The sequence below is a fragment of the Hylobates moloch genome, unplaced genomic scaffold, assembly GCF_009828535.3.
Source record: "Hylobates moloch isolate HMO894 unplaced genomic scaffold, HMol_V3 SCAFFOLD_14, whole genome shotgun sequence".
In the NCBI taxonomy this organism is placed as follows: domain Eukaryota; kingdom Metazoa; phylum Chordata; class Mammalia; order Primates; family Hylobatidae; genus Hylobates; species Hylobates moloch.
In genome coordinates, this window is record NW_026652289.1 from 82,444,004 (window position 1) to 82,939,863 (window position 495,860).

Consider the following 495,860-nt stretch of genomic DNA (forward strand, 5'->3'; position numbering starts at 1 on the left):
GCCCTCCCCCGCCCGCCCCGCGCGCTCCCCGGCCCGAGCGCGGGCGCGAGCCGCCGCCGCTGCTGCCGTACCGGGCGCGAGCCGCTGCCGTCCCCGGGCGCGAGCCCCGCCGCCGTGCGCTGGGCCCCAGCTGGGGCGGGAGCGGGAGCCTGGACCCGGGAGCCGGGAGAGGGGCGGGGAAGGCGCAGGTGCGGTCCTCGCGGCCCAGCCTCGGCGCTCACGCCTCGCGCCCTGGCGGCTGCAGGTCTGCGGAAGGAGAGCGGGGGCGGCAGCGCATCAAGGGCAAGGGCATCAGCCTCCGCGGCGGAGCCCTGGGTCGGCGGCGCGGAGGGGCCCGGGAGCGGCAGCGGGCCAGCCGAGCCCTCTGAGCCTGGGGACGGCTCGGGATGGGCGCGCTGGGCGCTGAGGACGGGGAGACGGGCTGGGAGCAGACAGGAGGGAAATTCCGAGCGCTGGGCCGCAGGTGTGGCGGACAGGAGCCTCTCGAATGCAGAAATCCAAGATCCAAGATGCTGCTTTTCTGCAGTTCGAGAATCTCCCAAGCCATCCGCCGAGAACTCAGCTCTGGAGGACATTCCGAGAACATTGCCAGGACACACACGATGTCTCTTACCCACCTTTGGTTTGCATGCTTTTGATACAAGTTAAAAGTTTGGGCTTTAAAAAAAATTGTACAAAACGAATTTAAGTGCGCAATATCATTAATAACCGATTAAACCATCTCCACTCCCTCTTGCCAACATAGAGTTTAAAATATCTAAGTACTGGCTCCCTTGGAATACCAGGAAAACCTGCAAGTTTTGATTGCCATAATTCCTTTGTGGCCCTGTTGATGAGCCAACTTTAAGACTCTGCTTGTGTTGAAAAGGGCTGCACTGACAGATTAAGAGATCACCAGCGTTAGGGAGTCTGAAGGGACCAGACCTGAAAAGGCAAAGTTAGAGTAATAAAGGGAAACGGCCGGTCATTTCCTGAGACCATTCTTCCGTGGCTTTCTGGCAGACCTTACTGTTGATGAGAAACGCTGGAGAGTGTAGTCCCAAAATATCTCGGTTGCTGGTGCTTGAAATTTCACCGTTAGAGATATTGATTCCTTTGGGGCTTGACGATCCTCTATTAAAATGCAAATTCCCCTTGAAGGGGCTATAGCTCAAGCCTTTATCAGCCAACACCTTAGCAGGGATGGGATTTATTTTCCAACTTAACGAGATGGCCAAGGGATGAATAGGGGGTAGGGAATTCCACAGATAGAGTGGCTGATCTCAAAATGCTGGCCCGTGGCCAAACGCTGCCTTCTCCCCCAGTTCTTATCTGTAACGGGACTAAGCCTCTGGCAGCCATTGTTTAAAGCACTCCAGTACAAATTCCAATTTCCTGGAGACATTTTCTGCCTAGAAGTTCGCAGTGCAGCACTTTTTAAGAGCTTGAAACAATACAAGGCATGACCCTGGACTGGCAGGAAGTTAGGTTCGCATTGTGATCATCTCCCTCATTCATTCATTCACTCATTAATTCATTCATCCGTTCATTCATTCTTCCAACAAAAGTTCATAAAGAGCTCTCTAATCATAAGGCTTTTTTTTTTTACGTTCTTAGGGTACATCAGTGAACAAACAGACAAAAATCCCTGCCTTTAAGGGACTCAGAGAGAAACAGACAATAGCCTAACAAATCAGTGAATTACAGTTTATTGACATTGTATACTATTCAAAAAATAGTATACACCCACTATGTGCCAGGCACTGAAGATCGAAGAATGAGTTGCAAGCCCCCTGTACTCAGAGAACTTTCGGTCTAGTGGGAAGACTGGCGGCACACTGGGTTCAGTGTTATGGAGACTACACAGTGCCCCCACCCACCCACCCCCCCCGCCAAAAAAAAAAAGAATCAGATGATAAGGAGATTTGAAAAGAGTTTTCTGACCACAATACCAAAAATGGGTTGAGGGGTGCCCAAGTGAAAGAGTGTTCAGAGGCTGTTACTGTCAGCTGGCAAGAGGTGATAGCGTTTTGGATTAAAGTGGGGATAGTGGAGATGTCGAGAATTGGGTGTGTTTGGGAGATGTTTCGGAGGTGTCAGTGATGAGTTAAATAGAGGGGGGAGCCAGTTGGTGACCTCCAGTGATCTCCCATTTATGAATGAGAGATGCTTCCAAAATATATGTGAATTGATTTGTTTTATTTATTTATTTATGAAAGGTACGGAAAGAGAGCTCCAAGCAGCACAGCAGGAGATTTTGGTGAAGGTGGGTTAGGAGAGGGATCTACCTTCGCTGTAAAATTCGTTTGCATCCAGAGGGAGAGACTGATCTAGAAATTAAAATTACTTTGCATTTCTATCAATAAGCAGTTCTATTGAGAAAATGAAAACTTTAGACAAATAAATTTAACAGAGTTTACTTAAACAATGAACAATTCATGAATAAAGCAGCCCTCAGAATCATAAGAGGTTCAGAGAACTCCACTCTGCCATGTGGGCAGTGAGTATGTATAGACAGAAAAAGATTGAAGAAAGTAGAAATGAGGAACAAAAAGCAGATTAGTTGTTTCAAAGTTACTTTCCCCATAATGGTTAAAACAGGGAACTTCCTTATCATGTCTGCTCAAACTGGCCTTTTTGGATATTTGTCTATTCTCTCTCTTCTCTCTCTCTCTCTTTCCCTCTCTCTCTCTTCTCTCTTTCTGTCTCCCCGTCTCTCTCCCTCTCTCTCTCTCTCTTTCTCTCTGTGTCTGTCTTTCCCCTACCCCTCTTCCTCTCCTTCTCCTGATTTCTCATAAAGTCAGCTAAGCAACTGAATTTCAGCTTGGTGGATTAGGACTTTAACATGACTGACTCCATTTTAATTTGGCCTGTTGGCAGGAGCTCTGTCCAAATCAATGGCCTCCAAAAAATTTTATTTCATACTATGTTTTACAGAATTTTTTAATCCTGTTGTATTAAATGCAACAGCCAAAGTTACCTTGATGAACACTTGTAATTTAAGTAAAAGTAGTTAAAGTGAGTTGATTTCATGGGAGTGAATCATAAAGAAAGGAAAGAAGAATGAAAGGGAAGGGAGGAAAAGAACAGAAAGAAGGGAAGGAGAAAGGTAGGGAGAGAGGGTGCTGACCTGAGCTTAGCCTCCCTGGCACTGATCACGACAACTCATTGACTCTCTTTGATCTTCAGTGTTTGTCTCTTATAAAAGCATTATAATCATACATGTCCTAGTGTTACAGAAGATTCTTGGAGACCCCTCGAACCAAGCTATGGCTTTTCTTCTCCCTAGATCAGATGGGACTAATAGACAAAACCACTGTTCTTTGGGGTTTTGTTTGTTTGTTTTTGCTTTTTTTTAAAGACCTCATTCTGTCATCAGGCTGGAGTGCAGTGGCACGATCTCAGCTCACTGCAACCTCGGCCTCCCGGGTTCAAGCGATTCTCCTGCCTCAGCCTCCTGAGTAGCTGGGACTACAGGCACGTGCCCCCATGCCCAGCTAATTTTTGTATTTTCAGTAGAGACAGGGTTTCACCATGTTGACCAGGATGGTCTAGATCTCTTGACTTTGTGATCCACTTGCCTTGGCCTCCTGAAGTGCTGGGATTACAGATGTGAGCCACCACACCCACCCAAGACCATTGTTCTTAAGCAAAGCATGACAAGGTGGCTGAGCTTCTTGCTGAAAGACAGGTTTCAGGGCTGCTTGCACCATGGGGAGACGAGGAACACTTACAAATGCCTCAGTCACCACATGCTTGTTTCAGATTCCTGCTCTTTTTGACCTGTACCTCTCCATACATAATGGATGAGAAAGAATCTAGCCTCTCTAACACAGTAGAGAGTTGTGCTTGGATCTCACAATTTCTGCCTCTGGAAGAGTAATGGGGAGAAACTCTACTTCTAGGAATGGCAGACCAGCTACTTCTCCTACTAAAGACAACTTAGAAACCAGGGGGATTTTTTTTTTAAGTATCTCCTTAAAAGTATCAAAGATTATGGAGATAATGAAGGAACACCAGGCCTAAATGCAATAGGAGAAGGAATGCGGAGAGGTGTGTGCAGCACGTGGGCTGCCTTTCTAGCTCTGACAGCTGCACACAGAATCAGATGAATTTGAGTCCATGAGTCTCCAAAGGTGGGGACCCAGTAAACCAGTCCCCTGCCTCGTGACAGAACCCCAAATGGCTGCACCCCTGGAGCAGGAAATAAGTCAAACTCCCCTCTTTTTGCAGGTGCCCAGAAACCCCAATCCTGCATTGCACAAGCCCCTAGGAGCTGGCAAAAGCAATAGAAAATTCTCTCTAAAGAAAGATATTACCATTCTAGGCCTCCAATTATTTCTATGAATAGCATTTTTAAAACTCACTTTCCCTTAACTTCCTCAACATGATAAAGGACATTTATGAAAGACCCACCACTAACATCATAATCCATGGTGAGAGACTGAAAGCTTCTTCCCAAGATCAGGAACTTGACATGTCGTGAATGTGCACATTCACCACCGCTGTTCAATATTTTACTAGAAGTTCAGCCAGAACAATTAGACAAGAAAAGGAAATAAAGGACATCCAAATTGTAAAGGAAGAAGCAAAACTATCTCTATTTGCAGATGACATGATTTGATATATAGAAAATCTCAAAGAATTCACAAGAAAGCTACTAGAACTAATAAACAAATTCAGCAAAGTTACCAGGTACAAGATCAACACATAGAAATTAGTTGTGTTTCTATACACCAATAATGAATAACCTGAAAAGGAAAACAATAAGACAATTACAATAATATCTAAAAGAATGAAATACCTGGGAATAAATTTAACCAAGTAAGTGAAAGACTTGTACACTGAAAACATTGCTCAAATAAATGAAAGACCTAAATAAATGAAAAGACATGCTATGTTCATGCATAGAAAGACAATATTAAGATGACAACACCCCAAATTCTCTACAGATTCAAAGCAATCCCTATCAAAACTCCAACAGCCCTTTTTGCAGAAATGGAAAAGCCAATCTTCAAAATCATATGGAATTCCAAGGGTCCCCAGATAGCCAAAGGGTCTTGAAAAAGAACAAAGTTGAAAGACTCATACTTCTAGATTTCAAAACTTACCACAAAGATATAGTAATCTAAACAGCATGGTAATGGCATAAGAGTAGACATCTAGACCATTGGAATATAATTGAAGGTCCACAAATAAATCCTCACATCTAAGGACAACTGATCTTTAACAAGGGTGCCAAGTTCATTCAATGGGAGAAAGAATAACCTTCAACAGATGGTGCTGGGACAACTGGACTTGTACTTACAAAAAGAAAGAAGTTGGACCCCAAGTTCATATCATAATGAAAAGTTAACTCAAAATGGACCTAAATAAAAGAGCAAAAACTATGGAAGTCTTAGAAGAAAACATAGGCATAAACCTTTGTGACCTCGGCTCTGGCTGTAGATTCTTAGATATGACAACAAAAGTATGAGCAATGAAAGAAAAAATAAACAAATTATAGTTCATCAAAGTTAAACACTTTTGTACATCAAAGCACATTGTCAAGAAAGTGAAAAGACAAACTATAACATGGAAAGAAATATATGCAAAGCATTTATCTTGACAAGAAATATATGCAAAGCATTTATCTTGACCAGAGATATATGCTATGTATTCAGATTATGAATAGAACTACTCAAAACAAAATGACAAAGAACCCAATTTAAAAGTGGGGAAATGACTTGAATAGACATTTCTCCTAAGAAGATAAACGAGTGTCCTGTGAACACCTGAAAAGATACTCATCACTCATCATTGGGGAAATGCAAATTAAAACCATAATGTGATACCACTTCATATCCATCAGGATAGCTATATTATTAACTTTTTTTGTTTTGTTTTTGAGACGGAGTCTCGCTCTGTCATCCAGGCTGGAGTGCAGTGGCATGATCTCGGCTCACTGCAAGCTCCGCCTCCCAGGTTCACGCCATTCTCCTGACTCAGCCTCCCAAGTAGCTGGGACTACAGGCGCCCGCCACCACACCCGGCTAATTTTTTTGTATTTTTAATGGAGATGGGGTTTCACCATGTTAGCCAGGATGGTCTCGATCTCCTGACCTCATGATCTGCCCGCCTCAGCCTCCCAAAGTGCTGGGATTACAGGCGTGAGCCACCAGACCCGGCCAGCTATATTATTTAAAAAAAAAAAAAAAAGAAAAGAAAAAAAGAAAGGAGCAAGTGTTAGTCAAGATATGGAGAAATTAGAACCCTTGTGCATTTCTGGTGGGAATGTAAGATGGTGCAGCCACTGTGGAAAATGGCATGGTGACCCCTCAAAAAAATCAAACAAATTCTACTTCTGGATAAATACCCAAATGAATTGAAAGCAGGGACTCAAAGAGGTGTGTATGTGTGTGTGTGTGTGTGTGTGTGTATGTGTGAGAGAGAGAGAGAGAGAAAGAGAACGTGTGTGACAGGGTGTTACTCTGTCACCCAGGCTGGAGTGCAGTGGCACAAAGACGGCTCATTGCAGCCTGGACCTCCCAGACTCAGGCAATCCTCTCACCTCAGCCTCTTAGGTAGCTTGGACTACAGGTGCGCACCACCGTGCCTGACTAACTTTTGTATTTTTTGTAGAGATGGGGTTTTGCCATGTTGCCCCGGTTGGTCTCAAACTCCTGAGCTCAAGCAATCCACCTGCTTTGGCCTCCTGAAGTGCTGGATTACAGGCATAATACCCATGTTCACAGCATCATTATTCCAAAGGTGGAAGCAAACAAAGTGTCCGTCCTTGGATGAATGGATAAACAAAATGTGGTCTATACATACATTGGAATCGTATTCAGCCTTTATAAGGAAGGAAATTCTGACGCATGCTACAACATGAACAAACCATGAACATTAGGCTAAGTGAAATAAGGCAGTCACAAAAGGACAAATATTGTTCTGATCCACCTTATGAAGTACCTAGAGTAGTCAAATTCATAATGACAGAAAGCAGGGTGGTAGTTGCTAGGGGCAGAGGGGTGGTGGGAATGGGGAGTTAGCGTTTGGTGGGTACAGTTTCAGTTGTGGAAGATGAAGAGTTCCTGGAGATGGTTGGTGGTGCTACTTGCACAACTATGGGAATGTGCTTAATGCCACGGAATTGCACACTTAAATTTGTTAAAATGGTAAATTTTATATTATGTGTATTTTACCACAATAAGAAAAAAAATGAAATTCTCAAATCCACGAGGATGGCTATAATAAAAAAACAAAAATAACAAGTGTTGGAGAGTATGTGGAGAAATTGAAACACTTGTACGTTTCTGGAATGAATGTAAAATGCTGCAGCCAAAGTGGAAAACAGTCTGGCTGTTCCTCAAAAATAAACGTAGTATTTCCACATGACCCAGTAGTTCCACTCCTAGGTATATACCCAAAGGAAGTGAAAGCAGTGACTAGAACAGATACGTGTGCACCAGTGTCCTGGAGCATGTTTGTTCAGGTGATTGTCATTGGAGGGCTAGAAGCGCGCTGGACTCCCTGGACGCTGATGGAGAATCAGGTACATATAGAATTTTGACTTGTCTTTGTTCCTTAGGTTTAAAATGTCTGTCTCGTTGCTACCAAAATAATTAAAGGTCAACTAAGTGCAGGGAGAGAAGAAATCTAATTTGACAGGCCTTGAAATACTTATTACTTCACAGGTTTTGTGATGAGATTTAAGTTAGATCATGAATATAGAAAAGTATTTTTCAAACGTTATGCACTTTATGAATGCTGGCCTTATTCCGTTAGTAGTAAGTTCCTTACAGACAGGAATCATTCACGTTTGCAGTATCCTGGTGCACTTAGCACAGTCCTTAGCAGATGATGGTATTCAATTACTATTTATTCAAGCTAATTCTGTATCTTAAACTATGTTAAAATTGAAGTTTTTAACACTTCTGGGATAGTATTGACTAGAATTTTGTGAAAAACCCCTGAGAAGTAAATGACTTAATTATTGAAGGAGGGTAATAAGGCTAAGAAGTGAGTTCCAGTTAACTCAACTAGCACTATTAAGTCAGGTTATTAGAAACCTATGCATTCTAATGGTTTCATTAGAATAAGCAGTTATTCATATGCTCAGACTCAAACAAACTTATACATGAAAGAAATGTTTTGCCTTTAGGGAAAAACTATGAAAATTATGAGTCAAGCCTCATGAGATTTGATAATTCTCATCCATCAACTGAACAGAAAATACTGGAGTAAAATTTATCATTTGGCTCTAAAGTATGAGTCACCTCCAACCAGAACTCCTTCACTTTTTTTTAGTAAGAAGCAAAAGTAAAACACTTTGCCTATGGATAAATGGAAAGTCGCTTAGAGAAATAAGCATTAGGATGCACTCATTCTTGGTGTCGATTATGTGATTGGCCCCACGTTTTTATAGCAGCAGCAAGAGCAGCAGCAGCAAATTGCTGAGACATAATTCTTATGGCGTATGTTGGCTTTTTTCATGCAAGCAAGCTATATGTTCAGTGGTAACCTGGACCATTCAGCAAAATCCATTTCTCTCTTCACTCTCTCCAACATGTTTCTCTAATCCTCTGCTCCAGCAAAATACTGGCCTTTGGTTTCTTTTTTTTTTTTTTTTTTTTTTTTTTTGAGATAGAGTCTCGCTGTATCCCCCAGGCTGGAGTGCAGTGGCGCGATCTCAACTCACTGCAATCTCCACCTCCTGGATTCAAGTGATTCTCCTGCCTCAGCCTGGAGAGTAGCTGGGACTACAGGTGCCTGCCACCACGCCTGGCTAATTTTTTGTATTTTTAGTACAGACGGAGTTTCACCGTGTTAGCCAGGATGGTCTCAATCTTCTGACTTCGTGATCCGCCTGTCTTGGCCTCCCAAAGTGCTGGGATTACAGGTGTGAGCCACCGTGCCCGGCCAACTTTTTCTATTTTTAGGAGAGATGGGGTTTTTCCATGTTGCCGAGGCTGGTCTCTAAACTCCTGAGCTCAGGCAGTTGGCCCACCTCAGCCTCCCAAAGTGCGGGGATTAAAGGTGTGAGCCACCACGCCTAGCCTGGCCTTTGATTTCTAAGCTTCTGGACAGTAATGGGTCACTTTTGCTGAGAATGACTTTCTTCATCACCTTTGCAAATTCTATCCCTCCCTTAGGTCTTCTCTCACATCTAAAAGTCAGGGCAGCAGAATGGTTAGGGCACCCATGTTAGTGTCACACTGCCTTAGTAAAAACCCCAACTCTCCTTCCTAATGAAGGTAATAATAATACCTATCTTATAAATTTCTTGTGAGGATTAAATGATTTCATTTATCTAGAGTTCTTAGAGCAGCACCTGGCTTATAGCAAACACGAAGTGCCAGTTATTTTTCTATTATTGTGTCAGTACTTCTATTTGAAAATACTCCCATTAGGTCTAGCTTTCCCTGGCCTATAGCGGCAGAACAGATTATGCTGGAAAAGACCAAAGGGAAAGTTAGGCCCACAGGGTCTGCATCCAGAAGACGAAGTTATATTAGAACCTCAAATGCAAGACTGAACCAAAATAGGAGGAAAGGTGAGATCTAACACCATTGGTAGACTAAGAGCAGAGTACAGATACTCAGCAAAGGTGGCTTGGTACCTGACAGCCATCTTCTAGGTCAGCATAAGGCAAAAGAGGTTAGGCTGTTTCCTCAAATATGGTATAACTGAGAAGAGACTTCACAATGGGTATTTATTTGAATTTCCCACAGTGCACAGAATAACACCTTATTAGAATAAAAGCTATAGTAAATATTTGTATATTGATGTCTTAAAACTAAGAAAGTATTTAAAATGCTCCCCATTTTAAGCCATCTATTCTATAAATAGCTATTGAGTGAAATAATATACAAGACATTGCCCCAAGCCATGTAAAGATCACTAAGACCTTGCACCAGACCTCATATTTCTTATGGGCTAATTACTACCTATAATTCAATAGTCATTATTGTAATGCCTTTATTAGTTTTAGTCTTCCAATTATATCATTATTTCAATATCTTTAGAATAAACAGACCAAGTAATGAAATTTCAGAAATGATTTAGTGATGTAAGTGTGGGGTCTAAACAAAAACAACTTTCTAGGAGGTTTCAGATTTGATTATAATCATCTCCTAACCTGGAAAGGATGTAGAAATCCTTTTTCTACTCTTTTCTTGTAGGGATTAAGTATCATTAGATTCTTGAGAAGGATATTGAAAAAAGGCAATAAGAAATACGATAACATCCCTATAGACAATGAGAACATACCAGAAAGACATAACCACAAAATAGATCAACTGATTAGATGAGTGAGGGCCACCCACATTATGGAGGGGAATCTACTTCACTTAAAGTCCACTGGGCTAAATTTCCATCTCATCCATAAACACCTTCACAGAAACACCCAAAATAATATTTGGCCAAATATCTGGGTACTGTGGCCCAGCAAAGTTGACACGTAAAATTAATCACCACAATGATGAAATTTTTTTAAAACTCCTAAACGAATGGAGAGGCATAATGTATTCATGAATTGCAAGAGTCGACATAGTAAAGATGTAAATTCTCCCCAAATTTCCTGATAGGTTTACGGCAATTCCTATCAAAATCCCAGCAAAGTGTTTTTTTTTTTTTTTAAAGACATATGTATATTTATTTTTAAATGTATGCAAAAAGGCACAGGCTCTAGAATAGCTAAAATAATCTGGGAAAAGAATTAAGTGGGAGTAATTACTTGATATTAAGGCTTACTATAGAGATAGAGTAATCAATATATTGTGGTGTTGGCAGAAGGATAGACACACAGTTCAATGTAACTAAATAGAGAACCCAGAAATAGACCCCCAAAATATGCTGATTTTTTTTTTTTTTTTTTTAGATAGAGGCTTGCTCTGTTGCCCAAGCTGGAGTGCAGTGGCACGGTCTCAGCTCTAGCGGTCCGGCCGCAGGGGTTATTCAGGGATACACCGAGAAGTAGTGAGAAGAATGGTGAAAGAAAGAAAGACACAGAGAAGCGGGATTAGGAGGGACGGTTCCCTGATAGGGAAGCGCCGACAAGCTCTGGTTTATTCAGTGCTTTTATACATGCCAGGGGTTAACAGTCCACACAATAATTATTTTTGTCTTCCTTTGATGCGGCCTCTGCAGTCTGTCCTGTGCTAACCATTAACTATGAAAAGCCATTCACAGTGCTTCACTGATCTGGTGAGAACAGGAAGCTACCCCATGACAGGATCTTCAGTGGTCAGGTCTTTGCCATGACACCTACTTCCCTGTCTGCAGGCTTTGCCAATGCGTGGGAATGTGAATTTGGCTCCCCACACTCAGCTCACTGCAACCTCTGCCTCCTGGGTTCAAGAGATTCTCATGCTTCAGCCTCCTGAGTAGCTGGGATTATAGGCATGCACCACCATGCCTGGCTAAATTCTTTGTATTTTTAGTAGAGATGGGTTTCACCATCTTGGCCAGACTGGCTAATTGATTTCTGACAAAGGTGCAAAAGCAGTTCAATACAGGAAGAAAATAACTGTTTCAACAAATGGTATTGGAGCAAATGGACATCTATAAGCAAAAACAAATAAATAACAACTTCTATTTAAACCTCACACTTTATACAACAATGTATTCAAAATGAATCATGGATGGACTTACATGTAAAACAGAAATGAAAGGAAAAAAGAATTTCAGAAATAAAGACTAAACAAAAAGCAATACAAGAGTGAATAAACACAATAAATAAAAACCTGAGGAGCAATAAAAAGCAAAAAGGAGGAAAATTTTTAAGATCATAAAGAAATTAAAAAGATAGAAAAGATTTCAGATAGTGGCATATTTGAAGAGTGTTAAAGAAGATACAAAATGTGGCTGAAAGGAGTTTCTGAAAAGGGAAACCAAAGTAAGGGAACAAAACAAATATTAAGAACTGTCTCTCAAGAAAATAATGCTGAATTTATTTTATTTTATTTTATTTTATTTATTTTTTTTTAGATGAAGTCTCACTCTGTCTCTCAGGCTGGAGTGCAGTGGCACAATCTCGGCTCACTGCAACCTCTGCCTCCCAGGTTCAAGCAATTCTCCTGCCTCAGCCTCCTGAGTAGCTGGGACTACAGGCAGGTGCCACCAAGCCCAGCTAATTTTTGTATTTTTAGTAGAGATGGGGTTTCTCCATGTTGGTCAGGCTGGTCTCGAACTCCTGACCTCGTGATCTGCCCCCTTGGCCTCCCAAAGTGCTGGGATTATAGGCATGAGCCACCGCACCCAGCCCTGAATTTTTAAAAAGATTTGAAATTGCGTATTAAAGGAGGATACTCTGTACCAGACAATATCAAACCAGAATGGTCATGACCAAAATATATTGGAATAAAATTTCTGAGCTCTAAAGAAAAAGAAGACATTTTGGGGGATCAAGGCAAAAAGACCAGGTGACTTAAGAGGGAAATAAAATATTGGACAATAATTCATTATACCAGAAAAATGATGTGAAAGCATTTTAAGGAAAATCAAGAAAATATTACTCAAAGAGTTTATATCCAGTAAAACTAAATTTCAAGTAGAAAGGACACAGATAGACTGAATAAAGAAAATGTGGTACATATACACCAGGGAATACTATGCAGCCATAAAAAGGAACAAGATCATGTTCTTTGCAGGGACATGGATGAAGCTGGAAGCCATTATCCTCAGCAAACTAATGCAAGAACAGAAAACCAAGCACGCATGTTCTTACTTACAAGTGGGAGCTGAACAATGAGAACACATGGACACAGGGAGGGGAACAACACTTCCTGGGGCATGTCAGGGGAGAGCAACGGGGGGAGAGCATTAGGGAAAAGAGCTAATACATGCTGGGCTTAATACCTAGGTGATGGGTTGATAGGTGAAGCAAACCACCATGGCACACATTTGCCTATGTAACAAACCTGCACATCCTACACATGTACCCTGGAACTTAAAAACTAATAATAATAATTTTTTTAAAAAGTAAGGATGCAGATAAACTATCATCAATGTGCAAAAATTCAAGGAATCTTGTTCCTTATAATCCCTTTCTGAAGAATTGTGTTAATGTGCTTCAAACAACCAAAATAACTAGACAGGCATTGACATAAATATAGATGATGAGCATTAATATATTGCTCCTTTTAGAACTGAGAGTAAATGAAGGCCCTTTCCTCACACCATATACAACAATTAACTCAAAATCCATGAAAGGCTTAATGTGAGAACTAAAACTGTGAAACTCTTTGAAGAAAATATAGGTGTACATGTACTTGACCCTGGATTGGAAGTGGTTTCTTAGCTATGAAACCTAAATCACAAGCAACCAAAGAAAAAAATAGATAAATTGGACTTCATCAAAATTAAAACTTTTTTCAAAAGACACTATCAAGAAAATGAAAAGACAATACACAGATAGGGAGAAAATGTTTGCAAATCATGTATCTCTTAAGGGTCTAATATCAGAAAATAAATGTATATATTTATCCTACAAATACAGTAAACATATATATTTGTAAACTGTTGCAGCTCAACAGTAAAGAAATAAATAACCCAATTAAAAAGTGGGCAAAAGGTCTGAAGTGATATTTCTCCAACATAGGAAAGAAATGGCTGCTAAAGAAAACAAAATCTATATCTTGAAGAGATATCTGCACTTCGTCTTCATTGCAGCATTATTCACAATAGTCAAGTTATGGAATCAACCTAAGTGTCCATTGATGGATGAAGGAATTTTTTTAATGTGGTATGTGTGTGTGTGCATGTGTGTGCATGTGTGTATGTGTGTGTGTGTGTGTGAGAAATGGAATATTATTCTGCCATAAAAAAGAAGGAAGTCCTGTCATTTGCAACAACATATATGAACACAGAAGACATTATGCTAAATTAAATAAACCAAGCAGGGAAGGACAAACAGGGTATGATCTCACTTACATGTGGAATCTAAAAAAGTTAAACTCACAAAAACAGAGTAGAATAGTGGCTGCCAGGGACTTTCGGGTGAGGGAAATGGGGAGATGTTGGTCAAAGGGCAAAAACTTTCACTTATAAGATGAGTAAGCTCTGAGAATCTAATGTACAGCATACTGTCTATTGTTAATAACACTGTATTTTATATTTGAAATTTGCTAAGACAGATCTTCAGTGTTCGCACACACAAAGAATGGTAATTATGTGAGATGATGGATGTATTAATTTATTTACTCGTGGAAACAATTTCATAATGTATATGTATATCAAGTCATCACATTGTATATCTTAAATATATACAATTTTGTCAATTATACTTCAATAAAGCTGGAAAAGTATAAACAGTAAACTCAAAGATCGATGGATAGATAGATAGATAGATAGATAGATAGATAGATAGATAGATAGATAGATAGATGATGGATAGAATGATTTAGTTGTTTGCCCATTCAATGTAAAGTTAAAGATGAATACAAATTACGTTGCATTCCTCTTATATACACCTAATTACATCAGAGAGCTAATATGTACCTCAGAAAAATACATGAAAATGAGTGCTTTATAAGGATTGAAGCTAACTGGGAAATCCTTATATACTTTTATATGCCTATATACACTTAAATAGGAGTTTCAACATCATTCCTAATTTTTCAGAGAAGCACATCCATTTTAAAATTATTGATTCACTGAAATTTATCTCTGATCATTTTGAAATCATATTGAATTGTGTGAAACCCTCTAGAAAAAGAAATAGCCAATAAGCACATGCAGAGATGCTCAACATCATCAGTCATTAGGGGAATGCAAATCAAAACCATGGTGAGACACCTCTTCACACACACACGAAAAGATGATCATAATCAAAACTATGGACGAGAGAAAGTGTGGGTGAGGATATGGAGAAAGTGGAGCCTTTATACAGCCAGTGGAACATAAAACGGCACAACCACAGGCCGGGCGCAGTGGCTCACGCCTGTAATCCCAGAATTTTGGGAGGCCGAGGCAGGCGGATCACGAGGTCAGGAGATCGAGACCATCGTGGCTAACACAGTGAAACCCTGTCTCTACTAAAAATACAAAAAATTCGCCAGGCGTGGTGGTGGGTACCTGTAGTCCCAGCTACTCGGGAGGCTGAGGCAGGAGAATGGCGTGAACCCAGAAGGCGGAGCTCACAGTGAGCCTAGATCCCTCCATTGCAGGCCAGCGTGGGCGACAGAGCGAGACTCTCTCTCAAAAAAAAAAAAAAAAAAAGGCACAACCACTTTGGAAAACAGTCTGGCAATTTCTCAACATGTTAAACTTTGATTTACCATATGACTCAGCAATTCCAGTCATAGGTATATACCCAAGAGAACTGAAAATGTATTTTCACACAAAAACTCATATACAAATATTGACAGCACTATGATTCATAATAGCCAAAAATAGTAACAACCTATATATCCCTCAACAGATTAATGAACAGACAAAATGTGGTATATCCCAACTAGACAGTATTTTCAGCCACAGAAAGTAAGTATTGATACACGCTATAGCATAGATGAATTTTGAAAATATTATGCTAAGTGAAAAAAGCCAGTCACAAAAGGCCACGATTCTATTGGTATGAAATGCCCAGAAGAGGCAAATCCACAGAGAGAAGGAAAATAGATCAGTGGCTGTCAGGGCTGGAAGGAGGAGGAATGGGAATCTCTGCTAATGGGTAGAGGTTTCTTTTTCAGGTGACAAAAAAGTTCTAAAATTGGATAGTGGTGATGGTTGCAGAACTCTGTGACTATACTAAAAAACAATGAATTGTACACTTTAAAAGAGCGAATTTTATGGTATGTGAATTATATTTCGTAAAGGTGTTATTTTCCTAAAAGACCAATGGAGGGTTAAAAAGAAAGTATAGGCCAGCCACAGTGGCTGACACCTGTAATTCCAGCACTTTGGGAGGCTGGGGTGGGTGGATCACTTTAGGTGAGGAGAATTAGCTGGGCGTGGTGGTGCACACCTGTAATCCCAGCTACTCAGGAGGCTGAGACACGAGAATCACTTGATCACTTGAACTTGGAAGGGGGAGGTTGCAGTGAGCTGAGATTGTACCACTGCACTCCAGCCTGGGCAACAGAGCAACATGCTGTCTCAAAAAAAAAAAAGAAAAGAAAAGAAAAGAAAAAAAGAAAAGAAAGAAAGTATAGTATGCTCTGGTTATATGCTCTGACAATGTAGATGTAATTTGGCTATTTTTAAAAATGAGTTGAATGGGGAAAGCATATGTAAAACTGGGAACTACTTGCAGTAATCAATTGATTCTGGTAGTGTTAGTATTAGCATGGGGAGATACTTAGCATAATACAAGATTAAGCAAATGAGGTATTATGGGATATTCTATCATCCCTTATGTTCTTGAAAACCGAATTCTCGAGGTAGAGGAAATAAGTTGGAGACATACCCAGGCTAGGTTACATACAGAACTCTGTAGTCCTGAATTTGAACTAGAAATGGGAATATGAATTCATGAGATAGGCTATCTGTGTAGCTAACCATTGTGTGTGTGTGTGTGTGTGTGTGTGTGTGTGTTTCGTAGCTCTGTCTACTGAAAAAATCCAGAAACAATGACCAACCCAGTAGCAATGAACATCCCAAGGGCCCCGACTATGGTCCTGAAATATTACACCATTTCTCAATAAGAGAAATGACTGAGCTGAAATTTGGGATCATACAGGACTGCAAAAGAGCTGTGAAAGACTGTTATACTAGAGCGATGACAAAAGGGTTCAGGAGCCCACTTTAGATGTTCTTATTTGCCAAAGATTAAAAAAACTTTTTTCTGAGTGCCAATAAGAATACTCATTGCAATGCATTCAAACCTACCAAATATGTTTAAATTCAGAAGTTTATAATCATATTTTTGAAACTCATTGGTTGCCCCCAGAGGATGATAGGAAAACAACTCATTATCTTAAAACCTGGCAAATTAGAAAACAATTATCTTGCCTTCCTATACAAAGTGTATCATTGGGAAACCAGTTAGTAGCTGAGAGGAAGTGTCTTTTTTTTTTTTTTTTTTTTTTGAGAGAGAGTCTCGCTCTGTCACCCAGGCTGGAGAGCAGTGGTATGATCTCAGCTCGCTGCAACCTCTGTCGCCTGGTTCTAGCAATCCGCTGGCCTCAGTCTCCAGAGTAGCTGAGACTACAGGCATGCACCACCATGCCTGGCTAATTTTTGTATTTTTAGTAGAGACAGGGTTTCACCATGTTGGCCAGGCTGGTCTCAAATTCTTAATCTCAAGTGATCTGCCTGCCTCAGCCTCCCAAAGTGCTGGGATTACAGGTGTGAGCCACCACGCCTGGCTGGGAGTGTCTTTTTGTAATAATACTGCAAACAATAATTGAAAAAGATATTGAATTAAAATGTCATCATTTTGCAAATCACAATTAGTTAACAGATACAGGCACTGAGCATCGACAGCGGCTAACATTGAAAAAAGACATGAATTCAAACAAGACATGAAGGCCTCCTGATGAAAGAACATGCCATTTATATCCTGCAGTGGGGATCAAGCCAGACTCCAATTCAGTCCAGTTCCAGGTACCAATTTTCAGGAAACTCAGAAGACAGAGTAATCATGTTGAACTGCACCAAGAGGGTACACTTGGCAAACTCCAGACTCCAAATGTCCTAGGCACTTCAACATGTAACTTGCAGGGAAAAGAAAGGGATAGAGGGTGGCGGGCACCTGTAATCCCAGCTACCCGGGAGGCTGAGGCAGGAGAATCGCTTGAACCTGGGAGGCGGGGGTTGTAGTGAGTGGATATTGTGCCACTGTATTCCAGCCTGGGCAGCAGAGCAAGACTGTATCAAAAAGAAAAGAAAAGAAAGATCGAGAGAGAGAGAGAGAGGGAGGGAGGGAGGAAGGAAGAGAAAGAAGAAAAGAAAGGAAAGAGAAAGAGAAAGAAAGAAAAGAAAAGAAAGAGAGAGAGAGAGAAAGAGAGAGAAGGAGAGAAGGAGAAGGGAGGGAGGGAAGGAAGGAAGGAAGGAAGGAAGGAAGGAAGGAAGGAAGGAAGGAGGAAGGAAGGAAGGAAGGAAGGAAGGAAGGAAGGAAGGAAGGAAGGAGAAAGAGGAAACCTGTACATTAAAAGAGACTTTATGACATAGTACAAATTTTTAATGGACAAGACTAAACTATAGGCCGGGGCTGTGACTCACGTCTGTAATCCTAGCACTTTGGAAGGCTGAGGCAGGCAGATCGCTTGAGCCTAGAGTTCTGGGCAACATAATGAAACCCTGTCACTATAAAAAATACAAAAAAATTAGCCTGGCATGGTGGGACGCACCTGTAATCCCAGCTACTCAGGAGGACGAAGTGAGAGGATCACTTGAGCCCTGGGAAGTCAAGGCTGCCATCATCCATGATAGTGCCGCTGCACTTCAGCCTGGGTGACAGAGCGTGACCTTGTCTCAGAAAAAGAAAAGAAAAGAAAAGAAAAGGCTAAACTACAGTGTCTAGGGATAGCTACTTGAGTGATAAAACCATACAGAAATGAAAGGAAGTGATTACTACAAATCAGAGAGTGACTACTTTGAAAGAGAAGGAAGAGGATTGTCATTGGGCCCAGGCACATGGAGGAGATTCTGGGGCATCTGGCAAAGTTTAATTTCTTGACCAGAGAGGGTGATTACAAGCCCACTCACCTCACAATAACTTATCCAGCTCCACACTTGATTTGGGTGGATTTCTGTGTCTGTTTTGTCTTTCCATAAAAAGGTTTTTAAAATCTCTCCCAGAGCATGTTTGTTTACAATTTCACATTAAAACCTCGCCTTCTTGGCCTGTCCAAGTTCCATATGACCTTCCTGCACCATGACTTTTGTGCCTGTATTTGAGAGCAAGTTTTTAAACAACTCAATTTTGTGTCTGACATCAATGAACAAAGATGTAGATGCTGTTCTGGAATCTGCCTCTGCGTGTCTTCATTCGTCACAGAGAAGGGGCTGCATATCATCTTCCAGATGGTGCTTGACAAGCACACTCTTTGTAGAATGAAAGGACACCATGGCCATGAACACCGCATTCAGCTTTCCCTCCGCTACCTCTGCAGCCTTTTAGATGCTAACATAGACTGCCTGCCCCGCTGCGGATTTATAGCTATTCGGATGTCAACTCTATTCCTCCCAGACTTTGTCTGCATCAGATTAGTCAAGGCAGGCAGCTGTGATACAGACAGTAGGAAAAACAGTAGGCTTGGAATCAAGACACCTGGCCTCCACTGGCAACTCCTTCCAGCTCTGTAACCTGGGACAGGCTGCTCAATATTCCTGCATCCGTTTCCTCATCCGGAAGGTGGGGATTATACACGGGATTGTTGTGAGGGAGGTGATGCGTGAAAAAGCAACTTGTGAACTTTGAAATGCACTCTCACCGTTCAGAGGTCTTCAGCATCCTCACACAGCTCACTCCCAGTGAATTTCTTTCTCTATGTCATTACCCACAGTAATGGGTCACATTATCATGCTGCCCCATCCAACACAAAAAATGATCAGAAGAGCTTATTGTCCTTTGAATGCCCTTGCAGCAGGGGCCGCTGGGCCACTGAGGTTTGAAGAGATATGGTGTTGGAATGGGAAGGCCTCAGGGGGTCTCAGAGCTGTCTGGTTCCCTGTGTACTCTCTTGTGTCCCTTCTGAGGAGCCTGGGGTTCCATGGCCAAGTTCAGCGACCACCTTAGGGTCAGGAAGTAGATATCGGCCACTCTGACCCTCACCCCTGCCTCTTCAGAGCAGCTCTGCCTTATCCAATCCACATCCTGGCGCATTTGTAAGTAAGAGTTCACTTCACAGGTTCTGAAAACAACAGCAGCAACAACAAGTATGAGTTCAAGGCTAGGCGCGGTGGCTCATGCCTGTAATCTAGCACTTTGGGAGGCCGAGGTGGGCAGATCACCTGAGGTCAGGAGTTCGAGACCAGACCAGCCTGACCAATATGGAGAAACCCCGTCTCTACTAAAAATACAAAAAATTAGCCAGGCGTGGTGGCAGGCATCTGTAGTCCCAGTTACTCAGGAGGCTGAGGCAGGAGAATTGCTTGAACCCAGGAAGCAGAGGTTGCAGTGAGTGGAGATTGCACCACTGTACTCCAGCCTGGGCGAGAGAGCAAGACTCGGTCTCAAAAAAAAAAAAAGAAAAGAAAAAGAAAAAAAAGTACACTTGAAGGGGAGAAAGAGGGAAGGAAGGGAAATTTTACATGATTGATATAATGGTATGTTTAAAGACACAACACAAAAGGTTTTGAAGGGAGTCAAATATTCATAAACACTGATAAGAAGCCTGTGCTTTATAAACGTTCTAACATAACTACCTGTTAATATGCAAATAACGCCCCAGGGGATCTCTAATGTGATTCTCTTCAGAAGTTTAACAAACTGCTGTGTAAACTAGTAGCTATTAATAGTTTCTGCATTCATCTTACATGTTAATTAAACCTTCAAACATTACTGTCAGTTGTTCTTTCGCCAATCTTCTGTCAAACATTATTAAATACAATTTCTCATTTCTTTCTATCTAAAAACATCCTTTTTTTCCTGAAATCTTTAAAAAACGCTGTAATGTACCGAAAGATTTGAGAAAACTTGTCTTTTCTGGGAGATGCTGTGGCAAATCAATTCCTTCTAAATAATTAATTTTCTTGAGATCAATGCCTAATTAGTTTTGCATATTCTTTTAAAGAACTCACTCAATTTTAGAAGATTATTGTTAAGGGAAAACTTATTTCCTGTCTTCATGCCCTGGAAGGGGCAGTATTGGAACACACAGCTCAGGCTTCTCTACTCCTCACTTACTTCTTCCTCAAAAGGAGTGACTTATTTCATGGATGAATAGACCCCATATGTAGGGCAGTGACCCCCATCCTACCTGCTACCTGTTATGGGTTGAATTATGCCTCCTAAAAAGTACGTTGAAATCCAAATCTCCTGTAACTGTGAATGTGTCTTTATTTTGAAATAGGATCTTTGCAGATAGAATCAGGTTAAAATGAGGTCACTACAGTGAGCCCTAATCCAAAATGACTGGTATCCTCATAAAAAGAGAAGGCTGGGTGCAGTGGTTCACACCAGCAATCTCAGCACTTTGAGAGGGAGACCCCATCTCTGCAAAAAATAAAAAAATACAGCCAGGCATGGTGGTGCACACCTGTAGTCCTAGCTACTCAGGAGGCTGAGGTGGGAGGATCATTTGAAACCCAGGAATTCAAGCATTGATCACACCATTGCACTCCAGCCTAGTGACAGAGTGAGACCCCATCTCAAAAGAAAAGAAGAAGAAGAGAGAAAACACAGATGTTTCTACAAACCAAGTGTGTATCTTCAAGCCAAGCAATGCCAGGGATGGCTGGCAAACACAGAAACTAGAAGAGAAGGAAGGATTCTCCCCAACAAATTTCAGAGAAAGCGTGGCCCTCCTGACGCCTTGATCTTGGACTTCTAGGTTCCACAACTGTGAAGTGACAAATTTCTGTTGTTAAACCACCCGGTTTGGGGTACTTTGTTACGGCTGCCTTCACAGATGAATACACCATCCTTGCTCTCTCTGCCCCCTGGTTCTGCTGGCACCCAGGCATGGCGAGGGCTTGCTCAAGCCAGGTCTGATCTTTCCAACCCATCTCTCATCTGTGCCAAAACCAGGTAAGTCATGCTCATGAAATTCCTATAGGTCTAGGTTCAGGGAGGGAGACAAGGGGCCTGTCTTAGTTTGTTTTGTGTTGCTATAACAGAATGCCTGAAACTGAGTAACTTACAAAGAAATACATTGGCTCATGGCTCTGGAAGCTAGGAAGTCCAAGAGTGAGGGGCTGACGTCTGATAAGGGCCTTCTTACCATGTCATCCTATGGTGGATGATGAGAGGGTGAGAGAAAGCAAGAAGGCCAAATTCAAGCTCACTCCCATGATAACGTTAATCCATTTGTGGGGGCGGAGCCCTCAGGGCCTAATTCCCTCTTAAAGGTCCCACCTGTTAACACTGTTGCACTGGGGATTCCGTTTACAACACATGCTTCTTGGGGGTGCTATAGTTTGGATGTTTCACCTCTTCAAACCTCACATTGAAATTTGATCCTCAGTGTTGAAGCTGGGGTCTCACGGGAGGTGTTTGGGTTGTGAGGATGGATCCCTCATGAATACATTAATGCTGTCCCAGGTTGGGGGTGGGGGAGAAGTGAGTGAATTCTCGCCCTACTTTGTTGCTGCAAAAGCTGGATGTTCAAAAGAATGGGCATCTCCCTTCTCTCTTGCCTCCTCTATTGTTACGTGATCTCTGTAATCTCTGCACACAGCAGCTCCCCTTCACCTTACACCATGAGTGGAAGCTCCCTGAGGCCCTCACTAGAAGCAGATGCTGGCACCATGCTTCTTGTAATACCCTGCAGAACCATTAGCCGAATAATAAACCTCTTTTCTTTAGAAATTCCCCAGCCTCAGATATTCATTACAGCAACACAAATAGACTAAGACAGAGGGACACATTCGAACCATAGCAAATCTCTCTGCAGTCCAGATCTGTTACTTACTAGCACTGCTCTAGAACTTTCCTTCTGTTTGTTCCTTGTGTCTATGTTTCTACACCTACGTCATATAACTATATGTATAGTTAAAGCCTGCCATTTAGCTGTAACATACTCTCCCACTGTGTCACTCGGCTCACCTCCTATGCCAGTTAACAAGCCAAGGTCAAGGCAAAATACACTCTTCTATTCTCTGCTCTTTGTGGCTGGTATGCCCTCATTCATTCCTGATGGCTTCTCCACTCAAGCCTGCGTCACCCTGAGTAACATCCGCATGACAACTCCCCCACCAGTGACAGCCTCTTGACTCCTCCTCTCTATGTCCCAGTCCACTCCATCTCAGCTGCCCCCTCCCATAGGCATACCTAGGATTTTGTCTTCACCAGAAGCTGTTCTACCTCCAAAATAGCAAATCCACAAACAGCCCATGCCCTGTCCATGGCTTCCAGCTTGCTCACTCAACAATGTTCACCCTTTGACTATCATTTCTTCCCTTGGCTGATATTCTTATATTTGTCCTTGCCTGCTCCAATCTACTTTATGCATCAAAAACAGAGAATGCTTTTCACATTGCATCAGGTCACTCTGTGCATGTCAATTATCAATATAATATATATAGAAAGGGCACAGACTGATGGTTACCAGGGAATCATAATAATGGCTGTTAAGGAAAGGCGTAGTGAGTGTGGCTTGCAGTGATGGAACAGTATCTTGATTGTGGTGGTTACATAAATCTGCAAATGTGGCAGAATTGCATAGAACTAATATACACACAAATAAATACTGTGAAACTGCTGAAATCTCAATGAGCTCTATGGATTGTATCAATGTTAATGTCTCAGTTTTGATATTGTACTGTAGTTATACAAGATGCTATGGTGGGGGAAACTGGATGAAGGGTACAGAGGACTTTCCTGCACATTTTTTTGCAACTTCTAGTAAATCTGTAATCATTTTCCAAAAAGGTTTAAAAAAAAGGAAATCAAAATTTCTTCCTGACCTTCTGCTAGGTGGTGAGGATGTAGCTATGGGCAAAACAGGCTGTATCTCCAGACTCATATGATTAAAACAGATAGGGAGGATAAATTGTGATTCTCATCACTCTTGGGACAAGCCAGGATCCTAAATAAGGTCTATTAGTACCCCTAATGGGCCCTGCCAATCCTGGCAGCCTCACCTCCTACTGTTCTTCACTAACCACCTTGGCTTTTACAAGTTTCCTAGCGTGTAGGAGCTTCCTCCCGGACATGCCTCCCAAGTCTCACCTGGGAGCAGCCTCCCCTGTGCTCCGAACCTGGTCAGGTCCCTGTACAGGCTCTGCCAGCTCCTTGGACCTCTTCTCCAGAGGTGCAATAGATCTAATCTCCCCTATTAAACTATAAGAATCGATGTTTTCATTGCTCATGATTAAATCCTCAGCAACGTACACGGTGGCCAGAACATGGGAGTCACTCATGAATTTTTTGAATGAGTGAATGACTGAAAGGGCTTTAAGCAGAGGATAATGCAATCTGATTTGCTTTTTAAAAAATAAACTTTTGTGTGGCCGGGCACAGTAGCTCACGCCTGTAATCCCAGCACTTTGGGGAGGCCAAGGTGGGCAAATCACTTGAGGTCAGGAATTTGAGACCAGCATGACCAATGAGGTGAAGCCCCCTCTCTACTAAAAATTTAAAAATTAGCCACTTTGGGAGGCAGAGGCAGGCGGATCATGAGGTCAGTAGATCGAGATCATCCTGGCTAACACGGTGAAACCCTGGCTCTACTAAAAATACAAAAAATTAGCCGGGCGTGGTGGCGGGCCCCTGTAGTCCCAGCTACTGGGGAGGCTGAGGCAGGAGAATGGCGTGAACCCAGGAGGCGGAGCTTGCAGTGAGCCGAGATCACGCCACTGCACTCCAGCCTGGGCGACAGAGTGAGACTCCGTCTCAAAAAAAAAAAAAAAAATTAAAAATTAGCCAGGCGTGGTGGTGCACACCTGTAATCCCAGCGGGGAGGCAACTGAGGCAGGAGAATCTCTTGAACCTGGGAGGCGGAGGTTGCAGTGAGCTGAGTTGGCGCCACTGCACTCCAGCCTGGGCGGCAGAGTGAAACTCCTTCTCAAAAATAAAATAAAATAAAATAAAATAAGCTTTTGTGTTTTAGGGTAGCTATAGAATTACAGAATAATTACGGAAGTAGCATAGAGTTCCCAAATGTTCCACATCCATTTTCGCCTATTATTATTAACATCTTACATTAATCTGGTAGATTTGTCACAATCAATGAAACAATACTGACACATTATTATTCACTGGAGTCCATACTTTGTCCAGAATTCCTCAGTTTTTCTCCCTAATGTTCTTTTTGGGATCCCATCCAGAACACACGTCCACAGTATAATTAGTTGCGTCTCCTACAACTCCTCGTGGTGTGTCAGCTTCTCAGGCATTCCTTATCTAAATTCTTATCTATGCTTCACCTTCTTAAGAGCAGCTACACAGATTGAAGTTCTTCTGCTCGGGTTTGTCTCTTCACTGTGTCTTTACTTATTTACTGGACTATTTATTTATATAAATTAATCTATCCCTCATTCACCTATTGAAGAACATTTTGGACATATATTTATTTATATAAATATGGTCTCATGGATATTTATGTTTTGGGTTATAGCCTCCTTTATTTTGGTGTTCAAATTGTTCTAGCTTTGGACATTGGGGGCTCTTTCAGTTGGCCTATGTGTCCCTTTAACATAACCCCATCTTTGTGGGAATTTATTTTGTGAGCACTTCCTTATTTTCTGGCACTAAAAGATGCTCCCTGCTTATCCTGTATATTTCCAACCTGAGTCCTAGGTTCAGCCTTTCTCCAAAAAGCCCTGGTTCCTTCTACTGAAAATGGTATTAGAAACCAAGCTCTGAGCAGTAGGTATGCTCACTGCTACTGGGGAGTCGTTGCTTCATTGCTTGTAGGCCTGCTCAGCTGGCAGAAGAGCAAAACATATTAGGTTTGTGCAAAAGTAATTGCGGTTTTGCTGTTACTTTTAATGTAACTGTCTGCATCTATAATTCTATATGTAACCATTTATAGATATACCTGTGCATATATATAATGCTGTGTGTAACCATCTGCATCTATATTGAGAAGCATGAGTTCCTACTGAAGCCTTCACCTCTAATCCATTACCACATAGATCCTTCCAGACTGCTCTCCTTGTTTATCTGGAATCTCCCATGCCTGCAGTGAGGAGCCTAGCTTCCATCATTTACTTACTTTAGTTAATTCTTTAATCCCAGTATACGTGTACAGTGGTTTCAGAATTGTTAGCTCATATCCCTATGGGGCACAACTTTGTCAGCTAGAATAGAGTGTGTATGTACATTTCCTGTGCCTTTAGTCATTCATTTCCAAAGATACGTAAGCCAGCACTTTATTCCTCATCTCCTTCAACAAGATTGTTTCATACATTTATAGTACATTCAGACCCTTTTGTCACATTCTGCCTCTCATTCTGGGTTCCCCAACATCCTAATTATTATTATTATTTTTTTTTGTTTACTTTTTTTTTTTAGACAGAGTCTTGCTGTCATTCAGGCTGGAGTGCAGTGGTGTGATTTCGGCTCACTGCAACCTCTATTTCCTGGGTTCAAGCCATTCTCCCTGCCTCAGCTTCCCAAGTAGCTGGGATTACAGGCGCCCGCCACCATACCCAGCTAATTTTTGTATTTTTTAGTAGAGACGGGCTTTCGCCATGCTGACCAGACAGACTGGTCTTGAACTCCTGACCTCAGATGATCCTCCCATCTCAGCCTCCCAAAGTGCTGGATTACAGGCGTGAGCCACCGCAACTGGCTCCTAATTTTTTTTTTAATTTACCTGATTAGGGTTTGCTCTCTCTGCACTGTAAAGTTCATAGAAATCCTCTATAGGGTTTTGCCAAATCCTTGTATACACAGTTATAGTATCACTCATACAAAAAAAAAAAAAAAATCCCTGTGCTTCACCTATTCAATCATCCCCTCAGCTTCTAACCTCTTGGCAAACACTGATCTGTTTACTGTCTCTGTCGCTTGCTTTTTCCAGAATTTCATATAGTTGGACTCATACAGTATATTGCTTTTTCAGACTAGCTTATTTCATTTAGCAGTATGCATTTAAGATTCATCCATAACTAGAGTCGGGCACGGTGGCTCATGCCTGTAATCCCAGCATTTTGGGAGGCTGAGGCAGGTGGATTAGCTGAGGTCAGGAGTTCAAGACTAGCCTGATCAACATGGAGAAACCCCGTCTCTACTAAAAATACAAAATTAGCCAGGCCTGGTGGTGAATGCCAGCTACTTGGTAGGCTGAGGCAGGAGAATCACTTGAACCCAGGAGGCGGAGGTTGCGGTGAGTTGAGATCGTGCCATTGCACTCCAGCCTGGACAAAAAAAAAAAAAAAAGATTCATCCATAACTTTGTGTGGCTTGATAGCTCAGTTCTAGTTGCTGAATAATATTCTATTGTACAAATGTACCATAGTATGTTCATCCATTCATCTATTGAAGGATATATTGGTTTCTTCTAATTTTGGACCATTATGAATAGAGCTGCTATAAACATTGGCATGCTGGTTTATGTAGGGACATATGCTTCCAAATCAGTTCCAAATCACCTGAGTGTGATTGCTGAATTGATAGTAAGACTACATTTAGGCTGGGCACGGTGGCTCATGTCTGTAATCTCAGCATTTGGGGAGGCCGAGGAGTTTGGACTGCTTGAGCCCAAGAGTTCAAGACCAGCCTGGGCAACATGATGAAACCCTGTGTTTCCAAAATATACAAAAATTAGCCAGGCCTCATGGCATGCACCCTGTAGTCCCAGATATTAAGGAGGCTGAGGATGGAGGATCTGTTGAGCCTGGGAGGCAGAGGTTGCAGTGAGGTAAGATCACATCACTGCACTCTAGCCGGGGCAAGAGAGTGAGACCCCTGTCTCAAAAAAAAAGAAAAAGACTAGGTTCAGTTTTGTAAGAAAGCGCAAATTCTCTTCCAAAGTGGCTGTACAATTTTTGCATTCCCACCAATGAATGAACATTCCTGTTGCTCCACCTCCCCTCCAGCAGTTGGTATTGTTGGTTTTTGGATGTCCGCCATTCTAGTAGATGTATGGGGGTATGTCATTATTGTTGTGATTTGCAATTCTCTAATAACAAATTATGTTTAACTACAGATTAAGTATTCTAAAATCATCATTTTGGGCCAATGCCCATTATTTAACTGGCTTAACAGTAATAATAATATTGATTCAGAAATTTTATTTAGTCAGTTATTTAAGAGAACATTTTGCAGCTAGTTTTGCTTGAGGTGTTCATCAGGTCATGACATGGTTTAAAGCTATTTTATCATTGCACTGATAAGATATTTTATCATTGCACTGATGAGATATTTTATCACTAAGATTGTATCTGTTTTTAAATTTTCAAACTAAAACTACTAAATGTATGGTAACAAATTTTGAGGCTTCCATTCATCCATTGTTGAAGTGACCTAAAATCTTTTTTTCTTTCTTTCTTTTTTTCTTTTTTTGAGATGGAGTCTCGCTCTGTTGCCCAGGCTGGAGTGCAGTGGCACGATCTTGGCTCACTGCAAGCTCCGCCTCTTGGGTTCACGCCATTCTCCTGCCTCAGCCTCCGGAGTAGCTAGGACTACAGGTGCCCGCCACCGCACCCAGCTAATTTTTTGTATTTTTAGTAGAGACGGGGTTTCACTGTGTTAGTCAGGATGGTCTCGATCTCCTGACCTCGTGATCCGGCCACCTCGGCCTCCCAAAGTGCTGGGATTACAGGCGTGAGCCACCGCGCCTGGCTGAAGTGACCTAAAATCTTGACCCGGTCCAAGGGTACTTCCTCATCCCATCTCCATGCAGGGAATGTGCATCTTTTTAGAACATATTGATAGCAAGTCCATCATTTTTCTTAAGAGGATTTTTAAACCATATTCTCAGCTCTACTGGATGTTAAATCATGTGACTATGAACTTAATAGGCAATGTGCATCACAGGACATGTCAGGGAAGATAGGCTCAAATGTATTGCTGCTGAGCGTGCACAGAAAGCTTAAGAGAAATAATAATGATGCAGGATTACTTGAAGGCTGTATTGACCATCTATTCATTTAGACTAATAAGGATGGAGATGGATTCAAATTGATCACAATGTTGATGCTCTAAAGAGACAGACCATGAGGTTCTGCTTCCCAGTTCCCTAGAACTCTCCTGGTCCAGGACCTTCTGAGGGCTGGTGGTTGAAGTTTTCATTTGATTCTCACAGTTGATAGAGCAAACTTTAAGAAGCTGATATAGAGGAGAAAAAGCATCAAGTTAGGCATCAGCTTCCTGGGTCCACTACCTAATACCAGTGCTTCCTTGGACAAGTTACTTAAGCTCCTTAAACCTACTTTCTCAGGTGAAAATTGGTCATAACAATCGCATTATAATCCCTACTTTGTCCAAATTAGATGAACACTGTGTGTAAGACAGCACCATTGTCTTACAAAGCAGTTACAAACTGGCAGCCAGATCAGGCACAGGGACAGGCCATTTACCCTGCTAGATGATATATGTTTTAAAAGTTTGAGTCAAATTTTTCAAGTTCATATTAAGCCAAGATGTATGGCTTCCTTTAAAAACTTTAACTGTGCTTCATTCTTCAGTCTTTGTAATCTGAGCATGCATGGCTTGAGAAACACTTTTTAGGCACACACTTTGATATAATAAAACAATTTGTCAAAAAAAAAGATGCTTGAAATTCCAGAGTCAAGTAGTCTGCCTTACTGACATCATTCAGGGCAGTGATATTATATGGGCTGCTATGAGCAACTGCCCACTTTCCTGGAACATCACCTTTCTTTCACTGGGTCTGTCCAAATTGGAAACTCCAAAGCCCATCCCAGTTCTCTCCCATCATCATCATCATCATCAATTCATCATCAACATCATCAATCATCATTATCATCATCTCATCATCATAGATAGGATGACGATGATCTCTCTCTCGCTTGACCTCTTAGGGAAATTACTATCCATAAAAATTAACTGGCAATGAGTCACATGTTGCTTTGAAACCTGTTCTATCGTATCATGATGTCTTATTGTATAACCTATAATTTATTTGATTCTTTTGTAGAGACAGGGTCTTACTATATTGCCGGGGCTGGTCTCAAACCCCTGGCCTCAAGTGATCCTCCCACCTTAGCCTTTCAAGTAGCTGAGACTACAGGCATGAGCCACCACACCCAGCTTATGACTTAATTATTCATATACAGGTAGTATTCGCTTTGCATGGTACTGTGGAACTGTAAAAATCACCATGCAATCTGAAACCTTGCAAAGAAATATTAATAATCAATGGGGAAAATATGATTTTTCAATTATATGTTCTAATGCTTGTAAAAACATTAAAATCTCTCTTACTGGCAGTTATAAACAAAAGGAAAATGAAAAGGAATAGTAAAACTGATATTTGTTTATGCCTTGGTGAATTGGCATACTCTTTTCTAAGTTTGCATCACTTCCAACATTCTCCCCTTTGTGCTTTCAATGTCATAAAATATATCTGAGAGTTCTGTTAACTTAGAGTGTTTCCCCACCACCACTTTTTTTTTTTTTTTTTTTTGCTAGAGTTACTTCCTCTGGGGTATCTTCTTCATTCTTTTTGTCATGACCTTTTCCCTCATTTATGTCTGTACGTTTATTGTCAATAAGTCCTTCTGGCTGTATATCTAGAGTTTCTCCAAAGATGGCAGGGTCAGCATTCACATGATCAGCTATGTCTTCCATAACTCCACATGGTCAGCTACTTCTTCTATAACTCCATTTACATCCCATTCAAATTTCACTTCCATCTTTAACACTTTTTGTTTCTTTGGTGTACTTTCATCTTTGTTGGCCAATTTGACCTACCGATTATCTGTTTTTATAAAATGCCACCTGGGTTTATCACTGAGAATCACGGAGGCAGCACAACTACACAATTGGCTGGCAGTGCATGAATTGAATGACATATGCACAATGACCAATTACTGCAGATTTCGAAAGAACTTGCTGCGATTGGTCACCAAGCACTGCAGGTGTTGGAAGAAATGTCATGATTGGTAACTGATTGTGGTGAGCATCTGTTACTTACATAGTGATTTGTGGACTGAAGAGCTAGCAGCCCAATTTGTACTCCATGCAATGACTCACAGTTAATATGCCACGGTAACTGTAATTTGAACCATGTTGTTGGGAGACTGAGTTATTTAATGAAACCATGGTAAATGAGTTCGTTTCATGCTTAATCAGAACCACAAGAAGCAAAGCCTGCCTGTATTTGTATTCTGTCTTCACAAGTCCAGTGTGAGCCCCATGAGGGGGGGACCCATGACTCAAGAAGTTATCTGCACATATTCCCCATGCTCACCCCAAGCACCTACTACAGTACCTTGTGTATGAAAAAATACTTGATAAATATTTACTGAATTTTATTTTCTTCACCAGAGAAAGAACTGTGTAGATGTAACACAGTATTGAAAGTCAAGAGAGTTCAATCCTTGGTCTGGGTCTGGAACTAATTGAGTATGATTTTTCAGACACTATCTCTTTAAAAAAATGTATTTTAAGCACACTCTCTACCTATGGTAAGGATATAATCAGAATTCTAACAACTACTGTGTCTTAGTCATATTCAAGATGGAAAAAAATTGTTTTGTTTTATTTTATTATTGTATTATTTATATTATTTTATTATTTTTTGAGATGGAGTCTTGCTTTGTTGCCCAGTCTGGAGTGCAGTGGCGTGATCTCAGCTCATTGCAACCTCCACCTCCTGGATTCATGCAATTCTCATGCCTCAGCCTCCCGAGTAACTGGGATTACAGGCGTGCACCAACATGCCCGGCTAATTTTTGTATTTGTATCAGAGATGGGGTTTCACCATGTTGTTCAGGCTGGTCTTGAACTTCTGACCTCAAGCGATCCACCCACCTCAGCCTCCCAAAGTGCTAGGATTGCAGGCCTGAGCCACCGTGCCCAGTCAGGCCTTTGCTTTACAGTTTATTCTCCTGTTGGAACTTTGAAAGATGCATCCAAACGGTCAGCAGCATCCATTCTGGCAGACCCCGTTCTCTCTTGCATGCACATTTATGTGAGCCTGAACTTTGTGAGATGGCACAATTTGGCCTCTTTCCATTCTCCATCGATTTTGTATTACTCATCTAGTCTCTTAATCCCTATCCCTTTAACCCATACCATACGTACTCTATTTCTTCCCCCAGTACAGAAGGAAAAGAGTTCTGCTCAAAAGACTGTCTAGAGCCTTAACATTTATGAGGCACAGAGCTTGAAATCTTTATAAATCTCCAGTTTAGGGCCAAAAGTGGCACGAAGGCATATAATTTCCCCCCTAAAATATTAAAATTATAACTGGAAATTTCAAGTGGCTTTTTCAGAGATCCTCAGCAAGTCTATAAATATTGGAATAAAGTATTTTATATTTTATAAAGCTATTAAAAGATTCTATTAATGAAATAAACCTTATACTATATCACCGCTGAATAATATTGATTATGAATTTATCTGACTGCAAAAATAAGGTTTTTAAAAAGAGTGAGGATGTTTTTTTCTTCTTTTCATATAAGGCATGCAGTAGGTTCATTCATTTTATAAATGATTGATTTATCTACATCTACAGTATCCTAGCTATGGATTCTTAGGCTCTTCATATTCTCTGCACTTTTATCACCATCATTAGAAAATGCCTTTCTTTTGGAGGCCATTTTTTGCAAAGGATATATTCCCTCTTTCAGTGTTCCTGGGAGCTCCTTAATGGGCCAAAACACAAAGCCATTCTGACGGAGAATGCTGGCTGTCAGCTGCATTCATTCAGAACTAAGTGATCTGATCCACACACCAGCCTAACAGCCAATGTGATTTCACCAAAATGACCAATATCACTGCAAAGGAAGGGTTTCCAGGCCAAGAGAACATGCATGTGCAAAGACCCTGGGGCAAGAAAGAACCTGGCATTTCATAGCTACCAAAAGCCCATATGCAGGAGAGCACAGAGGGCAGAAAGATGTGAAAAGCATCACGAGATGGCCCAATGACGACAAGGGAAGAGCTGGGAGGGAGTGCCATGAGCCCCTGTTGAAATCCCTCTGGCTGCAGTGTGGTGAGTGGATGGCAGAAGAGTCACAAAGGATGTGGGGGAAGAAGCTGTGAAAGGATGCCAGAAGAGAAGTAGCGTGACCTGGCCCTGGGTGGAAGCAAGGGAGATAGGAACAAAGGAATAGCTTCCAGAGAGGTCAAGATGTCAAACCAGTGTTTGAGGCAGGTGGTCCATGTGTGGTCCCAGAACAGCAGCATCAGCATCTGCTGGGAACTTGTTAGAATACGAATTCTCAGGCCCACCGTAGACTTCCTGAATCAGAAACTGAGATTTCTGAACAATTGGGGTTTCTCAAGCCCTCTGCGGGAGTCTGCCTCTTGCTCAAGTGCGAGGTCTACTGGACGAGGTGATAGAAACAGAAAAGAACCTGCGAAGATGACTCCTGAGCAAGGGGGCTCTCCCACAGGGCGTGGGTGTCAGCGAGTGCTCTTCCGGGGCAAGAGAGAACCCTGGGAAGCACTGAGAAGCAGACAGCAAAGCCCCTCCAAAAAATGGTGTGAAACTCCAATTTAATTTAATTTAATTTAATTTATTTATTTGAGACAGAGCCTTGCTCTGTCATCCAGGCTGGAGTGCAGTGGCACGATCTCAGCTCACTGCAACCTCTGCCTCCTGGGTTCAAGCGATTCTGCCTCAGCCTCCCAAGTAGCTGGGATTACAGGCGAGCACCACCATGCCTGGCTAACTTTCATATTTTTAGTAGAGATGGGGTTTCACTATGTTGGCCAAGCTGGTCTTGAACTCCTGACCTCAGGTGATCCGCCTTTCTTGGTCTCCCAAAGTACTCCAATTATAGGAATGAGCCAACACGCCTGGCCTGAAACTCCAATTTTAATTTGAAGGACACATTTGACAACATATGAATTAAATATGTCTATATGGTAGATTTCTCACCAAGAATTTAGATGAACAGAAGAGAGAGAGGAGACACTTGTAACATTTATGACGAGGGAAACGGTCACTATCCCTAATATGCAAAGGAGTCCATGAGGAAACTCGACAGAAAATTGGATAAAGAATGTGAGTGGGCATTTCACAAAATGAAGAAACACCGATAATGAATAAAAAGATCATCAGTCTCCTTAGTAACCAAGGCAATGCAAATTAAAGTGGCAATGAGATTTCTGCCTATCAGATGGCCACAAGAATTTTTTAGACCAAATAACATCCAGTGGATCATATTCCACATTGTGGCTAATAGAAATTGGTACATTCTTTGGTGATGGTAATTTGATGGTGTCTTATAAAACTTAAAAATGCTCATTCTCTGAAAATGAGCAGAAAAAAAGAATTTCTATAACAATAATTTTTGAAAGTGATAAAATAAACTAAGACAGTTTAATTTCTACGTAGACACCATCTTATTCATAACACGTTATACCAAGTAATTCTCAATTTACTTTCAAAGTAATTATGTTATAAATCCCCGAAGTCATTATACATCTCACCCGAGGAATTATAGTATCTACCAATAACAAAAATACATTGAAAAGGAGTAATCTGCTTAGCGGATTTTGAATATTTTATTTTGAAATTCAACGTGGAACTTAACCAAAATATTTTTTTATTTCTCTTGGCAAAGTATCTCAACAGAGAGCTATTTCCCTAGGAAAAAAAGAAAACCTTTTATTCCCTAAGAAATCAAGTCCATTCTAAAGAAGCTGATTAGGAAGGAGAACTGAGCTCAGTAGTGCTGTCCCGTGAAGATGATGTGACTTGGCCCCCACAGGGTGGAAGAGCCCTTACTGGCACCAGAGTAAGGGCAGGTGAGAAAGGTGGGCACCTGCAGGTGGTGCTCTGGGGTCTACACAGGGTGACATGAACAGGTGACACAAACCGTGGTATTTATAGTATTCAAAGACAGGCTAACCTCAAACACTCTCGGCTTAGGAATGTACCGATAGATAACGTTTAAACTGAGAAAAAGCTTTGCAGTCTATGTGACGCTCAAATGCTGCTGAAGCCACTCTGTTTCCTGGCCCACCCATCCACCAGCCTGTGTATCCTCCGCAATGAACAAATGATGGACCAAAATGTGGTATGGCAAATGGCAAATGTAAAACTGGAGCAAAGAGATTGTCAGGCTCTTTGAGAATATTACTTTTTCTAAAATATAGTTAATTAATTATTCTTTTGAGAGATAATCATAGGCCCAGTGGAAGTTCAAAGGTATATATCAAAAGTCAATTGGCCTCCCACCCTCTGAACTTGCTTTGAATTCCTTGTGTGTCCTCCCAGGACAGTCTATGCACACACAAATACCTCCTCTATGTGTAAATGTCAGTGGCATGTTATTCACACTCTTCTGCTTTTGTCTTATTTCACTTAACCATATACTTTGGAAATTGATCCATATCTGTATTTCTAAATCTGACTTATTTTTTAAAAGTCATTTTATTTTAAATAAAATGTGGATTCAGGGCAGGGCATGGTAGCACACGCCTGTAATCCCAGCACTTTGGGAGACCAAGGCAGACAGATCACCTGAGATCAGGAGTTCAAGACCAGCCTGGCCAACATGGTGAAACCCCATCTTTACAAAAATACAAAAACTAGCTGGGCATGATGGTGGGTGCCTATAATCCCAGCTACTTGGGAGGCTGAGGTAGGAGAATTGCTTGAACCTGGGAGGCAGAGGTTGCAGTGAGCCTAGAGCACCATTGCACTCCAGCTTGGGCGACAGAGCAAGACACCATATCAAAAGAAAAAAATAAAATGTGGATTCAGAAAACAATGCAAATAAAATATATGGCTTAATGAATTATTTGAAGGTAAACACTACCTAGGACAAGAAATAGAACTTTGCCAGCCACCCCAGAAGCGCCTCCATATCCCCTACCTAATCCCTGTTTTCTCCTCCCACCATAAGTGACATTATTCTGACTTGTTTTCATTCTTATTTTTATAGCTTTATTACCCAAATTTGCTCCCCTAGACCTTATAACTTTAGTCCTACCTATTCTAAAAAAATGTGTGCTAGGTCTTTTAAGTGTCTTTTAACCTACATGGTTCCTCCTCCATCCATTTCATTTCTTTACAACTTATCTGCTGACAAATCTGGGCTAGTCGAATTTCCCATGTCTGTCTTTTTCTTTTCTTTTCTTTCTTTAGACAGGGTCTCACTCTGTTGCCCAGACTGGAGTGCAGTGGTGCAATCTCGGCTCACTGCAACCTCCACCTCCTGGGTTCAAGCGATTATCCTGCCTTAGCCTCCTGAATAGGTGGGACTACAAGTGTGTGCCACCACGCCTGGCTAATTTTTTTGTAATTTTAGTAGAGACGGAGTTTCACCATGTTAGCCAGGATGGTCTTGATCTCCTGACCTCGTGATCCACCTGCCTCGGCCTCCCAAATTGCATGTTGGTAGCAATTTGCTATGCCCTTTACACTTAAGGGTCAGTTCTTCTGGGTATAAAATGTTTGGCTTATACTTTCTTTCCTTGAGTATGTTAAATATGCTAATCCATTCTCCTTTGGTATAAAGCATTTTTCTCAAAAAATCCTGATGATAGTCTATTTTTCTTTTCCTTATAAGTCACACAAGACTTTTTCAAGATGTCCAAAGAATTTCTCTAGAGGTTCAAACGATTTTTTTTTCTTAAGTACTAATAATTTCAGTAGGATATATCTTGACAGCAGTCATCCTGGGCCGATATTCTCAAGTGTGAATTGAACCTTTTCTTTCTTTCTTTCTTTCTTTCTTTTTTTTTTTTTTTTTTTTTTGAGACAGGTTCTTGCTCTGTCACCCAGGCTGGAGTGAGTACAGTGGTACCTCAGATAACTGCAACTTCTGCCTCCCGGGTTCATGCAATTCTAGTGCCCCACCTTCCTGAGTAGCTGAGATTACAGGTGCAAGCCACCACACCCAGCTAATTTTTGTATTATTATAGAAATGAGATTTCACCATGTTGGCCAGGCTGATCTCGAATTCCTGGCCTCAAGTGATCTGCTCACATCAGCCTCCCAAAGTGCTGAGATTACAGGCATGAGCCACTGCATTCACATTTCAATATACATTATCAAATCTTTTATTTCAAGGAAGTTTTCTTGGATTATAGCTCTTTGTACTTCCTCTGTTCTCTTGCATTGGTTTTCTTCATGAGGAAAACCTATTATTCATATGTACAGTAGCCTTCAGTGTTCATTACTTTCTTTTAAATCCTTCTCTCTTCATCTCTTTTTTATTTTTTTCTCTTATTTCACCTTCTATGTCTCTTGAGGCATTACCCTTTGTATTTGTTTACTTTTGTGTTCCTTCCAGGAACACAGGTATTGACATCCATCAAATGTATTTAAATCCATGGATTCATAATAATTAGTCTACCTTACAGAATAATTATTTTTTAGTTCTACTTTTTTCCTGAGTTGTCACTTCATTTCCAAGTTTCTCTAATTCTGATTGATGCTGTTCTGCCATGTCTATCATGTACTTAATGTCTTTTTCTGAAATAGATCAAACAGAAGCTTGCTGTTTTATGACTATGTCTCTCTGCCATGACTTCTTTGTCAGTTACAGTGTTATCCTGTTCTTTATTCTCTCTAGTTTTTAAAATTACTTTGCATAAGATTGAACTTGATACTCTTCTAGTGCTTGTTTTTTCATGTTAAATCAAGTTTTCCTAAACTTTTAGAACAAGTCAGGGTTCCCTAGTGGGACAGAACTAATAGAATAGATGATAGATAGATAGATGATAGATAGATAGATAGATAGATAGATAGATAGATAGATAGATAGATGATAGATAGATAGATAGATAGATAGATAGATAGATAGATAGATAGATGATAGATAGATAGATATAGATAGACAGATAAAGGGGAGTTTATTAAGTATTAAATTACATGGTCACCAGGTCCCACAACAGGCTGTCTGCAAGCCTGAGGAGCAAGGAGTGCCAGTCTGAGTCTCAAAACTGAAGAACTTGGAGTCCGATGTTTGAGGACAGGAAGCATCCAGCATGGAAGAAAGATGTAGACTGGGAGGCTAGGCCAGTCTTGCCTTTTGACGTTTTTCTGCCTGCTTTATATTTGCTGGCAGCTGATTAGATTGTGCCCACCAGATTAAGGGTGGGTCTACCTCTCCAAGCCCACTGACTCAAATGTTAATCTTCTTTGGCAACACCTCACAGACACACCCAGGATCAATACTTTGCATCCTTCAATCCAATCAAGTTGACACTCAGTATTAAGCATCACAAAGCCCATGTTAAGGAATGCTTTTCAAACTTCACAGGGCTCCTACTTCTGTGTTCAAAAATAGAGCCACCTGCTTTCTGGGATTTGCTAGCTGTTTCTTTCCCCCAGTACAAGCTGAAACTGCTCCTTCCTTCCTTTCTTTCATCCTTGTCTTGCTCAATCTTGATTCCTCTCCCAGTGCTTTCTCCTGAGTGTGGAGCCCTGTCCTTATCAGTCTTGGGAATTCCTAGGGGCCCGACTGCTCCTGCCTCCTCCTGCCTTCTTTATTATTATTATTATTATTTATTTATTATTATTATTTTTTGAGACAGAGTCTCACTCTGTCACCCAGGCTGGAGAGCAGTGGCATGATCTCGGCTCACTGCAAGCTCCGCCTCCCAGGTTCACCCACTGTCCTGCCTCAGCCTCCCGAGTAGCTGGGACTACGGACACCCGCCACCACGCCTGGCTAATTTTTTTGTATTTTTAGTAGAGACGGGGTTTCACTGTGTTAGCCAGTATGGTCTCGATCTCCCGACCTCGTGATGCGCCCGCCTCAGCCTCCCAAAGTGCTGGGATTACAGGCTTGAGCCACTGTGCCTGGCCTCCTCCTGCCTTCTTACTGTGGGCACCTGAACTACCTCGCACTAAAGAGGCAACTCTTCCAGCTCCACCTGCTCGTCTCAAATTGGCCCACGATACTTTCTAGCGAATACCTGGTATATCTGGGGTTCTTCTGTTCTCAGGTCTATCATGCCCACCCCCTTGCTTTCTAACTTCTTTCAACTCCTCAAACCCGGATACCATGCAAATCTTGAGGCTGTTGGCCATTTATATATGCTAGGTTAGTGGGAATAATTTGTCACCTAGTTTTGTCATAAATATTTTCCTTGGGTTGTGGGGTTTGCTGTCATGTTTCTCTGTGTCTGCATGGGGACTTGGAAAAACTGAAAACTTAGACCCCTTTGCCTGGGATCTGGTTTATTCTTTATAACAGGGGCACTGTATTTATCTAATCAGTCCCCTATTGATGGACATGTGGGTTGTTTCTGAATTTTGCTATCACAATCAATGTGCCCTATTATTGTTTGAATGTTTGCCCCCTCCCAAACTCATGTTGAAATGTAATTACCATTGTAACAGTATTAAGAGGTGGGACCTCTAAGAGGTGATTAGGCCATGAGGGCTCTGCCCTCATGAATGGATTAATACTGTTATTATGGGAGTGGGTTCACCCCCGTTCATCTCTCTCTCACCTCTCTTTGCCCTTCTGCCATATTATGACTGATCGAGAAAGCCCTCACCCCAGAGCGCCTCTGCCCGGCCGCCCTGTCTGGGAGGTCTACCACGGAGGCCAGACGCAATGTGGGGGCTGGATGTGGTGGCTCACGCCTGTAGTCCTAGCACTCTGGGAGGCCAAGGCGGGTTGATCACTTGGGGCTAGGAGTTCGAGACCAGCCTGGCCAACATGGCGAAACATGTGAAAAATACAACAGACAAACCAACCAACCAACCCAGCGACAACAAAACAGGTCTACCCTGGAGTCATACTCTAATTTTTTCTATTTTCCTCCCTTTCTGATCCTTTATCCCACTTTCTTTTTCTTCCTCTTCCTTCTCCCTCTTCTTTGTCAAATAGAGGATTGAGTTATTATCATTGATCCATACAAAGTCCCTCTCTCATTTATTTTCTTTAATTCCCACCCCCCATTTCTATTCCCCGTCTTCCCATGTGCAACCTTCCTAATATGTTTGATATGCATCTTTTTGTTTGTATGTATTTTTAGAAAATGTTTGTTTTGTGTGCAAAAAAAAAATAAAAAAAGAAATATAAAAAAACAAATAAAAAAGTAAATAAAAATAATAAAAAATAAAAAGAAAAAAATAAAAAAAAGAAAAGGAATGGCGAAAACATATATCTTTGTCTTGTTCCTGATCTTATCAGGAAACCTTCTAATATCTCATTATTAAGAATGATGTTAGTGGTAGGGTTTTTGTAGATAATGTTCTTTGTCCAGTTGGGAAGTTTTCCTTGACTCTTAGTTTGCTGAGAGTTTTTATCATGAGTGGGTGTTAGATTTTGTCAAACGTTTTACATCATTGTGATTTCTCTTCTTTAGCCTGTTGATACGATGGATTACATTAATTGATTTTCACATGCTTTCTCTGCATTTTTAATGGCTGGGTGTGGGCCTTGTGACCCAGTCTATTCAACAAGGTCTTAAATAAAGTCTGCTGGGTATGTGTAGGTGCATATGTTCTGGGAAAGAGTTCACTTTCTTGATAAACAGGAGGGAATACAACTAGCACTTGGCCTCCCTCTTTCGTTTGGTCTTGAATGTGGATACAATCGCTGGAGATACAGCAGCTGTCTTGCCATTATAAGGGAGGAAAAGGCTAGGAGAATTGCAGAGACATTAGCTGTAAAATCACTGCAGTGTTGTTAGCAAATATCTACCTCTAGACATCTTGCTGTATGAGAAACATAAACCCCATTTTGTTTAAAAAAAAAAAAAAAAAGAAGGCCCTCACCCCATACACAGTTCCCAGAATTGTGCACCAGTCATATGTCTATTATAGATTACCCAATCTATAATATTAATAATTATTGTTACCCAATTATTACTGATACTCAATCTATAATAATAATAATAATCTGTTTATTATATATTACCCAATCTGTGATATTCAGTTATTGCAGCACAAAATGGACCAAGTCATACCCTTTACACAAGTGCATATGAGCAGGTACATCTGTAGGATACATTTCTAGAGATGGAATAGTTAAATCAAAGGATATGAACACAGTAGGTGCTCAAAAATATTTGCTAATTTGAGTTAGAAAATGTTTTTGCCACAACAGTAATAAAATTTGTTCTGGCCCACAGCCCAGGTAGACTTCTACTGAGAACAATGTACTTAAATACTGTCACGTACAACTTTGGGGCTCCTTGAGTAGAAGAAAGAGAAAACAAAAAAAGACATTGATTCATTCCTGCAGTTAGCAATCAGGTGTTGCCTCATGTACAACAGACTCTACTGGGGCTTGGGGATATAGCAGAGGTCCTAGCCCTGTTGGAGCTCACAGTTCAGAGTGGACATGCTTTTGTTGTTTGAGCAACTTTGAGAATTAAATGATTGCTCTTCATACCCACAATTGAGTAATACTTCGTAAAACGTACCATACAATCTTTGTCTACACCTAGAAAAACTTCAGGGTGAACTTCAGTGCACAGCACAGGGAGAAAAGCTGTCCAGGATAAATACTTAGATGTCAGCTGTCCATTTGGTCATATGCCATTTCTGAGAGTCAGTCTACAACCTCCTCTTTAGAAGGCACCCAAGGTTTTCTGTAAACAGATGAGGCTGCTTCAGGGGTACACTGTGATGCTTCATTCCTGTTGGTACTGGAGTACGAATCTGGGAACTTTAAAATGCCTCGATGGTGGAAAAAAAGAAAAAAAACAAAACAAAAACAAATAGCAAAAGTGGTGTACATTGCTTCAGTTTCATCCAAGTTCATTCTCTTTTCCAGAAACCCAGCTTCCATGCTGATGTCCTTAATGCCATCAGTGCCATCAACAATGCTGTTATTCCCTAAGTTCAGGGTCAATAAATGCAGAGCTAGCTCTTCAGCTCATGGCAAAGATCTCCATTTGGCCATAACATTTTCCCAGACTGGCTTCGTAATGTTTTTCAACATAGTGCTCTGGACAACCTCTACAAATAGGTGAAGGCATCCAAGCTGAATCTCATCACCCATCCCCTATGCGACTACTCTGCACTGAAACTTGGGACTCTTCCTCCTTCTTTATTCCTCTGCAGTGAATCAGTTCCCAAGTCCAAGTCTATTCCGATGATCCCTTCACCTCTATATTTCCTCTACTCTTTCTGATCATCCTCCATAAGTTCTGCTGCCGGATTAATCTGTCGCCCCTTTGAAGCCATGATTCATGTGGGCTGGTCTCAGGCTGATGTGATGTTCAAAGAAACGCAGTCCAGCATCCACCTGTATTTTTAAAAATTGCTCCTGTCCTTTATGTCTCTTTAGCCCCATGCAGGGGATACTTTGCCTATAGAAACATTCCTCAAACACGCTCTTTGTCTGTCCCCTACTCCCATCACTTCCTGGGGCTTCTCATGGGCTTTCTTTTCTAAACTCCACCTATCCCCTCTGAGACACTTCTCACTCCACCCCTCCCCCTTCCCTGGTCTTTGCATCACAAAAGCCCAAAGAGTCAGCAGGGAAATGACCCAGCCTTGCTTAGAGAGCTTGGGGAAAGAAACCTGGTGGGGAAACTCTTTTAGTCGGACAGACAGAGGCATATTAAAACTCATTAAAAAAAAAAAAACTCTTAAAAAAGAAAAACACTTTGTAAATGTAATTTTTTCTGCTCCTTGACACAGATTTTCCTATCATCCCCTAGCATCTAATGGATAGAGTCCACGCTCCTGGCCTGGGAGTCAAGACCCTCCACGTGTGCCCTTAACTTATGTCTCAAGCATCTCTACTGCCTCCCAGCCTTACCCCTCTGCCCTTTCCAGCCACTTTATCTGCTGTCCCTGACCACACCACCAATATCCCAGCATTCTGGCTCCTCTCTGCTTCCCCATCCAATTCCTGATTTTCCTTCCAGTGTTATCTCAAGTGGCTTTATTCCAGGGTTTGATGTTTTCTGCTCCTCCAAACCTCCCAAGCCTTCTGACTCTTCATAAGAGTTTGTTCGGTGAATGAATGAAGCCCTCACTTCGTGTCCTTCTCTGGTACAGGAATCGCATCATTCAGGAAGCTTCTTTGAGCAACTAACAGGCATTTTCTTAGCTTATTTCGTTGCCTTTAAACCAAGGCTACCATTTCTGCCTCTGCATTCTGTCTGCCTTTGCCGCACCTCCACTCCTTCAAGCTTGGATTGATGACTTCTGTTCTCTAATTTTATCTGGGCAATCAAATTCCCAAAATATGTGTAAAAGAGAAGATTGCATTCCTATTTCATAAACGTGGCAACTCTGTGGAATTTTTAATCAGATACCAGCTTTTCTGCATCTCTGTGATGTTTTTCCTCCTTCGGAGTCAGTAGGTAGGGCCTTGTGCTTTACATTGCTGACCGTTGTCCTTGCCTTCTGACATTTTTTGCTGTCTTCCTCACGTGCATTCCACAGTCAGAATACTGGGCTTTGTCCTTCCCTCTTTCATTACATGAAGCTCTGCTACAAGGATGTTTTGTGGGTTCCTCAGCTCTAATGAAATTCCAGGCATTTCCTTGAAGCTGGCCCCCAGGGAGAAGCTACTCTCACTGGTCTGTGACGCTCAGCTAGAGAGGAGATGACGGCGTGAGTTTGGCTCTGGGTTGGCATTTCTTGTTGCAACATCCCAGCGTGGCCCCTCTTAGAACCTTCCTACCACTGCATTCAAATCTTATTCCTCCAGCCTCTGGTGCACCTTCAGCCTGCTACCAGCAGGGAAAAAAAAAATGACATATTTTCTTGCTCCATATATCCTTGAGGTGGGCAAAAAAATTAAATGTTAACCATGAAGGAAACTGTGCACATCCAAACAGGACAGTGTGGCAGTCAGATCAGTGCCAAATTCTGGGAAGTCATCAGTGATGGTCACAGCATGGACCCCACCAGTACCTGCCCAGGGACCACGATCTGTAGCTGGACCACATCTCAGTGTGCCACAGTGAAGGCAGTGGGGACAAATATGTTCCTCCCACTATCTTGGTGGATCCAGAACCTGGGATCATGGACTCTGCTCAGATGCTTTTGAAACCGTGCCCCAAAGAGTTAAAGAAACCAGTGACTCACAGAAATTCTTAAGCCTGCAGGATGGCAGCTAAGAAAAGAAACAGCTTGCTGAAATTCCCTCCAACTATAAGGTAACAAAACAGGCTGAAATCAGTTGAAACCAATACAGCCCACTGGAGTATATGCAGAACGAGACTGGCGATGCTACGACCTGAATTTCCTCTGCATGTTTCATCCTAATTCCCCCAGAATTTGCACGTGGGCCCCATAAAAAGGCAGGAAGAGATAATTGCCCATGCACAAGGACCTTGCAGACCACCATTTTCACTCCCTGAACCTTTTCTAACAAAAGTACAGCCTTATGCCCAGCACGGGGAGACTGATTTGAGCTAGACTGCTATCTCCTTGTTGATAGACCTGCATTAAAAAGCGTTTCTTTTCTCAAAAACCCAGTGTCATAGCGTTGGCTTCTAGCGCATCGGGTAGTGAGCACTTTTCCTCAGATCTCCAGACCAGACCACTTTGCTTTCGGTCAGTTTGGGGGAGGCAGCAGTACACAGTGGGGCTGGGCTGGTTGATTCATTCTTGGATATGTGCAGAAGGGAGCCGAGAGCTGTGACTGACTGCAGGGCTTCCAGCGGACCCATTCACTGGGTAAGGGCACAGGCTCTGGAATGGGCACCCTCCTCCACGGCAAGATCCAAGAAGAGGATCTTGACTGCATCATGAACACCTCCAGTGTAATGCCCTCACTCAAAGTGTTTGGCACTGTAGCTGAGCTCTGCAGTGCCCCCACCCCATCCATCCACTGGCAGAGAACACTGATGAGACCTGTGGCACAGACATTGAGGCTCCTTATAATATTTGCTTCCGCACCCTCGAGCTGACCACACAAAACTATGAGGACCCCTGACCCACCTGTCTCAGCTAATCTGCGTCGGGTCACCACCTGCCTCTGTTTCCCTCACCAGCTCAATTCGGACCTCTGCAAGCTAGCAGTCAATACAGTGTCCTTCTTCATCGCTACCTTTGCCCCTCTCACCAGTTGTGGAAGCCAGCTGTATAGGGCTCTCACCATGCCCAAACTCACCCAGCAGGTCTTTGATGCCAAGAACATGATGGCTGCCCCACCAGGACTGCCTTCTTCCATGAATATCCATCCATTCATGAAGGAGGTCAGTGAGCAGATGCTCAGTGTGCAGAGCAAGAGTCGCCAGCAGCTACTGCATGGCATGGATGCTAACAACGTCAAGGCAGCCATGTGGGACATCCTTCCTCATGGCCACAAGATGGCTGTCACCTTCGTCGGCAACAGCACGGCCACCCAGAAGCTCTCCATGGCCTCTCAGAGCAGTTCCATGCTGTATTGTGCTGGAAGGCTGTCCACTGGTATGCAGGGGAGGGCATGAACGAGATGGAGTTCGCTGAGGCCGAGAACAACATGAATGACTTCATCTCTAAACATTGACAGTCTAGGATGCCACCACAGAAGAGGGCGAGGACTCAGTGAGGAAGCCCAGTGGGAGGCCTAAGGCAGAGCTCCCATCACCTCAGGCATCTCAATTCCCTCAGCCTTCTTCTTTGGCTGCCCCTTTCTTCTCCCTCAGTAGTCGTGTTTGCTGCCTTTACCTTGTTTATCTGGGGAGAGGGAGGGTCTAGAGCAGTGCCTGGTACATAGTAAGCGCTCATTTGTCTGCTGAATGTCTCCTCTCTCTCTCTTTTTTTTTTTTTTCGAGAAGGAGTCTCGCTCTGTCGCCCAGGCTGGAGTGCAGTGGCGCAATCTCGGCTCACTGCAGGCTCCGCCCCCCGGGGTTCACGCCATTCTCCTGCCTCAGCCTCCCCCGTAGCTGGGACTACAGGCGCCCGCCACTCGCCCAGCTAATTTTTTGTATTTTTAGTAGAGACGGGGTTTCACCATGTTAGCCAGGATGGTCTCGATCTCCTGACCTCGTGATCCGCCCGCCTCGGCCTCCCAAAGTGCTGGGATTACAGGCGTGAGCCACCGCACCCGGCCTCTCCTCTCTCTTTCCACTCCAGGAAACCTAGATTTCTCCCGATCTGGGTAACCATGTACTTCCTTGTAGTACCCTCCTCCCATCTGCCCAATTAATATGTCCCTCTGTTTTCAAAATAATTCTCCAGGAAGCTGGGTCCCACTCAGATCCCATTTAGAACCAACCGGGTGCTGAAAACCCAGATAATATGCACCATTCTATGTCCAGGTAGTAGCCAGCACCGGGAAGGTAGAAGGTGGCAGGGAGAAGTTACTGCAAGGGGCTGGGCATGGTGGCTCATGCCGATAATCCCAGCACTTTGAGAGGCTGAGGCTGGAAGATTGCTTGAGCTTAGATGTTTGAAACCAGCCTGGGCAGCATAGCAAGACCATGTCTCTATTTTTTTTTTAAGTAAAAATAAAAAAAAGAAGTTACTGCAAGGAAGAGGATGGGATTTTCCATTCTAGAACGGTTTTGGAGAGGGAAATCCAGGCCCATAAAGCCATAATTCCCAGGTATTTCTGTGCTCCAATTCTCAGCTTCAGGAGAGGTGGTAACAGCATTATCCCATTTTCAGTTTCCTTTGGAGGAGTCGCCCTGCTTCACCAAGTGAGGTCTTTCCTTCTCCCACCACTCCTCCTCTCTCACAATTTTTTTTTTTTTTTTTTGAGATGGAGTCTCCCTCCATTGCCCAGGCTGGAGTGCAATGGTGCGATCTCGGCTCACTGCAACCTCCGCCTCCTAGGTTCAAGCGATTCTGCTGCCTCAGCTTCCTGAGTAGCTGGGATCACAGGCACAAGCCACCATGCTCAGCTAATTCTTGTATTTTTAATGGAGCTGGGTTTTTACCATGTTGGCCAGTCTAGTCTCGAACTCCTGACCTCAGGTGATCTGCCCACCTCTGCCTCCCAAAGTGCTGGGATTAGACGTGAGCCACAATGCCTGGCCCCCTCTCACATTTTGGATCCCTTCCTTTTCCCTAATAAGTAAAGGAGATTAAGAGGGAGAGATCTGCCTGGGTCCCTTAGCCTCTAGAAATGCCCTCTCCCTTCCCACTTTGTCTTACCCCCTAAAAGAAGTAACATCCCTGACGTATGTGGGAAGGTGTGTTCCCCCACCTAAATGTTTGAGTCATTCCCCAGATGAGAGGGGATGGGGCAACATCTCCTCTTCCTTTTGCTATTCCCTTTTTTCCCCTGCTCTTGGTTTTGTCCTACCCTGCACTTAAGATTTCTATTTTGGGTTGAACTTGCTGCTTTTTCCTCATATTGAAAAGATGACATTGCCCCAAGAGCCAAAATTAAATGGGAATTGGAAAAAAAATCCACTGTGCAGATTGTCTTTCTTCCCTACCCGGCAGGGATGATAAAATGGAAGCAGCGTCCAATACCACCTTTGTTAAGAGCCTAGAAGCTCAAAGTGTGGGCGCTCCTGAGAGAGGGCCCTCATGCACATGCCATGGCACCAGAGGACCTGGTGGGAGAGCAGCGCCCACCCCGGTTCACATAGCAGCTGCCATCGCCCAGGCTAACCTGGAGCCTGCAGGCAGCAGTATCTGTTGGAGGATCACACATATGTTGTTGCTAGACAATGTACCTTGAACAATGCGAATATACAGCAGTTTTGCAAACATCAGAGCAGACAAAAGTCATTTTTGATGTTTTACCCTCAATTTGGAATAAATCCTTTGTGCAACAGAGCATTTCCCTCACCCTTTATAAAAAGCTCCTTTTAAGGCAGATCTTTGGACAAACCAAGGGGACGATGACCCCTTGGTCAGACTTCTTTTTACCAGGATGTGGCAGAGTTAGCCTGCAGTGTGAGAAGACAAGGCCTCTGACACCACATGAAGGGGCTGAGACAGACCCGGTCAGGGCTGATGGCTGTCAGAGGGCTCACGACTCCACACTCAGAGGCAGATTCTTTTCCAATTCCCCTGCTCTGTGAGACAGTCACACTCACAGAGTGTCTCTTCAGAAGCTTTTATGGAAGCTTTTAAATTTGCTTCACAAAATGTTAACCTGGCTGTGTTTTCTGCATTGCATGTATTTAAGGTGTATGACTTGATGATTTGATTGGTTGAATTTTTGATTGTTTGCCTTTTTCTTTTTTCATACTGCATTAAGTATAACAAAAAGGGAAAGGAAACTTCTAAAATACATTGGATCTCATTTCCCCTTTGCAGACAAGTATTTTGCTTCCTATGACTCAACTTTTATATTAGTCAGGATTCTCCAGAGAAACAGACTCAATAGGCTATATAGAGATAAATAAGAGGAAATTTAGGGGCTGGACATGGTGCCTCACACCTGTAAACCCAGCACTTTGGGAGGCTGAGGCAGGCAGAGCACTTGAGGTCAGGAGTTTGAGACCAGCCTGGCCCGTCTCTACTAAAAATACAAAAATTAGCCAGGCTTGGTGGCACGTGCCTGTAATCTCAGCTATTCCGGAGGCTGAGGCAGGAGAATCACTTGAACCTGGGAGGCGGAGGTTGCAGTGAGCCAAGATCATGCCACTGCGCTCCAGCCTGGGCAACAGAGTGAGACGCTCTCTCAAATTAAAATAAATAAAAATAAATAAATAAGATGAGATTTATTATAGGAACTGGTTCATGTGATTATGGAGGCTGGGAAGTCCCACGGCAGGCTGTCTGCAGGCTGGAGGCCCTGGAAAGCCAGGGGTGTACTGCAGCCTGAGTCCAAAGGCCAGAGAACCTGGGGAGCTTATGGTGTAAGTCCTGTAGTCCAAAGGCCTGAGCACCAGGAATGCAGACGTCCAAGGGCTGGAGAAAATGCAGGTCCCAGATCCAGAAAGAGAGAGAGAGAATTCCCTTTGCCTCCTCTTTTGTTTCGTCTGGGTTCTCAGTGGATGCGATATGCCCACCCACATTGGTGAGGGTAATCTTTACTTAGTCAATGGATTCAAATGCCAATCCCTTTCAGAAACACCCTCACACACACCCAGAAAGACTGCTCTACAGGCCATCTGGGTATCCCTTAATCCAGTCAAGTTGACCTGTGACATAAGCTGCTGCAGCTCTTTATTTCATGTCTTCAGCTGGTATATTAAGAACCATGATGGAATCCATCAACCCACGCCATCAGGATTCATCAACACAGGTGCAACTTAGGTTAAAAGATGAGGCTTTAGGGGAAGATATTCAAACCACCAAGCCCTACTTGTCACCAAAAGTAGAATTTCAGGTCAGTGGGTGGACATTGGGCAGGAGGCGCTCTTGTGTGACATCTCTCAGAGAGCTCTGCAGGGTCCCATCCCGATGGCTGCACAAGGTGGTGGGTTACGGGGATGCTTGCTGAGCCTGAGGCCCAGGGCAGCCTGACAGAGGGCCTGTGTCTCAGCCCTCTTGGACAGAAGTTTAGGACCAGGCAGCATGGCATCTTGATTTCCAGAGCCCTTTATCCTCATCCTCTTGCTCTCATGTCCTGGTCTGGACTCTCTAACTAGCTGGTTAGTTCCTGACCAAGGTTGGGCTTCCTCCACTCCCACCTCTGTTTCTATTTCCTAATTTTTATGGGCTGCCTATCTCTTTCCTAGAGTCTTAGAAATAACGGCTAGTTCATCTGTCTGTAGCCATGTCTATAGCATCTATAGGTTTAAAAATGTTTTCACAGAGGCCGGGCGTGGTGGCTCATGCCTGTAATTCCAGCACTTTGGGAGGCGAGTCAGGCAGATCACAAGGTCAGGAGTTCGAGACCAGCCTGACCAACATAGTGAAACCCCGTCGCTACTAAAAATACAAAAAATTAGCTGGGCGTGGTGGCAGACCCCTGTAATCCCAGCTACTCGGGAGGCTAAAACAGGAGAATCGATTGAACCCAGGAGGCGGAGGTTGCAGTGAGCTGAGATCATGCCATTGCACTCCAGCTCAGGCGACAGCGTGAGACTCTGTCTCAAAAAAAAAAAAAAAAAATGTTTTCACATATGATCCAGGAAACGCACTTTGAAGGGTCCTAAATCTGCTTTCCCTCCCATGAGCCTCTTGTGAATCTGAAGTTCTCAGCAGGTTGCCAGCCGGTAATAGAATAGAGAAACACAGAAATCAATGCGAAAATCTTTGTTGCTATGTTCTTCTTACAAAAATTACAGACATGTCCTAGGTAAGATAAGCATATGTTCTCTGCTAATGATTATCAATATCATTCTTCTCTGAAATGCAATCTAGAAAACAGGTCCCCAGAGGCTGCCCTGATGGGTGGCGGCTGCCAGCAGTGTGCCCTGAAGAAGGAGACTGATCTGGTCACATGGTCCTCCCACCCCAGAGTGGCAGCACCCACAGACTTAGGAGAGACACAGAGGAGGGTGACTCAGCCTGGCTCTCAACAAAGGGCCAAAACACCATTGGTGAGAAAGCACAGAAGATGCTAAGACAACCCCGGGAGAAACCAAAGGAAGAAAGTTACATGCAGGAGACCGAGCCTGAGCAGACAAGAGCTGGAAGATTCCCCTGGCTGCCACTGGAGTGAAGGAGGACCACACTCCCAGTGCAGAGCCACCTGGCAGGGGCCCCATTTGAGTTTCGAAGCGAAATCACCCTTTCTGAGTACTCTCTGTGTGTCGGGCATGTGCTAGCTGTTTTGCATGCATGGCTGGGCGTGGTGGCTCACGCCTGTAATCCCAGTACTTTGGAAGGCCGAGGTGGGTGGATCACAAGGTTAGGAGATCGAAACCATCCTGGCTAACATGGTGAAACCCCGTCTCTACTAAAAATACAAAAAATTAGCCAGGTGTGGTGATGGGCGCCTGTAATCCCAGCTACTTGGGAGGCTGAGGCAGGAAAATTGCTTGAACCCGGGAGGCAGAGGTTGCAGTGAGCCGAGATTGCGCCACTGCACACCAGCCTGGGCGACAGAGCGTGACTCCATCTCAAAAATAAATAAATAAATAAATAAATAAATAAATAAATAAATAAATAAAAAATAAATAAATAAATAAATAAATAAATAAATAAATAAATAAATAAATCAGTCACAACAACCTCATGAGGTAGACATCCTTACTTACAGATGGGGAAACTGAGACCCTAAGGGTTAAATAACTCCCTAAATATCCCATGGCTGGTCATGGTGTAGCTGGGACACACACAAACCCAGGCCTATGAACTCCAGTGCCTACGCGCTTAAGCACTGCCTCCAGGGGGACAGAGACACAGTACCGAAAAGTGCCTGTGAAGGACAAAGTGTCATCTGTCTCATTGCAGTAGCGGACAAATGGAGTTCTGACTGCTCAGGAAAGGAGAGGTTGGTGCTTTTGGAGCTTCACTCGCTTGTCCCATGCAGGTGCAGGGTAGAGGCTACGGATTTCCTGACACCCACCCTCCTGGCCGTACCCCAACCTCGTCACCAGGCTCATCCTCCGACCCCTGGCCACGTGCCCGGAGGTTCTCCTGTCTCTGCCGCAGGTGGCGTTTCTGGTTTCTGGGCCACCTCTCATGGCCTCTGTGAGCCCTGTCCTCCCATGACTCACAGTTTGCTCCCTGAATCTCACCCTCAGACTCTAACTGGAGGATCCATCCCAGCTTTCCCGTATCTCAGTCCCAGTGAGTGGTTCTGTGTCTGTGAAGCCTCAGAAGCAGAACCAATGGGATGATACAGAATGTGGGGGTTTATTATAGGAATTTGATCTCGTGCAAATGTGGGAACTGGTTAGAGTTTATGTACGTTTTTTGCTTCTGTGTCTGGTCAGCTGTGAGGAAGGACAGATGGACGTGAAGTGAGGAGAAGGACAAACTCACCCTGGAGAATGAGTTTGGAGCCCTCCTGGGCTTCTCCCTACCTCTGGGAAGCACCTGTCAGGTGACTTGCAGGAGAAGCTGGTGCCTTTCCCATGGAGCTGAGCATGTACTACCTGGCCCAGCAGACAGGGAATTGGGAGAAACTGGGGGGAGTTGGTTGCTGCAGGCCGGGTTGCTCTCCCATGCCCAGGAGGTGGGCCAGCAGGTCAGGGACAGTGCACCTGGGCTGTGGAACTCATGGTGCCTACACTGGCATTCTGAGCAAGGTGGCTCCTGTTTCCCCTCCACCTTGCAAATCTCAAGAATGGGTCTGGGCCAGGTGCAGTGGCTCACACCTGTAGTCTCAGCTACTTGGGAGGCTGAGGCAGGAGGATCATTTGAGCTCAGGAGTTCCAGGCTCCGAAGAACTATGATCGCACCACTGCACTCCAGCCTGGGCGACAGAGTGAGACATGTCTCTAAAAATAAATAAATGAAAAGGAAAAATAATGGTTTTGCTAGGCTCTTTTCCACACTGACTGATGAGGCCAAAGAAATAAGTGGGAAGAAGGAGTTCATGGAAACTGCCTGGCTGTTTCTAAGCCACTGTCCCCTGTCCCAGAGGCTTTGCTTGGGCAGACAGAGGGCAGTTCATCTTCCTGAGAGGTGGGGAAAAGGGCAGGAAAGGGAGAGAAAGGAAGAACAAATCCCTCTCATTTGATCAGTTCATTTATTGGATGTTTCTTGTTAGAAGCTGAGAATAAAGACATGCAAAAAATGCAGCCTGACCTCTGGAAGCAGACAGTATCGATTATCCTAGGCATGTGGGAGGAGCCGGCTGGACTCTCAGGGTCTCATTGTGCTGCTCTCCCAGGTCTTGCCTTAGGCACCACCATTACTGCATTTGAGAAATGGCTCTGGCAGTTGTTGCTCCTGCTTAAAATGTGAGGGGGCAGCCGGGCACAGTGGCTCACGCCTGTAATCCCAGCACTTTGGGAGGCCGAGGTGGGCAGATCACGAGGTCAGGAGATCGAGACCATCCTGGTTAACACGGTGAAACCCCGTCTCTACTAAAAATACAAAAAATAGGCCGGGCGCGGTGGCTTACGCCTGTAATCCCAGCACTATGGGAGGCCGAGATGGGCGGATCACGAGGTCAGGAGATCCAGACCATCCTGGCTAACATGGTGAAACCTCGTCTCTACTAAAAATACAAAAAAATTAGCCAGGCGTGGTAGTGGACGCCTGTAGTCCCAGCTACTAGGGAGGCTGAGGCAGGAGAATGGCATGAACCCGGGAGGCGGAGCTTGCAGTGAGCCGAGATGACGCCACTGCCCTCCAGCCTGGGCGACAGAGCGAGACTGTCTCAAAAAAAAAAAAAAAGTAAGGGGGCAGCTCACACCATTAGGATGGCTACTATCAAAAAACAAACAAACAAACAAACAAACAAACAAAAAAACCCAGAAAATAAGTATTGGCGAGGACGTGGAAAAATTGGAACCCTTCTGCACTGTTGGTAGGAATGTAAAATGGTGCAGCCGCTACGTATAACAGGATGGCAGGTCCTCAAAAACTTAAAAATAGAATTACCATATGATCCAAAAATTCCACTGTTGAGTATACATGCCAAAGAAAGCAGGGTCTTGAAGTGATATTTGTATACCGCGTTCGTGGCAGTATTATTCACATTAACCAAAAAGTGGAAGCAAGCCAAGCGCCCATCCACAGACAAGTGCGTAAACAAAATGTGGTGGATTCATACAATGGAATATTATTGAGGACAATATTTCTACTAAGTGAAATGAGCTAATCACAGAAGAACAAATACCACATTATTCCACTTATATGAGGTGCCTAGAGTCATCAAATTCACAAAGAAAGAAAGTAAGATGGTGGTTGCCAGGGGCCATGCAGTGGGGAGGGGATGGGTACACAGTTTCAGTTTTGCAAGATGAAAAGAGTCCTGGAGATAGACGGTGGGGATGGCTGCACAACACTGTGAATGTATTTAACACTACTAAACTGTACACTTAAAATGGTTAAAATGGTTTATTTTATTTTATTTTGAAATGGAGTCTCGCTCCCAGGCTGGAGGGCAATGGCATGATCTCGGCTCACTGCAACCTCTGCCTCCCAGGTTCAAGCAATTCTCCTGCCTCAGCCTCCCAAGTAGCTGGGATTACAGGCGCCCATGACCACGCCCGGCTAATTTTTTTTGTATTTTTAGTAGAGACAGGGTTTCACCATGTTGGCCAGGCTGGTTTTGAACTCCTGACCTCAAGTGCTCTGCTGGCCTCGGCCTCCCAAAGTGCTAAGATTACAGGCGTGAGCCACCGCGCCCAGCCAAAATGGTAAATTTTATTATATGTGTTTTTCACCACAACTTTTATAAAAAACCTAAGGAGAAATGTTGAAACTACCAAGGAGAAGGTGTTACTGAGAATAAACTCCATCAGCCGAGACCTGTTGGTCCTCTTTGGTCAACTGGAGCAGGTGAGAGGGGCTGCCCTGACCTCAAGCCTCCCCTCTCCAATTGTTTCAAGGTTCACTTCTGTGAAAAGGAAAATGGAGGTTTACTTAAACCCCGGCATGTGTTTTATTTTGTCCTAATTGTGTAGCCAGGCGTTCACCGTTCTCATTAGTTCTGCCAAGTCAGCACCAGAGGCTGACGAGGTGGCCATGGAGATGAACGAGTCCTTCCAGATGGCAGAGAGCGGTGTGAGGCTGAGGCTTGTCATAGTGATGTGCAATGCCCCTGAACTCTGAAGCTGAGAACTTCCTTTGGGAAGCTGGGTGACCATCTGTGAACACTTCCACCCCAAACATCATCATCAGTGGTTTTATGATGATGAGTTCCTAGTGTAGCAGTTAAATTTTACAGCAAAAGCTATAATGCTCCTTTACACTTTGTTAAATTATCTTTGGACAAAGAGTTATGGGAGAAGGTGAAGAATGAAGGATTCCTTTCTGAAACACAATAAAAAGCGTGCATCAGTGTTTTTCGGTAGCTCCTGGAGCCGTCTTCTCCTGACAATGTTTCTCAGCACTGAAACACACGCATGTTCTTGCAGAACCAGCATCTGAGAGAGGAAAAGCTTGGCACCCCCATGTCCTGAGTGGGCTCAAGTTCAGGTTTCCAAGGCCATGGTGCCCAAGCTACAGGCAGCCAAAGTTTCAGATGTTACCATAGCTAATTGTAATTAACTCAGCTTCATCCTCACAAAGCTGAGGACATTAACACTGTAGTTAGCACCATTTTCCAGCGGGGGAACCGGGGTTTAGACACAGAGTTAGGTTTTGCTCAAGGTCATGCAGCAAGTAAATGTGAAAAATGAGGTTTGAACCCAGGCAATCTGGGTCTAGAGGCTGAAGACTTTACTACATGCAGCTTGGGCTCTGGTGGCAGAGATGTCAACACCATCAGAATACAGAACTCATGAAAGCTCCAGTTCCAGATAGGATGTTGAGGACACCACAGTGTCAGAAGGTGTCACACTGGTTTTGTTTTAAAATCAAGAAGGTGCTAAAAGGAGGCAATCAGATATTAGGGGAAAAAACGTCACTACCAGGTTGGGGCACATGCATGAGCCTGCAGGGACAGGAAGGAGGGAGGTAAGGTATCTCCACCAGACCCTCAACTCACCCTCTCCTCCTCCTGGGTTCAAGTGATTCTCCTGCCTCAGCCTCCCAAGTAGCTGGGATTACAGGCGCCCACCACTACGCCCAGCTAAGTTTTGTATTTTTAGCAGAGACGGTTTCACCATGTTGGTCAGGCTGGTCTTGAACTCCTGACCTCAGGTGATCCACCCGCCTCGGCCTCCCAAAGTGCTGGGATTACAGGCGTGAGCCACCGCACCAGGTTTCCAGTCCCTTCTTTTGGCCTCTAGTTATAAAGGTAATTGTAACCATGAAATATCCAGGATATAAATTCCCTTTGCCCACTGGTACTTTCAACTTGGTTTATCCACATTTTCGTGTGCTCTGTGTCTTCTTAGTCTATATCCTATGATAGTTATTCTACGATTCACACAATATCCATTCTCTCATTTCTTATGACCAAATTTAACTTCAACTTTTTCTAACTTTGCGACAACAGAAAATCAAAATGATTTATCTCTTTCCTTCTGTCTCCCAATAACGCGCACGTGTGCGCGCGCACACACACACACACACACACACACATACATACAATATAGTTTCTAGAAAATGTTCATCTAGCTCAGTTTTCTGGCCCTTAACCGAATGTGTGAGTAGTGTAAGGATGCATTTTCTTGATCCTGTGCTATGTTTAAAGCAATATGTCTCCATCTGATCAGGGTTATGTCTCTCTACAAATGTTGGATTTATGTAAATGCCACTCTGTCTCCAACCAGTACAGCACATGATTTAGCTGTAGTTCAGTGATGTTATTTTGGAGAACTGCATGAGCTCTAACTACAGAATTTAAGAAATTCTACATTAAAGGAGAAAAACAAGCATCGGTGCTGGCTTTTAAAAAACTATTTATTTCAAAATGATTGCAGACTCACAGGGACTTGTAAAAATAAGAAACAGAGTTTGTTGAGCCCCCCCTCACCTTACTTCCTCCAGCGGTGACATCTTTTATAACTCTATTGCAACATGAGAGCCAAGGACCAAGAAATTAACACTGCTACATTACACTACAACCTTACTCAGTTTTCACTTATTTTTACCCTGCATTAATTTGTGTGTGTGTGTGGTGTGTGTGTGTGTGTGTGTAGTTTTATGCAATTTTACCCTATGTATAGGTTTATGTAATGTCAGGATCAGGATATGGAACCATTCTATCATCTCTAGGGAACTATCTCATACCCCATCCTATCCAGGCTCACCCACCCACCCACCCCTGTCCCTATCAGCAACCACTAACCTGTTCTCTATCTCTACAGTTTTGTCATTTTGAGGATGTTTTGAAATGAACTTGTACCATATTTTAAAAAAAACATTTCAAATTGGCTGTTTTTACTAAGTATAATGCCCTTAAGATCCATCAAAGCTACTGCATGCATCAAGTTTTCACTGCTGAGTAGTATTTTATTTTATGGATGAACCAGAGTTTGTTCAACCCTTCACCCTTCGAAGGACATTTGGATTGTTTCCACTGTTTGGTTATTATGAATAAAATCGCTGTGAGTGTACAAGTTTTTGTGTGAATATAACTTTCCATTTCACTACTGGGTTGTATTGTTAGTACATGCCTAGTTTGTTGTTTTTCTCTTTTTGAGATGGAGCCTGGCTCTGTCGCTCAGGCTGGAGTGCAGTGGCACCATCTCGGCCCACTGCAACCTCTGCCTCCCAGGCTCAAGCAGTTCTCCTGCCTCAGCCTCCCGAGTAGCTGGGACTACATGTACTTGCCACCACGCCCGGCTAACTTTTGTATTTTTAGTGGAGACAGGGTTTTGCCATGTCGGCCAGGCTGGTCTTGAACTCCTGACCTCAAGTGATCCACCCACCTCAGCCTCCCAAAGTGCTAGGATTACAGGCATGAGCCTCCACACCTGGTTGTACATGCCTAGTTTTTAAAGAAACTTATTTTCCAGAGTGGTTATACCATTTTTACACTTCCACTAGCTATGTGTGAGAATTCCAGTTTCTCAACATCCTTGCCAAGATTTCATGTTATGCCTATTTTTATATTTTAGCTATTTAAAAAATTTTTTTTTCTTTTCTTATTTTGTTTTTTATTTTTTGCTCTGTGCCCAGGCTGGAGTACAGTGGCATGATCTCCACTCACTGCAACCTCCGCCTCCCCCATTCAAGTGATTCTCCTGCCTCAGCCTCCCAAGTAGCTGGAATTACAGGCATGTGCCACCACACTCGGCTAATTTTTTTGTATTTTAGTAGAGACAGAGTTTTGCCATGTTGGCCAGGGTGGTCTCAAACTCATGACCTATATGATCAACCCGCCTCGGCCTCCCAAACTTAGAATGGTTTCTTCATGTTGTTGCTAGTACATAAAAATACAATTGATTTTTCTGTGTTGATCTCGTATCTTGAAACTGCTATACTCACTTAGCTCTAGGAGTTTTCCTAGATTTGTGATAGGGTTGGCTGTGTCCCCACCCAAATCTCACCCTGAATTGCAATAATCCCGACATGTCAAAGGCAGGGCCAAGTGGAGATAATTGAATCATGGGGGCGGCTTCCCCCATACTGTTCTTGTGGTAGTGAATAAGTCTCATGAGATTTGATGGGTTTTATAAATGGGAGTTCCCCTGCATAATCTCTCTTGCCTGCCTCCATGTAGGATGTGACTTTGCTCCTCATTCGCCTTCTGCCACAATTGTGAGGCCTCCCAGCCATGTAGAACTGTGAGTCCATTAAACCTCTTTCCTTTATAAATTACCCAGTCTTGGGTATGTCCTTATTAGCAGCGGGAGAACAGACTACTACAATATCTTACTTAGCATTTTTTATCTAATCAGGTCATCTGAAAATATGGACAGTTTTATTTCTTCCTTTTTGAGCTGTATGCTTTTTATTTTCTTTTCTTGCCTTATTTTACTGACTGAAAACTTGAGAGGATGCATCCTTATCGTGTTCCATATCTTCTAAGAAAAAAATGAGTTTCACCATTGAGATGATGTCAACTGTAGGTTTTTCTGTAGATGATCTTAATCAAGTTTAGGAGGTTCCCCTTCATACCTAGTTTGCTGAGGGTTTTTATCATAAAATGATGTTGAATTTTGTCAATGATCATATTAATTTTGATTACATCAAACCATATTAAAAATGATCATGTCAATTTTAGCATGATCAAATCAATTGTTATGATCATATGATTTTTCTTCTGTTGATATGGTGGATTAGATTGATTGATTTAGTGTTGAACCAGCCTTGCATAGCTGCATACATTGCTCATGGTGTATTATTCTTTCTATACATTGCTAGGTTTGATCTGCCAATATTTCGTAAAATATTTTTGTATCTAATTTCATGAAACATAATGGTCTGTAGTTTTCTCTTTCCTTCTTTCTTTCCTTTCTTTCTTTCTTTTTCTTTCTTTCTCTTTTCTCTTTCTTCCTTCCTTTCTTCCTTTCTCTTCCTTCCCCTTCCTTCCTTCCTTGCTTCCTTCCTTCCTTCCTTTCTTCTTTTCTTTCATCTTTGTATGGGTTTCGTTTTAGAATTAGGATAATACTGGCCTCATAAAATAGATAGGAAGTGTTCCTTCCTCTTCAATTTTCTGGACAATATTGTGTACAATTAGTGCTTTTTCTTACTTAAATGTTTGGCAGAATCTCCAGTGAAACCATCAGGATCTAGAATTTTTTCAGAAGCTCTTAATTCCTTAATTCAATTTTTAATAGTTATAAGACTACCCATATTATCTGTTTCAAATTGGTTGCATTTGGTAATTTGTGATTTTCAAGGAATGTGTCCATTTTATCTAACTTGTTAAATTTAAGTGCATAGAGATGTCTGTAGTATTTCCTATTATCCTTTTAGTGAATGCAGGTGCCATACTGATGCTCCCTTTTTCATTTTTAATACTGTTAATTTGTGTCTTCACTCTCTTTATTGTTGCCAGTCTTGCGATAAATTTGTCATTTTTACTGATATTTTCAAAGAGCCAGCTTTTTCTTTGATTTCTGCTCTGCTCTTTGTTATTTTTTTCTTCTGCTTGTTTTGTGTTATTTTTTCCGTCTTTTTCTGGTTTCCTGAGGTGGGTGCTTAATTTTTGACCTTAGGATTTTTCTTCTTTTCTAACATAAGCATTTGGTGCTGTAAATTTCCCTCTGTGCACTGCTTTAGCCGCATGTCACAAATTTCGATGTGATGTGTTTCCGTTTTCATGCAGCTATGTGTACTTTTATTTTTTTTAATTGACTTTTTAAACCATTTTGAAGTATACAATTCAGTGAGTATTAGTGCATTCAAAATGTCATGTTAGACTGGGCACAGTGACTCACGCCTGTAATCCCAGCACTTTGGGAGGCCAAGGTGGGTGGATCATGAGGTCAAGACATCAAGACCATCCTGGGCAACATGGTGAAACTTAGTCTCTACTAAAAATACAAAAATTAGCCAGCCATGGTGGTGCACGCCTGTAGTCCCAGCTACTCGGGAGGCTGAGGCAGGAGAATTGCTTGAACCTGAGAGGCGGAGGTTGCAGTGAGCCAAGATCTCGCCACTGCACTCCAGCCTGGCAACAGAGCAAGACTGTCTTAAAAAAAAAAAAAAAAGTCATGTTACCATTACCAGTATCCATCTCCAGAATTTTTTTCATTATCCCAAACTGAAACTCTATCCATTAAATATAAGTCCTTATTCCCCCTTTTGCTAGTTCCTAGTAACCTCTATTCTACTCTCTGTCTATACATTTGCCAGTCCTAGGTGCTTCATACAAGTGAAATCATACACTTTGCCTTTTTGAATCTGGCTTATTTCACTTTGCACATGTTTTCAAGGTTCATCACATGTTGTAGCATATGTCAGAATTTCCTTCCTTTTTAAGACTGGATAATAATTCAGTTCATCGTATGTATGTGCCATATTTCGTTTATTCATCCATCCATTGGTGGGCTCTTGGTTTTTTTTCACCTATTGTGAATAATGCTGCTGTGAACAGCAATGAACAACTACCTATTTATTCTCTGCTTTCCATTCCGTGTAAGTATATACCCAGAAGTTAAATGACTGGATTGTAAGGTAATTCCATGTTTAATTTTTTGCAAAACTCAAACTGTTTTCCGCAGCGACTGCATCATTTTACATTCCCACCAGCAGTGCACAAGGGTTAAATTTCTTCACATCCTCACCAACACTTGTCATTTTCAATTTGGGAGGATAATAGTCATCCTAATGGGTACGAAGTAATATCACATTTTGATTTGCATTTCTCTAGTAATAATGTTTAACATCTTTGATGTGTTTATTGGCCATTTGTACAGCTCCTTTGGAGAAATGTCTATTCATGTCCTTTGCCCACTTTTAAATTGAGTTGCTTGTGGTTTGTTACTATTGTTGTTGAGTTGCAGGAGTTCTTTATATATTCAGGAAATTATTCTATGTGATTTTACTCTCTTTACATTTGTGAAGGTTTGTTTTATGATCCAGGTTTTCATCTATCTTAAATGTTCCATGGTGCTTGAAAAGAATGTATATTATGCTGTTGTCATTTAGAATATTCTATCAACGTCCATTAGATCATGTTGGTTGATGGTGATGTTTAGTTCATCTGTATCTTTGCTGATTTTCTATCTAATATTTCTATCAATTGCTGACAGAGGGGAATTCAAGTACCCAACCATAATTGGGGATTTGTCTAGTTCTTTTTTCAGTTCTGTTTTTACTTCATGCATTTTGATGTTCTGTCCTTTGGTGTTTGGTACATGCACATTTAAGATCAGTGTGTGTTTTTGGAGAGTTGCATCTTTATTTATTTATTTAAGACAGATCCTCACTCTGTCACCCAGGCTGGAGTGCAATGGCACCATCTCGGCTCACTGCAACCTCCACCTCCTGGGTTCAAGTGATTCTCCTGCCTCAGCCTCCCAAGTAGCTGGGATTACAAGTGGGCGCCAACACACCCGGCTAATTTTTGCAATTTTAGTAGAGACAGGGTTTCACCGTGTTGGCCAGGCTGGTCTTGAACTCCTGACCTCAAGTGCTCTAACCACCTCGGCCTCCCAAAGGGCTGGAATTACATATGTAAGCCACTGTGTTCGGCCAGTTTGCATCTTTTATCATTATGTCATGTCCCTGGTAATTTTCTCTTGGAAGTCTACTATATCTGTTATGAAGCCACTCCAGTTGGCATTGGCATATCTTTTCCATCCTTTTATATTCAATCTACTTATGTCATTATAGTGAGTTTCTTATGGGCATCACATAGATGGGTCATTTTTTAATCCATTCTTCCAATCTCTGTTTTTCAGTTGGTCACTAATTATATTTTACAGAGACCATTTATATTAAAAATAATTATTAATAGATTAGGGCTTAAGTCTTCCATTTTATTACTGTTATTCTGTATGTTGTCTCCAGTTCTTGTTCCTCTGCGTACCTTTTCTTGATTTCTTATGGATTACCTGAATGTTATTTAGAATTTCATTTTGATTTGTTCATAATGTTTTTTATTCATTTGAATAATTTTCTTAGTGGTTGCTCTAGGTATACAAAAAATATATGAAGCATATCACAGTCTACCGGTATTGACATTTACCATAGTGAAGTGTAGAAACTTTACTTCCCTTTATTTCCCTTTGCCCTCTCCAATTTTTAAATATCATTGTTTTAAGTACTTCTTCTATATACATTGAGTACCATATCAGACAGCATTATAATGTTTGTTTTAACCATCAAATATAATTGTATAAGAAGGATAGTCTATTATGTTTGCCCTTGTTTTTACTTATTCTATTGTTTTTTCTTTCATTCTGTATTTCCTTTCTTCTTTCTGTCATCTCCATCTGCTATCATTTGCATTTTGTTTCTTTAGCTGTTCTTTAAGAGTAGATTTGGCTGGGCGTGGTGGCTCAAGCCTGTAATCCCAGCACTTTAGGAGGCCAAGGCAGGTGGATCACTTGAGGCCAGGAATTTGAGACCAGTCTGACCAACATGTGGAAACCCCATCTCTACTAAAAATACAAAAATTAGCGGGGCATGGTGGTGCACATCTGTAATCCCAGCTACTCGGGAGGCTGAGGCAGCAGAATGCTTGAATCCAGGAGGCGGAGGGTGCAGTGAGATGACAGCATGCCACTGCACTCCAGCCCGGGTGACACAGTGAGACCCTGTCTCAAAAATTAAAATGAATAAATAAAAATTTTAAAAAGAGTAAATCTGACGGCAACAAATTCTATTCCTTTGTCTGTAAATGTCTTTATCCTTCAGAAATAAATGGTACTTTCACTAGTTTTAGGACATAGGGTTTATAATTCTTTATTTTTCAGCCCTTGAAAAATGTTGGGCTACCTCCTCCTGGTCTCCATGGTTTCAGATGATAAATACTCTGTCATTCAAATCATTGTTCCCCTGTAACTAATTCATCGTTTCTTTCTAGCTGCTTTCAGTTGTGTTTTTGGGGGATTTTTGTCTTCAGTTTTCAGAAGTTTTATTATAATGTATCTTGATGTGGATTCTTTTGGTTTTATTCTGTTTGAGATTCACTTAGCTTTTTGAATCTAAGTTTATGCCTTTCACCAAAGTTGGGGAATTTTCAGCCATTATTTCTTCTGGCACCTTTTCAGCTTCACAAATTTTCTCCTATCCTGGAACTCCGATGACATAAACGCTAGTTCTTTTGTCATTGTCCTGCAGGTTATGAGACTTTGTTCATTTTTTTCCCCAGGCTATTTTCTCTATTTATTTATTTACTTAGTTTTTGAGACACAGTCTTGCCCTGTCACCCAGGCTGGAGTGCAGTGGCATGATCTCAGCTCACTGCAACCTCCACCTCCTGGGTTCAAGTGATTCTCCTGCCTCAGCCTCCTGAGTAGTTGGGATTACAGGTGCTCACCACCATGCCTGGCTAATTTTTTTATTTTTAGTACAGATGGGGTTTCACCATGTTGGCCAGGCTGATTTCAAACTCCTGACTTCAGGTGATCCCCCGCCTCGGCCTCTCAAAATGCTGGTATTACAGGCATAAGCCTGTATTATTTAGATTGAGTAAATTTTATTTCTGTATTCTCACATTCACTTTAATTTTATTCTCTATCATCTCTAAGCTAGTACGGAGCTCATTCAGCAAATTGTTTATTTCAGTTCCTGTATTTTTAGTTCTATAATTTTCATTTAGTTCTTTTTTTACATCTTCTATTTCTTTGCTGAGACTTTCTATTTTTGTTTCAGGAGTATTTGTAATTGCTTGTTGAAACTTTTTGTGATGGCTGCTTTGAAATCTTCATCAGCGAATTTCAACTGCTGAATCATCTTCGTGTGTGCTTTTGTTTGTTGTCTGTTGCCATTCAAGTTTTTTTTGTGTTCTTGGCATGACAAGTGGTCTTTGATTGTATCTTGGATATTTCGGGTACTATGTTAGAAGACTCAGTCTGTCTTCTTTAAAGTTTCCATTTTAGCAGGCAGTCTCCCCATTTAGATTTAGGATGCAAGTCCCTTAGGCTGTGGTTCCAATGACTACTGAGTTTTCAGAGCCCTTGTAGTGCTATTGTAGTCAAGTTTGTTAGTGTGCTACTTGCAGGGCACTCTGCAATGTGTATGTACATCTGCATGTGTGAAACTTTCACACTGGTCCAGTTCTAATCTTTTGATGTGCTGAACTGGTCAGTTTTACCTTTGGGTTGATCAGCTGTCTGCTCCAGACCTTCTATGCAGGCTTAAAGAATCATTTTCTCCAGCTTTTTCCTATCTGAGATCCTCTTCCCCATGTCTAGCTGGGGGTGGGGACAGAAGTCCAGACTCCCCACTCCATCTCTGTGGACACCATGCCAGTAGGGAAGGAACTTGCTGCCAACAGTCCCCTGGCCCTGGTGGGTGGGAGTGGGAGTCCACACCCCCTCCCTGGCCTCTGCCGATGTCACCAGCCCAGGCTGCCTGCTGCTGCTGGGTGAGGCATGGGAGTCTAGACTCTCCTTTGAGACTTCACTGCAGTGCTGGAGTTGCTGAGGTGTTCACTTAGCTGGAGGTAAAGTGGATATTATCAAAAAGGACTTCTGTCCTGTGGGCTGCCCATTTCCCTGTCTCTGCTAGAGAAATAAGGCTTTTCTTCAAGCTTTATTTTCCATCTGTGCCTTACGGTGGTTCTGGATTGCAGGCTTCTCTGGCACCCAGTCCCGAATATAGCAAAGACAAAAAGAAAACCCAGAGTTTCGCCACCACCTCAGTCCTCAAGTCTTGAGTTCTCAAGCCAGGCTGCCTGCCTCTTTTTACTTTTCCAAGGGTCCTTATGATTATCCATTAAATTATTTCCAGGGTTTTTAGTTTTACTTAACAGAAAGGAGCAGAGGGAAGTGAATCTACTTGTCTAGGACCAGAAAGCCAGCTGCTTTCTTATGCTGTCTTTTATTTTGTAGCTAGAAACTCCTGGATTTTTTTCCTCAGGATATTGGAGTCAATCAATGTTTCTTTGATTTTCAAATACAGAAATGTCTTATAACCTGTTTACTAAAATGACAAAGAATCAGGTTAACAGAGGCCAGGCACGGTGGCTCATGCCTGTAATCCCAGCACTTTGGGAAGCTGAGGCAGTTGGATCACCTCATGTCAGGAGTTCAAGACCAGCCTGGCCAACATGGCAAAACCCTGTCTCTACTAAAAAATGCAAAAATTAGCTAGGAGTGGTGGTAGGCACCTGTAATCCCAGCTACTCGCTAGGCTGAAGCAGGGAGAATTGCTTGAACCCAGGAGGCAGAGGTTGCAGTGAGCCGAGATCCCACCACTGTGCTCCAGCCTGGGCAGGTCCCAAGAGCAAGCCACAAAGGTCCCTGGCAAGTCTCAGCCCGTGGCTGGATCCTCCCTCTGCTGCCTCTACCTGTTGGTTTTACATCAGGTTTCTCACCTGGTTTCTTCCTGGAAGCCCAGTCTTGCAGGGGGTACAGGTGATTTTGGACTGTAATGCAGACAGACCAGCCACTCTCCACTGTGAGACAAGTTGCATGAGGATGAGGCTTCAGAGGTCTGGCCTGACCCTGATTCAGGTGCGATGTCAGGAAGGAGACAAACGTTGGCATTAGGATTGCATCCAGCATGAATGAATTGTGATTGCTGAATGAGGAAACCTTCAGTTGGAGGAACATTTCCACTCCAAACTCCCGTGGGAGTAAGTTCTTCAGAAAACTGCCTTCAGGGTGCCCCAGGATTCTGTGAAAGTGCAGAGACTGGCACCACCAACTGTCAGCCTTCTCCAGGGCAGGAGGACCACGTTTCAGGTCCCACTGAATTGCCCAAAAGGCTGAATAAGCACATGTACCAGCTTTCCAAGGTCCCCGAGGCTTGAGGGAAAGGGAGGGGTTGGAGAAAGTATTGATTCCAACTTTTGAAAGAAAAGAAAATCAACATCAACATTCATAGCTCTATAAGATGTATTTTATGTCAAATAATCCATTGTAATTCAACTCACATGTAGGAATATAAAATTGCATTTGATGTTGGGGGGGCATTGAAATGTATTTGGTATGACATGGAGTGCAGCCTTCAGTGTTTTTAAAAGGGCCCAGTTGAACCAGGAAAGCAGGGACAAAAATAGAAGGGTGGGGAGGGAAAAGATCAGCTTCAATCAGTTCATGCACAATTTTGCAATCAGAAATGTCAGAAGGAAACTATTTTAGTGTCCACACACTTAAGTTTTGTTAAATGGGGTGAGGGGGCCGGGCGCGGTGGCTCACACCTGTAATCCCAGCACTTTGGGAGGCCGATGTGAGAGGATCACCTGAGCTCAGGAGTTCAACACCAGCCTGGCCAAAATGGTGAAACTCTGTCTCTACTAAAAACACAAAAATTCGCTGGGCATGGTGACGGGTGCCTGTAATCCCAGCTACTCAGGAGGCTGAGGCAAGAGAATCGCTTGAACCTGGGAGGCGGAGGTTGCAGTGAGTAAAGATCGTGCCTCTGCACTCCAGCCTGGGTGGAGACTTCATCTCAAAAAACAAGAAAAAGAAAAAGAAAACGGGGTGGGGGTCTCATGAGGGGCTCACTGCTCTGGGTCTTGCCTGGGTTCTGCCAGTGGTGGGGCTGTTACTTTTCACTGGCAGCCGCACCGAGCTGGCCACACCTGGCACCTCTGGTGTGGTGGCTGGGGATGCCCGGGAGATGAGGTCTTCAGATGCCCCTTCATGTGCCCCAGATGCCAAGTACCTGCTGTAGGGGAGGGTGGTGGAGACCCCAAGGTTCAGTGTGCAGGAGGATTAGCCAGTTTGCCAGACAAGCTTAGAGCATCCCTGCCCTGTGGGGTAAAGGGTAAGAACTGTCACCCTTTGGTGCTGGCTCCTGTGCCAGGACCCCCTCCCAGGACAAGTGCACCCAATCCCCTCCCAGCACTGCTTGGACATAGCCCTGCAACTTGCAGTAGGCTCCGCCCACCTCTTTCCTACAACCCCACTCCTGTTTGGGGCTGTAAAGGTAGAAAAAAACTCCTATAAAACCCAAAATGTTTTTTCTATTCTGTCACCCCACAAAATTCAACACAGAAGACTTCTATGGCCAAATGTGTGGGGATTTCTCCCCAAAAGTAAACAAGCAATTGGTTCTGCAGCGGACACCAGCTGGGTATCCCCCACTTCAGTTCCGATACTGTCTACCTGGAGATAGTATCAGATCCCAGAGGGTGAGGGCTCCGTGCCCAAGACGACCCCCCTCCCCAGCCCCACTAGATACCAGGAACAAGTCCGGGGCCTCCAGAACTCCTGCCTGACTGGCTTCAAGTTGGGGTCCCCATGGCTCTTCTTTTGGTTTGATTAATTTGCTGGAGCAGCTCACACAACTCAGGGAAACACTTAACTTACCTTTAGTGGTTGATTACAAAGGATACAAATGAAGAGATGCATAGGGTGAGGCGTGGAGGAGGGAGCACGAAGCTTCTACGCCCTCCCCAGGGACCACCCTCCAAGAAGCTCCCTGTGTTCAGCCATCCAAAAGCTCCTGGAATCTAGCCTCCCGAGTAGCTGGGACTACAGGCGCCTGCCACCACACCCAGCTATTTTTTGTATTTTTAGTAGAGCGGGGCTTCACCGTGTTAGCCAGGATGTTCTCGATCTCCTGACCTCATGATCCACCCGCCTCGGCCTCCCAAAGTGCTGGGATTACAGGTGTGAGCCACCGCACCCAGCCTCCTTAGGGTTTTTATGGAAGCTTCATGACTGATTAAACCACTGGCCATTGGTGATCAACTCAACCTCCAGGTTGGGGGGTGGGGCTGAAAGTCCTAACCCTCTAATCCTGCCTAGGTGTTTCTCGTAACCAGCCCCATCCTTCCTAGGTGCTGCCAGCCAGCAGTCAGTTCATCCGTGTGCAAAAAGACATCACTGTGGAGTTGCTAAGGATTTCAAGAGTCATGTGCCAGGAAACGGGGTTCACAATGTCACAGGGGCCATGCTGGGGCTCCCATGAGCCTCAGACACCCAGCCTTGTCCATAGTGTGCTCAGGAGTCCTGCACTGTAGGGCGGGATGTGCACCCCACGCATGGGACAGGGGCCAAAGAGGACACGGGGGAGCTCAGAGGTGCGGCAGGACTAGGCCACGATGACCCATTCTCCTGCCAAGGAATAGCGAGAGAAGGCTCCCCAGGGTGCAGCCACAGCACACCTAGGCGGTTCACAGAAGCAGACCCCGTGTAGGCCTCTCCCTGTGAGTTCAGGTCATCTGAGACTGATCGTTCGAGCTCTGGCCATGTGCTGTTGATGATTTGAGACCACAGCCTATCCATGAATCGAAACAGAGGTGTCTGCTCCAGCCACCTGTGATTTACGGGCTTTAATTGCAGACCTGCTCCTGTCTTATAAAATCAGGATGGAGCCTCCACTGCTGAGGCAAGGAAAAGATTTGTCTAAAATATTGGCTGCTGTCGTCGATACTGGGACCTCTTGAGCCAGGTCCCTTCCACATTCTGATGAGGTAAGCCTGCTCTGGAAGAAAAAGGCCTCCAGAACATAAATCTATTTGACAACAAATGTCTCCTTCTCATGGTGAGCCAAATCCCCCTGTGCAGGAGCCAGAGATACAGACACAGAAAAAGAGGAGCTGGTTCTGTCTTCAAGGACAGTAAGAAAGAGAAACTCTGCCTGGTGCTAAAGCAGGCCCTCTTTGCAGCTCATTCCAAGCCTAAACCAGCTCCTGCAACTCTCACCAAAGCTGTAGCTCTTCATGGGGATGGAAAAGCAATCTCGTCGCGTGTGGCCATCGGGATGATTTTCTCCTCCCCTCACGCCTGCTGTGGACGAGGGGTGTTTCCTCACGCCGCAACTGTTGCTTTGGCCAATGGAACGTTAGCAGTGAGGTGTGGGCAAAGGCCTGGAATGTGCTTGTGCGTACAGTTGGCTCAGCTCCTGGGCTCTGGCCCTTCGCCATGAAAACACGTCCAGGTGCTGCTGATCAAAGGAGGAGGAACCCATGGGGCACATCAGAGGCCGCCCTGCAACTCAGAGCCCAGTGCAGCTGAGCCCAGTGGCCTGCACAGCTGTGCATGAAGAATGAACATTGGTTGCTACAAGCCACTGAAATTGTGAAGTTGTCTGTTACACAGCATTATTGTGCCAATAGTCCGTCACCACATCCAGGACTTTAGAGAAGCAAGACCCTGATACAACACTCCTGCCACCATCTCAGAATTATCTGAAAAACAACCTGGACGCCAACATAATTTTTTTTCTCTCACATCTTCAAATTATATTATTCCCTCAGTCTGTGAGTCAGGGGTTATTTTATTTTTAAAGTTTGCTGCCTCCTCAGTATATGTAATTTGACCCTAATTTTGTAAGACATGAATATATCTAAATATATTCCAGAGATGAGACTGAAATGCTCAAGATGGTGACAGCAGTATTTCTGGGTTGAGAGATTTAGAGTGACTTATGTTCCACCGAAAACATTTCTATATTTGTTCACATTTTCTATAATAAGTCATTATTTTATGATCAGCTGCATATACTTGATTTTTGAACAGATAAAGCTTAACATAAACATGGTTTAAACGTAAAGTTTACTTCCCCAGAAACTTTGTTCAGAATGTCAAAAACACAGGACAGGAAGATAAGTAAATCCTCACAGCAGAGTCACTGTTCACCCTGGGAAGGGAGGTAACTGCCAGAAACCCAGCAAAGGGATCCTCAGATGCTGTTGGCCTCTTCTGCTTAGGAACTGATGGCAGAAAATATTTGTCCTTGAGAAAGCCAGCCCCTGATTAAATGTTACTATGCTGTGATACAATGTCAGTAAATCATTTCCAAAACCCCAAACACTGAAATAGTGGGAGGTGGCAATGACCACTTGGGTGATTTCTCACCTGGGAGGACATCATAAAGGTAAAGGTGAGCACTGGGGTACAAATGTGCTTGCAATGGGGACATACGCAGTGAGCAGAGAGTGGGGCACACACCTCCCTAGACTCGTTTCTCAGAAACACATCAGGTCACCCACTTTCTCTCCAAAAGCGGAACGTAAAGTCAGATTGAGCTCATGTTCCCTTGTCCATGAATAACTGGATGTGTGAGGTTATGACAGATTTAGAACCTGCCAAAATCAGAGTGAGTGAGAGAGTGAGTGTCCTTCCTGGGCTAGAACATAGTCTACTTCTCTGAAGTGGAATAAGATGGAAATTTCATAACCTCAAGGGACAGAAAACAGTGCCCACTGCAGATGGTAATATTCAGGGGCGTCCTCCAGGATTCGTCAGGTGGGCAGAACCAGAGTGGGTCATGGGATGAGAGATCTATTATGGGAACGAGACCTTGACAGTTGCGGGAGGAGCTAGAGAAGTGAAGGTATGAGAGGGAAGTTTGCAGAGTGGAGGAGTCACCAACTAGCTGGTCTGAGATATCAAGCTCGTCACACTGCCAAAGCTGGTCCGTGACGGCAGAGGAGACATCTACAGCAAGCTATTTTTTCTGTGGGTTTTCAGCCAAGCACCTGAAGACGGTCTGGAGTTATTGTTGGCCAGGAGGATGCCCCACAGTGAAGAAGACCAAATGGACACAGAGTACAAGGACACGCAGGAGGCTGTGGCACCTCCAAGTGTGTCTGTCACCGCACCTAACTGCATTGACCTTCGGAGGGTAATGGCTGCTGCCTGCTGATCAGAATTGGCTCAGTCCTTTCTGCAAGGAAGGAAGGGGAAAGGGAAATCAAAAGGGAATCTGGCCTTGTCAGTTTCTTTTTCTTTTTTTTTTTTTTTTTTTGAGATAGAGTCTCGCTCTGTCGCCCAGGCTGGAGTGCAGTGGCGCAATCTCGGCTCACTGCAAGCTCCACCTCCCGGGTTCACGCCATTCTCCTGCCTCAGCCTCCCGAGTAGCTGGGATTACAGGTGCATGCCACCACGCCCGGCTAATTTTTGTATTTTTAGTAGAGACGGGATTTCACCACGTTGGCCAGGCTGGTCACAAACTCCTGACCTCAGGCAGTCTGCCCGCCTTGGCCTCCTAAAGTGCTGTGATTACAGGTGTGAGCCACTGCGCCCGGCCAAAAGTTGGTTCTTCTAAAAGATCAACAAAGTTGGCCAACCTGACTGACAAAAAAGAGAGATGAATCAAATTACTAAAATCAGAAATGAATGAGAGGCCATTGCCACCAACTTACAGAAATAAAAAAGAATTGTGAGGAAATACTATGGACATCTGTATGCCAACAAATTAGATAACTTAGGTGAAATGGACAAATTCCTAGAAAGACACAAACTCCAAAACTGATTCTAGGAAAACATAGAACATACAAATAGTCATAGAAAAGAGATTGAATTAGTAATAAAAGAAAAAATCTAGGCCAGGTGCAGTGGTATAAGCTTGTAATCCCAGCACTTTAGGAGGCTGAGGTGGGTGGATGGTTTGAGCTCAGAAGTTTGAGACTAGCCTGGGCAACATGGTGAAACCCTATCTCTACAAATACAAAAAAAAAATTAGCCAGGTTCAGTGGTGTGTGCCTGTAGGCCCAGCTACTCTGGGAGATGGAGGTGGAAAGACTGCTTGAGCCCAGGATTTCAAGGCTGCAGTGAGACTGCACTCCAGTCTGGGCAACAGAGTTAGGGCCTGTCTCAAACAAAACAACAAAACAAAAAAACCGAAAAGAAAAGAAAAGAAAAAAGATTCCCACAAAGAAAAGCACAGCACTGAGGAATTCTACCATTTACTGAAGAATTATACTGATCTTTCACAAAATCTTCCAAAAAATACAAGAGAAGGCAACACTTTCCAGCTTTTCCTATGAGCCTGATAATAGCCCAATACCAAAAACAAAGATATCACAAGAAAACTATAGACCAGTATCTCTTATGAGTACAGATGCAAAAATCCTGAACAAATTACTACCAAATTGAATCCAGCAATGTGTAAAAAGGATTTACACCATAATAAAGTGGGATTTATCCCAGGAATGGGAAGTTGGCTTAATATCTAACAATAGATTATTTTAATACACCATGCCTTTACAATAAAGGAAAAAACACACAACAATCTTAATAGATGCAAAAAAAGCACTTGGTAAAATTTAATACTCTTTCATAATTAAAAAAATCACTTTTAAAAACTAGCAATAGAAGTTCCTAAGCCTGACAAAAAGCATCTATGAAAAATTTACAGCTAATATCATACTTAGTAGAGAGACTGCCTACTTTTCCCCTAAGATCAAGATGTCTGTTCTTGCCACCTCTACTCAATATTGTACCGAAAGTTCTAGCCAGCAAAATTAGGCAAGAAAATGAAACAAAAGCCATCAAAATTGCAAAGAAAAAAATAAAACCATCACTATTTGCAGATTATCTAATCCTATCTATAGAAAATCCTAAGGGGTCTAAGAAAAAAATTAGTATTAGAACTAATAAATGAGTTCAGCCAAGTTTCAGGATACAAGATCAATATCAAAACATCAGTTGTAGTTCTATACATTAACATGCACAATCAAAAAATGAAATTAGAAAAACAGGCTGGGCACGGTGGCTCACACCTGTAATCCCAGCACTTTGCAAGGCTGAGGTGGGCAGATCACTAGAGGTCAGGAGTTCCAGATCAGCCCGGCCAAGATGGTGAAACCCTGTCTCTACTAAAAGTACAAAAATTAGCCGGGCATGGTGGTGCGCACCTGTAGTCCCAGCTACTCAGAAGGCTGAGGCACAAGAATCTCTTGAATACGGGAGGCAGAGGTTGAAGTGAGCCAAGATTGCACCACTGCACTCCACCCTGGGCAACAGAGTAAGACTCTGTCTCAAAAAAAAAAAAAAAATTAGAAAAACAAATTCATTTATGAGATCATTAAAAGGAATAAAATACCTAGGAGTAAATTTGACAAAAGAAGTGCATAACTTATGCTCTGAATACCATAAAACATTGTTGAAAGAAATTAAAGAAACTCTAAATATATGCAAAAACATATCCCATGTTCATGTATTCAAAGACTTAATAATGTTAACACGGCAGTATTACCCAAATTGATCTACAAAATTAAAGCAGTTCCTATCAAAATCCCAGCTGACTTATTTGCTAAAATTGACAAGCTGATTCTAAAATTCATATAGAAACTCATGGACCCAAAATAGCAAAAAAGAAAACATTTTGAAAAAGAAGAACAAATCTGTAGCACTTAAAATTCCCAATTTCATAATTTAATGCAAAGTTAACAATAATCAAGACAGCGTGGTATTGGCATAAGGATAGATATATAGATCAGTGGAATAGAATTAAGAGTCTAGAAATGGGCCGGGTGCGGTGACTCACGCTTGTAATCCCAGCACTTTGGGAGGCCGAGGTGGGCAGATCACGAGGTCAGGAGATCGAGACCACAGTGAAACCCCGTCTCTACTAAAACTATTAAAAAAAAATTAGCCGGGCGTGGTGGCGGGCACCTGTAGTCCCAGCTACTCAGAGAGGCTGAGGCAGGAGAATGGCGTGAACCCGGGAGGCAGAGCTTGCAGTGAGCCGAGATTGTGCCACTGCACTCCAGCCTGGGCGACAGAGCGAGACTCCGTCTCAAAAAAAAAAAAAAAAGAATCTAGAAATGAATCTGTGTATCTCTGTATTCAATTGATTTTCATTAATGGTGCCAAAACCATTCAATAGTAGGGAGAGAATAATCTTTTCAACTGGGTGTGGGGATTAACAATTATATATATATACATATACATATATATACATATACATATACATATATATACATATACATATATATGCATATATATGTACATATATATGCATATATATATATATACACACACACACATATATATATATATATTTTTTGAGATGGTGTCTCGCTCTGTCACCAGGCTGAAGTGCAGTGGCATGATCTCGGCTCACTGCAACCTCTGCCTCCTAGGTTCAGGCGATTCTTCTGCCTCAGACTGCCAAGTAGCTGGGACTATAGGCACACACCACAACACACGACTAATTTTTTGTGTTTTTAGTAGAGGTAGGATTTCACCATGCTGGCCAGGATGATCTCGATCTCTTGACCTTGTGATCCGCCCGCCTCGGCCTCCCAAGGTGCTGGGATTACAGGCGTGAGCCATCGCGCCTGGCCAATAATATTCTTTTCAACAAATGGTGCTGGGACAACTGGATGTCTACATGCAAAAGAATTAAATTGAACCCCTATCTCATGCCACATGCAAAACTGAAAGGCAAGTAGAAGTTAATTAAGGACCTAAACGTAAGAGCTAAAACTATGGAATTCTTAGAAGAACACATAGACTTAAATCTTCATAACCTTGGATTAGGCAACATTTTCTTAGAGATGACACCAAAAGCACAAGAAGCAAAACCAAAAGTAGATAAATTGGACTTCACTAAAACTAAAATTTCTCTATTTCAAAGGACAACATTAAGAAAGTTAAAATACAAGCACAGAATGGGAGAAAATATTTGCAAATTATCCTATCAACTCAACAATAAAAACACAAATAACACGACTGAAAAGTGGACAAAGGATTAGAATAGACATTTCTCCAACATATACAAATGGACCAATAAGCACACAAAAAGATGTTCAACATCATTAGCCACCAGGGAAATGCAAATCTAAACCACATGAGACGGCACTTCACATCCAACAGAAAATCTAGACTCGAAAATACAAGTGGTAACAAGCATCGAAAAAGACATGAAGGGGCTGGACGCGGTGGCTCACGCCTGTAATCCCAGCACTTTGGGAGGCCGAGGTGGGCAGATCACCAGGTCAGATCGAGACCATCCTGGCTAACACGGTGAAACCCCATCTCTACTAAAAATACAAAAAATTAGCCAGGCATGGTGGCAGGCCTGTAGTCCCAGCTACTGTGGAGGCTGAGGCAGGAGAATGGCGTGAACCCGGGAGGTGGAGCTTGCAGTGAGCTGAGATCGGGCCACTGCACTCCAGCCTGGGCGACAGAGCGAGACTCCGTCTCAAAAAAAAAGAAAAAAAGAAAAAGACGTGAAGGAATTGTAACTTTCATACACTACCGATGAAAATGTAAATTGGTACAGTCACTTTGGAGAACAGACTGGCCATTCCTCAAATGGTCACCGTATACCCCAGTAATTCCATTTGTAGGCATATACTGAAGATAAATAAAAACATATGCCTGCATAAAAGCTTGTACGTCAATGTTCAAAGCAGCATTATTCATAATATCCAAAAAGTGGAAACAACCCAAATGTCCACCAACTGATGTATGAATAAAATAAAATGTGGTATACATTTTATTGGATATCATTTGTCAAGAAGAATAAATGAACTGATACATGCTTCAGCATGAATGAACCCTGGAAACAGTATGCTAAGTGAAGGAAACTCGTTCCAAAAGACCATATGTTCTATGATTTTACTTTTGTGATGTGTCCAGAATCGGCAGGTCTTTACAGATAGAAAGTAGATTACTGATTGCCAAGGGCTGATGGGACAACGACAAAGGGGTGCAGAGATCCTTCTTGGGAAAATAAAAACGTTCTAAAATGGATTATGTGATAGCCCTATGAATATATATTAAAAGCCATTTAATTGTGCACTTTACATGGGCAGATTGCCAGTATGTAAATGATCTCTCAATAAAGCCGGTTATCGAAAGGAGTCATATATAGACAGGGAAGTAAACACTGAAAGGGTTCTGCCTGAATTCCTCATCATAGAAGTGAGTCCTGGCCGGGCGCGGTGGCCCAGGCCTGTAATCCCAGCACTTTGGGAGGCTGAGGTGGGCAGATTGCCTGAGCTCAGGAGTTTTAAGACCAGCTGGGTAACATGGTGAAACCCCGTCTCTACTAACATACAAAAAATTAGGAGGCTGAGGTAGGAGAATTGCTTGAACCTGGGAGGTGGAGGTTGCAGTGAGCTGAGATCACGCCACTGCCCTCCAGCCTGGGCAACAGAGTGAGACTCCAAGACTCCATCTCCATAAAAAAAAAGAAAAAAGAAAGAAAAGTAAAGAAGAAAAATAAAAAAAAGAAGTGAGTACCAAAGTTACTAACCCAGTCAGAAGAAACTGGGATCAGCCAGGCATGGTAGCTCATGCCTGTAATCCCATAATTCCAGCTCTTTGGGAGGCCAAGGCAAGAAGATTGCTTGAGCCCAGGAATTCAAGACCAGACTGGGAAACACGGCGAGGTGCCGTCTCTGAAAAAAGAGAAAGAAATCGAGTTCACTGGGAGACCGCCAACTTAGAGGAACACCAAATGCACACTATAGCAGGACATTATCAGAGACTTCTTAGAAATGGAGCATATGGGAAAGAAAAGAAATCCATGGCCCTCCAATCTGCAGAGCTCACTCCAAACCTTAAAGCCAGGGATGATGAGACATGTGAGAATTCTGTTTCTCAGTTAACCTAGAATTAAGTCTAAATGGTGAAAAAAATAGATGTAGATCCTGCCAACAGCAGGGACTTTGGAAAAATGTGTCCAGCTATCAAAGGAGGACTCAAAGGCAAAAGTATTTTGAAAAGAAAAGGCAAAGAATGCAAGGCAGTCAGACATCAGGAGCATTTACCCACCAAATCATAAAGCACGAATGTTGAAAACCACAGCAACGATGCCTCCCTGCAACCTCACCAAAGTTGCCACATTACAGTAGCTTATTCGTGGTGGGGAACCAGTCGTTTTCTGATGTGATTACCTTATTTATTTATTTGTTTGTTTGTTTGTTTATTTTGAGACGGAGTCTCACTCTGTTGCCCAGGCTGGAGTGCAGTGGCATGGTCTCGGCTCACTGCAAGCTCTGCCTCCCAGGTTTATGCCATTCTCCTGCCTCAGCCTCCCGAGTAGCTGGGACTACAGGTACCCACCACCATGCCTGGCTAATTTTTTGTATTTTTTTAGTACAGACGGGGTTTCACCATGTTAGCCAGGATGGTCTCGATCTCCTGACCTCATGATCCGCCCGCCTCAGCCTCCCAAAGTGCTGGGATTATAGGCACGAGACACTGCGCCCGGCTGTGATTACCATATTTCTGAAAGACATAATAGTTTTGTGGGAAATGCTCTGTATTTTATTGATTCAGGGTACTAGAAGAAGACGTGATTTATTTCAGAGTGAAATATGTGAGGTTCTTCCTGACTGTGGCAGGTCACACTGGAAGCAGGGCAAATGTCAGATTTATGCTTTTGGTCTTGTCTTGAAAGCAAAAGGCTGGTTGTAGCCAACAGAGCTCTTGCTGGCATAATTCCAAAGGCCATAAGAGTGCTCGGCTGTGTCTTCTGTTCTCTTATTCAGAAGAAAAGAAATCATTGATTGTATTAGCTTTCTATTGATGCCTAACAAATTACCTCAAAATTAGCAGCTTAAAACAGCACCTGTTGATCACCTCACCACTCTGGAGGTCAGAAGTCCATGTGGCTTGACTGGCTTCTCTGCTCAAGGTCTCATGAGGCTGATATTGAGGTGTTGGCCAGGCTGGGTTTTTATCTGAAGGCTCGAGGAATAACCCATTTTGTGCTTACTCGGGATGCTGGCAGAGTTCTGTTCCATGCAGTTGTAGGACTGAGGACCTTGTTTCCTTTCTGGTTGTCAGCTAGGGGTGAAGAGCCACTGTCCTCCTCTGGGTGAGGCCCTCTGTGTCTTCAAACCAGTGATGGCACTTCAGTTCCTTCTTGTGGTTGGGCTCTTTCTCCTTCTGCCTTCTCTTCTACCTGCCTCCTCTCCCATCAGCTAGGGAAAGTCCTCTACATTTAAGGACTCGTGTAATTAGATTAGGCTCACACAGATAATCTCACAGGTTAATCTCTGAATCTTAAGTTCAGCTGACTGAGGACCTTAATTATAACTGCAAAATCCCTTGTTGGCAGTACCTAGATGAACATTTGATGGAGTAACCAGGGATGGAAATCTTGGGGCACGGAGGCACTTTTAGGACATGGCCTACCATATCTATAGACATAAAGAGACACAAAGACCTATTTCTAGTTGACACAAGGGCCACTCTGTCTATCCCGAACCCCACTGCAATAAAACAATCAGTCACTCAGAGAAATCAATGGGTTACTACAGTGGGTATCTCAAACCCACTTCTCTCTCCATAGCCTTGACCACCATATGAGGACCAACAGAAGAAAACATTGATTTCTCCTCCCTGGTTTCATGCCTCTCCACCCACCTGGCAGAGGCCCTTTATATAAGTGCAGCTGTCAGATTAAGTGCCCACCTGCAAGAACCACCCAATTTCACAGCATGCTATTTCTACACTTGACTTTCCTAAACTTGCCTAGACCATGACTCTTGGAACCGTAGATAACTTACTCTGGCTGGTACAGAGCAAAAGCTCTGTTAATGGAGGACATACAATAGGAATGGAGCCTAAAAACACACAGGTAGATCCTCTCAAGTCCTTGCCTAAGCCACTCTAATGTCCTCTGAAAGCAGAAGTTATTCAAGGAATAAAACCAATTATACATTCTCAAATCAAAAGTGTCTCACAGAAGTCTATGTATCGCCTTTTTACAAAGCTAATGGAAAGGGATGGGATGTTCATTTGTTCAACACTTAAGAAACATTCCTAAAGTTATCCCTAGGTTTCCCACAGTGCCCCACTCTAATGCTATTCTATCCCCAGTTTCACTTACAGGCAAATAGTTCACTGTGGTAGACCTTTCTCAGCCTTCTTTGGCAATCTCTGTAAATATAGTCGATAGGTATTTTCTTTATTTGGAATGACTAACAGTATACAGGTATTTGGGCAGTAATACCTCAGAAACACCTTATATTACTTCCAGTCTTTACATCACGATTTAAAGGACATACTCCCAAAAGGGTACAATTTCATTCAATATAGAAGACTTTGCCTCATATATACCTCTCCCGGAAAACCCTCCAGAGGACTCAATCCACCTTTTAAAGGAGCAAGTGGCTAAATACGATAAAGCCTCAAAGCAAAAATGACCATTTTGCCAAGAGGTGGGACACGATTTAGGAAGTGACCTCTCCACCGACAGGCACACTCTACCCAAAAATTGGACACTCATAGGATTTGGGAAACTTAAAGAGGTATGAAAAGCAACGGATTCCCAATTTTTCCAGCATAACTTGACTCCTCCACGAACTTACCAAAAACACACAACCAGAAAACTTCCTTGATGAAACTGACCTTGTCACTTTGAAATCTAAATCACAGCAGGCCCCAATACCAGGTCTACCTGAACAACATCATCATTTACCTTACGCCTTTTTGGCACATTTCCTTTAGCTGAAGCAAAAAGGAGGTGCCATGGGGTACCAAAAAGAGGCTTTAGCTCAACAACATGGGAAGTACCAGAAACCACTCCTGATTTAGGCACTTCTCTAGACTCAGTGGCTAGGGTTTTCTTCCTTGTTATGTGCCATAACAGTGGTTGCAAAACGGTCAGTGCTTCTGTAGATATTATCCTTGTAGCACCATTAACTCCATGGGTTGCACAGGCTGTTCAGTCCTCACTACTGACAAGCAACAGCCAGTACTGCTCTGCAAGCCCATTAGCTCAGGCTGGCTGCTGTTGTTGGTCTCTCATGTTACCTACCATGTGTCAGTGTTATCATCTCAGTCTTTCAGTATTGCTTCCACTACCTGAAGAAGAGCCCCAGGACTGTAGTACAGCAAACATGAAGTCGAGTATCTCCAAGGAAGATCTAGTTGATGTTCTCCTAGAGAATCTGGAGCAAGTGTTCTTTTTAAATGATCAAGGTCAATACCATTGAAGTTATGCAGTGACTACATAAAACTGTATTAGGGCCGGGCACAGTGGCTCGTGCCTGTAATCCCAGAACTTTGGGAGGCCGAGGTGGGCAGATCACCTGAGGTCAGGAGTTCAGGACCAGTCTGGCCAACATGGTGAAACCCCATCTCTACTAAAAATACAAAAAATTAGCTGGGCGTGGTGGCACGTGCCTGTAGTCCCAGCTACTTGGGAGGCTGAGGGAGGAGAATTGCTTGAACTAGGGAGGCAGAGGTTGCAGTGAGCCAAGACAGCACCACTGCACTCCAGCCTGGGCAACAAGAGCGAAAACTCTGTCTAAAACAAAACAAAACAAAACAAAACTGTACTAGACGATAACCTTTCACCCAAAGTTGAGCCAGCTCAAATAGTAGAACTAGTAGCCCTTACCAAAGCTGGTGCCAAAAGGGACACATGTACGTACACACACACACACACACACACAGAGCTATTATGCCTTTGGTGTTGTATATAATTTGGTGATGCTATGGGACTGAAGGAACAGCTGACCTCATCAGGGAGGCCTAAAAAAATGGAGAAAAAAATAGATTTGTTAGAAGCACTGATGCTCTCAAAAGAGGCATACAATTAAAAGTGAAGGCACATAGTACAAGTGATAATAAAGAAGGTGACGGGAGTGCATTGGCAGATATTAAACAAAGGAAGTGCACTTTTCTCCTTGTTCTTAGGAGTTATTTATGATGAAGGAAATGTAAAAACATGAATAGATTTTTTTATCTACAATTTATTTCAGACAGAGTATTTAGCCCTAGATTCAAGAAACAGAAACACTGGGCCAGGCGCAATGGCTCACACCCATAATCTCAGCACTTTGAGAGGCTGAGGCGGGTAGATCACCTGAGGTCAGGAGTTCAAGACCAGCCTGGCCAACATGGTAGAAACCCTGTCTCTACTAAAGATACAAAAACTAGCCAGACGTGGTGATGTGTGCCTGTAATCCCAGCTACTTAGAGGCTGAGGCAGGAGAATCGATTGAACCTGGGAGATGGAAGTTGCAGTGAGCAAGATCGAGCCACTGCACTCCAGCCTGAGTGACAGAGCAAGACTCCGTCTCAACAACAACAAAAAAAAAAAAAAAGAAGAAAGAAAGAAAGGAAGAAAAAAGAAAATAGAAATGCTGGCTAAAATCAGGTTGTTCTGTCCATTTCAGTGGTCTCTAATGGAGCAAGGATGGCCTCTTGTTTACACCAAAAAAACTGAGGTAAAAATTGACCAAAATGCACAACAAGGCTTCCACTATGGATAAGAGTTAGTGGAGACGTTTCCCCTTGGTAACTAGAGATGTGAAAGGCGTATGCCTCATCTGTACTATCATAACCACCCCCCACAAAAAAATTGTGATGGTGGGACACAGGTCTGAGCCATATCCCAGAGGACTTTTAAACACTTGAAAATGGGCTTTATCCACTTTCCCAAGTCATGAGATTATGCATATGTGCTAGAGGTTGCCTGTAAATTCTCTGGAGGTGAGCTCTTCTCAAGTAGAAAAGCCACTGCAATAACTAAACTAAAAAATAATAATAAAAATAAAGTTAGACGATGTTTTTTCCCACCTGGGAAGCCAATCATACTCACTAATGTTAAAGGTACTCATTTACTGGAGCAGTCATAAAGGGACTTGGCGAGGTGTTACTGCTTCATCAAAAATCTAGGCCAGGCGCAGTGGCTCACACCTGTAATCCCAACACTTTGGGAGGCTGAAGTGGGTGGATCACCTGAGGTCAGGAGTTCAAGACCAGCCTGGACAACATGGTGAAACCCCACGTCTACTAAAAATACAAAAATTAGCCAGGCGTGGTGGTACCCTTATAGTCCCAGCTACTCGGGAGGCTGAGACAGGAGAATCACTTGACCCTGGGAGGCGGAGGCTGCAGTGAGCTGAGATCATGCCATTGCAGTCTAGCCTGGGTAACAGAGTGAGACTCTATCTCAAAAAACAAAAAAAAAATTCTTGTTACCCTTACTCTCCACAGTTTCCAGGAAAGGTAGAGATACAAATGTAGGTACACAACTTAAATTGGTGGTGATGTGTGTCTATGATCCCAGCCACTCGGAAGCTTTTCATTTTTTTTTCTTATTGCTTCTTGCTTTCTGTCCTACTTCTGAGGCAGGAGGATTGCTTGAGGCCAGGAGTTCAAGAGCAGCCTGAGCAACATAGCATACCTGTTTCCAAAAAAATAAAACAAAGTACAATACATTAGCCAGGGATGATGTCGTGTACCTGTAGTCCTAGCTACTTGGGAGGCTCAGGTGGGAGGATTGCTTGAGCCCGGGAGTTTGAGACTGCAGTGAGCTATGATTGCAATACTGCATGCCAGCCTGGGCAACAGACAGAGACCTTTGTCTCTAAAACATAAAAATAATAAAACTGGTTAAGTTATCTGAAGCTCTTAAACATCCATGGCTGAGAATCTTACTCAGTGGCCATCAGGTCAGCCTGTTCTGGAACTTATAGATTGTAACCTCATGAATTAACAGCTAGAAGACCCGTGCACCTGTAAGTTTTACCACTCGTAATTGATTGGACTTTGCTTCAGGCAGACCTAGCTAAATACTGCCAAAGAGAGATTCAATAATCATTCTTATCTTCCGTGAGTGCAAACTAGATTTTCAAAAACTTCACCTTCAGAACCTCTACACTCCCTCAACCTAGATATTAGGTATTCTGGAAAAGACACCAGTTGGAAATATTCTCTAGAGACATTCTGGAAAGGATCCTAGGAAGGTGATGGCAGAAGCCTCTCCCAGCTCAGCGCCTGCTCTGATCTTGGAGCATGGTTGGGGTCAAGCCTGGGCACTGTCACAGCCCAGCTGGGTGTATACACACTCAGGGCAGCACCGACACACCAGCTCCCTACTGCCTCAGCCCCCTACAGGCTTTGGGCACCCACGAGCATGGGAAGGGAAGCCAAGGAGGGGCTGAGAGCAGCTTGGTGCTGGCCTGCAGGTGCCCCTTAGTTGAAGCAGCCTGGGCACCGTGGACAGCAGCAGGAGGCAGACAGGTTCTTGAACCTGGGTGGAAGGGGGTGGGTCCCCAGTGAAGCCCCACCTTCTGGCTGGAGAAGATCTGAAGCCTGGGGGCCAGGCTGCCAGTCCTGTGGACTGGAAGGGGAACTCATGGTGCTTTTTCCTGGGCCCGCCCATGGCTGCCCATGGAACAATCAGCATGCACTTCCCCACTCTGAGGCCCGTAAAAGCCCCAGGCTCAGCCAGAGCAGGAGAGACAACGAGACAACCAGCTGCAGAGAGGGCCTTCCCACTCCAGCAATGAACTACCTGCAGAGAGGAGCAACACACTCCAAGGCCTCCTTTCTGCTAAAAGCTGTGGAGATGACAGGAAAACCTGCCAGCAGAAAGGGGCCACCCACCCCAGGGCCTCCTGCCTGCTGAGGGCTGAACACTCGTCAGGACACTCTGGCTGCAGAAAGGAGCTACCCACAGTGGGTCCCTGAGCTATTCTACTGCTCAATAAAGCTCCTCTTCATCTTGCTCACCCTCTACTTGTCTGCATGCCTCATTCTTCCTGGTTGCAGGACAAGAACTCAAGGCACCAAATGGCAAGTCTAGAAGTGCTGTAACATAAACAGGGCTGAAATATGCCCCTTGCTCTCCACATTGCAGGTGAAGAGTGGAAGAGAAGAGCTCAGGCCCTTTGGGGAGCCCAGACCTGGGGGCTCCCCAAGCCAGGGCTGTGACTCCCTCTTTGAGACCCTGCGGTTCTTGGAGTCTCTGAGCTTCCAGGCACCCCTGCATTCCCCCCAGGGCCAGCCAAAGCTGCTTATGGTGTTCGTGGTCCAGCTGCAGCCTTGCAGAGAGCTGCTGCCTGTACTAGCACCTGGAAACTGCTCCTGCTACTTCAGGAGCCGGCCCGCTTGACAGTGTGCAGCGGCCGGACCCCACACTCACTTGCTCATGCACCTTGTCACTCCACACCTGGCTCACCCTTGGCAGGGGTGGATCCAGGCCAGTAGCATGAGCCAAGTGCATCCTGCCAGGCTGAGTGGGAGGAACAAGCCGAACGGACCAGATCAAAAGTCAGACAAAGGCACCACCAACCACAGAGGTTTCTGGCCAGAAAAATGACACCCAAAAGATCCCATAACAAAGGTTCTTAATAACAGATATCAGTAAAACTGCAAGGAGTGTATCCTTGGATCCATGTATCCCCTGTGCAAAAAGATGGACAAAGAAATTGATTTGGTAGCATGGGCCAACTGGGAGTCCATATCATTGGGTATCTCAAACTGCACCTTAAAGCAAAACAAAACAAAAAACTCCAGATGAAGAAAACTGTCTGAAGGTTGACAGCAGCTACCCAAGTACTTTGCACCACACTGATGAATACTTGAAGCAGCTTCCACTCAAGATCATCAGAATAAGACCCAATGACCAAAACCACAAATTTTCTTTTCTTTCTTTTTTCTTCTTGTTTCTTGCTTCTGTCTCTAATCCTTATATCGATCTGGATTCCTTTTTGTTGATTTAAACTGGCTGATAGTACACTGATACAGTTTGGCCGTGTCCCACCCAAAATCTCATCTTGAGTTGTAATCCCCATAATCCCCACACATGGAGGGAGAGACCAGGTGGAGGTAACTGAATCATGGGGCAGTTTCCCCGATGCTGTTCTCATGATAGTGAGTGAGATGTCATGAGATCCTATGGTTTGATAAGTGTTTGGTAGTTCCTCCTGCATTCCTTCTCCTTCCTGCCACCTTGTGAAGAAGGTGCCTTGCTTCCCCTTTGCCTTCTGACATGACTCTAAGTTTCCTGAGGCCTCCCCAGCCATGCTGAACTGTGAGTCAATTAAACCCCTTTCCTTTATAAGTTACCCAGCCTCGGGCAGTTCTTTACAGCAGTGTGAAAACGGACTAATACACACACCAACAATGACTTACTCAGGTTTTTTATTCTTGTCCTTAATACACGTGGTCCAGGGAGAGCTTATGCTTACCCGGGCATTTTCCATCTAACAGTGTAAAGCTCCAGAAATCGGAAAGACTCTGGATTTTTAAATGCATTTCTGACCCCTAATGTATCCCTTATCACTGGATATCAAGCATTCCACATTTCTGCTCAAGATTTCCAAGCTTAAGATGCTAACATGTCCTGTTCAATCATGTGGATTGAACATATTTATACACATCAGTATAACTATACTTATCTTAAATATTTATAATATTGCTATAATTATACTTATCTTAAATATTAGACCCATCCAAGGCCTAAAATCTTTTCCAAAGTTTGAACTGAGAACCTGATCAGGTTTTCTCTAATTGTTTTTGATGTTTCTACCTAAATTTTTGTAATTGTACACTAAATTCTGTGACTAACGGTAAAATTGTTTTCTCAAACTTTCTCATTCATATCATGGAAAATTTCATCAGACCCAAATCAAAACTGGAAACTAAAATTTGGACCAATTACCAAATTTTGTGCCAATACTACACAGAGGAAAGCAAACATGTTTGTGCAGTCTGAGAATTCATATATATTAAACAATTAACATTCATTGAATACTGAAAGTAGAACATACGCTTTGACAGAAAGATTTCATATAAAAGTTGTACTGAATCTGGTCAGTTTTTAATTTGTGGAAAGACTTGCATTAATAAGAACTTACATGAATTTTTAAATTCCCCATTTCTATCAAGCATGTTTTACACCCATCCTATGCTCTCAATGGAATGCAAATCTACTTGGAGGAATTAGAGCTGGTGAGATCCATATCTCTATACATATCTTTCCTTATCTTGCAGTATACAAAATTTCTATTGCCATGGTAATCATTTCAAATAAAACTATATTTGCACTACAGGCTAAAAAAATGAGCCTGAACTTTCTTGATGAAGTGTTACTAGACAACAGAATTGCCTTTGATTATACACTAGCAGAGCAAGGTGATATTTGTGTCCTGACTAATACCTCCTGTTGCAGCTGGATCAATGAGAGTTCCTTACATAAAATTTAAGGACAAGCCAACAGGTTGTCCAAAGTGGGATAATGCATACAGTTGAAACCCAGTCTCATGGCTTGAGTTTGACAAAAGGAGGGATACTTTGTACCTATTAGTTATGCTGTTTGTTTCTAATCATTGCTGTTGTCAAATGATTTGTAAACAGCTTCTGAAATGCTGCTGCACCATCTCAACAAACATCAAATGATCCTAAATTGAAAAGATTCTAAAGTGACTCTGAAAAAACACAACTGAAAAATTAGCACCTTTGGTAGAGCGTGATGATGGCCTCAATTCTCCATCCCTCCAGTAGCCTCAGCTTTTTCCATGTGCCCTTTCTCTTTGAGACACAGGACCACAGGACTACAGCTGAGAGTGTAACAGGAAAAACTCTCTGGTAGCACAACCCTAATCCATGCACAAGGTAAAACTAGAAAATTTTGAATCTTGTGGTTCACTGAGAGTCACCATGGCAACAACAGAACCCAAGCCCAACTCAAATATCACCTATATTGACTCAGCTCCCCACACTCAACGCCTAGCAGAAGAGGATGTGTTCCCATCTCTATGTAAAACGCCATTCATTTTAGCCTTTACTGTGAAACACAACGTTTGGCTTTCACCTAAAAATTACCACACAAGAAAGCAAGAAAAAGCAATCCCCAGTCAAACACAGCAATCAAGAGAGCCAGACTTAGATATGACTGGATGTTGGAACTGTCAGACAGGAAATTTAAGATAACTATGATTAATATGTTAAAGGCTTGTGGAAAAGTTCACCACATACATGAGCAGATGAGGAATTGCAACTAAAAAATAAGAACTATGAGAAAGAATCAAATGGAAATGCTAGAATTAACAAACAAACAAACAAACGGGCAGTGGCCCACACCTGTAATCCCAGCACTTGGGGAGACCAAGGGGGGGTGGATCACTCGAGGCCAGGAGTTTGACACCACCTGGCCAACACGGCAAAACTCTGTCTCTAGTAAAAGTACAAAAATTAGCTGGGTGCAGCAGTGTACGCCTGTAATCCCAGCTACTGAGGATGCTGAGGCATGAGAATCGCTTGAACTTGGGAAGCGGAGGTTGCAGTGAGCTGAGATCATGCCACTGCACTCCAGCCTGGGTGACAAAACAAGACTCCATTAAAAAAAAAAATCTATGTAGGCCAAAGGCATAACATTTTTAAAGTGCAGGAAAAAAAAAGCTCCCACCTTTGAATTCTATGCCCAGTGAAAATATCTTATAAAGAATAAAGACTTTTTCATATCAACAAAAATTGTGCGAATGCATTACCAGAAAATCTGTACTATTAATATAAGAATTATTAATGGAATTTTTTTTTTTTTGAGACAGAGTCTCACTCTGTCACCCATGCTGCAGTACAGTGGCACGATTTCAGCTCACTGCAACCTCCACCCCCCAGCTTCAAGCAATTCTCATGTCTTAGCCTCCCCAGTAGCTGGGACTACAGACATCCACCACCACAGCCGGGTAATTTTTCGTATTTTTAATAGAGACGAGATTTCACCATGTTGCCCAGGCTGGTCTTGAACTCCTGAGTGCAGGCAATCTGCCTGCCTCAGCCTCCCAAAGTGCTACGATTACAGGCGTGGGCCACTGTGCCTGGCCAGCAAATTTGTAAAGTAGAATTCTGATAGCAGACACAAACTCGGGCCAGCACAGCAAATGGAAACAGGCTCAACATAATTTACCATTATTTGCCAGGGAAGTGCAAATTATAATCACAGCAAGATTCCACTACACACCTATTAGAATAGATAAAATAAACTGCTAACAAATGCTAACAAGGACCTGGTGCAACACACACTCTCATATCTTGTTTGAAAGAAAGTAAAATAGTAAAACAACTCTGAAAAACAGTTCGTTTCTTTTAAAGTTAAGCAGGTACTTACCATATGACCCTGTAATCTCACTGCTAGGTATTACCCAAGTCAAATGAAAACTCATTTTCACACAAAAACCTGTACATAAATGTTTAAAGCAGCTTTTCATGATCACAAAACTCCAGAAATGGCCCAAAGGTCCATCACCTTGTGATTGTGTGTCTGGAGTTGGTTCCTACCACTCGGTTCATGGTCTTGCTGACTGCATGAATGAATCCTAACTTTTGTGGTGACTGTTAACAGCTCTTTTTTTTGAGATCGAGTTTCCTGCTGTTCCCGAGCCTGGAAGGCAGTGACACGGTCCGGGCACACTGCAAGCGCCACCTCCCACGTTTGGTCCATTCTCCTTCCTCCTGAGTAGCTGGGGCTACAAGCGCCCCCCAACCACTCCTGGCTAATTTTTTTTTTTCTTTTTAATGGATACAGGGTTTCACCACATTAGCCACCACGGTCTCAATCTCTTCACCTCATGATCCACCCACCTCAGCCTCCCAAAGCGCCGAGCAATGTTACAGCTCTTAGAGACGGCAGTGTTACAGCTCTTAAAGACAGCACAGACCCAAAAAGTAAACAGTAGCAATTCTGAAGAGCCAAAGGACAAAGCTTCCACAGCATGGAAGTGGACCCCAGCAGATTGTGCGTGTCGGCTAGGGGGTGGCCAGCTTTTATTCCCTTATTGTCCCCACCCATATTCTGTTTCTGTCCTATCAGAGTGCCCTTTTTTCAATCCTCCCCATGATTGGCTACTTTTAGAATCCTGCTGATTGGTGTGTTTTACAGAGCGTTGATTGGTGAGTTTTACAGAGTGCTGATTGGTGTGTTTTACAGAGCGCTGATTGGTGCATTTTACAATCCTCTTGTGAGACAGAAAAGTTCCCCAAGTCTCCACTCAACCCCGGAAGTCCAACTGGCCTTACCTCTCAATTAGATAACCAAATTGTGACATATATGTATGAAATACTATCTATAGTGTGTGTATGTATATATATATATATAATGAAATATTACTCAGCAGTAAAAAGGAATGAACTACAGATACACATAACAGCATGAATGAATCTCAAATGCCTGGTGCTATTAATACGTGAAAGAAGTCAGATTCTAAAGGCCATATGATATGGTAGAATGGGAAAAATGTTAAAACAAATCAGGGGTTGCCAATGGCTGATGATATGGTTTGGCTGTGTCCTCACCCAAATCTTATCTTGAATTATAATTTCCATAATCCCCACATGCCATGGGGGGACCAGGTGGAGATAATTGAATCATGGAGCAGTTTCCCCCATCCTGTTCTTGTGATAGTGAGTGAGTTCTCATGAGATCTGATGGTTTTATAAGGGGTTTCCCCTTTCACTGGGCACTCATTTTTTTCTCTCCTGCCACCTTGTGAAGAAAGACATGTTTACTTCCTTCTGCCATGGTTGTAAATTTCCTGAGGTCTTAGCCTCCTTAGCCTTGTGGAACTGTGAGTCAATTAAATCTCTTTCCTTTATAAATTACCCAGTCTCGAGTATGTCCTTATAGCAGAGGGATAATTGACTAATACGACTGGGAATTTAGGAGGAGGTGGTTATCGAAAAGCGGAATGGGGGAAGGTGGAATTTTCAGGGGTGATAGAATCATTGTGTATCTTGTGTGGATGGTTACACAACTGTATAAGATTCAAATCTCATAGAATTGTATACTAACAAGAATTTTACTGTATATAAATCACACTTCATTAAATATAAAACAAATCAATAAAACAAAAACAATCTACTCAATACAACACCCAAGACTGATCTGAATGTGATCTGAATCTGAAAGCTTGATAATTTTCTTATCCTTTCAGGTCAACCTTTCATCTCTGAATAAGGTAAGGCCATTATAAAAGACTATAAAAAAAACTTTATAATTATAGCAATACTTGCCTGGGGTTTAATCAAACATCAGTATTATTTTGACCAGCCAAAGCTGTTAAATGACTACAAATTTTGAGCAATACACTAGCAAAGGCGATAAACAACCAAGAGGTGATCCTCACCCAACCTAACTGAAAATTCTTTCCCAACTAAAGAGCAATGAGACTCACTTCACACAACATACAGACGGATGCATTCTGCCCAGTCCAGGATGTGAGCTGCAATTGTTAACTGGCAAAATCACAATGAACCTCTCCTTTCTAGCACATAAAATTCCTGACATTTTTTTCCCTTTGGGGATCCACTCAATTGAAATAAATATAGTGCTCACATTTTCAGTCAGTAGGTGGTCCTTATCTTTCCTTTAATAATACACCCAGAGGCCAGGCACAGTGGCTCATGCCTGTAATCCCAGAACTTTGGAAGGCTGAGGCTGGCAGATCACAAGGTCAGGAGATCGAGGCCATCCTGGCTAACACGGCGAAACCTCGTCTCTACTAAAAATACAAAAAAATTAGCCAGGTGTGGTGGTGTTCACCTGTAATCCTGGCTACTTGGGAGGCTGAGGTGGAAGAGTTGCTTGAACCTGGGAAGCAGAGGTTGCAGTGAGCCGAGATCGCACCATTGCCCTCCAGCTGGGAGACAGTGCAAGACTCCATCTCAAAAATAAATAAATAAATAAATAAATAAATAAATAAAAATAAAAATAAAAATAAAAATAATAATAATAATACACCCAGAAAACCACTATCACCACTATCTAGGTCATGAAACAGAACAGACTGGAACCACGGTAATAATGCATTTTCCCAAAATATTACATTCCTGCCTCCCTAAAGGTAACCACTATCATACTTTTAACACCATAGACTAGTTTTGCCTTTTTTGTAGCATTATGTAATTTGAACCATATAGTATAAATAATTTTATGCCTCAACCTTATGCTTGTGGGAGTTGTCCATATTACAGCATGCGTAAGTAGCTGTTCATTTTTATTACCATATGATATTCCATTGCATGAATATGCCACTACATTTTTTTTTTTTTGAGACAGAGTCTTGCTCTTTCGCCCAGGCTGGAGTGCAGTGGTGCTATGTCAGCTCACTGCAACCTCCGCCTCCTAGGTTCAAGCGATTCTTGTGCCTCAGCCTCGCGAGTAGCTGGGATTACAGGTGTGCACCACCATGCCTGGCTAATTTTTTTTGTATTTTTAGTAGAGACAAGGTTTCACCATGTTGCCCACGCTGGTCTCGAACTCCTGAGCTCAAGCAATCTGCCTGCCTTGGCTTCCCAAAGTGCTAGGATTATAGGCATGAGCCACCACACCCAGCCACCACTATGTTTATGTACCTGCTATCAGTGAACATTTAAATTGTTTTTGGCTTGAGCTATTATAAATAATATGCAAAGATAAATAAATGCAAGGATCTTTCCATTACACCATGGTTCAAATGTGCCCCCTCCAAAATTCAAGTATTGCCAATGTGATAGTATTAAGAGATGGGACCTTTAAAATGTGATTCAACCATGAGGGCTCCTTTTTCTAACTGAAATTAGGTGCCCTTCCAGAGGGACATGATGGAGGGCTTTGCTCTCTCTTGCCCTTCTGCTGTCCATCCTGTGAGGACACACACACAAATGCCCTCAGCAGATGCCAGTGGCTTGATCTTTGACTTCCCAGCCTCCAGAACTGAGAGAATAAATTCTTTTTCTTTATAAATTACTCAGTCCCAGGTATTCTCTCACAGCAGCACAAAATTGACTAAGACATGTACCTTTTAGATGTGTATCTTTTGGGTTTCAAACCATGTGACTATATTACCTCTTCAAAATTGAATCAAATTAAAATTGTAAAGTAATGAACAAATTCAGTGAGCATTTCTTTGGATTTCTTTCTGACAAGTAGTAGTGTAAATACACTCTGTGTGAAAAGTAGTTTTAAAGTAACACTTTATTGTTATCATTCGCAATTCGAATCCAGTAATTACAGTTGACCCTTGAACAACATGGGTTTGAACTGTGTGGGTCCACTTCTATGAGGACTTTTTCCAACCCAACGAGGATTGAAAATACAGTATTCATGGGATGTGAAACCTGCATACACAAAGAGCCAACTTTTCTTATAGGTGGGTTCCAGAAGGCCAACTGCAAGATTTAAAGATGCACAGATTTCGGTATCCTCTGGCAGTCCTGGAACCAATCCCTCTCAGATACCAAGGGACAACTCTATAATTATTGCAAAGCATTGATGATATTTACATGAATTAAGAGTGTGGTTGTAATTATAGCATTTTTTGCTGATTTGTAAAGAATTCTCCATTTAATGAAAATTAGTAAACAAGGCCAAAGATGTTTTAACTGAAAGAGGAAATTAAAGGTTCATTTGAAAGAATCAGACAATTGCATCCTCTGAGAAGATCTTTTTGTTTGTTTTGTTTTGTTTTATTTTGAGACGGACTCTCACTCTGTTGCCCAGGCTGGAGTGCAATGGTGAGATTTCTGCTGACTGCAACTTCCGTCTCCCGGGTTCAAGTGATTGTCCTGCCTCAGCCTCCCAAGTAGCTGGGATTACAGGCGCACACCACCATGCTCGGCTAATTTTTGTATTTTTAGTAGAAATGGGGTTTCACCATGTTGGCCAGGCTGGTCACGAACTCCTGACCTCGTGATCTGCCTGCCTCGGCTTCCCAAAGTGCTGGCATTACAGGTGTGAGCCACCACACCCGGCTGAGAAGATGTAATTTTATCTCATAAAATTCAGATACCCTCATTGTGTTTTAATTCAGCTGACTAATTTATCTGAGATTATACTTTAAAACCTGAGTATAAACAAAAAAGAGGTATGTAATATTAGGTTGAATATTACAATTCAGTAGAATATTTAATGAGCTACACACATACACACACATTTACAAGCATCCAAGGCTATAATACACAGAAATCATAAAACCAATGGCTGACAGTCTCCACTTCATTATTACTGTTTACTCTAAGGGTCATTATTAAAGTAGTGTGAAAACTGTTGCCCAATGGAATAACTGTTCTTTTGCATTTGAATACAAATGTAGTCAGTGACACACACATTAACCTTTAAAACATCCATGTTTTCCATGTCTGTGTCTGCGTAAGACATCAGAAAACTATTTACTTAAAGAAAATGGGCCAGGCATGGTGTGTCATGCCTGTAATCCCAACACTTTGGGAGGCCGAGGCAGGCAGATCACTTGAGGCCAGGAGTTCGAGACTAGCCTGGGCAACATGGGGAAACCCCGTCTCTACTAAAAATACAAAAATTAGCTGGCAGTGGTGGTGGGTGCCTGTAATCCCAGCTACTGGGGAGGCTGAGGCCGGAGGATTGCTTGAGCCCAGGAGGTGGAGGTTGTGGTGAGCCAATATCGTGCAACTGCATTGCACGATGCAGTGATAGGTGCATGGGAGTGAAACCCTGTCTCAAAAAAAAAAAAAAAAAAAGAAAGAAAATGAAATAAAATGCAGCTGCATAACTGAGTGCTCACAAAGCTACTCTACCATGGGTTACTACAGGAAAATGGAGACTCTGGGAGAAGAAACAGTGTATACATCCAGAAGTTTTGGTTTTGCTGCAGTCTTATTGTGCATGCTTTTAAAAAATCAGATGTGAGGATTTTCCCCAAATAAAAATATTTTTTATAATAGGATTAAGTTATATCCCAGCATAGTGATATTCATGACCATCCTCACCCCTCCTCCTTTGTATGGTCTTTGTGACATTCTTGACAGGTCCACCATTTTAGTGGATTACGCTCTGCAACCTGGCTCCAGGCAGAAGACTGCCTCTTCTTCTCAGAAGCCTGCCTGGGCTGCACAGGGGCACCTCGCCCAGCAGTGTTCACAACTCTGTCTGTCGGCTCTCTGCTGCCCCTGTCCATCCATGCCACGCACACGAGTCCATAAGGACTGGCTCCTGATTCTTTTTTTTTTTTTGAGCTGGAGTTTCTCTCATGTTGCCCAGGCTGGAGTGCAATGGCGTGATCTCTGCTCACCGCAAACTCTGCCTCCTGGGTTCAAGCAATTCTCCTGCCTCAGCCTCCTGAGTAGCTGGGATTACAGGCATGTGCCACCACGGCTGGCTAATTTTTGTATTTTTCTTAGTAGAGACAGGGTTTCTCCATGTTGGTCAGGCTGGTCTCAAACTCCCAACCTCAGGTGATCCGCCCGCCTCGACCTCCCAAAGTGCTGGGATTGCAGGCGTGAGCCACCGCGCCTGGCCAGGACTGGCTCCTGATTCTAACAGTTGCCCAGAACCCCATGCCCGGCCCAGCTGAACCCTGTACCCACCAGGGTACTTGACCTGCTGTAATTGCTCTGGGCCTCAGCCTCTCCATGCAGCACACACACACATGCTCGGTGTGCTTCACAAGGATATAGGGAGAGCTTTAGGAGAGGCAGACTTGTCTTCTAAGAATCATTTTTAGTAATAAATACCATGGTGGGGTAGCGGGTGCAGTGGCTCACGCCTGTAATCCCAGCATTTTGGGAGGCCGAGGCAGGCTGATCACCTGCGGTCAGGAGTTCGAGACCAGCCTGACCAACATGGAGAAACCCCATCTCTACTAAAAATACAAAACTAGCTGGATTATAAATCATGCTGCTATAAAGACACATGCACACGTATGTTTATTGCAGCACTATTCACAATAGTAAAGACTTGGAACCAACCCAAATGCCCATCAATGATAGACTGGATTAAGAAAATGTGGCACATATACACCATGGAACACTGTGCAGCAATAAAAAAAGAATGAGTTCATGTCCTTTGTAGGGACATGGATGAAGCTGGAAACCATCATTCTCAGTAAACTATCGCAAGGACAAAAAACCAAACACCGCATGTTCTCACTCATAGGTGGGAACTGAACAATGAGAACACTTGGACACAGGAAGGGGAACATCACACACCGGGGACTGTTGTGGGGTGGGGGGAGGGGTGAGGGATAGCATTAGGAGATATACCCAATGTAAATGACAAGTTAATGGGTACAGCACACCAACATGGCACATGTATACATATGTAACAAACCTTCACGTTGTGCACACGTACCTTAGAACTTAAAGTATAATTTAAAAAATAAAATAAATAAAAAATTAGCTGGGCATGGTGGTGTGCGACTATAATCCCAGCTACTTGAGAGGCTAAGGCAGGAGAATCACTTGAACCCAGGAGGCAGAGGTTGCAGTGAGCCGAGATCGCGCCATTGCACTCCAGCCTGGGCAACAAGAGTGAAACTCCATCTCAAAAAAAAAAAAAAAAAAAAAAATAGCATGGGGGGATGAAGCCTCATATTTTGACAATAAATTCCTCCCAGCATATATTACAATCTGATGCATTCTTAAATGTGAATTTTTTTTGTGCTATAAACGTTAAGTGCCACGTTTTCTCAATGCTGTGAGCTTTTAATTCTGCAGCATGGCTCTGTGACTGTGATTGTGAGTAGGGACAGCTGTGTTGATGTGCACGTGGTCATTCCACACCTTAGATGTGAGAGGTGCACTCTGGTCTGTGGTCAACAGCTAAATTCCTCTATCTCTTTAAACTTCACTGCACCAAACTGGAGAACCCACAGCTGCTGTTTCTCAATGGGTCTGGGCAGTATCTGAGGTTGGTTTGCAAGCCAACTATAATTTTCTGTAGTGGAAAGCGACTCTTTATTTTTCTCTCTTTTCTTTTTTTTTTTGTAGCGCTCCTGCGTACTGCCTGATGTTCCCTCCCTGGGCTGGATGCTGATGCTGGGAGACTCGGAAGCCGCGTGTGGAAGATGACAGTGCGGGTATGGCCTGGGTGCTCGCATGATGGGGCAGAGGGAGTCATTATCCCCAACACAAACCCGCCCACTGACTCGGACCTGCATTGGACTGTGGGACCTGGGCAGACTCCCTAAAATGTGGGTTTTGTGATGGTTATAACAGCCTGCATTGACGGGATCCTCAGCCAGTCTCAGGGTCTTTGGCAATATTTGGAACTCTCTTGGCCCTTTGTCTTTTGATACTTATCTGGCCAAATTTGGCCTGAATGGACCAAACTTCTGCCTTTTCTGTTTCTGGGCAGGCACTGTTGGGCACTGCCAGAGAGAAATCTCAAAGTCAGACGTTACATTGTCTGGGATGCAGCTGTGCCCAGCAATCCTGGTTGTGTCCCCAATCCAACTTTCTCTGCCACCTTCTGGAGTGGCTATTTCAAGTCTCTGGTTTTCTGAAGCCCTTAAGTCTCTCTTTCCACTTCAAAAAGAACATTGCAGTCATTGGTTGGAAACTTGCTCTGAGTGAGGAGCAACTGTGCCCACCCTCCCATCCTCTCCCACACCTGGGGAGTTCATGGCTAGCCCTGCCCTCTGGGCACTGGCTCCCAGCCAGAGACCTCTGCAGGGGCAGTGCCCCATCTCATGCCCTCTCTTTCCTGCACCTTCCTCTCTGCTAGTGCCTTTCTTCTGTGTATCTGGCTGTGTAGAAGTTCTCTATTAGCAGAGCCTAGTTCAACAGTTAAAAAAAAAATTCACCATAGGTTTCATGCCCTGAATACCACTTACAGAGCAGCTGCTGGGTACTTGCAATATAGGCAAAATGCAGATCTTGCTCAACTCTTCTGGTGTCTGTTAACTAGCCATCGCGCTCCCCTAGCTAACATGGCTCTCTCTAGAGGGGTGACACACATCACTCATGGTGGGTAGCAGACATCAATCGCTACCACTTGTTTTCTTGCTGGTGATGGAGACCTTCCAGGGCACCCTTACACCCCTCTGAATCTCCTCGTGGGAGGAAAACTGGGTTGTGGTCTGAAATGTCATTAAAGTCATATTTGGAGAGCTGCGCTGACTCTGAGTTGCTGGCTGAGATCTCTTTCTTCCTGAACAGCATGCAGCTTTCATGCAACCATTCCTCATCCAGGCAGTACAGGGGAAAGCTGAGAGGCCACATCCTGGACTCTAACGTAATGATTTTTTTCCTGCTTCTGTGGTTAAACACATTTAGAGGACCTGTTTTGAAGGTTCCTATGTTCCTCTCTGCATTATGCAAATCATAGGCACATGTATGTTAGGAATGCAAGGAACCTGTTTACATCATCTTCTTTTTTTTGAGCCACAGTCTCGCTCTGTCACCCAGGCCGGAGTGCAGTGGTGCGATCTTGGCTCACTACAACCTTCGCCTCCCGGGTTCAAATAATTCTTGTGCCTCAGCCTCCTGAGTCGTTGGGATTGCAGGCACACACCACCGCACCCAGCTAACTTTTTGTGTATTTTTAGTAGAGATGGGGTTTCACCGTGTTGGCCAGGCTGGTCTCGAACTCCTGACTTCAGGTGATCCTCCAGCCTCTGAACCCAAAGTGCTGGGATTACAAGTGTGAGTCACCGCACCTGGCCTACATCATCTTTTGTGAAAAAAAAAAAAAAAAATTGTTTATATACTTGAATGTCTAATCAGCGTTTCAAAGGTAACATGCCCAAAACTAAATTCTCAGTATCCCTCCTCCCCAGCCACCTTCATCCCAGCAGGGGTGTCACCAGCAGCTCAGGCCAACGATCCAGCAGTCAGACTTGACTCTGCTCATGCTCTCTCACCCATCTAACCAATCAGCAATATTACTGATTCTGCTTTCCAAATCCACCCTCATTACACCTCACTCAGCCCCACCCTCGCCCAGACTGCCACCATCTTTCCTGGACAGTTACAGTGGCCTTCTACAGGTCATGTCTCCCCCATTGTTTTCTCTCCCGAATTCTATTTTCCATAGACAAGCTAGACTATTTTGATCATGAAAATCTCACTGTGCTGCTCCCTGCTTACAATAACCTCCTCTCCCTTGTGGAATCAAATCTGAAGTCCCCGTCATGCCTGCACCAGCCCTCCAGCATCCCTGTTTCTTGGGCCTGCCAGGCCAGTCCCCACCCCAGGACTTTTGCACTTGTTACGTCCTCTGCCAAGAAAGCTCTTCCCTGAGTTTTCATTTCCTGTAGTGGCCCTCCTTGACATCTTAGTTTCCCAGGGCTGCTGTTAACCACAGACTGGATGGCGTAAACAATAGAAATGTAGTCTCTCACAGTTCTGGAGCCAGAAATCCAGAGCAAGCCCTCTTGCTCTGAAAGCTCTGAGAAAGAATCTCTCTTACTTATCTTTCTCAGCTTCTGGTGGTTCCCATAAACCCTTGATGCTCCTTAGTTTATAGACGTGTCATTCCAATCTCTGCCTCCATTGTCACCTGGCACTCCCACTATGTGTCTGTGAACCTTCTTTTCTTATAAAGACACCAGTCACACTGGATTAGGGCCCACTCTAATTCACCATGACCTCATGTTAACTTGATTACTTCTGTGAAGACCCTATTTCCAAATAAAGTCACATTCACAGGTACCAGGTTAGGGCTTCAACATATATTTTCTTTTCTTTTCTTTTCTTTTTTTTTTTGAGGCAGAGTCTCACTCCATCTCTCAGGCTGGAGTGCAGTGGTGCGATCTCGGCTCACTGCAAGCTCCGCCTCCCGGGTTCACGCCATTCTCCTGCCTCAGCCTCCCGAGTAGCTGGGACTACAGGCGCCCGCCACCACGCCCAGCTAATTTTTTTGTATTTTTAATAGAGACAGCGTTTCACCGTGTTAGCCAGGATGGTCTTGATCTCCTGACCTCATAATCCGCCTGTCTCGGCCTCCCAAAGCTCTGGGATTACAGGTGTGAGCCACTGCGCCCCGCCTTTTTTTTTTTTTTTGAGATAAAGTTTCGCTCTTGTCACCTAGGCTAGAGTGCAATGGCGTGTGGTCTCAGCTCACTGCAACCTCTGCCTCCAAGGTTCAAGCGATTCTCCTGCCTCAGCCCCCCAAGTAGCTGGGATTACAGGCGCCCGCCGCCACGTCCAGATAATTTTTGTATTTTTTTTTTTAGCAGAGACGTGGTTTCACCATGTTGGCCAGGCTGGTCTCAAACTCCTGACCTCAGGTGATCCACCCACCTCGGCCTCCCAAAGTGCTAGGATTATGGGAGTGATCCACTATGACCGGCCGTCTTCAACATATCTTTTTGGGAGACACACTTCAATGCATAAAAACATCGTGTATCCTATAGATGTAGAGTCGCTATTTGCTCTACATCTTGGCCTGTTTTCTTCACCCCATGTCATTTTCCACTTCCTGAAACTATGCCCCAAAAGATAGTGGCAGCTGTCTAAATTAGAATCTCCCTACCCATTCTCCTTAAAACCGTACAGGTGATCAAGGAGAGAAGACACCCATTGCTCATGTCTACACCACATCTAGAAGGCAGAGAAAGGAAAAAGTGTCTTAAAAAAGTAATAATAAGGACCCAGCAAGAGAGCACCCTAGCAATCAATCACAGAAGAAAAGGGTGTCGCTGATTAAAGAAACTGCCCTTCACTCTAGCAACAGAAGAGGGAGCAGTTGATCTGCACAACCAATAGGCCGCTCGGGCCCCTAAGCCTCCACTGCATTGTCTGCTATTGCCAGTCTGGGGAAACGCAACAGAAATAAACAAGAACAATCACAAAGCAGAAAAGGAGAACCATACTTTCTGGCAGATGGAGCCACTTTGAAAAACAGTTTGGTGAGTCCTCAGAAAATTAGACATATAATTACTATGACCCAGCAATTCCACTCCTAGGTATACCCAAGACAAATGAAAACATGTCCACACAGAAACTTGTACATGAATGTTCCTAGCAATATTACTCCGTAAGAGCCAAAAGATGGAAACCACTCAAACGCCCGTCAACTGATGAATAGGTGAACACGTTGTGGCATATATCAATACAACAAGAGACTATTTGTGGTAAATAGGGATGACATACTGATTGATACTACAACATGGATTAACTTTGAAAACATTGCTGGGGCTCGGAAGCTGATGCCCCAAATTCGATGCTTTGTACATGCTGAACTGAAAAAGGAGCTTCAAGGTCTCTCTCCTCCCTCCCGCCCCAAAGCATAGGCTTCCCTGACATTCCCTTATCTGTCTAAATTCTGGGCCTACGAAAGAAAAACAATCACCTCCAGTCACTTCCCTGACTTTTCATTAACTGCACCCATATCTCAGGAAGGAAAACTAAAGTCTGTCAACACACCTGGACAGACTTTTGTCACAAATCATTGTCTGCTCTGCAGGCCCAACAGACTTTACCACAGACCATGGTGTGTTCTTCAAGCCCTTTGAATCTTCCCTACTCATCATTTATTGCCCCTGCCCAGAATTCCTTTTCTCCCGCTCCCATAACTATGACCAGGGAAGATTCAAAGGGCTGAAAATACAAAAATTAGCTGAGCGTGGTGGCACATGCCTGTAATTCCAGCTACTTGGGAGGCTGAGGCATGAGATTTTATTGAACCCAGGAGATGGAGAGGTTGCAGTAAGCCGAGATTGCACCACTGCACTCCAGCCTGGGCAACAGAGTAAGACTCCATCTCAAAAAACAAATCAAAACAAAAACAAAAAACAGGTGATTGGGTCATGGGGGCTCTGTCTTTGTGAATAGATTAACCCATTCATGAACTAATGGACTGGTGGATTAATGGATTAATGTGTTATCACAGAGTGGAACTGGTGGCTTTACAAGAAGAGGAAGAAACATGGGCCAGCATGCTCAGCCCTCTTGCCATGTGATGCCCGGCACCACCTTGGGACTCTGCAGAGAGTTCCCACCAGCAAGAAGCCCTCACCAGATGCAGCCACTCAACCTTGGACTTCCCAGCCTCCAGAAGTGTAAGAAATAAATTTCATTTCTTAGCAATTACTCAGCTTCAAATATTCTATTATATGCAACAGAAAATGGACAGAGTTCTTAAGGAATTCCCCATCACATCCGAGGCTTATCCAGAGGTGATCCTTGTCTGGTTCCCCAGGAGGCTCCTGGAGGAAAGGAATGGACGCTGTCCACCACCCCATTCATTGGATGCAGGGCCCAAAGGGAGGACCTGTGGAGGGATTTCCAGCAGCTCCCTTAAAAGGATCCTGGAGAGAGGTGATGGAATTACTTCCTCAGTGCATCTTATTTGTTAATGACATGCTGATTTCAATGATCCATGTCATCCCTGTCCCTATTACCATAAATAATGAAGCATTAGCTATACGTGGCAGTGTACGTGGAGCAGCAAAGAGCCAATCCCACAGTGTGTCTGCCCTGTCAAAAGCATGTTGGCTGTGCTTAAAAATGACACTCCAGCCTGTCCCTGCAATCCCCATGCGCTTTCATCATGAGTCAGAACTTCAAGACACTATTCATTCCGAAGCCATGTCAGCTCAGCTGTCAAGATAAGAAAGTTTATTGCATCTTGTATTTATGATAAACTTGAGTGACATGTAGATTTTGAATATCTTATTCTAAAGCCATTTTAATCTAGGCTAAATGCAGCCTGTCAAATTCCCCTGTAAGGCAGGATCCACGGTGGGGGCTGGGGACTGAAGGGAGGCGACAGCAGTGCGGTTGGCAGACGGGAGAGGGAAGGTAAGCAACAGAGAAAGGTGCCTGGGTTCCCAAACAGGGTTCCAGAGGCAAGTCCACTCTGCCTAGAAGTGAGATGGCTCTGGAGCAGGACGCATGAAGGGTCTCGCCCAGAACAGTGGTTCCAGCTGTGATTCCCAGGGATCTATGGAAACCCTGAAGGGTGGGGAAGCTTGAGTCACAAGATGTTTCAGGCCTTTTGAGGACTAGGTATTTGTGAACACAGGCCAGTGTTGGAAATTGAATATGCTCTCGACTTACAATGCCACCACTTAAGAGGTTGTTGGGCTGGGGGTTACTCATTCAGGGCACTGTTGTCACTTCTGGGATGAGAAAAGCCAAATTATTACACGCTGAAGTGGATGTGTGGGGCCTGAGTTTTATGCCACTCGGGAGCTCTCTTTAAAGAAAAAGAAAACAAAAATTGTGGTAGAGAATAGCTCGGGTCCCTCCAAGGAGCCTACACAAAGGGCCTGCAGTGAGGGGTCCCAGTACCCTAGACACAGAGGACCATGAGCTGCCCAGGGCCTCATGCCTGGGGAAGGCTAAGATGTGAAGCACAGTGATACAATAAGAAACATAGATTTGGTCCTTGTCCCCGTTCCTGGCACAGAGGGCCTAAGACCTTTGGAATCTCTGCAGTGAGAAGAATGAATGTTTTTTGTGTACTAATGAGATGACTGGTGGCTGGGAGCCCCTGAACAGCTTCAGGATGAGGGCTGGTCCCAGAAAGACCAAGGCAGGATTAGGGGGTTGGAACTTTCAGCCCCACTCCCCGCAAACCTCCTCTGGGGAGAGGAGACAGGCTGGAGATTGGGTTAATCACCAGTGGTCAATGATTAATGAATCATGCCCATGTCATGAAAACTCCCTAAACATTCCTGAACAACGAAGTCTGGAGAACTTCCAGGTTGGCAGACACACCCATGTGCTGACAGGGCGGCACACCCCGACTCCATGGGGACAGAAACTCCTGGGCTCAGGACCCTTCCAGACCTAGCCCTGGCTGTTCGTCTGTGTCCATGGTAATAAACTGGTAATAGTAAATAAGTGTTTCCTTGGTTTCTGTGAGCTGTTCTAGACAATTATTGACCTGAACGAGAACCTCCTGACTTTGTAGCCAAGTCGGACAGAAGTGTAGGTTCTCTGAGTACCTAAGACTTGGGACTGGCGTCTGCAGTGTAGGCGATCTTGTGGGACTGAGCCCTTGAACCTGTTCAGTCTGACATTAATTAGTGTCAGAACTGAATTGAATCATAGGACACTCAGCTGGTACTGAGAACTGGCTGGTGCGGGAAAAATCCCACATTTGGTGTGAGGAGTGTTTGAGTAAAAACAGCTCAAGCCCGTTCTTCATTTCTCAGCAGGGTGGCTTTTGTTTGCTTTGCTGTTCCAACATTTCATTACTCATCTGGGTCCCAATGGGCCTTTATTAAGAAGAGAAACCTTTTAACATAAAAATTGGCTCCGGATCTGAGCCACTCATTTCCTCTGAACCTCTCTGGGGTCCTCGTGGGCTCTCTGTTTGGACAGGTGATCCCAGCGATTCTCCCAGCTTCAGAGGCTGAGAGGCTGTGATCCCCATCAAAGGCAGCACACACCACAGTGTCCCCCAAGGAGCCTCCGTCTGCCTTGAATTCCACCTACAGTGGCACAGAATTGGCAGTGGGCACAGCTGGCTGCCATGGCTTCCAGGGGCTGGAAGGGGACGGCTGACTGCGGGATTCTTTTTTTTGTTTGTTTGTTTGAAACAGCATCTCACTCTGCTGCCCAGGCTGGAGTGCAGTGGCGCGATCTTGGCTCACTGCAACCTCTGCCTCCTGGGTTCAAATGATTTTCATGCCTCAGCCTCCCGAGTAGCTGGGATTACAGGCACACGTCACCACACCCGGCTAGTTTTTTGTATTTTTAGTAGAGACGAGGTTTTGCCATGTTGGCCAGGCTGATCTCAAACTACTGGCCTCAAGTGATTCAACTGCCTTGGCCTCCCAAAGTGCTGGGATTATAGGCATGAGCCACCGCGCCCCGTTTACTACAGGGATTCTTATCCGAGGGCCTATGGATCCCAAAATGGCATGTACAATTTTTATTTTTAATGTCTGCTTTTCTGAGGAAATCAGTTGTCCGATTTTCAAATGGGTCCTTCCCTACCCTCAAAGGTGAAAAATGATTTCCAGGTGAAAAATAAAGAAAAACACTGTTGCATTTCTCTATTTTTTTTTTCTAAAAGTCAAATCAAGTATGGGAAATTCCAGTTATCCAGGGTGCCTCAACCAGGGAGTTTCTGGCCGCTTGAACATGGAGTCACCACACACGGTCCATGTGTAATCGCCCAGCGGGCTCTCCATGCCCACCGCCTAGACAGAGCCGATTTATCAAGACGGGAATTGCAGTCGAGAGTTTAATTCACGCAGAGCTGGCTGCACAGGAGACTGGAGTTTTATTACTACTCAAACCAGTCTCCCTGAAAACTTGGGAATCTGGGTGTTTAAGGATAATTTGGTGGGTTGGGGGGGTTGGAAAATGAGGAATGCTGACTGGTTGGGTAGAAGATAAAATTGTTACTGGAAAGGTCCCAATCCAGACACCGAGAGGGTTCTTGGATCTCACGCAAGAAAGAATTCAGGGCGAGTCCATAAAGTTGGCGACTCCATAGGCAGGGCAGTGGCATGAGCTGCTTGAGGGAGTATACTTAGTTATTTCTTGATTATATGCTAAACAAGGGATAGATTATACATGAGTTTTCCAGGAAAGGGGCAGGCAATTCCAGGAACTGAAGGTTACTCCCTCTTTTAGACCATATGGGGTAACTTCTGGACGTTGCCATGGCATTTGTGAACCGTAATGGTGCTGGTAGGAGTGTCTTTTAGCATGCTAAACATTATAATTAGAGTATAATAAGCAGTGAGGATGACCACAGCTCATTATACTCTAATTATTATTATTATTATTATTATTATTATTATTATTATTATTTTATTTTTGAGATGGAGTCTCACTCTTTCGCCCAGGCCGGACTGCAGTGGCGCTATCCCGGCTCACTGCAAGCTCCGCCTCCCGGGTTCACGCCATTCTCTTGCCTCAGCCTCCCGAGTAGCTGGGATTACAGGTGCCCACCACCACGCCCGGCTAATTTTTTGTATTTTTAGTAGAGACGAGGTTTCACCGTGTTAGCCAGGATGGTCTCCATCTCCCGACCTCGTGATCCGCCTGCCTCGGCCTCCCAAAGTGCTGGGATTACAGGCGTGAGCCACCGCGCCTGGCCTACTCTAATTATTAAAAGACATCACCATCTTGGTTTTGGTGGGTTTTGGCCGGCTTCTTTACCACATCCTGTTTTATCAGCAAGGTCTTTATGACCTGTATTTTGTACTGACCTCTACCTCATCCTGTGACTAAGAATGCCTAACCTCCTGGGGATGCAGCCCAGTAGGTCTCAGCCATATTTTAGCAGCCCCTATTCAAGATGGAGTCGCTATGGTTCAAACACCTCTGACAAAATCACAGAAAGTCGAAGCTGTCCTCTTTTGCTGAGTCAGTTCCTGGGTAGAGGCCACAAGACCCCATGTCGTGCCAGCTAATCATCGATCATCATGTGCAGGGTCTACAAATTATCTCAAGCACTGATCTTAGGCCTTACCATAGTGAGTTTATTCTCAGGAGCAATTCGGGATGGCTCAGAAATCTTGCAGTCTCCAGCTGCATGACTCCTAAACCCTAATTTGTAACCTTGTAGCTAATTTGTTAGTCCTGCAAAGGCAGTGGAGTCCCCAGGCAGGAAAGGGCTGTTTTGGGAAAGGGCTGTTATTGTCTTTGTTTCAAAGTAAAACAATAAACCAAGTTCCTCCCAAAGTTAGTTCATGCCCAGGAATGAACAAGGACCGCTTGGGGGTTGGAAGCAAGATGGAGTCAGTTGTCTGTTATAATTTTGCAAAGGTGTATCATGGGCATTGCTTTGGTAAGATCTACCATTTCTCTGAAGGTTGAGTTTGGGATATGGTAGCCTTTGAGTACCCGTCCTGTTGCTGTGTGTGTGTTCAGGCAATCCAGGAAATCTGGAGAAACCAGAGCGTGTGGCCCCCCCTTCCCCATTTCTCTAGTGGGTCAGGCAAGAGGGTGACTGAGGAAATGTGTCCTGGGATACTTCCTGCCTCCCAGGGTGTGTGGGACTCCGCCCTTCCCCAGCCTGCAGAGGATGGGAGGGGGGGGGGCTTTGCCAGCGGCCTGTGCCCCAGGGGGCCAGGAAGCCTTTATCAACTCCTCGCTACCCCAGCCAGAAGCAGCAAACGCTCCACCCTGTCCTGCTGTTTTTGTTTTCAGACAGTCTCATTCTGTCGCCCAGGCTGGAGTGTAGTGGCGCAATCTCAGCTCACTGCAACATCTGCCTCCCGGGCTCAAGCGATTCTCCTGCCTCAGCCTCCCGAGTAGCTGGGACTACAGGCGCCCGCCACCATGCCCAGCTAATTTTTGTATTTTTAGTTCAGACAGGGTTTCACCATGTTGGCCAGGATGTTCTCGAACCCCTGACCTCGTGATCTGCCCGCCTCGGCCTCCCAAAGTGCCGGGATTACAGGCGTGAGCCACCGCGCCCGGCTTGAGCACAGATTTTTAATCAGAATTTTTCTTTCTTTAAATTCCTGTGAGACCAGCCAGCCGCCTTGAGGGATTAAGAATATCGAGGGATGGAAGGGAGAGTAAAAGAAGGGGCACTTTTCCCTAGGGAAAGGGAGGCATGGAGGGAGGGGGCGCAGAGGGAAGGAGGGGTGTGGAGGAGGGAAGGAGGGAAAAGGGGGAGGGAGGAGGGGGCGCGGAGGAAGGGGCGGGCTTCCCCCTGCCGGCCTCCTTTCCTTCCCCGCTGCCCCCGCCTCTCGCACTAGCGCCCCGCACCTGTGGCGCCTCTGCTCCGCCCAGTCCCGCGGCCTCCTCGCCCCGAGTCCCCCGCGCTCTCCGCCCCTTTCCGTGGGATCCGCCCCTCCGCCAGCGTCCGCCCCGCTGGCTTCCCCTCTCTGCAGCCCCGGACTCAGAACCTCCCCTCCCCCGCCGGGGCCCGGGAGCGGCTCCCTTTCGCTTCCCCGACCTCCTGCTGCAGCTCTGGGCCCCTCGGCCGCTCCCTCCCCTCCTCCTTTGCTCACCCCACGATTGGCCGCGTGGTCTCCTGCTCGCCGCCCCCGCCCCCGCCCTCGGCGTCCCGCAGCGCCTGCCAGGGTCGCCGAGCCGCCCCTACCTTCTGGACGCCTCTGCAGTGCCGTCCTCCTGGGGGTGGCTCTCTCCCCAGGCCCCTGCTCTGGCCACCCAGGCACTTTCCGCCCTGAGCGTGGCAGCTGCTGCCGGGGGTCCTGGGACCGCGGTATGGGAGCTCCCACGCAGCGTCCCACAGGCTCCTGGCCGCCGCGAGCCCGCGCGACTCGCACGAGCAGGTCCACCCGCAGCGAGGGGCCGGTCACTGCTACGGAGCCCGCCAGAGGGCAAAACCCCAGACAGACAGCAAATAGGGAGGCGGCTGGCACCTAGGGAGGCCGAGGCGGGAGGTTCGTTGGAGTTCGAGACCCGCCTTGGCAACATAGAAGACGCCCCCCACCCCCACCCCACGCCCACCATCTCTACAATAAATTTAATAAAAATTAGCCTGGCGTAGTGGCGCGCGGCTGTGGTCCCAGCACTTCGGGGAGGCTGAGGTGGGAGGATCACCTGAGCCCGGGACGGTCGAGGCGACAGAGCCCAGACCCCGTAACAAAGCAAAAATGAAGGAGGCGGCGGTTTACTTCTGGAACCACTGCAGAAGATCATCAAGTGCAGGGAGCTGTGGAACTCCCGGGCGCCCAGCCCTCGGCGCCCCTGCACCCTCAGCCGTAGAGCTGGGGTGTTCCGGCCCTGAGGGATAGGGGTTTGCAGGGTGCGTGAGCGCCGAGGCTGCCCGCGGGGCGAGGGAGTTGCGGGGGGAAGGCAGGGAGGCCGGCGGGGAGGGTCTGGGAGGCTGCACGCCCAGCGGGGACCTGGCTTTGTCCAGAGCGGTTTCCAGGAAAGAGCTGAGAGGAGGGGAGTCCTGAGGAGAGCTGAGGAGGAGAGGGAAGGAGAGGAGGAGAACCAGGCTGGGATTTTCCCGCCTGGGGTCAAACCAAAGTGGTATGTCCAAAGTGATGCGCCTCACAGGTCCCTTGCTTCTGCCCCTGCGGGAGTTGAGGTTTTGAGGAAGGGCCTGAGTCCCAGCGGGGGTTTTCTAAATGCCGCGGAATTGGTCTCTCACGGTTCACAGAACAATCACCACACTTGCTTGGCCTCTTAGAAAGCCTTACTTTCTTTCTATAATTAAAAACAATTTTTTTTTGGCCTGGTGCCGTGGCTCACACCTGTAATCCCAGCACTTTGGGAGGCCCAGGCGGGTGGATCACCTGAGGTCGGGAGTTGGAGACCAGCCTGACCAACGTGGAGAAACCCCCGGTTCTACTAAAAATACAAAATTAGCCGGGCGTGGTGGTGCATGCCTGTAATCCTAGCTACTCAGGAGGCTGAGGCAGGAGAATTGCTTGAATCCAGGAGGCGGAGGTTGCAAGTGAGCCGAGATGGCCCCATTGCACTCCAGCCTGGGCAACAAGAGCGAAACTCCGTCTCAAAAAAAGAAAAAGAAAAATTTTTTTTTTTTTTTTTTTAGCAACGGGGGTCTCACTATGCAGGCCAGGCTAGTCTCAAACTCCTGGGCTCAAGTGTTCGTCCAGCCTTGGCCTCCCAAAGTGTTGGGATTACAGACATGAGTCACCGAGCCCAGCCAGCCTTACTGTTCAGAATGATGTCACATCTTTGTAGACTGTTGAAAATAAGGTTGTTTTCCTCAGTCTCCTAGAAGCCCCAAAATAGCCATGCAGATGTCCAAGCAGTTCTGGTTTGATTATCAAGGAGCGTGTATAAAATAGCTACGTGTGAATGGGGTCTCTGCAAATGGAAACTGGCGGGGGAGGCTCGGGACTCTTAGAGGTCTGCAGGAGAAAGTGCATAATGAACACACACCCATGGCCTCTCCGCATGTGCCAGGGCATCCTCCCACACAGGCCGAAAGTGCTCTGCAGAACAAAGTGCTTTTGGTCCACAAAATGCCTCCCAGCTCTTGCCTGCAAAGGGAAGAAAGGATAGCTGAGAATCATTAAGCAGAATGCTGGGAGATTTATGGAAACCCCCTCTGATAGCTCAATCTAATTGCAGCTCCCTCCAGTGTGCCAAACGCTGCTAATGGACAGCCGCTCCTGCCGCTCTGATGTTGCTAGACCTCCTCAGCACTCAGCCCAAGGCAGCCAGGAAGAATGAACGAAGGTTGATTCAGAGGGACAGGAGAAAGCTGCGTGGCATTTCAGAGATACTTATTTTAAAACTGCTGGCGGCCATGTCTTCTTTTCCTATCAGAGCTAATGAGTTTTGATATCTGAACATTTCTTCTCCTTCATAGGTAATGTGTTGATTTGGCACTTTAATCTTAGAATAATCATTTCTAAAACCAACCCAACTGCTTTTCTTTACAGTTTTGGCCTTAGCAAACATATGAGTCCGTTGACTTGAGCATTGCTTGGGCACCGTCTGTGTGCAGGTCAGGCAGGTGATGCTGGTGACTGGGAAACAGAGGATGGAGGTCTCTTGGGTGTACATGAAGGAGTGGGGTCAAGTCCACAGGGGGTCGGCCCCTGGCAGCAGTCTGGGAGGGCTTCGTGGAGGAAGGGAGAGTTGAGTGAGAAAGTGGTCCCCAGGTAAGAGGGAAGAGCATCCAGGGACAGGAGACTGCTTCTGGGAAGACCAGAGGCATCACCCGGCAGGGGCTGGTATGGTGGTGGCTCATGTGGGAGGCAGAGAGACCCCAGGGAAAATAACAGGTTCCATTGACAGGAGGCCTGCTCTGGTGGGGAGGTGGGCTGGTGGTGCAGCCATGGCTGCAGGCCAGGGGGCTGCCTGACCAACAGGTGTGTCGGCCAGGGTCCCTGTAGCAAAAACAGGGAGCTGAGGACCTCATGGCAGGGACCCCGTGTGGAGGGAGCCGGGAGTGGCATGGGGTTAGTCGCCTTGCTCTCCTGCTCTCGGCCTCCTGCAGCTCCCCTCACTCCCTGCCCTGCCACACAAGGTCAAACCCACCAGGAGTCAGAAGGTGAAGGGAGAGGTCCCAGGGTGAGGAGCAGGGAGGAGACGGTGGCAGCAGGGAAGGTGACGTTTGCTGCAGAGTGAGACCGGGGACTGCCAAACACACAATGACAGGAGCATCCGGGAGCTGAGGAGGCCTGTGGGGGGAGGAAGACAGTGGCTGGCAGTGACAGGAAGGGAGGGTCAGCATAGGGCAGCAGTCCCAGGGCTCAGGGCTCCCTGCCAGGCCAGCCTTTGTGGCCTGGGGGGTGGAGGTGGCAATTGCTGTCATATCATAAAAATGTCAAGCTTACAGTGAAATCTCCAGTGTGGCTTGGGAGCAAATACATGTGCAGGTGTTTGAGTATCTGTGCTCTTACCTAACCTCAGGGAGCAGGAAAACGAAAGCTTATCAGGTAAACACATCAGCAGTAGGGCTTATGTGTGTCTCCACATTGGAACCCCCAAGACAGAGACTGGAGGCAGAGTTGATTTCCAAGCCCAGACTGCTGGGCAGCCTTTGGGTTTTATGTCTGCTTGCTTGGAGCTCAGTGATAGAAATCTAGGCCCCAGAAGAGGAAAGGACTGTCCTGCAAAACCAGCACACCCGAGGAATGCTTCAGGTGCAGCTGGATCCAGGCATCCTTAAATAGTGTGATTAGGACTCCACTTTCCTTCCTCACCTTGGCTTGGCTCTGCCCTGCTCTGTGTTGTTTTCAGACGAGGTGGGGCCCCAGCAGCTCTGGTCCTCCTGACATGATCCCAGAGAAGAGCCAGCCCTTCCCTCCTGGGGTCTACACCGTCCCCTAAGGGACCTCAGACTGGGCTGATGGAAGGTCTCAAGCAGGCCATGTGAAGGGCATTGCACAGGAAACACACAAACAGGGGAAGCCTGTAAGGTCAGCAGAGCTCTGAGCCCTTTGTTCTTGGGCCTGTTTTTATGATCCTCCCTCTAAATGTAGCTCACACTTCCCTGTTCCTGTGTGTAGGCACCTGGTGAGGGGGTTGTCATGGCCTCCTGCCACTTTTGAGGCTGTCAGATATTACCTGTGCTGTCCCTGCATTCTCAAGCTCCAAATTGTCAACTAAGAAACGGTCACTTAAAAAGAGAAAAGTGAGGCCGGGCACGCTGGCTCGTGCCTCTAATCCCAGCACTTTGGGAGACCGAGGTGGGCGGATCACCTGAGGTCAGGAGTTGGAGACCAGCCTGGCCAACATGGTGAAACCCTGTCTCTACTAAAAATACAAAAATCAGCCGGGAGTGGTGGCTGGCACGTGTAATCCCAGCTTACTTGGGAGGCTGAGGCAGGAGAATTGCTTGAACCTAGGAGGCGGAGGTTGCAGTGAGCCAAGATCATACCACTGCACTCCAGCCATGGCGACAGAGCAAGACTCTGTCTCAAAAAAAAAAAAAAAAAAAGGATTTCTGAAATGGAGGAAGTTTTTTTCCACGGGCGGTGCCATCAGTGATCGTGTCTGTTCCACTGTGAAGTCGGTCGTGAGCTCTGTGACGTTTCCCTCTCAGCTCAAGGTTTTTTTCTTTCGCTTATGGCCATAGTCCAAATGGTTGGGATGAAAATCGTTTCACAGATAAAGAAATCTACAAGCCCAATCGTGGTGTAAGAAAAAAACTTTAAAACTCTGTCGTTCAGAAGGAAATCAGGAATAGGAATTTCTCCTTTGAGACTAAAAGAAAGCTTTAGCCAGTGCATTGGGGTGCTGGCTCCATGTGGTAAACAAACCAAAACATTGTTTTTAAATATCCAAAACATTATTTTTAAATAAAAAGAAATACATTTTTCCCCTCTCAACAATGAACTCATAGTTTTGTTTTTTTTTTTCCTGTGGGGCGATGGGTGCACAGGATTTACTGTTTTGTTTTGTTTTTTAACCCAAAGAGAAGGAAAACACTTTCCTTACTCCTGAAAATGGTGAGTTTGTACATTGCCCCTTTATATGGATCAGTGTCATTCAAGCAACTACAGACAGATAAGTGAGGATGAATCTCGTCCAACAGAGGCTGGGCTATCAGGCACCAGGACCAGGGGCTTTTCTTTTAATAAGGGAAACCTCTTCTATCTTTGGATTCCTCAAAGCCTGGAATCTAGAGCTGGACGACAGGCTTGCTTCGGAGAGAATTTCTTGAGGCAACTTCAAAGTGGCAAGTTTTGTTGAAGAAAAAGCTCTTCATGGGGCAGTTGGGAACATGGTTAGTCCCTCTGTGGGGACCAGGAGGAGGCGAGAGGGGAAAGGGAGGGAGAGGGAGAGAACAAGCTCTCTGCTGTCACTCTAAGAGCGCCAATCCCATCATGGGCCAGACCCTCACTGCCTCCTGAACCCTGATCACTTTCCAAAGGCCCCGCCTCCTGGTACTGTTACTCAGCAATCCCCAACCTTTTTTGGCACCAGGAACTGGTTTTGTGGAAGACAATTTTTCCATGGACTGGGTTGCGGGGATGGCTTCAGGATGATTGAAGCGCATTACATTTATTGTGCACTTTATTATTATTACACTGCAATGTATAATGAAATAATTATACAACTCACCATAATGTAGAATCAGTGGGAGCCCTGAGCTTGTTTTCCTGCAACTAGACGGTCCCATCTGGTGGTGATGGAAGACGATGACACCCGAAGTGTGTTGCTAATGTCCAGTCTGCTCTGTAATCTTGTTTTGGTCGATGTCATTGCAGAAAACCCTGCTTCACAAAGACAGCATGTTGGAAATGGAAGTGGGCTTTTCAGTGCTTTGGGAACAATCACAAGAGATACTGCCTTGACTGTAATGCAGAACGTATGGAGATTTGAAGTTGTCGCAAACATACTTTGAAGGCCACCAGATGCAGCTGTACAATTGAAGTCCAAAAGCTCACTTGCCTCGATAAAGCCTGCCACTGCATGCAGCTTCATTGTCACTTGCCACTCACAGACAGGGTGTTGATATGACTCTGCAAGCAATTGATTTATGATGGTCTCTGTGCTGTCAAACCTCTCTGCTAATGTTTATCTGTATTTGCAGCCACTCCCAAGCGCTAGCATCGCCGCCTCAGCTCCACCTCAGATCATCAGGCATTAGTTAGATTCTCATAAGGAGCGTGCAACCCAGATTCCTCACATGCGCAGTTCACGATAGAGTTCGCGCTGCTATGAGAACTAATGCTACTGCTGATCTGACAGGAGGCAGAGCTCAGGTGGTCATGCCCACCCGCCCACCTGCTGCTCCCCTCCTGCTGTGCGGCCCAGTTACTAACAGGCCATGGACAGGTACTGGTCCGTGGCCCAGGGACTGGGGGCCCCTCCTGTCACCCAACCAAACTGGGTCCACTTGCCCTCAAGGAACGGAAGCCAAACACCGAAGCATCAAGTTTTTGCAATAGGAAGGCTCTATTGCCAGTTGATTGACATGGAGGCCGGAGGAAATGTTCCTATCTGTCTTCCCACTGGCCTTGCCACCATAGATGTAAGGGAGAGATTTTGAGGGTGGGTTCTCGGGGCGGGATGATTGGCTGGAAGGAGCTTTGTTGAGTCCCTCGGGCACTCACTGTTGCGCTACCTGCTGCTTCGTGGGTTGCATGTTTAAAAACAATGTTGGCATTAGCATGACCTGGAAGTGGGGTTTTGGGCCCTCTGACATCAAAAGGTGGCTCGTGGGTGAGTCAGTGCACTCTGCAGACTCTAGTCAGCCATGTTGGCTCCAGCTGGTCCCTCCTGGCAGCCCACTTAGTTGCAAATAGAGGGGATTGTAGCAAATCGTCATCTTCTCCACTGTCGTGCAAAATGAGCTCAAGAAATTTTGCTGGTTAACAAATCCTGTCTAATCCTGGGGCAGGTTTCAGTACCATCCCGTTAGGGATTGGGGCTTCAACATACGAATTTGGGGGGTACACTTCAGCCCATGGCAAGCTGGATACTTGTGCTCCCTTCATCGAGATGAGAATGTGAACACACAGAGGCAAAGCAGCCCATACGGGGTCACAGTGAGAGACGGTGCCGTGGAGTCAGAACGCACAGCAGGAACCAGACCCTAGGATCCTGTCTCTGAGCCCCAGGCCCTGCGCTGAGCTGCAGGGGTCACTGTGTGCCTCTGCTTTGTGCTTTGTGACCACGCATCACGGCCAGGCTGGGGTTTTCTCCACCCTTTGTCCGTTAGTCCCATCTTAGTGTGAGGTCGGAGGCCTGCAGGACGTATTTCCTGGTCCCCACGGGATGAAGGAGGAAACCCATGGGAACTAGCACATGGCCCTGAAAGCAACCTCTCCTTGCTCTCATTGTCCATTAGCACAAGACACTCCCACCAGCACCATGACGGTTTACAAATGCCCTGGCAAAGACCTGGAAGTTGCTGCCTTTTTCCTAGAGATTTCCGAATACCCTGCCCCAACGTGTATGTCATTAGAAGTCAGTATAGGTGGCTGTGAGTGCAGCTGCCTCGGCCCATATGCTGCTGACTCTGGGTGCGCTGCTGAGGAGTCAGCCCTGGCCCAGTTCAGGAAAAGTGGCTGCCTAATGCCACCAGCTGGCCCTTGCATTCTTTCCTGGGTGAAGCCAACAACCCTCGGGGGCTAAGCCCCACTGTGAAAGCTCGCCTGCTACCTGCATCCAGTGAATAGGGTGCCATTTCCAGGTCTCCCCCCAGTGCTGCAGCAAACATCCCTGTAGGCCGCAATTCACACACTTGCTTGCATTTTTTTTCTGTGAGATAAATCTTCAGCAGCAGGATTGCTGAACTGAGTCTAAAGGATTTCAAAGTTTTATTTTCATTTTTTTTTTCTCAATTGTCCTTTAAGAGGGCAGAATCACTTTACTCTCTTCCAGTGGCAGATGAGAATGTGCTTCTCAACACCTGCCCAGCCCCAGGGATTATCCCTCATTTTAATCTTGGCCAATCTGAGACAATTCATGAGGGGAACTGATGACTCGCTGTTTTCCAGACATTTCTTTGGTGGTGGTGAAGTTGAGTATGTCTTTATGCTTATTGGCCATTGTTCTTCCAGGAACTGTCAGTTACTGAGCTCTGACCTCAGATTTGTCATCTTCTAAAAACTATCTGCAAGAGCTCTTTGTATATTAAGAGAACTACTTTTACTATTAATGCGTGACAAAATATTCTCCCCATTGACTTGATGTGCCATCCATAAGTATAGTCATGAACCACATAACCACATTTTGGTCAACAACAGATCGTATATAACACTGGTCCCATAAAATTATAATATCACATTTTTACTGTACCTTTTCTATGTTTACATGCATTTAGATGCACAAATACTCATGGCTGTGTTACAGCTGCCTACTGCATCCAGCACAGTGCCATGCTGTATAGGTATGTAGCCTAGGAGCCACAGGCTACACCATACAGCCTAGGTGTGTTGGCGGCTGGACCATCTAGGCTTCTGTAAGTGCTCTCTATGATGTTCTCATAATAATGAAATCACCTAACAACACATTTCTTGGACTGTGTCCCTGTTGTTAAGTGACACGTGACTATTGCTTTTTGTTTAAAGTCTGTGTTGCTTTTTGTCTAAAGTCAGTAAAGAGGCACAGTTTACACTTTACGTACCCATATATACGTATGGGTGTATATATGTATTTATTTTTTTGCAATAGATTCTTGCTCTGCCACCCAGGCTGGAGTACAGTGGCATGATCTTGGGTCACTCCAGCATCCACCTCCCTGGCTCAAGCGATCCTTCCACCTCAGCCTCCTGAGTAGATGGAACCACAGGTGTGCGTGCCGTGCCTACTTCTTAAAAATTTTTTGTAGAGATGGGGTCTTGCCATGTTGCCCAGGCTGGTCTCGAACTTCTAGAATCAAGCGATCTGCTCACCTCAGTTTACCCACGTGCTGACATTACAGGCGTGAGCCACTGCACCTGGCTCACATGTATTTATTTTTATTGTCATATTTATCTGTTTTTTTTTCATGACTTGTGATTTTTGTGGCATGTTTAGAAAGGCTTTTCTTGTTCCAGGATTAGAAAAATAGTCAGCTATACTCTCCTCTAGCATTTTTATTATTTCACTTTTCAGATTTAAATTTTTGTTTCATCCGGAATTAATTTTGGTCAAAGAGTTCAATAGGGTTGCAATTTATTTTTCCCTGAAGAGGAGGGACAGCTGTCCCAATATAATTCACTAAAGAGCCCATCTTTTCTCTGCCCATCTGAAATGCCAACTTTACTACAATGTCTGCAACTTAATCTCAAATGGTAGAGCAACAAACATACTTATAGTGTGTGTGTGTTGAAATTAAATCAAATGTGGAGAAATGTTAACATAGCAATTATTAAATCAAGATAACACATTTGGCCTTCATTACCCACGGGTTCTGCATCTATCTGCCCATTCAACCAACTGCAGATTGAAAATACTCCAGAAAAAAAATTTGTTAAATACAATCATAAAAAATAATGCAAATAAAAACCAATATAGCATAATAACTATTTCATAGCATTTACATGGTATTAGATATTACAAGAAAACTGAAGATGATTTAAAGTATTTAGGATGGTGCGTGGAGGTTACATGCAAATACTGTACCATTTTATCAAGGATTTGAGTCTTTTCAGATTTTATCATCTTTGGGAGTCCCGGAGACAATCCCCTATAAATACTGCGGCATGACTGTATATAGGAGATCATTACACCATCCAGTTTCCAGTTTGGTTTTCACAATGAAATTGTGTTTAGGCCAGGCACAGTGGCTCACGCCTATAATCCCAGAACTCTGGGAGGCCGAATCACCTGAGGTCAGGAGTTCGAGGACAGCCTGGCCAACATGGTGAAACCCTGTCTCTACTAAAAATACAAAAAAAAAATTAGCCGGATGTGGTGGCACAAGCCTGTAGTCCCAGCTACTTGGGAGGCTGAGGCAAGAGAATAGCTTGAACCCGGGCGGCGGGGGTTTGGCAGTGAGCCGAGATCGCACCATTGCACTCCAGCCTGGGCAACAGAGCGAGACTCTGTCTCTATTAAAAAAAAAAAAGTTTATAAAAGTCTAAAAGAAAAGGAGTGTTAGAATGGAGATATAGTCTCCACTTTCAAAATGAATGGTTGAGCAAAAGTTCATTTCTTGCAGAAAGGCCTGGACAGGTGTGGCCAGGACGAGCTGAGACCCGATGAGAGAGGCAGAAGGGCGTCAGGCAGGGCTTGCACTGCAGGAACCTGCTCTTGCTGTCCTTGAGTAGAGAAGAGAGTTGTGATGTGTGGACAACAACAAGACAAGAGCTGTTGGGGGCCTCCAGCTCCAGCTTGAATGACTTTTTCCATTGATGTGGAGGAGAAACCCGTGGGAGCCGCTGGTCCCTGTGGACAAGGGCGGTGAATGGGCCGGCGGGAGCGGGCAGCCGGCTTATGGCGAGGTGGTGGGTCTGGGCTAGGCTGCGGCCTTAGGGTTGGTGGTGACCATGTACCAAGGCACACGGCTGGCTTCCCTCTCACCTGCAATAGCTGGGCCACGGCTCACTGCCCTTCTTCCTCCTGTCACACCACTCACACTGAGAGAGGGCCCTGCACGTGGTGACAGCATGCGCTGAACTGACTCCATTTGCCCAAGCACCAGGGACACTCCTTTACCTCCTCAGGAAGGCTCAGCTGTAGAGGAGCAGAAGGAAGATCTGAAGATAAGAAGAAGGAGGAAAAGTTGGAGGAAGGGCAGGAGTGCAGAGTGGGCCCGCCAGGGAGGGAGGGGGTGAGCGAGCAGCCAGCCCTGCCCGCATCCCCCACCCACACCCTGGCCCCTTCCCAGCAGAACTGGTGACACTTTTTTTTTTTTTGAGACGGAGTCTCGCTCTGTCTCCCAGGCTGGACTGCAGTGGGGCAACCTCGGCTCACTGCAAGCTCCGCCTCCCAGGTTTACGCGATTCTCCTGCCTCAGCCTCCTGAGTAGCTGGGACTACAGGCGCCCGCCAACACGCCCGGCTAATTTTTTGTATTTTTAGTAGAGACAGGGTTTCACCGTCTTAGCCAGGATGGTCTCGATCTCCTGACCTCGTGATCCGCCCGCCTCGGCCTCCCAAAGTGCTGGGATTACAGGCTTGAGCCACCGCGCCCGGCCCGGTGACACTTTTCTTCCCAGTGCCTTTCAAATTTCCAGAGCAGCTCAGAATTGCTCAGTAGATAACAGGTTTGGGGTTTTTATCCTTTTCTTCCTAATGACAAGGCTCCTGAGAACAGGAGCAGCTGCCATCTGTAGGGTATTCATCATCCTCCTGCAGTGGGGAAATGAGTCATTTTAGCATAAAATGTAGGACTGCCATAAAATTCAAATTGCAGTACTTTGACAAGAATTATAATGTTTGCAGAAAGTCTCATCTAGGAGGCTGAAGTGGTCCTGCAGGAAGCCCCCGTCACCTGAGAGAAATGGGTACAGTCGCCAGCAGGGTCTGACCACCTCGCCCAGAGTGGACAGGACTGAGGCCACCTCTGAATTTTTTCCACCCTTTTTGTTCCTGGACATTAAATAAGACAGAGAAAGCAGGAAGGTGGGGAGAGAGCACCCCTGCAAATAAGAGTCATCATCCAAGAGAGTATCAGCCAAGTAGGCAGAATTCTTGCCAATTTAGTTGACTGTGCATGGGAAGGGAAGTTTCTAGGGCCTTCTGGAAACAGAATATTTTCTTAAAGGGGCCACCAATGATACCCTTTGGTCATTCCAAAATGACCTCTCTGGGCCTGACACCCCTGTGAGACGTGAAGCCAGCTGGACTTCCTGGGTCGAGTGGGGACTTGGAGAACTTTTCTGTCTTATAAGAGGATTGTACAGCACACCAATCAGCACTCTGTAGCTAGGATTGTAAAACACACCAATTAGCTCTCTGTAGCTAGCAAGAGGATTGCAAAATGCACCAATCAGTGCTCTGTAAAATGTACCAATCATCACTCTGTAAAATGCACCAATCAGTGCTCTGTAAAATGCACCAATCAGCAGGATCCTAAAAGTAGCCAATCACAGGGAGGATTGAAAAGAGCACACTCTGATAGGACAGAAACGGAACATGGGAGGGGACAAATAAGGGAATAAAAGCTGGACCCCTTTTCAACACCCTGTCAGCCAGCAGTGGCAACCTGCAGGGTTACTTTCCACACTGTGGAAGGTTATTTTTTCACTTTTCACAATGAATGTTTCTGTTGCTCACTTTTTGGGTCTGTGCCACCTTTAAGAGCTGTAACACTCATCGGGAAGCTCCACAGCTTCCTTCTTGAAGTCAGCAAAACCGTGAACCAAAGGGCAGGAACCAAATCTGGACACATCTGGTCAGTCTAGTTCCAGATCCAGGGAAAGGAATGCTCTGGCGGTAGGAGGGAATAATGCTTCCAGCTGACAGCAGTTGTTCAAATAATAGCAAAGGCACATGGGAAGTGTGGTGCCAAGCTGCAGTCTGATAATTGCTCCAAACACGAATTTTGTTTCGAAGCTCTTATAAGTTGTGGGTTTTACTCAAAAGCTCTAAATTGTTTGTGCAAAGGCGGGAGAAGGCAGCGAGAGGGCCACGTGCGGGTCTTTTCTCAGATTGTGGGAAACGACATTGTCATCTCTTTAGGTGGCATGGTGGTTCAGAGCCTGTGTGCCCACAGCAACTAGAACGAGCTCCTTGGGGTCATGGACCCAGTATCTCAGTTGAGCACATGGTAATTTTCACCAACGCTGGCTGGCATTGCGTGACATTAGTGGCCTGTGCACACGAGCGCCCCAGGCCCTTGGGCAGCTGCCAGTGTGGGCTGAGGCTTCACTGCAGGGAGGGAGCCACCCTGCACCTGTGGGTGAGTCTTGTCGCCTGGCAGGCAGGTGTGGCTCGTGGCAGGGTGAGCCCCTGGCACGGATCTGCTGGTTTCCCCAGGTGAGAGTTTCTATGTGGCCAAAGGTCACCAGAAACTGACAGACAACCCTAAGCAAACACTAGCTCAGGGTTCATGTTGCCCGAGCAGAACCTGCTGATGTGGTCTGTAGGGGGGCGTTTTTCTTGGTTGGCTGACACTCCCTGGAAGAAGGCGCGGGCCAGGCTAGGGTGCTTAGCAGCACCCCAGAGCAGTGTTTGGGGTGGAGGCTCAAGTGTGGTGTCAGTGTGCTCCCACCAGAACCAAGCCCAACACTTCCTGTTTCTTCCCTTCCTGCTGTCAGGTGGGGCTGCTGTTGGGGAAAGAAAAGCAGGGAGGACAGCATGGGAGGCTTTCTCAGGGCCGGGCCTGGGAATGGGGCACAGTGAGGGGTGGCATGGGTCACCTGGCCCCACTAAGGGCCAGAGGGGAGGAGAGAGGTCCGGCTGTGCCCTCCTAGGAGGAAGGGGCGCTCTGCCACGCAGCGCCCCGCCACGCAGCGCCCCAGGCCCTTGGGTATCTGCGAGCATGGGCTGGGCTTCCCTGTGGGGAGGGAGCCACGCTGCACTTATAGGTGAGTTGTGTCCCCTGGCAGGCGGGTGTGGCCTGGGAGGAAGGCACGCCCTGCCACGCGGTGTCGCTACTGGCTGGCAACTGTTGGGGAATTTATTGAAGCACGTGAAAGAGCCCCACCCTGCCACAGCAATCACCTGCCTTTGGTGAGACTGAACTTGGCTCTGGGACCCCATTGATCTCTCCTGGCCTCACACTAAATGGAGTTGCATTGCTCCTCCAAATTCCAACCAAGACGACCGAGAAGTTGGCCTGAAGCAGGCACACACGTGGAAAAGAGGAGCTGAAGCCACGCGGGGGCTGCTCCTGCAGAGGAGGTGGCTTGGTCTAAGTTTTCAAAGCAGTGGCCGCTTGGCTGCATCAAGCTGCATGCCACGTTCCTGGCTTTGATCATTGACATGTGCCTGGCTATGCTGCTCTCAGCTCCTGGCCTCAAACTTCCTTTTGAAGAAAATCGCTGAAGCTTTTGGCCTCACTTCTTCCAAGAGGGAGCTACAGACACTCTCCGGGCCTGGCTGCCTGTTTCTTGGGACAGGGCCGCTGGCTTGGGTTTGCTGTGCTTCACCAATGCCATGTGACTCCAAAGGGCCTCACCCACGCCAGGGCCCAGCACCGGCTCGGGGCCAGGCCAGGTTGGCATGACTCTGATTCTGCAGATGGCATTTTTAGTGACTCTGCTGGGAATTGGTTCCTGAGATGATAAAGCCACTGACACAGGGATGACAGATGGTTAACAGCACCTCCTGAGAGTAGGCCTGTTCTAAACACTTGACCTGTGACACAGCATCCATGCCACGCGGCTGCTCCATGAAGTAGAAGCCATTATCATGGTCTCGGCAGTTCTACGATGGGGACACTGGGGAGAGAGGAGTGACTGTGCTGGAGCATGCGTGGATGAGGGGAAGGGGAAGGGAGGGCGTGAGCCTGGTGGTCCAGCACCATATTGTCCTGCTCCACTTTCCTCCAAGGCTTGGGTCTGCACGGGCTGCAGCCCTCCCTCTCTGGGATGGACACGGCCCTGTCCTGTGAGAGGTGGTATGTGGATACCTCCTGCTCTTGAGTGAGCCCGGCCCTCCGTAAGGAGTCAGGGAATGTACCCTCCATGCTAGCCCAGCCCTGTGCTGCCAGGGGCCTGTCTTTCTAGAAGGTGGGAGTGCGGGCACAGGCTGCCCGCGCAGCTGCAGAGTTCCCTCCTCAAGTGCACCCTGGAGTGGGGAGGGAGGAGCCTAGGGCACTCATGGGCTCCAGGTCCCCTGGCTCCCTGCCACCCTCATGGTGATCTGTCCTTGCATCCACTGGGGAACTCAAGTGACCAGACCTTGGAGTATTTCCACCTATTTTTCCTTCATGGCCTCCCAGTGTGTGCTTGGGGAAACTGAGGCTGGTAAGGCTGTAGAACACATTACCCACAGCAAGGGCCAGAGGGGTACATGACCAGGGGAAGACCAGGCCCTTCAGGGCTCACGGCCCCATCCCATGGCCACAGAGACAGAGACTTTTCACTTGGGTGGACACTGATGGGTCCTGCTCCCACTGCGAGACCGCGTCCCCCTGCCAGCTCCACCTGGGCCCTGCCCTGGGACTGGGAAGTTGTGTTTTAAGTCTTGCCCTGCCTCAGTGTTCCCTAAGGAATCCTGCCTGGTTATGACATGAAGCACACGTGTGGTGTCCCTTTTGTGCTTCTGGAGCTGTTGCCCTGATTGGCATCTTGAGAAGAATACTGGCAGTCAGGGGATCCTGGTGCCTGCCCTGGCTCTGCCCACCTCTATGTGTGTGTCAGCCAATGGGACTCTCTGTGTCTCAGTTTCTCGTCTTTATTTATTTTTGGAGACAGAGTCTCACTCTGTTGCCCAGGCTGGAGTGCGGTGGCATGATCACGGCTCACTACAGCTTCGACCTGCTGGGCTCAATCGATGATCCTGCTTCAGCCTCCTGAGTAGCTGGGACTACAGGTATGTGCCACCACACCTGGCTAATTAAAAATTTTTTGAGGGGGAGCCAGGCATGGTGGCTCACGCCTGTAATCCTAGCACTTTGGGAGGCTGAGGCAGTTGGATCACTTGAGGTCAGGAGTTTGAAAGCAGCCTGGCCAACATGGTGAAACCCTGCCTCTACTAAAAATCTTTAAAAAATTAGCTGGGCATGGTGGTGGGTGCCTGTAATCCCAGCTACTCGGGAGGCTGAGGCAGGAGAATCGCTTGAACCTCGGAGGCAGAGGTTGCAGTGAACTGAAATGGTGCCATTGCACTTCAGCCCGGGCCACAAGATCGAAACTTCATCTAAAAAAAAAATTTTTTTTTTTTTTAGAGACAGGGTCTCTCTCTGTTGTGCAGGCTGGTCTTGAACCCCTGGGCTCAAGCAATCCTCCTGCCTTGGCCTCCCAAAAGTTTCTCATTTTTAAATGGACCCTGACACTGGACTGAGATCTCAAGCTGGTATCCCATGAACTGAACCCCATAGGAACCTGCCTTTCTGAAGGAAGTTGGAGGAAGGTGCTTCCCCAGGACATTTGGCCCCACCTCTTCCTGTGGTTTGCAGCCCCTGGCACCCACAGCCTGGAAAGACCCCACATTCCCTGCTGAGGGTCGTACTGTGTGCTGACTGTGCAGACCATTGGAATTTGTCCTTCCCTAGGCAGGTCAGGGTCCTGTCACCACATTGTCTAGAGGATAGCAGGTGCTCCTGAAGTGTTTCTGAATTGGACCATATGCGAAATGTACATCAAACGAATTTTAATAACCTATTGCTCCTAGAGTAATTGAATTCATCACTGTTGAAACCCCGCCTGGCCTGAGAAATTGGCTCAGGTGAAGGAGAGTGAAGACATGTGGCACGTGCAGGCAACATGGGCCCTGCGCTGGGTCTCAATGAGGGGAAGTGCTCTACAGGGTGTCTGTGGGTCAAATGACTAACTGGAATATGGGTAGGAGACCAGATGCATGCATGCATGTTCATCTCCTAAGGCTGGAGTTGGAACGGCAGAGTAAGGAGTTTGGCAAATCCTCTCCCTAAAAGGTAACAGCAAAACTGGATAAAATGGTCAGAACCATCATTCCAGGACTGTGGAAAACAGTCAGAAGCAGAGAGCATGTAGACACGTGTTTACTTAAGGAAAAAACCCCTGCATGAGAAATGGCATTTTTGCCTGGGCTTCTCATAGCCCCACTTCCCACCCTAGTTGTGTAGATCTGCTAGGCAGGGCATGCCATGGAGCCCAGCAGCTTTACTGCCCTGTGGGGCTGGCTGGATCTGAAGCAGGAATAGCAGCAATCTTGGGAAAGGTCAATATTGTAGCTAGCCTGATGTAGTAATCTGAGTTGGACAAACATCAGACCAGTAGACTAGCCAGAAATTTGGGAGATTTGGAGAATGAGAACCATAGTGGGCCTTGATAAGTGCCCACATGTCCATGGCAGTCTGGAAGACCAGGTGCATGTGCAGGGCTGTGCACAACACCCAGGAGAGACTGCAGAGTCCCAGCTATCCATTGAGTCAGCCTTGTATTTGCAGATTCAACCAACCATGGATTGAAAATATTAAAAAATGGCCAGGGGAGGTGGCTCACACCTGTAGTCTCCGCACTTTCAGAGGTCAAGATGAGCAGGTCACTTGAGCCCAGGAGTTCAAAACCAGGCTGGCCAATATGGTGAAACCCGGTTTCTACATGAAATATAAAAAATTAGCTGGGCGTGATGGCAGGCGCCTGTAGTCCCAGCTACTAGGGAGGCTGAAGCAGGAGAATCGCTTGAGCCTGGGATGGGGAGGTTGCAGTGAGCCGAAATGGTGCCACTGCACTCCAGCCTGGGTGACAGAGTGAGACTCTGCCTCAAAAATCAATGAAAAATAATAATAATACATGGGGTGGTGGGAGAGCATGGAAAATGGGAAAGGTTAATGGGTACAAAAATATAGTTAGATACAACGAATAAGATCTAGTATTTGATAGCATAACAGGGTGACTATAGCCAGCAATAATTAGTTGTACATTTTAGAATAACTGAGGGAGCATAATTGGAATGTTTACAACATGAAGAAACAATGAATGCTTGAGGTGATGGATATTCCATTTACCCTGATGTGATTATTACAGATTGCATGCCTGTATCAAAATATCTCATGTACTTCATAAATATATACACCTAAGTACCCCCCAAAAAAATTACAAATACAAAATACAGTGTAACAACTACTTATATAGCATTTACATTGTATTAGGTATGATAAGTAACATAGTGATGATTTAAAGTCTGTGAGAGAACTGCACAAGTTATATACAAATACTATTCTATTTTATGGAAGGAAATTGAGCATCTGTGAGTTTTAACGTCTGTGGAATCAAATTTTGGGTCCTGGAACAAATCCCCTGTCGATGCCAGGAGTTGACTATATATCTCTGGCTGAACATGAGGCCTTGTGCCTGTGCAGAGGAGTTGCGAAACCTGACAAACTGTGAAAGCTGGGGCACATTTGTGCACTGCCTCAACTCAAAATTCATTCCCTAAACCACACACAAATAAACTGGCGAAGCGTGGAAGCCTTAGTGGTTAAAGGTGTTTAAGTACATTTGACCAATCATTGGCTGACCACATATGCTAACCCACAGGCAACCACTAGGAAGCTAGAGTTGAAAATAACAACAACAGACCGGGCGCGGTGGCTCACACTTGTAATCCCAGCACTTTGGGAGGCCGAGGCGGGCGGATCACGAGGTCAGGAGATTGAGACCATCCTGGCTAACACAGTGAAACCCCGTCTCTACTAAAACTACAAAAAAAATTAGCTGGGCGAGGTAGCGGGCGCCTGTAGTCCCAGCTCCTCGGGAGGCTGAGGCAGGAGAATGGCGGGAACCCAGGAGGCGGAGCTTGCAGTGAGCCGAGATCGCGCCACTGCACTCCGGCCTGGGCGACAGCGCGAGACTCCGTCTCAAAAAAAAAAAAAAAAAAAAAGAAAATAACAACAACAACAATAAAAACCCCAAACTGAACAGATACATCAGTGGCTGCACACTGAGGTTGAGACTGATTGTGTAGGATTTATTCAGTGAAGTCACTAAAACAAAAATACAGCAACAGTCCCTTGGGGGTAAGGGGAAGGAGCAGAATCCAGAGTTGCTACAATATTACGTAAAGTGTCCAGTTTTAAAAATTATGAGACATGCAAAGAAACAGGAAAGTGTGATCCCTATTTGGGTGGTAAGTGGGGAGGAAGCTGTCAATAGACACTGTCTGATGGGGCCCAGATGTTTGAATTTAGTAGACAAAGATTTCAAAGCAGCTATGATAAAATGTTTAAAGACCTAAAATAAACTGTTTAATTTTGATTTGACTTTTTTTTTTTTTCTTGGAGTGACACAGTCTCACTCTGTCACCCAGGCTAGAGTGCAGTGGCACGATCTCGGCTCACTGCAACCTCTGCCCCCTGGGTTCAAGTGATTCTCATGCCTCAGCCTCCCGAGTAGCTGGGACTACAGGCACATGCCACCACATCAGGCTATTTTTTTGTATTTTTAGTAGATACGGGGTTTCACCATGTTAGCCAGGCTGGTCTCAAACAACTGAGAGGTGATCCATCTGCCTCAGCCTCCCAAAGTCCTGGGATTACAGGCATGAGCCACTGCATCCAGCCCATTTTTAAGAGCAATGACTCATCAAATACAGACTATCAATAAAAAGATAGGTATTGTAAAAAAAAAAAATCAAATGGAAATTCTGGAGTTGAAAAGTACAATACCTGAAATATTTACTAGAGGGGTTTAATAGCAGATTTGATTTGGCAGGAGAAAGAATCAGTGAACTTGAAAGGAGATTAATAAAACCCATCCAAATTGTAGAAAGAAAAGAAAATGAAGAAAAATAAACTGAAAAACAGACCTAAATTTGAGACTCATCACGCATACCAAATACATGTTATAGAAGTCCCAGAAGGAAAGGAGAGAAAAGGGAAGAAATATTTGAAAAATAATAGCAAGAAAGTCCCAAATTTGATGAAAAATACACCAGTGAAGCACAACAAACTTCAAATAGGATTAACAGAAAGAGATCTATAGCTAGATGCATATAGAGTTGAAGGACAAAGATAAAATTTCAAAACAGCAAAGAAATAAAAAACCCACAACCTTATCCCATACAAGGGAAGAACTATGTTTAACAGCTGTCTCAAGTGAAGAAGACATTAAAATGACATATTCAAAGTGCTATAGGAAAAATATTTATTAACCAAGAATTCTTTAGCTAGCAAAACTATCCTTCAAAAGTGAAGACAAAATAAACAAAAACTGAAGAAATTAAATGCAAGCAAATCTGTCTTATAAAACATACTAAAGGAATTCCTTCAGGCTGAAAAGAAATGACACCAGAAGATAACCTGCATTTAACCCAAGCATAGTAGAAAATATCTATATTTCTTATATGCTCTATATAGATATTTTCTAGTATGCTTTTAATTCCTTTTTTATTGCTTCATTCTTACTTTTTTGTTGTAATTGGTTGCTCTAGGAATAAAGAGAGCAATGAAGGAGAAAGAAGAAAAAAGCCTAAGTCATATAATCATTACATAGAGAAGTGGCAGGAAGAAATTAAACCATATCAATAGTTAGATTAAATGTAAATGAGATTAAACACTCCAATCAAAAGGCAGAAATTGATAGTAATAAAACAAGATCCAACTACATGCTTTGTATAAAGAGACACCATTTAGATTAAAAGACACAAATACCTTAAAACTAAGTAAGAATGAAAAAAGATATACCATACAAACAGGGACCGTAAGAAAATTTAACTGATATTCTAATATCAGTTAAAATAGACTTTAAGACAGATAATATTGCTAGAAACAAAGAGGGATATTTCATAATGGTCATAAGGAAGATATAGCAACTATAAACATACATGTTTCTAACAACAGAGCTCCAAAATATGTAAAACCCAACTGACAGAATTGAAGGGAGAAAAAGGCAATTCAATAATAGTTGGAGCCTTCGATACCCCACTCGCAGTAACTGAGAGAACTAGACAGAAAACAAGCAAGGATATAGAAGACCTGAAGAACAGCAGCAACCAGCCTGACTTCTCCTCTATCTATAAAACACCCCACCCAACGACAGAATACACATTCTCTTCAAGAGCACATGCAGCACTCTCCAGATAGACCTTGTACTCGACAACAAAAAAGGCCTCAATGAAGAGGATTCAAATAACACAAAGTATGTTTTCACATCAGAATAAAATTAATTAAAAACAACAGAAAGATATTTGGGAAAGCCCCGAATATTTGAAAATTTTAAAAATTACTTCTAAATAACCTAGGGGTTAAATCACAAGGAAAATAGAAAATATTTTGAACTAAATGAAAATGTAAAAATATCAACATTTATGAAGTACAGCTAAACAGTGTCTAGAGGAAATGTATAGCTTTAAAATGCCTATTTTAAAAATATCTGAAATCACTAAACCAAGCTTCCTCCTTCAAAAATTAGAAAAAGAACAAACTGAACCCAAAGCAAGGAGAAGGAAAGAAATAATAAAGACTAGTGCAAATTCCACACAATGAAAAACAGAGAGCCAATAGAAGAAAATAGATGAAGCCAAAGTCAATTCTTGTACTGCTTTATGAGGTTGTGTAGTGTAGTTATATAAGAGAATACCCTTGTTCTTAGGTAATATGCATCATGTCTTCAACCTTATGCTCGGATGATTCAGAAGAATACTGTTATGGGCAGAAATGTTTATGTCCCCTAAAATTCGTAACCCCCACTGTGGGTGCATTTGGACATGGGGTCTCTAAGGAAGTAACTGAGGTTGAATGAGGCCCTAAGGGTGGGCACTGATCTGATAGGATTAGGATCCTCACGAGACACCAGAGGGCGTGTCTGCTCTCTCCATGTGCATGTATCAAGGACAGGCCACTGAGGACACAGAGATGGTGGCTGTTTACAAGTCAGGAAGAGAACCCTTAACAGAAACTGACCATGCTGGCACCTTCTAGCCTCCAAAACGATGAGAACATAAATAAATGACAGCACAAACTGCACATTTTCCAAGGAAGCATCTTGGACCTTATCTAAGCCACTCAGTTTAAGCCACTCAGTCTATGGTATTTTGTTACCATAGCCCAAGTTGACTACCTCCCTACCTAGAGTGCACTGCACAGGTGGAAAATTGGCAACACTCAGGGAGTCTAGGTCAAGGGGAGAAGGGAAGTTCTCTGTGTTATTCTCGCAAATGCTGTGTTATTGCAACTAAGTGTGAAAATATGCTAAAATAAAATAAAAACTAAACCTTCCCCTGCCTAGGTGGTGGACACTTAAGTTGCTGGGCTGTGATGGGCTGGAGGCTGTGCTCTCCTGGTTCCCTGACTGAGGTGAGGGCCTTCGGTTTAGTCCTGCCCTCCCTGCACAGGGTTCTTTTTGCCTCTATCCCACAAAGTCATAAGGACGGTGGACGCAGATCCACTTTCTGCTTCCTCCTGGTGCCTGCCCTGTGTTTCCTGTGGGCCTCCTTGGAAAGGCCACAAAAGTGTTTCAAGAGGACTCAGGTCCAAGATGCTTCCTTGGAAAATTTGCAGTTTGTGGTGTCATAAATGTGGCACATTAATGGTTGCTAAAACGGGGGAGCAACTCCTCAAGGCTTGGTGGGAGCATTTCAACTGAGTTTAAATATTCAAAAACGTTAACAACCAAATCCTGTCCCCCAGTGGCAGCAGCACTGGATCCTACTGACCAAGCTTCCACGCTCCTCCCTGGGCCTATCAAGAAGAAACCAATGGGCTGGACGCAGTGGCTCATGCTTGTAATTAATCCGGGTACTTTGGGAGGCCGAGGTGGGCGGATCACTTGAGGCCAGGAGTTTGAGACCAGCCTGGCCAACATGGTGAAACCCTGTCTCTACTAAAAATACAAAAATTAGCCGGGCATGGTGGGGCAGTGAGCCGAGATTGCCCCACTGCCCTCCAGCCTGGGTGACAGAGCGAGACTCTGTCTCCAGGAAAAAAAACCAATGAAGCCCTGGGACTGTTTGGTGCATGTGTCCTCTACTAGAGAGCAGGCTGCAAAGAAACTCAATTTTGCTTTAATGCACTCGGTTTCAAATGTTTCTGAAAACCCTCAGCTTCCCACTACAACTGCAACTGCTGCTTGGTAGGTATCAAGACTGGGGCTGCTCCCTGGGTCTCAACCTTCGTCCTTTCCACTTGTTCCCACTCATCCTCAAGCTGTCCTTATCCAACATGGAAGACACTCATTCTCAGAAGTGCTGTGGGAAACCCCATGTCCTCAAGGTCTTCTCTAGGAACCCCACTGCCGTCGTTCCAGCCGGTTTCTGCCACACCCCCATTGACAAGGAATGTAGAGTTGCTAGGGTGAATACTTGGCACGCCCCTCAACACTAAACAGCAGCAGCATACTGACTACATGTCAGTTTCCACATTTTCTTTCCTTCTGTTTTTAAGGGGGTATAAAATGATTTATACCTGCATGTTTTCAAATCCACTTAAGACCAGGAGGTGGTATGTGGACAAATAGGTCAAATTACCTCAAAACTTTATGGTGACAATCAAGCCAAGGTACAAGCACGCTAAAATTACCACCCGTGCACCCACCTCTTCCGATTTTTCCGCGGGCGGCTGCCAGAGGAGGGCGTTCCACATGGGGGCTCTGCTGTGTCTCACGAGGTGCACTTCTCTCATGCACCAAGAGAAAACCTTACACATCTTCCCTGCCTGGCATTGTGCCAGTAGGCAGAAAACTTGGTGCAACAAAACTCAATTTTTAGTCTTTATTGGCATGTAGTTTCCTAGACAACTGTGGACACAATTCCCTCAGAACAGCCTATGGTGCAAAGGGAGGGAAGGGAGAGTGTCAGAATGTGGAAGGCTTGTCGTAGTTGGTTACAGACCTCTCTTCTGAGCACCTTGTTTGTGTCAACTTCCGGCTAACCTGAATGAACACCCATCAGCTGGGAGAAACAAGCACTAGGGGACACCTTCATGGCCACTGGTAAAGAAAGCCCTAATTATCTACAAAATAGAAATGGAAAACATTTAAAGTTTTATCTATTTTAGTTTTGAACTAGAAATCTTCCAAGTTTAATATATACTTTAGTGAATTCCCCTGCCAAAAACAAACAGAAAACCCCACCCCTAAACCAAATGGTATTCCTGCATCTTGGGCAATAGCTCCTTCACTGTCAAGTAGTTCCAAAGGAAAGCACACAAGTAGGTAAGTGCCCGAGTTTTTGCTGTGATCAAATTGATCAGGAGACAACAATGTGGTTCTGTAAATATCAGCACATCAACAGTGGGTCTCCCACACTCCATCTGGGGAAACCCGGCTAAGCAGCCGGGAAACAGAGTGCCGCGTCACTCTCTACATGTAGGGCTGCTGGGCAGCCGCAGTAATGTCCCAGGATGCATCTGTGCACACAGCTCTCTGGTTTGCTTTCTGCAAATTGGACAGAAAACAGCCTGGCTTCCTATCCAGTAAATGGTTTTCAAACTGCGAGTCAAGGAAAACCGAAAACTTACTCCCCATCTGCCTGTTGGTGGCCTTCCTGCACTTGCTGCCACATCCCTTCCTAGCCAACTGCTCCCTGTCTAGACGGAAGCCACCCAGTGTCAACGTCTGTGTCTCCTCACCTGAGTCATCTCCATCTGCACAGTGCCTTGTGTACTGCATTAAGTATTTGCTCAGAGGTCAAGAGGAGGAACTGACTCACGCAGCATTAGTGGATGTTCACTAAGCCTTCTGTTGATCGTAACGTTAGTATAGGGGAAGGGCAAAAGCAGAATTCTGACCCTAAAGCTTGGCCATCTGAATGAACTCACTGCACCATGCTCAGTGCTGTGGGAAGATGGTTAGGCAACAGAAATGTCCTTAGGAAGGAGCTCTAGGTATCTACACCTGACCAGGTGTTCATGCCACATACTAAAAGGTAGGGAGACAAAAAACAGACTTACTGAGTTGTGTCCCTTTCACAATAAATTGTTTCCCTATTTAAATGAAAACTGTCTTATTTAGGCCTTATATATGGTGTGTCTGTGTTTACAATAAGGACACATTTAAAACAGAATAAACTCAACACCTATATCATACTACACATAAAATTAACTCAAAGTGGATCACAGACAAAAATATAAAACAAAAAATTCTGAAACTTGAGAACTCTTTACACTTTGAGCTAAGTGAAGATTTCTCTTAGTAAAGATAGAATATCTTAGTGAAGATATAACAAAAGCACAATTATGAAAGAACTGATAAACTAGACTTCATCAAACTGAAGTCAAGCGAAATGAAGAAACGTTTACACAAAAACCTGTATGCAAATGTTTATAGCAGTTTACTAATAATCTCCCAAACCTGGAAACAACCCAAAAGTTCCTTAACTGGGGAATGGATAAACAAGCTCTGGTACAGCCACACAATGGAATACCATCTGGCAATAAAAAAGAACCTGCAACATCATACATGAATCTCAAATCATCATGCTAAGTGAAATAAGCCAGACTCAGAGGCAACATATTGTATGATTCCATTTATATGACACTGTCAAAAAGGCAACTACAGAAACAGAAGAGATCATCCTGCCAGGGGCTGGAAGAGGGGTTGAATATAAAGGGGTACAAATGATTTGAGAAGATAAAGAGTTCTATGTATTAACTGCAGTAAATAAACAGTATGTGTTTGTCAAAATTTGAACTATACATTTTAAAAACAGTAACTTACTGTATGTAAATTATACCTTAATAAAGATGAAAAAAACAAAATCCACATAGATGGATTCAATCCACAAAGATGTTTACTAATAAAACACTATAGCAATAACCCAAATGTCAACAGGGGTGGCAGTTAAATAAGTAGAATATCCACAATGGAATATTTACGCTCATTAAACCCATTTTCTTCCCCCAAATGTGGGTGACATTAAACAATGCCCATGCTATTTATCTGGGGAATAAAACCATATACAAATGGTTATACACACACACATGAACGCACGTGTTTCCCCACACAGGGGTGTGTGTTTACCCGCAGGGGGGAAGTCTGCCTGCTGCTTTCTCCCACTCTGTCTCCAGGTCCTTCTGCCCCACTTCAGTCTGAGCCCTTCAGATGAGCACTGCCCACCCATCTGTACATGCTGGCCAAGGGGAGAGATTCCGCATGCAACACCAGACGACGAGGTGGTAGGTGACGCTGGGTGATAAAGGATTTGTGTGCAGGATTTTAAAACAGGATTATAAAGCTGCATGAAACTAGAAAACAGTGGGCAAACAGACCAAGCCAGCACTTTATTTTAAAAAGTTTTATTTTGGAGATTTAGAAATTTGAGATTTTTAATAACGGCAAAAGAAATTCAGTCACACCTAATGATTAACAGAACGTAGTGATGTATTATCTAAACAGAAATCGTGCTGATGTGCCATAATAAATTGTCTATTAGTAAAAAAATACACTTTAGGGCACAGCATTGTATCACAAATTACAGTAGGGATACTTTGCAAGAATTTAACCAAACTAGAGAATTCTGAGTAACTGTATCTTTTAAATGCAGCACTTAAAAATGTAACAACTCTGTGCATCCTTTTTCTTAAAAAAAATGACCTTGCATGTGTCATAGAAACGCTGCTTTATTGCTGCAGAGGTCAAAGTTCAAGGCTCAAGAGGTACAGGAGAGAATACAAAGGTAGCCTTTAGAAACGTGGTTTTGTTTATGTATAAAAAAGGTAAAGTTTATAAAAGTTAATTTACAAACCAAGAACAAAAGTGGTATGCACGCATTATGTACAAGCATCCTTAAAACATCAAAATTTTCAAATGCATAGCCAGAAAGAACAGAAAACCACCACTGCCCCTTGTCCAAAAAAAAAAAAAAAAAAAAAAAATCCCCAAATCACACCACTATTTTCTTCTGGGTGATAACACATTTCTGAAACCACCAAATGCACAATGTACTCAGTCTTTGTCATGATACAGTATCTAGATAATGCACAAAAGCCATAAAAACTTAGTAACACAGCGAGAATGAGCTAAGAATTAAGAACATGAGGGTAAGGCATTCCTGCTGGTTAGTATGTCTGTGGTAATATGGTGAAGTTAGAGATCTGAAGAGGCCATGGAACCAGTCTCACATGTTTTTGTATCCTTCCCTAAGAAAAATGTGTTTTCATATACAATAAGTCATTGTCTTCACTTCACCCTCCCCCAGTTATAAATCTTCTTGCTGTACATTTGTTAAATCCACAACACTGGTTATATATTCCAGGTGCATTTAAAAAATGTGTGCATATTACTTCATGCATAATAAAATAAAATGTGTATGTATGCTAGGCCAGGGCCACAGTAAAGTTTGAAACAGTGTACTTTGGAAAGAACAGACCTCAAATGCACCCCCATTTACTGGCTGGTATTTTAACGGAAATCAATATGTGAAGTTAAGCAGTGATGATAAAAAAAATTACAAAAATCACAAAGCAAAATATCTTTGAACCTCTAGCCAATACCAACAGTCCCGTCAATCACAAACATGCAGTGTGTAGCATGTTTTCCGACCATGATTCAGGGGCATGCTCACTCATCTTTATCAGTTCAAACAAATGCTTCATACTAACAAACTGTAGTATCAACTCTAAAAAAGGTGTAATACTTGATAGAGTGGTTCCATTTAGATTAAGTTTAATCCAGTTTCACATTATTTAATCAAGTTCCTATATTTCAAGAGTTAAAAGTGGTCAATAAGGACAGAAACACAGTTTGCTCCAACAAGATAATTTGGATCTCCGGGAAGACACTTGTTTTGCCAGGTTTTAGGATCACCTATGAGAGAAAAGAAGATGATGTCATTTACAGTTGAGTAAACTGCTATCCATAATGCTTTGCAATTATAGGGCAAATACGTATATTTAGACATAATTTCTTCTGTTTCTTCAGCATATTGTATTTGTATCAAAACACACTGCTTTATTTCAATGCAGATCTGCTGGCATCTAACAATTTCAAAGGTGTTTCACACTTCTAAAAAAATATATTTTTAAAACGTTCTTTCTAATTCACACCATTAAGAACAGTTTTTTTTTTTTTTCTTAAACTTTCAGACTTTTCAAAAAATGATTACAAGTGAGTGATGGCAATCTTATGCCTGGGACAGTCCCGGTTTGCCGGAGCCCACATAATTATCAGTAGCACTTTTTTTTTTCCAGTTTCAAAAGTTTGGAGGATAATTATGTGATCACCTATTTGAGCTGAGAATGAGGACACATTTCTCACACTCAACTATAGCCCCCAACAAATGAAACCCAGTTCTGCGGAATCTAGCTCTTGAAGACTGTCTTCCCCCTTACAAAAAACAAGCAAAAAAAACGAGACTGCACCAGAGCTGCTCAGCTCTGATTCCAGCTGGACAACAAAATTAATCATGCAGCTTCAAAAACTGACTGACTGGGTGTTAGTTAGGTCTCAGGATTTAAGTTTTTAATAAGCTCTTGGTGATTTCTATTAAATATGAAGAAGGCAGGGATGACTATATGTCTCTGCGGTATCCAAGCAAGCTGAGAGTCACAACTGTGGACGTTTGCTTCCCTTACAGCAGTAGCTCTCAAACAGGAACGACCCTGCCCCTGATGGGACATCTGGAGACAGTTTTGCTTGTTACCACTGGCATCTAGGGGTAGAGGCCCAGGGAAGCTGCTAAATATCCCATGACGAACATGGAGGGCCCTACAACAATCATTTGGCCAAAATGTCAACAGTGCCAGCTGAGAACTTTGCCTACAGTATGTTAGACATTGCCTAAGCAATATCTGGAGCCAAAAGCATTTCATTTTTCCAGAAAATGGGGTACTTGTAAATATGAGGAAATATGTATTTACATGTAATTTTTTCCTCTGGTAACATTAAAATATGCTCTTGCTATAATCTTTATACCACAAACTTTTATTTCATACTGTACCAAACTAAAACTAAATAACGCTCATCTGATTTATCAAAGATTTGGAAGCAAGACTTTAAATCAGGTTCGCTTAAAGTGATCTACACCCAAAATAAAATTCTAATTATTACCTGACTTAAGTCACTCAAGGAAGTGAGAAAAATGTGAAAATGCAATGGAAGCTTTGAAATTATGATCTTAGGAGCAAAAAGTCATTTACAAATAGTGTATAAAAGAAGTAATTTAGAGTATTACACTGAAAAACCATGGCCAAGTATGATCACAATGGAAGACCTTGTTAAGTTTCTCTGGTATACATACGTTGTAGATTAAGAAATTAAACAGGCCAGGCGCAGTGGCTCACACCTGTAATCCCAGCACTCTGGGAGGCCGAGGCGGGTGGATCACTTGAAGTCAGGAGTTCGAACCAGCCTGGCCAACATGGTGAAACCCCGTCTCTACTAAAAGTACAAAAATTAGCCAGGCGTGGTGGTGGGCACCTGTAATCGAGGCTGAGGCAGGAGAATCGCTTGAACCTGGGAGGCGAAGGTTGCAGTGGGCTGAGATCGTTGCCACTGCACTCCAGCCTGGGCGACAAAGTGAGACTCCATCTCAAAAAACCAAACCAAACCAAAACAAAACAAACAAAAAAGAAATTAAACAATAGTAACCAAAAATAGAAATAGTTATATAAAGGAACGAAGTCATTTTAATAAGAAGATAAAAATGCCTATTTGTGCAGGACAATAACAATTCTCCCACTGCATCTTGAAAAATTTGACAGAATCAATCATTTTTCTGAACACCAAGAAATAGTCAATATTTGGCCAAATTATCAAAAAAAATTTTTTTGAGACAGTCTCACTCTGTTGCCCAGGTTGGAGTGCAGTGGCACGATCTTGGCTCACTGCAACCTCCGCCTCCCTGGCTCAAGCAATTCTCCTGCCTCAGCCTTCCGAGTAGTTGGGATTACAGGCGTGTGCCAGCACGCCTGGCTAATTTTTGTATTTTTAGTAGAGATGGGGTTTCACCATGTTGGCCAAGCTGGTCTCGAACTCCTGACCTCAGGTAATCCACCTGCCTCGGCCTCCCAAAGTGCTGGGATTACAGGTGTGAGCCACCACACCCGGCCCAAATTATCAATTTTTAAAAGGCAGAAACTCTTCTACCTTTCCGTATTTATTTACAATATATGCACCACAAATAAATGTGAAAACACTGGTGATGCCTACAAGGCCACAGGAACAGAGATAGAGATTTGCTAACACACAGCATGGGTAGCATCATCAGCCCAGGTATTAATCAACGACAGTCCCCAAAGCCCCCAAAGGACAGAGTGAAGACAGCATACCCGACGAGGAGTCGGATGATTTTAGAGCAAAAGACCAACCGTCAGGAGTCATGGACGCACAGTGTGGTAAGCGCAGCTCCACAGGCTTCAGGAACTTGAGGCCATGGGGACCACACATCACCAGAGGACTCAGCAGTGTTTCACCTGGAGTTGGAAAAGGGCATGGGCAGAGAGGATGGATGTGTTCTTTCTTCTAGACCCTCAGTTTTCCTCACCCTGCTTCTAATTATATGCTTGAAAGCCTAATGGAGTTAGTTCTCTACAGTCACACTGACCACACAAAAATGTAACAGCAGCCACATATGGAATTTTAAATTTCCCAGTAGCCACGTTAGAAAGTAAAAAGAAACAGGTGATATCAAATATTACAATATTTTAATATTTTATTTAACTCAATATAACCAAAACACTGTTATTTCAACATGTAACCAATATATGAAATCTTTGGAACTTGGTGTGTATTTCATATTTCCAGCATCGTTCAATCCAAAATTGTCACACTTCAAGTGCTAGCTAGCCACGTGCAGGTAGTAGCTACTGCATTCAATCATATGGGTCTACAGTATAAAACATATTCAAATGTACTTGTTACAAATGTGACATACTTTCCATTTTTAAAATGTTTTGTTTGCTCCATAGGTGGTTAGATTTGTGCAGGGCCAACACAGTCAGTCCTACTGGTTTTTAAAACAGGATATCCCCAAAATCAGAGTACAGAATCAGATGTCAGCATTCCAGCAAAATGTAAGAAAGCGAACTAAAGTTAATTTATTTAGGAAAGTAAAAGCACTGCTAAAAGATGCTAAATCACAACACACTTCGTTATAACATCCTGGTAGATCCAGGAGGATTATGAAAATAAGTTTCCTTAAGAAGCTCAGAAACATACTGTCATCTCCTCTGAGACTCCTTCATGCACTCTGCCAAGCATGTACTAGTGCTAGGTTCTGGGGTGATGAGTAAGACAGTACCTGTCAAGAGGTTTAGGTTCTCCAATCAGGTGAAGGCACAGCAAAGCCTTTCTGAGTGGGTGTTACCTAACCCATCTCTAGAGATGCAAAGGCTGACTGATTCAAAGACAAATTTGGTTAGGTCAGCCCAGGCTGCTCAGCAGGTGAGACATCCCGTGGCCTGTCCTATGCCATCATTTTTTTTTTCTTTTTTTTTTTATTATTATTATTATACTTTAAGTTTTAGGGTACATGTGCACAATGTGCAGGTTCGTTACATATGTATACATGTGCCATGTTGGTGTGCTGCACCCATTAACTCGTCATTTAGCATTAGGTATATATCCAAATGCTATCCTTCCCCCCTCCCCACACCCCACAGCAGTCCCCGGAGTGTGATGTTCCCCTTCCTGTGTCCATGTGTTCTCATTGTTCAATTCCTACCTATGAGTGAGAACATGCGGTGTTTGGTTTTTTGTCCTTGCAATAGTTTGCTGAGAATGATGATTTCCAGCTTCATCCATGTCCCTATAAAGGACATGAACTCACCATTTTTTATGGCTGCATAGTATTCCACGTACATGTGCCACATTTTCTTTTTTTTTTTTCTACTTTTTTTTTTTATTATACTTTAGGTTTTAGGGTACATGTGCACAATGTGCAGGTCTGTTACACATGCATCCATGTGCCATGTTGATTCCCTGCACCCATTAACTCGTCATTTGGCATTAGGTATATCTCCTAATGCTGCCCCTCCCCCCTCCCCCCACCCCACAACATCATTTTTTATTTCACACCAAAAGTAAAAGCAGGCAGTGTGGTCACCACAGCCTTGCTTCAGGCCACCTACTGCTTGCTTGCGACGCCGTCCCCAGGGCACCCCTCGCTACAGCACTCATCTGGAGGTAGAGAGGTGCTGCATTATTAGCCAAGCACTATAAGCTTTGAAGTGCACACAGGGCAACTCTTATCAAAACTAAGGAGAAAAATAAACACATTTACCTTTCTCTTTATCTAAAGGTGGGAGGATGCTGTTGTCTCGGCAGACCTTGAAATAGATTTCCTGCTCAACTCCTTCGGGAATGGCTCCTTGAGGGATAATTATACTAACGCCAGTTTCTATGGAACTCAGCACGCCACCATTGCTGTTAAATATGCCTCGGGCTGTGGCCACCACAGTATGACCATCTTCATCTTCATCCTCTTCCACAGCTGAAGGACTGAAAGTTCAGAAATGGCTAGTGAATTCCTAATAATACACAGGTGCTTTGCTTTTACTACTACTGCATTACGTGCTTTCATTTTACTTTTATTTCTCCATATAATCAAGAAGTTACTTTAACAAGATAAGTTTCTGGCAACAGATTTTATTGACAGGGTTAGCTCAGAGAATATTATTTCCTTTTTTGTTTGTTTTGAGACAGAGTCTCACTCTGTCGCCCAGGCTGGAGTGCAGTGCCACCACGATCTTGGTTCATTGCAATCTCCGTCTCCCAGGTTCAAGTGATTTTTCTGCCTCAGCCTCCTGAGTAGCTGAGACTACAGGTGCGTGCCACCACGCTTGGCTAATTTTTGTATTTTTAGTAGAGATGGGGTTTCACCATATTGGCCGGGCTGGTCTCAAACTCCTGATCTCGTCGTGATCCACCTGTCTTGGTCTCCCAAAGTGCTGGGATTACAGGCGTGAGCCACCGTGTCTGGCGAGAATATTATTTCTAGAGAAATCCCATTCTAGAAAATTTCAAAAATTCTAGAGAAATTTCAAAAATTCAATTTTTGAAGGCAATTAGTCAAACGACCTTCATTACTGAACTGCAACCTGAAAGTGTAAAATCTGATGCCTTGAACACCCAGCTACAGGTGAAGCATCCCTAACTTGAAAATCCGAAATGCTCCAAAATCTGCAACTTTTTTTTGAGTGTCAAGATGAAGCTCAAAGGAAATGCTCACTGGAGCATTTTGGCAATATTCCAAAATCCAAAAAAACCCAAGATCTGAAACACTTCAGATCCCAAGAAGTTTGGACAAGGTATACTAAACAGGTACTGAGTTTTATGAAGCACATTTTAAAATCCATGAAATTGGAACTTTAAAACTGGTAAGTCACAATTTAATTGGTAGCCCTGTTCTTCCCTTCCTGTTGTTTTTTGAAATGGTGTGTCTTGCTGTCACCCAGTGGTGACAATCTTGGCTCACTGAAACCTCCACCTCCCAGGTTCAAGCAATTTTCCTGCCTCAGCTTCTGAGTAGCTAGGATTACAGGCGCCTGCCACCATGCCCGGCTAATTTTTGTATTTTTAGTAGACATGGGGTTTCACTGTGTTAGCCAGGATGGAACTCCTGACTTCCAATGATCCGTCTGCCTCAACCACCGGAAGTGCTGGGATTAGAGGCATGAGCCACCGTGCCTGGCTGTTCTTCCGTTTTTAGTGACAAAAACAACGGTGCATCTCACAGCTGACAGCATCTCAGACTTGACAAAATCTCCCTAGGATTTTAAGTGGGCATGAATATGGTCCTGCCTCAGCATTCCCTGAGGACCAAGTGCCCGCTCTGGCTGCAGGAGGCAAGGCTTCCAAGGTTCCATGAGGTGAAGACCCTTGTATGGGCATATCCCAAATATCCACGAAAGAGAGACAGGAGATTAACTTAGTAATCACATAACACCAAAGGCAAAGGGGATGTGGTATCAATGACTGCTTCAAAAGTAGAGGCTATCAACTTCCTGAAAGTACAGTTTTGAGCCAGGGCTTAAAGGTGAGCAGAAAGACCAACGAAACAATTACATGAAGGTAGGTGCAGTTTCACTCCAGCATGACCAGAGTGCCAGGGACGACATCCTACGACACAACATCAAGGGAGCAGAATGCAGCTTGAGCCGCGTAGCAGGGGCCAATTCTGTCCATCCCTGACCATGTGTGGATGTGCAGAGCTAGGAAGGAAGTGACTGCCATAGCCATCCTTTCTCTTGGAAAGCGGACTCAGGTGGCCATCCTGACCTTTGGTTCTCTCTGCCTGCAAGTGCTTCTGCTTTACGGCGGCGTGAAAATGGAACTGGCTGTAGGAGGCTGAGATGAGCTTTTATGTATGTCCAGAATCCATCTGGTCAATCGCCATAGAATGAAAGACAGGAAAGAGGAACTGCAGGGAGGCTCCAGGTGGGCTTGCTTTGTCTCATTTGCTCAGCCATCTTACTAACTGCTGCTCTTTAAACAGTCAGGGGTTATTCTATTTTTCTCTTTAGCATCATTGTGGAACAAATAATGAATGAGGAACACAGATACTTAATGTTTTTAGATGTCCTCCACATGCACCTTACCAGTAGGTCAGCAGGTTACAAGAGGTCATGGCTGGTTAAGAGTATGGGCTCTTGGCTGGGTACAGTGGCTCACACCTGTAATTCCAGAACTTTGGGAGGCTCACTTGAGACTGGGAGTTCAAGACCAGCCTGGGCAGCATGGCAAAACCCTGCCTCTACTAAAAATACAAAAATTGGCAGGGCATAGTGGTGCATGCCTGTAGTCCCAGCTACCTGGAAGGCTGAGGCACGAGAAGTGCTTGAACCCAGGAGGCGAAGGTTGCAAAAAGTCGAGATCGCGCCACTGCACTCCAGCCTGGGTGACAGGGCGAGACTCTGTCTTAAAAAAAAAAAAAAAAAAAAAGGTCAGGTGTGGTGGCTCACGCCTGTAATCCTAACACTTTGGGAGGCCGAGGCGGGTGGATCACTTGAGGTCAGGAGTTCAAAACCAGTCTGGCCAACACGGTGAAACCCTCTCTACTAAAAATACAAAAAATTTAGCCAGGTATGGTGGCACACACCTGTAGTCCCAGCTACTTAGGAGGCTGAGGCAGGAGAACTGCCTGAACCCAGGGGGTGGAGGTTGCAGTCAACCAAGATCACACCACTGCACTCCAGCCTGGGCGACAGAGTGAGACTCTGTCTCAAAAAAAAAAAAAAAAACCCCAAAAACAAACAAACAACAACAACAACAAAAAAAACATGGGCTCAGAGGTTGGATGACCAGCGGCTAAACTGAGGCTCACCTCACTCTAGCTGTGACCCTGGGCAAACTGCTTACTGTCACTCAACCTCAGTTCTTAGTAAAACAGGGATGATGACAATACCTACCAACCATACATGACTGTTAGCTTTATTATTTTACCAACATCTTGTACCTCCTGGAGGACCTTCTATGTAACAGCATTCATTGCAACAACACTCTTCAGTTTAAAGGTTGAGTTAAAAAGATCACTTCAAAGTCCCAAGTCAAATAAACTACAACAAACTTGAGAAAAATCACAGGGCCAATGCTTTGAGCAAAGGCATAAGTCTTACCTCACAGGAACAGCTTTAGACACTGTGCTGATATTATTTATTTGATATTTAGGCTTCTCTGCATGGATAGAAAAAGTTTCAACTCCACTGTCAAATTCAGGAGGCTGTGCCAAACTGTGCGATTTCACAAGAGTTTTTGGAGAAGTGGGAGTTTTTGAAGACAAGTCAGGTTTATGTGCAGTTTCACTTGGCAGAAGATTGTGATTGAATTTAGGACTTTCAAACTTGCGTTCAAATGGTCGGGCAGAACTTGTATATGGTTTTGGTGTGAATCGATTGTATGCTGGAGTGACTGTTTTCTGAGTCTGTTCGGTTCCATTAACTGGGGCTTTATCTGGAAAACTTTTCTGGGGATAGAAAGCTGGCTGAGCAGTATCTTCTCGGTTTGGTGGTCTGAAAGTTGCTGGCTTATTCTGAGATGGAGGTGGGTCTGGTTTGGACACTAAGGAATTCTGAAAATCCAATGACACTGAATTACCTGAAAAACAAACATAAGCATTTAAAAAACTGTCTGAAAAAAGTTATAATACCCTGTCCTAGCTTAACTTGTCCTGGTGCTGGAGTCGAGGCCCAAGTGTGGGTCGCACAGCCAGAGCCTGACTCTTGAGACCTGGAGGCTAGGTGTGATGCTGAGGGATGAGGGCAGCATGGAGACAGGTGGTGCCATGAATATACCCTGATGCCCTGGAGTCAGGGTCCAGCTGCTAAGATTCCTGGCCTCCAAAGACTGGCACTAGTCTTTGTGAAAACTAGAATGCCCAATAATCATATAATAAGGATACTCACTATTAATTAGAAAAATGTAAAACAAAATCAACAAAAAGCATTAAATACTATTTCACACCCACTAGAATGGAAAAACCGGAAAGTTTGATGATGCCAAATATTGGTTAAGAAGTGGAACCACAGGATTTTTTATGCACTGCCAGAGGCAGTGTAACATAGTACCAACTGAACTCTGTGAAATAATTAAGGACACTACAAGACAAGAGAATTATTAATCCAAATTCCTCATGAACATAGTAATATAATTTTCCACAGTACGAGAAGAAAACTCATATGGTCATCTTAATACATGCAGGAAAAACATCTGACTGCTTTCAGCAAACTCTGAATATAGGGAATGTCTTAAACATGATAAAGGAGATCTACAAAAATCCTACAGCTAATATTCTAAGGGTAAAACATGAAGTCCTTCCTCCTTAAGATCAGGAACTAGCAAGACAGGTCCAATTTCACCACTTACATTTCAGAGTTTATTGGAGGTCCTGGCCAGTGCAATCAGCAAGAAAAGAAAAGAAGGTTAGGTGCGGTGGCTCATGCCTGTAATCCCAGCACTCCTGAGAGGCCGAGGTGGGCGGATCACCTGAGGTCAGGAGTTCGCGACCAGCCTGGCTAACATGATGAAACCCTGTCTCTACAAAAAATACAAAAATTAGCCGGGTGTGGTGGTGTGCGCCTATAGTCCCAGCTACTCGGGAGGCTGATGCAGGAGAATCACCTGAACCCGAGAGGCAGAGGTTGCAGTGAGCTAAGACTGCGCTACTGCACTCTAGCCTGGGCGAGAGCAAGGCTTCGTCTCAAAAAGAGGAAAAAAAAAGAGAAAAGGCAAAAAGACTGGAAAGTAAGAATTCAAACTGTCTTTATCTGTAAACATGGTCGTGTGTGAAAAAAAATCTTAATAAAAGATAGTCTCAATCTAGAACTATAACACATCTGCTTGAAGACTCACAAGCCCTGGGAGATGCCTCCTAAGGGAATAATAAGAGAAGTCTGTGCTAGGAAAATGCCTGTCCACGGCAGAAGAGATAAACACTTTGTGTTATATGCTGAGGGCAAAATGTTCCACAGCTCTTAAGATGAATAAGCTGGAGCTATATGTGATCTACCTGATATGTAAATGCAAAAGTCAGAGTGCTATGGGATACATTTTATGTGAAACATTATGGCTTTTCTATTTGGGTGTGTGAAGATAAAACATAACAATAGGTTTTACAAACCATCTTTAGATATACTGGCAAACACTACTTCCAGAAGTTTTAGAGACTAGCATAAAATAGATTAAAATCTGTTTAGCTAAAAGGCTTGTCCAAAATAATGGTCTTATAAAAACAGGAGACATATTTTAACAAAATTCTTAGTTTTTACTGTTCCCAGCCCAAAGGTTTCAAGCACGTATTTTTTAATGTAAAAACCATTTTGCCTAGAAACCACCAGAATTTTACTTCATAAGCATTACTGTGTTATAATGTCTACTTCCGAACTTCCTACCTTCACCATGTGCTCCCTTAGAATGTACGTGGAGAGACGCGCTGGTGACAGGCTGAGATGGCTGGGCGTACTGCGAGGGCAATGGAGGAGGAGGGGGAGTGGCCTGGATGGGTTCATAGCGTTTCTCGCCAAATGATCTATCCACACCATCAGTTTCTGGAGGCTTTCCCCTGTTAACAAATGAAGAAAATGCCAACACCTGAAAATGGATTCACATTTACAAAACAAGTTCTCATTTCTCCATGTATCTCTAAGTTAAAAAAAACTAGAAATTTCACAATTTATTCTCATGAGTATGGGTAGCTACTCTACCAAAATATAAAAACAGATTCAACCATTTATTGGCACAAGAAATGTCCAGACACACAAATACTTTAAGAATATTAGTAAAACATCCAGAAGATGGCAACCAAAGGCAGGTGAAATTTTGGGTATAGTTTAATATTTAATTGTTATTTACAAAAGATAGTAACGTTGACAGATTTAAGAAAGTCTTGCAAATATTCTGAAAACATATCATGGCACAAATTTTCCTGAGACCCACTTTTTTTTTGTTTGAGACAGGGTCTCATTCTGTCGCCCAGACTGGAGTGCAGTGGCACGATCTCAGTTCACTGCAACCTCTGCCTCCCAGGCTCAAGCGATTCTTCTGCCTCAGCCTCCCGAGTAGCTGGGATTACAGGCGCCAGCCACCACATCTTAATTTTTGTACTTTTAATAGAGATGGCGTTTCACCATGTTGGCCAGGCTGGTCTTGAACTCCTGACCTCAAGTGATCCGCCTGCCTCTGCTTCTTAAAGTGCTGGGATTACAGGCATGAGCCACCGCACCCGGCCCTAGACCCATTTCTGATTTTGTATCTGGCATTTGGCATACTTGGAGCACCATAAAAACAGATGTCACAGACCAGGGGTTGGCAAACTTTTTCACTGAAACACCAGAGAGTAAATGTTTGTGGTTTTTGGCCCATACAGTCTTTGTCACAACTATTCAAACTATGCGGTTATAGCCTCAAAGCAGCCACAGACAATGGGCATATCTATGTTTCAGTAAAAATAAAAAAACTGGAGCTTTTACTTTAAAATTTCCCCTTGAGTTACCAGGTCCATTTTTCGGTTAAATGACTGCTAGAGCAGCAGATACTGCTTTATTTTACAAGGTTCATTTAAGTCAAATTGTGCCATGTATGCTTATTTTTTCAGAATGCCAATTGTTAATATGTAACACAAAATTCACACAAATCTTTTTAAAAGACCCATAATTACAACATTGCCATCTAAACCTTACTGCTGAATGCCAAAGCTGCACTAACTTTATGTGCACCAACAATAACATATACATTTGGAATACCCCTGGTCATTTTCATAAATTTTCATTGAAGAAGTCTTATGATTGGCTTTTTTATCTTGCTTTCATGAATTTAGACTAAGCCCTTGATGATGACATTAAAATCTGAAAGTGCACATAATGCCAGTGACACAGTGAGGGACACCTTATGGAACAGCCTCACATTAATTGCCAGTCTTACCACTTGACGTTCCTTTTCAAGTAGTCATAGCTAGTGTAAGAGCCAAGAAATCTAGGTGATGGCAAAGCAAGCGCAATAGAAAAATGAAAGAAAATGGTCAATCTAACTAAGTCAATTTGCAGCAAATGGAACTCAAATGTCATTTAAGAATATCAACCAACATCCACCACTTCACCATAATTTGGTCTATAAAGGAACACATCACTAACTCTCATTTGGCCAAGAAAATTAAAGATAAATAAAACACAGTCACTTAGTTATGCCCTGTCTGCTGGCCCATCCTTCATGTACTTTAACTGGTACTGCAGTGAAGAGCAATGTGTTTGAACTTTGCTCCTTTTCCACCTCTGTTGCAGCTGCTAAAAGTGAGCAAAGAAATTTATCAAATTAAAGAGTGGTTATCAAGGATAATCAGCAGGTTCTGAATAAGTGGGAGTGAAATGTCCCATTAAAAAAAAAAAAAAAAAAAAAAGGCTGGGAAAAGAAATTCTGCAAGTGAAGACATAGGAAAAAGTAACACAACAGAAGAGCTACACTGAGCCCCTGGGAAGGGAATGGTAAATGGACAGATATAAACATGCCTGGCTTGAAACCTGGCCAGGTTTCACATGTTCCTTTCTAGCAAGACCTCCTCCATCTCCAATCATAAGCTGGGCCCTGTGGTGGTGGAGTCTTACTGGTGAAGCTGCATGCTTGATGCTCAGGCTCTCCCTCATCTAATGATGTCTCACAAACACAAAAACAACTGAACATCAGTCTCTTACATTTAGTTCTTTAAAAGCTAAAAACCACCATCATTTATTGAGACCTGGCAGTCTCACATAGTGAGTTGAGTCCTGAAAGGTAGATTTGATAACAAAAAATCCCTGGTTGTCCTGAAGAAGTTGACTCAACCTCTGGGCTGAGACATGTGCACAGCCCTGGAGGGACATTGCTCTTCTTGCACTGTCTTAGAATCCTGGACGCTTCTAATTTACTTTGGAGGTGAATGTCTAAACTACTGTCTCCTAACCTTTCCAGTTCTAATCCAGCTCTATGGAACTGTTAGACTGGGTAATATCTGCTTGCTTCCTGGGGCATCTGTCCTGTGCTAACAAAGATTATTTTCTATCTCTTAATTCTCACCATTTCTGAGGTGTGTTTTTAAGTGAAGCATAAGCACACATTATCTGGAGGAAGAAAATTTTGCTACTCCTGTATTTTACTGAAAGAAAGAAATGCCTGAAAGCAGTCTATTTAGTGACAAACAGTAAATGGTTTTGAAATGCAGGACAGAGTCCTATATTTTAAGCTATTTTCCAGTTGATGAAGTTGTACTCATTGGGCAAGAGGATGAAAAAGCATTACAAGGGAAAGTTACAGAAACAACTACCCTCTTAGTTATCTTCCATGACCCTTATTCTCCTTTCCAGTTCTCTAACCATTAAATACCTATACGGGAAAATGCAGCACAATTATAGAGTTTCAATTACATACTACAAAGGAAAAAAAAGTATACTAGTATCCACCCCAAATTATACTTTTCTCACTCACAGCAGCAGGAGTAAAATCAAACTGAGTTCTGAGTAAATTCACAAAGACAGATGTCATCTATATCACAATATATCCCTGTGAAAACAATGACCAGGTAATACAGGTTCCTTCCAGAGCTGTGTTAATGAAAAGGCGGGTGGTGGATGCACCTAGTATACCATGCCCTGTTTTGAGCTTCATTCACTGAACAATTATTGAGCCCCTACTGTATGCAAAGCAATGTTCTACACATTGCCTGAAGTTATACATCACAAATAAGCTAAGCCTTCTTTCTAGAAAAACAAATTAACACAGAAAGCAAACATGCATTTCAATCGATTCCACGGCAAAACAACTTACTTTTTAGACCTAAATATACTCCTTTTTTTTTTTGAGATGAGTCTGGCTCTGTCACCCAGGCTGGAGTGCAGTGGCGTGATCTCGGCTCACCACAAGCTCCGCCTCTCGGGTTCACCCCATTCTCCTGCCTCAGCCTCCAGAGTAGCTGGGACTACAGGCGTCTGCCACCACGCCTGGTGATTTTTTTTGTATTTTTAGTAGAGACTGGGCTTTCATCGTGTTAGCCAGGATGGTCTCGATCTCCTGACCTCGTGATCCGCCCACCTCGGTTTCCCAAAGTGCTGGGATTACAGGCGTGAGCCACTGAGCCTGGCCATATAATCTTTTAAGGTTGTATTCTATTTACCAAATATGTAAAACGATAAATAAGAGATATCTTTAAACTAAACCCCTGAGCCATCTTCTGACAGGAATGAATGTGTTTAATGGTGTTTAGTAAAAATAGTAACTAAAGGGAACACCTTCCTGCCTTACCAAAGGTGAGCTCCTATGGCTCAGTGCCTAGCTCACTTTAGGCTAGACACCATTTGGATGCTACTGTGATAACTATGTAAATGAATTCCCGTAACACTGTAAACGTAAACGAATTCCTAATGACAAATCCACATCTGTTTTTGTTCTTGTGGGTTTTGTTCTGTTGAGGTATGAACCCAGCTGTGCGCCTGTGTGGGTTTATATTGTGCCTAGCTCACTTCAGTCCAGACACCATCTACATGCCACAACCCCTTTCTAGTGTTGTGCTAAGGGGTGGTTCACAACACTAGTGGCAAGACAAGATTTGCATTTAAGATAACCCCCACTGCAGCACTCTCAGTTTGCATTTGTATTCTCATAAACTGCTTTCTTCTCTAAACATAAAGCCTTAAATATAGGACAGTGAAAATAGTCTTCACTACAAATGATGTCCTAGAAAAAGGCAGTGGTAATTAAAATTAGGTTTTAATGTTAGTGGTTTTAAAGTATGTTCTAAAACAATTTTCACTAAATAGTAAATGACAAATAGGTCATTTCCCAAGATAATCCCAAGCCCACGCAACTAAGTAAGGAAAAATCTAGGTGCTTTTAATCTAGACACAATACTATGTGTGATGAATTCTAATATGTCAACCTGGCTAGGTACTGCTATGAAGGGATTTTTCAGGTGTAATGTCCTCAGTCAGTTGAGGGGAGATGGTCTTGGGAGGGCCTGGCCTAATCAGCAGAGCCCTCTGAATGAGAATTTATGCCTTCCCTGATCTCACACTCCCTAGCAGCTCAAAATCTTCCCTTCCTGACCAACTGCCCTCTGAAATAGGACTTGCTTAGCCAGCCCCTGTAGCTGTGTAAATGAATTTCTTTTGACAAATCCACATCTGTTTTTGTTCTTGTGGGTTTTGTTCTATTAAGGTATCAATCTATCTGTGTGCCTGTGTGGGCTTAGACCCAACCATCAGTACCAAATTCTCTTATCAGTCAGGGTTCAACCAGAGACACAGAACCAGTAGGAGACACAAACCCACGCAGGCACAAGAAAGGAGAACAAACCAACACGAAACCCGGGGATGAGTAAACGGAGGGGAGCAGCAAGCACAGGGAAAAGATGACTGGGAGTCAAGAAACTTGGGGTTCAGTCCCAGCTCTGCCCTGTCATTTTCCCTCACCTGTAAAACTGGATCAGAAATCTTACAAAAACAAAAAACAAAAAACCTCTTCAGTATTTCTCTCAAATAGGATCCTCCTCATATCTGTTTTTATATTTAAAAAATAAAAACAGAAAAGAAAAAAACAGCGTGAGGTCATTAGGTGTGTGTACAAAAGTGAAGACTGATGATTACCTTGTGGTTGACACTGTCTTCCATCAAAACCCTGTGATGCTAGCATCTTTGTGAATCCAAAAACTATGTACATCTAATAGCAGACTTTAAAAACAAAACACACATCCCAGAACTAAAAAGTATGTACAATGCTGAACCACTAGAGCCTACAGAAATCATATATTATACTTAAATTATTTTTCTTCAAAATATATGGAACTGCACGAGATTAATATGCTGCATCCTATTTTTAAAAGCCAGGTGAAATAGCTTACTTTGAAGAATAACTAGAAAAATTTGATTGATTCTGAGAATGAGCTGACTTTGCAGGCTCAGAGAGATGGCTGGCGGCAATGTGTGCAGGAGGCTTATTCTCAAAACTTCTTCGGTCAAAGTATGAGAGCTGTTTTCGATAATATTCTTCATCTTCTTCAGGGTCATAATGATTTGACCGAACGATATCTTCAGGTGGCTTCAGTTGAGGTTTTTGAGGTTCTGGGATCCTAACAGATAATGAATGACAAACGGAACACCTTTTTAAGATATTAATGTTATGAAGGAAGTAGAATATGTAAGTCTTATCTTGACCAAAAGGTCAATAATTACTAACTGCTGTGATTACTGAGGATCTGAGCAGTCCAACAGTTAAAATGGATATTTCAAATCCCATGCCCTCACAGAGTATACTCAAAAGGCAGCCCCCCTCTGGCTCATGAGTCCTTTAACACAATTTAATAAGCTAAACGATTATATGATTAGGGGACAGCAGGTTAGAAGTAGTTAATCAGAAAGACAAAGGGGAATGTAACCAAGACAGTGAACATGTTGAGAAGTACATATACCAAGGTTAAGAACAGTAAATGACAGACATTAAGAACTTTCAAAGGGATTTTTAAGAACTCGGTCCAGGATCTCAATGATTCTCATATGAACAAATAACTCTATATGGTCTACAGTTCTAGAAGGCAAAAGCAGATGAGGAAGAAAGCAAGTCATTAAGTAAATTCATATTAGACAGTTCACTTCTTTATCCTAAGTGTAAACATATATTCAGTAAAAAAAAAAAAATCAGAAGAACTGTATTCAAATCTCATCTGTCACTTATTGGCAGTGCAATGAGGCCATGGGGAAAAGCTCAGGCTGAGGAGCAATGGGCCAGGTTTCTCCTCCAGCTCTAAGAAGTCTTGTAAGCCACTTAACCCCTCTCAGCCTCAGTGTCTCTCTCTACAATGCAGAACAACGACAGTGTCACCTCATTATGCTGATGTGCTTAGCACAAGGGTAAGCACCTTATGCATGCTCACTAAATGATTTAGTTATCTTAGCCAATCTGAGTCTGTTTCCTCACCACTGGAAACTAAGAGTTCACATGTTGAAAAGCACTTTTAAAACTAAAAAACAAAATACAAATGTCAGAGCTTAAAAATGTTTATTTAATCATCTGCTTGGAGAATATCTTTTCGAAAGTTTGCTAAACATAAAGATTTGTCCGAAAAGGTATAATAAAGTTCTATTTTTTTCCCCCTAGAATCACTGTTTAGGAGAGCTGATAGTTTTTATTTAAGGACAAACTCCTCCTATTCACGCCTCTTCTCTTAACACAGTAAAAGGTTTTCTTATTGTTTAAGAGGGTTAAATTCCTGGTCAGTTCTATGCCACAAAGAGCGCAAAGTGCACTCACCTGTACAGAGTTTTGTCATGTTCACTGAATTGATTCTGAGAAGTGGGTTTGGGACCAATGATGGGAGCACCTGAAGGTTTAGATGCTACTTCTTGAGGCTGTTTAAAAAAAAAAAAAAAGACAAATATGCCTAAGGAACAGATAATTACAGAATAGATACCATGTAAGGGTGGAGGGGAGAGCCAAGAAGCCTTTTAAACCGTGTGCCTATGCATCCAAAGCACTAAAGACATATTTACCTTAAAACTGGCAGTGTCATTTACATCCTTCTTGGTTTCTAAGGATGCAGATCTTTTGTTTTCAAACATCTTAACTCTGGTGAGTACAGACTGTGGCTTCATTGCTGGATCTTCCTCTTCTTCGGTTTGAGTTGGGGGTGGAGGCAGTGGTTTGGTATTTGAAGGCAGAGCTTCTGGTTTATGCTGAGATGAAGGTATCAGTGGAGGGACAGCTGCAGCACCATGGAGAGGCTCAAAATGACCTGCTCTAGAGGTAAATCCTTGGGGTGGTACTTGCTCATAACTGCGTGAATACTGCTCAAAATACTGCTTGGACTCTGTGGGCTTGGGCCCTGCTGAAGGGTGGGACTGGGCTTCCGGTCTGAGTCTACCATGCGTGTCATACCCAGGAGCTGGCTGCTCTTCGTGCCGCAGGGTGGATGCTCTAGGTGCCTGTTCGTAACGTTGTCTGCTGTCATAGGACAGAGGGGCTGGCTCTTCAAAACGTGGAAAGTACCCTCGTTCTGAGGACTCTTCGGGATGCTGTCTGGAGTCAAGGTCTCGAGAGTGCTGATTATCAAAAGGTGGCCGAGATGCGTAGGGCTGTTTGTCATCATAATATGACCACTGTTCTTCATACATGGGGACGCGATCTTCGTATCGCAGACGATGTTCATAGTTTCGAGAAAACTGGTCCGTATAGCTTGAGGACTCGTATCTGTATGTGGGCTGCTCGAGGTCTCTGCTGGCTTGTTTCTCTATGTATGGGAGTTGGGGTTCATAGGTCAGATTAGGCTCTTTGTCTGGCCTGTGCCCTGGGTGACCAACGGCTGGCTGTTTCAAAACATGGTTCTGCCTCATCACTTCCTCGGGATATGGATCCTTTCTATACACCTGTATAAGAAATTCACATTTAAGGACAAAGTCTTGTTTTTAATTCTAGTCTATTTTATTAGACTATGATTAAATATTAAACTATGATTTAATATGAAAATGGTATGTTTTACCATTTATCATCAGGATAGACAAGATTAGTGGAAAAAGCTGGTTTAAGTGAAAGCTCAAAATTTATAATGCAGGTAGGGGCTTTTATGTTTGAGCATGTACTAAATAAACAGTGAGTTAAAGATAAATATTAAATTTAGTAGAAAATTAATGCACTATTGATTACACTTCATTTTGACACCGAAAAATCCCAAAGAAAATTTATGGGCATCATAATTTGTATTAACATAAATATGTTTATGATGGGTTTCGATTACATATTAAGGAATTCTGGAAGATACTGAAAGCCAAAAATAAAAATAATATAGTAAGCACAAATCTCAATTAAAAGGCCTGTTTTCAAATAATCAGTATACCAATGGAAGCCATGCAAACTACAAAACTGAAATGATTTGTACTGATTTGAAAGCATTACAGTGTATAAGCCTGCAGTAAAAAAGCAAAAGGAACACTTAAAGGGCAAAGCAAAAATGATCATGTGCCAGATTGATGGAGAGCAACAAATTAGTGCAACACCACAGCACAGGTACCTTTGTTGGATCTACATGCGACGACAATGATGGTTCTTGATCTCTTAGCATTATGTGAGCTGCCTCAGTACTTGGTGTTCTTAAAGAATCAGCTTGTGGTGAGTAAGAGGTGGAAGGAGCTGGGGTGGGCTCCTCCAGTCTGACATTAGTTAAATTTACATTATGATTAACAGCAGAGGTTGATGATGCTGAGTTTGTTTCAGGCGAAAGGTAAAGGACTGGAGATGAAGCTTCTGCTTTCTGTGAAGTGTTTAAAATATTTTAAATATAGTGTTTCTGTTTACTGCTAACTTTCCACTTCAATTTATAGTGATTGGTAGACATACATTTTAAGTGTGCTGAATAACGCAACAATGACCTCATGTCCTAAACTTTTTGGAAAAAAAAAAAATCCAGTACATTGCTGTGTTAAGACAAACACACAAAATTTAGAATTAAGTCCTTGGTACTCTCAAATTGAAATTGAAGATTAATTCTTAATCTGGAAAACGGATAACATATGTATTTTTAACTCAATCACCACATTCTAAAATTTAATAATGCACCTCTATCTAGAAAACGTTGAATGCTTGCTGCTTACCTGTTGAGAGGCTGGCTTAAATCCAGGGGAGTCTATTCTATGAATTGGTTGTGGCTGCGCTTGTGGTGAGTAAGGAGGATATGTTTGGTTTTCATGATGCATTCCAGAGGAGTCCTCTCTTACAGGCTCAGAGGACCGTGTAATGGCAGACTCCGGTGGAGTCCCAACCTCATCATTAAGAGTTTCATCTAGTTCTTGATCAGTGTAGGCCCCGCCTTCTGTGTCTGTGTCTTCATAGTCAGAAGTGTGTCTACTGTCCGTGCTATACATTGAGTATTCACTACCTGGAGCTGACAGGTAGGACAGACGATCATCATGCAAATCAAGGTCATCACTTGTAGCACCATCCGCCTGGGTCAAATAAAAGTAAATTACAAATTTTATTCAGTAGTTCTTTAAGAGATGGCCTTTATCGTACAAGGCAGATTGAAAAGGATATCTTTCTCTGGAGAAGTCACATCTACTTCTTGAAACTTCTGGTAAGGAAAAGTCAAGAAGATTGTACAAGCACACACACAGACACACAGAGCACCCCTTGAGATCTGAAGGGCATGGATGAAGGAAACAGTGGCTGGTAAGCCAGGACAAAGTTAGACTCCAGGGCCCAGCCCTGGAAGACAACGAAGAAACTCTGACACTGCTCAGATTTATAAAACCTACTCACTAGCTCTTCAGCCCTTTTAAGCAAGGGGAAGAGGGAGAATGTTACCAAACTAAGCTCACAGAAACAATGACACACTAACAGAATAGCACATGGAAGAATACCTATGAAATAAACCCAACAGTTCAAAAGCTGAATAAGAGCTAATATATTTATGTTTAGGAAACAACTGATATGGTTTGGATTTGTGTTCCCACCCAAATCTCATGTTGAATTATAATCCCCAGTGTTGGCGGAGGGGCCTGGTGGGAGGTGACTGCATCATGGGGGTGGTTTCTAATGGTTTACCATCTCCCTCACACAGTCTTGTGATAGAATTCTCCCAAGATCTGTTATTTTAAGTGTGCAGCACCTCCCTGACTCTCTTCCTCCTGCTCCAGCCATGTAAGACGTGCTTCCTTCCCCTTCGCACCAGTATTGTAAGTTGCCTGAGGCCTCCCCAGAAGCAGGAGCCTGTACAGCCTGCAGAACTGTGAGCCAATTAAACTTTTCTTTATAAATTACCCAGTCTCAGGTGGTTCTTTATCACAGTGTGAGAATGGACTAATACAGTAAATTGGTATCAGAGAAGTAGAGCATTGCCAACAAGATACCTGAAAATGTGGAAACAGCTTTGGAACTGGGTAATGGGCAGAGGTTGGAACAGTTTGGAGGGCTCAAAAGAAGTCAGAAAAATGAGGGAAAGTTTGGAATTTCATAGAGATCTGCTAAATGGTTTTGACCAAAATGCTAATAGTGATATGGACAATAAAGTCCAGGCTGTGGAGGTCTCAAACAGAGATGAAGAACTTATTGGGAACTGGAGTAAAGGTCATTCATTCTTGCTATGCTTTAGCAAAGAGACTGGTGGCATTGTGCCCCTGCTCTAGTGATCTGTGGAACTTTGAACTTGAGAGAGATGATTTAGGGTATCTGGTGGAAGAAATTTCTGAACAGCAAAGCATTCAAGATGTGACCTGGCTGCTTCTAACAGCATGAGTTCATATGTGCACAAAGAGATTATCTGAAACTGGAACTTATATTTAAAAGCGAAGCAGAGCATAAAAGTTTGGAAAATCTGCAGCCTGGCCATGTGATGAAAAATAAAAACCCATTTTCTGGGGAGGAATTCAAGCTGGCTAGAGAAATTTGCTAAGTAACGAGGGACAGAATGTTAATAGCCAAAACAATGGGGGAAAATGTCTCCAGGGCATTTTGGAGACCTTTGCGGCAGCCCCTCCCATCACAAGCCTGGAGGCCTAGGAGGGAAAAACGGTTTCATGAGTGAGCCAGGCCCGGCCCTGCTGCTCTGTGCAGCCTCAGGACATGGTGCCCTGCATCATTGCTGTTCTAGCTCCAGACATGGCTAAAATGGGCCAAGTTACAGCTCAGGATGTTGCTTCGGAGGGTGCAAGACCTAAGCCTTGGCAGCTTCCACATGGTGCTAAGTCTGTGGGTGCACAGAGGGAGACAGTTGAGGCTTGGGAGCCTCTGCCTAGATTTCAGAGGATGTATGGAAATGCCTGGATGTCCAGGCAGAAGTCTGCTGCAGGAGTGGAGCTCTCATGGAGAACCTCTAGGGCAGTGTGGAGGGGAAATGTGGGGTTGGAGCCCCCCCCAGGGAGTCCCCACTGGGGCACTGCCTCGTGGAGCTGTGAGAAGAGGCCCGTTGTCCTCCAGACCCTAGAAAGGTAGGTCCACCAACAGCATGCACCATGCCCCTGGAAAAGCCACAGGCACTGAATGCCAGTCCATGAAAGGAGCTGCAGGGGCTGTGCCCTGCGTGGCTACAGGGGCAGAGCTGCCCAAGGCCTTGGTAGCCCACTCCTTGCATCATTGTAGCCTGGGTGTGAGCTGTGGAGACAAAGGAGATTATTTTGGAGCTTTAAGATTTAATGACTAATCTACTTACTTTTGGAATTTCACGGGGATTGGAGCTCCTTTGTTTTGGCAGGTTTCTCTGTTTTGAAAAGGGAGTTATTTACTCAATGTTTATGTCCCCTTTGTATCTTGGAAGTACCTAACTTGTTTTTGATTTTACAGGCTCCTAGACAGAAGAGACTAGCCTTATCTCAGATGAGACTTTGAACTTCTGAGTTAATGCTGAAATGAGTTAAGACTTTGGGGCACTGTTGGGAATGCACCATCATATTTTGCAATGTGAGAAGGACATGAAATTTGGGAGGGACCAGGGACAGAATGATATGGTTTGGATTTGTGTCCCCACCCAAATCTCATGTTGAATTATAATCCCCAGTGTTGGACTGGGGCCTGGTAGGAGGTGATTGGATCATGAGGGTGGTTTCTAATGGTTTAGCACCATCCCCCTAGTGCTATCTTGTGATAAGAGTTCTCCCAAGATCTGTCTGTTTAAAAGTGTGTAGCACCCCCCCTTCTCTCTCTTCCTCCTGCTCCAACCATGTAAGACATGCTTGTTTCCCCTTCACTGTCTTAAGTTTCCTGAGGCCTCCCCAGAAATAGGAGCCTGTACAGCCCACAGAATTCTGAGCCAATTAAATCTCTTTTCTTTATAAGTTACCCAGTCTCAGGTAATTCTTTACAGCAGTTCAAGAGCAGACTAAAACAACCTGTTAAACATTTGGCCCTTAAAGCTGTTACGAAACACAACGGAAAATCATCACCTATATGGTGGCTGCTACGTTAAGAAGAAATTCTTTATTATTTTTCATAGAAGCAGTATCCAATGGATGGAGAGGGAGAAATACAGTAATGCTTTTCTTTTGTAAGTAATTAAGAACTCAGTTTCTAATAGTTTATGCTGATTATCTTCTGAGTAGATCAGAAAGAAAGTGAGAAGTATTTGAGGGAAAGGAAGCTACAGAGTTGCAATCAACAGGTTATCACTGGACACTAATGTGATACTAGTACCTGGATTAAAAAGAACACTCCCTGAAGACCCTGCCTAGACACCACGCTCAGTTAGTCATGAGAGCTGAAGGATCTGGAATCCAGAAATCAGAAAGTATTTCTTCCACTTCAGTATGGACTGAAGGACAAACATAAAACTTTTGTCCTCCAGGAAGATGCACTGCTATTAACTAGCAGGTTTGGTGTGGCTCTGCAGGTCTGCTGTGCCAGAAACATGGTCTTGGGAGTCAAGCTGCCTGAATGGAACTTTCCACACAGTCCCCATGCTTGGCTCGTTAAGACTCTGACCTTGGGCACTGCCTTCCTGATAAGAAAGACTAGGGTGTGTCAGCTCTCCCCATGCTCCAGTTTTCAAGAGAGCATCTGCCAGGCTGGGCTGGGGAGAGTGGGAATCCAGGGATCTATCCTGTTAGAGCACAATCCCTCTGAACAAGTCTCAGTGGCTTCTCAACTCAGTAACAGCTGTTGCAGAAGGAAAGTCTTCTTGCTATCTACTCTAACCTTTAACTTGCCAGGATTCTGAATACTATAATCCATTAGCCAGTCAAGGAAATATTGAAAGTCCGGGCAAGAATAACTTAGAACTAATCAATCCACTTAGTTTTTTCACCTGGTTTGAAATGCAGATGTAAGCAAGAACGATGGGTTGCTTTCAACTAGAAAATATGTTACGCCTCGAGATGACTTTTCCTGGTTTAGCAGGGAATATGTAAGACTGTGTCAGATCTTGTAAAAAGGAACTCTTTCTAGCAATTAGGTCAAAGTAGTTGGTTCAGGAAAGTCAATGTGAAATGAAGCAGTTTTAGTTTAAGAATCTATTCTATGAAATATACTTGAAGAGAAGAGGACAGGAAGATAAGCTTTAAGTTGTAACAACCTTTTCTGGCTTACAAAATGCATCAATGTAGCCTGATGATAAATAACCGATTTCTCCTCACATAAAAAGCTAGAAAGTTGGACCTTTATTTTAAAACCAAGCAAAGAAAGCACACAAGAATATCACTAAAAGAAATTATAGAAAATTAAGATTTGTGGATTTTAAAAAAGCCTCTCAGATAGTACACATGTATACTTTGTGCATTTTGGGAAAACATTTATAGACTAATTTCATTTTAAGAATTCACTAGTGCAAGCTATTAACATTGGACCTGACAAAGGATGTTAACAGAATTGTGATGCTATAGAAGATTAGTATGAAGAAGATTACAATCCTTTCAAGTGCTGCAAAAGTAGAAATTAGTAATAATGTGTTCCTGTAAAGTGGTGTGGTTTGTTTCCACCTTCACTTTCCTATCAAGTTCCAGCTGACATGTTATTCAGAGTGGTCTTGGGCTCTCATATGCATGGTCTATCCCCCAGACTGGTTCATAATGAGAAAAACCATAGTTCTGACACATTACTATAGGTGAGAACAATAGACACTGCCTCTCAGTGTTAACAGCTCTCCTTGCAGAGGCTGTGTATGTCTGGGTAGGGGACATGGGGGGTCCTAAGCATGCAGCATGCACTCTCAAAGCATCTGTAGCCACAGCCAGGCAGAGGAAGGTAGGGACCATGCAGGGGCAAAACACAACAAAAACCAAACCAACAAGGAAGTACAAAGAACAAAATAAAAACCAGAGATACTCTCAATCTTCCCTAATAACCAAAACTTATTGCACTGATCTGAAAAAGGTAAATGACATTAAAAAAAAAAAGAAAGCTTCCCTCAATGGTGTATTCTCAGGAAATGATTAACTCTCCAGACAAAATAAACAGACCTTCCCATGAAAGATTGCTATAAAACCAGAAAGACTGACAACAGAAAGTAGTTATTTTAAACCAAAATTCAAAGCCAGGAAGGATCTATTGCTTTGTTCAATATCTCCCAGTATGTTTTGACAATGTTAACAGGTGTTGAGTGAAAAATAAATGTGAGGAAATGCATGAAGTAGGCTTTTTAACTTTTAAGATGTCTTAGAGCCTTTAAATGCCAGTGGGTACCAGGATACTCCCAAGGGGTCTAGGGTTTATTTCCCACCCGCTGCTTGCCTTCATAGTGCCTTCTCTCTTAGAGCAAGTCCTGAATTGTGTATGCTGAGGACAGCACTTTGGGAGACTGAGCATCTAGGCCATCCAAATCCCCTCATTTTCAGAGGAGGAAACTGAAGCCAGGCTCAAAGTCATCATTCATAGCCAGAAAGGGGCAGCATCAGAACTCAACCTGCTCTTCATTATAATTTGAGATTCTTTAGGAGACAGTCCTACTGTAGTGGTAATTCAACAGGTGAGAAAATTTAAGAATTCTCTTACCATCAGAAACAGCTTTCATAACCCCTACACACAAATTATAAAAACCTAAAAGCTAACTTTCCCCAAATTTCTCCAATATGTTGATCTAATTAGAAAGCACTGGTATCTCAAAAGCATCTCTGATTAGTTACATAATTTATTGAACAAGTCAAAAAAGTAATAGGAAATGTCTTACCTTTCCCTCAGAAACCCACACCAGCTGGTTTTGCTGTTGTTGAATTGCTTCTTTCAGTGCACCATACCAACCATCATTCATTGAATTTAAGTTAATTGTAGCTGAAAATAAATTAACGATGTAGTTTTATGGTTAGAGCACTGCCAAAAGTCAGAATTAATTCAACGCTGCTTACAGCTAAATCGTCATTACTGAAAGATGGTATCTGAGGATGCAAACATTTGAAATTTCTATTTTGCTACTGTATATTTTCTTTTAACCAAACAGCAGCTGTTAACACAACAGGAAGCTTTCCAAGAAAAGATCATGTAAGCTTTAGTATTTGAACACCGTAACATTTTGGCCTACTTAATGTTGCCTAGACATTGTAAGCTGAAAGAAGGCCTTTATTAAGATACTCACTTGTAAAAAGATGGTGATTATTTTTACGAAGTTTATGAGATCGCTCATATAACTTCCTGGCACTTTTCCGAGATTCTGGACATAATCTCATTCTCATTGTTTTTACTCCTTGCTTAGAATCAGGGTTAAGAAATACAACAATTGGATACCACTGGGCATAGTTAAGACGATCAACTGCATTTGGTGTTACATCTAATAAAGCATGTTTGTCCTAGAAACAGAAAGAAAAATATATACAAACACACAAGACATCATTAATTAGAATTATCAAATTCAGCTGGGTGCAGTGGCTCACGCCTACGCCTATAATCCTAGCACTTTGGGAGGTCGAGGTGGGTGAATCACTTGAGGCCAGGAGTTCCAGACCAGCCTGGCCAGTATGGAGAACCTCTGTCTACTAAAAATACAAAAACTAGCCAGGCATGGTGGTGCACACCTGTAATCCCAGCTAATTGGGAGGCTGAGGCACAAGAATCGCTTGAACCTGAGAGGCAGAGGCTACAGTGAGCCGAGATCATGCCACTGCAGTCCAGCCTGGGCGACAGAGCAAGACCCTACCTCAAAAACAAAAACAAATACAAACCAAAAAAAAAAAAACAAAAAAAAACCCCATCACATTCAGAAAAAGTCAAAAATCTGTACTATATTTTAGTGGTAACAGATCTTTAATTGTATTCTAATGTCTCAGGAGCACATATTAAAAAACTAATTGTAAGTTAATTCAATTCCATTTCTAGCCAAACTTCTAAAAACCTTTCTATGAAGCTCACTTTTAAGACTTAGCCCTAACACCGCCATTTGACAGTATTATCCATGTACAGTTAGAATAAAAATAAGTTTAAGAATTTAATGTTCCTGACATTCCTTATGAATGTAAATATCAAACTACAATTTGAATTGTACTGATGTAATATATAAGCAGTCTGTTAATTACATCTAAACATCATACACTTGTTTTGTGGTAATGAAAAATCATCTTCTGATGCCTACAGTAACTATTCTCTTGAAAGTAATTATTATAATGCTTTTTAGTAAGGGCTTAATTTTCTTATAGTATGTCAGTAATAGTCTCAGAAAAACTACCTTCTACTTTCAAATTAACCAAATCCCATCCCACTCAAAACCACAATAACATAATGAAATAGGTCAAGTTTTAATAACTTACTTGATCTATGATTTGCTTTATTGTATGCAGGCGAATAATGCCAGAGCTACGTTGGTCAGTTCCAGCATCTCGTGGTTCACTCTCTATTCATTACGTCAGGACAAAAATAAGACATCAAATTTTCATTGGTTAGATCAGAGTTTCTCAACTACTGGCCACCACTGATATGCCAGGCTGGATAGTACTTTGTTTGTGGAAACTGTCTTATGCATGCAGTAAGTAAAGTGAGTTTTAACATGCATACTTCCCTTTTTTTTTTCACTATTTTTCCAACTACTTCAATATTCTGGGAAAAAATTAGCCATTAAAGAAGAAAAAATATATAGGAATGCACATTTTTTTCTTTTGCCTAGGGCTCTAATACGGCTCAACATGGCACTACTTCCCACCCTTTTTCACACTGTAACATCCGGAGAAAGTATTTTTTGTATGGCACACTGAGATAAACTCAGGAGGCTACTCCTTTGCCAAGCTCTAACCAGCCACTACTGGCTAAAGAGGTCAATACCTTGGCATGTCCACCAACCACCAGTAATGGTGCTATGGCAGACTGCCTAGGGAGTTCTGGGTTAGAGACCTTAGTTACATCAGTAGAAGGGGAACCTGAGGGCAGGAAGCTGTTCATCTGTAACTGTGAGACAGCCTATGGCTTCATCCTGGCAACCTGTCTTCACTGGTGTATAATGTGCCAAATGCAGCTTGGGCTGGTTTCCAACCATCTCAGAGCACAGCAACGTTTGTGACTCTGGTCACAAGGAAAGTTTGAAAGGAAAGGAAGAGCTTTGGTGTTTCAGAGATCAGACAAAGGCAGAGATCTGGAAAGACAAGTCACACTGAGGGTCAAGATAAATGATTTTGGAGAATGAAACTACCATAAGACAAAGCACCATGGGCAAGCAGGGCAGAATTTCAAATCTAGTGAACACTAGAGAATTAAGAAGAAAGATCAACTGGGAATTTTGGCTGGAAAAAAAATGCTACTAACTCCTCAACTCAAAACACTGTCATTAGACTCAAAGAAGATATACAACTAAGCTACCTGAATTCCTTGTTGTGGAGTAAACCTGACTAAACCAATGTATTATCCTTTAAGGCAGAGCTTTGTAAGTCATCATACTTGCTTTTCCCAAATCTAAAAATCCTAAATTTGGTTATGGGTAAGGGTTACCACCAGCTTCTTCAGGTGCAATGTCATCTACAGATAACTTAGCCAGGTGTGGTGGCAGGTGCCTGTAATCCCAGCCACTAGGGGAGGCTGAGACAGGAGAATCGCTTGAACCCGGGAGGCGGAGGTTGCAATGAGCTGAGATCGCGTCAGTGCACTCCAACCTGGGCAACACAGTAAGACCTTGTCTCAAACAAAACAAAACAAAACAAACTTCTTCTGAAAAAACTAAGAAGACAGAAATAAACATTTCTAACTTGCTCAGATTTTACTCAAATCATTTGTCTGCAAATCTTCTGATGTTCAGAAAATAAATATCCTTATTCAACTTCAATGGCAATCAAATAAAAAGCAATATATTAAAAAATAGATGATGTTCTGATTCTTTTAACACTATGCAGTTTAAAGATGTTACTGAGGGTCGGCTGGGTGCGGTGGCTCACACCTGTAATCCCAGCACTTTGGGAGGCCAAGGCAGGTAGATCACGAGGTCAGGAGATCGAGACCATCCTGGTTAACACGATGAAACCCCGTCTCTACTAAAAAAAAAATACAAAAAAAATACAAAAAAATTAGCTGGGCGTGGTGGCGGGCACCTGTAGTCCAGCTACGCAGGAGGCTGAGGCAAGAGAATGGCGTGAACCCAGGAGGTGGAGCTTGGATCTGAGATCGCACCACTGCACTCCAGCCTGGGCGACAGAGCGAGACTCTGTCTCAAAAAAAAAAAAAAAAAAAAAAAGTTATTGAGGGTCATATAGTGCCAGTGGGAACAAAATCCCCAACATAACTCTCTGGAAAGCAGATGCTTCATCATAATTATGGGAACAGCTATATTCTTAAGGATTTAAATCCTTTGGGAAACAAAGCAGGGCATAAACAAGCAAACAAAACACGGACAGATTTCTGTATCTTTTGTAATAGTAATATAAATTCGAAACAAATGATATAAAAAAAGCCTAATTGAACCAAAAATTGCAGGATAAAATGAAAATATGCCATTACCTATGAAAAAGGAAAATAGGATATAAACTTTTCTAAACAGTATAAATAAAACTTTAAAAAAAATGCTTAAAAGAGTGGAAGAAAATACAATGGAATAAAATTTAGGGTGGTGGTGATATGTGTAAAAATTAACTTTCCAACTTTTCCAAACAGAGAATGGCACTTTTAGAATTACAAAAACAGTTCAAAAATAAAACAAAACTTGGTGCAGTGGCTCACATCTTTAATCCCAGCACTTGGGGAGGCCAAGGCCAGAGATCACTTGAGCCCAGGAGCTCAGGTTCAGCCTGGACAACATAGTGAGACCCCGTTTCTACAATAATAATAATAATAAACTAGCCAGGCGTGTTGCACATGCCTGTAGTCCTAGCTGCTTGGAAGGCTGAGGTGTATGGACTGCTTGAACCCATGAGTTTGGGATTACAGTGAGCAATGATCTAACCACTGCACTCCTGCCTGGGCAAGAGTGAGACTCTGTCTCCAAAAAAGTAAAGAAAGTAAATAACACAAGGATCTGTAAGCAAAACGTATTTGGCATACAAAGCACTGCAGCCTCAATACTTACACTTACTATCTTATTATAAATGTCTGCAATAATAACAGCTGATAACATTAGCAATGTTTTATTACCCTTTTTAACTGTTTGTGTATTTGTCAGTTTAATGACTAAAAGAGCTGGAATGGAGCAAGAAAGGGTTGTGGTCAAAGCCGAGTCTTGTCACTTGTTCACTGAGGGCCACCAGGAAGTTTAGACTGAAGAAACTGGTAAGGATCCACACAATGACCATCCAAGTCTCAGGCTGCTCAACTGTAACATGGATATTATACTCCTTACCTCAGAGCATGACTGGGAGGATTCAATGACATCGTATGTTATGCAATTTCCATATGAAGCCAAGAGTTTCCTAAGTGGTGATTTTTCTCATTAAAAGAATTGGTGGAACAAGGACATGGTCACTCGGGTTTTCTCACCAAATTAAAAGAATGGGATAAACTGCTAATTTTTCACTGACAAAAAGTCTTATTTTTATTGAATGAGTGAATCAGAACTCACTCAACTTTAGAGATGTAACTCACAACCTCATTTAAGTTAGCCTTGAGGCTACTTACTTGCAATTTGATAAATATCTGGTTCTTCTCTGGCCAGCTTTTCTCTGGCAACATCAGCTATTGGTCCAAAAATGGTTACAGGCCTCAGAAATCCAGCTGGAGAGAAATTCACATGAAAAACAGCATATTTTATACCTTTTCTTTCTTAAACATATTGACGTTAAAGGGTATTAGGTTAGTCTGTAGAAAATAAACTACCTTCTCGAAGAACCACTCTTTCATAAGCTGGAAACTTTGTTTGAACAGGCTGAGCGGACAAATCCTCTCTGCTTTTTCGAAGATTTCTCTTGGAGCTGCGAAGACCTCGGAATCTCCAGAAGTCAGCACGGTCTCCGCCTGCTGTTTTTGGAAGTGTATACTGTACACTGGCTAGCTGCTCAGCTCTACACAAGAAAGGAGAAGATTAAAATAAGGGCATTTAAAATGCAAAATGGAAAAAGACTCACAATGAAATTAAATGTACAATACTGGATGGAAGTTCACATGCAGTTTAAATCTTAATGGTTATAATAAAGAGGAGTTTGTAAAGCTAAGTCAGTTATAGATACGGTGAATACAATGAAAAAGAATTCTTTACGTTACCAAAATTTCCCAGTGGGATTGAAACGATCTATCATCATTTACTTGACTGACTCTATGAGAAGCATCCAAGCACTCATACCTGTTCTTATTAGGGATGATGCCTCGTTCTACCTCCTTATGATTTTTGCCAATTCGAATAGCAAGCCAAGAGCCCAGTTTTCCATTGTACAAGGTATCCACAACACGGAACACCTCTCCTTTGTTAAAACTAAGTCCATAGGGAGATTCCTTTTCATATTCAAAATGGGTTCTAATATAGAAAGAATCTCCTACATCTGATTCTACAATGCGACGATAAACTAAAAGGAATAAAAACAAACACATTATCAATATTTAGTGGGATAATCTGAAAGACAATATATTATGTAAAGATGCTATGATAATATCAATAATAATATCCAACAAATTCTTACTATGTGCCAGGTACTGTATCATTTTATTTCATGTATTCATCACTATAAGAATTGGAACTCTTAGTACTTCCATTTTGCAGATGAGGAAACTGATGCAGAAAATACATCAAGTAACTTGTCAAAAGCCACACGCTTGTTTTCTATTACATCACCTAACTTATCTGCAAACATTATAGACATTTCCATATCTAAATCAGCAGTTCTCAAATAAAGGTAACTTTATCCCTCGCCATCTAACATTGCACATTTGCCAATATGCAGTTTTGACTGTCCCATCTGTGTACTGAAAGGGTAGGGGGTGTGTGCTAGTGGCATCTCATCTAGTGAGCAGAGGCTAGGAACGCTCCTAAACATCCACAATACACAGGACAGCCCCTAAAACCGCATTATTTGGTCCAAAATGTCAACAGTGCCAAGGCTGAGAAACCTGGCTCTAAGTGAAAATCATATCTACTTTATCACAGAAAAAATGAGGTTTTCTCTTGAATTAATGCTAATAAACATCTGAGTGTATTGCTTAGAAACATCAGTACAAAATTTGAAAGCTGCTCATATATACTTTTGTATGGTTCTGATGGCTAATAAATACTTTCTGTTACTTGTAAAGGGTTGGATGGCATTTTATTTAAATTAGAATACTAAAAGGTTAGTCCTATTCGCATGCTCTGCTAATTAGAATCATCTGAAAATCTGTGCTCCTAAATGACTTAGAATACATAACTTTCTTTGAGATTAACAAATTCATTCATCACTCAACTTTGAGTGACTTATTTTTTAAAAATGGAATAAATCCCTTTGTAAGTCCTCAAACTCTAGAGGTTTATCTCCTCCATTTTCTGACAGCATCTCACCATCCTTCTTCTTCTGAGCCAATATGGTCACTTCTTCTCCTTTGGGGAGGTCAAGCAGGAAAAGGACGGCTTCTTCTCTTATGATATTTGTAAAATCTACATTGTTTACCTATTAAAATAAGATTTCATAAATCATTCTTGGCTGTTTAAGAATATGAAAATAACATACACAGGACACAGATACTCTCAGTCTACCTAATTTGAAAATATCACATCTTTTTTTTTTTGTTTGAGACAGAGTCTTGCTCTGTTGCCCAGGCTGGAGTGCAATGGCACGATCTCGGCTCACTGCAACCTCCACCTCCCAGGTTCAAGTGATTCTCCTGCCTCAGCCTCCCGAGTAGCTGGGATTACAGGTGCCCACCACCACGCCCAGCTAATTTTTTTATATTTTTAGTAGAGATGGGGTTTCACCATGTTGGGCAGGCTGGTCTCAAACTCCTGACCTCAGGTGATCCGCCCGCTTTGGCCTCCTAAAGTGCTGGGATTACAGGCATGAGTCACCACACCCAGCCAAAAATATCACATCTTTAAGACGAAAAAATTCATTTTACTTTGGAGAAAAGAATACACTCTAATTTTTTAAAAAAGAAACAAAGTGAGTTAAAGGTATAAATTTATTTAAATAGTATTCAGTGTGTCCTGACATTAAAGATCATCTGTGTAAAATTTAACCAATTTAGATGAAAAAAGATAACATTTTACAAGTTGCTGAGAAAAAAAATAAAAAGAAAATGGGATTAAAAAGACAATCTGCACTGTGGCAACCCTGTAAGAGCATCTGTGTAATGCAGACTCAGTGTTTGCCAAGTTAATATTTACTTCTATTAGAAACTTGTAAATGCCAAAATGAACTTATTAAAATGTCACCAGTGACTGTGTGCAGGATTACAGGCAGGTTTTCTTCTTTCCATCTTTTGGAAATTTTCCAGATTAAAAAAGAAAAAAAAAAAAAAAAAAAAACCTAGAAACAAAAAAAACCTGACACGTACCACTTACTTTTATGATACAAAACAAAAGTGAACTATTAAGAAACATTTTTTAGCCAGGTGCAGTGACTCATGTCTGTAATCCCAGCACTCTGGGAGGCCAAAGTAGGTGGACTGCTTGAACCCAGGAGTTTGAGCCCAGTCTGGGCCACATGGTGGAACCCTGTCTCTACAAAAAATACAAAAAAAATTTGCCAGGTGTGGTGGTGAATGCCTGTGGTCCCAGCTACTCAGGAGGCTGAGGGGAAGATCGTTTGAGCCCAGGTATTTAAGGCTGCAGTGAGCCGTGATCACACCACTGCATTCCAGCCTGGGTGACAGTGAGGCGCTGCCTCAAGAAAAAAAAAGAGAAACATTTAAAAAATGTATGTCCTGATTACTTCAAAACAGGATTAAGAGATGGATAAGAAAATAGGCCCCTTTACTTTCCTTGGTATAGTGAACATTATTATACATGTTGTATTTAAATGTTTTTGACATAACTTGATTGACAACAATGTAAACATCATCAGAAAGAATCACCATATTAGATCAGATGGAAACAGGTCTGAAGTCACGATGATGCCTTGACTTTTTGACATGCTAAGTTTCAAGGGAAAAGGAGGAGGGTTCAACGAGAAAATGACAGGGGTCAGGAAATTGCTGAGTGAAAAGATTTTGATTACGAGCTGCTCACTTGAGCAACCAAACCCAAGAAAGAGGCAGTGTAGCAAGAGAAGCAGAGAGTTACCAACATTCTCCAAGTTTTAGAAGTATCAGTAAAGAAAGCAGGAAAAGAATAAAAAAATTAAGAGTACCAGAATGGCAGTATTATGGAATCTAAGGAAGAAAGTACTTCAAAAAAGATTAAGTCAGTCAAAATGCTGCTAAAAAATAAAGGAAAATGAGGCTTGAGGATGACATTAACTCAGCGATGGCTTACTGAAAACTGAGCTTCAGTGTGGTAAAGGTGGAAGCCAGGCTGCAAAACTGTATGACCACAATGACTGAAAAGAAAACAGGCAAGGGCCTCAACCACATCCTTCAACAAGTTCAACAGCAAAACAACACAAATAAGACAGTGGAAGATAGATGAAGAACCAGGGGAGAGAGAAGAGAAGAAAGTGAACAAAGCTACAAGATTCTGGAGCAGACAGGAGGCTGAATCCAGGACACTGGCAAGAGGCAGGCTCAGTACAGAAAGACACCAGAATAGAGAGGCCATGGCAAAGACTTTGTGGTAGAAAGGCAGAATAAATGCAGGAGCTCACAACGGACAGATACCTTCTGATTAAAATGGGACACAGTTTAATCTAGCAAATCAAATGGAGGTTTGGATATTTTAAAAAGAAATAGGAGACAGATTAAGATGGTACTATGTCACTAGGTGAAACCATTTACGGGGAAGGAAGGGAGGACTCTATAGACTCTATTGATACTCTGCATTTAACCTGGGCTTTCCTGATTTGTGTAACTGATCCTGTCTCTTGTGGAGTATGAAGTTTCAAAGCCAGGCAGCTTACACATTTGCCTTTGATGTGAATTCCATCTCCCTGTGCCTGAGCCATCATCTGGGGTTAAGAAGGTCCCAGAGGTTGTGTGGACTGCTTCAAGATGACTCATATGGGAGAGGAACACTTGATGTTGCTTGCTGACAAGTTGTGGCCCATGGCAGAGTCTTGCCAGTCCGAATGTTTACTTGAACTTCCAAAGACTACCTGGCAGATATTATCATCAGGATATAAGACTTATTTTCTTTTATTTCCGTGAACACGAGTAGTAGAAATGAAATGTCACATTCTTTACTAACATATAATATAGCAGTAAACAAGAGCAAGATACAAGAATGGGAAGTGAGAAGTCCAGCATAAGGTAGACCTGATGGATTTTGACTTTGAAAGTTTAATTGGCTCAATGGAGACTGCTTACAGATTACAATCTAATTACAGTAGTAAGCTTTTTCTGGTGATCCAAATACCTTTTAACCCACATAAATTGCAATACTGACATACCCTGAGAATTTGATCACCTTCCTCTAAGCCTTCCTTGGCTGCAGGGCTATCTTCTAGAACGCCAGCTACAAATATTCCAACATCATTTCCACCAGCCAGCCGCAAACCCACACTATCTCCTTTTCTGAATTTTACCAATTTCATGCTGGGCCTGTTAAAACAGATTTCATTTGAAACAGTTAAGAAGAGCTTAAAACGTTATAGCAAACACTACAGTGAAAACTATATTCAGAATTAAATAAAGAACCATCATTTCTAAAACTCCTCTCATACCACTAATTTACTAAATAAAATTTAGTGTTAGAATTCAAACCAGACTTAATAACACTATTTTCTGATTAACAGTTTAGGAATATTCAAATTTAATATGCAAGTACTATTTTACATAACTAATTGATAAAATTACTTTGTAAAACAATGTTTTCTCAACTCTCAAAGAGTCATGGTACATTCCCAATGGCTAAAAACATCTTCCATTTTTTCCACCCCAATTCACACAACATTTCTATTAAATAAATGAAAAGTCAAATTTTTTTAAATAAAGGTAGAAACTGAAGTATAAATTGGCTAATTTTCCTGACACGATGGACTCAAAGTAAGGCTCCAAGCATTGTGATTTCTACATGTAATAGATAGTGATTTAAAAAAAAACTCTGCAGTTGGTGGAGTCTTTCAGTAGTTCACAGAGTAGTTCACTTACTCTGCTGCCCCTCTGAGTTTTACAATACAAATCATATAGTCATTCAGCCTTTCTAGATTAGCCCCACATCCAAACTGTCCCTTTCTAGTGCTCTGAATGGAGAAAAAAAAAAAAAAATGCATACACACCCACCTCTACATCAGTGTAGTGTTGAAACCTTGTGACACTCCTTAAAACAAATACTAAAGGATGCCTTATAAGAATTGATTGGATAGAAACAGACTGTAATTAAAAATTACCCACTATATTTCCCTTCTAGGGATTCATAAGTACTCTCACATTCCTAGCCAAGAAAATACACTATTTTACCTATTCTGACAGGAAGTGTAGAAAAAAATCCCTATACTCTTTATTAGGTAATACTAACCAAATTATTAGAAACTAACAGATAACAACAACAACAAAAAAAACAAGTCAAATAAATGAATGCAATGTGTTGAGGAAGGAGAGATTTCTAGTCTCTTTAAGTCAACTAAAGAGATCGCCTTAACTTTCAGAACTTACTATTTATTCATTTCTGATTGGGTTACCTGACCTGGAACTAACATCAGCTAGTCATAAAAGTAAGAGCCTGAGAATCAGATGACGTCTCTCACTGGCTGGTGGCATCCTTGATCCCCCATGAAACTATTTACCAGCTTTATTACAAATGGTCCAAGCCCCTTGGTTGTAGTGGTATCCTAGCCAGGTCAAAAGCATTCTCATAGATTCCTCCCCTAAACCCACTGTACTGAAAGCTCTTTAAATATTTCCTCAAAGTCCTTAAGACTCCAGGTCTCAGTTGGGTGTGACAGCTCAAGCCTATAATCCCAGCACGTTGGAAGACTGAGGCAGGAGGACTGCTTGAGCCTAGGAGTTTGTTACCAGCCCTGATCAACACAGCAAGACCCTGTCTCTACTAAAAAAAAAAAAAAAAAATTAGCTGGGTTTTGTGGCTCATTGCCTGTAGTCCTAGCTACTCCGAAGGCTGAGGTGGGAGGATTCCTCGAGCCTAGGAGTTTGAGGTTATGGTGAGCAATGATCACACCATTATACTCTAGCCTGGGTGACAGAGTGAGGCCCTGTCTCTTTAAAACAAAACAAAACAAAACAAAAACAAAAACAAAAGACTATAGGTCTTTGGAAATCCTCTTCTAACCCTGACCAAACTAATGTGCTTCAAAAAGTAAAAACAACTGAGCACAGTATCCACCCTTTAGTAAAACATGGCTTCTGAAAACCACTGTTAGAAGACAGCTTTAGGCCATATCTCACCAACAGTGTCATGTGCCTTAGATGACTGACATTTTATACTTTGTCCTGCCTGCATTATATTAACTACTTGCAATAGCAAAACAGACTCACTAACTTCTGCATCAAATCCATTCATTGGCTTTAAATGAAAAACCAAACCTTTCCTGGCACAGCTACAAATCCTGCCCACGTCCTCAAATCCTCTTTGGTATTTGTTCTCCCAGGGAAGGAGGTCTCTGGAATTTTTCTTTTTTTTTTTTTTGAGATGGAATCTTGCTCTGTCACCCAGGCTGGAGTGCAGTGGCGCGATCTCGGCTCACTGCAAGCTCCACCTCCTGGGTTCATGCCATTCTCCTGCCTCAGCCTCCCGAGTAGCTGGGACTACAGGAGCCTGCCGCCACACCTGGCTAATTTTTTTGTATTTTTAGTAGAGATGGGGTTTCGCCGTGTTAGCCAGGATGGTCTCAATCTCCTGACCTCGTGATCCACCAGCCTTGGCCTCCCAAAGTGCTAGGATTACAGGTGTGAGCCACCACACCCGGTCAGTCTCTGGAATCTTATCATTACAGTTTCCTAAACCTTAAACACTTATACAAGTTTTCAAGCAATTCCCAAGAAAGGAAAAAGAAGGGGACTATCTATGCCTGCACAATTTATAAAAGGTTGAATTATCAATTACCTAATATTAAAATTGTACAGTTTTAAACTTGTAAAAGCCCCACCTCTTTCAGAAACTATTTCTATCTACTTAGCTGGGTCTAAATCTAACCCACTTGAGGAAATCTGCCAATTTTCTTTGTTTTTGTTTGTGTTTTTTTGAGACGGAGTCTCGCTCTGTCACCCAGGCTAGAGTGCAGTGGTGCAATCTCAGATCACTGCAAGCTCCGCCTCCTGGGTTCACACCATTCTCCTGCCTCATCCTCCCGAGTAGCTGGGACTATAGGCGCCCAGCTAATTTTTTGTATTTTTAGTAGAGACGGGGTTTCACCATGTTAGCCAGGATGGTCTTGATGTCCTGACCTCGTGATTCGCCCGCCTCGGCCTCCCAAAGTGCTGGGATTACAGGCGTGAGCCACCGTGCCCGGCCTGGAAATCTGCCAATTTTCAATTATTCACATCATGTCCCCTTTACCAGTGCCAATAAAAAACTAATTTGGGTTGGGCATGGTGGCTCACATCTGTAATCCTAGCACTTTGGGAGGCTGAGGTTGGTGGACTGCTTGAGCCCAGGAGTTTTAGACCAGCCTGGGCAATGTGGCGAAACCCCATCTCTACTACAAATACAAAAATTAGCTAGGTGTGGTGGTGTGTGTCCTTTCATCCCAGCTATTCAGGAGGCTGAGGTGGGAGGATTGTTTGAGCCCGAGAGGCAGAGGTTGCAGCGAGCCGAGATTGCACCATGGCCCACCAGCCTGGGCGACAGAGCAAGACCCTGTTAAAAAAAAAAAAAACTAACCAAACAAAAAACTAATTTGATAATCATGATGGTTTGAAATTTGTTGACAAATTTACATCTCAATTCTACCAAGTATAAAATATAAAGTAATGAAAGGTGTTAAGATAGTAAAAACTTACTTTTGAGTTGCTAACTACCCTAGAACAGGTTCTCAACCAATCTCAACCATGATTTTGCCCCCAAGGAAACATCTGGCAATGTCTAGAGATAATTCTAATTGTCACAACTAGGGGACTGCTACTGGCATCTAGTGGCCAGGATTGCTGCTAAACATGCCACAATGCACAGGACAGCCCCTCACAACAAATGCTTACCTGGCCCAAAATGCCACTAGTGCTGAGATTGAGAAACACTGATTTTTTTTTTTTTTTTTTTAATGCTCCATTGGAAAGCTGTGGAAATTCTGATGTCTGAATAGAATTTTTTATTTTTCTAATTCCTAACTTAAAAACTAGGCAGGAGACAGTGGTGAGAAAGAAAGCATCCGAAAAGTTCCTTTGTTGTCTAATTTCTAACTAACTACCATATATATAAGTAGCAGAATGTTAAATAAAAAAACTAATCATAGTATTAGGTGGTATATACTATTTTAAAAAATATATGCAATATGGTTTACAATTAAATTCCCACTCTAAATAATGCTTAATAATGAACAAAGAAAACAATACAACTTTAAAATTGTATTACCGAAGAATCCCATCTTCATGAGTTGAATTAGGTAGGACACCATCAGATGGACTGACAGGTAAATCCACATCTGGTTGCCCAACTTGGGCATACACAGGCTTTGGTTCTAAGAAAAAAAAAATTGGGTAGGACTCACTTTAGAAAAACATGGGATAATAATGCAAGCAACCAAGCAATATATGATTCATAAGTTCAGAGAACCTGATGAGGAACATATCTACCATATGTATTAGAGTACATTTTATAGTAATAAATTCTGAAGTCTTTATAACAAGTAGGTACCTTACACGTCACCTGTGTTTTCCATAGTTCCAGCAATCAGAATTTGAAAAATCTATTCTTTAGGAACGAACAACAAAAAATAGATATGAGAAGAGAGAATTCCTACATTTCCCCGTTAAGACTGCCAAAGTAGCTACCTTTCCTCATTATGATAAAATGTGTGTTTTTTTTTTTTGAGGCGGAGTCTTGCTCTGTCACTCAGGCTGGAGTGCAGTGGCGCGATCTCGGCTCACTGCAAGCTCCGCCTCCTGGGTTCACGCCATTCTCCTGCCTCAGCCTTTCCGAGTAGCTGGGACTACAGGCGCCCACCACCACGCCCGGCTAATTTTTTGTATTTTTAGTAGAGATGGGGTTTCACTGTGGTCTTGATCTCCTGACCTCATGATCCGCCCGCCTCGGCCTCCCAAAGTGCTGGGATTACAAGCGTGAGCCACCACACCCGGCTTTAAATAAACATATTTCTGCCACTCAGCAAGCAGAGCAAGAAAGATGATTTGAGAGAAAAGGAAGTGAAAGACATCAGAAACAAAATCTCCAGGCCTCCCAGGCAACTGATCTTAGCACCTTGCTGATTCTGTTTTGTCTTCACAGACAGCTTTAAAAGGATGCTTGGGTCAGACACAGTGGCTTGCACCTGTAATCCCAACACTCTAGGAAGCCGAGGTGGGAGGATTGTTTGAGGCCAGGAGTTGGAGACCAACCTGGACAACAAAGCAAGATTCCATCTCTCCAAAACAACAACAACAACAACAACAACAACAACAACAAAAAACCAAAAAAAAAAGCCCCACAAAAAAACCCAGAAAACCCAAAAGAGCCAGGTGTGGTGGTGCACACCTGTAGTAGGGAGGATCAGGTGGAAAGACAGCTGGAGCCCAGGAGTTTTGAGGTTACAGTGAGCTAATCACACCACTGCACTCCAGCTGGGTGACAGAGTGAGACTGTCTCAAAAAAAAAAAAAACCCAAAGACGATAAATAAAGGTATACTCCATAAAATGTTTATGAGAACACTTTCAAAAAAGCAAAATAACTTTTGTTTTTAAACTTTTGAAGCCAGTCTCATGTTTCTCTTTAAAGAGCAGTGTTGGAAAACAACTTTATTAATTGCAAGAAGTTGTTAACGATAAATATTTTCTATCTAGAAAGTAAAGGAAAACATTCATGAAAGGCAACTGATTTGTGCCAACCTGCTACCCATAAGGAAAATGCTGGAAGTCATATGCAAACAAATTCACATGAGAAGAATAATAATAATTGCATCTTTAAAATCTTCTGTAAATCCTAACAATTACTTCACTCTAATTGCAAACGTTTCTTGAACTTAGTGTTTTGTTATGCTTACCTGGAAGAGAAGGTGTTTGTTTCTCATTTCTTTCAACTGTAACTTCTTCCACTGTTTTAGGTGTGTGATCATCAGCATGCTTTACAGGAGTTGAGACAGCCCCAGGTTTAGAAATTCTCTCTTCATCTCTACTCCGGAGACTATATGTCATTAAAATAAAAAATCAAGAGCGTAAGAATGATTCTGGAAAGCATCTGTAAGAGAACAGTATAAGAAGAGGCAATGCAACTTCAAAAACAATGATAACCTGCTCTAACAGATACCAAAATATTGTAAAAACCTAGTAATTAAAACTACAGTAGCATTACCACAGAAAAACCAAATAGATTAATGTAATAAAATCGAAAATGAAGAAATATATCTATAATAGCAAAATTTATTATGAAAGTAGCATTCCAAAACTGTTGGAGAAGCAACATAACATTTAATAAATGGTGTTGGGACAACTGTCCACAAATGTAGAAAAATTAGATCCGTATGTTTAACAATGACAAAAATAAACTGATTTCAGATTAAATCAAGTCCTAAAAAAAGTTTAAACATTCACATAATCAACAGGAGTCTTCTAAAGTAACACTCAATGAAGCCACAGTATATCAACAAAAGTGATTACATAAAGTACGTGCAAATAATTGGGAAAAATATATAATACTGGGCTGAACTAAATGAAATGGGAATTCTTTAGTTCAAACAGCTCAATGTTAACGATTTCATACAGTTTAACTAAATATAAATGTTGACTATGTACTGACCTAAGTAACATATATAAGAATTTGGTACTTAAAAAAAGAAAAGACAGGCATGATGGCTCACGTCTGTAATTCCAGCACTTTGGGAGGCCAAGGCAGGAGGACTGCTTGAGCCCAGGAGTTTGAGACCAGCTGGGCCACATAGCAAATTCCATACTCTGTAACAAAAAATTTAAAACTTAGCCAGGCACTGTGGCTTGCTCCTACAGTCCTAGCTATTTAAGAGGCTGAGGTGGGAGAATTGCTTGAGCCGAGGAGTTGGAGGCTGAAGTGAGCTATGATAGAGCAACTACACTCCGGCCTAGGCAACAGAGCAAGACTCCGTCTCTTTGAAGAAGAAAAAAAAGAACTACAAATCAATCAAGACAACTCAAGAGAGAAATGCAAAAATACAAAGAGGCTTTTCAGCAAAAAGGATGTACAAATATGTAATAAATATGCAAACACATTTAACCTCACTAGGAACTAGGGAAATACAAATTAATTAGAAACTGTAGCCGCACGCCTGTAATCCTAGCACTTTGGGAGGCCGAGGCGGGCGGATCATGAGGTCAGGAGATCGAGACCATCCTGGCTAACACGGTGAAACCCCGTTTCTACTAAAAGTACAAAAAACGAGCCGGGCATGGTGGCGGGTGCCCGTAGTCCCAGCTACTCGGGAGGCTGAGGCAGGAGAATGGCCTGAACCCGGGAGGCAGAGCTTGCAGTGAGCCAAGGTTGTGCCACCGTACTCTAGCCTGGGCTACAGAGCAAGACTCCATCTCAAAAAAAAAAAAAAAAAGGAAACTGTATTATCGGCCGGGCACCAGTAGCTCACGCCTGTATTCCCAGCATTTTGGGAGGCTGAGGTGGGAGAATCATGAGGTCAAGAGATCAAGACCATCCTGGCCAGTAAGGTGAAACCCCATCTCTACTAAAAATACAAAAATTGGCCGGGCGTGGTGGCATGTGCCTGTAGTCCCAGATACTCGTGAGGCTGAGGCAGGAGAATCACTTGAACCCGGAGGCAGAGGTTGCAGTGAGCCGAGATCATGCCACTGCACTCCAGCTTGGCGACAGAGCAAGACTCCGTCTCAAAAAAAAAGAAATCATATTATCATCCATGAGAACTTGCACATGATAACATCACTGGTAGGGAAAGATATGGAGAAACAGACATATTCACAAAATGATGGTAAAAGTGTATGACTATTTGAAGGCAAAATGGAAATTATCAAAACAAAAAATGTGACTAGGTCATACATTGTAATTCCACTTCTATATTTATTCTAGAGAAATACTAACAAATGTACTCAAAAAAACATTTATAAGAACATTCATTCTAGTATCAGTTTTAGTGGCAAGAAACAAAATAAAACTAAATGTTCATTAATAATTTCCCCAGATAAACAGAAATCATAAAGTGTACCAAGACAATATATATTTTAAAAGAAGCCAATAAATATATCTTGAATAAAAAGATAAATCAAGATCTATAATTTTACAAAGTATTATGTATATATGGTTTTACAGCTGCATTCTCCCAACCTTGGAAAAACAAAATAATTTGTTTAATTATCCTGGACCACAGAAAAATATAAAAAGCTCTCTAATTCACTTAAAAAAAAAAACTTTATTTCCAAACATATGCAGCAATACAGAGGACAGTATCATAAAACCCCATGTACTCATCTTTGACAATTATCAATACTCTGGTCATCAGCATTCCAATCTGAGGCTACCAGAACCTTTAACATCCAAATCTTGATGACAAGAGTACAAAGAGAGAAAATAATATATTTTTCATTATGAATGGAGGAAAAAATTCTAAATAAATAAAATACTAGCTAGAATACAGTAGTGTATTAGAAGACTATCATCAGGGTTATTTCAAGGGTGCCAGATTAGTTCAACATTAGGAATTTATTGACACAATTCACTATTATGCACAAATATTTACAGAAAAAAAGTGTTAATATCAAACAGGCATGAGAAAATTTGCAGTCATTCCTAAACAAAAAATGAAATAAGCAATATAATTATGAAAAAAACTATTTTCTAAAACCAAGAGCAAACATCCTACCAAATAGTAAAATGCTGAATGTATTTACACTATTTACACCAAACTCAGTAACAGGACAGTGATATCTTTGAACACTACTGTTATTCATTCTGATTTTGAAGACCCAGGTAGTATAATCATGAGCTAATGGTCCCAAAATAATGAAGAAAAAAAATTAATGAATATTAAAGACTACTGAAAAATTTTCTGAATTAAGATAATTCTAATTACATAAAAAAATCTTTTGTCAATATCGTCAACAATCAGATGGAAATGAAAAGGAAAAAATAACACCAGTAACAAGAACATTAAACACTCTAAAACTTTAGACTGGGGGAAGCCTTTGCAAGTAAGATAGAAATTCGGAAGCCATAAAGGCAAGATAAAAATATCTGACAAGATTAAGAATTTTTACTTGTACAGGAAAAGATATTATAAAGACTTACATTTGAAACACAGCTATATCAGTAATCTGGTACTATCCATTAAAAATTTTAAACAACACAAACACACTCTTTGAAGACTTCAGAAATAAAATGCACCAGCACAGTACATGAAATCAGGTATGAAGGTGCTTACTGTCATATTTTCACAGGCAAATACCTAGAAACAAGATGTCCATAATATGAGAAGTTTCTTATCAAAAGAATAAACTGGATGTTCACCTTGTATTGTTCTAGTGAAACAATTTAGCTGAGTAATAATTCAAAACCTGATCTCTTAATTATTAAAAGAAAAATCCAAACCCTATCTATGATACCAAACGTCAGTACGAGTCTGGAGAATGGCTTAATTCAAGAAGAGTGAGAACTGGGGGTGAACTGGGGGTGAAGTGGAGTTGGTGGATATGATCTATTTCACTTGTTCTAGTACGCATGCACTGTTTGTAAAAGACTATTAAAATTAGGTGTAATGAAATAGAATGATATGTACAGACACGAAAACTTTAAAACAGCCGGGCGCAGTGGCTCACGCCTATAATCCCAGCACTTTAGGAGGCTGAGGTGGGCGGATCACAAGGTCAGGAGATCGAGACCATCCTGGCTACAGTGAAACCCTGTCTCTACTAAAAATACAAAAAAATTGGCCGGGCGTGGTGGCGGGAGCCTGTAGTCCCAGCTACTCTGGAGGCTGAGGCAGGAGAATGGCGTGAACCCAGGAGGTGGAGCTTGCAGTGAGCTGAGATCGCGCCACTGCACTTCAGCCTGGGTGACAGAGCAAGACTCCGTCTCAAAAAAAAAAAAAAAAAAAAAGAGAAAGAAAATAACTTCAAAACAAAATGCCAAATAAGACACACAGACTACAGAATACATGTAGCAGGATACCATATAGCTATTTAAAAAGTTTTCTCTATAATATAAAGACATGTTTGCACATAGCCATGTGCAGACAAGCAACAGATACAAACAAGCAACAGTGGTTCACCTTGGAGGGAAAAATAGCCAAAATAGTAGCCAAGAGGAATTTTACAGTTATCTCTACTATTTCAACTTTTAGAAAAATTTACTTATATATTATTATAAAGATTGAAAAATATATTTAAAATTATTTTTAAATAAAGCCTAACTTTAAACAAAAAATTTGGTTTTATTAACGTATATTAGCGGTCTCTTTTCAGGAAAAGGTTTCTATGTTGTCTTCATGAAGGAGTAAAAAATAAGTACTTTTTATAGTTTCTATTTTTGTATTCATTTAACCATTCTGTGGAGGTGTATTCTACTTTTAACTTGGTATATTCTTAATGACCTGCACTGAAGTAAAACAATCTTTTTTTTTTTTTAAAAAAAAAAGCCAAGATATTTTCTAGCTCAAACAAGGATGAGCTACTTTTAAATTGGAAAAGATTGGCTGGTTAAATATGCAAATGATGTTTAACAAGAAACATTACTCCTATAATCCTAGCACTTTGGGAGGCCGAGGTGGGTGGATCACCTGAGGTCAGGAGTTCAAGATCAGCCTGGCCAACACGGTGAAACCCCCTCTCTACTAAAAATAGAAAAATTAGTCGGGTGTGGTGGCATGCACCTGTAATCCCAGATACTTGGGAGGTTGAGGCACAAGAATGGCTTAAACGTGGGAGGCAGAGGTTGCAGTGAGCCGATATTGTGCCACTGCACTCCAGCCTGGGCAAGACTTTGTCTCAACAAATAAATAAATAAATAAATAAACAAACCAATAAATCGTAAAAGATCAAAATTTTTAGCTATTACTTGTGTAATAAAATATCACAATTAGCTAAGTATAAATCAACAAAATTAAGCTCTATCCCCAAATTGTGCTGTGCTCCTCAGATTAAAAGGGCAGTGCAAAATAGTAAATTATCCCTGCATTCTCTGCATTAAAAAATGCAAATATTAAAAATACAAAATTATTTTTTTAAAAAGTGAAAAAATAACTTAAAAATGAGTATTTTTAAAGAGAATGAGTTACCCACAAAATTTTAACAGTTCTACAGATTTCTACTGCTCTGTACAAAGCAGAATTTGTTTAGAAAAGGTAACAATTCCAATTAATTTTCTTCTTTCTTGCAACTGAGCAAAACTTCTAAAAATTAAAATGTGATTAACAGACATTACCATCTTGGTATTTTAACTTACAATATTTTAACTCAAATGCTCTCCTCAATGATAAACGATAGGTTGTCATTGGCTATATAGGTAGGGCTCTTGCTCCATATATCACACAAAACTTCTGGGAGTATTTTTATCTTTGGCCAATTTGCATACCCCATTGCTAATTACCTTTTTGTCCTGTGATATAATCATTATAACATTAAATGCAATTAGCCTTCCAAAACAACATTTCACATAAATGGGACTCATACCACTCTATTCAATTTTTCATACAATTAATATTTGAAATATTAGCTTTGGTTAGTGCATTTCCATTATCTACCAAAAGATGGAGGCATTATTCAATAATACATAAAGATCTAGAACAGTACTGTTTAAGAGAATTATAAAATGAGCTGCTTATGTAATTAAAAATTTTCTAGAATCCATGTTAAATAAGGTGAAATCAATTTATAAATTTTATTAACTCAATGTATCTAAAGTAATATTTCATCATCTAAGTTATTAATGAGGTATTTTACATTTTTTGTATACTGTGTTTTCAAAATCCAATGTGCATTTCACACTAACAATACATCTCGATTTGGACTGGCCACATTTCAAATGTTCAACAGCGACATGTGGCTAGTGGCTATGGTGTTGGACTATGCAGATATAGAGTTACAGCACAAAATAAAATAATCAACTTTTCCAAACATTAAAATGTTCTTTCACAAGCAAATGTGACTATGAAGTCATGATAAAATCTAAATTTACACATGAAATTAGTCAACAATCAGTGGCAATTATTGAAAGAAACTGTGAGGTTGTGATAATGAATCACATTTTCCCCAAACCTTCCTAATTCCTTTTTTTTGAGTCAGGGTCTCAATGTTGCCGTGGCTGGAGTGCAGTGGCACAATCATACTTCACTGCAGCCTCAATCTCCCAGGCTCAAGCAATCCTCCCACCTCAGCCTGCAAGAGCAGCTGGACTACCAGATGCGCGTCACCATACTCTGCTAACTTTTTCTACTTTTTGTAGAGATGGGGTTTCGCTATGTTGCCCAGGCAAGTCTCGAACTTCTGGGTTCAAGTGATCCTCCTACTTTGGCTTCCCAAAGTGCTGGGATTACAGGTGCAAGCCACCATGCCCAGCCCTTCCTCACATAATTCTATCCTAATGGCTCTCAATATTTAAGCTTAAAAAAATGTGTGTGTGCGCGTGTGTGTTTGCTATTATGAGGAAAGCTTTCTATAAAAATTATGGGTTCAGAGTCAGATTCATGTTTACGTATTCTAGCTCCCGGTAGCCTAAAAGGAAACTTCGGGCATTTTAAGGTACCTCAAGACCCTCTTATGGGCACTTTTGCTTTTCCCCAGAAGGGTAAGATGAGTTTCTGTTGTTTTTTTTTTTTTTTGTATTAACTTGCACGTATTAATCTAAACGTAATGACCTCATTATCTGGAGGCTATGAGCTAGTTGAAAGCTCTAGACAAGACAGCTGACAGACAAAGATGGACTGGAAAGGAGTCTCTGAGAGAGATTTTATAGGTCACATGAATGGACTCACTGTAAGCAGAGCCTTCTTTAGGTCTTATACCCAATCAAATGTGTGACCAGCGTAGCCGACTGATACACACTCAATTAGATTAGCAAGGAGTAACATGGTGTTTCAAGTAAAAAACTTCGGTTGTGAAATTGCAGCTGTTTGGAGCCATTTAGTATAGGCAGAGGCCAAGCATCATGGTCAGTACAGGGTCCTGGGGAGATGCTGTAGGAGAGAAGGTGCATCCCCTCAGCATGCTCCTGTAGTGCCCAGCATCCTAAAGTACTCGGTGGCCAGCAGCCTGCTCCAGAGACTCTCTCAAATGGTTCTGTCGTGTGAAGTCTCCCATGAGATACCTCCCGAGCACATGGGAGTACAAATACCATGCAAGTTCGTCTGGTGACATACCACAGTAAATTCTCGGCCACTCAGTGAGCACAGCTGTTCCCTTTCCAAGAAGGCCAGATCTCAGCCCTGAGGATGGGTGGGTGGGAGCCTCTTCCTTTGGCACTCTATCTCAGCACCAAGGAGAGTAGCTGCTCCTTCTATCTGTGGTTCTTTGTTTTGTTTTGTTTTTGAGACGGAGTCACACTCTGTCACCCAGGCTGGAGTGCAGTGACACAATCTCGGCTCATTGCAACCTCTGCCTCCTGGGTTCAAGTGATTCTCCTGTCTCGGCCTCCTGAGTAGCTGGGATTACAGGTGCATGCCACCATGCCTGGCTAATTTTTTTTTTTTTTTTTTGAGACCGAGTCTCGGTCTGTCACCCAGGTTGGAGTGCAGTGGTGCGATCTTGGATCACTGCAAGCTCTGCCTCCCAGGTTCACGCCATTCTCCTGCCTCAGCCTCCCGAGCGGCTGGACTACAGGAACGTGCCACCACGCCCGGCTAATTTTTTGTGTTTTTAGTAGAGACGGGGTTTCACCATGTTAGTCAGGATGGTCTCGATCTCCTGCTCGTGATCCGCCCGCCTTGGCCTCCCAAAGTGCTGGGATTACAGGCATGAGCCACCACACCTGGCCTAATTTTTTGTATTTTAGTAGTGATAGGGTTTCACCGTGCTGCCCAGGCTGGTCTCAAACTCCTGAGTTCAGGCAATCTGCTCGCCTCAGCCTCCTGAAGTGCTGGGATTACAGGCGTGAGCCACCATGCCCAGCCCTATCTGTGGTTCTTAATCTTCAGCGCTCTCTTCAGTTCTTACCAGTCAATCCCTCATTACTCCTGTTATGTTTAATTTCTTTACATTCAATTGTCTCTGTTCATGGAAACTGTGCTTTCTGTCTCCTGATTGATAAGATATGCCTGGTCACCATTTCATAGTGCTTTCCCTCTTACTTCTAGCTCTATGAACACCTTTCCAATCAACTTGATGTGCTTTATTTTAAAAATAACCTTAATACATGAAATAAATGGAGTGATGAACATTCACTCTAGTAGAATATCCTTTTATAAAGCCAACTCCCCATTACAAATTAAAGACTTATACTACAAAAACGGATTTATACATACTTTTCACAAGTTCATTAATTGCATAAGGTAGGCAAGAACACCACAGTTTAGGTTGAAAACAAAAGCTAGCTACTAATCCCTTTAAAAGGTATTGGATTATCTCAGCCACAATTAACAATAAAAATATGCTAAGAATTTAAGTTAACTGTATTCCAAAGTTTTTTCCACTGACAGGAAAATTTCAGCCTGGAAGGCTCTATTGCATATAAGACAGGAAAGTGAAGGCACACTCCAGTTTCATACTTAGAATGTTGCAATCACTGCTAATCCTCTAATTTTATATGGAAACAAATATATACACATTGAAGTTCCTCCTTCACAGCAATTAAAGAATGGTCTCTCTCTACACTGGTACCCAAAGAATTCTGGGGATGAGAAAGCAAGAGACACAGGGCTGGTACTTGGGAACAAAAGGTAAATAGGTTGCCCAGGAAGTATGCTGAGAAGGCAGGAGAATAATTACCTTAATCCCACTTTGTCATTTTGCAAGCTAATTTCTCACAATGTAAGTCTGTCCTTTACATGTAATCTGCTTTCTAAAACATACATGTGTTCATGAGCATGCTTCTGAAAAAATCTGAGTCTATTTCACTGTGATATGGTTTTTAGGCAATAATTTAATGTATGTGTTTGTGGAGCTTATTCTTCTGTGTAAGTGCTTCTCATCTTATACATTCATCTATTAATCTAGTCCACCCGCATTAGAAGAAAAACAGATCTGCAGTTCAAAAGTAATTTTCATGGATATGGACAACTTTTAGTGAGAAACAACTGAGGAAAGCCCAAGAGGACTTTTTTCGCACTTAAAGAATTGTGTTGTTACACCTTCATTGGTGGTATAACGATTATTCTGTACTTTGACTAATACTTAGAAGTAACATAGCACTTTGTGCAGTTTATTTGGTAGATTTCATAGTGGGAGACCAATGTCACAAATCTTATTAGGATTCTCTCAGAGAAAATAGAAAACTGTCTCACATTTTAAAAATCTGCAAATAAGATTTTTTTTGTACATTTACTATTTTTATACATATAGACAAGCAGAGCAGTCTGTTTTTAAATTTGCCATTTTTAAATATTGTATTTGTAGAAGAAAACAAGTCTCGGTGATGGAGTAAATAAACTTTATACTTTTACTTTTTATTTTCGTACTACTTATTTTTGAGACAGGGCCTTGTTCTATTGCCCAGGCTACAGTTCAGTGGCGTGATCATGGCACACTGCAGCCTCAACCTCTTGGGCTCAAGCAGGCGATCCTCCCACCTCAGCCTCCTGAGTACCCAGGATCACAGATGTGCACCACCACGCCCAGCTAAATACATTTTTTTTTTTTTTTTCCAGAAGGAGTCTCGCTCTGTCGCCCAGGCTGGAGTGCAGTGGCGTGATCTCGGCTCACTGCAACCTCTGCCTCCCAGGTTCCAGTGATTCTCCTGCCTCAGCCTTCTGAGTAGCTGGGATTATAGGCACACGCCACCACGCCTAGCTAATTTTGGTATTTTTAGTAGAGACTGGGTTTCACCACGTTGGCCAGGCTGGTCTTGAACTCCTGACCTCAAGTGATCTTGCCCACCTCGGCCTCCCAAAGTGCTGAGATTGCAGGTGTGAGCCATCGTGCCTGGCCTATTTTCATTTTTTAAACAGAGGATATATGGTAAAATATTGAAGCCTGCCTTTCTGCTATTTGATCCATGATCTCCTCTTAAGGGTTAAAATCTAACAGCAATCACTGAATATCCCATGACTACACTTGGGTTTCCATTAACTAGAGAAACTTAATCAACTAAAATCTTCCCTCTTCTGGCCCCTCACAAAAGCACACTGAAAATAAAACCTCACAATGGAATTTCAATGAAGTAATCTAAAATCCCCTCAAACTGAAAATAACAGTTCGTTCACAAAAGTTCAGGATGTCATCAATATTCTACTCACTTTGAAATGTTAGATAAAACATATTAGCAAGAAAGCATTTAAATAACATTTCAAGTAATAAACAACATTAAAACAAACTTTCAGGTTCTAACGAAATTTTTTAAAACAGAAAAAATTCACTTCTTGGATCTCCAAATCACTTTCTCCCTTGCTCTTATGATGTAGCCACATGGGCTATATTGCTGCCCATCCAATAGGTACGAGTTTCCATCTCAGAAGCAGCAAATGCTTTGCCTTATTCCAGAATGACCTTCACCTGCCAGGGTCTTTCTTACCCAGTTCAAAATGATGTGACCTCAGAGAAGCTTTCTTCCCTGAGCCTGTTATCTAATATTGTCCCCTCCTGCTTCACTATTACACTGCCCTGATTCTCTTTATAGCATTTAACCACTAACAAAAATTTACATTTTCATATTTTCAAATTTATGTATTTGCTTTGGATATAGAGCTTATATCCAAATGATGGCAGGGATCTTGCCTAAGATTGCTCAGGATATGGCCAGGCGCAGTGGCTCACACCTGTCATCCCAGCACTTTGGGAGGCTGAGGCAGGCAGATCACAAGGTCAGGAGACGGAGACCATCCTGGCTAACACGGTGAAACCCCGTCTCTACTAAAATACACAAAAAATTAGCAGGGCGTGGTGGCGGATGCCTGTAGTCCCAGCTACTCGGGAGGCTGAGGCAGGAGAATGGCGTGAACCTGGGAGGCGGAGCTTGCAGTGAGCCAAGATGGTGCCACTGCACTCCAGCCTGGGTGACAGAGCAAGACTCCGTGTCAAAAAAAAAAAAAAAAAAAAAAGATTGCTCAGGATATTTATCGCCATACACTGGTAACATATATGTGACATCAGTAAGTATTTGGCAAAGGACAAATGAGCAGGATAACATCCCCATTACTGGTAAAATCTTTCAACCTTCACTATAGAAGGAACATTCACTGTGGTGCCTGTTGATTACTCAGAACTATGCACATTGGTCACAGTGTAAGGTACAGGAGCCATGGGAAAGAAGTCATTGATTCGCTGATTAACCATTGAGATACTTAATGAATCGTATCTTTCTAACTGGCACCCTTTCTATCTTTCTCAGATGAAAGGGAAACAGAAAACAAAAACAAAAACAAAAACAAAGGTAAAGAACCTCATGGTGAGCCTAAAAAAGAACACGTAGTACTACCAACACCATGTTCACTACCAACAATATATGTAATTCTTGTTTAGAATAAAGCACTTATCAAATTGGAGTTATGAAATCTATTTTATTTAGACAAAAGTCTAACACCAATGATCAGTAAATAAAATCTGAAACTCACCAATCAGGGTATATACCCAAGGAATATAAATCATTCTATCATAAAGACATATGCAAACAAATGTTCACTGCAGCACTGTTCACAATAGCAAAGACATGGAATCAACCTATATGCCCACCAATGACAGAGTGGATAAAGAAAATGTGGTACATATACACCATGGAATACTATGTAGCCATAAAAAAGAACAACATCACGTCTTTTGCCAGAACACAAGTGGAGCTGGAGGCCATTACCCTTAGCAAACTAATGCAGGAACAGAAAACCAAACACTGCATGTTCTCACTTGTAAGTGGGAGCTAAATGGTAAGAACTTATGAACACAAAGAAGGAAAACAACAGACACTGGGGTCTACTTGAGGGGGGAGGGTGGGAGGAGGGAGAACAAGAGAAAACTACTGTATACTGGGTTTAATATCTGGGCGATGAAATCGTATGTACAAAACACAATGATACATGTTTACCTATGTAACAAACCTGCATATGTACTCCTAAACCTAAAAGTCAAAAAAATTAAAATTCACTAGTCAGAAGATGGTTACCTCTCCACATGTGAAATAGAAAAAAAAAATGTTCATCAATATTAGGATGTTTCAACAATAATGTTTAGCCTATTGGCAAAGTTGCACAGGTTAAGCATCCTTTGCCTAAAATGCTTGGGACCAGAAATGTTTTGGATTTCGGATTTTGGAATATGTGCATCATACTGGTTACCCATTGAGCAGCCCTAATCTGAAAATGCAAAATCTGAAATGCATTTCCTTTGAGCATCATGTTGGCACTCAAGTTTTGGATTTTGGAGCATTTTGGATTTTGCACTTTCAGATTACCTACACTCAACCTGTATGTAAGTTTCAGAGAAAATTAAGCAATATGTGACAGAAACTATATACAGTAAGATGAAATAATATTTATAGTTCTCAAATGCTGACGAAAACAATTATGGAAGGTAGAGGAAAAGGTGTGTAAATAAAAAACTAGATCTTTAATTTAAAAGCTAAGACCACATAAGGATTTTTATTTATTTATTTGTTTTTTTGGAGACGGAGTCTCACTCTGTCACCCAGGCTGGAGTGCAGTGGCACGACCTCGGCTTACTGCAAGCTCCACCTCCTGGGTTCACGTCATTCTCCTGCCTCAGCCTAGGATATTTCAGTCAACAATGGACCCCACAGACAATGGTGGTCCCTCAAGATTAAAATACTGTAGTTTTACTGTCCTTTCCTACATTTAAGATACACAAATGCTAACTGCTGTTTCAACTGCCTACAGTATTCGGTACAGTAACCTGCTGTACAGGTTTGTAGCCTAGGAGCAATAGGCTACACCATATAGTCTGGGTGTGTGGCAGGCTCTACCACCTAGGTTTGTGTAAGTACACTCTATGATGTTCACACGACGATGCATTTCTTGGAAGGTATCCCCATCAAGTGACACGTGACTGCACATTATATGCTCTATCTGCATGTTTATTTGGACTTACTCAGCACTCTTGGAAAACTCCTAATACGGAGCGGATTGTATAGATAAGAGGTTTTGATCCCAAATATATGATCTTAACTTGGCCAAACGTGAATTTAGGATAAAAATTTCTGATTCAGAAAATTCAATTTTACTGTCATGTATTTGCTGTTATCAATGCTGACACACCTTTTACTTCAGAATTTAGTAGAGGCATTTCTCAGGAGGAACAATGAATGAAGAGATTAAATAACTGTTACAAAGTTTCAATCTTCTGAAAACACTGCTTTTAAGTTTCTCAGAAGTAACCATTTTCATAAAATGGATTTGCTAAATATAAACTGGACTGTTTTTCTATTTGTGAAAACACATTCCCCAAACACTTTAGAAAACAGTTTAGGCCTTAGATGAACTCTGTGGGTTTCAGGGAATGAGTGTAACAAATGTAAATGGGTAGAATGCCAAATGTAAATCTTGACAATCCAAACTTCCCACATTTCAGTTTTATCCTGTTAGTCTGAACTTCTACTGTAATATAATTTTTTCAATATTGTACTTGCTTATGACTAATCATGCTCACTTTTATAAAAATTTATAGAACAAAAAAGGTAAACACCTGTTGTTCCCCTAGAGGGAAACATAAAATGGGTCTGTTAAAACAGCTGTAAATATGAGGAAGAATACAATCTAACCAAGCAGAGGCGTATATCATACCCTGCAAATCAAATACTCCCTAGTTATGCAAGGACTACAGGAAGATTAGTGAAATCTCTTTTCAATGATACTCACTCAGTAATCACCAAGAAGTAAAGTGTCACCATCAACTGTGGGCTCTCTCAGTATTCCCACCTCCTACAGCCCAAGTCTTGGCCCACAGTGGGCTCTGCAACAATACTAAGTGAAATACAAAACAAAGCAAACAAGCCCAGCAACAAGCATCAAGATATAAGAAAACCACTGTAATTATTTTCCCTATGTATACATATTTTTTGAATTTAAAAACAAAACTATTTTAACATTCCAGACAAAGCATTTGGAAACTTTTTCTGTAATTAACTCCCTTGGCCATACAGTCTCTCTTATAACTTCTCGATTATGCCATTGTGGAATGGGTTTCCAATAAAACTTTACAAAACTAGGAGGCTGGATTTAGCCCACACGGTGCAGTCTGCCAGCTCCAGTTCTAGACAACAGTGAGGATACTTTGTTCATCTAATTATAATGAAGAACAAGCTTGTGTGTTTTTCTCAGAATTCTCTCCATATGTTTGCTCTCTAAGAAAAGAGTATCACACAGAGGAACATAAGTAGGTCATGACAACAATGGAACTCTGGTAGATTTTAGTTTACTGAAGATTACGTAGTAATTAAGCTATGAAATTTCTTTCTCTACACCAGTAAGGTCGAAGATTTCGGTCAAAGAGCCAACAGTTTTAATCCTGGCCCCAATCCCATGTCAACAACATAACCGTGGACTTTATCGCAACCTCTCAATTTTAGTTTGCTTAAGTATAGAATGAGGAAATCTCAGAAATGGTTAAATACAAGCAGATAAGAAAGCACATTTGGAAATTCTAGCTTACGATACTATTATTACTACTATGAATCACCATAATAATTACAGTAGCGAACACATGTGCCAGGTATTGTAATAACTGATTTCTCACCATTCTGTAACGTATGACCTGCTTGCTTCACTGCATATGGGGATGCTGAAACACAGAGGTTTCAAGGTTATGCAAGTAACCAAAGGTAGGGTGGGACATGAACCCAGGAAGTCTGGCTCCAAAGCCCTAAGAAATCACTGTATTCTATCACTTCTCACAAAATGAAGATGAAGAGGTTATTATTCTCAGCAGATAATCGCACATCCTAAAAATATACAAAAGTATTCAGAAATCTAGGAAGAGAATAGGGCAGGGCTGATGTTTGCCAAGGCAGACTTCTTTTACACTCAAGTGAAACCTGTCTCACAGAGACCAAGTCATTTTTTTATCACTTCTTTAAAGATAATTTACATACAATTTGTAAAACAAAAAGACACTTATACAGCCAAAATTAAATAACAAAAACAAAAGACTATATATGTAAGTCCTTTAGTATTTTTTTACACTAGCATTTTACTCTTATAATGTATCTAAGTTGTTTCTCAAAACGCAGGGAATGCTCTAAATTAAAACTCCACAGTTACAGGATTTGAAGATTCAACTTTGGGGTGGAAATGAAACCTTTAAGCAACTGGTACTATTTATATCTTGTCTGTAGGCAGATTACTAAATTTTCAGGAATTAAATTCTCACCACAAAAAATATGAAAAGAACCTGAAGAGATTTTTCCTTCTGTAGCTGAAGTTACCTTTTCTTTTATATACTATACTTTCTAACCAGTAGTTCCCACATCTAGCAGTGCACAGAAGAGAAAGACACCAGGAGCTTAAAAACAAAAAAATACAGCTGACCCTTGAACAGCATGGGATTTAACTGTGTGGGTTCGCTTATACTCAAATTTTCTTCCACCTCTGCCACCCATGATACAGAAAAGACCAACCTCTCCTATTCCTCAGACGACTAAATGTGAAAACAAGGATGAAGGAAATGAGCGGTGAAGGAAAACGAGGATGAAGACCTTTATGATGATCCACTTCCACTTAATGAACAGTAAATGTATTTTCTCTTCCTTATGATTTGCTTATTAACATTTTTTCTTTAGCTTACTTTAAGAATACTGAAGATAATACATCTAACCTACAAACTTTGTACTGTTTATGTTATCAGTAAGCTTCCAGTCAACAGTAGGCTATTAATAGTTAAGTTTTTGGGAAGTTAAAAATCACAGGTGGATTTTTGACTGTGTGTCGGGGGTGGGAGGGAGGTTTTGGTCCCCCTAAACCCCAGGTTGTTCGAGGGTCAAATGTATTGCCTGCTTCCGTCTCAGATGAACTGAAAGCAAGCCCCAGAAGTTTGTATTTTTAAAAGCTCCCATATTACTGGTGCTACCCATGAAAATACTTAAGATTCCTAGGAGAAAAAAAAAATCACAATATAATACAAAAATAGTAATTTTAGGGGGGAAAAAACCCTCCACTTTTTAAGTTAAGGTTACAGATTCTAAGTGCTGAGGAACTCTAAATGAAGAAAGTAGACATCAAAAAGAATTTTCTAAGATTGAGAATTTGTTTACAATCTAAACTAATGGCCAAACATTTGAGATTTTGATTCAGATTGCTTTATTTAAAAGGGGAAATCATGTCCAAATTACTTAAGCATGGTTTCTAGCCGAGAAAGAGATGTTAAAATTACAGCTGCTCCCGTGAATCATCAAAGGTGCTATATCACTGTGTGTGTATATATGTGTTGCGGCAGTAATCCTTTTCCTGATAACATCTATGCTGTGCCAGGAAGATTTTTAGAATATATTAACTGCAGCAATTAAAAATCATCATCAGTTATAAGATAAGCCAATTTTACATGTAACATGCCATAATATTCCTTTAAAAAATCATTACATCCTTAAAATAAACACCAGGGTTCTCATAATTTATAAATCTAGGTTTGAAATTTAGAAATAATCAGCTTCACAAATACATAAAAACTACAGTAGATACGAATTAGCAACCACATTCATAGCTCTTACAAGTTATCCTCTTCTCTTACTAGTTCCCATTTTAGTAGAATGTGAATCACTTTTGTGAATATACAGTTTTAACTACGATTGTCACTATAGTTTTTTAAAAACCTTAAAAAAGCTCTCTCCTGGCTAGGTACACCTCCCTTATTTCTCCCTCGCCTCTTCACCTTCCTAAAAGAACGTGCTCCCTGTTATCCAGTTCTCTGCCTTCTTTCCAAATTGTTTCTCTTAGCAATTTTAGTGACTTCTATGGCTTCAGCTAACACCTCTATGCAAGTTAAGTCTCAATTCAACATCTCTAATCCTAAATCATCTCTTCAGATCTAGACCCAAATTTACTTTTTCTTTCCAGCTTCACTGAGGTCTAATTGACAAATAAACATTGTATCTATTAAAGGTGTACAACAGTGATGTTTTGATATACATATTCAAATGATGACCGCAACCAAGTTAATTAACATATCCATATCTCACAATTACTTTTCTTAGTGTGTGTCAAAAGAATACCTTAAGATCTCTCTTAAAAAATTTCAAGTATACATTATTAACTCTTGTCACTACACTGTAAACTAGGTCTCCAGAACTTATTCATCTTATAACTGAAACTGTGTACCCTTTAACCAACATCTCCCCATTCCTCCCCACCCCTAACCCCTGGTAACCACCATTCTACTGTCTGTTTCTATGAGTTCAACTTGTTTAGGTTCCACAGTAAGTGAGGTCATGCAGTGTTTGTCTTTCTGTGTCTGGTTTATTTCACTTAGCACAATGCCCTCCAGGTTCATCCATGTTGTTCCAAATGGCAGGATTTCCTTCTTTTTAAAGGCTAAATCACATTTCATTGTGTGTGTGAACATATACACCACATTTTCTTTATCCATTCATGTGTTTGACATTTAGGTTGACTCCATACCTTGGCTATTGTGAATAATGCTGCAACAAACATGAGAGTGTAGGTATCTCTTCGAGACAGTGATTTCATTTCCTTTGGATATGTACCCAGAAGTGGAATTGCTGGATCATGTGCTAGTTCGTTCTAGTTTTAATTTTTTGAGGAACCTCCATACTGTTTTCCAGAAAGGCCGTATCAATTCACATTCCCATCAACAACATATAAGGGTTCCCTTTTCTTCTAAACTGTCTCTTCAGCCCTGGACTCATGTTTCAAGTGATCTTCATGTGGACTGCAGTTAACCATGGGTCAGGTGGTGGCCTATAGAGCCTTGGGAGTCTCCAGAAATTGTATGCAATTGCTGCGTGTATGTGCACATGCACATTTTTCTGGAGAGAAGGATCATAATTTTCTTCAGATTCTCAAATGTATGTGTGACTCTAAAGAAAGATAAACTCAGGTAGGTCATATACTACCAGTATACCAGAACCTTTGGCATAAATACCAGTGTTTTGTTTTGTTTTTGAGAAAGAGTCCCGCTCTGTCACCAAGGCTGGAGTGCAGTGGTGCGATCTCAGCTCACTGCAACCTCCGCTTCCCAGGTTCAAGCAATTCTCATGTCTCAGCCTCCCGAGTAGCTGGGATTACAAGCACGTGCCAACACACCTGGCTAATTTTTGTATTTTTAGTAGAGACAGAGTTTCACCACGTCGGCCAGGCTGGTCTCGATCTCCTGGCCTCAAGTGATCCGCCTGCCTTGGCCTCCCAAAGTGCTAGGATTACAGGTGTGAGCCACCACGCCCGGCCAACACTAGGATATTTTTAAAAGAGAAAACAAAGTCCAGGTTAATGTGTTTATTAAAGGACTTCTATAGTTAACTTTCCCAAGCAGTAGATTCCTGAAGCTTGCTAGCATCTTCTAATGCAATAGTATGACAGACTGCAGCTGCGGATCAACCGTTTTTGTAAATAGAGTTTTATGGGAACATAGTCATGCCCATTCATTTACACACTGTCTATGGTTGCTTTTGCAGTTGAGCAGTGACAAGAACTATATGGCCTGCATGACTGAAATATGTTTACTATCTGGCCCTTTAAGGGAAAGTTTGTGGTTATTTTAGATTTAAAAAATGTCTAAGTTGAGAAAAACAGATCTAATCTTGAATATCAAAAGAAATCCATCTTTTAATTTTATTTGTAAGCAATTTCAGATACTGGTATCAAGCAAACAAAACCCCTGTATTTTTTTTAAAAAATAGGGTGTCTTACCTGCCATTGCTTGGCTGCTGCGGTGAGTGTCTGGAATGATCAGAAGGCTCTGACCGCTGATCAGGAGATCGTGACCGGCTGCGGCGGGGAGGCCTATCATGTGATCGACCAGAATGATCTGATGCCAGTGACTGGATTTCTGAAATGTCTGTTAATAAAAGAGTGCTACTTATTTTCCCACAAAAATAATTACAGTCAAGTATAAGGTACTCCAGTAATAATGAAGATAAGCTAGTAAGTAAAATTATATATAAAATGGAAAATTTATGCATTAATTTCACCTGCCAGCAATCATATTAATGGTGGTGAGTTGTCTACAGGAAAAAATATATATAAAACTTACAGATTTTGAAGGTGCTTGGCTGGTAGAAAATTATCATTTCATTCAAAGATGTTCAATCTCCCTAGTATTTTAAGAAAATAGGTCACTCAGAGGGAACGTTCAAACAGAATCACACTCACCGTCTCTCTCGGAGGCATTAGCAGAGTGGATGCTGTCAGAAAGATCAGGGACGTTCAGTAGCGTAGCCCGTTCATCTCTTTGAACTACCATTTTTAATTTGCCTTTAGACCTTTCTATCAATGTCTTTGCATCTGTCAATGACATATTTTCTGTCACAGTACCATTTATCTGCAACAGAAAATAAATTATAGGTTGAAAGTAAATAATAAAATACAAATGTTAACTTAGTTTGTTATAAACAGAAATATCCAAACCACTCCTTGCTATAAGAACCAAAATATTCTCTTTATACTTTTCCAAATTATCCAAGTATTCCACCTTCCTGAGATGATAAAATCTTTACTGTACTGTTGCTGTCAGAAAAACCCATAGTAGCATCCCCTAACTCCTTCTCAAAAGGCTGTCACTTTCTATTACTTATAAACAAATGAATAAATAAGCATTTCAATAATATCTGGAAGCAATTATCAGAACTTTTTAATGTTTAAGAACAGACATATCTATCTACAAAGTAGTACCAGCCTGTGAATAATTAATTATCTCAGGATGACCCTGTGATACCTAAAGCATCAGTGTCGACGTGTAACAATGCATAAAGGGAATTTATATCCCTCTCCCCCAAACAATTGATTTTTAATTCTTTTTGGCAAAACTGCTTCAAACAAGAGCACAGACTACATGGTAACTCTAGAACTTGTTTTCTATTTCAGTTCATTAAAAAGTAAGAATATGATTATACCTTCAATACAACATCACCTTCTTGAATATTGCCGTCTCTTGCTGCCAAACTATCTTGTGAAATTTCCTTAACAAATATATGGCTTGCCAATCGAAGACCATATTCTGAAATAATATAAGTAAGTGTTTTCAGTATAACATCCTAAGACACCTAAATAGATTTTACAAGTACACAACTAAACTAATTAACTACTGCATAGAGTTTTCAAGTACAATCAATAACAAGAAATTTTTCTTGGCCAACCTGCAAATAAGACATTCCCTCTAATTCGCAAGTCTGCAATGTCTCTGTGAAAGCAAAGGGAAGTGTATGGTTCAAACGAAGGACTGATAGACCATGTTCCCGTATTACTGAAGAGGAGAAAATCCCCAAGAGGACACCATTTCTTTTTGACCAAGCATTGATACACTAGCTCTTCAGAATGCTTAAGGAATATAATTTTCTTTAAAAGACAGGGTTTCACTATGTTGCCCAGGCTGGACTCAAATTCCTGGGGTCAAACAACCCTCCTGCCTCAGGCTCCAGAGTAGCTGGGACTAAAAGACATGTGTCACACTATGCCTGGCTAGAGATATAATTCTAAAGAGTAAACTGCTTGAAGTTTGAAAAACTCTGAAAAGATTGACCATTTTATTGATGACTATTATCATGCATATACTACTTCTATTTTTCCCAGCTCCTAGACCAAAAATATTTCGATCCTATACACTCCATGACACTGGATAGACATACTCAGAGTACTAGCATGTACTAAGCATGAGTGCAAAGGCTTACAACCAGCCAGGCAGATGTGGGCAGGAGTTATAATGCCAGTCCTTTCCTTTAAACAACCAATAAAGTATCCAAGAGTGAGGACATTGATTCTGTCTGTGGGTAAGGAATGTTGGAAGTTGAGGAAATTACTAGCAGAGTCCAGAGAACTGCCCAGGTTCCTGCAACAGCTGCAGAAAAATACATTTTAAGAAAAATAAGAACAATGACTACAACTATCAGTATAATGTCAATAGTAAAAGGATTGCCCCTGGTTCTGTGAGGAGAATCTTACTGCATTAAAAACGAAATCAAAAACCAAGATGGAAAACAGAAAATTGTTTTAACATGGGATAAATTAACAGACCCATTACCTAAGTGTCTAAAAATTACGTAAGAGTAGGCTGGGCATGGTGGCTCATGCCTGTAATTCCAGTACTTTGGGAGGCCAAGGTGGGCGAATCACAAGGTCAGGAGTTCTAGACCAGCCTGGCTAGCATGGTAAAACCCTGTCTCTATTAAAAATACAAAAAATTAGCCGGGCATGGTGGTGCACACCTATAATCCCAGCTACCTGGGAGGCTGAGGGAGAAGAATTGCTTGAACCTGGGAGGCGGAGGTTGCAGTGAACTGAGATTGTGCCACTGCACTCCAAGCCTGAGAGACAGAGTGAGACTCCGTCTCAAAAAAAAAAAAAAAAAAAAAATTACATCAGAATTACGGTTTAACTTAAGACAAATATACAAAGAGTACTCACAGCCAGAAATAGAATCAGGGTGAAGAAAATGGCCTTTTAGGATATCTGGGCAAGGAATGAGGCAGTCATCCATACGGTCATTACATCACAGAAGGATAGGGTATTAGTTAAAAGACTGTTCTTCAAGATTAAACACTTATAAATGACCATTACACAGATGACCCCAAAATATTCCTTGTATATTAGTTTGTTCGTTCATTCTAAATATTTCTTGGGGTATGTATCAACTAGGTACCAGGCATTAGGGGGAAAGCAGCAAATGAGATAGTTCCTGCACTCTGGCAATTTACAGTCAGTGAAAAAAAGGATGTTAGCATGGTAATCCCAAATGTGATGAGTTCAGAGGGCAGAAACACAAGGGTTCTTCACCTACTAGGGGGACGGAGAAGGCCTCCCTGAGGAAGAAATAGTAAAGTTAAAACTTTACCTAAGAAAGACCTAAACCTGAAGGGTATGTTTGTGGGGGAGGGGATGCATGGGGTGAGTGATGGCTGAAAAGTTCAAAACAAATGCATCAAAGTGATGAAGAAAAAAACCTGGTGGACCTCATGAAGTCGTAAGTCTAGTGTAGCTGAGACCGAGATTAATGAAGAAAGGGGCAAAAGAGTAAGACAGAAGTGTCACAGAGGATCTATGAAGAAATCTGCAGAATCAACTTAAAGGGATCCAAGAGACAACCTATGAGACCAAATGAGTCCATGTAAGAGATGACAGTGGCTTGGAAAAGGGTGGAGGCAGTGGAGAAAGACTGGGATGGGTAAGAGTGGTAGTCAGGAGTGAGGACATTCATCGTGCATGGGAAAAAAAGAGAAGGCAAGGGTAACTACCATGTCATCCGGGAATGGCCTGAGAAACTGGATCAATAGGAACACATTCAACTGAATACTTCATGAGAATTACAAAGAAAAATTTTAAGAGGGAGATGTGTTTCATTTGAGATGTGCTGTGTTTCAGGGACCTACAGGAACATCTAAGTGAACATGCCTAACAGCTGGAACACAAGAGTGTAAAGATTTGGGCTGGAGAGGAGGTTCTGCCATCATCAGCAGTGACTGCAAGCAGGGGAGCAGATGAGATTGCCTAAATTAACTGTTATTCAACCTGAGGAAAAGAAAAAAAATTACCTTAAGTGGAAAAAAAGATTCTAGGAGAGAAACTGACAGAACGTTATAAAGGGCAGGGTGAGGAGAATGAGCTTGCAAAAGATAGAGAAAGGTGGGGGGAAGAAACCAGAAAGATGCAGTACGACCAAAGAAGACATTATTTTTAAAAATAAGGAGTGGTTAACCATGTGAAATGATACTGAAAAGGCAAACAAGCTAGAGACTGAAAAACTTCCACTAGATTTAGTGTGAACGTTTTTGGGGCAGAGCGGAAAAGATACCAGACCAGAGAGGGTTGAGGTGTTAAGTGGTGAAGTAGAAACAGCAAATGTTGACAACTTCACTGAGACTTCACTGAGAAGTCTGCTCTAGAATGGGGGTAGGGAGTACCACCTAGGAGATATGCCAAGTGGTAAAGCAGATCAAAGTAAGTCTTGATAATATTCCAACTGTAACACCCTTTATATCAAAATGATCAGTCATGCATGCCCATAGGAGGAGGAAGCCACAGTCAGATCCATTTTTTATTAAATTTAATGAGGCATGAGGGAAAGCAGCTTTCAGTTTCAAAAACTTCAAAGAAATACTGCATTATGGAGAAATGCCCTATAAGGGGTTCCTTTCCTTAAATTCCTCCATTTAAAAAAAACAGTCTGGAGTGGGGGGGAAGAAGTCCCAGCAGGGCACAGTGGCTTCCCGCCTATAATCCCAGCACTGTGGGAGGCCGAGGCAGGTGAATTGCTTGAGCTCACCAAATTTGAGAACAGCTTGGGCAACATGGCAAAAACCCTGTCTCTACCCAAAATAAAAAAATTAGCTGGACATGGTGGCATGTACTTGTAGTTCCAGCTACCAGGGAGGCTGAAGTGGGAGGATTGCTTGAGCCCAGGAAGCAGAGGTTGCAGGGAGGTGAGATTGTGCCACTGCACTCCAGCCTGGGTGACAGAGCTAGACCTTGTAACAACAACAAAAACAACAACAACAACACTCCCAAGATTTCTCTCCATGATTACACTACTAACAGTTAAGAAAAACACTGAATTTCCATTTGGTGATGGTGTGACATTTCTTGTTAGCATAATTTGTACTTGGCTATTCTCATCACAACAAATCCAAAAGCCAAGCCGTGGACAATTCACTTGAAGTGTTATCTGTTCCAATAGAAAAAATGAACAGTCCCCGAAGCCTGCCATTAACAGGATTTGACTTACAGTGATAGAACACAAATATGAAGACAACAAGCAAAGACATGAAGAGACAGCAACTGTACTTCTCATTAAAATTAGTTTTAAATTTTCATGTGAAAATAACAGCAAGAGTTGGCAGAGAATACCTTCATTTTTCCGGGATTTCACCAGTGTGACTTTGGTGGGTTTAGCGGGCTGGCTGGAAGCCACTGACCGCCTGTCTGACCGCGGAGACAAACTCCTCTCTCTACTTGCACTTCTATCCCTCGGCCAAATCTTCTCACTCCTTCTGTTAACCACACCACTCCGGCCACTTCTTGGATCATGTATTTCCTCATCATAACTATCTACTTCGTTATCAGATACTGGTTCAGGATCAGGACGACTTACTGGTATTTGAACTTTCTTCTTCCTTCTAATCGTCTGCAAGTTAAAAAGGTTAAAAAATAAGTTGACTGATTTTCATATATGTACGTTCAGTTACAAAGAGAAAGGAACATTACACTTCTCATCCCATATTAACTATGAACCAGCAAGAAACAATACACAAACAACTACAACAAATTTCTAAGGAATACATTTCCATAAAGGCTGTGTTTTCTGTTCTCCTGATAAACAGATCTGGTTAAGCACAAATAAGAAAGAGTGGGCCTAAAAACCTCTTTATTTACTTCACACAGAAAGATCTTCCTGGTGTAATAATCACAAGCTTACAGGGAAACTAACAACTATTGGTGGTTTGAATAAAAAGGACAGCACTGTACTCTAATGCCATCAAATATACTCTAGGTGCTACCAAAACCACAGCAAACTTCCCAAGTCCAACTCGCTTCCTTAAAAATTTTAGAATGCATCAATATCAAAGCCCACAATTGCCCCAGACCTCTAAGACATAAATTTATTCTATAGCCACACTAACATTCAATAATATGTTGGAGCTAATTAACTCAGCTGTACTTCACCAACACAAACTGCTTTCAGTCTCTGGATCTCTTCAATTTGTACTCCCAGTCTAGGTGCAAATTCTTCCCTCTGGCATTCTTTTCTCAATGACTGTGGTAACTGGCTGTGTATTGCCTGTCCACTTATTTCCTTCATTCTCTGCAAGCTGAAGATCTACATGTATTACACCTGCTGACTGAGTGGCCCTGTAATCTGTGGACTACACTTTGCCTTCTCACAGTAGTATAAACTTGACCTCACTGAAGTTCTACAGGATCTTATTGTGTATCGCTCGTTGTCTTCTATGTCGGACACCTTGAGCTACTGAAACTTTTCACTATCTTATTGCCAATTCCTCATCTTCTCTTATTCTCAGTTCATCAGTTCCATCCTGGTTTCACTCGCGTTCCCAAGTTTGCATGAGACATCCTGTTGCCATATTTAAATGACTTTTTCTTGACCCCTCAATTATCTGCCATGACAAACTCCAGTCCTATTATTACCTTCACTTCCACACTTTGCTGATGAGGCCCTCTGTAAATTCATTTTACAGAAGTCTTGCTCTTGTTCAGCAATCCTTTCAGCTACATATTGTTGCCTCTCTATGGAATTTGCTAATGTAGGTATTCTACAACCATTCTTCAAGATCCCAGCCACTCAGCCTGCTTTAAGGAGATCAGTGCCATTTTACTCCCTGCCCCCTTAAATTTTTTCAGTATCTCCCCTCCTAAATTTTTTCAGTATCTCATTTATTTGGTCCTCCTTCCTTCTGGCCTCAAAGACCAAGGTGATCTTCTCCCTGGATGAACGAAACCCTTGTATTTGAGCTCTCATTCTCATCCCTACCTACCTCTAAGACTTTTTTCTTCATCAATTACCATACTCCAGGTTACCTGAAACTTCGATCTCTTTATTTACCTAAAATCTGTCCTCTGCCTACTAAGCAAATGAGCACTCAAGGCTTTCCCTATCATTCCTGTAAGAGAGTGCCACCTCTTTGGGATTCTACTGTACCTGACCTATCAACCTCAGATGACGTGCATTATATGGTTATCAGTATGTATACCTATCCAGCCCACTAAGATTCGAGTTTTTTGGGGAGTTCTTTACCATGCATTTAACTGTACATATAATGCAATGCTTGCATCTAGCAGGTGCTTAGCTTATTGAAAGGTAACCAGTCCTATTGTGATTCTCTACTTATGAGTTAACAGTTATAAACATGAATAATAATTAGTAGGTGTGACAACTATGCTCGATTTTAACACTATGAAAAATTTGGAATCAAAATTTTTAGGAAAAAAATGCCTACTTCAAAATAGTTTAGCTTAATTGAAGTCTCAAAACAAAATGATGCCATGTAAGTACTAGAACAAAATACAACAGAGAGGCTTTTGCAATTAAAAGGCTTTTGGAAGCATAACACCAAGGCAGAACCAATAAAGTGAAAGTCTGACAGACATGACAAAATAAAAATGAAAACATTTCAATGTTGTAACAAAATGATACAAAACAACAAACACAAACAACTTACAAGCATTCACAAAAGCAAAGAGGATAAGACATGAGGTATTTGTGACAAAAGGCTAATAATCTGACTACAGAAAACACTCTAGTATGACCATCACCACCATATAAATGCAAAGGACATGAATAGGTAAATGAAAAAACAAATGGGTAGTATATACACCATGAGAGGATCAAATCCACTTGTGATTTAAAATGTTTCGTTTGAAACTCTTGTTATAGTTTATCAGTTTGGCAAAGATTTAAGACTTGTTGAAAACTGAGCTCTCAATAGCCTATTGATTTTCTGAAGGACAAACTGGCAATACATACATCAAAAGTCATTCAGGCCCTTTGACTCTGAAAAACCACTCCTAGAAAATTATTCTAAAAATTAACTAAACAAGTAGGTAGCAATATGATGATTTTTGCAGCTGAATTTTAAAAAAATACTTGTGGACTGGACACTGAAATGCCTGTGAATGAGTGGGTTGGACAAATATACATGCATAGTGAAATGTTGTATGACCATGTGGATACCTACACACACAGTCATGCTCCATGTAAAACAACGGACAACATGTACTGCAGAGGCCCCATAATATTACAATGGAGCTGAAAATCTATCACCTAGGGACGCCACAGGGTCATAATGTCGTGGGTGCACTGCAGTACTTACGTTTGTGGTGATGCTGGTGTAAACAAAACTACTATGCTGCCAGTGGAATAGAAGTGTAGCAGATACAATATGTACAGAATATAGTATTTGATAATGACTATGTTACTGGTTTATGTATTTACTATGCTCATCTTTTTATCATTATTCCAGAGTGTACTCCCTCCTCTACTTATTTTTTTTCTAAATGTTAACTAAGAAAACAGCCTCAGGTAGGTCCTTCAGGAGGTGTTCCACAAGAAGGCATTGTTGTCATAGGAGAGGATGGCTCCATGCGTGTTACTGCCCCTGAAAACCTCCCACTAGGACAAGCTGTGGAGGTGGAAGACAGTGACACTGATGACCCCTGATCTTGGGTAGCCCTAGGCTAATGTGTGTGCTTGTGTCTTCTTAGTTTTTACTGAAAAAGTTTAAAAAGTGAAAAATAAAAAATTTTAGGCCAGGTGCGGTGGCTCACACCTGTAATCCCAGAACTTTGGGAGGCCAAGGCAGGCAGATCACTTGAGGCCAGGAGTTCAATACCAGCCTGGCTAACACGGCAAAACCCCATCTCTACTAAAAATACAAAATACTGGCTTGGTAGTGGTCGCCTGTAATCCCAAGGCTGACGCACGAGAATCGCCTGAACCAGGGAGGCAGAGGTTGCAGTGAGCCAAGATCATGCCATTGCACTCTAGCCTGGGTGACAGAGCGAAACCATGTCTTAAAAAAACACAAACAGCCTGTAATCCCAGCACTCTGGGAGGCCGAGGCGGATGGATCACAAGACAGCCTCGATCAGGAGATTGAGACCATCCTGGCTAACATGGTGAAACCGTGTCTCCACTAAAAATACAAAAAAATTAGCTGTGGTGGCGGGTGCCTGTAGTCCCAGCTACTCGGGAGGCTGAGCTTGCAGTGAGCCAAGATTGCGCCACTGCACTACGGCCTGGGCGACAGTGTGAGACTCCGTCTCAAAAACAAAAAAACAAAAAAACAAAAAAAACAAAAAAAACCCAAAAACTTTTAAATAAAGTATTTTCGTACAGCTGTACAATGTGTTTGTTATTACGAGAGTCAAAAAGTTAGAAAGTTTATAGGTTAAAAAAGTTTCAGTAAGCTAAGGTTTATTATTGAAGAAAGAAGACTTTTAAATAAATTTTATAAATTTATAAAATATTAAATACATTAAAAATATTAAAACGTTAAAAATAAATTTAGTGCAGCCTAAATGTATAGTGTTTACAAAGTCTACAGTAGTGTACAGTAATGTCCTAGGACTTCACATTCACTCACCACTCACTCGCTGACTCAGAGAGCAACTTCCAGTCCTGCAAGCTCCATTCATAGTAAGTGCACTAAACAGGCATATAATTTTTTTTATCCATTATATATTTTTAGTGTACTTTTTCCACGTTTAGACATACACATACTTACCATTGTTTTACAGCTGCCTACAGTATCCAGTACAGTAAAATATCTGTTATGAGAAGTGAATTATTAGGCAATTCTGTCTTTGTGTGAACATCACAGAACGTATCTTCCCAAACCCAGATGGTATAGCCTACTACACATCTAGGCTACACGGCATAGCCTATTGCTCCTCGGTTACAAGCCTGTACAGTATGTTACTGAACTGAATACTGTAAGCGACTGTAACACATTGGTAACTATGTGTGTATCTAAACATGGTAAAGTTAAATACAGTACTATAATCTTATGGAACCACTGTCAGATATGTGGTCCGTTGTTGACCAAAACTGTCATGCAGCATGTGACTGTAGAGGAGGAAAAGAGGAGGAAACATTAAGCCAAGAAGAGGTAACTATTCGGCCGGGCGCGTGGCTCAAGCTTGTAATCCCAGCACTTCGGGAGGCCGAGGCAGGCAGATCACAAGGTCAGGAGATCGAGACCATCCTGGCTAACACGGTGAAACCCCGTCTCTACTAAAAATACAAAAAATTAGCTGGGCGTGGTGTCGAGTGCCTGTAATCCCAGCTACTCAGGAGGCTGAGGCAGGAGAATGGTGTGAACCCAGGAGGTGGAGCTTGCAGTGAGCCGAGATCATACCACTGTACTCCAGCCTGGGCGACAGAAGGAGACTCTGTCTCAAAAAAAAAAAAAAAAAAGATTCAACTGTCCCCTTTCCTTTTTCAATTGAAAAAAATCTTGGTATCTAAACTGAGAAAATACACATACCAGTGACAAACCACACCAGTGTTAGAAGAAACACTCAAGTGTAAACAACTAACTTTGGAACTATTGTTTCAGTTTTCCTTTTCTTAAATGGGAAGGATAAATTCAAATACCAGAAATGTATCAATAATAAAGTTGGGGTACCTTTACTAAATTAAAAAGATACTTACAATTTTTGCATTTTTCCCACTTTTCCTTAGTTGCTGAACAGCAAAAGCATGTTCAACATTATCCATTGAAACTCCGTTAACCATTGCAACTCGGTCATTTTCCCTAAGGGGAAAAGGGCACAAAATAGTATGTTAGAGAAAAACATTCTGGTAAGCTTATGATGATATTTTCAAGATAGCTCCTTCTAAAATGTATTCTAATTATGAGCCAATTAATTAATTTCTCTTCAGAGCAATGATAAAATAATGTCAACTGATTTACTTTCAGATTTCTCCACAGAATGTTTAACAAGTAACTAACCACAGGTCCTTAATTTTTTTAAGTCATTAACAAAGTATTTCCCCAAAAGACTGAACAGATATCACACACATGAAATGATTCTTGGTAGTACAGTTACAGGGCATTAAATCATACTAAGTCATACAGCTGGAAAACTTATTCCCTTTTAAGTTTTTCATCTTTTAATTTTCTTTTAATTTTTCTAATTATAGTGCCATTATTTTGCTAGTGTATTTTGTGTTTCTCTTTATCTTACTAATCTTCATACGGAACAAAAAGGGTGCAAGACTTGGGGAGAGAGGCTTCTGAAGGCTAGATTCTACCCAAAAGGAGTTATAAATTTTCCTTTTCACTAACAGTTACACATTCTATTTAAAGTGAGTGATACTAGCTTTCCAATTTTAATAGGGATAAAAGCTTCCTTTATTTTCTTTGGAGACAGGGTATAGCTCTGTCACGCGGACTGGAGTACAGTGGTGCAATCATGACTCATTGCAGCCTCAGGCTCCTAAGTTCAAGGGATTCTCCTGCCTCAGCCTCCCAAGTAGCTGGGACTGCAGGCACAAGCCACCATGCCCAGCTGATTTTTAAATTTCTTTTGTAGAGATGGGGATCTCATGGCATTGCCCAGGCTGGTCTCGAACTCCTAGTCTCAAGTGATCCCCCTGCCTCAGCCTCCCAAAGTGCTAGGATTACAAGAGTGAGCTACCACACCTGGCCAGTTTCCCTCTTAAGTAAATATATGTTAATTTAAGGGAAAATATATGAAGTATGGCACAGGTGGTGTGTCAATATGGCAAAATCACTAAGACAGTGTAAGACAGTAGGCCAGTGCCTGAGGACAGGAACACTGCTTGTTGCACAGGTGCCCACGATAAGCAGCACTCTTACTGTAGCTGTCCTTCAGCTGGTCCTCCTTTCAGCACATCTGAAATCACTATTGACGTTTCCCCACTCTGAAAATGAGGATTATCTCGTCCACCAGATATTGCAATTCCAAATCCAAATCCAGGAGCCTAAAGTAAAAATTACAGTAAAATATTGCTATTCAGGACAAAAATAATTGTTATACTCCACAATCTAGAGAAGTCAAAATACAAAAATTACAATCTTAATATATCTGTGATCCATAAACACTCACCTGCATGGTTACCTATTAGAATTATCCTTGTACAAGAATGCATGCTCTAATAACTACTGGACGTAACAGAATATTAAAGGTCGCCAACTACATACATGTTCTTTAAAAACCAAAAGACAATTAAAAATTATTAACACTGAAATCCTGACTTTATTTTTGATTATCAGAAGAGGTCCTGAGGAGACTGGCAGAGCCCAGTGTGATCATCAGTCATCCTGGCAATTGATTTAGAAGATGACAGACTTATCCAGCATACGCACCCTTTGTCATTTTACATAAATATCAATTGCTTTGAAAATCAAGTATTAGTTATTTCAACTTCTTTCAACAACTTCTGCAAACTTCTAAAAATCTCTGTAGAATATAATGTCTTGTGCACACTATACAATAGAAGGTGTACATTAGCCATACTGAACAAACATTGTAAAATTACCTTTTTTAAAAACTAAATTATAATAAGCTACACACTTCTGAAAGAGCCAAGAACCTTTACCACAATGACTCAGGACAGGCCGGTATAGAAAAAATTCAAAATATTTTCCAGGTTGTTAAAAAATTACCTTATCTCAAAGAAATCACTATTCCCTAGAAAGGATATGAAGTACTTAAGAGTAGTTTAAAGAGACATCACACTTCTTAAGGCTACAGAATCATTAAGCCAGAAATGTATGTTTTTGTATAAAACTGTACAATTCAAACTGCCTGAGGACAAAGGTAACAACTTCCTCCCTCAGCTTTCCAGTCCGCAACAGACGAGACTATTTTCACTAAGAATAGTGCATACATCACCTTTCCTCCCATCCCAAAGCCTATAGAAGTAGCAAAAGAAAAAAAAACTCTTCTTAAAAATGAATACCAACTATTCCAAGTGTCCATCAACTGATGAATGGATAAAACGTGGTATATATCCATACAATGAAACACTGTGTGTAAAAAGGAATGAAGTACTTATACATAGTATAACATGAATCAACCTTGAAAACATCATGCTAAGGTGAAGAAACCAGTCACAAAGGTTAATAGATTCTATTATTCCGTTTATATAAAACACTCAGAAAGGCAAATCTATAAAGACAAAAACTTGAATGGTGGTTGTCTAGGGCTACAGGGATTTGGGGGGGGTGATAGTTCAATGGGAGGTGTTTTTCCCCCCCCGGTAATGAAAATGTTTTAAAATGGACTCTGGTGATGGTCACACAACTCGGAACATGCTAAATAACCAACGAATTGCATACTTTAATTGTATGGTATGTGAATTATATGGCAATAAAGCAAATACAAAAAAGTTAATATGAAAAAAGAAAATAACAAAAAATAGGGAAATTCTGAGTAACTGAAGATAATGGCAACCATCTGAATCTGTTTCTCTATATATTCTCCCAAAATTTAATAGAACAAAAATAGACCAACTACAGTGGTTCTCCCTTATCCTGGTTTCATGTTCTTTGCTTTCAGTTACTTCAGGTCAACTGCAGTCTGAAAATTTTAAATGGAAAACTTCAGAAATAAACAATTGGTAAGATTTAAATTGCAAACCGTTACGAGTAGTGTGATGAAATATTTTGCCATCCTGCTATAAATCATATGCTGAGGTTACTAAGATCTACAGGGAGAAGGAATCTTCTATTAGTGAAATCATGAAGGAAAACGAAATTTGTGCTGGTTTTGCTGTCACACCTAAAATTGCAAGGGTTTCGCCACAGTGCATGGTAAGTGCTTATTTAAGATGGAAAAAGCATTAACCTTGTGAGTGGAAGACAGGCACAAAAATGTGCTCCAATTAACAGCAAAATTGGGTTTGATACTATCCACGAATTCGGGCATCCACTGGGGGAACATATACCCCATGGCTCAGAGGGGACTACTGTACACAAAACCATACACTCATCATAATTCAAAGACAATATCCAAACTTCAAATTAAAAGCAAGACTAAAACTTCAAAAATAAACGATTAGAGACAAATGACTATTAGTACGGCATTAGAAAACGTTAAGAGACTACAGAACAAATTCAAATAAATTTGAAAACCTAAAGGAAACATAATTCCTGAAGGAAATACAGATTGCCAAAATTGACCCTATTATAAATAAAAAGCTTCAATGGCCCAATTTCTGGAGAAAAAAGCAGCAAAATTTATGAGGGAATTATCCCACAAAAAGGCACCAGGCACAAATGATTTCCCAGGGAAATTGTGCCAAAACATGCAATATCCAGACAGCCTCAATATAATGTTTCAGAACACTGATATCAAGGAAAGCTTCTAAATTCTTTTTATGAAGCAAGTATAACACTGACACTGAAAGCTGATGACTGTCCATGATAATGACCAACCCCCCAATATTACAGCTCAACATAATTTATTTGTATCAGTGCAAAATACAAAATAAAAATTAGCAAACAAAGGCCAACACTACATAAATACTCCATGAAAAAGGAACTCCAGGAATGCAAGATTAGTAGGAAACCCACTGGCATAATATATCCTATTAATAAATTTAAAGAAAAAAAATATATGATTATCTCCGAGATCCTGAAAAAGACTGACAAAATTTGACTTTCACCGCTGAAAACAAAATTTGTGAAAATGCACTGTAACAAACCCTGTAGTATGTTGCTTTTTGTTAAAGTACACAAAGAAAATCCAGCTTTTCATACACATATATACTCATTGAAAAAGAAAAGTTACTTTAGTAGCCCGTTTAGGTAATTACGAAAATTCGTGTTTGATTTTATGCCCAAAACGTAATAAATAATAGTTTCCTAAAGGAGAGTAACAATGTACAGTTTGAAACCATATCATTCAACATTCTGTACTGTGGCATGACTATCTATTGGCCTATTTTACACTCTGAATGAGTATTTTATCCATGTATAATTTTACTATAGCATGCCTTAGTCTTTTGGAAAATACTGGTTCCCTGAGTTAGGCAAATCTTCCAAATGATGCCACATTTCACCACACAGTATATTTTAAAATCATGTGTTAATATCACTATCAAGGTTATCAAAAGAGTCTAACTATCGAAAAGCTACTGAGCTTATGGTGGCAGATAAAAATTTCTCAAATTTTAAGTTTTGTTTTAAAAATCAGTTTTCATTGTTAGCAACAAATACTATCAAGAATTGTTCTCCTTGAAGCAAGGTATTCATTCATTTTGGAGAAATATGTTTGTCAAATATTCAAGTTTGGATAACCACACATTCCTTCAAGTAAACAATTGTTCAAGTAAAAGTGATGCCTGCCTTCCACCCCCCACTCAATACACAGCTGCAATTCAAATAATCACATAAGTACTTTAGTACAAGGCAGAAGTACTTTAGGCACACTTCCCATTTGCATACCTAGACTACTGAAAATGTGTGTATTCAAGGGTTGGAAAGTAACAAGACATAGTTCTTACTGTTTCAAGTCATTCTTAAACAAAACTGAAATTGTTCTTTTAATCTACGAGGGTGTGACAATGACTATTATAAGGTTTGGTGCCACTGCCTTGATTTGGGCTACAAAGCCCACAGTTCTAACCACCATTGTTTATGAACCTTCACTCAAATAATAACACAGCGAAGAAGATAAGAAATACCTTCACATTGTATAAAAAGAGTTTTGCCCTTGAACGTAAAAAGGTTTCAGGGACCTTTAGGAGTCCACAGACCATACTTTGAAAATGTCGATATTAAGAACTACTTAAACGTGAAGGGAGAAAAAACAAAATAAAACAATGAAACAAACAATTTAGAAAAGATATATGAGATGTTAAAACCCACAGATAAATGCAAATTAAAACCAAAGAACACCAAGAACAGAAACATTAAAGTATAACATATTTCAGAAAAGGGAGGCTATGGGGAAACAGGCAGTCTACTACTGATGGGCACACAAATTGCTACAACTTTCAGGAAGGGAATTTGACAGTAACCTAACAAAACTACAAATGTACTATATTTTGACAGAGCAAACTAGCTTCTAGAAAGTACCCTAAAGATATACATACCTGGCCGGGCATGGTGGCTCACGCCTGTAATCCCAGCACTTTGGGAGGCCGAGGCGGGCGGATCACGAGGTCAGGAGATCGAGACCATCCTGACTAACACAGTGAAACCCCGTCTCTACTAAAAATACAAAAAATTAGCTGGGCACAGTGGCGGGCGCCTGTAGTCCCAGCTACTCGGGAGGCTGAGGTGGGAGAATGGCGTGAACCCGGGAGGCGGAGCTTACAGTGAGCCGAGATTGTGCCACTGCACTCCAGCCTGGGCGACAGAGCGAGACTCCATCTCAAAAAAAAAAAAAAAAAAGACACACATACCTTTCTCACAATACAAAGATAACAAACGCACAAGGTTATTCATTGCAGACTGTTTGTAACTGCAAAATGCTGAGAAAAAACCTAAACACCCCAGCCTTAGTAAAGGATTATCCTTTCCCTTTTTTTCTCCTTCAAAGATGTGGGGACTAATCTTTGTAATTTAGTAATTTGAAAAATTACTCTATGCAATTTTACAGTATGAACTTACTTCTTGTTTGGTAGTTCTTTTATTTTCTTCTTTTATTTAAAAGTTAAAAACATAAAAAGATTAAAGAAATGCCAAAAACATTAGGAACTTTCAATAAGCAAGGCAGGGATGCGAGCATACATTTTAAAAAATTACTTGTGAGCAAGTAAATGCAGTTCCGGCACCTAGTAGGGCTGGTAATCCTGCTACATCAGTGCTTACCACAGTTCACTTAATGACTATCCAGGAGGCCTGCGACTCCTTACCCGGGCTGCAGGTAAGAATCACTTGGGAACAATTTCAAAACTGCTTGCTGATACACGATCCTCAATCTATACCAATTAAGTAAAAATGGAGAGGAGTTGGTGGACTTAAAAAAAAAAAATAGCCCCCAGGTGATTCTAATGAGCAGCCAGGAACGAGAGCTGCAGCTTTCAATGTTTTCTGAATATAAGATCAGTTCATTAAAAATTTCAAAAGGTTCAACTTTTCCCCACTTTCCCTTCCCTCTACCTTCATAATTGTCTTATTTGGCCCTTTCAACAGATTTCTCATCTCCACTGCACTACAAGTGTTGGCAGTGCTGTTCCTCTAACACAAAGACCCTAATCCAATAGATCCTTGCCCATAAGTCCAAATTCCTTAGCATGCAATGCCTTTGAATACAACTCCAAACTTGCTTCCCAGCATCCCAGTCTTTGCTCTATACCCACTTAAATACTGATTCCTGCTTAGGCAGATTATGCAATATCAAACTATGGCTTCACATCTCCTCTCTGCCTAGGATTTCCTTATTACCTTATCAATCTTGCAAGCTTCAGCTCATCTTTCAAAACCCAGGTTCCATGTCATCTCACTCATAAAACCACCCTTGGCTTTCACATAAGTGGTCCATCCTGTACATGTGCTGGGGCACATGTACACACTTGTGCTACTTAACACACAGCACTACAAGTAGCCTGGGTTATCAAGGCCCTATTTGGGAGGAAGTCACATATTTAAAATCAAAGGCTAACCTGATTAAGCCCGCCAAACTTAACCTGCCTTGCTTTTTCATCGCTTACTTCTAGTTGATCTATTTTAAAACCCCTATTAGCAAGTCACATAGCAAATCTCCCACGAACTTCCTTACAGATAACTTCTGAATGTGGGTCACTACAGTAACGGTTGCTTAAAGTTATTTCCAGGAACAAGTTGGCAGCTCTTGTCCACTTCAAGCTGATTAAGACCACCGACCCTTCAACTGGGCCTGCATGAATGCCCGAAGAGAGGTGACTGTTTGATGTCAGAGGGCCAAAACCTCCTTCCTCAGATCATGGTGATACTGCCATTTTTCAAACATGCATTCTATGAAGAGCTGTATAACTTGACTGCATGTATGCAGATCCTAACTCACTTTTCCTTACCCCCAATCTCTCTTCCCCACACCTTGGAGAATCTTGGTACTCTATTCTAAAAACATCCTTAAAATCCCATCTTTGGAGAGGTGGGTTTGAGATTTGTTCTCCCATTTCCTCATTTGGCAGTCTTGTGAGTAAAATCTTTTCTCTTTGCCAAAACAAGTCATCACAGTGACTGGCTTGCTAGTTCAATACATTCGTATACATCTTTCAGCTCAATGCAATCCTGCAGAAGCCTGACACAAAGTGGTTCACCAAGTTAGTGAACCTCAACAAGTATTTGATTGATTATTCAATTTAACTTTAATTCTATTTCCCTTTATAGAGACTCTTTTTTTAAACTAGCACTAATTAGAGCACTAAAAACAGAATTCTAGAAAAATTAGCAGCAATGAGAGTAGGCATGAATGAATCTTCCTGAATAGAAACAGGCAGGTCGACTACATAACAAACCAAGAATCCAAGTGCAACATTTACAACAAAACTAGGGGGTCAATGTATCTCCCTTGAAGTGCAAAATTCAACGAGGGGATAAACAACCGGCTATGGAGACTTCCTTAGCATGTGAACGAAGCCATATTCTAAAACAAACAAACAAACAAAATCCTCCCCACAACTCCCTCCCCCCCGCAAAAAAAAAAAAAAAAAAAAACCTCCACAAATTACAGGCAAAAATGAGAAAAAGAAAACGATCAGAATCAAACCCTCTGTACTAGCAGTACTCAACCTCTTTGGCAACAGGGATTGGTTTCTTTGAAGACAATTTTTCCACAGACCAGCAGGTGGAGGGGATGGTTTTGGGACGATCTAAGCGAATTACATTTATTGTGTACTTTATTTCTATTATGATTACACTGTAATATATGATGAAATAATCACACAACTCACCATATTGTAGAATCAGTGGGAGTCCTGGGCTAGTTTTCCTGCAACTAGATGGTCCCATCTGGGGGTGATGGGAGACAGTGACAGATCATCAGGCATTAGATTCTCATAAGGAGTGTGCAACCTAGATCCCTTGCATGCATGGTTCACAACAGGGTTCACACTCCTGTGACAATGTGATGCCACCACAGGTGGCAGCGCTCAAGCAGTAATGTGAGCAATAGGGGGTGGCTGCAAATACACGTGAAGCTTTGCTCACTTGCCTGCCACTCACCTCCTGCTGTGTGGCTCAGTTCCTAACAGGCCAAAGATCTGTACATCTCTGTGGCCTGGGAGATGGGGAACTCCGCTCTACATAAAGTTACTATATAATGGATACTGAGTAGCAGAATAACATCTCTGCAGACAATAAAAGTATGCCTGAAAGAAGGCTTAAAAGAGGGAGAGGATTAAAACTGTTATAGCATAAGATATAAGACATGAAAGAATTAGAGAAAATGTAGAAATGAAGTGGAAGAATTCAAGACCAAATATGAAATTTTAAAAAGTCATTTTAGATAGGAATATAAAACCAAAAAACACCCCAAGAGAAAAAGTAAAAAGAAATCAACCTAACATCCTAACATTAAATCAACAATACATGCAACATTAACAACATTACATACATTAACAACATTACATACATTAACAACCTAACATCACAACAAAAAGAACTATAGGAACAAGAGCAAACCAACTCCAGAGCTAGCAGAAGACAAAAAATAACAAAAAGAGCTGAACTGAAGGAGCCAGGCACAAAACACCACTCAAAAGACCAACGAATTCAGGAATTGTATTTTTGAAAAAAAAATCAGTAAGATAAACTATCAGCTAGACAAAGAAGAGAGAAGATCCAAATAAACACAATTAGGACAAAGGGGATACCACTGACCCCACAGGAATACAAGTAATCATCAGAGAATACTATGAACACCTCCATGCACACAAACTAGAAAATCCAGAAGAAACTGATAAATTCCTGGACAAACCCACCCTCCCAAGACTGAATCAGGAAGAAACTGAATCCCTGAACATACCAGTAACAAGTGGCAAAACTGAATCAGTAGTAAATAGCCTATCGACTAAAAAACCCCCAGGACCAAATGAATTAATAGCTGCTCTACATGTACAAACAAGAGCTGGAACAATTTCTACTGAAGCTATTCCAAAAAACTGAAGAGGGGGAACAATACCCCAACTCATTCTATGAGGTCAGTATCATCCTGATACCAAAACCTGGCAAAAACATGAAAAACAAAACTTTAGGCAAATTATCTTTGATACACATTGATGCAAAAATCCTCAACAAAATACTAGCAAGTTGAATCCAGCAGCATATCAAAAAGCTAATCCACCACAATCAAGTAGGCTTTATCCCTGGGATGCAAGGTTGGTTCAACATATGCAAATCATTAAATGTGATTCATTACATAAACAGAACTAAGGACAAAAACCACATGATTATCTTAATAGATGCAGAAATGGCTTTCAGTAAACTTCAACATCCCTTCATGTTAAGAACTCTCAATAAACTAGGCATTGAAATTGAAGGAACACACCTCAAAATAGTAAGAGCTGTATATGACAAACCTATAGCCAACATCATACTGAATGGGCAAAAGCTGGAAGCATTCTCCTTGAGAACCAGCACAAGACAAGGATGCCCTCTCTCATCACTCCTATTCAACACAGTATTGGAAGTCCTGGCCAGAGCAATCGGGCAAGAGAAAGAAATAAAGGGCATCCAAATAGGAAGAGAGGAAGTTAAACTATCCCTGTTTGCAGATGACATGATTCTGTATCTAGAAAACCTCATGGTCTCAGTGCAAAAGCTCCTTAAGCGGATAAAATAACTTCAGCAAAGTTTCAGGATACAAAATCAATATACAAAAACCAGTAGCATTCTTACAAACCAACAATAGCCAAAAGCCAAATCAGGAATGCAATTCATATGGGAACCACAAAAGAGCTCGAACAGCCAAGACAATCCTAAGCAAAAAGAACAAAGCTGGAGGCATTATGTTACCCAGCTTCAAACTAAACTACAGGGCTACAGTAAGCAAACAGCATGGTACTGTAACAAAGACAGACACACAGACCAACAAAACATAACAGGGAGCCCAGAAATAAGGCCACACATACGACCATTTGATCTTCGACAAAGCTGACAAAAACAAGCAATGGGGAAAGGATTCCTTATTCAATAAATGATGCTGGGATAACTGGCTAGCCATACGCAGAAGATTGAAACTGGAGCCCTTCCTTATACCATACATAGAAATCAACTCAAAATGGATGAAAGACATCAATGTAAAACCCAAAACTATAAAAACCCTGGAAGACAACTCAGGCAATACCATTCCAGACACAGGAACTGGGAAAGACTGCATGACAAAGACGCCAAAAGCAACTGCAACAAAAGCAAAAATTGACAAATGGAATCTAATTAAACTAAAGAGCTTCTGCACAGCAAAAGAAACCATCAAAAGAGTAAAGAGACAACCTACAGAATATGAGAAAACGTCTGCAAACTATGTATCTGACAAAGGTCTAATATCCATCATCTATACACAATTTTACAAGAAAAAAAACAACCCCATTAGAAAGTGGGCAAAGGACATGAACAGACACTTTTCAAAAAAAAAAAAAAACATGTTGCCAATAATCACATGAAAAAATGCTCAACATCAGTAATCATCAGAGAAATGCAAACTGAAACCACAATGAGCGACCGGGCATGGTGGCTCACGCCTGTAATCCCAGAACTTTGGGAGGCTGAGGCTGGTGGATTACCTGAGGTCAGAAGTTTGAGGCTAGCCTGACTAACATGGTGAAACCCCATCTCTACTAAAAGTACAAAAATTAGCCCGGCGTGGTGGTGCATGCCTGTAATCCCAGCTATTTGGCAGGCTGAGGCAGGAGAATCATTTGAACCTGGGAGGCAGAGGTTGCAGTGAGCCAAGATTGTGCCACTGCACTCCAGTCTGGGCAAAAAGAACAAAACTCCATCTCAAAGAAACAAACAAAAACACAGAGATATCACCTCACACCTGTCAGAATGGCTAACATTAAAAAAAGTCAAAAAAATAACAGATGCTGGCAAGGCTACAGGGAAAAGGGACAGCTTATACACGTTGGGGAAGGCAGTATGGCAATTCCTCAGAGTTAAAAAGAGAACTACCATTTGAGCCAGCAATCCCATTACCGGGTATATACCCAAAGGAATATAAATCATTCTATCATAAAGACACATGTACGTATATGTTCACTGCAGCACTATTCACAATAGCTACAATGTGGAATCAACCTAAGTGCCCATCAATGGAAGACTGGATGAAGAAAATGTAGTATAACTATGCAGCCGTAAGAAAGAACTCCGTGTTGGCCAGGCTTGTCTCGAACTCCTGACCTCAGGTGATCCGCCCCCGGCTTCCAAAGTGTTGGGATTACAGGCGTGAGTCACCGCACCCAGCCGAGTCAAGGATTTTATATTCAACAAAACTGACGTTCAAGTACAAAAAACACAAACCAGTCAACATGCAAGAACACAGGAAATATTGTCTTTATGACCTCATCCTAAGGAATCTAATAGAGAATAACATTCTCACAATCAAAATGACAAGAGATACATGGATAGGACTGGTGATAAGCATTACATATATACTGTACTTATTTATAATACCAAGATTAAACGAGGATTAAAGGGTTAAACGATGTAACAGCTGTATGATCTAGACATGGTAAAAACCATTTTAAAATAGAGAAATAAACGATAGCATGTGCAAAAAATTTTTTTACTGTTTCCAGTAATCAAAGTTGACAGAGGTAGATTACTCTGAGGCAATAATATGCTCTCTGTATTAGACTTACTAAGAGACTATCATGGTACCTTCCCAAGGGGTTTTCAAAAGAAATGGAAAATGTGCCATTTTTTTCTCATCTATCTTTAACGTAAAAATTATATAGTTCTGCCAAGATAGTTGATTTTTAAAAGTATGTTTACATGAGAAAATGTACAAGATAACTTTCAGCTTCTGGGGATGGAGAAAGAGCATCAAAGACTTGCCGTATTTCAAACTTTGAAACCTTAAGCAACCATGAGTAGCAATAACTTCTGTGTTTATATGTCTATGCCTGGCTAGACAACTGAATTTACGTTAGAACTTGGAAACAGGGTCCTGGAATTTTTTCAGTTATGTGTCCTGTTTTACTGGACACTAGCCATGCCCATTCCTTTACATATAATTATGACTGCTTTTGCACTGAATACTTCCAACACGGACCTTGTGGTGCACAAAGTCAAGCTATTTACAATCTGGCCTTTCACGGAAAAGGTCTGCCCACCCACTGGTTAAATTATTTCTTGGTTCCTTAAAAAAAAATTTCTGAAAGTTGTTCCCGTTTCAGAAATAACTGCTTAATTTATTCTCCAAAGATTCCTCTCTGTTCCTATTGAATATGCCCAATTACCTACTTAAGGATTCCACTTGTTGCCTTTTATTTTATTCTCCCATTTTTCCACATCAGACTTGCACAATCAGCTAACTTATAACTCTCCTCACTAATTCTAGTCTTACTTTTCTCCTCTTATTCTTCCCATTAACCTTTCAATGGAATTTCAATTAACATTCAATGGAACCTGTTCTAGCCATTTGTTTTCACAGTGGCCACTGAGATCACAGAATTTGAAAACCAGATGGAGCCTCAGCAATTGTCTGTTCCAGCTCCCTTCTTACAGCTGAAGTCAGCAGGCCTGTGTCCTGTGTGTCTCTATACTACTTGCCAATCATGACCTTATGTAAGACCTCCATAGATTTGAGTTCCCTCATCTGAATAAGAGAGATTTTAATATTATCAACTTCAATATACTTTGATTCCATGGGGGTCCCAAGAGATTTAAGGGCCTCTTCAAAATTAGTTAGTTGTAAGCCCTAACAGATTAAAAGTCACAAGACCCAAGCACTGCAGATTTTCTACCAACTTGGTAGTTCTCAAAATGTTGTTCAATGTTCTATGACTGTCAGATTGATTCGGTTTTTTAACAGTTATGTCCCTTGGCTAGTCAAATTGTGTGTGTCCTCCTGTTTATTCTTACTCTCATTCTTTTAGTTCTGATTCCCAAATCATAGTTTTCATTTCTCATTCCTGTTCCATTTTCTTATTTCCAGCTTCTTAGAGAATACCTCCAATTCCCCTTCTTTAAGACTGTCATTTTCCCTGTAAAATTAGCCTCACCACCAATGTTCTAAACAAACACTGGCTCCTCCCTTGCCAAATTATCTACCCTTTATTTTATTTACTTTATTGCATGTATAGAGAGACCTTTGTGTAGTTTATGTGAATTATATGAGTTCTTAATTTCAGAAATTATATTCCATAAACTTTTTGTTTTTTAGAGACAGGGTCTCACTCTGTTGCCCACAATGGAGCCCACAATGGAATGCAGTGGTGCAATGCACAGCTCACTGTAACCTCAAACTACTGGGTTCAAGTGATCCTCTCGCCTCAGCCTCCTGAAGTAACTGGGACTACAGGTGGACACGACCATGCCTGGCTAAATTTTTTTGGGGTAGAGACAGGGTCTCACTATGTTGCCTCCACTGCTCTTGAGCTCCTGGCCTAGAGTGATGCTCCTGCCTTGGCCTCCCAAAGTACTGGAGGCCAAAGGTGTGAGCCACTGTGCCAGCCACATTTAAAAACTGTAAATTAAACCTGACATATAAATGGAAAGAGCACCGTATGTATGCTGAGTCCAAACCTGGGTTCAAGTTCTCACTCTTAAGGGGCATTTTACTAGACCTTTCTGAGACTTACCTTACTTCACATGGTTAACACCTACTTCACAAATATAATGAAGGGTCTGAAAAACTCATAATGCACTAAGTACAAACAATAGCCTTCTACCAGATAAAGGGAGTGTATTTTAGATTACATGTTTGCTTCAGCTTAAATACTTTATCAGATAGCAGTTTGGAGCTGCTTGATAGGTAACATTCCTTTTATCACTTTATTGATATATAATTCATATATCGTAAATTCACTCTTTAAAGTGTATGATCCAATGGTTTTTAGTATGTCCATAGTTGTAACCATCACTGGTTACAGATGGTGCCAGGACAGCTGGTTAACCACATGCAAAATAATGAATTTGGACCCCTACCTCACAACATCTACAAAAATTAAGTTTAAAGAACCATAGGTCTAAGTATAAGAGCTTAAACTCTAAACCTCTTTGAAGAAAACACGGGAATAAATCTTCATGACCTGGGTTAGGCAACAGCTTATTGAATATGATGTCAAAAGTATAAGCAACAAAAGAGAAAACACATACATTGGACCCCACCAAAATTTTGTTACATTTTCACCACCCTAAAAAGAAACTCCGCACTCTTTAGCCATCATCTCTCAATCCCCTAGCCTCATCAACCACTAATATAACTCTTTATTCACCTATTCTGAATACTTCCTATAAATGGAATCACATATGTTCTTTTATGACTGGCATCTTTCACTTAGCACAATGTTTTCAAGGTTCATCATATGTTGTGGCATGTATCAGTTCTTCATTTCTTTTTATTGCTAAATAATATTCCATTCTATGTATATATCATAATGTTTATTCATTATTCATCAACTAATAGCCATATCTATTATGAATAATGGTGCCATTAACACTCATGTATAACTTATTATGTAGACATTTGCTTTCATTTCTCTTGGGTGTATACCTATGAGCGGAATTGCTATGTCCCATAATAATTCTATGAGGAACTCTCAAACTGTTTTCTACAGCAGCTGCGCCATTTTACAGTCCTATCAGCAATGTACAAAGGTTTTAATTTATCCACATCCTTGCCAACTTTATTGTCTTTCTGAGTACAGCCATCCTAGTGGGTGTGAAGGGGTATTTCACTATACTTTTTGATATACATTTCCTTGAAGGCTAATGACATTGAACATCTTTTCATGCGTTTATTGCACATTCATACATCTTCTATTCAAACCATTTGCTATTTTTCAACTGATTTGTCTTTTTATTGTTCAGTTATAAAAGTTCGTTATATATTCTAGAAACAAATCCCTTATCAGATGTATGATTTGCAAGTATCTTTTCCCATTCTGTGGAATATCTTCTCACTTTCTTGATGGTGTCCTTTGAAGCACAAAAGTTTCTAATTTTGATGGGGTCCAATGTATCTATTTTCCCTTTTGTTGCTTATACTTTTGACATCATATCCAATAAACCATTGCCTAACCCAGGTCACGAATAATTATTCCTGTGTTTTCTTCAAAGAGGTTTAGAGTTTAAGCTCTTATACTTACATCTATGGTTCATTTAAACTTAATTTTTGTAAATCTTGTGAGGTAGGGGTCCAAATTCATTATTTTGCATGTAGTTAACCAACTGTCCCGGGTCTGTTAATGACTGTTCTTCCCTCCAGTGCATTGCCTTGGCACCCCTGTCCCAAGTTTACCTCTTATGCAATCACCTCCCTAGTTTAAACACTCACTAGCTCACCCTTAAAATTATCTGACTAGTTTCCTTGCTTTCTATATTCATCTTTTAATACTTTAGTATACAAATATTTAATCTTTTACATAATTCTATTTTAGAAAATGAAAAAGCAGAGCTAACGACGAGTAACTCATTCCTGAGGAATTCACTTCATTTCTCAAAGAATTAGAAAAATGTATGCATTTTCTTTTTTTTGAGACGGAATCTTGCTCTGTCACCCAGGCTGGAGTGCAGTGGCGCAATCTCGGCTCACTGCAAGCTCTGCCTCCCGGGTTCACGCCATTCTCCTGCCTCAGCCTCTCCGAGTAGCTGGGACTACAGGCGCCCGCCACCACGCCCGGCTAATTTTTTGTATTTTTAGTAGAGACGGGGTTTCACCATGGTCTCAATCTCCTGACCTCGTGATCCACCCGCCTTGGCCTCCCAAAGTGCTGGGATTACAAGCGTGAGCCACCGCGCCCGGCCAAATGTATGCATTTTCTAAGGGAGAGTATCTGAAAGCTGAAAAGGTGTGGGTGTGTTACAGCAGCAGGAGAGGTGAACACATGCGGTTACCATCTGAAGCTACACACCTACACTAATACAATAAGCATTAGACGTGACTATTAAGCACTTCAAATATGGCTAGTGTTACCTGAAAGGTGCTGACATTGAAAAGTGAACAATTTTGTAAGACTCAATTGATCAATTTTTAAACTTATCACATGTTGAAATATATTTTGTACATACTAAATAAGACCTATTATAAAGTTAGTTTCACTTTTTTTTTTTTTTACAGTTTTTAATAGGAAGACTAAAAAACTTAAATTTACATATGTGGTTTACATTATACTGCTACCGAACGGTGCTGTTGTAGACCTCCCAAGAGTGACTTTATTCAACATGGTTGGTGTCCTAGGGAATTAAGTTTTTTGGGGCAGAACTAGGTACCAAGCACTAAGGAGATAGAAAACTGACTTAAGATTTCCAACCCCTGTGAAAGTTATAATGTAGTAGGAGATGGGGTAAACAACTATCTGATGTACATATTCAACTGTCACTGAGGACCAGTAGAGAGATCAGAATCCATGAGGAGGCAAATTCTGCCTGTTTTTTTCTGATATAATTCCAGGGCCAACAAGAGTGCAACAGTGCTTGGCATACAGCGGAACACCAAAAAATTACTTAGTCTTTAAGAATGAATAGGGTTTCAATGGTTTCTAGAAATGTAAGATGAAGAAAGTACCTTCTGGAAATACAAATGAAAGAATGAAGCATATATTATTCTAGACAGTAAATAGCAGAAAATGTTAGGTTCTCATCAATTAAATGGCTTTTTTATAACATCACCTCCAACTTTCATAAAATTGACTGTCAGATGTCAAAGAATATGGACTTGTCTTTATTTGGCAATACAGAGTATCTACACTCCAGGTTATTGCCAGAAGAATACAGTTTCAAATTATCCCTTTCACTTACTACCACTGCCAAAAGCCCACTTGCTCACCTCAGAGAGAACAAGCTTTCTTATTCCTCTGTTTCTTAAAAGTGGAATGCCAGAGGCCATAGCCCTCCATTTCAAACTGAAGCCTATTTAAAATACATGTTAGGGATCCCAGCCCCGACAAACGGAGTAAGAATCTCTGAGGGGTAGGGACTGTGCAGTTGACTCTCTTTACAATAAAACCTGGAGAGCCACTGCTCTAATCAGTGGTCAGCACACTATGGCCCACAGTTGGAACACAGCCACATTCGTTTGCCTGTTGTCTATGGTTGCTTCTACAATACGGCTGCAGGGCTGAATAGTTTTGCCAGAGATTTATGGTCTGCAAAGCCTAAAATACTTATTTACTATCTGGCTCTTTATATAAATACTTTGCTGACCCTGCTCTAGATAGTCTAAATTTTATTCGGCATCATCTTGGAACACCAAAAGACTAAGACAGTTGAAAGTACTGTTCTGTAGCCTCAGAGAATGAAGTCAATTAAGTTATGCTTTGGCATAACTCTCTCAGCTCGCACTGGCAAGACTTTTTCATTGTCCAAAGATTTTAAAAATGTTTTTATTTTTAATTATTATAGTAAATAATAGTTGTATATATTTATGAGATCCACATCATATATTTTGATACAAGTATAATGTGTAACGATTAAATCAGGGTAACTGGGATATCCATAACCTCAAGTATTTATCATTTCTTTGTTGTTACGAATGTTCCAATTCCACTCTTCTAGTTACTGTGAAATACACCATATCTTACTCCTTCTAACCATACTTTTGCACCCATTAACCAAGTCTTCTCCATCCCCACTTCCCTACCACCCTTCCCGGTCTCTGGTAACCATCATTCTACTCCCTGTCTCCATTAGTCCATTTTTCTTTTTTTTTTTTAGTTCCCACATGAGTGAGAAGATGTGGTATTGGTCTTCCTGTGCCTGGCTTATTTCATTTAACGTAATGTCCTCCAGTCCCATTTATGTTGTTGCAAATGACAGGATTTCATTATTTTTTATGGTTGAATATTCCATGGAGCATATTTACATTTTCTTTATCCCTTCATCAACTGATGGACACTTATGTTGATTCTGTAACTTGGCTATCACGAATAATGCTGCAATAAACATGGGAGTGCAGTTATCCCTTTGATATACTGATTTCCTTTTTTTTTTTTTCTTTTTGAGATGGAGTCTCACTCTGTCACCAGGCTGGAGTGCAATGGCGCGATTTCGGCTCACTGCAATCTCTGCCTCCTGGGTTGAAGCAATTCCCCTGCCTTAGCCTCCTGAGTAGCTGGGACTACAGGTGCACACCACCACATCTGGCTAATTTTTTGTATTTTAGTAGAGACAGGGTTTCTCCATTTTGGTCAGGCTGATCTTGAATTCCTGACCTCAGGTGATCTGCTCGCCTTGCCCTCCCAAAGTGCTGGGATTACAGGCATGAGCCACCGCGCCCAGGCCTTTCTTTGGGATATATACTCAGCAGTGGAACTGCTGAATCATATGGTTGCTCTATTTTTAGTTTTTGAGGAGCCTCCATAATACTCTTTTTTTTTTTTTTTTTTTGAGACAGAGTCTGGCACTGTTGCCCAGGTTGGAGTGCTGTGCAGTAATCTAGGCTAACTCCAAGCTCCACCTCCCAGGTTCACGCCATTCTCCTGCCTCAGCCTCCCGAGTAGCTAGGACTACAGGCGCCTGCCACCACGCTCGGCTGGTTTCACCATGTTAGCCAGGATGGTCTCGATCTCCTGACTTCGTGACCTGCCCACCTCGGCCTCCCAAAGTGCTGGGATTACAGGCGTGAGCCACCATGCCTGGCTTCCATACTATTCTTCATAGTGACTGTACTAGTTTACATTCCTGTCAACAACATACAAGAGTTCTCTTTTTTCTGCATGCTCACTAGCATTTGTTATTGCCTGTCTTTTTGATAAAAGCCATTTTAACTGGGATGAAATATTTCATTATACTTTTGATTAGTATTTCTCTGATTAGTGATGTTGACCATTATTTCATATACCTGTTGACCATTTACCCATATGTCTTCTTTTGAGAAACATCTATTCAGCTCTTGTGCTTCAGATCTCTTGCCCATTTTTAAATTGGATTTCTTTTTCCTATTAAGTCGTTTTGGCTCCTTATATATTCTGGTTATTATCTCTTGTCAGCTGGGTAGTTTGCAAATACTTTCTTCATTCTGTGGGTTGTTTCTTCTTTTTGTTGACTGTTTGTTGTGCAGCAGCTTTGAGCTTGACGTGATCCCACTGTCCATTTTGCTGTTGGTTGCCTGTTCTTTGGAGGTCACACTCAAGAAACCTTAGCCCAGACCAATGACCTTTAGTGTTTCCCAACGTTTTCTTCTAGTAGTTTCATAACTTCAGGTGTTTAATCCATTTTGATTTGTTTTAGTATATGGCAAGAAATAGGGGTCCAGTTTCATTCTTCTGCATGTGGATGTCTAGTCTTCCCAGCACCATTTATTGCAGACTGTCCTTTCCCCAATGTTCTTGGTGACTTTGTTGAAAATGAGTTGGAGGTAAATGTGTGGATTTTTTTCTGGACTCTCTATTCTGTTCCACTGGTCTGTGTCTGTTTTTGTGCCAGCACCATGCTATAGCTCTGGAGTATAATTTGAAGTCACATAATGTATGTAATGTGATTCCTTCAGTTTTTTTCTTTTTGCCCAGGATTGCTTTGCCTACTCTGGGTCTTTGTGGTTCCATAAAAATTTTAGGATCATTTTTCCAACTCTAAAACATTCTTCTGTGAAGAATGTCATTGGTGTTTTGACAAGGGTTGCAATGAATCTGTATATTCCTTTGGGTAGTGTGGACATTTTAACAACACTGATTCCAACAATACTGAATCCATGACCATGGAGTATCTTTCCACTTTTTGGTACCCTCTTCAATCTCTTTCATCAGTGTTTTATAGTTTTCATTGTAGAAATCTTTCACTTCTTTGGTTAAGTTTATTCCTAGGTATTTTATTTTATTTTACTTGTAGCTATTGGAAATAAGATTATTTTCTTGGTTTATTTTCCAGATTGTTTGTTCTTGGCATACAGAAATGCTGCTGATTTTTTATATGTTGATTTTGCATCCTGCAATTTTACTAAACCTCAGTTCTAACAGTTTTCTGATACAGTCCTTAGGTTTTTCTAAATTTAAGATGCTATTGTCTGCAAATAAGGGTAATCTAAATTTTTCTTTCCAATTTGGATGCCTTTTCTTTTCTTCTCCTGTTTAATTGCTCTGGCTAGGACTTCCAGTACCACGTTGAAGAAAGGTGGTGAAAGTGGGCTTCCTTGCCTTCTTCCAGATCTTACAGGAAAGGCTTTCAGATTTCCCGCCCATGATACTGAGAGATGAGGGCGTGTTGGCAGTCCTCACAGCCCTCACTCGCTCTCGGCGCCTCCTCTGCCTGGGCTCCCACTTTGCCAGCACTTGAGGAGCCCTTCAGCCCACCGCTGCACTGTGGGAGCCCCTTTCTGGGCTGGCCAAGGCCGGACGGCGCTCACTCCCTCAGCTTGCAGGGAGGTGTGGAGGAGAGGCATGAGCGGGAACCGGGGCTGTGTGCTGCGCTTGCGGGCCAGCTGGAGTTCTGGGTGGGCATGGGCTTGGCGGGCCCCGCACTCGGAGCAGACAGCTGGCCCTGCGGGCCCAGGCAATAAGGGGCTTAGCACCCAGGCCAGCAGCTGCGGAGGGTGTACTGGGTCCCCTAGCAGTGCCAGCCCACCGGCGCTGCGCTCGATTTCTCACCAGGCCTTAGCTGCCTTCCCGCGGGGCAGGCCTCGGGACCTGCAGTCCGCCATGCCTGAGCCTCCCACCCCCTCCATGGGCTCCTGTGCGGCCCGAGCCTCCCCGACGAGCGCCACCCCCTGCTCCATGGCGCCCAGTCCCATCGACCACCCAAGGGCTGAAGAGTGCCAGCGCACGGCGCGGGACTGGCAAGCAGCTCCACCTGCAGCCCCGGTGCAGGATCCACTGGGTGAAGCCAGCTGGGCTCCTGAGTCTGGTGGAGATGTGGAGAACCTTTATGTCTAGCTTAAGGATTGTAAATACACCAATCGGCACTCTGTATCTAGCTCAAGGTTTGCAAACACACCAATCAGCACCCTGTGTCTACAGCTCAGGGTTTGTGAGTGCACCAATCGGCACTCTGTATCTAGCTGCTCTGGTGGGGCCTTGGAGAACCTTTACGTCTAGCTCAAGGATTGCAAATACACCAATCGGCACTCTGTATGTAGCTCAGGGTTTGTAAACACACCAATCAGCACCCTGTGTCTAGCTCGAGGTTTGTGAGTGCACCAATAGACACTCTGTATCTAGCTGCTCTGGTGGGGCCTTGGAGAACCTTTGTGTCGATACTCTGTATCTAACTGATCTGATGGGGAGGTGGAGAACCTTTATGTCTAGCTCAGGGATTGTAAACGCACCAATCAGGGATTGTAAACGCACCAATCAGCGCCCTATCAAAACACACCACTCGGCTCTACCAATCAGCAGGACGTGGGTGGGGCCAGAGACGAGAATAAAAGCAGGCTGTCCACCCAGCAGTGGCAACCCGCTCGGGTCCCCTTCCACACTGTGGAAGCTTTGTTCTTTCACTCTTTGCAATAAATCTTGCTACTGCTCACTCTTTGGGTTCACACTGCTTTTATGAGCTGTAACACTCACCGCGAAGGTCTGTAGCTTCACTCCTGAAGCCAGCGAGCCCACGAGCCCACCGGGAGGAACGAACAACTCCAGATGCGCTGCCTTAAGAACTGTAACACTCACCGTGAAGGTCTGCAGCTTCACTCCTGAGCCAGCGAGACCACAAACCCCCCAGAAGGAAGAAACTCCGAACACATCCGAACATCAGAAGGAACAAACTCCAGACGCGCCACCTTAAGAGCTGTAACACTCACCGCGAGGGTCCACGGCTTCATTCTTGAAGTCAGTGAGACCAAGAATCCACTAATTCTGGACACAATACTAGCTGTTGGTTTATCTGTCTGTGGCTTTTATTGTGTTGAGGCATGTTTCTTCTACATCCAGTTGAGTTTTTATCATGAAGGGATGCTGAATTTTACTGAATATTTTTTTGGCATCTATAGAAACGGACATATGGTTATGTCCTTCATTCTTTTGATGTAATGTATCTCATTTACAGATCTGAATATGTATTAGGTGGTTCTCACATTGCTATAAACAAATACCTGAGACTGGGCAATTTATATAAAAAAAGAGTTCATTGGCTCACTATTCTGCAGGCTGTACAGCAAGCATGACAGCATCTGCTTGGCTTCTGGGGAGGCCTCAGGAAATGCATAATCAAGGCAGAAGGCAACAGGGGAACACACATGGCCAGACTAGGAGAGAGACAGAGAGCAGGGAGGTTTAAATAACCAGATCTCATGAGAACTCACTCACTATATAGTAGCAAGGGGAGATGGTGCTAAACCATTCATGAGAACTCCACTCTTATGATCCAATCACCTTCCACCAGGCCCCTCCTCCAAAACTGGGGATTACAATTCAACGTAAGAATTGTGCAGGGACACAAACACAAACCGTATCAGAGTATGTTGAACCATCCTTGCATCCCTGGGATGAATCCCACTTGATTACAATGAATGATCTTTTAAATATGTAGTTGAATTTGGTTTGAGGATTTTGCACCTCTGTTCAAAGATACTAGCCTGCTGTTTTCTTTTTTTGTTGTGTCTGTCTGGTTTTGGTACCAGGGAAATACTGGCCTTTGGAATGAATTTGGAAGTATTCTCTTCTTAGCTTTTGTGATATAATTCTTCTTTAAATGTTTGGTAGAGTTCAGCAGTGAAGCCATCAGGTCCTGGGCTTTTCTTTGATGGGAGACTTTTTATTACTGCTTGCACTGAAAATATTTCTTTTTCAATTCAAAAAACCAAAAACAAACAAAAAACAACCGAAACACCATTCCTGGAGGGATGGCTGGTGAGGACTTTGATTTTGTCATAGTCTCTCTGTGATGAGGCTCAGAGGAAACCCAGCTGTTTTCCTAGTGCAACAGTTAGCATATTCAACAACCAAAGAATTGTGAGTTATATACCTCTCTTATCTCTATGTATCTTCTGATGACATTTTCTGCGCTGCCCTCTCATGGCAAAAAAATAACTAAGGCACAGAAAGAAGCTAGCTACAAAATGGAACCTATATTAATCATCTAAAATGGCATTATCATAACAGACTTGCCTGAGCCATTACCTACCACAATGAATTGGTATGACACTTTTAACAAGGTCAGAAAAATCAGATTCTGTTTTCTTAATACTGAGGATCTTTCCCACCTTCCCTGAGCTAATGAGACACAGGTCTGTGGCAAATACATTTAGTATTTTCTTACACATGAATTCCTAACAAAACCAGGCAAGAGTATACAAAGGGAAACATACTTTAGCTAATTTAAAGGTGTCTTATGTTATTTTGCTTATTGAAAAAACTGAAAAGTTAGTAGGGAAAAGATGTAATGTGGTAATAGCAAATTGCACCTGTGGTCTCTAATGAATAATCTCGCTTCTAGTAAAAAAACTATCAAAAGAGCTTAATTTAAACTCAAGGTAAACAAAAGGGTGAAAATATTAAAATGAGGGCAGAAATCAATGAAACAGAAAACAGAATAAAGAATATCAATGAAAACAAACGTAGGTATTTTGAAAAGATCAATAAAATTGTCAAACCTCTAGCCAGACTGACCAAGAAATAAGATACAAATTACCAATATAAATAATGAAACAAAACAAAACAAAACAGCATTATAGAACCATCCAAAATTAAAAATAAGGGAATATTATGAACAATGTTATGCTCATAATTTTAACAACTTACATGATAAAGACAAATATTTTGAAAGATACAAACTACTGGTCAGGCATGGTGGCTCACGCCTGTAATCCCAGCACTGTCGGAGGCTGAGGTGGGAGGATTGCCTGAGGTCAGGAGTTCAAGACCAGCCCAGCCAACCTGGTGAAACATCGGCTCTACTAAAAACACAAAAACTAGCCAGGCTGGTGGCGCATGCTTACAGTCCCAGCTACTCGAGAGGCTGAGGCAGGAGAATCACTTCAACCCCAGAGGTTGCAGTGAGCCGAGATGGTACCACTGCACTCCGGCTTGGGTGATACACCAAGACTGTCTCAAAAAAAAAAAAAAAAAAAAAAAGAAAAAAAACACCAAAAAAAAAAAAAAAAAACTGTAACAAGGAAGAAATACATAACCTGAATATTCCTATATAAAATTAAAGAAGTAATGAAAACCCTTCCCACAAAAAAAACTCTAGCACCAGATAACTCTACTAGTGAATTCTAACAAATATTTAAGAAAAAAATAAAATCAATTGTACATGAACTCTACTAGAAACCACAAAAGGAAGGAACACGTCCCAACTCCTTGTTTTGAGGTATAGCTTTTCCAAGATACCAAAACCAGATACAAACAATGTCAAAAAAAAGTACTGACCAATAAAACAAGAATCTTCACAAAACATCAACAAATCAATCCAGCAATATCTAGAATGGATAACATGTAACAATCAAGTAGAATTTATCTGAGGAATGCAAGGCTGTTCAACAAATAACAAGAAATCCACCATATCAACAGATTAAGAAGAAAACCCATATAATCCCAGTCATACATGCAAAAAAAAGGACTGACAAAATTCAACTTTCATTCATGATTAAAAACCACCACCTCTCAGTAAACTAAGATAAAAGAGAACTTCCTCAATCTAACAAATGGCAAAATAGAAATACAAGGGAACGTCCTTAACCTGATAAAAGGCATCAACCAAAAAAACACTTACTGGTGAAAGACAGCTTTTACCCAGTATTAGGAGTAAGGTAAGTATGCCTGCTCACCATTCCTAATTAACAACATCCTGAAAGTCTAAACTAGTGCAATAAAGCAAGAAAAAGAAATAAAGAGCATTCAAAAGTAGAGAAAAAAACTGCCTCTATACACGGATGACATGACTGCCTACACATAAGAAAACACCCAGGAATCTAAACAAGAAAGTTCCTACAACTAGTAATTTTAGGACTGCAAGGTTGCTATAAAAAAAAACAAAACAAAACAAAACAAAAAAACCCCCGCATTTCTACACAGTAACAAGGAATAATCAAATACTGAAATAAAAAAAAAAAAACTATTTACAATAGCACCAAGAAACATGAGATATTTAACTATAAACCTAACAAAATGTGTGCAGGATCTATTTGCCAAAAACTACAATACATTAAAGAAATAAAACAATGAGGAGATAACATTATATTAATAGTTTGGAATATTCAATATTGTTAAAATGTTAATTCTCCCCAATGATTTGTAGATTCAAATGCAATCCCAATAAAATCCAGCAGGTTTTATTTTCTTTGAGAGAAGGAAGATAAAAGTTGACAAAATTATTCTAAAATTTATATAGAAAGGCAAAGGAGCTAGAAAAGCCAAAATGATTTTAAAAAGTATTTGGAGGATTTGCCCTACCTGATTTCCACATTTAATATAAAGCTACAGTAATCGACGCAGAAGTAACTGGTAAAAAGGCAGACACACAGATCAACAGACCAGACAAGGGAGTCCAGAAATATATGGTCAATTGATTTTTGACAAAGGGAGAAAGGCAATTAACTGGACAAAGTATAATCTTTCAAACAAAATGCTTCTTCAAAATAAACATTGGACATCTGTATGAAAAAAAATCTCTCTGCCCGTCTCTCATGGCAGAAACAGAATTTAACTGAAATAAAACTTTTAAAGGAAAACAGAGGAAAAATTATTCTTGATTTTCGGTTTGGCAAAGATTTCTGAGATACAAAACCAAAAACATGATTGATAGAAGCAAAAATTAACAAACTGGACTTTATCAAAAATTTTTCTTTCTTTCCTTTTGAGACGCAGTCTTACTCGTCTCCCAGGCTGGAGTGCAGTGGCACGATCTCAGGTCACTGCAACCTCTGCCTCCTGGGCTCAAGTGATTCTCCTGCCTCAGCCTCCCGAGCACTGGGACTACAGACACATGCCAACACTCCCGGCTAATTTTTGTATTTTTAGTAGAGACAGGCTTTCACCATGTTGGCCAGGCTGGTCTCAAATTCCTGGCCTCAAGTAATTCGCCTGCCTTGGCCTCCCAACGTGTTGGGCTTACAGGCTTGAGCCACTACACTGGCCAGAGCTTTATCAAAACTTAAAGCATGTACTGCAAAAGACACTGTCATTAAGAAAAAGAGAAGGCAAATCACAGAATGGGAAAAAAATATTTACAAAGTAATACCTGATAAAGAACCTGTATCCTGAATATGTAAAAACAAAAACAAAAACAAAAAAGAAACCTCTCAAAACTCAGTAACTTCTGTGTACCAAAAAGAATAATCTCAGAGTAAAAAGGCAATCCATGGAAACGAAAAAAATATTTGCAAATCATATATTTAACAACTGGTTAATATCCAAACTATATAAAGACTACTGCAACTCAACAACTAAAAAACAAGCAACATTGAGCTTAAAAATGGGCAACAGTCTTGAATACGTGAAGTCTATGTTGTATTTTGCCACAATTTTATAAAATCTCAATAATAAGAAAAACCCAATTAAAAATGGGCAAAAGGTTTGAATACATTTTACCAAAGATATATGGGTAACAAATGAGCACATCAAGAGATCATTAGTCTTTAGAGATAAGCAAACTAAAACCACATGTGATACCGCTAGGTACCCACTAAATGGCAATTGGTCTTGCTCTGTTGCCCAGGATGGAGTGCAATGGCGCAATCTCGGCTCATTGCAACCTCCATCTACTGGGTTCAAGTCATTCTCCTGCCTCAGCCTCCCAAGTAGCTGGGACTACAGGCGCCTGCCACCACATCCGGCTAATTTTTGTATTTTTAGTAGACGGGGTTTCCCCATGTTGGCCAGGCTGGTCTCAAACTCCTGGCCTCCGGTATCCACCAGCCTCTGCCTCCCAAAGTGCTGGGATTACAGGTGTGAGCCACTGTGCCCAGCCTTTTTTTTTCTTTTCTTTCTAAATCTGACAATACTGATTGAGTATCCTTTACCTGAAATGCTTGGGACCAGAAATGTTTCAGATTTCAACTGTTTTGGATTTGGGAATATTTGCGTTACACTTACCAGTTCGGCACCCATAATCTGAAAATCCAAAATTCAGAATGTTCCAATGAGCATTTCCTTTAAACATGACGTCATCACTCGAAAAGTTTTGAATTTCGCATTTTAGATTTCAGATTTGGGATGCTCAACCCGTATCAAGTGTTGATGAGGATACACAACAACTGGAGCTCTTATACACTGCCAGTGGTGGTGTTAGATGGTATAGAGAGTTTGACCATTTCTTTAAAACTTAAATAACTACCATGGGACCCACAGCAAGTCTTTTCCTAAGTATTTACCCAAAAGAAATAAAAAGTTATGTTCATACAAAAACCTGTACACTAGAGGTTTGTTTATAATCAATGGAAACTGTAAAACACAAATATACCACAACTGGAGAATGAATACACAATTATACATTCATACAATGAAATGCTCCTCTGCAATAAGAGAAACTACTGATAGAGTAACATCATGGAGAAATCCCAAATGCATTAGGCTAAGTGTAGGAAGTCAGTCTCAAAAGACTACATGTTGTATGAGTCCATTTACACGACATTCTAGAAAAGGCAAAAATGTACAAAACGAAACCTTATCATTGGTTAAGTGGAGGTGAGGGGACCGGGATGATTAAAAATAGGAGTAAGGGAAAGTTTTTGTATTGAAGTTGTCTTGTATTTTAATTGTGGTGGTTACATGACTGTATATGCTTGCCAAAACTCAGAACTCTAAGGGTCAATTTCACTGTATGTAAATTATACCAATAAAAACAATAAAAGTCTTAATAAAAATAAATGGGATAAAAAAATACCAAATCATTGACATCGCCACCAGTCATAAGGTAAGAAGTTATTTTATATGTTTAATCACATGTATGTGATTTAAATATGCTACCTATCAATACATTTCAAACAAAAGAAGGCCATATTGCAGGTTTATGAAAGTTAAGGTTAGAATTATATAATGATTTCCCTCACCATTTAATAATGAAACATTAAAAAGCTGACTATATCTTATCAGGAAAAGAAAAAATCTTTTTTTTTTTTTTTTTTTTTTTTTTTTTGAGAGGGAGTCTCGCTCCGTCGCCCAGGCTGGAGTGCAGTGGCATGATCTTGGCTCACTGCAAGCTCTGCCTCCTGGGTTCACACCATTCTCCCACCTCAGCCTCCCGAGTAGCTGGAACTACAGGCACCCGCCACCACACTTGGCTAATTTTTTTTGTATTTTCAGTACAGACATGTTATCCAGGATGGTCTCTATCTCCTGACCTCGTGATCTGCCTGCCTCGGCCTCCCAAAGTGCTGGGATTACAGGCGTGAGCCACCGCACCCGGCCAGAAACCACTATTTTTTAATAATTAATTTACCCATTATCTACTATGTGCAGATCCAAACATTCGTGAGATAATCAGGGGCAGAGTCCAGGAACATGATTCTTTCCCCTTTCCATCTTCCTAATAATGGATATAGCTGGTAGAAATAGTAAGTGTAAAGTGCAAGACCAATATTTAACTATTCTCTCTTTCCATACATTCTCTAAGAAAGGGAGTAATCAGTAGATTCAGCTCTCTTGAAAGAGAGGAAAGAGAATTTTGAGAGACACTTAACTTTACAAATTGGTAAAGCATGAACTGATGTCAATTTGTTCCATTTTAAACTTGTGAAAACCAAGGTTTTCGAAGGTGACTGAATCACTTGCCCATTTCTAAAGCAAGAGAAAGGTAGAACTAGAATTCAAATTGATAGCAGTCTCACTTCGGACAAAGTTCTTAGTCCCACCAAGTAAGAACTCATCTCTTACTACTGCTCATCTCTCTTCTCGCATCTGCAATTGTTTAAGCAACAGCTTGGGTCAACATGTTTGAAATCAATTAAGTATCTTTTAGGATTTTATTATGTATACAACCTGGTTTAATTTCAAACTTCACTCCCACAACGGATGCATATATACTCAGAAAGGTTGAAGCAGTTTATAATAATTTATACTAATGTACAGTCTTTTATCTGATCACTCAAAATTTTAAAAAGCAAATCACTTTTTAAGTCAGGAATAAAAACAGCAAATACTCAAAAGGATATATGAAAAAGTAATCATGCTCACTTTTGACCTTAATAAAAAATTATTGTAACTCTAATTTTAAACAAAAGAATATAGAAAAAGTTTCCTCCTCCCTCTGGCTTCCTGACATCTGGCTTTCCTCTATTGTTTTCAAAGCTGCCAGTATCCTGAGTTATACACAGATTATTTACTGCAACACAAACTTACCCTGTGAAGCGTCACTGTATGTTGTTCCCATATAGCTGTTTCCTCCATTGCTGTGCTCTGATAAAGGAAAAGAAAAACAAATCATTTACCTTTTAAGAAAATGTCCTTAATAAGGTGAGCAAGAACATCCAACAATTCAGCACACTGAAATACCAAAATTCACACTGTTAATATCAGAGATACTCTGAAAGGACCTTAATAATTATGGAAAGTTTTTTGTTTGCTTTTAAAAGACAGGAAACGACACACAGGAACTTCCTTTGTTTTTAATTTAATTTGGACAGCTGCTCTATATTCATTTCATGCAAGCTGAAATCAGTATTCAAGCTAATTCTGCAACTTTATACTTAGTATTAGAAAAGAATAAAAATCGGAGCGGTATTATCTTAAAATATCTAATGGCACGTAAACATTTAAAAGCATCTCTTATGTTTTACAAAGGAAGAGAAAGTTAAATGCCTCTGAACACAGTAATTATAAACATACATGTTACAGGAAAACAGATAAAACCATTGATAGGTTTGGCAAATGGCTGCTTTAACGTCACAAACATGACTACCTAGTTTCAGTTTTGCTACAGAATTACCTTCTCAAGCTTCATTTATAACCAAAAGAAAAAGAACAGCTTTTCTAGTATATGTATCACACACGTAGACACACACAAGAAACAAAAACAAACAAGAACAATCTCCCAAACTCCCCCAAGAATCATCATAAAATAAAAGCGATAAGAGCTCCAATACAGGTCCTACCCAAATTATAGTGTACTTCAGTTTTACCTCCTGTCATGAGCCTCTCAATAGAGAGGAAAATAAATTATTATCTAAGGCAGGGGTGTCCAATCTTTCGGCTTCTCTGGGCTGCACTGAAGGAAGAAGAATTGTCTTGGGCCACACATAAAATACACTAACAGTAATGAAAGCTGATGAGCTTAAAAAAAAAAATTGCAAAAAAAAATCTCATAATGTTGTAAGAAAATTTACGAATTTGTGTTGGGCCGCATGCGACCTGTGAACCACGGGTTGGACAAGGTTGATCTAAGGAATTAGCAGCAAGGAATTCAAAATAAATTTCTTTTAAATCGGGTTAATTCCTCTTGGAGACTTAAAATATTTCAGTCTCTCTTAATGTTACCATTTTATGAAATTGGGACTCCTAAAATGTATTTACAAGTAAATTTTAAAAAGATTCTTCAGAGTTATCAAAAAGTAGAGTAAAAAGGGAGAAGGCTAAGCATGACACTCTCAGACCACTAGTCACCCATTACTATAAACGTCTATTTCATAAGTGAGGTCTGTTTTCTCTTACTGCTGTCATTAGCATCATGAGAATATGCCTATCAAGGTGTCATAGGCCCATTCTCTCCTTTCCCACAGCAATTTTAATTGAAGATTAGTGGCATTTTAGAAAGTAAGTCCCTATAAAGAAAGCCTGCTTCCCTAAATTCAAAGCAACTAGATTATACTGCCAGATGAATAAGAGAGGACAGAGAAAGGATCTCTCTGTTCACTCCCATAGATAAGAACTGCCAACCTCACCAGCATTTGTTTCAATCGTCCAATGAAGTGCAGCAAAACTTCCCTTTAATGAGACCTCCACTGGAAACAAAAGCTGTTTTTTTTTTTTTAAACAAACATTGATTGGGATAATGCATTAAAAAAAAAAATAGGCCGGGCCCGGTGGCTCACGCTTGTAATCCCAGCACTTTGGGAGGCCGAGGTGGGCGGATCACGAGGTCAGCAGATCGAGACCATGGTGAAACCCCGTCTCTACTAAAAATACAAAAAATTAGCCGGGCGTGGTGGCAGGCGCCTGTAGTCCCAGCTACTCGGAGAGGCTGAGGCAGGAGAATGGCATGAACCCGGGAGGCGGGGCTTGCAGTGAGCCGAGATTGCGCCACTGCACTCCAGCCTGGGTGACAGAGCGAGACTCCGTCTCAAAAAAAAAATAAAAAATAAAATAAAATAAAATAAAAAAATTCTTCCATCAATGAGAAGCAACAATAGTATGAGTAAATCAGCTAAACATCAACAGTCCCACTAACATATACATGATAAACGTATCTGCAAGAGTTGCCTGTTTGTCCAATCTCAGCTGATATTAAGAATGAGAACTGCTTGCATAGCTCTCAGCTCATCTTTTCTTCATCTATTTCATTACCAGTGACATTGTTTTACTGCCTTTTTAATGTTTTTCCTATCAGTCCAAATGGCAAATGATGTGATAACACGCACTTAACTCTCCTTGATAACATACTCTATGGTATGAAACAGTTAATCATCCTCTCTAAGGTCTTAATGAACACAGTTTTCCATTTTGTAAGAAGATGTTAATCAAATGGGAAAATTTATTTAACATTAAGGGGGGAGCAGGTTGTAAAACAGCGTGTACATGGTTATCCTAATTTTGTTTAAACATTAGCAGGGAATAAAGGCTGAAAGGATAAACAAAATGCTAACACTGTTTATCACATTCAAAGTAAAGGGACTGTGGGTGACATTTTTCTATCAGGTGTTTTATCTTTCTGCTTTCCTTTCTCCATTCCCCATCAGAACAAACTGGCAATGTATTTTAAACCATATTCACCAAATCTCATTCCTATTCGACATTTCGAATACAGACAGTCCCTGACTTAGGATGGGTCAACTTGATTTTCTGACTTTACGATGGTACCCATACAACCACTGTTTTTCATTTCCACTACAGTGTTCAAGAAATTATATGAGATATTCAACACTTTATTGTAAAATAAGCTTTTGTGTTAGATAATTTTGCGCAACTATATGCTAATGTAAGTGTTCTGAGCATGGTTAAAGTAGGCTGGGCTAAGCTTATGATACTGGGTAGGTTGGGTGTATTAAATGCATTTTTGACTTAAAATATTTTCAAGTTAGGAGTTTAATCAGGACATTGTTCTAAGTGAGCTGAGACGCATCTGTATCTGTTTTTCACTTGGCTTTTAGGAAAATCAAATAATGTTTAAGAGGATTAATGTTCTTATTGTTAATTATAAAAAATGTTTATTCTCCTGTTAGTAAGCAATCTACACATTAAGGTCTTAATGTACAGTCTCCAGGAGGAGTGCAATAAGAGAAACTTACTTTGTACAAGGGAGAAGACTAAAATACTAAAACATAATTGCTCTCACCATTCCACATCAAAATCAATATAGTTTTTCTTTGGAGGACTGGAAAAGTACACATCTCAAAAAACTTTTCTGTTAAACATCAATTATAGCTTGATTTATCTGAAGGAAGACACCTACGTAGAAGAAAGCAATTGAGAATGAAACATCAAAAGAAGTGGTTAGGCTCTTGACCAGCCACTAAACCAACTTAATCCATAATATGTGAGTTACTATGTTTTACCACTCCTTATCTTTAAAAAAAAAAAAAAAAAAAAACAGAAAAATATATTCTTAGTTTAAATCATGGACCATGTCATCTCTCTCCATTCTCTAGCCTTTCATTTGCTTCTGTGGCAAAAGGAGCAAATTCTATCCATGGTTGTTTATATAACCAGGCAGTCCTGATGAGGAGTTCTGAATGAACTGAAGAATGGAAGGATGAACAAACATGTAAATATGTAATAATGCAAATACAGTAAAATAATAATGGTAGAATCTTAGTGGCTGGGATTCAGGTATCCATGACAGACTTCTTTCAATCTTGTTAGGTGTTTGAAAGTGATCATAATAAAATGCTGGGGAAAAACTAAGAAATCCTTCTAGTAAATCACTCAGAAATCAAAGCTAAAATTGATATAAAACATTTTTAGTACCAGTAAATTTATTAACCATTATTTTCATGAGCATTCCATAAAGAAAAAATGTTCACTAATGACTGAGAATTTTGATTCGTTAGAAAAGCAAGGGGTGTGGAGATTCCTTTGGAAGAATACCTAAGAAACGCATGGCTTCTGGAGTGGAGAAAGGAAACCAGGTAGGAGGAGTCTCACTTTTCACTGGGAGCCCTTTGCACTTTTTCACCAGAAGCCCTTTGCACTTTTAATCACATTCATCTATTACTTATCAAATTATTTTTAAAAGTTAATATCCTTATTGTAAACTCGCTTGTCATTTTCTCATTTCAAACATGCACAAGGGATTATTGCATAACTTGCATAAAAAGCTTCTGATAAATTACCAGTCTCAGGCTCAAGATATTTAGCTTTTAGGAGATCAAGGGGAAAATGTATTACTCCTCTAAGCATGATTCTAGCACTACCATTCCCTAGTACTCAGACAGATGCTGGTAAACAGGAAATGAACTAGACCAGGCATAAGGAGACCAGAGCCGAAAGGTATCATCAACTAGAAACGTGATCTTAATTTTCCTCACCTATACAATTAGGGAAATGGGTGAAATTATCTCAAATGAAAAGACTTTTCTAGCTCCAAAATTCTATTAAGACTATAATTCCAATGAACAGGCTACAAATTCAATAATTAGTGAAGCACTGCAGGCATCAAAAGTGACTGCAATTCATGGTTGCTGGATTCTGAGTTCTGCGCACATTTCTAAGTCAGCATTAACTGACTAGAATCACAATTTCTGAAGAAGCAAAAAGCTGTATTTCAGAATCTGCCAAGAGTTTGTTTAGTTTCTTTGTTCTAAGCTCCAGCTGGCAAAGACACTACTCAGATCACCAACTCTGAAGGGCTTCCTGCCAAAACTTCAGATCTCAGTTCTAGGCAGTTTCACTGTCCTTTAGGACTGAATGGGGAAAGATAGGAGGGCACAATAACTGACAAGACAGGATGAGCCTATAACTGGGAGAACAACAAATCCAATAGAGAAGATATAAAGTATACTCGAAATGAAGAACTCCTTAACATTATCTAAATATACAGCCAGTTAAATTTTACTATCCTTATGGCCGTAATTTCAAAAACAATCCATGTATCATTCATTCATTCATTCATTCATTCAACAAACATGTATCAGATATGGTTAAGTGTTGGGGAGGCCAAAAATAGGTCCCTCTCCCTCCCAAGGGGCTCAAAGAAGCAGCTGAGAACACTAAATGGTATTTAGGTTGGTGCAAAAATAACTGCAGCTTTTACCATTAAAATGGCATCAAAAGATAAGAGCTTTTTGCACCAAAATAAATAACTTCTGCACCAAATAGATAAGAGCTGTTACGGAAGATGCAAAAGGACTGTATCTGCTGTGAAGATCAGAGATCTGTTCCCTGAGACAGCAACGTTTTGAGTTCATCAAGCTTGAAGGATGTCCAGGAAAAAAGTGGAGAAAGATGTTTCAGAAGAAATAGCATCTCAGCAAGATTGTGTGATGCTACACATGACGCTGGCTTTGATATGACTAAGTTGTACAATTTATGAAACAAGGAGAGAGTAAAAGGAGAGAAGGTGCAAGGGTACCAGATCACAACAGGCTTTATAATATAATGCCAAGGACTTTAAACTCAAATGGAAGACACTAAAGAATTTTCGACGATCAAATGACATAATCAGAATTCATTCTGAAGGCTGTAATGGGAAGATGATTTGAGAAAGGGAAACCAGTTAGAAAGTGAGAAGTGGGGGCGGAGTTCAAGATGGCTCTTGAGTAGTCAACAAAGTAGCAGTGCTGAAGTCAAAAGGAAAAGATGTAATTACCCAAGGACTAAGATAACCCTGTGGACAACCAAAGGAACCTGAGAAGGAGCAGACAATGAGGATACATGAAAACCAACGGAGCTAATACAAAACACTACTTACTGTCCAGAGAATACACCAAAGCTTAAGATCCCTCAATTTTTGAGATCAATACACCTCATTTATCTGACATCATAAAATAATAAAATTTCCACAATCTTCAAGGAACACTCTTTCTTGATGACATGCAGTTCCCCATTAGGAAAACCAATAGAAAAGGTATTAAGAACACTCTGTGAAACCCTCCGAGTTCCTTCTGTGAGCAAAGCTGCTATACTGAACTGCTCCTCATTCCTTCTGAACTCCAAAGTGTTACTGTTTTGGTCTTTTTGGCTTTTTTCCATCCAAGTTGAAAGCAAGATCATCTATGGAGATGAGGTTGAGCCAGGAACTTAAGGAGAAGTACAAGGTAAGTTTCACTGAATAAAACAGATGACCCCTGCCCTTCAATGAAGTTTCAATTACATAATTTCAGATTGTGATCACTGCAACACAAATGAAGTACAAAGGGAATAGTGTTACGTGTTAAAAGGAAGACAAAATACGTATATTTGGACTGATCTGATGGGCTGTCATTTAAATTCCCAAAATAGAAATGTCCAGGAGGTAGTAAAAAAGATCACTCTAAAATCAAATGAAGAAGGGTCCTAACGATATTCAGGGATTCAACAAACTTCATGAATAGAAGATAAAAATTCAGGAAGCATAAGAATTAAAATAACGATCAAAATAAGAAGGCAGCAACTACAGGACAAAAGTCTCAATAGAAATTGGGTAAATTTAGCATCCAACACCCCACTGTATTCAACACTGGTTAAATTTACAAAGATATCATTGTGTCCATCCCTTGGCTAACACTTTAGGAAACAAATGATGAGATGGATATGATTAGGAAATATTAGTTGGAAAGACAGACACAGTGAACCTGTAATTTTTTGGTTGATCAAAGTTGAAGGTCTGCTAAAAACATAAGTTCACAGATAAGCTGCTATATTAGGTATAAAGTAAGAGTGAAAGAACATCAGCTTAAAAGTCACCATTATGTGTACATTAAATATTGAGAAAATCTCAGTAGGGACAGTTACAAATATTCTTGGAAACTTAAAATATAGTGCTTCCCAGTTATCAAAAATAAAACTATTTTTAGCTATAGCATCTTCTAAAGGTTGAAGATAGATAAAAAGATCTCACAGTTTATTCAGTAGACAGGAGGAGGAAGGGAATGGCATAGCGGGGATAAAGAGAGAGTGACAGTCCTCTGAGTATATCTTTTTGTATAACTCTCAGACCACAGTATTGTTTCATAACATTACCCTTCACAGATCAAAAAATTAAACTATTAAAACCAAAAAGACATGGGGGGAAGGGGAGGAATCAAAAACAGAATAAAAACAGTAACAAATGAACATAACTATATTACAGATGGAGAATGTAACCACACGAAAGAAGAGTTTAACTTTTCTATAAATCTAGTATTTTAAAATAAAAAGTTTTAAAAAAATGTTATAATGGTATAGAAAAATGCAGAAAGATACCAATTTTGGAAAAAGTCATATTTATGTACTCAGAAAAAAAGCTTGGTTTCAGAGTTGTGTATTTTAAGTTTTTATATATCCTACAATGAACACATGAATTTCATAATCCTTGAAAACTGGTAAACGTCACATCTGAATTACGAAACAAAAAATGGGCAAAAGTGGCCAAGCATGGTGGCTCAGACCTGTAATCCCAGCACTTTTGGAGGCTGAGGCAGGCAGATCATTTGAGGCCAGATGTTCAAGATCAGCCTGGCCAACCTGGTGAAACCCCGTCTCTACTAAAAATACAAAAATTAGCCAGGCGTGGGGGCACATGCCTGTAATCCCAGCTACCTGGGAGGCTGAGGCATGAGAATCACTTGAACCCAGGAGGCGGAGTTTGCAGTGAGCCGAGATTGCACCACTGCACTCCAGCCTGGGTGACAGAGACTGTCTTAAAACAAAAACATAAACAAGAAACAGGGAAAAGTGATCTACACTGTTAGAAGTTGGGACAGGGTTACCTTTGTGTATGAAGTAACTGGAAGGGATGAAGGTGGGGGAGCTTCTGGGACGTAAAGTAAATGTTCTTCCTTGATCTGAGTTGTGGGCAAACAGGCATATTCACTTTGAAAATTCATCAATCTGTGTACACCTATGATTTGCTTAATGTATTATGTTATTTACAAATTCAAAATAAAGTAACCTGAAAGAACTGTAAGTAATTTGACTGCAATGGATTAAAATAAATCAAATATGCTTCCATTCATCCATATGCCCACAGTGATTTTTAAAAATGGTAAGTGCTGGCAGAACTCATTATTTTGAGAAACTGGTACATATAGGGAAAGAATAAGATGTTTACTCTTCCTTTCCTATACAGACAGTACCAGTGGGTGATCAAAATAGTAGATAAAGGGAAGTTTCTTTTTTAGAAGCATTCCAGCTAACCAATGAAAAAGGAATAATAAAAATTGAGTATCATTTTGTAACACCTAGTGAATTAAGGGATCTAGACACTGATCATCAATGGCTGCAGACATCATCCAAAAACAACAGAAAAAACCCTGGGACCAAATGCCACTTATGAAGTAGAACTGTAAAAACAAACAAAAAAATCAAATCTGAATCTGATCAAGGCTCTAGATCTGTGCTATCCAGTACAGAACCCACCAGCCACATGGGGCTACTCAGCACTTCAAATGTGCGTAGTCCCAACTGAGATATGGTATATGTAAAATGTATATATGATATGAAATATGTGATATGTATTGATATGCTATGTGCAAAATATACATGTGATATGTAAAATATACATGCAACAGTATTCAGAGACTGAATATGGAAAATAATTTAAAATATCTCACCTATAATTTTATATCATTGCATGCTAAAATGGTAATATTTTGGATATGTGTTAAATAAAACATGGAAATTAATTTTACCTTAAAAAAAGTTCTGGTATGGCTACTACATTAGACGGAATTGCTCTAGCTCCAGTTAACCAATTTACAGGAAATACAGTGGGCCAACCCCCATTGTAATCACCACAAAGAAGCAAATACCAAAACCCATACTGTGAAAAATTCTACAAATAATCCTGTTTCTCAACCAATAAAGCTGCAAGGGAAGAGGGGAAAGAGAGAGACAGAAATGGGGGACCTCATATGCCTCAGAGAAATGTTAAAACAATCACAGTAAGAGGACCTCATCAAGGAAAGTTGACATTTAAGACAATTAGAAAACACTAAATATGGCCAGGCGCGGTGGCTCACGCCTGTAATCTCAGCACTTTGGGAGGCCAAGGCAGGTGGATCGCCTGAAGTCAGGAGTTCGAGACCAGGCTGGCCAACACAGTGAAACCCCGTCTCTACTAAAAGTACAAAAAATTAGCCAGGCATGGTGGCAGATGCCTGTAATCCCAGCTACTCAGGAGGCTGAGGCAGGAGAATCCCTTGAACCAGGGAGGCAGACGTTGCAGTGAGCCAAGGTCGTGCCATTGCACTCCAGCCTGGGCAACCATGAGCGAAACTCCGTCGTAAAAAAACAAACAAAAAAACACTTAAGTATTTGATTTGGAGTTTATTTTAAAAGTGTGCTAATGATAACGTAGTTATAGTACTTTAAAAACAGACATCTTTTAGAGATACATATTCAGATACATGTTGAGTATTCTATCTCTTCTCTGAAATGCTTTGAACCATGTGTTTCCGATTTCAGGGTGAACATCTGAAATCCGAAAATCTGAAATCTGAAATGCTCCAAAGAGAATTTTCTTTGAACATTATGTCAGTGCTCAAAAAGTATGGATTTTGAAGCATTTCAGATTTGGGATGTTCACTCTGTATTAACAGATGAAAAGATATCTGGCATTTGCTTCAAAATAATGGGGAGGAGAAGACACAATGAATGAAGTATAGATGAAATGAGACTGGCTATAAGTTGTTAACCATACTGGGTGACAGTAACGTGGGAATTCATTATATTCCCCACATCCACTTTTCTATAGGTTTGAAAATTTTCCACTTAAAAGAAGGTAACTTGAGGGGACTAGAAATTAATTACTGATTTAGGAAAGACCCAAACCAAGAATGCTGCTACCATGATGCCAGGATATAAAGTAGTATTTCCATGAGCTGGCTATTCCAGCAACTGCTTCCCCTCCCCTTTCGGAATAGTAAGAAAAATGCAACTAGTCCTGGAGATGGATTAGTACCTTCTGCTGCTAAGCTGAATTTAAGGTGGTCTAACATTACCAGAAAGTGAGTAACAGAATTAAAAAGGCAACTCTCGTCTAGAAGGGGTAACAGATATTAATCAAATAACAGCAGAGAACTGAGTACAGGTTAACATAAGTGCTATAAAGGGACACACAGAGTTTAAAGCACAGAGTTTTGACCTAGTTTCTGGGCTCTGGGCAAAGTCCTTGAGGAGAAGAGACAGCTATGAGGTGCATGCGAGATGGAGGTGGGAAGGTTTCCGAGCAGAAAAAACAGCACGTGCAAGAGCCTGGTGTAGGAAAGAGCATCTCTCATTCATTCAAAAAGAGTTTCGTATGTACTAGACACTGTGTTAAACTACACAAATAACCGGACACAACTAGTATGACCTTTGTTCTCATGGAGCTTATAGGCTAGCATGAGAATCACATGATCGAAAAACTCCATGGCTAAATATATAATCACAAGTTTAAATAAGTACTATGAAGGAAGGAAAAATAGTGCCATGAGGAACTCAAAGAGAAAGTTGACAGGAAGTACACTTGCTAGGAACCAAAAAGAGGAAAGCACAGTTTGAGAACAAGAAGCAAGGAGGAAAAAGATACAAGATGTGGCTACAGGGGTAGGCAGGGGCCAAATAATCCACTAGGAGCTTACTGACTATATTAAGGATTTTGATCTTTTACTCTAAAGGTAGTTAAGCAGCCTAGGAATTTTAGGACGAGTGTTTTTGTATGTGTAGTGGGGGGGGGGGGGCGGAGAGAAACTAATCAAACTTGGATTTTGAAAAGATTATTTCAGAAAAACAGATTGTAAGGGGAAGAGGGGGGTATGATGCTACTTAGGAGGCTATTACAGGAATCCAGAGGGAGGATTACTTGGTGGGGGTGGGGGGGGGGGCGGTGGGAGGGAGAATGTAAATGGTAGAAAGTACAGATAAAACACATAGAAAGACCTGAGGTGCTCAGCAGATCAAAGCTGAATGGAACTTGCTAATCAACCATTCACCATACTAGGTAGACATCCAAATTGAGCCAGGTACCCTGGATTTGGAATAGTCTTTCAACTCTATTGCCTAATCCATCAGACTAAAGACTGTATCTCTTATCTAGTGCCATTGTAATAATTTTTTCAAAAGTATCTCAGGAACCTAAGGAACCTTCCTCTGAAACCATAAAACATCTTGCTGGGCTGAAACTACTAACCTACAGGCTGATTGATCTTTGTCCAGAAATAAATAAATGAATCCTCCTTCTGAAACCACAAAACATCTTGCTGGGCTGAAAACTACTAACCTACAGGCTGATCTCTGTCCAAAATGAATGAATGAATGAATGAATGAATGAATCAATGTCCTAAATAATCTACAGGCCAACCTTTGTCGATAAACAAACAAGTAAATAAATAAAATTCCTATATGCCTCCTCTCTGATATTCAAATGGGCTTCACTTAAAATGTTTTTAGAAGACACAGCTAACATAATAGCTCAGTATGTGCTGAGTCCACAATCACCCTGAGATGGGTCCTGTTTGCATTTTTACATTTACATTTTGTGTACAGATGAGAAAACAGCCATTTAGTGGCAGACTCAGGATTCAGATTCCAGAGGCTAAACTCACATACAAGTAAAACTTAAGAGTTCCTCAATGATAATCTTTTCAGTCCTTATTTTACTTGACCTCTCTGTGCAGGATCTGGCCTGCTGACGGGTGAATGGTGTTTACACGGGTGTTCACTTTATAATAATCCATTAACAAACATTTGTTTTATGTACTTTTGTACACATGGCAATATATTTCACAATAAAAATATATAAAAAACTAAGTCAACTAGCAAGACTTAAGTCAGGGTAACTGACATGAAAATCTGGATTTACAACCTCTTTTGAAAAACTGGGAGATCTGGCCTGTCTTCTTCCAAGACAACAATCAGCTGGGGCTGAGCAAGAGCTGCTTCCTTTAGACGAACTGGCTTGTGCTCTGATGGACCAGTGCCCTCTCTTCTGGCTTTCATGATTCATGCTGCTTGTCTGGTCTAAGAATTACCTAACAACATTCCATACTCTTCTCCCTGGTGCTCTCTTACAACACACGAACACATAAGGATGTGAATAGTATGACTTACAGAACATGTAAGTAGATGTATGATTATCTATGGCAAGTAAATTTAACCTCAGATCCCTCACCTGTAAAAACAGAGATAATCATAGTATCTAACAGAATTGTGAAGATTAAACAGGATAATGCACATGAAACACTTAGCTCAGTATCTGTCACAGAGTCAGCATGCAATATAAGGGGCTACTGTTTGTTTTGACACATATTTCTCACACTTATAACTAAAATGTAAACCTACTTGCCATGGCTACTGACTTGATTTTTATAGGTGATATAGCATCAAAATAGTGTACTTCTGTATTAATGCTCCAGTAAGTATTAATACTCCAATAATTGCCACTGTTAGAAAAAAAAAAATCAGTAAATAAATCTTCCTTAGTACCTTTATATGACATTACCAGGAAAAATTTCCTACAATTATATTTTGAAAGGCAGACTCATTTTTGCCAAATTCATGTATTTCCCCGATTGTGGCTTTTGGTGGTCTGATTAGTCAGGTAAGTGGATATCTTACTACTAAAACATACTTCAATACTTACTACTAAAGCATACTTTAGTATGACAAAGATCTTAGTCATAAAATATCCTCCAAACTAAGATCAACTTGATTTTTCAAGATAATCATAGGAACGCCAAAAGAAGCTTACTACCTTTCACTCAGCTGTTAGTACTCCAATGACTGCCTAATAATGCATATCTAATTCTTGCCCCTCAGACAGACATATACAATATTTTTCTCCAAAAAGCCACGAAAGTCTAACTGAAACTATTTTCTCCCGAAACCAATAAAGTCCTCATACAATGGAATACCATGAAGTACAAGAACAGAATGAAAACTAACAAGCTACAGTTATCTACAACATAATCTTACAAATATAATGCTGAGCAAAAGAAGCCATACATAACAGAATTCACACTAGAAGATTCTGTATGTGCAAAGTTCAGAGAGTCAAAACTAGTGCTTTCAGAAAGCATAATTAGGTGGTAACTATAAAGAAAAACTAGAAAATGAGAACCCTAGAAGACAAGATACATGTAATCTTGGAGGGAGGGAGGATATGACCCAGAGAAGGCATGTTAGGGATTCTAGCACTTATCATTATGGACAGAATTTTATTTGCTGCTCTCTACCCGCACCATTAAAATGCCCTATCAGTACAGAAATGTGTTCACTGCTGCATCTCCAGCACATACAACAGTGATTGGTACACATGAGGTAACCAACAAATATCTGTTGAATGTAAAATTCTGCTTTAGGAATCCAAATTGTTACATATTTCACAGCTTCTTGAACCCTAAATGTAACAGTAACAGCTAGTATAGTGTCCATTTGCCTTGTCAGTATATTCAAGGAGCTGTTAAGCATATAAGCCCAATTACTTAATAATTCTTAATGTCTCCCTCCTATTGAGATACTGATACCAAACATATGCAGAAAACACTTACATGAATGTATCCAGATTCAATTCAAACATTTAAAAATATTAACAAGGAAAAATACAGAAACTCTGCTGAACCCAGGCTTTAGATAATGACTTTGTCACCTCCTCCAACGAAGAAAGCACACAAGAATGCTCTGTTATTACAGGATGACCATAAGTTTGCTCATATTTTAAAGAGTAAACAACGCAAATCCTTTGTTTCTTCAACAATGAGTTACACAATTCACAAGGTGATCATTACAGCGTACAGCAGTTGAAAACTGTAAATTTCTAGATCGGGATCCCAAACAAAATGTACTCATTTAATATTTGTTAAGCTAACAAAAAGAACTAGTCATTACTGGTATCCTCTTGAATTTTAAAGTTACATACTGAATTAAGTAAGCTAATCTTATATTAAGTTTAACTTATGATATTCAGTTACCAGAAACTGTTGTACAATCTCCAAGATAGTGACTTGTCCAAAAGAGTGAAAATTCCTAAGATAACCAAGAAGAAAAATGAACTTTTCAATCTTTGGGAATTTACATTTTTTAAAAAAGGAAAAAAAATTTCAGTAAATAAAAAAAAATTAATTAAACTAGGTATACGCTAATCTTATGTTCCTAATTAGAATCCACAGAAAGTAGTATCAGCTTCTGTTTCACCTCCTTTCTGGACATGATAAGCTAGAATTGAGATCATTCATCAGTTAACTCACTTCCCAGTATTTCCAGTATATCAACTGAACTATATCCACAACACAAACTAATAAAACCTTATCTCTTGATCTATCCCAAAGTGAGGGCCACCTGAGATTCAGTATTGAGCACTACATATATGACAGGGTTTTGTTATCACATTTCAAATGGTGTTTTACAGTACAAAGTTTGGTAACATTGGTGTTCTCATGATCTAAAGCTGTGTTCTCCTGGTAAAGGCAATCACTCAGAGTCCATTTATTTTCATCCATGCTTAGGATATAAGATAAAACTCCCTACCCACATATTCCCCACATACTTCTCATTATTAAGAATTTATCTGTTTAAGAGGAATGGAAATAAAGCACCTGGCTAGCCCATAAAGGAGCAACCTGAAGCCACTCTTCTCTGCAATAAATAAATAAAGATACACTCTAGGTCAGAGACAGCAAAAGTCTTATTTTTATTGCTGGCTTATGCAAGAAATACTGCAACACACCAATTCTATAGGATTAACTTTAAAATCTAAACTATCCTAATGTCTATTTCTTTCTACAAGACTAAAAGTTGTTAAAGTAAAAAGGTTTTTCAAGATTTGCTTTCAAAATTCAGAGGTGCAAAGCAAGTTCCAGTCAAACATTCCAGGAGGATCATTCTAGACGTAAACTATCTTTTTATTTAACATATCAAAACTTTGCTAATTAGAAATGACTGGCTCATTCCACTAGCTTGTCTTCAGCTACTATAATGCTCAATCATACACAATGCTGAGCACGTGAATGCTTTCAGGCAGGCCTGAAATGAGAAATGACTGAGCAGTCAGAGATGGGTGGCACTACACATGAATTTACAGCTGGACTCATGGTCTTTCAGTAAAGTGAATTTTTATCATATCAGGGGTATGTCAAGAAACAGGATTACATCTCCAAATTTTCCACCAAAACTATTATTTTTAAAGACATTTTCCTTAGCAGCATGGTGATTTTCCTTACAGCATATTCATACACAGTTTTATTCTTAGAACTGTACAGAGTTTACATTTGGTCTCTAAACAGAAAAGAGATTAAAGAGCAAGTAAAAGTCAGAGCCAGACCTTGTTTCCAGGATTGGAGGAGAAAAAGGGAGTGGAACTACTGTACTTTTTTTCCTTCAAATCAAACGGGAAGCAGTACTACATATACAGATTGGTTTCCACCTCATTATTTATTGGTGTCTTTCCTTTTTTTTTTTTTGAGACACAGTCTTACTCTGTCGCCCAAGCTAGAGTGCAGTGGTGCGATCTCGACTTACTGCAACCTCGGCTCACTGCAAACTCTGCTTCCTGGGTTCAAATGATTCTCCTGCCTCAGCCTCCCAAATAGCTGGGATTCTAGGCATGTGCTACCACACCCAGCTAATTTTTATATTTTTAGTAGAGACAGGGTTTCGGCCGTGTTGGTTGTGCTGGTCTTGGAACTCCCACCCTCAGGTGATACGCCCGCCTCAGCCTCCCAAAGTGCAGGGATTATATGCTTGAGCCTGGCAAATTGGTGTCTTTCCTAATAATATAATGTAATTTGTGCCAATATATAACCTGGGGGAAAAAAACACTATAATTTGAAACACAACTGTCTTATGAAGCTGTCCTGAAACAAATTTAAGAGTTGTAAAATGTAGTTAGGATTATCAGCCAACTATATAAAGCTTTAACCATGACGGTCTAAAACGCCAAACACACACAAAATTATTGCAACAGTGAGGACCATTAAAAGTTGGCAGCCAAACTTCAGTAACTTCTCACAAACTACAGTGAGTTTTTTACTTTTAAAACAGTATGAAGCAAGTATGCAGTGATCAGTAACTATCATAATTAAAACTACATTGCATCACTCAAGAAACAATCCCTATATGTAATGACTAATTTTTGTCATTAATTTTTTTTCATTAGCTTGGCCATTTTCTGCAGTTCTTAAGGTTTCAAAAATGTTAAGATATCAAGAAAAGCCCACTGTATACACAAATTAACTCAAGATGGATTAAAGACTTCAATGTAAAACCCAAAACCATAAAAACCCTAAAAGAAAACCTAGGCAATACCATTCAGGACATAGGCATGGACAAAGACTTCATGATCAAAACACCAAAAGCAATTGCAACAAAAGCTAAAATTGGCAAAAGGGATCTAATTGAACTAAAGAGCTTCTGCACAGCGAAAGAAACTATCAGAGTGAACAGGCAACCTACAGAATGGGAGAAAAACTTTTGCCATCTACTGATCTGACAAAGGTCTAATATCCAGAATCCACATGGAACCGAAACAAATTTACAAAAAAACAAACACCCCTATCAAAAACTGGGCAAAGAATATGAACAGACACTTCTCAAAAGAAGACATTTATGCTGCCAAAAAAAGGTATTTATGCGGCCAAAAAACATGAAAAAGTGCTCATCATCACTGATCATTGGAGAAATGCAAATCAAAACCACAATGAGATACCATCTTACACCCGTCAGAATGGTGATTATTAGAAAGTAAGGAAACAACAGATGCTGCCAAGGCTGTGGAGAAATAGGAACGCTTTTACGCTGTTGGTGGGAATGTAAATTAGTTCAACCATTGTGGAAGATAGTATGGCAATTCCTCAAGGATCTAGAACCAGAAATACCATTTGACCCAGCAATTCCATTACTGGGTATATATCCAAAGGAATATAAATCATTCTCCTATAAAGACACATGCACACATATGTTTACTGCAGCACTATTTACAATAGCAAAAACATGGAACCAACCCAAATGCCCATCAATGATAGACTGGATAAAGAAAATGTGGTACATATATACACCATGGAATACTATGCAGCCATAAAAAAAGAATGAGTTCATGTCCTTTGCAGGGACATGGACAAAGCTGGAAGCTACCATCCTCAGCAAACAAACACCAGAACAGAAAACCAAACACCACATGTTCTCACTCATAAGTAGGAGTTGAACAATGAGAACACATGGACATAGGGAGGGGAACATCACACACCAGGGCCTGGGGCCTGTTACCCGGGTTGGGCGGCGGGGGGCAAGGGGAGGGAGAGCATTTAGGACAAATACCTAATGCATGTGGGGCTTAAAACTTAGATGATGGGTTGATAGGTGCAGCAAACCACCATGGCACACGTATATCTATGTAACAAACCTGCACATTCTGCACATGGATCCCAGAACTTAAGATAAAATTAAAAAAAAAAAAAAAAAAAAAGCCCACTGTGCTCCACTTGATACAATAAATCAATTCCTGGGTATCATGTAAATCAGTGTAACAGTAAAAAATGACATAAATCATTTTCATACTAACTTACATTGTAATTTCAGATAGCCACAGCGGGGAATACTACTATTCCCGAGACTTAACAAAAACATTTAAGTATTCAGCAAAATCTAATAAGCACATACAATAGAACAATCTTAAATTAAATTTTATTGCTTCCTCCAAAGGGAAACAGCTTGGAAACACAGAAGCCACTGAAACTTCCTTCAGCCACTTTTCTGTGATTCAACCAATGAAATCCTTTCTTACAATGATTCATACCACTTTCTTACACATTTAAACAATTCTTTGGTGATGCAGAGAACCACCCTAATTCTTGTTTTTCAACTTTCTAATAATCTTAAATCAAGTACACCAGTAAACAAAATTCTGATTGCGAATGCAGACGTGTATCACACATATAAAAAACGTTTTTTTCCTTTATTTATTTGAGACAGAGTCTCGCTCTGTTGCCCAGGCTGGAGTGCAGTGGTGCGATCTTGGCTCAATGCAACCTCTGCTTCCCAGGTTCAAGCGTTCCTGCCTCAGCCTTCCCATTAGCTGAGATTACAGTCTCCCGCCACCACGCCCGGCTATTTTTTTTTTTTTTTTGTATTTTTAGTAGAGACAGGGTTTCACCATGTTATTCAGGCTGGTCTTGAACTCCTGACCTCGTGATCCGCCCCCGCCCCCCCCACCCCCACCGGCCTCACAAAGTGCTGGGATTACAGGCGTGAGCCACCGCGCCCGGCCACGTTTTTCCCTTCATTATTTTTTGTTTGTTTTTGAGACCGAGTCTCACTTTGTCGCCCAGGATGTAGTGCAGTGGCCCCAATCTCAGCTCACTGCAACCTCTGCCTCCCAGGTTCAAGCAATTCTCCTGCCTTAGCTTCCCAAGTAGCTCAGATTATAGGCACGCGCCACCATGCCCAGCTAATTTTTTGTATTTTTAGTAGAGACGGGGTTTCACCATGTTGGCCAGGCTGGCCTCGAACTCCTGACCTCAAGTGATCCACCCACCTTTATTACTTCTTTAGTATCATGCACGGAGAATTCTTTTCAATGTAGGTACATACATATTTTTCAGTAGTATTCTACATTTTCTTCTACTATTTTAGAATTTTTATTGCTCTTTGTCATTTAGATTTCCTTGATTTTAGCCTATGAGGCAGAAAACATTTTTAAAAATGGATAACCAATAGTCCTAGCACCATGTATTGAACAAGCCACTTTCTCCAATAGTCTACAATATTTTTTTTTTTACCACATATTCGTAGTTTTCCACCTTGCTGGCTAAATGAACTTAAAAGTTATCATATCTCTGTGTTTCAATTTCTTCACCAAAAAAAGTAGAGATAATAGTTCGCTTCATAGGGTTACTGTCAGAATTAAATAAATTGAGCACTTGGAACAATACCTGACATGCAATAATATCGATGATCATAATTACTAAAAGCCCATAAATGCACAGATGTTTCTAGACCTCCTTGGTTCCTGAACTGACAGGCTGCTTTAAATGACTGTGAATTTCTAACAAGTTTCCTGATAGGGCCTTCTTTTTCCAAAATTTTGTGGCTATCATTTTATCAGGTAGGTTTTCTTATCAATATGTCAAGTTTTCTACAATATGACACTACAAGACACTGACTTGGGGAAAATTAGTAAATTCTACAATAGTGACTGTCTCCATCCAGAAAATATATTGTTTCATCTCGTTTATTTAGATCTCACTTAATGTCCTTCATTAAGATTCCAGTAGCTCACCAATGTTGTATTTATTTCTAGGTAGTCTTTTTGGCGAAACATTTAGTAGTATATATCAGAATTTAAACTGCACATAGCCTTTGCCTCGGTAATTCCATTTTTAATAATCTGATATGCAGTAATATATGTGTACAGATATAAAAAGGCTACTATTCCAAGAGTAAAATCCTGGAAACAAATGTCTATCAATAAAGCAAAGATAATCTAAACAGCAGCATATTCATAGGATGACAAACTATTCAACCATTACAAAGAAAATCAAATCAAAAGCACTGGCTTATTAGACAGGAGCTTCCCAAACTATCATGTTAAAACAAAAACAGCGAGCTTCCAAATTAATGTTGCTTTTTTTTTTTTTTTTTAAACTGAAGGGAGGGTGGGGAAAACAAAAGCATCATACGTAAAGCACTGAGTCCAGCCTGGCTCTTAGTAAGCATTTTAATCACCTTCAAAAATTAAATGTGACTTACGGAAACAGGTCACTGAATATTATTTCATTTCACCTATTCATTTATGGCCTGTTTTGCTCTATATAAAATTCTGAGGTGGCTCCATAATACAGCATCTTAAAAAAAAAAAAGCTTTCAATTTGCCTTTCACTCGTAAATATTTAGAATGCAAAAAAAGTCCCTATAATGTAATATTTAACGAGTGATGCTTTTCAATATGCCATACAAATCTCAATACTATAATTCAGGAAAAGTACTCCTCCTCCTTCTAAATCACCTTACTGTGGCAATCCATTGAAAACGTTGTTTCTCTCCATACTTGAAATAACCTCTTAAAAGTGTGTTGTCTTGCATATTAAGTACCAGAGATCACACTTCAGGAACAAAGTGACATTCTGTGTAATACGGAAACAAAGCCTTTCCTCCTAGGAAAGGAAGCCCCAGAAAAGACAAATAATGGGAGCTTATTTTAAAACCAAAGCAAAATGTTGCCTTTTATCCTAAATCTCTGGATCAAGTTTTACCTTTAGATTGTTCTTCCTCAATGTAAGGTCAAAAGGTACAAGTTAAATTTTTCTTAAACGAAGAATACTATATCCCTTAAAACAATCTATTCATTAATAAGTGTAACCGCTAGCTTCTCCCAGCCAGCAAACAAGCTTCTGTGAGAGTTCAAAAGTTTCAGAGGCATGGTATTCCTGCTCCCAGATGTTACGAGTAAGCATTTCAAACAAAAATACACACATAAAACCGCTACCTGATACAAAAAGTATGTCGATACTACTTAAAGTAATGAATTCATATTCTTTAAAGGGGAGATTTTTACTCCTCACATTTCTGTATTCCTTTGTTTGAAATAACAAGTACTACTTTATGATGAAAAAATTAATACACAAAATGGGAGGATTCTAGCTGTTTTTCAGGAACTTCGGCTTTTTAATGTAATACACAAATTAGTTTCAAAGCAATGGGAAAACTGAATAATATTTCAGAGCACACGCGAAAAGTAACAGGAAAAATGTTTTTTGGCTGAACTCACCGGTCTTTACTAATTTTTAAGAGCTCATCTTATTGTCCACTCGTAGGAATACTTTGCATTACTTCTGAAAGTTTATTCAAGTTAAATTACTAAATGTTAAAGAGGTTATTTTCAAAGTTACCTTAAGTAATACAGCATGAAACAAAACCCGACCTACTACGCCTCACAGGCTAAGAGGAGTGTTTTGCAGTCTCAAAGCCTTATCGCTGGCGTGCGCATACCGCAGGGAGTGACATCAGATCGAAACTACAGGGTTTCGCCGGGGACCAACCACTCCTCCAAAGACAGCAGCTCCTGGCCAGCTGGAAGTGGCACCCCAAGCCCCGACTCGCCGAGGGCCGGCTGGCGGCCGCCGAACCCTCACTGGAGCCGAGTTTCTCCGCGAAGGACCTGTTGCGCGTCCCCGCCCTCGGCGAGCCGCAGCCAGGAACAGGCGCCGGCAGCTATGCACCTGCCCTGGACGACTGTCGGGCGCCCGCAGCCCCCTCCCCGGCCGCCCCCTGCGTGGCCCGCGCCGCCCCCGCCCGAGGGGCTCCCCGCGGCCCCGCGCCAGCCCTACCCACCCCGCCGCCCAGAGGCCCAGGTAGCCGCCGGCGAGGGAGGGCGGGACGCGGGCCAGATGCCGGTGGGCGGGCGGCAGCGCTCGGCCCAGTCGGGCCCTGGCGACCGCGGAGGCGCTCACCTTGGCGGCCGCAGCTCTGGCGGACATCTTGTCTCTCTCCAGCGCCGCGCGAGGCTCCTCGGACCCGAAACTCCGCGGCGCCTGCCCGCCCGCTCCTCACGCCACAGCCCAAATAAACATCTCCCGAGAGCGAGCGGGGCAGGGGCGGGGGCGGCCGCAAAGGCCCGGCCCAAGGGGAGGGAATTCAACTCGGACAAAAGTCCGGGAAGCGCCCGCCCCGCCCGGGTCTTCTCCACGGGGCGCGCCCGACCGGCACCTCCCTCCGAGCACGGCCACCCGCTCGGCCTCCCGCAGCTTTCGCAGCCCGGCCACGTCGGCCTCGCCCGGTCGCCCGCCCGTCAGCAGCACCCGTGGCCTCCCGGCGTCTCCTCGGAAGCCGGCTTCCGCACGTAACTTCCCGGGAACCGGCGGCCGCCAAGGAACGCTGCGTCCGCTGGCTCAGCCGGCGCCGGCAACTCAGCGGCCACGCAAACCTGCCGGCCCGGCCCACTGAGCATGCCCGGCCCGGCGGGGGCGGGGCTGGACGAGGCGAGGCGAGGCGAGGCGGGGAGGAGGGGAGGGGCGGGGCCGCGGCGGGGGAGGGGGCGGGGCGAGCGGCCGGGGTCCGACCCCAAGCGCGGAAGGAAAAGCCGGGTAACCCAAGTAACTTGGAAGACAGTTTCCGCTGCCGTGCGAGTCTTCCTGTTTGTTTTTATCCAAGGTCCGCCAGAATTCGCCCCCAAGGAGAAAGCGCCTGTGCACCAAAGCTTTCCTTAAGAGACTTGTCCACTTGCTCCTCGACAAGCCACGCCGGATGAGCCCCATGCATGAGTGCGGCTGGAAAGGCCGGCAGAGCCGATAGCCGACAGTTGTTTCCTTCTCTGGGCAAACGGCGTGGTCACCGCTGTCACCGCGTGCCTGGGCGTTGTTCCCACGGAAGGCGGAATGCATTTTCTGCAAGGCGCGTCATGGCTTTCATCTCCGAGGAGCTCCGGCAGGGTCAGAAGCATTGCTCTCGTTCACCAGCGCCGACTGCCAAGGCTGAAACTGGTGATGAGGTCATGGGCATCCGGACGCAGCAGCCTGAGAAACACCCTAGAGACCTGTGACATCTCGGCCCACACCCCACATTAGACTTCAAGATATATCCAAAGTCTCTTTCCCGCCCATCTAGACAGGAATCTCAAAAGTTTATTTTTGGCCATCAAGATTGCTGAAATTCTTGTTGACTGAACGGGTCAAGCTGCCCTGCATTCCAAACGCTGTCCCTCCAACTCAAAGTTGGGCAGAAAAGGGTGTAAACACGTGCAGCCCATGGTCCAGTTTAATCAGCCACTACACAAACTTCCCACAATGTTGACGGCTTTGCTAAACACCAAGGAACATGGTAAGAAACCATTCCTAGCCTCACTAATCTGCACTTGTAAATGTAAAGGTCTTCAAAATGCCAGAAATTCTTAGTAGCATCAAGGATAACATCTTTAAAGTATCTGGTATAGTGCCACAACCGGCACAGAAGAAATGGAAGAAACCATAAACATCAGGCTTTAGACAATGGGTTTCTCTTTAGAATTCAACTGTATGAAAAGAACAAATTTAACAAATTAGTATGTGTAGATGATACATAAGTATCAATTAAGGCTTCCAAGTAAAGTGCCACACATCTTGCAACCCAAAGCTACCTGAACTAGAAAAGAGCCTTCTGCAAACCAAACCCTTATTCCTTTTTTTTTTTTTTTTTTTTTTTTGAGATGGAGTCTCGCTCTGTCACCCAGGCTGGAGTGCAGTGGCGCAATCTCGGCTCACTGCAAGCTCCGCCTCCCGGGTTCACGCCATTCTCCTGCCTCAGCCTCTCCGAGTAGCTGGGACTACAGGCGCCCGCCACCACGCCCGGCTAATTTTTTTGTATTTTTAGTAGAGACGGGGTTTCACTGTGGTCTCGATCTCCTGACCTCGTGATCCGCCCGCCTCGGCCTCCCAAAGTGCTGGGATTACAAGCGTGAGCCACCGCGCCCGGCCTATTCCTTTTTGTTCTTCATAAAAATGGTTGAAGTCATTTTTGTTTTAAAGTCATGTTGTAATTGTTTTGCTTTTGGACAAAGTATTGTTTATTCTTTTAAGAATTGTGGGCCAGGCGTGGTGGCTCACACCTGTAATCCCAGCACTTTGGGAGGCCGAGGCGAGCGGATTACGAGGTCAGGAGTTCGAGACTAGCCTGGCCAATATGGTGAAACCCCGTCTTTATTAAAAATACAAAAATTAGCCTGGTGTGGCGCATGCCTGTAGTCCCAGCTACTCGGGAGGCTGAGGCAGAAGAATCACTTGAACCCGGGAGGCGGAAGTTGCAGTGAGTCCAGATCGTGCCACTGTACTCTAGCCTGGGCGACAGAGCAAGACTCCATCTCAAAAAAAAAAAAAAAAAAAAAAGGTGGCCAGGCGTAGTTGCTCACGCTTATAATCCCAGCACTTGGGGCCGTGCACAGTGGCTCATGCCTGTAATCCCAGCACTTGAGAGGCCAAGGCAGGTAGATCACTTGAGGTCAGGAGTTCGAAACCAGCCTGGCCAACATGGTGAACCCCATCTCTACTAAAAATATAAAAGTAACCGGGCATGGTGGCGGACGCCAGTAATGCCAGCTATTCGGGAGGCTGAGGCAGAAGAATCGCTTGAACCCGAGAGGCGGAGGTTGCAGTGAGCTGAAATCGTGCCATTGCACTCCAGCCTGGGCAACAAGAGCGAAACTCCGTCTCAAATCATCATCATCATCATCATCATCATCATCATCATCATCATCATCATCCCAGCACTTTGGGAGGCCAAGACCGGAGGATTCTTTGAGGCCAGGACTTTGAGACCAGCCTGGGAAACAGTGAGACCCCATTAAAAAAAAAAAATTGTGATTAAGTTTCCTCATGTGCAAACATCATTTAAAAAGGTTTGGGAGGTATTTTTTAATTTTAAAAGGTGGTGATGAAAGACCTTTCACATTATCTTTACCATTTAAGATGATGTGCAATTGCATAACCTGCCTAGAACTAGGTGTGGTGTCTTTAATAGCACCTAAAGCTAGAGACAGTATCTACAAATGCACTGATATTTTTCACTTTTCCTTATTTGTCACTTTTACAAGTTGCCCAATGTGTAATTTAAATGCTAGATTGCAACTATTTGTCACTAATTAAAAATAGTTATATATTTAACAGTTTTACCTTTGCCATGGTTTAAAAAATGAAATCAAACAAAAATACTTCATCTTGAGAATACTATTCTTTAAAAATTATATTTAGTATTTCAGTGACTAATAGTATCACTTTAAAATTTTTCAGTGATATTTTTAATATCTAAATTAAACTTCATAATGTCTGTTCTTTTCTCTAAATAAACAAGAGAAGGTTTTTATCATCTGTAAAATAAAGGTAAAATACTGTTGCCAACAATTAAAAACAAAGCTTTATTCCTACAGTTTATTTTTTAGGTAGGTGCTTTGATAACAAGTGGAAAGCATAAAGCATAATCGGAAAGAATCACCCCTTTAACAATTAAAGAGTTTATCCATGGAACACCAAAAAAGTATTTTCTGACTTTTATGCTTACACACGCATGTCATCATAGCTCCTCTAGATCAATATGGGAAGAAATACAAGTTAATTAAGGATTCTCATTTAGAGTTACAATAATGTTTAACCACAAATCTCTTTCGATTGTACAGGTTTATTTCTGATCATCTCTGCAACTGAACAGGAAACTAAAAAACCACAACACTTAGAAGACAACTTCCTGTGGGATTTTTGGTGTCTGCGGCTCAGAATGAAAAAAGCGTTATGTGTGCAAAATCTTTACACATTTTAGATAGAACTACTTAATAAAACAGCCTTGACCAAATGAACGACTATATCCACACCTAATTTATATATATGTATATGTATGGTTTTAATTGCAAAAAAGATCCTTAGGAAAGCATATTTATGTTATTTTTATATGAACTGTGAGTTTACGCTTGACACACAAAGAGGAAGTATTTATTTATGGTAGTGAAGCATTAGACAATCTCAATAATATCAGAGAAGAGAATATATACAAAATATTAGAAGGAGAAGCACTTTATCAACATGTTATAACAACCAAAGTAATCCTGATTCCACTCCTATGCCATACTATTAAAGATTCTACAAATTGTTACAGAATTTTCCTCTGCCAATAAAGTCATGTAACAATGTTAAATTGGGGAAAGATTCTTTTAAAGCTCATAATGTTTCTAAATTTCATAGACCAGTAAAAATTTTAAAACCATCTTAGAGGTGCAATATAGGAGTACCAACTTTTTAATCTTATAAAGTAAAAACATTTTAAAACAAACATTATAAGCCATTATAAACTGTATATATAAAGATAATTAAAATGGCAAATTTTATATTATGTACATATTACCACAGTTTAGAAATACAAAAAGAAAGCTATTACCAACACCATTTTTTTTTTTTAAAGAAGACATAAACACTAAAAAACAAGTCTTTTTAAATTCAATTCAGTATACAGAAAGTTATTCCTCGAAAGAATTCCTCCTTTGGGGCTACGCTTACCTCTGACTGGGGCAAGGTGGAGCTTTCTTTTTTCAGGGTCCCAAATATTGCACAACCAGGCAGGTCGGAAGCTCCATACATCCATGACTGGAATCCAGGCAGGCTGGCATACAGGCCTCTGGCTCATCTCTGAGTGGTTTGTCCTTCATTCTTCACAGCTCCTCCACTCTGTTCTACACTTTCCTGTGATTCCTTTAAGACTCCCTCCCCAGCCCAGGCAAAACATCTCATCTCATAATCCATAGAGAAAACAGACATTAAGGAATAGAAACTCCCTTCCTTTCCCGCCAAAACACTGACAAGCCTACCCTGGGCATCCACTTTTCCTCTCCATCTTCCCCCCAAGGGTTACGAATTCCATCTTGGGGGGCTGACCCTCTCAGCTGTGTCATCTTTCTGTATCATCTTCATCCTGTCATTAGCTAATGAATTCTACCTCTGAGAATTCAAGCTTCCTTTAGTGTTTCCCATGTTAAACACAGGGCTCCCCAGGCTACCTACCAAGGTGTGCACTACTGCAGGTGTACAAGACCCCAGGGCAGAAGGGCTTGCAGCTGGGGTTTAATATGGTTGCTGTCATGAATCATAAGGACTTTCGTTTTGGATTTGTGTTTTGTAAGTGAAGGTCAATGGGAAAATGAGGCATACACTGGGGGACTGGGGCCTCTGCTCTCACAGGGTCCTGTCGCCTCCTAGGAGGGTATCTGAGCTGCCTGCTCCCATAGCTCTTGATACCCCTGCTGGTCCTCTCCCACTCTGCTCCACTGCCACTGCTGAAAGGGATTCAAGCAAGGTGTGGGGTTTGAGTATGCATACCCACAGCATCTTGAGTGCACAAAAGCCCCAAACAGGCAGTATCACTTTCTGTCTGGTGGCTGCCTGGCTGGAGGCCATCTCTTGGTGAGGGTGAGCCTTTGGCCCAGCCCAGATTCCAGATCCAGTCATGGAGGTTTAAGGATCCTTGGTGGTTACCATCTGCTGTGAGTTGCAGCAATAGGCCCGTGGCTCAAAGTCCCCAGACCCTGTCCCCAGCAGGGCATTTAGGTCAGGAGGTTTGCATGAATGTCATCACAGCAAGCTATCAGGCCCAGCACACATTAGTGGGACCCCAGGGCCCTATGAGGGTCTGTACTTGCTCTGATTACCCACCCCCAATCCCCTAGGGCCCCAGGGCCAGAGTGTTCCCTGGGCTGTTTCCCTGCCTGGGGATGGGATCCTCTCCCTCCTTCCAGCCTTCCCGAGTCTGGCTGTGTTCAGTCTCTTCTAGCCAGCTTGAGGCATCCTCCAGGGACAAGCCACAAAATATAAACTGTGTAATTTCAGTGACTCTGCATGAGTTAAATATTCTGAAATCTGCATTTAAAACTGGTGTTGCACAATATAAACAGTAAAATTCATGCTGATAATTCACATTTTTAATTGTTCTTTACTCTGAATGTGAAATAGTGCATAAAAAACATGACAAGTCAGGATAGAAACCCTGGAAGAAAAGAAAAAGCTTTATGTGTACCTTTAATGACACTTTTTTCCTCCCTTTGAAACAAAGGGCCCCTAGATTATAGAGGCAGCTCTGAGTCCACCTCTTCCTGCAGATACTGTTCTGTCAGTTTGTGACAAGCTTCTCAAGAGTCATCTGCCACAACTAGGTCTTTCTGTTGTGAATGCATGCCCAGGTCTTTTGGCATTCTTCCCCCTCCCCACTTTAATTTCACAAGTAATACTGGCATACAGTGCTTCTGTAAAAGATCCATGCAATTGACATACTTTTTAAAGTCCAACAGAACAACATCCACTGCATTCCCATTCCTATAATTACCCAGGAATACTATGATCTAAGCCTAACTAGAGAGTGTATTTCCAGATCACTTTCTGTATATTTATTTACGTGATATGTGTGTGGAGACAGAGAAGGAGAGAGAGAGAATATACGAATATAAGAATGAATGGTTTTGTGTGTTTTAAACTAATGATAGACAATATTTATATTCTGTAACTTTTTAATGTAATATTTCACCTTGGAGATTATATCAAATAATGAAAATCTGCTTCATCATTTTAAAATGGCTGTTTAGTATTCCATAATATGGGTGCATTATAGTTTATCAAACTAAGATTATTTCTATTATAATGTCACAACAACAACAACAACAAAAATATATATATATCTTTTTGTACACATGTATAAGTACTTCTCTAGGAGAGATCCAAAAAGGAATTTTCTGGGTTAAAGAATATGCTTACTTAAAAAAAAAATTTCACTGATACTGCCAAATTGCCCTCTGAGAAAACCAGATCAACTTATTTTGTTTCCTCCCCTCCCCCCATATGAACACTTGATAATATTAATCTTTTGTAGTTTCACCTATCTGGTAGACAACAATGGTATATCACTTGCCTATTACATCATTTACCCATTTTGCTCTATCACGTTATTTCTTTTAATTTGTTAACATGTATTCTTTTGAACTGAATGAATTCTGAGTCTTTTTTTTTTTTTTTTTTGAGACGGAGTCTCGCTCTGTCGCCCAGGCTGGAGTGCAGTGGCGCGATCTCGGCTCACTGCAAGCTCCGCCTCCCGGGTTCACGCCATTCTCCTGCCTCAGCCTCTCCGAGTAGCTGGGACTACAGGCGCTCGCCACCACACCCGGCTAATTTTTTTTTTTTTTTTGTATTTTTAGTAGAGATGGGGTTTCACCGTGGTCTCGATCTCCTGACCTCGTGATCCGCCCACCTCGGCCTCCCAAAGCGTTGGGATTACAAGCCTGAGCCACCGTGCCCAGCTGAGTCTTTTTTTTTTTTTTTTTTTGAGGTAGAGTCTTGCTCTGTTGCCCAGGTTGGAGTGCAGTGGCTTGATCTCTGCTCACTGCAACCTCCACTTCACGGGTTCAAGAGATTCTCCTGCCTCAGCCTCCTCAGTAGCTGGGATTACAGGAGCCTACCACAATGCCTGGCTAGGTTTTGTTTGTTTGTTTGTTTTTGTTTTTGTATTTTTAGTAGAGATAGGGTTTCACCATGTTGGCCAGGCTGGTCTCGAACTCCTGACCTTAAGTGATCCACCGCCTCAGCCTCCCTAAGTGCTGAGATTACAGGCATGAGCCTTCCATGCCAGGCCCCAATTCTAAGTCTTAGCTCTTGGCCGGCTCTATGTGTGTGTGTTAAGTACAATTTATTTCAGAATAAGTTTAGCTTTACAGAAAAGTTGCAAAGATAGTATAGAGAGTTCCTGTACACCGTTTATCTGACTTCCCCTAATATTAATATCTTGCATAACTATGGAACATTTGTTAAAAACTAAACGATTAACGTGGGTACAGTATAATTAAATTGCATCAAGTTCTGCCTGTTTTAACTCTTTAATTTCTCTTATATGCTTCCAATTTTGCCAATTCCTGCTACTTTCCAAATCTTGTGAAAACTATTTTGGACATGTTACTTTTGAACCTCTGGACTTTCATAAGCTTAGGTGTGTGAGGGTGCCTGGAGGAGGCAGAGCATAAATACAAAGTCACACAGAGGGTCCACGTGGAGTTTCACGTTTCTGATTCAGCTCAGGAAACTTTTTCCTCATGCTCACCTTTATGAAAGAACTGCTGTGAGACATTTCTGAGCCTCAAACACTAAGGGGAGATTAGAAGAAATTTACATCTCTTTAGATTAGAGTCTGTCCTCCCAAGATGGCAGGGAGTGCCAAATTCATTGCCTTAAAAAAAAAAAAAAAAAAAGATTTCTTAAAAGCAGCAGAAGACTCCCCCAAAGTATAATGTTTGCATTTTTTTTTACAATGTGTGTTATAAAACCTTTATAATAGGTCTTTCAAAACAAATAAATGTAAAATACAGAAAAATTAGTAGAACTTTGTAAAACACTGTATTTGAAAAAGAGGTAAGTATATTTTTTATTTTTAAAATGTTTTAAAGGAGGATAAATACACATCTGTAAAAAGAAACACTGGAAGGAAAACTAAGAACAAGTAATAATGGTTACTTTTAGAGGAGACAGAGGGCAGCAATGATATGAGACTTTTCTAGATATGCCCTATAAACCACTTTGGCTCTGGAAACAAAAATTCTTACATTAAAAAAAATACAATGAAATAAAAAAAAAAGCCATCTCTAAAAGCTGAAAACAAATTGAAGCAAGAAAATTAATATACATTAAATCAGTGACCTAACTATATAGATAAAAGATTTCCAATGACACTAGCACATTCTAATGAAAGTGGCACTGTAAAAAAATCTTAAATTTAATTCAGTAGTCTTTTAGTAATAACACTATTACTTTGAAACTGCTCTATATGTGTGTATTTGTACATTAACTAATTAAAACTTACATATTCATTAGCATGTCATCTAATATGTAATTATACATGTCAGAATAATATTATTTATATGATAAATGTATAATAATTATATATAATGTATTGTCTAATATATGATGTAATATATATTAGTACATTTTACATCTATTAGCAATTAACACACATCAATTTATATGAACATTACTATACTATGTATATAATAGTTTTGAAGCTACATATAAATATATAAGAATTTCAAAGTAATATTAACATTATTATATATTAGTGTAATAATAATGCCAATATTATTACATATTATTACACTAATATATATTAATGTATTTTAATGTTGTTAGAAACCAAGATTTTCTGTTTAAGAGAAAAGAGAAACAAGTATAAAATTTAAAAAGTTAAGTAAAAATTTTGCAATTCTAGTTTAAGTTGAAAAATTCAGCATTAATTTTTTTTTAATATAATTCCTAGCTCTGGCCATTGAAAAGGACTGGGAGTAATGGAAACTCAATAGCAAGGAGCACTCCTAATGTCCGTATTGTAATCTCCAACTAGGAACAGCTGATTACAGGTCTGGAGCAAGAAATATACGAGATAATCTTGGGACATTTCGGGCCAGAAAGCAAGGAAGTTCTCAAAGAATAATGAGTCAAAAGGATACAGAAGCCAACAACAAGTAGCTCCTGTTGGCCAAAGATGATACAATTTGATCCTCAAAAGAAAAGAAAGAAACAAAGGAAGAAAAGAAAAAGAATGCACCTGACTGAAAAACCCTGAATATCTAAAACCCATTAATTCACAATAACAAAAAAGAGCAGGAAAGCAAGAGAGCCCCTAAAACAAACAATAACCTATTGAACACCCCTGGATAAAACTTGGGAACCAAGTCCGTACTCTGTAAGCTGCCAATTAAAAGAGTATATATTTTGTATGAACTTTATTTCAGATAGCCAAATAACTCTAATTGCTGAGGGAAAGTTTTTCTTAATAAATCTGGAAGGAATTATAGAAAATCATCATCCTGTACTACTTAATGAAATAATAGATTCAGGCAGTGACAATCAAAGGTTCAAATGATCAATCTTAGCATCACTGAAAGCAAGACAAGCAAACATTTATGCCTCCCATGTGAGGCAATTGGAAGCACACAGTACTATCTATGAAGGATTCCTGCCAAAAAGTGAAACCTGAATGAAATCCAGTCTACAGGGCTAATGTGCATAAACAGAAATACAAGGGAAGAAGGTGCAAGTTAAATGACTCCAAAGGCAAGCTTAACAGACAGATGTGGGAGGGTCTATATAGGAAAAGAGACCCCATTTTAAAAACAAGGTAATAAAAAAAGGAAAATGGGACTGCTGTGGATTTTATGTGGATTTCTTTTCAAATCTACTCACTGTAAAACGACATTTTAAAGACAACTGGAGAAATTTGATTATGGACTGAGTGGTAGATGGGACCTAGATGTGACAATGGCATCATGACTACATAAGGAAGGGACCCCTTTTTAGGAGATACATGTTGAAATATTTAGAGTTGAAATGACATGTTTGGGATTTGCTTTTAAATACTTTAGCAAAGAGAAAAATAAAACATAGAGGCGGCAAATGTAGCAAAATATTCAAAATTGGTGAATCAGGCGATGAGCACATGGAGGGTTTATTGTATTATTCATCTTTCTTTGGAGTATGTTTAAATGTTGGTGTACATTTGACAGTTCTTTATCACGCAAATCAACAATAACATAAAAACTGAAATATTTCTGTCAGCTAAAATAGGTAGATTGTAAATAATTGCCATACATTATTCCTGTCCCTGTTTGGATGTGCCACTGTGGCTCTTCTCATCAATAGATGGAGTCTTTTCTTCCATCCCTTGGATCTGGTCAGCAGTGAGAACTGCTTTAGTTAAAGGGTAAACATGACACAAGCAGAGGCTTGAAAAGCACTAGGGCATTGGGGCCGCTGAGAGCCCTGAGCCTACCACAGGAGAAGCTCAGACTAGCTTGCTGGAGAGGTCATGTGGGAAAGAAATGAGAGACCCAGGCTAAGGGTCTGCCAACCTGTAGACATATGAGTGAGGGACCTGTAGAACACACAGCCCCAACCAAGCCACAAACTGACTGCATCTGCAGAGTCAGCCCAGGCAAGTCTAGCTGTCTGAGCCAGATTTGCTGACCCACAGAATTATGATTGTTTTTTAATATGCTAAATACTGAGGTGGTTTGTTACATGGCAATGACTGACTGATACATAAGGATAAACCTACAGAAGTACTATACACATGCAGAAGACTGTCTTAGCTTCTTAGCACTGTGAGGGACAGGCCATGTACTCAATAAGGGTGTCTGAATGGGAATTCCATGTCACTAGAAAATGGTATATATGGAAACTGTCTAAAGGCAATGGAAGGCTTAGGTAGACTACTTCCTTTTGTATATATGAAGTGCTACAAAACCAAGTAGTTACTCCACTGATAGAGGCAGATGTGAGAAGATAAACTATGTAGAACTTTTTTTCCTTGGAAGACTAAAAAGGTCTGGCTCTGCCTCTGGTCAACTATGAGCAGACACTACAGAAACAGTCATTGAGATTGCTGGCAGATGGCCTGGCCTTTCTCCCCTGACACAGTTCTGCAACCCAAGTGGCCAGTGTGTGGAGAGGGCACACATCCCTGTGAGAGGCCGCCTAGCCTTTCCTCCCCTAGGGGCCACACTGGGCCACCCCAGCACACATCAACTTGGCTGGCACACTTTCCAGCAAAGCAGATTCCACTCTGTGTACTCTAAGAACAAATCATATTTCCTCCTTACCAAAGGTTTTTGCTTGCAAATGTTGGATCCAGGTATAACAATTAATGAGGGAATATTTAGAGTGCCACAAAAAATAGTTCTATATACAAGCCACAGAAGTACATGTGAATCTTCTAGTAGAGGTATTTTTTACTAAAAGAAAATATCAAAACATTTTCACCTTAAAAAGCTCAAGTAAATCTGATCAATTTCACAGAATCACATAATTTATAATAATATACGTATAAGGGTTGTATAGTTAATCTTAGTATCATTAGCAAAATACTGTACTTGTAAAAGAAAAATTCAAGATAGATATTTCTCCATAATAGTAGCTATTTAATTGGAAAATTTTTTGTTTTCTTTGAGACAGAGTCTCGCTCTGTCACCCAGGCTGGAGTGCAGTGGCACAGTCTCAGCTCACTGCAACCTCTGCCTCCCAGGTTCAAGCAATTTTTATGTCTCAGCCTCCTGAGTAGCTGGAATTACAGGTGCACACCACCACATCTGGCTAATGTTTGTATTTTTGGTAGAGATGGGATTTGGCCATGTTGGGCAGCCTAATCTTGAACTCCTGACCTCAAGTGATCTGCCTGCTCTGGCCTCCCAAAATTGCTAGGATTACAGGTGTGAACCACCACACCTGGCCTACTTGGAAAGTATTTTTAAATTAATTGATACTTTAATCTTTGAAGAATATAACTATTTTCAGTACATTAAAATGACTACTCACACAAGGCCACCCACATTTACATGCTAATTTATCCAACCTCCTCATCTATATTTTTAAAGATTCAATATAATTTTTGTAAGTATATATAGATATATATTTTTTTGAGATGGAGTCTTGCTCTGTCCCCAGGCTGGAGTGCAGTGGCGCGATCTTGGCTCACTGCAAGCTCCACCTCCCAGGTTCATGCCATTCTCCTGCCTCAGCCTCCTGAGTAGCTGGGACTACAGGCGCCTGCCACCACGCCTGGCTAATTTTTTGTATTTTTAGTAGAGATGGGGTTTCACCATGTTAGCCAGGATGGTCTCAATCTCCTGACCTCGTGATCTGCCCGCCTGGGCCTCCAAAAGTGCTGGGATTACAAGTGTGAGCCACTGCGCCCGGCCGTAAGTATATTTTTTAAAGCATAAGAATCTTGTGAGTAAATGGGGATTTTTTTTTTTTTTTTTTTTTTTTGAGACGAAGTCTCACTCTGTCGCCCAGGCTGGAGTGCAGTGGTGAGATCTCGGCTCACTGCATCCTCTGCCTCCCAGGTTCAAGCAATTCTCTGCCTTGGCCTCCAGAGTAGCTGGGATTACAGGCGGGTGCCACCCGCCAAGCTAATTTTTGTGTTTTTGATAGAGACAGGGTTTCACCATTGTGGCCAGGCTGGTCTTGAACTCCCGACCTCATGATCCACCTGCCTCGGCCTCCCAGAGTGCTGGGATTACAGGCATGAACCACCGCACCCGGCCTGAGGATGTTTGATACTATTTTGCAGTAGCAAACTTCTATCCAGTAAATGTTTCAAATACCTTTTTGAACCATGACTTTGGAGTTAACATTATTCAATAAGGTTAATTACACAAAAAGATAATTAAATATGGTGAATGGAAGGAATGGACAGTAAAAGCTAAGAAAAATTGGTGGCAGCTTCATTATTTGTGAAACTAAACTTGAAGGGGACAAATTAAAACTTGCAGCTGAGCTTAAAGTGCAGCAAAAACCAGCAGAAACCAGGGCCCCACAGGGATTCTGCGCTTTGGGGAGCACTTCTGTTCTCCTGCTCCTGTTTTGTCCTATTTTGTCTTTCTGAAAAGGCAACACAAAGAGCTCAGGAAAAGCCAATACATTCATTATCATTCTACCTAATAATAAAATAATGTTCTCTTAACAAAGTGTGGACACACATGGTGAAGGCATCAGAAAGCACCTGATGGATATAATCTGGAAAAGTTCTTTTGGGAATGAAGTTTCCTCATTTGCAGAATGGGGGAGGGGTGATGAGAGGGGCTTGTTGGGGGCCAGAAGTGGGCTGGATGAATTCCAAGATCCTTTATAGCTGTAACTTTCAGTGAGCTAGGTTAAAAGCTGAAGATCTTTTTCATCCCTGACTATGAGGCCAATGTGAGATGTGGTTATCTGTAGGTCTTACAGTGCTTATTATAAAACTATATATTAATACTTTGTTTCCATGAAAAGCTCTAATTTTAAATGTGTGTAATTTTAAATGTGATTAATATTTCCGTTACGGAGTGCATATTATATGAAAATCAAAAGTTTTATAAAAGCTGGGCACATTTAAAAACATACAAAATCCCAGCTCAGCTTAAGTATATGGTTGCAAGAGTGTGTGTTTTCAAAGGGTGAGGCTTCCTGTCTCTGGATTGTTTGGAAACATTCTGACAAAGCCAAATTCATTTCACTGATATCCTGAATGCAGCAAGGAACTGGTGCCTAAAATAGCACAAAATTGCCTTTAGTCCCAGCTACTGGCTAGGCTGAGATGGGAGGATCACCTGACCCCAGGAGGTTGAGGCTGCAGTAAGCTATGATCGTGCCACTGCACTCCAGCCTAGGCCACAGGGCGAGACCCTAGCTGCAAAAAAAAAAAACAAAAAGCACAAAACATGATATTCTCACATGTAGAATCAGTTTAAGTCAACTAAGAAATGTGATAAACACCCAAAAGATTTCAAATCTGTATTCTCTAAATCCTTTTGACAGAGAGTTTTCACAATTAGCTGGACTGGAAAACTTAGCAACATTTAGCATACTTTTTGGTCACTTATTCATTCTTTTTTTAACTATTCAACAAATAGGTAAATAGATGGACGCGGGGGGGGGGGGGGCAGAGAGAGAGAAAGAGAGATAGAGAGGAGATAGATACCTCTTACTATGTGCCAGAAACAATTTCTTTTAAAAATTTTCCAGGTTTTTTCTTCTTTAACTTCCTATTCCCTTTGTCTCACTCCTGTCTTTGTCGGGTATGATTATTCAAGAATACATTTAAATTGTGGCACTAAATTCAGAGCACTCTCTTAGTAGGGAGAAAACGCAACCACCGTGGTGTCAGGAGGAGGAAGTAAATGTGTGAGCAGCTTGGTACACTCTTCACTATCCTCACCTCAAAGGAAATACACAGGTGGATCAGGAAGCCAGTTTCTACTGGACTTACTGCTGCTTCTTGCTGACACTATTGTTATTTGTGCGATGATCAACTTTTTTCTTTTGGGGGGGGGCCAGAGTTTTGCTCTGTCGCCAGGCTGGAGTGCAGCTGCACAATCTCAGCTCACTGCAAGCTCCGCCTCCCAGGTTCATGCCATTCGCCTGCCTCAGCCTCCCGAGTAGCTGGGACTACAGGCGCCCACCACCACACCTGGCTAATTTTTTGTATTTTAGTAGAGATGGGGTTTCACCATGTTGGCCAGGCTGGTCACGAACTCCTGACCTCCTGAACTGCCTGCCTCGGCCTCCCAAGTACTGAGATTACAGGCCTGAGCCACCGTGCCCAGCTGGGATGATCAACTTTTAAAGAGTCAACCTGGGACACAGTGATAATGACAAAAACCATAATAACATAACATTGCTATGGTCTGAATATCCCCCCAAATTCACAAGTTGAAACTTAATCGCCAATGTCATAGTATTATGAAGTGGGGCCTTCAGAGGTAACTAAGTCATGGAGACAGCCCTCATGAATGAGATTACTGACCTGATAAAAGGGCTGGAGGGAGAGAGATCACCCTTTTTACTCATCCATCATTTTTCTGCCTCTGTCATGTAAGAAAACAGTCTTCCTCCCCTCTAGAAGATACAGCAACAAAGTGCCAACTTGGAAGCAGAGAGCAGCCCTCAAAGACACCAAACCCACTGGAGCAGCCCCCCTGGACCTTGCAGCCTCCAAAACAGTGAGAAATAAATTTATACTGTCCATAAATTACCCAATCTATGATATTTTGCTATAGCAACACAAATGGACTAAGACAAACATAAAGTAAGTAATTATACATGTGTTACTGCTTTAACACAGAAAAGATGTGGAGGTGAAATATATTATTGTGTATTATTTACTTTTCTGTAACATAAATGTTATTATTTAAACAGAACAACAATAGAACTAGTTAATGATAGTAATTAATAGTAGAACAAATTAAGCAATGTGTGAGAAAAATATAACAATACTTTTAAATGTTTCTTTCTGTTCTCTGATACAGGAGTTTAACTATTTTTTTTAAAAAGTCTTCCTAGCACTTTGGTAGGCCGAGGCGGGCGCATCACCTGAGGTCGGGAGTTTGAGACCAGCCTGACCAACATGGAGAAACCCCATCTCTACTAAAAATACAAAATTAGCGGGGTGTGGTGGTGGGCACCTGTAATCCTAGCTACTCAGGAGGCTGAGGCAGGAGAATCACTTGAACTCGGGAGGCGGAGGTTGTGGTGAGCCAAGATCACGCCGTTGCACTGCAGCCTGGGCAACAAGAGCGAAACTCCGTCTCAAAAAAAAAAAAAAAAAGTCTCTATTGGTTATTTAAATTTTGTAGGCTTTATATGTTGTGTATTCTTAACACATACAAATGTACGACTTTTACAAAGAAAACATAAATACAACATGGCTAATTTAAAAGACAGTACCTATATTTAGTAACAACAGCAAAAGATCATGTCCTGTTTCTTTCTGCCCCATGACACAGTGGGATATCTTTACTCTTTCTGTTTCCTTTTCCAATAACACTTCTTTGAACTGCCTGCAGTGGTTAAGACATATCTCTTTTGACTTGCACCTCTGCTCTTCTCAAGCGCACAATACACTGATTCCTGGTATCAATCCAATGTGATGACATCAAGCTAAATATCTTCTCAAAAGCATCTGAGTGTGGAATACCTACAATTTTATTTCCTAGCAAGAATAGGATTTTAGACTTAGGAGGATTCATTTCCAGCTCTCCAAAAATGTCCATCCCTTTGTTAATTAGGTTGTTAGCATCTATAAATTCATCATATAGGCTACGCATATATAAAATATCTACTGTTCCATAAAACTTTTTATTTTGAAACAATCGTAGATTAACAAGAAGTTGGCCAGGCGCGGTGGCTCACGCCTGTAATCCCAGTATTTTGGGAGGCTGAGGCAGGTGGATCACTGGAGGCCACGAGTTCAAGACTAGTCTGGCCAACATGGCAAAACCCTGTCTCTACTAAAAATACAAAAATTAGCCAGGTGTGGTGGCGCACGTCTATAATTCCAGCTACTCAGGAGGCTGAGGCATGAGAATTGCTTGAACCCAGGAGGCGGAGGTTGCAGTGAGCTGAGATTGCACCACTGCACTCCAGCCTGGGTGACGGAGTGAGACTCTGTCTCAAAAGAGCAAAATAAAACAAGAAGTTGCAAGGAAATGTACAGGGGAGTACAAGGTACCCACACCCAGCCCCTCCAATGTGAAGAATACCTTACACAAATCTAGAACAATATTCAAACCAATAAATTGACATTGGTACATTCCAAACATGTTATTCAGATTTCACCTGTTATACATGCACTCGTGTGTGTGTGTGTGTGTGTGTGTGTGTATGTGTAGTGTGTGCACAGCTCTCTGCAACTTTATCACAATGTAGTCTTTCTTGTATAACCATAACCACCACCACCACCGAGGGATTTAACTATGCCTTCACCACAAGACTCTCGCATGTTACTCCTTACAGCCTACACCCATCCTCTCTCCCCAGTCCCTAACCCCTGGCAACTACTAACCTGTTCTCCCTCTCTATAATTATGTTACTTCATGAACATTACATAAATGGAACCATACAGTACGTAACCTGTTGGAATTATGCTTGTTCATCACCGTAACTTCCTTGAGGTTTATACAAGTTGTTGCATGTATCAATGGTTCCTTCCTTTTTATCAGAGTAGTAGTCCATGGTAAAAATTCATTTTTTTTTTTTTTTTTTTTTGAGACGGAGTCTGGCTCTGTCACCCAGGCTGGAGTCCAGTGGCATGATCTCGGCTCACTGCAAGCTCCGCCTCCTGGGTTCACGCCATTCTCCTGCCTCAGCCTCCCAAATAGCTGGGATTACAGGTGCCCACCACCACGCCCGGCTAATTTTTTGTATTTTTACTAGAGATGGGGTTTCACTGTGTTAGCCAGGATGGTCTTTATCTCCTGACCTCGTGATCCACCCGCCTCAGCCTTCCAAAGTGCTGGGATTAGAGGTGTGAGCCACCACGCCCGGCCTAAATTCACCTATTGAAGGACATTTGAGTGGTTTCCAAATTTCTTGCTATTACAAAAACAGTGGCTGGGTACAGTAGCTCATGCCTGTAATCCCAACACTTTAAGATGCCAAGGTAAGAGGATCACTTGAGCCCAGGTATTCAAGACTAGCCTGGGCAACATAGTGAGACCTCATCTCTACATTTAAAAATTTAAAAATTAGTAGGGTGTGGTGGTGTGCACCTGTAGTCCCAGCTACTCAGGAGGCTGAGGTGGGAGGATTGAGCCTAGGAGGTCGAGGCTGCAGTGAGCTATGACTGTGACACTTTACTCCAGCTTTGGTGACAGAGAAAGACCTTGTCTCTAAAAATAAAAATAAATAAAATAACAAGAAAAATATACAAAAACCATGAAATTGTTATGAACATTCCTGTACAAATCCCCATGTGAAAATAACTCTTCATTTCTCTGGAATAAATGCCTAAGAATTGAAATGATAACTTGTATGGTAAATCCATTTTTAGTTTTGAAAGGAACTACCAAACTGTTTTCCAGTGTGGCTGTCTCATTTTATATTCCTGCCACCAATGTAGGAATGATCCAGTTTCTTTGCATCCTTGCCAACATATGATGTTTTCATTATTTTTTCACTCTAGCCATTCTGATTTGTGTGTAATGATACCTTGTGGTTTTATTAAGAATTTGCATTTCTTCAATACCTAATGACATTGAACAGCTTTTCATGGGCTTACTTGCCACCTGTACATCCCCTTTGATGAGGTGTGTGTGTCTTTTGTCCAGTTTCTAATCAGATTTTTTTAAACTACTGAGTTTTGAGAGGTCTTTATATATTTATGTGCAAGGACTTTGTTGAATATGTGGTTTGCGAATGCAGTATTTTCTCTCATCTAGTTTTTTTTCCCATCCTTTCAGCAGGCTCTTTTCCAGAGCAAAGGTTGATTTTTATGTGTTCTAATAGATCAATTTTTCCTCTTATGGATTGTTTTTGGCATCAAATCTAACAGGTCTTCACCCAGTCCTAAGTCCTCTCTCTCATGACTTTTCTAGAAGTTTTATAGTTTCACATTTAAGTTTGTCCATCATTTTTAAACACTCTGAAGAGATGTTACTAAGTTAAACGTCTCTTTCTCAGGTTGGGCAAGAGGGAAGAAATGTAGGTGAGGATAGACGAAGGGATGATAAGAAAGGGCAATGGAAGACAGGCTCAGCAAACTTTCCCATGACAGAGATGCTCCAGACAGCACCCTGTTCCTCCAGGAGCTGAATCTTGGGCATGGATTCTCCCCACCCCATCCTCACCCATCCTGCCCACAACACTGCCCCTGAGGCCAGGCAGCCTCCATCCTTATGTGACCAAAGGGGGTCTAGGTGGTTGTTTGTCAGCTTCAGCTTCTGGAAAGAGACCAGCTGCTGTATCCAGTGGGTCCCAGTGGTTTGCTTAGATAGGATGCCACTCACTATGCCAGGTGTTTGGGATAGAAGAAAGAATAACTGGAAGGTCTCAGTATTCAAAGAACCTACAGTCCAGAGAAGGACACAAAATAAGAAAGAAGAGAGCAAGGGCTAAGGGTACAGGTAGGAGAGAGGAGCAGAAAAGGGGAGCATAACTGAGACTTCGGGAAGGCTTCCCTAGGAGATGGTATTGTAGATGTATGGCTATCTGAAATTGCAAACTATGAACCAGAGAATAAGAGCTCCTGCATTTCAAAGTCCTTGAAGTAAATTTCAACGGGTACCAGTTTGAGGGCTGCTCTTCTAAAAATAGGACATTGGCATTTCCCATGAGCAAGAAGAACTCACAAGAAGGTGGAATGTGACTGGATAAGGCTGACAACAAGGGGAAGCGAGCCTGACGTTCTCCCCATCAGCCTGGAAGTCTGGGCCTTAGCAAATGTGAAAGGCTAGGGTTCAAGCTGAAACACCGTGTCCTTATGTAACCTACACGAGGCTGCAGTTTAGTTGGGCTAGGCTATGGCAAAAAGCTTACCAAGCAGAAATTCAGGGGGAAAACATTTTAGCAAAAATATTTAACCCACTGAAAATAATTTATACTTGTTCATATGTTTACAAACAACCTGCTGATTAAAATGGCTCTTAACTACTCATTAAAAGGAGGCCCACCCTTCAGGACCTATACTTTGCAACACTTAGTTACCATTTAATTGGAGATACGGTATAAGCAAAAATATGAAAAGGCTGCATTTCTTTATATGCTATAATTTTACTTTGTGATGATTCTAACTTTCTCTGCCCTCAATTAGTCTGATTTAGTGATGTTTTGTCATGTATAGGCTATAAAGTCCTGATGCTGTTTCTCAACTTGCCAGTCAGAGTAGCAGGATTAGTAAATTCTCAAGATTTTTAAAAGATCAAAACTGTAGCCCCCACTTTTTTCCTTCCTTCCTCCTCTTCCCTCCCTCCTCTCCTTTCCCCTTCCTTCCTTCCTTCCTTCCTTCCTTCCTTCCCTCCTTCCTTTCTTCCTTCCCTCCTTCCTTCCTTCTCCTTCCTTCCTTCCCTGATTTTTAGTAACATTTATCATAAAAAATACAACCTATATATTTCTTGACCGTAACTTACATGTGATTGAGAGGCATTGAATTAGAGTTTGTGGTCTCTGTCTTCCAATATCTTGTATGTACTATACATAATAAAGTTGGTTCATCATCATAACTGGGGCTTTTTAAAGCCAGAATCCCATTAAGAATTCCCATAAGTAGGAACGTTTCCAGAAGTGGTAGGGTACAGTAAGATTTTCTGATCTGCTGGTAAACACTGACAGGGATATCCACTTAGGCTATTTTATTTTGAAAGAGAGATGAAAATTTGAGCAAATGATAGCTTCCAGATACAGTAAGTCCTCACTTAACATCATTGATAGAATCTTAGAAACTGCCACTTTAAGTGAAACAACGTATAACAAAAGCAGTTGTATCACAGGTTCATTTATATAAACAAGAGTTAAGTTCCTAGAGCATATTTCTGGCCATGAAAACATCACCAAACTTCTAAATAAAAGCCCCAAGCACTTCTAACTATTAAGCATTGAAATAAATGTAAGCTATACATACATTTAAGAAAGATTAACAAGAACAAGTAAGATAGCCATTTACTCAGTTCTTCCATTATCAGGAATAATTAATTGAGTCTGCCAGATCGTGTCCCAACAGCTCAGGGTGCAAGGAGGGAACCAACCCTGGACAGGATGCCATCCCCACCGCAGGTGCACCCACACACACCCACATTCACACTGGGACCACACAGACACGATGGTTCACCTCACATGCACGACTTTGCAATGTGGGAGGAAACCAGAGTACCTGGAGAAACCTACAGAGACATGGGGAGACCATGCAAACTCCACACAGACAGTGGCCCTGGGCCAGGAAGTGCTTTCTAGTCAATGTTATAAGAAAATGACATTGAATGAAATGATGTTATTCAAGAACCTGCTGTAAAGGAAGGCCAATGTATGATCAGAAGTGCACATCTCTGAAATCAGGAAGAGCCATTTTGCTGTTCCCTTAACCCTGCTGCCCACAGGTAACAATAGTAAGTTTCCTTCAGTGACCCCTTTCTTCTCCACATATAAGAAAGAAATTTCACTTTTGAAATGTTGAATTAACCTGTTTTCACACAAGCAAAGTTGCATAATGGTCTTGGCTTTGCTAGCTACATGCTGTCTACAAGTGGACAAAATGCCTATTTCTGTGTCCTTACCAATAAAAACAGGATAATCACTGATTTTTTAAAAAGTCATTGCTATAGGCGGGCGCGGTGGCTCACGCCTGTAATCCCAGCACTTTGGGAGGCCGAGATGGGCGAATCACGAGGTCAGGAGATCCAGACCATCCTGGCTAACACGGTGAAACCCTGTCTCTACTAAAAACACAAAAAGTTAGCCAGGTGTGGTGGTGGGTGCCTGTAGTCCCAGCTACTCAGGAGGCTGAGGCAGGAGAATGGCGAGAACCTGGGAGGCGGAGCTTGCAGTGAGCTGAGATCGTGCCACTGCACTCTGGCCTGGGGGACGGAGCAAGACTCTGCCCACTCAACAAAAAAAAAAAAAAAAAAAAAGTCATTGCTATAAAGATGAAAACAAACTCCTGTATACAAAAGTATATGTAACCACTCAAAAAGATGAGTAAAAATGCTCATTTTTTTAACCAAATGATTCTTTATGTCCCTTTTATTTTGTCCTGCTATTTGCTATTGATTGCTGTTCCTATCTTTGACTTTTCTTTCTGTCTTTTTTTCTTTTCTTTTTCTTTTTTTTTCTTTTTTTTTTTTGGATGGAGTTTCGCTATTGTTGCCCAGGCTGGAGTGCAATGGCGCAATCTTGGCTCACCGCAACCTCCACCTCCCGGGTTCAAGCGATTCTCCTGACTCAGCCTCCTGAGTAGCTGGGATAACAGGCACCCACCACCATGCCCGGCTAATTTTGTATTTTTAGGAGAGACGGGGTTTCTCCATGTTGGTCAGGCTGGTCTCGAACTCCCGACCTCAGGTGATCCGCCAGCCTCGGCCTCCCAAAGTTCTGGGATTACAGGCGTGAGCCACCGTGCCTGGCCTATCTTTGATTTTTCTATCAACGCAAAGTTGGAGGAGTTAAGCAACCATTCCTAAGATGAAGAAAGTTATCTTCTAGACCAAATTCAATTTTCAGCAGTAAGGAACAGACAAAAAATCCTCTTCGCCTGCCCCACAGCTTCCATTGTACTAGAAAAACATAGACAACAAAAATAAAACAAATAAGAAAAATAAGTAAAATGTTCAATGGTAGTAAGTGCTAGAGATGAAAAAATAAGTGAAGAAAGTGGAGGAGGATAGGGCATCTGTGGGGAAGACAGGGGACAGCTCAATCTATGGATTCAGGAAGGGTGTGGTCTGCGTCATCCCAGTGTGAGTGTGGGTGTGTGGGCTGGAAGAGTCCAGGGAGTGAGTCACATGGACATCTAGGGAAATGCTTCCAGGCAGAAGGGACAGTAACCACAAGGTGGGAGAGGACTTGATATATCAGAACAGCTGGAGGTCAGTGGGCTGGAACAGAGTGAGAGCTGAAGGGGAGGAGACCAGGGAAGCAGCAGAGCTGGCCTAGGGTGGGCAGAGCACCAGAGTGACTGTTTTTTTTTTGTTTTGTTTCGAAACAGAGTCTTGCTCTGTCGCCCAGGCTGGAGTCTTGAGACAAGAGTCTCCCTCTGTCTCCCAGGCTGCAGTGCGCAGCTTACTGCAACCTCCCCATCTCAGGCTGAAGCGATTCTCCTGCCTCAGACTCCCGAGTAGCTGGGACTACAGGCATGCACCACCATACCCGGCTAATTTTTGTATTTTAGTAGAGACAGGGTTTCATCATGTTGGCCAGGCTGATCTCGAACACCTGACCTCAAGTGATCCATCCTCCTCAGCCTCCCAAAGTTCTGGGATCACAGGCGTGAGCCACTGCATCCGGCCCAGAGTGGCTGTTCTAACAGAAACGCTGCTGCTGTGCAAAGAAGGAAGGCAAGAGCAAGGGTGGACACAGGCCAGTGAAGTGGCACCAGCAGTGACCCAGGGATGAGGTCATAGCAGCCCAGACCAGACAGCATCACTGGAGGTGCTGCTGGACTCCAGACACATTATGAAGGCAGAGCTGACGAGATGCGAGGGTAGATTGGATGCAGGGTATAGAGAAAGTGCGGAGTCAAGATTTTTTATCTGAGCAACTAGAAGGACAGCATAGCCATCTAATAAGATGGTAAAGACTTTTGGAAAAGCAGCCTTTTGGAGGCTGATGTCAGGAGCAAGTTTGGGGCATGTTATATGTGAGTCATGTATTACATATCCACCTAGAAATGCTGAGTAGGCAATAGGTGAGATCAATCTGGACTTAAGGAGAAATATTCAGGTTGGAGGTACAAATAATCATCAATTTAAGATGCTATTTGAAGCCATGAGGAGGGGCTAGCTCAGAAAGCAGGGTGTGGATACCAAGAAGAGATCCAAGACCAGGCTTTGGGCATGCCAATGGTAAGAGGTTCAGGAGAAGTGGCAATGGTGACTAAGTTCGAGTGGACAGTAAGACAGAGTATGGCGTCTTGGAAGCCAACTGTAGAACATGTTTGAAGAAGGAACTGATTGACTGTGACCTGTGTCAAATGCTATTGTTAGACTAAGAAGATGACAACAGAAAAATGACCAAAATGGATACTCCCAAGCCCTCAAAGTATGCTAAAGCAGTTTTTAATGTTTTAATAAGGTCTTAAGTTTAAGATGAGAATTTGCACAAATATTTATATCCTCTCCTAAATGTCACTAAAATGACCCTAAAAATAAGGAAGGATAAAGACAATATTGGTCAGGCTATGTCTCTTCCTCTCTCTTCCCTAAACTCTAAACAGATGCTGGGATCAATCCAAAGATGGACTTTCCAGCTTAGACTGACTGTTCATCCCAGGAAATCCAGAGGAATGGAAGTCCCAGAGATACAAAAGGAAATACGAAACCTCCCAGGACTCCAGCAGGTTTGTGAGGAGATAACAATATAGGTGGAGTGACAAGAAGACGCACATAAAAAGTCAAGCAAAATAAAGAAGACAAATGTCAATTTACAAAATAAATTGTACTGGCCAGGCGCGGAGGTTCACGCCTGTAATCCCAGCACTTGGGGAGGCAGAGGCGGGCAGATCACGAGGTCAAGAGATCAAGACCATCTGGCCAACATGGTGAAACCCCATCTCTACTAAAAAAACAAAAATTAGCTGGGCGTGGTGGCAGACGCCTGTAGCCCCAGCTACTCGGGAGGCTGAGGCAGGAGAATGGTGTGAAACCAGGAGGCGGAGCTTGTAGTGAGCCGAGATAGTGCCACTGCACTCCAGCCTGGTGACAGTGCGAGACTCTATCTCAATAAATAAATAAATAAAATAAAAAAGTTGTACTAATAATCTAACATAGTTTTCACTATTCTATTACAAGGCAGCAGAGAGTGCTGGCTCACCAGTGGCCGGGGGAGGTCAACATTCACATGGATTACCATGAGCTTCTCAATTCCCAGTCTTACTTATCTCCATTCCCTCTCAGCTACGCATATGCATGGGCACACAAAGGACTTCTCCATCATCCCAAACTGCCTCCTCCCCCAAATCACTGCACTCACACCTCTCAATCACACACACTTAACTCCTATCTTTGCGTCTTTCTTCTCTTGCCTCCTGACCCCTCCAATCCATTCTCCATACAGCACTCAACTGATCTTTAACAGACACATCACCATAACCTCTCCTGCTTATAATCCTGCAAAACTGAAGCCCACATCCTTAACATGGCCTACAGGTCCTGCAGATCAGACCATCCTCCCACCCCTGTCTGACGTCTTTCCATTCACTGTGATAGCCCCAGTGAGGGTCCCGCTAGTTCTAGGATAGCACCATGCTCCTTCCCAGCTCAGGCCCTGCACCTATGCTGCGCCTTTCATTGCCTTCTCCACCAGTGCCTGACATGGCACATTAGAAAGCTTTCGGTTAATAACTATTTCTCTATTCACTTGCTGATTTGATACCAGGGAGTTACACACAGAGAAGGGAGACTTGGATAAAAGGGGGAAATGACAAGCAGAGAGAGCAAAATGATCAGTTTATCCACTCATTCTAGACACACTGAAGAGGTTAGGGAGGTGCAGGTAAATTGGAGCAGTGGAAATCTTAAAGAGCCAGGGGTCACCATATCAGCCCTACAAAAGAAAACAAGGGGCCGGATGCGGAGGCTCATGTCTGTAATCCCAGCACTTTGGGAGGCAGAGGCGGGTGGATCACAAGGTCAGGAGATCGAGACCATCCTGGCTAACATGGTGAAACCCCATCTCTACTAAAAATACAAAAAAGTTAGCCGGGCCTCGTGGCGGGCACCTGTAGTCCCAGCTACTCAGGAGGCTGAGGCAGGAGGATGGCGTGAACCCGGGAGGCGGAGCTTGCAGTGAGCCGAGATGGTGCCACTGCACTCCAGCCTGGGTGACAGAGCGAGACTCTGTCTCAAAAAAAAAAAAAAAAAAAAAAGAAAAGAAAACAAGGGCTGAGATCAAGGAAAATGGTCTCAATACATATCAATGCCTGATTCAAGTAATGCTTTGAAGAAATCAGTAAATATTTCTTGAACACTTACTATATGCAAAGCAACATAGTACAAAATGATATATAATTTATTTTTGTTTACTTATTTATTTAATTTTTTTGAGACGAGGTCTTGCTCTGTCACCCAGGCTGAAGTACAGTGGTGTGATCATGGCCCACCGCAACCTCAAACTCCTGGGCTCAAGCAATCTTCTTAGCTTCCAGAGTAGCTGGGACCACAGGTGTGCACCACCACAACCAGCTAGTTTTTGTATTTTTTTGTAGAGACAAGTTTTGCCATGATGCCCAGCCAAGAACCAGCCTTTTGATTTTTTGCTTCTTTAGTTTTCCTATTTTTAATTCAATTAATTTCTGCTCTTTATTACTCCCTTCTTTTGCTTGCTTTGGGCTGATTTTGCTCTCCTTTTTCTAGGTTCTTGAGGTAGTAAGTTAGGTTACTGATTTGATGCCAGTCTACACTTTAAAAGTAAGCAACTGGGCTGGGTGCGAATTGGGCTGGGCACGGTGGCTCATGCCTGTAATCCCAGCACTTTGAGAGGCTGAGGTGGGTGGATCACGAGGTCAGGAGATCAAAACCATCCTGGCTAACAAGGTGAAACCTCATCTCTACTAAAAATACAAAAAATTAGCCGTGCAAGGTGCTGCGTGCCTGTAGTCCCAGCTACTCGGGAGGCTGAGGGAGGAGAATGGTGTGAACCTGGGAGGTGGAGGTTGCAGTGAGCTGAGATCGTGCTACTGCACTCCAGCCTGGGTGACAGAGCAAGGCTTCCTCTCAAAAAAATAAAAATAAAAATAAAATAAATAAAAAATAAAGTAAGTGGTTAGTGCTATTCATTTCCCTCTGATTCACTGCTATGGCTGCATCCTGCATATTTTGAATATGTTTTCAACATATGCTTTTATGTCCAATTATGTGTATTTTTACATTTTCTTGGAGAAAACTTTCTCTTTGACCCATTGATTATTTAGAAGTGTTGTTTTATTTCCACGTTTAAAGATTTTTCCTGTTGTGTTTCTGTTACTGTTTCCTAGTTTGATTTCATTGTGGCAGAGAACATACTCACATGATTACAATTATTTTAAATTTCCTGAGGCATGTTTTATGACCCAAGATATGATCAAATATGGTCTTTCTTGGTGAATGTTCCATGAGTGCTTGAAAAAAAAAAATTTCTGCTGAGGGTTGGGTTACTGTTCTACAGATGTTAATCAGATCCTCTTAGATTGTGTTGTTCAGATCTTCTTTCCCTTTGCTGATTTACTATTTAGTATTTCTCAGTTGCTGAGAGGGTGCTGTGATCCTCAACTATAATTATGGGCTTGTCTAGGTCTCTTTACAGCTTTATCAATTTTTGTTTTGTGCATTTTTGAGGCTATGGTGTTTGGTGCATATGAACATTTATATTTTAAGTATCAGTTATGTTAAGCATATCTTAAAATGCTGAAAACTCTATTTCTAGATTATTATCTCTGTAGACAGCCTGATACATTTTATAGTAGTAACAGAGGAAGTTGACTAGAGACAAATTTAAAAATAAAACTTTCTGTATAGATAATGCAGAAACTATACTGTTTCTGGCCAGGCATGGTGGCTCACGCCTGTAATCCCAGCACTTTGGGAGGCCGAGGCGGGCGGATCACAAGGTCAAGAGATCAAGACCATCTGGCCACCATGGTGAAACCCCATCTCTACTAAAAATACAAAAATTAGCTAGGCATGGTAGCATGTACCTGTAGTCCCAGCTACCTGGGAGGCTGAGGGAGGAGAATCATTTGAACCTGGGAGGCGGAGGTTGCAGTGAGCCGAGATCGCATCACTGCACTCCAGCCTGGTGACAGAGTGAGACTCCATCTCAAAAAAAAAAAAGAAAAAAAAAAAGAAACTCTTATCTCAACATATTATTTTCTGTGTTTTTTTTAAATAAATATGGAGAACTGATGGTGCTACATTTTTATAAAACTTTTTCACATAAGGTAAATAGAATATACAATAACTTGCTGACATATCATCAGTAAAGACTTCTAAATGATACTGTAACATCTCTGAAATATGATCTTATAAATAAGAGAAAAAAAGAGAACCAAAATGAAACTTTAAATTTAATTACATAAAAATTAATGTTTTGAGTAGGTTTTGTGGAATAACTAGTAGGCTTGACCCTTGGCTAAAAAATAATTTTCTTCATGAAATCTACATACAGCACTTTTACCTTTCTTATATTTGCCACATTTCATTTTGTGTTATAGTTATATGTATGCTTGTTTTAATAGTATTACTACATTGTACACAGCCACATGTACAGTATGCTGGTTTTAAAACACATATCTACGAAGTCTTAGATACTCCTCCTTTTCAGCAAGTAGAGTTTATTTCCCCCACCCCCCACCCCCCACTGTGCTTAGTGACACACTTCTTTTTTTAAAAAATTTTATTTAAAAAAAAAAAAAAAAAGGCCAGGCACAGTGACTCATACCTGTAATCCCAACATTTTGGGAGGCTGAGGTGGGAGGATCACCTGAGGTCAGGAGTTTGAGACCAGCCTGGCCAATACGGCGAAATGCTCTCTACTAAAAATACAAAAAAATTAGCTGGGCGTGGTGGCATGTGCCTGTAATCCCAGCTACTCAGGAGGCTGAGGCAGCAGAATTGCTTGAACCTGGGAGTTGGAGGTTCGGAGGTTGCAATGAGCCGAGATTATGACACTGTACTCCAGCCTGGGCAACAGAGAGGACTCCGTCTCCAAAAAAAAAAAAAAAAAAAAAAAAAGACAAAGTCTCATATTGTCCAGGCTGGTCTTGAATTCCTGGGCTCAAGTGATCCGACTATCTCGGTCTTCCAAAGTGCTGGGATTGTAGATGTGAACCACCACGCCTGGCCATTAGTGACTCACTTCTAACAAACAGAATAAGGCAGAAGTGATGGCGTGTCCTGCAGATTTGGTCATGCATGGCCTTGTGGGTTCCTCCTTGTTCTCTCTTGGATCACTCACTCTGGGGAAAGCCAGCTGCTCTGTCATGAGGGCATTCAAGCAGCACCCTGGAGTGGTCTATGTGGTGAAGAACTGAGGCCTCCTGCCAGCAGTCATGTGCTAGAGTTAACCTGACAGCAGATCCTCTATCCTTGGATGGACCTGGATCTAAACCTCACATCTTATACAAAAATTAACTCAAAAATGTATGACACTTAAGTATAGGTGCCTGTAGTTCTGGCTGATGTCTTGACTGCAACTTCATAAGTGCTGAACCAGAACCCCCTCAACTAAGCTGCTTCTAGAGTCCTACTTATTGTGAGGAATATTATTTTAGAGACTCTGTGAAATAATAAATGTTTATTTTTGTTTGTTTGTTTTGTTTTGAGACAGAGTCTCACTCTGCAGCCCAGGCTGGAGTATAGTGGTGCAATCTCAGCTCACTGCAAGCTCCGCCTCCCAGGTCCTGGTTTAAGCAATTCTCCTGCCTCAGCCACCCGAGTAGCTGGGATTACAGGCACACGCCACCATGCCCAGCTAATTTTTGTATTTTTAGTAGAGACAGGGTTTTGCCATGTTGGCCAGGCTGGTCTTCAACTCCTGACCTCGTGATCTGCCTGCCTCGGCCTCCCAAAGTGCTGGGATTACAGGCATAAGCCACCGTGCCCAGCCAAATGTTTATTGTTTTAAGCCACCAAGTTTTGTTATATAGCAATAAATAAATAAATAATATAATAGGCTGGGCACAGTGGCTCACGCCTGCAATCCCAGCACTTTGGGAGGCTGAGGTGGGCAGATTGCTTGAGCCTAGGAGTTGGAGACCAGCCTGGGGGTAACAGAGCAAAACCCTGTCTCTACGAGAAAAAACAAATAAGTAATAAAATAAAATATAGGCTGGGCACAGTGGCTCACACCTGTAATCCTAGCACTTTGGGAGGCCAAGGTAGGTGAATCACTTGAGGCCAGTAGTTGAGATCAGCCTGGCCAGTGTTGTGAAACACCGTCTCTAATAAAAATACAAAAATTAGCTGGGTATCCTGGCGCGTGCCTGTAATTTCAGATACTTGGGAGGCTGAGACAGGAAAACCACTTGAACCCAGGTGGCAGAGGTTGCAGTGAGCCAAGACTGTGCCACTGCATTCCAGCCTGGGCGACAGAGTGAGACTCTGCCTCAAAAAATATATATAACATAAAAATTTTAAAAATAAAATAAATTATAGAAAAGGCCAGTTCTTTAGGGAAAAAAATCAATAAAATTAATAAACCTCTAGCAAGACTGACAGAAACAAAAAGCAAGGAAACACAAAAAATATTAAGACTAAAATAAGGAATATCACTACAGATCCTACAGTCATTATTAGTATAATAACCAAATACTATAGGCAATTTTATACTCTGAAATTTGATAACTCAGAAGAAATGGGCAAATACCTCAAAAACCACAAATAGCCAACAGATGAAACAGACAATCTGAATAGCCCTATTACCAATTTAAAAAACTAACATCTAATTTAAAAACTCCCAAAAGATAAGTTTCTAGGGCCAGATGGTTTCACTAGAGAATTCTACCAAACATTTAAAAAAGAATAACACCAATAAAAATCCCTGCAAGGTATTTGTAGATATAGACAAGACTATTCTAAAGTTTATATGGAAAGGAAAAGAAATTAGATTAACTAAAACAATTTTGAAAAAAATAAAATGGGAGAAATCAGTCTTCTGGATTTCAGGACTTGTTATATAGCTATGATTAAGACTATGTAGTATTGGCAAAGGGATACATACAAAGATCAGAGGAACCCAGAAATAATCCTACGCAAATATGCCTGGGAGCCAGGCATGGTGGCATCTGCCTTCTACCTATATCATAAATGCCCAACTCTTTTTTCATAAAGGTGCAACAGCAATTCAGTAGAAGAAGGATAGCCTTTTGGATAAATGGTGCTAGAGCACCTGGACAATCACAGGCAAAAATAATGACCCTGGATCTAAACCTCATGCCTTATACGAAAGTTAACTCAAAATGTATGACACTTAAGTATTATAAAATTATAAAACTTTTAAGGTAAAAAATGAGAAAATCTTTGAGCTCTAAAGCTAGGCAAAAATTTCTTAGACCTGACAATAAAAGGACAGTTCATAAAGGAAATATTGATAAACTGGACATCATCAAAATCAAAAATTTTTTGTTCTGCTAAAGACCTGTTATGAGGATGAAAAGACAAGCTACAGAATGAAAGAAAATATTTGTAAACCACATATCTGACAAAGGACTAGAATATACAATGAAGTCTTAAAATTCAACAGTAAAAAAACAAACAGTCCAAGTAAAAAATGAACAAAAGACAGACATTTCATTGAACAGGATATTCAGATGGCTAATGGACCACAAAAAGACATTCAACATCATTATTCTTCAGAGAAACGCCAATTAAAACCACAATGAGACATCACTGCACACCTGTCAGTGTCATACCTATTTGGTGACAGCACCAAGTGTGGAGAGGATGTGAAAAAATTGGATCTCTTGTACATTGCTGGGAATGTGATATAGTACAGCCACTCTGGAAAACAGTTTGGCAGTTTCTTAAAATACAAAACACGCAATTACCATACCCAGCAATTGCACTCTTGGGCATTTATCCCAGCAAAATAAAAACTTAGGTTCACACAAAAACCTGTACACAAATATTCATAGCAGCTTAATTATAATATCCCCAAACTGGAATCAGCCCAGATGTTCTTCAACAAGTGAATGGCTAAACTGTGGTATTCACCCCATGGAATATTACTCAATAATAAAAAGAACAAACTACTGATACATGCAACAACTTGGATGCATCTCTAGGAAATTATGTTGAGTGAAATAAGCCAATCCCAAAAGTTTCATTCTGTTTTGGGTTTTAAATTCCATTTATAGAACATTTTGAAGTGATAACATTTTAAAAATGGAGGATAGATCAGTTCTTCCAGTGTCTGGGGACCAGTAGAGGGGCTGGAGGAACATGGGTGTGATTATAACAAGGCAAGATGAGAGAGTCTCCTGGTGTTGGAAACGTTCCATATCTCAATCCGATGGTAGATAAGTGAACCAATGCAGATGATACTGTACAGAACTTAATATGCACAAATTCAAATAAAACTGGGGACATCTGAATAAGATCAGTGGATTAATAACATCAATGCTAATATCCTGGTTATGCCTCTATTAAACATTACCATTTGGGGACACATTGGACAAAGTATACAAGGGACTTCTCTGTAACAATTCTCATAACTGCATGTGAAACTATAAATAAAAAATATTAAAGATGATGTGAACAGAGATATACACCTTTAGGTGGCTGTATTTTTCCCCCCACAGGAGTCATACTTAACACAATGGCCAAGCTATAAAAATTGAATGAGAGGAACTGATGTCCTAGGGTTACTTATCAACATATCTAAAGTAAAATAAATACAAGCATAGTTTTTAAAATTTCAAAGCTCCATAAAATGCAATTTTACAAGGTTACTAAATGTGCTTGTTTTCAGGATCCTGAAGGCAATTTCCTTGTATCAAAACCCACATATCCTTTGTTGAGAATGACTTGCACAATGCTATTCTGCATTACCTGGTAATAAAATGATGGGTGGTTTTTTCCAAGACAGAATATATCCAGGAGCAACGACGCACCTACAGTTGGAGCAGATAGTCGCTGTACTTTCACCGCATCACCACTAGATTTCCATGAATTCTGCATGAGAAAACTGTGACTGATATGTCAGTTTTTTCACTTACAGTACATGCAAAAATGACAAGGCCAGTCTCTTGCCATGTTATTTCCAAAGAAAATTACTTGGAAAATATACCTTTCACCAAACTCTAAATCCATGTGCAAAATGTAATATTTTATACACCATATAAAAATACCAAAAAACATCTAGCAGTACCAAATCAAGATGAGACACAAGAGAGGGGTCCTATGCACTGGTAGCTGCAGGATGGCTTCTGTAATAAGTTGTATGGTGTGGTCTCCAATAAGATATGTCCTAATCCCAGAACCTAGGAAGGTGACCTTATTGGAAAAAAGGGTCTCTGTAGATGTAAGTTAAGGATTTGGGGCTGAGGAGATCATCCTAGATTATACAGATGGGCCCTATGTCCAATGATAAATGTCCTTATAAGAGGGAGGCAGAGGAAGATTGGTCCGAGACAAAAGAGGGGAAGGTGATGTGAAGAGGAAGGCAAAGATTAGAGAGATGTGACCACATGTCCAGGAATGCCCAGGAATGCCAGGGCATCACCAGAAGCTGGGAGAGACAAGGAACACATTCTCCCCTGGGTCTCCCGCAGGGCGTGTGACCCTGCCAGATTTTGGAGTTCCAGCCTTCAAAACTGTGAGTAAAACTATTTCTATTGCTAAAGTCACCAAGTGTGTGGTGATTTATGACGGCAGCCACAGGAACAGTTTGACTCCCTTCACCCGGAGTACAATCCACGCACCTGCCAATCAAAGCAACAAAGTATGAAAATCACTACTTTAAAAACTCAAGACAAAAGAAACCTCAAAAATACTAGCTTATGTAACCATGAGACCTTCAAAGTGGCCTTGAATTCAGAATAAACAAGAAACAGCCAAATAGAAAGCTATCATTGAGGAGGGAAAAAATAAGGTTAGAAATAACTAATTTTTAATTCTGTTCAAAGAGAAGCAGTACTACCAAAATATCACAATAAATAATTCCTTTAATTAATAAGCAATCTGCAAAGAATCAGCATAAAATTGTGAATATGAATTAATTTGATACTTCCACTGTATACCAGAAACACTACTTTAAAATATAACGGAAAAAACACTCCTTTCACAAAAGTAATGAAAAATATGAAACATAGTTTCAAGAAGTAACTTTAACCAACCTTGCATGGACCTATATGAAAAAAAGAATAAAAAGCTTTTATTAATCATTGTTTATATCTTCAAGAACACTTGAACAAGTGGGACCTGCTTAGTTGTTGGGTAGAAGATTGAGTAACTGTAAGGTACAAGTTAGTCTCAAGATGCCGACAAGTTTGACACATGCAAAAAAAGTCCCGAATATATTTTTTGAGCGAAGTTAATCAAATGACTCCAAAGTACAACTGGTATAAAAATCTAGTGAGATCATAACACAAACAATAAATAAATGTTTGAAGTTATAGATATCCCAATTACCCTGATTAGATCATGACACATTGTATACATGTATCAAAATAGCATGTCTATCTCCAAAATATGTAAACTATTCCATATCATAATTAAAAAAAATAAAGTAAGAAAGAAAAGATTTATAAACACTTATAGCCACGCGTGATGGCTCACACCTGTAATTACAGCACTTTGGGAGGCCAAGGCAGGCGGATCACTTGAGGTCAGGAGTTCAAGACCAGCCTGGCCAACATGGTGAAACCCCATCTCTACTAAAAATACAAAAACTAGCTGGGCCTGGTGGCACGCGCCTGTAGTCCCAGCTACTCAGGAGGCTGAGGCACGAGAATCGCTTGAACTCAGGAGGTGGAGGTTTCAGTGAGCCGAGATAACAACACTGCACTCCAGCCTGGGGGACAGAGCAAAACTCCATCTCTAAGAAAAAAAAAAAAAGACTTAATAAAGTAAACTAATGGGCATAGTGATGACAGGGTCTGCTAAATATTAAAACAGGACATAAAGGTACACTTATTAAAACGTAAGGAACAACATACAGCTGCACGAAGCATATGTCCACATAGGAACTTGTATGCAAACATTCACAGCAGCATTATTTCATAAGAGCCAAAAAGCAAAAACAGCACAACTGTGCTTCAGTTGATGAACAGATAAATAAGATGTGGCATATCCATACAATAGAATATTATTCAGTCATAAAAATGAATGCAGCTGGGAGAGGTGGCATGCACCTGTAGTCTCAGCTACTCAAGAGGCTGAGGAGGGAAGATCACTTGAGCACTGGGCAACATAGTGAGATCCTGTCACTTTAATAAAACATGAGGCTTTCCTCTTTACTTCTACAGGTATTGATACATAATACAATACAACATAGATGAACCTTGAAAACATTCTACTAAGTGAAAGAAGCCAGACACAGAAGACCATGTATTGCACTATTCCATTAAAATGTTCAGAACAGATAAATCCGTGAGACAGAAAGTAGATAAGTGGTTGCCAGAGACTGGGGGAAGGGGGAATGGGGAGTGACTGCTAATGGGTATGAAAGCCTTTTGGGTGTGATGAAAGTCTTCTGGAATTATAGTTATATTTTTACCTTGTATCATGTCAAGAAATAAACTTCAGATGGAGTAAAGATTTAAAAATAGAAAATAAAGTCATGAAGGAACAGTTGGACCTCCATAACTGTGAGTTCTGCATCCGTGGATTCAACTAACAACAGATCAGAAATAGTTCTTAAAAAAATATGTGGGTGTGGCCAGGCGTGGTGTCTCATGCTTATAATCCCAGCACTTTGGGAGGCTGAGGTGGACGGATCACGAGGTCAGGAGATCGAGACCATCCTGGCTAACACAGTAAAACCCTGTCTCTATGATTGTGCCACTGCACTCCAGCCTGGGCAACAGAGCAAGACTCTGTCTCAAAAAAAAAAAAAAAAATGTGGGTGCATCTGTACCAAACATGTACAAACTTTTTTTCTTGTCACTATCCCCTAAATAATACAATATAACAATTATGTACAGAGCATTTACATTGTATTACGTATTATAAGTAATCTAGAGATGATTTAACATATATCAGAGGGTATGTGTAGGTCATATGCAAATATTATTCAATTTTCTATAAGGAACTTGAACATCCATGGATTTTTATATCTGAAGGGGGTCCTGGGACAATCCCCCATGTATACCAAAGGACAACTGTACTGTAAGAAAATAAAGAATAATATTTCTATAATCTTATATTGGGGAGTCCAGTCTAAATATGACATGGATTAGAGAAGTTATAAGAGACACACAGACTTAAGCAGATAAATATTACAAGCTTTCACAAGATGAGAGACTTCTTGAATGGATACTGTTTTTTTTTTTTAAAGGATGTTTCTATTTACATATCTTACCCATTTCCTGTTTAGAAAAAAAAAAAAAGTGCAGCTCGCTGCCAGCATGCATTTCTCAGGGCAAACAGAAAATGGGTTAAAAGGCCTATGTATGCAGTAGACACCTGCTGGGTGGTCTCCTGATTCAACCATTCTTTCTCTTATATTACATGGATCGGGCCTCAGGCCTTGGTCATGTTTCTTCTTGCCACATGGACAAGAAGCGCAGGGAAGGCCTTTCTACAGACAAATAAGAATAAAATATGTATGTGAAGAGGGCAGACATAAATGATGCAGAACTGAATATTGACGTCATGCAAATTCTCTGTTCCAGCCTTTTTCCAAGGCCAATATGCATTCTTGCCTTTGGGGACTGGGAGACACGCCAATATTCCTCTATGGGTTTCTTCTCTTACTTAAAAGATGTTTAAATGAATACATTTTATTATATTAAAAATGACTCCATTTTTTGAGATGGAGTTTCACTCTTGTTGCCCAGGCTGGAGTGCAATGGTGTGGTCTTGGCTCACCACAACCTCCACCTCCTGGGTTCGAGCAATTCTCCTGCCTCAGCCTCCGGAGTAGCTGGGATTACAGGCACCAGTCACCACGCCTGGCTAATTTTTTGTATTTTTCGTAGAGACAGGGCTTCACTATGTTGGCCAGGCTGGTCTCAAACTCCTGACCTCAGGTGATTCACCCACCCCAGTCTCCTAAAATGCTGGGATTACAGGCATGAGCCACCACGCCCAGCCTAAAGATGACCCCATTTCTTTAACTCAGTAATTCTGCCTTCAGGACTATGGAAACAGGCCGGCTGTGGTGTCTTACTCCTGTAATCTCAATACTTTGGGAGGCTGAGGTGGATGGATTCCTTGAGCTCATGAGTTCGAGACCAACCTGGGCAACATGTCGAAACTTCGTCTCTACAAAAAATACAAAAATTAGCCAGATGTGGTGGTGCACACCTACAGTCCTAGCTACTCAGGAGGCTGAGGTGGGAGGATGGCTTGAGCCCAGGAGGCAGAGGTTGCAATGAGCCGAAATTGCACCACTGCACTCCAGCCTAGGCAACAGAAACAGACCTCACCTCAAAAATAAAATTAAAAAATATGGAAATGCTGCAGGTAGAAATATTAATCCAATGATTATATACTGAGTCCCTAGTATGTGCCAGGCACTGTTTAAGGCCATGTGGATGCAGTGCTTCCCAAGACAGATAGCCACTGATGAATTATTTCTTTCCTTTTTTTTGAGACAGGGTCTTGCTCTGTCACTCAGGCTGGAGTGCAGTGCCACAATCATAGCTCATTGCAGCCTCAACCTCCCAGGCTCAATCAATCCTCCCACCTCAGCCTCCGAGTAGCTGGGACTACAGGCACACTCCACCATGCCCAGCTAGTTTTTGTATTTTTTTTGTAGAGACAGGGTTTTACCATGTTGCCCTGGCTTGTCTCAAACTCCTGGGCCTAAGTGATCCTCCTACCTCAGCTTCCCAAGTAGCTGGGACTACAGGCCGGTGCCACCATTTTTGTATTTTTGGTAAGCTAATTTTTGTATTTTTGTTTGTTTGTTTTTTGTTTTGCCATGTTGCCCAGGCTTCTCTCAAACTCCTGGGCTCAAGGGATCCTCCAGCCTCAGCCTCCCATAATGCTGGGATTACTAGTACGAGCCACTGTGTCCAACCTGAAGAATTATTTCTAGTAATAGAAACCTCTTAGACAGATGGATGTCCAATAACTGAGGATTGATTGTGGACTATTTAAGTGACATTAGTTACATTAATATTACTTGAGCATTAACATGCTATTTGTAATAACAAGGAAAAAGTATGTTATTTTGTCAAGTGAAATAAACAATTAACTTATAGTTTAATCATAACTATATAAAACATTTTAAACCTATATATAGAACAAAAGGTTGGAAGGATCAAAGTGTTCGCATCTATTATCTTTAACTGATGAGACACCATGGTAGTATCTTCTGTTTTAGAAAATATGCAAATTTTCTATCATGAGCAATCCTACTTTGGAGAATAAAATAAAACAAAGTCAAATATTAAGAAGAGCTTTGGGAAAGCAGAACCCAAAGTGCAAGGCATCAGAGGGGTCTCCATCATCTGATTATGAAGTCTTGGGCTCTGACCCCGCAGCAATCTACCAGAAACTCTAGGCAACAGGGATGGGACTTCCCGCCCCATGCACAGAGGTAGCTCCGGTAAGAAGGCAGAGAGGCTGACAGTCAATGTGGGGGCTCCCACCCACAGCTCCTGTCAGGAAGTGGCTGTGAAACTGGGTTCCTCAGAGCCATCGTAGTTCTCTGGAGGTAATCTGGGTTGGGGAGTGGCTGGAGGAAGTAAATAGGGGTCCAGCTTCCTCTGCCTTCTCAGCCTGGTCCTCTCCATCACAGGTAGCTTTCCACAAACTCTAAGTTGAAAATACAAGCAGCTTCTTCCGAGAATTGTTCTTGCCCTCTAGAGAATTCTCTTCATTAACGCTGTTAGTATCCCTTGACTGGAAGGCACCATTCATAGCATTTAGGTGTAATTCCTGAATCACCTCCACGATTTTTAGATATTTTAGGAACCGGGATGTTTTCCTCAAATGAAATCTCCTGCGTATACTCAGGATAAAAGTGAAAGAGGGGAGAAAAGGAAAAAGGAGGCCTTGTGCTACTGTGAAACCCAGCAGTTCTGAGGAACTGGGTTCAAAGCCACTTCCTCAAAAAGGAGCTGTGGGTGGGAGCCTCCACACTGACTGTCAACCTCTCTGCCTTCTTACTGGGGCTACCTCTATTCAAGGGGCAGGAATGCCCAGATCTTCTGCCTACAGTTTTTGGTGGATTGTCTGGCAGTCAGAGGCCACAGAGTCTGCTGCCAAGACCTGACTACACCCCAAACTCTGACTCAGGAGTAAGTGCTTTCTTTCTCTCCCCCTGGAATCCTGTTTCACTGCTGAAGTGTTATTGCACCTCCCCTTCTGCACTCCTGGTTCCAGGGAGCAGGAAGTAATTACAGGACACCTATGCTGTCCATTCCGTCCTCAAGTAGTCCAGAGGTACCCTCGGGTTTGCACAGTTATACTTAAAAACCTAGAAGACACTTTGCCCTTGCCCTAGGATAACCCCCTCAACTCCCTAGTCCCTGGCAATCATTACTCTACTTTGTTTCTACAAATTTACTCGTTCTGAATAGTTCATATAAATGGAATGATACAATATGTGGCCTTTTGTTACTCACTTCCTTCATTTACCCTAAGTTTTCAAGGTTCCCCCACGTGGTATCATGTATTAATACTTCATTACTTTTTATGGGTGAACAATATTCTATTGTATGGATTTACTATGTGTCTATTTTTCAGTTGATGAACAATTAGGCCATTTCCATCTTTTGGTTATTAGGAAATGCAGGCATACCTCATTTTGTTGTGCTTTGATTTAATGAGCTTTGCAGACACTGAGTTTCTTAAATGGAAGGTTTATGGCAACCCTGTATCTAGCAAGTCGACAGGCACCATTTTCCTAACGGCCTGTACTCACCTTGTTAGCGTTTCTTAGCAAAATTTTAAAATTAAGGTATGTACATTGTTCTTCTTACATGTAATGCTACTGCACACTTAATAGACTACACTATAGTGTAATCATAACTTTTATATAGACTGAGAAACCAAAAGAATTGTGTGATTCACGTTATTGCAAAACACAACATTTGCTTTATTACGATGTTCTGGAATGGAACCTGCAATATCTCAGGTATGCCTGTAATGCTGTGAATATGCATGTACGCATTTTGTGTGGAAATATGTTTTCAGTTCTCTTGGGTATATACCCTTACGAATGAAATTGCTGGTTCATATGACAACTCTATGTTTAACACAGATCTGCAAACTGCTCAGGAACTGCAAATTATTTTCCACAGCAACGACACTATTTTTCATTCCCACCAGCACGCATGAGGGTCCCAATTTCTCTACATTCTTGCCAGCACTTACTATTGCTCTTCTTTTTGATTACAGCCATCTTAGTGGATGTGAAGTGGTATCTCATTGTGGTTTTGATTTGCATTTCCTGACGATTAACCCATTTATGCGGGAGGTTGAAATTTTTTGAATTGCAGACATGTGTGAAAAATCAGACCTTGGTGATGACCTTGAGCAGTAGGATGTAAATAACTCCCACAGGTTTAGCGTTCCAGTAGTGGAACACTAGGCACAAATGGGATTCAGTGATACTGGCATCTTTTCATGTGCTTATTATCCATTTGTATGTTGTCTTTGGAGATATGTCTACTCAAGTCCTTTGCCACTTTTTAATTGGCTTGTCTTTTTTTTGTTGATTCATAAGAGTTATTTATATATTCTGGATATTAGACCCTTTTCAGATATAGGATTTGCAAACATTTTCTCCCACACTGTGGGTTGTCTTTTCAATTTATTTATTTTGTGGTGGGGGGGAGATTAGGGAATACCAAGAATGCCTTTTCTCTTTACTGACGGTATCATTTAAAGCACAAAACTTTTAAATACTGATGAAGCTCATTGTACCTATTTTTTTTCTTTTGTCACTTATGTTTTTGGTGTCATATCTAAGCAACCATTCCTTAATCCAAGGTCATGAAGACTTACTCCTGTGTTTTCTTCTGAAAGTCTTATAGTTTTAGCTCTTATGTTTCGGTCTATGATCCATTTTGAGTTAATTTTTGTGTATCGTATGAGGAACGGGTCCAACTTCACTCCTTTACAGGTAGATATACACTTGTCCCAGCATCAACTATTGAATTCTCTAGTTAAGAAGCACTGAATCCTAGTCCAACATCTTCATTTTACAGATAAGGAAATTTTGGCCCGGAAAGATCATGTTAAAACTATTTTGTGTTGAGAATCAAAGAAAATACATCTGAAAGAAGATATACCAAATCAATAATAATAACAACAAAAAAAGAACACACAGAGAAAGAGAAAACTTTTTGTTTCTCTTCTTCAGAATTTCTAAGACCAGTGAGAGAGGTAAACAGTACAACATGGGATGTTCAGGACTAATCACAGAAATATACAAAGTGGGGGTGAAATCATAGAGAAAAGACTGCTTAACTGCCTGGTGATTTAAGCTAAGATTCACCAGGGAGTGGCTGGGTGCGGTGGCTCACGCTTGTAATCTCAGCACTTTGGGAGGCCGAGGCGGGCGGATCACAAGGTCAGGAGATCGAGACCACGGTGAAACTCCGTCTCTACTAAAAATACAAAAAATTAGCCGGGCATGGTGGCGGGCGCCTGTAGTCCCAGCTACTCGGAGAGACTGAGGCAGGAGAATGGCGTGAACCCGGGAGGCGGAGCTTGCAGTGAGCCGAGATCGCGCCACTGCACTCCAGCCTGGGTGAAGGAGCGAGACTCCGTGTCAAAAAAAAAAAAAAAAAGATTCACCAGGGAGGATCATTTTAGGCAAAACAAACAAACAAACAAAACCCTCATATACAAAAGTCTCTCCGCTGGAATGTTATAGGAAGTGTACATGTGGCAAGATCTTAAGTTGAGGCAAAAGGAAAGGGGAGTGATGGGAGCCAAAGTTGAAGCAGACTTGGAGCCAAACACCAGGCTGCATTTGCCCTTGAGAGGTAAGCAATAAGTTTTTTTCTTTTCTTTTTTTTTTTTTTTGAGACAGAGTCTCGCTCTGTCACCCAGGCTGGAGTGCAGTGGCGCGATCTTGGCTCACTGCAAGCTTTGCCTCCCGGGTTCACACCAATCTCCTGCCTCAGCCTCCCGTGTAGCTGGGACTACAGGTGCCTGCCACCACGCCTGGCTAATTTTTCTGTATTTTTAGTAGAGACAGGGTTTCACCGTGTTAGCCAGGATGGTCTTGATCTCCTGACCTCGTGATCCGCCCGCCTCGGCCTCCCAAAGTTCTGGGATTACAGGCGTAAGCCACCGTGCCCGGCTGACGATCGGTTTTTATAACAAGGCAATGACATCATCAGATCTGTGCTTTAGAAATCTGATTGCTTGTCTGGGCACGGTGGCTCATGCCTATAATCCTAGCACTTTGGGAGGCCGAGGTGGGCAGATTGCCTGAGGTCAGGAGTTCGAGACCAGCCTGGCCAACATGGTGAAACACCCATCGATACTAAAAACACAAAAATAAGCTGGGTGTGGTGGCAGGCACCTGTAATCCCAGCTACTTGGGAGGCTGAGGCAGGAGAATCACTTGAACCCAGAAGGTGGATGTTGCAGTGAGCCCAGACCGTGCCACTGCACTCCAGCCTGGGCGACAAAGCAAGACTTTGTCTCAAAAGTGAAAGAAAGAAAGAAGAAAAAAAGAGAGAGAGAGAGAGAAAGGAAGGAAGGAAGGAAGAAAGAAAGAAAGAAAGAAAGAAAGAAAGAAAGAGAGAAAGAAAGAAAGAGAAAAAAAGAAAGAGAGAGAAAAAAAGAAATCTGATTGCTTGCAATATGGACAATGGTTTGCAGGAGGTAGAGGCTGGAGGAAGGGTTTAGGTGATTCTTACAAAAGGTCATGACAAGAGCCTAAAAACAGAGTCCTCAGCCCACAACCAGTTATCAGATGTGGCTGGCAGATATGTGTTGTTTGGCTAGAACAGTGTTTTTAAAGCATCTTGAATTCCTGATTGGGGAGGAGGCAGAGGCAAGCTCTCTCTGAGGTGTCACAACCACAACACTCCCTCTTTAGGCTTGCCCAGGCAGAGGCACCCATTTATGTTACCAGCCTGGCCCTAGTAAGCATTTCAGTTGCAACCTACACCTAAACTAAGGCAGTGATCATGCAGACAGAGAAGAGCACATGTACTCTCAGCACAATTTAGAAAGTGGGCTGGCAGTGCTGCTCTTTGGTGGTAGAGAACACAGAGTGATGTTCATCTCTGGACTTCAATGTGCCTAACCCACACCCCATCTCCCAGAATGATGACAAAGCTTTTGCTGAACTTGCTACTCTCAACAGTTTGCACTCCTGGTTCATGGCCTCTCATGGAAATAACAAAAAATACATAGTCTTTTAAAATGTCTTGGGAGCTGTGTTTTCTTTCCTGCTGAAGCTTTGTAAAGTAGACCTTCCAATTCTCTAGGAAGCAAAGGTTCTTTTAAACCATAGGCTTCAACTTCCCAAAGTTGTTTAAGGATTCTGGTGCTAGCCAATGATACAGTATTACTTTTGTCTTAAATTGGTATCTTTCAAAAGATTTATATTTCTCAAAATTAAAAAGTTGTACCCAGCCAGGCGCAGTGGCTCACACCTGTAATCCCGGCACTTCAGGAGGCCGAGGAGGTGGATCACAAGGTGAGGAGTTTGAGACCAGTCTGGCCAACATAATGAAACCCCGTTTCTACTAAAAATACAAAAAAAAAAAAAAAAAAAAAAAAAGCCGGGTGTGGTGGTGTGTGCTTGTAATCCCAGCTACTTGGGAGGCTAAGGCAGGAGAATTGGGTGAACCCAGGAGTTGGAGGTTGCATTGAGCTGAGATCACGCCATTGCACTCCAGCCCGGGCAACAGTGCGAGACTCTGTCTCAAATTAAAAAAAAAAAAAAGAAAGAAAAGCTGTACCCTAGTTCCAAGACAATATTTTGTTTTCTTTTGAACTTCATTCGCTCAAGTCTTTATTCAGAGTGTAAGTTCCTAGAGGGTGGGGACTGTGCATCTCATTTAGCTTAGTAATCCAAGAGCTTAACAAAGTTCCTAACCCATGGCAGGGGCTTATTGAGAATTGTACAGGTTTCCTACTGTCAACACTGTTATCTATTAGCTCTTTTCAGCTTCAGTTACCTGCAGGCATCTGGGCCGGGTTCAACTGCAAAGGGATCTCACCCATATAAGAGGAAAAAGGGCAGTAGAGGAAAGAACCTGGAAGTTGACCTCTGCACATTTCCGGATCTTTTTTGTGGTGCTGGCATGTTGTGGGCCTGGCAGGAACAGGCTTCCAGTTCCTGTCTGTCTTATCACTATCTCCACCTTTCTTATCAGTTAGCTATGTGGGGGGGCTTTCTGTCCTACAAATCCTTTATACTTGACATGCTTTTTTCTTGGCCTTACTGAGTACCGAGGGTGAACATTTGTATGCTACTATGTAAGTGTTTTGCTTTATAAACACCTATATTCTGTTGGCAAAACTGTTTTCTAAAATTAAAACATATTTATTGATAATAAAAGGCAAATGTGCAGCTAAATTTTCTTCTTCTGTGGGAGTGACACACTAAGAGCACCCTTCCAATTCTGTGATTTGAAGGTTCAAGAAACCACGAACGCTCCTGTGAGCCAAAAGCTTTATAATTTGCTTGAGTTGGAAATCTACAAGTGAATTTTAATAGGATAAGCAATCTGTAACAGGACCAGGAAACTATTCAAGGACAAGAATAGACTGTTTTTCTTGGTTTTAGCTACACAAATCAACACCAATCCTTCCGATAAGATGAGAATTACTCTTTCAGCAGTTACTGACAGTAGCAAATGCCACGAAGATATTAACAAACAGCACCAATTTAAAGCCTAAGAGCATGGGGAATGCAGCCGGTGATTCTTACAAATGTTAATGTAAACTCTGCAGTTTATTCCACTCCACATTGCTAAAAATTTTACCCTGCCAGGCCCACTGCAACCTCAAAATAATACTCTTCCCAACATAAAGGGCTGCTTAACTTCTCCAGAGTGATTTTTACAAGGAAGGAAAGTTGCCATATCTCTAAGACCCGAGGGGAGTTTAGAATATGATCAAGTTCTGAAGAAGTGCATTTTTGATTTGTAAAAATTATCTTAACAAATATTGGTCAAATGAGTGAACTGCATTCATGTGCATAAATATGTAGAACATCTGAAAACCTCTCACATGCATCCAGAGGAATACTACTCTCCTGAGGAGCCTTGGAGCAAGGAGGCCTAGCAAAGATGGGCATGCACTGAGCAATGTGCGGGGTCTGGGCTGGACACCATGACAAATATCAAATGAACCAGAGGGTCCATTAAAAGCTGGCTGGAGAAAAAAGTTACATAAAGCGAGGTGAATGTGGAAAAGTGAGGAGTGAGTTAGACAAGCTGAAAAGCTAAAGAAATAGAAGTAGAGTGTTTAAGAGAAACATGTACCCAGTTTTACTGAGATCAATTCAAATCACCAGGCACTGTGCTAGGAGACAGGGAACACAAGCTATTTAAGAGAAGCTTTCTGCCCTGGGTTGTAATGAGACAGAAATAAATCTGCAATTAACAATCTCAAAGGCATACTTTCATCTTGGGCACTTGGAAGAAAGGAAACACAGAGCTGACATAAACTTTGATGTAAATGCAGCTTTAAGCATTTTTTCTTTTTCTTTCAGTGGTATGGCACCTTCTCCTTTTCAAAAATAGCAGCATATTAATTCTCTGTTAAATCTTTTCTTTGAAATTTGCGTTTATGTCTGGCATGACTTTACTCTGTCACCTGGTCCTGCTCCCCGCATTCTTGTTCCTTCTGGCAACACCCACCCAAATTTCAACACATTTTTCCGCCACAAATTTAGCATTAGCTTAAGTCATTAACTATATTTACAGCTTGTCTTCATCCTTACTGAAACATAAAGGATGGTTGCAATAAAGAGTGTGTTTTGTTTATGAAGAAAAATGTCCATTTTCAATCAGTCTGCTTGAATATATCATTTCTGTATTTGAACAGGGCTTTGGCAGTTGCAGGGAAGGATGAAAACTCCACACTCATTGGAAAACAAACAGGCAGCATTCTTCATTTTATTATGTGAACTCCCCACACAGTATGTCATGTGGAATTTGTGTGGGATCTTATTTACTATATCACAAAAGCTGTCCTTAGTGTATATTTATGCAGAAAAAAACAGGCTGCTTTTATGTAAGTCAAATGTCACATCAGAAAATAATACCCCGAATGTCTGGAAAGTATTCCAGTGTTTTTGATCCGTTAAAAAAATATAATTTGTCTTTCACAGCAACAAATTAACTGAAGGGGTAAGGTATGTTTAGCAAAAAATAACGAGGCCTCTGGCTGGAGACGGAGCTGTCAGGGACCTGGAGAAGGAGATCTGCAGGCTCTCTCCAGGGGCCGCCCTAACCTGAGACAACCAGGAAGGCAGCAGGATGGCCCCCAGCACACAAGGACCCACAAGAGCCACCGTCACCCTGAGCACTCAGAAAGATACCCAGACTGAGCCTGAGCACATCTTCGCTCAGTTCCAGTTTCAGTCATGTGGGTACTCAAAGATGCCTGTGCTTCTAGTTGTTTCTGCATTCTCTGTCTTCTCCTGCAGAATCCATTGAACTGGACTTAAGACATTTATTTCAGACAAATAAGATAAATTATGTAGTATATGAAATATAAAAGGTGGAAAGAGCAATTTCTGACTGATGCAAGAACATTCCTGGACACAAGAAAATTCAACCCATCGACGTTGAGCGAGACTCAGACCAGACGTGCTGTTTGTGGCTAATATTAGAAGTCATTTAACTGTCAAAGCAAATGGCACTTTATGAGCAAGAAATCAACTGAAAAAAATGAATTATTTATGGTTTTGATAAGGTCATAACCATCACAAAAGGCAACAAGGGCAAAACTGTAAAACTGTCTGTTCAAGTAAAAGCAGCCCTCCCTGGAAGAAGGTAACTTGCTTCCTGTCTTACTTTCACATTGGGCCTTGCTGGCTCCAACATGGCCCATGTGTGCTATGTCAGGGGAAGTATTTCTTTCCCTTGCCACTATGTGAGAGCTTTTAATACAGTTCTCAACTCTCTATGAGCTCCTTGGGTGTGTATATTCCCTTAAAAATTATCTCAGTGTGTAAAAAATTTGTTTTAAAAACATTTTAAAGAAGAATTGGCTGGGCATGGTGGCTCATGCCTATAATCCCAGCACTCTGGGAGGCTTTGGGAGGCCACGGCAAGAGGATAGCTTGAGGTCAGGAGTTTAAGACCAGCCTGGGCAACACAGTGAGACCCTGTCCCTGCAAAATATTTTAAAAATTAAGGCTGGACGCAGTGGTTCATGCCTGTAATTCCAGCATTTTGAGAGGCCAAGGTAGGCAGATTGCTTCAGCCCAGGAGTTCCAGACCAGCCTGGACAACATAGCAAGACCTTATCTCTACAAAAAGTACAAAAATTAGCCAGGTGTGGTGGTGCATGCCAGTAGTCCCAGCTACTTGGGAGGCTGAGGTGGGAGGATGGCTTGAGCTCAGGAGGCAGAAGTTGCAGTGAGCTGAGATCACACCACTGCACTCCAGCTTGGGGGATAGATTAAGATTCTGTCTCAAAAAAAAAAAAAAAATTATCTGGGCGTGGTGGTATGCACCTGTAATCTCAGCTACTCAGAGGCTGAGGTGGAAGGATCGTTTGAGCCTATAAGTTCAAAGTTATAGTCATGTTTTGTGCCATTGCACTCAGCATGGGTGACAGAGTGAGACCCTCTCTCGAAAAAAAAAAAAAAAGGAAAAAAATCAGCAGAGGATTAGCGGCAATAGCTCCTAATTCCCTCTTTGTAATTTTCTGGGCATTAAAAATAACTGGTCAGTCAGGAGGTGGCTAACTCTGCTCAATGGTTGTGCAAAAGCTTAGGATAAAATACAGAAACAGGAGCTGAGGAAGCTTCTTTCCCTTTTCAGTGTTGTGGCTTCATATAAAATCCACATATGAGCTCTAATACTGGTCCATGCATGCCTCTGTGGCTCTCAGAGTTCTGGAGGCCAAGGCTAAGCTCACTATAATATAAACAAATCAGGACTGTTGAGTTCTCCTTTCAATCCCCAAGTCAAGCACAGTTTGTCTACCACATAATGTCAAATAAATATTTATGGAAAGGAAGAAAGGGAAGGAAAAAATAAACCAAGAGAATGAAACAGTTAGATCATGAATGGCATTGGTATCCACTGGGTTCCCGTATTTCTTAAGAAAATGAACCTCTAAGCAAAACAGCCCAAGTTTTAAGTTTGTTGAAACTTCCCTTAAAGATCGGTTCTGGGGACATAAGAGAAAGATTTTGCTACTGCTAACAAAGTTTGCAAAACTTTGAAAAGAAAGGTTTTGGCACAGGCAAAATCTGAAAAGAATAATAATGAGTAGAAACTAGCCCTAGCAGACAGATAATAAATCTTCACATTCCGAAGCTTCCATATTAAAAGTGTGGAACTGGAGAAGAAATAATCGACACAGATCAATGGATCACAACAACAAATTAAAAATATATAAGGGAATTTCATTTACTATAAAGGTATACAATAAAGGCATATTATATTATTATAAAGGCAGCATTTCAAGAAAAGAGATTGCTTAATAAATGTGTTTCATGCAACTAGGTAACCATCTGAGAAAAATAAAGCCAGATTCTGATCTCATTCCTTATACCAAAATTAATTTCAGATGAATCAAGTTTTCCAAATGTAAAAATGAAGCCTTAAGAGAAAGCGAGGGTGAACAGTGGATGTGTGAGTAATCTCAAAGGGGCATGGTCTCTTTCTATGCAGGACACGACACTCAAACAAACAACAAACAGGAAAAATATTTCAACACAGCTACAAAGGGCTAACTTCCTTAACTTAGAGAGATACTGTTTATTTTAGCCATCACACCGGCAAAACTCTGGGGAGGGCCTGGGAAAACATTTGCTGAGATACTATTGAAGGGAGTGTGTGTTAGATGTGACATCTCTGGGAGATTTGGCAATGTTTATCAAAATTTAGAAAACATGTATCTCAGCAATCCCTGAGCCACAAGTAATTTATCCTAAACTCCCACTACCCAAGGTTCTGCACTAAGGTCCAGGTTCCAGAAGAAGTAATGCAATCCCAAGTTCATCCTTCCTACTGTGGTCAAGGTTAAACTCCACACCCCACGATGTGACTGCTGAGGCAACTTATCAGTCCCTTGAAGCCAAATCAGACAGGCACCTTACAGACATGGCATCACCCGCTGCCCTGTTCCACCTGCCAAGGTCTGTGCCTCCTCACTAGACTCCAGCATCCTGAAGGCAGAACGATGTCCTTTCCCCTTTCTTTCTTTTTTTTTTTTGAGACAGAGTCTCGCTCTGTTGCCCAGGCTGGAGTGCAGTGGCGTGATCTCGGCTCACTGCAACCTCCACCTCCCTGGTTCAAGCGATTCTCCTGCCTCAGCCTCCCGAGTAGCTGGGATTGTAAGTGCCCACCACCATATCTGGATAGTTTTTTTGTATTTTTAGTACAGACGGGGTTTCACCATGTTGGCCAGACTGGTCTCGAACTCCTGACCTCAGGCAATCCACCCCCCCGCCCCCCCACCCGGCCTCCCGAAGTGCTGGGATTACAGGCGTGAGCCACTGTGCCTGTCCCTTTCCTCTTTCTAATATCACATTTATATAGCCCAGAGCAGGGGCTCAAAATAACATTAGATGGATGAACAAATAAATGACTGAATGTGTAAATCAGATAAACTAGCTAGTTAGAAGTACTGGTGGGCAGGTTAAAGACAGGATGGAATCATAGGTAAATGGTTAAGAAAAAAAAGAGAAAGGGATCCAAGAGTTTAGAATAGTTTTCTAATAAATTTAAGGTTAGCCCTGTGTGTAAAAACTATCTTTATATTAAGTATGCAAGATTATCTTATAATACATAGAGGAAACGGAGCAGACAATAATGAATGTCAAGCATTTAGCAAGCTGGGTTAGATTTGATGAAACCGAAAACTCTTACGCTTGGAAACTAGCTTGTTAAATAACAATGTTCCTGTAAACAGGCAGGCTAGATTTATTGTGCCCCTGGGAAATTCTCTGGAATGAACACAGAAAATGCTTCTGTTGATTAGCCTTTTTCGCTTGCGGGTGAGTGTTGACCTAAAAGGGAAAGGCTTGCCCTCCAGATTTTACATAACATGCCCTTATCAATTCCTGTCAGGAGAACTGTCCCTGCAGGGACGTTAGGAAGACTAACGATTCTGCCTCAGTAACACAACCTGTGCTCCCAGGAGCCTGCTGCAAAACAGCAGCTTATCTCTTACACCTGCTTATGGACTAGAAAGACCAATTTTAAACAGAGGGCCAATGCAAAGAGAAGAGAAGATAAAGGATATTAATAAAGCTAACAAGTTGATTGATATATTCAAAGAGAGGAAACCGAGGCCAAGCATGTGTGATCACTGGCCCAAGGTCACGAGGGAACTGGCGGCCAGCCCCAGAACACAGAGGGCTTCCCTCCTCCAGCCACCTCCTCAACGCTAGCTGGAGGAGCAGGGAGGAGGCATTTCCCAGAGGCAAGCTCTGAATACTCCGCTGTGTTCTCACTGGACAAAGGAAAGGAAAGATACTCCTCTAAAGATGGCACTGAACACTCACTTAGAGACGGTAACAGAAGCCTCTGTCAGCAACTCAAGGCTCATTTAACCAACTTTTGGGATATTTCCCATACAGTTCTAAAAACGTATGCAAAGCAGGAAGTGAGATAAAAGAGACCTCAAAAATTGTGAGAGTAACTATAAAATTAGATACATTAATAAACGTGAAAACGTTATAAAATGGGAAAATGTATACAGTTGGTTTTTCTGGCTGTGGTAGCTAATCTCCAAAAATGACATCTCCTTCCAGCTCCCCCCATTCCCACCGTGCCCTCGTGGGCAAAACCTGCTACGATTTGCCCGTGTAGCCCCCTCTCTGTGAATGTAGGAGAAGCGAACCCATTGGCTTTCTGAGACTTGCTCATCAGAAGCCTTGCTGCTGCCACCTGCGCCTCTTGGAAAGCCCCGTGGGAGAGGCGCAACCGCCCGGAGAGGCCTTCCTATGAGGAAGTGCGTTAGTCACGTAGGAGACGGCCCCAGCTGGCCTGGCCACCCAGCTGAGGCGCCAAGCTGCACGTGAAAAAGCCGTCTTGGGCGTACAGCCCCACTGGGCACTCCCGTGAGTCCAGCCCTAACGTCATCGGACTGCAGCCCCAAGAGAGACCCGAGGGAGAACTGCCCACTCACAGAACCAGGAGGGAGAATGATCAACAATCCACAAAGTTTCTTGCAAAGCAACAGATAACTGAACCATTGGCTACCAAGCTGTGCAAAAGCATTAAAATAGATTTATTGCCATAAGACATGAGAAATATAAACAAAAAAATGTTACCAAACAATTACAGAGCGCTTATGCCTCTTCTTTGAATGGAAGGCCTTAGAAATACTTCCATATTTTCTGAGGTATTTTGAAGGAGTACAGGTCTGAACACACAGCACACAGCCGTCAGAAGGAAGGCCAGGCATTTACACAGGGTGGGCTGTTGAAGAAGAAACCTCGTAGGCAGCAGGGGACACAATGGTGACTGCAGGAAGGCCTACGAGGCTGTCAGCTGGAAGACTCCTTGATACCATTTCATTACCAATCCAAAACACAGTAAGCTCTGCTTGTTTTTTTTTTCTTACAAACTCTAGTATGCTCTAGGGTTAGAGAGGTACTTATATTGTAAGCATACGTGTGCAAATAATTGTGCTACATTGTGTGGCAACCTGATTTTCCCTAGATTTGTCATCTTGTATTTCAATCAGACATGATGATGAAGAGCCTTGAACTCAAATTCAAATTTAAAACAAAGATGAAAGCACAGACTAGAACAGGAAATCAAAAACACAATTCAAGGATAGTATAACAAAAACATATTTCAGATACTGAAGAAAGCTGGTCCTTTGCAATAGACCATGTTCCACGGAGGTCTCCCCTCTAACAAGCCGAGGGCCTTAAGTCACATAACCTCTTTGAGACTTGAGATCTTCAGAATTGTCTTGAAACTATTTCTTCATTGGGAAGAAAAAATGGTTCTGCGGTCCTCAATGGCGGTAAAGTTCTAGGTAAGAGCTTTAAGCGAAACAATGGAAAAAGGGTGAGCAAGAACTAGGGGCTGGTACGTTAGAAGCATCTACTGCATGCAAACCCTGCATCAGGCCCCTTCATACAAACCTCCTTTAGTCCTCGTCATGGCCCTGCACCAAGGGCTTGGTGTCCCCTCTTTGGAGAAGCCACCACACAGAAAGGTCCAGTCACCAGCAAGGGGTCGTGTGGCACGTCCACTCTGAGTGAGTCTCACAGGGGATCTCAAATGCCCTCTTTCACTCTGCAAGGTATTACCTGCACTGTGGGCTCAGCATTCCAGAGATACACATGGGAATCGGGCCAGGTCCCTGCCTCCAAGAGCTGACAGAAGGCTGGAACAAACACACATGTGCACCATTCATTTCCACAGAAAGTCATTTTTGGATTCAAAGCTGCGTTTGAAATGGGTCTTGCAGGATGAATGGGATTTCACAGATGAAAACTGGTCTTGCAGGATGAATGGGATTTTACAGATGAAAACTGGTAGAAGAAAACTGCATAGGCTCATGGATTCGTTCAGCAAGCACACACACAAGGGCCTGCTGTGGGTGAAGGGCAAATTCTGTCCCCGAAGGGCAGAGTGAGTGCTGGGAGCTTCAAGCATTTCTTTTGAGGTCCGTTTAGCAAAAGAATTTCTTATTAAATAGACAACTCACTTTATATTTTGCCACATACACTAAACACATGTGGGAAATTCTCTCTGCCATTCAGATTTTAAAAAATTGATTCTGGATATTAGCTGTTCCCAAATTCAAAGGCGACATTCCTCACAGCAAAAACCTAATACAGGTCCTGGAAACCAACAAGGCCCTGCTGCAGGAGCTCACACTCCTGTGGTCCCTACTCCCAGGGATCAAGCCTGGCCGCCACAACTCTGTGTGCAAGAGCAAACTGTTTCTTGTGATGAGTCAGTTTCTTTTTTGAATCAAAACAGAAATGTTAAGAAAATATGGAGAGCTATTCTTTTATGATCAAGACAATTTTTGCTATGCTTGATATTCTTTTACAGTTTCCTATTTTAACATTCTCATCTGGTAGATTTCAAGCACTGACCTCTCCCTTTCTTTCAACAAGGGTATGAGAAGACAGACTCCACTTGCTCAGACTAGGCATGGGGCTTTGTGGCCTTCGGGATTTCTTAGGGGGGACTTGAGACTTGAGAGCTGGAGAACTGTCAAGCTAATGATGTACCCCTTTTCCTTGCCATTTCAACACAAACAGGTATTTCTCTCCAAATCTGGAAATCCTTCTGTAAATGGAACGGCAGATCATTATTTTGCATTTTGCTGAGAACAAGAAGTACGTGAGATATTGCACAAAGTATAGCATGAGGCATAGCTTTTACCCAATAGGCTCAAAAATCTAAATTAAAAGAAAACAAAGGGACAGAAAGAAAAGCAGTTTTCTTCTCTTCCACCTCCTCTCCCGTGAAATGTACCACCCACGAGGAGTTGCACAGCTTAGGGCTTAGGCAGAGATGATATTCCATGTACTTTTTCAGGTTTCCCATTTAAGGCTGTCACCACCATTAAGCCAAATGACAGTAAGGGAGGTGCGGTCACATTAATAACATGAGGGCTATTCTAGGGCAAGACATGGCCTGCGTCATAGCTTCCTCTATCCCTGAGAAGGAGGTTGACGGAAGAGAACGCCTGCAGGGTGACAGTAAAGGAGTGTATCAGGGATGGGGTTGCAGAGCACTGTGCAGTCCCCACTGTGGGCTGTCGGAGTCAATCAGGCACTCGGCTCATTGGAACTTCTGTCCCCTCAGCAGTAAGCACGGAGGGCAAACCTTGCAAACGACACATCTCAGTTGGAGGACATGATTGGGGCTGGCATCATCAACCATATGAGACGAGCCTACAGCAGACAGCAGTCAGAGACAATACCCCGGGTTAAAAAAGGAATCTACCCCATTATGAAATAGAAGAAACCTCAGCAAGTTGTTGTCTATGTTCTCTGAGCTGATAAAATGGTATTACCACGAACTAAGGGTAGCTAGTCCCTCAAAATCCATGCTAATGAAATTCTCTAAGTCCAGGAAAATAAGCACAACCATCATTTTAAACAAATTTAGAAATTTTTATTTTTATTTGCTTATAAACTTGATTGTGAGCTTTTGGAACAAAAAGGTCTGATTTTCTATTTAATGAAGAATGGCTTTTAAACACCACAACTTAATGCATAGCTGTATCGATATTATGTAAATTGACAAATGTCATACAAAATGTGGTGCCTAATTGATTCTGACATGCACATACATAAAGTAGGACCATTCAGGTAAATACAGAGCTAATAATTACAAGAAGCAAATAATACCAATGAAAACCATTTTTTAAGGGTATTAGATTTTCATTCTCTTCCTCATCTGCCTTGGCTAGGGTTGTAGTAAGCAGAAAAGTGACTTGCTTAAAGGATGAGAAATCCTATTACATAAAGATTTTTTATTTTAAATGTAGGCCCACTCTACACACACCCACACCCATCAGTTACCTAGCAGTTCCTTATAAGGAGTGTGAAATCCAAGTCTGGCAACTCACTGGGGACTTCAAGCAAAACCTTCTACTCTGTCCTGTTAAGTGTGCAGCCCTATGAGGCACTGTGACCATCCACAGAATAGGCAGAAGGTAAGCCTCTAATCTGTACTTTTCAACCAATACCTCGGAGGCTTTTTAAGAGTGATACTGACTTTGTTTTCATTGGTTTTATTTCATTTTACTCAAGTACTTGTTGCCATTGAAAATTACAGCCGGCCTTATTGTCTTCAATTCATTTGCGTCCCCCCTTTCCAACTACTATTCCTAAAGCAAATCATGCATTTGCTTTTGTGCAAGTGTCTGAGGACTAATTTCTCCCTAAAGATGCAGTGTTCAAATCCGTAAATTCTCCCCCAAATACATGTTGTGGGTTTTGGTTCTTCACATTTATTTTTATTTTTATTTTTATTTTTTTTCTGAGATGGAGTCCTGCTCTGCCACCCAGGTTGGAGTGTGGTAGCACAATCTCGGCTCACTGCAACCTCCACCTCCCGGGTTCAAGCAATTCTCCTGCCTCAGCCTCTTGAGTAGCTGGGATTACAAGTGCCCGCCATCACACCCAGCTAACTTTTGTATTTTATTAGAGACAGGGTTTCACCATGTTGGCCAGGCTGGTCTCGAACCCCTGACCTTGTGATCTGCCCACCTCGGCCTCCCAAAGTGCTGGGATTACAGGCGTGAGCCACTGCGCCTGGCCAGTTCTCCTCAATATTAGGAGGAAAGTTGTCACCAGGCTCCCTGTGAGGTGGCATTTCCAATGACCAAATGTAGTTGTTACTTAAGTCAAATGTAGTTGTTACTATACCTGCCTTGTTCAATACGGTAACTGCTAGCCACATGTGACTATTTAAAATTAGATAAAATTTTAAAATCTGCTCTTTGGACACATAAAAGCCACATTTCAAGTGACCCATTACTCTCATGTAGCTAGTAGCAATGATACTGAACACTGCAGAAAGTTCTGTTGAGGAGCATTGCTCTACGTTAAGCTTGTCCAACCTGCCCCACATGTGGCCCAGGATGGCTTTGAATGCAGCCCAACACAAATTTGTAAACTTGCTTAAAACATTATGAGATTTTGGCCGGGTGTGGTGGCTCATGCCTGTAATCCCAGCACCTTGGGAGGCTGAGGCGTGTGGATCACCTGAGGTTAGGAGTTCAAGACCAGCTTGACCAACCTGGTGAAACTCCGTCTCTACTAAAAATACAAAAAAATTAGCCAGGTATGGTGGCACATGTCTATAATCCCAGCTACTTGGGAGGCTGAGACAGGAGAATTGCTTGAACCCAGGAGTCAGAGGTTGCAGTGAGCCAAGCTCGTGCCACTGCACTCCAGCCTGGGCAACAGAGTGAGACTCTGTCTCAAAAAAAAAAAAAAAAAAAGATGAGATTTTTTGTGACTTTTTAGCTCATCAGCTATCATTAGTGTTAGTGTATTTTATGTGTGGCTGAAGACAATTCTTCCAATGTGGCCTAGGGAAGTCAAAAGATTGGACATCCCTGCTCTACATGATGCAAGATGGGTCTGCTTGTGATCCTGGTTCATATAGAATAGTTCCTACCAGTATACATTCAACTGAGAATATTCAAATGAGTAAAAACCACGTGGACTGCTGCAGCCCTCCATTCCTCTGCAGAATCTGGGGGCAATGTAATACCAGGCAATGCTGTGAGCTGAAGCCTAAGGACCTAGCACACTCTTGACCATATCCTGAAACTGTTCCCAACCTTTTCCTGTGACACATTTATACTTCCTAAGTGCATACAACAAACATATATGAGAACACGGTGAAGCAAAAATGCTCAAGAAATGGAAGTGACTTCAGTTAATTTCAACTCAGGGCTGACTCAGTTTCTCCTCACTTTTGTCAAAATTTTCTGTGTAACATGCCAGTCTGCATTGCTTCTCTGATAGGGCAGGATTCTACAGCTAATGTTAACTAAATGAGGATGTTACATTAATTAAAACTCATTGTTCTTATAATTTCATGTAAACCAATTAACAAATGCAAAAGATTTTAGAAAACTGGTTTTAACATTTGACTCCAAGATATAAATGGAAGATTATTTCTTTTATTTTTATTGTTTGAGACATGCTCTGTCGCCCAGGCTTGGAGTGCGGTGGTGTGATCACGGCTTACTGCAGCCTCGACCTCCAGGGCTCAAGGGATCCTCCTGCCTCAGGGTCCTGAGTAGCTGTGACTGCAGATGTGCACCACCACACCTGAATAATTTTTGTATTTTTCATAGACACAGGGTCTCACCTTTGTTGCCCAGGCTGGTCTCAAACTCCTGGGCTCAAGCAATCCTCCCCCTACCTTGGCCTCCCAAAGTGCTGGGATTATAAGCATGAGCCACCACACCTGGCCTAGATTCATTCGTTCTTTCTTTTCTTTCCTTCCTTCCTCTTTTTTTTTTTTTTTTTTTTTTTAGACAGAGTCTCACTCTGTCGCCCAAGCTGGAGTGCAGTGGCACAATCTCGGCTCACTACAACCTCCGCCTCCCAGGTTCAAGCAATTCTCCTGCCTCAGTCTCCCGAGTAGCTGGGATTACTGGGATTACAGGCATGTGCCATCACGCCTGGCTAATTTTTTGTATTTTTAGTAGAGATGGGGTTTCACCATGTTAGCCAGGCTGGTCTCGAACTCCTGAACTCGTGATCCGCTCTCCTTGGCCTCCCAAAGGGCTGGGATTACAGGTGTGAGCCACCCCACCAGGCCGATTATTTCATTGTTTAAAACAAATACTTTGACTTTTTAAAAACTGAAATTTGCCTGTTTTTCCCAAAAGTATAGTTTTTTTTTTTCTTTTGTTTTTTGAGACGGAGTCTCGCTCTCGCCCAGGCTGGAGTCTCCTGCATCAGCCTCCCAAGTAGCTGGGACTACAGGCGCCCGCTACCACACCCGGCTAATTTTTTTTGTATTTTTAGTAGAGACGGGGTTTCACTGTGTTAGCCAGGATGGTCTCGATCTCCTGACCCCGTGATCCGCCCGCCTTGGCCTCCCAAAGTGCTGGGATTACAGGCATGAGCCACCGCGCCCGGCCAAATATAGTTTTTAAGAAGCGGATTAACTGTGACTAATCAAGTACAACCTAAACTGACTTGATCTCCTTGAGTAGCCTCTGGACTTTCTCCAGAGCTGTTACGAACTCCTGGGAAGCAGCTGATATATTCTCAAATAAATACCTCATTTTTATAAGTCAGATCATTCTAATATAATCTTATTTTAGAAACACAGCCCATAGTTCAGTATATGACAACAACCTGTTCTTAGAATAGAAATCTGCAAAATTAAAAGAAAAGGAGCCTCCAGAAGCCCAGAAGCATCTTTGAAAGGTATCTCTACAATTTCAGTTTCATATCACTGTATAACATCCAATCATGCATGTAAACAGCTGAAAGGAAAAGCAACTTCCTTTTTATATGTATCTGTTACCCATTCTTCCTGGACCGTCAGGGAAGCCGATGTGGGAGGAGGGGCTGGCCTAGGATGAGTATGGGAGAAAAAGTGACTTGCACATTAATTAATGCCCATGCTGGCCGGGCGTGGTGGCTCATGCCTGTAATCCCAGCACTTAGGGAGGCTGAGGCAGGCGGATCACAAGGTCAAGAGATCGAGACTATCCTGGCCAACATGGTGAAACCCCGTCTCTACTAAAAATACAAAGATTAGCTGGGCATTGTGGCACGCGCCTGTAGTCCCAGCTACTCGGGAGGCTGAGGCAGGAGAATAGCTTGAACCTGGGAGGCGGAGCTTGCAGTGAGCCGAGATCATGCCACTGCACTGCAGCCTGGGAGACAGAGTGAGACTGCGCCTCAAAAAAAAAAAAAAAAAAAATTAACTCCCATGCCTTCTCTGGCTCCCTTTCCTCCATCCCCTGACATTCATGTGCAAGTGGTTAAAATAGGCTAAAGAGAGGATCAAGTACAGTTTCTGTGGAGAAGAACATCTAGGTAGGAAAGGCAACGCCATGCGGTCTTGAGGCTGGGAAGAGACGGATGGCAAGGCTCAGGCTCCTGTGCTTGCTCCCCTGAACTGGTTTTCACCACCAGTGGACAGACGCCTCCCTATCCCTCCAGCTGCCTCCGGGGCTTGCTGCCCAAAAGCCTCCCCAGAGCCAGGACCTGAGAGCCCAATTCTCCAATGCCTTTATAATTTTAAATTTTGAATATTTCTTAGGTTTGTATTTCTAAGACTGCATTAATGATTATTAGTCGGGTGAACTTTTACAGTGGTTTTAAAGCTAAGTCTGGGTATTCTAGGAACCATCTACCCTAGCGACAGCAACCCTGTGGTCACCACCATCAGTCACACTCCTCTGGCCACCTGGTACCGCAGTGATGGAATTGTGACATCAGGTGTGTGCACTTCTGCATATAGCTCAGACTCTTTTTTTTTTTTTTCTTTTTTCGAGACAGGGTCTCACTCTGTCACCCAAGCTGGAGGGCAGTGGTGTGATCTCACCTCACTGTAACCTCCACCTCCCAGGCTCAGGTGATCCTCTCACCTTAGCTTCCCAAGTAGCTGGGATACAGGTGTGTGCCACCAAGCCCAGCTAATTTTTTGTATTTTTGGTGGAGATGAGGTTTCACCATGTCAGCCAGACTGGGGACCAATTTATAACATTAGATAAATGTATTGGAAGGGCAATGGAGAATATTTCAACTGTGTTAGCTATTCTAAAATATGTTGAGTATCACCTCAAAAAATTATCATTGGAATACAATTAATTTTAAAATTATGAAAGCTTTTACTATATATTTACTGCTTCCCTCTCCGCTACATCCTTCAATAATTTCTCTCAGTGCAATTTATTTCAACAATTTATTCAATCATTTCTCAGTGTATGTACATTCGAGGGTTTTCATTTTTGGTGTCTAAAACTGAAGCTGTAATAACAATAAACATCCTTGTCCTTGTTGTGGTGTGTCCTTTGTTTAGTTTATTAAAATTTAAACAGATTAACTGAGGTAAAATTGATATACAAAGAACTGCACATATTTAGTGTATGTAGTTTGATGAATTTGGACATATGCAAACATCTATGATACTATCCCCACAATAAAGGATAGATATATCTAGCACCTCACAAAGTTTCCTCATGTCCTTTTTGTTTTGCTTTGTTTTTTGTGGTAAAATCTATCCTCTTAACGGATTTTTCAAGTACACAATACCATAGTGTTAACTACAGACACTACATTGTTCAGCAGTTCTCTAGAACTTACTCATCTTGCATATCTGAAACCTTCATACCCACTGAACAGCAATTCCCCATTTTCTCTACCCTGCAGCCCCTGGCAACCACTATTGTATTCTCTACTTCTATGAGATTGACTATAGATATCTCAAATAAATGGAGTTATGCAATATTTGTCCTGTGACTGGCTTATTTCACTTAGAATAATGTCCTCCAGGTTCATCTGTGTTGTCACAAATGGCAGGATTTCCTTCTCTTTTTAAGCTGAATAATATTCCATTGTATGTATATATCACATTTTCTTTATCCGTTCCTCTGTTGATGGACAGGTGGGTTGTTTCTATATCTTGGCTATTATGAATAATGCTGCAACAAACATGGGAGTGCAAATATCTCTTCAAGATCCTGTTTTCACTTCTTTTGGATATATACCTATAAATGAGATTGCTAGATCATGTAATTCTATTTTTGATTTTTTGAACAGCTCCAGCTGTTTTCCATAACTGTGACATTTTACACTCCCACTAACAGTGCACAATGCAAGGGCTCCCTTTTCCCCTTTTCTCCACATGATCTCCAACACTTGTCTTTTGTGTTTTTTTTCATAACAGCTATCCTAACAGAAGTGAGCTGATGTTTCATTGTAGTTTAGATTTGCATTTCCCTGATGATTAGTAATATTAAACACCTTTTCATACACCTCTTGGCCATTTTTGTTATGTCTCCTTTGGAGAAATGTCTGTTCAAGTCCTTTGCCCAATTTTAAATTGGGTTATTTGTATTTTTGCTATTGAGTTGCAGAAATTCATTATATATTTTGGAAATTAACCGCTTGTCAGATACACGGTTCGCAAATATATTCTCCCCACTCTGTAGGCTGCCTTTTCACTCTGCTCACTGTTTCCTTTGCTGATGTGTCCTTTTGGAGACAGGCAGTCCATTGTGGTAGTAAGGAGGTGAAGTTTAGAGCCCTATTACCTGAGTTTAAATTCTGCCAGTGTCACTGTTTTACCTTGATAGATACTTTATTCTTTAGGCCTGGTTTCCTCATTTGCTAATCTAGGATAATATTAACTGAATGTGACAGGTTCACATCCACTAAAATTTTACCCAATTAATGTTCATCATCCGTTATTTATCAGCAGATTCCAATCTGAACCACACATTGGATATATACTTTTCACCTCTATTCTGGAAGCTTCGTGGATACTTATCAGTAATTCCATATACTCAGCGACAAGGAGCTTTAAAAAGTGCTTCTGGACAATAAAACTATGACAATGTTTTTGAGAGTGGTCTATTCCCTAACACTACCTATATACACCAGTCCTAAAATATTTTCTGTGCTAGAGAAAGCAAAGTGTTCAAGGATGTTTATTTGCAAAGAGTCTGACAGATATAGCTGAGATTATAAAGATTTTTTTAAATTTTTTTTTAGTTATTGAGTTCATCATTGTTAGGGTGGTTTCAAAATTTGAAGTTTTTCTTATTTCTGTGATATTTTATAACATTAAACCTAGGGATGGCATCAAACACAATTTCAAATGAATGTGTTGCTGTGCTGGATACTGAGAAGTCAGACTACAAACCTCTGTCCTCACATCAAACCAAGCCAACCTTAAATTCCCCAAGTGCACTGACTAAAAAGACCAAGTGAGCCCTTCATCAGCACACTTACCCCACCAGCAGGGACCTAGCAGAGTTTTCACCATATGTTTTGTGTTTGTGTGTTTGTGTTTTGGTTTTGGTGAAGGGGAGAAGACATGTCAGTAGGCTCAAAGCTATAACTACAGAGCTGACTTTAAATATGAAATGGCTTTCATACCTTCATCTCATTGCCAGTATCAACAACCAAGGACTTCCTGGCAACACTTGGACATTTTAGAGACATCAGTAACCTTTCTAAAAATGATTTTGTGACTTTCATTCTAAATGGCTAGGCAAAAAAATCATTCGATAGACTGCAGAAAAAGGGCCACAAAATGACCAGGAAGCACACGATATCATACACAATAAGAGAGAATGGGGACAAAATTCCGTTTGTTATGAGATTTAAGCACAAAATTCCTAACTGACTTAGGTGCCTGGATTAAATGTGTTGGGCAAATGAAGAGCAACTGCATCTCCATGTGTAGGACTGAAAAGGTCCTTCTATAATGACCCTCCCCAAACGAAGAGCCACTGGTCCAATTCAGTTTGAGGTTCCCTACAGGTTATCAATAAAGGTTTTTCAAAAATCTGCTGAATCAATCTGGTGGAGGGTGATTTACAGAGTAACTAGAAAAAGATTTGGCCCAAGATTTGGCCACCTGGCTGCTTCCCACTTTGGCCACAGCGATGGCTTCCCTGCTCTGGAAGGCCTTCCAGACTTTTCCCTTTGTCTTCTTGCTGCCCCTTTTGATTCTGCCACTCTTAAGACTTCTACATGAAAGGAATACAAAAACTCCTACAATACTTAAATTCTTTAAAAAAGGTTGTTTGAAAGAGCTAACCTAATTAACAGGGAAAAAAATGCCTTTACTTGCACTTCAGGACAATTGTTCCTGCTACAGAAGAACCTTTAATAATCTTCCCATGCTAAACTGTGGAGACCTTTGATTTTATACAACCCAAAGCCCACTGGAAATCTGTCTGCTTCCTCCAACTATTGTCAAATAAGTTTAATTTGGAATTTAGCAAAGTAAAAGATTTCTTCCAAACTCTCAGCTTGCCTTGGGACTTAAGCGACGCTGGGTCCATTTCCTGCAGCCCTGGGACACTTGCAAGTGAGGCTCTCAGGGAGCCTTGTTGACTGCATTGGGTGAAATGCACAGGGAATGCAGGGAATGTGGCATGGTGTTCTGTGTTCCTTCTCACTCTGCATTGTTTATGCTTGCTCAAATAACTTATATTTGCTCCTCAGTTGGAGGTTAAATTTCTTCTGTATCATGACTGAGGCATAAAATTATAAAATAAGTAAGTATGATCTCCTACATTCCTCACAGCAACCATTTCCCTACCTCCTTCCACACACAAACAACTTTTCAGCAGTGAAGTGGTACGTGTCCTTTTTTTTTTCCTTTTAATCTCAGGATGATTTAGTCTATTAAGGCCATTTAATGGAACGACCAGATGACAAAGAAGAAAATGGATTGTTTTGAGTAAGAGTTTTTCATTTCTGGCTTTAATTGTGAGGCTATGGCTTTCAGAAAAGAAAAGAAAATACCTGTAGTGATAAAAGAACTGTATTTCAACAAATGGCTATATTTTTATAAATCTTGTAGAATTTGTGGATGTATTTTATTAATAAAATATTTACACCTCAAGTTTATAAAGGAATAGATAAAATTTACACAGGGTTTGACAGTCTCATGTATTTGGTGGTGAAATTATCACAATTTATATCCACTCGTACAATGCTATTAATAAACAAAATGCTTATGACAAGTATGAGAATTCGTAGAAGGTAAAAATTCCCAGGAAAACGATTTTAGGCTGAAAACTATACTAGGGTATCCCTACTAAAACAAGGATATCCTAATGATTATCCACTCCTTTAACAAAATTTGAAAGCACACCTTTTCCTACTAAATTATGCAGCATGTGGTCATAATTTGTACTTGTTGCTGTGCAGAACTCACAATAGAAAAAATAAACGAAACATCTTTTGAATAAACCAAACAGATGTCTCATGTTATCCTTTTAAAATACAGCTGGAGAAACCTTAGAGATCATCTTGTTCAATGGTTCTCAACAGATGCTCCCTGGACCACCTGTATCAGGACCATCTTGGGGGTATATTGAATGTGCAGGCTGTCAGCCCCACACCAGGCCCAGTGAATCTTAGAGGGTAGAGCATAGACATCTACAGTGTTACCAAGCACCTTATTTCATTCTTCCATACACTAAATTTTGAGAATCTTTGTTGTCCTATCTTTTCCATTTTCAACAAAGAAACTCTTACCCAGGTGTCCAAGATAGAGTGGCAGAGGTAGGCAGAACTTCATCCAATAGTAAAAATACAACACTGCTCTTCTGTAATATAACATTTACTAAAAACTAAACTATAGAAAAGCAGAATTAATATTTATATTAAAGTTCGGCAACTTACAGTAATATTTTAGGCCTTTCTCATTCATTATTTTATTCCACAAACCTTCACTGAATGCCCGCACTACCTAAGGCATCGATGCTGTAGCAGTTTAAGTTTACAACTGAGCGGAGATGAGACATTACACAAAGAGGTACAGTTCAAGGAAGGCTGCCACAAACACCACAGGAGCAGGTTAACTAAAGGGATCAAAAAGTTCTAAGCAGCTAGCCCTCACCTCTGGTTCAGATGACCCAGATGACTTCACAGAGGAGGGGCTGTTCTGGCCATGGCTGAGCTAGCAACAGATATGGATGGGCAAGTGATAAACTCACCTTACTATTCTCGTTCCCTAGCAAGTGTAAACATTAAAGGCTTCTGTCATCCTGGGGCTGCAGCCTTCAAAGGAAGTTCTTTATACAAACTAAAAATTAGAGGTGAAAGAAAACAGGATCCTTATTTTAGGTATGGAATCTCTAACCCTGCTTTCCCTGACTCCCCGCCTCAAATACTCCTCCTTTTCGGGCTCTGTTGTAGATCCGGATCCTGTCCTCCTCCCCCAACTTATGACAGGGAATCCTAACACTCACCATTGATAATACATTATCCTTTTAGGAGGATATCCTTTGAGGGGACTGGCAATCTCCCTGGGGTCAGAAAATGAGTACGTGTCAGCTACCAGGGTCACGCAGCCACCCTGAGCCCAAGCCAGTGTTCCTACCACTGCACAGTTCCCTGGCAAGGGAACACATGGAGATGGTATCTGGGAGAGGAAAGGGAATCCAGAGCAGACTTCTGAAGGCTGTGGGGAGGGACTGCAGGCTGCGAGGCTTTGCTCCTGGCTCCTTTTCCTCTTCCTACTCCTTTAGCAGTAAGAGCTCCCCATCCATGCTTAGGCTATGGCCATGCTGTGTGGCAGTACAGTCAGCAGACAACTGCCCTGTGTTTTTAAGCTTTAAAAAACAAAGACACTAAAAACTGATAAACAACCAGCTTTTCTTTGCTTCCTTGGATCAGTAAATTTTAAAAAAGAAGCAGGGGAAGGAAAACAGACAACTGACCTAGAATTGCCAACCTTTTATTTGGGCATCTAAGAACATCTGAAAAATAAGCAAAATAGAAAAGCCTCTATTTCAGTAAAGAGCAATCCTTTAAGTAGAGTAAATTGAGACTATAAAAACAAACATATGATGTTTTATCTGTTTTTTAAAAATCATTTTTCCTTGGACTAGTAAAAACTGCATCATGTGGCCCTATCTGTGGTACTTAGAAACAGCTGCAGGCTGTTTAAGTTTCTGTAAGTTTCTATATGCATAGCTCAGAGACTCAAAAAAGAAGGGGGAAGAAGGCTTGGGACAGGAAAGGAAAGAGCAAAAGCATTAGGGTTTTTCAAGACGTACCAACAAGCATAAAGTTCCACTCGACAATTTCAGATTTTAAAACCCCTCATCATCTATAATCCAGGCTATGCCTGTTCTTTGAGCCAACAGAACCAAACTGGATGAGATGCCAATTTAAAAATACTGTGTGCTCTAAATAAATTTAAACATCAGCAGTGTAGAAAAACCACATTATATAAAAACATATTGTTTAAGGTACTAAGAAATGTCTCTGCAAAACTTAATATGAGCTTTAAAAGCGTATCATGTCACCATCACCATCAGTCATTAAAAATTTTTATTTTTTCATTTAAGCTTTTTTTATTATTTAAAAAATTTTCAGATTCAGGCCAATGTTAAAATATATGAGGCAGAAAACAAAACCTAAATATTAAGAAGGAAGATAATAAAATATGTATTTTTGGATGATGTGTTTATAGGAATCAAATGGTAAACAATTACATTTAATTTACAGCTGAGGGTCCCTGTAGTCACGGTTACTTGGGAGGCTGAGGCAGGAGGATTCTTTCAGCCCAGGATTTTGAGGCTGCAGTGAGCTATGACTGTGCCTGTGATTGGCTGCTGCACTCCAGCCTGAGCCATAGAGAGAGACCATGTCTTAAAAAAAAAAAAGTAGGTCAATACTAGATATACAAAACCAAATTACCAGATACTACCAGTTTGAAAAGATAACAAAAGAGATCAAAACACAAACTATAAAGTAAGCAAAAACATAACAATAACCATAATGAGAAATATGTAGGACCTATTTAGAGAAAATTGGAAAATTTTGTGAGAAATATAAAAAGTAAGATTTGGATAAATGCTTAGTACATGTCATGGGCTTGGTGGTAAAGACTAAAGCCTTTTAGATAAACAGTTTTTCTCCAAATAATCTGTAAGTTCAACATACATTTTCCAAAGTTCATCTGAAAAAACAAACAGGAAAGAACAACAAAGAAAATTTTGCAGAAGAGTCCTGCAGGGGGATTGGCCTTATCAGAGGCCACATCATGTAAGCCGTGTGGCACAGACAGAAGGACAGGCAAGCAGAACAATGGATCAGAGAAGATAACCCAGAAGAAACACCCATCCATATTCAGAAGATGCCACAAATCCATCAAATAAAATTGAGAAACGATGGCACCCACTAGGTAACAATTCAGACCAAAAACAAGATCCCCTCACCTGATTCTACATGGTGAAATATATTCCACATGAACTTAGAGTTTAGCAACAAAAATTTTGTTAAGGTAGAAAAATATATTGTGTATATATATAATATAAATATATATATGTGTGTACATATATATTTTTTGAGATAGAATTTTGCTCTTGTTGCCCAAGCTGGAGTGCAATGCACAATCTCAGCTCACTGCAACCTCCCTTCCCGGGTTCAAGTGATTCTCCTGCCTCAGCCTCCCGAATAGCTGGGATTACAGGCGCGTGCCACCAAGCTCGACTAATTTTTTGTATTTTTAGTAGAAATGAGGTTTCACCACGTTAGCCAGGCTGGTCTTGAACTCCTGACCTCAGATGATCCGCCCACCTTGGCCTCCCAAAGTGCTGGGATTACAAGCATGAGCCACTGCACCTGGCCTATATCAGATATTTTAAATCACTTCTAGGAAAAAAAATGACTTTCTAAGCTAAAAAATAATAGAAGAATCTAAAAAGAACAGAGTACCATATTTTATCATCTACAAATCTTAAACTTCTATTTTTATTTTTAAAATACACTTAAATGCAAACACCAAATTGGAGACAGTATTTGTAGCAAAAGTCATCATCAAAAGACTAATCGCTTTCCAATAAACAGTGCTATAACATTTGTATATGATTTCTGGTAGCCCAGTAAGCTAAGACAAGCTTTGGGGAAGGCAATTTGGCAATACATGTAACTGGAGCCTTAAATATATTTGTATCTGTGACCCAGTAATTCCACTTCTGGGAATCTAGCCTAAGGAAACAATCCACATATAATAAATATTCTCTGTGTACAAAGATGCTCTTCACAGGGAAAAAAACTGCAACGATCTAAAAGTATATTAAAGAACAGTTAAGTAAACTACTTAAAAATTTTAAATGGTGCTTAGAGTGTATAATAGTATTTCAAAGTGTTTATAATAAAATGTTAAAGAAAAAATCAAGATACTAAATTGCATATTCAATAAAAATACAATTTTATTTTTTAAATATAGATTTATATATAAAAGTATTAAAATATTTATTTAAACATCATTATATCCATTTTATATAGGTATACATATATATGTGCATATGTCATATGTTTACACATATGTAGAAATATATTAGGTATTATAACAGAAATATATGCAATAGGAATATACACACACACATATATACACACACACAAATCACCCGCTTAATGCCTTTAATCTATTCAAAAAAGAAGGCATTGAGGCTAAGACATCAATGTATTATTACCATTCATTTCCAAGTGTAATATAATTAATTCTCAGAGCATCCTAAAGTTCCAATTTTTTCCCACCAAAATAAAGTCATAAAAGAAACACTTGGTTAATGAGTTAAACTTATATTAAAGAGTCCTTCTCATATTTAAAGCTATCAGGCATTTAAATACAAATAAAATGATTTAGTTTCCTAAAATGGTGAGCAACACACAAACATTCTGGATAAAAGTTCTTCATTGTTTCTACTTCCAGCAGCGTACATCCTGAACCTACATTCTCTCTCTACATAAGGAGTGGCTCTGGCTCAGTGTCCCCAGAGCTCTAGCAGCTCTCATGCGTTTTCACCCCTGCTATTAGAATGACCCCAGTGTGTAGTCGCACACCCTGACTGCAGCACAGAGGAATGCGGGATGGCATCAGCAGTGCTAAAGAGTGGGGCTAAAAGCCCAGCGAGAATCACAGGAGAACACAGAACTGTGTTCTGAGGCAGCAGGGATGGGCTGGATCTAATCTAGTGCTATAGTTGCAAAATGCCCAGGAAATGTGCTCTGTGGAAGGCCAAGGACTCCTGCTCCCCAAGAAAGAGACGCAAATCTGCTCCCTTAGTTGGGTAAACAACTCTGGGAAGATAAATAAGTGAGCAGGCCTCCAAGTAAATCAACCCACAGCATGTGTGCATAACGTTTTAGTGTTAAATACAAGATAATCTTTGACTGTCATTTCAAGTGTTTATAATATTCCAGGGGTCCTGTCATAATGTTCTTATCATCTGTAAGCTGAAAGACATATCAGAAATTTATTGTTTGTAAATAAAACTGCTATGTTTGAGATCACTTGATTAGTGCAAAGTTTAATCTATTTTGTATGAAATACTTTTTTTCTCTGTTAAGATGGTAAGTTTGCCTCTCAGACATTTTAAATACTTAAAATAAAATATATGAAACCGACAAATGTAGTTTTAAATGTTTGAGGGAAATCCAATCAGCTAAAATTAATCAACAATCAGTCTTATTTTATGCAAAAAAATTAGATTCATTAATAGAATAACAAGTCTTAGAAATTGAAAAGGAAAAGAAAAACTAGCTTTAAAAAAGTCTAACTTCAGTAAACTGAATGCTACTTTTGACACCAGTAACTACAACAGTTCTTTTGGACATCACAAACTAGCATGAACTCACCCCAACCTCTCCAGCAGTCAGGCTGCAGAGATGTAAGCTACGCTCCACGGAGCAGGCACACCCATGGGAAACTTTGATATGAATGTCATGGCAGTCCCTAGCCTCTCCTCAGTCCTCTCCCACTTTTAGCTGGCACTGAGTAATCCATTCCATCCTCCAGAAGAGACCCAGTGCTGTGAGGCATTATCCAGTCAAAGTGGTTTTACAAAAGTCATTTAGTAAATGGCTTACCACACTACTTAGTAAACGACTAAGTCTTTGGTAAACGACTTCACTAAACTGCTAACCATAGGGAAATCGTTAGTAGAATTAATATCTTTCCCACATACCACACAGCAAAACAATTTTAATTTCTTCCATTATTTATGTCCTTTCTTCTGCTCAAAAGTTGCCTTTCCTGCCAGCTTCACTGTCTCTCTTTTCTCCTCTTCCACCCCCCTCTTCAGATTCAGATCTGGCTGTCAATGACATGCCCCACTCAGCAAAACAAAAGTTCCACCATGGGCCAGACAGTGGCCATCCACCCCTACCTTGAGTCCACCGCGCCAAGTGTGAAAGCCCAGCCAAACTGGGAGGGGACGGGGTGGGATCCTGCTGCCAAGGAAATGAGATTTTTCTCTTGTCATTTAAAATGAAATGATTGTTATACATAATCTGAAGCGAAATAAGAGATAACAGGAAACAGGCCACCTGAAGGGAACAGAAGCAGAGCCACTTCACTATTTTGCTTAACTCTTCATGCCACCAGTAAGAATCTTTAAAATGGAAAAGGCTGGAGCCCGGGAAGAGCATTTCAACAACTTCAAGGCGCAGTGAATTACTCCCACTGCAATGAAAAGCAATTACATATGTTTCTGTGCAGCCATTGTTGGTGTGGTTTCCTAAGGGAAAAAATGGACAGCTGTCAGGAAATGGAAGCCAGAGGAATGTTTCTCGGTTTTCTGAAAAGAGCAAAGAGTAATGTTCTGGAAACTACACACTGATAAATATGGCCTGGAATCCTAATGAAATCCTAGGACAGACTGTTAGATGAATGTTTGGTTGTGAAAGGAATAGAGTACGCTCAACAAAAAATATGTTGAAAAATGATCAGGCTATCCTCTAGTCCTTCACAGAGGACTTGGTGAGATAGTACATCTCTATCCAACTGCTAATGGGGGAAAGGTAATCTTATTTCACTACACCTGCATCTGCTGTTAAAAAAAAAATAGAATCATGAGAAAATCAATGCCAGAGAGTGAAAGCTATAAATGAGAGACTCTGCCAGCGAGATGTCTATTTGTTCCAGTGCAGCCCGGTGAAGCCTGCATAGAGAGCTTGCATCAGTGCATGCTCTCTACAAAGGTACCAGGGAGGCAAGGGCACTGGCACCAGGCCAAGCTCTACCTCCCTGCCAGGTACCTTGGTGCGGGGCCCACATTCTCCTAGAGCAGCATCTTTTCTGAAGATACTTTTTGTGGCCCTATGAACAACTGAATGAAATCACGAGCTGGAAGCTCAAATCCCCCTTCCTCCACGCAATACTCTGAAACCGTCCCTGGGCTGCAGTCCCTTATGAATGGATGTGAGGTGGTCTTCCAGATTGATGGTGAGGACTAAATGTCAACAGGTAGTAGGAACATCAAATGCAGTGCCTGGTGCCATCATAGGAAAATCCCCAAGAGGAACAAAGCTCTGAAGTCCTCCTACTCTCCAATTCTGAGATTCTTTGGCCAGGGTTTGAAATCGGAAACTTGACTCAGATCCTTTTTGGTCATCATCTTTTCTTTGCAGTAAAAATGTAAAATGTGAACTGAAAAGAGGGGATTCCCTGAATGGTAGTTTGTTTTTCTATTCTTCCCATCTTGTAGAGTTCAGGCAGCCCTCATCTTACTGTGCTTCACCTTACTGTACTGTGCAGATATTGAGTTTTTTATAAATTGAAGGTTTGTGGCAATTCTGTGTTGAGCATGTCTACTGGCAACACTTTTCCAACAGCATGTGCTCCCGTTGTGTTTCCACGTCACCTTTGGTCATTCTCCAATATTTCAAACTTTTTTATCGTTCTTGTATCTGTTGTGGTGATCTGTGATCAGCAACATTTGATGCTACCACTGTAATTGTTTTGGGGCACCACAAACCCTGCCCATATAAGATGGCAGCCTTAATATACAAATGTTGGGTGTGTTCTGACTGTTCCACTGACTGGCCATTCCCTCATCTCTTCCCCTCTCTGCAGGCCTCCTTATTCCCTGAGATACAACAATATTGAAATTAGGCCAATTAATAACCCTGTAGGGGTTTAAGTAAAAAGTTCAAATGTTCAAGTAAAAGGTCTAAGTGTTCAAGTAAAAGGTCAGTCATATTAAGTCAAAAACTAGAAATGATTAAACTTAGAGAGGAGGCCATGTCAAAAGATGAAATAGGCTGAAAGCTAGGCATCTTATGCCAAACACTTAAGCTATGAATGCAAAGGAAAAGTTCTGAAAGGAAATCAGAAGTGCTACTCCAGTGAACACATGAATGATAACAATGCAAAACAGCCTTATTGCTGATATGGAGAAAGTTTTAGTGGTCTGGATAGAAGATCAAACCAGCCACAACATTCCCTTAAATCAAAGCCTCACCCAAAACAAGACCCTAACTCTCTTCAATTCTACGAAGGCTAAGAGATTTGAGGAAGCTGCAGATGAAAAGTTTGAAGCTAGTAGAGGTTGGTTCATGAGGTTTAAGGAAAGAAGCCATCTCCATAACATAAAAGTGCAAGGTGAGGAAGCAAGTGCTGATGCAGAAGCTGCAGCAAGTTATCCAGAAGATCTGGTATGATAATTGATAAATTACATCAAACAACAGACTTTCAACGTAGATAAAACAGCCTTCTATTGGAGGATGATGCCATCTAGGACTTTCATAGCTAGAATGGAAAAGTCAAGGCCTGGCTTCAAAGCTTCAAAGGACAGGCTGACTCTCTTGTCACAGCCTGTGCAGCTGGTGACTTTAAGTTGAAGCCAATGTTTATTTGTCATTCTGAAAATCCTAGAGCCCTTAAGAATGATGCTAAATCTACTCTGCCTATACCCTATAAATGGAACAACAAAGTCTGGATAGCAGCACTCTGTTTATAGCATGGTTTGTTGAATATTTTAAGCCCACTGTTGAGGCCTACTGCTCAGAAAAAGATTCCTTTCAAAATATTACTGCTCATTGGCAATGCACCTGGTAATCCAAGAGCTCTGAGGAAATGTACAAGGAGATTAATGTTGTTTTCATGCCTGCTAACATAATATCCATGTGCAGCCCAGCCCACAGATTAAGGAGTAATTTCAACTTTGAGTCTTAATAGCTAAAAAATACATTTTATGAGGCTATAGCTGCCATAGATAGTGATTTCTCTGATGGATCTGGGCAAAGTAAATTAAAAATCTTCTGGAATGGATTCGCCATTTTAGATGCCATTAAGAATATTACAGATTCATGGGAGGTCAAAATATCTACATTGCTGATTGATTCCAACTCTCATAGATGACTTTGAGGGGTTCAATAGTTCAGTGGAGGAAGTAACTGCAGATGTGGGGGGAAATATCAAGAGAACTAGAATTAGAAGTGGAGCCTGAAGATGTGACTGAATTGCTGCAATCTCATGATAAAACTTGAACAGTCAAGAAGTTGCTTCATGTAGATGAGCAAAGAAAGTGGTTTCTCGAGATAGAATCTACTCCTGGTAAGATACTGTGAACACTGTTGAAATGACAAAAAAGGATTTAGAATACTCACAAACTTAGCTGATAAAGCAGTGACAGGGTTTGAGAGGACTGGCTCCAGTTTTGAAAGAAGTTCTACTGTAGATCAGATGTTATCAAACAGCATCCCATGCTCCAGAAAAATATTTCATGAAAGAAAGAGTCCATCCATGTGGCCAATTTCACTGTTGTCTTCTTTTAACAAATTGTCACAGCACCTCAACCTTCAGCAAGCACCACTCTGATCAGTCAGCAGCCAACAACTTCGAGTCAAGACCTTCCACCAGCAACAGGATTATGACTTGCTAAAGGTTCAGATAATCACTGGCATTTTTAACAATGAAATATTTTAAAATTTAGGTATATATATTGTTTTTCAGACACAATGCTATTGCACAATTAATAAACTATAGTATAGTGCAAACATATTTTATATGCACTGGGAAACCAAAATATTAGTATGACTGACTGCATTGTGATATTTGCTTTATTGTGGTGGTCTGGAATCTAACACACAACATCCCCAAGATATCCCTATAAACGATAAAAAACCAAAACTTCTGAAGTAGTAGGTTTATACTTGTTCCCCTGTGAAATAAGGTGCTGAAGAGTTATAAAATCATGCTCTTTGCTGCCCTGTGTTTTTTCCTTTGTGTTTTGATCAGATACCAGGAAGCAACATTTATGTAACAGGTAGATTTTTACACAAAAGGCTGGGAAATTCCATCTGACCAGGTCTAGTTTTTACTGGTGATTTCATTAAGTGTGTGGGGGGCCAGATGGATAGAAATGAAGTCACTTAAGGGATACATATTGAAGGATGTGCACTATCTACATATCTGAGATTTAAAAATACGCAAAATTGGCCAGGCGTGGTGGCTCATGCCTGTAATCCCAGCACCTTGGAAAGCTGAGGTGCGCAGATCACTTGAGGTCAGGAATTTGAGACCAGCCTGGCCAACATAGGGAAGTTCTGTCTCTACTAAAAATACAAAAATTGGCTGGATGTAGTGGCACATTCCTGTAGTCTCAGCTACCTGGGAGACTGAGGCAGGAGAATCACTTGAATCCTGGACGTGGAGGTTGCAGTGAGCCAACATCATGCCACTGCACTCCAGCCTGGGTGACAGAGCAAGACTCTGTCTCAAAAAATATATATGCAAAATTGATAAAAGCATATACATAAAGGAATATGAACATAGGTGTCTTAGCCTGTTGTGCTGCTATAACAAAATCCCATAGGCTGGGTAGGCTCTGGGCAGCCAAACCCCATGGCTTTGCTGAGCATAGCCCAGAGCACACCTATTGCGGGGTGTAGTCAGGTGCCTGCAGCTCTCCCAGGCTGGAATCGCACACCAGTGGCTCTACTGGTCTGGAGTCATGTGGTGGTCCACCCTCACAGCAGCCTCTGCTTGGCTCACTTGACCAAGGCTTCCAGCTGCTACATTCTTCAAAACCTAGGTAGGTGTAGCAACACCCCTAGAGCTTGTGCACTCTGCATACCTGCAAAGATGGCACTGCCTGGGGACTGACAAGGTTTACTGACTCTGTCTCCTGGAGGGGCAGCCACTGCCACACCTGGGCCTACTAAAGCCAAACCTGGGGTAGCTGAGGATCCCTGCCATAGAATGTGGAGAGCAGAGATTTAAGGTGGTGCCCAGTACTGCAGCAAGCATAGGGGTCCCACAGTTCATCCTTGGCCCATCCTTTCAAATTGTTCTGCCACCAAGGCCCTTGCATTCTGGCCTTGTGATGACAGTGGTAGCCTCAATAATCTCCAAAACGTCTTCAAAGTCATTCTTCCATTGTCTTCATGACTAGCACCTGGTGGATTCATACCGATCTCATCAAAGGGTTACTTGGCCACACCCTTGCTGTTCTCTCCCAAACACACTTCCACAGTATGGACAGGTTTAGAATTGTCCAAATATTTAAGTTCTTCTTCCCTCTTGATTGGAACTTCTGCCTTTAAATCATTATTCTCTTCTCACATTTTACTATAAGCACTCAACAGACACCAACCCGCATCTTTGACACTTTGCTCAGAAATTTCTTGTGCCAAATATCCTATTTCATTGCTCATAAGTTCTACCTTCCACAAAATGTGAGGACCCAAACACAACTTAGTTAAGTTCTTTGCCACTTTATAACAATGATCATGTTTCCTATGGTTTCTAATAACATGTTCCTCATTTCCGAGACCTCATCAGAATTGCCTTTACAGTCCGTATTTCTAACAATATTCTGATCACAACCACTTAAGCATTCTGTAAGAAGATGGAGGCTTTCTCTACAGCTCTCCTTCCCTCCTTCTAAGTTCTCACCAGAATTGCCCTTTAAGGTCCATTCACAGCAATCTAAGCTTTTTCTAGCATGCACCTCAAAACTCTTCTTGTCTCTATCCATTATCCAGTTCCAAAGCCACCTCCACATATCTAGGCATTTGTTATAACAACAACCCCACTCCCAGTACCAGTTTCTGTCTTCATTCATTCAGGCTGCCATAACAAAATATCATAGACCAAGAAGCTTATAAACAACAGTTATTTAGTTCTCTGGAGGCTGAGAAGTCCAAATTCAAGGTGCCAGTAGACTCAGTGTCTGGTGAGAGCCCACTCTCTCTTATACAGTGCCGCCACCTTCTGTCCTCGTGTGATGTAAGGAGGCAGGGCAGCTCTCTGGGGCCTCTTCTACAAGTTCACTAATCTCATTTGTTAGGGCTCCACTCATGACCTAATCACCTCCAAAAAGGCCCCATCTCCTAACACCATCACTTTAGGGGTTAAGATTTCAGCATACGAATTTTGAGGGAGCACAAATGATACGGTTTGGCTGTGTTCTCACCCGATTCTCATCTTGAATTGTAACTCCCACAGTTCCCACGTGTCACAGGCGGAACCCCAGTGGAAGGTGACTGAATGATGGGGGCGGATCTTTCCTGTGCTGTTCTCCTGATAGTGGGTGAGTCTCATGAAATCTGATGGTTTTAAAAAGGGGAGTTTCCCTTCACAAGCTCTCTCTTCTTGTCTTGCTACCATGTAAGATGTGCCTTTCACCTTCTGAGGCCTCCCCAGCCACGTGGAACTGTCAGTCCAATAAACCTCTTTCTTCTCTAAATTGCCCAGTCTTGGATATGTCTTTATCAGCAACATGAAAATGGACGAATACAGTAAATTTGTATCAGAAGTGGAGTGTTGCTGAAAAGATACCCGAAAATGTGGAAGCAACTTTGCAACTGGGTTAACAGGCAGAGGCTGGAACAGTTTGGAAGGCTCAGAAGAAGACAGGAAAATGGGAGAAAGTTTGGAACTTCTTAGAGACTTGTTGAATGGTTTTGACAAAAAATGCTGATAGTGATCTGAACAATAACGTCCAGGCTGAAGTGGTCTCAGATGGAGATGAGGAACTTGTCGGGAACTGGAGCAAAGGTGACTCTTGCTATGTTTTAGCAAAGAGACTGTCAGCCTTTTGCTCCTGCCCTAGAGATTTGTGGAACTCTGAACTTGAGAGAGCTGATTTAGGGTATCTGGCAGAAGAAATTCCTAAGCAGCAAAGCATTCAAGAAGTGACTTGGGTGCTGTTAAAGGCATTCAGTTTTATAAGGGAGCTTTAAGATTTGACTGCCCTGCTGGATTTCAGACTCACATGGGGCCTGTAGCCACTTTGTTGTGGCCAATTTCTCCCATTTCTAACAGCTGTATTTACCCAGTGCCTCTACCCACATTGTATTTAGGAAGTAACTAACTTGCTTTTGATTTTACAGGCTGATAGGCAGAAGAGTCTTGCTTTGTCTCAGATGAGACATTGGACTGTGGACTGTTGAGTTAATGCTGAAATGAGTTAAGACTTTGGGGGACTGTCAAAAAGGCATCATTGGTTTTGAAATGTAAGGACATGAGATTTGAGAGGGGCCAGGAGTGGAATGATATGGTTTGGCTGTGTCCCCACCCAAATCTTATCTCAAATTCTAACTCCCACAGTTCCTACGTGTTGTGGGAGGAACCCAGTGGCAGGTGATTGAATGATGGGGGTGGGTCTTTCCTGTGCTGTTCTTTATTTATTAATTTATTTATTAATTTATTTTTTATTATTATACTTTAGGTTTTAGGGTACATGTGCACAATGTGCAGGTTTGTTACATATGTATCCATGTGCCGTGTTGGTTTGCTGCACCCATTAACTCGTCATTTAGCATTAGGTATATCTCCTAATGCTGTCCCTCCCCGCTTCCCCCAACCCACAACAGTCCCCGGAGTGTGATGTTCCCCTTCCTGTGTCCATGAGTTCTCATTGTTCAATTCCCACCTGTGAGTGAGAACATGCAGTGTTTGGTTTTTTGTCCTTGCGATAGTTTACTGAGAATGATGTTTTCCAGTTTCATCCATGTCCCTACAAAGGACATGAACTCATCATTTTTTATGGCTGCATAGTATTCCATGGTGTATATGTGCCACATTTTCTTAAGCCAGTCTATCGTTGTTAAACATTTGGGTTGGTTCCAAGTCTTTGCTATTGTGAATAGTGCCGCAACAAACATATGTGTGCATGTGTCTTTACAGCAGCATGATTTATAGTCCTTTGGATATATACCCAGTAATGGGATGGCTGGGTCAAATGGTATTTCTAGTTCTAGATCCCTGAGGAATCACCATACTGACTTCCACAATGGTTGAACTAGTTTATAGTCCCACCAACAGTGTAAAAGTGTTCCTATTTCTCCACATCCTCTCCAGCACCTGTTGTTTCCTGACTTTTTAATGATGGCCATTCTAACTGGTGTGAGATGGTATCTATTGTGGTTTTGATTTGCATTTCTCTGATGGCCAGTGATGATGAGCATTTTTTCATTTGTTTTTTGGCTGCATAAATGTCTTCTTTTGAGAAGTGTCTGTTCACGTCCTTCGCCCACTTTTTGATGGGGTTGTTTGTTTTTTTCTTGTAAATTGGTTTGAGTTCATTGTAGATTCTGGATATCAGCCCTTTGTCAGATGAGTAGATTGCAAAAATTTTCTCCCATTCTGTAGGTTGCCTGTTCACTCTGATGGTAGTTTCTTTTGCTGTGCAGAAACTCTTTAGTTTAATTAGATCCCATTTGTCAATTTCGGCTTTTGTTGCCATTGCTTTTGGTGTTTTAGACATGAAGTCCTTGCCCATGCCTATGGCCTGAATGGTATTGCCTAGGCTTTCTTCTAGGGTTTTTATGGTTTTAGGTCTAACATGTAAGTCTTTAATCCACCTTGAATTAATTTTTGTATAAGGTGTAAGGAAGGGATCCACTTTCAGCTTTCTACATATGGCTAGCCAGTTTTCCCAGCACCATTTATTAAACAGGGAATCCTTTCCCCATTGCTTGTTTTTGTCAGGTTTGTCAAAGATCAGATTGTTGTAGACATGCGGCATTATTTCTGAGGGCTCTGTTCTGTTCCATTGATCTATGTCTCTGTTGTGGTACCAGTACCATGCTGTTTTGGTTACTGTAGCCTTGTAGTATAGTTTGAAGTCAGGTAACGTGATGCCTCCAGCTTTGTTCTTTTGGCTTAGGATTGACTTGGCGATGCGGGCTCTTTTTTGGTTCCATATGAACTTTAAGGTAGTTTTTTCCAATTCTGTGAAGAAAGTCATTGGTAGCTTGATGGGGATGGCATTGAATGTATAAATTACCTTGGGCAGTATGGCCATTTTCACGATATTGATTCTTCCAACCCATGAGCATGGAATGTTCTTCCATTTGTTTGTATCCTCTTTTATTTCATTGAGCAGTGGTTTGTAGTTCTCCTTGAAGAGGTCCTTCACATCCCTTGTAAGTAGGATTCCTAGGTATTTTATTCTCTTTGAAGCAATTGTGAATGGGAGTTCACTCATGATTTGGCTCTCTGTCTGTGACTGGTGTACAAGAATGCTTGTGATTTTTGTACATTGATTTTGTATCCTGAGACTTTGCTGAAGTTGCTAATCAGCTTAAGGAGATTTTGGGCTGAGACAATGGGGTTTTCTAGATATACAATCATGTCATCTGCAAACAGGGACGATTTGACTTCCTCTTTTCCTAATTGAATACCCTTTATTTCCTTCTCCTGCCTGATTGCCCTGGCCAGAACTTCCAGCACTATGTTGAATAGGAGTGGCGAGAGAGGGCATTCCTGTCTTGTGCCAGTTTTCAAAGGGAATGCTTCCAGTTTTTGCCCATTCAGTATGCTATTGGCTGTGGGTTTGTCATAGATAGCTCTTATTATTTCAAGATACGTCCCATCAATACCTAATTTATTGAGAGTTTTTAGCATGAAGGGTTGTTGAATTTTGTCAAAGGTCTTTTCTGCATCTATTGAGATAATCATGTGGTTTTTGTCTTTGGTTCTGTTTTTATGCTGGATTACATTTATTGATTTGCGTATGTTGAACCAGCCTTGCATCCCAGGGATGAAGCCCACTTGATCATGGTGTATCACTTGATCATGGTGTATAAGCTTTTTGATGTGCTGCTGGATTTGGTTTGCCAGTACTTTATTGAGGATTTTTGCATCAGTGTTCATCAAGGATATTGGTCTGAAATTCTCTTTTTTGGTTATGTCTCTGCCAGGCCTTGGTATCAGGACGATGCTGGCCTCATAAAATGTGTTAGGGAGGATTCCCTCTTTTTCTATTGATTGGAAGAGTTTCAGAAGGAATGGTACCAGTTCCTCCTTGTACCTCTGGTAGAATTCGGCTGTGAATCCATCAGGTCCTGGACTCTTTTTGGTTGGTAAGCTATTGATTATTGCCACAATTTCAGAGCCTGTTATTGGTCTATTCAGAGATTCAACTTCTTCCTGGTTTAGTCTTGGGAGGGTGTATTTGTCGAGGAATTTATCCATTTCTTCTAGATTTTCTAGTTTATTTGCGTAAAGGTGTTTTGTAGTATTCTCTGATGGTAGATTGTATTTCTGTGGGATCGGTGGTGATAACCCCTTTTTCATTTTTTATTGCATCTATTTGATTCTTCTCTCTTTTCTTCTTTATTAGTCTTGCTAGCGGTCTACCAATTTTGTTGATCTTTTCAAAAAACCAGCTCCTGGATTCATTAATTTTTTGAAGGGTTTTTTGTGTCTCTATTTCCTTCAGTTCTGCTCTGATTTTAGTTATTTCTAGCCTTCTGCTAGCTTTTGAATGTGTTTGCTCTTGCTTTTCTAGTTCTTTTAATTGTGATGTTAGAGTGTCAATTTTGGATCTTTCCTGCTTTCTCTTGTGGGCATTTAGTGCTATAAATTTCCCTCTACACACTGCTTTGAATGTGTCCCAGAGATTCTGGTATGTTGTGTCTTTGTTCTCATTGGTTTCAAAGAACATCTTTATTTCTGCCTTCATTTCATTATGTACCCAGTAGTCATTCAGGAGCAGGTTGTTCAGTTTCCATGTAGTTGAGCGGTTTTGAGTGAGTTTCTTAATCCTGAGTTCTAGTTTGATTGCACTGTGGTCCGGAGAGAGAGTTTGTTATAATTTCTGTTCTTTTACATTTGCTGAGGAGAGCTTTACTTCCAACTATGTGGTCAATTTTGGAATAGGTGTGGTGTGGTGCTGAAAAAAATGTATATTCTGTTGATTTGGGGTGGAGAGTTCTGTAGATGTCTATTAGGTCCACTTTGTGCAGAGCTGAGTTCAATTCCTGGATATCCTTGTTAACTTTCTGTCTCGTTGATCTGTCTAATGTTGACAGTGGGGTGTTAAAATCTCCCATTATTATTGTGTGGGAGTTTAAGTCCCTTTGTAGGTCACTCAGGACTTGCTTTATGAATCTGGGTGCTCCTGTGTTGGGTGCATATATATTTAGGATAGTTAGCTCTTCTTGTTGAATTGATCCCTTTACCATTATGTAATGGCCTTCTTTGTCTCTTTTGATCTTTGTTGGTTTAAAGTCTATTTTATCAGAGACTAGGATTGCAACCCCTGCCTTTTTTTGTTTTCCATTTGCTTGATAGATCTTCCTCCATCCCTTTATTTTGAGTCTATGTGTGTCTCTGCACGTGAGATGGGTTTCCTGAATACAGCACACTGATGGGTCTTGACTCCTTATCCAGTTTGCCAGTCTGTGTCTTTTAATTGGAGCATTTAGCCCATTTACATTTAAAGTTAATATTGTTATGTGTGAATTTGATCCTGTCATTATGATGTAAGTTGGTTATTTTGCTCGTTAGTTGATGCAGTTTCTTCCTAGCCTCGATGGTCTTTACAATTTGGCATGTTTTTGCAGTGGCTGGTACCGGTTGTTCCTTTCTATGTTTAGTGCTTCCTTCAGGAGCTCCTTTAGGGCAGGCCTGGTGGTGACAAAATCACTCAGCATTTGCTTGTCTGTAAAGTATTTTATTTCTCCTTCACTTATGAAGCTTAGTTTGGCTGGATATGAAATTCTGGGTTGAAAATTCTTTTCTTTAAGAATGAATATCAGCTCCCACTCTCTTCTGGCTTGTAGAGTTTCTGCCGAGAGGTCGGCTGTTAGTCTGATGGGCTTCCCTTTGTGGGTAACCCGACCTTTCTCTCTGGCCGCCCATAACATTTTTTCCTTCATTTCAACTTTGGTGAATCTGACAATTATGTGTCTTGGAGTTGCTCTTCTCGAGGAGTATCTTTGTGGCGTTCTCTGTATTTCCTGAATCTGAATGCTGGCCTGCCTTGCTAGATTGGGGAAGTTCTCCTGGATAATGTCTTGCAGAGTGTTTTCCAACTTGGTTCCATTCTCCCCGTCATTTTCAGGTACACCAATCAGACGTAGATTTGGTCTTTTCACATAGTCCCAAATTTCTTGGAGGCTTTGTTCGTTTCTTTTTATTCTTTTTTCTCTAAACTTCCCTTCTCGCCTCATTTCATTCATTTCATCTTCCATCACTGATACCCTTTCTTCCAGTTGATCGCATCGGCTCCCGAGGCTTCTGCAATCTTCGCGTAGTTCTCGAAACTTGGCTTTCAGCTCCATCAGCTCCTTTAAGCCCTTCTCTCCATTGGTTATTCTAGTTATCCATTCTTCTAATTTTTTTTCAAAGTTTTTAACTTCTTTGCTATTGTTTTGAATTTCCTCCCGTAGCTCAGAGTAGTTTGATCGTCTGAAGCCTTCTTCTCTCAACTCATCAAAGTCATTCTCCATCCAGCTTTGTTCCGTTGCTGGTGAGGAACTGCGTTCCTTTGGAGGAGGAGAGGTGCTCTGCTTTTTAGAGTTTCCAGTTTTTCTGCTCTGTTTTTTTCCCCATCTTTGTGGTTTTATCTACTTTTGGTCTTTGATGATGATGCTGTACAGATGGGTTTTTGGTATGGATGTCCTTTCTGTTTGTTAGTTTTCCTTCTACCAGACAGGACCCTCAGCTGCAGGTCTGCTGGAGCTTGCTAGAGGTCCACTCCAGACCCTGTTTGGCTGAGTGTCAGCAGCGGTGGCTGCAGAACAGTGGATTTTCGTGAGACCACAAATTCAGCTGTCTGATAGTTCCTCTGGAAGTTTTGTCTCAGAGGAGTACTTGGCCAAGTGAGGTGTCAGTCTGTCCCTACTCGGGTGTGCCTCCCAGTTAGGCTGTTCAGGGGTGAGGGACCCACTTTAGGAGGCAGTCTGTCCGTTCTCAGATATCCAGCTGCGTGCTGGGAGAACCACTACTCTCTTCAAAGCTGTCAGACAGGGACATTTAAGTCTGCAGAGGTTCCTGCTGAATTTTTGTTTGTCTGTGCCCTGCCCCCAGAGGTGGAGCCTACAGAGGCAGGCAGGCCTCCTTGAGCTGTGGTGGGCTCCACCCAGTTCGAGCTTCCTGGCTGCTTTGTTTACCTAAGCAAGCCTGGGCAATGGCAGGCGCCCCTCCCCCAGCCTTGCTGCCACCTTGCAGTTTGATCTCAGACTGCTGTGCTAGCAATCAGCGAGATTCCGTGGGCATAGGACCCTCCGAGCCAGGTGCGGGACACAATCTCCTGGTGTGCCGTTTTCCAAGCACGTTGGAAAAGCGCAGTATTAGGGTGGGACTGACCCGATTTTCCAGGTGCCGTCTGTTACCCCTTTCTTTGACTAGGAAAGGGAACTCCCTGACCCCTCGCGCTTCCCGAGTGAGGCAATGCCTCGCCCTGCTTCGGTTCTCGCACAGTGCGCTGCACCAACTGTCCTGCACCCACTGTTTGGCACTCCCTCATGAGATGAACCCGGTACCTCAAACGGAAATGCAGAAATCACCCGTCTTCTGTGCCGCTCACGCTGGGAGCTGTAGACCGGAGCTGTTCCTATTCGGCCATCTTGGCTCCACCCTCCTGTGCTGTTCTTGTGATAGTGAATGAGTCTCACAAGAGCTGATAGTTTTAAAAATGGGGGTTTCCCTTCACAAGCTCTCTCCTCTTGTCTGCCGCCATGTGAGACATTCCTTTCACTTTCCATCATAATTGTGAGGCCTCCCCAGCCACCTGGAACTGTAAGTCCAATAAACCTCTTTCTTTCCTAAATTGCCCAGTCTTGGATATGTCTTTATCAGCAGTGTGAAAACGAACGAATACAACAAACATTCAAATCATGGCAATAGAAAACATTTATATAGAATCCCTCAGATTTTTTTTGAAAGCAACAACTTATTTAATTTTAATCAATAGTTATATTTAGTGATTATATTTCACAATGTTTCATATAAAATCTGTTAGATAAATGAACACAACATGGTTATTACATAATGCTAATACAGGTGGAGCACCCCCAGTCTGAAATCTGAAATGCTTCAAAATTTGAAACTTTCTGAGTGTCAACATGATACTCAAAGGATGTACACCAGAGCATTTTGGATTTCAGATTTTCAGATTACGGATGCTCTACCTGTTAAGTATCTGCAAATATTCAAAAATCTGAAAAATATCTAAAATTCAACATACTTTTTCACAAGCATTTTGGAGAAGGCATAGTATTGAAGAATTACTCCCACCTTGAATTCTCTTTGGAGTGAGGAAACAATGAATAAAATGCTTATTAAATATATGGGAATACATAGGTTATACATAACAGAGAAACTAAAATGTATTGATTTTTGGTTCATTTTGATTCATTTTCAGCTAATATGGATGGTTTAAATGAAGTATAAACAGATGAAATAAGAACAAAGATAAGGAGTGTTAGGGTGGGTCCCTAGGAAGGGAATGTGGAACATTACTGGGACTATAATAATTATCCAATTAGGTTAATCTCTATTATTTTGGACATTAAATCAGTAGCCCTGAAAACATAAAGCCAATGTTTCATGAGGCAGAAAGTGACTTCTAAGGAAAGAAGCCCCCACAAAGCCATGATCCTCCCAACTGTTAGGTAAAAGTGGACCTCCACTAGCATGAAGAAATAATCATCTCTTCTGTTTTTAATTATATATGGACAGACAAGTTCCAAATCCCTATTTTATGTTTTCTGCTTCAATTATTCCTTTCCTATTGCAATTTAAGCTCATTTTCTATTCTGCTCTCAATTAAGTGAAGTCACCATTTTCCCTTTAATCATATGTTATCCTCCAATTTACCTTCCTACCTCATTTCCTTCCTTACCATTGTCTTTGGGAAGTTTTGTCAGCTCTTCAGATGGGCAGAAGATGTGGGGGCAGGGAAAGGGGCATGGGCCGGCTGGAGACCACCTGACAGGGAGTCGAGGCCTGTCTCACGAGGTGTGTGAGCACAGGCAACTGTGGAGCCCTCTGAACCCCAACCTCATCTTCAGTAAAATGGAACAGCCACATCTACATCACCACAGGTTTGCTGTGAAGTTTAAAGCTATTCTACATTAGGAGTTCAATAATCATAATAAAGTTGTCAGTTTTCTTTTTACCTCCTAATCAATGTGTTAGTCCCTGAAGAAAATCATTAGGCAAAAAGGACCCCACCCACCCACCCACACACTAACATAAAATAGTCGCCCAATAGCAGGAAGTTGTATTAACTGATTCATTTATTCAGGAAATATTTGTTTACATTTTGATCTACTCCATGCCAGATACTGTTATAGGTACTGAGGATACAGCAGTGAGCAGGCAAAAGCTACTGCTCTCGTGGAGCTTCTATTCTAGTAGGGAAAACACAACTAATAAAATGAATGAGCAAAATGTATAGTATATTAAACAGTGGTTAAGTGCCATTAGACAAAGAGAAGGAGGAAACTCAGGGTGGGGGATGGCAAATGTGATCTCACAAGGGGTTCAGGCAAAGGTGACATGAAAATGAGACTGGAAGTAGTGAGTGAGGAGCCGTGTGGCTGTCCAGAAGCAAGGAGCCACCTGAAAAGGCTCTGGGACAGGAGTGTGCTGGGCACGTGAACACAGCCAGGGTGGCTGGAAAGAGCTACAGGGGAAAGAGAAGGAGGAGATGGTGAGAAGGGAGAGGTACAGGCCTTCCTTTGGCTTTGACTGAGTGAGATGAAAGGGCAAGCTAAGTTCTGAGCAGAGAAATAACAGCGCAGCTTACCTTTAACAGGATCCTTCTGGTTCTCTGAGGGGTGCACTGGGAACAGGCGGCAACAGGGCAAGTGTGACAGCAGAAGCTACTATGAAGCTACTTCGACAGTCCAGGTGAGAGATGATAAGAGTTTAGGTGAGGGTGGTAAGCAGTCACATACCGGATCTATTCCAAAAGTGCAGCCTCAGCAGAGTTTGCTGAGGGACTGGATACATGCAGAGCTGAGAGAAAAAAGTCAAGGATGACCCCAAGGTTTCTGGCCTCAACAAGTTACTAGCTGTATAAACTGCACAAAAACTTGATTTCTGACCCCGAGGACTAGATGAGTAATCAATATACATGAGTGCATAGCCCAGTGTATGGCACATGGGCTTGTATGGTATGCTTAGGTTCAAGTTTACAAACCCTATTGAATTTCTACTTTGTGCTTCGCTCTGACTCTGCTAGGTCCAGAACTATAAACATGAGTAATATGTGAAATGCACCCTCAAGAGTTTATGATCTAGTGAGACAAAGAATCATCCTTTATAGTGCAAGCTTCCCCAGCAGCCACAGAAACGAGTAGAAGATTCAGATGTCAGCAGGGAAGGGAATGATTGACTCAGAGGGAGGATATCTAGGAGGGCTGCCTGGAGTAGGTGACAACAGAGTAGTGGTGTCTTCTCAAGAGGAAAATCGATGAGGACTGGCACAGCTGGGAAAAAGGTGATAAAGAGGACAGTAGTGGGTAGACTTCTCAAGAAGAAAATCGATGAGAACGGCACAGCTGTGAAAAAGGTGATAGAGAGGGGCGTTGACGGAATGCTTACCCGATACTGAATGATGATCACTTATTGTTGAAGATAGAGACTGTGTCTCTTTTAACACCACAATCCTGAGATGTAGGCACAGCATTCTGAAGATCGCAATGCGTACAAAGTTTCTTATAAATATTCCGCAACTACATAGTTGTTACTTGTTTGACTGTTCTTGCTTTCACAATTATAATTTGGTTCGGTCAACTCTAGTCAGCAATATAACATCACCTTGTACACCTCCAAAGCAAAATTGCCCAAAAGTATAGCTGCCTCAGGAGTCAAGTCCTGATCCCCACTCCTTGGGGCCTTCTCGATCCATAGATCCAAAAAACCACAGATGCCTCTGGTGCATTCTGCCGATGATCCTTGGCAGTAAACAAGTGTCACTTCTGACTAGGCACCGTGGCTCATGCCTGTAATCCCAACACTTTGTGAGGCCAAGGCAGGTGGATCACCTGAGGTCAGGAGTTCAAGACCAGCCTGGCCAACATGGTGAAACCCCATCTCTACTAAAAATACAAAAATTAGCCAGCGTGGTGGCGGGCACCTGTAATCCCAGCTACTCAGGAGGCTGAGGCAGGAGAATTGCTTGAACCTGGGAGGTGAAGGATGCAGTAAGCCGAGATTGCGCCACTGCATTCCAGCCTGGGCAACAGAGCGAGACTCCATCTCAAAAAAAAAAAAAAAAAGAAGTGTCACTTTTAATAATATTACTCAAATGATGACATGTCTGCATCATCGTCAATTATGATTCAAGTATTTTCATACTGTTCTCATATACTTTGTACCAGCCCGTAATTCTGCATTTGCTTTGATTTTCTTAGTAAGATGAAATAAAGGCCTATAAACATTTAGAATAATATGAAAAAAGAAGCCACAAATATTAACCCTCTAATTCATGTCACCAACCCTGAATGCAACTCTATTTCCACAAATTGGAAGAGAGGGGAAAGAATCCAGATAGTAAATGAAATTTTTACTGTCATATTTGATTCTTTAATTTGAATCATGAAGAACTTTGAAAGTTTATTTTGTGAGAAAACTAGAAAATTAAAAACTAACAGAAATAGTTCATAAAGAAATGTACTTTTTAAAACCTTTCCACTGCATTCTTTTCCTCTTGGTGGTGAAAGTTATAGATTCAACTGCTTGGAAAAAATATAGGCTACATGCCCAGTATCATTAGTTTGTAGTTTGTTCTAACTGTGGTATAGATGGAGGAAGAAATCATTAGCAAACTAAAGGTAAAATAAACTCAACTATATGAAAATCAATCAACAGTCAGGCTTCATTTTTAAAAATAACTTTCCATTAAATCACAACACGCACTCAAGTTTACAAGGGTCAAGTCCTAGTAAAAACACCTTTAAAAAGGAACAAGAAAGTCCGAACTATTCTTTATTGATGTTCCTTTTTTGTCATGAACCAGTTCTGTATGAACAGAATTCCTTTATTTAATAAATTGCACTAAGGCATCATTTGCTCAGCCATAATGGAATTACTTTGATCCAACGGAAATAAATAAGGACTAGAGAAGTGGAAATCAACAAGTCAGCAAGTTAACATCTCAGTTGTTACATGCCATTCACCTCTAAAGAAAAAAACACTAAAGGCCCGGCACAGTGGCTCATGCCTGTAGTCCCAGCACTTTGGGAGGCCGAGGCGGGTGGATCACAAGGTCAAGAGATCGAGACCATCCTGGCCAACACGGTGAAACCCTGTCTCTACTAAAAATAGAAAAATTAGCTGGGCGTGGCGGCGGGCGCCTGTTATCTCAGCCACTCGGGAGGCTGAGGCAGGAGAATCACTTGAACCTGGAAGGTGGAAACTGTCAATCCCATTTAAGAAAACTATCTTTTCTATCTAATATGCCAGGTTTTGACCTAAGTGATTACAGGCAAGCCCAGCCTCTATAAACAAAATGAGGCTGTTCCCACAAAACACACTAGGAGGGGGCCCTTGCCAGGCTCCCTGTCTCACCCACTTCCCTCCCCATACATACACTTGGTGGCTTCTGGCCTGGAGAAGGGTGAGTCAGGAGGAAGCAAAACTTTCCAACTGATCTATGTGTCATCGTTTTTAAGCTCCATATGAAGCTCAAGATGAATATTTTATAAAGGCACAAACCCTGCATGCCACAAATTTTTTAGTTTTCTTACATGATCAAATGTACTTAGAATATCATGTAATATTTATCTAGAAGGATCTTCTTGTCACTTGGTAAAACAGTGGGTAAAAATTAAAGCCCAACTCACTGAGAAACTATTAAATGAACAAATTACATGTTCAATCTTACCAAGTTTCAGAATCTTTTTTTTTTTTTTTTTTCTTTTTTGAGACAGAGTCTCACTCTGTCGCCCAGGCTGGAGTGCAGTGGCACGATCTCGGCTCACTGCAACCTCCACCTCCCGGGTTCACGCCATTCTCCTGCCTCAGCCTCCCAAGTAGCTGGGACTACAGGCGCCCGCCACCACGCCCAGCTAATTTTTTGTATTTTTAGTAGAGATGGGGTTTCACTGTGTTAGCCAGGATGGTCTCAATCTCCTGACCTTGTGATCCGCCCGCCTCGGCCTCCCAAAGTGCCGGGATTACAGGCGTGAGCTACCACGACCGGCCCAAGTTTCAGAATCTTAACAAATTAGGAAATTAGATATTTGTCCTCTTTTTCTGAAATCAGGGGAACTTCTGGGAAAAAGCAGCAATCTAAGTAGACTACGGCAATAAGAAATTCCTTTATGGAAAATTAGCTTGTAAAAATCCAAATAAAGACGTATTTGTAGAGGGCAACCTGAAGGCAAAATATCATGCTCATACAAAATGAACTGCAGAATTGAGAAGCACAAGTGCCTGGAGGCAGCCCCATTATCAATTCTTTGACCTCTTGGAGTTGGGTGTGAGGGCTAAAAATAAACTTACTTCACCAGCTGAACTCCTTCAGGCCTTAACACCTAAAATCCTGGATCCATAGATGTGTTTGATAACGGACGGAGACCAGGGGTGGGCAGAGTGGTAGCAAAAGGGTGGCGGATGCTGCAGGCCACAATGAGGGTTCAGGATTTCCTTCTAAATGTGATCAGCAGGAAAGTGACAGGATGATTTACATCTGAAAAGGACTGCTCCAGCTGCTCTGCGGAGATGAGACCAGGTGGATGCAGAGAAACCAGGTACTGGCTACTGCAATAATCCTTGTGAGAGACCAAGCAGTAGAGCAGGCAGTGAGAAGTTATCAAATTTAGCATGCAGCTAGGGGAGAAAGCCAACGGGACTTGACGGTCAGTCAGATGTAGGATGAAGAGGAAGAGAAAGTCTAATCTCTACCACTTTTCACAAAAATAAACTATGGATTGTTCCAGTAGTCAAGATACATCATTCAAAGGAAAACTATGGCAATGGCTATAAACAAATAATTTACAAAAAAAAAAAAAAGATGTATGTGCAAATGACCACATCGAAAGATTTCAACACCACTAGTAATTACAGAAATGCAAACTAAAGCAAAAACTAGAATGCTTTCCCCTGTCTTATTAGAAAAAAAAAAGATAATTGAAGTGGGCTGAATAGTATTCCTCAAAATTCATGTCCATCTGGCACCTCAGAATGTGAGAGTCTTTGCAGATGTAATTAGTTAAGATGGGGTCAGATGGGATTACAGTAGACCCTAAGCACAATGACTGGTGTCCCTATAAGAAGAGGAGAGAGAGGACAGACAGAGATACACAGGCAGGGAAGAAAGCCAGGTGATGATGGAGGTAGAGACTGCAGTGATGCAGCTACAAGCCAAGAAACACCAATAGGAACTGCAGCCACTGGAAACTAGGAAGAGGCAAGGACGGATCTTCCCCTGGGACCTTTAGAGGAAACATGGCCCTGCTACACCTTGAGTCAGACTTCTGGCCTCCAGAATTGTGAAAGGATACATTTTTGTTGTTTTAAGCCACCAAGTTTGTGGTTCTTTGTCACAGCAGTCCTAGCAAACTGACAAAATAATTGACAGTATTACTGAGAGTGTGAAAAGCACAGTCATCCTCAGGCCTGTTGGCAAAAGCATAAATTAGTACAATAGCCTTTGGGAAAAATAATTCGGCAATGCTTGCCACAATTGTAAATGACCAGATCTTTTGACTCAGCAATTCCAATGTGAGGAGTTTATTCTAAGGAAATAATTAGAAACATGTGCAAAGATTTTAAAAGAATGTTCCTCGCAGGGTTAAAACTGGAAAAAAATCTAAATGTTCAAAAATTTAAAATAAGTAAAAAAAAACTATGGTGCAAACTTACAACAAAGTACCATGATGGGAAGATAAGTTTGGCAGTTTCTTACAAAACCAAACAATCTTACCAACTCATCCAGCTGTCACACTCTTTAGTATTTACCCAAATGAGTCGAAAACATATGTTCACACAAAAATCTGCACATGAATGTTTATAGCAGCTTTAATCATAATTGCCAAAACCTGGGAGTAACCAAGATGTCCTCCAACAGATGAATGAATAAACAAAACTTTGGACATTTATTTACTGCAGTTTAGAATATTATTTAGCAATACAAAGAAATGAGCTATTACCTACAAAAAACATAGAGGAAAATTAAATACATATTTGGTTTCTTTTACTTAGTAATCTGAAAAGGCTACATATTGTATGATTCCAACTATCTGACATTCTGGAAAAGAAAAAACTACAACTGTGAAAAGATTAGTGGTTGCCAGGGGTTTCCAGGGGTGGTATGTGGAACAGGTGGAGCACAGAGGGTTTCTAGGGCAGTGAAACTACTTAGTATGATAGTATAATGGTGGATATAAGTCATTATACATTTGTCCAAATTCATAGATTGCAGAATGCCAAGAGTGAACCCAAATGTAAACCATGGACTTTGCATGATAATGATGTGTCGATGTAGGTTAATCAGTAGTAACTAAAGTACCACTCTGGAGTGTGAATATTGATAGTGAAGGAGGCTATGCCTACGTGGGTGCAAGGGTTATACAGAAACTCTCTGTACTTTCCACTCAAGTTTGCTGTGAACCTAAAACTGCTCTTAAAAATAAAGTTAGGCCGGGCGCGGTGGCTCACGCCTATAATCCCAGCACTTCGGAAGGCCAAGGTGGGTGGATCACTTGAGGTCAGGAGTTTGAGACCACCTTGGCCAATATGGTGAAACCTCATCTCTACCAAAAATAAAAAAATTAGCCGGGTGTGGTGATGCATGCCTGTAATCCCAGCTACTCAGGTGGCTGGCTAAGGCAGAAGAATCACTTGAACCCAGGAAGCGGAGGTTGAGCCGAGATCGCACCACTGCACTCCAGCCTGGGCAATAGAGCGAGACTCCGTCTCAAAATAAATAAATAAATAAAGTTTAATAATCTAAAATAAAAATTAAAAAAAGTTCTTGAAAAATATTGGGTGTTTTTGTTTTTGTTTTTGTTTTTGAGACAGAGTCTCACTCTGTCACCCAGGCTGGAGTGCAGTGGCACAATCTCGGCTCACTCCAACCTCCGCCTCCTGGGTTCAAGTGATTTTCGTGCCTCAGCCTCCCAAGTAGCTGGGAACACAGGTGTGTACGACCACACCCAACTAATTTTTGTATTTTTAGTAGAGACGGGGTTTCGCCATGTTAGCCAGGCTGGTCTTGAACTCCTGACCTTAAGTGATCCGCCCTTCTCAGCCTCCCAGAGTGCTGGGATTACAGGCATGAGCCACTGTGCCTGGCCTTGAAAAAGTATTTGATGATAAGGATATTCAAGATATGTGATGTATTGTTAACTGGAAAAAGTAGAATATAAAAATATAACCTACAGTATGATTCTAATTTTGTTTTTAAAAAGTATACGGTAGCAAAATATTAGCTACCAATTGGTGAATCTAGATGAAAAGGCACATAGGAGTTCATTGTATTATTCTTGCTACTTGTGTGTAGGTTTGAGACTTTTTCTAAATAAAAAGTAAAAGAATTGAGAAAGGCAAGGTGCGGTGGCTCATGCCTGTAATCCCAGCACTTAGGGAGGCTGATGCAGGCGGATCATGAGGTCAGGAGATCGAGACCATCCTGGCTAACACAGTGAAACCCCATCTCCACTAAAAATACAAAAACTTAGCCAGGCATGGTGGCGGGCGCCTGTGGTCCCAGCTACTCGGGAGGCTGAGGCAGGAGAATGGCGTGAACCTGGGTGGCGGAGGTTGCAGTGAGCCAAGATCACGCCACTGCACTCCAGCCTGGGCGACAGAGCGAGACTCCATCTCAAAAAAAAAAAAAAAGAACTGAAAAGAAGTGGTACATACATGTATTCATACGCCATTAGACAAGGCATAGAAAACACTACACTATTAATACTGGTTATCTCTGAGTGATGAGATTATGCACAATTTAGGAGGTTTGTGTGATTTCTTATATTCTCCAACATTTCTACAATAAACATGTTTGTAATCAGGAGCATAGAGTTAATATCACTTAAAAGCAATAACAAATGCAAGGGTCTAATAAACCTAAGAACATTAATTTGAAAAATAACAAACCTCTTCAACTAAGCTGTCAATGCCACCTGCTTTGTTGTTTTAACTTACCCATCACATTCATGTTCATGGCCTTTGTAACCTCTTCCATTCCTCCCAAGCTTCCCCCAAGTTCCCGCGACCTCTTTCTCTTTTGCCTGGCAACCTGTCTCCCTATGCAGAGATGTTGAACACCGCCTAATTCCTTTGCTTGCATAACAAAGTTCCTCCGAATTTTCAACCACAAGTTCTTCCATTCCTCTTATCATTTTCTGCTCTTTAGAAAAACAAACCAACTGAGAACAACAGTGCTCTTGGAAACTAAAAATATGGACAGAGAGGGGAAAAACACCAACAGAAATCTGGAAGATAAAGTTGAGAAATTACCTTATAAAGCAAAAAAAAAAAAAAAAGAAGAAGAAGGAAAGATAAAGAGGGAGGAGACAGGAGATAAAAGGTCCAACATGAGAAGAAGAAAATGTTTCCCAAATTTCGAAAGACATTTTCTATTTTGAAAGGGCCTACTCAGCAAGTATCCATCACAATGAATTTAAAAAGACCTACTCCATGGACATCGGAACACCAGGGATAAAGAGAAGAGCCTAAAAGCTTCCAAAGAGATAGACTTGAGAAAGTGTAAAGGACTGGGATATCAGAATAGCACTGGATTTAGTGATAACACTGGGAACTAGAAACAATTAATGATGCCTACAAAATTAGAAGAACAAATTTCCAACCTAGAATGCTATACCCAACCAAGCTATCAAGTGGGCAGGTGATGTAAAGACATTCTCAAACAGTCATTTTACCTCCCTTGACACTACAGGAGCCACCACTGATGGCCACCCCTGCAGCCACCCTCATTCTTCCTTGCTAACAAATCCTAATTTTATTCTGATATTAAGTGGCCATCTGTTTTGAAGGTGGGGCACCAGTCCCAAGAGGGTGAATTTATTAGCAGACGCCAGTTATGGCAATTCCAATCCCTCTGATATGACCTGAGATGTGAAGCTGGCTAGGAGGTTTTGAGAAAATAATCTCCTGGTTTTTAAAAAGAGGCTCAGCCGGGCACAGCAGCTCATGCCTGTAATCCCAGCACTTTGGGAGTCCAAGGTGGGTGGAACACCTGAGGTCAGGAATTCAAGACCAGCCTGGCCAACATGGTGAAACCCCGTCTCTATTAAATATAGAAAAATTAGGCCAGGCGTGGTGGCTCACGCCTGTAGTCCCAGCATTTTGGGAGGCCGAGGCGGGCAGATCACGAGTTCAAGAGATCGAGAACATCCCGGCTAACACGGTGAAACCCCGTCTCTACTAAAAATACAAAAAAAAATTAGCCGGGCGTGGTGGCACGCGCCTGTAGTCCCAGCTACTCAGGAGGCTGAGGCACGAGAATGGCATGAACCCGGGAGGCAGAGCTTGCAGTGAGCCGAGATTGTGCCACTGCACTCCAGCCTGGGGAACACAGTGAGACTCCATCTCAAAAAAAAAAAAAAAAGAAAAGAAAAAGAAAAATTAGCTGGGCGTGGTGGTGCATGCTTGTAGTCCCAGCTACTTAGGAGGCTAAGGCAGGAGAATCGCTTGAGCCCAGGAGGCAGAGGTTGCAATGAGTGGAGATCAGGACACTGCACTCCAGCCTGGGTGACAAAGCATGACTCCATCTCCAAAAAAAAAAAAAAAAAAGAGGCTCACCAGAGAAAACGGTTTATTTTTAAACTTCCAGCTATTGTGGTCTGCATATGACACCAGAGACATGGCAACTACCTTGCAGTTATCCCAAGAAGACAAATCCTCACCTTAAAGAATTGAAAGCTGGCTCAAAGAAAGAGCTGAAAGTTGGAAAGAACCTAAGTCCTTGGAAATATTACTAAGCCTACCCTGTAGCCAGCCCTAACGACAGACTTATGAGTCAAAAACAAAGTTCACTTTCTTGATGCCCAAGTCCTGAGTCCTCAGCACCTACAGGAGAAAGGCTGGTCTCCCACTGTGCAAAGACCTGCTACAGCCCTTAGGGTACTGCTCCCTGGCAACCCCAATTCTCACACCATGCTCACACAGGATTCTGAGGGGAGCTGGGCATCCTACCCACCCAGCAGAATGTCTTTGTGCACTAGGGCCAAGCTGGAGTCTGTAGATTAGAACCCGCGTCTCTGAGGAATAGGGTAGCTAAACCCTTCCAGGACTTCACATGGAACCCATCCATCAGTTAAGTTGTTGGAGGCAGAGATGGGAAACTAACTTAGCTTTTAATTTTAATTATTCTTTAAGTCTTCATCACTTATCTCAGTCTAAGCAGAGTTTCTAGGCTGATCCAGGTTTATGCTCCACAAAGGACTGCGTATCTGCATTGAAATCAGAAACACTCTAAAAGGCAACGTGATATTTGTTTATTTGTACTACTAAAAACCACTGGAGAAAATACCTTATCTGGAAAAATAGTTTGAACTTTTACTCACCTCGCAAATCTAAATTGATATCTAACACCCATCTTCCTTGCAAAACAATAGCCGGCAGTGGAGACAGAACCTTTTATACTAAGAAATGTTACAGAAACCTGAGAAGAAATAAATACAGTACTTATTTTCTATGTACACTCACTTTCTCCTTTAACATCAAAGCGTGTTTATATTTTTAAACACTAAGGTGGAAAGAGTGACTTTATTATGTTCACTCCACCCACGTTCATTGCTACAATACCTGACTCTCTGCCAAGGTGCTTAGCCTATCGCTAGGAAGTCCTAAACACAGGCCTGTTTTTAAACACTTTCACCACTCCCTTAGCCTTTCCACTTTGAAAATATTTTCTGGTATCATGTTTACTTTTACATTTTAAACACTGTTTATATGTAGATGTGTATTTTAATTATTGTCAAGTGATTAATACTATTCTTACTATCTGAATGCAGATTATTCTATATTTCATTAAAGTTGAAAGAATTATATTTGTGGTTTAGCTCTAACAACTGTGCTAATAATACTAGTGATAAAAATGCACTCATAAATCAGTTTGTATAATTATTGATATGCATAACGACTAACAAAATTGCTTCCCCAATAACTCTAATGATATGAGAGTAATCACCTCCTCTCCTAAAAATAACACGCTACAAGCACAGGGAAGTCCCAACTTAGACATGGATTCTGCATCGTCAATTATATGTGATGGGGTAAACTAAAAGAGAGTAAGAGATTATCTGAGGTGGAATTAAATGATCAAGGAGTCCTGAAAGACAGGGAGAGGAGAACATACACCTGCATGGTAAGAGTACATCAGCGGGTGCCCCTCTACCACTCACTAGCTGATACTTTTAGCTCCAGATAACTCTGTTGCTTTCAGACCATTGGAGGCAGTAAGCTGGACTATGATGATCTCAGGGATAGCAGATGCAAATAAATAATGTGCTAAAGATTCAGTCACCTTCTTCCTCTACAATACATTTACCTGCATTGGTATCTCTCATGAAACCTACTCAAATGCAGTCATGTCAGCAGTTGCCCACTGCAGCTGAGGGTGGTCCCAATGCTTCAGGCTCAGAGCTGGCATACAGCACACCAGATCTGCTCAGTCTCAGAACTTAACTCCAAAACCCAGAGGCTGACAGAGCTGAGCTGCTGTTTCTAGAATGGCTATCTCAAGAACTGGGCAAGGCATAATGGAACCCATTAGTAAATTCAGCAGAAGGAAGAGGAAGGAAAATAAGAAGGGGGGAATGTACTAGTCTGTCTTCATGTTTCTATAAAAAACTACCTGAGACTGGGTAATTTATAAAGAAAACAGGTTTAATTGGCTCATGGTTCCATGGGCTGTACAGGAAGCATGGTTGAGGAGGTCTCAGGAAATTTACAATCATGGTGGAAGTCAAAGGGGAAGCATGCACGTCTTCAGTGGCCAGCAGGAGAGAGCAAAGGGGGAGGTGCTACACACTTTTAAATAACCAGATCTTGTGAGAACTCACTATCACGAGAACAGCAAGGGGGAAATCCACCCCTATGATCCAGTCACCTCCCACCAGGTCCCTCCTCCAACACTGTGGATTATAATTTGACATGAGATTTGGATGGGGAAACAGAGCCAAACCATATCGCGGAAGTTCAATCTCATAATGAAAGCAAATCTCATAATTATTTTTGTTAACCATGCATTCCTCTGTTGACTCAACTAAGACTCAGGCTCTGGGAACTTAAAATGCACCAGGCTCTATCTACGTTAGGAGTTATGGGGATATAGAAAAATAAGGCATGATCTGGATTCTTGGGGAGTTTGCAATCCAATGAGGAGAAAGATGAGTGTCTTAGTCACCTGGGCTGCTATAACAAGATACCACAGACAGGGTGGCTTAAACAAATATTTATTTCTCACAGCTCTGGACGCTGGGAAGGCCAACATTACAGCTCTGGCAGATCTAATGCCTGGAGAGGCCCGCTTCCTGCTTTGTAGATGGCTTTTTGCTGTGTCCTCACATGGTAGAGAGAGAAAAGAAAGGCACTGGTCCCCTTCTTCATATGAGGGCACTAAGCTCATTCATGGAGACTCCACTCTCATGGCCTAATCACCTCCCAAAGGTCCTACCGCCTAATACCATGGCACCAGGGATTTAGGATTTCAACATATGAATTTTTAACACAAATAGGCAGTCCATAACCACAAGAAAACAACTATTTAGTTTTGAATCAAACAGTAGGTTGAACCACACAAAATTGTGTTCATTGTAGTGAAAAACAGAAATTTTTGTAGTCAGAGAGGTAGCTTGGGGCCGGGCGTGGTGGCTCACACCTGTAATCCCAGCACTTTGGGAAGCCAAGACAGGCGGATCACAAGGTCAGGAGTTTGAGACTAGCCTGGTCAACATAGTGAAACCATGTCTCTACTAAAATACAAAAAGTAGCCGATGTGGCAGTGCATGCCTGTAATCCCAGCTACTCAGGAGGCTGAGGCAGAAGGATCATTTGAACCCGGGAGGCAGAGGTTGCAGTGAGCTAAGATCATGCCGCTGCACTCCAGCCTGGGAGACAGAGCGAGACTCTGTCTCACAAAAAAAAAAAAAAAAAAAAAAAAAAGAGGGAGCTTGGAAAAATATTCTGGGAGGTGATGGAACTGTTCTGAATTTTGATTGTGGTGGTTGTTACATAACTTATTGCACTTATCAAAACTCTCAGAAACTGTACACCAAATAGAGTGAATTCTACTGTATGTAAATTTAAAATAAATTTTAAAAGCAGCTGAATATCAGTAATTTCATATGGTTTAACCTAGTAGATGCGCCGGCTCAGGCAGACAGTTCTGCAGGATTGCAGGAAGCAGAGACGAGCAGAGATTAATAGAAAAGTAATAGTCTCATGAACTACAACCATTTCATCAGAGCCTTGAAAAAATAAAGAAGCCCTCAACACTGAAGAAAAGAAGGGCAAGAAGGTAAATATCCTAGAGACAAGGACAGCATAAGCAGGCAAAAAGTTCTACAAACTCACAGCAGGTGTGGAGAATAGCAAATAGAGCAGTAGATAGTTCATGAAAACAGGGGGATCACAAAAAAAGGGGGTAGAATACAGAGGACTTAAAAGACCAGGTTAAATAGCCTAGAATTTATTCTACAATCAATGGCAAGTTAGTAAAGTGTTTAGACAAAGGACTGACGTGACTAAATCTATTTTGGAAAGATAACCTTGATAAAAATATGGAGGATTTATTTGTTGTGGGAGGTATCAGAGGCGGGAGAACGACCTATAAGGGTTTCTTAATTGGGGTCTGTGAATTTCTTAACATGGTTGCAATACTGTGTATGTGCACACACACTTGTACATACACACATTTTTTTCTAGAAGAGGGTCTATGGTTTTCATTAGCTATTGAAGGAGTTCATAACCTCCAAAGGGTTAATAGCTTTAAGAACTGTAATATTCAAGTGCATCAAGATGCAGCAGGAGTTAAGTTTTCCGTGAGCAGAATAAATTCATGAGACATTTCATGAAGATTGCATTTCTGGATTTCCAATTAACTAGTGAGTGAGAGTGAGAGAGGGAGGATCGAAAGATGACAACAAAGTTTCTAGCTTGCTGACCTGGGAAGTGTTGAGGGAGAGGAAGGGAGAGGGAGGAAAAGCGGTATCATTACACTAAGAACAAAAAAATGATTTCACTTCAAAGAACTGAATATTTAACCTCTGCACTTATGTCACTCTTAGCTGGAGATTTTCTTCTATTTTTATGGGCCAAAGTATTTCTGGCTAAAGAGAGAGATAAGACGTACTACAGGGGACCGTACTTGCATATGAAAATAAAAAGCAGATGAGAAAACAATCTTCAAAGCCTTTCTCAGAGTGAGTTAGCTCTCCGCAGGCTTGCTTTCCACATTCTCATGGCATTAGGAAACCTCAGGGGGATGGTATCTGCCTCTGTCACACAAGGGAATGAATGTAACATACAGGATTGGAATAAGCTGAAGATACACATCGAAACAGTATTAATATGTTTTAAACATACAAAACATTTCATATGACTTGAGGATTTTTGTAAGTTAGGAATTCAACTCACTAGCATGGATTACACCTTAAATAAATATAGTTTCTTCCCTGGTGTTTTCATACATTATGGAGCAAATTTATGTTTCCTTGGTAAACATTTGTTTATTAAATAAAAGTCTGCCTGAAGTTGAAAGGGGATGCTATATAGAGCTCCCCTAATTGCTCTGTTAGCTCATCTGACCTCCAGAGGCCCTGGGATCCAAAGAGCTGCACCCCCACCTCGGGAAGCCCGGAGAAAGCCAGGCAGCGGCAGGACAGTGAGAAGCCCTATGAAATGCTCTGGGTTGGCACTTGATCTTTACACACAGGATTCAACATAACAGAGCAACTTGAGAAGACAGAACTGGATTTCCTGAATGGGTAATGAGCTCCCTTACATTTAATTCACTGGAGGCTAACGTCATCCTTAATTAAAAAAGAAAAAAAATGGTACTATTAAAATTACATTTACTTCCTATAATAGAAAGCCAAAATGGAAACTACCAGAGCTTCATGAATTTTAAAGCCCTACACAAACGTTGTTGCACAAACACAATTTCCTCTAGTCCTAGAAGTTTTGCTCAAGTTGTGTTAGCTCCATACAACCTGATCTACTTGTTCTAAAATATTTGGTTGCAATTCAAAGATGGGATTCTTTCTTATGGATCCCACATTTATAGAGCAAATGTACCTAAATGTTAATATATGTTCATCATAAATTAGATTTAAAACTAACTCAAGTTAATTTTAGTATGTCATTATACAGTATTAACTAAACAATTAGGATAAACCACTACAAAACAGTGAGCTGTGACATCATATAGCCATTTCCTTTCAAGCCCTACCCTTAATCCACTCTTCCACCTGCCAACACACACACATGCACGTGTGCACATAGGCACACAGAACCCCCCCACCGCCACCACCTTTCATGGTGTATTTTTCAACCCCTTTAGAGAATTGACAAGGATAGAAGACATTTAAGATTTAGGTCCATAAAGTTTTCATTATTGTTGTTTTCTGCTTTCTTTAAGAACTGTCTCGTCCTATCAGGACACAGAGCTATGCTAGCTCGGCTGTAAACGAAAGGATACGACCTTGAAGGTGTCTATAGCTCACTGATTTTAGATGCTGACTCCACATCTTGATCACAGCTCCCAGGTGGTGGCTGCGCTGATGTGTACAATAAGATAAACTGAATCGTTAGCTGAAATAAGCATTTTGAATTTTCATTTGTATGTGAGTGGATTCAAAAGATTAAAGTGCTATATCCATAATTACATGCTCACTACTATTAAAAAATACCTAAGCTAACTTCTAATTAAGAGGGTGGATAGTACATGTATATTACCTCCTCTCCCTCCTGAATTCCTGCCAAAAACAATATATAAGGCCACAAAGAAGAAAAGATCCAAGTGAATAAGAGATGCAACACTTTTCAGAAGATGGAAAATGAATATAGAAGTAGTTACAGGATGAGAAATAGCAGATGATGCTACAGAGGGGAAGACCACACAGAAACAAATTTGCTCTGCAACCCAGGCTCCAGGCTGAGGGGAGCAGGACGCAACCACAAAGGGAATAGCAGGATGGGTGCAGGGCTGAGAACAGGGGAGTGAATGAATGCCAGCATATGCAACACTTGGATCCCCAGATCCTGCACAGACACTTTCTCCCCGACCTGCAGAGACAGTTTCTCCTAGGAAAAGAGCCGGCTTGCTCAAGAGCTTCCAATTTGCTTCCTAGTGACTCACTGGGTTTTCTGGTGGTAAAATACACATAACATAAAATTTACCATGTTAGCCATTTTAAAATAAATAGTTCAGCGACATTAAGTATACTCACATTGTTGTGCAACCATCACCACCATCCATCTCTAGGACTTCTTCATCTTCCCAAACTGAAACTCTGTAATCATCAAACACTAACTCCTCATTCCCTCTTTCCCCCAAACCCCTGCCATTCTACTTTCTTCTCTATGACTCTGTCTACTGTAGGTACCTCATGTAAGAAGAATCATCCAGTATTTGTCCTTTTACGACTGACTCACTTCACGCAGCATAATGTCCTCAAGGTCCATCCATGTTGTAGCATGTGTTAGAGTTTCCTTCCTTTTTAAAGCTGAATACCACTCTATAGTATGAATATACCACATTTTATTTATCCATTCATCCATCAGTGGGCACCTGGGTTGCTTCCACCTTTGGCTATTGTGAATATCGCCGCTATGAAATTGGGTGTACAAATACATCTTTATATCCCTGCTTTCTAGCGACTCACTCTTACATATGAACAGATAACTAAGGATCAGAGGACTTTTTAGGAAAACTTCCCAATGTCAAAGACAGAAACCAAAACAAATAAGGAGGAAGGGCTCTTGAAAATTAAAATGGTATATAGGCCAGGGGCAGTGACTCACACCTGTAATCTGAGTACTGTGGGGGACCAAAGCGGGTGGGTTGTTTGAGCTCAGGAGTTCCAGACCAGCCTGGGCAATGTGGCGAAACCCCATCACTACAAAAAAATTACAAGAAGATTAGCCAGGTGTGGCGGCACATGCCTGTAGTTCCAGCTACTCGGGAGGCTGAGGTGGGAGGATCACCTAAGCCTGGGGAGGTCGAGGCTGCAGTAAGCTGAGATTGTGCCACTGTACTCCTGCCTGGGTGACAGAATCAGAACATATCTCAAAAAAAAAAAAAAGTATGAATTAAAAAAGTTAGATGGGTTGGAAAATAAAGTCATAGAACTTTCCCAGCAAATAGCGTAAAAAGAGAGGTCAAACAGAGCAGAGAAAAGATAACAATCAATGAAGAAGGTCCAACAGCAAATTTACAGGGTTTCTAGAGAGAAGAAAGGTGTTTATCAAATAAACTACAGAAGATATTTCCTCCCAAAACAATATTGATGTCCACGTTCAAAGGGCCTTCCAAGAGGCTTGCAAAGATGAAAATAGACCATACAAGGCACATCATGGTGAAATGTCACCATGCCAGGAATAAAGATGCTAAAAGCTTCCAGAGCAAAAAGCAGGTCATGCAAAGGTTCGGGACACAGAATGGTATCAAAGGTCTCAATAGCAACATTCAGATGCTAGAGTAGAACAATGTTTTTCAAATTCAGAGAACAATACCTTTTAAGCTAGAATTCTGTACCTAAGCAAATAATCAATCAAAAAAGAGGCAAACAAGGTCTCCATCAGAGGAGAGGAGCAGAAAAGTCCCAGGAACAGAGGCAGCAGGCCCAGACAGCATTAGGTTGGTGGGCACAAGGGCACAGGGGATGAAAGCTTCTGACCTCACACTATGGGCCTGTAGCTTTGTTTCTGATTAATTCATGCAGTCATACAACAGTGCTTTTCATCTATTATGTATCAGGCACTCTTCCCTTCTAAGTGCTGGGAACACAGAGGTGAAAAAAACAAAAGTTCCTGTCCTGGTGCAGTTTTCATTCTGAGGGGGGAGAGGGACAATAAACAAATATACCTTGTTAAGTAATGTCCTATGAGGAAAATAAGCAGGGAAAAGGCATAGAGTGTGACCAGGTGGAGTGCTAGACTGGAAAGACTAGAGGTGACCTTGGAGACCTGAGTGCAGTGAGTAAGAGAGAGAGCCCTGGGCGTTTTGGGGGTCTGGAGAGCCAGCTTTTAGGCAGAGGGACTTCAGGACCAGCTGCTCTCATCAGCCTGGCCTCCTGACAGGCATTCTCCATGGACAAGATTTTTCTCTTGCTCCCAGCCTGTTCATTTCTTCTGGACCCTCTGGGAAACAACTCTGCCTGGAGCCCGGTGGCAGGGCTAAGCAGCCCCAATTACCACATGGCTGGGGCCCTATTGGGCCAGTCCTCTTTCCCCTTCCCAGTGGGGAGATGACACAAGACTCTGCAAGAGAGATGGGACCCCAGAAGACAGAAAGGATGCAAGTGGTTGAGTGCTAAGGTGGTAAGTCCAGGCCCTGAAGCCATCTAGGTAGACACAACATCTGACACACTGCTCTTTCTGTGCATTTTCACAAGCAAGAGAGGCAGAACAGGTACCATCATCATGCACAGATGCCAAAACTGGGGCACTGCCAGGTAAGGAACCTGCCCAGGGTCACAGAGCCTGTTAGTTACAGTACGAACTCTAACTGGGGCCTGCTTCCGAGACCAGTGCTGGGTCAAAACCAAATGTAAACATGTTTTTCCTGTTACTTTTCATGTTTTCCATGCAGGTAAAAATAAAGCCCAAGTTGTAAGTGGTTCATGAGAACAGAGGATCTTTTTATTTAGCATTTCATAAATATAAGGCTACTCTTCTTGAGACTTCACCTTGAGCTGTAATTTTCTAGCGACCCATGGGTCAGAGACAGGCACCAGAACTTGGTTAGACTTACTCCACCTCAGATTAAGAGCAACTACGGTTTGGGAAAAGAAAAGCAAACTGAAGGATGGAACAGTCTACCTAGAAGATGTTTCAACGATTGGATAACTAGCATTATGACTAGTTCCCCGCCAGAATATGCCACCTCAGCCTTCCCTTCCAAATGCTGCACTCTCCTTTCCGTTACCTATCTTTGGGGTTGCAGTTTTGTTCTAAGAGCAGAGGAGCATTTGCACCTGCGGGGCGAAGGTGCTGAGTGAGAGGAGCGGCCACTGCATGCCCACAGAGGAAGCCGCTGTGACAGCCCTGCTGCTCCTGCTGAGCAAGGGAACTAGAGTGGCCCAGTCTCCACCTGGGTCTGGCTCCATTCCCAAAGCTGATTCAGGAATTGAGTCATCATTCGCAACCTGAAGTCAAGGAACCTCTTAGTTAGATTTAAAACACTGTATTTCAATAATATCTCGCAGTTTAAAAATACCCCCACATTTAACCCTCAACATTCCTGCATGAGGGAAACACAGTGGTGCCTGCAATTTACTTGAAATGAGTAAAACATGTGAAATGGACAGATGGATGGATCGGCAGATACGTGATAAAACAAAGTAAAAGAATAAAGGTAGAATCCAGGTATTGGATAGATGAGCATTCCCTGTAAAATTCTATCAGCTTTGTTGTAGTTTTGAAATCTTCATAATAAAATGTCAGGGAGAGTGGGAGGGAGGGACTCTCCCATCATCCTGGATTATTTCAATATCCATGTAAATGATTAATTCAACAACCCAGCCTCCAGCTTCCTGGCCCTCTGAATGCCAGCACTCTCCCCTCATCTCCTGGACCTTACCTCACTTAAAACAGTCCTGCCTTGATCTTAAACTATCTCTTCAGACCAGATTCCTTTCATTCCAGCTCACTGCCTCATAGGTGCTTCTGCTTCAGGAAGGTATCTACACCTAAACCCTCCATTTCCCTGTGACTTCTGCTGCTTCTGTATCCAACAGAGATTTATCAGCCCCCTCAGCACCTTCCCTGCGAACCTGCAGGGCCAGCCACTCTCAGGGAAGAGGAACACAGGGGCAGGAAATAACTTCACAGCCCCTGCCTGCAGCACATCTGGAGCTGAGAGTAGGGACAGAGGAGATGTGTGGGCATAGCTCTCACGGGGCTCTGCTGCCATGGTTCCCGTGGGCTTGCCTGTGCTTCTCTCCCCTACTGGATCCCCTCTTTTCCACTGCTGCATCTTCCCAGATAGCTCAGTTTACTCTCATTTTGATGAATCATATTTTTCAACAGCTTAAACAGTTTTTATTATGAAGTATTTTAAATATAATCAAAAGAAGAGAGAATGGTGTAATGAACCCATATATACCCATTCTCAACAGTATCAAGAGTCTGGCATATTTGCTTCATTATCTCATTTTTTTTCTTTTTCTTTTTTTTTTTTTTTCCAAGACAGAGTTTCACTCTCGTTGCCCAGGCAACAGTACAATGGCGCGATCTCAGCTCACTGCAACCTCGGCCTCCCGGGTTCAGGTGATTCTCCTGCCTCAGCCTCCTGAGTAGCTGGGATTACAGGCATGCACCACCCCGCCCAGCTAATTTTTCCATTTTTTTAGTAGAGACGGGGTTTCACCATGTTGATCAGGCTGGTCTCAAACTCCTGACCTTAGATGATCCACCAGCCCTAGCCTCCCAAAGTGTCGGGATTACAGGTGTGAGCCACTGCACCCGGCCTTTTTCTTTTCATTCTTTGCTCAAGTATTTTAAAGGAACTCAGACTTCTTCAGTGTGCCTCTCTTAAACTCCAGGCCTGTAATCCCGGCACTTTGGGAGGCTGAGCTGAGAGAACTGCTTGAGTCTAGGAGTTTGAGACCAGTCTGGTCAACACAGTGAGGTCATGTCTCTACAGAAAAGGTTTAATCTGTTTTCAAATGTATTTGCAGAGTTGTGCAAATTAAAATACAAGAAATTAATGCAAAGGTCAGCTAAAGTTGCTGTCCACTAATTTGATATTTAGTAGTTTTCATTTGTAAATCAACTAACTCTTAGACTGCAAATAAACATATTTGTAAAGGGCTATGTTTTTAAGTTTCTAAGAAAATCTTCAGTTAGCAGTTTAGAGTCTTCTAAAATTAAAGTAGAAAGAAATAATTGGTGTGAAAATGCAAGGGTTAGCTGTGTGGGAAAATGTCTAATTGAGGGTTGTAAGTTTCTTCTATCTTGAGAAGAATAAATATTTTGAAGAGTAACATTGAAGGTGGCATTTTTAAAAGAAATTAAATGGTTATTACAAGCCACAGGAAAAATAGTAGAAAGGAAATGGTAATAGAACAATCAAAGAAAAGCATAATGGGATAATAAACAGGTTAACAGTGTAATAATGATAATTAACAGTAACAAGATACTGTTAAATTGTTTAATTAAACTTAAAGCAGCAGGAGGAAATACTGAAAAATAAAATACTTGACTACATAAAAATGTACACTTCTACTTACTTCTAACCTTATAAATTCTAAAAGAAAAAACACAAATGGTAAAATACATATGAAAAAACTGTTTAATCTGAACAGTGCAAAAAATGCTAACAATAACACTAATGAATAATTTTTCACACTGCAAATCACCACAGATTAAGAAGACTGACATTTTTAGTGTGATGAAGACAAGTTCCTTTCAGCTTTTGGGAAGGCAGAGTGGCACTCTGTGTCAAAATGTAAACTGACCATACCCCTTCACCCACCAAATCTATTTCTAGAAATTCACCCACAAAAGACAATCATATAAATGTTCAAAGATCTATCTATTGAAGCAGTTTTCAAAAGAGTAAAGATTAGGAAAGACTTATCCACTAATAACGGATAGGGTAAATCAACAGGTACATTCACAAAAATGACTACTGCTACTATCATTGAAAACGTATGGGTGCTGGAGAAAGTCACATAATAAAGAAAATCAGTGCCACTATAATTCATGATCACTGCTCCCAAACGGGTCCTCAATTCCCTTTCCCTAACCACAGACTCACAGGCCCTTCTGCTGATGTTATATAAGCTCTCCTATCAGCAATAAACAGGAACGAAGTATTGATATGTGCTACAACATGGATGAACCTTAAAAACAGCGTGCAAAGTGAAAGACCAGACACAAAGGACCATATATTATATGATTCTATTTACATGGAATATCCCAAATAGGAAAATCTATAAAGACAGTAGATTAGTGGTTGCAGACTTGGGATGGAGGTAGTAGGGGGTGATAGCTGCTAATGAAAATATTCTAAACATGACTGTGGTGAAGGATGCATATTCAACTCTATGCATGTAGTGGTATATTCAACTCTATGAATATACTACAAGCCACTGAATTGTACACTTGAAATGAGTGAATTGTATGGCATGTAAATTCTCTCAATAAAGCTGTTAAAAACCAAAAGCTCTCTCATATGTGGAATGTTTGCGTGACCCCTGCCACCTGAGTACCCTCATGCTTACAGCTAAACACGCCTATGTGTTATTCTAATCTGTATGTGAGTTTCACCACTGGCATGCAACAAACCAGCTCTATATTCGTTACTCCACCTTTCTAAAAAGCCATCTGACATATTGACAGTACATACTGACAGCGAAAATTTCTTATCCTTTAATTCAGAGGTGATCTTTTTGAAACCTTTCATAAGGAAATACAAAAACTAAATCTGTCACCCAAACTGGAGTTCAGTGGCACAATCACTGCTCACTTCAGCCTCAACCTCTCTGGGCTCAAGTGATCCTCCCACCTCAGACTCCTAAGTAGCTGAGACTACAGGCACACGCCACCACACCCAGCTAATTTTTGTAGAGACAGGGTTTTGCCATGTTCCTCAGGCTGGTCTCAAAACTCCTGGGCTCAAGTGATCTGCCCATCTCGGCCTCCCAACATGCTGGGATTACACGGATGAGCCACCATGCCCAGCCAATAATTTTTATAATTGGAAAAAACTGCAAAAAATCTAAATGTTTAACAGTAGAAGAATCAATAAACCATAACATGCCCATACAAGAGATAGCAAAAAGACATTAAAATGTTTTCAAAGAATATGAAATACAAAGAGTGTTCATGATCTATAAGTGAATAAAGCAGAACACAGAAGTGTATATATAATGTGATCCCTGTTATGTATATTATACATTTCTACAATAACATGTATGTGGGAGCACCTACTGCCTTCTCTGAATACTATCCCTTTCCTTGAGAGCCACTGTCTTGGTGTAATGTGACCACACTGCCTAGTCTCAGGAGCAGGGGCTAATCTGGGGATGGGATGGGCTAATGACAGGCTCTTTCCCAGAAACTTCAGCCATGAGGTTCAACTTGGTTGCTCTCCTAAACGGAGATCTTAACCTAGGCCCGGTTTGCAAGTCCACTGCAGTTAGCTGTTATCTAAGGAATGCTGGGAATGCTGGGAATGCTGGTAGGGGCCAGGCCCATGGGGCAGCTCTGACTCCTCCCCATAGTCCCTGTGCTTAAATTCCAAGGTTCTTAGCTTTTGCTGGAATGCTGGAGCAGGAAGTCTCCCAGAATGCAGTGGCTGTGAACAGCAAGGCTAATCCCATGGGAATGGTGGCTGTGTCCACCTGTGCCAGCAGCTGTCTGTAGCATCTTCTTGTTGAACCCACTCCAGTCACAGGAAATAGTCAGAGAGCTGATTCTGCTATGCAAACAACCAGGGGTTGTGGCAGTCCACAATTTCCAACCACTTGTCTAAAGCGTGATTCAGAGGGGCAGCAACCAGTCCTGGTCACCACAAGCTGTTACACTTTCTGCAGGCTGGGTATGCAAAATTTACCTTTCTTTCAGAATATACTGTATAATTTTACTTGGAATTCTTATTCTACTCTCACAGCATGTTCCAGATGTCACACAGCATGAGGAAGCAAGTGCTCTCCAGCCCAGGATCTGATAGCACCCACATCTTTGAGGACAGACAGCATCGGGAAGCCCTAACAACTGTGGCACATCTGCCACCAGGTGTGTGGTGAGATCATGAGGGCAGACACTCAGGCGCTACTCCTCTTCTCCTGGTTACTCAAGAAAGCTACTCAGTACTTCCATACCTTAGTTTCCTCGTCTTCAAAAGGGAGGTTACACCCTCTAAGCCATGGCATTCACCAAGAGGCTGGGACATTATTCTTAGAAATACACGCACCCCTTTTTCTAGTATGGGCTGTTCTTAAAGGTATGTGTCACACTGAGTCAGCAGGCTCCTGGGTCCATAGGCAGGTCAGCAGTCTCTGACACATTCTCCTTCAGCTCTTCTGACAGGCAGATCTTTCATTTTTACAGCTTTATGGAAGGATATTTCACAGACCATAAAATTCAACACTGAAAGGATAAAGTTCAATGGTTTTCATTATTGACACAGCAAATCTTGACTGTCACAGAGAGAAAGATAAAAAACAAATGAGCTCCTTTCTCTAGTGGCCTGCATCCTCTGTTCCCTGCCATCTCTTAATCTTTCCCTCCAGTAATGTTTGCCTGGGCATCCCCTCTAACCCGCAGCCACTTTCAGACCCCTCAGCAGCACCTCCTGGTGGCCAGCAAGCCTTGGAGGGAGGGAGCCGCCAGCTAGTGCAGCAGTTAGCTCACCATGCCAGGACCCACACTCCCCCCAGTGGAATAAGCTCTATGCTCAAACAGATTTTATGAAAACCAAAGAAACAAGGATAAAAATGAGGTGAAAGAAATAAAAGTGTTTTTGTGAACTTTTAAAGTACAGTAAATAAGTCTAGAGTTTATAAGCAAAAGCTGAAATTTTTTTAAAAGAGCTTTACTGCATAATCTTTATCCTTATTCCCACAAGCAGTCAAAAATCCCACAACCACATGAACCTATCAAATAGTAAAGAAGCACTTGGGCACAAGAGCTGGGCGTGGAAGTTCACACTTGCAATCTTAGCACTTTGGGAGACCGAGGTGGGTGGATCACCTGAGGTCAGGAGTTCAAGACCAGTCTGGCCAACATGGTGAAACCCTGTCTCTACAAAAAATGCAAAAAATTAACCAGACATAGTGGAGCATGCCTGTAATCTCAGCTACTCGGGAGCCTGAGGCAGGAGAATGGCTTGAACCCAGGAGGTGGAGGATGCAGTGAGCCGAGAGGGCGCCATTGCACTCCAGCCTGGGTAACAAGAGCAAAACTCCATCTCAAAAAAAAAAAAAAAAAGAAGTATTTGGGGACAAGAAATGAATTAATATGTGTGATGGACAATGACTTAATAATACCTAATCTGGTTCTACTTTCTTCATCTTGATTTCTACTTTTGATTGCTTCCTATTATAAGGAATATTTTCAAGACATATTTTCTGTTTCTCATTTATTTTTCACTGGTCGTATTTTCTCATCCTGTCTTCACTTTGGTGTCTTCTCTGGATTTTAGTAGTGAAAATGACTGACATGTTTTGAAATAAATGTTAAAAAGATAAAAAGAAAAACTCTTGCCTGAAAAATTACCCTAGTATTCAAGCTACTTGTGTAAATTATAGAAATTTTAAAAAACTCTAGATAACATAATTATCAGATAGAAATTCTACAATGAGTACATCTGAAATTATTAAAGACCCAAAGAAATAAAAATCCCAGGGAACAAAAGGTAAATACAAAGCATAGAAAAACATGATAGTGAGGTGGGTGCATCATCTGAGGTCAAGAGTTCAAGACCAGCCTGGCCAACATGGTGAAACCCCATCTGTACTAAACATACAAAAATTAGCTGGGCGTGGTGGTGCATGCCTGTAATCCCAGCTATTCAGGAGGCTGAGGCAGGAGAATCACTTGAACCTGGGAGGCAGAGGTTGCAGTGAGCCGAGATCACGGCACTGCACTCCAGCCTGGGTGACAAAGCAAGACTCTGCCTCAAAAAAGGGAAGGAAAGGAAAATAAGATAGAAATATATCCAAGTACATCATAAATCACAAGTATAAATAAATAAAATGTGTCCATTTAACTGGATGAAAATTTAGACGATGTAAAAAGAAAAGTAAACCCCACAAAATCCATAGAGACACATGCATATATACAGAGGTTAAGAGAAAAAGAGGAAAAAATAAATACACTGGAGGAATTTAGATTCTGAGACTGAAGGATGAGATAATTCAGATTAACTCCCCCTCTGAACACACTGGAAAAAATATAAAGGATATTTTCTTGAAGGCATTATAGAACCAATATGATGGTAAAGAATGGCCAAGCCAAGATCCTGGAAGAATGGAGGTCTGAGAAGGTGAGCCACGCATATGGGGCCATCTTCCCCTTGGGGCATCTTCTGATTCTGGAGAGCATCGCTGAGCAACAAGGACTCCATCCAGGACTGAAGGCACATAAATTGGAATCCAAGGCCCCCGAAAGCCAGGAAGCTCGGTTAATTTGGACTGGGATCCTGAAGGGGTACTCTTTGTAAGTAAAGACCAACCAGAAGCTGGCAGGCCCTCATAGGCACTGCAGCTTAGTTCTGAATCATTTCAGTCCTTGAAATCGGACTAATGTTAACCCAGATTGCTACTGCTGCCAAGTGCCCATCAGAAACAAACACAAACCCATCCCGGAGGAGAAATATCAATCATCCTAGACCTCAATTTATTTTTACATTTTTTCAATCTTTAGATAACTCAATCAAAAATAACCAGGCATACAAACAGGCAATATTATATGGAAAAAAAAAAAAAAACACTAGTAGACACCACAAGCAACAGAAACATACCCACAATTGCTCTAGATTTAGAGTAAAAGAACTATGTTTACTATATTCAACAAGATAAAAGACAAGATTGTTTTGGCAGAGAACTGTAAACCAAAAGATGAACCAATAAACATGCAAAGGGGCTCAATCTCACTAGTAGTTAGGGAGATGCATATTAAAACTAAAATAAACTACTAGTACATCCCAACTATGATGGCTAAAAATTTTTTTAAGTGACAACAGCAGGTGTTGCTAAATATATTGAGTAATTCTCATAAGCTGCTGGTACAACTATAAATTGTTTAAGCCATTTTAGAACTGTTTGGCAATATCTAATAAAACTGAACATATGTGTAACCTATGATGCAGTGACTCTATGGCAAGGTTATACATCCAACAGAAACTTATACACATCTACACCAAGAGACATAGACAAGATAACTCCTACTCGCAAAATCTCATCACTAGAAGGAAAAATAGATGATATTACTCTCACAATAGTAGAGTTAAAACACACACTTGTTGGCCGGGCACGGTGGCTCACACCTGTAATCCCAGCACTTTGGGAGGCCAAGGCGCGCAGATCACGAGGTCAGGAGATCGAGACCATCCTGGCTAACACAGTGAAACCCCGTCTCTACTAAAAATACAAAAATTAGCTGGGCATGGTGGTCGGCGCCTGTAGTCCCAGCTACTCGGGAGGCTGAGACAGGAAAATGGCGTGAACCTGGGAGGCGGAGCTTGCAGTGAGCCGAGATCTCGCCATTGCACTCTAGCCTGGGTGACAGAATGAGACCACCTCAAACAAACAAACAAACAAACAAAAAAAACAAAACACACACACACTTGTCTCAATCAGCTAATTGATCAAGTAGAGAAAAGCTGAATAACAACCAATAAACCCAATCTAAAGGAAATATGTAGCTCCAACTAGAGAACCCATTATTTTCAACTCCACAGTCATTAAAGAAAAAGAAAAAATGCAAATTTCAACAATGATCAAAGAACCTTTTTCATACAATTTACATTATTTTAACCCAATACAATCAGAAATCAAGGACAAAAAAAATCTTGGAAATTTATGGACATAGTTTTAAAAAATCATAGGTCAGAGATGAAACCATAAAGGATATTAGGAAATACTTACAACTTTAATGACAATGAAAGCACTAACTATTGAAATACATGGGATTCAGCTAAACCACTACTTAGAGAGAAATGTGGAGATTTATGTGTGTATTAGAAAAGAAGAAAGCCTGAAAACCAATAATTTAAATGTATGACTCCAGCTGAGTGCTGTGGCTCAGGCCTATAATCCCAGCTCTTTGGGAGGCCAGGGGAAGTAGATGACATGAGGTCAGAAGTTTGTTACCAGCCTGGCCAACACGGCAAAACCCAATCTACTAAAAATACAAAAGTTAGCTGGGTGTGGCGGTGCACGTCTGTGATCCCAGCTACTCGGGAGGCTGAGGCAGAAGAATCGCTTGAACCAGGGAGGTAGCGGTTGCAGTGAGCTAAGATGGCGCCACTGCACTCCAGCCTGGGTGACAGGGCGAAACTCTGTCTCAAAATAAAATTAAAAATAAATAAATAAATAAATAAATGTATGACTCACGAAGTCAGAAAAAGAACAAGAGTATAAGATAACAGGTGCAGAAATTAATGAAACTTGAAACAAAAAAATCCTGATTTTTAAAACAGCAGCAAAACTGAAAGCTACCTTTTTGAAAAGACTATAGAAAAATAGAGAAGGCATAAATAAGAAGGAAAAAATGATTACAACTACAGATACAGCTGACATTTTTGAAAAACAATACTATGAACAACTTTATGCAATACAATTGAAAATTTAGGGAAAAGTGGACAATTCCAAAAATAAGTAACATTAAAATTCAGTCAAGAAGAAATGTAAAACTTGAACAAACCTACTAAAGAAATTGATCCAGTAGTTAAAAACCTATTCCCTCAAAATAAACTAAAAATAAACAAATAAAACCCTGGACACCTGCCCTCGATGGTATTATCAGCAAATCATATCAAACATTCAAAATGCAGATAATCTCTACTTACACAGACTATTACAGATGACAGAAAAAGAAATTATTCCCAACTCATATAATGAAGCTAAGAAAACCCAAAAACCAAGCCAAACAAGTACAGCATGAACATCTCACTTACTAACATAGATTTTAAAAACCTAAATAAAATGTTAGAAAATACAATTTTATAAAATCTTAGGCAACAACATTGTCAAGTACAAGTTATCCAAGTAACACAAAACAATATCATACTAGAAAATACTTTAGTATGATTATTTAATTCACCACAATGACAGACTAAAGGAGAAAAACTGCATTATCATCTTAACAGGTACAGGAAAATCACTCTTTAAAATTCAACATTCATTCCTGATACAAACACCTAGCAAACCAACACCAACAGAGGATTTCTCTAACCTGATAAACACTATCTACAAAAACATACAGCAAATATCATACTTACTGATGAGACATTAGAAGCAGTCCCTTTAAAATCTGGACTAAGATAAGGGTGCCCACTATCAATCACAGCCTCCATTCAATACTGTGCTGAAGTGCCTGACATGGAAGTAAGACAAAAAGGACTGGCATAAGGATTGGAAAAGAAGATGCAAGTCTGTCATAATGCGCAGAGAATAGGAAAGTCTACACAGAATAACTAAGAAAATCTATAAGTTATTAGAATTAAAATGAAAGGTTCCTGGTTATAACCTGAAAATACAATAGTCAGTTACCTGTCTAGACATGAGCATAAAAATAAAAATATACAGTTGACACTTGAACAATGTGAGCATTAGGAGTGCTGACCCTCATGCAGTCAAAAACCCACCTATAACTTCTGACTCCCCCCAGAACTTAACTACTAATAGCATACTGTTGACCAGAAGCCTTACCGATAACATAAATAGTCGATTAACACATATTTTGTATGTTATATGTATATACCATATTCTTACAATAAACTAGAGGAAAGAAAATGTTGTTAAAAAATCATATAGAAGGCCGGGCGTGGTGGCTCACGCTTGTAATCCCAGCACTTTGGGAGGCCGAGGCGGGCAGATCACGAGGTCAGGAGATCGAGACCACGGTGAAACCCCGTCTCTACTAAAAATACAAAAAAATTAGCTGGGTGTGGTGGTGGGCGCCTGTAGTCCCAGCTACTCGGAGAGGCTGAGGCAGGAGAATGGTGTGAACCCGGGAGGCGGAGCTTGCAGTGAGCCGAGATTGCGCCACTGCACTCCAGCCTGGGTGACAGAGCAAGACTCCATCTCAAAATAAATAAATAAATAAAAAATAAATAAAAATCATATAGAAGAGAAAATATAGTTACTGTTCATTAAGTGGAAGTGGATCATCATAAAGGTCTTCATTCTTGTTGACTTCACACTGAGTAGGCTGCAGAGGAGGAGGAAGAGGAGGGGTTGGTCTTGCTGTCTCAGGGGTGGCAGAGACAGAAGAAAATCTGCATATAAGTGGAGCCGCACTCTTCAAACCCATACGGTTCAAGGGTTAACTGTAAGTCATGTACAAAAGCAAAAAAAACTATATAACAAATCTAACTAGTCACATAACATAAAATTTTATTGAAAGTAATTTTAGAAGAATAGAGAGATGTACTCTATTCACATATAACAAGAGTCCAAATTATAAAGTTATTAATTTTCCCCATTCTAATTCTATACATTCAATGTAATTCCAAACTCCTGCTAAGGTTTTCTGTGTGGAATCTGACAGATTGATAATTATAAAATGTATAAAGAAGATCAAAGAGCCAAGTACAACCAAGGCAACTTTCAAGAACCACATAAGGTGGGAAAGTACTTGCCCTACTGTTAGAGGAAAGGGGTCCCAATCCAGACCCCGAGAGAGAGTTCTTGGATCTCACACAAGAAAGAATTCAGGTGAGTCCGTAAAGTGAAAACAAGTTTATCAGGAAAGAAAAGGAATAAAAGAATGGCTACTCTATAGACAGAGCAGCCCCAAGGGCTGCTGGTTGCCCATTTTTATGGTTACTTCTTGAATATATGCTAAACAAGAGGTGGTTATTCATGCCTCCCCTTTTTACACCATGTAGGGTAACTTCCTGATGTTGCTATGGCATCTGTAAACTGTCATGGTGCTGGTGGGAGTGTAGCAGTGAGGACCACCAGAAGTCACTCTTGTGGCTATCTTGGTTTTGGTGGGATTTAGTGGCTTCTTTACTGCAACCTGTTTTATCAGCAAGGTCTTTATGACCTGTATCTTGTGCTGTCCTCCCGTCTCATCCTGAGAATGCTTTAACCGTCTGGGAATGCAGCCCAGTAAATCTCAGCCTCATTTTACCCAGCCCCTATTCAAGATGGAGTTGCTCTGGTTCACATGTCTCTGACACTACCAGCTTTCAAGATTTGTTATACAATTATAGTAACTAAGACAGGTTTCTACACAGGCAGAGGTAAACAGACCAAGGGAGAATAAGAGAGAAACAAATCCACACATATATAGAAACCTGGCATTTGACAGACATGGTATTATAGATTAGTATGGAAAGGATGAAACACCCAATATATGGTGCAGACAACTGGTAATCCATATTGAAAATAACAAAGCAATCTCTACTTCTTGCCACATCCAAAAACTAAATTTCAGAATAAAAGACTCAAATGTAAAAAGCAGACTTTAAAACTTTAAAAAAAATATGGGAGAACATCTTTATGACCTGGAAAAAAAGGGTTTTTTTAAACAAGACATTAAAATAAAAGAAATCATAAAAGACTGATAAAATGACTACATTAAAATTACGAGCAAGAAGCAGAAAATAAAAGGTAAAATTACTGACAAGAAGACATTTCCAGTGTATATTACCATCAAAGGACTAATAATAGAATATACAAAGAACTCCTACAAATCAACAATCTTCTCTCCAAATAACTATTTTCAAAAGTATAAAAAGCCTCCATTTTTGTTTTCATTTTGAAAAATGAATTATTTAGGCTCACTGAAAATATTCTTTTCCTTATTGTAATTTCTAACACAGAATTCTAACATTGATTTTGAATAGTATTAGAACTATTGAAAACAATTTAATGATTAATACATTTGAACTGTTTTTATGATTATAAAATAATGTATAACTGAATTTTGTAAAGATATCAAAATACACATTTGAAATATTTAATTAAAATGTTAAAATTAAAAAGAAACAAATGTAAAAAGCATAAAAATCATTAAAAATCCCTCATGCATTGCACACATACATCTTTGTCAATATTTTGGATTTTTTTCTTCACTTTGTTTCTATTAATAAATACATAGCTGGGTCCAAAGTGAGGGTGGCTTATTCAAGTGATGACATCCATCAGTCAGTAGACGATGCAAGCTAATGCTTAGGAAAGAGGTGAGGCCTGGGGATGATGACTTGGGAGGTCATTCTTAGAGCAATAAAACTTAAGACTCAGTCTTGGATGAAGAGATTGTAGGAAGAAAATAAGAGTGAGGACACAATATTAGAATAAGGAGCAGAATAATATGTTGGGAAAAATAACGTGAAAAAAGAGAAGGCACAATTAGATAGGTAGGAGGAGAATCAGGATATTGTGGAAGAATGTCAAGAAGAAGATAACAATCAACTGCCAATCCTGCAAAGAAGTTAAGGAGAATGAATCCTAAGAAAAGGCCAACATATTTAACCATTGAGAGAGACGGCTGTGGAGTAAATGTCTGATTACAGGAATGCAAAGAAAACAGATTGAAGGGATAGGGATATGTGCATATTTACATCATAGTCAACAAATCTGTCCAGAAAGAAAGGTGGCAAATCAAGTTTTTTTTCGAGATATTAGAGATCTGTTATCTGTCTACCTTCTCTGGGCGAGAAGCCCAGTATACTGAAAGACTAAACATGCTGGGAAGAGAGAAGTAAACAAAAACACAAATGCCTGAAAGCAGAGGGAGAGGATGGACTTTAAAAGAGTTCTGGATCATGACATGTCATCTGACACAGGAGAAAAGAACCGGGGTCACAACAGACGTAGTTCAAGCTGAGGAGGAGAGGAGAAACCTCCGGCTAGGTAAACTTAGTAATTTTAGTACCAAGGTATGTCAAGGGACAAAACTCAACTTAAATCAAGAAGCATCCACACTAAATTATATCTAAGGGCTTACAAGAGACGAAAAAAAATCCCTCATTATGTCTTTGCTTCAACTCACCCATGACATGAGAACCAATACTGGTATTCGGGTGAAGCTTCGAAACAACTGAAACTATGGGGAATGTTTCAAATCAGTTAAGCACTGACATAAATGACTGAGAAACTCTGGTTTCCTTAAAATAAGCAAAATATTCATTTGTTTTGATATTATTTTTTGATGATACAAGTGTCCATCTGTAGTAGCTAGTCAATAAATATTGGTTCATGATATATGTACTGAATGTTTCTGTGCTACATGGTCAATTGCATAATTGCCAGTTTAAGGTACAGCATTAAGAGCAAAACAATTCACGGTGAAATACCCCACCCATGTTTTCCTACACATCTGTGATTCAACAAGGAATGTAATGATTCACAGTGTTTGCATTAAGTTTATATTGAGGTTGCTCTTTTGTAACTGAGAAGTAGGGCTGGGTTGTCACTGTGACCTTCTCAATCCCTTCCACATCCAAACCCTCACTTCCCTTCTCAGCCTCACTTTGAATGACGCCAAGTTAAAACACTAATGTAGACATCCTCTGTCATAAAGCCAACAAACCAGAGAAACAAGAACGCTTATTGATCTCCTTCCTTAACTACTTCTTAAAAAGGGATCTAAAATTTATGAGTAATAAAATTCTAAAAAGAACATTTACCTTCTATGTATATGCATAACTAAAGCCTACAAGTGAAATATTTGGAACTTCTAAAGTAGTTTTCAACTTCAAATACAAACTTATATTAGAGACAAAAGCCATTAGCTTTGCTATGAGTAGTGTGAAGAGTTGATGTGACTTGAGGAAGCAAAGTTTGCAAAGATTTTCATTTGACTGTAGATTTACAAAATGTTTAACAATTTCAGTTCCTCAAATAGTTAATATAGGTTAAAATAAATTAGTAAGTTAAATGTGGAAGTCTTTAAGGTAATAACAAAACAAGGCCATCGGAGGGAAACTGAGAATTATCTCTCTGAAATATCTGGAGAGTGACTGTCAAAATCAAGTCACAAAGAAATTACTACATTCACATTATTCCATGTTCCACAGATGTTTCTTCTGTTGCTCACATGAACTCTTTTCTCTTTGTTTTCACACTCACCAGCAACACTTGTAGATCTCCTAGGTCATTTGAACATTTAGCATTCAACTCTTTTGATCAGTTCAAACTGCCCCCACACAACATCTTTTTCTTCTTTCAAGCGTTCCTTATTCTCAAAATGTTCCTTGAATTTCAACCAAATTTAAATTCCTTACATTTACCTTCTATACTTTGTATTCACCACCTCTGTTCCAATAAACAGTAACAACTCTCTAAGCCCTTGTGTCTTGTAGTAACCATTGCCAGGCATTTTCTTAAAATTCTTACACCTCCCTTGAGGTGCTGGTAGCTTTAGAAATGTCGCAGGAGCAGCATAAAACTAGCCATGACTAGGACAGGACAGTCAGGAATTGCTGAAGACTCTCATGCCTGCTTCACCACCTATGGTCATTACAAAGGACTTCAAAATTCCTGGCTTTCCCAGTCTTGGAATGACCCTGATCCCTGCCCCATTCCTACAGCACAATCCCAAAACCACACATGGTCTTTCTCACCACAGTTCCCCTGCCAGTCTCTTAAATGCTCACATCTAATGCTTAGGCCAAGGCTCTTGTGTTGCACAAGAGGTCCCCTACACCCCAGTCCCTGCTGACTTCACCTCCTTGCATCAACAATCTGGTCCCCTGGGCCATCATTTCAATCACCCTCTCACCTTTAATCGCAACTATTTCCTTCCTTTGTCTTTCTCCACATACAACCCTTCAGAACCAGCAGTGCCAGCTCTCCACTGCCACCCCCAGGCAGATGTGCTTTGCTGGAGAGAGTGACACCAGATTGGCTCTGGTATAGTCCTCAACATGTTCCTAGTCAGGGTTCCCTCTCCTTCTGGTCCTCAGCAGCAATGCTACATCATCACCTCTCTGTAGCATCCCCACCTTCTCCCTCTTCCTCAACTGGCAATCTCAATGCCCACTCAGGGAATGAAACTACCTCCCAACCCCAAACTGGTCTCTATATGAGTTCCCTCCTCGCTGGGGGTTTCCCCGCTCCTATGCGCTAGAGTCCATCCATCTGTCCCATCCCTACAGCACCAGGGCCCTCCATTCTCCCTTTCCCTCTGGTATCTTCAAAGACTCTCCATAGCCATCTAAAGATACTCAACACTCTCCCACTTAAAAAAAAAATGGCACGTGTTAAAAATTAAAGACTTCTATAGAGAACATTAACATGCCACTAAATACTGAACAGAGTGGTCCACTCAGTCTTCATCATCTATCTCCTCTATGTTGTCAGCACCTGTCAGTGCCTGCCTTCCCCAGTCCAGCCTGTTGTAGACATTGTGCTTATTCCTTGTTTCTTGTTCCTTCAGCCCCAGAACCTTCCTAAGCCATCCTGAGCAAGCCTTTGGGCTTCCTATGTCTAGATCTAGAGGGCTACCTGCCGGCTCTCCAAATTGAGGCTTTCTTCCCCACATCTGCAATTCTGATTGCTCAACTCTTGGCTTAGTTTCAGATTAGTATTCCAGGTACTGCAGTCTGACTAAACTCCCACTTACTGCACGCATGTCCAATCAGTGTCCTGACAAGAGACCAGCTCCTTTTCCCTGGGGGTACAAACCTTATCTCAATCCTGCAAATTATTAGGGGTCCCCATGATCCCAAATTCATGTCACTACCACTAACTAGTGGAATGAAGTACTGTTATTGCTTACAGACCGCTCTACTGGGTTCATAAGATCCACCTTAGGTTTATCAAGTTCCCTTAGAAAATATACTTAGAACGCTGGCAGCCCAGTGGAGTCCAGCTACACAGCTCAGCGCGTTTACCCTGGGATCCCTTGTTTCTGGTTTCCTTTCATTTCCTTCTCCAACCAATTTCCCATCATACCTACGGGCAAACACCCATGTTATAACAAGCAATTCATTAACTACTTATTTTAAATTATGGTAAGTGTTATAACCATAATATTTATAAGTGTTATGAAATTTATAAGTTCTGAAATTTATACAACTCTTTCAGTGGTTAGCAAACCATACTACTATTATAGACTCTATTATATTTCATAACCACATATTATACATAACATGAGTACTATAGGATTTATGCTTAGAGAAGATCTCTGTTTAAGAGTCCCACCTATGGTATTTGTAAAACTATTCAATCAGGCAAAAACAAATTTAAAAAAGTAATATCAGATAGTAATACACTAGAAAACCAAACCTTGAACAAACATTTGGGGATCCCCAGGCTTACAAATGTATGGGTTTCTATTGGGTAAAGTCTTGGCTTTCTCATTTTATATCATTCAAACAAAGGAACTGAAAATTATATTTTGAAATAAAAACCATAATCTAAAACTAATCTAAGAAAACACTGAGAAAAAATAGCAGTAAATTTATATATTTTATCTTCTGTAATGAAAACTAAGGAGAAAAAGGCATGCTAAAAGCAACTAGTTCTAAAGTAACTCCATGAATGTACCACACAGAGTACTTAACAGCTTTAAAAAGCAGTTATGAAATGCCCATTTGAACATCAGATGCCACGGACAGAACAAGTATCCAACCTAAAGCAGACAACACGGACCCACTCAAAGATATGCAGTGACATGCAGAGTCGTACTTCACACAATCCTTATTTGGAGAACGAGTCAAGAAGGGCAGCAGCGCGACCCTCCAGGCTTTTCCTAAATGACCCTCCTGATAACTGAGGAGCTCCAGCTTGGCTGTTCTTTTGCTCTGGTTCAAAATATACCTAGATATGGAAAAGTACAAAGGCAAGCATTTCCCATCCACTAGAAAAGAAGTTCAATTATCAAATGCTAAATCTAGGTTATACTAAAAAAAATTAGATGAATTAAAATGTGGCCTGTCTCAAAGCAAGAGCATGTTTTACTAATCTTACTGTATCTCACTTAACATACTCAAGAGGAAAAGAAATTGAAGGACTTAAAATTAAATAGTCCATCTTCAACATTCTGCTGTGAATATAGGACCTGTAATATGCTTGTTCTACTTGACATATAAAACGAATCACATTTATGTGGAAGCCTGAGGTTAAAACAGGTTTTCAAAATGTAAACAGCTGTAACATGAATATATTGAATTATGTAAATCCCAAAACTTTTCATGCCACAATGGTATGGGAAGGTCGGTGACTGACTCACCTAAATAAAATGCAGTAAGTCAAAGTATATAGTTAGAGCAAAAGGAAAAAGATAAAAACATTTTAAAAACTAATTTATGGTTTTAATTCTCTATAATAAATCTTTTAAAATTTAATAGACAATAGAAAATGGAGAAACAAAGTTAATAAATGCTTACAAAGATGGCTTATGTTATATTAAACATGAAAATGACATCAAAGCATGATTTTGAAATCTTCAAAAATCATGTTTGGAGTACAAGTTTACAGCTAGTTTTAAACAAAGAATTTTGACCAATTTACCTGCAGAAAGTAAACAAGAAAAAAAGCTTGACTTCTTTCTGACAGCACAGAAGTCCTTATAAAACAGAGGACTATGTCATTCAACTACCACCCCCCAGTTATCACAGTTCTTGGTATATAAATCACCTTCGAATAAGCACAGGGTGTCTGAAATTTCCACTCTGCCCTAAGCAACACCATTCAAAATATCAATTGCTTCCAGCAATTCAAACAATGAAAATAACCTTAAATTGGAAAGATTATCCCACTTTCATCTCCATATTAAAGTCCATCCATCATAAATTTAAGTAGAGTTATGGTGGGCAAGACGTAGCAAGAATGAAGTAAAGTATTTTAACCACAAGAGACCCAAACAGGAGGACTTGGCAACGCTTCCTAACTGCACATACTAGGAAGCCCTGCCCCCACGTGGCTGAAAGGCTTGCACAGCTGGCCAGCTTGCCCTGGGGCATAAGGGAGAAGGTTCATCCCTGAAATTGCCATGTTAAATGCCCACTTCTGGCTGTTAAAAGATTTAGGGTACCGTCTACTAAGCAGAAAGGATACCTTTTTCGCAGGCTCAGTGTCTTGGACAATGTGAACACACAACTAATGACTGCTGGATTATGGAGACAACAGCTTGTGTCTGCATAATGCCTTATGTAAGGTTCCCTCCCACGGATGCAGCAAACACGGAACATTCGAGTTCTGAGATGATGCTGAGGCTCAATTTAAACAGCATCTTTCCTGCTCTCAACTCTACTTTCCTGATAACGCTTCCTGACATACGATCTTTTAGTCACTATTCCTAAATAATAGTGCCCTGTCAGTACTGGTGGGCAAAGGACGCATCTTGGCACTTGGAGCTTTTGCTATTCTCTCTCCACCCGGTACACACTCTGCAGTCTGTGACCCCCCATTTCCACCTTCAGCTGCCTGGAGTCTCTCTGGGAATGCTTCAGTTCCCTCTGGTTCACAGCCCAAACCAGAGCCTATACCTGATTTACCCACCATTAGCCATTTCCCAAGCCTGTGCTCTGCTCCCCAACCCCTAGCACAGGATCTCAGTGCCTCTGAAGGTGAAAGCTGGCAGCAATGCTGGTGAGTCATAAGAGAAGGCAAGGAAAAATACCACCCAGCTACACACCATGTGCTATGGTCAGAATGTTTGCATCCTCCAAAATTCATTTGTTGAAATCCTAACCACAAAAGTGATGGTATTAGGAGATGGGGCCTTTGGGAGGTGATTAGGTGCTGGGCTGGAGCCCTCATGAATGGGATTAGTGCGCTTACAAAAAAGGCCCAAAGGAGCTTGTTTGCCCTTTCACCATGTGAGGACTCAATGAGATGATGTCTGTCTACCAGGAAGTGGGCCTCCCCAGCCACCAAATCTGCGATGGCCTGATCTTGGTCATCCCAGACTCCAGAACCGTGAGAAATAAACTTCTGTTGTTTATAATCCCCCGACCCCCCAGTTTATGATATTATGTTATAGCAGGCAAAAAGCATTAAGACACCATACATTTGAATAACAAACTCTGGAAATAGAGCCACTGTCAAGCCTATTAGTGACTCTCATTGTGAGACTTCCAGAATAAGCAGGCCGCAAGATATTCTGGGGGAAGACTGGGTGGGGCTTATGACAGCCTCCAAGTCAGGTTCGGAGGAATGGGCCTTCCTATAACCTACAAAGTCATGACTAAAGAGAGCTTAACTATAGCATTCATTTCTCCACCTGCCATAGGAAAGAAAAGAGTAAATAACGGAGGAGACAAAGTGATTCCTTTCCTCTTGGTTTATAAAGCCTGCCCAGAGCCAGGACACAGAGAGTGTGCCCATGTCACAGGTGGCCCACCCCTTCTGCACCAGGTACACACAGTCAGGCCTCACGAAACATTAGCTACTACAAAATGTAGGACTTACCCAAAAAAGAACATGTATAGAGACAGAAAACAACATATTCTGAAATGTCCATTTTTCATTCTAATGCTCAGCAGTCATATAATAACCAGATGAGCTAAGCTGCTTTCATTTAGACTGTTGGGAACAGAATGGTATCTGTTTCAAGACAAATACAACCAATTTTCTATCTATACTTGAAATTACATGTGTGTGCATACAGAGAGATTTGCTATGTTATTTATATGTTCCTCAGGGAAGATTTACTGTTCCATAACAAACGTGGTGATCAAATGATTCTATTCACTGACTGAAAAGTAATGAAATCATCTAAGATCATCTCTGAAAAGCTGAAGCAGATCCATATTAGATATAAAAGAATGACTTCCATAAATCTACTCATTCCACACACATGAAAACATTCTATCTTTATATTTCTTTATTTTTCAACCTCCTCTGGCCTGCTTGCCACCCCACTGCCCTTGGCCCATGTCACCAATCACATCCAAGTGACACCCATCCTCACCCCTGCCCCGATGACCACCATAACCACAGCACCCAGAGATGAGTCCACTGCACTGTGCCACTTTCATAGATGGGTGAGGAAGAGAGCTGTAACTGTCAGAAATACATGAAAACTGTCAAAAAAAAAAAACCATGCCATCAGCTCTGGAGATTTTGAAGCACTGATGGCTCTCTGTTCTGTGAATGTATTTAAAAAATTACATTACCCCTCCTTTCAAGGTTAGCAAAAATAAAAGATGAACTCTACTTTCACCTCTGCAAATGACCTCCTATGACCGCAGGCAGGCCCACGCTGCCTTTGCCTTCCCCACCTGCTTGAGACCACACATGTCTCTGTGGACCACACCTCCCTTCCAGAAACTCCCCTGTTCTGCTTCTTCAGCCTCTATCCAGGAGTTTCCTTTGCTGGCCCCTCACCTTCTGAATGCCTATATGCACTGGTGAAGTTCCCTGGCCCTGCCTTAGCCCTCTCTCTGTTCACAAAACCATCCTAGCAGTAAAATCCTTTTTCCCAAATAAAATGGTTTGTGCTCCTCACCCTCCAGTAGAACAGATAAAAGCAGAGCTACTCTGGCTGGAAGGGGGCATGGAGGCTTGAGGCCACCCTCATGGGGCATCTCTACAGAGCTCTATGGTTGGGAACCACCAGCAGTTTCCTTCAACCAGCTGGTGTGAGCTCCATCTCCAGTCCCCACTCTGCTCCCTCAACACCTCCCCACTTTTTGCCCAACAAAGTCATATGTGTCCTTCCAGATCCAGTTTCCCAGCCACCTTCTTTGTGATTCTTTATGTACAAAGTAGCTTTGAGCACTTTGTTATCCCCCAAGGCACTCTGCACCGCCTCCACCATTGTACATGTATCACGTGTTTGTTTACATTTTTGCCAGCTCCACTAGATTGTGACCATTTTAAAGACAGACAAGATGATGACAATGGCGTGAGTGCGTGCCTGCGTGTATGTGTTTGCAAGTGATGGGACAGCGGAGTCTCAGATGAACCTAAAGTTAGGCTTAAACTGTTCTAGCTGTGAGGCTGATGCACTGGTCTGCATGAAGAGGCTGTGAGGAGGGAAGCGGCTGGAGAAATGGGGAGGAGAGGTGGCTGCGGTCTCCATGCCTGCCAACCAGAGCTGCATCTAAGCCCTAGAGAGAGAGGGTCAAGCAAAATCCAGGAACTGCTTTCATGAGAGACTTCACGAAACATTTGTTAAAGCAGAATACTGAACGCGTAATATTCTCTTCTTTGAAATAACATTTTCTCTATTCTTTTCATTAAGACCCAAATTTCTAAAAGGCCTGTATTTTCTTCTCAGTTCTGATGAATAAAATTCTGCCTAAAGTCAGAGTCAGTAAGCTCCCGAACTAGCAGTTGCTAATGAAAAGAAACTCTGAAGAGATGAGAGATGACGGCACAGGTCCACTGGAATGGAGACAAAATACTGAGCTGCAAAACCGATCCAGAAAGCCCACTAGGTGGAGATGAAGGCCAGTACCGCTCACAAGAATGGAGTCTTTGCAGCCTTTGTACTTACAACCATTTTTTAAAACAAGGCTGTCTGGAAGAGTCCTTTAGAAATATCTGAACATTCACAGTTTAATGAAGAAAGTATCCATTAAGGGCAAAAATCTCCTACCAATTAGGTGTCAATTGGTGAACTGCATTCAGACTGGCCTCTGGAACTCCCAAAGTTATAAAAATAGCTGGATTCCTTTTTCTGCAAAAGAGCCTCAAGTCTCTGACTCCTCTCTGTTTGGAAGATTAATAACGGTGATAATTCTGGAAGACTCTTTTACCATACAGCGGTGCATACCTCCACAGAGAGCTGGGAGCGGGCCACAGCACACTCTGATGTCCCGTGCAGTTCGCTGACACCCAGGTTAGCAACACAGGCGGGTCGCTCAGTGAACTGGGGCTGGCAAGGACAGGCCCAGGGGGACCTGCCAGGGAGGGGACTTGTTCATGAGCACCTATAAGAACCAACTCCCAAGTCATTTTTCTTTTCTTCCTTTTCTTTTAAGTGAATACTCTCTGTATTTTGGTTAATCAACAATCTTTAGCACCCATTATGGACAAAACAATACGCTGCATACATACCAAGGATACGAGAAGGAACAAACTACCCTGGCCAGTGCTCTGATGGAGCGCACTTTCTCCTGGAGACAGATGAAAGAATAAATAAAATAACTGCAAGCTGTGATAAGACACTGGTGAAACCAAGACCACCAGCCCACCAAGTAACGCCAGAAGATCGCCGCGAGGGATTTTACACGTGTAAGAGAGAAAGCGGGTGGGCATCCTCTTTTGACATAAAAGATGATGGAGAAGGTCTTTTTTAAAACATGCATTTACAGTCAAATCCATGAATTTAGCTAATCCTTCTTTCCCTAAGTGTACAATTAGGGAAAACCTAATGACCACAAGTTAGAGTTTTGGCTTCTTTTACTATTTATTAAAAACATGGCCAGGCGTGGTGGCTCACGCCTGTAATCCCAGCACTTTGGGAGGCCAAGGTGGGCAGATCATGAGGTCAGGAGTTTGAGACCAGCCTGGCCAACATGGTGAAACCCCGTCTCTACTAAAAATACAAAAATTAGCTGGGCATGGTGATGTGCGCCTGTAATCTCAGCTACTCAGGAGGCTGAGGCAGGAGAATTGCTGGAACCCAGCAGGCAGAGGTTGCAGTGAGCCGAGATTGTGCCATTGCACTCTAGCCCAGGCTGACAACAGCGAGACTCCATCTCAAAAAAAAACAACAAAAAAAAAGGCAATATTTTCAGGCCAAGCATGGTGGCTTATGCCTGTAATCCTAGCACTTTGGGAGGCCAAGGCAGGCAGATCATCTGAGGTCAGGAGTTGGAGACCAGCCTGGCCAAAATAGTGAAACCCATCTCTACTAAAAATACAAAAATTAGCTGGGCATGGTGGTGTGCATCTGTAGTCCTAGCTACTCAGGAGGCTGAGGGAGGAGAATTGCTTGAACCCAGCAGGCAGAGGTTGCAGTGAGCCAAGATTGTGCCACTGCACTCCAGCCTAGGTGACAAAGCGAGACTCCATCTATAAAAAAAAGAAAAACACACAAAACTAAATAAGACTAAACAAAAATTTTCTATCTGTTAAGGTACTTAAAGGAAACATTTTGTATATAAAAATTAAAAATCATGAGAAAACAGGTACTTGACTTTTTATTTTTTTGTTCTTATTTTATTTATTTATTTTTGAGACACAGTCTTGCTCAGTCGCCTAGGCTGAAGTGCAGTGGCGTGATCTTGGCTCACTGCAAGCTCCACCTCCTGGGTTCATGCCACTCTCCTGCCTCAGCCTCCTGATTAGCTGGGATTACAGGAGCCCACCACCATGCCCAGCTAATTTTTTTTGTATTTTTAGTAGAGACGGGGTTTCACCATGTTAGCCAGCGTGGTCTCGATCTCCTGACCTCATGATCCACCCGCCTTGGCCTCCCAAAGTGCTGGGATTACAGGCGTGAGCCACTGTGCCCGGCCTTGACTTTTTAGTTTCACAGTTTTGACCTAGTGAATACTGTGACCAGCTTTTGTTGGGCGGGGGGGACCCAAGGAATTTATGACCCTATGTTTATAAATATAGATACCTGAATTGGAATTATACCAACACTGGCAACATCTTATTGACAAAATATTTTAATTTCATAAAGCCAGTATAATCCCTTGTTCAATTTTCTCTAAAGTACATGAAACAGCTAATTTTTTCCTTCTTCAAATGATCTTTTCCTGCAATTATTTTCACTGAGATAAGGCTTTTCTAGGTACATTTTAAATTGATCAGATTTTACCTACTTCAAATATTTACCAATTATAGCTTCAGTCATTATGAATTCTCTCTACTGGCTACTGCTTTTTGTTTATTTTATGAAGTCCAATATCCTGGATCAAAGTCTGAAGATTTTAAATCTGGCATGAATATTTCATTCTTTTGTTGATCTGAATTCAGAAACAAATTTTACTGTATTAAATATCAGCAAATGTCAATTTTAATTTTACTTCTGTCAGCTTTTCAACTGTATGAAGTTTGACTATGCCACTTAACCCAGTGTCCGTCTTGTTTTATGTTGACTATTTCTACCAGGAATTGTCATTATGAAATATTCTACAGGACTGGTCTACTTTAATAAAAATCCAACCCTCCCACATACTCGTACACTTCTTGTGATCACTTGGGATCTCATACTAACCTTCCTCACTGGTGAGTAATTCCCCTCTGGTGTTTCAAGTACATGGTCACGGAGACAAGGGCCAGGTCAAAATGTCCCCAAGACCAAAAGGTCTAGGCCCTAACACTGGAGCCAAATGTTCAGTGCACGTGTAGACAATGTGTGTAGCACAAGTTATGTGCCTAAGTAGGAATTATGTTAGCTAGGAGAATCTGGAAAAAGTAAGAACTTTTATTCTAAGAATCACCAGCTGATATTCTTTTCACTAATTTCCAAAGAGAAATACACAGCCAAGTCAGTTGGTGAGATTTCAACAAGTACTTATTGAGAAGCTGAAACTGCCCTACAAACTTCATTACTTCAAACCATTCCATTTGAGATAAGAGCTCCTCTACTCTCCGTCACAAAAACCTCACTTGCCAAGAATTCTCCCGAAGCCACATGGAGGCCCATGGCAGCACGAAACCCAATGCCCAGGATACTGGGCACTGGTGGGCAGAGGAGGATCAGTGTGCTTGGGAGACTGCTTACACTGAGCCAAGAGTAAGTTTGACAGCAACAAATGAAGGGATGAGGACAGTGAAAGCTAGGTTTCTCACTACCGGAACACAGAAAGGGAGGAAAGCTAGAAAGAACTATGAGGCAAGGAACTGAAATTGGCGTACCAGTGAGAACTTAAGGCTATTAAACACACACACACGCACACACAGGACACAGGTTACAGATGATAATGTATATGTGCTTGCATGTTCATTTATATTCACTGTATCTTTTCTGCTGTCTGCTGAGAGGGCCTAGAAGAAATGTACAGTACATCAAAGAAATAAGCACACTGAACCCTCTACATCATGGCTTCTAAATACTCCATCAAAGGGAATTAGAGCCTCCTTGAAGAAAACGCTTATTCCAGGACTAAGGCAACAAAAATATAAACTAAACCTGGAACACAATATGCAGAAAACAAGTAAGTGTTCAAAGATTGAAAGGGACACGTCACAACATCAGGGGAACCAGGCTGAAGGAGCTCCCACTGTCTAGATCACAGGACTCCATGAGTTGACACTGTTATAAAGAAATGAATGACAATGCAAATTAATAGACAAGGGAAAGCTTTTTTCTACAGTGGAATGCCAACTAGTAAATGTAGAATGAATGAAAGGAATATAAAATCACTATTTGGCAATCAGCATAGACATGGCTGATTTGGGCAGGAGTCATTCATGAAGGCCAGGGCTAGTGGATGAAAGTCTGATGAAAGACACTGGTGTAATCTTGAAACATCTCACCACAAAATACTAATGAATTACCAGGAGGACTACATGGTGAATTAAGTGTGAGAGAATCCGGCAGACGCAACATGCCCAGGCCAACAAGGTTAATCTCATGGCATGTGCCCTGATGCGAGGCTCTGAGAAGCACAGCATCATTTCTGTGGTATTTCTTCCAAGGATGCATGGCCTGAATCCACTCATGAAGAAACACTCGATGGACCCAGGCTGAAGATTCTTTAAATTTGTCAAGGCCATGAAGGACAGGGAAAGGCTGATTTCTGTTTCCATTTTCAGTGCCCCTCTCGTGGCCTAGCTGCCAGCAAGGCCATTTATTCACTTAATCATATCTATTCATTCATTTGACAAATATTTATACTGAGCTGGACCAAACCCTTAACATTATACCAGGTATTATGAAGCAATCTAATTTTATGGCACATAAGCTGTCACAAATTGGGGAAGCAATATGAACACACAAATTCTAACATAAGGGATCCTGTAAGGTTGCACAGTAAAACAAAGACTTCCTGAATGAGGGATAATTTGGGGAACAATTTGTCCTAGATAGACAAATTTTCATAAGTCTAACTAAAAATGCTACTTCAGGCACTAAATCTTTTTGTATTTTAACCATTTGGCTGCGTTTTTTTGTTGTTCTAAAATATATTACTCACTTTCCTACCTTCTTAAACTGAACACAATGTGGTCATTATTTTATGCAAATTTTAGTTGTATAAATCTAAATCGTGCAACATAAAACATTAATAAAGTCTCACTTCATGAACACACCTGAAATTATGCAAATGTCCCAAATTAAAACTAAGCACCTAGAATTACATAATTTTAAACTGGCAGGCTGAGTGAATTAACCTGTGTGTCTACTACTGGTCCATGGCAAACCAATTTATCTGAAAACAGAAATAAGCCACCATACTTGTAGCTTATTGAGAGTCCTATGGGAAAAATAGTCTCAGAATCATAGGAATTTTGAATTATGCAGACACCTCAAATACATCTCTCTCAAAATGCCATGACAGCAATTATAATTTAACCTATTTATGAGTTGGCTTCTACTGTGGCATTTTCTGGTCTGTAGTGTGAGTTAAAGACTTGCTGGGAGGTGCTGGCGGAGCAGACCCTGCTAGTTACCTACAAAGTACCTGTTTCCTTCTTCTTCCTTACTAGCAGAATCCATTTTCATCCCTAGGAGCCTGTGCCACCAAAACTCCCCATTTTCCACCCTCCCTTAGAACAGGAAATGGCAATGTGATGCAATTCTTGCCAAGGAGATATAGAGAGATGTTCCTGGGGAGGGCATCTCCCCTGAAACAAAAGGGCAAAGCTTCACTAGGAGAAAGTTTTCTGACCCTTCACTCTGCCCCATTATTTTTGCTGGAAATACAGGAAGTGAGGGCAGCGTCACAGCAGCCACCTAGAAACTGGACGAATGAGGGCTGAGGCCTATAAAACGAGGGCAGCCTGGAACAGTGGGGAAGGCTGGTCTCTGGGAACATCACAGCTCAGCTGTGCCAACCCTGGGCTGCCTGCCCCCACACTCCTTGCTACAAGAGAAAAATGCTCCTGTTACTTTAAATGACAATCATTTGGGCGGGCGCGGTGGCTTACACCTGTAATCCCAGCACTTTGGGAGGCCGAGGTGGGCGGATCACGAGGTCAAGAGATCAAGACCATCCTGGCCAACATGGTAAAACCCCGTCTCTACTAAGAAGAAAAGAATTAGCTGGGCATGGTGGTGCCCGCTTGTAGTCCCAGTCACTCCTGCTGACGCGGGAGAAGTGCTTGAACCCAGGAGGCGGAGGCTGCAGTGAGCCGAGATCGTGCCATCACACTCCAGCCTGGCAACAGAGCAACATTCCATCACAAAAAAAAAAAAAAAAAGACAATCGTTCAATCAACCAAAGGCACTGAGTGATATTTGAGGATTATTTATTCGCTCCTGTCCGAAACAGTCTTACTTTATTAATACCATGTCTTTTATCTTTTATATTCTTATAGCCATTATTTATGGATTCTCAGACTCTTCCTTTGGTCAAAGAACCCAGCTAAGAAAATCAATACATGACATTCACCAGGCCAGAGCCTGGTCCAGCATAAGGTCCAGTGAGACAGAAATGAGAAGTAGGAAAGAGAACTTTAGGGGAAGTTATCTATGCTTGAAAGAGAGCCACAGAAAGAGACACTGCCCCCTGCCTTTATCTCTGTGGACGTGAGGCCTGAACTGCTGCCCACGGCATGGCACAAGCCTACCGAGGAAGTCTACGCAGAGGAGGGGAGATGCAAAGTATCCTAGGAAAATGGAACCAGACCCACAGGATTCAATTAGCCCTAAAGAACATCCTACTGCAGAACTTCTAGTATATAACTTAATATCTTTATTATTTAGACCAGTTTGAGTCAGTGTTCTGTTATTTGCAAACAGGAACATTTCAATGACCTCAAAACATGAAAGACCCAGCCCACTGTAAGAAAAGAAGAAGGCTCAATCACCTCTACCGCCACATCTACTATTAATAACACCTCCACCACCACCTCCACCTCTTCCACCTCCACCACCACCACCCCCTCCACCACCTCTACCATCACAACCTACTCCTTCACCACCACCTCCACCACTTCTACCCTCATAAACGCCCACCACCATCACCTCCACCACCACCACTTCCACGTCCACCACCTCTACCACCACAACCTACTCCTTCACCACCACCTCTACCACTTCCACCTCTACAACCACCACCTCCACCACCTCCACCACTACCTCCACCACCTCTACCACCACAACCTACTCCTTCACCACCACCTCCACCACTTCCACCTCTACAACCACCACCTCCACCTTCACCACCTCCACTACTACCTTCACCACCACCACCTCCATCACCCCACCACCTCCACTTTCACCACCATTACCTCTACCACCACCACCTCCACCACTACCTCTACCACCTCCACCACAACCACCTCCACTACTTCCACCTCCACCACCTCTACAACCACCACCTCCACCTCCACCTTCATCACCACTACCTCCACCACCACCACCTCCTGTACCATCACTTCCTGTGCCACCACCTCCACCTCCATTACCATTACCACCACCTCTACCTCCACCACCATAACCACCACTTCTACCACCATAAGCACACCATCATCACCACCACCTCCTCTTCCACCACCATCTCCACCTCCACCATGACCTCCACCTCCACCACTACCACTACTTCTACCACCATAACCACTCAATCATCACCGTGTGCCCAGAGCAGAGGAGCCCATGATGCTCCCTGCAGTTTCTTCCAGGCTCTCATACTGGTGATGGGAGAACAGGTGATAAGAGTGGGAGTGAGAACGGGGAAAGGGGCCAGTCCCTCCCACAGAGCCCAGAAGTGGTGTCCATGTCCCTCCATGGACTCTCTTTCTACCGTGTTCTCACCATTTCATGCCCAGCTCCTCTCTCACCAGCCAGGCGCCCAAGGTGGAAAAAAACTTAGGATGTGTTCAAAGTCAAAAGGCAGTTTTGTGTCAAAACAGGTCCCTGAGGCCTCTCAGGGTCCCACCAGTCTCATAGTAGGAAGTCTTGAGGTTACATTCTGTAACCCCATATCCTCATCTGTAAAATGAGGCTGATGGTAATAACTGTATTTATTTGACAAAGTTGTTATGAGGAGGAACTAGCTAATGTAATTAAAGTGCCTAGAACGGTGCATGGCATTTAGTGAGTGCCACACATAGAATCATTTGTTAAATAAGTTAAATTGATCAATTACATGCATCAATTACATCAATTACACAAGGGGTTGAGGGACGAGGAGAAATTTTTCATCATCGATATCTTCACAGGGTTACAGATATTTCCTGTTAGTCTGCATGGATACTCTTTTTTTCTTTTCCTTTTTTTTTTGAGATGGAGTCTTGCTCTGTCACCCACACTGGAGTGCAATGGCATGATCTTGGCTCACTGCAACCTCTGCCTCCTGGGTTCAAGTGATTCTCCTGCCTCAGCCTCCCGAGTAGCTGGGATTATAGGTGCCCGCTACCATGCCCAGCTAATTTTTGGATTTTTAGTAGAGATGGGGTTTTACCAGGTTGACCAGGCTGGTCTCGAACTCCTGACCTCAGGTGATCCACCCGCCTCAGCCTCCCAAAGTGCTGGGATTACAGGCATGAGCCACCGTGCCTGGCCAGATACTTTTTTTTATCAGGAGAAAGAAGTGTCTTTTCAAATGGAAAAAAATCACTGATATTAACAAAACAAACAATTATTCAAGGAGCAGTGACATGTGATTTATTAACCCAAAAATGTACTCAAATGTAACATTCCAAATAATATCTTCTCACATATTTCCCCCTCTAATGACAAAAACTCCTCTAAAGTTTTTGAAACATGTATCCCTTTTGCCTAATGATTATCAGTGATGACCGAATCCCCTGTCACTCAAGGTTAAGGGAACATCACCATAAACTGTTAACTGGATCATTGTTTCTATTCACTGCACAAAACTTTTTGTAGTATTTTTCTGTTGGCAGAGAGATAAGCAGCAATCTAGATTTACACCCACAAAGCAGAAAATAAACTGCCTAAGTTTATGTTCTAGAATGCCTTCCTCCCAAACAGAATGAACTTCACCCAACTGGCTCCATTCCCCTATTTTGGGAAGGAGGTTTGATAAAAGAAGCTGCAAAATTTCAAGCAATTTGTTAAATTTTAAAATTATCATTTAAACTTCTTTGACTATACACTTAGAATCCAAGAGAAAGGAAGGGGCGGAAGTAAAAAATGTAACCTGATTTGCAACCTAAACAGGCAATAACACCAGAGTGAAATGGAACAGCTAAGAATGTAAACATCATTCACTAAATCTAAAGACAAAAGGTCACTTTTCTTTTTCATATAGATTGTTATATGTCTGTCACCCCAAGGGGGAAAACAAAGAACCTGCCCTCTGGTTTATGCACCATTTTACTCATTAAAACATTGAAGAAGGGCTCAGGTTTTCTAGGCAAAACACATACACAGAACAGAATTGTCGAGTCCAGGCTGAGCCTAAGAGAATTTTACCAAGCATCTCTGGGACACTGCCTCAAGGAACTAGGGAGACTGGATGGATTCCAGTCCCTGTCAGTAAACTAGGATGCCAATCAATTATCCTGCAGGGTTACAAAATGAACTAGAATGCCCATCCCATTTAATCCCCACAGAGAAAGCTGAAACAATCGCTTCTCCCCAGGAGTGAAATGGCATCATTCTGATGATGCCCAGGACCAAAGCCAACAGGCTCAGCTGGAACCTGAGGCCTCTCAGCCAGAAACTGGGACCAGGAAACTATAGCAAGTGGATCTCTTGCTCCACTTGCTATGTTTTTCTAAAAGCAATAAAAGTTGTATTTTTTCTTAGACAAATTTGGAAAAATTAAAAGTAAAACATAAAAATAAAAATATAAATATTATTCTGTTGGTTATACAAATTTGATATGTGTATATGCCAGGAGATTATTAACTAAGTCTAAGTTTTCCTATTTCAAGGTTCTCTATTTACTCTGGCAGTCATAGGGAGTCATACATTTAATCAGAATTTTTAAATAAATTTTTAAAATAGTGTGTAAAGTTTTCAGAGTTGTTTGAACTGTAAGAACATTTACAAAGTGGTATCTATGGTGGCTAAGGTACTTCCTAAAGGAAATAAAGATTTCTATTCCTATGTAATTAGAAGTCATTACAGATCCTTTACCAAATACCTTCCCTTCAGACTTCCGTGGCTAAGGTTTTAAATTGGTTCTACATGATTATATTACAAAGTCAACTTCCTTAGAAAAACAATTCTGAACACCTTTCATCTTCTATGAAACCCTTTTCGAATCCATGTTTTTTTTCAAACGTGTAGCCCCCCTCTTCCTTCTTTCATAAAAGAAGACAGATTTTTTTTTTTTTTTTTTTTTTTGCGACAGAGTCTCTCTCTGTCATCCAGACTGGAGTGCAGTGGCACGATCTTGGCTCACTGCAACCGCCACCTCCCGAGTTTGAGTGATTCTCATGCCTCAGGCTCCCGAGTAGCTGTGATTACAGGCGCCTGCCACCACACTCAGCTAATTTTTGTCTTTTTAATAGAGATGGGGTTGCGCCATGTTGGCCAGGCTGGTCTCAAACTCCTGACCCCAGGTGATCCACCCACCTTGGCCTCCCAAAGTGCTGGGATTACAGACGTGAGCCACCATGCCTGGCCAAAAAAGACAGAATTTTTTAATTGTAGGGAAAAAAATGTTTTTAGCCCCATGCCAGAAATGCTATATGCCCCTACATATTTTGGATATTACAGTATTAATTGCCGTATCTTATGGTAGAAAGTGGGAGGAGCCAAGCTGTTAAGCTCTTCTTTTTATTTATTTTTTTATTGCTTGGAAAATCAGTTATTTGCTTTTCTAAAAATGAAACATGCTCATTGTAAAAATTTCTAACAATCTAAAAACATGCAGAGTAAGATACAGTAAATATAAATTGTTGCTCCACCACCCATGAACACAAAAACCTGAGTAAGGAAATGAACACAAGTTGCAAAAAACTCAAACGAATTGCAGAAATTAGACTTCATTAATACATTCCCATTGCTGAGGGATGAAATGTCAGCATACCAAAGTCCATGGCTTTTCAATGCACTCTTCAGAAGTAGAAAACCAAAATTTAAAACAACATCGTCCATGAAGCCAAGGGAACCATCACACCAGAACATACAGCTCCTCCCTGGAATAAGCCTTCTGTGAACCTCAACTTTTCCTCTCTTCTAACATCAATGTTAAAATGCCTTCCCTTCAGGGATACTAAGACATTTCACTTTTGAGATAGAGTCAAATAGAAAACCATCAAAAAGAAAGAAATTAATTCTGTACCTGGATAGCATTATTTTTTCCCTGCTTGGAGTGTGTACTAACTTCAATCAGATCAATTCTTTCACGAAATGAGGCAGAAAATAAACTCTCAATAATTTTAAAACATATTTATTATAATAAAAAGATGGCTCTGTCATTTCTATTTGTGGAAAACTGAAGGCAATCTTTTTCTCTGTAAAGCTTTTTGTCTGTTACATTCTAGAAACATTATAACCTCTCCCCCAACCAGAATGATTCTGTTTATGCAAATAAACATATTTTATGACATGTACAATTAATTAGTTATATGATTATGCTTCAGTAATGACAATGTTTTGCACAATAGAAAAAAAGCTGATAAAATTTAAATTTCCATTTTTATATTCCAACAAATAATTTAAATTTGTTTCTTGATGAATTCTATGTTTCACTTTCGAAAAGCAATTCACTTCATTTTGAAGTACATTTATATTTTCTTTAGTCACTTTAACTGTTAGTTCTACTCAGCAAGAATTTACTGTTTTTTTATTCTTTTTCTGTTCTTGGTTAAATGTCTTCCAGTAGGTCACATTTTACCTATTTATGTCTTGTGTCATAAAAGTATTCAAGAACATTTTAAAGTAAAATGCTTGAATAAAATTATTTTAGTAAACATGAAAAAATAAATGTAAAAATACATGTAAAATAAATGTAAACAAATTAAAATAAACATAAAAAAATAGAGTATTGGCTGGGCACGGTGGCTCACGCCTAAAATCCCAGCAATTTAGGAGGCTGAGGCAGGTGGATCACAAGGTCAGTAGTTTGAGACCAGCCTGGCCAAGATGGTGAAACCCTGTCTCTACTAAAAATACAAAAAGTTACCCAGGCATGGTGGCGGGCACCTGTAATCCCAGCTACTCAGGAGGCTGAGGCAGGAGAATTGCTTGAACCTGGAAGCAGAGGTTACAGTGAGCCGAGATCATGCCACTGCACTCTAGCCTGGGCAACAGAGCAAAACTCCATCTCAGAAAAAAAAAAAGAATAAATAATAGAGTATTCACATTTACTGAGCTTTTATTTTCAGTAGTTATAGATAACAGATGAAAAAGACAGAATTTAGTTTCATACTTTGATATCATTTTTTGAAACAATGGCCAATGGTACCTTTATCATTCAAAATTTTTCAAAACTCAAAGGACAGAAATGAACATATCAGGTCTACCAAATAACCTAAACATTCATTAATTTTCCATTGAACCTTATGATACATCAATTGAAATAAAACCTTTTTACAGCAAAGAAAATTCTAGTATTTGCTTTATGGTATTACAGTATCTTTTTTATTCAAGTGGGGCCTGAAAGTGCCAGTGTTCCTCCAAAAACATGCATGAATTTATCACATTTCCATATGAGAAATAAGAACCTGTCACTTGGCCTTGAAAAAAATATGACCATTAACGTAATCACTTAGAATAAAAAGAAAGTGTCAGGAGTTCAAGACCAGCCAGGGCAACATAGTGAGATCCCATCTCTACAAAACAGTAAAAAACTAGCCAGGCATAGTGGCACACGCCTATAGTCCCAACTACTTGGGAGGCTGATGTGGGAGGATCACATGAGCCCAGGTGTTCAAGGCTGCAGTGAGCCACGATTGCACCACTGCGCTCCAGTCAGGACAACAGAAGGAGACCCTGGCTCTTTAAAAAAAAAAAAAAAAAAAAAGAATAGAAAGAAAGCACTATCATTAACTGAATTGGGATCCATACTAATAATATCAGAGTAATTATGGTCTGGCACTACCAGGAAGCTGGGTGTTTGGGGTTAATCAGATACTTAAGTCTCTACTTATATTAACATGTGGATTTGTGATTTTATAAGATATTCACATTAATATTCTATCGAACTTAAATCAATTTTTCTTGTAGAGTTCAGGAAGCATTTCTCTATCTTCATATTTGGATCAGAATCATCATTATGAACCATTTTACAAATGTTATCATATCCATGCTAGTTAAGAAAACATTCTGGTTGGTAACCTGTGGGGTGAACCATTTCTAAAATTAAAAAATGCCTGCCACAAAATAAGTCTGTTGCATTTTTATGAAAATAATAAAATAAAAACTTTCATACTCTTTGAAAAAATGAGAAAAGCATTGATCAGTCCACTTACAGTGAGCTCACAGAAATCGATGCTATCAAGGCTTTTGCTTCTGTGTAATCTCCCTTTAATTCGTCTTAAAGAGGGTTTTCCTTGGCTGACACTAGAAGTAGCACCATTAGGATTTTCAGAGGATGGCGTTACCCTGCAAGAAAGAAAAAAATTCTTAAAAAGACAGGTCTACAGGTGAACACATTTCTCAAGTTTGAGGTAAGCATTTACTCAAGGGTAGCTTTGGAAATGTCACACTCCTTTTTCCAGCCAAAAAGCTAAGAACCACAGCAGAGCTACATTCTATCAGGTACCGTTTCTAAGTATTTCTTAGCTAGTTTAGACATCTTGACAGGATTCAAATAGTACAACATTAAGATTCATTAGGTTGTGGGTGGTGGCTCACACCTTGTAATCTCAGTACTTTGAGTGGCCAAGGCAGGAGGATCACTTGAGCCCAGGGGTTCGAGACCAGCCTGGGCAATACAGGGAGACCCTGCCTCTACATATACACACACAAATAAAAAAATTAGCCTGTCCCGGTGGTGCATGTCTGTGGTCCCAGCTGCTTGGAAGGCTGAGGTGGGAGGATTGCTTGAGCCTGGGAGGTCAAGGCTAAAGTGAGCCACCACTGCACTCCAGCCTGAGAGACAAGAGTAAGACCCTGTCTCATTTATAAGGTTTTTTTTTAAAAAAGATTCATTAAATATCAATTCTACAACTATTGAAGAAGCCATTAATATTACACTGAAGTTTCCTAGGTAACTTAGGGGCATCTGCTTCCTTCTGGGCAGTTACTCATTCAGCACTCAGTCTGGTGCCTGGCACACCCAGTACAAGTGAGCTATCATTGTGTCAATCACAGATACTGTTCAGCATGGTTTTGTTAAGCATGAAAATAACATAAATCTAAACATGATAGCCCACACTTAATTCAGCATAATTATGGAAACATGAAAACACAGACAACAAGAAGTAGCAAATAATCTAAGCCATCTATAAAGTGCACACTGGAATACATGTTCATACATATACATACAGACACAGTAAATATCATAAAATAGACTAGATATGGCTACAGTTTAGAATAAAAGTAATACATCCATAGAGTTAAAACATTTGAAGGGTATAAAAAGATATAAAAATGGAAAGCAAAAGCTGCCCTTTCCCCCTCATCTCAAACCCCTATCTCTTTTCCAAAATCAACCACTATTAACAGTTGCTTGCATTGTATAATCTCCCAAATGCTCATGCTTATATATAGATGTATTTATTTCCTTTTGAATTTTTTTTACCAAATTACGTGTATTGTCCTGCACCTTACATTTTTCACTTAATATATCTTAACGTTCTTCCCATAATAATCCATACAGAACTATTTCACTCTTTTTAATGGCTAAATGGTATCCCATAATATAGATGTAATATAATTTGTTCAACTACTCCCCTACTAATGGGCATTTAGTTTGTTTTCCTAAGTTTGTTATCAAACCATACAGCAATGAACATCCTTGGCAACATCTTTGGGTACAAATGCATTATTTAGTTAGGAAAGATTGCTCAAAGTAGAAAGGCAGAGTCAGAGATGGGAGTTTTCTAAATGCTGATAGGTAATACCTTTCCAAAAAGCTTTACAAATTTACACTTCCATCAACAGTATATGAGAATACCCATTTGGGGGAGTCCTTAAGTACAAGGGCAACTTTATCACTTTATTATTTTTATCACTCAACTTCTCCATGTCCTTCATTATATTTTTGTCTGTTGAACTGCTGATTCTGTATAAAGGACTATTGTAGAATTTCCCACCATGAACATGGATTTGTCAATTAATCTATGTCTTTTAGTTTTTGCTTTTTATATTTCAATTATTTTTTATTAGATGTCTTGACATTTATGACACATATCTTCTTAGGGATTTAATCTTTTATCATATAAAAAGACTATGCCAATTAAAGATTTTACCTTAAATGCTATTTTGTCTGATGATAATTTTCCCCATCTACATTTTTACATTAACCATTTCCTGATTTATCTTGTGTTTGCACTTTCAAGTGTTCGAAGTCTCGCTCTCTTTTCAGTTTTTTTTTTTTAAGCTGTACCTTTAACTCTGGATAAGTAGCATGTAGCTGGATTTTTTTCTTTCTTTACCCAATCTGAGGGTTAATGTCTTTTAAGAGAAACTTAATCCATTCAAATTTATTGTTTTTACTCATATGTTTAGATCTATTCCTGCCATCTTGTTTTGTGTTTAATGCTTTCTTCTTAAGTTTCTGCCTTATTAATATGATTGAGTTTACTTTGTCCTCAACCACCCTAAGACCTTTTTCCCTTTCCATTCAGTAGTTTGAAAGTTATACATCGTATTAGGGAAACTCTGACTCTAGTTAACTATATACACACATGTACATTAACATCTTTATATATGTATCCATCACACACATGTATATGTACACATACACACACACACAAACTCATATTTTCCTATCAACACCTAGCGCTCTCATCAGTATGCTCACCTCCTCCTAAACAACAAGTGGCATTAGCACGTCTTCATTCCCCCTCTTTCCCAGTAACTCCACATCCCTACAAAAAGCCCCAACTCCCCTTAGAAATAGCGTTCACGAAACTCGCTGCTAGCTGCCTCTAGGCAGCTAGCCCACCTCCCCAGCCACCCTCCTCCACAGGTCCAGGTGCCGCTCCCTCCCCCACCACACATCAGTGTCTCCTCCCACCTGCTTTGCTGCCTTCCTTTTGCACCAGCCCCTGAGTCTAGGTCTGGGCCAAGCACATTGCAAGTGGGACCGGTGGGGCAGCCCCTGGGCTCCCTGGGCAGGGGAGTTCTGAGGCTCCTGTTCTCCCATCCACCTGTCGGTCCTGGCCTAGTGCCAGGCTCTGAGTTCTGTGACCAAAGCCAGGTGGGTTCCCTTTCCTTCCCACCCCTGTGGCCACAGCTCTGGAGTGGGAGGGTTGGTTGCCCCTCACCTCAGAGCTCCCCCAAAGGCCAGTAAGGGATCCCCGGCCTCAGTCCCTACTGTGCTTTGGGATAGTGTGAGCTTCATTTTGTACACGTGTGACTTCGTCCAGTTACAAACCCAATAAACTCTGTAGAGTGGGGAAAAAAAAAAAAAAAAGAAATAGTGTTCAGGTTTCCTAGCTTCTTGCTCATACTTTTGATCTCTTTGCTCTTTTGTGATTCTTTAACTTACTTCTCCAGATTGCAAACTTGCTTTTCAGTTTTGTGAATTCAGCCATTCTCTTTTCTATGAATCAGTAAATTTTAAATTTCTAAAGTAGCTAGTTTTTTTTTTTGTTTTTTTTTTTGAGTCAGAGTCTCGCTGTGTCACCTAGGCTGGAGTGCAGCGGCACCATGTCGCCTCACTGCAAGCTCCGCCTCCCGGATTCACCCATTCTCCTGACTCAGCCTCCCACGTATCTGGGACTACAGGCGCTTGTCACCACACCTGACTAATTTTTTGTACTTTTAGTAGAGACAGGGTTTCACCATGTTAGCCAGGATGGTCTCCATCTCCTGACCTCATGATCTGCCCATCTCGGCCTTCCAAAATGCTGGGATTACAGTTGTGAGTCACCGCGCCTGGCCTGTATCTAGTATTTTTTTTAATTAATGCAATATTCTCAAGCATCTTTCCAAAAATAACCTTTTTTTCTTCTGAAAATCACCATCTAATGTTTTTCTATTTTCTCAGGGATTAGTTCTGTGTTTTAATTTGGTAATTCTCTGGGTACCAGCTTTCTTGAACTGTTCGTTGATTTTTAATGTCTACTTACATTTGTATTGGAAAACACCCATTTCCCCACTGCGACTACTGTGGCCTGCCTTCAGGAACTCTGGCAGAGAGTTGGGATACGCTGCCAGGTCTGTGAGGCAGCTTCTTTTGCAAGTCAGTAGCTACCTCTAGGACAGCCCTGCCTCTCTGACCCCAGTGCTCCAGACAACTGCAGCGTTTTTCTCTCAACAGATCTATCCCTACCTACTAGTTACATTTCAGAGAGTCCTCAAAAATACCCGTCCACTGATGACATTCTTTATTGTTTACTCAGACTATTATTAATTTTATTGTAGCTTTAAAAATTAATTTTCTTCTTTCATTGAATTTCTAAGGCATCTTCCTTTCAATTGTCCTCCCAAAGTAAAATTTTACTGATGCCACTTTCATGATTCTTAGGATAAAAAGAAACATTGTACAGCTTTGTTCTCTTCTCCACAGTGTAAACGCTTCCATGAAAACAATGAACTTTATTCAAAAGAGGACATACGGGAAAGAAAAATAGAGTTATAAAACTAAATACAAATCAACTTTTCATTTATCTCTCACTTTATTTTGATAGCGCTGGTAGGTGTGATCATATTTTAGAAAATTAATGCAAATATTTAATAAAAATAAATAAATCTGTCTAGTGTTCTTCATAAGTTTTTCTCTCATCTGACTTAGAAAGGCATCACTATTCTCCCTTTATGCCAAATCTAGAAGCCTAAAAGAGCCTGTAATAAAAATTTATATCTACCAAATTTTATAAATGGCAGATAGCCAAGAAATTTATCAAGGTAAACTCAATGTAATACTAAATCCAGTGACAAAGTAAAACAGAAAAATAAAATGACCATAAATATAACTAAAGAATAGATCCACTGCCCTCCCTACCAGGATCATAATAAAAACATGCCTGTAATATCAGCACTTTGGGAGGCCGAGACAGGAGGATCTCTTGAGCCCAGAAGTTTGACCAGCTTGGGCAACACAGAGAGATCCCATCTCTACAAACAATACAAAATATTCGCCAGGTGGGATGGCACATGCCTGTGGTCCTAACTACTCGGGACTCTGAGGTGGGAAGATCACTTAAGCCCAGGAGGTCGAGGTTGCAGCGAATGGTGATCACACCACTGCACTCCAGTCTGGGCAATGGAGTGAGACCATGTCTCAAAAACAACAAAAAAAACACGTAATAATCAGTAGCGCTAAACTGGTGTATACCAGGTGAAAATCAGCTCTGGACCTACCCTGCCCACAGACTCCACAGGAAGATGGTACCTTGTCTAAGAATTTAACCAGGCTTCTACAGAGTAACTTCAGTAACTTTAAAGCTTTGACCAGATCTTTGGGAAGCTGAGATAAACTGTTAAAAGGCATATGGCTCAATAATGACCCTCTCCCTTTGTTTGGTGTGGAATAAAGAAAAGAAAAAACATTGATCTAGATAATAATGTAGAATATTAACTCTGGTGTAAGCAGAAGTGCTCTTGTAGGAATAGGTGAATTTTAGATGTTGCTTCTCTTTTACTACTGTCTTTAAAAATATTTGTCTTAGGGAGGGGTATGTGTGTGTTTAATTTTTTTCTGGACACTCACAAGAACACAGTTGCGTATCTACAACTCAGATGAGAAGAGCTATACAAAGAGCCCACCAAGGACAGTTCCATTTGATGTGGAATACCAATTCTTTTAATCCCCTAGTACCACTCTTCCCCAGCCCCGATGGTGCAGATCTGAGCTGAGTAACTCAGACTTCGGGGATTATTCCCCACATATTTAGGGGAATGGCCCTTTATGACAGGGAAATAAAGCTGGGAACTGATGCAGGGAAATGAATATTTAGCTTACAATGAGGTTTTACTTTTCCTAATTCCTAATTCCATTTTATCCTCCCTAGAAGGAAGCTGGGGAGAAAATTTCTGCCTCTCTCCACCTGCTTTGTAACTTCCCTCATGAGAGTGTGCTTTACTTGTGGGCATGGCTGATATGCATCAAAGGCTGAAGCCCAGGGCCCACCCTCTCATTCCACTTCCTACCCCTACCAGATGAACACAGACCACAGGCCTGGCCCCTGGAGGCAGTTCCCCACTTGATCTGCCCATTTCCCTTCTCTTCACCTGACACTGCTAGAACAAGTCTGGTCTGCACTGCAGCCTCCAGCACCATAGCTCCCGAGGTAAGGGAGGAAGCATCTCCTCAGAGGCTTGCAGACCAGTGTGGCCTGCTCCAGCACAGCTTCCTAGACAGACCCTCATTTGGGTGATAGCCAGCACCTGCCCCAATATTATTAACAACCCAGAAAGCTGTTAACATTTAGTTCTTGTTCCTTAAATGTATCTTCCTGGTCAAGGACATGCAGGAGAAAGATATACACCAATCCAACTCCACCCATTATGTCACACCTACAAAGCTCTGTTGGGCTCTCTGTTGGCTACAGGCCACATGTGGACTGCTACATCTTTGACATGGGACTGGGTCCTTAGCAAAGTCATTTAAATCTGACAGAAATACAAATTTTCATTAGTCCAAAATACTTGCACCACAGTGCAGCACAACTTCTTGACATTCTGCAACCATCCCTCCCACACCCTTCCCTCTGCTGGAATGCTTTTCTACTCCCCATCCTTGAAAGCCCAACGTTCCCAGGGAGCCTTGGGTCTTCATTCCTTTTGTTTCCAACTCAGGAGCTTTGGCTACAAATATTTCTGACCATCCTAGGATAAACAACTCCCAAGCTCATCTACACCACCCATGTCTAATTTCCAGTGGAAAAGAACTCAATAATAACACAGAATTGGGCAAAAATAATCAAGATGGTAAAAACAAAGCAGTCACACAAGGACAAATCTATCAACAAAGTAACATCTAATAATCCTTCTACAAGATATTCGTTTTAAAATACCAGCAACTGACAGCCACAGCCAACTCAAGAGAATGCTAATGAATGACAGCAAAGCATCCTTCCTCCACTTGAGGGGAATTCCAAACAACAGTGTGAGCCAAGGAACTGTGAGACACTGCTAAGTACAGAAGGGCAGCTGGCTTTAAAAGGATGCTAAATCCTTCTGAAGGATACTTCAGGAAAAGCTAGTAAAATGCTAATTTTTGTTTATAAGCATTGGACTTCAGAAAGCTTAATAACTCATGTAATAGGTTAATAGTAAACAGTCATCTGATGAACTTAGAAAAAATAATGTGCACAACTGCCAATAATAAGGTCATTTAAAAAATTATGGGCTGGGCACAGTGGCTCACGCCTGTTATCCCAGCACTTTGGGAGGCCAAGGTGGGTGGATCACCTGAAGGTCAGGAGTTCGAGACCAGCCTGCCCAACATGGTGAAACCCCGTCTCTACTAAAAATATAAAAAAGTAGCCATTTGTGGTGGTGGGCACCTGTAATCCCAGCTACTTAGGAGGCTGAGGCAGAAGAATCACTTGCACCTGGGAGGGGGAGATTGCAGTAAGCTGAGATTGCGCCATTGCACGCCAGCCTGGGTGACAAGAGTGAAAGTTCGTCTCAAAAAAAGAAAAAATTATGAAAGGACTTGGGTATTGGAGCCCTTCACGTCCCAACAGGAGGACCTCAGTGATCCGTGAGTGGGCCAGGAGACCACCCTTGGCGAAACAACCTTCTATCAGGCAATTACCAGTCATTTTACTATCTGTTTTCAGTTATTCTCTCCTTCTAGACTGTCATCTCACTGATCAATTCTCTTCTAAACCTTGATCAATTATATGAGTCTGAGCAAGTCAATGACCTAATTTGTAAAACTAAGAAAATACAGCACCTACATCATAGGGGTGCTGTAAGTTAAATAATGACAGGATACTTGGAAAGCACTAATATAGCACTAATATAGAGTCCGGCAAGTAATAGCTCAATGAATAGCAATTCTTATTGTTTTTGGAATCTGATTATTAGATGACTACTTGAATGAATATACTGATAGTGCATGGCCTTAAATAATCACTGAATCAAATAACCGGGGAAATGTTTTTAGGGTATAAAGAAAATGAAATGACACCTTTTTCTCCCTAAGATCACTGTAAATACTTTTTTTTTTTTTTGAGACTGAGTCTCGCTCCGTCGCCAGGCTGGGGTGCAGTGGCGTGATCTCGGCTCACTGTAACCTCTATCACCTGGGTTCAAGCTATTCTTCTGCCTCAGCCTCCCGAGCAGCTGGGACTACAGGCATGCGCCACTGTGCCCAGCTAATTTTTGTATTTTTAATAGAGACAGGGTTTCATCATGTTGCCCAGGATGGTCTCGATCTCTTGACCTTGTGATCCGCCCGCCTCAGCCTTCCGAAGTGTTGGGATTACAGGTGTGGGCCACTGTGCCCAGCCCACTGTAAATACTCTTAAAGCACTTAGTGCAAAACTCAAGACTGCTGACAGCAATAAATTATGAAAATATTTTTCGCATTTTACATTAGAAAGGAGTAACTATTATTTGTGCCTCATACCTGCAGAACAGCAGCGTGAATGTCACCTTACTTAGAATATTACCATGTTTAGAAACAGAGTCTTTGCTGATGTAATCAAGTTAAAGATCTCCAGATGAGATCATCTTGGATCATCCAGGTGGGCCCTAAATCCAATGACAAGTGTCCTTATAAGAGACAGAGGAATAAGGAAGCAAGTCTCAAGGATGTCAGAGAGAACTGTTTTAGTTGCAGTGGAGATTCTAATATGGCCTGCAGAAGAATCCGTTTGCATATGTATACATCATATTATACAATGGAGCATTTATTTTATGAGTTCCTAGTTTATAATTTGAAACAAATTAAAAATTTTAGTCTCCTAAAAAAAAAAAAGAGACAGAGAAGACACAGAGACACAGAGAAGGTCATGTGAAGGCAGAAGCAGAGAATGGATTGATGCAGCCACAAAGAATGTTTGAAAGAGGCAAAGAAGGATCCTCCCCTAGAGCATTTGAGGGAGCGTGGCCCTGCCAACACCTTGATTTTGGACTTCAAGCCTCCATAACTGAGAAAATACATTTCTGTTGTTTTCAGCCACCAAGTTTATGTGATCTGTTACAGAAGCCTCTGAAAACACAAAGCCCCACTGCTTCTTTTCATCACTGGCAATTCCAGGAGGTCCCCCAAAGGAAGCCAGCAGGCTCTGCAAACTTATACCTACCTCAGGTAGAGGTAACCAGGCTTTGTTCTGGGTTCCTAAGTAATGATTCAGAACCAAACACTGCAAACACTCCTGCTTCCTAAATTTATTGAAGAAGGGGATGAGAAGAGGGTTCCTACAGGCTCCACTGATGTGGGTCTGACCGTCTGCTTTAGTTTCCACCTAAGTTGGTCTGCAAATATAATTCTCCTTACGAGATTTGCAGAGCCAATCAGAAAGAAGATATTGCACAAAGAAAAACTGACAGGTACAAATGCCCAAGCGAGATGGAAGTGTGGGAATAAGCCATGCAACCCTGCCCTTTACACTGGCAGAGCCTTTCCATATAGACTGCAATAAAGACAGAGAAACACAGATATATAAATATCTTCATATAAATCTTCACATATGCCTTGACCAGTTTTCATAATACATCCTCGCATGCATGTATTTATTTATCTATCTATTTATTTATTTTGAGACGGAGTCTTGCTCTGTCACCCAGGCTGGAGTGCAATTGTACAATCTCGGCTCACTGCAACCTCTGCCTCCTGGGTTCGAGTGATTCTCCTGCCTCAGCCTCTTGAGTAGCTGGAATTACAGGCACACACTACCACGCCTGGCTAATTTTTGTATCTTTAGTAGAGACAGGGTTTCACCATATTGGTCAGGCTGGTCTCGACCTCCTGACCTCAAGTGATCCACCCATCTTGGTCTCTCACAGTGCTGGGATTACAGGTATGAGCCACCACGTCCGGCCCTCACATTTGTAAATAGGCACAAGCTGGTGCATTCCAAGGTCTTACAAGCATTGTTGATGTCTGCTATTGGTTTCCACCCACCACTCTAGAGTCAGGACCTACATCCTACTATCTTCTAGACATATGATGGTACCTTATGTCTCCAATGCTCCATGTGCGGTTGCTATGAAACTAGCAAAATGAAACATTATCTAGAAAATAAATTCAAAGCATGTAAGAGAAAAATAAATCTGGCAGACAATGTTCTCCAACTTAAGAATACGAAGTATTCCACATCTCTGTTTAAAAGAGCCACTCACTCCAGAGTCTTCATAGAGCATACTCTTTCCTTTGGCACGCTGTAGAATTACACGAATGTTTACAAGTTAACAATGAGTGGAAATTATGAAATGATTATCTAAGATCATGGGAAAGCTCAACAAAAGCCCCTTGCCTTTTCCAGGCCACCTCTTAGTAAGACGGTTTTTAATCCCTGGCCCTAACTCACTGCCTGCCTCAAACATGAATGGCTTGGATATAAAAGTTACCTGGATTTTATTTCCTTGTGTCCTCTCTTCAGAAATTCTGTGTTTAGAGAATGTGTTTTCAGAAGCAGAACCCCAGTGATGGAAAAGAGTAAATCTAGTTTCCTAACTTTGTGACCAAATGCTGCTAATATTGATGTCTAATAATTCCTCAAATATTATTCCCACATCTTGATTTTTAAACTGGCCCGGGCGCAGTGGCTCACACCTGTAATCCCAGCACTTTGGAAGGCCAAGGTGGGTGGATCACCTAATGTCAGGAGTTCGAGACAAGCCTGACCAACATGGTAAAGCCCCATCTGTACTAAAAATACAAAATATTAGCCGGGTGTGGTGGCATGCGCCTGTAATCCCAGCTACTCAGGAGGCTGAGGCAGGAGAATCACTTGAACCCTGGAGGTGGAGGTTGCAGTGAGCCGAGATCTGCCATTGCACTCCAGGCTGGGCAAGAAGAGCAAAACTGTTTCAAAATAAATAAATAAATAAAAAATAAAAAAATTTAAACTAAACATTAAGAAAACAGATTTCCCTAACATATTATTTCCCAATCACAAATTATTAAGAATCCATTTATTCAACAAATATTTATTAAGAAGCTTTCTGGTACATTTGTACCAGACATCCGTTGCAGGGGTTTTACAGTAATGGATGAAACAAACAAAAGCCCTCCCTCATGCAACTTATATTTTAGTGAGGAGAAGGGGAATATATATATGAAAAATAAGTAAAATAAACAATGTGTTAGTTATTGATAAGGGCTCAGGAGAAAAGCAAAATGGGAGATATGACTGCTGGTGCTGATATTTCCCATACCCCCATATACCATCAATCTGAGAAGCGATCTTCAAATGTTACCCCTTCTTCCTTCACTGTAGTGACAGTCTTCATTTATTTGCTAACATCTCCCAAGGACATGTTTTAATTCAACTGCGGCTAACCTTGTCTTCTAAGTGTTGTCACTTGCTGTTCATCACATTAAAATATCTTTTTTTTTTTTTTTTTGAAATAGAGTCTCACTCTCGCCCAGGCTGGAGTGCAGTGGCATGACCTTGGCTCACTGCAACCTCTGCCCCCCGGGTTCAAGCGATTCTCCCACCTCAGCCTCCCAAGTAGCTGGGATTACAGCCACGCACCACCACCCCCAGGTAATTTTGTATTTTTTTGGTTTATTTGTTTGTTTATTTAGTAGGGACGGGGTTTCATCATGTTGCTCAAACTGGTCTTGAACTCCAGATCTCAGGCGATACGCCTGCCTCGACCTCCCATAGTGCTGGGATTACAGGTGTGAGCTACTATACTCGGCACATTAAAGTATCTTTTGCAGAATAAATTTATTAAAAAAAAACAAATTGGTGGGGGCAGAAAGACACTAACATTTACTAAGCACCTATTATTACGCCAGGCACAGTGGTAGACACCTTTGTATTCATTATCAGAGTTGATCTGTATATATCCCCATGAGGGAGATAACAAGATTCTCATTTTACAGAGGAAGAAACAGACACTCCAGGAACTTAAGGTCACACAGTAAGTGGCACAGCTGAATTCTGAACTTTGCTGTCCATATTTGTTTTACCTTCAAAATTCTCCACTTTTAGGATTCTTTTTCTTAACCCATCCTTTTCTTGGCTGATCACTCTATATACTTTGGTACGGATCGTTCTTTCACACTGTCTTATACAGCAGGAATTACTTTCCTTATTACCTAAAAGCAGTCTCATCTCCTTTCTCTACAACCTTAGGATTAAATTAGACTGTGTTCAATTGAATTGAATAAAACCTTTATGAACTACACTGACCACTAATTTTAAAATTAAAATGACCAGTGACATAACTGGCATATTTTTTCTGTAGTCATCTTCCCTTTACTAGATTATTTCTTTTGCAAAAGAACCTTAATCCTAAATCTCAAGCCAGTGGAATACCTAGGTGGCTCCTGGGATTCCATATGGATTATGGAATATTATTAATAAAATGCAATATACAATCCTGTAGATAATCAGCAACGTAAACCAGTAAGGTCCAGACATTTTTCTTTAAGAGTGTTTTTTCCTCATTACCTCAGTAACAGTTTCCAGGTCGGAGGAACTGGAACGCATGCAGGTAGAATACAGTCCCTGACAATGCAATAATAATTTCCCAACTTATTCCCCTTGCCTTGCTCCTCCTCTACTATGCACTCAGCAGCAGACGAATTTTTGAAAAATAACTGAAAACGCACACCGTGATACTAATGAATTCTCTGCTGTCTCCGCGAGAGCCTGGCTGGAAATTCTGAGCCAGAACCCGCCGTAATGGAGCAGAAAGGACAGACAGAGGCGGGAGGCCGACGCCCGGGTGCGGGTGCCAGGCGTCCCGGCCGCTCCCCGCCGCCCTACGCGCCGCGGGCACAGCGAGGGTCTCGGCGGAACCAGCCAGCGGGCACGCGGTACAAGGCGGCGCTCGGCCCTGGGTTCGGCCTTGGCTGCTGCGCGCCGCGCGCCCCGCGTCCCGTCGGGCCCGGCAGCCGCGGCCTCGCCCCCCGCCCGACCGCCCCGGCCCCCGCTCGCGCTCCCACTCCGGCCCCCGCCCCGCTCCACGCCTGGCCCGGCTGGGGCTCCGCGCCCGCGCGGCCGCCTTACCACAGCTTCCTCTTGAGCGGCAGGAGGCTGCCGCGGTTGGAGGGGGTGACGCCGATGGCCATCTGCAGCACCGTCAGGTATTTCTGGTACTTCATCTTGTCCCCGCTCCGCTCGCGGGCAGGGCCCCGCCGCCTCCGCCGCCGCCGCAGACACAGCCCCTCCAGGCGCCGCATAGATCAGCTCTGGGCCATCCGCCGCCGCCACAGCTCCCGCCGCTCCCGCGCCCGCCGCACCCGCCGCTGCGGCCGTGCGTGGCCCAGGCTCCCGCTCCCGCCGCCGCCGTCGCCGTGCGTGCCCGGCCGCTCCCGCCGCCGCCGTGCGTGGCCCGCAGCTCCCGCCGCCGCCGCCCCTTCCACCCCTGCAGGCCGTGGCCCCGCGGCGCGCTCCGGCGGGCGGGTGCGGGTCTCGCGGGAGGCCGGGCTGGCGTGGCCCCCGCTCCGGAGCCGCTGGGCGAGGCCGAGCCACCTGCGCGCCGGTCGCCCTGCCCAGGCCCTGCGCCCGCGTGCCGCGGTGTTTTCAGCGACTGGCAGGAATTCCTTCTCAACCGTTAGCACCCAAAGAGAATCCCAACAGCACACTTACAGCGCGGATTCAAACAAACAAACAACAACAAAAAACCAGACACTGCCTGTTGGTTTGTAACCATCAATTGATGTGTTCCATCCCAAAGTGATTGACTTCACATTGACATACAATGCATATGGCGAATACGTACTACACGCACATGCAGTCCTTGCTTGCACGGTAATTCTGGACGCTGGAAATGACTGAACCGTGGCAAAACTACCTTAATAATCACGGGGAAAACTTAAGATTGTTCCACGACTTTAAACAGTTTTTCTCAAAACATTCAAAGCAGTCCAGGCGCGGTGGCTCACGCCTGTAATCCCAGCACTTTGGGAGGCCCCGACGGGAAGATGGCATGAGCCCAGAAGTTCGAGACCAGCCCCGGGCAACACAGTGAGACCCTGTCTCTACAAAATAAAAAAAAATAGCCAGGCGTGGTGGTGTGCACCTGTAGTCCCAGCTTCTCAGGAGGATGAGGGGGGAGAATCGTTTGAGCCGGGAAGCCGAGGTTGCAGTGAGCCAAGGTCGCACCACGGCACTCCAGCCTGGGTGACAGAGCAAGTCCTTGTCTTGGAAAAAACAAACAACAACAACAACAACAACAAAAGAACCATTCAAAACTCGCTTAACTGATGGTTGCAAAAACACTGTATATGGAAACGAAAAAAAAAAACAGTTTAAAACATTCAAACATTGAAAATTAAAGTGTTTTATGTCTTTGTAAAAATAAAGCATATTAAGAATAACTTGAACAGTGCTTGTCTTCTTCTAGTGTAACTCTTATATACCACCTTTTCTGTACCTTGGCAAAACATAACATTTGGATTACACGCAAGTATTTTATCCTTTGCACTTCCAATGCCATGCAATGTCTCAGAGAGTTCCTTTAATGTAAAATTTTTTTGTGGACCTCATTTCCTCTGGTACATCCTCATCCTTTTTGTCACAGCCGTTTTCCTCATTCAGTGTGCTTTGAGTAAGTTTCACTGACTGCATATCTAGTCTCTGGAAAGTCAGCACTCCCACAGTTGTCTATTTCTTCTATAGTACTTCATTTGCATTCAATTTGAATTTCACTTCAATTCCATCTTTATCTTTTTTTATTTCTTTGCTGCACTTTCATCTTTGTTGACCAATTCCTTTTCAATTATTCATTTTTATACAATGCTGTGTGAGGTTAACACTTGGAGAAAAGGAAGCAACACAATTGCACACTTTGCTGCCAGTGCCTAAACTAACAGTGCAATGACCCGTCACTGACAGATTTTGAAAGAACTGCTGTGATTGGTCACTGGTTGTTATGGACGTCTATTGTTTACCTAGGGATTTGTGGACTAAACAGCTAGAAGCAAAGATTGTACTATATTCGTTTGTTCACAGCTAAAATGGCACGATAACTGAAATTTGTTTTTTTGCTTTTGTTTTGTTTTGTTTTGTTTTGTTTTTGAGACAGGATCTCATGCTGTTGCCCAGGCTGGAGTGCAGTGGCACAATCATGGCTCACTACAGCCTCTACCTCCCAGGCTCAAGCGATCTTCCCACCTGGGCCTCCCAAGTAGCTGGAACTACAGGCACACACCATTAAGCCTGGCTAATTTTTTTTTTTTAGACGGAGTCTCGCTCTGTCACCCTGGCTGGAGTGCAGTGGCAGGATCTTGGCTCACTGCAAGCTCCACCTCCCGGGTTCACGCCATTCTCCTGCCTCAGCCTCCCAAGTAGCTGGGACTACAGGCGCCCGCCACCACTCCCAGCTAATTTTTTAATTTTTTAGTAGAGACAGGGTTTCACCGTGTTAGCCATGATGGTCTTGATCTCCTGACCTTGTGATCCACCTGCCTCAGCCTCCCAAAGTGCTGGGATTATAGATGTGAGCCACCGCGCCCGGCCTTAAGCCTGGCTAATTTTTGTATTTTTATTTTTTGAAGAGACAGGATCTCACTATGTTGCCCAGGCTAGTCTCAAACTCCTGGGCTCAAGCGATCCTCTCACCTCAGCCTCTCAAAGTGCTGCAATTATAGGCATGAGCCACCATGCCCCATCTAGTAACTAAAATTTCAACCATATTGTTGAGATACTGGTGTTATTTAACTAAATAGCTGACATCAGTCGTATCTGAACCTGCAAAGCAAAGGATGCCTATTTGGATATATGCATACCATATATATGTGTGTATATATCATATATATGAAGAGTACCAATAATGAAGAGTACCAATAATAAGCACCTATGCGTCCACCAGGCAGAAGTGTTAACCCCCTCCCTCCACAGTTTATCCCTCCTACACCTCTACTTAAACACTTCATCTTCAAATTAATTAGCACATAAGATTAAAACAACACAATCTTCCTGGGGTTTGGGTTTCCAACATGATTTCACAGTCACTTAGGTAGGAAAGCAGGTCTAAATATTTCACTTTCATTTATCCAGAAATTTTAGCTCTCACATAAAATGAGGAATTGGCAGGTTTTTGACACTTCAGTTATATAGCCCCCTGGGGAGAGGACATCCTTGGAGCAGAACTTTTAAGAAACATCAAGGCCTGTTTTTATACACTCACCATGTCAAATGTATGTTTGGCCTTTTGCATTACTTTGTCATAATACTTGTAAGATATTTGATGAAAATACTACACTGTGCTCAAAGATTTAGGCGCCTGGAAGCTGAGGGACCTATTCAGGATAATAAGCAATAAAAATAAATCTGGGAGAAGCACTTCTAGAGTGGTAGAAAATCTGCTTCTCCATAAAAGGGAGCACACTGGCAAAAATGGTTAAAACCAACTCCAGAAATTAACCAAACACTTACAACAATCCAAGGAGTATTTATTCAGGAAAAATTACTGAATCTTGGTGAGTACAGTGAGCTTCAGGGCATTTTGATCTGCCCAATTCTCATCTCCTTCTCTCCAGCTTTACAGTAGCCTAGTAAGCCAACAGCCTCACAACTACAGTAGCTTTGAAAACCATCCAGCAGCCACTGGACGGGGCAGAATGGGTTTAGATCTTCTCAAAAGCCCCATACTAAGTAAACTGTCATTATTTGACCTGTCTGGAAGCACCATGAAAAGTTCCATTCTCAGGGTTTGTCTTTATTTGACCTGGTTCAGAACTCGATCTGTGCAAACAGCCCTATCCCTAGTGCATTTGTTGAAAACAATCAGTTGCAACTGTTTAACATCACAGATACCTCTGGTCATGAAACTTTGGTACTAACAAGAGGCTAACCAAAAAAGTTAAAAAAAAATGGGCAATAAGAGTCCATATAGTTCCTTGAAAAGCTCTGACATATACCTAGGAATCCAGAATTTCATGCAGGACATGCATGTACATGTAGGACTGTGAACACACCCAAAAAACACCTAAGAAGACTCTAATCTCTCACCTCTGTCTGACCTTGAGTTTCAGTACAAGCAGAAAATAAAGGCTAAGGAAGAGTCGTAAACTACCTACCACAATGTGCAAGGCATGCCCCAGCACACACAGCCTCTCAGCAAAAGCTAGGGGATTTATTGGTTCAAAGCATTTAAGAAAATATCCATTCAATCATGAGCTAAGCACTAAACTATCCAAGCAGAGACTCTAATGGCTGCACACAACAAAGAATACAGACTTTATAGATTAGTCCAGCAAAGTCACTAAACCAGCAGCAAACCTCAGTGGAGAGGAGGGGATATGATTTCTAGAGTTGCCACATTACATTGTTCAAAACGTCCAGATCTCAACAAAAAAATTCACAACATCCAAAGAAACAAAATTATGTTCTATATGCAGGAAAAAGCAGTTAATAGAAACCATTCCTGAGGAACCCCAGGCATTGGACTTACTGAGCAAAGACTTTAAATCAGCCATTATGAATATGTTCACAGAACTAAAGGAAACCATGTCTAAAGAACTAAAGGAAAATGTGAGAATGATGTCTTACTAAATAGATAATATCAATAAACAGAAGTTTTAAAAAATAGAAACTCTGGAGTTGAAAAGTACAAAAAGTGAGATGAAAAAATTCTCTAGAGGAGCTCAATAACAACCTATTTGAACTGGTAGAAACAAAAGGGAGTGAACTTGAGATAGCTCAATTGAAATTATCCAGGCTGATAAACAGAAAGATAAAAGAATGAAGAAAATGAACAAAGTTTGGGAAACCATGAGTTTATGTGTATATCAACATGCACATAAAGTCCAAGAAGGAAAGGATAGAGAGAAAGGAATACAAAGAATATTTGAAGAAATAAGGCTTCCCAAACATTATGAAAAACAGTAATCTGCCATTCAAGGAGCTCAAAAAACTTGAAGTAGTGACCTAGACACATAATAGTCAAACTGTTGAAAGCCAAAGATGATGAGAAAATTTTGAAAGCAGCAAAAGAAAAACAACTCATCACACACAAAGGATCCTCAGTAAGATTAATAGCTGACTTCTCATCATAAATCATGAAGGTCAGAAGGTAGTGGGAAGACATCATATTTAAAGGGTGGAAAGAAAAATATCCTTCAAAAATGAAAGAGAAATTATGGCATTCCAGGTAAACAGAAAGTGAATGAAATAATCATTTAGCAGATATGCACTATTACCAAAGGGAATCTTGCAGGCTGAAATGAAAGAATATAAGAAATTTAAATCCACATAAAGAAAATAAGAGCATTGATTCTTATAATGACATAATTGAGTATAAAAAATTATTTTAATTTTTAAAATTAAAAAATTTTAAATTAAAAAATGTGTTTGAACACTCTGATTTAAAACACAACTGCATAAAACAACGGTTATGAGCTGTGTTGATGGGCTTTTAATGTATAAACATACAATTTGGCAATCATATCACAAAGATAAGAGGGACAGAATGGATGTATATTGGAGCATAATTTTGGCATGCTATTGAAATTAAGGCAAGTTGGCTGGGTGCGGTGGCTCACACTTGTAATCCCAGCACTTTGGGAGGCCGAGGCAGGCGATCACAAGGTCAGGAGATCGAGACCATCCTGGCTAACACAGTGAAACCGCGTCTGTACTAAAAATACAAAAAATTAGCCAGGCGTGGTGGTGGGTGCCTGTAGTCCCAGCTACTTGGGAGGCTGAGGCAGGAGAATGGTGTGAACCCAGGAGGTGGAGCTTGCAGTGAGCCGAGATCGCACCACTGCACTCCAGCCTGGGTGACAGAGCGAGACTCCATTTCAAAAAAAAAAAAAAGAGAGATTAAGTCAAGGCACAGTAGCTCATGCCTATAATCCCAGCACTTTGGGAGGCCTAGGTGGGAGAACTGCTTGAGCCCAGGAATTCGAGACCAGCCTGGGCAACACAGTGGGAGTTCATCTCTACAAAAATAAATAAATAAATAAATAAAAATTAGCCAGGCATGGTAACACGTGCCTGCAGTCCCAGCTACTTGGGAGGCTGAGGTGGGAGGATCGCTTGAGCCTGGGAGATGGAGGCTGCAGTGAACCATGATTGTGCCATTGTACTCCAGGCTGGGCAACAGCAGGAGATCCTATCTTGAGAAAAGAAAAAAAAAAAGAAATTAAGTTAGTATTAATACTACTTAGGTTATTTTAAGTTAAGAAGCTAATTGTAATCCCCAGGATGACTATTAAGAAAATGATTTTTTCAAAATGTTATACAAGAAATAACAAGGAAATTAAAATGATACAGTAGAGAATATATAGCACAAAAGAGAACAGTAACAGAAGAATAGAACAAAACAAGATATAAGACATATAGAAAGCAAATAGCAAAATTGCAGACATAAATTCTACCTTACCACTAATTACATTAAAGGTAAATGTACTAAACATTCCAATCAAAAGACAGAGATTGGTAAAATGGATCTTAAATGTATAACCTAATCTTCCATTTGAGCAAGTAGAAAGAGGAGCAGAACAAACTCAAAGCAAGGAAAAGGAAGGAAATAATAAGGATTAAGAGTGGAAATAAATGAAATGATGAATAAAAAAACAGAGAAAATCAGCAAAACCAAAAGTTGGTTCTTAGGAAGTATTAAATATCAATAAAGACGACAAACCTTCAGCTAGACTGACCAAGTGAGAGAGAGAACTCAAATTACTTAATTTGGACTGAAAGAGGGGGCATTACTACCAACCTTGCAGAAACAAAAGTGATTATAAGGAGTATACTGTGAGTAATTATGTTGTCCCAGCTACTTGGCAGGCTGAGGTGGGAAGATCACCTGAGCCCAGGAGGTGGAATTTGCAGTGAGTTAAGATTGCACCACTATACTTTAGCTTGGGTGATAGAGCAAGACTCTGTCAAAAAAAAAAAAGAGAGAGAGACAGACAGACAGAAAGACAGAAGAAGAAAGAAAGAAGAGAAGAGAGAAAGGAAGGAAGAAAGAAGAGAAGAGAGAAAGGAAGGAAGGAAAGAAAGAAAGAAAGAAAGAAAGAAAGAAAGAAAGAAAGAAAGAAAGAAAGAAAGAAAGGAAGGAAGGAAGGAAGGAAGGAAGGGAGGGAGAGAGGAAGGGAGGGAAGGAGGGAAGGACCTACCTACGTGAATTGGAAAACTTCCTAGAAAGATCAAACTACTGAAATTGACTCAAGAAGAAACAGAAAATCAGAATAAAAGTATAACAAGCAAAGAGACTAAATTGGTAAGAAAAACTTCCTACCAAGAAAAAATGGCTTTATCAGTTTTGTTTACTCCTTTATCTCCTGCACCCAGAACAGTGCCTGGTGTATCATAAGCAACCAATAAATATTTGTTGAACTTGAGACAGGATGTTAATATAAAGTGAAAGACTTCATGACTTGTCATAAAGCATATCATTTTTCTAAAGAACACAGTTTTGCATGCAATGTAGATAAACATTACAGCTGGAAAATTGACATCATTTTATGTAGTCAAAAAAACAAAAATTTGCTATTAGTTCTCAGATGATAGTCAATGCTTCAAAGGAAAATGTGGGAGCTGCTACTATTGGCACTATGCGAGGTCCAAGGGAGTGTTTTTCCAACCTGCCTCCCAGTGAATACAACCTCAAGGGTTATAGCACCTGAGCCTGTTGCTCCACCTTCCTCAAAGACAAGGTCCTTCCACCTATTTTGACTACTATGTACAGTTAGAAGTATATTTTATTTTAGATGGAGTCTTGCTCTGTCATCCAGGCTTGAGTGCAGTGGCGCGATCTTGGCTCACTGCAACCTCCGTCTCCTGGACTCAAGTGATTCTCCTGCCTCAGCCTCCCAAGTAGCTGGGATTACAGGGGCCCACCACCATACCCGGCTAATTTTTGTATTATTAGTAGAAACAGGGTTTCATCATGTTGGCCAGGCTGGTCTCGAACTCCTGACCTCAAGTGATCCGTCTGCCTCAGCCTCCCAAAGTGCTGGGATTACAGGCGTGAGCCACCGTGTCTGGCCAGAAGTACATTTTAAATAGTGGCACAGTACACACAGACACATACAGGCACACACACACGCACATGCACACACACACACGCACACGCACGCACACACAACTGAAGCAAAAGCTTCTGAAAACAATGTTTTACCTTACTACCTGGGTTGAACTTTTCTGTTCTCTTTTACTTAATTTTTTAAAATGTTAATCACAATTGTTTTAAATGTTAATCATAACTCATCTCATATATATATATATATATATATATATACATATATATATAATTTTTTTTTTTTTTTTGGGACAGAGTCGCCCAGGCTGGAGTGCAGTGGCACGATCTCGGCTCACCGCAACTTCCACCTCCCAGGTTCAAGTGATTCTCATGCCTCAGCCTCCTGAGTAGCTGGGATTATAGGCGTGTGCCACCACGCCCAGCTAATTTTTGTATTTTTTTTTTTTGAGACGGAGTTTCACTCTTGTTGCCCAGGCTGGAGTGCAACAGTACGATCTTGGCTCACTGCAACCTCTGCCCCCTGGGTTCAAGCGATTCTCCTGCCTCAGCCTCTCAAGTAGCTGGGATTACAGTCATGCACCACCTCACCCGGCGTCTAATTTTGTATTTTTTTAGTAGAGACAGGGTTTCTCCATGTTGGTCAGGCTAGTCCCGAACTCTTGACCTCAGGTGATCCGCCTGCCTTGGCCTCCCAAGTGCTGGGATTACAGGCGTAAGCCACCGCGCCCGGCGTAATTTTTGTATTTTTAGTAGAGACGGGGTTTCACCATATTGGCCAGGCTGGTCTTGAACTCCTGATCTCGTGATCCGCCCGCCTCGGCCTCCCGAAGTGCTGGGATTACAGGCATGAGCCACCAAGCCCGGCCTATTTTTTGACTCTCTAATAGATCACAACAGTGTGTTATAAAGCACAGCTCTTAGAGGTGCTGTGGCTAATGCCATCACACCTCATATCCTTGTCTACCCCAGTGGCCACCAATAAGAGTCAAAGCCCCTCCAGTCAGCTAGTAACATCCACACTTACTACTCTGTTCATCTCTGGTTAAAGTGATCCAATTTCCATCTTTTCCAAACCTATCTTTGTGCCCTCTGGAATGCCATTTCTGCAAACACCAAGCCACTCTACATCCTTAGCATTTTGTTGGAACATTCTCATCAGCTCCTATCTTTGCTTGGAGCTGGACTATCCCCTGATTCAGTGATGTCCTCGGCAGCCCTCGACAGGAGGTGTTTTATCTCTTGCACTCCACATGTCTAAAGGAAGGCCAGAGGTTGGGGTAAGTTTCTTCCTTGCTGGTCCTGCCCCTTCTAAACCATTCCTTGCTCTTTCTCATGCCCAAACCAAACCAAACAACAAAAAAACTAAAAACTGTCTGCCCTGAAGTTTATGCTGTTAGAGATACTACCTACCCTTTTCCCCTCTTCTTCATTGTCGTTTACTCCCTTCCACTTTTATTCCTTGCATAATTTTTTTTTTTTCAGACGGAGTCTCGGTCTGTCGCCCAGCCTGGAGTGCAGTGGCCCGAGCTCAGCTCACTGCAAGCTCTGCGTCCCGGATTCACGCCATTCTCTTGCCTCAGCCTCCCGAGTAGCTGGGACTACAGGCGCCCACCACCACGCCTGGCTAATTTTTTGTATTTTTAGTAGAGACGGGGTTTCACCATGTTAGCCAGGATGGTCTGGATCTCCTGACCTCGTGATCCACCCGCCTCGGCCTCCCAAAGTGCTGGGTTTACAGGCGTGAGCCACCGCGCCCAGCCCCTGGCATAATTTTGAATGACGTCAACATCCATGTGGGTGGACCATCCAATGCTCTCGCCTCTCAGCTCCTTGGGTCCCATCTCTTCTAGAGATGTTTTCCCTATTCTACTTCAGCCTTGCACTCTTGTGGTCACACCTTAAGCCTGGGCTCACAAACTCAAATGCCAGTAGGGTAAGGCACTTACTACCAATGAGTGAAGAAGGCCAGATGTTAGTCAGCAGAAAATAGTGGAAGCTGTGACCTCCCTGCCTGGTGCCACAGTTCTCTTTTAGAAAGGAGTGACCATTACTCAGCTGCAGCCAACTGTCATGTGGAAATGCTAGACCAGGATTTCCACATCTTCCAAGTCATGGAAACACAGGTAGTCATGTGCTGTCTCCCAAATTTTACATATTAGCAACAATATGGACTTTCAGTCTAAATATTGTGACGTTAAAAACGTTTCCCCTCTTAAAAATCAGCTCAAAAGAAGAAAAAAAGGGAAAATTAAATTATATCTTCCTTGAAACGTGGAGATATTCCAGAAGTTAGAAAACAGTGAAGATTTGGCCGGACCCAGTGGCTTACGCCTGTAATCCCAACACTTTGGGAGGCCAAGACGGGCGGATCACGAGATCAGGAGATCGAGACCATCCTGGCTAACACGGTGAAACCCCGTCTCTACTAAAAATACAAAAACAAAATTAGCCAGGCGTGGTGGCGGGCGCCTGTAGTCCCAGCTACTTGGGAGGCTAAGGAGAGAGAATGGTGTGAACTCGGGAGGTGGAGCTTGCAGTGAGCCGAGATCGCGCCACTGCGCTCCAGTCTGGGTGACAGACGGAGACTCTGTCTCAAATAAAAAAAAAGAAAAGAAAAAAGAAAACAGTGAAGATATAGTAAGTGACTTAGCAGAAGGGAGGGGACCAACCTAAGTGGCTATCCAGGGCAATGCCATGAAGAAACAAGCTCATTGCATTGCAGAAGCACGGAAATGTTCAGGAATGAATTGGAGGCTCCAGGTACCACAAAAGATAGATGGAAATGAAAGGAGGTGGCAGGCACTGAAAATAGGAGATTGATTTAAAATGTGGAATAGGAAACTCTTATTCCCCTGGTATCCTCTCTCACTTCAGCGGAAATGGAAGTATATTCTCAGGAGAAGAACCAGAGGTTGCATTAGGTACAATAGACTGAAAAGAAAAGGTTACAGTAAAGTTGTATATGGAGTGATGAGATGTTAAGCTCCTTTCTGCCACCCAGATGCAGAATGCTAGCAACCTCAGGCAAGCGATTTACCTATCTTCCCATGTAGACCATCACAATTTTTTGTTAAGTCCATAGATTTCATTGTTGTGACTATTTAAACATTGTTTAGTACCGAACCTAGTATTGTGCCACGATTATATTTTCCTGCCTTATACAATTTCTTATTTTACTTGGAGTTAATAATTGCCTTGTTTTCAACTTGTTGTTTTCCTAAAACCCATGACTAAGATGACTAAGTGTTCCCACATCCACAAGAGTAATGTCAAATGCCTGCAATACAGTTTTCCACACACTCAAACCAGACAGAGAGTCTATCCATTTCATCTTTTCTTGGACTCAGCCCTCTGAAGCCCTCCATCCTGCTGCTCCTATCTGTACAGATGTGCTCTCCGGGTTTGTGCCAAGTTCAGAGAGGGGGGGGGGGAAGAGAGAGAGAGAGTGTGTGTGTAAGAAAGAGCTGTTTATTTTAAGGAATTGGTGCATGTGATTATCCTGTCTGTACAGATGTGCTCTCTAGGGCTTGTGCCCATTTCAGAGAGAGAGAGAGCTGTTTATTTTAAGGAATTGGCACATGTGATTATCCTCTCTATACAGATGTGCTTTCCGGGGCTTGTGCCCAGTTCAGAGACAGAGAGAGAGGAAAGTGGGGGGGGGGGGGGGAGAGAGAGAAGAAAGAGAGAGAGGAAAGAGAGAGAGAGAGAGAGAATAAGAAAGAGCTGTTTATTTTAAGGAATTGGCGCATGTGATCATGGAGGCTTGTGAAATACAAAACATGCAGGGTAGCTGGCAGGCTGGACACCCAGAGAAAAGTTGTAGTTTGAGTCCAAAGGCAGTCAGTCGGTGTCAGAAATTTTCTTGCTCAGAAGACGTTAGTAGTTTTATTCTATCAAGGTCTTCCACTGATTGGATAAGGCCCATGCACATTATGGACGGTAATCTGCTTTACTCAAAATCCACCAATTAAATGTTAACATATCTAAAAATTGTCTTCACAGAAACATCCAGAATAATGTTTGACCCACCAGGTAGGTTTGAGAAACAAGGAATGAAGAGTAAAGAAAGTGGTAAATATGTGGATGAATCTAAGCAAATACTGATTAATAAAATAATAATAACAATGTCTTAATGGGTTAAAAAGAATAATTAAAATACATAGAATAATAATTCATAAGTTGAGAATTAAGTAAAAAGAATTAAAGTTTTTTTTTGTTTTTGGGACAGGTTGCACTCTTGTTGCCCAGGCTGGAGTGCAATGGCGTGATCTCGGCTCACTGCAAACTCAGCCTCCTGGGTCAAGTGATTCTCCTGCCTCAGCCTCCCAAGTAGCTGGGATTACAGGTACCCGCCACCATGCCCAGCTAATTTTTTTGTATTTTTAGTAGAGATGGGGTTTCACCATGTTGAGCAGGCTGGTCTTGAACTTCTGACCTCAGTTGATCCACCTGCCTCGGCATCCCAAAGTGCTGGGATTACAGGCGTGAGCCCCCGCACCCCGCCTAATGTTCTTTCCTTTATTATGAGGAGAAAGTTAAAGGATCTGTTAACTTTAGACTTGATTATATTAAGTGAGCATATTATAATTTCTAAGGCAACTACTACAAGAAATGAACAATGCATAGCTTTTAAACTATTTAAAGGGGAAAACATTAGAATGATTAAAATACTCAGTATATCCAAAATAAGGTAAAAAAAGGAGAAAAAAAAAACATGGAATGGGTGTGTCGAATAGAAAGCGGTGGCTCATGCCTGTAATCCCAGCACTTTGGGAGGCCGAGGTAGGTGGATCATGAGGTCAGGAGATCAAGACCATCCTGGCTAACATGGTGAAACCCCATCTCTACTAAAAATACAAAAAATTAGCCGGGCGCAGTGGTGGGCACCTGTAATCCCAGCTACTCGGGAGGCTGAGGCAGGAGAATTGCTTGATCCCAGGAGGCGGAGGTGGAGGCTGCAGTGAACAGCCACTGCACTCCAGCCTGGGCGACAGAGTTAGACTCCATCTCAAAAAAAAAAAAAAAAGCACAAAATATGTTTGCAGATTTAAACTCAAATATATATAAAATGTGAGTTGTGCCTTTAGGAATGGTGTAATGTCATGGCCTTAACAATATAGTGTTAATTACATTTCATGTAAATAAACTAAATGCTCCAGTTAAAAGATATTCAGACTTGATAAAGACAAATTCTATCTCCATGTTATGTACAAGAAACATGTTTAAGAATTATAAGGATACAGAAAAGTTAAAAGGTAAAAGGTTATATAAGATATACCAAAAAAGTCTAAGCCAAAGAAAACTAGTGTAGCTATATTAAGAAAAATATAGTTTTAAAGAAAATAAAATTACAATAAAAAAATCAGTGAAGACATAAAAGGTTTGAATAAGATAATATGATTGACATAGTGAGATCTCCACCTAACTACTGCAGAATATATATATATCTCAAACATACAGAACAATTATTAAATACAAATGAACAAATAAAAGCAAGTCTCAATACATTTCAAAGGTTTAAAATCATATAATGTGTGTTCTTAGATTATAAGACAAGCCAGAAACCAGCAAAAATTCGAATGAGAAAAATTAATATGTTAGGGATTAAAAGACAATCATGCTTCAGAACAAAATTGTAAAAATGTTAGAACATTTTTTGAACAGAATTATAGCAAAATATTGCATATAAAAGTTATGACATAATTTCAAAATAAGTATATTCAAATTAATTAAGTAAACATTCGTCTCAAGAAGTTAGATATGCATGAGCAAGAAGGAAATAAGATAAAAGGAGAAGTCTTTGAAATAGAAAGCAAATATATAATAGATTTGACAAAGCCAAAAGCTGCTTCACTGATTTTAACAAAATTAAAATATCTGTCAAGAAGTAGTAAAAAAATTAGAAGGCACAAATAATCAATATCTAGAAACAGAAAAGAGACACACTTAGGTATATTTCAGATATTTAAAAGATAGTACAAGGTTAATATCAACTGGAAAAATTTAGAAAAAATGGATAATCTTCTAATAAATATATAACCCACCAAAGTTTATTCAGGAAGAAATAGGAAATCTATAATAAGAGATAGGAAATTTTACAATTATGGTGCCCATACACCCCATTTTGCCCAGGACAGTCCCAGTTTATATCTATTATAGATTAATGTCCATTAATTATTTTCATAACCCCTTAATTCTCAAAAGTGCTCCAGTTTGGAGGATAAGCCATATGTTCATCCTGCCTATTTATAATAATTAGAGTAACTAAATCCTTAGTTCGAAATGTTCCTCAAATGTTCCTCCTAAAAGCATTCCAGGCCTCAATTCACCAACCAGTTCTACCAAACATTCATGGAAGAAATAATTTCAATCTTAGCCAAACTCTTTCACAAAATAGAAAAAGAGGAAATATTCCCTGACTCTTAAGACTAGTATAACCTTATTACTAAAATGTGGCAAAGACAGTACATGAAAAGAAGATTACAGGCAATCTCACACACAAATACAGACACAAAACTCGTAATCCAAATATTTGCAAACTGAATTTAGCAGTATCTAAAGGGATAATAAATTATGACCAAGTTGGCAATATCCCAGGAATTCAAAATTGGTTTTACATTAGGAAATAAACTAAAATAGGCCAGGCCTGGTGGCTTACACCTGTAATTCCAATGCTTTGGGAGGCCGAGATGGGAGGACCACTTGAAGAGTTTGAGACCAACTTGGGCAACATAACAAGACTCCCTCTTTACAATAATAATAATAATAATAAAAGCTGGATGCAGTGTATGTGCCTACACTCCTAGCTACTCAGGAGACTGAGGTGAGCGGATTACTAGAGCCCAGGAGTTCGAGGCTGCAGTGAGCTATGGTTGTGCCACTGCACTCCAGCTTGGGCAACAGAGTGAGAAACTGTCTCTAAAAAATAGTCAACTAAAATAATCCACCATGTTACCACATTACCACATTAGAGAAGAAAAATCATAACATCTTCTCAAAAGATATGGAAAAAAGCATTTGATAAAATTCAGCATACATTCATGATTTAAAACCTCTTATCAGAGTGAGAATAAAAAGGAACTTCTTGATAGTTATCTTCAAAAATCATACAGCACATTTCACTCTTAATGGTGATATTAGGTGGAGATCAGGGCAACACAAACTTCCTACTACCATTGCCTCTATTTGATATTGTGATGGTGGTCCCAGCCAATCAAGTAAGAAGAAGATTGTGTAAGAACTAGAAAGGAAGGAACAAAACTGCCATTATTAGTGACTAATATGCTTATATAATAGAAAATTTGAATTAAAACTACATATATTATTATTTGAATTAGCGAGAGATGAACACTTTTTCTGGATATGAAAAAATCAAAATTGCATTTCTTTATATCAGCATCAAAGCATTGGAAGATGGAAAAAAATATACATTTACAATAGTGTCAAAACATATAATGTGCCTACGAAGAAAATCTAACAAAAATGTTATGGAGAAAACAATAAACCTTTATTGAGAGATATCAAAGAAAACATAATGGACAAATATATAGTAGTCCCCCCTCGCCCATAGTGGATACGTTCCAAGACCCTCAATGGATGCCTGAAACTGCAGATAGTACTGAACCCTATATATACTGTTTTCTCCTATACACACAAACCTATGATTAATTTGTAATTTAGGCACAGCAGAGATTAAAACAACTCATAATAGAAGAAAACAATTATGACAATGTGCCAGCATTATTACTCTTTCACTTTAGGGCCATTATTAAATAAGATAAGGATTCCTTGAACACAAGCACTGCAATACTGCGACAGTTGGTATTGAAAACTGAGATGGCCGCTAAGTGACTGATGGGTGGGGGCCTTGTAGAGCCGTGGATGCTCTGGACAAAGGGATGGCTCATATTCTGGGCTATGCAGAGCAGGACAGTATGAGATTTCATCCCCCCCACTCAGAACAGTGCACGATTTAAAACTTATGAATTGTTTATCTCTGGTGAATTTTCAATTTAATATGTTGGGACTAGGGCTGACCAAAAGTAACAGAAACTTTGGAAGCAAAATAGCGGATAAGGGGAGACTACTGTAACAAGTTTCTGTATTAGAAGATTCAATATTATAAGCATATCAAAATTTTCCAAATCAACCCATAGATTCAGTGCAAACACAACAAACACATAATCATTTAAGTTATTGAGCTTGGCAAACTGATTCTGACGTTAAAAGGGACTGATAGCTGAGACTTTTTTTTTTTTTTTTTTTTTGAGACAGAGTCTCACTGTGTCGCCCAGGTTGGAGTGCAGTGGTGTGCAGTGATGTGGCTTATTGCAACCTCCGCCTCCCGGGTTCAAGCAATTCTCCTACCTCAGCCTCCCGAGTAGCTGGGACTACAGGCGCGCGCCAACATGCCTGCTAATTTTTGTATTTTTAGTAGAGGCGGGGTTTCACCATGTTGGCCAGGCTGGTCTCAAATTCCTGACCTCAAATGATCCGCCCGCCTCGGCCTCCCGAAGTGCTCAGTCGTGAGCCACCATGCCTGGCCACCTGAGACTTTTTTTTTTTTAAGACAGAGTCTTGCTCTGTCGTCCAGGCTGGAGTGCAGTGGAGCGATCTCGGCTCACTGCATGCTCTGCCTCCCGGGTTCACGCCATTCTCCTGCCTCAGCCTCCCGAGTAGCTGGGACTACAGGCGCCCGCCATCACGCCCGGCTAATTTTTTGTGTGTTTAGTAGGGACGGGGTTTCACCGTGTTAGCCAGGATGGCCTCAATCTCCTGACCTCGGGATCCGCCCGCCTTGGCCTCCCAAAGTGTTGGGATTACAGGCGTGAGCCCCTGCGCCCGGCCCAGCTGAGACATTCTTAAGGAAGAAAAGCAAGGTGGAAATAAATATTTGTCCTATACGATGTTGAGACTTAATACATCACTAGAATGATTAAGAAGGTATAAGATTGGCTCAGGGATAGACAAATAGAGCAGTAGTACAGAGAGGGAGCCCCAAAATACACCTAGACACATATGGACACTTGATACACAGCAGAGTTGGCATTGCTAATAAGTCATGAAAGGATGGCCTTTTCATGAAAGGTGCTGAGACAATTGGGATTTCTTACAAAAGAATAAAACCCAAAATGGTCCTATACCTTACATTACACTAAAAAATCATTTATAGGTAAATTATATGTGAAAAGCAAACCTATAATGCTTTTAGAGGATAATATAGCAGATATCTTTAACACTTGGGAATACGGAACTATTTCTTAAATATTACATTAAAGCACTAGCCATAAAGTAAAAGATTAATAAATAAGGCAACATTAAAGCTAAAAGCTTCTCATCATCAAAAGACACAAGACTGGGAGAATATATTCACAATAAATATAACTGATGAAAGATTAATCTCTGAATATATATATATTTATATAGTTTTTAAAATGCCTACTAATCATTGAGAATAAGGCAGACAACTCACTAGAAACACGCACATAGGGGCCGGGTGCGGTCGTTCACGCCCCCAGCACTTTGGGAAGCTGAGGCGGGCGGATCACGAGTTCAGGAGTTCAAGACCAGCCTGGCTAACACGGTGAAACCCCGTCTCTACTAAAAATACAAAAAATTAGCCGGGCGTGGTGTCACCCCCCTGTAGTCCCAGCTACTCCGGAGGCTGAGGCAGAAGAATCGCTTGAACCGGGAGGCGGAGGTTGCAGTAAGCCGAGATGCGCCACTGCATTTCAGCCTGGCGACAGAGCGAGACTGTCTCAAAAAAAAAAAAAGAAAGAAAGAAAGAAAAAAAGAAACATGCACATAGGATTTGAATGGACAACTCAATAAAGAGACATTCTAGATGTCTGATAAACATATGAAAGGTGTTATCTTCATTTGCATTCACCGAAATGCACCTTGAAACAACAGCGAGATACCCTACAACCCCAACAGGCTGGCTAAAATTATAAAATCTAAAATAAGTTTGGGAGCTCAAAAGCATTGCTAGTGTGAGCATAAATTGGCAAAACAACTTTGGAAAACAGCATGACATTATGGCATAGTTGTCACTGTATTGCTTCTCAGCTCAGATTGACTTTTCAATACAAGCTTGGAGATGAGGGAATTTCTTTAAGCATTTCTCCTCTAAAGTGAGCACGATGTTGAGCTTTCTCAGTAGAAGGCGCTAGGCAGGTGTTGCAGGAGGGAGGGGCGCTTCTGCAGTTTCTGGAGGAGACTCAGTGGGTCAGCCGTGCGGGTGGGAAGGGGTCAGGCGGATTCTGCCCTTCCACATTCCCAGAGTTTGAAGTCCCTCAGCGACCTCACAGCCCCCTTGTCTGCTCAGCATGGTCACTATGTGTTTCAGGCGCCCTCAGGCCTATTGCACAGTCACACACAGGCCACCAGCTGCAGCTCCCCTGCCCAGCCTGCATTTTGGAGGGTTGTTTCCTGTTTTTTTTTTTTTTTTTTTTCCACCACTGCAAACCAGCAAATTTCTCTGCCATCCAGTGGGTTCAACTACACCTTCTCCAACGAAGTCAGAACCACGGTTTTGGAGAGGGAGCCCCTTGCAAGTTTATTCTTCCTTGGGTAACTCTCTCTTGGCCCTAGGGCACCATGCAAGTTTTCTTATTTTCTATAGTTACTCCTTTATCCCAACTTAATAATTCTTTATATTAAACTCTCCCTTTGCAGTAGGAATTTATATTAAACTAAACCCTTTGTGTTTAAAATAATTGCGTGGTTTCTATCTTCTGATTGGATCCATCCTGCTAAGTATTGAGGATGTGCCATACAATTTCACAGCAATTCCACTTCTAATTATCTTTTCTAGAGGAGCTTTTTGCACACGTGCATTAATTCACAGGAACCAAAACGTTTATAGCAGCAATTTGCATAAAAGCCAAATTCTGAAAATAACTCAAATGTTCATCAAGAGAGAACAGATAATTAAATTGTTACACTACTACAAGGAAATGAAAATCAGTGAACTACAGCTAGACAGAACAAAATGGATGAATGTCACAGACTTAATGTTCAGTGAAAGAAGCAAGTTACAAGTTGGTGTTTACTATATAATCCCATTGATCCCATTTAAAGTTCAACTTTATGTAAAACTAAACTACATTGTTTGGCGATATATATATATTAAAACTATAAAGAAAAGCAAGGAAATGAATATTTTAAAAGTTAGAATAGTGGCTACCTTTATAAGGTTGCTTTTGGGGTGCACTCTTTGTCATGCGGATGTGGTTACATAGGTATTTGAATTACAATTCCTCTTCGACTTATGCATATATGTTCTGTGTGTTCTATTAAAGTCTTTGCAATTATGTAAATTAATAACCACAACACAAAGAAACACACAGTTCCTGCCTTTATGAAACTTCCGGGGAGAAAGAACAAAACAGAAAACGTGGAATCACTTAAGATGGAGATAGCATGATTACATTTTCTTTCTTTCTCTCTCTCTCCTTCCTTCCTTCCTTCTTTTCTTTTTTGAGACAAAGTCTTGCTCTGTCACCCAGGGTGGAGTACAGTGGCACGATCATGGTTCACTGCATCTTTGACCTCCTGGGCTCAAGTGATGCTCCCACCTCAGCCTCCCAAGTAGCTGGGACAACAGAGGTGTACCACCACACCTGGCTAATTTTTGTATTTTTTGTAGAGATGGGGTTTTGTCACGTTGCCCAGGCTGGTCTCAAACTCCTGGGCTCAAGGGATCCACCTGCCTCAGCCTCCTAAAGTGCTGAGATTACAGGCATGAGTCACTGTGCCTGGCCTGCGATTCATTTTTTAAACAAGTGTCTTTGGACTGCAATCCTGCTAGAATAGACCTTGGAACAATGAAATATGAAAAACATTTAAAAAATGCATTGTTCAGCTGGCCAGAAAGTATGGTGAATTCCCAGGGTGGACAACAAAGAGATAATCAACAAGCAGAGATATGGGGAGCTGATGCTGTAGTTGCCTTAGGCGCAGTAGCGATGTACTGGTCTCAGTAGCCAGGCAGCTTGGCTTTTAATGGTCACCTGCTGTCCAGGAGAGGCTTTGGGCCTAAGAGAGATGGAAAGGTTGAACTGAGACCCTGGATAAAGCTATACCACAGGGACATGATAGAGTAGAAAAAAAATTACAGACACAGGGAGACAAAATAAAGCTTTTGTGTTTTGGTTTGCACTCCTGTTAGAATAAAATCAGGGGTGTAATCCCAGCACTTTGGGAGGCTGAGGTGGGCGGATCACCTGAGGTCAGAAGTTCGAGACCAGCCTGGCAAACACGACAAAAACTCATCTCTAATAAAAGTACAAAAAAATTAGCCAGGCATGGTGGTGTGTGCCTGTAATCCCAGCTACCCAGGAGGCTGAAGCAGGAGAATTGCTTGAACCCTTGGAGGTGGAGGTTGCAGTGAGCCGACATTGCACCGCTGCACTCCAGCCCAGGTGACAGAGTGGGACTCCATCTCAAAAAAAAAAAAAAAAAAAAAGAAAAGAAAGAAAAGAATAAAATGAGGGGAAAAGTGTGCCCAGAGAAGATTGATAATCTTGATAATCCAGGGTTGGACCTCATGTTGATCTGATATTCTAAATTACATTACCCATGTGAGCCAGTAACCCCTAGGTAGAAACATTAGCATAAGAATTAGTCACTCTAGGATGATACTACTGCTGGGCACCTGGCAGAAGCAACACAAAACCTCTTTAGAGAAATACACCTGTACCCAGACCACATGGAACGTCCACCAAGTGGGAGTTCATGGACCTAAATTACAATAACATGAGGAAATAATTCATCCTGACCAAGAGTCAACAGACACAATAGTCAGCAAGATTAGACTCTCAGAACTTTAGAAAATATAATAAATAAATATTAGTAAAATATCAAGATTATAAAACAAGGAGTCACATAACACAAGAACATCTTAGTATCAAGAAAAAATTAATTTGAAAAAACTAGACTGAACTTCCAGAAATAAAATATGTGGTCACTGAAATTAAATATATCTTCTTGTATAATAGTTCCTAAGGCATTGGCCTCAAAGGAGCCTTTACAGGAAATTGGAGCTGCCTAGAGTCATAATGTCAGGTGAGTGATAATTTACAAGCAATTATAGTGACATATTTAGAGATGAGAGCGGCCTTAAAGATATACTAGTGACACTCCCTTTGGTGAAAGATATGAAAATCATCGCCCCAGGGTGTAAACCAAGTCACAGATAACAGTAAAGTCCCATCTAGAGCGCACATGTTCTGACACCTGTTAAGTGCCTTTTCAGATATGTCACATTCCCCTATCCATAGACACAGGCACCTGCCGAGAGAAAGATCAGGGAAGTTTGATGACACTTGTTGCAGTGAAAAGCAGATAAAAGGAGAAAGGAAAGAGGCTATCTCAGACCTGAAAAGGCTGGGAGACTATTTTTGTATATAACAACAGGAAATAGTCTTCATATTATATAAACTGGAATTTAATGGAGGAGAGCCACCCAGGGATTCTGGGGAATGCTGGAATACATACTTGCTTATGTCCTGCGAGGGTGGATTTGAGTGAGGAGCAGGGCAGTTAATTCTGGCACTTGTCAGTGCCAGGGCTAAATTGTTCTGCTCCCACTTAGTGGAGGTAACAGCTCTTACATCACTTTAATTGTTTCCTTCCATTGATGTGAAATGAGGAATTTCTTCCATGGAGTGCTCGGTTCAAGCACTGCCAAGAGTTGGCAAAGCTCCTAGTGGCGTCTTTCACTTTTGGTCTCTGGTGGCTCTTAAATACAGGTGAATTGTGTAGGAAACAAACAGGAGGAATTATCAATCATATGTGTCTCCTCTCAAGAAAATGTGCCATTTTCCTCTTACATACACTGCGATGGCATTTTTTTTTCAAGTTTGCTCGGTTCACAATCTGCACACTTCACCTTCTTCAGGAAGTCTCCTAGGCTGAAAGCCTGTTGTCAGCTGTTCTGTGATTCTATCTTGTGTTACTATTGCAGGTGTACATGTCTTACCTCCTTCAGTAGACAGTGACTTCGGAAGACAGATCCTTGTCTGATCCATTTTCGAGTTCTCCATAATGCCTTTCCCAGTTCCTCACACACATTTGGTGCTTAATAAATGTTTGTCTTATGAGTGAACCGATCTTTGATTTGTTGTGTAGTAAACATACAAAATTCTAGGCTGTATCAGCTAGAAATTATGTTGGTACTAGTGACTGAGAACCTAACATAGTGGCTTAAATAAGTTAAAGCCTTTTTTTTCTGTGATGTAAAAAAAAAAAAAAATTATTAGTCTTGCCAGTCCAGGATGGGTAAGGCAGCTTCACCACGTCGTGAGGGACCCAAGCACTTCCTTCCACTCTGCGTTCTTCAGCATGTTGCTTGCATCTTCGAGGTCACAAAATGTCTGCCAGAGCTCCAGCCAGTAGGTCTGCATTTTAGGAAAATAGAAAGGGAAAGACAAGGGGCAAGCAGGCTCCTCTCTCATTGACATGAAAAACCCCCTGTAAAGAGAGTTGCAGGAAACACCAATCAAAGACTTATATTTAAATTTCATTGACCAGCCCCTTAACTGCAAGGGAGGATGGAGAGTAAAGCTTTTTAGCTTGGCACACTTTCCCCCTAAGCAAAACCTGAGTTATGTTTCTAAGGCAGAAAGAGAGAGAGGATATTGGGTAAGCAGCCTGCCATCTTTGCCATGAAAGATCTTAACCATTCATCAGTAAGTATGATCTTTTTTTTTAAAATGTCAATTGTTTCTTTAAGATTTTTAGTTTCTCTTCAAAGTCTATAGGTAAATCACTGAAATTTATCCAGAGCCCAGCCTTCACATCCGGGGATTTTGGTGTACCACCATCTACTCAATGCTCCCCCTCCTCCTACCCCATCAAATGAGCTTCGTTTGTTTTTCCTTTATCTCTAAGTGGTGTGACACCATCTGCTGTTTCCTGCTTTTGACCCAGAGCCATGTCTGGCATCATCAGACTAATCAAGAGGTGGGAAGGGACAGGGTCAGGCATGGGTTAGTGACACAAATCACTTGGTAATTAAAAACCCCTTGGTTATAACATTTTCTCCTTGCACAACAAAATATCCATTGCAGGATTTTGATAAAATTCTGCTCTATTAATCATCAGCAATTGGAAGCTCAGAATGTGAGGCTAATTGTCAGATTGATGTTGCGGCTGAGAAGAAGTATTAAAATTTCACAAAGACCATAAGAGAGGCAGTTATAGTGCGCTAATTCTTAGCTTACCTTTCCATATATGTTAAATTTCTCTTAGAAATTATTTGGATTACTGATGTACAAGTGATTACTAAAGATAATAATTAATCAATTTAGTCATCCATTCCATTAATCAATAATTGTTGAGTATATACTATTTGCCAGGCATTGTGCTAGCTGCTAGAGCTATAAATGAGAGTTTTTTAAATGTAGACATTTCTGAATTAAAGATACATTGAAAGGCTAAAATGAGCAGCAGCAGGAAAATGAGATGATAATCTGAAATCAGCTTCCATAGACCAATAATCCCAGAAAGCCTGCTAGAAAATTAATAGCAGAAACTAAGCTTGGGTATTTTGCAATTCTCTTTTAGCTACACAAAATTAAATTACAAATTCTGAGAAGACTCAAGCAGGGACTGTTAATATGGGATTTTGACATGTATTAACTAGACAATCTTTATGAATAAAGAAAAGAGATGGAACAAGTCGCTTCCATGGCATAATGTTAAAATAAGGCCTCCTGGATAGCCACTATTCTGAATAAGATAAGAAAGATGATATCATTACAGCTAAGCAGCTCAAAATTCTATTAGAATATTTTAAGCGTTAGTACAGGAATTTACACAAGAGTTAGAGAAAACGAAATTTAAAACCAAGACCTGAAAGGCACTCATGAATTTAAGGGCAGGTCATTTTTCAGGGGTTGGGTGGGGCAGGAGAATCACTGGATTGTGAAATTGAAATTGAAATTGAAATTGGTTAATTTCAACGGACTACTTGACACAATTGATAGCCATGGATTTGGCAACTGTGGATGCCATGGCAGACAGAGTTTGCTCCTAAGAAGACGCCCAACTCGGAGATGCTGGGTCCTGTGCCCAGGGTCTCCAGTGCCTTTCATTTGGAGATCATATCACTGTCCTGTGCTTTTGACCTTGTTAGTTGGTCTGACATACTTGTTTTCTTCCCTTTAGCTGGATGAATAATATATAATCTCTGGAAAGTATAAAAACCCAATGTACTGTTATGTAATTTGTGTTTAAATATAACCATTATGATGTCCTGTGCATGCTATGTTAATGTTTTAAATGATTTTTGAAAGGCTTAAAAAGATTTCTCTCTACAAAATTTATAAGTCTGATTTAGTAGATTGATAAGAGGAAGATTTCTTACATTTGTAACTCTCCCTTTGTGTATTTCAAATGTTTGAGAGGGGGAGTTACATTAAGATAAAACTTTGAAATAGCCAAGGGAATTTGATTGGTTAAATATGCAAATGATGTTTAACGTGAAACATTACTCCTGGCCAGGAGTGGTGGCCCGCACCTGTAATCCCAGCACTTTGGGAGGCCGAGGCGGGTGGATCACGAGGTCAGGAGATCGAGACCATCCTGGCTAACACGGTGAAACCCCATCTCTACTAAAAATGCAAAAAATTAGCTGGGCGTGGAGGCTGAGGCAGGAGAATGACGTGAACCCAGGAGGTGGAGGTTGCAGTGAGCTGAGATCGCGCCACTGCACTCCAGCCTGGGCAACAGAATGAGACTCCGTCTCAGAAAAAAAAAAAAAAATCACTCCTGTAATCCCAGCACTTTGGGAGGCCGAGGTGGGTGGATCACCTGAGGTCAAGAGTTCAAGACCAGCCTGGCCAACATGGTGAAACCCCATCTCTACTAAAAATACAAAAATTAGCTGGGCTTGGTGGCACAGGCCTGTAATCCCAGGCACTTGGGAGGCTGTGGCAGGAGAATCGCTTGAACCTGGGAGGCAGAGGTTGCAGTGAGCCAAGATAGTGCCATTGCACTCCAACCTGGGCAACAAGAATGAAACTCCATCTCAAAAAAAAAAAAAAAAAAGCTAATGATTATACTTTAAAAAAAAATTTTACTAAAGTATGAATTTTATCAGGTTAAAAAGACCCTTAGCTCTAGATTTAAGAGCATAATTGCTGGGTCATATGTGTATGGCTCCAGCTTGGATGGAAAGTTCTGAATTGTTCTCCAACACTCCCACTGCAATCCCATCACACATTATTCCATAGTCTGCCAACACTTGATGGTGTGAGGCTCTCTACTTGTTCCCAACCTGATGACTACAGAATGATATCTCAGCCAGGTGCGGTGGCTCACACCTGTAATCCCAACACTTTGGAAGGCCGAGGTGGGTGGATCACCTGAGGTGAGGAGTTTGCAACCAGCCTGGCCAACATGGCGAAACCCCGTCTCTACTAAAAATACAAAAATTAGCCAGGCATGGTGGTTTGTTCCTGTAATCCCAGCTGCTTGAGGGGCTGAGGCAGGAGAATTGCTTGAACCCGGGAGGCGGAGGTTGCAGTGAGCTGAGATCACACAATTGCACTCTAGCCTGGGCAACAGAGTGAGGCTCCATCTAAAGAAAAAAATAAATAAATAAAATGATATCTTATGGTGGTTTTAACTTGACTTTTCCTGATTATTAGTGAAATTTCCATTTGTCTTTTATAATAATTTTTCTGTTGTCTTTTTCTTATACACATATCTTCTGGATTAGTCCCTTAGGAGAGTTAGATGTGTTGCAAATAGTTTCTCCTAGTTTATGCAGATTTTTCACTTTACTTTTTTTTAATATGTCTTTTGATCAGTAGAAGTTTTATATTTTAATCTTGTTCAATTTATTAGTCTTCTCCTTTATAGTTTGTGCTTAGTTTTTGAAATATCAAGTACCTTTTGGTAATTTTTCAACAGCTTAGCCTACATGGCACAATGCATTTCATATGTACATATACAAATGTCAAAATTATAAATATGCCTAAATTATACATCTGTAACTAGCCTTAAATATTATAATTAAAACTGTATAATTAAGCGTGCAAGCCAATAGTTTAAAAAAGAGTTTCACTCCACTTTCGTACTGATTTAGCTCTTGAGCTATTGAAATCAATGGCCAGCATGTGAAGCAATTATCTGACGCTTGTGGGTGGTGACCTTGCAACAGCTCAGCCTCTTCTTTCATTTCATCCTATTTTTGTCCTTAATAGCAGATATTTATCTCAGTTTCAAATTTTATTATTTTCTTGATAACTACAATCTTAACAGTTTAAAATAGTACTAAATTTCATGTGGAATGAAACTTCAGATTCTCAGAACCTTATCTTTCTTAGTGATTTCCACTCTAGCCCTCAATGTCATTAGGTAAACTCTTATCTCAGTTGTTGTTTTCATTCAGTGCTATCTAACCACAATAGAAAAGGGAAAAAAATAGAGTCCCAATTCTCCATTACTGCCTCTGCTTTCTGAGGAAGGCAACGTGATTATTTTCAGTGGAGAAAAAACCTCTCTATGGATTTTTTTTTCACCCCATAACAGAGAGATTAGTGGGAGAGAGAGAAGGGCTTGAGATTCCTGTCTATCAGGGCCTTTGGAATTTCAAATTGTGTCCCAGAGCTGAATTCTCCAAAGGAATGGACAGGGATTTGGAGGTGCGGGGGAGAGAGGGCTAAATAGTTTGGCAGGAGGCTGGAGGCTGAGCTGATAGATAGGGTCAGAAGACTTTTTAAGAACAAAGACTGGAGACTTGAGGTGACTCCATCTTCACTATTACTTCAGATCTTTCTTATCATGTGCTTCATAAACACACACCTTGTGTGAAAGCTGCTTTTGAGAAAAAGAAATGTATTTTATGCGATGCAGGGTGCAATAGGAACAGTGCATGTGGGGCAGAGAGAAATTCCTTCCCCTGACCTGATTCAGCAGTGAAGGTGATCAGAGCAAATAGGAACTGGACTGCTTCACGCTCCTCAAGGACTTTAAGGAGTGTGTCTTCTACCACTCACAGCAAAGGGCTCAGAAAATTTTATCTGAACCTCCCGACATCTGAGTTATACAAACTAAGGCAAAGAATCAGAAGCACATAGCAGCCACTGGTCCATTACAGTTCTAAAGTCCAGCCAGGCGCATATTTACCCGAGATAGAAAACATTCCTTAGTCAGGGTCTAGTACTGCTCGCTGGAAGTAATTCCCTGATCCACTCTTTTTTTGAGGCTCTTTAGTTCATCCTCTGTGCTCTTGGCTCTGCCCTCCAAGTTGTCCTTAATTTTCATTAGAAGTAGCTTTCACAATCTGCTTCTTGCCCTAAAAACTGGGGACCCAGAGAGTTCATTTCATTTTGAAATAATATCTCCGCTCCATTTAGTTAGAGCTGGCTTTAGCAAGTATCCAGCAGGGGACTAATATCCAGAATTTAGAAGGAATTCAAACGACTCAACAACAACAACAACAAACCAATAATTCCATTAAAAAGTGGGCAAAGGACATGAATAGACATTTTTACTTTCTTTTTTGTTTGTTTGCTTTTGAGACAGAGTCTTGCTCTGTCACCCAGGCTGCAGTGCAGTCGGATGATCTTGGCTCACTGCAACCTTTGCCTCCTGGACTCAAGCAATTCTCCTGCCTCAGCCTCCCACGTAGCTGGGACCAGAGGTGTGTGCCACCATGCTTGGCTAATTTTTGTGTTTTCTTCTTAGTTAGAGATGGGGTTTCGCTGTATTGGCCAGGCTGATCTCGAACTCCTAGCCTCAAGTGGTCCACCCACCTCGGCCTAAAGTGCTGGGATTACAGGAGTGAGCCATCGCGGCCAGCCAAATAGACATTTTTCAAAAGAAGACACACAAATGACCCACAAGCATATGAAAACACGCTTAACATCACTAGTTATCAGAGAAATGCAAATTAAAACCACAATGAGATATCATCTTACACCAATCAAAATGGCTATTATTATTATTATTATTTTGAGATGGAGTCTTGCTCTGTTGCCCAGGCTGGAGTGCAGTGGCGCAATCTCAGCTCACTGCAACCCACGCCTCCCCGGTTCAAGCAAATCCCCTGCCTCAGCCTCCCTAGTAGCTGAGATTACAGGAGTGCCCCACCACGCCCGGCTAATTTTTGTATTTTTAGTAGAGACGGGGTTTCACCATGCTGGCCAGGCTGGTCTCGAACTCCTGACCTCGTGATCCACCAGCCTCGGCCTCCCAAAGTGCTAGGATTACAGGTGTGAGCCATGGCGCCCAGTCCAGAATGGCTATTATTAAAAAAACAAAAAATGACAGATGTTGGCGAGGATGTGGAGAAAAGGGAATGGCTTACACGTTGTTGGCAGAAATGTTAATTAGTACAACCTCTATGGAAGACAACATGGAGATTTCTCAAAGAAGTAAAAGTAGAACTACAATTCGATCCAGCAGTTTCCCTACTGGGTATCTACACAGAGTAAAGAAATCATTTTATTAAAAAAGATACCTGTACTCATGTGTATCACAGCATTCTTCACAATAGCATAGATATCAACCTAAGTGTCCATCAACAAATGATTGGAAAAAGAAAATATTTGTCTATATACACAATGGAATGCTATTCAGCCATAAAAAAGAATGAAATGATGTCTTTTGCAGCAATGTGGATGGAATTGGACGCCATGATCTTAAGTGAAACAACTCAGAAACAGAAAGTCAAGTACTGCATGTTTTCTCTCATAAGTGGGAGCTAACCGGTGGGTAAACATGGGTATTGAGTATGGATGATAGACAGTGGAGGCTAGGAAGGGTGGTGAGATAGGGGGAGAGAATGATAAATCACTTGATGGTACAATATATGTTATTTGGGTGATGGGTATCCTAAAAGCCCTGACTCCACCACTACACAATGTATTCATGTAACAAAATTGTACCACATGAATGTATACACATTTTAAAAATTAAAAAAAAGTTCTGAGTTCTAGTTGAGTCTTATTGAGGATCACACCATGGCGAAAGGACTACATTCATAATTCTTTCTAAGATCTGCTTTTCTGTACTTTGGGCCACATGTGAGGCTGCTGTGGTAAAATGCCCTTAAGATTCTTAGAAGTCCAACTGTCTAGTTAAGAAAGTCTACTAGGTGCTGCCTTAAATCTTATAGAAGTTTTAATATGGGATCTTCGCTGGGTGCAGTGGCTCACGCCTGTGATCCCAGCACTTTGGGAGGCCGAGGCAGGTGGATCACCTGAGGTCAGGGTTTCCAAACCAGCCTGGCCAACGTGGCAAAACCCCGTCTCTACTAAAAATACAAAAATTAGCTGGGCGTGGTGGCACATGCCTGTAATCCCAGAACTCAGGAAACTGAGGCAGGAGAATCGCTTGAACCCAGGAGGTGAAGGTTGCAGTGAGCCAAGATCATGCCACTGCACTCCAGCCCGGGCAACAGAGTGAGACTCCATCTCAAAAGAAAAAAAAAAAAAGATGGGCATTTTACCTTATTAAAATAGTAATAATAAGGGATCTTATAGACAAACCTTTGATTTAATGTTTACTTACCTTGGCCATTTCTTACTTTGAGAATGTTTTGCTGGCCAGAGATGCTGTCCTGCGCCCTCTGTTTCTTCTTACTGTTGCCCAAAACCTAAAGAGTTCTTTCTTTCCATTCATCTCTTTCTTCCTGCGCTTTATCAACACAGGTAAAAGAAGCCAATTGTACTTTCAATATTTTACCTAGAAATCTCCTTATTCAGATCAAGTTCATTAGCTATATTTTATTTCTGTCTTTCATGACATTACAGGTGACAATGTGGCTAAAAATCTCACTACTATGTAACATCTTTTGTCGCGCTTCCAATAGCAATTTTCTCACTGCTATTGCAGGCTTCCTAACAATTTCCTCACTGCCCTTCTAGCCTCTGCTGCCTCCCAATATCAGAGCCAATGACAAATGTTTTAGGGTTTGGTTACGGCAGTATCCCACTTCCAGATAGCAATTTCTGTTTCAATTATCTACTGCTGTGTCATAAACCTGCCCAGCATTTAGTGGCTTAAATGAATATCCATTTTATTGCTCACAATTCTGTGGGTCAGGAATTTGGGTGAGGGCTGATGGCAACAGCTCATCTCAGCTCCAGTGGGGCTAACTGGGGAAGATCCAAGCTGTTGGCTGGCTCGGGCACCTTGATTCTCCTGTCTGTGGCCTCTCATCATCCAGGCCCTGTTTCTTTCCATGCAGCGTCTCCAACAGGACACCCTGGACTTCTTTACACACCGGTTGGCTTCCAAGAAGGCAGAAACAGAAACTGCTAAGCCTCTTATGGCCTAGGCCCAGACGTCACAATGCCACTTCCAGAGCTTTCTGTTGGTTAAAGAAAGTCATGAAGCCAATCTATATTCAAGGGAAGGGGAAAGATATTTCATTTCTTTGTTAGGAATAATACATCACAAAAGAGCATGCAGGATAGGATGGATTGGGGTGACCATTTTTAGAAAGGACTTTCCTCTCAGAAAGAGTCAAAAATTCATGGACTGAAATACTCTCTGAGACCATCGCTATTTCATAGTCTAGCAATAAACCTGAAGTTCAAGCTCTGCTCTCTGGCTATGTAAGCAAACTGAGGTCAGAAGGGAGTTCAAGCAACAAGGAATTGATACAAGGCTGCTTTTACAAGATTCTGATCTATAGTGGTTTGGTCTTTGCTCGAGCATTTTGAGAGACAAACTGCCTCCAAAGGAGACCTGTTCCACAATTGAATAATTCTAAAGTCTATAACAATCTTCCATTTTCGAAGTTCAGTGTTGCCTTTCTGTGACTCCTCCCATGGTCAGATATCTGCCCTCCAAGGTCACTGAAAGAAAGGCTACTCCCTTCTCAATATGGCATTCGTTTAAATCTAAATATTTTCAAACACTTTTTTTGACTCAAGACTTCCTAACTTCTTTACTTGTCTATCATGTTAAGTCACTATTTCCCAGAAACATGTGTTCCAGAAACACATACAATCCATAGAATAAAATTTGCCCAGAATAGTATGTTTAAGAGGAAAGAAAAGTATGTAATAGATTATTGAAAGTTTTGAAATATCTGGTGGTACAAATGAATGAGTTAAACATTTATCTGGCTTAACCATTCGGTTTGATCTTGTGGAAATCCAGTGCTTGGAACTTATCTTGTCCTAACTTTTTCATAACATAGTCACTGTTTACCTGAATAATTCTCTAAATGTAGTGTCCTTTATGTTTGGTTAGTATTCACTGGGTGATGGGGAAAAGTAATACATAAATTCTGAGAAAAGCTGAAAGCAAAGTTTATTCTTATAAATGACAAAAATGCCCAGATACAGCAGACTGTCTGTTTGATGTTTGTGTGCCAGCATGAAAACTATGGGTCTGAGGCACCTTCTTTTTAAAAAAAATTTTTTTATTTGCATAGGTTTTTGGGGAACAAGTGATATTTGAGTACATGAGTAAATTCTTTAGTGGTGATTTGTGAGCTTTTGGTGCACCCATCATCTGAGCAGTATATACGGCGCCTAATGTATAGTCTTTTATCCCTCACCCCCTTCCCACCCTTTGTCCCTGAGTCCCCGAAGTCCAATGTATCATTCTTATGACTTTGCATCCTGAGGCATCTTCTTCCATAAGCACCACCCACAAGGAGAAGTGGTTCTTCAACTATGGCTGATTGGAGCAAAGTGCTCAAGCAACTGTCAAGGACCATTTCTCCTGTGGATGGTACTTATGGAAGAAGGTGCCTTAGACCCAAAACCAGAGTGAGGCTTTTACTGGTTGGGGAAGATGGCTATAAAAAGATAAGAATAATGAAAAGCTATGACCAATTTAAAAAAATGAGAACTTAATCACAGCCTTATTGACCCACAACCAGGGGTCCACAAATAGCCTTAATTATGTCTTATGTTATTAAGATAACAACCCCAAATTTTCTGGGCAGCAATTTTTTGGTGCCAATATTTTGGTCTTTTGCTTCCAAAGACTAGCCTTTTGATAAAGTCAGACTGCTTTAAAATGTGTGTGTTTAAGTTCTATAAATAGAAATACATTTGAGGATATATGAAAGGAGCAGAGTATTTATCTCACCACACAGTTAAGAATTTTAAAAACATTCATTGTTGGATAGTGATTTTTAAAACATTAAAATAAGTAGAATGATTGCTTTGAATTTATGAAGAATAACACATATATAATTAATGACTTTTCTATTTATATTATACTTGCTTAGATGGTTCAGGCTTAGTAAGAATGCTATTGATAGTAGAAAACAATGTGTCTATGTAATAATAAAGAAATCATGTGGATTGTTAGTGAATAGAAAATAGTCCTTTTGGCCAGGTGTGGTGGCTCATGCCTGTAATCCCAGTACTTCAGAAGGCCAAGGCAGGAGGATCACTTGAGCCGAGTAGTTCGAGACCAGTCTGGGTGGCATGGTGATACCCTGTCTCCACACAAAATTAAAGTAAAAAAATTATCTGGGGGTGGTGGTGCACACCTGTGGTCCCAGCTGCTTGGGAGGCTGAAGTGGGAGGATCCCTTGAGCCCAAGAGGTTGAGGCTGTAGGGAGCCTTGATTGTACCACTACACTCTAGCCTGAGAAACACAGAGTGAAATCCTGTCTCAGAAAGAAAGAACGAAGAAAAAAAGAAAGAAAGAAAGAAGAAAGAAAGAAAGAAAGAAAGAAGAAAGGAAGGAAGGAAGGAAGGAAGGAAGGAAGGAAGGATGAAAGAAGCTGATATGTTTTGGATATTTATCCCCTCCAAATCTCATGTTGAAATGTAATCCCCCATATTGGAGGTGGGACCTGGTGGGATGTGTGGATCGTGAGAGCAGATCCCTCATGAAAGACTTAGTGCCGTCCCCTTGATGATGAGTGAGTTCTTGTTCAGTTGGTTCACGTGAGATCTGGTTGTTTAAAAGAGTCAGGGACCTCCCCCTTCACTCTCTCACTGCATGATGCTGCGTGCCCTGATTTAAAGCTTCCCGAGGCCTCACCAGAAGTTGAGCAGACGCTGGTGCTGTGCTTGTACAGCCTGCAGAAACTGAACCAAAAAAACCTCTTTTCTTTAGAAATTACCCAGCCTCAGGTATTCCTTTATAGCAACGAAAATGGCCTAACGCAATAGTCTTTTGGCTATATTTAGTTTGAAGATAGTTCCAGATATTTCCCTACATTAATTTTTCGTCTTTAGTGAGCAAATGGAATACTGAAACTAGATAGTGGTGGTGGTACAACAATGTGCATGTACTAAATGTCTCTGGATTGTACACTTAAAACGGTTAAAATGGTAAATTTTACGTTATGTATATTTTACCACAACAACAAAAAAAACCTTTTTTTCTTTCTTTCTTTTTTTTTTTTTTGAGATGGAGTCTTTCTCTGTTGCCCAGGCTGGAGTGCAGTGGCATGATCTCAGCTCACTGCAACCTCTGCCTCCCGGGTTCAAGCAATTCTCCTGCCTCAGCCTCCCCAGTGCCTGGGATTACAGGCACAAACCACCATGCCCAGTTAATTTTTGTATTTTTTTAGTAGAGACGGGGTTTCACCATGTTGGCCAGGCTAGTCTTGAACTCCTGACCTTGTGATCTGCCTGCCTCTGCCTCCCAAAGTGCTGGGATTACAGGTGTGAGCCACCACTCCTGGCCAAAAATAACCTTTCAAAACAAACAAACAAAAAACACCCGTAGTTCACCTAAATATACCTGAAAATTTACTTTGTGGGGAACCTAAAATCTGGGATTTGAAGTAAAAAAGGATAACCCCAAATTGAATTTGTTAAGATTGCCCACCTTTTCTTTGCTGACAACTTGCAAATGGTTTGCTAACTTCTGGGCAGATGTGAGTTCAGTCAGCACAATCAACAAAGAAGTGACGTTCACTTGGGCCCAGGCAGGCCTATGTGCTGGGAGCTTTTGGACCTTTAATTGGTCTGATTTCACTGTTGCTCCAGTGCAGACAGGAGCAGGCAGGTTCAAGAGTTTCTGATGCTTGCTGTCCAGCCATCAGCTGACCATGAGCACAGCCGGCACAAGCAGCCCTTTATGCTGGCGAGAGTCCTGCCAGCAGTGCTGAGGCACAATCCCCCCTTTGTGTGTTCCCTTTGCACATTTGTATTCTTGGGGCCTTTGGGATTTTTGTTGCTGCAGATAATGGGAAATGGGTGTGGGTGGGTGTTACAAGCAGGGTTTTCATTAGACTAGGAAGAACAAATGGTTAAAAATAAAACAACAACAGTGACAAATAGGAAAGGTAGGCAACCTCAAGCAGTACAGCTCCTGAGCCAATGCTTCCAGCTTTTACCCTAAAATATAAGCAACTGGGCACAACTCCAGGCCTTGACTATCATTGGCTGATAGGCATAACTACTAGGAACTAGTAAGATCACCTGATATTCTTGCCTTTTCATAATTACAGTGCAGCCCAGTTGATGTTGTTGGAACATGATGGTTTTTTGATAGAAAAGTCTCTACTTTCATTACAAATGGAAAGTGCAAATCAGAAGGGTTTGTACCATTTGAAGTTAGGATCCAAAACATTTGTTCCACCAAGGGGGAAAAGGTCCAACTACACCAAGTTATCTTGAGATTGTCCAGGGTGTTCTCTAAAGCCCTAAATCTAAAACTTTTTTTATTTTTTGGAGACAGACTCTCACTCTGTTACCCAGGCTGGAGTGCAGTAGTTCCATCTCGGCTCACTGCAGCCTCTGCCTCCCAGGTTCAGGTGATTCCCCTGCCTCAGCCTCCCGAGCAGCTGGGATTACAGGCATGTGCCACCACACCTGGCTAATTTTTTGTATTTTTATTAGAGACAGGGTTTCGCCAGTTGTCCAGGCTAGTCTCGAACTCCTGATCTCAAGTGATCCACCAGTCTCGGCCTCCCAAAGTGTTGGGATTCCAGGTGTGAACCATCGTGCACGGCCCCTGCATCTGAAACTTTAATGTGCATGCAGATTCAAATGGGGATCTTGTCAAAATACAGTTTCTGATTTTGAAGATTTTGAATTTCTTTTTTTATTTTTATTTTTACTTTTTTTTAATTTTTGAAACGGAGTCTCGCTCTGTCGCCCAGGCTGGAGCGCAGTGGAACAATCTTGGCTCACTGCAAGCTCTGCCTCCTGGGTTCACGCCATTCTCTTGCTTCAGCCTCCCAAGTAGCTGGGACTACAGGCGCCCACCACCATGCCCGGCTAATTTTGTGTATTTTTAGTAGAGACGGGGTTTCACTGTGTTAGCCAGGATGATCTCGATCTCCTGACATCGTGATCCGCCCGCCTTGGCCTCTGAAAGCGCTGGGATTACAGGTGTGAACCACCGTGCCCGGCCGAAGATTTTGCATTTCTAACAAGGTTTCAGGGCGTACTGATGCTGCACGTCTGAGGACCACACTTCAAGTTGCAAGGCTGTCAGGAACTGAGAGCTAGCTAGGGGGAAACTAGCATCATTCCAGTTAGGTCTAGTATTGCTGCTAATTTACTGAAAGTTTTAAAATGTAGCTTTTCTGTAAAGAAACAAACAGGACATTCCAACTAAACAAAGTGGTGTGAAATCGGTCATTCGCACTCAGTAGCTAGAGCTACTGTGTCTCAACTGGAGGAGGCACCATCTCCAATGGGTCATTTAGAAACGTAGAGGGTGGCTACTGGTATTTGGTGCCTGGGGGCCCAGGGTGCTAAATGTCTGGTAATGTGTGGAAGAGTTCTGCACAAAGAATTGTCCCACCCAAAACGCCAAGAGAGCCCCCCTGCCCCACCCCATTCAGGTACCTGAGCTACACCAGTGGAGATGGATGCTGCACCCATACCTGAGACCTCAGCCAATCAGTTCTATGGCCATCTCTTTGAGTGTGTCATCTGGAATAGCAGATCCTGCCCATGTATTTTAGCTCATCTCTTTAGAATTTTGACTGCCCTTGGAATTCTCCAGTGGGAAGAGTGTCCTCTGTCTAGTGTACCACGTGGTTCCATAGCTTGATGTATTCTCTCAGCAAAGGATGAGATCAACAGGAAAGACTTCAGGAAGCCCTACAGAATTTGGATTCATCAACATTTTGAATCAAAAATCAGAAAAGGGAACATCCAGTGTTCCCCTTGAGACGATACCATCAAGTGCTGCTGGTGCTCACCTCCTAAACTCCTAAACGGGGCTATGACCAGCTTGCCCAGTGCCAAAGACAACAGCTCCAAGGCATCTGGGCCTATCAAACTTCCACTGCGTTCTTTTCCACAAAAGGAAGAATCCCACAGCCCTAGATTTGCTGGCCATCATGTCAAACAAACTCAGACCTCTGATCCCAACACAGTGTTGAACATTACAATGAGCATATTAGAAATTCTGTCGGAGACTGAGTTGAGATAAAAATAGATATAGGGCCTGGGCATGGTGGCTCACACCTGTAATCTCAGCGTGTTGGCAGGCTGAGGTGGAAGGATTGCTTGAGGCTAGGAGTTCAAGACCAGCCTGGGCAACATAGCAAGACCCTGTCTCTAAAAAAAAAAAATTTTTTTTTTTTTTTAATTAGCTGTGTGTGTTTCCACGTGCCTGTAGTCCCAGCTACTCGAGAGGCTGAGCAGGCAGGATTGCTTGGTCCCAGAAGTCGGAGAGTGCAATGAGCTGTGATCCCGCCACTGCACTCCAGCTTGGTCAACAGAGCAAGACCAGATACAGAAAAACAAAGATACAGATATGAGAAATAAAATAGGGATGAAAGGAAAGAGTTAAGACAATGTTAGAGAAGGATGATGTAGTAAGAAACCGGAAGATAAGGAAACCCCACATTAACCTAATGTTGCAGAAAAGAGGCGTTCATCCTTGTCGTCTGAGAAACTTGTGAGTAAAAGACAAAAATAATACATATTGTGATAAATATATTCAATACAATATAAGGAAAATATTCTGTAGCTTCTTGAGACTCCATGAAGTTCAAGAGTTAGGAAATTCTGAAAAGGGTTTGGCAGGGGTGATTCCATCTGGAAAGGGTTTTTCTGTTCTTGGTCTCAGGGCTGCTAGGAAGATGGGAAATGTCTCTGGCACTCCAGGAGAGCAATTACTCTGCCGTGACTTCAAGTGCCCCCTCACCATGATGCAGTGCCCCATGGGAGATGTTCTGTCACTGATCCCACTGTCTCACTACATTCCAACAGTCCAAAAGACAGGGAAAAATTTAGTCTGATAACTTTTTTTATTAGTCTGATTAAAAAATTAATTACACAAGTAAAATAATGTCTGTATCACATTCATAATCACATGTGCACATGAAAATATTAGCTCGGAGGAGGTTGAGTGCTTCTCCAGTGCAGACTTCCTGGAAAGCTGGAAAGCTGGGCAGTGGCTCAGGGGCCCCTGGGCACAGCAGCACTGTCTTCTCCTGAGTGAGAAATCAGCTGGGCTGATGCCTACGTTGGTTCAAGAACCAGGAGCTGCATAAACAAGCTTTTGATAAGTATGCCAGAAAAAGCTCAGATTGATGATGGTGTGTTTGATAAAATTAATGAAGCCATGCTTATTAGATTGAAAGATAAGATTCCAAATGTGAGAATACAGGCAGTTCTGCCACTTTCACGACTTCAGGATCCAAAGGATGATGAATGCCCAGTGGTTAATGCATATGCTACTTTGATTGAAATTGACTGATTCGAATCCAGAAGTTAGACAGGCAGTGTTATCATGTATTGCACCATCAGCAAAGACTGGCAAAAATTGTAGGGTGCACCAAGGATGTGAAAGAGGCTGTCAGAAAGCTGGCTTATCCGGTTTTAGCTGAAAAGGTTCATATGAGAGCTATGTCCGTTGCTCAGAGAGTAATGCTCCCTCAACAAGGTTTTAATGACAGATCAGATGCTGTGAAACAAGCTACGTGGAAGCATCTTCTCCAAAGCTGGTTATGGTTCTCTGAGGGAAATATCTTAGAGTTGCTTCATCGGTTGGATGTAGAAAATTCTGAAGTGGCAGTCTCTGTCCTCAATGCCATGTTTTCAATGACTCCTCTCAGTGAACTGGTGGGAATCTGTAAAAACAATGATGGCAGGCACATGAAGGATTCATTCTTTGAAATGTAATACTGATTAACTTCTACAATTAATTTGTTTTTTTCCTCCCCATAGCTTAATATTATATTAATACCTTTAATCTTACCTCTCTTTTGTTTTCTTTTAGTCTGATGAACATCTTCTTTCCCTTCCTTTTCCCCCTCCTGGTGTAAGAACTCATTATTTTATCTTAGACTATCTACTTTAGCAGCGGTTTTCTCCCCGCTCAGTTTCTTACTTTGATTTTTGAATTAGCCTACCATGAGAAAATCCAGCAACATGCACCCCTAGTATATGTTTGCTTATTTGGTTCTTTTTTGTTCTAAGTTCCTTCGTTCCTTTCTGTGTTAATGACTCTAATTAAAAGGATAGTGGTTTTAAAGCAAATCTTCTTATTCTTATTTTTGTACTCTTCAATTTGTAATGATATAAAGATCATGCTTTCTCTTACACTCTTTCTTTTAAGTGAAGGAAATTGATTCCAGTGGAAACATTAACTCCTGAAATTGCTTTGTATTGGTGTGCCCTCTGTGAATATTTGAAATCAAAAGGAGATGAAGATGAAGAATTTTTAGAGCAGATTTTGCCAGAGCCTGTAGTATATGTAGACTATTTACTGAGGTAAATTTTTTTTTCTTTTAGTTTGGAGAATGCTCGCGTTGCTGCAAGTGTTAACCTCCCAGCCCCCTTCCTTGAGGTCATGCTTGATTGTGAATATGTTAAAAATCCTTTTTTTTTTTTGTACATGCAGGGATAGTTATATACATTGAGTCTTTTTGAATATCTTGTATATCTTGTGCTGGTCTGTAGAATGAAAGAGCAACTCACAATGTTTAGGATCATTTCTTCAAAACTGTTAAGACATTATTATAAATATTTCTGCATATAAAGTTGATAATGATGATGTATTATTTCTGAAATTGGTTGGCACATTTCCTGTTAAGTGCCAGATAATAAGTATCTTAGGGTCTTGTGGGCCATACCATCTGTCAAAAACAAACAAACAAAAAAAACAAAAAAAAAACAAGAGCTGGTTGGACATTTGTGAATGTTCTCTTGCCCTACTTCGACTCTCACTTCTCTTAAGTTCTGTACCTTGACTACACAAATCAGAGGCTGCCAGCAGATGGATGTGTGCACGTGTGTGTGTGAATGTACTTCCTGTCCACCTGGAACTTACCTGCAATAATCCTTGCCACAATTTGGATGTGCAGAGAAAGTGTTGTTTCTTATTTTCTTGATATCCTTTCTTGCCCTCCTCAAGTACTTCCTATTACCAGCAGGAAAACAAAGCAAACAAACCAACAGAACCCAAGGAAATGGAAATGGCCCATCTGATTTAAACTTTAGACATACGCAATACTTTATTGTACATAAGTGTCAAATGAAATTAAAAATGAGGAAAAACAGACATACACAAAGCTTTAAATGGCTCCATGGGCACTGTCCAGCCCCCAGCTTGCATCTGTCTGGCTATCCTTGTATGTGGTGGCATTGCTTTGGATGTCAGGGATGCCCTTGGCTGTTTGGCTTCTGGACTCCCTGCTTGCTTATGAACTCAGGCCTGGGGCTGGGGGGTTCATGGTGGGACCTGCGGGCACAGAAGCCACTCTTGTGGGGCAATAGCCCCCAATGGACCCAGATTAGACCCTTCTAAGCGCCTGTAGTGCCATCCATGCAACCACCTCCAGCCCTGCCTCAGTCTGGCCTCACTCTAGCACCATGGACTTGGGGCCCGCCCAGTGGCTCTCAGCCACCCCTTTCATGCTGGGACTTTGTGAGGGTCACTCAGCGCCTACATCAGGCTGATCGCCTCGGCAGACTCTTACTGCTCTTTTTTTATCCACCACCCTGTAGACTGCTGAGGTAGACTTTTCTTTACATTTCCTCTGTGACATCTTCCCCCTACCACTTCGGAGAAAGCCCTGAGGCCCAGCAGGTCCAGCAGATGGATGGAAGGACTCTCTTCATCCCCACTGTAAGAGATGGTTTAAGCTGCAAGGCATACCTAGACCATTCAAATAGCAGCTGAAAGAATACACCAAATCCACAAAGCACAGATTTTAAGCCTAGCCTCTTGACAAGAGAGAACATATCTGCTCTTGGCCCCAGGCAATAAACCCCTTGACTTGACTTCGAGATGAAAGAGGCTGGAAGGAAGTGTGGCATAAGGACAAAAGGCACTGGTTAAATATTTGCAAACTATTCTTCCCATTACCACTGTTCTATAGAGTCTTGAGGAGAAAAGAAGACAAAGCAACAAATAATTATATAATTCAGTAGCTGCAATGGATAAAGAGAACCATTAAAAGAATAGGCTTTCTCAATTATAAAATGAGGCATTAACCAAATTTTGAATATTAACTATATGTTTGACTATTCCTGGACAACGAGAAGGCTGGCGACTGTACGTGCATTTGTATTTGCCAGTTGTGTGTCTTCCTCCTTTCAACCTCACACAGCTAATTTATGTTGACCCTCAAAAAAGAAAATGAGTACTTGAATGTCAAGGCATGTGACTTGCATTCTAGGACATATAGTAACTTCCAGAGCACAGAGTCAGCAGTCTAAAGGTTTAGCCTTCATACTCCTGACAGCTGTTTATTTCTTTCAGTGTAATTTCAGAGAAAAATATCCAGAAGGGATTTGCTGCCCTAGATCTATCAGAAAACGTATTTAAGATATTCTGTAGTTTTATAGCACAAAAATCAAACACTAAGTAATCACATCATAACAGGGTTTCAATTTCTGTAATAATTTATCTTAAATCAGGCACAAGGGTATTTAAAGCACACAACTAATACTTTGTAGAGATTTAATGAGATGATGTATGGGAGCAGTAGGGGCTGAGACATTTGTTTCCAGTACTATTTTAAACAATAAGAGAATAATAGCATTTGAAATAACGTTTCCAATCTATTCAATTCAGGCTCCTGCCTTCTGCATCTAAAAAGAAGCTTAGTCACTGGCTTCTGGCAGATGAGTAGGACTTCTCAAAGATCAGGAAGCCTTAGGGTCATAGCTGGTGATGCATAAAGGACCCCAGGTCAAGAAGTCTAAGCCCATCAGGCTCAGATTGAAACCAGGAACCTGAGCAACAGGCCAAATTGGGACTTAGGAGGTCCTCCAGGCAAAATCAGTCCCTGAAAAGGAAGATTGGAGCAGAAACCAGTGGCTCCAGCAGGCGGGAGAGAGCAGACAGCAGTTTTCATCCACAAGGTAACTGACTGCTTTGATAGCAGCTCTGCCTCCCTAAGTGCTTCAGATATGAAGCAACTCCTAAGAAAAGAACTAAAATTAAAACTATCAAAAATTACAAGAATTAAAATAATACACTAGAAAGTATCTATTACAAAAGAAAGCAATGAAAAGGAATAGTCATGAGACTAACAAAATGAAGTCATAAGCATGAAAAATAAATATTGAAATGGCAGATGTAGTTTCAACCATACAATTAATAACATTAAATATGAATGGATTAGACACCCCAATCAAACGACAGAGATTGTAAGACTGAATTCTAGATTTTTTTTTTTTTTTGAGATGGAGTCTTGCTCTGTTGCCCAGGCTGGAGTGCAGTGGTGAGATCTCGGCTCACTGCAAGCTCTGCCTCCCGGGTTCAAGCAATTCTCTGCCTCAGCCTCCTGAGTAGGTGGGATTATAGGTGTCCACCACCACGCCCGGCTAATTTTTTGTATTTTCAGTAGAGACAGGGTTTCACCATCTTGGCCAGGCTGGTCTTGGACTCCCGATCCCATGAACCACCCGCCTCGGCCTCCCAAAGTGCTGGGATTACAGGCATGAGCAACAGCACCTGGCCAAGACTGAATTTTTTAAAACAAGACCCACCTAGCCAGGTGCGGTGGCTTATGCCTGTTATCCTAGCACTTTGGAAAGCCGAGGCGGGTGGATTGCCTGAGCTCAGGACCAGCCTGGGCAACACGGTGAAACCCCATCTCTAATAAAATACAAAAAATTAGCCCGGCAGGGCGGCGGGCGCCTGTAGTCCCAGCTACTTGGGAGGCTGAGGCAGCAGAATCACTTGAACCCTAGAGGTGGAAGTTGCAGTGAGCCAGGATCGTGCCACTGCACTCTAGCCTGGGCGACAGAGCAAGGCTGTCTCCAAAAAAAAAAAAAAGGCCGGGTGTGGTGGCTCACGCCTGTAGTTCTAGCACTTTGGGAGGCGAGGAGCACGGATCACGAGGTGAGGAAATCAAGACCATCCTGGCTAACAGGGTGAAAGCCCGTCTCTACTAAAAATATACAAAAAATTAGCCGGGCGTGGTGGTGGGCGCCTGTAGTCCCAGCTACTCCGGAGGCTGAGGCCAGAGAATGGCGTGAACCTGGGAAGCGGAGCTTGCAGTGAGCCCAGATCGCGCCACTGCACTCCAGCCTGAATGACAGAGCGAGACTCCGTCCCCCCCAAAAAAAACAAAAAACAAAAAACAAGACCCACCTAGTATGTGCTCTTTACAAGAGACATGACTTTGATTCAAAAAGTTTCGAGATAAAAGGATAGTAAAAATATCTGATGCAGCAATAACTTTGCTAGAGCCAAAGTGGCTGTACTAATATCAGAGAAAATTTAAACACAAAGAAATTACTTAATTTAAAAAAATTTGAAGTGCATAGTTTAGATTAGGAAATCAATCTTTGTGGTGTGCTGTACTATGGGTTTTGGCAAGTGCATAGTGTCATGTATCCACCATTACTGTACAGTACACAGTCGTTTACCATCCCCCAAATGCCTTCTGGTACAACTATTCGTTCTTCCTGTTCCCCACTCCCTGAGCTTCTGGCAACCACTGATCTTTTTCACTGTCTATGATTTTGCGTTTTCCAGAATGTCAAACAGTATTGTTGCCTTTTCAGACTAGCTTCTTTTACTTAGCAATATACATTTAAGGTTCCTTCATGTTTTTGTAATAGCTATTGCCAGCTCATTTATCTTTATCACTGAATAATATTCCATTATATGAATATACCATAGTTTTTATCCATTCACTTGTTGAAGGACATCTTGGTTGTTTCCAAGTTTTGGCAATTAGGAATAAAGCTGCTATAAACATTTGTGTGCAGGTTTTGGTGTAGGCATATGTTTTCAATTCATTTGGGTAAATACCAAGTAGCATGATTGCTGGATCATATGGTAAGAGTATGTTAGATTTTGTAAGAAACTGTCAAACTGTCTTCCAGAATAGCTATACCATTTTACATTCCCACCAGCAATGAAAGAGAGTTCCCATTGTTCCACACACTTGCTATCATTTGATGTTGTTAGTGTTTTGGATTTTGGGCATTCTAATAGATGTGTAGTGGTAGCTCATTTTTTTAATTTGCAGTTTCCTTATGAATATTATGTTGAGCATCTTTTCATTGCTTATTTGCTGTCTGTATATCTTCTTAGGTGAGGCATCTGTTTAGATCTTTTGTCTATTTAAAAATTAGGTTGTTCATTTTCTTATTGTTGAGTTTTAAGAGTTCTTTGTATATTTTAGATACAGTCCCTTATTCAATATGTCATTTACAAATATTTTATCCCAGTTTCTCATTCTCTTGACAGTGTCCTTCACAGAGTAGAAGTTTGTAATTTTAGTGAAGTCCAGTTTATTAATTAGTTCCTTCATGGATCATGCCTTTGTGTTCTAACCAAAGAGTTATTACCATACCCAAGGTCGCCTAGGTTTGCTCCTAAGTTTTGCATTTTACATTTAGGCCTATGATTCACTTTGAGGTAATTTTTGTGAAGGATATAAAATCTGTGTCTAGATGCACTTTTTTTTTGCATTTAGATGTGTAGTTGTTAAGCACCTTTTGTTAAAAAGATGGCCTGGCGTGGTGGCTCATACCTGTAATCCCAGCACTTTGGGAGGCTGAGGTGGGCAGATCACAAGGTCAGGAGTTCCAGACCAGCCTGGCCAATATGGTGAAACCTCATCTCTATTAAAAATACAAAAATTAGCTGGGTGTGGTGGTGCATGCCTGTAATCCCAGCTACTGGGGACGCTGAGGCGGCAGAATGGCTTGAACCCAGGAGGCTGAGGTTGCAGTGAGCCGAGATCGCACCACTGCATTGCAGTCTGGGTGACAGAGTGAGACTCCATCTCAAGAGAAAAAAAAAAAGAGAGAGAAAGAGACGATATTGGGGCCTATAGGCACATGCCACCATGCCTGGCTAATTTTTGTATTTTTTGCAGAGATGAAGTGTCGCCATGTTGTCCAGGCTGGTCTCAAACTTCTAGGCTCAAGTGATCTGCCTGCCTTGGCCTCCCAAAGTGCTAGGATTATAGGTGTGAGCCACCACACCCGGACTGTTGAGAATTTTTGTGTTCATATCTGTGAAAAACATTGGTGTGTGATTTTGATTTTTTGTAATGCCTGTGTCTGGTTTTTGTACTAGGGTTATGCTGGCCACATCAAATAATTTAGGAACTATTCCCTCAGTTTCTATTTTCTAGAAGAGATTGTAAAGAATTGGTATATTTATTCCTTAAATTTTTGATAGAATTCACTAACGAACCCATCTGGGCTTGGTGCTTACTGGTTTGAAGGTTATTTGTTCTTGTTTTTCCAACTTTGTTGAGATATAGTTGGTATACAAAAAACTGCATATGGCCGGGCATGAGGGCTCATGCCTGTAATCCCAGCAATTTAGGAGGCAGAGGCAGGAGGATTACTTGAGGCTAGGAGTTTGTGACCGGTGTGGGTAGCATAGTGAGATTCTGTCTCTGTTAAACATTTTAAAAATAAATTAGCTGGGTGTGATGGCACGCGCTTGTAGTCCCAGCTACTGAGGAGACTAAGGCAGGAAGAAGGCAGGAAGATTGCTTGAGACCAGGCATTTGAGGCTGCAGTAAGCTATCATCAAACCACTGCAGTCCAGCCTGGATGACAGAGAGAGACCCTGTCTCTAAAAAAAAAAAAAAAAAAAAAACCCAAAACAAAATCTCCCCCAAAAAACTGCATATAAATTTATGCATACAATTTGATGATTTTGGACATATGTATATATTCATGTTGCTATTGCTGTAATCCAGGAAATACACGTATCTGCAACTTTCCCTGTGTCCCCTCTTTTTTTTCTTCATAAGAACACTTGAGATCTACCCTCTTAACAACTGTTTTTATGACACAATATCTTGTTGTTAGCTACGGACACTCTATTGTACAGCAGATCTATGGAACTCACTGATCTTGTTTAACTATAACTTTATACCCACTGGATAACAACTCCCTTTTTCTCCTTCATGCCATCCCCAGGTAACCCTCATTCTGTTTCCTAATTCAACACCTTTGACTATTTTAGATGCTCATATTAGAGGAATCATTAGTATTTATCTCTCTGTGACTGAATTATTTCACTTAGCATCATGTCTTCTGGGTCCTTCCATGTTGTGACAAATGGTAAGATTTCCTTCTTTTTAAAGATTGAGTAACATTGTGTTGTACGTATATATCACATTTTCTTTATCCATTCATCTGTCTATGAACATTTGGGTTGTTTCTACATCTTGGCTATTGAAAATGATGCTGCAATGAACACAGGAATGCAGAAACATTTTCTTCCATTCTGCAGGGTTGCTTTTTCACCCTGTGGATTGTTTCCTTTGCTGTGAAAAAGCTGTTTAGTTTGATGTAATCAAACTTTTCTATTTTTGCTCTCGTTGCTTGTGCTTTTGATGCCATATCCAAGAAAATTATTGCCCAGAACAGTGTCCAAAAGCTTTTCTTTGGGTTTATTCTAGTAGTTTTACAGTTTCAGGTCTTACATTTAAATCTTTAATCTATTTTGAGTTGATTTTCATATATGGTATGAGATAAGGTCCAATTTCATTATTCTGCATGTTGCTGTTCACTTTTCCTGGTACCACTTATTAAGGAGACTATCTTTTTCTGCATGTGGGTTCTTGGCACACTTGTCAAAGATCAGTTGACCATAGATGTGTGGATTCACTTCTAGGCCCTCTATTCTGTTCCATTGGTCTGTCTGCCTGATTTTTATTCCAGTACAACACTGACTACTGTAGCTTTATAATATACTTTGAAATCAGTAAGTATGATGCCTCCAGCTGTGTTCTTCTTGCTTAATATTGCTTTAGCTATTTGGGATTTCTTGTGGTTCTATATTTTTTATGATTGTTTTTCCTCTTTCTGTAAAGAAATGTTTATGGTATTTTGATAGGGCTTGCATTGAATCTGTAGATTGCTTTGAGTAGTATGGACATCTTACCAATATTAAGTCTTCTAATCCATGAACAAGAGATGTCTTCCCATTTATTTGTATCTGTCTTAATTTCTTTAATCATTGCTTTATAGTTTTCAGTGTGCAGTCTTTCACCTCTTTGGTTAGGGTTATTCCTAATATTTTATTCTTTTTGGTGCCATTATAATTAGGATTGTCTTCTTTTCTGAATATACTAGTTGGCCACATAGATATCTTCTTTTGAGAAATGTCTATTCATGTCCTTTGCCAATTTTTAAATGGAGTTTTTTTTTTTTTCTGCACAATTTAAGTTCCCTACAGAATCTGGATATTACATCTTTCCCAGATGCACAATTTGCAAATATTTTCTCCCACTATTTACTCTGTTGATAGTTTCTTTTGCTTCAGGATGCTTTTTAGTTTAATTAGGTCCCATTTGTCAATTTTTGGTTTTGTTTCAATTGCTTTTGGCATCTTTGTCATGAAATCTTAGCCAGGGCCTATGTCCACAATGGTATATCTTAGGTTTTCTTCCAGGGATTTTATGTTTTTAGGTTTTTCATTCAAATTTTTAATTCATCTTGAGTTGATTTTTGTGTATGGTGAAAGGAAGGAGTCCAGTTTCAATCTTCTGCCTATGCCTAGCCAGTTATCCCGGCATCATTTATTGAATAGGGAGTCCTTTCCCTATTGCTTGTTTTTGCTAATTTTGTTAAAGATCAGATGGTTGTAGCTGTGCCGCTTTATCTCTGGGTCCTTTGTTCTGTTCCTTTTGTCTTTGAGTCTGTTTTTGTACCAGTATCATGGTGTTTTGGTTTCTACAGCCTTGTAGTAAAGTGTGAAGTCAGGTAATGGGATGCCTCCAGCTTTGTTCTTTTTGCTTAGGATTGCTTTGGCTATTCTGGCTCATTTTGGTTCCATAAGAGTTTTAAAATAGTTTTGTATAATTCTGTGAATAATGTCATTGGTAGTTTGATAGGAATAACATTGAGTCTACAAATTGCTTTGGGCAATATGACAATTTTGACAATATTTATTCTTCCTATCTGTGAGCATGGCATGTTTTTCTATTTGTTTGTGTCATCTCTGATTTCTTTCAGCAATTATTCAGTAATTCAGTAATTATTATTGTACAGACCTTTCACCTCTGTGGTTAGCTGTATTCTGAGGTATTTTACTTTTTGTGTGGCTATTGTAAACGGCATTGCATTCTTGATTTGGTGTTATTGGTGTAAAGAAATGCTACTGATATTTATACATTGATTTTATATCCTTAAACTTTGGTGAAGTAGTTTATCAGTTCTAGGAGCTTTGGGGCAAAGACTATGGAGTTTGCTAAGTATAAAGTCATATTGTTTGCAAGGAGACACGGTTTGACTACCTCTTTTGCGATATGGATGCTTCTTATTTCTTTCTCTTGCCTGATTGCTCTGGCTAGGAATTTCAGTACTTTGTTGAATAGGAGTGGTGAGAGTGGGCACCCTTGTCTTGTTCTGTTTCCCAAGGGGAATGCTTGCAGCTTTTGCCCATTCAGTATGATGTTGGCTGTGGGTTTGTCATAGACAGCTCTTACTATTTTGAGGTATGTTCCTTCAATGCCTAGTTTGTTGAGGGCTTTTAACATGAAGGGATGTTTAATTTTGTCAAAAGACTTTTCTGCATCTATTGAGATGATCATGTGGTTTTTGTCTTTAGTTCTGTTTATGTAATGAATTACATTTATTGATTTCTGTATGTTGAACCAAACTTGCATCCCAGGGATAAAGCCTACTTGATAGTGCTGGATTTGTTTTTTGATGTGCTGCTGAATTCAGTTTACCATTATTTTATTGAGGGATTTTGCATCTATGTTCATCAGGGATATTGGCCTGAAGTTTCCCCTTTTTGTTGTGTCTCCACCAGGTTTTGGTATCAGAATGATGCCAGCTTCGTAGAATGAGCTAAGGAGGTGTCTCTCCTCCTCAATTTTTTGGAATAGTTTTAGTAGAATTGGTACCAGCTCTTCTTTATACGTCTGGTAGAATCTGTCTGGCCCAGGACCTTTTCTGGTTGGTAGGCTTTTTATTACTGATTCAATTTCAGAACTTGTTACTGATCTGTTCTGGTTTTAATTTCTTCTGGATTAAATCTTGGGAAGTTGTTTCCGAGAAATTTATCCATTTTTCTAGGTTTTCTAGTTGGTGTGGTAATGTCCCCTTTATCATTTCTGACTGTGTTTCTTTGGATCTTTTCTCTTCTTTCCTTTATTAGTTTAGGCTAGTGGTCTATCAATCTTATTTATTCTTTGAAAAAAACAACTTTTGGTATCGTTGACTTTTTGTGTGTTTTTTTGTGTCTCCATTTCCTTCAGTTTGGCTCTGGTTTTTGTTTTCTTTTCTTCTGCTGGCTTTAGGGTTAGTTTGTTCTTGTTTTTCTAGTTCCTCTAGATGTGTTAAGTTGTTTATTTGAGGTCTTTCTAACTTTTTGATGTGGGCACTTAGCACTGTAAAGTTTCTTCTTAACACTGCATTAGCTGTTTCCCAGAGATTCTGGTATGTTGTATCTTGGTATTCATTAGTTTTCAAGAATTTCTTGATTTCTGCCTTAATTTCATTGTTTACCCAAAGTCATTCAGGAGTAGATTGTTTAATTTCCATGTAATTGTATAGTTTTGAGAGTCTTCTTAGTATTGATTTCTATTTTTATTGTGCTGTGGTCTGAGAGTGTGGTTGGTGTGATTTTGTTTTTTATGAATTTGTTGAGAATTGTTTTATGGTCGATTGTATGGTTGGTTTGTGAGTATGTGCCAAGTGCAGATGAGAAGAATGTAATGTATATTCAGTTGTTGTTGGCTGGAGTGTTCTGTAGATGTCTGTTAGGCTCATTTGGTCAAGTGTCGAGTTCAGGTCTTGAATATCTTTGTCAGTTTTCTGCCTTAATTATCTGTCTAATAATGTCAGTGGAGTGTTGAAGTCTTCCACTATTTTTGTGAGGTTATCTAACAAAATAGGTCTCTAAGAGCTTTTTTTATGAATCACTGCTCCAGTGTCAGATGCATACATATTTAGGATACTAAAGTCTTATTGAAATTAAACCCTGTATCATTAAGTAATGCCTTTCTTTGTCTTATTTTATTGTCTTATTTAAAATCCGTGTTGTCTAAAGTTAGAAAAGGAACTCCTGCTCTTTTTTCTTTCCATTTACTTGGTAGGTTTTTCTCTATCCCTTTACTTTGAGCCTACGGGTCTCACTGCATGTGAGGTGGATCCTCTGAAGACAGCATAAAGTTAGGTTTTGTTTCTTTATCCATCTTGCCACTCTGTGCCTTTTAAGTGGAGGATTTAGCCTATTTACATTCAAGGTTAATATTGATATGTGCGATTTGATCCTGCTGTTGTGTTGTTAGCTGGTTGACTGTATAGTTGTTTTATAGTGTCAATGGTCTATGTACTTAAGTGTGTTTTTGTGGTGGCCAGTAACAGTGTTTCATTTCCATGTTTAGCACTCCCTTAAGGGCCTCTTGTAAGGCAGATCTGGTGGCAATGAGTTCCCTTAGCATTTGCTTGTCTACAAAGGTTCTTCTTTCTCCTTCACTCATGAAGCTTAGTTTGGCTGGATATGAAATTCTTCATTGGAACTTCTTTTCTTTAAGAATGCCAAATATAGAACCCCAATCTCTTCTGGCTTAAGGGTTTCTGCTGAAAGGCCCACTGTCAACCTAATGAGGTTCCCTTTACAGGTGTCCTCCCCCTTTTCTGTAGCTGCTTTTAATATTTTTTCTTTCATAATGATCTTGGAGAATTTGTTGACTATGTGATTTGGGGATGATTGACTTGTATAGTATCTCACAGGCATTCTGTGCATTTCCTGAATTCTAATGTTAGCCTCTCTAGTGAGTTTGGGGAATTTTTTTTTAATTTTATTTAAGTTCTCGGATACACGTGGAGAACATGCAGGTTTGTTACATAGGTACGCATGTGCCATGGTAGTTTGCTGCACCTATCAACCCATCATCTAAGTTTTAGGCCCCGCATGCATTAGGTATCTCTCCTAATGCTCCCTTTCCTCTTCCCCCCCGCCCCCTGACAGGTCCTGGTGTGTGATGCCCCCTTCCCTGTGTCCATGTGTTCTCATTGTTCAACTCCCATTTAGGAGTGAGAACATGCAGTGTTTGGTTTTCTGTTCCTGTGTTAGTGCTGAGAATGATGGTTTCCAGCTGCATCCATGTACCTGCAAAGGTCATGAACTCATTCTTTTTCATGGCTGCATGATAGTCCATGGTGTATATGTGCCTCATTTTCTTTATCCAGTCTATCATTGATGGGCATTTGGGTTGGTTCCATGTCTTTGCAATTGTAAATAGTGCTGCAATAAACATACGTGTGCATGTGTCTTTATAGTAGAATGATTTATATTCCTTTGGGTAAATATCCAGTAATGGGACTGCTGGGTCAAATGGTATTTCTCATTCTAGATCCTGGTGGAATTGCCACACTGTCTTCCACAATGATTGAACTAATTCACACTCTCACCAACAGTGTAAAAGCTTTCCTATTTCTCCACATCCTCTCCAGCATCTGTTGTTTCCTGAATTTTTAATAATCACCATTCTAACTGGCATGACATGGTATCTCATTGTGGTATCAAATTTGATGGTATCAAAAAGATTTGCATCAAAACTTGATGATATCAAAAGATTTGCATTTCTCTAATGACCAGTGATGATGAGTTTTTTTTCATATGTTTGTTAGCTGCATAAATGTCTTCTTTAGAGAAGTGTCTGTGCATATCCTTTGCTTACTTTTTGATGGGATTTTTTTTTCTTATACATTTGTTTAAATTCCTTGTAGATTCTGGGTATTAGACCTTTGTCAGATGGGTAGTTTGCAAAATTTTTCTCCCATTCTGTAGGTTGCCTGTTCACTCTGATGATGGTTTCTTTTGCTGTGCAGAAACTCTTTAGTTTGATTAGATCCGATTTGTCAATTTTGGCTTTTGTTGCAATTGCTTTTGGTGTTTTAGTCATGAAGTCTTTGCCCATGCCTATGTCCTGAATGGTATTGCCTAGGTTTTCTTCTAGGGTTTTTATGGTTTGGGGTTTTACATTTAAGTCTTTAATCCATCTTGAGTTAATTTTTGTATAAGATGTAAGAATTTGCATATGTTGAACCAGCTTGCATCCCAGGGATGAAGCTGACTTGATTGTGGTGGATAAGTTTTTCGATGTGCTGCTGGATTTTGTTTGCCAGTGTTTTATTAAGGATTTTCTCATCAATGTTCATCAAGGATATTGGCCTGAAATTTTGTTTTTTTTTTGTTGTGTTTCTGACAGGGTTTGGTATCAGGATGATGCTGGCCTCATAAAATAAGTTAGGAGGATTCCTTCTTTTTTGATTGTTTGGAATAGTTTCAGAAGGAATGGTACTAGCTCCTCTTTGTACCTCTGGTAGAATTCGGCTGTGAATCCATCTCCTGGGCTTTTTTTGGTTGGTAGGCTATTAAGTACTGCCTCAATTTCAGAACTTGTTGTTGGTTTATTCAGGGATTCGAGATTCGACTTCTTCCTGGTTTAGTCTTGGGAGGGTGTATGTGTCCAGGAATTTATCCATTTCTTCTAGATTTTCTAGTTTATTTGTGTAGAAGTGTTTATAGTATTCTCTGAGGATAGTTTGTATTTTTGTGGGATCAGTGGTGATATCTTCTTTATCATTTTTTATTGTGTCTATTTGACACAATAAAATTGATAGATAAATTCATGAAGATGAGGAAAAAGCAGCACACAAAGGCTGAAAATTCCAAAAACCAGAATGCCTCTTCTCCTCCAAATGACTGCAACTCCTCTCCAACAAGGCACAAAACTGGATGGAGAACGACATTGATGAATCGACAGAAGTAGGCTTCAGAAGGGGGGTAATAACAGACACTTCTGAGCTAAAGGAGCATGTTCTAACCCAATGCAAGTAAGCTGAGAACCTTGACAAAAGGCTACAGGAACTGCTAACTAGAATAGCCAGTTTAGAGAGGAACATAAATGACCTGATGGAGCTGAAAAACAGAGCACAAGAACTTCGTGAAGCATACACAAATATCAATAGCCAAATTGATCAAGCAGAAGAAAGGATTCAGAAATCAAATATCAACTTAGTGAAATAGGCATGAAGACAAGATTAGAGAATGAAGAATGAAAAGGAATGAACAAAGCCTCCAAGAAATATGGGACAATGTGAAAAGACCAAAAAGACTACTATTGATTGGGGTCCCTGAAAGTGATGGGGAGAATGGAACCATGTTGGAAAACACACTTCACCCAACCTAGCAAGACAGGCCAGCGTTCAAATTCAGGAAATACAGAGAACACCACTAGGATACTCCTCAAGAAGTGCAACCTCAAGACACATAATCCTCAGATTCTCCAAGGTTGAAACTAATGAAAAAATCTTAAGGGCAGCCAGAAAGAAAGGTCAAGTTACCTACAAAGCTAAGCCCATCAGACTAACAGTGGATCTTTCTGCAGAAACCCTACAAGCCAGAAGAGTGTGGGGGCCAATATTCAACACTTAAAAAAGAGAATTTTCAACCCAGAATTTAATTTAATAGTCAGCGAAACTAAGCTTCATAAGCGAAGGAGAAATAAAATCCTTTACAGACAAGCAAATGCTGAGTGATTTTGTCACCACCAGACCTGCCTTACAAGAGCTCCTGAAGGAAGCACTAAATATAGAAAGGAAAAACTAGTACCAGCCACTGCAAAGACACACCAAATATAAAACCAATGACACTATGAAGAAACTGCATCAACTAATGTGTGAAATAACCAGCTAGCATCATAATGACAGGATCAAATTCACACAGAACAATATTAACCTTAAATGTAAATGGGCTAAATGTCCCAATTAAAAGACACAGACTGGCAAACTGGATAAAGAGTCAAGACCCATTGGTGTGCTGTATTCAGGAGACCCATTTCACATGCAAAGACACACATAGCTTCAAAATAAAGAGATGGAGGAATATTTACCAAGCAAATGGAAAGGAAAAAAGAAGCAGGGGTTGCAATCCTAGTCTCTGATAAAACAGACTTTAAACCAACCAAGATAAAAAAAGACAAAGAAGGGCATTACATAATGGTAAAAGGATCAATGCAACAAGAAGAGCTAACTATCCTAAATATATGTGTGTTCAATACAGGAGCACCCCAATTCATAAAACAAGTTCCTAAAGACCTATAAAGAGACTTAGACCCCCACACAGTAATAGTGGGAGACTTTAACACCCCACTGTCAATATTAGATCAATGAGACAGAAAATTAACAAGGATATTCAGGACTTGAAGTCAGATCTGGACCAAGCAGACCTAATAGACATCTACAGAACTCTCCACCCCAAATCAACAGAGTATAAATTTTCTCAGCTGCACATAGCATGTTTTCTAAAATTGACTACATAATTGGAAGTAAAACACTCCTCAGCAAATGCAAAAGAATGGAAATCATACCAAACAGTCTCTCAGACCACAGTGCAATCAAATTAGAATTCAGAATTAAGAAACTCACTCAAAATGGCACAACTACAGGGAAATTGAACAACCTGCTCCTGAATGACTACTGGGTAAATAATTAAATTAAGGGAGAAGTAAAGAAGCTCTTTGAAATCAATGAGAACAAAGAGACAAGGTACCAGAATCTCTGGGACACAGCTAAAGCAGTATTAAGAGGGAAATTTATAGCACTAAATGCCCACAACAGAAAGCTGGAAAGATCTAAAACTGACACCCTAACATCACAATTAAAAGAACTAGAGAGGCAAGAGCAAACAAATTCAAAAGCTAGCAAAAGACAAGAAATAACTAAGATCAGAGCAGAACTGAAGGAAATAGAGACATGAAAAACCCTTCGAAAAATCAATTACTCCAGGACCTGATTTTCTGTAAAGATTAACAAAATAGATTAACAAAACAGATGGACCACTAGCTAGACTAATAAAGAAGAAAAGAGAGAAAAATCAAGCAGACACAATAAAAAAATGATAGTCTTTAATCTTTGAGGCTGATGACCTGTGGATGGGGTTTCTGTGTGCAGCTTCTTTTTATTGATGTTGATGTTGTTGCTTTCAGTTTGTTAGTTGTTCTCTTCTAACAGGCCCCTTTTCTGCAGGTCTACTGCAGTTTGCTGGAGGTCTACTCCAGACCCTGTTTGCCTGGGTATCACCAGCCGAGGTTGCAGAACAGCAAAGATTGCTGCCTGCTCCTTCCTCCGGAAGCTTCGTCCCAGAGGGGCACCAGCCTGATGCCAGCTGGAGCTCTCCTGTATGTGGTGTCTGTCAGCCCCTACTGGGAGGTGTCTCCCAGTCAGAATACACAGGGGTCAGGGACCCACTTGAGGAGGCAGTCTGTCCATTAGTAGAGCTCGAGCACTGTGCTGGGAGAATCTTCCTTGTCAGGATCTGCTGCTCTCATCAGAGCCAGCAGGCAGGAACGTTTAAGTCCACTGAAGCTGTGCCCCTGACAGCCGCCCCTTCCCCCAGGTGCTCTGTCCCAGGGAGATGGGAGTTTTATTTATAACCCCCTGGCTGGGGCTGCTGCCTTTCTTTCAGAGATGCCCTGCCCAGTGAGGAGGAATCTAGAGAAGCAGTCTGGCCACAGCTGCTTTGCCATACTGTGGTGAGTTCTGCCCAGTCCAAACTTCCTGGCCTCCTTAGCGCTGTCAGCAGAAAACTGCCTACTCAAGCCTGAGTAATGATGGATGCCCCACCCTCTACCAAGCTCAATCATCCCAGGTCAACTTCAGACTGCTGTGCTGGCAGCAAGAATTTCAAGCCAGTGGTTCTTAGCTTGCTGGGGTCTGTGGCGGTGGGACCTGCTGAGCAAGACCACTTGGCTTCCTGGCTTCAGGCCCCTTTCTCGGGGAGTGAACGGTTCTGTCTCGCTGGGGTTCCAGGCACCACTGGGGTATGGAAAAAAAAAAAAAAAACTCCTGCAGCTAGCTCTGTGTCTGCTCTAACAAGCATCCAGTTTTGTGCTTGAAACCCAGGGCCCTGGTGATGTAGGGAATCTCCTGTTCTGTGGATTGCAAAAACCGTGGGAAAAGCATAGTACCTGGGCCAGATAGCACAGTCCCTCATGGCTTCCCTTGGCTGGGGGAGGGAGGTCCCCAGCTGTTTGCACTTCCTGGGTGAGGTGATGCCCCACCCTGATTCTGCTTGCCCTCTGTGGAATGCACCCACTGCCTAAACAGTTTCAATGAGATGAAGTGGGTACCTCAGTTGGAAATGCAGAAATCACCCACCTTCTGCGTTGGCCTCGCTGGAAGCTGCAGACCGGAGCTATTCCTATTCAGCCATCTTGCCAGATCTCTCTATTATCTTTTATAGGAAAAAACTTTCTGAAGATGACATCAGACTCAAGAAGCCAAGTAGGAAAAGACTGATAAATCTGAAGATGTAAAAATTAAGATCCTTTACTCAGAAAAAGAAAAGTACAATAAAAAATATAAAAAATAATTTGAGCAAAATATTTGTGATACATGACGAACAATGGTTAAGTGTTCCTAGCAAACAAAGAAGTCATCAATCTGAAACAATCAACAGCAGTAAAAAATAGGATAAGGATCTCACAGAAAAAAGAAATACTAAGAGCAAATAAACACAAGAAAAGATGCACAACCTCATTCTGAGGAAATGAAACACAGAGCTAATGGCCGACTACAAGATTTAAAAAATTGGTGATACCCAATGTTGATGAGGATGTGTAAAACAGTCACTCCCATGGATCATTCATTGGAAAATATATCAGAGTAATCTTTTTGGAGGACAATTCTGTAATATCTACACTTGGTAATTTATTGTACTCACAAAGGTACATGGAGGTGTATTATGGTTTGAGTATATGGAGGCTGTAGAGCCCTCGGAGTATGGAGCCAGATGCCAGGGATCAGATAATAGCTCAGCAACTTCTGAGGTATGTGACTGTGGCAAGCTAAGAGCCTTACCTGGGAAGTGGAGATAAGTATGTTTTTACCTCAAAATGCTGGTGTGAGGATTCGATATACTTATACACTTTAGAGAAATGCTTGGCACTTTGGAACATTAATCCAAAGAAAACATCCAACTGCTCACGAGTAGAGTGCTAAGAAGGAAGAGCTTGGCCTCATAGCTGGATGGCTGCTGCGTTCCCTGAAAGTGAATGAAGCAAACCTCTCTCTGACTGGGAGGCTGATGTCTTTACCTCATTAAGTCATGGGGCATCTCATGTTCCAGGATAGCATCACTTTCCACGTTGCTTCCTTTTTCATGTGTAAGAATTTTAGCCAGCTGAGAGTAAGGCAAGTGACCATTTCAAAGACAGGCATTTTACTAAATGGTGGCCACTGAAGGCTTGATTCCTGTGCTCTTTTCTGGTACTTTTTGTCTTAAAGCAGGATTTCTCAACACTGGCACTATTGACATTTTGGGCTGGATAAATTCTTTGTTGGGGGGGCTGTGCTGTCCATTGTAGGATGTTTAGCGGCATTCCTGATCTTGATCCACTAAATGCCCCCAAGTTCTGACAACCAAAAGTGTTTTCAGACATTGTCAAATGTCCCTTGGGAGTGAAATCACCCTTGGTTGAGGATCGCTGGGTTTTAGAGGTTTGGAATAGAAAAAAAAAATGATTCTCCCATTGGAAGCAGAGACTGTAGCTCAGATTATGAACCAGTTAGATGATTTCGCTTCTTAAGCATGAATTCAGACTGCATTGCCTTTGAAAATTAATGTTTGGTGTGTGTGTGTGTGTGTGTGTGTGTGTGTGTGTGTGTGAATATTATGGCTAACAGTTATCCACTGGGCCCTAGGATGAATAAGAAGGCATAGCTTCACCTTATTCTCAACAAAGTCCTTAAGAGCGTCCAGATGTGTAGTGCCTATGTTCCATTACACTTTCATGTTTCTGAATTCCACTTAAAAAAATTGACTTATTGGCCAGGCGCGGTGGCTCACGCCTGTAATTCCAGCACTTTGGGAGGCCAAGGTAGGCAGATTACGAGGTCAGGAGTTCGAGACCAGCCTTGCTAATATTGTGAAACCCCATCTCTACTACAAATACAAAAATTAGCTGGTCGTGGTGGTAATCCCAGCTACTCGGGAGGCTGAGGCAGGAGAATCGCTTGAACCCAGGAGGCAGAGGTTGCAGTGAGCCAAGATTGCATCACTGCACTCCAGCCTGGGTGACAGAGCAAGACTCCACCTCAAAAAAAAAATTGGCTTATTAATTATTTTTGAATTAGCAATATATTCACATGGTTCAAAATTTAAACAATATAAATGAGTGTAGAGTGAAAAGTTTCTCTCTCATCCCTATCTCCAGATATCTGGGTCCTGTCCATGAGAAAGCCACATGAACAGTTTCTTTGCTTATTCTTCCAAATATATTTTTTGCATACACAAATATGTATATTTGTATTTATAACATATTTGTATATTTCCCTTGTATATTTGTATATTTCCCTTTCTCATCCCCCCCTTTTTTTTTAAAAAATAGGGCATACACTGAACATACGTGTGTTCACCCAGACTCTTCTCTGTACATATGTTATCCCTTCACCACTGCTTCCTTTCTAAGAGAACTCCGATTTTGTGCAGTTCTTTAGCACCACACCCTTTCCCCTACCTACCCACAAACACACTTCATGGAATCCATGTGACGCAGGGGAAGTGGATTCCACCCCCAGGTCTGGGAGTAGTTGGTCAAAGGGTGACCCATTCTCTTTGCCAGAGGTCAGTTCAGAACGGGGCATGAAACCCAACTCAGGCCAATGGACATGCTGAGAAGTTTGCTGGGCTTTCCAGGGAATTTTGTTTTCTCTTGAGAGAGCTGTGGAAGAAGTCTCTTTTGCCTTCTCTGGACACCACTACAGGGGAAAGTAAAGATGGGGCAGACACTTGAGGGATGGCCCAGAAGAAACTGGGGTGCCTGGATCAAACCAATCCTGAAGCCTGATTGACTGCTGTCCTTTCAGGCAGAGGAAGGATGGGTGATGTCACTTTTAGCAGTCTAGGGTGAGGGCACAAGTCAGTGAAGCCATTTCAAATCCAAGTCTGGCGTGGCTTGAAGGCTTTTGGTCTACAACAGTAAAATCAATTCTCTGATGTGTAGCATTTTACAGTACAAACAGTGCTCCCACATTCAGGTTTCATTGAGAGTAACTACACCAGGCAGGGCCTCTGTGCCCACTGCACAGATGAGGAAAAGAAGACATGGAGGGGAAAGTCTTGTTTAAGGACACACATCCTGCAAGAGGCAGAACTGGAATCCAACCCCAAGTTTGTTTCTGTTACTGAAACACCAGGAGTTTGGTCTGGGTCCTGCAGCTCGTGGTACAGAAAGCCAGTGACTGAGACGATGGCTTTAATCGGGTTCTGCAGCAGAGGAGATGGGAACTCAGTCTCAAATGCATCTCCCTGACTAACTAAAACTAGGGGTTTATATAGCAGAGAAGAAATGTAACCGTGTGTAAGAAAATGGGAAATAGGGAGGGGCAAGGAAGCAATCACGGTGAGTGAGGGGTCCCACATCTTATTGTCTGATGTGACGGTCTGGTGAATTTCAGTTCTTTGGTACTTTTTTTGAGAGGCCTGAAGTTCCTTTCCTGAGGAAGGAACTCGGATAAAACAAATGTAAGTTTCAAGCTTTAAGACTAGAAGGGTGAATTTCTATGTTTATCAAAAGAAAAAAAAACTGTCTATGGGACGATTGGATTGGTTTTATTTAAATATCAAGGTTATTTTCTCCCAAACCACCAGACACTCTTGCTGGAGGCATTCATACCCACAGATGCATGCCAAGTGTTGACTCTACCCTCAGGAGCAGCAGGACCAGGAGGCTCTGGGAGGTCAGGACACAGGAGAGAGGCAGGAAGAGCCCCCACAGGACCCACTGTGGTGGACATGACTGCTACAGCCATATGACCTCCAACTGCGCCCAGGTCCTTTTAGCATGTCCTCAAGAGTCAGTGCCTTGGAGCAAACGGGCTGACTTCTGGACTACACTGGGGAAGAGAGAAAAGGAGGTGCTCCCTGTTGCCCAGTGGAAGATTCCTCAAGACGGAGATTGAGCTGCTGTTCTAGGGCACCCCAAGGGCAAATGTCCCCACCGTCTCTAAGGCTCCAGCCAGCTCCAAACACTCTGGGTGGTAAATAGACAGAATCCCCTTCGGTGACCTCCTCTCACTGGCAATGTTTTCTTTCTCTTTTTTCTTATAATAGTTGAATTGATCAAAAAAGAACTCAATCTCAAAGGTGAGAGTAGAGTTGAAGATGGGGTCAGGGAGCTGACCTCAATTGAAAGTTGAGAAGAAAAGCGTGTGTGAATAACAACATCCTTGGTTTAGAATTTACTTACAAAGCTTCAGCTGAGCTTATGAATGTGTCATTTGGATATTTGCTGGGCTTCGCGCACACTCCTTCAGTTTCTACACAGGGCCAGGCATACCACAATGGTGTGGTTGCATTTTGTTTTTAATCTTAGGTTCATTTTTTAGATCCTAAAACACAAAATGGGATCCGGGAAGTGTGAATTTACTTGAACCAAACTGAAAAAAGTTTTTCTCAACCTCTGCAAAATGAAGCTGCAGAATTCACAACCGTTTTAATTATAACACACTAAATAGATACAATAAGCGGCTCTTTGCTCTGACATTGAAATCTCTACCTATTTTTATCTCCAGGCAAATAACAGGCTGCTGGGGCAAGTTACTACATTACGAGTGGGTTATTGAATCTCCGCACATCAACAACCTCTATGTCATTACATTGCATTTTATGCTAAAGAAAATCATTGTATCCAGGCTGGGTACAGTGGCTCATGCCTGTAATAGCAGCACTTTGGGAGACTGAGGTGGGCAGATCACTTGAGATCAGGAGTTCAAGACCAGCCTGGCCAACATGGTGAAACCCTGTCTCTACTGAAAAAAAAAAAGAAAAAAAAATTAGCCAGGCATGGTGGCACACACCTGTAATCCCAGCTACTCCAGAGGCTGAGACAGGAGAATCACTTGAACCCAGGAGGTGGAGGTTGCAGTGAGCTGAGATCATGCTGTTGCAGTCCAGCCTGGGCAACAAGAGCGAAACTCTGTCTCAAAAAGAAAGAAAGAAAGAAAACAAAAACAAAAACAAAAACGAAACAAAGAAAATCATTGTATTCAAAGATACAAGATGAGCAAAAATATTTCAAGATTTCTTAGAAGAAATTTGCTTCCCATAGGCAAAAGGAAACTAAGCACATTAAAACTACTGCTCTAAAGTAACTTTAAAGCATAATTCTCCCCTTGAGTTTCAGGAAAGCCCTGGAAAGAGGGGCAAGACTTTCCCTTTCTCACCTCACCATGACCTCCAGGGACCTGTGGTTCAGGTTTTGAAAATGAAGGTCACCATAATTACTACTACAACCCGGATCTGGAGGAAGGTGGAGAACCTTGAACAGAGCCCACCAGAAGTGGCTGGCTGCAGTCCCGGTGGGCTGCAGGGCCAGGGAAGGCCCTGCGGTTGCTGCCCCAGCTGCCTGCTCTTGGCCTCACTTCTTTGCTCCTCCCCTAGAAGATTCTATCGGTATTGCTTTGTGCCCAGGAATGGGCCTGTGATTAAGACTCTGGCTCACTTTTTCCTCTGTACTTTGGGATTACATCATGGAACCCAATATCCTGAACCAGCCTAAGAAAGGGAGGGGAAAGTGGATGAAAATCTGATGCAAGAAGAAAACAGACACTCATATTTTCACTCAATTTTCAAAGCAATCCACACTACAGATGAGGAAACTGAGATTTATGGAAGTGAAGAGACGTGCTGAAGACCAAAATTTGGTGGCTGAAGCTGGTTTGAATTTTATTCTAACACAAATCTTTTTTTATTTTAGACAGGGTCTCACTCTATTCCCCTCGCTGGAGTGCAATGGTGTGATCATGGCTCATTAAAACCTCTGCCTCCAGGGCCAAAGCCATTTTCCCACCTCAGCCTCCTAAGTAGTTGGAACCACAGGCGTACACCACCACACCTGGCTAATTTTTGTATTTCTTGTAGAGATGAAGTTTTGCCGTATTTCCCAGGCTGGTTGTGAACTCCTGAGCTCAAGTGATCCACCTGCCTTGGCCTCCCAAAGTGCTGGGATGACAGGTGTGAGCCATTGCACCTGGCCTCAAATCTTTTTATTGTATTTTATTTTTAATTTTTGTCAGTACATAGTAGGTGTATATATTTATGGGGTACATGAGATATTCTGATACAGGCATGCAATCCATAATAATCATCAGGGAACATGGCATAGCCTTTATCTCAAGCATTTATCACTTCTTTGTGGTACAAAAATTCTAATAATACTACTTTAGATATTTTTATATGTACAATAAATGATTGTTAATTGTAGTCACCCGGTTGTGCTATCAAATATGAGATCTTATTCATTCTATCTAACTATATTTTTGTAGCTATTAACCATCTTCCCTCTCCTCCTTCCCAGCCTCTGGTAACAATCATTCTACTATCTCCATGAATTTAATTTTCTTAATTTTTAGCTCCCACAAATGAGTGAGAGCAGGTCAAGTTTGTCTTTCTGTGCCTGGCTTGTTTCATTTAACATAATGACCTCCAGTTCCATCCATGTTGTTGCAAATGACGGGATCTCATTCTTTTTATGGCTGAATAGTACTCCACGGTGTATGCGTACCACATTTTCTTTATCCATTTGTCTGTTGATATCCACTTAGGTTGCTTCCAAATCTTGGCTATTGTGAATAACACTTCAATAAATGAGAATGCAGATATCTCTTCAATATACTGATTTCCTTTCTTCTGGGTATATACTAGCAGTGGGATTGCTGGATTATATGGTAGTTCTGTTTTTAGTTTTTTTTGAGGAACCTCCATACTTTTCCCCATAATGGCTGTACTAATTTACATTCCCACCAACTAATTCAAATCTGTAAATTATACCATGAGGATGTCTAAATCAAAGGGGTGGTTTTTGCAGTTTCTACAAGAAAATCATTGAGTAGTTCACCTAACTTGATTGGAAAATTTAGTCAAATGACTGTACAAGAAGTTTTATATAAATGTAGTCTCATGTTAAACATTTAAATCATGTGTTACCATAAACAATTATTAAATCGCTTAAAGATGTTGGAGAACTAAATAGGATATTTCTTCATGATATATGCTTTAAAAAGTTTTAATTGTGGTAAAATACACATGACATAACTTTACCATTTTAACCATTTTAAGTGTACAGTTCTCTAGTGTTAAGTATATCCACATTAATGTGTAACCAATCTCTAGGACTTATCTCATAAAACTGAAACTATACCTATTAAACAACAACCCCTCATTTTCCCTTCTTCCCAGCTTCTGGCAAACACAATTCTACCTTCTGTTTCTATAGCTGACTACTCTAGAGAGGTCATATGAATGGGATCATTCGGTATTTGTCCTTTTGGATTGGCATATTTCACTTAGCATAATGTCCTTAAGGTTCATCCATGTTGTAGCATGTGTCAGAATTGTCCTTCTTTTTAAGGCTGAATAATATTCCATTGTATGCATAGACCACATTTTGCTTATCCATTCTTCTGTTGATAGACATGTGAGTTGTTGCCATCTTTTGGCTATTGTGAACATTGCTGCTGTGAACATGATTGTACAAATATCTCTTCGCGATCTTTTCAATTCTTTGGTTATATACCCAGAAGTGGAGTTGCTGTATCATATGGTAATTCTCCAATTTTTTAAGAAGCTGCCCTATCATTGTTCAAAACTGCTGCACCATTTTACATTGCCAACAACAGGGCACAAAAATTTGAATTTCTCTGCATTCTCTACAACACTTTTTTTTTTCTGTTTTTTTTTTGTTTTTTTTTTTTTTTTTTTTGCAAGCAGTTATTCTAATGGGTATGAGGTGGTATCTCATGGTGGTTTTAATTTGCATTTCTTTATTGATCAGTGATGTTGAGCATCTTTGACTATGCTTTTTGTACACTTATATACATTATTTGGATATCTGTCTGTTCAAGTCCATTGCCCATTTCTAAGCTGGGTTATCTTTTTGTTGTTGTTGAATTGTAGAAGGTCTTTATATATTCTGGATACTAACCCCTTGTCAGATGTATGATTTGCAAATATTATCTCCCATTCCATAGGTTGCCTTTTCATTCCATTGACTGTGTCCTTTGACGGACAAAAGTTTTTAATTTTGATATAATTTACCTATTTTTACTTTTGTTGCCTGTGCTTTTGGTGTCATAGCCAAGAAATCATTGCCAAACTCGGTATCACGAAGATTTTCCTCTATGTTTTCTTCTCAGGCTTATATAGTTTTGGCTCTCATATTTGGGTCTTTGATCCATTTTGTGTTAATTTTTGTATATAGTATAAGGAAAGCATCCAATTCATTATTTTTTGTATGTGGCTATCCAGTTTTCCTGGCATCATTTGTGGAAAAGACTGTTCTCCCCCTTTGAATGATCTTGGCACTCTTGTTGAAAATCATTTAACCATACATGGGAGGGAGGGTTTATTTCTGGGCTCTCTATTCAATTCCACTGATTTATATTTGTGTCTTTATGCCATAAAGGTACTATGGCTTTGTAATAAATTTGGAAATCAAGAAATGTGAGACTTCCAACTTTGTTATTCTTTTTCAAGACTGTTTTGGCCATTCAAGATCCTTTGAAATACCATACGAATTTTAGGATGATTTTTTTTTTAATTTCTGTGAAAACATCCATGAGATTTTGACAAGGATTGCACTAAATGTGTAGATTGCTCTGGATAGTATGGACTTCTTAACTATATGAACATGTACTGTATTTCCATTTATTTGTATCTTCTTTAATTTCTTTCAGAAACACTTTGTAGTTTTCAGTGTACAGGTCTTTTGAGTCTTGGTTAATTCTGAGTATTTTATTACTTTTGATTCTATTAGAAATTGAATTATTTTCTTAGTTTCCTCTTCTGACTGTTCATTTTAGTGTATGGAAATGCAACTGATTTTTATATGTTGATTTTATATTCTGTATATTCTGCATCTTTGCTGAATTTGTTTATTAGTTCTAATAGTTTGTGGAATCTTTAGGGGTTTCTACATATAAGATCATGACTGAGAACAGACATAATTTTACTTCTTCCTTTCTGGTTTGGATGCCTTTATGATTTTTTTTTTTCGAGACAGGGTCCCACTCTGTCACCTGGCTAGAGTGCAGTGGCTCAAACATAGCTCACTTCAGCTTTGACCTTCTGAGCTCAAGTCGTCCTCCCATCTCAGCCTCCCAAATAGCTGGGACTACAGGTGCATGCCCCCATGTCCAGTTAATTTTTAAAAAAATTTTTTATAAAGATGGGGGTCTTGCTATGTTGCCCAGGCTGGTCTTGAACTCCTGGGCTCAAGCAATCTCCCTGCCTTGGCCTCCTAAAATGTTGGGATTACAGGCTGAGCCACCGTACCTGGCCTATGATGCATTTTTAATGAAAGAAAAACAGACACCATTATTTTGCATTACAAAATATAAAATGAAAGAAATTTCACAGCCAATCAAATGGGAGTTTAGAAATGGATCCTCCTGCACTTTCCCCCACACTTCTTTCAAAGCTGCCTTCCTCTGCAAGGCTTCTGCCTCACCCCTGAGCACCCACAACCTGAGCTCTGAGCACCCACAACCTGAGCTCTGAGCACCCACACCTCACCTCTGAGCACTATGACCCATCTGGATGGAGCTACTGCACAGTCAGTGTGGGAACATCTCTGAGGAAGGTGCATTGTCTTCGTGGAGTTACCTAAAAAAACTGGGGCATGGTCTCATAGCTGCCTTCACTTAGTCTAAAGATGAAGCAATTCAACAAAAGTAAATGTAAACCTCAAAACTGGACTTGGAGTTTTAAAGATCAATGGACTCTATTGTCTATTGTCTGGATGGTTTGGGGGTTTCCTAGCTCCTTTTTTTTTTTCTTTTATGGTATAGACACCTGAAGGCTCTTTGCTCAGTACTCCTCACTGCGTGGCTGACTTCCACTGCAGACGCTGTGCTGAAGGTCGGGTTCTGGCCTCTCTGTTTACACCCTTTTGGACTTGAGGCTTGCCTGTTGGTTCCCTGAAACGTTGACTCTGGATCTGGGTGCTAACCAATTCCCTTTCTTTCCAGGCTGGGGTCCTGAGACCTCACTGTAATGAGAGATTATGACCTCTTTTCTCATGTCTCAGGCAGGCTCTGATGCCTTTTCTAGTTAAGGACCGTGTTGAACCAGGTGAAATCGCCATTTTTGTTGGCTGTTTTTGTCCTGCAAAACTGACAATTTCATATCCTTAAATTTAATACCGCCGGGCGCGGTGGCTCACGCCTGTAATCCCAGCACTTTGGGAGGCCGAGGCGGGCGGATCACGAGGTCAGGAGATCGAGACCATCCTGGCTAACACAGTGAAACCCCGTCTCTACTAAAAATACAAAAAATTAGCCGGGCGAGATGGCGGGCGCCTGTAGTCCCAGCTACTCGGGAGGCTGAGGCAGGAGAATGGCGTGAACCCCGGGGGGCGGAGCCTGCAGTGAGCCGAGATCGCGCCACTGCACTCCAGCCTGGGCCACAGTGAGACTCTGTCTCAAAAAAAAAAAAAAAAAAAAAAATTAATACCTTTGGAGTAGAAACTACCTATTGTTGTCCAATAGAGGAAACAAAGTTTCTTCCTGAAAGCATTTGTCTGAGCAAAACAATATTTGTTTTATCCACATTTCCCCTTCATTCACTTGTATCATTCAGGGACTTGCATGGCTGAGTCACATGTGTGGCGCACTCACGTGTATGGCTCCAATCCCATCTTCACGGCACAGAGAACCAAATTCTCTCTCACCTTCCCATGGAGAGCCCTCTGTCCTCATTGTCACTGGTTCCTTTCCTCTGGATCTTTCCACCTCAATTATGTTTCTCTGAGGGTGCGATGACAAGAATAAAATGAAATGTTATTCTTGTTCAGTTAAGTAATAAATTGCCATTTCTTCCATTTTCTCTTTGACTAAAAATGTATTAGCTGTATTATTATTTTTTAAATAGAGACAATGTCTCAATATGTTGCCCAGGCTGGCCTTGAACTCCTGAGCTCGAGTGATCCTCTCGCCTCGGCCTCCCAAAGTGCTAGGATTACAGGTGTGAGCCACCACGCCAGGTAAAAGATGTATTAGCTTTAAACAAAGTTAAAATTTCTTCTCAGTTGTGTAAAAATCACAGAAGAATGCAACATGTCCTCTAAGTGTCAGCCTGTGTGGAGCTGAAAAAACAGCGGAGTCCTTTGTTCACTGTCTTAGGAGTCTTTGGGATTTCTGTTGATCAACAGACTTGCATAAACAGTTTGCCATGATAACAGGGCCTCTGCACATGATGTAAGGATGTTGCCCCCTTTCCTCCCCACAGCCAGTGCAGGCCCAACTCATAAAAGCTCAAAGACCCAGTGAGACCAGCCTCAATCAGATCAGCCCATCCACGAGTGGGCGTTGTTGTCATATATATTTATGCTCCATCTCACTGCCAAAAAGGGATTTGGGGTGGATTATAGAAATGGATACAACAGGGGCTGGGCACAGTGGCTCATGCCTGTAATCCCAGCACTTTGGGAGAGGCAGGTGGGTGGATCACAAGGTTAGGAGATTGAGACTATCCTGGCTAACATGGTAAAACCCCGTCTCTACTAAAAATACAAAAATTAGCTGGGTGTGGTAGCGCGTGCCTGTAATCCCAGCTACTAGGAAGGCTGAGGCAGGAGAATTGCTTGAACCTGGGAGGTGGAGGTTGCAGTGAGCCGAGATCACGCCACAGCACTCCAGCCTAGTGACAGAGCAAGACTGTCTCAAAAAGAAAGAAAGGAAAGAAAGAAAGAGAGAGAGAAAGGAAGGAAGGAAGGAAGGAAGGAAGGAAGAGAAAGAAAGAAAGAAAGAAAGACAACAAAATAAAAATAAAATAAGCAACGAAGTGGAGGAAGAAGAGGAGAATTAAGGTAAGAAATTAAGATGAAGTCATTTGTTTCTTTTTGCCTATTCATATTTTGAGTTTTCTCTTTTCTTATTGATTTGTAGGAGTTACTTGTATATTCTAGATCTGTGCTAATATGTTAGCCACTAGTCCTATGTGGCTATTGAAATTAATTAGGCTGGGCGTGGTGGCTCACACCTGTAATCCCAGCACTTTGGGAGGCCAAGGTAGGTGGAGTGCTTGAGCTCAGGAGTTCAGGACCAGCCTGGGAAACATGGCAAGACCCTATCTCTACTAAAAATATAAAAATTAGCCAGGTGTGGTGGCACAGCTGTAATTCCAGCTACTCAGGAGGCTGAGGTGGGAGAATCACCTGAGCCCAGGAGGTCAAGGCTGCAGTGAGCTATGATTGCACCACTACACTCCAGCCTGTGTGACAGAGACTCTATCTAAAATAATAATAATAATAATAATAATAATTAAAGTTGAATAGAATTAAAAATTTAGCCCCTCAGTCACCCTCCTCACATTTCAAGTGCTCAGTAACCACAACTATCCAGTGACCAGCATAGACCTACACCATTTCCATCATCATAGCCAATTCTCTTGGATAGTGTTGGTCTGTATATTAATCCCTTGTCAATTTTATTCATTTCAAATATCTTCTTCCAGGAAATTGTTTCTGCTAACTTTGATTAAGATGTCTTCGCTGAACAGAAATGTTTAGTTTTTTTTTGAGACAGGATCTTGCTCTATCGCCCAGGCTGTAGTGCAGTGGTGTGACCATAGCTTACCGTAACCTTGAATTTCTGGGCTCAAGCAATCCTCCTGCCTCAGCCTCCCAAGTAGCTAGAAGTGTAGGCATGCACCACAATGCCTGGTCAATTTAAAAATTTTGTAGAGATGGTGTTTCACTGTGCTGCCCATCTTCCTACCTCAGCTCACGAGTTCTCACGAGAGCTGATGGTTTAAAAGTGTGTGGCGCTTCCCCCTTTGCTGTCTCTCCTGCTCCACCATAGTAGGATGTGCCTGCTTCCCCTTCGCTTTCCACTATGATTGTAAATTTCCTGAGGCCTCCGAGCCATGCTTCCTGTACATCCTGTAGGACTATGAGTCAATTAAATCTCTTTTCTTCATAAATTACCTAGCCTCAGTTAGTTCTTTAGAGCAGTGTGACAATGGACTAACACACCACAAATGTTTAGTTTTTATATGGTTGTGTTCATCATATTTTGCCCTGTAATATGTGCATTTGGAGTCTTGTTTAAGAAATCTCTTCCCTGAAGTCTCAGAGACATTTCCCCTCACCTTTTGGTATCTGGGTTGTGGATTTCCTTCTCATATGTGGGTAGTGAATCCAATAGGACTTTGCCTTTGTTACACAGCGTGGGGCAGGGATCCAACTCTATGCTCTCCATCTAATGAGGGGGTTTCCCCATCATTGCTGTTAACAGATTCATCTACACATCCATCGTCTCCCAACGGGTCTTGTGTGCCACTGCTTTCCTGTGCCCATCCAAGGTCCATGAGGGCAATTTTGGGCTCTTGCAGGCTGCATCCATCTCTTTATGTTTCCTCTGCTGGGACCAAATTGTCTTATCACTCTGACTTTGTGCAATGACTTCATGCAGGGAGAGTGCTCTATTCTTCCTTACTCTTGTGTTGCCAAATGTTCATAGCTCTTCTAGGACCTTGCTCTCTAGATTCACTTTAAAATCTATCTTTTTGAGTTTCTCAAAATGTGTATAGAAAATCAGCAGTCACTCACTAATGAAATACTCTCCTTTAAGTGAAAAATAATATATGTGCTGTGAAGCTCTGTGATCTACTTTAAACCTAGGAATGAAGCTCCAAGTGTTAACGGTGATTTAAAATCCATTCCATTGAGTTTCGGTTTGTCTGGGGCATCAGTAAATGCTCATTTCCAAAAGTGCTTTGCCTTTGAAGGCTACTAATGCATGCAGTGTGTTGCCATGGCAACGGTTACTTTTAGTTAGTACTTTTTATAGATTAAAGTGTTACACCCTGGAGTCTATTCATATAAATGCATAAATCTTAAGACAGTATGGTACTTCATTTAATGTAGATATTTAATGGAACAGAGTCAGACTTAACTGACCAGAAATGGAAAATTTTCAACACCTATATTTGATACGGACATGCAGTGTCACCAAAAATATAACATTTTCATTACTTTTTTTTTTTACAAAATATAAATTAACCTTGCTATCCATTTAACTTGGTCAATATTTAATAAATTGTGGTTGAAATGTATGTGTCTGTCAGAAATTTGCACATATCACTTTGTTTTCTACTCTAGAGTAAAATCTCCAATTATTGTGAGGATTCAGAAGATTTGGAGAACAGGGTGTTTCCCAATCAAGTGGAGGAGAAGTCAGTGGAGCCCTGGGTAGGAACGAGTATATGGGCCTGGGCTTGGATATTGGCAGTGACTCTTATTAGCTGTGTGGCCTTGAACTTCAGTTTCCCCAGTCATAAAATGGAGATCATCACATCTACTTTGCACAGCAGTTGTGAAGATTAACTGTATCTTCAGTGAGTGATATCTATGATTAAAAAATGACTAGATAATGATTTCAAGTCAATATTTAAGACAGAAAGAGAGGGTGGAAATATCAAGCACAAAAGTGCTGAGGAAAGTCAATAGTAAACGATCCTGGTGGATGGGAGGTCTCAGAGACAGGGGAACTGGGCACCGCTTCCACGCACACGAGAGGAGAAGGACACAGAGGCAGAGATCAGCAGAGCAGTGGGCATGGAAGAGGGACCATGGGGTTGGCTGGGTGAGGCTTGGCCGGGAAAGACAAAGGGGTGGCAGTAGGAGCCCCCAAGGGTGGGCTGAGAGCTCTGTGCCTTACACAAAGAGTGACCCTGAACTGTGCCTTATACAGAGGTGACAAGAAGTGTTTTAGAAGGGAGACCTGGCAAGCAGAGGGGCACATGGAGACAAGCATGAGGGCTGGATGTGTCCCTGGCCTGAGGACAGCAAGGCCTGAACCCAGGAGGGGTGTGGAGAATGAGATGAAGATGAGAATCTCACAGTCATAAAGAAGACGATATAGGGATTAGCTCTACTGGAAACAGGAGCGGAAAGAGCCAAAATGGTTTCCGAAGCTTTGATCTCTTCTGATGAACAATTGTTCAAAGCAACAATACTAACAATAACAAAACAGTCATCCCTTGACATCTGGGGGGTATTGGTTCCAGAACTCAGTTTCTTGCCATGTGACTCTCTCCAGCTTGCTTTGTCAGAGAAAGCATGTGAAAAGAGTCTGAACAAGATGGAAGTCACTGTCTGTTATAATCTAATTTCCAAAGTGGCATCCATTACCCTTGCTGTGTTTTATTCATTAAAACCAAGTCACTGAGTCCAGCCCATATACACAAGGAGAAGGAACTACACACGGGCACGAAGACAAGGAGACGGGGATCGCTGGGAGCCATGCTGGAAGCTGCCTACCATACTAGGGGACTGGAGAAGTAGAAATACTCTTGACCAAAATAGGACAGGAGGATGGAAATCATTTAGGACCCAGATGATGAATTCAGTCAATCATGGTGTATGAACTAATGGCATGGCATCGGAACGGGAATTCACAGCCATGTGAGCCATGGGAGAGCTCTAGAAAGAAGGCAAGCCATGGACATGGATTAGGAAGCATCCTGTTTTGACCATGTTCAGGACATGTATTCTTAGCTTCATTGCACATGTCTGCAAAACAAATGAGTCTGCTGCAGGGCTGTCAGACAGGGCTGTGGTTTCATCTGAAGGTTCAACAAGAAAAGGATTTACTTCCAACCTCACTCACATGGTTGTTGGCAGGATTCAGTTCTTTGCAAGATGTTAGGATGAGGTTCTTGATTCTTTACTAGCAGTGGCCTTGTGAGAAGTCTTGAGCTGGATAACCCAACTCAACTGTAGCTGGATACCTGACCCACAGAAACTATGAAATAATAAATGTGCTTTTCAAGCCACTAAGTTTTGGTGTGATTTGTTATGCAGCAACAGACAATTAATACACCCAGTTTCCAACTCTTTGATCCTATCAGTTACCATAAGGCACCTAGAAGTTCTCCCACCCTTCTAAGGCCTCAAAATTTATGCTTTTCTGGAATTTGAGAGAAGGTAATGGGCCACTTAGGGAGGAAGCTATTGTTTGGTACGTGCCTCCAGGCACCCTTTCTCCTGCTGGACAACTGTGTCTCCAGTCTAATCCTGCTCTAGCTTTTTGCTGGGAAATAACACTCCACTCACTCTTTCACCTTGGACTTCCTGTGCTCCCAAACTTGGCTTGGGTCCAGACTGTATTCTTCTGTGTCCCTGACCTGGATTTCTATTCCAGAACCTAAGTGCTGCATGTCTAAGCTGATCTGGTCAGCAAATTTTTTATCGCTCCTGCATTTGATAGTTGCATTGTGGCATTTCTGACCTTGCATGGCACCCGCACAAATCAAAACAGCCTTGGCAGCCCTGTAAGATAATTTGATTCCTTTCCCTAGCAATATAGGGCCAGGTCCAAAGTTACCAAATCAGGGCCCCGACTGCTCCTGGCACCCAGCCCTGGCCCATGGCTTCCTGACTGATCTTCCTGACCTTTGCCTTTCCAGCTCCACCACCTCAAGGAGGCGTGAACGATCTTTCAGAGGCATGTGCCAAGTTCTGAGCTTGGTCTTCCCATCCTTCCAGGGGGTGTGGGATGGGACTTGGAGTTATGCCAGCTCTTCAAGAGGGGATGTGCATGCGCCAGCTCCAAGTAGCGTTGGCAATAGGCACCGCTACTCAGTGGCACAGTGGTGACTCATGAAAGCAGTGGAGAGTGGGACATGGTGGCAGAGAATCAGTTCCCAGGCCCTGCTCAGCAATTATGAAGAAGGCTGTTAACTTGGTGCCAGGAAAATAGAGTAAAAGTCCCTTTTCCTGACTTCCAAGGACTTCCACAGACTGAGGCCAACCTGCTTGCCCAATCTGTTCTCTACTGTGAGCCCTCTGCTCTCACTGTCACTTTCTAGTCTGGAAGTCAAAAAATTCTTCTCCTTCTCCTTCTCCTTCTTCTCCTTCTTCTCCTCCTGCTTCTCCTCCTTCTCCTTCTTCTTTCTCTTCTTCCTCTTCCTCTCCTTTCCTTCTCATTCTCATTCTTTTTTTTTTTTTTCAAAACAGGGTCTGACTCCATCACCCAGGGTGGAGTGCAGTGGTGTGGTCTCAGCTCACTGCAACCTCTGCCTCCCAGGTTCAAGCAATTCTTGTGCTTCAGCCTCCCAAGTAGCTGGGATTATAGCCGTTTGCCACCATGCCTGGCTAATTTTTTATTTTTAGTAGAAACAGGGTTTCACCATGTTGGCCAGGCTGGTCTCGAACTCCTGGCCTCAAGTGATCCACCCACCTCAGCCTCCCAAAGTGCTAGGATTACAGGCCACTGTGCCCAGCCAAAAATATTTATTATTAATAAATGGATGAGCCTTGTAGAAATTATGTAGAGCAAAAGAATCTGGACACAAAAGAGTAAAGACTGTGGGCTCCACTTAGATGAGTTTTTAGAATAGGCAAAATTCATCTAAAGTGGATAAAATAAAGGTCATACTAGTTGCTCCTGGTTAGTTACCTGGAAAGGGACATGAAGGAGCTTTCTGGAGTGATGGAAATGCTCTATATCGTGATAGGGGTGTGAGTTACAGAGGTGTGTGTTTGTTAAAATAAGGCCGGGTGCGGTGGCTCACACCTATAATCCCAGCACTTTGGGAGGCCAAGGTGGGTGGATTACTTGAGGTCAGGAGTTTGAGACCAGCCTGGCCAATATGGTGAAACTCCATCTCTACTACAAATACAAAAATTAGCCGGGCTTGGTGGTGCATGACTGTAATCCTAGCCACTTGGGAGGCTGAGGCAGGAGAGTCACTTGAACCTGGGTAGTGGAGTTTGCAGTGAGCTGACATGGTACCACTGCACTCTAGCCTGGGTGTCGCAGGGAGACTCCATCTCAAAAATAAATAAATAAATAAAAAATAGGCCGGGCACAGTGGCTCATGCCTGTAATCCCAGCACTTTGGGAGGCCAAGACGGGTGGATCACCAGGTCAGGAGATCGAGACCATCCTGGCTAACATGGTGAAACCCCGTCTCTACTAAAAATACAAAAAAAATTAGCTGGGTGTGGTAGCACGTGCCTGTAATCTCAGCTACTTGGGAGGCTGAGGCAGGAAAATGGCGTGAACCTGGGAGGCGGAGCTTGCAGTGAGCCCAGATTGTGCCACTGCACTCCAGCCTGGGCAACTGAGCAAGACTCAGTCTCAAAAAAAAAAAAAATATATATATATATATACTTAAATTTTGTTACTTTGTCATTATGGCATTTTGATATATGTCAATTTTACCTCCAATAAAACTGTAAAAATATTAATGGTTGAGTAAGGGCAGGCGAGTGGGGGGAGCTACAGAAGACCCTGGAATGGCAGAATGCTGAATGTTGAAGCTGGGTATTTGGCACATATGGGGTTTATTATGCTATTGTGTTTACTTTGTATGTGTTTGAAAATTTCCACAATAAAGAGTCAAAAAAAATTTTATGGCACACATATTCTGCAGCAGGTCCTATGCTAAAGGGCATGCACAGGCAGACAAGGCTGTAGAATACAGAAAGAACAAAATTGAAGATGGAATTTATTTTTTTACATTTATTTATAGAGATGGGTTCTTGCTATGTTGCTCAAGCTGGTCTTGAACTCTTGGGCTCAAGCGACCCACCCACCTCAGCCACCCAAGTTACTGGGATTACAGCATTATTCATTGTGCCCAGCCTGAAGATTGGAAGATTTTTTTTTTTTAGATGGAGTCTTGCTCTGTCGCCCAGGCTGTAGTGCAGTGGCGCAATCTCGGCTCACTGCAAGCTCGCCTTCCAGGTTCACGCCATTCTCCTGCCTCAGCCTCCCGAGTAGCTGGGACTAAAGGTGCCTGCCACCACACCCGGCTAATTTTTTGTATTTTTAGTAGAGACGCGGTTTTCACCACGTTAGCCAGGATGATGTCGATTTCCTGACCTCATGATCCGCCTGCCTCAGCCTCCCAAAGTTCTGGGATTTCAGGCATGAGCCACTGCGCCCGGCCAAGATTGATTTTTTACTTACAAACATAAAGTGCATTGAAAAGGGGGAAATGTGAACTAAACGGAAAGTCATGCCAGCCCCAACATGTGGCCCCAAGAAGAGGAGAACCCTGCACCAGAAGGGAAGTCATCCAACTGCTTCTTTCATGGCTCACAACATGTCACGAGACCATCGCCAACAGAACTAAACACTGGGTGAAGCGATGTGGTTGATTTACATTCTGGCTCAAGCTCTATTCTTGAACCATCAGCCAGACATCTGACCAACACTAAGGCAATGATTTATTAGATTCACCTGGGAGCACCCAGCTAAACTAAATCAGAATCCCTTGTGGCAGGGCTCGGGCATCAGTGTATTTTGATGTTCCAGATGCAATTCCAATACACAGCCAGGGCAGGAACCAGTGATCTGTGAGCTGCTCAAGTCACATTGCTTCCAGGAAGTCTCTCTTCATGCTTGCTCACAAAGAGCCTTCTTTTATCCAACACCCTAAACATTGCTGACTGACAGTCTGCTATCTAGGTATATGGGGCCTTGTACTGTTTTAAACAATTCATGCTTGTCTTCTTTATTTATTTATTTATTTATTTATTTATTTTATTTTATTTTATTTTATTTTTTTTGAGACGGAGTCTCGCTATGTCACCCAGGCTGGAGTGCAGTGGCGCGATCTCGGCTCACTGCAAGCTCCGCCTCCCGGGTTCACGCCATTCTCCTGCCTCAGTCTCTCTGAGTAGCTGGGACTACAGGCATCCGCCACCACGCCCGGCTAATTTTTTTGTATTTTTAGTAGAGACGGGGTTTCACCGTGGTCTCGATCTCCTGACCTCGTGATCCACCCGCCTCGGCCTCCCAAAGTGCTGGGATTACAAGCGTGAGCCACTGCGCCTGGCCTCATGCTTGTCTTCTTTAATGAGGATGTGTGCACATGTGTTCTTGAGGGTAAGAATTACCTTTTACATTTTTGCATTCCCCACAACACTTTGCACTATGATGTTCAATAAACATTCAATTTTCAAATTTTTATTTAGACAACAATGAAATATTTCCTTATTATAAATTGGCTGCATTCTTTAATTCTCAGAGTACTGAACTAAATGATTAATCATTACTGGAACATGTTCTTTCATAATGAAAATATTAAAAGATTTATAAACTTAAACATAACTTTTCAGTTATTTAATTTGGGGATTTTCCAAGTCAATGTATTTCCTATTTAACAGATTTTTGTCTATATTATTTTTGCTCTCTGACCTGATGTGAATCTTTCAGATGCTGGGTTGGTTGAAGGGGAAACAGTTTTCCTAATGCAGTTACTGTGAGCTGAGCTGACTTAGGCCTTGGAGAATTACCATTCTTACCAATTGACCACAAAAGCAGATAGGAACAGTATCTACGTATTACAAACCAGAATCAAAATGACCTTCACACATGATTAGTGTGGAATTCTTTTCAGTGAAAAATGGCAACATTTAGCAGCACAGAGTGCAGTTGGCTTCAAATACTCTCTGAAGTGAAACCATTGTGTTTTCCTGGGTGACTGAGCCCAGTGCTAATGCCCATCGGAGAAGCTGCTGGGAACTGCATGCTTGGATTAAACAGAGTATTAACCACAGGCTGGCTGTTTGAACCATATCGATAAAGACAAAATTCACCCTATCTACCAAAACATTCTTTCCTAGTAAGACTTAACAATGAAAATAAACAAAAGCTTTAGCTGTCAACTATATATACCATGAAGAATGGCAAAACTGGTTTTTGTTAATGCTATTTTGTCTTTTAATCGCTCAGTTGGCTATGAAAACTCTTGTTTACATTCCTTTACATATTGTTGAGCTTCAAGGTAATTGTGAAAGAAAATGGGGAATTAATATCACTTCCCAGAAGCCACATTTTATTTAACCTCAAAAACTTTATGTAAAAGATTTTGTTATGAATCAAAGGCTGTCGTTTCTTCCTACTGGGGTGATTTAGGAAGTTAAAGTTAGGAGTAGATGGTGCTAATGGGAATGGTAATACTAGTAAGAGTGATTTATTCCTTGCAGAAAAAATCACTGTCAATGCTACGTTGAAATAATGTGGAATTTAATAATTACCTCATAGTACCATCTAGTGGTGACATATCTCTACCCTTGTGTTAAGTGAGGACCGTAGTTTTCTGTAGCCTGAAGCCAGCAAAGCCAGGTCAGTGGTCTATTACAAACACTTTAACTGTAAGCTGTTAGAAGGGTGAGTTCACAGAGAAAATGTAAACAAAGTATTAGTAGCTCATATGACAATATTAAATTTTAAAATGTTCCCAGAATTCAGATATGTTCAATATGGATTCTCAATAAATTGTGTTTTTAAATATTGAACAAATACTGTGATTACTTTTTTCACAATAATTACAGCAACTTGGGTAGTTTTGGATACTACCGTAAGATTCTAAGCACTATTTTATATTTTTCCTATTCTGAACAATTGCGGTTTGTGCATTTCTTCCAGTAAATGCAGTCTGGAAAATAAATACCTTTCACATGGTACATGTTATTGGAAAACAATTGTCTTTAATGAGATTTATGGAATGCGGAGAAAAAAAATTTTTTAGGGAACTATTGCTCCTATGAAAACTCGAGAGTATTATGGGCAATGTAGGCACTTTTAGATCAAATTCAAACATAAAAAGGCACTTACACACGTTTTAAGAATACTTGTAATTATAAGCATATTTTCAGACTTACAGGACTAAGTCTAGTTTAAACATAAACCAGATTCAATGTGAATCTCTATATATTTTTCTTGCTTCAAGTATTATTTTACAGAAGGGACACTGATTTGTCTGGCCTGTGTAAACCTAAGAATCTAGGTTTGATCTAGTAGATAGCATATCTAGTAGATGTCATATCTCAACAATAAAGTAGATTTGACCTAGTAGATGTCATATCTCAACCATAAAGGGTCTGAAGAATAAATATTAATATTTAGGCCTAAGTTATTTTTTAAAATTCATAATGTGTCTGTCCTGCTTTGCTTACTGAATTAACAAATCTTTAAAGAAAACCTTCATATATTATAGTGATATGATTTATAACGCAAAGTGGTATGATTTATTGAATGTGAGAGAAATTCTCACACTCAGTTTTAATTTTCTTAAAAAGAAAAGATGGGAAAATGTTACAGTATTTAAATACTGAATGCTGGGCAGCGACGGTGACATGGAGAGCGGGGCCTACGGCGTGGCCAAGGCGGGCGGCTCCTTCGACCTGCGGCCCTTCCTGACGCAGCCGCAGGTGGTGGCGCGCGCCGTGTGCTTGGTGAGCCAGGGGAAGGCGGGCCGGGGGCACCCCGGGGAGCCCCCGCCGCCAGGCCCGGCGGGACCCCTAGCCCACAAGCGCGACAGGTGGCAGCGGCCGCGTCCGGAGCCTGGCGGCGAGCCGGGCCGGCGTCCAGCGTCCCGGGCCCCGCCTTCCCGCCCTCCACAGTCTTCACCTTGATCGTGTTCTCCCGCATCTATGGCGAGGGCTACAGCAACACCCACAAGTCTAAGCAGATGTACTGCGTGTTCAACCACAACGAGGATGCCTGCTGCTATGGCAGTGCCATCGGGGTGCTGGCCTTCCTGGCCTCGGCCTTCCTCTTGGTGGTCGACGCGTATTTCCCCCAGATCAGCAACCCCACTGACCGCAAGTACCTCGTCATTGGTGACCTGCTCTTCTCAGCTCTCTGGACCTTCCTGTGGTTTGTTGGTTTCTGCTTCCTCACCAACCAGTGGGCGGTCACCGACCCGGAGGACCTGCTGGTGGGGGCCGACTCTGCGAGGGCAGCCATCACCTTCAGCTTCTTTTCCATCTTCTCCTGGGGTGTGCTGGCCTCCCTGGCCTACCAGCGCTACAAGGCTGGCGTGGACGACTTCATCCAGAACTACGTCGACCCCACTCCGGACCCCAACACTGCCTACGCCTCCTACCCAGGTGCATCTGTGGACAACTACCAATAGCCACCCTTCACCCAGAATGCGGAGACCACCGAGGGCTACCAGCCGCCCCCTGTGTACTGAGTGGCGGTTAGGGTGGGAAGGGGGACAGAGAGGGCCCTCCCCTCTGCCCTGGACTTTCCCATGAGCCTCCTGGAACTGCCAGTCCCCCTCTTTCACCTGTTCCATCCTGTGCAGCTGACACACAGCTAAGGAGCCTTACAGCCTGGCGGGGGCTGGCAGAGCCACACCCCAAGTGCCTGTACCCAGAGGGCTTCAGTCAGCCGCTCACTCCTCCAGGGCACTTTTAGGAAACGGTTTTTAGCTAGTGTTTTTCCTTGCTTTTAATGACCCCAGCCCTGCCTGGAGTGGCTAGAAGCCAGCAGGCACCCATGTGCTACTGACAAGTGCCTCAGCTTCCTCCCGGCCCGGGTCAGGCCGTGCGTGGGAGCCGCTATTATCTGCGTTCTCTGCCAAAGACTCGTGGGGGCCGTCACACCTGCCCTGTGCAGCGGAGCCGGACCAGGCTCTTGTGTCTTTACTCAGGTTTGCTTCCCCTGTGCCCACTGCTGTATGATCTGGGGGCCACCACCCTGTGCCCGCGGCCTCTGGGCTGCCTCCCATGGTGTGAGGGCGGGGCTGGTGCTCATGGCACTTCCTCCTTGCTCCTACCCCTGGCAGCAGGGAAGGGCTTTGCCTGACAACACCCAGCTTTATGTAAATATTCTGCAGTTGTTACTTAGGAAGCCTGGGGAGGGGAGAGGTGCCCCATGGCTCCCAGACTCTGTCTGTGCCGAATGTATTATAAAGTCGTGGGGGAGATGCCCGGCCCTGGGATGCTGTTTGGAGCTGGAATAAATGTTTTCTCATTCAAAAAAAAATAGTGAATGCTTTTGTAAAATAGCAGCAAAACCAAGACCAAAATGTTTCTTTAGTGTACTTTCATGATTAATGCTGACACATAGCATTGTTTGAACTCACAATAAATTTTTTATATATACCTTTTCATTACAAAACAAATAATATTCATGGCAGAAAATGAAGAAAACCAAAAAACAAAAATAAGATAAGAAATTTCACCTGAAATCCCAACACTTAAAATGCCATTTAAAATATTTTCCCAAGTAGCCCCATTTTTTAAAATGAGCAAATTAGTTTCCCACTTAACTTCTTTCACTTAATACTAAACTGTGAATAACTTTCAAAGGGTGATTTTCATTTCTGAAATTGTCCAGCTTCTAAGGCCCACGGCATGCAAGGAATTTAGCTAAAACACATAGTCCTCGAGGAGATGACAGTCTAGAAGCAGAAACAATATACACTGTAGTTAATGACAGTTAAAATGTCCTTAACAAGATTAAAAACTCCTTGGGAAAAGAATGAAATCCTCTCATTCACAGCAATATGGATGAGCCTGGAGGACATAATGCTAAGTGAAATAAACCAGGCACAGAAAGGCAAATACCACATGATCTCTCTCTCATGTGGCGTCAAAAAGGTTGATCACATAGAAGTAGAGAGCAAAACAGTGATTACCAGAGCCTGGGGAGGGGAAACAGGGATGGGAAGAGGTTGGTCAATGGGCACAAAGTTACAATTAGACAGGAAGAATAAATGCTGGTGTTCCCGTCCATAGTAGGATGACTACAGCTAATAACAATGTAGAGTATATTTCAAGTGAGCTAATGAAGAGGATCCTGAAAGTTATCACCACAAATAAATGTAAATTTTGTGGTGAATGATATGCTAACTACCCAGATTTGGTCATCATACAATGTATACATGTACTGAAACATCACACTGTAACCCATAAATGTGTACAATTATTATGTGTCAAATATAAACACTTTTTTTTTTTGAGATGGAGTCTGGCTCTGTCGCCCAGGCTGCAGTGCAGTGGTGCAATCTCGGCTCACAGCAAGCTCTGCCTCCTGGGTTCACACCATTCTCCTGCCTCAGCCTCCCAAGTAGCTGGGACTACAGGCGCCCACCACCACGCCCAGCTAATTTTTTTTGTATTTTCAGTAGAGACGGAGTTTCACCGTGTTAGCCAGGATGGTCTCGATCTCCTGACCTCGTGATCTGCCTGCCTTGGCCTCCCAAAGTACTGGGATTACAGGCGTGAGCCACCGTGCCTGGCCTAAACATGTTTTTTAAAAGAACACACACAAAAAAATAAAATTCCCTGAGAACTAGCTTTATTTCTTCCATTTCTGTGGTCTCCTGGTCTCAGACTGGAATTGTTTTGTTATTAAGTGAAAACCAGCCTTCAACTGGCCAAAGCACAAAGGTAAGTCGCTGACTCATGTAACTAAACTCCCTAGGAATAGACCCAGCTTCAGGCAGAGATGGATACAGGCTGCTCATCTGCATCATTTCGTCTGGGTGCTGCTCCTTGGCTCTTGGTTAGCTTCCTTTCTATTGGTTCCTTTTTCCTTTGCAGAGGCAAAAATAGCACACGCTTTTAGTTGGAGTCTTGCTGCCTCCTGGGATGTTCTTTACCACCATCCTGGGGATTCACTTTGACTCAATATTGGGTTGGGTTCTTTGTCTCCTTATCCTATATATTCCTCTTCTTTGATTTGCTCTCTTATTTTGGTGGAGCCTCCACTCTACTAGTTTCCTGAGAGAAGGTGACTTGGAATGAAATGTTTTGAGACTTTGTATGACCAAAATGCTTCTTTAGTTTACCCTTGTGGTTAATAGTTTTGCTGGTGTGAGAGAGACTGCCAGTGGTACATATATCTTGTCCTCCTTTCTTTCCTGGGTACATGACGGGATTACCTTTGCAAAGGACTAACAGCATGTTTGCAGTTAGGTAGTCTTGTGATGAGTGTAGCCAATAAAATGAACAAAGAAGTATGTGACCTCCAGGCCCAGGGAATTAGTAGCTTGGGTGCTACTCCAGGCTGTCTTCCCCTGCTGCAGGAGCTTTGGAGGCCACGTGTTTCAGTACAACATCTCAAGGTGAAAAGAATCTGGATACCTGAATCACAGGATGGAGGAGATCACCTGCCAACTTGCCTTTGCATGAACAAGAAGGAAGCATTGTTACGCTGGCCTACTGAGATGTTAGGGTTTCTTTCTTTCCTTTGTTTTAAAATTGCAATGTATCTCAGTGGAATAAATTATTCTTAGGTACATCGTTCATATAAAGAAGAATTCACGTAATCCCAGCACTTTGGGAGGCCGAGGCAGGCGGATCACAAGGTCAGGAGATCGAGACCATCTGGCTAACACAGTGAAACCCCGTCTCTAGTAAAAATACAAAAAATTAGCCAGGTGTGGTGGCAGGCACCTGTAGTCCCAGCTGCTCAGGAGGCTGAGGCAGGAGAATGGCGTGAACCCGGGAGGTGGAGCTTGCAGTGAGCCAAGACTGTGCCGCTGCACTCCAGTCTGGGCAACAGAGTGAAACTCTGTCTCAAAAAAAAAAAAAAAAAAAAAAATTCAAAACACTCCTGAGGGATACAAAGAAAAGTCAAAGAGATGGAAATCTGTAATCTTGGAAAGGAAGATTCACCACCAAAACATTATTCATAGTGGAGAGTGTGTTAATAATAAAGTTGATGCACTTCCAATAAATATCCCAACAGGGTATTCTTTTTTGTGGGAGAATGAAACAATCTGATTCTAAAGTTAATGTGGAAAGAGAAACTCTAAAGAAATATAAAGTTAAATTCAGATCTCACACCTGACTCCAGGATAAATTCTAGTTGATTAAAAAATTAAATGTAAAAAAAAAAGATACCATAAAATATTAGAACAATCATACTTGTTTTGAAGCAAATGCTGGGGAGGGCATTTCTAGATATGACATAAAACTGGGGAGCCATCACAGAAGAGGTTGATAGATTCAATTATTCTAAAAGAAAAAAGAAAAAATCCACATGTAAAAACCCTCCCTAAGCAAAGTCACAAGACAAACAGTAAACTGGTGAGCATTTGCAACTCAAATCACATATAAAGAATAATTTCATTGCTGTGTGTTTTAGTCCATTTGTGCTGCCATAACCTGAGATGGGTAATTTGCAATAAATAGAAATGTATTAACCCACAGTTCTGGAGGCTGGGAATTCCTGAGAGGTCAGCATCTGACAAGGACCTTCTTGCTGCATCATCCCATGGTGGAAGGCAGAGGGCAAGGGAGAGGGCAAGGGGCTGAACTCACTCTTTTATAACAACATCAATCCCACCCATGAGGGCGGAGTCCCCATGGCTTAATTACCTCTTAAATGTCCCATCTCTTAATAATGTTACAATGGCAATTTAATTTCAAGGGTATGTGCCACCACACCCAGCAAATGTTTTTTTGGTATTTTTTGGAGAGATGGAGTTTGCCATGTTTCCCAGGCTGGTCTCAAACTCCTGGGCTGAAGTGATCCACCTGCCTGGGCCTCCCAAACTGCTAGTATTACAGATGTGAGCCACTGCACCTGGCCTTGTCTCATTTTAATGTCTCTCTGGACCTGATAATTAAAAAGACTTGCACTTCTCAGATAAAAGTGATTTTCTTTTTCTCAAAAGGATATGAACAGAGAGAAAAGAAAATGCATATGGATCTTCAAAGATGAAATGATGTTCAGTCTCACTCATAATAAGTAATTTCACATTGAAACTACAATGGGATATAATTTTTCACCCACTAGACCAACAAATATTTCAAAAACTTTTTTTTATTATTGTACTTTAAGTTTTAAGGTACATGTGCACAATGTGCAGGTTTGTTACATATGTATCCATGTGCCATGTTGGTGTGCTGCATCCATTAACTCGTCATTTAGCATTAGGTGTATCTCCTAATGCTATCCCTCCCCCCTCCCCCCACCCCACAACAGTCCCCGGAGTGTGATGTTCCCCTTCCTGTTTCCATGTGTTCTCATTGTTCAATTCCCACCTATGAGTGAGAACATTCGGTGTTTGGTTTTTTGTCCTTGTGATAGTTTACTGAGAATGATGATTTCCAGTTTCATCCATGTCCCTACAAAGGACATGAACTCATCGTTTTTTATGGCTGCATAGTATTCCATGGTGTATATGTGCCACATTTGATAACACATTGTATTACTGAGGATACAGGGAAACAAGAACAATCACAAATTACTTGTGGGAGTCTAAATTGTTGTAACCCTTGCAGGGCACAATTTGACAACATCTATGAAAATTTTGCATGCAAATACCCTTTGAACCAGCAATTCTCTTTTAGGAATTCATCTATATTTATAGATATGTGACATGATGTGTGCACAAGTCTCTTCATGGTGACACTGTAACAGCAAAGACAAGATAAGCTAAACAGTAGCCAATAGGGGATTGCTTAAATAAATAACAATACAGCCACACAAAGAAATATTCTGTAGCTCTAAAAATGAATAAAGAAGCTCTTTATGAACAGACATGGATTCATCTCCACTGCATATTGCTCAGTGAAAACAGTGAGTTGTAGAGCGTGTCTACAATATACTACTATTTGTGGTTTTCTTAAATGATGAAAATATGTATAGCTTTTGCATGAACAAAATATCTCTAGAATGAAGTATGTACAAAAATCTGTTAATCATGACTGTTCATGGGAAGGGGATCGGATAGGAGAGAAGGTGGAAAGGAGAATTTTCACCATTTATACTTTGAAGACATTGATTTTGGGACCAAGTGAATACACTGCTTATCTAAAAATTAAAAATAGTTAAAATTTAAAAAGAAAAAGTGCAGTGGCACACGCCTGTAATCCCAGCACTTTGGGAGGCCAAGGCAGGCAGAACATCTGAGGTCAGGAGTTTGAGACTAGCCTGGCCAACGTCGTGAAACCCCGTCCCTACTAAAAATGCAAAAATTAGCCAGGCATGGTGGTGGGTGCCTGTAATCCCAGCTACTGGGGAGGCTGAAGTAGGAGAATTGCTTGAACCCAGGAGGCGGAGCTTATAGTGAGCCAAGATCACGCCACTGCACTCCAGCCTGGGCGACAGAGTAAGACTCCATCTCAAAAAAAAAAAAAAAAAAAAGAAAACGAAAATGTGAAGAGAACAGTTTGGGCACTTGAAACCTACCTTTCAGCATCATTGGTGATGTCTGGGGTGGTCAGTTTATAGGCCACACGTGTGAGAGTGCCACTCTGCTGTCTAGTATATTTTAGCAATTTTAGGGACACTATTGCTGTGAGGACTGACACTGTCCCTGTCCACCATAGGACAAGAGTGTAGGTTTTGGTTTCCATTTGCTAAGGTGACATTCAGCTGATATAGTCCAGAGGAAAGGAAGGAAAATGGAGCCACTTCCTTTTGATATCTTAGCTGATGACAGCCATAATTAGTGAGTAAGAAAAAATGAAAAGATTTCCAGTTGAAGATGACTGACTAAACATGAGAATTTACCCTTCCTCCCTATTTAAATCCTATTTCAGGGACCAAAGGGATATAAAATGGAGAGTAATTCTGTAGCAGCATTGGAAATTTAGAAAGGGTGCTTTTTGTGTTTTAAAAATAGATTTAGGGGGTACAAGTGAAGTTTTGTTACATGGATATATTGCATAGTGGTGAAGTCGGGGACTTTTATTGCAACTATCACACAAATAGTGTACATGACACTCATTAGGTAATTTCTCATCCCTGAGTCCCTTCCCACCCTCCCACCTTTTGGAGTCTCCAATGTCTATTGTTTTACTCTCAATGTCCATGTGTACACATTGTTTAGCTCCACTTATAAGTGAGAATGTGCACTATTTGACTTTCTGTTTCTAAGTTATTTCACTGAAGATAATGGCCTCCAGTTCCATCCATGTTGCTACAAAAGACATGGTTTCCTTTTTTTTAATGGCTGAGCAGTAGTCCATGATATAAATATATACACCACATTTTCTTTATTCAGTCATCCATTGATGGACACTTACGTTTATTCCATGACTTTGCTATTGTGAATAATGCTGCAATGAACATACAAGTGCAGGTGTCTTTTTTATACAATGATTTCTTTTCCTTTGGGCAGATATCCACGAGTGGGATTGCTATATCAAATGGTAGTACTACTTTTATTTCTTTGAGAACTCTCCATACTGTTTTCCATAGAAATTGTACTAATTTATATTTCCACCAACAGTCTCTAAGTGTTTCCTTTTCTCCACATCCTTGCCAACATCTGTTGTTTTTTTGACTTTTCATAGCCGTTCTGCCTGGCGTAAGATTTTTGTTTGTTTGCTTTTTTGAGATGGAGTCTCGCTCTGTTGCCCATGCTGGAGTGCAGTGGTGTGATCTCAGCTCACTGCAAGCTCTGCCTCCCAGGTTCATGCCATTCTCCCACCTCAGCCTCTCAAGTAGCTGGGACTACAGGCACCCACGACCACGCCCAGCTAATTTTGTTTTTCTTTTTGTATTTTTAGTAGAGATGGGGTTTCACCATGTTAGCCAGGATGGTCTCGATCTCCTGACCTTGTGATCTGCCTGCCTCAGCCTCCCAAAGTCCTGGGATTACAGGCATGAGCTACCGCGCCCGGCCAAGATTTTATGTCTTTGTGGTTTTACTTTGCATTTCTCAGATGATTAGTAACGTTGAACATTTTTCATATGTTTGTTGGTCACTTGTGTATATCCTTTTGAAAAATGTTTATTCATGTCCTTTGCCCACTTTTTAATGGAGTTATTTTTTTCTTGTACAGTTGTTTGAATTCCTTGTACATTCTGAATATTAGTCCTTTGTTGGATGCATAGTCTGCAAATATTTTCTCCCTAGACTTCATAAATTACTTCAGTAAAGTTTCAGGATACAAAATCAATGGTAGAAAAATCAGTAGTATTTCTATACACCTATAACAACCAAGCTGAGAACCAAACCAAGAACTCAATCCCATTTACCATAGCTATGAAAAAAATACCTAGGAAAATATTTAACCAAGGAAGTGAAAGATCTCTACAAGGAGAACCACAAAACACTGATGAAAGAAATTGTAGATGACACAAACAAACGGAAAAATAGCCCATGCTCCTGGATTGGAAGAATCAATACTGTTAAAATGATCATACTGCCCAAAGCAATCTATGGATTCTATGCAATTCCTACCAAACTACTGTGTTAGTCTGTTCTCGAATTGCTACAGATACATGAAACTGGGTAATTTTTAAACAAAAAAGGTTTAACTGGCTCACAGTTCTGCTGGCTGTACAGGAGGCATGATTCTGGCATCTTCTCAGTTTCTGGGGAGGCCTCAGGACACTTACAATCATAGTGGAAGGCAAAGGGAGAGTGAGGAGTCTCACATGGTGTGAGCAGGAACAAGAGAGAGACTGGCAAGGTGCTACACCCTTTTAAACAACCAGGTCTCATGAGCATTCACTCACTACACAGTACCAAAAGGGCATGGTACTAAACCATTCATGAGAAACTGCCCTCATGATCCAATCACTTCCCACTAGGCCTCACCTCCCACACTGGGGATTACAATTTCACATGAGATTTGGTGGGGATACAGATCCAAATACTATCAATTACCAATGTCATTTTTCACAAAATTAAAAAAAAATCCTAAAATTGATATGGAACCAGGAAAGAGTCTGAATAGCCAAAGCAATCATAAGCAAAAAGAACAAAGCTGGAGGCATCACATTACCTGACTTTAAACTACACTACAAGTGTATAGTAACCAAAACAGCATGGTACTAGTATAAAAATAGACACACAGATCAATGGAATGGAATAGGGAACCTAGAAATAAAGCCACATACCTACAACCAACAGATCTTTAATAACATAAACAAAAATATGCAGTGGGGAAAGGACACCCTACTCAATAAATAGTGTTGAGAAAATTGGCCAGTCACATGCAGAAGAATGAAACTGGACCTATATACAAAAATTAACTCAAGATAGGATTAAAAACTTAAATATAAGACCTGAAATTATTAAAATCTTAGAAGAAAACCTAAGAAAAACCCTTCTGGACATTGGCCTAGACAAATAATTTATGATTAAGACCTCAAAAGCAAATGCAACAAAAATGAAAAAAGAAAAACAGGACTTAAACTAACAGGCTTCTGCACAGCAAAAGAAATAATCAGCAGAGTAAAACGACAACCTACAGAACGGGAAAAATATTTGGAAGGGATGTTTTTAAGAGATCAGAAGAGACAAAACATTCTTGAAGATATAAAGTAGATGGAATCAGATTGGTGGCAGTTCTAGAATTTGGGTCCAGAATAAACCTGCTAGCATTGCTCCAAAATAAAACGAGAAATTGTACTAAAGGTTTAGGTAGTGCTAAAGAGAAAGAGAGGGCTGGGCACGGTGGCTCACACCTGTAATCCCAGCACTTTGGAAGGGCAAGGTGGGCAGATCACCAGAGATCAGGAGTTTGAGACCAGCCTGTCCAATGTGGTGAAACCCCATCTCTACTAAAAATACACACACACACACACACACACACACACACACACACACACACACAATTAGCTGGGTATGGTGGCACACACCTGTAATCCCAGCTACTTGGGAGGCTTAGGCAGGAGAAGGCAGAGGTTGCAGTGAGCTGAGGTCGCACCACTGCACTGCAGTCTGGGTGACAGAGCGAGACTGTCTCCAAAAAAAAAAAAGAGCGAAAGAGAGAATATTGGGGCTGGAGAATAGAATCAGTACTCTCAGGTAACAGCTGCATGGAGTGGGGACAAGGAGGATACCTACTAAGAAGTCAAGCAACTCGGAGAATCTAAATGTCAGTCTGTCTAGTCACAGGTCAACTCGTTGCTATGTCAGAAAAGCAATCAGTTCTAGCAAATTAAAAACATATTCCAAAATAAAAATCGAACAACTGTTTCATAAAGAATGGGCCTAACCGAAGATCTTATCAGAGAGCTGAAAGACTGAACAGAGGAATTCTCTTAGAATACAGTGCAAAAGCCGGGCGTGGTGGCTCACGCTTGTAATCCCAGCACTTTGGGAGGCCGAGGCGGGTGGATCACGAGGTCAGGAGATCGAGACCACGGTGAAACCCCGTCTCTACTGAAAAATACAAAAAATTAGCCGGGCGTGGTGGCGGGCGCCTGTAGTCCCAGCTACTCGGAGAGGCTGAGGCAGGAGAATGGCGTGAACCCGGGAGGCGGAGCTTGCAGTGAGCCGAGATCGCGCCACTGCACTCCAGCCTGGGTGACAGAGCGAGACTCCGTCTCAAATAAAATAAAATAAAAAAAAAAAAAAAAAAAGAATACAGTGCAAAAACAAGATGACAGGGATAAAGCCGAATAAGTCAGCAATTATAATACGACCAATGTGTAGTGCTCATAGAGTACCTGGGTTCAAATCCTGCCCAATCCTTTCTGATCTTGGGTAGGTCATGGAACCACTCAAATCCTCAGTTTCTTCAGTTGTTAACTGGGGACAACCAGAAGAACTACCTATAGGCTAGGTCTGAGCACTGTATAAAATAACACGGGTAAAGTGCTCAAGAGATTGCCTGAATTGAGGAGGACTCAATACCGCTTAGCTACGTTTCTATCACTATTAATATTACTAATGCGCCATCAGACATGCTAAAAATAAATACCTACAACAGAGTGGAGACTCTGTCACTAAAAACATAAATAAATAAGTAAATAAAATATACAACCACATTAACATTCACAAAAGTATTCTAAAATAAAATTATTCAGGAATGTTGAAAACTAAATGACAAAGGTAGTCACTTGTTTACAAAATCAGTGAAAGATGAGAAATGTGAAATAAAAAAATGGAATTTAAAGGCAAAAATATTCAATAGGACAGATTTTATATTTACACATAAGAATATGAAGACACTAGAACAGCAATGAATCTTTATGCCTGAACAACATGCTATCAAAATATATAAAGAAAAATGAATTGATGAGTTAACAGTCAAAATAAGAGGATTTAGTAACTTTCTCAGAAAAGAACTGATTTAATAGACAAAAAGCAGTTTTAGATATTGAGATCACAAGGCTGACTCAGTAGTAATATACAGAAATTTGAACTCAGTATAGAATATACACTCTTTGTAAGTACACATATACTATCTACAAAAATTGACATAGTAATAAACCAGAAAGTCTCAATGAATTTCAAAAAGCAGAAAACACCCAGGCTAATTTTCTAACTACCATGCAATGAAACCAGACATTAGAAATAACAAAGAAATGAATATCCCCAATCAAAAAAAAAGAAAAAGAAAAAGTTATATGTATTTGGAGATAAAAGCAAAGCAAAACAGAGAGGCATTCTGTTATTTATGCATAAACCAGGAAATCATGGTTGCGATTGCCAACAGTTTATACAGGGACACGGGCTCAGTGTAGTAAAGCCAGCAGGGTGTGGCCAAAAAAACATAAGAAGACAAGGGAAAATAAATGAACTCTAAATGTTAGGAGACAAAGCATGGAAAGTAGAAATTTTAAAATAAAAAAGCAGAAATTGATGGAACAAACAAACAGGGCAAACAACAAAATTTGATAAGCCCCAAATCGAGTTCTTTGAAAATAGCTAATACGACTGTGAAACTACTGGCAGACCTGACCCAGAAAAAAAAAGAGGAAGAGGCCGGGCACGGTGGCTCACGCTTGTAATCCCAGCACTCTGGGAGGCCGAAGCGGGCGGATCACGAGGTCAGGAGATCGAGACCACGGTGAAACCCCGTCTCTACTAAAAATACAAAAAAAATTAGCCGGGCGTGGTGGTGGGCGCCTGTAGTCCCAGCTACTTGGAGAGGCTGAGGCAGGAGAATGGCGTGAACCCGGGAGGCGGAGCTTGCAGTGAGCCGAGATGGCGCCACTGCACTCCAGCCTGGGCGACAGAGTGAGACTCTGTCTCAAAAAAAAAAAAAAAAAAAGGAAGAATTAGAAAAGAAATATAACTATAAATAGGGAAGAGATTTAAAACTTGTAATTAACTCTATAGAAATAAATTGGAAATTGTGTAAGAAATGAATATTTTTATAAAACTGTAAATTACTACAATTAACGAAAGAGTCAGAAGACCCAAATCCTTGCTGGTTCTGTTGAAGAAATCGAAAAGGTAGTAAGAGATCCGGCCCTGAAACAGGCTGCAGATTCAGGTAGTGTTATGGGGGATGCTAGTGAACCTTCAAGGAGCATGTAATTCCAGTTATTCAAACTGTCAGAGCACAGGAACAGATGGAAAGTTTTCCTTCTCCTTCCAAGTCTAGCAAAATCTTGACAACAAAACTCATTTGAACGATAAGTATATGAAGTAATGCATATGTTAATTAGCTTGATTTAGCCATTCCACAGTGTCTACATATATCAAAACATCGTGTTGTACACCACAAATATATACAATTTTTATTTATCAATTAAAAAAATAAAATAAAAAGGAAACTAATTTGCACTCAAGGGGTAGAGAGGTTTGCATGGAAATGCTTCAAAAAGGCCTGGAAATAATCCAGATGCTAGCAGGCTACCTCCTAGTGGCTGGAGAAAGAGGGCTTTCACTTTTTACCCTACACACTTCTGTACAATTTTATCTTTTTTCAATAAGTATGTATGAGTGGATTAACAATGGAATAACTGTTTAATGCATTCATTATTTTATTACTTTTTAAACCATAAGAACAGGTAGGAAGTATTTTCTATATAAGGGGTTGGCAAATTTTTTTCTGTACAGAGCAAGATAGTAAATATTTTAGTCTTTGGGGGCCATGCAGTCTGTCGCAACTACTCAACCTTGGTGGCTAGCGTGGAAGCAACCACAGACTATATGTAAATGAATGGATGTGGCTGTGTTCCGTTAAAATTTTATTTCAAAAATAGGCTGCAGGTTGGATTTGGTCCACTGCCATACTTTGCTAAATCTGATTTCTATATTAGTGGGGAAATTGGTATTTTGATATATTTTATTAAACCTCAGTCCAATATTTTATTCACTTATTTAAAAATATTTACTAAAGACTTTTATGTTCCAGGCACTGCTGTAGGAACTAGGAGTACTGGGAACATACCAGTGAATAACACAAAGCCACTATCGTCATGGTGGTTGCAGTCTATTCTGAGAAAACAGACAACAAGCACATGCAGAACAAAAACAACAACAAAAAAACAAAAGACATGCTCAAGAGTGATAAATGCTATAAAGAAAACAAAGCAGGACCAGGCGCGGTGGTGGGCGCCTGTAGTCCCAGCTACTTGGAGAGGCTGAGGCAGGAGAATGGCGTGAACCCGGGAGGCAGAGCTTGCAGTGAGCCGAGATTGCGCCACTGCACTCCAGCCTGGGCG

At 41.6% G+C, this 495,860-nt stretch overlaps 1 protein-coding gene, 1 long non-coding RNA gene and 1 pseudogene across 11 annotated transcripts; 2 read left to right on the forward strand and 1 right to left on the reverse strand.

Annotated features, from left to right (window-relative positions):
• Positions 1–131,073: 131,073 nt before the first annotated feature.
• TJP1 (tight junction protein 1) lies at positions 131,074–404,866 on the reverse strand. 10 transcript variants are annotated; one of them, XM_032175878.1, is made up of 29 exons: positions 404,487–404,866; positions 391,698–391,830; positions 232,174–232,230; positions 203,723–203,847; positions 202,552–202,654; positions 197,229–197,505; positions 193,286–193,389; positions 192,546–192,714; positions 192,084–192,231; positions 173,193–173,332; positions 171,568–171,673; positions 167,492–167,642; positions 164,512–164,620; positions 163,327–163,546; positions 162,864–163,048; positions 162,666–162,761; positions 159,389–159,471; positions 158,224–158,434; positions 157,822–157,922; positions 151,826–152,176; positions 151,246–151,485; positions 149,732–150,604; positions 149,493–149,590; positions 148,087–148,314; positions 142,619–142,788; positions 140,348–140,825; positions 137,014–137,231; positions 135,122–135,205; positions 131,074–132,599 (listed from the first exon to the last, which is right to left on the reverse strand). In XM_032175878.1, exons 1-29 carry the CDS (start codon positions 404,657–404,659, stop codon positions 132,505–132,507), a joined length of 5,526 nt encoding a protein of 1,841 aa, XP_032031769.1. In that variant the 5' UTR covers positions 404,660–404,866; the 3' UTR covers positions 131,074–132,504. The 10 variants fall into 10 exon arrangements, with proteins under 10 accessions (XP_032031769.1, XP_032031766.1, XP_032031768.1 ...); XM_032175875.1 differs by having other exon boundaries at positions 135,062–135,205; XM_032175877.2 differs by having other exon boundaries at positions 135,101–135,205; positions 404,487–404,744.
• LOC131381144 (uncharacterized) lies at positions 255,566–257,385 on the forward strand. Its single transcript, XR_009209633.1, has 2 exons — positions 255,566–256,372; positions 257,213–257,385. It is a non-coding gene; the product is annotated as an uncharacterized LOC131381144 (long non-coding RNA).
• A 55,620-nt stretch (positions 404,867–460,486) lies between the features above and the next one.
• Positions 460,487–482,727, forward strand: LOC131381107 (putative synaptogyrin-2 like protein; annotated as a pseudogene).
• Positions 482,728–495,860: the final 13,133 nt, after the last annotated feature.

What these genes read in the sequence shown, in the direction of transcription:
- TJP1 (XM_032175875.1), bottom strand. Translation starts at nt 404,659, where the DNA reads ATGCGGCGCCTGGAGGGGCTGTGTCTGCGGCGGCGGCGGAGGCGGCGG. An exon ending in CCAGCTGAAGGACAGCTACA is followed by an intron (nt 202,655 to 203,722) that starts GTAAGAGTGCTG and finishes TTTTCCCCTTAG; the next exon opens with GGAAAATGACCGAGTTGCAA. An exon ending in TAATCACCATCTTTTTACAA is followed by an intron (nt 157,923 to 158,223) that starts GTGAGTATCTTA and finishes ATTTATTTTCAG; the next exon opens with CTACAATTAACTTAAATTCA.